Here is a 529,437-nt window from a genome sequence, read left to right on the forward strand (position 1 = left end):
ATAGAAAACAAACTTATGGTTATCAAGGAGTTTGGATAAATTAGGAATTTGGGATTAAAATATACACACTACTGTATATAAAATAGATAACCAACAAGGACCTACTGTATAACACAGGGAACTCTACTCAATGTCTTGTAATAACCTACAATGGAAAAGAATCTAAAAAAGATTCTATATATAACTGAATCACTTTGCTGTACACCTGAAACTAACAGAACATTGGAAATCAATTTTTCAAGAAAATTTTTTTAAAAATTAAAGAAAAGAGGGCTTCCCTGGTGGCGCAGTGGTTGGGGGTCCGCCTGCTGACGCAGGGGATGCAGGTTTGTGCCCCGGTCCGGGAGGATCCCACATGCCACAGAGCGGCTGGGTCCGTGAGCCATGGCCGCTGGGCCTGCGCGTCCGGAGCCTGTGCTCCGCAGCGGGAGAGGCCACAACAGTGAGAGGCCCACGTACCGCAAAAAAAAAAAAAAAAAAATTAAAGAAAAGAGAAAATTTCCAACATACACAACGTTAGAGTGACTGGATAAAGAACCCCATGTCCCCATCATCCAGTTTTACAATTATCAATGTTTTGCCAATTGTGTTTGATTTGTCATATCCCATGGAGTACTTTAAAGCAAATCCCAGACATCAAATCATTTCCCCTCTAAACATTTCAGGTGTGTATCTCTAACATACAGAGGCTTTCAAAAAACCATAATCACAATACATTATCACACTTAATTTCTTAAATGGTCTAATCATAAATCTGTGTTCACGTTTCTAAGATTTTCTCAAAAATGCCTTTATAAGTTGGTTAGTCTGAATTAAAGTCCAAAGTTCACACGTTGCATTTGGTTGATATGTCTCTTGAGTTTCTCTCTTCAACACACTTTGACTTGAAGATGAATTTTAAGTCTCTTTTAATCTATAACATTCCCTCTTCTCTTTGCTCTTCCCATGCTATTTATTTGCTGAAGAAACTGAGTCATTCTGGGTTTGACCGGCCGACACCTCAAGCTCATGCAGATGGTATTAACATGTTTCTTTGGAGCCACTGTATGTAAACTGGAAGACAGATCTAGAGGCTGGATTGCAGTCAGGGTCAATTTTCTTTTCTTTCTTTCTTTTTTTTTGGGGGGGGATGTTTACTTACTAGGTGGAACTGTGTACTTTCTATTGCCTCATATCAGGAGGTATGTAATGTCTGGTTCTCTTAAAGGAAATAATTTCTCTTTTTTAAATTTTTATTGGAGTACAGTTGATTTACAATGTTATGTTAGTTTCAGGTGTACAGCAAAGTGAATCAATTGTACATATACTAAAGGGAATAATTTCAATTCACCTCAATGAAAGATTTTGCTGTGGACTTTTTGGGTAGATAACATATTTCAGGTTTAAAAGTTCCCTTTTATTCCTAGTTGGAAAAGATTTCTTAAGAGTCATGAACGGATGCTTCATTTACTAAATGCTTTTTCTGCATCTGTTTATGTATTTTCTTTTCTGGTTTTGGTAACAAGATTTTCTATCACAGGATAAGTTGGGGAATGCTCCCTATTTTTTTCTGTTCTCTGGAAGAGTTTGTGTTGGATTAGCATTGCTGTTCTTTGAACGTTTTCGTAGAATTTGCCTTTAAGTCTTTCCGCATGGGCCTGGTGTTTTTCTTGTGGGGCTATTTTTAATCACTGATTTAATTTCTTTAATGGTTTCTAAATATTCAGGTTTTAGACTTCTTGAGTCAGTTTTGGTGAGCTGCACTTTCCTATGAATTTCTTTGTTTCATCTAAGTTTTCAAATTTATTGGCATCAAATGTTCATATTATTTCCTCTTAATGTCAACTCTTTCATTCCTAATGTTCTTTATTTATGCCTTCTTTCATTTCTTTTTTGATCAGTATTGCCTGAAGTTTATCAGTTTTATTAGGCTTTTAAAAGAACCAACTTCTGGCTTTTTTGATCCTCTCTATTCAAAACGTTCTTTTTCCCATTTCATTAATTTTTGCGCTTTATTATTTCCTTCTTCTATTTTCTTTATATGTGTTCCTCCTGTTCACTTCCTCAAACTTTTTAAGTTGGACACTTACCTCATGAATTTTAGCCTTTCTTTTTTTCTAATTAATATGAGTGTTTAAGGTTATTAATTTTCTCTCCAGGTATGCCTCAGCTACACTGCTCAACTTCTGAGACTTAGTCTTTTCATTATAAGATAATTTTTTTTTTTTTTTTTTTTTTTTTGCGGTACGCGGGCCTCTCACTGTTGCGGCCTCTCCCGTTGCGGAGCACAGGCTCCGGATGCGCAGGCTCAGCGGCCATGGCTCACGGGCCCAGCCGCTCCGCAGCATGTGGGATCTTCCCGGACCGGGGCACGAACCCACGTCCCCTGCATCGGCAGACGGACTCTCAACCACTGCACCACCAGGGAAGCCCCATTATAAGATAATTTAAAAATATTTTCTATATCTATTTCAGCCTAATTTTTATTATAATTTCTTTGTTGACTCACAAGTTTTGGGAAGTGAATTTCTACTTTATGATTTTTTAAAAATTGAGTGTTAGTTTATATTCAGTGAAACGCCCAGATCCTGTGTATAGTTTGAGTTTTACCAAATGCATAACTCTGTATAAATCACATCTATCAATATGTAGATAGTTGCATTATGCTCTTTCCATCAACCCCTACTCTTCTTCTGCGCAGTCTAAGGCAGCAACTATTCTGATCCTGAGATCAGATCCTGAGAGTAACTTTGCCTCTTCTAAAATTTACTATAAATGGAATCATACTGTATGTATTCGTTCGTGTCTAGCTTCTTTCTCCAGTATAGCGGTTTTCAGTGTTGTTGCGTGTATCTTTTGTTTTTCTCTTTCTTCCTCCTCTTCTTCATCCTCCTGCCACTCCTTCTCCCCCCTCCCTCTTTTGAGTAGTTCATATTCCATTGCACAAAAATACCGCAATTTATTCATCCAGTCCCCTGTTGATGGATAGCTGGACTGCCTCCAGTTTTCAGCGATTATGATGAAAGCGGCTGTGAATGTTTTTGTGTAAGTCTTTTTTTGTGGAATATGTTTTTATTTCTCTTGGGTAAATACCTAGGAGTGGAGGTGCTGAGTCACAGGGTGAGTGTTGTTTACCTTTACAAGAAACTGCCAGAGAGTTTCCCAAAGACGTTCTACCATGTTCACACACCAGGAACATCCTCACTAACACTGGACATTTTAAGTCTTGTTTTTTTTTTAAGTCTTTTTAATTTTAATTATTTTAGTGAGTAAGCTGTGGTATCCTAGTTCTTTTTTAAAAATCAATTTTACTGATGTATGATTTACATACAATAAAATGAACACATTTAAAATATATCATTTGGTGGGTTTTGACAAATGTCTACCACTGTGTCACCACCAATCCTAATCAAGATATAGAACATTTCCATCACCTTGCAAAATTCCCTCATGCTCCTTCACAGCAAATTACACCCTACTTCTGCCCCAGGTAACCATTAAACTTATTCTTACCACTTTTGATTTGTTTTGCCTGTTCTAGAATTTCATATAAATGGACTCATACATGAGATACTTTTTGTTTTTTTGGTATGGCTTCTTTCACTCAGCATAATTATTTTCTTTTTTATTGCTGAGTGGCATTCCATTGTATGGATGTGCCACAACTTGTTTATCCAGTCTCCTGAGGCGGGATATTTGATTTGTCTTTACTTTTTAGCTATTATGAATAAATCTTCTATGAATATTCTTATACAAATTTCTTTGAATATATGTTTTTATTTTTCTTGGATAAATTCCTAGGAGTGGAATGGCTGAACCATATGACAGGTGTATGCTTAAATTTTTAAGAAACTACCAACCTGTTTTCCAAAGAGGTTGTATCATTTTACATTTCCACCAGTGGTGTAATTGAGTTTCAATTGCTTCTCATCCTAACACTTGGCATGGTCTGTCTTTTTTTTTTAATAAATTTATTTATTTATTCTTGGCTGTGATGGGTCTTAGTTGCTGCATGCGGCCTTTCTCTAGTTGTGTTGAGCAGGGGCTACTCTTCGTTGTGGTGTGCAGACTTCTCATTGCAGTGGCTTCTCTTGTTGCAGAGCATGGGCTCTAGGTGCCCAGGCTTCAGTGGTTGTGGCACGCGGGCTCAGTAGTTGTGGCTCGCGGGCTCTAGAGCGCAGGCTCAGTAGTTGTGGTGTACGGGCTTAGTTGCTCAGCAGCATGTGGGATCTTCCCAGACCAGGGCTCGAACCCATGTTCCCTGCATTGGCAGGACGATTCTTAACCACTGTGCCACCAGGGAAGCCCTGGTCTGTTTTTTTAATTTTAGCTATTCTAACAGGTGTGTAGTGGTATCTCATGGTGGTTTTAATTTGTCTTTTCCTAATCACTAATGATGTTGATCATCTTTTCATGCGCTAGTATCTTTTGTGAAGTGTCTGTTCAAGCATTTCACCTATTTTTTGGGTTATTTATCTTCTTGTTACTGAGTTGCAAGAGATATTTATATATTCTATTTATAAATTATTTGTCAAATATTTTCTCCCAATGTGTGACATGCCTTATCATTTACTTAACTGGCTCTCTTAATGTGCAGATTTTAATTTTATGAAATCTACTTTATTATATTTTTCTTTTATGGTTAATGCTATTCTTATTTCAGCTGAGAAATCTTTGCCACTCCAGGATCATGAAGGTATTTTTCTGCATTTTATTCAGAAGCTCTATATTTTAATTTTTAAGTTTAGGTCTTGACCCATCTTTTTTTTTTTTTTTTTTTTTTGCGGTACGCGGGTCTCTCACTGCTGTGGCCTCTCCCGTCGCAGAGCACAGGCTCCGGACGCGCAGGCCCAGCGGCCATGGCTCACAGGCCCAGCCGCTCCGCGGCACGTGGGATCCTCCCAGACCGGGGCACGAACCCGTGTCCCCCGCATCGGCAGGCGGACTCTCAACCACTGCGCCACCAGGGAAGCCCTCTTGACCCATCTTGAATTGACTTTTGTGTATAGTATGAAGTAGGGGTCAAGATATATATTTTTTCCTGTTTAGATATTCAATTGTTCCAGTACCATTTTTAAAGAATCTTTCTTTTTCTCATTGATTTCTTTTGATGCCTTTGTGAAAAAAAAATCAGTTGACCATTTAGTATTGAACTTTTTTCTGACTCTGCTCTGTTCCATTTGTCTATCTTTGTGCCAATACCATACTGTGTTGATTACTATATCTTCATATTAACCACTGAAATCAGGCAATGTAAGTCCTCCAAATTCGTTCTTTTTTCCAGTAATTTTTTTCTTTTCTCTTTTGCTATTCTATGTCATTTATATTTCCATGTAGCTTTTAGCATCAGCTTCTCCATTTCTACAAAAAAACATGCAGGAACTTTGTTTGGGACTGCACTGACTATATATCAGTTTGGGGAGAATACATGATATTGAGTCTTCCAATCCATGAACATGTGTATCTCTCCATTATTCTGGTCTTTCAAAATGTCTCTGAGTAGCATTTTATAATTTTATATGTAGAGATTTTATACCAATTTTGTTAAATTTATTCCCAAGTATTTTATGTTCTTTGATTGAAAAAGCTTTCTTCTTTTTTAATATCGTCATTTAAAGCTCTATACTTCCTTCTAAGCACTGCTTTATCTGCATCCAACAAATGTTGGTATGTCGTGCTTACGATACCAGTTTAGAATGAATATTCAACCGTTGCTGGGTGCAGTGTTCTCACATCATTAGGTCAAATCGGTTGACAGTATTGTTCAAATTTCTATATCCTCATGGCTTTTCTGCTTACTTATTCTGTTTCAAATACTGAGAGAGGGGTGTTGTTTTTAGGTCTTGTTGCTGTTGGTCTAGAATTAGTTCAGAGTCAGCTCACAGGCCCGCACAGATTCTTGCCCTGTATATTTCAGCCAACCACTCAGGGGAGCTCTATGCAGATTTCTGGGGATCCGCCTCTGCACAGCTCCCTCCTGCCCAGTACCCTGTCCGGTGCCCAGTTCCAGCTGCCTTGGCAGCCCTAAACTCTGACCTCTATTCCTTCCAACCCGTGGGACCAATGATCTCTGAGTGAACAAACTCAGTGGGATGCCCACACTGCCTATTCAGTTTTTAAATGTTTCTATGTCCAGAAGAAGGTTGTTTTGTGAAGCTGAAGTAAGAACAATGATGGATGATGGGGAGCAAGCAAGTTCCAAATTATAAACTTGTGGGTCAGGCTTGTTGGAGGCATTTAGAGGTTTTGGGAGTTCAGAAGAAGAAGCAGCCATCAGGTTATAAATCTGGTTAAAATCATCAAGTGGAGATTCTTTCTTCCTTTCATATGGGGGAACTCTGCTTTATCACAAGGGACAATGTCAGAAGAAACAAAGTTGGCTTAGGGCAGTGGTGTTCAAATTTTTTGTTGTTGTTGTTTGGTTTTTTTGCAGTACGTGGGCCTCTCACTGTTGCGGCCTCTCCCGTTGCGGAGCACAGGCTCCGGACACGCAGGCTCAGCGGCCATGGCTCACGGGCCCAGCCGCTCCGCGGCGTGTGGGATCTTCCCGGACCGGGGCACGAACCCGTGTCCCCTGCATCGGCAGGCGGACTCTCAACCACTGCGCCACCAGGGAAGCCCTCAAATGTTTTGATCACAACCCCCATTCATAAAAAATAATTGGGGGATTATTTCTTTGATCTCCTAATATATGTAAATTTATTTATGAATTACTTTCTGTGTTTCTATTATTGGTTAATGTCTCAAAGCAAAATTGCACTTAGAATGATGTTGATCGTGAAGGATAATAAATATAAATCTATTTTCAAGTCATATTTTTGATCAGTCCACACTTTTTTGGCTGACTTCATGTCAGATCTGATTCTGTGAAAACAAAGTGTGACCTTGAGTGAATAAAACACAACAGGAAGATGTTTTAATATTTAGAAGTTTGTTCCTCCCTGCTGCACAGTTTGGCTGGGCACCCGTTTTGGAGACCTTGGGTCTGAGGAGAAGGACGTAGGGAGGTTAGCAGCCTGGCTAAAGGTCGGCGTCTGGCTTCCTTGTGGAAGCCTCCAACTTTCACAGCAGGAAGCGCACTCCTGTCTCCAAGTCCTGCACTGTTCTCACTAGTCCATCGTCATGTTTAGTGATGAGGCAGCCAGGATGGGGAAGTCTGGTAGCCCTGAGACTTGGGGTCTTGTCACAACTTTGTCCCTAGCTTGCTTTGGGACTTTGAACAAGTCTGTTTCTGTGTATCTCGGTTTTCTCAGGCCCCATTGAATTCCCAATCCCACCGTTCTGGAAGAAGTAGCTCTGAGACAGGCTGGGACCTGGGGCCCTTTGCTACAGTGCTTACACCTGGACAAACATCTCCTTGAGCAACAAAATACAAAGAAGCTATAAGGGACTAAAAATAACTGCATGCCTACGCAGTTGGGGCAAATTCTGGACAAAAAGGTACAAAAAGACCAAAAAAAACCCCAACTGCCACTTCTGAAGAGCAGGGAGCAAAAGCAGGGTACTGTGCATGCCACCTGCATCCAGCACCACCTAAGGGGTGGGCAAAACTCCTAAGCCAGCCCTCCGGCCTGACCCCCAGACACATCCCTACCTTCACCCCATATAAGGAAACAGCTCGTGCCCCTGCTTGGGGAGCAGGGGCCCCAATAAACCCTTGCCTGAATTTCTTGTCTGGCCTCTTATCAATTTCTATTGACTGGGGAAGGCCAAGAACCCTGGTCAGCATTAGCTCGGCATAGCTGGCTTCCATTAATCCTGGGTTCAAATCCACATAATATCTACGTGGCCTTGAGCAACTTACTGTTTTGAGCCTTGTTTTCTGACCTATAAAATGTAAATACGTTTAGTTCATGAGGATTAAATGAGATACTATACATAAATCAAAAAAAAATATTTTCCTTTCTCTGTCTCTTATGCCTGTGGTTCTCAAGTTTTACATGGGGCGTTGGAATTCCCTGGGGAATTCTCCCCCTCACTCCTCCTGTCCCACCCCATCTCTGTGGTCCTGAAGCAGTGGGTCTGTGGTGCAGGCCCGCAGTCTGAATTTTTGTGGGTTCCTGGGTGGTTGCCCTGCTGAGGGCACTGCACCAGCCTTTACACCTCTCCCATTACATCAGACACAGAGCCTTGCCCTTCGAAGCATTCAAAAGAAAACAAAAGGACTGGACAGGTGAAGGCAAGGAAAACAAATCCCCAGGGAGGTTGCTCAGTGCGCCGCCAGCCTACGTGTCCAGGCAGCTCCTTGTCAGCCCGGCCTGCCCTATTGGAAAGCACGGCGTGGTCAGAATGTATTTGTCAGTTCTTCGCTCTCCTCTCCTGTGGCTCTGTTTTGACAGGTGTGTCCAGGGCTGGCATGGCAGGCGTTGCCAGCTCAGCCCTGGCTGGGGAAAAGGAGCAGGAAGAAGGCGTGGAGGTTCTGCCCAGCTCACTGTCCTGCCCCAGCTGGCAGGGCACTGAGGCTGCTGGGGAGGAAGGGTGGGCAGGTCGGGGATCGTTAGAGGTGCTCAAGGACGTGCCCCAGGCCTGTGACCTCCAGGAAGCCCCTTGCTCTGCTTAGGAGAAGGCTCAGGAGCTCCTCAAGATTTTGCACATCTGGTGGAGATGAACACAACCCAACAGCGAAGGCCATGATCCTAAGCCACTGACTGCATCCCGCTGCTGTCACCTCTCAGTCTGGATTCAGACTTTCCTGCCTTGGCCCTGGCCGAGTCCAGGAAAGCCACCAAGCAGGACAGGAGGAAGAGCACTTGGTTAGAATTGTGGGACAGAGGGGTCGGGCACATCCGATGACTCCCACATGGAGTCGAGACCAGGCCACTCTCTTTGTTTCCTGATGAAGAAAGTGAAGGTTAGAGAGGGTGGTGCTGGGCTGACTTTGCCGCGATAAATGGAGGACCCAGCAGGGAGCAAGAACGACGCATCCCTATTCCATGTCCACCGAGGGTCTCTATCGTGAAGCCCACCCGATCTCCCCACTGGATGCGGGTTGGATCCATTTCCCAGTTTATGCACAGAACAAGATACTGATTCACAGAGTTTGCTGCAAACTTTACAATTCTGACTGCCGGCCCTGCTAACCCCTGTGGTCAGCTCTTAGGATTTTCGGCAATACCTACAATGGTCCAGATGCCCTGAAGGACCGTGTTAGTACCAGGAGTGTTTGATGACATGAGACAGAGAGAGGGATTGCAGGGGGAGTACTTTCTGGGGAACGTGCAGCGGTTGGTGCCCATTGGTCCTAACCAATAGCAAACTGAAATTACGGCAAAACCAGAGACATGAGAAATTGCTTTGCCCAGGAACCGAGACACCAGAGTTCTGGTCCCGGTTGGTCAACGAGCCCTTCAGCCCGTCTCAGCCTTTGGTTTCTTACCTGTAAAGAGGTTGAGCTGGGTGAGTCACAGCTTGTTCCAGGCTCTAACCGTGCAGGGAAAGTGGGTGGGAGTGTGCAGGACCTGGAGTTCTGGCCACTCATCTGCAGAGGAAAGTGGTGAGTAATGTTGCCATCCAGGAAGCTTGGGTCTATAGGATAAACACCACCATGATGATGCCTGATGTTTACGGGATGGTAACCCTTGCCGGGCACCAGACACTGAATTGTGTCCCTGGAAAATCCATATGTTGAGGCCCTAACCCTCAGTGTGACTGTATCTCAAGATAGGGTCTTACGAGGTAATGAAGGTTAAATGAGGTCATAAGGGTGGGGCCCCGATCTGATAGGACTGTGGCCTTCCAAGAAGAGGAAGAGAGCCTTCCCTCTGCCTCTCTCTCTCTGTCTCTCTCTCCGCTTCCCCCACACTTCCTCTCCCCCTACCATGTGAGGGCAGAGCCAGAAGGCAGCCATCTGTAAGCCAGGAAGAGCTGGTGCCTTGATCTTGGACTTCCAGCCTCCAGAACTCTGAGAAAATAAGTTTCTGTTGTCTGAGCCATCCAATCTGTGGTATTTTGTTATGGCAGCCTGGGCTGACTAAGACACTGGGAAACTGGCCAAGAGCATCATCTTACTTAATCCCCTCAGCAACCTCATTTGGTAGGTCCAGTTGTAATCCCTGTTTTACAGGGGAGGAAACAGAAGCACAGAGAAGTTAAATCACCCAAGACTGAGGTTCAATAGAGAAACGTCTAAAAACTCATTATCGGACTTCTCTGGCAGTCCAGCGGTTAAGATGCTGCGCTCCCAATACAGGAGGCCTGGGTTCAATCCCTGGTCGGGGAAGATCCAGCATGTTGCACGGCATGGCCCAAAAAAACAGAAAAAAGAAAAGTGGAATTGTATAAAAAAGTAAATAAATAAATAAATAAATAAAGTGTCCCAGATTTGACCAGTGGGAACCCCTTTAGGCTGGCTCCTGTGTCCTTTAAAAACAAACAAACAAAAAGACACAAAAACAACAACAACTCACTATCTATGTGACTTTGGGAAGTTAATCTCTTCAAGCCTTAGTTTCCCCATCTACCTACTGGGAATAATAATAATATATGTAGCTACAATACAGAGAGAGATTATAGATTTATAGACATTATAGCTGCATTACAAATTGTAGTGAGGATTAAATGAATAAATATATGAAAAGTGCTTAGAACGGTATTCTGTTGCATAGTAGCTCTCCCATGGGTGTTTACTATTGTCATTACTGTTGAGGTTATTCTCCTGTTCCTCTGTTGCCAAACACAGATTCTGTGGCCAGCTTTGCTCATGGTTGCTCTTGCTCTTGCGCCTCTAATTTTTTACCACGTGATCCCTCTCCCTCCGCCTCTTCCTCTGTGGTCACAGCCCACTGGATCAGGGTAGACCCCTGACCCACAGGGTGAGCGATCAGATTGCTCTCCTAGGGCTGGGAACTAGAGATTGTAGGACCGGGTCCTTTGGTGGTCAGCCATCGCCCTGTTATGCTGGGCCTCGTGCAAACAGAAGATGCTGGTCAACAGAAAGGGTACAAAGAGTAGCAGGAAGGGGAGGTCAGGGGCCCCTGAGAGAAGAGAGATAGGAGACTGGCTGGTGCTCTGGAGTGAAGATGGATGCTTGAGACGTTGGCAGCTTTCCACGTCTAGTCACCCTGAGATGGAGTTGTACTTCAAGTTTCCATAGCCCTGATTTTACCCGCTGCATCCTTGTCATGACTGCCCCCTCCTGATTTCCTTGCTGGAGCCTGAGAGGGCTTCTGTGACCAGGGAAACCAGAGGTGGTGGTGACTGCGTGGATGGACCCCAAGGGCCCGTCTCCACCCTGTGCCTGCAAATCAAGCTGATCCCCCAAAACCACACGGTCAGGGATGTGTTGGTGGCCATTGTCCAGGACCCATGAGTTTTTCTTATGTGTGTTTGCTTATGTTCTGAAATCAACTCAGTTTTCCATCCTTGCAGCCGTCTCTCACTCTGGCCCCCAACTCATCCCTTGGAATTCATCCCAGACCTAACTTTTCTGGATTTGGACTCTGGGACGTTGGCTTGCTCCGACGCCTGGGTTTTCCTGCTCTTGTTTCCCTGGCCCAGCTTTCTGGGTACCTGCGCCCATGCCGGCCCCTCCCACCCAGGGGTACCCCTGCCAGGCGTGTCATCCACCCCACCAGGGACAGTGAGTAGTGAGAGTTTCCTGGAGGGTTTCCTGGGGACCCAGACTGTGAAATGACACCACTGGATGGTCCTCACTGCCTCCCCCAAGGCCCATTACCTCTGTGCCACGACCCCTTCTTCTCCAGCCCCCAGCCTGTCCCGCACGAGGCGGAGACGTATCTTTCACTACTGCCCCCTCCTCTATGAGAGGCGAGCCCCCAGGCAAGGCGGCTTCAGCCCTGTAACCCCGCAGTACCTAACTCACTGCCCAGCACATTCTCAGTTGTTGATGGGGGCAGGTGGGGCAGGGACCCTGAGCCACCACGGGGAGTAAGGAAGTGGTGGGCGCCTCGTACCATGGTCCCTGGGGCCCCATCCCCATCCTTCCACCTCTCTGCTTGCTTCCTCTACCAAACACCCTATGAGGCTTAATTTCAAGCCTGACTTGACCAGGCCACGGGATACTCAGGTGTCGGATTAAACATTATTTCTAGGTGTATCGGTGAAAGGGTTTCCGGAAGAGATGAGCATTCAAATTAGGTGAGCATTTGAATGGGTGCACTGAGTAGAGAAGATGGCCCGTCACTAAAGCAGATGGGCAGCCTTTCAGCCTGTTGAGGGCCTGAATAGGACAAAAAGGTGGAGGAAGGGAGAATTCTCTCTGCCTGACTGTGTGAGCTGGGACATCTGTCTTCTGCCCTAGGGCTGGAACCATACCATTGACCCTCCTGGGCCTCCAGCTTGGGGATGGCAGATCATGACACTTCTCAGCCTTCCTTTCTCTGGAAAATTCTGACTAACGATCCCCACAACCCCTGCCCCCCCCAAAAAAAAAGTAAAAAAGCAAAACAAGGCACAGGGCTTTCACTAGGCCATGTTTTACTGACGAATGAGGTTAGTATGCTACCATAGTCTGGATGTTCATGTCCACCCCCCCAAATTTCTATGTTGAAATCTAACCCCCAGTGTGATGGGTTCAGGAAGGGGGGGCCTTTGGGAGGGGATTAGGTCACGAGGGTGGATGACCCTCATCATTTATGTTGTTTCTGCTGCTTACAAGTCACCCAGTCTGTGGTGTTCTGTTACAGCAGCCTGAACGGACTAAGACTTATGCCTTGAAAGCCAGCCGAGGGCACAGCCCCTTCACGCACCCCCGATTCCTGGAACAGGCCCAGCTGATTCCCAGAGGACCCAGCTGTCCTTTGTTTCCTGTGGACCCTGGAGGGCCAGGTCCTTTGGGGCAGGTCTGGTCTCCTCCCCCTTTTCTGTTTTATCTCCTTGTGTTGGGGACAAGACGGGGGAGCAGGGGGTATCACTCAGGTGTCCTGTCTTATTTTCCAATCTCATTCTAGCGCAAGAGCTCTAGGGCCCTGCTGCGAGATTAGTAGGCTCACCTTGCTTCCACTGGGTTCTTGCTCGCTTGTGGGTAATCCCTCAGCCACGCTTGGTCCCTGGCCCCTGCAGGACCACTGGGAACTCCCAGCAGAACTCAGTGTTTCCAGAGTGAAGGGCCAGGGGGTCCGACCTGGACTCCACAGTGGGAGTGAATATCTAAGGGACCCCTTGTGCACTGGTTCCCCTTCAAAGGCCAGGTGAGGTGGAGCCCTTGAAGACATCACGGTCCCGGTCAAGCAGAAAGGACCAGAAGACACCTCCCTCCTGGAAACAGCTCTTTACTGAGTCGGTGATACTACGTGGCATGATATCATATGTAGACAGGAGAACTACACGGCAGTGAGGGCAGCAGGAGTGCAAGCCAGTTGCACACCTGTTACAAGAAGGGGGAAGGCTTCTGGAATGGAGAGGGGCCGGTCTCTGGGTCGGGCTGGGGAGGGGACAGCTGTAAGCCCCCATCCCAGGGGTGGTCGTTATCTGTTAGAACACAAAGGAGGGGCAGCTTCACTGGGGATGTCCCAGTCCTCCTTGCTGCTGGCTGCACAGGAGGATGAAGGTGGGTGAGGGGTGACATCAAAGGGAGCTGGGGCCCCTCACCCTCATCTGGTCCAGCTGCCCCTGCAGAGAGGCCTGGGGCCATTCTGGGTCACGGTGGGGTGAGGTCAGGAGGAGGGCAGGCGCAGGGAAGGGAGAGCAGCCCGGCGGTCAGCCCTCCCCCAGTTGCCACAAAGCGGTCACCCCCCGGATCGGAACAGGGCCTTCTACTTTGGCAGAACGTTCCAGGGCCTGGAGAGTGTCCCGGTGCAGATGAAGCTCCTGCTTGCATTCCTTCTGAGATGCTCCTGAGAGGTGGACGCAAGGATGAAGCGAGGAATTTTCTGGAGATGTGGGAAAAAAATGCTGAACTCCTGGGGACACAGTGCTCAGGGCCCAGGTGTGTCCCGTGTGAGTTCCCAGGACGCTGCTCCCATGGTTACAGGGAAGGTCTTATGGTTGCCAAATCCACCTCGTCCCTCGAGTTTGAACCATAATCCCCTGCAAAGCTTTTCCTGGGTCTTTTCAACCCCTGGGAGCCTCAGGGAACTGCCAGCCAGCTAGGATGGGTGTGAAGATGCTAGAAAGACTAGCGCTGGTCACCAGCTCAGAGCCAGAGTTAAGACCGCTGCCCCGAGGTAGCCGCTTCCCCGGCAGGCTCAGCCACAGGCGAGGGGGCTTCTCCTGCCCTCTCCTCCCGCCTAGCCACGGAAACCCAGTCAGCCCCCCGGCCAGCAGGGAAATGTGCGTGTGCATGTGCGTGTGTGTATACGGGGCTGCCTTCTATGGTATAGTCACTACTGGGAAGCCCGGAGGTGCAGGGGCAGGCCTGGGAGCACGCTCTTCGGGACCGAAGGACCACAATGTCTGCAGGTGCGGCTTTTCAGGGGTCTCTCCTCACCCGAGCACCCTTCCCCACCTTCTGCGTGGCAGTGTCCGGGACCGGGCCGCTCCTCAATAGCGGCTCTGGCTCCCTGGTGGGCCTGGGGGCCCAGGGAGGCCAGGGGGACCCTGGATTCCTGGTTCGCCCTTTGGCCCCATGGGCCCCCGCTGGCCTGGTGACCCTATCTTCCCAGCGATCCCTGGTTTTCCCTGCGGCCCCTCTGGCCCTGGAGACCCTGGGGGCCCCTCTGGCCCTGGAGGCCCCACGTCCCCTTTGGGGCCTGGCTGTCCTCTTGGGCCTCCAGTTCCAAAGCTGCCCTTCAAGCCTTTGAGGCCTGGGAAACCTCGCAGGCCAACTGGCCCCCTTTCTCCTACAGGCCCGGTGTCCCCTGGCTGCCCTTGAGGACCCTGAGGTCCTGGGGGGCCCAAGCTGCCGAGGTCTCCTTTTGGTCCTCTGCTGCCAACAGGCCCTTTCACGCCCACATCTCCCTTGAGTCCTCTCGGTCCTGGAGGGCCTGGGGCACCTAGGGTCAAAGAGAAGAGGGGAGAGATCAGTCCAGGAGGGCAGGTGTCCCGAGGCTGTCCCGTGAAGTGGACGCCTGGCAGTGGGCACTGTGACACCCCAGGGTTCGAAGCCACAGAGCCCAGGTCTGCCGACTGACTTGACCCTCTAAATCGGCTTGGCCACCGGTGAAGTGGGGCTGCGAATCTCACCTGCAGGCTGTGAGCCCATCCCGAGCTGACATGCGTTGGCATTTGGCATGAGGCCTGCGCCTGGAGGGCACTCATTGTTTTGACTTCAGGGCTTGGCCGTAGTTCCACACGTGCACTCAGGTTGGGGGCTGAGAGAGCTGGACAGCTCTGGGCAAAGGCCACAACCATCCAGGATCATCTGTCCTACTCTGGAGAGCGGCCTGGATGCCTACACTCATTATGGACTTTGACTGCTGTCCTGACCTCCTGCCCCAACCCCATCCCAACCCCAGGATTTGCCCCTGACCTTTAGGCACCTGGGACCAGGAATGGAGTCAGGTGACAGGGAGGAGAAAGCCAAGAAAGTGAAGCCTGAGAAGTGGATCCCTCCCAGTGTGAGTGAGTGAGTGAGAACAGCTACAACCCAGAGAAAGGGCAGCTCCTCCAGGAAGTCCACCCTGACTACTCCAGCATCTTCTCTGAGCTCTTGGAGCTACTACTTTCTGAATCTTTTAGTTGATACATAGAGAGAGAAGTCACAATATAGTGAAAGCAAATCCTTGGTACCTCTCTGGTGGACTCCACTAGATTGTAGGGCCCCAGGAAGATGGGCGGGCCACGGCTCCCATCCCCTGCCCTGGGCTCGGAGCCTAGGCACACGGCAGGGAAAGCTCAGTATACACTTGAAGAGCGTGATTCACCAAACAGCTGTGGACCCCCCGCTTTTGCTCAGCTCTGGCCTAGGGCCTGGGAGAGACGCCAGGATGAAGACACTCTTCTCTTCCTTAAAGAGCCCAGTCTAGCGCTCAAGCCAGGGGTCAGATGACCTTAATGCCCTTCCTGCCTGCCATGTAGGTCAGAGTCACCACCTCTCAGAGCTGTACCAACCCTGAAGACACAGAGCAGAGTGTGGCCGTCACTCTGGCCAAGGCACGTCAGATGCCCCAGGGTCAGAAGAAAAGAACCCTCTGGCCTAATGAGAACAGGAATTGTGGAGAACAGCTTTAGCCCCCGCGGGGTCAAGGCACCGCAAAAGCCTGGCTTTCTTCGGTGATCTCGGCACCGGGTCACGGGCTGCCCCCCAGGCCTGGCCTGGGAGGTGAATTCTCACACCCATACTCGGTTCTCCCCCAGAACTCTGCTGTTACACCATCCCCTTTGTAACAGAATCCTGGAGTTTTTGAGCTCCGTGGGAGCTGGTCCAAATCCTCCAAGTCAGAGAGGTGACGTGATAGCCCCAGGGGGCCCTGAGCGGAAACCAGAAGCCGGGTGGGCCTCTCAGAGAGACGGGATCTGCTATGTGGGAGCCGGGAGCCCTCCCAGTGGCCGTGACCCAGTTCTGCGGCCTCGGGGCCCTGTCCCCGCTAATGCAGACACCACTGCTGTCCACCCTGGCCGGGGCTACCTGCTGCCTGCCCCCAGCCTCCCCCCACACTCCCACCCCCTCGGTGCCCCTCTCACCTCCCTCCCGGAGTGTTTCTAAGTGGAGCAGAGAGTCAGTGAACCCCATCCTCCGGTGATGATCTAAACTGGGGCCCAGACAGACTCAGCCCCACCAGGGCCAATAAAAACCTTCCAGCCGTTCCCTGCCACCTCCTGCCCATGACCGCCTCCCACACACAGCGGGGCTGTGGCCTGCGTGGGCTCGGCTCACGTGGCCTGCCGGCGGCACCGGCTGAGATGCCTGCCGTCATGGGCTGGCTGGGGTCTGGGAGCGGCTTGACCTGCCCTTGTGTCTGCAGCACAGCAGCCAGAACAACATGGCCCAACGAGGGCACAGGGCGACACCGGGCAGGGACCACCTGCCCCAGCCCGGCAGGCATGGCTGGGAACCGGCAAAGCCACTGTGCCTATCCTTACCCCAGCTCTGCCCTTGGCGCCTGGGCCAGCCGGGGCTGGAAAAGCAGAGCCACTTGGAGGTGGAGAGGCCCCCGTAAGCTGTGCAAGTGGAAGGGAATCAGAGGGCGTGGAGTGACGCTGCGCAAGTCGCTGCCCATCCGCGCTCAGACCATCTATAACATTGAGGTTGCACTTGACCGTCCCCCAGGGCCCTGTGGCTCCACAAGGACCCCTCCTCCTGCCTCTGTCCCTCCTGCTCTAAGAACGTGGCTCCCAGGGCTTGCCCCAGCTCCCTGGTTCTTCTTTCTCTATAACCACTGCTGTGGCTTCCACTCTTGTCCCCTGGATGGATGGTCCCCAGGCCCAGCCTGGACTCAGGAAAAGCCTGAGAAATCTCATCTGGACAAGGATGCCCACGGATCCAGTGGGAGCCCCTCCCTCCTTCCGTGGGACCCCCATCCTTCCTGAGCCACCATCTTCGTCGCTCGTCCTCTGCTCCCGGCTCCTAAGGGCACGGCGGCTGCAAGGATTTCTCACGGTGTCTACGCCAACAGCGGGGAGAAAAGGCAGAGAGTAAAGGCCTCTCTTTTGCTTCTCCCCTCCAGCCCCCTCGGGCTGCTCTTTCTGGGAAAGCTCTTGCGTACCTTTGCTGGCTGGGGAAGGCTGGGTGCCCACGGGCCCAGGGTGTCGGTTTGAGCAGAAGCCTGGGTCGCACCGTTCTCCTCACTCCCCCAGGAGCTGCAGCCCCTAGTGCAAGTGGAAGGAGGCCCGGCAGGAAAGGGGTCACCTCCCTCTCCACTGCCGCTGCTGACCCCGTCTCTGAGAGCCCACGCAGGTCTCCTGGTCAGTGGCCTGGAGGACATCCGGTGGGGTGGCTCCACGTGGGGCAGGACCTGTGTTGCAGGCATTGGCCTCTCTCACTGCCCTGGCTCGATGTCGGTGTGCCCACGATGGCCCCGGCTCACCCTAACTTCTCTGTGACCTGCCTTCTCTTGGGTCACGGCCACTGGGAGGGCTCCCGGCTCCCACATAGAAGATCCCGTCTCTCTGAGCAGTGAACGTTTGCCTGCCTAGTCTCTCGTACGTCCCCAGCACCGTACATTGAGATCATCGCCCCATTTTACAGATGAGAAGTCGCGGTGCAGAGAGTGGCGACTTGCCCACCATCACCAAGCAGGAAGGGTGGAGACAGGATGCAAACCCAGGCCTGAGAGGCTCCTGGTCTGGTCCCTAGACCCCCTCCCACTGCCAGGACCTCCTGCCCTTGTGCCACTCGGAGGAAGTGGAGGGTCCCCACAGAGCTGGGAAGGGGTCACCTGAAGGACTGTCTTCCTCTGGTGAGCCGAGCCTCTGCCTGTCCCTCCAGAGCCAGCCATGAGTCATGCAGTCAGAGAGGGGAGAGCTGGCAGGACCTGGGTCTGGCCCGGGAGGAAATCAACAAGCAAAGCTTAGCGGTTAGCATGGGGGGAAGGGATGCAGGCAGAGGCTGACCAGGGGCTCTCCACAACAGGAGGCCCTTCACCCAGCCTGTAACAAGATCTGGGTGTCGGAAGGGCTAAAGGGCAAAGTGGGGGGCAGGGAGTTAAATGCTTCTCTGAGCAGCGGGGGCACATTTGAGACAAAGGAGGAAACGTGATGGGGGAGAGGAACGGGGCACTGTGGAGTCCCAAGAAGGCCCGGAATTACTCAGGAAGCCCTGGGCTGTAATTAGGCCATCCCGGCCCATTAGCGCAGAGCCACAGCTGACTGCATGTCTGGGACAAGTAGGTGGTCTGCTCCCGGTCTGCACTGGGAGTGGGGAGAGGGCGGGGGGCTGAGCAGAAGCACCCATGGGTGAGGGAGTGCACGGGCAGGGAGGGGGTGGGTGCAGTCCATCTCATAATCTAAAGCAACGTGCCAGCCTACAAGGGGAGGGGGAGGCAGAAACAGAAGGGGAGGCTCTCGGGAGACTGGCCTAGTGCCGTGAAGGCACACTAGCCTGCACTTCAGAGGACCTGAGTTTGAGTCCCAGCTCCCCTAGTAACAAATCGGGTGGCTGGGTAAGTCATTTGGCCCTCTTTGGACTGCAGTCTCCTCCTTGTTCAGTGAGAATATCAGCCTAGGTCAGGGACTCTCAATCCTGGCTGTTGTTACCTGAGGAGCATTGAAAAAATGCCAGTGGATTTCCACGTCTGCCTATGATGGATTAATTTGTACAGACTCAACCTCCCGCTGAGAGCAACCAGAATCATTAGACAGAATGCCAAGACATCCTTCTGAAAGCTTTGGAGAGCGATCAAGGGCCAGACTCCCAGGGAGAAGGGAGACTCATTGGAGAAAGCCAGACCTTCTGGGCCTCTTTCTCCTCTCAAGGCATTTGTTGACTAGTAATTGGTTTGGGCAGAGACGCTGAGAAGCTGAGTAGGGTTTTCAGCAGCTTCACTGGGGCTGGGGCTCAGGGCTGCCAAGGTCCAGGGCTGAGATTCAGGAGAAAAGGAAGAAAGGAAACTGTGTGGGCATTTGCGGTAAGGACCAGGGGGTGGAGAAGCTGAGCAGAGAATTAGGCTTCATCCCTTCAGTCCTGTGGGGCTGGGGAAACAATAACCTGAGTTCAAGGCCAACAGGTAGTAGTGTCCTGTAAACACTCCTCAAGGACTGTGTCCTGGAAGTAAGAATGTATCAGAAATAGGCCAGGTGTCATGGTAAGCTCTGTCGCAGGCACCAACAGAAGCTGGTATAATTCTCCTTTTCATTAATCCCCCTTGCTTCTCAATAACAAGCAAACCTACTAATCCTCCAGGCAGGCATGTTCCTCCCTGCCTCCCCTCCAGGTAGCTCCTCCGCCCTAAACCACAGAATAATTCAAAGTTCTCTTTACAACATGTAAACTCCTGGACACTGTCTGTGGCAGGAGGAAGGAGGTTAGTGCTTAGGGAACGAATTGGTAGGTGTAATCCCTCGTCCTCAGCTTCTGCCCTGTGGTCATGCTTTCATTGATGCACTCAACGAGCAAATGTTTCCTGAGAACTTTCCAAAGGTCAGGCACTGTGCTGGGCACTGATGAACAAGACAAGGAGCCCACCATCAAGTGAATTAGATTCAGAATCATCCCTTCATTAGGACACCCTTTTATATTTTACCAAGAACTGTTCACACAGTTAACATTGTTACTCACAACTACCCATGAGAGATAGGCAGGGCAGATGTTATATTCCTACTTACAGATGAAGAAGCTGAATTGAAAGTAGCCAAGAGGGCTTCTCTGGTGGCGCAGTGGTTAAGAATCCACCTGCCAATGCAGGGGACACGGGTTTGAGCCCTGGTCCGGGAAGATCCCACGTGCCGTGGAGCAACTAAGCCTGTGTGCCACGACTACTGAGCCTGTGCTCTAGAGCCCGCGAGTCACAACTACTGAAGCCCACGCACTTAGAGCCCATGCTCCACAGCAAGAGAAGCCACCGCAATGAGAAGCCAGCACACCGCAATGAAGAGTAGCCCCTACTAGCCGCAACTAGAGAAAGCCCGCACGCAGCAACGAAGACCCAAAGCAGCCAAAAATAAATAAATAAAATAAATAAATTTATATATAAAAAAAGAAAGTAGCCAAGAGCCTTGTCCAAGGCCACTCAGCAAATAAGCAATGATGCTTTCTTGGCTCCAATTCCCAAGCGATAGTCTTAGGGTAGGCACTGTCTAGCATACACACAGAAATCCTCCTATAGAATAGGAAGAAACAGTCTATGAGAGGCACAAACACTATAGAAGTACCACTGGCTTTCCGTTTGGCAAATGGAGACTCAGAATTAATCACAGAGCTGGAAGAAGTCTCAGAGAACAGCTGGTCTTATCCATTGATTTACATATGAAACAAAACAAAATGAAACAAAAAACCCCCAAAAAACCAGAGGCCCTGAAAGATGAAGTGATTCTGCCTAAAGACCCACAGCAAATTAGAATCCAGGCTCCTTCCCCGGACGGTTTAAGAGCCCCGGAGCTTCAGTCAGCACTTGGCACCTTCCACACTGGCTGTGGCCATTGCTGTCCCTCTTCCTTTATTCTGGAGAGCAGCTCGGCTTCAGCCAGAGGGAGACGTTGCCAGCCCCAGCGTGAAAGCCGATCAGCACCTGTCTGTGAATGAATGAATGAATGAATGACATGTTCCTGTAGGAAGGGATGTTGGTTTTGTCCCTGAAATTTTCTTTCAGATGTGAGAGGCTTTATATGTGGTGATTTAACAACCAAGAGAAATGTTGCCCAAAGACACAATTTAAACAAATATGCTGAGAGTCAAATGTAGCTCAAAGCGATGTCCCACCTTGCTCTCCGGTTAGGATGAGGTTCTTTGATGAGAACTCTGCCCTCATTAGGACAGGAGCAAATATAAAGTCCCATGACTATTGTTGGGTTATACTTAGAGTGAGGTTCTCAAATTGTTCCCTTACTAACACTCTTGGGACCATTTCCTTCTTTTCCAGTCTGTCCCACACATGACACCTAATCAGGACCTGAAATGCCTTTTTGGTATCTGCTCTCAGTGTCTCCTCTTCTGGCTGGGCACTAGACGTGTGCGTCTCAGAGCCATGGCAAGGGGTCAGGATCTTAATCATAGTGTGACCTTGAGCTATCCCTTAACTTTTCCCAGTCTCAGGTCACCTTTCTGTAAAGGTGCACCTGCAACACGTCTTGTCCACAAAGGTTGTCAGGCTAGGGGAGGGACAGATTGGGAGTCTGGGACTGACATGTACACACTGCAATAATTAAAATAGATGACCAACAAGGACCTACTGTATAGTACAGGGAACTCTGCTCGTTATTCTATAATAACCTAAATGGGAAAAGAATTTGAAAAAGAATAGATACACGTATATGTATAACTGAATCACTTTGCTGTACACCTGAAACGTACATAACATTGTTAATCAACTATACTCTGATATAAAATAAAAATTAAAAAAAAATGTTGTGAGGCTAAAATGAAACAAAGTGCATGAATGGGCTTCATCATGATTGAACGCAACCTAAGAACAACAAGGTTACCAGAGGATGATCCACGAGAACTATCTGCTAATGCCTTCTCTGGAACACTGCATCCTAGAAGTCACACAGATACGTATTTTAGATGAAATACTGTGGGACTGTTTCAGTTACTAAGGAAATACTCAGTACCTGGCTTTGTTGCCAGAATATGACAACAGGCAAACAAGATCTTACCTCACCTCCATCCCCTGCAACACCACCAATCTAGAGTAAAGAAAATATTAGCAGAAATGCTCACTGATAGAAAATGACGGTAACACAGGTTTGAAACCAAATGGTTATAGAGAACAAGAGAATCAGAGAGGTTGGCTCCAAGTCTGAGCTCTGTGAAGAAAACAGCGCTGTGTGGGATCATGGGGCCCTCCCTCGTGTCTCCTGCAGCTCCCTGAATGATCAGGCCCAGGCTTCTGGCCCCCCCAAATGTGACTATACATTCTAGAGCCTCCAGATCTCAGTGGCTACTTATTCTATTCTCTAGTGCCTGGAATAGATCCTGCCCTTATCACCCTCAGAAGGAACCAACACTGCCAACACCTTGACTTTAAACTTCCAGCCTCCAGAGCTGTGAGATAAGAGATTTCAGTTCTAAGCATCCCCGGTCTGTGGTGTTTTGTTACAGCAGCCGGGGCGGACTAATACAGGGTTTACTTCAGAGTGAAGTACTCATAAGCAGAAGCCATAGAGCATTTCAAGTCAATTCAAAGAGTGGGCCAGGTAACCAACCTTTGATGTGGGATCTAAGGGGAAACTGAGGGCAGAGCTGTCCCAAGGGGAGAAGAGGTCAGTCCCTTTTGGGGAAATGGATGGACGGTAGACAGGAATAGAGCGCAGAAACTCCACCAGGAAGCCTGTGCTGTCAGCAGGGAGCATCTCTCGTTTGCTCAGGTGCTTTTAGGGGAATGCGGGTCTTAGGTGACCTCGGAGGAGAAGGCCACTCAAGGCAGCTCGCACAGCACTGGATCTGAACCACCTTGCATCTGAATCCCATTTCCCTTCCTTGCGAGCTGCGTGAGCTTGACTAGACCTCATCTGGCAGCCGGTTCTTCAGTTTCAGGGACCATGGGAATTCAAGGCGATAACGCATGTGCCCAGGGTCTTTGCATGTCTGCTTCTCCACCTGGAGCGCCTCTGCTCATCCTTGCCAACCCTGCTCTACCTGACTTTCTCCCCTGTTCTCAGGCCTCATTTCTGATGTCACCTCTGGTGGTTGATTTCATGTGTCAGTTGGGCCGGGGGAGCCCTGATATTTGCTGTGGACCTGCCGTATCAGTAAACAGAGGATGTTGTGGCCATCAAGCCATCAGTCACTTGCAGCCACCCTTGACAGTGCACTTTGAGAGGATTCAGGATGGAATAAAACAGGATACTGGCCCAAGATAGTGAAGGTGCCTATTAAAGGAATAATTTCATTAAGCCCAGACTCTTGCATCTTCCCATACATAGAAGAGTGCTAAATTCATTAATTGAGATGTCTGGTTTTCCTTTAATTAGGAATAATCTTCTGATGTTCAACTACCTGGATTTTTTGGCAAAAACTCCTATATATGCTGGCTCTTCCCTTAACTCTTCGGAACAGTCCCTTAGAGCTATCTGAGAGGCTGTCTCCTGGGCTTAAGTGCTCGGTATAGCCGCTGAGAAAAACATCATTCTCAACTTTAAGACTGTGCATTTTTTTCAGCCGACATTGGTGCAACAGCATTCTGGGTGTGTCTGTGAGGGTGTTTTGGACAAGATTAGCATTTGAGTTGGGGGACCAAGTAAAGCAAATTGCTTTCCCCAATGTGCATGGGCCTCATCCAATCAGTTGAAGGCCTGAATAGAACAAAAAGGCTGAGTAGGGCTTCCCTGGTGGCGCAGTGGTTGGGAGTCCGCCTGCCGATGCAGGGGACACGGGTTCGTGCCCCGGTCCGGGAAGATCCCACATGCCGCAGAGCAGCTGGGCCCGTGAGCCATGGCCGCTGAGCCTGCGCGTCTGGAGCCTGTGCTCCGCAACGGGAGAGGCCACAGCAGCGAGAGGCCTGCGTACCGCAAAAAAAAAAAAAAAAAAAAAAAAAAGGCTGGAATTAAAGCATCATCTCTCCTGGGTCTTCTGCTTGCTGACTCACCCTGCAGATCTTGGGACTTGCTGGCTTTTACACCTATGTGAGCCAATACCTTCAATTCTTTATAATACATCAATCTCTCTCTCCAGAGAGCCTACTGGACACAGCATAAATATACATCTTGCTGGTTGGTTCTGTTTCTCTGGAGAATGCTAATACAGATTTTGGTACCAAGAATGATTCCAGGTGAACAGAATTTTAAAGATGAGTTTTCTGATTTGGTCTGTGGTTTCTGGAACGGGCTCTCTAATATGATTAGATTTAAAGATGCTGAGGACTCTCTATCCAGTAGTAAAAGCAGCCTGAGAATCCCTGGCAAGAGAGATACCCAACATAATGGAGACGCATAAGCAAGGATCTAGGCAACCATGTATGTTATACCTTTGAACATTTTGCTCAAAATAACAAGTATGATGAGATTGGCTGGTCGTTTCTAATGTTACTGGACAAAGTGGGGAAAGAAAAGGATGAGCTCAGGGATTCGAATTCCTAGCTCAAGGGCCCTGTAAATGACCTGAAAGCTTCTATGTCTGCCCTGAAGGAGACCCTTACCCGCTGTAGCCACAGGGCTGAGAGGCTGAAAATCAGACCCGCAGTCTCCCCCTGTGACTGACTGAATTACGATGCGAGTTGAACTCCCAGCCTCCCAGGGTGTCTCCTGCTAAACCCAGGCCACGGACTGGGAAGGAATGGGATCCTGCAAGTTGGAATGGGGGTGTGTGGGAAGACCCTGATGGAGCTGGGGAACTTGAACCCTAAATTCTGATGTATCTCCTCTGCCAGCGGCAGCAGTCTCTCTGTCCCCAGGAGAAGCGGCCTCTCCACCCCCGCCCGTCCCAGGGTGTTAACCCTGCGTTACCTGCGGAAAGGGTAATGACCGCCCCTGAGGCAGCTGACAAGCAAGGCATTGCTGGTTCTCCCCAGTGTCGACCCCACCACCGCTCTTGGCGTCTAGACCTCTGAGCAGACTCAAGTCCCAGCAGCCCCTAAAGTGAGGTACAAAGCGTGACCCGTGAGGAGGTGCACTACCCTCTGTGTTTTCTAACTCCTGCAGATAGAAACCCGGGCCACACGTGTGGGGATGCGTATTAAGGCTGTGGGATAAATCGTGGAAGGAACGGAAAGTTGGATCGGGCGGCATTTATTGCCACGGGCTCACTAAGCAGGGATTCTGCATCTAACTTTGCATCTTGGGGAGGAAGGAAGGGCTCTAACAGTTTGCTTCGCTGCTTGGCTGAAATATGGCCAAAAGGAGACCCACAGTGAGTGAATTAGAATTGCCAGACCTGCTTTGGTTTAATGTAGAGAAAGGGATTCCATGACTTAGGGAGACGGGAATGTTCAAGTGAGTTTGTCATTTGAAACTCACCCACCCTGGGAAGGACCAGAAGACATGCCTTTCACCACAACTGTGAGAGATAAACTTGAGAGGGAAGCCCTGGCATCACTGGCTCTTCTCTGTGGGCCAGACTTCAGAGAGGGAACTGCAGTCACGGAATTGGGACACGTAACCACAATGAGAGTGATTGGACCCGTGGTGGCAGGGACCAGAGGTGGCACTCAAGCCCCGAAGGCAAGGAGGGAATGGTCCCTGGAACTGACAGCAGGGTCAGTGCTGCAATCAGAATGTCCTGACTCCTGCAGACCATGGCTGGCTAGCTCGTCATGGGGTTCCTAGAAGTGAAATAGACAGGAAGCCTACTAATTCTTACTTGTTCTGTGTAAGCAGAAAAGTTCTAGGTCAAGTGAACAAGAGTCTAACTTGAATCATAAGAACAGAGTGTCATAACCCCCAACCAGTTCTCAGACTTGAGCCATTTTACAGACTCAGAACCCCTTGAATGAAGAGGCCAGGTCCCCTCGAGGAAAGACCCTTGTACACTACCAAGAATATTTACTACTAATCATTTTTCCAGCCATCCCCAAAGGCCCCTATGGTCTTTTGCCAGGATAACTGTGCATTGGGCAAGAGGAAATAATCAGAACTTTCAGGCACCACTGGACACAAGCTCTGAACTGACACTGATTCCAGGAGACGCAACCATCACTGTGACGCACCAGTCCGAGTAGGGACTTATGGCGGTCAGGTGATCAATGGAGTTTTAGCTGAGGTCCATCTCATGGCGTCCTATGTGAATGCTCACCGAAGGTGATATCAGCAGAGGAGGATTTTAATAATCAAGTGAAGAGGAGGACTTGTTCTATGGATTCCAGTCAGGCTTCTTCTCCAGCCACCCCTGTCATCAACCAATGGGCTCATGAACAAAATGGCCATGGTAGCAAGGATGGAGCTTATGCATGGGTTCAGCAACACGGATGGACTTCCAGGCCCCAAGGCTGACCTGGCTACAGCCACTGCTGAGCACCCAATATGCCAACAGCAGGGACCAGCAATGAACCCCCAATATGGCATCATTCCCCAGGGTAATCAGACAGCTACCTGGTGGCAGGTTGATTACACTGGACCACTTCCATCATGCAGTGTTTTGTTCTTACTGGTTTAGACACTTATTCTGGATATAGAAGTGCCTTCCCCGCATGCAATGCTTCACCAAAAATACCAGCCATGTACTTGCAGAATGCATTATACATGGTATTCCACACAGCATTGCTTCTGATCAAGAAACTCATTTCACGGCAAATGAAGTGCAGCAGTGGGCCCATGATCATAAGATTCACTGGCGTTACCATGTCCCCCACCGTCTTGAAGCAGCTGGCTGAACAGAAGGGTGAAATGGCCTTTTGAAGACTCAGTTACAGTGCCAGTTCTGTGGTAATACCTTGCAGGGCTGTATATGCTCTGAATCAGCAACAAAAACATGGTGCTGTTTCTCTTACAGCCAGGACTCAGGTCCAAGGATCAAGAAGGGGAAATGGGAAGCCACAACTCACTATTAACCCTAGTGCCCCACTAGCAAATTTTTTGCTTCTTGTTCCCAGAAACTTATGCTCTGCTGGCTTAGTGATCTTAGTTCCAAAGGGGAATATTTCTGCCAGGAGATACGGTTCCATTGAATTGGAAGTTAAGACTGTTGCCTGCTCACTTTGGGCTCCTCATGCCTCTGAAATAACAGACAAAGAAGTTACTGTGCTGACTGGGATGATTGACCCTGACGGCCAAGGAGAAATCAGACTACTTCTCCACAATGGAGGTAAGAAAGAGCATGTCTGGAATCTAGGAGATCACTTAGGGCGTCTCTCAGTATTACCATGTCCTGGGATTAAGGTCAATGGAGAATTACAACAACCCAATCCAGGCAGGACTACTAATGGCCCTTCATGAATGAAGGTTTGGGTCACCCTACCAGGTAAAGAAGCACAACCAGCTGAGGTGCTTGCTGAAGGCAAAGGGAATACGGAATGGGTAGCGGAAGAAGGTAGTTATAAACACTAGCTGTGACTCTCTGACCAATTTCATGAGCGAGGACTGTAATTGTCAAGAGTATTTCCTCATTGTGTTATGATTAGATGTTGACATATATGTGTATATATCTTTGTTTTGTTCCCTCTCTTATCCCCTTACTATGTAACAAAAAATACAAAATGTATTGACTTTATATCACAGTATTTAAATATTGTTAACTTTATATCATAATATTTAAGTTATGGGATATTAAGAAGAGTAAACATCACTCAAGGACTCTACCTCCTCTTCTGGGGAAGGGGTTAGTGCATTTTGGGTTACTCTCAGGATTGTTATATCATGTATATTAGGCAGAATTCTGACCTTGTTACTTTCTTTATTTGGAGATTAAGTATGATTTAAGGAGATGTGCATGGGTGTCAGGTGGATGAGGGACGCACTTGTGACAGTTCATTTTTATGTGTCAACTTGACTGGGCCACGGGATACCCAGATATTTGGCCAAACATTATTCTGGGTGTGTCTCCATTGTGTTTATGGATGAAATCAACATTTAAATCAGTACTGAGTAGGAACTCTGCTCAACCTTATGTAACAACCTAAATGGGGAAAGAATTTGAAAAAGAATAGATACATGTATATGTATAACTGAATCACTTTGTTGTACACCTGAAGCTAACACAAAATTGTTAATCAACTCTACTCCAACATAAAATAAAAAGTTAAAAAAGGGCTTCCCTGGTGGCGCAGTGGTTGAGAGTCCGCCTGCTGATGCGGGGGACACGGGTTCGTGCCCCGGTCCGGGAGGATCCCACATGCCGCGGAGCGGCTGGGCCCGTGAGCCATGGCCACTGAGCCTGCGCATCCGGAGCCTGTGCTCCGCAACGGGAGAGGCCATGACAGTGAGAAGCCCGTGTACCGCAAAAAAAAAAAAAAAAAAAAAAGTTAAAAAAAAATCAGTACTGAGTAAAGCAGATTGCCCTCCTCAATGTGGGTGGGCCTCACTTAATCAGTTGAAGGCTGAATAGAACCAAAGGCTGACCCTCCCCTGAGTAACAGAGCATCCTCCAGCCTGACAGCCTTCAACTGGCACACTGCCTCTTCCTGGTTCTACAGCAGCTTCCAGCCTTTTGAGTTGAACTAGGACATCAGCTGTGTAGATTTTGGACTTGCCAGCCTCCAAAATCACATGAGCCAATTCCTTATAATCTCTCTCTCTCTCCTATATCTCTGAAGAACTCTGCCTAAGACAGGGGTGAGATGGGAGGAGAAGAGGGCATCAGAGTGACAGGCATCTGAACTGCAGATGGTTGAGAGCACCAGTAAGGGGGTGGGAAGGGAGAAAACAAAAGGAGACAGAGTTTCCGAAAGATGAGATCTACCTGTATCTCTCTGTGGGCCCAATTAAACAGATCCGCACATAAAAATCCAAATTTGTATGTCGGGCAAAGTGAGGAGCCATACACTTTTCCAAAAGAGGTTGGCAAGGACGTAAAAGCTGCCAGTCACCCCAGGAATTTGCTGCAGGATTGTATCAGCCCACTGAGATTTTTGCCCAAAACCAGGTCCTTCTGTGTTTCCCAAGGTCACCGAGGCCCTCCGGTAGCTCCCCGGCAGCCCGGCCCAGATCTGGCTCTCACCTCGTAGGATGGTGACGTTGCGCAGGATCTCCCCGTGCTGCGTGTCCACGGCCTTCATCTCCTCCATGACCATGGACAGGTTGCGCACGTTGAAGTCCAGGCGGGCGCTGAGCAGGCCAAAGCGCTCCCGGAGCAGGTCGGTGGTGGCCAGCATAAGGGAGACGGTCTTGTTCAGGTAGTAGAGCTCCTCGGCCTGGGTGTGAAAGCCCAGCGTGCAGGAGAGCCGCACGTCATCCAGGTACTTGAGCATGCTGTACACGTGGCTGTCGGTGGCGTTGATGTTGGTGAAGATAGTGCCGATCTCGATCTCATGGGAAGCCATGCGTCCTTCCAGCGTCTCGAACCTCTCCACCGTGCGGTTCTGGGCGTAGTGGGTGTGGTACTGCAGGTCGTGCATGTTCTCCTCATGGTCATCCAGGAAGGACGAGATGTTATCCAGCTGCAGCTGCAAGCCCATGACCTGCAGCACCAGGTCATGCATACTCTCAGAATTCTGGCTGATGCGCTGGGAGGAGGCCCCCAGGGTGGCCTGGAGGCTCTTGACCGCTTCTCCCGTCTTGGCCGAGGTGGCGCGCAGGCTGCTGAAGAGCCGCGTGTAGTTCTGCCAGTCGGCGATCATCTTCTGGAGGGTTAGGGTCTCCTCGTCTGTCTTCCGCCGGATCCCGTGGATCCACTCAGAAGTCTGCCCCACGGTGAAGTTGATCTGGTGCATCGCAGCCTTGACGTTGTAGCACTCCTGGGTGAGGTCCTTCAGAGAGAGGTCCAGGCCGGCTGTGGTGGCCTGCCAGCCTCTCACCTGGGCCAGGAAGAGCCCCAGAGACTGGTTGATCTGGTGGACGGAGAAGGAGCAATTGCCCATCTCCTGGGAGATCTGACCGCTGGTGGTGGAGAGCAGTTCGTGGGTCTGGGAGGTCTGGTCCAGCTGGACCTCCTGAGCCAGAAGCATCTTCTGAATTCCCTCCAGCTCCGCCTGCAGCTTTCTGATCTCTTGCCCCAGCTGCCCAGCCTCATGGCAGAAAGAGCAGTTGTTCGGGGCTTTCAGCTCTTCAGGAGAAAGGGACAACATTTTGAGTTGCTGAAGGATCACGGGACAAAGGTTGCTTCTTTAATATCTCAGAGCATAATGAATTGGCAAGTGGCTTTCCTATCCCTCTTCCTTTCCTAAGACCTGCTATGAAATCCTTTTTGGAAAAGTCTTGCCACCTCTATGCAACCTTATTTCTACCAAATGTCTTTACTCTGACCTGAAATGTAGGCTTTAGGATATTTCCTCCATCTCACCACCAAATTCTTGAGAGTACGTATCTTCATAACTTTTCTGAGGTTGCCAACAACCTCCCATTTACATTTTATTTTTACAATTTCTCCCCACATTTTAATATTTGTGCTTATCTGAGCCCGTCACAAGCTCGTGGAGAAAAGGGTACAGGGATAGTTTCCCCCGCGACTGATGAGAAATGAGGCTCAGAAAAGTGACTTGCCAAATGTCACTCAGCTAATTAGTGGCAGAATAGGACTTTCTCTTCCCACCAAGCAGACCCCCTCTAAACCCTTCTATTATGGCTCCTTCTGTCTCATTCTCAGAACAGGAACGTCCCTTGTGAAAGCAAGAGACGAAGAGACAGTAAATTGTGCAAACTTTAAGGCAGTGATGAGGAAAGGGCCGACTTGTCAAGAGCACAGGGAAGATCTTAAAAATAATTTCAGATACGTGAAGATATTTGGCGAGTGGACTTGCTTGTCTCTGGCTTGCTTCTCTACCTGGAGGCTCTGCTAGATCCGTGCCACTCACAGAACCCCGAGCCCCATTCCTGGGTGCACCCCAGGGTAGCAGCCCTCGTTGGCTGGATGTTCTCCAGCTGGACAGGGAGGCCGGGAGCCATGGCTGTCTTTCCCTCATGCCTTGAAGCTTGGTGAAGGCTGCCCTGCTCCAGGGCACCATGGCATGGGAGGAACCCTGTCTCCCCCGCCCCCCATCAAGTAATATCGGCCTTCTGTCACGGTCACTAGCACATCTGGACACTGGACACTCACCCAGCCCTTGGAGATTTTCCTGCATAGACACAAGCTTCTTGTCATAAAGGGCCTGGGCCAGGGAGATGTCTTCTGAGAGAGAGTCCACTTTCCTGAAAACTGCAGGGGAAACAGAGATGAGAAAAGGGTCTTAGCTCAGAGAAACAGCAGTCGTTTGTTAAGCAGACAAACCATTTATCAGCCCCTCTGCGGCCAAAACCGTTCACTCTTCTGTGGGGCTTCCCAATGGCCAGAGTCTGTCACACATCTCTTAAAAATATATATCTGTGTATCTATATATCTATAATCTTTTTATATATCTCCCTTAAGTGTATATATGTGTTTATACATATGTGGGTATATATGTGTATATTAGAATATGTAATAGTACATAAATTATACATATACATATCTAATTTCCACCCCCCTCAGATTTTAGACCTAGGAGCTGACCACAGGGTAGAATGGGGACAAATAAGAAAGGAATATAAAAATAAAAATTATTCTTAATCCTATCCATCTCCGTGCCTCACCTGAGTCCCAGCTTTGTCTTTAATATCTAGTACACTGGAGCAAACAAACCTACAGGCTTCCCTTAGTAAAAAAGCTTTTTTTAAAATCTGAAGCTAAGAATGGAATGAGATTGCGGTTAAGAAACTTTCAAATTTGTTTTCACTTTTTAAACATAAATGGTGTTAGTATCCAGAGGCAGAAGCTACCTGAAACTGGCAGCTCTCATCACCTGGGTCAGCCACCACAGTCATACAAACTGCTGAGTGTGTGAGAACCACCAAACTTCAGATCCCCGGGCCTCGCTGGCAGGACTCTGACTTAGTAGGTCTGAAGGAGACCCAGGAATTTGCATTTTAACAAATCCTGGGGGCAACCCTGACGCAGGTACACATCCAACCTCACTTTGAGAAACACAAAGGCCATGGCAAGGGCTTAGACATTGTCCGATCTGGTGATTTCAACCCTGGATGTACACCAGAAGCATCTGAAGAGCTTAACTACTGAATTAATTCCATTATCCGAGGTGGGGGGCAGGCATCCATATTTTTTTACAGCTCCCCGATGATTCTAACATGGGGCTGAAACTGAGAACTACTATCTAGTCCTAGCCTCTCATTTACCAGCAGGAAAACAGAGGTCCTGAGAGGGGAAGTGCCTTGTTCAAGGCCACACAGCTAATGATTGACCAGAAGTTACGAGCTAGTCTTTGCAGTTTGAATCAGGCACTAAGAGCCCCTAGTCAGGAAGATGCTGGCTCTGGTCCGTGAGCCACAGAGATGTGTGTTTGTCTTTGTAGGGGGTTTTGGCACTGAAAGGACCCCTGATGAGAAACTCCCCCCGCAGCCCGGGGTGGAGAGCCCTGGATGAGCGGGATGCTGCTGGCAGCCTGCACTCACCCAGAGAGGCCAGCACGGCCACAGACACAAGGAGGAAGGCCAGAAAGAGGTAAAGGATCCGCACCGACGTGTGCAAAGACAGGTTCTTCTGGCAGCGGCTGCAGCGGGGCCCCGGCCGGCCTGTGGAGAGGGGGGACAAAAAGAGGCCGGTGGCAGAGGCCGCGGCTGAAGGGTCAGTTCTCCTGCTCTGGCCTGTCTCATCCCATTTTGAACCAGCCTCAGAAAGGGAGCTGTCCTGGATCCTCGCCTCTACCCACTCCACTGCCTTTTCTGGAGGTCCTAGAGCTTTTACGAATAGGCAAGACCACAGTGAGGATCTTCAGAGTACGCGCCCGTCACACCATCATTCTGTCTCCATGGCTTCGTCATTCAGCCCATGGTGCAGGAAAACACCTCTTCCCGAAACATCAGCCCCCTCACAGGGCAGCCAGCCTTGTCTCACCATTGGGTGACCAACTCCTCCCGGTTTGCCTAGGACTTTCCTGGACTTTAGCACTGAGAGTCTTCTGTTCTGGGAACTCCTTGGTATTGGGCAAACCAGGATGGTTTGCCAAGACTGTCTCAGTTTTAAAGCTGTAAGTCACACATCTTGGGAAACCCCTCAGTCCCAGGCCAACCAGAAGGTTGGTCGCCAGTCCCCAAACTTTGCAGGTAACCAGAAGTTCTCCTGGAAGCCAAACGGATGATTCCAGTGTATCAGTTGGTCCTTGTTATAGAGGAAGGTTGGAAGAAGGTGTTCCTGGCGGCTCTGGGAGGTGGCCAATGGCCAGCAGGAAAGCTGTGATGCTCCCAGCTGTGAAATTTCTAAGATGGATTCAACTTCAGCTGCACATTATGAGTACCAGGAATGTTTAAATACCCTGATGCCCATCCAGGCTCCAGACCTAAAGAGATCAGAATTTCTCAGGGTCGGTCTCAGGCGTCCCTGGGTGGTTACAATGCACAGCCGAGATTGAGAACAGCTGCTCTAACCTCTACCGAAATCCACCAAGAAGCCCTACTGCAAATAACAGTTCAGAAGGCGTTGGTTTCTCATATCAGCCACATGCCAAGCTGGTCCTGTGGGCCTGAGAAGGACGGGCCACTTGATGGGCATGGGATACAATGAAGGGGACAGTTCTGGGCCAGCTGGAAGAGAGGCCCTGGGGGAGATGGTCCCGGGCAGGTCTGAGGAGGAGCCCTGGAGACAGAGGTCACGTGTGTCCAACTCGGACTTCATCTGTACCGCATAACCCAGGCCCATGCAATGCTTCCAGGGAGCAGCGGGGAAGGCACAGCCAGGGCTTTGAAGCCATGCGGACAGACAAGTCTGTCCCCAGCCTGGGGTCAGCCCGGAGCCCTTACCCTCCTGTGTGCACGGGAAGGACGGCATGTCCTCGTCGTCGTCGGCTGCCAGCTCCTCTTCTGTAACACACAGCGCATCTCCGTCGCCAGCGGCCGACCTCACTGTGATGGAGCCAGAGCTGTCAGACCCAGGCTGGGGAGCCACGCCCACCCCTCTCCAGCTGCCCCATTCTTTTACTGTCCCCACACCCTGCGCCCACCCCCGCCCCTGGGTCCAAGTCAGCCCACCTGAGTTCCAGGTGACCTGACAGCAAGCAGAGCAAAGAAGGATGGAGGTCAGAATCAAGTGGCTGAGGAACTGGGATGTCCCAACACCTCTGGGGGAGGAGAGTTCATGGTCTCTGGCAAACTGGTAAAGACACGCAGGCCAGCCCAGGTGCCTTCTCTATCTGTGCCTTGTTCAGACACCTGGGGTGGAGTAAGAAAAGGTTGCTTGTTCTGGCTCAGCACCCTTCCATTCCCTGACACGTTGTAACCAAAGCAGGATTCTGCTTCTGCAGGGACAAGGGCGAATCTGGCCTCAGCACAGTCCCCGCCAAGACTCTGCATCCAGCCCAGCTGGGGGGCTTCGGAGAGGAGGAGCTGGCAGTGTGAGGACACGGGATGGGCACAGCCTCTGCCTCACACATTGCCTTGTGCAGGACGTGCCAGGGGGTGGAAGGGACCACGGCTGGAACAGATCTCATGCCGGAAGGCTGATTCCATGCTCGTTCCCTGGGATCACGTGCTCTCTAAATAAGACCTAAGTGATGTATTCCCTCATTCAGAAGATTGCTCCCATTCCCCCAGACACTGCATAGCCCTTCCTCCTTACAAGATCTGCTCTTTTTATGAATGACCAGAAGAAAGATGTCCAGTATTGGCAGAATGAGCCGGACCTCCAAGTGGGTGTTTGAGAAATGAGGTGGTCTGCATCGAGCTGACCAGGGCTTCTGTGCGGGGAAGTCCGGGTGCAAGCTTACGATGACAACTAAATTGCCTGGCAGATAGCTGGCGGGGGGATTTTTTAAGCTATGCCTGGACATCCAGAGGCAATAAAAGAAAAGATCAATACATTTGACTACATGCTAGTAAAACAACACTTTTGCACGGCCATAAAAGCAAATGACAAGCAGGGAGAAAATATCCATAGCATACCTCACAGATGAAGAGCTAATATACCAAAGTTATAAAGAGCTTTTAAAAACTGAGGAAATAAAGGACCAAAAATCCTACAGAAAAATGAACAAAAGACCCAAACAGGCAATCACGAAAAGAGATACAAAAATGGCCCCTGAATAATTTAAAAGATGTTCAACTTTACTCATAAGACAAATGCAACTTAAAACTACACTGTGATAATATTTCTCACCCATCCCATTGACAAAGACGCAGAGGACAATACACGTTGTTGGCCTAGGTGGTGGGGGGAGTTGGGGTCTGAATGCAAAATGGCCCAAAGCTTGTGGAGCGGGGGTTTAGCAGATGCATTTACCCTTCAACACAGCAACCACACTTTTATGAATTTGTCCAGAATACAGACCTCCAACAATCTGAAAATATATGTGACAAGGTTATTCATTACAGGATTACTTGTAATTACAAAATTTGGGAACTATCTAAACGTAGAGCTATAGGAGATCGGTTAACACACGATGGCATGTATACACGCAATGGGGCTCAGTGCAACTCTACAAATGAATAAGGAAATCTCTATTAACCGATGTGGAGTCGTTTCCAGGAGATATTAAATGAAAACAGCAAAGCAGCACATATGGCATGTCACCTTTTTGTAAGAAAGAAGGGAAAATAAGAAAACACGCATATATCTACTTATCGTTAAAAGAAGATAAACAGGAAAAGTAAACTGAAAAACAATGAAGTTGTTTTCTACAATGGATGGGGTGGGGGAAAGGGATATACGAAGGAGTCACAGTTCTCTGAATATAATTTTTTTGTATAGTTTGACTTCTGAAAACATGTTAATATCTTACATATTCAAAAAATTCAATTTTATTAATAAAAAATACTTGGAACCAAATAAGCCTTGCTTGCTTGAATAAATACAATAAACATAGTACGTGGGGAAAAAAAAGGAAAGAGGAACTAATCTAAGTAAATTATGACACAGTTTGGACTCTGTAATCTCAGTCTAGGACGTGATAACGTAGGATTGGGGAAGAAGTGCAAACAAATCTTGAACTTTTAAAGCAATTTTATTTCTTGGTGTAGCATGGGTAAAGCAATTCCAAAGTTATTTTACATTAATTCAAGATTCAGCAAATAGAGTAAATGCCTTGATGTGGTTTGGACCCAGGGTTCTCACTGTGAAAAAAGGGATGCAGAAATATACAACGGGAGAGACAAATAAGAACCCCTTGGAGCTGGACTGAAATTTGAAGGTATCAGTGGGAATTAGTAATTTCTAAAATATGTTTATGTGTGTACATATTTGTTTATGTTCATATATAGGTATAGATGCATCTATATTTGTAGCTACGTGTATGCATATAACTTTGTTTGTTGAAAGGTCCAGGAAGCAAAGACACCAAAATAGCCCTGAACACCCCTAGCAATCCAGTTGGTCTCTAATACCATTTCCCACTAAAAGGAACCCAGGCTTCTTAAAGAAATGGCTGATTTTAGGGTTGGGGCAGAGGGTAGGTAGAAGATGAATCTAGAACATCTTCCTATTTCAGAAATTAAGGGAATGCTCAAAAAAAAATGATAGGGGCATATCAAAAAGAAATAGAAACCAGCCTGAAGATGCCCCCACTGGCCAAATCTGGAACAATTTGAGCACTAAAATAATTAAGTATAATAATGAAATTACAAGTCATTGAAGAAACAGGAATCCATACCAATGATAGACAGACAGACAGGTAGGGAGAAGGGAGGGCTCTTCTTACTGCTGGAGTTGGGACTGCAATCATCATGATTAAGACCAGATCATGTTAGAACCATGAGTGGACGCCACCTCTTGGGAAAATTTTGATGAAGAACAGTATATATGTATGCTTACGTATAAGCCTTTATCCATGGCCTTAAACTGTCTGCTTACAGACTACTTATTAGTTGCAAGGGAGGAAAAAACCCAGTAATTACATAGTGGGGAAATCAGGCAACGCTGACCAGCACACACCATCATTTACGTAAGTTGCTGGCCAAGGGTGCATAACCACAATCGAATCATGAAGAAACATGAGAAAAACACAATGTAAGCATTGTATTTTTAAAAGTTGGGGGGGGGCCTGTATTTTTCAAAAATATTAGAGTCAAAAAAGACAGTTGAAAGGTGAAGAGACATGACAACCAAATGCAATCCTTAATGTTAAGCTAGAGCCCGCTAGAGCCTGGAGGGAAAAGAAAACCCATCGAGGTTATTATCTGATCAACGAACATCGGAATACATATGGTACATTAGATAAAGAACTGAAGCGCATTCATGAAGTTCATAATTGTACCCTGATCATATTCCTGTTCTTAGGAAATCCACACTGAACTATTCAGAAGTAAAGAACCATGATGTATGTAACTTACCCTCAAGAGCTTCAGGAAAAATTTATGTGTCTGTGTGCATATGCAATAAGTGTGTGCATGGATAATACTGCAGTGAAAATCCTTATACGTAAAATGTTATGCACATATAGGACTTTATTTAGACAGTTTTCTAAAAGTGAATGGACTGGAGCAGATTGTAAGAACATTTTAATGTTCTAGAAACCAATGAACAAACTGACATCTAGAAAGGGCATACAAATGACACTTCCACCCACACAGCATATGAATATATACTGATATACTAGTCCTTCCCCAATGAGTCTTATAAAAAATAAATGTCTTTATGAGTTTAACTCAAAGAATCTCCGTATTTTATTTTGCACGTTTAAGAATTATTAGTGAAATGGAACATTTTCAAGTGCTTGCTAACCATGCCTTTCCACGAATTAACTATATGTAGCCTTTGCCCATTTTTCTGTTGCACTGTTGATTTTTCTTTTCACAGAAGGTTTTGATGAGAACATAACCTATCATCATGTGTCTTGCAGATGTTTCATTATATTTATTTCTGAAAATTGTTAAAGCTTGTGTGTGCATAGCTTTGGGGCCACCATAATGCACTCCAGGGGGACGGAGAGGGTGGGGAGGTGTGGAAGGGCATTCATATTGTAGCCCCTGATTAAACAGTGGATCCTGAGGGGTCTGTGTTCAAGACTCTTTCTTCCAGAGGGCATTTCCTAGACTTTTGCCAGGTGCCAGGGGGGCTACCGATCTGGGATCACTGTGGTTTGATTCCTTAGATTGGATCACCCAAGTGTGCACATAGAATATATACTAGATCCCCAGACCAGGTGAGGGCAAGCCTGTGTTAACCCAGCACCGCCCCCTTCCCCTCACCCGGAGTGTCTGGAGATATCCCATTTCCTTGTCAGCTCTCTAGCAGGTAGATTTCGCATCTAGCCTCTTTCCCTTCCCCTCCCCCCTTTTCAAGGAGCAGACTGGCTGGGGTGAGACTCAAAATCATTAACCACAGGTCTGGGCGCTGACCAAACAGTAGGAAGACCGTGGCCCATCAGAAAACAATGGGGCCAAAAAAAAAAAAAAATAACCCCAACCAGAATGGCTGTCCCAGGGTGACAGCACCTGGAAGCAGCGTCTTCTAGGGTTGGAGTTTTATGCTGGGAGGTCTTTGGTTCAGCAAAGGTCCACAAGTGCCCCTTGTGCCTCTCACAGCCTTGTCTTCTCCTGCACCCAAGACTAGAGATTCCTAACATCCAGCTCGTGCATTTGTGGACTCGTTTGGTTTCAGTCCCTAATTTTAAGGGGTGTTTTTGGCTTGTTCCCTAGGGATTTCCCCTGTTTTCTTTCAACTCTAGCTATGCATTTAGCAGTTTGCTTGTAGTTTATCAGGCACTTAAACTTTATAACCCAGGAATATTTTAAGTTGGTAATGCTAGAAGTAGAAGCTCCAATTTTTGTTTTTCTTTGTTCCCTTTTTTAAAGTGAGGAAGGGTTGGATCTTGCCTTGGGGCAATCTTCACAACGATGCTATAAACTTTAGAGTCGAAAGTACCACTTTCATAGGCAAAAAGACTGCGGTTCAGAGAAGTTCAGAGTGTTGCTTAACAGCACCCAGGATATGTGGTGAAGCTGAGATCTGAACTCAGAAGTCTTCTCTACCGCACCCACTCCCCACTCAGAGTAACGAGACAAGGTTCTACAAATGCTAAGAATCCTTGCTCCTGTGACTACAAGGTGAGCAGGTAGAAATGAAGGGGGCTGGGCCCAGGACTGGCCATGGTTCTCAGGTTCTCTGCCAATGACCCGGAAGCAGCCTCATTTCCCAAGTGCTGTGCTGTCGTGACCACTGTGACCTACCCGGGAGCCAAGAGGCAGAGTGGGCAAGGAATGCCCGATAAGTGAGGGCAGCCCTGAACGGGCTCAGTCGGGGAGGGACTGTGGGTAACCCCAAATGAAAGATGCCACCATCACTGCCATGAGTGCCCTCTGCTTGTCCTCCAGGTCACGACTTACATGTCACCCCCTAGCAGCCTTCCCTGAGCTCCCAGACTGGAGGAAGTCTCTTGCTCGTTACACATCCTTCCACGTGGTCTGTATTTTCCCTTTGTGGAATGCAGTATACCTGTTATTATTTATCGGACAGCTCTCTTCCTCAGTGTCTAAGATCTGAGGGTGGGGACTGTGTCTGTCTTTTCCTCTGCTTTACCCAAAGCCCCTAGCACAGGGATTGGCACAGACAAGTGCTCAACAAACACAATTTCGCATGGGACTATGAATGGTTTTGTGTTACCCTTCCTGGTAGGGGGTCTATGCCTGCATGTGTAATCATGGAGAAGCCCGGTGCAAAGACCCAGGTCAGCCCCCTACCCTCAGAGACTCTGAGTTAATGCGGGGGGAAGGCAGAGACCTGGGTTCATACCCTTTATCCCCACAGCTAGCCTGACAGAGAGACAGGGTGAGAAGTTATTCTCCCAGTTTTACAGATGGGGAAGCTGAGTTAGGGGGAGGAGGGTTAACTTTGAATGCCTGGCTAAAGCCACAGGGACAGCTAGTGATGAGACAGGCTGGGACCTGGGACCCTTTGCTGCAGTGCTTGCACCTGGACAGAAACGTCTCCTCCAGCAATAACATACAAAGAAACTATAAGGGGCTAAAAAGAACTGCGTGCATGCACAGTTGGGGCAAGTGATGGATATAAAGAGACCGAATACCAAAAAAAAAAACCCAACTGCCACTTCTGAAGAGCCGGAAGCAAAAACAGGGTGTTGGGAGCAAAAGCAGGGTACTGCACGTGCCCCCTGCATGCAACACCACCTAAGGGTGGGCAAAACTCCTAAGCCATCCCTCCGGCCTGCCCCATGGACACACCCCTACCCTCACCCCATATAAGAAACAAGCTCACACCCCACCCCCGTCGGGGAGCAAGCAAGGAAACCTGCTGTTTCAGGGGCCCCAGTAAAGCCTTGCCTGAATTTCTTGTCTGGCTTCTGATCAATTTCTATTGACTGGGGAAGGCCAAGACCCCTGATCTGTAAGAGTGGCAAAGCCTCCTGAACTTCATGCTTGAGTTTCCTCTCCACAGTAACAAAATGCAGGTAGCCTCTGTCTGATACAGTTAGTGTGTTCTCGTGTGTGCGTATATGTGTGTCTGTGTGTGTGTGTGTGCACGCTTTGGAGGAGGGTGGGTACAGTAGCAGAAGGAAGGCTGACATGACTGGTACCCTTTATACGTATCCTAAGAAATCAACCTCTTGAGCCACGCTTTGTGTCTTAAGGCTGTCACCCTATCATCAATCTGCCGACAGTTGAAGAGCATAACGTCGCCTGGAGTGTTATCAGGACTGCCGTCGCTTCCCCGTAAACGAGCGCCACAGGCGAGGCGGTGCCTTCTGCGCTGTGTCAGACCAAACCCTCACCCTAACTAGCGGCACCCTCTCACCCCCCAGATGATTTCAGCCAGAACCACGCTGTGGGCTGTTGGATTTACCGCAGCCCCGGGGGCCCCTCAGGGAGGTATTCCTTCCACTCCTTGGAGCAGAGACTCCTCCTAGGCCTGTGTTTCTCATCTCTCTCCACCCCTGGTGGTGCCTGCGTGCCCGCCCCTGTGATTAGGCCTCCTCCCTCTTCTGGCTCCAGGGTCAATTTCATCACTTCCCTGTTTATAGCCTTTGCAGGGAATCTGGGAAGACTTAAATCAAGCAAGATGGACACCAACCTTCAGCAAACACCCCCTCGGAAAAAACACAGCTCTGTCATAACTCTGCTCTCCCACCGAGAGCCCCTAGATTGGCAGTCATTAGCAAGTGAGAATTCACCGAGACCCGTCCGATACTTTGCGGAGCCGCCCGCGGGAAGGGGAATGATGGCCAGCGCGATCTCAGCTCTCTTTAGATGAGGGGCTTCGCAAATGTTTGGCCCTATTCCCTTTTTCCCTTTGCTGACGTCACAGCTCCATAACTCACAGCCCCACCTCTCCCCACCGTCCCCCCTCCCCGGGTTCCATCCCCAAAGAGCTCTTCTCTTTCTAATCCTTCCAACTTCCTGTTTACTAGCGCTGAGCCACGGACCCTGGGGACCCCTAATTTACCTATGGCTGGAACGCTATAGCAACTGTTCCACTTCAGCCTTGTTCATCTGAATGAGGACATAATCCAAAGCTTTGCGAGGCTCTTAGAAGCCAAACCCTGTGCAAGCACGCACTCATTATACTCGCATTACACCAAGACTGAGCCAGTCAGAGGAAGGATGAGGAAACAGACATAAAGAATTGAGAGGAGCTGGGCTTGAGGGACAGAGGCTATGACTGATGAGAGGATGATCGATGAGACAGGATCTGTACTCTCCCCTTGCACTGGACCAAGTGGGGTCAGCAGAGACAGGAAAAGAATTCTCCACCCCGCTCCGCATCTCCCATGCTGCCTGTTCCCATGCCTTCTGGGGCCATGTGACTGAGCGTTCCCATGCCTTCTGGGGCCATGTGACTGAGTGTTGGGTGCCCCAGCTTTCCAGAGCTTTCAGAGAGAGGGAGTGGGAAGGGAACTTACAAGTCACAGAGCCCACCTGTCATGTTACAAAGGCTGGCAGAGGTTAAGTCATCTGTCAGCTAGTTAGAGGCTCCGAAATGCCCAGGGATCTGAAGCAAGATGCAAATGCACATACAGAGCGCTTGCAGAGTTACACACACCCAGCGCAGACAGGCCACGGAGCTCGGAAAGGCCTCTTCCATCCAGGCTCAGCATCTGTTTACACGTCTGGCCTGCCAGTGGTTTGTCATCCCCATGAGGTCAGGAAATCTTCCCTCAGCCTCTTTCAGCACAGGGCTGACCTCATAGTGGGTGTTCAAAAAAGATGGGTTTACTGACCTTTTGAGAAGGCCTGCATCCTTAGTTAATTGTTAACTTCTGCCCTTTTAATTAAGAGCTCAGTTTTACTAAAAAAAAAAAAAAAAAAAAATTAATGATTTAAAATATGGTTTAAATATGGTTTATTCTTAGAGTTCTCCCTGGCTAGGGAGTGTTGGGGAGTTCTGATGCATTGAAGATGCAAAGGCTTAAAGCGGCAGAGACTTAAAATGAATATACAGGGAGGGGCCTAATGTCTGGATTGAAAAGGAATGAAAGGCTAGGTTGGGGGCGGTGCAGCAAAATTTAGCATCTTCTTCCCCTCCCTTTCTCAGAGCTGGAACAAGGGATATGATTTTCCTCTCCTAAAGCTAAAAGGCCTCCCTGTTTTGGGGGGGTGGGTGGTGGTTAATTTTTTCCATGTGTCCAGTTAATCACTTTAGAATACCACCAGCATGTTTACGGCCCTCTCAAATCAGGCTGTGGTTCCTTCCTGCATCATACGTAAACCATCCATGAAACTGAGCACTTCTTGACATGCTGAAAACTGGGAAGCACCTGCATGTCAGTGTGGGCTGCCAGGTGCCTGGAATGGTGGACGATGTCGCCACAGTTGTCTGAAAAGAGGCCACCTTTCCAGGAAGGCAGAAGTAGCCTCTGTTGCCTTCTCTCTGTCTCTCTTTGTGTACTCTTTTTTTTTTTTCATTTTGTTGATTCCAGGAGAAAGGCCACTGGGACAGGAGGGGGTGGGCTTGGGAAAGGGCACTGGCAAAGCTAGGGTAATGCCTGGAACCTTAAATATTCAGGAAAACCCCTCTCTTGAGACAAGCCTGGGACAGCCTGCTGCTCTGGGTAGCAAACATCGAAGACTCTGTGAGCCAGTTTCGGCCTCCCCTGTTCCAGAGGCCCCAAGGGACTGGAGCTGTCATGAGGGAGCATTCTCATCCCTGTCATGAAGAAGCCAGGCCCATGAATGACCTACTGGGGGCACCGCCGGGCCCCACTCTTCAGCTAGCGATCTCTACCCAAATTCCAGGCAGTGAATTAAAAAAAAAAAAAAAAAAAAATTAGCCTTCGAAGACAGCGCTGCAAGCCCAGACTCATAAAGTAGTGGCAACCACCGGAGACTTGAAAGAACCTCTGTTTCTCCCATACCTATGGTCACATTCTCCAACTCAAATATCAGAAAGGCCGCCACAAGGGAACTCCCTTGCTTTTTTCAAGCCTCAGCTCCCACAGAGCCACGTTGCAGAGAGTTTGATTTGAAGGTGCCAGAGTCGGCATATGGCTGGGCATGACTTCTGGCTCTGCTGGGGCTGAGCCGGGTTCACTTGTCCCTCTGGAGGTGGAAAATAGCCCCGACCTGTTCACCAACTGCTAACTCAACTGTGGTCGCAGAGTCCAGCTTTCGGTTGACTGAACATGCGGTGTTGATTCACTCTTTAGCCTTTCAGGGACTGCAGTCTTCCGTCAGAGTCAGCAAGGGGGGAGAGATTCGAGGAACTGAAGAAAAGGTCTTTCTCTGGGAACTTCAAGGAACATATTTTGATGATTATCTTCTACAGAGTTCACAGAGTGGGTTTTCAAAACAGCCAATTGGGTCAGTAAAAATAAAGTTTTCGGAGTCTTCTCAGGAGCCAATGCTGTATTTAAAGTTGCAGAATAATTGTAGTTTATGGTCGGAGAAGGCTATAATTAAGGTGGCAAAACTGTTTTCATTGGAACCCTTCTGCCATGACCCCCTCCCCACAGGCTTCCGCTGAGGGTACGTTTATATTCGGATGGGAATCAGTCTGTCCCTCTCTGCTCTGATGATCTGGTCCTTCCCTTTCAGATTCTCCTGCTCAGCAAGGTGTCGTGATTTGCTCCCTTGTGACTGTCGCCTCTTTTCTGCTCCTTCATTCCTAAAATCCACATTTGATGCTCTTGGGACAGGCATTTCCTCTCCTTGCTGCCACCTCTGCCTGTATCCTCAGGGCCAGCCCCCAGCCCCCAGCATCTGCTGTCTTCCACGGTTCCTATAACCACAGAGGTTGTGGGCGATCTCCCTCTTTATCCTAAATGACTTTCCTCCCTTTTCTTGCCCTCAGTATTCTAACTGGGGCACTCCTGGCATTTGAGTGGCACAGGTCTCCATTAGACAGGATTTACCCACGCCGAGCAGACATCTGGCGTTCTGACCCACTGAATGCCAGTAGCAATCCCTGGTTATCTGCGAAGACTCCAAATGCCAACCCGTACTCGTGGGTTCCACGTCTGCGGATTCAACCAACCGCGGTTAGAAAATATTTGGAAAAAATTTTCCAGAAAGTTCCAAAAAGCAAAACTTGAACTTGCTGAGTGACCAGCAACTATTTACATAGCAATTACAGTGTATTTACAACCATTTACATTTACACAGGCATTTACAGTGTATTAGGTGTAATAACTAATCTAGAGGTGATTTAAAGTATATGGGAAGATGTGTGTGGGTTATATGCAAATGCCATGCCATTTTATATAAGGGCCTTGAGTATCCTTGGATTTTGGTATCCATGGGGGACCCTGGAACCAATCCCCTGCAGATATAGAGGGATGACTGTACCCCTTCAAGGGGTTGTATAACCTCTATTTCAGAAGAGAACCCCAGCTATTCACTCAGTACCACAGACCTTAACCATCCCCCATCACATACACAATGGTCTCCTCTTGGAGACAGCAGCTCCTCCATCGATCCTGAACCCCACAAACCCAGTAGGGTGGGAGGGGTGGGAATCATGAGTTTCTTGATCTTGATTGTTACCTCTGGGCCTTCAAACCCCTCACTCTCTGCTTTTCACCACTTCCAGTCATGTATTCCCTCGCAGGGGATTCTCCTTCCCCTCTCTGGGCTCTGTGTGCAAAATAGTGAGAATACCATCTCCTGCACAGAGCTGCTGTGAAAATGAGACAACATACAAAAAGCACCTGGTACACAGTAAATACTTGATAAATGGTAGCAACAGCCATTTTTATTAGGATTGTTTTTCTATCCCACTTGAATTGCTGCTGTCATTTCTCTCTCTTTCCTAATGCCTGTCACTCTCAGGACCAATTTCCAACTTTCAAGAAGTTCAGTTTTCAAAAACACGTCCTACAGAGCACTAGTTCAAAATATTCTTTGTGAAAAGGGGTTCTTTGATCAAGTAAATCTGGAAAATGCTGCGTTTTCCATCACCCTCTCGAGACTCGCATTAACATAGTACAAATTTTGAAAAATTCTGCAAAAAAAGCCCATCTCTATCTGTGTTTAATTCTGTGTTTCTCAAACTTATTTCACCGTAGAATTTCTTGCCATTCTTGAAAACAATGATCTATTAAATCCAATGGAACTGGCAGTCAGAGGTGCACCCACATTGGGGAATACTGTTCTGGATAAGTGCCTCACCTGGATTCAATGATTTCTTCATCCTGTCTCCCGCCACCAGCTTTAATGGAGGGAACATGTTGAAAGCCCACTGGGTCTCTAGACCGCAGGCCTCCTTGACCTGGAATCTGTAGGTCTCATCTCCACGTTGGCCGCAGCTCAGCCTGCACATCCTCTGGGGTAAACCTAACTGCTGTTCTGTCTGCATGATCGCAAGCTCCCTTCTTGCATCCTCTCCCGCTGTTTTTCCTAATCCCCTGCACTAAGTCTTTATACTCCTGCTTCTCGCAGGCAGTCAGTCTGGACCCCAGGATCACCTTCGGCTCCCGGGAGCCTTTAGCTTTCTCTCCTGGCCCTTTTGCCTTTGACTCCCCAGGCCTTTCTCTCTGCACTGCACTGGGGACCCAGCCCCGTGGGGGCATGTCAGACACTGGTGTGGCTCTGTCGCCGGTCAGATCTTCCCATCTGCATCCTCACCCACTATTCCTCTTCTTCTCAGCCCACCTCATGCTCCAAAGATGAGCTCACTACCTCCCTTTCTGAAAAGATCAAACGCATTAGGTTTAAGCTCGTCATCTTGCCCTAACTTCCTCCAGGTGCCTACCCCTTAAACCCAGTGTAGATGAGGGTGTGTGGAGATGGGCCCTCGTGCCCTGGGAGCACAGTGTGGACTCTACTTCCAAACTTCATTTTTTTCCGACTGAAGTACAGTTGACGTACAATATTATATAAGTTACAGGTGTACAGCATAGTGACTCACAACCTTTAAAGATTGTATTCCATTTACAGTTACTATAAAACACCGACTATATTCCCTGTGCTGTACAATATATCTTTGTAGCTTGTTTTATACAAGTAGCTTGTACCTCTTCATCTCCTACTCCTGTCTTGCCCCTCCCCCCTTCCCTCTCCCCACTGGTAAGCACTAGCTTGTTCTCTATATCTGTGAGTCTGTTTTTTGTTATAGTCACTAGTTTGCTGTGTTTTTAGATTCCACATATAAGCGATGTCATTACAGTGTCTGTCTTTGTCTGACTTATTTCACTCAGCATAATGCCCTCCCAGTCCATCCATGTTGCAAATGGCAAAGTTTCATTCTTTTATATGGCTGAGTAATATTCCATTGTGTATATATGTGTGTGTGCATGTGTATATATATGTACCACATCTTCTTTATCCATTCATCTGTTGACAAGACACCTAGGTTGTTTCTTTATCTTGACTATTGTAAATAATGCTGTTACGAACTTTGGGGTGCATAGATCTTTTTGAATTAGTGGGGTTTTTTCAGATATATACCCAGGAGTGGAATTTCTGGATCATATGGTAGCTCTATTTTTAGTTTTTTGAGGAACGGCCATACTGTTTTCCATAGTGGCTGCACCAATTTACATTCCTGTCAGAAGTGCACAAGGGCTCCCTTTTCTCCATGTACTCACCAACATTTGTTATTTGTGTTCTTTTTGATGACAGCCAAACTTCAAAAGAGCATGCCTTTTCACTCAGCAACCCCCTTCTAGGAATTTTTTCTAAGGGAATATGTATACCACTTGGCAAAGATGGAGATGTAAAGATTATCACTGCGTGCTATGATAAACCTGAGGATAAATGTATATACCTTAAATGCCCATTGATAAGGGATTGGTTAAAGAAATTATTGTAAAGCCATACTATGGAATATTATGCAGCCAATAAAAAGAATGCAGATCTATACTTACTGCCTAGGGAAGATATCTAGGTTCTATTGCTGAATTTTATAAATACATACATAGAATAAGCCATGTTATTAGTAGTATAATCTTACTTATGTGAAAAAAATCCATGTGCAAATAGACACTGAAGGATATCTGGAAGAACTCTCTTCCAAATCTCGTCAGTTATCTCTGAGGGGTAGGAGTTCAGCTGAGTGCGATTTTTTTTTTTCCTTTTCTGAATTTTTCAAAATTTTTATAATGGGGATATATGGTAAAAAGATTAAATGCAACTAGGAATGCAAAGAGCCTATGTCTACATCCTTCCTGGGGCCCCCATAAAGACAGCTTTTCTTCTTTTTTAAAAAATATTTATTTATTTATTTAGGGTGCTCCGGGTCTTAGCTGCTGCATGTGGGATCTAGTTCCCTGACCAGGGATCGAACCCGGGCTCCCTGCATTGGGAGCGTGGAGTCTCACCCACTGGACCACCAGGGAAGTCCTAGCCTGTCTTCTTTCTACAGCAAAGCTCAGCCACTCCTATCTCCTTCATCCCTGGCCCCCATCTCCCCTTCTCTTCTCTCCCTCCACCTTCCAATGGGCAGGCCAGCACCACCTTGAAAAACCATTGACGCCTGGCCCCGCTTCTTACTTCAACTCCTTAGCTCCCTTTTCCTGAAACTTCTCTAACACAAGGTCTTCCTGTGCCTTTGCTTCAAACCCACCCACTCCCCTCTAGGTTTCTGCAGCCTACTTTTTTCAGAATCAAATAACCCTTAGCTAAGCCTGTCCATCAACAGTCACACTGTTGACCATTTTGTCCTTCTTGGAACTTTCTCCTCTTGGTTTCCATTACATTACATCCTCCTTCTCCCCCGGTGTCCCCAACCGCTCCTCTTGGCTCTGTTACAGGTTCATTTTCTTCTTCCCTCATTGCTTTCTCTGAAAGTAGAGATTTCCCAACATGGGGGAAGGGCATTAGAGAAGTAGCAACCAGGCCATCTCCTGACAAACCCTTCTAGGGCTTCTCCAAAGTCAACAGGAGTCAACAGGACACAGCTGGAGTCCTTGGCATGGCACTCACGGCCTCCCGGTCCTGTGGCTCCCTGCATTTCTCTGCCAACCCTCAGTCTCCAGGCAAATCTCTCTCCCATCACCGGTGAACACACCCAATGACAGTGCCCAGCTTTCACCAACATGCTTCCTGCTCCTGCTGTCTCTTGGATGACCCCATCCAAATCTTGTTCACCGTCTCCTCCTCCCTAAAGCCTTCCCGACCTGCCCCAACTTAAAAGGCTCTTTCTTTCTGGGGATTCCTATGCAATCTACTGTATATACCACTCCCTGGTTCCTCACATCATCCCCCTTGCTTACTTGGTTCTCTTTTTTTTTTTTTTTTTTTGCGGTACGCGGGCCTCTCACTGTTGTGGCCTCTCCCATTGCAGAGCACAGGCTTCGGATGCGCAGGCTCAGCGGCCATGGCTCACGGGCCCAGCCGCTCCCCTGCCTCGGCAGGCGGACTCTCAAATCACTGCGCCACCAGGGAAGCCCTGGTTCTCAAGTGTGTATGTTTTGTCTCCACCGGAGGGCATCCTTGCTCCCCTTTAGACTAGCCGCTTCCTCCCCCAAAGTAGGTATTGATACATGTTTGCTGACTGAAAGGTGTGAGGCAACATCCCAGAATAACCACTATTTAACCTGGGTTCGGTTGGATGTGAAGGCATCCCATCTGCACCTTAAAGGAGTGTCTGCAGGTCTCCAGCTAGACGTTTAGGACACTGTCGGGTAAGGGTCTGGGGCTCAGAGGATTAAATCCGGTATCACCAGCCTGTGCCGTGTATCACATCCTTGAGACTAGGTGGGACTGTTCAATGAATGGGAGTCCACGGCTGAGACCACAGACTCTTCCAGAGGTGGAGCAGCAAAGGAGGAGAGACGGGAAAAGGACCAATAACACCCAAACTCTCTCCTTGGGACCTCTCTCATGCACTTACCACTTTCAGACTTTTTTTGAATGATTTGGGCACAAGTCGTAAGTGTCCCAGGAAAGGGTGCGCTCCTGGAGAGAAAGAACAGTGTCCAAACTCTAAGCCCTTCTCTGCATCTTTTTTGGCCGTTAGACAGACATAGACACACAAGCCCGGGCACTTGGCAGTTGGTAAAAAAAAAAAAATGCTGGTTGAATAGAAGCACGAATCTTTACCAAATACCTGTGTTAGGTTCTGGGGACACCATGGGGTGTCCTTGCCTTTAAGAACTTCAGCCCAGTGGGGGACTCAGATGTAACCACTGAACAAATATAACGGACACCTCCTAAGTGCCAGGCCTTGTGCAAGAGTGAGACAAGAAAAAGGCAGCCAGGGTCCTCACACTCATGAAACTCACACTTGGATACTACCCTGTGGGCATTACAGTCTTAGTCTGGGGGAAAACTGTGGATAGATAGACAGATAGATAGAAATATACATACTGGGCTTCCCTGGTGGCGCAGTGGTTGAGAGTCCACCTGCCAATGCAGGGGACACGGGTTCGTGTCCCGGTCCGGGAAGATCCCACATGCCGCGGAGCGGCTAGGCCCGTGAGCCATGGCCACTGAGCCTGCACGTCTGGAGCCTGTGCTCCGCAACGGGAGAGGCCACAACAGTGAGAGGCCCACGTACCGCAAAAAAAAAAAAAAAAAAAAAGAAAGAAAGAAATATACATACCCTCACAAAAGGAAAAACATTAGAGGAGAATGTCAGAGCTGGAAAGAACTTCAAAGAACATACAGTCTACTTGCAGATGAGACTGAGGGCCGAGGAGCACCAATGACTTCATCATAGTTACAAAGTGACAAAGCTGGTGTGTGACAGGGCTAGGCTCAACCTTGGGCTCAGTGCTCACCACACACACACACACACACACTAAATTAAACATGATCAAAACACAGACAGTGAATATATGAGTGACACGGTCCATCATGCTGCTGTACTTGCCAACTCTGTACTTGTAACACCCAGCACAGCTGCCTGTCCTTCACGAAAACTGCCAAGCTGTCCACCAACATCTATTGAGAACTAGAATTCTTTGTCCTCACTCACAAATTAGTTTTGAGGTGGGAGTCTTCAGTTATTAAAATCACCCCAGCTGGACGGCAAGGTGACCAGCTTGTGTGTGTGCGTACGCGCGCACGCGTGTGTATGTGTGTCTGTCTGTCTGTTTGGAGCTGATCTCCAACATCTGAGCCCCAGGGCACCCCTCGTCCGCATCAGGCCACTTATTGGCTCTGTGCACCTTTGCTGTGTCGGCCCCTTCTAGTCGCAGGCCCCCTCCAGTGTCCCGAGGTCTGGGGATGGAGGTCAGGCTTCCAAAAGGGACGCAGTCTGCACATTCATGAGTGGATATATCCCCCCTGCCAAGTTGCAAGAGGTAGATTTTCCTAGGATCACACTGCTGTTTTCTGAGACCCCCTGCTCTCCTGCCCGCCCTTTGCCTGTGGGCTGTAGGCACTGCTCCCCGATTCCGTGGGGAGGGGTCATTTCCCCCAGGTTTGGGGAACAGCAGGGTGTGGCTCTGCCCGTCCATGGCAGCTGAGGCCAAGTCTCCCAGGGACATAGTGGCCCATGAGGTAGGCCCACTTCCAAGCATCTCTTTACCAAGTCACTTCTGCTCCCTACGTGGCTCTCAGGCCCGGAGCTCCCGGGCTGAGTCACAGTGCTTCAGAGCAAGATGGTTCTCAGGGACCACCCAGCAGGGGAACGAGGCCCAGAGAGGGAAACACTGACCAGAGCCTCACACGGGGCCAGGACTAGAGCCTCTGTCCTTGACTCTCAAATCAGTCATCTTCGCAGGGAACCAGGCCGCTTCTGGAGGGGTGACTCACATGTCTGGGAGGGGATCTCACAACAGGACCCTCTCGCTGGAGATGTGGGAACAATTCCACAGGTGGCTGTTAATGGCCCAGACAAGCCAGTGGGCAGCTCCAAGGTGGGCCCATCACCAGGGGCTGGTGGCAGCTGCGTGCCCCTCAGGTGTGAGAGGGGCTGGACCCGGAGCTGGGCCCTGCTTGCATCAAAAGATGCGGCTGCCTGGGAGGCCCGGCTGCCAGCCAGTGGGCAGGTGGGCAGGAGGCGCCTCAGGGTGGAAACAGCTTGGCTGGCAGAGCGGGCCCTGGCGCCTGGCCACTGGTGGCAGCGCGCCTTAGCAGACCTGTTTTCTTGTTTAAGTATCGTCCCCGCCAACCTCCACAAAACATAACATCACCGTGTTTTGCTTTGAACGGGGATAGTGAATCTTTGCCAGCAGATGTGCTTCTCAGATTGGTGCAGCCCTCAGAGGACAATCTGAGGCCAGCTTCCCCCGGCCATCCTGGAAGGGGCAGCCCACTCTTCTGGGCACTTTATTTTTTTCCACGTGGGTAAAAAAATCCTGATTCTTCACACTCCACAGATGCCCCCAAGGTCAAATACTGACTGCCTGCCCTGGCTTTTCCATCTCAGGTAGGGGGGGTGGCTCTTCCTGGCCCCCGGGGAGGATGAGGGGAGACCCTGCAGGGAGGTGGGCTGGGAATCAACCCCGCCTTCCCCGCAGCTCTGCGGCCCGGGCCCTGGGAGGTTATGGAAGATCCTAGAAGGTTTCCCAAAAGTGGAGGAAAAACACACAAGAGCTGCCCTGAAGGCGTCAGCGGACAGGAATTCGGCCCCAGGTGGCGGTGAGGCTGCCGTCTGAGGGAAAAGGAGTGAGAGGGGCAGGACTTGGGTTTCTTGCTCAGAGCCCATAGCCTCCCAGTCAGCAGGCCAGGAAGACGCTGGGACCCGACGACCTGCTTCAGCCGGTCCTCCTCACAGACCTCCTCTCAATACCTGTTCACACCAGCTCCTTCCTCCGCCGCTTAGAGGAGTCGCATTGCCTTGCTGAGTTTCAGAAAGGCGGGCCGTGTGTTCCTGACTCCCTTCCCAGGAGCTGGGTGTCTCCTCCATTTCAGGGGACTTCGGCCCCGCCTGGCTTTTCCCCGGTCTGTTTTCCCCCAAAGAGCTCTTCTGGAATGTTGGCGGAGCCAAACCACTCTGAGAATGTGCAGCCTCTTACCATCACCATCAAGGTCCAGAGCGGCGTGGGCCCCAAGCCTGTGGTGAGATGTGGCCTCAGACCTTTCCAGAGGCTTCTGGTAATGACCTGCCCCAGGACTGCTGCCTGGGCACAGGACACTGCACAGATGTGGTAGCTGAGAGCAGGAACCTGGTGAGTGAGGCTCCTCTCTGCTGCTAAGGGAACTCCCTGGGGCTGATGATAACTTGCTTGCCTCGTCCCAGATAGATCAAGACGTGGTGAGGCCACCGGGAAGCACAGACAGAGGGACCAGAGGCCGGAGGGAAGGAAGAGGGATGTATGCATCAGCAAGCACACTGGCCTGGAAGTCAGGAGCCCTGGGCCGGTCCCCCTGACAAGCTGTGAATCTCAAGCAAGTCCCTTCTCTCATCCACAGTCTCAGCAATGTAATTTGCGGGGCCCAGTGCAAAATAAAACTGCTGGGCTCCCTTGTTAAAAAATTATTAATAATTTCCAGACAGCGACAGCAGAGCACTGATCCTCATGTGGTGCCCTGGGCCCCTGGGGGACTGCACAGGTGACACACCCATGAGGCTGGTCCTACCTGCTTGGGCCTCAGTTTCCACAACTATACAACATGGAGGCTGTGATCCATCAGAGGTTTACCCGTGGAGCCTTTTCTTCACAGGAACCCTCAAACCCTTCTATGCAAATGAAGCGGCTTCGCCAACGCCAACGCCACCTGACGGCACAGCGGAAAGCCCTGCGGATGACCCCGGAAGTCCTTTACCGTTGCAACATTCAGTTAAGCTATCTGAAGGATTATCGTAAAGCAGGTGAGGGAGCATCAAAACCCCGAAGTTCTCTGCCCCACAGTATGACTCCAAAGCCTGTTTCTCCCTTAGCCTGAGAATGACCGTGAAGACCAGGGGTGCACTCTCCCGGGCCTCAAGTAAACCAGGCCCAGGGATGAGCATCAGGGACCAAGTTTGGTTCTTGTTTCCATCCCAAGAACTGGCTGCAAGGACCACTGTGGTGATGCCCACTGGCCTGGGGAGAGCTCAGGCCTGCACCACTGATCTCCCCCTACTGCTCTGCGCCCAGGAGGTCAGAGGACGGTCAGCCAGGGTTCAGAGGTCAGGAAGGGCTGGGCCTGGGCTGAGAAACCCAGACACCGCAGGTCTCTCCTGGGGAAAGGGTGGAAGTTCCCGGAGTAGAATCCTGGGCCTGGCGCTGGGCGAAAGGCTAGGTGAGGGCCGCAGCAGCCTCTGAGATGGGTCCTCCGGATGGGGTGATGCTGGTAGAAGGTTGGGCTGGTAACATCGTTCTGTGCTGACAGGTTAAAGGGATCAGATACTTCTCTGGATTTACAACGGCTTTTCGGGAAAGAGCAATGGACGGTGAGCACATTCTGCATCCTCCCTCTCCTCTCCCTTGCCTCTGGACTTCAGGGCTCCATCCTGTCTTCCCAATATCTTTCTCCGGAGGATACGAAAGAGAAGCCCACGCACTTCCTACCGGGTGAGTCCTCCGGTCCTCGCCCGCCCTCAGAGAGAGGTGCCCACCGCGCCCGGGCAGGGTGAGGGGTCCCGCAGGGGCTCGCCTCGGAACTCCCGCGCGCGGGCGGGCTTACCTTTCATGGTCCCCGCTCCGGGGCCTCGGGAGGGCCCCGCCGGAGGCGGCTCGGCGGCCGTGCGACCCGGGCTGAAGCCGACGGGTCCCGGGAGGGCACGTATCGATAGCCGCCCTACGCGCCGCCCGCGGGAGTGGGGCTCGGTGCCGGAGTCACGCCGGAGCCCCGGCTGCGGAGGCGGCGCGCCGAGAGGAGGGTCCGCGGGGTCGCAGGCTGGGGGCGCCGCGCCCCGCCGCCCATGCCGCCGCCGCGCTTCCCGTGGAGGCCGGCGAGGCGAGGGCTGCGGCCGCCCCCGGCCCCGCGCGCCCGCCCTCCCTCCCTCCTCGTCACTCCTTGGGCCCCGGCCCAGATCAACTTCCTCGCTCTTTTCAAAAGTGCCGCGGCCGGGCCTCTTTGTGCCGCCGCGGGCCCCCCCGCCCCGCACGGCCCCCCCGGAGTCCCCTCGCGCGGGGAAGGCCCCGAGCCCCGCCCACCGACCGCCTCCGGGAGCCGCTGCACTGGGGATTGGGGGAGCAAGGAAGGCTCTTCCAGAGCAATCGTTCGCGCGGTGGGGGCCGCCTGGTGGCTGGGGGCTCTCGATTTTCGCCCTGGACCTTTTCGTCACCCATCTGCGGGGTAGAGGGACTGTTAAAGTGAGGATCCCCGGGTTCCGGCCCCAGCCCCTCACGTCCTCCGGACTGCCTGGGACTGTCTCCGTTTTAGCACTGAAAGTCCCACATCCCTCGGTCCGGGGCGGACCCAGACGGTTGGTCAGGCCAGCTCTGCCACTCTGGGTGAGTGACTCTGGGCGGCCACTCCGTATCTCCAAGCCTCGGTTTTCTGCCGGAGAAAACTGGGCCCTGAGCGCTCCCAACTTCTGTGACTTTGTTCCTGGAGAGGCCTCTGGTATAAACAGTGACATCTGAGGGAAACGGGCCTCAGGCAAAGGAGTGGTGACTCTCTCGTCCGAGGCCCTCCTCCGGGAGCGGGAGTGTGGGGAACATTCCACACGGTCCCGGACTCCCTGAGGTTGCATCCTGTGAGGAAAGACAACAATTTAACAAGTAATGGTACTGAGGCGTGATGGCCATGGTGGCAGGATGGGGCAGGGGGGGACGGACCACACAGTGGGGACCACCTGGCCTGGCCTCTTTCCATTGCTACGTCAGCCCCTTTCCCACATCTCCACACCTCCATGCCCACCCCCATTTGGCCCTTGGAGTAAAGTAGGTGAGGTCAAAGGGGCAGAGAGACTTTCTCCTAAGCCTGGGAGCTGAGAAGGGGCCAAGGACAGCCCCCCCCCAGCCCCCCACCCCCGCCCCATTCACAAATCCCAGCCAGTCAGAGAGGGAGATGCTCAGCTCTCTCTAATCTCCTCCCCTTCCCAATGGCAAGTTTCAGTTCAAGGAGTGCATTCTTTCTGTGATCTCAGCAGAACCTCACCATGGCCTTGAGAGAGGGAGCCAGGAACCTACTGCCCATTTTACAGGTGAAGAGACTGAGGTTCAGAGAGGATTTTGCCTACCTGGTAGTAGTCACGAGGTACTCCTGGGGCTTTGAATCTGGATTCCAAGTCTGCCACATGAGCCTCAGTCTCCCAGACTGTGGCAGGGATCAGGAGGCTGCTTTGTAAACACCAGGGAGTTAGCCACCCGCAAAGCATCCTTTAGGCAGTTTACCTATATATTAATTAATTTAATTGTCTTAGCAGCCCTATGAGATAAGCACCATTATAGTCCTAATTTTTCAGAAGGTAGATATTGCGCTTAGTGTCACGTAGCTAGTAAGTGGAGATCTTGGGATTTGAACCCAGGGAGGCCGAATCCAGCGCCTTTGTCCTTAGCCACGGTGCACCACCCTGCCTCTCACAGAAGCTACTCAAATATTTGTCAAAGAGAGAACAGACAAATGACCCTTGGTTTTCTCCATGCTTTCTTTAGTTGACTACATCCAAGATGTCTGGTGAGAAAAAGGTCCTAACCTTGTATGTGGGAGGATCCTCTCCCACCACCTCGCCCCCTTGGGATTGGAGGATGTATGTATGTGTTGCTATGGTAATGCAGATGCATCAGTAGAGAAATGAAATATACTGGTGTCTGGCTGTAGATGGACCCTGGATGAGCAGAGCTGGACCCAGCCCTGAAGAGGTTCAGAGGATGAACTCCTGCTCCCAAAGGACTGTGGGATCAAGGTCAAGATCACAGATGAAGAAGGGAGGAGACCGGATTTCCTGGAAATTTCACCAGCCTTTGGGTGAGAGTTTTCAGCTGTAATTTCAGGCAATTTCTATGAACAGCCAGAGGGGTGAACCCAGGGTCAACTGGGATAACTCCCCCTGAGAGACCAGATTATGGAACTGTTAGGATGTGGCTCAGCTGGGATGTGAGTGCAGAGGCATAGACAGCACCAGACGGGGTAGGCAGGGTGGGATGGGCTACAGAAGGTTGCTTAATATTGTTTTTAACTTGAGTTTGGTTGGGGAAGGTGTGGGGACAGTTGATTGCAGCACATACGCTATACTTATGTTGAAAGTCAAAGGAAATCGGTAAAGAGCAGAGGTCATTTAGAGGAAAAAAAATGGAATCACTAGTGGTGGAAACTTCATGTATTAATGAAGGTACAAAGTCCCAACTCAGTCCTTTTTTTAAATTGAAGTATAGCTGATTTATAATATTGTGTTGGTTTCAGGTGTACAGCAAAGTGATTCAGTTATATATATATATATGTGTGTGTGTGTGTATTATATATATATATATATTTCAGATTATTTTCCATTATAGGTTATTACAAGATAGTGAATATAGTTCCCTGAGCTATACAGTAAATCCTTGTTGCTTACCTATTTTATGTAGAGTAGTGTGTATCTGTTAATCCTATATCCCTAATTTATCCCGCCCCCTTTCCCTTTTGGTAACCATAAGTTTGTTTTCTATGTCTGTGAGTCTGTTTCTGCTTTGTATATAGATTCATTTGTATTATTTTTTAGATTCCACATATAAGTGATATCATATAATATTTGTCTTGCTCTGTCTGATTTACTTCACTAAGCATAATATTCTCTAGGTTTATCCATGTTGCCGCACATGGCAGTACTTCATTCTTTTTTATGGCTGAGTAATATGACATATATATGCCATCTTCTTAAGCCAGTTGTCTGTTGATGGGCACTTGGGTTGTTCCACTTCAGTTCTTGAGCACTGTTGTGATTTACTCAGAACAAAGTCTCCTAGGGAGCTCCCCAGACTTTCCTTTCTATTTTCTACTTCAGGCAAAAGAACCCCCCAAAACTCTCTTTCTCCTAAAACTCAATTCCTCGACCAGTGCCCTTGATCCCTTCCCTCCCCCCCACCCAAGCTCCTCTCCAGCATTAGGGCATTGTTTCCACTTTTCCTTCTTAGAATGTGGCTTCAGCCCTCAATGCTCACTGAAATTGCTCCCTTCCTCCTAGTTGCCAAATATAATAGCCTTTTCAAAATCTGTACCCTCGTTAACCATTTTGTAGCTTTAACACTGTATTAGTCAGGGATCTCCAGAGAAATAGAACCAACAGCCAGCAGGCTGGAGACCCAGGAAAGAGTTAACGTAGCAGCTCAAGTCCAAAGGCAGTCTGCTGGCAGAATTCCCCCTTTCGTGGGAAAAGTCAGACTATTTCCCCTTGAGGTCTTCAACTGATTAGAGAAGGCCCACCACACAATGGAAGGTGTTCTGCTTGACTCAAGTCTACTAATTAAAATATCTCATCTAAAATACATTTTCACATCTAGAAGCATCTAGAATAATGACTGACCAAATATCTGGGTACCATAGCCTAGCCAAGTTGACACATAAAATTAACCATCACAAACCATTGGCAGCTCCTTCTTGAATCTCTCTTTTCCCCTAGTTTATCTTATCCTACTTACTTCCGGTTCTCCTGAATTTCTCTGACTTCTTTTTTTTTTACTAATGGCCTTTCCTGAATGTAGACATTCCTTACTCTTATATTAGTTAGTTGGTGTGAGTAAAATTCACTGCTGTGGCAACAACACACTATCTTAATAAGACAAAAGTTTATTTCTCACATGACAATCCAGTGTGGGTTGGACAGTTCTCTTCCAGATGGTGACTCAGGGACCCAGGGACCTTCCATCTTGTATTACCACTGTCTTCAACAAATGGCTTTAAGGTGGCTGCAAAACAAGAGAGAATGGAGGATCACGCATAGGAGAATTTTAAGGGCTGGGCTGGTATACAGCACTTCTACCCCTATTCCACTGGCCAGAGCCCCTCATAGCGAGAGGCCTTGAAAATAGACTTCGCTGTGCGCCCTGGATAGAGGGAGAAGCACAGATCAGGGAGCACGGGCATCCTCCGTTCAGGCCGCCTTCGTGGTCACCGAATACCTGTTTGCTCTTTTCTTTTTGCATATAAAACATGTTCATTCCTCCCCAGGAAGGCAACTCCAAGTATGCCCACCACTGAGCTCTAAGTTCAGGCTCTCCCTGTAAGTCCGTCTTTTCCTTCAGGTCTGGGAGTGGCTCCAGTCCAGATGGAGGAGCCTGGATCAGATCATCACAATAAAAACGCACATTCAGAAAAGGGAAGAATGAAAGACACACAGTAGCTACGGGTCTGTGGAAATTTCGCGATCCCACAGGTGCTCTAAAGGCCCCTAATCCTGGGGTGGGGGAAGTTCTTTGCTTAGGCCCTCATTCAACTCTGGAGGAAATCTCTTGTCCATTGTGTTCTGGGCTATGCCCTCTAGAAGGTTCTTCCTGCTTACCACCCTCCTGGGACACATCTGAAGTGGATGCTGCGGGTGGGAGGTGGTGAGCCTTCCCTGAGAGCTGCTTAATTCTCACAGTCCCTTACCTCCTGGAGCAAGGTTGTTTTTCATCTCCAACTGTCAAGATGACAGGTAAAGGTCTAGGCATGTGGGGTTTTGTTTGTTTCCCAAGAAAGTCCCTCAAAATTTTAGCAAAGTCTCATCTATTTGCTTCGAGTCAGTGTCGTGGGCCAGTGACCACACCCAGAGTTTTTTCCTAGAAATAGTTCTCCAACTGGCTTTATTTCTTTGTTTCCCCTCCCCTGTGCCTCTCTCTGTTTCTCAGAGGGCAGTTAACTACCTTGATGCTCCAAGACTTGACTGGGAAAGTCATCCTTAATCTGACCTTTTCACCAAGTCTAGGTCTTAATGGGTCTTTGCTGCTAGAAAGCTTTCCAATCTTATTTTCTACCATTTGGGATCTAGAAGCAGTCGATGTTTTCCTCTTACAGGCTCAAATTTTCTACTCTCCCCATTCCCTCTTATTTCTCTTTGCAAACCATCCACTTCTCCAGAGCTCATCTCTGCCTTGTATTGCTTTACCAAGTACAGCCAGGAGCAGAAATCACACACTATCACTTTCTTTCTTTTCTAACCAGTGCCCCCTGGACATGCCTACTTAGTAAGCATGGAGTCTGCTATCCCAGATAACATAGGCACAGTTTACCCAATGTTTTGCCACTGCATAATAAAGATTTTCATCTTTTCAGCTTCTGGTACCAGGCTCCTCACATCGGGCTACCCAATGCTAAGTTAATGCTACGTATTTATGTTTTTATTACAATGGCATCTCGTTTTAAGATAGCGATTTCCATAGCAGTGAAAGCAAGGAGCACAGGCTCTAAAAAGTAACTGCAAGGTTTTAATGACAGTATAGTAATGGTTTATTTCTCATTCGTATCACAATCCGTTGCAGGTCGGGTAGTTCTCTTACAAATGTTGACTTAGGGATGCAGGCTTCTTCCATCCTGTGATGCTGCCATCTTTCAGTAAGCGGCCTCCGAGGTTGCTGTAGAAGGGGAAGAGAGACTGGAGGGCTGTGGGTTGAGATGATCATGGGACAGGACTTGACGAGGCATACAGTCACTACGAGCCACATTCCATTGGCTAGAACTCAGTCACATGGCCCAACCAAAGGCAAGGGACTGCAAGGAAACGAGGAAACGTGGATACTGGTGAGTCCTACCATACGTTTACAATCCTCTCCCCAACCCAGACCTTTCAAAGTTTTTTGCCCTTTCTTCTTCAATAGCATGGATTCCAACTCCATGCAGTGTTACTGCCTTGTTAATGCGAGTGTTTCACCCAAATTATGACTCCTTTGGAAGCCAAAGAGTAAAATACTTTTTGGAAGGCTGCTATACTCACCACGATACCACCAATGCTGCACAGTACAGTATGTTTGAAAGGACGAGAGGGCCAGTCCAGGGTAATTCATAGCAGTACTCCAGCAACGTTGGTCATAAAGGAACATCTAAATCCCATTTTCCTATTGGCTTCAATTTAAAATAAGAAATAGAATTCCCTGGTGGGGGGGGATCTATCAACATTCTCAACTGAAGACTTATCCAGAGAAAAATTAAGTTGGCCTCTTTTTGCCCCATTCTCTGAACTATGTGATCCTTTCATGATTTTTAAGTTTCCTATATTTTATTGCTTCCTCCCAGAAATTTCCCTAAGATTCATTCTGTGTTTGGGATTCTTGCCTCACTTTACACTTACCAATTCTGGCATTTTTAAAAAATTATTTTTAAATTTTTTGGCTGCGTTGGTTGCTATGCATGGGCTTTCTCTAGCTGCGGCGAGCAGGGGCCACTCTTTGTTGCAGTGCGCAGGCTTCTCATTGCGGTGGCTTCTCTTGTTGCGGAGCACGGGCTGTAGGTGTGAAGGCTTCAGTACTTGCAGCATGCAGGCTCAGTAGTTGTGGCTCGTGGGCCCTAGAGCGCAGTCTCAGTAGTTGTGGTGCACGGGCTTTGTTGTTCTACAGCATGTGGGATCTTCCCGGACCAGGGCTCGAACCCGTGTCCCCCGCAAACTACTGAGCCTGCACTCTAGAGCCCGCGAGCCACAACTACTGAAGCCCGTATGCCTAGAGCCCGGGCTCCACAATAAGAGAAGCCACCACGATGAGAAGCCTGTGCACCACAACGAAGAGTAGCCCCTGCTCGCCACAACTAGAGAAAGCCCGCGCACAGCAACGAAGACCCAACGCAGCCAAAAATAAATAAAATTTAAAAAAATAATAAAATGACGTTTAAAAAAAGCAAAACTAGGGTGAGACTGCTAACAAAATAAATGGAATCTTAGATGGCACTAATTGAAAAATTAATTCAGGTAATTTAACAAGTATTTATTAAATACATACTGCATGCTGGGCTATGTCTTAGAGAATGGGAGCACAAAGCTGAATGAAAGAGGGGAAACGTTTGAACTATCATCTGATCAATTTCAGTACAATATACTTAGTCAGGGTTTTTCAAACTTTTCCACTGCCATAATGATAGAAGTAGCAAAAATATCTTTGAAATCTTTCCTTTTATTTAAAAAATGATATAAAAGTTGCATGCCATAGCATGATGAAATAATGTTTGTTTTAATATAAAAATAATGGTTTTCCTGGATTGGGAGTGGGTTGGTGGCAGGCTGGAGAAATGGTGAGGAACATGGCAGAGGACTCTGCATTAGTACTTTTGTACTATTTGATATTTTTTAATTATATGCATACAAGACTGATAAAAAATTCATTTAGAAATAAAAATAATAGTTTAAATGACTTCTAGAATATGTTATGCTTCTAAATAGGAAGAAAGAATATAAAAATGTGAATTCTTCCAAAACTATTATGTACTTTTAGTGAAATTATAATTACAATATCATTTTTTTTCAACTGGGTAGAATTAAATGAACATTTATAGAAAAGAATTAATGTCCAAGAACAACCAAGAAAATTTGTAAAGGAAGAGTGAGGGAGATTACCTTCTCAACATTAAATACTGTTTTAAAGTCATGTGATAAAAACAATATATTACACATGAACAAAGAAATCAGAGGAATAAACTAGAAAGTCATTAAAAAATCTGAATATAAAAATTAACACAGTAGAAAGCTAGAAGAAAATGAGAATAACTGTCTATATTTTATTTGCACCTTATTTCCTTTATGGTTCTTTTTCTCAGTGTTACCCAATAGCGCTCTCTTTTTACAGCCAGACGAAAGCTGACAGCCCCTGGGATCTTTTCCCAAATAAATACTGATTAGTTACTGGGCTATAAACTACAATTAATCTCACTTTTGTCCTGAGTGTGTTCATAACTTAATATTTCTTTGACAACCCAGGAGTTGTATTAGGAATTTGCAGGGCCTTACGCTTGCTCTCACGTCTGTCTTTTGTGGTGTATTAGAGGCACTTGTCTAGGTTAAAATTTTTAGGGACTTCCCTGGTGGCCCAGTGGTTAAGATTTCACCTTCCATTGCAGGAGGTGCAGGTTTGATCCTTGGTCAGGGAGCTAAAATCCCACATGCCTTGCAGTAAAAAAAGAAAACCCAAAACATAAAACAGAAGCAATATTGTAACAAATTCAATAAAGAGTTAAAAAATGCTCTACATCAAAAAAAATCTTAAAAAAATTTTTTAAAGTGTATTTTGAAAGAATGCTAATGAAAGCATCACTTCCTAATATTATTCTATAGCATTTAATATTTCCATTGCTGTTATATTTTTGCTTTTCTGAGGATAAGGCCCTATCTATCATCTATCTATCTATCTATTTCTGTTTATCATCTATCTATCATCTACTATTTATTCTATCATCTATTATATCTATCATCTATCTATACCTATTTATCTCTAACTCTATCATCTATCTATCTTCTGTTTATGTATCATCTATTCTATCTATCATCTCTATTATCTATCTCTAACTCTACATCTAACTATCTGTCTCTCTAGCTATGTGACATCTATCTATCTATATCTAACTATACCCAATCTACACTATGCAGTATTTGGGCATGTATTACATAATAGACATCTACCTAATAATTTTTTCATTTTAATTTTTTTGTATTGAAGTATAGTTGATTTACAATACCATATTAGCTTCAGGTGTATAGCATAGTGATACAGTATTTTTAATGGTCTATATTTTAGTGAGAGGAAGACATTCTTAAGCAAGATAGGAGACCTAGAAACTATAAAGGAAAAGATAAATTTCACTACTTAAAAAATTTTAAGAGCTTCCATAATCAAAGGTAAAAGACACACGACAGCTTTGGTAAAAACATTTGCAACACACATAGGATTACCTCATTTATTTAAAGAGCTCCTATACACTGGTAGAAAAAAAAGAATGCATTGTAGATCAACTATACTTGGATTTAAAAAAACGATGAATAACCCAATAGAATGAGCAAACAATATGAATAAGCAAGTCACAGAAACAGAAACTTTATTTTTAAATGAATAGCTGAAAACTATAAACAGGCAAAGAGATTAAGGGAGCAAAATGTCATTTTCTCCCACTGGAGTGGCAAAAATTCAAAAGGACAATATCCAGCCTTATGGTCACATAGGAAATGGGTTTTCTCAGAGACAGTGGGAGTAGCTGCTACTTTTTGGGGAAAAAAAAGCCAGTATGTAGTAACATTAAGACAAAACATTCTCTTTTACCCTACAGTCCCAATTTGAGAATCTCTTATACCAATAAAGGCACCAACATATTAGGATATATGCAGAAGTCCGTTTGTTGTGGCACAGCTTATAGTGACAGAAAAAGTTGGCATGGGAAAATGGCTGAATAAAATATGTACAGTAGTTACTGAAAAGATCTATCTAAGCATTGACTTGGAGGGCTAGCCATAATATTTTATGAAGTGGAAAAGAGCATGTTGCAAAGCAGCACATATAATCTGATTTTATATTTATTTTAAAGAGAAAAGAAAAAAGAAAAATCCCTTATACATTTATATATGTAGTATATATTATGCATATATATTATACATACACACACATTCTAAATACAAATGTAAATAGACATCCATTGCTTTAGAAGCACGAGATTTAGAGGGGAACTGAAAAAAGACAGGGAGAAAGAAAGAAAGAGAGAGAGAGAATGAAGACTGATTACTCACTAAATATTAACTTTTCTCTCTAAATCTTTGAGTAAAACTAGAGCCACTTGCTTCTGTGTCTTTGTGTACAGCCGGCATACCATAGCCTGCCCCGGGGGGCCAGTATAAACCCATTTGAGGATCACAGTTTGTTAAAACATAATGTAAAAGTAAGCAGAGGGGTTCCAGGAACTTCATATCAAATCACATGTAGTGATAGTCTTTGATCGCTGCCCCCTCAGCTGGCCAACCAAAGCTGGTGTCTTCCGTTTGTTCCTAAAGCCACGCTAGAGAGACGATGACAGGGTGGAACACCCTAGGGGCAGGGACAAGCAGAGTGAGGGTCTGGTGACTTCACTCTATGAAAAGGAAGTACATTTGAGATAGAATATTTGTTTTCAAATACTTAGAGGGCCGTCTCGCAGAGGACAGAGAAGAGATGCAAGGAAGCAGATTTCAACTCAGTGTAAAAACCTGCTAACTAAGATTCCTTTGACCTCCAGTTTTCTCTTCTATAAAGTGAGACTAATACCACACACTCTAGCAATGACATAGAGATGCAGTAGGGATCAGATGGGGCAAAGTGTAAGCTAGGAATTCATAAACTGGAAAGCAGTGGTCCTCAACGTTGGCTGTGCATTAAAATGACTTGGAGGGTTTAGGAAATCCTGATGCAATCTCCGGCTGCACCCAGATCACTTCAATCATGACTTCTGGAGGTGGGATTCAGGCATGGTTAATTGTTAAAGTTTCCAGGTAATTATATTGTACAGTTCCAATGAGAATCACTGATCTAAAATAATTATCCGTTGGATTCCAGGTGGTTGTGGAAAACGTAGATTTGACCTGAGGCAGATCTGGGGGCCAATTTTAAAAAACGCCCATTAGTCTAAGAATTGCAGCTAAAGGTTAGCGTTGACCAGCCCTGGAGTGAGATGCAGCTGGCCCTCTGTATCTGCAGATTCCAAATCTGTGAATTCAACCAACCACAGATTGAACATGTAAAAAAAAAAAAAATTCCAGAAAGTTTCAAAGAGCAAAGCTTGAATTTACTGAGATTCTGATAACAATTTACATAGCATTTACATTGTATTTACCAGTGTTTACATATCATTACAGTGTATTGTATATTATAAGCAGTCTAGAGATGATCGCTTATAATATGTATAAGCAAGAAGTATATGGGTGTGAGTAGATTATATGCAATCACTATACCATTTTTTTTTTTTTGGTACGTGGGCCTCTCACTGTTGTGGCCTCTCCCGTTGCGGAGCACAGGCTCCGGACGCGCAGGCTCAGCGGCCATGGCTCACGGGCCCAGCCGCTCCGTGGCACGTGGGATCTTCCCGGACTGGGGTACGAACCCATGTCCCCTGCATCGGCAGGCGGACTCTCAACCACTGCGCCACCAGGGAAGCCCCCACTATGCCATTTTTGTAAGAGACTTGAGCATCCTTGGATTTTGGTCAATAGCATGATGAACAGTGAAGATAGTTTAAGAAATACTTGTCTACTTATAGGTCCATGATAAGCAACTCAGGAGAGACTAGCCCCAGATTTTTCCCAAAGAGATCTTATTTGGGAAGATGAGGGAAACATATCGGATGGAGTGAATGTTTCTGGACTTTAGGTAGGCCCTGAAAAAGCAGTCAGGATGCCTCCGCATCAGCTGTGGGCTAATTTTATCTCATCTGATTTTATTATCCATGACTTTTTATCAGCCCATGATTGACTGAATACACCCGAATAATAATTAGAGCCTGGAGAGTGATTCTTTTTTTTTTTTTAAAAAAAGATTGTTTTATGCCACTAAATTTTGGGGTGGTTTGTTATATAACAATAAACAACTGTATTAGCTGCGCAAGCTTCAAACATGGGAGGCATAACAGGGTACTTACTGTTCTTGTCCATTTCCAACTTGTTCCACTTCTATCAGCAGTGGTTAAGCTGCCACCCTGTTGGTGGTGCAGAGCTGGACCGCGGTGGCAAAGGTGGGGTGCACAGCAAAGACATCGCATAGCAGGGGAGAGAGGGTGGGCAAAGCACTAAGAGATGAACAGATCAATGTAAAGCTCTTTACTTTCCCCCAGCCCCCTCTCCGATGGTCCCCGACTCCAAGAAAAACATCAAGCCCAAAACCCCAAACCCGACCGCCTAAGTCCATGATGGGAGAAAAATGATTAAACAGCAGCTTCTGCCAAAATGATGATGAATTCTATATGAATCGGCCAAGTGACTCAGCAGCTAAATAAAAGCTTATCTCGAGTGTCCAGGCAAGGGAGCAGGTGGTCCCACTCTGCTCTGTGGTCAGTCCTCACTGGTATTGGCAGGCCCAGGGTTCGAGAGAGGCAAGGTCCGGAAGGCCAAAGGGCTGGGGAAGAATCTTGCACTCAGTGACGACGCAGGCAGCGACAAGCCCGGGGCACCACTGGGAGGAGTGACTAGCTGCCTTCAAATATCTGAAGGGCCAGCAGCCAGGTGATGGATTGGGTTTTCTCTGTGTGGTTCCAGGGGACAGAGCTGGGTTTGGGGTTGTCCCTTGCAGGAGCCAGACTTTGACTCAACAAAGTCTACACACAGCTAACTCTGTAGACGGTTTTACTAGACAATTGCTCCCATGGAGGTAGTGAGCTCCCTGTTGCCAGGGGCATTCAAACAGAGGCAGGATGACCACCTGATGGGAATGTGGCAGCGGTGGCATCAAGTAGTTAAGAATGGGCAGTTAAGAATCAAGTAGTGGAATCTAAAAAAGGGTACAAATGAACTTATCTACAAAACAGAAATAGAGTTGCAGATGGACAAAACAAATTTATGGTTACTGGGGGGAAAGTGGGGAAGGGGTAAATTGGGAGATTGGGACTGACATATACAAACGACTATATATAAAATAGATAACTAATAAGGACCTACTGTAGAGCACAGGGAACCCTATTCAATACTCTGTAATGGCCTATATGGGAAAAGAATCTAAAAAAGAGTAGATATATGTATATGTATAACTAACTGGTTCACTTTGCTGTACACCTGAGACTAACACAACACTGTAAATCAACTATATGCCAAAACAAAAAAAACAAAAAACAGAATCAAGTATTGGGTGAGGGCTGTACCGACTGGCATCTGTGATCTACTTAGACTACTTAAAATCCAGTGATGCATTTATGGTGAACTGTTTTCCTGAAAGTTTAATCTTCTGAGCCTTGTGTGCTTAGCAGCGAGCTAGAGTCATCAAGTGATCTTTCCCAGAGGACCGCAGTCATGGCTGTGAATCATGTTATTTTCTCCCAAACCCTTCTTCCTCTCCTCCCTTCCCCTACTTCAGCTGACTAAGGCAGATCTCCTTGCCTTGTCCTCCAAAGTCCGATTTTTAAAAATATAATTGTTACAGATTTGTGCCTCCTGTGCCCGATGCTGGGGGAGCTGCAGAATAGAAAAGTTACAAGGAGCGTGCTCAGAGAGACTTCTGGCCTTGGGCACTGATAAGATGCTAAGGAAGAGGCAGTTGCCATAGAAAATGCAGCTGTTACTGATAATTCAACTTTTTTTTTTTTTTTTTTTTTGGCGGTACGCAGGCTTCCCACTGTTGTGGCCTCTCCCGTTGCGGAGCACAGGCTCCGGACGTGCAAGCTCAGTGGCCATGGCTCACGGGCCCGGCCGCTCCACGGCATGTGGGATCTTCCCGGACCGGGGCACGAACCCGTGTCCCCTGCATCGGCAGGCGGACCCTCAGCCACTGTGCCACCAGGGAAGCCTGATAATTCGACTTTTTAAGGAAGATAAAGTGAAGCCTCAGGGGAGAAATATTGTTCCCAATTGTCGATCGATTTTTTTTTCCTTCTGAGCTGATGATCTTCTCTCACTTGGCATTGCCTTGGGTTAGGGTGAAGGGGACCTCAGAGATGATACATTCCAGATTCCTCATTGTCCAAAAGGAATAAACTGAGAACCCAGGAGTGGGGGTTAAAGTCTTTGGTCCAACCAAGGTCACCCAGAGCCTCGGGACAGAGCTGAGACTGTGGTCAGAATTCCATGCGCCCAGCTCAGGTCCTCCCCCCATCCCCTTTTTTCTCACAGGCCTACAAGCTCCCTCTGTGCTCCTTCCTGAAAAGGGTGGGGTCCTAGTTGCCCCTGGACCTTGGGCGACCAGGGACTGGGCCTTAGGCTGTATCTCAAAAGTTGTGACCAGGACAACTCAGCCCCTGGCCATAGAGCTCTCCTCTGAGCCCTTCATCTTGCGGGGTTTCAGTCGGCCAGCAAACCAAGCTGCCTATACCTGCCCTGCCGACCCATCTCCCCCAGTCAGTATAAGAACCACCCTCCAGTCCCTGGACCTTTCTCCTGGGGCTCAAACATCCTAGGGTGAGAGTGCGTGGCTCTGTTTCTTCCCCAAGAAGTAGCTATGCCTGAGGGGCTTCTCAGTTAGTCCCCTCCCCGCCAGGGCGTGGTGTGACGCCTCCTATCCCTGTTCCACATCAAAGCCCCCTGCCAAAAAAGTCCTTTGGCAGGGCTTCCCTGGTGGCGCAGTGGTTGAGAGTCCGCCTGCCGATACAGGGGACACGGGTTCGTGCCCCGGTCCGGGAAGATCCCACATGCCGCGGAGCGTCTGGGCCCGTGAGCCATGGCCGCTGAGCCTGAGCGTCCGGAGCCTGTGCTCCGCAACAGGAGAGGCCACAACAGTGAGAGGCCCGCGTACCGCAAAAAAAAAAAAAAAAAGTCCTTTGGCAAGATTCCTCCTGAGCCAGCGGAAGAAACTTGGGGCTGGTGGAGATCAGTGACTCCCTTGTAAGCAGGGCCAGCAGCATAATTTGCGCGTCCCCGTGCACAATGACAACGCAGGGCCCCTTTTGTTCAAAAACTCTTAAGAATTTCAAGACTTGGGCAGTAGCTCCTCAAAGTGTAGGGCAGCAGGGTCCCGTGCTCATGAAGCCCGCCCTGCTTGGCTGGGTCCCAAGTGGATGGGGAAAATACTTGCTTAACGTCCAGGAGTCAAGGAGTCTGGGAGGCCTTCTAGTTCCCCATATGGATGCTGTGTTTATCCCTAAAAACACATTTCTGTTTCCTCCCGGCCAGCAGGTCTGCCAAAGGACCACCAGGTCAGGTGGTGGTTCGGGAAGCCGGCATTTTGTACTTCCTGTGTTTTAGCACGACATCCCTCTCCATCACACCCACGTTATTTCTGACGCTGTTCTACTTCAATGGAGCCAGAGGAGTGGCGCGTGTTGAATGCGAAAGATTAACGTTCAATTGGGCAGCGGAACACTGACGTTCTACTGGGGACGAGGCACCAGCCAGGGGCGCAGAGCATCCCTCCATCTCTGCGGAGCTGGGTGCCAGCTCTGCACGTTAATTCAGGCTCTGCCCTCCTGGGGGCGCAGTGCCCCAGCTCTGAGCCCCCGGGGACGGGGAGCCGGTAGCGGTGCGCGCCCGCACCCCAGGGTCTGTCTCCGCCGGAGCCTTTCTTGGTGCTGATACGCGCCCCCGCGCCCCCTGCCGGGTGCTGCACCGGACATCCACCCGCCCGCACCTCCGAACCCCCTCCCGCACCGGCTTCCAGAAAGCTCCCGGTGCTTTCTACCGCATTCTTTGGGCGTGAGTCATGCAGGTTTGCAGCCAGCCCCAAAGTGGGTGTATACGCAGCAGAGCGCTATAAATACGAGCGCCTCACCGTGCTGTGCACGCGGCGTCGCCAGGAGGAGCGCGCGGGCACCGCTGACCGGTGAGATGTCCCCACCTTTCCTGCCCCTGCGCAGAGCCTGGCCGGGACTGATGAGCGGGCGGGGGGCGGCACCCAGGCGAGGAGAGGACGGCTACTGGGAGTCACAGGGCTGTCAGAGGGGCGCTTTAGATGGAGTCGCGGATCCTGGGAAGGGAGGTGGTCGGAGCCCCATCACCAGACAGCGGAGCCGGGACCGAATTGCCGGCAGACAGGCAAGGGACTCAGGAAGCCCTTTGTTCATCAGCTCCAACCACAATTCTGTGGAGTAAACGGGATAGATGTAAGGATCCTCCTTTTGTAAAGATGTGGGAATTGACACTTGGAGGACTGACGCTGTTGCCCGAGGCCAGGCTAGTGAGTGGCAGAGCTGGCCTGCACTTGCAGCCTTTTCTGCAGCGTCTTCCTTGGAAAGGTACTGAGCTCCAGGGGTGGTTGTCAGCTTGCGCGCATGAGTCATCTTGTTTGCTCGCGAATTCTCTAGTTCTCTGGATTGTGTGTTTATAAGTAATGATGTTTTGATTTAAGTATATGTTGCAACCACTGAAATCCTACTCTTTCTGCTTCCTAATGCACCAGGGTACATCAGAGAAACATCACACAACCTCCATCAGACTTCAGACATCTGATTCAACTGTCTCATTTTACAGATGATAATCTGAAGCCTGGAGAGGTTTAGGACCATCTCCAAAGATAGACAGCAAATAGGGATCAGAATTGGGATTAGAACCCAAGCCTTGACCTTCCAGAATTTCTGGACCTAATGAAAAAAAGAAACTTCTTATTATTTTTTTTTAAGAGTGAAGTTTGGAATTTGAGCGTAAGTACAGATACTATAAAAGGATGCTCGCCAGAGTGTTCATGATAATAATAGTGGGAAATCACAGACAATTTAAATGCCTGGCCTCGTGGGATAGCAAAATAAAGTACATCAGAAAAAGGACTCCATTACACAGCCACAAAAGTGTGCTTTTAGAGAGTATTTGAAGATAGTGGGTGTAAAGGATCCCATTGTATGCAAATGCATAGAAAAGAGGAAATATACCACATAATGTTTGCCTCTCGATGGTGTGAATTACAGGTGAATTATTTTCTCATGTTTCTTTTTGTTTGAGTTTTCTGCATTTGGGGAGGCAGTAGGAGAGGAGCTTGGGCTTTGGGCTTTAAACCCTGCAGCTTACTAGCTGCGTGACCATGTCCTCCCCACGGCTTCCTCTGGGGAAAGGAGGGCCTTGGAGTGGCTTGTTCAATCAGAGCAGTTGGCAACCAGGCACCCTGGCCAGGAGATGGGTGGGGAGGTGAGTCAGTGCAAAGGGAGGGCAGTTTGGCTGCGCAGCCGCTGTTCTCCTACTGGCCTTGGACTAGTATCGATATCACCTGCAAGCTTATTAGAAAAGCAATCTCTGAATCAGAATCAGCATTATAACAAGACTCCCGGGTAATTCGTAGGAGCTGATCACATCACGGAGGCAAAGCCCACAGTCAGGGAGGGACCACAGGTGACCTTTGTGTACCTGCTTCAGTTCCTCTGTCCCTCTCCCAACACACCACCTCCTCCCACTTCCCCGATAGATACTGCCAATGCCCGTGATTGACCCTACGTCAATTTTGAAGGAGTCGGAATTTCCTATGATTACATAAGACGCTTGGGTTTACAGAACGCGTTCCCATCTCTAAGGTCTCTATTAGATCCCTTTTACAGGTGAGGAAACGGAGGTTCAGAGACTTAAGTGACTTGGTGTCAAGGAAACAACACTGGACTGGGGTTTGGGGGGGCTGAGTCCTCATCCTGGGGTTGTCACCAGCTTGCTGCAGGCCTTGGGGAGCCCCATCCTGTCTCTGGGTTCGGCCTCCCCTCTGAGGTGGACGGATTGGGCAGGAGACAGGTCTCTCTCCCAGCTCGGAACTCGATGGCTCCCACGGCCCCCTGGCTCTTGGTGGGAGATCCTGTACTGACCGCTGCGATTCCAGACTTCTCATCCAGAGCTCTTGCCTTTGGCTGCCCCGTCTCTCTTTTCCTCAGGACCCAATGCCCTGTCTTCTGGTCCCAACCTATTTCAGAGTCTCGTGTCTGGATTTCTCAGAAGTCTTTGCTATCGGGGGCCTCTTGCTGGAGGGGTGTTTCTCGCCAGCTCTCTCTCTGGCGTGCCAAAGGCTCTGTCCCTGTTTGAGGCGTTTCAGGCTTCAGTGAGCAGCTAGGACAGAGCCACGGAGACCTGAAATAGCACCCTGGCTCAGCTGCCCACTCACCATCTCTGGGGAAGGCGGTGACCCGCTCTCTTCTCCCACGCTGCTCGGGAACCACAGCCTGGCTGCCTTACTAATTATGTCTCAGGAGAGACTTGCCTTATTAATATTCTCCCAAGGGTCCAGATGGGCCTGCTGAGCAGACAGCAGCTTCTGGATGTGCATCATTTCAGGAAGGGGAGACCCCCTTCCCATTCTCTTAGGGGAAACGGGTGAGTTCAGATGAGCATTGGGGTGAAGGGCAGTGCAGGGGGAGGGGTTTCTGTTTTGCAACAACTTCAGCTTCTGGGAAAGGGTCCATTGTGTAAGACCAGCTGGTCCAGGGCTCAAGGCAGCTAGCCGAGTGGTGGTGGGAGGACCCTGGCACACACCCTGCTGTGGGCTTAGAGGGACTGGCTGCGTGAAAGGGACCTGGCAGAGCAGAGTGGCACGTCCTCCCACAGGGACTTTTCCTGGGGAGGTTCCTTGCCCTGTCCCCACTCCGCCGTTAATCCTTTGGCTTTGCCCCTCCCTCTCTATTCCCTGAAGACAACTGTCCTCCCCACCTTGTTTTACTCTCATCCACGCTAGGGGTGACAAATGGATTTATTTCCCTGAAGCAACCCAGAGGCTGTCACTGCCTCAGACCCTTGAAAACCAATTTCAGGAGGTGTCGAGCCTTGGTGGGGACAGTGCTGTGATTGATTGGTGATGCCTGCTGTGGGCAGGGTGGGTGATGCAGACAGCAGGGGGCTGTCTGTGCTGTGGGCTGCAGTCCTCACTTTAGGGGGACGGCAGAGGCCAGCTGAGTGACCCAAGAGAGGTGTTTTCAGGGTTTGTTTGATGTGAGCAGGTATCATCAGATAGATGCCCTTTCTGGATGCAGAAAGCACATGTGCCTTTTTTAGGCATAGTCAGCTATTATGGGGGACAAGGAGAAGGAGGAAGGAGGAGGGCGGCTCGGACCAGAGCCCAGTGGCTCTGACTCTGGAGTTCTCGTTTCTTCTATATCAGGCTGCTGTCCTGTGGTTCCTCCCCGTACCCACTTCCTCCACTTTCTTTTGAAGGGGCCCAGTGGCAAGTCTGATACTTTCTTGTCACTTCCCTGGGATAAAAAGTCGGTGATGCCAGCTGCGGGGAGAGTGGAGGGCAAGGCCTCAGCAGGGTTCCTGGGAAGCCGCACAGGCAGCAGGCTGGGCCCGTAACCAGCGGGCTGTCTAGCTGTTACCATGACAGTCCCCTGTTCTCTGCAAACAGAGGCGTGCTAGGATTCCAGAATTGGAGAAGGAGGCAAGATGAAGACTCTACTGCTGCTCGTGGGCCTGCTGCTGAGCTGGGAGAATGGCGGGGCAATCTCGGACAAAGAGCTCCAGGGTAAGTGACCAGGCGTGCTCTCCTGGCATGCTTCCCTGTGTCAGGGCCCCAAGGGTTAAGACCACCTTTGTCCTGTGCATCGGATCGGGTTTGCTCTGCCCGGGCCCCTCTCTGAGCCGTCTCTCGCCGGCCTAGGCTCTCTGTGGTCAGGTGGGCTTCCAGGCAGTTTCAGGTAGACCCCAAGCCCTTTCTGGCTGCTGCAGCTCGCTTGGCTATTCCCCTCCCCGTCTGCTCGGTCCGGCATCCACACCTCTTCCATGAAGCTCCATGAAGCCTGGACCATTGGAACCTCTGTGGGTTTCCCCTTGAGTTTCCATAGCACTTACTACCTGTATCCACCACCTTTCCACCTAGAAAACCAATGCTCCGGATTCAGGTAAGGCGGAATATCATTCACTACGAGGGCTTGTCATCCTTCAGAGCCCAGGTGGTGGTTCCCCTCTGCTGCCAGGCCTTTCCTGAAACCTGTCTTCCCTCTGCCCCACTCTTGTCCTATGAGCTGACTGACTCTCTGGGGGTAATAGTTAAAAACCGAAGCGTTGAGCTCAGAGCTGGGTGGAAATCTGGCTCCACCCTCCCCAGCTGTATAACCCTGGGTAAGTATCTTGATCTCACTGCGATTCTTTATCCTCGATTGTGCAAAGGGGTGAAGACAGTGTCAAGAGTATTAAATAAAATGCACGTGAAGTGTCCAGCTCAGCATTTGGCCCAGGATAAGAACCAGAGAAGCATTGGCTGTTACTTTCGGTACTTTGGTGACATTGTCTCATTACATTTGTCACACGGTGTGGTGTCTGATCACAGTCTCCTTGAAGGATGGTGCTATTAAGTCACCTCTGTGGCCCTGTCACCTGACACTGCATTGGAACAGCGAAGTTCAGATGTTTGCTTAAACTGCATTGCAGAAAGACTTGTATCCACAATAACACTATTTTATATTTTGATGCTTAAACAGTTACGCTGCCAGGATTTTTTTTTTTTCCCTTGAAAAATTTCTTCTGCAGCTGGGTAGGCTGCTTCTCCAGAGCTCCAGGGGCGGACTGGGTTGTCCCTCCTCTGGGGCGTGTCCGCTCCGATGGTTTGCATTTCTGAGCAGCTGGGTGTAATCGATTCTCTGGCCCTGGGTCTACAGTGAGCCCTGGGATGGAACCTGTGTCAGGGCAAAGCTGGGGCCGGAAGGCTGCCTGCCAGGAGGATCCCAGCCATGGCAGCCCCTGGGCCCACTGGCCTTTCTGACCATTCCAGCTGGTTCCAGGGTTATATCCCCAGCACCATCCCTTCCTCTGGCCTCATCTACCTCCCTGCTCTTTTCTTGCAGAAATGTCCACCGAGGGGAGTAAGTACATTAATAAAGAAATTAAAAATGCTCTCAAGGAGGTGAAACAGATAAAGACCCTAATAGAACAGACCAACGAAGAGCGCAAATCATTGCTTGGCTCCTTAGAGGAGGCCAAGAAGAAGAAAGAGGTAAGAAGAGCCCGGGTGACCCCCACCTTGATCCGCTGTGCTGGAGGGAGGGAGGGGCCGTTGCTCTTCCAAATGCCCTGCCAGGTTACTATGGTGACCCGCAGGCCTTCTCCGGTTGTGTCAGCTGATACTGGGGCTGTGGTTAACAGATAGGGAAGGTTTATTTGCTTTTCAAAGCTTCAAGCCGTGAGATCTTGGATCTGGTTTTGTTACAAGCCTGGCCCAGGGCCTGCCGCCCAGATTCACTTCAGTAGATTTTTCTAAACCCAGACTATGTGTAAGGTCCAAGGCAGGCTTTGGGTAGGGCCTGTCACTGTCACAGGTTAGGAGAGGGGTGGCACCCTACCTTCAGGAAGCTTATCTAGTAGGGGCGATACCTTCGGGGGTACGGCGGGTGCACGCCGTATTGCCCAAGGCTCTATAGAGTTCTGGACTACTTCGTAAAGAGACACCTAGGTCCAATGGTGAACATACAAAACGAAAACACTATAATTCAATAAGGAGCTTATTTAAAAAGTCAATAATGTCCTTCAGGGTCTCCTCAAAGCCTATTCCCATTGCCACCCTACCCGTAATGACAGAGATGCTGAGATGGGGCCCCCTGCCACCTTCATGATCCCTGATGCATGGAGTAAAAGCATTATAAAGACTCAGAAAAGTTGTGCGGTGAAGGAAGCACATGTAACTTCATTTAATCCAAGTGTTTTCCAAATCGAATTGACCATGGAATCCATTTATTTTTTCCTGATAGCTTGTAGCACAATTCCATGGAAACCACTTAAGGACATGTTGGCCTGGGTGCAGCTCTAACTTTCTTTGAAACTTAGTACCTTTCTTGGCATCAGTATTAGTTCTCATCACACTGTGAGAAACCTAGAGCCCTTGTAGAAGTGGCAGGCCCTGTTCATGAATTTTTGCGCTTCTCATTGGAGTTTGATATTTGACAATCCAGGTTCTATGATAAAGCATATCAAGTTTGGAAAAAGGCTCCATGACTTCTTAGTTGAGGAATATGCGAACCGGAAAGAAAGGAATTGGGCAGCAGAGTTGACGCCTGTGAGTTGGCCCAGTTGGAGGCGTGGTGGCCATCTCGGACGAGGGGGGCAGGGGACACAGAGCAAGAGAAGACCTCACATATTCAGATATTCATAGTGTAGCTTTGCTTTGGGGTATGGATGGTCTACTTAATTCTTTGAAGAGTAATACACTCATTTATCAAGATTTTAATATAGGAAAGCAGAAGTTTTTCCATAACCCTTTTACCTAAGGACAATTCACTTAACATTTGATCTATTTCTTACTACATTTTCTCCTCTATACTTTTTGGACAGTGACTATACTCAAACTCCTGAATTTTTAACATGAAAAATGCTTATTATAATACTTAAAACTTACGACAAACATCCCTTGTAATGCTGTCCTATCTACCTTTTGTAGGTACCACAGTTTCCTTCACTTGTCCCCTAGTTTTGAGCATTGGGGTTGATTCCAGCATTTTTGTTGCCACACATGAATATTGTAACAGATATCTTCAAGCATATGGATTTTTCCTTTATTGCAGGAATTCCTTGGGATAGATTCTTGTAGAATTACTGGATCAAATGTCATGGTCATCTTGGAGAGTTTCGGTAGTAGTGGTGACTTTAATTTCGGAAGCTTACCTATTCCTGTGGCATGCCAGGGACCATGGTTGCAATAGAGAAATAAGATTCAGGGAAGCTTTGAAAGATGACGTTTAAATTCCAGAAGTTGAGACTAGGAAGTGGGGTATTAGCGAGAGGGAAGTCCTGGGGTAGAGACTGTAAGTGCAGCGTCAGAGAAAGGAGCTGTCCAGATGAGCTCTAATGGATGGAAAGGACTAAGGAGCAGTTGGATCTTGAAGACGAGAGGATGTTTAGAGCCAGATGGGGAGGGAATTCCAGGTGGGCAGATGCGGGAACACGTGAGCCAGAGCAGGGATGGAAATAAGCACCCCATGTGGCCAGGTTGGGCCGGGGGGCCAGCACCACGGTGCCTGCTTGGGGAAGGGGAAGCCGTGGTTTCTGTTGCTAACCCAGCCTCGGTCCTCTTGTAGGATGCCCTGAATGACACCAAGGATTCTGAAACGAAGCTGAAGGCGTCCCAGGGGGTGTGCAATGAGACCATGACGGCCCTCTGGGAGGAGTGTAAGCCTTGCCTGAAACAGACCTGCATGAAGTTCTACGCGCGTGTCTGCAGAAGCGGCTCGGGACTGGTGGGCCAACAGGTGACAAGGGGCCCCGCTTCTTGAGCACAGCCTGGGCTCTGGTTGGGCAGTGAGGAGAACTGAATATGCTTCTTTGGTTCTGCACCCAATTCCAAGTGTGGGGATTTCCCCATCAAGAATTTCTCCCACACCGGCTGGGTGTCCTGCAGTTGAACTCCGCTCTGACCCCGTCTACCCAGAGACAGCGTCGGACCCCACGGGCTCAGGGCTCAGTCCCACAGGACGCCTCCCCATCCCCACTGCCAACTTCAGCCGCCGATCACAAGTCCAGGTGGTCACCTGTGTTTCTGCCGGACTGGCTGTAGATTAGAGTTTCCCATGACCGCCCCCTTGGGTTCAATTAATTTGCTAGATGAGCTCATAGAACTCGGAGAAACATTTTACATACTAGATTATTGGTGTGTTGTAAAAGGATATAACTCAGAAACAGCCAGATGGAAGAGATGCCCAGGGGGAGGGATGGGGAAAGGATGGGGAACTTCCATCACCTCTTCTAGTTCAACAGTCTCCTGCATCTCATTGGCACATGTGTTCATCAACCCAGAAGCTCCCCAAGCCCATCCTTTTGGGTTTAATGGAGGCATCATTACATAGGTACGATTGATTAAATCATTGACCATTGGTCATTGATTCAAGGTCCAGCCCCTCTCCCCTCCTTGGAAATCAGGTGGTGGGGCTGAAAGTTCCAACCCTCTAATCCTAGGGTTGGCTCCCCTGGCGACCAGCCCCCATCCCTAGGTGCTTTCCGAAAAGTCACCTCACTAACATAACAAAAGACACCGTTATTGCTCTTAGCACAGGAAATTCCAAGGGCTTTAGGACCTCTTTATCAAGGACCAGACCAAATATATATTTCTTATTATAAATCACAATATCACAGCTTCATTTCACATGCAGTTGATTAGTTCTGGCTGCATTGGGGCCCAGAGCGCTGTGATCAATTGGTAATGTCTGCTATGAGTGCAGTAATGTGGAGTCATGAAAAGCACCTGTGCCAGGTATTTGCCATCTTCCGAAGACTCTCATTCAGCAATTATTAGCTGCCTAACGTAACAAATGGCTCCACGGTATGGCAGAGCCCTGCATCCACTTAAACAGAAGGAATTAAGAATTTTTAGTACCCTATTACTGATCCTCCCTGTCCTCCGGGCCTTGCTCAGCTAGGGCTCATGAATTTCGCCCTTTCCAGGAGTCCCGTCAGTTGGCCCTTGGCTGAGCGGGCTTGGGGATCACCAGTGGCCAAAGAGGACAGCAGACTAGTCTCATGTGACGGGCCTTGTGACTCTCTCGGCCTCGCAGGTCTTCCTAAGCTCTTCCCCTCGGGGTCGGTAGAAAGGAAAGGCACTGACCTGGACAGTTCAGAGATGGGGAGCCAGTCCCAGCCTGGCCTTCTGCCGCCTGCTGTGATTCTGAGTTGCCCCGGGTGCAGGCAGGAGGGGCCGGGCCTGGCCCGTCTTGACAAGGGGGAAGCACCCCTGACTGTCCCCTGTCTCCTGTCGCAGCTCGAGGAGTTCCTGAACCAGAGCTCCCCCTTCTACTTATGGATCAACGGTGACCGCATCGACTCCCTGCTGGAGAACGACCGGCAGCAGGGCCACGTGATGGACGTCATGGAGGACAGCTTCACCCGCGCATCCAACATCATGGACGAGCTCTTCCAGGACCGGTTCTTTCCCCGGAAGTTCCAGGACACTCAGTATTACTCGCCCTTTGGCTCGTTCCCAAGGGGATCGCTCTTCTTCAATCCCAAGTCCCGCTTCGCCCGGAACGTCATGCCTTTCCCCTTGTTGGAACCCCTGAACTTCCATGACATGTTTCAGCCCTTCTTTGACATGATCCACCAGGCCCAGCAGGCCATGGATGACCACATGCATAGAACTCCCTACCACTTCCCGATGGCGGAATTCCCAGGAGGTTAGAAGGATGGGATGGGAAATCACAATTCATTGAGATGCTAACCCGTTAGATGCTCAGAACTGTGGCAGGGGCTTGGCATGTGTCATCTGAATTCCACCCCCAGAAACCTGGGGAGGGTGCTCTCATCCCGGTTTGATGGGGAGAAAACTATGACAGGATGGTGAAGGAGCATGTCCAAGGGTTCACAGCTGATAAAGTGGGAGCCAGTCAAATCTAGCCCTGCAGGATTCAGAATCTGTGTTCTTTCGAGTGTACCAAGCTCCTTCCAGCAACTGGAGGGCATGACATTGACTCTTTCATCTAGAGAACTAGACCCCTTTGTCTTGGGAACTCAGGTGGCTTTATGTGGACGCCATGCATATATTGGTGACAAATTATATAATCAGCTCATGGTACGGTTAAGAAAGCTGTTTGTGGCTGTAACCTTAGGGTCTGGCAGTGAATGGGCACACAATGAATATATTTTGAATGAAGGAACTCTAACATGGACACGAGAAGCCAAAACTTTTCAGAAGTGATTTCCTTCATTGAACCAATAGACACTCGTTGGCCAACCCCATCTCCTAAATGCTACAGTTTGACCAGCACTGGGCTGTGGCTTGAAACGGATTGGAAACACAGGAGGGTATTGAATTGAACGAGGAGTTTACTGCCTATCCATAATGGGGGGCTCCCTGTGTTACAAGGAGGTTCTAAGGTGGATCCTATTCCTGCCTTCAAGGTGCTTGCTGTCTGACCCGGGGAGAGAAATGAGCCAGACAGAATGCAGAGCAGAACGGGTTATGATGCCAGAGAGAAGTACGAGCAGGCAGGAGACGTGCCAGCAGGTGGGGATGGTGGGGGAGGGGGCCGAACCCAGCTCAGGGGGCCCTGGGGACCACCTGCTGGTCCCGCTGCAGGGAGCCCCGATCCGAGCCTGTGTCTGCAGGCAAACAACCAGAGTCCAACCTGCTCTGCCCGCAGAACCATGTCAAAGGGCCAGACAGTAGTGTGGAAGGGCTCTGGGAGATCGCGGTGGTCCATCTCTGTGTCGCTCTGTATGACTTTCCCTTGTGCGTCTCCAGAAAACAGCAGTGACCGCACCGTGTGCAAGGAAATCCGCCACAACTCCACGGGATGCCTGAAGATGAAGGACCAGTGTGAAAAGTGCCAGGAGATCTTGTCCATGGGTGAGTCGGGGGGCCCCGTGGTCTCCTGTGTCCTCGGGTCTCCAGCACCTCACTAGGGCCGCTTTTATGGGCTCAGACGGATGCGAGTTCAAGTGCCAGCTCTGTTGCCTCCCAGCTGTGACTCTGGGTGGGGGAGTCCTTTGCCCAGCTCTGCTTGGGTCCCCATCTGGGGTCGCGGGTTAAGATGAGGGGCTGTCCCTGAAGTCGGACAGAATACAAGGTGCTTACCACACGATCCAGCTCACGGTTAACAGGCTGACGGTGGCAGGAGCTGCCGTGCTTTTCTAAAGAGCTGTCATCCTTTGACTTCCCTCAGTTCGTCTGTTCCCAAGGGCCAAACATAGTAGACATCCTCATGTTTTGCTGCAGACAGTGAGAGTTTAGGCAGTGTGGATTCTGTTAAACAAACTCTTCCCATGTGTGTGTTACTAAACACTCTTGTAAACACTTTACAAACATTTACTCTTTTTCCTGGAACAACCGGGGTGGCTACAGTTATCATCCCTGTCTTACGGAGGAGGACACTCAGTCAGAGGTTTGGTGACCTGCCCAAGATTACATGACGCCCTGGGGGCGTTTGTGGTGTGTTCCCAATCAGTGCTGCTGTGTTCTCTACCCTGAACACGTGGGTCTCTCCTAGTGGTACCCTAGCTTCCGGGCAACTTTACCTTTGGTAGGTTGGTCCCTGAGGCAGAGGAAATACCTCCCTTCCGCTGTTTCCTTCGGTTTTATCAGGGGGACTAAATTCTTCTTACTTGGAAATAACACCTATGAAAGCGGCGAAATACTTCCTGGCCGACAACAGTCTATGCTTGGAAAAAGTTAATTGTTTCCCTTGTACCGAGCGGATCGATCTTACGGCTTTGCTCTTACTTAATACTTTTTGGGTTTGCCCGGGCAGGCCTTCAGAGTCTAGCTAAATATTCCTAGTCTCATTGCTGTGATTTTAGAAGCTACTGCAAAAGAAACACAAGTGCTGTAAGAGGCTGATCTATGAAGAAGTGAGAGGTGAGTACACAACCTCCTGGGTTTATCCCATAAAATACCACGATTAGAAGGGTGTCAATCACACCGTGAGAGAGTCACGTTAGGGCCAGAAGAAGAGACCTACAGATCCCCAGGCTCAGACTGGCGCCCCTGGCACTGATCTTAATGTTCACTGATCACAGCTTCCTGAAACAGCGGTTTTCTTTTCTACATTGAAGAAGACTTATGACCCTTTATCTAAGGTGCTTGCAGACATTTGAGCAGGTGCTGCCCGGGACCTCCAGACTGGAATTTCACAACTTCAGTACTACTGATATTTTGGACCAGGTCCTTCTTTGTGGTGGGCTGTCCTGTGCACCGTGAGATGTTTAGCAGCATCTCTGGCCTCTACCCACTGGAGGCCAGTAGCCTCCCACCCTCACCCCAGTTGTGACACCAACAAGGTTTTCAGACCTTGTCAAATCTCCCTGGGGACAGCACCGCCCCAGGTGAGAGCCACTGCTCTAGACTGCTACCCAGTTCTCAATGACAGTCCTTATTTTCAATGATTCCCTGGTAAGAAGAGTTAAGTTTCGTCATTATATACCTTTTTCAACCGAGTTTATTGTTAATAATCCTATGTCTTGCCCCACCTGACATTTTATTTTATTCTAGTAGAAATCATTACAGCCACCATGGTGAAGTGTGCAAAGAACTCCGCCTTTCCCCTGGCGTGCTTGGGTTTGATGTGCTCTTTTGGGGATAGTTTTCAAAAATCAAGGGAGAGAAAAACAGTAGTTTTGAGAGAGAGAGAGTGGGTAGTTCCCAGCCCTTATCCACCTGACAACCTGCAGTGGGCACTTGGTGACCAAAAGCAAGGAACTTCCCCGCTCTCTGGTGAGCTTGGCGACCAGCCATGGTGGGCAGGTGGGCAAAGCCCGGATGCCCAACCCCAGGCTACTGTGCTCTGTGGCCCGAGGGTCCTGACTGGCTCTTCTGCTACCCAGGCTCCTGGGGCCAGAATTTCCAACTCCATAGATATAGGCAAGCTTGGAGAATTTTCCAGAGCCACAGACTCAGAGTAGGAAGAGCCCAAGTTTAGGAGTTAAAGCCCGGGGTTCAACATCCTGCCCTCGCAAATCGTTCATCCTATGACTTTAGGCAAATGATGTACCGCTCTGGTCCTCAGTTTCATTCTTGATAATACTTCACGTCAGAATACATCTGACTATTAGAGATCACGGCTATCCAGTGCACTCGGTGGTGCCCGGTACATAGCAGGTACCATGGCAGCTACAAGTGACATCCACCGTTTCCTGCAATGACTAATGGAGGGAAGGAGGGCAGTGAGGTCTGAGCACATGGAGCCCTGAGGTCCATGCTTCTTGAGGTGTGGGCAGTGCCCCTCATTGCTGGTCCCCAAGGGGACAGGGTCGTGCACCCAAAGAGAAATCAGTGATGTCACTGAGACGGTTTAGTTCAGATGACATCGTCTCCCAGGGCAAGACTTTCTCAATGAAGGACGCGCACGCTGATTTACATGCGGGGCGAGCCTTCTGTTTTGTCTTGAGCTGCTAGCGAACGCTTGGTGGACTGGAGCTTGGAGTAGCTCTGCCTTAGCTCTGCCTTAGGTCCTGGCTGCGTGAACTGGTTGCCATTTGTTTTCATCCCTTTTTAGCTCTCCCTTCACGTTTCTGTCGTTTGTCTTTTTTTTTTTTTTTTTAAATCTCCGGGCAGACTGTTCAGCGAACGACTCCTCTCAGATGCAGCTGCGCCAGCAGCTGAACATGTCCCTGCAGATGGCGGAGAAGTTCAGCAAGCTGTACGACCAGCTGCTCCAGTCCTACCAGCAGAAGATGCTGAACACATCCTCCCTGCTGAAGCAGCTGAACGAGCAGTTCACCTGGGTGTCCCAGCTGGCCAACCTCACGCACAGCGACAGCCAGCACTATCTCCAGGTCTCCACGGTGAGTCTGTCCTGGCCACACACTGAAGCTGGGCTCAAGGTGTTGTCTGGAGCTCATGTGATCCTCCCCCAGGGCCGAAACGGGGTGAAGATGTTCAAGAGCGCATGTCTGCTTTTCACTGAGCATTTGTCGTATGGCAGGAAACAAAAACCTCAGGTCCAGTGGTGCATGGAAACCTCATCACTCAGTGACGTGGAATGTCATGAACCCATTTTACAGATGAGGAAACTGAGAGGTTCAACAGCTTACCCAGCATCTCCTATCTGCAGGGTGATCACCTGGGTGTTTGTTTGAACCTGTCTGCCCGGCTGCAGAGCTAGTGCCCTTTCCGGGGAGCTGCCTTGCTGCCCCGTCCTGCCTAGGATGGCTCATGAATTGTCCCATCGTTCTCCTCCAGTGATAAGAAGCTTCCCTCTAGTGCTGGGAACCTTTTCTTTTTCTTTCCCTGATTCCTCTTCTACCACCACGTGGCCAGTGGCTCCTCAAAGGAAACATGTTTCACTCGGTGGGGCTCCCCCAGGTTGGTCCTTCGTGAATGACATTTACACCCACAAACGAGGGTCTCTGAATTAGGGCATTTCTGTTCACCAAGTTGTATAGGTGTCGAGGTGAGTAAAAAGCAAAGAGGTCAACTGATCCGAATTAAGCCTGACTTCAGGTGCCAAATGAGTCCGTGTTGACCGTTGTTTCCGCCCTCTCGTGACTTTTCTCCTTTTAGGTGAATTCCCACAGTTCCGACCCCAGCGTTCCCTCTGGCCTCACTAAGGTGGTTGTGAAGCTCTTTGATTCCTACCCCTTCACTGTGACGGTCCCACAAGAAGTCTCCAATCCTAAGTTTATGGAGACCGTGGCAGAGAAAGCGCTACAACAATACCGCCAGAAGAGCCGGTGAGTGTGCGGGCCTCACCTGCGGTCCCTCTGGGCCCGTCAGGTCCCTGGGGACTGAGAAGAGGGCAGAGGACCTGCCCTGGGAATCGCTGCTCCTGTAGCCACAGCGCAGGCAGGGAGCCACGAAGTTACTGGGAATTTTCTCCTTCCTTTGGAGGATGTTTCTTCTGGGTTGATAAGAATTGGAGCGTTGGTTGCTGCCTCTCTGTGAATATCAGGCCTCACCTTCCCCTCCCCGCCTTCTTTTTCAGGGAGGAGTGAGACGTGAGCGTTGCTTTTCCAAGTATGGGGGTGTCTGCGTCCAGCTGCCCCCGCGATGAGCCACAGCCCCCTCTAGAGAGCTCTGCACGTCACCAGCTGACCAGGCCCTGGGCTCGAGGCCCTCCTGACCGCACCCAGCTTCTCCCTCTGGATTTGCACTGTAATGCCTGCATTTGCTGATCACGGGAAGAACTTCCCCGCATGCCACTAACTCAATAAACCGCCTTGTAATCTGAATGCTCTGCTGTGTCCTCTTTATGCTATTTTTGTTTTGTTTTGTTTTTTTTACATCTCCCACACACTTTCATTTGGGTGTGGAAGAAAAAAGGAGAAAAGAAAAAGCAGTGGCTAAGATGGTATGTTCTCATATAGTTGAGCATAAAAGGAGTGGGACAGTGAAGTTGACCCAGTTCAAAGATTTCTTGCTTTTAGGAAGAGAGATGTTCCCTATAGCCAGCTAAAAATACGTTTCTGAAAAATGAATCTTTTCCATTCCATTATACATCAGATACATATTCTGATGGGGGTGCAGGTGATACCCTGAAGGAATACATTGAAAATTAGGGTGCAGAAGGGGTAAAAATAAGGCATACCAGTTATCTCCATACATAATTGATATTTTCCTTATAGAAAAAGTAGTGCCCCCCCCAAACAAAACGAGGTAATTTTCTTTTAGCTGTAAGAGCCTAGAATCCCTGAGGCACCTTCTTGACTGTGGCATTGATTGGCCACTGTCTGTCTATACAAACTTTATATCTTTCCCTCAACCCCAGGAATTTCTCCTCTGCCTGGGTTTCTCGTGATGACTATTCACCCCTCACTCTGAAACATAGCTGGCCTGCAGGACCGTACGTTGCCAGCAGGTGGCAGTGACTAACCGCGGTACTTCACATTAAGAAGCGTCTCCGTTTATGAATCTTCTCTACAGAATTCTGTTCATCAAATACACTTCAAGGTTTGTAGCAAAGTCCACGTGTAAATTAAAAGCTTAAAATATTCTTAGTTTACCATTCCTTGTTTCTCCAAGTTATCAACAACCCTGCCACACAAGCAACAAACTCTATGGCTCAGTATATGTCCACAGAAGCTAGTACTTTAGTATTGCTATCAAGGAAGTTCAGAGTAAAGTTAGGGTGATTCATTTAAAGATATACCATAACCTTAATTAGGGTTATGGTTCAGAAGGCATTTGCTAAAATGACCATAATTGTAAATTATATATTACATCATTGTCACAGCTTATGTTTCAAAACTTATTTTCTGTTTTCCATTATGTTGCTGGATGCCGGCAGTCACGACACCAAGTTGTTGCTTCTTTTTACGCAACCTCCTTTAAACTCTCCTAGACCTGCCCCTTAAAATTCAGAGGCTAAAGCTGACTCAGTTTCACTGGGACCCCTTTTCCCCACCCTCTTCCTTCTTTGCACAGTGGCCTGGTTTGAGGGTCCGTGGACGTCCCTCCATCCCCAACAGAAGTTCCAGCCTGAGGCCCTAGAAGGTCCGAGGCAGGAAATGAGATGTTGGTTTCTGGCTTCCAGGATCCTTGCAGCAGAATGGGAGCAGGGCTTGATGTTCTGAGAAGAGAGGGCTTGTCCTCTGCCTGGCCAGGGGAGTGGCACAAATCCACTGTCAGCCTCTACGTTGACACTTGAAAGCCTTCTGCTAGAAAATTGTAATTAGATATCATCTCTGATGAGGTGCAACGACCCCAGAGTTGTGCCGTGTGTAGCTTGGGGCAACTGTAACTAGCAGCCCTGGGCCAACCACCGTGCTCTAACCCCTGGGCCAATTGCTTTGGGCAATCCCATTGGGTCCCTGCAGTTCCCCTCAGGGCAGGGGTTATTTCCCCCCTGCACAGCACAAAGGCTTCCAGGAGTAGCCTTCATTAGAGAAGTGCCCTGTGACAGGAAGGCCTAGAGGGGAGAAGACCAAACCCCAGTTCCTTGTGGTCCACAGAGACTATAGGCGGGGACCCCGGGTTGCAGCCCTGCACTTTGAAGGGGTGGGGAATAGGGGAGCCGTGGGAGCCCGGAAGCCCCGCCAGAGTGCGCCGAGCAGAGCTCGCCACCTAGTGGTGAGGGTTGGCTTGACAGGGGCCCCTTGGTTCGGGCTTCCCTTCCCCCAAAGGCCTCCAATTAGTCTCCTTTAGGCATCACCTCCCCTGGGGTTACAAGGTCACAGAGTCACAGTGACGGGATTGGAGGAAAATGCTCACCACGGAAGAGAAACTTTGTCCCACCCCAAGGGCGCTGGAGGCTTAGACTGCTGGCAGGGGCCTAAGGAGGACACACGCACCAAGTTCAAGGCTGGCCCAAGGACAGCGTCCACTTGTCTAGGAGGAGAGGAGACCCCTTGGTAGTAGCAGCCCGGGTCAACAGACCAAGCAAGACCCCACCTCACCTCAGAGGAGCTTGACCAGCAGGAGCGAGGAGGACGTCGGGGTCCAGCGTGGGAACACGCCCCGCCGCTGGTCTGCTCAGAAACGGACGAGGGCAGCCTGTGTGCCCCTCACCTCCTCCAGCCCTCCTCCTCTGATGCGGGAGGGGAAGAGTTTGCTTTGGATGCAAGGGTGACGTTCCATAGTAAACTTAGGATCGTTTTAGTAACTGTGACCTTTTCAGGAAGAAAAAACCCAATCTGCATGAGCTGTTAAGTGATGGGAACAGTGGTCAGAGTGAATCAAATTGTTTCATGTTTGTGCCTCCAAAGCAATCGAAACTCCACCATAAACAGATTCCCGGAGTCGCATCCACAGTTGAACATGAGGTGCAGACAGGAAGTGGCTCGGGGAGAGGTAATTGGGAGTGCGGTGTAGACATAATAAGGACCATTTATTTGCAGTCATACAGAATTGGGATCAAACCCAGGTCTGATTCTGGGGTCCATGGGGCCCTCGCTGGCCAGGCTCCCACCTTAGTATCCTCTCTAGACCCAGCATTTGCCCGGGGGTTTCTCGCTGTGACAGGATAGCTTGGCAAACCCAGGAAGTATGAAATGGATCTAAAGACAGCTCGAGAGGGACTCGGGTCTGCAGAATTTAATAGAACTGATGATTACCAAATCAGCCAATATGATAGCAAGTGAATGCCAGGCCAAGTGGAACAATTTACGAGGTTAATAATGAACTCTCTGTTTGCCTCTGGGATATCTCGACCCCTCGGTCAGAATCCTCCCGGAGGATGACACTGCGCAGGGTGGGGTGGGGTGACGGCCGTTGGTCCAGCGCCTCCTGCCCTGCGCCCACCACTCTGAGGCCTCAGTCAACAGTTGCCTCCAGCCAGGTCAAGTCCACTCCAAGGTTGGGGAAGGGGAGTCACTCAGGCTAGGAGAGGGAATGGAGACAGGTCAGCACTTTACTTGCCCTCATCTGTTTGTTGCCTCCAGCACCAAAGGAGTAAAGATAACGACGTTCAGCTGCGACCAGACGTTCTCCTACAACCTCCTCTTGATATCCAGACCCTTCGGTGCCCAATTCAATAAAAACGTGCACCTGACCCACGCTGACCGCCACACAGGTGTGGGTGATGGGTGGACCAATTACTCCAGCCTCACATCCATAAAGAGGCTTTTGCCTTCTTTGGGAAGGGCTTCGGCACAGGTATAAAATCACAGAGATGCACTGACAGCACCGAAGGAAGGTGTTCATTCCCCAGATTCAAGCCTGCGACCCCTCCCCAGTCCACCTGCCCAGAGTGCACAAGGTATCATTCTTTTTTTTTCTTTTTAATTAAAAAAAAATTCTTTTTTTGGCCGTGCCCCACGTCATGGGGGTATCTTAGTTCCCTGACCAGGGATGGAACCCGTGCCCCCTGCAGTGGCATCTCGGAGTCTTAACCCCTGGACCCACCCCCAGGGGAAGTCCCAAGGTATCTTTTTTTTTTTTTTTTTTTTTGCAGTACGCGGGCCTCTCACTGTTGTGGCCCCTCCCCTTGCGGAGCACAGGCTCTGGACGCGCAGGCTCAGCGGCCATGGCTCACGGGCCCAGCTGCTCCACGGCATGTGGGATCCTCCCGGACCAGGACACGAACCCGTGTCCCCTGCATCGGCAGGCGGACTCTCAACCACTGCGCCACCAGGGAAGCCCCCAAGGTATCATTTTTTAAAATAGCAATTATCTGGAGCCTACTGTAACATTCTCTCTGTGTGTGTAAAAACATCCATTTGTGGATGTCAAAACTTAAACCAAAATTTTGATAACTCTTTTTGGGAACTTTCTGGAAATGTCTGGGCCGCTCTTGATCCTGCCACATGGGGAAAGAAACTCAGGATGGAAACGAAGATAAGCCAGGCTTGGGTATTTAGTGCAGCTTCGCTCAGACACTGCCTTGTATTTTTTACCCCTTAGTTCACGGGTTCCTCACGGAACTATTTTTCGTAGTTATTTTTCGTAGCTATTTTTCCAGCTTCCACTGCCCCATCCTTGGAATAACTCCTGCTTTGGACTCATTTTAGTGATTGGAGACCTACAGGTAAGATCTTCCTAGTAGCGGACCCAGAGACACCCCTTCTAACTGTGAAACCTACCTTTGTGGAGAGATCTCTTCCCTCTCGGCACTGCCCCTCCTCCAGGGCGTCCCTCGGGGTTTGCTCCCTTCTCTGAGGCTTTCCTGGTCGCTTTAGGGTTTGGGACTAGCCAGCCTCTTGCCTGTAGGTCAGAGGGGGACGCTTTGCCCCGCCTGCGCCCGCACCTCGAAGGATCCCGACAGCTGCCACCAGGGGGCGGCATGAATCCCTGTTCCGGGGCTGACAGCGGACGCGGACCTTGAGAGAAGGACCAGAGTTGCGCTCCGGCTCCGCTGATGGCTGGGCTTCGCTGCCCTCTCTCCCTCCAGTCAGGTGACGCACCCACCTCCCCGTATCTTTCCTCTGGGCCCAGCCCCTGCAGGTGGCCAAGTTGACTCTGCAGATTTGGGGTTATCCCCATGCAGAGACACCTACAACTGAAGTGAGGGAGCATCTGGCTTGGCTTTTAAATGTTCCACATCTTTGCATTTGGGGAGGCTTTCTGAGCGGTGGTGCATCCTTCTGGGACCCTCAGAGCTCACCCGGAGCCCTCCCGTTCTCAGCTGTGAATTTGTGGGGTGCTGGGGCCAGGCGGCCGCCCTGAGGGGAGGAGGTGTCCAGAGTTCACTCAGTCGGCTTCATGAGATTTATACGGTTCCGTTTGGCCGGTGACCACTCACCGCAAATTCAACTTTGAGAGCCGCTCACGGCCCAACAGCTCTGATGCTGTACTATGATTTAGTTTCACACTGGCCCAGGGGGACCGCCTTCCTCATCCTGCCAGCCGATTCCTTAGCTGACGCCGGCAATCACTGTTCGCTGTTAGAAGTACAGGCTCTGAACCTCAGCACCCACGATTTTTCCGAGTCCCCTGAGTTGAGTTGAGTGTGTGCCAGCGGGGCTCATGCTACCTGAGGCTTGGACGTGAGGGCAGTGCTGGGAGAGGCGAGAAGCCAGTCAGTGGGAACCTGGACCAGCAGTGGCCAGGAGGAGACGAGGGAGGAGGGAAAAGTGGATCTGCATTGGCAATGCCTTCAGAAGCGCAATGTATGGCTTCAGTACACAGCTGGTACCAAAAGGACTCTGCAAGGAGAATTTGGGGGGGGGGGACCTTCAGGCACCAAAAGGTCTCAGATCAAAGGAAGAGTAAATTATATTCATCAAAAGCCTGATCCAGAAAGGGGACCTGGGTTCTCTGGTAATTAGAACGTCTATTTCCAGAACATTCTTTGGCCTCAGCATTCCAGGAATTGAAGTTTTACTGAACCTCAGGGTTTGGGGCTTAAGTCATTGCACTGTGTGTTCCTTAATGTCTGTACTTCTCCCCCTGGGGTAGATGTGAGGTGCGATAAAAGCACACAACAAACATGGCACTCCTGCATTGAGCGGAAATGTCATTTAAAGATTTGGAAAATAGCTCAAAAGTTTAAAACACAATTACATAATGAAATAGAATGCAAAATTCATAGATTTTATTTATTTATTTTTAAAATTAATTAATTAATTTATTTATGGCTGTGTTGGGTCTTCGTTTCTGTGTGTGGGCTTCCTCTAGATGCGGCGAGGCGGGACCACTCTTTATCGTGGTGCGCGGGCCTCTCACTGTCGCGGCCTCTCTTGTTGCGGAGCACAGGCTCCAGAGGTGCAGGCTCAGTAATTGTGGCTCACGGGCCCAGTTGCTCCGCGGCATGTGGGATCTTCCCAGACCAGGGCTCGAACCCGTGTCCCCTGCATTGGCAGGCAGATTCTCAACCACTGCGCGACCAGGGAAGCCCCAAAATTCATAGACTTTAAAAATTAAATTCCAGCTATTGAAAATACAGGGCCTCAGGATGTACTTTGGTTTACTGGCACTGCCTTTCCTAACGTGCTATGCGACATTGGCCAAGTATCCTGACCTCTCTGAGCCTCTGTTTCCTCATCTGTAGAACATGGGAGTGACTCGGACTCGGCCATTTCCCAAGCCTCAGGATTTAGCCTGCCATGCTTTTCTTTGTATTAACTTCACCAATCCATCTCTGTCCTTATGTATCAGTCAGGGTCCTCCAGAGAAATAGAACCAATGTATATGTTTACGTCAGACTGCTTTCAAGGAGTTGGCTCAAGCCTGAAATCTGTAGGGCAGCCCCACAGGCTGGAAACTCAGCCAGGAGCTCTTGAGACAGAACTTATTCTCCCAGAAACCTCAAGTGTTTGTTTTTAAGGCCTTTCAGTTGATTGCATGAGGCCCACGTACATTTTGGAGGGTAATTTCCTTTAGTTAAAGTCAACTCATGGTAGATGTTAAGTGTATCCACAAACTACCTCTTTCAGAACAACACCTAAGTCGGTGTTTGATGAAACAATTCAGACTGTAGCCCAGTAAGTTGACACATACCTACTGTCCACACCTGGTGGCGGTGAGTGGGGCTGGTTTCATGGGTGCTTGGCCTGTGCAGTGCTCAGAATGCCCCCATGCTTGTTTTAATGCTCTGCTGTCACCCTCTTGAAATTCTCTTTTTTTTCAGTTGAAGTATAGTTGCCCTCGTGAAATTCTTAATCGTTTTGTGCTGGGCCCTGTGAATTACACAGCTGGTCCTGCTGAAGGGGTAGCTCTTGCCCTCGAGGCCGTGGACTTAGGTCTTGAGCCAGCCTCTCTGGGGAAGTTGAGTCCAAGTGGACTGGCCAGGTCTCTGTGGCTGTACCATTTCCCTGACACGCCATTACACACTCCCTGGTATTGCTATTTAACGCCCTATGCACATTAGTCTTGTTTCCCTGAATTCGAATATACATTTCTTTACTTTTATTGGGGTAAAAATATATATAACATAAAACGTACCATTTTAAGCATTTTTCAGTGTACAGTTCAGTGGCATTAAGTACATTCACTTTATTGTGAAACCATCGGTACCATCCGTCCCCAGAATTTTTCATCCTCCCCAACTGAAACCCTGTACCAGTTCAACACTATCTCCTACTCTCCCTCCCCCCAGCCCCGGGCACCCACTGTTCTACCCTCTGTCTCTGCGAAGCTGACTACTGTAGCGCCTCATGTAATTGGAATTGTGCAGCATTTCTCTCTGTGTGGCTGCCTTATTTCACACAGCAGAATATTCTCAAGGCTCATTAACTGTAGCATGTATCAAAGTTTCCTTGCTCCTTAAGGCTGAGTGATAGTCCATTGTACGTATATTCCACAATTTATGCAGTCACCCATCAGTGCACAGTTGGGTTGCTTCTACATTTTGGCAACTGTGACTAATGCTGCTATGAACATGCGTGTGCAAATATCTCTTTTGAGTCCCTGCTTTCAGTTCTTTCGGGTATGTGCCCAGAAGTGGAATTGCTGGATCATGTGGTAATTCTATGTTTAGCTTTCTGAGGAACTTCCATACCATTTTCTACGGCAGCGGCACCATTTCATTACATTTCCACCAGCCATGCACGAGGATTCCAATTTCTCCAGGTCCTCGACAACACTTGTTATTTTCTGTTGTTATTATTGTTTCGATAATAGTGATCCTAATGGGTGTAAAGTGATATCTCATGGTGATTTCATTTTCATTTCCCTAGTGATTAGTAATGTGGGGCATCTTTTCATGTGCTTACTGATCATTTGTGTATCTTCTTTGGAGAAATGTGTATTCAAGTCCTTTGTCCATTTTTTTTTTAAAGGAATTTTGCCTTGTAAAAAAAAATTTTTATTTATTTATTTATTTATTTTTAGCTGTGTTGGGTCTTCGTTTCTGTGCGAGGGCTTTCTCTAGTTGCGGCGAGCGGGGGCCACGCTTCATCACGGTGTGCGGGCCTCTCACTGTCGCGGCCTCTCTTATTGCGGAGCACAGGCTCCAGAGGCGCAGGCTCAGTAGTTGTGGCTCACGGGGCCTTTGCTCCGCGGCATGTGGGATCTTCCCAGACCAAGGCTCGAACCCGTGTCCCCTGCATTGGCAGGTGGATTGTCAACCACTGCACCACCAGGGAGGCCCCTTTGTCCATTTTTTTTTTCTTTTTTTTGCGGTACGCGGGCCTCTCACCGCTGTGGCCTCTCCGGCCGCGGGGCAACAGGCTTCAGACGCGCAGGCCCAGCGGCCATGGCTCACGGGCCCACCCACTCCGCGGCATGTGGGATCCTCCCGGACCGGGGCACGAACCCGTGTCCCCTGCATCGGCAGGCAGACTCCCACCAGTGCCCTTTGTCCATTTTTGATCAGCTGTTTGTTTTTGTGTTGTTGAGGAGTTCCTGTATAGTCTGTGTGTTAACCTCTTATGAAACATATGATTAAAATATACATTTCTGGATGCCAGGAACCTGTCTTAAGGTTCTTTTTTTAAAAGAGTAAATTTAGTTATTTAATTTTTGGCTGCATTGGATCCTTGTTGCCACGCACGGGCTTTTAGTTGCAGTGAGCCGGGGCTACTCTTTGTTGTGGTGCGTGGGCTTCTCACTGCGGTGGCTTCTCTTGTGAGCATGGGCTCTAGGCGCGCGGGGTTCAGTAACTGTGGCACTTGGGCTCAGTACTTGTGGCTTATGGGCTCAGTTGCTCCGAGGCATGTGGGATCTTCCTGAACCAGGGCTCGAACCTGTGTCCCCTGCATTGGCAGGCAGATTCTTAACCACTGCGCCACCAGGGAAGCCCCTTAAGGTCCTTTTAATTCCCCCAAAGCACTTGGCACCTTGTAGATGTTCAACAAGAGCCTGGTGAAAGAATAGCCACAAAGTGTGGTAGGTCAGAGAGAGCTTGAAACTAAGTTTGCAGGAGGGATATGAAGAGCATTTTCCAGGCAAGTCCGAGATCTGTTACCTCTGGAAGGCAGTCGGGGAATCAGGGAGCCCCCTGCTCCCAAAGGATTACCTTGGAGATGAAGAGGAGGGAGCAGAGAGTGAATGAACTCTTGGCCTTTATTAAAAAGAAGGCAAGGAGAGTCCCACTCCCCAAACATCCCCTGGAATAGACACACTGTAGGTCGGGCTATGGGAGGTCAGATGAACAGGTGGACCCTCTGGACGAGGGCAGTCCCAGGGCAGGGGGCACGCACCTGAGCATCTGAAAGACCCTCGAGAGTGAAAGAAAGCAGAGCACAGAACACACGACCTCTGTGCCCAAACACATGCCAGGGGGACCCCTCCCTGCAAGGGTGGGCGAGGGATCCCTGGAGCTCCGGACACCCAACCAGCGGGTGGAACCTGTGAAAGGCTGAATCCCTACCTCCTAGACACACAACATTTGGGGGCTTCTCTGTCTTCTGGGAAACAGGATGTGGTGATTGCAGGCTTGGGCTGAAAGGATGCGGCTGAAGAGGTAAATGGGGATTTGGTGCTCTTCCTTACATGGGGTTCCTGTGAGGATGAGGGAAGTGGGAGCTGCCCGGATCCAGACTCCTTACTCTGGGTTAGAGCAGCTGTGGGCACCGTGGCAGAGCGCCTGGGGGAAGAGGTCTGTTCCCCATCAGGCCGGAGGGACGCTGAGCCTTCAACGTCATGGGAAGTGGGCCTGGGGAATGGGATGGGGTGGGCTCAACTTGTTTTCTGTTTGGGCTTCAGTAGAACACCTTCTCCAGATACGCATTCAGGAACATCCCCGAGGGGTCCAGCTTTTCTCGGATGGCACAGAACTTCGGAAAGGCAGGATACATTTTCTCGAAGTCCTTCCGGGTGCAGTTGTGGGCCTGAGGAAGCAACCAGATACAACAGGCCTCGTTCCCTGGAACCACCATTGCAGCGGGGCTGCAAACAGGCCCCCGCGTCTGGATGCCTGCATGTGTGACGCTGCTACCCCCAGGCACACACAAGCACATACATGCACGCATTCATTCACATGCACCTATAATGTAGAGACCCAAAGAGGAGGGAGGAAGTTCTTGGAAAGTAAAGAAGGAAGGTGTTAAAATGCAGCATTAAACTTCCCATTCCCTTTGCCACCTGGCAGTGTGTGAGTGGAGAGGGCTCTGGCCCCAATTCAACTGCTAATAAGTAAGTAAGTAAGTAAGTCCCGTCACCTCTGAGAGACCCCTAGTTTCCTGTCTGTTAAATAGACCCACCACCTTATCCTGCTCGTAGGGTTACTATGAGAATTAAATAAAATGAAAGGTGAGGAAGTTTTCTGAAAACTCAGAGAATTAGTCACTGGGCTGTTGGAACATGAATGCAGAGGGAAGATGGGTCTGGTTAGGGTCGTGGGGGCCCTCCTTCCTGTCACTTGCTCAGCCCAAGTTTCCCCACATCTAAGCCTTGGGCAGGCAGGGCAACTGAGAGGAGAGGCGCCCTCTGGTGGAAGCCTCAGCTCACAGCAGCTGCCCAGCTGACAACCCCCATGAAACATCCTACCTTGGCCCAGTGGGGCCTGCCCCCCACCTTCTTCATGATGGTCTCGTAGGCCAGCCAGTAGTCCAGCCGCGGCACGTCCTTGCCGTAGGGCCTGGGGAGGGGGCAGAAGGAGGTGAGGCCCTGTCTCTGCTTTGCACGGTCCCACCCACTGTTATCAGGCACCTTGCCTGTGCCCTCAGGACATGGACAGCAGTGACCCAGCACCTTGAGGGCTTCTGCTCAGAAGGATTTGGAAAAGGTTTACATCCTCTTGCATATTTTTTAACTGGCCACTGAAAGTTGTCATGAGTTTAAATAATTTTAAAGATTTGTGTGTGTGTATGTATATATATATATATATATATATACACACACACATATATATGTATGTATATTTATATATCATGTAGCTTGAAGATTTCAATTTTAAATCTAAATATTTTAAAATGTAAATTAAAAAAATTTAATGTAAAGATTACTTTAAGGAGATATATATATAGATATATATATATATACACACACACACACACAAACCTTAAAAATAAACATTTATATCAGAATCCCCTCATTGATGTATGGAAAGCATGGCCATATAACCTAGTTGGTCAGTCCTGCAAAGTCAGATTTACTGACAGAAAAAAGCGAAGTCAGAGCTTTAAAAAATTCAAATGTTACGATGCAGCCCCATGGCAACTTTCTCACTTCTGAATTTACATGCACAGGTAGGGATAAGATAGACAGACAGATGTGGATGAGGCCGGCTGCAAGTTTGTCCCTACATGAAATAAGCCGCCTCTCACTCAGTACGTGTTTCAGAAACTCTCTTCTGGCTTCGGGGACTCCCGCCAGGACAGCGCCTTCTTGAATTGGCCCTTGGGATCCCTTGAGTTTGGGGTTTTTTACATGCTGGAGAAATACAGCATAGTAAGATTCAGGCTGGGAGAGAGTATATTTGTCTTTTGCAAAGTCAGAGAAGGGCTATTATCAATGGGGGATGGGAAGGAAGGAAGACATGTCTTAGGCAGGAAGTTTTAGAAAAGAGGAGCTTCTTAAACCGTCCACGTCCATAAGCCTCATACAAGAGATTACTGTGCAACTAATCAGGAAAAAACACAGTCGTGAGCTTAAAGTATCGGCACAGGGCCTGGTGGAGCCGGTTAAGATGGGCAAATGCATACAGGCCTGATTCTCTTTTTGGCTGAACTGAAACCTGGCCTCAGAATCCTTCTCGACACCGTTCCAGACTCTCGGAATCACTGACTAGGGCAGGCACATGAGATAGCATAGACTTGTCATTCAGTAATATCAGCTTCACAAGTAGTAGCTACGCATATTAACATTAACATTAATATTACATATTCATTAATATTAATGACTGCATTAACATAACATAGGCTAGAAAGGGTGGTCGTAGGAACTCGAAGGAGAGAAAGACGATTTTCTGCGGCCAGGATCAGGGAAGTCTCCCGGGAGAGGGTGGCGTTTGAACTGGCCTTGAAAGCTGGGGAAGGAGAGGGGTCCCTTCGAAGCAGGGTGGCAGGGTGGGGGTAGGGAGCCCAGCCCCACCCTGCCCCCTCTGCGAGCTGCTCACCTGTACATGATAATGTTCATGTAGCAACTGTCGCGCTGGAAGCAGGGGCTCAGCAGGATGTCGTCCCCCCGGGTGAAGCGCACCTCCACGGGGTAGTGGGCCACCACCTTGGGGTGCGCCTCCAGCATGGCCTTCAGCTCCAGCAGGGCCTCCTTGGTCTTCTCTCTGCACTCGGCCCAGGGGGATGGGACCCAGACCTCAAGAAGGGGCCTCCTGAGCTCCCATGAGGCTCTGCACGGCTTCCCAGCCTTGGGGGCCTCGGGGATCCCGGTCCCCAGGAGGCCCCTTCCTCATGGCTGCTCTCAAAGTCCTCCTCACAGAAGAGGAGACCTACCAACTGCTCCCAGCTCAGATCCCAGGGCCCCCGCCCAATCGGGGGCTCCCCTTGGGTCTCTGACCACAGCTGTCCCATGCCCCGGCCTCCTCTTCTTCAGACAGAGTCAGGTCACTCTGATTCTAAGACTTCTACTTTTTCTAATAGTCCTACCCCAAGAGTGTGGTGGTTTCAGCCCCTGAACATGGTAACAGAGGCATCCCTTAAGCCCTGGGCACCAACCCCCCCCACCACCTTTTCTTGGAGAGGGACAAAGAGGGGGCAATTCAGAGAGAAAGCTGCAGTGATCTGGGCTACAGACCTAGCCTCAGTCCCGAGGGGGGTGTGTCCCTCGGGACTGAGATGCAGAGTACCGGCCCCCAGCCTGCTCCATGGACTCTGCCGACCGAGGGACCAGATGCTGGCCAGCCTGCTGTTACCCGGCCGCATGGCTGGAGAGGAGCTGATGGGGAAAGCGGAGGGGATCCCCTGGCTGTTCTCCCTGAGAGTCACAATGGTGCAAGGGCACCGGATGGGGATTCAGAGCCTCCAGTTTGCCCCCCACTAATAACAGGTAGAACGGGGAGCCTGGTTGGCAGTGTACGTGCTAGGGCAGATCCCAAGGGAATCTGTTTGTTGCCGACCCACCCGCAGGCTGGCCCACACAGCCCCTACCTGGGGATGGCCCAGTCCTGCACGTGTTGCTTGAAGCGGCACTCATAGGTGAAGATCTTGTGGCTGCGGTTGCAGTTTTCCTTCTTCCCATTGAACAGGAGCCAGAAGAAAAAGCGGTTGATCCAGCCCACGAGGCCTGGGAGGAAGGTGCTGGCGGGGCAGGGCAGAGGGGCGTGTGATCATCGTATTATCCAGCAGTGAGTGAGTGCCGGCTGTTTGCTGGGCGCCGGGCTAAGTCCTTTACAAACCAGGACTTCATTCTCCACATACTCTGCCACGTACGCTTACCTACAGCCTGGAAATCCCTCCAGGGAATGTGAATATCGCCCCTCCATCACTCTCTCCATGGCTGCCCCGTGATCCAGTTATGGATTTTATCTCACTTTTTATCCCTCTCTTCCCCTTTAATGACTAGGTTATTTTCAGGGTTTGGGTTTGGTGAAAAACCCAAACTGTGATTTAAAAAAAAAAAAAAACACGTAACATAAAATTTACCACCTTAACCATTGTTTAAGTGTACAGTTCAGTAGTGTTAAGTATATTCACATCGCTGTGTGGTGCATCTCCAGAATCTTGCAAAACTGAAGCTCTTCCCCACTAAACAACAGCTCCCCATTGCGCCCTCCCTCCAGCCCCTGGCAACCCCCATTCTACTTCCTGTCTCGATGAATTCGACTACTCTGGGTGCCTCATAAAAGTGGAATCACACAATATTTGTCCTTTTATGTGTCTGGCTTATTTCACTTAGCATAATGTTTTCATGATTTATCCACATTGTAGCATGTGTCAGGATTTCCTTCCTTTTTAAGGCTGGATCGTATTCCGGTGTATGGACATACCCCATCTTGTTTATCCAGTCATCCGTCGGATACCTGTGTTGCTTCCACCCTTTGGCTGTTGCAATCATGCTGCTGTGAGCACAAGTGTGCAAATATCGCTTTGAAATCGTGCTTTCAGTTCTTTCTGATATATCCTCAGAAGTGGAATTGCTGGGTCATATGGAAATTCTATTTTTAAGTTTTTGAGAAACCTCCATACTGTCTTCCCCAGCGGTTGCACCATTTTACATTCCCACCAACAGCGCAAAAGGGTCCAATTTCTCCACGTCCTCGCCCAAACCTGTCATTTTCGGTGTAGTACCACCACATGCCACACCATCACAAAGGTCTTTGTACTTATATCCTTACCAGATTGTTGGGGCAAAGGGCAGGCAGAGTTTTGATTTCAGCAGGTTGCTGCCAGTTTAATTTCCATAAGGGCTGTAGTAATTCACCCTCCTTCCACACCTGGCCATCCTGGGAGGACTTGATTGCGGTAAGCGGCCAGTGGGGGCCAGTGGCCTAGCATGGGGGCTGGGCTTATGGATTCTTGTGTTTGGAAATGAGCTGCCCAAGGAATTGCAAAGGGAAGGCTCTGCGCTTCTTGGGCCACGAAGGAGCTGTCACCTGGCTTTCTGCTCTGGGAAACTCATTCACCAAGTCACATTCTTCCAAATGTATACTTACACACACACACAGATTAAAGTTCATTTTTTTTGTCTTTATAAAAGAAATCCATTTTCACTGTAGATGTGTTGGGAAGCCAAGAAAGCAAAATCAGCCTTCTCCTTGCTTCTCCTTCTCCTGCAGGGGTTGGGAGGGTGAAGAGTACACGCTGCAGGGGTTGGAAGGGGAGGAGAATGCTGTCTCTCTCAAGGCAGATGCTCTCTAGCGTCCCAGGCCAGCATGCCCATGGGGCAGCTCCCACCGGCCCCAGGGCACCAGGCTGTTCTCAGCACAGGAGCTGAGCTTGGCCCTGGTCCTGGCTGACCCTCCAGGGATCTGTTCCCGAGAAAGCCTGTCTCTCTGTCCTGGTCAGCCAGGGCCAACACCATCACCCCTACAGTTCACCGCTACTGAACACCTCAAGGACAGAGACCAAGCTTTTCGTTAGCATTTCCTACACAAATACTATGAGCCTCCCCTAGGTGCCAGGCGTTCTTTGGGGCGCTGAGGATTGACAGTGACAGGACAGACAGCATCCCTGCCCTCATGGGGCTACAGTGAGTCTGATCGCAAAGCAGCCATTAAGTCACCAGGTACCCAATCCATTATGTTAGTTTTCATTCCCGCATCCTTGGGCACATAGTTCAGCGAGAGGCCCAGAGCTGCAGGGATGAGGCTGAGTGGATGCAGTTTCCAGAAGACATGAAAAGGGGGGCCACATGGGCTGTGCTCAGAGGTCACGGAGCTCCCTCAGAGCATCCGCCCTGGCTGGGATGTGCCAACTGTGATTTACAGCCCAATTTATTTAGATGCTCCCTGGGCCCGGACTCCACAGACACAAGCACATAAAGCTGCCAGGCTGCTGTGATGGAAGGGGAGAGAAGCTGGCTGGGCATTTTCCACTCTCACCCCCGATCCGTTATCTGATGGAGCGATGGCCTCTAGGTTGGACTCACCGTCTTTAAAAAGACACCAAAGTCCTCAAGATAAAAGACTAGATGGCTACATTTGGTAAAATTAAATACATCTACACATCATAAAACACCATGAGAGTGAAAGATAAGACACCAACAGGGAGAAGGTGACGCAACACACATAACCAGCAAAGGACTGGTGCTCAAAATACATGTAAATAAAACTGTACAAAACACTAAGAAAAAAACAAGCCAATTTTTTAAAAGAACAAAGTGCGTAAATGGGCACCTCACAGAAGAGAAATCTGAAAGATCGATAAACTGAAAAGCTGGGCAGCCTTATTAATAATCAGGGAAATAAGAATTAAAAACCATAATGAGGTACCATTTAACACATAGCACACAAAAATTTAAAAGCCTGACAGGTCCAATTTTGTCCAGCTTATGGAGGACAGAGAATCTTACAGGGCTTGGCAGTTAACTTGGTATTACTACTTAGGAGAACAACTTGATCTTATAAAACTAAAGATGCTTATACTTGGTGACCCAGGAATTCCACTCATGATTGTATACTCAAGACATCAGAAGCAAATTTCCAGAATGCTCACAGGAACGTTGTTTGTAATGGACAAAAAAATTCCTGGAGACAACCCAAATATCCATCAACAAGAGCATGGATACATACATTGTGGTAAATGCGTACGGTGAAAAGTGAATAATTACAGCTATTCATATCAACATGGAAAAATATCACTACCAAAGCTGAATTACCAATTTTTTCTTTCAGGATTCAGAAAACTACAGTATCAATAAAAGCAAGAGAATGATAAGCATAAAGTTTGGGGGGGGTGGTTTACCTTTTGGGGGAGATACTGTGATCTGGGAGTTCCACCAAGAGGACTCCAATTTTACTAGTGTTGTCTCACTTCTTAATACGGTAGCAACAACAAGATGTGGGTGCTTACTATATTAGTCTTTATATTTTAAATTTGTGTTGCCTATATTATTTACATATATGAAACATTTCAAAAATCTTTATCTGATGCCATTCCATGTCTTGGCTGGATACAGAGTCACCATTCAAGGCCCCATAAAACCTTCCCCATCACTCATAGTTACGTGTTTGTGGCAGACATGGGGCCTGAGCCTGAGCACAGACTTCAGGCTGGGAAGGAGGTAAGAAACAGGACAATACGAAACTTCACGACACCTGTGAGCCAGGGAGTGAGGCTTGGGCACTGGTATTTTTTAAAAAGCTCCCCAGGGTTGAAAACCCCTGCTCTGGACCCAGGAGACAGACCCAGTTTGCACAACTAGGTAGGATGTTGTTCTTCTGGTGGACCACATCTGCAACAGTACATGGCAGGTGCTGGGAAAAGAGACACTTGCATTCCTACCTGATCCAGAGCAGGAACTCCAGTAAATAGAATCCAACAGCATAGTCCCAAAACCAGTTGGCCGAAGAGGAGGGAGGCTGGGAAGCAGAATTTGTGGTCAGTTTGGGGCCAGAGCTGAGTGTCTCCTTAGAGGGAGATGTGTCCCAGGAGAGGCTGTGTGTGTGTCCTGGGGGAAGGGTGACCCACCTGCCAGGATGATTGAAAGCCTCACTTCCTACCGCTGATTCCCATGCCCTATCCCCTCGGTTTCATGCTTTTTTATATGTTCACGTATTTTGCACAAGACAAAACTGTGCATCTGTCCCTCCTCTTCAGAGCCCACGGGCCGGGTGTCCAGCAATCATCCTTTATGAACCCTACGCAGCCCCTTACACACAGTAGGTGTCCTGGCTTTTGCCTGACTTGTTCAATCAACATCATCCTAAGTGATGGTTTTGTTTTCTTCTGCTGAGAAGGTCACGGTGGGGAGACAAAACCAAGGGTTTCTTCACCTGTACGGTTGGGGGTGGGAAAGATGGGGGTGCTGGAGGGAAGGTGGGATGTATTAGCTGGCTTCTGAGGTCTAGCCCAGCTTCCTAGGACTCAGCCTATCCTGTCCTGCCCACACCTCTGTCCCCTGTTCCCCTGCCCCACATCTAGATTGTCTCTTGACCTCACCCCTACGCATCCCTCCCCGCGGACACATGGACCCTTACTGGGCCCACCTTCCTTCTTCCTTCCACCCTCTGGCCTTTTGTGCTTCTCTCCTCAGGCTCAGTGATGCTCACCCTTGCTTTTCCTCTCACCTCTCACGGCTCATCAGCACGATAACAGGCGTCAGGCGCCCTGGGAGCTGGCGGGGGTGGGGGGTGGGGACGTGTGGGAATGGCAGGGTGTGTGTGAGGAGGGGAAGATGCCCCGGCTACCTTGTTGGTGTGGTCCTGGTAGATGACGTTGACGTTCTCGCTGTGCGGGAACCAGAGGAAGCGGAAGTATTCGGATTTTTTCAGGTGGCTGTCCAGGTTGTCAAGAACCTGTCCGAGGCAGGAGGGAGGAGCAGAGATTATATTGGTCACAGGATGATGGTGGGGATGCTGGGAGCCAAAGCCTACCATCAAAAGAAAATACCTGAACTTGTCCTAACATTGCCAAATAGCACAGAATGTGTCTTATAAGATGCTGGACGTTAACAATATCCACTTACAGGTGGACTTCCTTTAGTAACTTAGAGGACACAAATGACCTCTCATTTGTTCTGGCTTGAATAATTACTACCTACGTAAGTTTGGGCAAGTGCCTCAGTTTCCTTATCTGTAAAGTGGGATTAATAACAGTACCTATGTCAGGATTGTTATGAAGATTTAAATGCATTCATGCTTAGAAAGTGCTTAAAACGGTGTCACAAGCTTGGTGAGCCCTGTACAGGTACAGGCTGCTGCTGCTACTGTGACATTGTCATTGTCATCATCGCTCATCCCCACAAGGCCTGACATGTCGAGGGCCCTCAATGAAATGGACGGGAGAGCCTTGCTCGAATACGGCTCATCATTTGCACACGTGGAAATAACATCGCAGAGCAAATCATGTCTCCTTGACATCCATCAAGCTGATACAGGACAAGTTCTGAGCCAAAGCAGAGACGGATTTGGGGTTTGACAGGCAGCCGGGAGGTAGGGGAGGAGCAGTGGTCTTGGACTAAGCTTTGGATTCAAGTCCTGGCTCCGCAGCTGCACGACCTTGCAGGAATCACATCCCCTGATCCTTGGTTTTCCCACCAATAACATGTGGGCACTTGTGCCGATGAAATGAAATAACCTATGCTGAAGCTTCCGAGTTGAGTGCCTGCCACGTGGCCTGTGCCCAGTGGAGAGTCTTGTTTCTGAATGTGAGCAATGCTGCCACACATTTAGGGCCCCGGCCCTATTCCCCACCCCCCGAGTTCTCAGCTGTGAGTCTCAGGAAGCCCTCTGAGGCCTCTGGGCAGCGTGTCTTCATCTGTAGAAACAAGACCTTAATAGTTTTCCTTCCTTCCTTCCTTCCTTCCTTCCTTCCTTCCTTCCTCCCTCCCTCCCTCCCTCCCTTCCTCCCTTCCTCCCTCCCTCCCTCCCTTCCTCCCTTCCTCCCTTCCTCCCTCCCTCCCTTCCTTCCTTGACTGTTGTGAGGACCAAGGGAGTTGATGGATGTGAAAGCAGTTTATAAGCCGTTAAACACAACTTGTGATTTCCACATCTGTGAAGCCAAGATGAAGCGCTGAGATGAGCCCACCTAAAACTTCAGTTTGGAGCATCTGGGAGCAGTGGGGGAACTTTAGAATTCTGGATCCTTGTCATCCCTTCAGGGAGGCCCCCTAACTTGTTAACCGATGCTTGATGGGGCCTGGGGGGTACAGGAATGGGTTGCCTTCCAGTGACCCGGCTGCCATGCTAAACCTCCCCTGGCCCATGCCAGGCCCAGGCTGCCGGTCACCCTATTGCATCTCCGCACGTGTCTCTCCAGTCTTCCCTATAATCCGCTCCTGCTGCCAAGGACGGTGGCTGACTTAGCTGCCTTCTTCGCTCTCACCGGCCCTCTCGCACTAGCCTCATAATTTGCTCCATTTTTCATCTCTCCAGACAATGTCACAGGGAAGCATCCCAAAACACAGCTCAAAAATCCCCAGCAGCGCTCCATTTCCTACGGAATCGAGCCCAAACAGTTCAGGACTAAGAAGCCTCCTTCTACAGACACTGTCCGGTACCTTCACCACTGGCCACGAGAGACGGTGGAGCACCTGCAAAGTGTGGGATCTGAACTGAGATGTATTGTAATTTTAAAGCTCCATGTAAATCCCCCCCCCCCGCCCCAAAGCTCTCTCCTTCCATTCTAAGCAGTTTCTATTTATATCACATCCATCCCAGAAGTATATTACAGGTATTGAAGCATACATCTGTCTCTGAAATTCATCAAGCGTCTGCTATAGGTCAGTGATGATTTCATTCATATTTAGTTTCTCCCCGAGGGCAGAGATCAGCAAATTTTCTTTCTGTAAAGGGCCAGATAGTAAATATTTTAGGCTTTATCGTCTCTGTTCCAGCTACACAACTCTACCATGGTAGCGTGAAAGCAGCCACAGAGGATACATTAACAAGGAGCGTGGCCGTGTGCCAATAAAACTTTATTTACAAAAGCAGGCAGTAAGCCAGCTCTTCTCTGCGGGCCGCAGTTTCCCAACCCCTTGCCCTAGAGCTGCTAGCTTAGCTCCTTGGACACAATAAATGCGGGAGGGCCCTATGATTCCTTATTTGAAGAGGAGGGCCTTTTCTGCTGGGCTATAGACCTGGGGAAAGTTCAGGAAGAAACTCCAGAACCCTGTTACTATCACTTCCCTCCTGACTGGGTGGTGGACCCCTGACCCATCACCTCTGGGCAGAGCTGATTTTCTCCTGGGAGAGCAGGGAACACAGTCTGGGGCTTGGATGGAGGATGGGGCTAGGACACGAGAGAGCAGAAAATCCCCCATTTCCTCGTGTACCAGCATCCAAGGCCACCCTATATTGCCCAGAATCTTAGCAGTAAATGTAATGGTGCCCCTTTCTCAGCTCTGGTGACTGAGAGATGCGTGCCCAGATTTCCACCCCGAATGGAGTGATGAGAGCCACTCTCACGTCACATTTTGTGCCTCTCTCCTGACCTCTGTCATTTCTTTTCCTCCCTGAATTAGAGGGACAAGGCATATCTTTTTCCCTGACACTAAACTCTCAGTTCCTGGAGGCATGCACCACGCACGCTCCAGCTCTGTACCCTCTGTGCTCCCTAACTTAGCATGGAGTGGTGGCTGAAGGCTGGAGCCCATCCAAGGCCCATCCCATTGTGAGCTTAACTCTCTCCCTTCAGGGCCTACAAACAATCCTATCTGGAGGAGGAGGGTCCCTAGGGTCATGGATTTCCTCGGTCTGACCTGTGGTTCCTGGGAGCACCACCAAAGGGGTTTGGGCCCCAGAGAAGTCTTCCTTGGCATGTTATTGGCATGAAGGGCTCTAGAGGATTCATTCCCCCCAAATTAGTGCCACTACTGAGTTGGTTCTTGGGACCTGGTTACCAGGCTCAAGAGCAGAAGCTGAGAGCTCCATGTCCCATGGCTGGGGGTTACCCAGTCATCAGTGGCAGGCATTGGGATGCTGCTGACAAGGCTGGTGTGTCCCTGGGACCAAACCTGCTTCCCAGAGCGTAGCGGGAGCGGGTGATGCAGGCAGCCAGCAGTACCCCTCACATCTCATTATGGTTTGCATGGCATAAAGGGCAAAAGGCTGACAGCTATTTCCAAAATCCTCATGTCTTCCCACGGGCTGTGATTTCATACCAATCAGACTGCAAAGAGTCAGAAATGCTGAGACTGTCATAAAAAGCCATGAAGGCTGCCCTCTTCTTGGCCTCACTGCCAAGAAGCACTGATTCCGAACTCCCCCTTCCCCTCATATGGCTTTGAGCAAACTTCAGAAACCGTGTTGGGATGTAGTTACGAACATCAGTCACAGGAAGCACGGAATTGCACCTGAGATGGACCACACACAGCATGGGTGGGAGGAGATGCGGAAAATCCCAGAAAGGGATGGATTTTCAATAAATTCTTGACCCACTGACCTTGAGTTACCTGGTATTGAGGTCTGTATTTTGTGGACCCTGGGGAGGTAAAAAGACCTCAGATAACATCCCTGCTCTCCAGAAACTGACCACCAAGCAGGAAGGAGGAGGGAAAACAAATGTTAACAGGCTCCTGAGCAAATCAGGGTAACCAGCATGTGTGGCCTGGAAAGTGCAGTGTTAGGTTCAGAGTCTAGAATCTACCCACAGAGCAGGGATCAGTAGGTAGTATTCTCTTCGAATAAAGCCAGAGAGAGGACGGACTGAGGGTCCCTCTCTCGGAGGCTATAAAGGGCAGTGGACTCAAGTGCTGTGTGTCCTTGAGTCCTGACAGCAACCCCGTGGGGACAGTGGTGCTCCTATCCCTACTGTATCGGTGAGGAATCCAAGCTGGGGCTGGGGGAGGGAGGAACTGTGCAAAGTCACGGCGGGTCAGTGGAGAGGGCGGTCTGACTCAGAGAGGTGTCACAGGCTCTACACTGCACCCTCGTGGTGGCTTTCCTGGGACTCTTCCAGAGCTCAGGCTGGAAGCCGCAGGATAGATACACGTGCGGGATGGGAGGAAGGAAATAGGAAAGGAAAGACACACAAGGGAAGGAAAAGTGGCCGAGAAGCTGAATCTTCAAACCCGCCTTTACATGCAGGAAGCCATCGTCACAGTCCTTTGTCCTGGCTTCCGGTCCTCTCCTCCAATGCCCTCCTGTGGCTCACGGCCAGCCCACCTGGAGTGCTTGGCCATCAGGGAGCCCATCCTCGTCTAGAGGGGACATGAGGCTGGGGGGCTGTGTGCATCTCGGAGCAGCTGCTACTTAGAGGCAAACGCTCAGGGCAGCATGGTCTGCAGCCCCAGGGGAGGTGGGACAGCTTCCTGAATGGCAAGAAACTGGGAGCCGATGTCAACGTATGAACCCAGGAAGGTTTACTGTCTTCCTATCGGTTCTCAGGAACCTGAGTGCTCCTGGAAGTGAGGCCCCATTATTTTTCCTTTTGGATTAGAAGGAAAACCTCCATGCAACTCAAGAGTGAGGAACAACTGGTCTAGTGCCGGTTCTGCGATCGGTCCTCCTTCCTTCCTCTATGGGCTGTTTCCTCCTATAGGGAAGCAGCCTGGGTCTTGGATCCCACCTCCATCTTACACTTCTTCCCAAGCATTCCCAGCCCCTTGAAGGGGCCCCTTAAAGGCTGCTCTGAGTGGAGAGAGGGCAAAAGTGAACTGAATGTGGGCCGATTGACTGTACATACTGCCAGCAGTAAATGCCAGGGCTGTAAATGCCACCCACCCTCTGTGCAGTCCTTATCTGTGGCCGGTGACTGGGGGCAGGGAAGGCTGTCCGTGGGCGTCCTGCATATGCTGATGCCGGGCCCGACAGAGACCTAAGCTGGGTGTAGGGCGCGGGGCGGCATAGCAGCAGGAGCCGCTAGTGGGTAGGGAGAGAATCCACGGGGGATCTGCTGACTCGTGGAAGAAGGGGAAGAGCAGGGTCTAGCCCCTGGAGGACTTGCAGGATGGGCTGGGGTCCCAGGGGAAGGACGGGGCCTTCCCACCAGGGTTCACGCCCCTCCTTGGGGATAAGGGCCGAGAACATCACCAGATGCCCCAGGGGAAAGAAAGAATAACGTAAGAGAGGACCCTCTGTCTCCAGGGCTGGGTGACGAGGTGCGGGCACAGTTTTCTATCGAAGTGTCGCACTGTTTACAGAACGTCCGCACTGAAAAGGACCTCGGGGTTCACCTAATCTGACCCCACTTTTAAAAGACAAAGAAACCGGGGCTCCAGAAGTTTGAAGGACTTGGTCAAGGTCACACAGAGTGAGCTGCACAGTCAGGCTTGGGGCCCTGCCTGCTTCCCCAGAGCCCTTACAATATACTCGTTGAGTGTTATTGTTGTGTAACTGTGTGTGTGTGTGTGTGTGTGTGTGTGTGTGTGTGCGCGTGCGCGCACGCGCGCCTGGGGGCCAGTCCTACTTGCAAAAAAGAAGCAATCTCTTTATCTCTGGGTCAAAGTATTCAGCTTCGAAATGAACAAGTTCTGACCTAAGTGAGAGGCAGGAGAATAGATTCAACAACTAAGCACGTTAGAGCCCCTTTCTGGTTGAAGGGGGTCTCTGCCCAGCTCCCTTCTTTGCCTGAGATGCCCACCCACGCTTTAACCTGTCCACTGCTCCACTGAGACCATTCTCACCAAGGTCAGCAACGCCTCCTGATGACCAGACCCTCGTGTTGATCCCTGATTCCCCACAGCGTTGGACTCCTGGCTGCTCTGTCCTGGACACTAAGTACTAAGGCTCCCTCCTCTCCTCCCCCAGACCCTCTCTCCGTGGGTGATCGCATCCACTGCCATGGTCAACCGGCCAGGGGGCTGTTGATCTCTGCTTTGGGCTGAAACGCATCCACCCCAAATTCATATATTGAAGCCCTCATCCTCAGAATGGGACTATATTTGAAGCTAGGGCCTGCTTGGAGTGAAAAAGAGGCCTAGATCTGCCCCTTAACGCTGGTCTGGGGAGGCAGACTGGAGGTGGCCCCCAAGAGCTCAGAGCCCGGGGTGGTTCCAGGCAGTCCCATGGACCAGCCCCACCCACATGGGGCTCCCTGGCTTAGCCATGCTTCGTCACTGCCAAGCAATTCCTTCTGGGGCCAAAGCATCAGGCAGCTCATTTGCCAATACTGGTCCACGCAGGCTCAGCATTGATATTCTAGGGATCAATGCTGCGTCCCCTACAGGCATCCCCAGAATCACTTTCTCAGCCACCAACTGGGATTAAAGTTTCTGGGCTTAAAGTTTCACCAAACACCATGCCTCTGAGTAAAGGGCCTTGTGGATCTAAATCCTTTGCCTTGAGGTTTAATGCATTAGAAATTCCAATGGTAAGGATTTTTAGACCAGATTCTAGGTAACAATATTTTCCATTTGTCACTGACTAGGTACCGTGGGGAACATGTTTTAATACTGAACTAGACACTTTGCAGGTGTTATCTGATTTAATCCACAGATTCAATACTTTAAGGCAGACATGATTTACTGTGCTTTTAGATGAGGAAACTGAGGCTCAGCAAGGTTCAGTGGCTGGCTCAGGGTCACAGCTTGGAAGTGGTACTGCCAGCATTCAAGGCCAGGCCAATGTGGTCCCCAATCCCACCATAACCATGTGGGGCCAGTAGTGCTTGCATCACTGCCGACTCCATCTGCACAGAGGGTCTACCTGTATTGAATGGTGAGGTGATTATGGAGGAACTCAAATGCCAAGGAACTTGGAACCATAGATTTGAGTCCTATAGCTTAGTGATCACCAGGGATAGGTCCATGCTTGCCAGGCATTTCAGGCCTACTCCATGCTACCCATCCATCCATCCAGTCATTCATCTCATTCATCCATCCATCCATCATCCATCCATCCATCCATAATCCATTCACCCATCCATTCATTCATGCATCCATCCATCCATCATCCATCCATGTATCCATTCATCCATCCATTCATTCATGCATCCATCCATCCATCATCCATCCATGTATCCATTCATCCATCCATTCATTCATGCATCCATCCATCCATCATCCATCCGTGTATCCATTCATCCATCCATTCATTCATGCATCCATCCATCCATCATCCATCCGTGTATCCATTCATCCATCCATTCATTCACGCATCCATCCATCCATCATCCATCCATGTATCCATTTATCCATCCAGCCAGCCAGCCAGCTAACCAACATGGGTTTTCATTCATTCAAAAAAACACTGCTATCAAACAGAAGCTATCCTTTCTGCCCCCCATCATCCAGTTCCTCTGAGCTCCCCTGACCTGCTCACAAAAGGATACTGCTACAGTAACCTAGGGCCAACGAAGGTCTGGTGAGGTCAGCCCACTGCCCCATGCAGGGGGCCTACAGAGCCGCGGGGGCTCTCAGTGGCACATAACTTACTAATGCCCTCCATTTATTTTCTGAGGCTGAGCGGTGATGAAGGAGAGACAGTACCTCTGTCAAGGTTGAGGGAAAGGAAGTCTCCTGCAAGTAGAACTGGGGCACGCACTGCAGGGTGATGGTGAGGACGACTCCAAGGCTGCCCAGGTGCACCCGTGCCGCCTGGAACACCTCTGCGTTGCTGGACTCAGAGCACAAGAGAATGGTCCCGTCGGCCGTCAGGAGGGTCAGCGCCACCACCTGGCAGTGGGAGAAGAGCCACATTTCAGAACCCCTAGACTTTGCGTGATGCCCTCACTTCTCCGTTTGTCCTTGGACGTGAGGCCAGGTGTCTCCTAGTCCCAGAAGCCCACCGTCATCTGGTCACAGGGAACTTTCCCAGCTGGGTCTCCAGTCACAGCCTGAGGGAGCCTCAGTCTTGGGGGAGGGAGGAAGGGGAAAAGGGGAGAAGGAGGCTGTGTCCGGGTGGCATCGGCCCTCAGCCGATGTGGTTCCGCGGGACCCCAGTGGCTTGTCCTCCCACCACTGCCTTGGTCATTCCGTGGACTTCACACTCGGGATGCAGCAGGCTTGTCCTCTGCCCGGAAGAAGTCTAAGATGACACAGGCTCCAAAGAGCCCTGAGGCCCTGGGTACAGGGGGCTTGTGAAGGCAAAGGGAGGATGTGTGTGCATCCGGGGGAGAGCCGGCCCTGCTGTCCCAACACGCAGCCCGGGGACCAGGGTCCCCTGCAGGCTCTGCTGCCCCCCTGGGCACCGACTCGAGTCCATCTTCTCTTTCGGGGACCTCTCACTTGCCTCAGGAACTAGATTCCCCTACTTGGCCCCACACAACTGGAAACCTCTGGTCTCTGCAGAGTGGGCTGCGCAGTTGAAGACAGGCGGTTATCGTATCCTTGCCCTTGGCCCCCATTTCCAGAGGAATCCTCTTGCATTGCCTGTGGAAGTGCTTTTCCACACTCTGCTACCTGCTCATTTGGATGCAAATTGCTTTTGACGTGTGCAGTTGGTGGCTGGGTGCTCAGGGTGAGAGAACAGATACAGCTGAACTAATTCTAATTAACGAAAGAGGAGACATTGGCAGAAATGGGGCACGGTGGCCCTCTGTGGGAGTGAGGGCGTCAGAATGATTTTTATAAAAATCAGACTTTGGGGCTTCCCTGGTGGCGCAGTGGTTGGGAGTCTGCCTGCCGATGCAGGGGACGCGGGCTCGTGCCCAGGTCCGGGAGGATCCCGCATGCCGCAGAGCGGCAGGGTCCGTGAGCCATGGCCACTGAGCCTGCGCGTCCGGAGCCTGTGCTCCGCAATGGGAGAGGCCACAGCAGTGAGAGGCCCGCGTACCACAAAAAAAAAAAAAAAAAATCAGACTTTGTCTGAGATCCAGGGCAGAGCATGAGAGCTGCCAGTGAAACACTGCAGCAGGGTCCAGTGACAATAAAGGTGGACAGTGGTTCACCAGCTGTGTGACCTTGGGCATGTGACTTAACCTCTCTGTTCCCTCATCTGTGAAATGAGGAGAATAACCAACTCAGAGACAGTATGTGACGCACCCAGCTAACTGCCTGGGATACAGTGGATATTAAATACACCAGTCCCCTCCCGTCTCCTGCGTGCAGGGGCCCATGCTGCTCAGCTGAGCCTCCTCAGGGAAGTGGCCAGTAAATCTCATGTGCATTTTGATTTCTGGCCACTCAGAATTCTTTTCCATACTCTGCTGATCATTTTGTAGAAACTGAGGCAACCAGCTTGACCTCAGCCCTGGAGAGCAGACTAGGACTGTGGCCAAATCTTGGGAGGGGTGGTTTATTATCCTTCAGCCCCAGTTACCACTGGGCTCTCCTGGACGGTGAACCCCGCTCTGAGGGGGTAACGACAAGTCTACGGAGGGCTCTGAGTGCCTGGGAATCAGGTGCCACAAAACCTACCTTGCTTTGCTTCGTGGTCGAATGCCCTGGGCCTTTCCCCTTCCCTGGCTCATGGCATCCCCTCAGGATGCCTCTCCCTTGCCTGGTGATTTTCTGAGGCTTTTGTGCTTGAAAGAGGGGGGAGGAAAAGGACAAGGGCCACCAGTGTGAGTGCATAAGGTTGATGAGAAAGCAAAGTGCGGATTTAAGGAACAGTAACTCTGAAGTGGCTCCCCCTCGTGGTGTGTGAGAAAACAAAGTGAATCCTTGGAAAGTGCTGTTGGCCATTTTCTTTCCACCCCATGCAGCTCTGGACTGGAGCACGTGGGACCAGCTCCCAGAAGCCACAGTCAGACAGCACCTGCCGGGGTGTCCGTCTTCCTTAGAACAGAGGAGCCGTGCTCCTGGCTGGTTGACTGGGGAACACGTGAGCCATCAGTGCGGTCAGTGCCGCCACAATGCTGAAATTTCTTTGACAGCGTAGTGTGGGCTCTGGAAAGGGCCTTGTCCTACATACAAACCCATCACAAACATGTATTGAGCACTAACTGTGTACACTCAGCTAAGCACCTGCACGCACTGCTGTTGCGATCATCCCCATTCTCCAGGGGAGCAAACTGAGGCAGCCAGAGGGGAAGAGACCTGTCCCCTCCCTGGTCACACAGACAGTAGTCAAAGAGCTGAGAGGCAAAAGCCAAACCCCAGCACTTAGCAGTGATGTTCCGATGGCCAGAGGCCACATGGCCCAGAGTGTAGGTGGACTTCGGCAGGGAGGCACGCGGTGAGTTACGGCTAGCATGAGGGTCTCTCTCTCTCCCCCGAGGGTGAGCGGCCAGCCTCCACGGGTACCCCCCAGCAGCCTGCTTCACGGACCCATAGCCTGGCCTGTTAGAAGCTCCTCCTAAAACTGAAAGTTAAAGGAGTTTGCCCCCCAAAGGGGTGGCTCCTGACACAGGCGTCGTGAACTGTCATCCAGCCCCCTGGCATTGACACATGCTGTCTCATTGAACACCCTCCCTGGGTTGAGGAGTATTCTCCCCAGGTGACAGCTGAAAACAGGAATGTCCAGAGGAGTTAAAAATCTGCCTACATGCCGCACACAGCACACATCAGGCTTAGGTCTGGGGCGCAGGTGTGAGCCCCAAACTTGTGCCCCAAACTGGGCTCTCGTGAAGTTTAAGAAATGCTTTTTGGTGAAGGTCAGGTGTGGATCCCAGGCCTGCCTGTGCTGGGCTCCTTCCTGGCTCCTCCCCGACTTGCTAATCTGGAAAGTCCCCTCGCTTTGCCTGGCTCCTGCCTAAGACCTTTCAATGGGGATGGAACCCTTTGCTCTGCTTGCCCTTTTCCCCAGGGTGGCCAGGAGGCTCCTGAGAGGCAGGGCTGCGTCAACATGCACGAGGGCGCCTTCGTCACTTATGTCTGCTGGGAACGGATGAGGGTTAGGGGAGACGATGTTTCTGAAGGACCCTTGCCGAGTCTCCGTCAGAGGTGAGACCGGGTGGGTTTGAGGCCCTCGTGGAGCTGTGCCGACACTGCCCTGGAGTACCTGCTTGTCCAGCAGCCACGGTGCAAAGGGTGAAAGGGGCTCCGTCCCAACCTCCCCTCTCCCTGGCAGTCAGTGGCGACGCAGATAGACTCACCTGGGTGGCCAGGATGCCGTGCTTGATCCCCGTGTTGTGTGTTCCGGAACCGATGACGCCAGCTGCAGTCACGTCTGACACGGCTCCCAGGCTGGAGGGAGGGGGAGGGACAAAGGGACCAGTTAGGCTTCCTGTGGCAATGCCCCCTAGGGTTTCGGTGTGAGGCCCCTCAGAGCAGAATAGTTGATTCATCTCCTGCCTGGGAATCTCGTCCCCAACTTACCACATCTTAGATCATCTGACTCAAGCCAGCCCTTGTCTGTGAGCCGCGTGGCCCGTCAGATGAGCTAGTGGGGATACGGCTCAGCTCTGAGGGGAGGCCTGCCTGCCTGCCTTGGGCTTTCTGCAGCCTAGAACATCCCTTTCCTCCGACCTCCATCTGCCAGCAATATCTTCTCCACCAACCACAGGCCAAACGCTCCTACTAAGACTTCTCCAGACCCAGCCTATTGAGGCCTGTAGAGTCCCCATGTCAGAACTGCACACACAGCCATCCCAGGATGGTAGGAGGATGCAGGAGAAGGAGACCATGTCACCCCCTGCTCAGAAACCTCCAGGGTCCCCCGGGGCCTCCAGGATGAAGCCTGCACCCCTCAGCCTGGTTATCCAGGCCCTGGAACAAATAATAAGAGGGTGCTGTGTGCACGAGGACCAGATTCCTAAAGGGGACTAAGACGCCTCCACCGGCGTGGGCTCTGAGGACAGGAATTAGCAAGATGTGCTCAGATCTCAGGGTCCAGGAAAGACAGTGGGTCAGGAGTTTTTCAGAAATCTTACTTCTCAGGAGCTTTCTCTGAGACATCCCAGCCCCGTCTGAAAGGAGAAAGGAACCAGTGTTTACAGAAGGCCCACTGGGAGCCAAGGAGATTGGAGCCTTGCACGCTGCACGACAGCTTCACGATAGCCCAGTTGCCTTGGTTCACACTTGAGAAATGGGCCCGGCCGGCAGGGCAGGGATCGGACCCAACCTGGCCCTCAGCGCAGACCCAGGGCCCCAGAGGCAGGAGGGCCCTGGCTTCCAAAGAGGCAGATTGACAAGGATGAGAAAATCTAGCCGTGTACCCTCCTGCAATGGGACCTGGGGCGGCCCTGGTGAAACAGGAAGAGGAGGAAAGGAACCGAAGCCTCTTCCTTCCTCTGCCCTCACCCTTGTGTCACTCTTACCTTTTTGTCCACATTAGTTGGGTGACTTGGTGATATCACCCCTTGTGAAAATACCAGAATGTTAAAAGAAGACCACAGAAATCCTGTCGCAGGGAATGCCCCAGCGTGTGGACAGGCAGATGCGCGAAGACGTTCATCACAGCGTCATGAACGATAGTGAAGAACTGAGGACGACCACGTGCCCATGACAGGGGAGGGGATGGTTCACCAACCTGCAGTAAGTCTACCCTTGTCCATGAAGCTCACAGAGACTAACGAGCAACACGGAAATGGGCTTGGGACCACGTTAAAAGAAAGAGCTGATCTAAGTGTCCATTGACAGATAAATGGATAAGGATGTGGTACGTATATACAATGGAATATTACTCAGCCATAAAAAAGAATGAAATAATGCTATTTGCAGCAACAGGGATGGACCTCAAGATTATCATACTAAGTGAAGTAAGTCAGATAGAGAAAGACTAATACCATATGCTATCACTTATATGTGGAATCTAAAATACAACACAAATGAACTTATTTACAGACCACAAGTGGACTCACAGACATAGAAAACAAACTTACGGTTACCAAAGGGGAAAGAGAGGGATAAATTAGGAGTTTGGGATTAACAGATACACACTACTATATATAATATAGATAACCAACAAGGACCTACTGTATAGCACAGGGAACTATATTCAATATCGTGGAATAACCTATAATGGAAAAGAATCTGAAAAAGAATACACGCACACACATATATGAAACTGAATCACTTTCCTGTATACCTGAAACTAACACATCACTGTAAATCAACTATGCGTCAATAAAAATAAATAAGTAAAAGAAATAAGCTGGACAAACGTGAGGCCCTCAGGGAGGAAGAACTAGGAAGGAAGGATTAGACTTTAGTCCTCCGAGGGGTGGAGAGAACAAGGGGAAAGGTCACTTCCAGAGTCTGTGGAGCGAGACAGAGCCAGGAAAATGAAGGGGGAACCGACACTTACTTAGTAATTACTATGCGGGGCACCTTTGACTCACGCAGGGCTCTGAGCGCCCCTATTTCACAGCCCCATTTTCTAGATGAGAACTCTGAGGCCCAGAAGGGTCAAGGAACTTGAGTGACAGCTGGTACGAGGTAGAAGCAGGATTGCACCCAGGCCTGCTTCTGGAGCCGGGGTCTTCACCAAGCTGCTGTCCTCCCCCTTAGGAATAGCGCCTGTGTCCTGCTCCCTCTGGCTCACCACACAGTGGAAGCTCCAGAGCTTTCCAGCTGCATGACTTTGAGAAGCACCTTTGCCTCAAGACCCTGCTTTCTGCATCCTTAAATGGGGCCTTCCTCCCAGGTGATGATATGATGAGAGAGGGCATCAAGCCACCGGCATGTGGCCTGACACAGCTCTGTGCTTCCCCCCAAGCCCCCAGCCACTCCTGAGGTCCCCACAGCATCCTTGGAGCTGCAGACCTAGGTGGCCCCTGGGATACACAGGACAGGACATCCAAACTCCCTTTGAGAGGCAGATGAGCCCTGTGCAGGCAGGTACTTGAGGAGGACTGGGTCCCCAGGGAGGACAGAGATATATCATGAACAGGGCACAGAGATGCTCCAGGGCCCAGAAGCTAAAGCCTGTGATTAACAGAACGTATCTCCTGCTGGTCCCGGAGATGTGTCCGCTAGCTGCGTACAGACCCCTGCCCACTCCCACACCTTCCCTCTCCTGGGCTTTCACTCACGCTGCTCTCTCTGCCTGAATCCCTTCTCTCCTCTCGTTTTTCTGGTTCACATCAGGTCATCCTTTAGGGCTCAACCAAAGGGCCCCTCCTGCAGGAAGCCTGCCCTGATTCCCATCCATTCACACATTCCCCTGCCTGCCAAGGCTGAACACGGGCCCCCAAGAACACCACGGTGCCCTGAACACTTCTCTGGCATTGAGCCTCTTGCTTTGTGTCACGCTTGTCACTTCGTGGGTTTGTCTCCCCCGCTTGCAGGGAGCTCCTTGTGAATGGGTCTGGGTTTTATTCATCCTGGCCTCTTCTGGGCCTGAACAAAGCCTGCACATGGTAGACACTCCATAAATGTTTGAGTTGCCATGACCCTTGGAGAGGCAGAAACAGAATGGTTTTCAGAGTGAAAAAGTATAGTGATGCCTCAGGGCCTGCAATGAGAAAGCTAGGTGAATGGACCACCCGCACTTGAAGACCAACCACAGGCTTCTATGGTGGCAATTTCCAGCTGTGAAGAGATTGCTACCCCAATATCCAAAATAATTCTGTCACTTGTTTCTAGTGGTTGAAGCCCCACAGTTAGACATTCACTCCTTTGGCTGCATTCAGCCAAATTCATTTCCTATTTCAGTGGAAACCTCCTGATATTAAACTTGAGCATTCACTGATACCATGTTTGGAAGGAAAAACAAGTGAAGCCACATATAGGTAAACCAGGAAGCCCTGTGTCTCAATCAGCATATGCTCTTCTGCTTCTCTGAGTGCTTACTTTGTATATCTTTCGGTTTGGGTTCATATAGTTTTATTTCAAGTTTTAAGAAAGGCTTAATGCATGGTTTTCCCATCCCTGTACTAGACTTTTTTAAATGCTAGCCTGTTTCTTTCTACTCTCACACAATAGCCCCTGAACACAGGGGATGGGGAGATGGGTACTCTGTGGGGGAGGAACAGGGGTCCAGAGAAACAGGTGCATCCTAAGAAGTGCTTCTCTCTGGCTCCTGACAGATGCTTGAGGGTCCAGCCAAGGCCAGGGCAGGGATCAGGGGCCATCACTGGCCCACCTGGGAATCAGGGAGGTGGCTCTTACTTGGACAAGGCCAGGCCGTGCTTGTCCAGCTGTGGGTGCAGGTCAGCCAGGAGGATGCCGGCCTCCACGGTCACCTGCTTCTTCTCCATGTCCACCTGCAAGAGACCAGCAGAGATTGGGATGAGCTAGGCCGTCGCTCAGTCCTTGTCCTGCAGTCCCGCAGGGCTGTGAGTACAAGCGTGTCTCCCGCTGCAGGCAGCCAAAGGGGTGCAGACAGAGCCCTAGAGTGCTGGGGCTTTGGGACTACTCTGCGTAACCCTTCTTTTCACAGGGGAAAGAAATAAGAAGCAGGGAAGAGAAGGGATTTGCCCAAGTCACTGCGGGACTGGGAGAACTGTGCTGTGTCCTGAGACCCACCGCCCCCAACCATGGCTGCCCCGGGGGCTGGGGGAGGAGAAGTCTCCCTCCATTTCACAGCGAGGAGACTCAAGTTCAGGGACTTGAAGTCACTTGCCCAAGGTCACACAAACATCGGTGGTGGAACGGAGATGAGAATCCCATCTGTGTGACTCCAAAACACACTTTCCATTGACCCCGAGCGCAGAGCCTGGCAAAATCAATTACTGGAGCGCAGTCCTCACTAATTAGCGATCAGAGTTAATTTCTGCCATGACTGATGTCTTGACTGGAACATTTTCTACGGGGTGGTGACCGTCAGCCTGAGCAAATCAGGAAATAAATAGTAGAGAGAAACCCAGAACCTCTGCTAGCACGGCTGGAGGGGAGGGTACCTGGCAAAAATTACAGCTCAGGGGAGCTGGCCCCGTCAGGTCAGGTGAGAACAGGAGCCCTCCTAACGGGCGGCACGCCTGCCAGTACTCTCACTCCCAGGCAGACACCTGAGGTGGTGGTGGTGGGGCCTGAATTCATGGCTGAATTGCATGGACAGTATCCCAGCACAGGGCTGATGTCAGACCCCTGAGTTTGCGGCCCGCTCAGCTGCTGATCGGCTGTGTGACCCTAGGCAAATCACTCTCCCTCTCTGATCTTCAGTCTCCCCATACGTAAAACAAGTTAAGTGCAAAGCCTTCTGGATTTGTCATTGTGAGTTCACCTCTGGGGGCCTGACTTGCCATTCTTGTTCTAGAGAAGTGGAGAGGAGGCTCTGGCCAGAGGGGAGGAAGGACATCCTCTCCGTGGCCACAAGGGGGCGCATAGACCAGACGAGAGGCCTGAGCAAGCCCAGGCAGGACCCCGGGGAGGGGCGATCACTGGGGACCAGGAATTGGGGGGTCACCTTGGGACTCAGAGGTGGGGAGGGGATAAGGCCCAAGGGAAAAGGCTAAGGAGTCTCCGCCTGGACTCTGAGACGGAGACCACGGCTGCCCGGCATGGGGCCCAGCAGAGGCGGGGAGCCCAGGGCTCCTGGTACCTTGAGGACGCGGTTCATCTTGCCCATGTGGATCATGAAGCCGTCGGTGCAGGCGATGTCGGAAGGTGAGTGGCCACCGCCCACCACCTTCACCCGCTTGTTCTGCTGCCTGGCCAGGGCCAGCACCTGCTGAGGCAATGCCTGCGTCAGCCCCGGCCCAGGCCTTTCCCTGTGAGGCCGCGGGGCCACCCAGGCTCTGGGCCCCCAGCCCCCCAAGGCCCTGCCTGGCTGGAGGCCGCTGTGCAGGCCACTCCGGGAAAGAGCCAGAGAGACGGGCCGGAGAGCGAGTGGGAGGGAGAACCAAGGAAGCACCCCAAAGTGGGGCTCCTGGGCGTGCTCCCCGAGGCAGCTGGCAAACCTGATCACATTCTTCTCCTGGGCAAAACCTTTCAAAGGCACCCGGCACCTTCAGAAGAAGGCCCGTCTCCTCGTGTTGGCCCACATGGGCCTCAGCTGCCTCCCAGGGTGGATGAAGGCTCCCGGGGGCAGGGGCGGTGGCTTAATTTGACACCGTAGCCCCCCATGTCTACCCTGGGCCTGACGGGAATAGGCCGTCTCTAGTGATCTTGAATGAATAAAGAAATGAATGCATGGTGTCACTCAAAGGAATCCATACTCTTTCACCCTTGTGTCTGGGCGTGGAACAGCAGTCTCAGGATTTATACCTCGAGGGGTTCCAGGGTCAAGGAAGATTGGGAAATGCCCCATAGCACTTGTCTTCCACGCCCACCCCCACGCGCGAAGCACGTTTAAGGCTGCAGGTTCTACTGAATGTCAATACAATGAAGACATCTGTTTAACACCATCTCCCTCGCACTCCCCTGACCACACAACTATTTTTATCCCCCCCCCCAACCCTAACAGCTCTCCAGGGAAACAGGCCTGCAGTAGCCTCCTCCTATTTGTAATTCACAGTCGTGCAGGCTAGCATGGCTAGAAACAGCCTTCACACGCAGGACATCAGCACCCCTCCACCCTCTCCTCTCAGCTCAGAATGAAGCATATTGCCTCGGCATTCAAGGTCCTCAGATCTGTTCAAAGCCACTTTGCCTCCCAGCCTTCCTCTTCTGCCCTCCCCTTCCCCCATGCACCCTCCGGCAGCCATGTCTGACGACTCTCCAGGTGTCCTCCTCACCTTCCTTCACCTCACACTGCCCTTGCCCAGCTCCCTGTGGAGCTCCTAGGCATCCTCCAGGGCCCGGCTCAGTGACCACCTTCCTTCATTCTCATGCATGAGAGGTTGGGGGTTTTGAATCCTGGTTTGGATCCTGGCTCTGACACTTACTAATATGGGAAAATTACAAAGCCTCTCTGAGCCTCAGTTTGCTCATCTGGAAAATGGGGGTAATAATCACTACCTCACAGGGGGTTGTGGGGATGGATGAGACCACAGATATGAAGCAGTGGTGCTGATCACTTAGTGGTGACAGTGCCGTTCCCACCACTCTCCTCCAAGTGCCCTCACACACACCTGTGCACAGACTCACACCCATGCACACACACACAGCATGAATTTCTCCCTTCTCTGTTCTCTGCTGGTGCTAGTGAAATGTCTGCATCCTCTGGGGTTAGTCACATGCAGCCTGTCTTAGAGGCAAGTCTTTTAAGAGCAGAAGTCGGGTCATGTCCATTCATTCATTCATTCATTCATTCACTCATTCAACACATATTCAGTAAGTGCTTCCTGTGTACAGGTCACAGGGCTGGGTGCTGAGGATAAAATGGAAAACAAGACAAGCATGGTCTTAAATCCTTATGAGGGAGAGAGACAAAAGCATGCAAATGTTCATGTCAATGAAATCACTGCAGGTTTTGAACATGCAATGAAAGAAATAAGCAAGGAGCTGAGATACAGAAGATGGGGAAATACTCAGATAAGATGGTCTGGGAAGCCTCTGAGGAGGTGATTTACTTTGAGACCTAAAGGATGAAAAGGAGTCAGTCTCATTAAAAGGGATGGGACGGGCATCCCAGGCAGTGGGAACAGCAAGTACTAAGGTACGGAGGTAGCGAGCCAGGGAGAGAGGGACCTTAGGGAGGCCGGAGAGACAGGCCCAGAGGATGCATGGCCTTGGGGTCAGGAGTTGGGGTTTTATTCCACAAACAATGAAAGCTTCTGAAGAGCAAGGAAGTAGTCCAATTCAACTTAGGTTTTAAGAAAATTACTTTTGCTGATTGTGGAAAGTGCATTTGAGGGAGGTAAGAACTGAAGCTGGGAGATCAGGGGTGAGGCCATCACAGGCCACGGCATGTGAGGAAGGGATGGTGGCCTGGGCTTAGTGACAACAGTGCCGGAGAGAGGGAGGTGGGTTCTAGAAACTTCTGAGGCAGGACTTGCTGAGGTCCGATAAGGGACAGTGACCTACTTCCTGGCTTCTAGTCTGAGCAATCCCGTGGTTGGTATAGAGTCAGGGAAGACTACACTAGGACAGGTTGAAAGCAAACATCAAAAACATCATTTGGGGCATGTAAGTTTGTGATGCCTTTGATGAAAGAAGTCAAAACGAATCTCAAGTTCAGAGAAGAGACCTGAGCCAGAAATAAAAATCTGGCAGTCATTGGCAGACAGCACAAGTGGTCACGCAGCAGCAGTGTTCAGCTGCAGCCGACCCCGTGGAGCTGTCACCCCACCGGCAGTTCTGGGTTGGGGATGAGGGTCTTAGCTGGGAAGCCCACCTCCTCTCTGGGGCTGGCCTGGTCCGCAGGGCCCAGATGGAGCTGGAGGTCCAGCGGCTGGACCACTGCGCCCTGTGCTGAGATGGACACTTACCTCTCTGATCTCCTCCACGGACGTGGGCTGGTAGTACATCTCCGGATAACAGCCATAGGTCCTCGCCCAGTTTTGGAATTTGACTCCTTTGTACCCATGGACCTGTGATAGGACAAAACCCGGGTCACCACCAGTAAGTGGTCTAGGGCTGACCTAGACCCTGACCCTGACCCCCATCCCCCTGTCCCAACATTGTAGAGATGGGAGGCTGGGGCCACAGCGCTGAGCCACTGGGAAGCTCAAACACACAGTGGAAGCTCTAAAGCCGTGCAGCCACGTGCGGGCTTCCTGCTACGATCTCCCTTGACCCCCATGGTCAGCGCAGCAGATCACGCAGAAAACTCGGCCCCTCCTTCGGAGAAGGGGGCTACGTGAGATCAGGGGTGCAGCCCTGGGAGACAGCACAGCGGCCTTTCCTGGCCTGGAGGCCACAGCAGAGAGCCTTGGGGAAAAGGCTCCCGTTTGTGGGATCCCCGCTGTGTGCTGGGCACTGTTCCGGGGTCCTCCACATGTCATATCTCTCCGCATGTCACACCTTATTTAGGCCTTACAATAAAGCCACGAAATAGGTAATATTACTCTCATTTTCAGGAGCAGAAACTGAGGCCCAGAGAGGTAGAGTAACCTCCCCGAGCTCACAGAGCAACCAAGGAAAGACACAGGAGTCCAACCCCGGCCTTCCTCTTCCATCCCTTCCCCAGCACCCCAGTGGCTCCCCAGAGCCGCGAGTCCATTCAAGAGCTTCCCCGTGGCCTCCCAGTAGCCCCACACCTGCCCTCATTTTGCCCTCCCAAGCCGGGTTCACAGGCCCAGCCTGGATGCGGACCAGCAGGGCTGAACGGCTGGCCACGTGGACCTACCATGGCTCCAGCGGTGGGTCAGTGGCCTTGGCGGACTCCGGCCTCCTCGTGGAGCAGAGCACAGGGCAGCGGGGTGCGGAGGCCAGGCGGAGCGGGGGGCTGGAACCAGCAGCGCGGTGACGGTGACCGCGGGAGCTCAGGGCCGACTCTGCAGCTGCAGCACACAGAGGGGCTTGGGGCCCCGGCAGAGGTGGATAAACAGTGTGACGACAGGCTCCACCCAGACAAACAGCAGTTTGGCCTGCCCCCTGCCCCGGGGCTCCTCTCAGGCCGCAGGGTGGGCAGGCAGCATTTACAAGGCGGCTGCTCTCTCCCCGAAAGCTGTTGAGCTCTGACACCAAGTACAGGCATTCTGGAGCCGGAGGACCCCCCGCCTCGAAACTGGGCCCTTAATGCCGCAGGTCAGGGGAGGCTGTGACATGGGGGCCCGCGTGTTAGTTCATTTGTCAGAGCTGGGGGAGGGATGCACCAGGCTGCCCATCGCTATAGGGAGACAGAACGGGATGCTGGTGGCTGTAGCACGGGGACGCGGGGGACGGGGTATGGGGGGGGCGGACGAGTGACACTCGGACCAGGCAGTCTTCTAGCTGAGGTCTTCCTTCCCCAGGCCTTAAGGCAGGCAGGCCTGGGTTCCTCTTCCATGCCTTGCGGGTTAACCTCTGTGAAGCTCGGTTTTCTCTCCAATAAAGTGGTGGCACTTTTGCCTAATCCTCTGGGTGGACATAAAGGTTAGAGCAGACGTCTGAGGAGCCCCGGGACACCATCAGCGCTGGAAAAGGTTTCAAGCTCTTGCATCTGCCCCCAGCGTTGAGCTTTCGGTGGCAGGCTCCTTGGGACGTCCCTGTCCACGTCACCACCCCTTGGCTCAGTGCCTGGCACCGCACCAGCCTCTGAGGCACGTTTGTGCAATGAACAGATTAATCAGTCACTGAGCATCTTGGCATTCGATCTCTCCAAGCCAAGAGCTGGGGTCTAGCGGGAAGCGTTTTGGAGGCGAGGCCGGGCTGGAGGATCGGAGCTTGGGGTCAGATATACACAGAAGAAGTTCTGGAATGGGGGTTGGGGGACACCTGTGTCCTCCAAACCAGGATCTTCTCCAGCTGCCAGGTGCATATGTGTGTGCGTGTGCGTGTGTGTGTGTGCGTGATCACACTCCCCAACTGCAAGGTTGTGTGCTGAGGGGGAGTGGTAGCCATGTGCTCCCCACAGGGAGAGCCCAACTAGTGGAGATGCCGTTGTTTATGATCGCTTAGCAGCAGCTCAACAGCAGAGAGGAAAGTCCCAGGTATGGGTGAGGAATCTGCAGAGCTCAGGGCCACAGAAAGGAGCCGATTTGGCACAAGAGCTGGGACCTGTGTTATGGGCTGAATCGTGTTCCCCCCACCAAGTTCCTAGGTTGAAGCCTTAACCCCCAGGACCTCAGAATGTGACTGTATTTGGAGATAGGATTTTTAGAGGTAAAGTTAAAATGAGGTCATTGGAATGGGCCCTGATCCAATATGACTGTGTCTAAATAAGAGGAGATTAGGACACAGACACAAACGGAAGGCCAAGTGAGGACGCAGGGAGAAGACGGCTGTCTACACGCCAAGGAGAGAGGCCTCAGGAGAAACCAACCCTGCCGACTGCTTGGCCTTACACTTCCAGCCTCCAGAGCTGTGAGACCACGAGTGTCCGTTGTTGAAGCCACTCAGTCTGTGGTTCTCTGCTGTGGCTGCCTGCAAGCCCCTGTGCTAGGGTCTCCACCAAGGACTTCATGCGGGAGAAGAACAAGCCCTCTCGCCTCTGCGCTGTTTCCCTCGGGCCGTCCCTGGTGGAAGTCAGGGCCAGGGTGCTCCAATCACCCGAGGGCACCTCCCCATAGGCTCCCTGCCTGGGAGAGGCAGGCCTTGGTAGGGGTGCAGCGGGGAGGCCCAAGGGCTGAGGGATGGAGAAAGCACCTACCAGGTTGGCTACTGTCCCTCCTCCGAGTTGGAAGGGGGTCCAGGGGCTGTGGCCACCAGATGGGGAGGGGTAAGCATCATGCCAGGAGGGCAAAGAGGCCCCTGGCAAGAAGGGGAGGGGACAGCCCGATGCCGCCCCAAATAAATAGCTTGCTTCCCGCTCACCCTCAAGCCCTGTCCCACAGCTTCAGGCAAAATGTACCCCGTGCCCACCCACAGATGTTCCTCTGCAACTACAGTGGAAGCCAGTTTTTCTCCTTTGGGTGAATGCATTCTGAGGCAGGACATTCCAGAAGCTGGATGCCATGGGTGTCGGTGGGCCTGGACTGTGCCCCCAGACTGCCTGCAGGCTCCCCTCCCTCCTCTGCTGAGATTTCCTGAAGGCTGGAGTCACCCACCAGGCTTGCTTTCTTCACCCTGTGCTACCGCCCTTGCATGGAACGCTTCTTCCCTCACCCCCAAGCCAGTCGCATCACTTTTATGAATCGCCTTTATGGAAAAAAAAAAATGACATGAAAAGAAATATAAAGATCAGCAAAAATGGTGTCTGTCAGTTAATTGCATCTGCCTCGCCACCACCTCGTCGTTGAGGTCGATGGTATATTGCTCATTTCTTCTTGTCTGAAGGACTCAGCTTGTTCTGTACTTGCTGAGTCTCAAATTTTTCAAACATTTGCTGGCAAGGGAAATTAATGTTACCATCTCGATGGCCGCTGAAGCTTTCTTTAAAAATCATTTCCCCTCCTGTGCTTATTAATCAGTGAAAACGAGTCCTTAATATACAATTTGTACATGGTAACTTAACACATTTCTTTGAAACGCTGTGAACATTTAGAAGAGTGTTTAATGATTTCTGATCGGTAGATATACTTCCTAGTCCCACTCAGCCAGCTCGTTCTCTTTAAAAAGGCTGATGGGGCTTCCCTGGTGGCGCAGTGGTTGAGAATCTGCCTGCCAATGCAGGGGACACGGGTTCGAGCCCTGGTCCGGGAAGATCCCACATGCCGCAGAGCAACTAGCCCCGTGAGCCACAATTACTGAGCCTGCGTGTCTGGAGCCTGTGTTCTGCAACGAGAGGCCGCGATAGTGAGAGGCCCGCGCACCGCGATGAAGAGTGGCCCCCGCTTGCCACAACTAGAGAAAGCCCTCGCACAGAAACGAAGACCCAACACAGCCATAAATAAATTAATTAAATTAATTAAATTAAAAAAAAAAGGCTGATGGACATATATACACTACCAAACTTAAGGTAGATAGCTAGTGGGAAGCAGCCACATAGCACAGGGAGATCAGCTTGGTGCTTTGTGACCACCTGGAGGGGTGGGATAGGGAGGGTGGGAGGGAGGGAGACTCAAGAGGGAAGAGATATGGGGACATATGTATATGTATAACTGATTCACTTTGTGATAAAGCAGAAACTAACACACCATTGTAAAGCAATTATACTCTAATAAAGATGTAAAAATAAATAAATAAAAAATAAATTAATTAAAATAAAAAGGCTGCTGTACCGAATGTAAAATAGCTGGCTGGTGGGAAGCAGCAGCACAGAACGGGGAGAGCTACTCGGTGCTTTGCTATGACCTGGGGGGGGGATGTGGGGGGAGGGAGGCTCAAGAGGGAGGGGATATGGGGACATGTGTATGCAGATGGCTGATTCACTCTGTCGGGCAACAGAAACTAACACAGTATTGTGAAGCAATTATACTCCAATAAAGATCTATTAAAAATAAATAAATAAAAAGGCTTCTGTAAGGCATAAAGTTCATTTGTTGTCATTCAACAAATGACAAAGCTGGATGGCAAGGTTTAAAGCATCCCCTGCTTCTTAGGGTTCCCTTCCATCTCAATCCAGGATAACTGATGGAAACACTGACCAAATAATACATCTCCTCAATCTATTCCAATGGCAACCAAGACCACTGTTTGGGGCTTTCTCTGGATTCTTCTTACCTTGATTTGCATAAACAAAGACTTGTTTTTGTCTTCCAAATTCTGATACAAGCCAAACAGTCACACAAGCTCCCCAGTGCTGAGGCGTTCTGCCCATCCATCTTGGCAGCAACTTTATGCAAAACAGTAAGGAACTACATACAAAACAGAGGTTAGGTCCTAACCCAGGTCCTTTTAAAACTGGAAGTAAATTTCTACTTGATTAAAAAGTGAGTTTATGACCTGCAGAATGGGAGAAAATATTTGCAAATCGTATAATGGATTAATATCCAGAGTATATAAAGAACTCCTACAACAACCAAAACCCAACCCTGATTTAAAAACGGGCAAAGAATGCCCATTTCTCCAAAGAAGATATACAAATGGTGACTAGCACATGAAAAGATGCTCGTCACTTAGTACTAGGGAAATGCAAATCCAAACCACAAAGAGATGCCCCTTCAAACCCATTAGGATGGCTATTACCCAAAACTCAGAAAACGACGAGTGACGATGATGATGCGGAGAAACTGAAACCCTCGGCATTGCTGATGGGAATGTAAAATGCTTCAGTCCGTGTGGAAAACACTACCATGGAGAGAATTCCCGTGCGATCCAGCAATCCCACCTCTGGGTACGTACACAGAAGACCTGAAAGCAGGGCCTGTAAGAGATACTTACTTGTACACCCAAGTCTCAACTGATGTATGACTGGATCAACAAAATGTGGAATATACATACAACGCAATATTATTCAGCCTTAAAAAGGAAGGAAATTCTGACACAGGCCACAACATGGACGAACCTTGAGGATTTCAGGGGCTCAGAACGAGCCTCCCCAGAGTGTGTTACTTTTGCACGAGGAGCTAAAGGCAATAGAGCTCCTGTGGGTTCAAGAGAAACTACTGCTCCTTCCTCAACTACCTACAAGAATTTAAATTGGGGATTTTTCCCAGAAAAGAGTTATTACCGGAGATAAATTCTGTCTGAGTGGCACCATGTATATGGCAGGGCAAATACCTAAGTACCCAGCATCTGCTCTTCCTTTTACCATCCTGTGAAGGGCCTCCTGTCCTTGGAAGCCCCAGGCTCCTATCCCATTCCTTAGCTCAGGGGGGCACATATACCTCATTTTACTTTTCTCTCTCTGACCCTCTCAAGTATGTAGGGTTCCCGTTATGTGCAAAATTAAATTTGATCTTTCCTGTTAATCTATCTCATGTCAATTTAATTCTTAGACCAGCCAGAAGAACATAGAAGGGTAGAGGAAAGTTTTCTTCCTCCCTGACAGGATCTTATACTAAGTGAAATAAAGCCAGTTACAAAAAGAACAAATACGGTATGAATCCACTTATATGAAGTAACTAGAGGAGCCAGATTTATAGAGACGGAAACTAGAATGGGGGTTTCCAGGAACTGGGGGATGGAGAAAAGAGAGTTAGTGTTTAATGGGGACAGGGTTGCTTGGGAAGATGAAAAGGTTGTGGAGATGGACGGTGGTGATGGCTACACAGCCATGTGAACGTCCTTAATGCCATTGAGCTGTGCACTGAAAAATGGTAAATTTTATGTTACGCAAGTCTGACCACAACTTTTAAAAAGTGAATTTACAGGAATAGGGGTATCACTGGTATTCTTTCTAAAGCAGGTACCAGCCTCAAAATCCAGGAAATATGTATGGAAATAAGACAAAATGTATTTAGGTAAACTGCCACAATGACTACCCATACCTTATCAATATGAAAGCTGTAAAAACCTACAGTATCTTTAAATGCTTCAACTGTGTTATTAGAATAATTATCGCATTTGTCTCATGAAGCAGAAGCGCAGTGACATACCCTCGTGGTTTATCCAACGGATCCCAGGGAAGATGTGGAGATGTCTAGCATCTGGATGTCTTCTCCTGAATTCAGTGCTATCGGCACACGTGCCAACAGTAAGAGATCTACCAAGGCTTGGGACGGTGAAAATACTCAGACAATTGGTCATCCATCTCATGAAGCAGGCCATCAAATACCAAGCATTTGAAACTAACTCATTTACCCATTCAAAACACCAGGCATGCGCTGGGCTAGGGTCAAGGATGAATCACCTAGACAGGCAGGCTCCAATCCCAAGAAGCTGACAGTCTGGCAGAAGAAACAATTAACAATTGGGTGCAGCGGCCAACACTGGGGAGAAACTTCCACAAGTGCCAAGAAAGTATTTTATGTGTGGCCAGATGGATTCCTTTGAACTGCGAGGCATGACATTTCCCACCCAATTCTTGTTACCAAAACCTTTGAGCTTCTGACCTACATATTTTAACCACTGTTTAGTTTTAATTTGTGCTCATGGTAATGTCAGTGTGAACAGTGGGCCTTAGAGTCACTTCCAGGCCTAAAACCGTGGGTTCGTTATACCCCAAGAGAGACAGGAATAGCCTTTTGTCGCATGTTCTAAATAGATGCATTTTTAGAAGATATTTCTCCTGGAAACCTTGGACCCTGCTAGTTGACAGCCACCGGGTGTGAGGACAGAACTGGGAGTGATCTCAGCTCCCTGGAGGGAGCTCTATGATCTCACTGATATGTGGGTGGGGTCTTCCATGCCTCTTTTAAAAAGCTATTTCCCTCTGCAGAGGTAAATACACTTGTTATTTATGCCCTTTGTAGTCTGAAACAAAAATAACATTTTAAAATCAAATCAATTTGAACATACTTCAAACAACTTGTAGTTAACAAGGCATCTGAAAAGCATTTTCGGGAATGACCTAAAGACCTTTTCCAATGCAGCGTTGTTTTTATGACCCTCAATCTTGTATGACTGGTGATATTTGTGTTGCAATGCTACGAACTAGATTCGTCCGGCCCTTATTTGCCGAAAGAGTAGAATTTCTGAACATTTTGAATGGTTTACAGAGATTACTGGGTAGAATACTGGAAATGGAGACAGGCCGAATAGGTTTGCCTACTTGTGCTTCTTCAGATGAGAGATGTTCTAAGATTCTTGTTTCCTCCAACCAATTCTGGACAAATAAGCCTGGACACACGCAGTTAGTGAAATAATGTTAGCCGGCTCCTGTAGTCATTCCCCCAGAGCACACAGTTGCTTTTTCAATGAGTCCTTTAATTCTCTGATCCAAAAGGGAGGAGGTGGTGCTGGGCTGGCTGGAAGTTTAAAGCCCTCAGAAGCCTCATCCTGGGATAAACCGGAAATTCTATGGCTAATACTTCAGTAGCACTGCGTCTGTGCCAGGCACCGTTCTAGGGCCCTGTACGTATTCACTCATTTAATACTCACGACCACCTACGAGTTTGGTGCTATTACTGTCCTTTTCTAATAGAGGAAACTGAAGCACAGTGACCTCTTTCTCGAGGTCACTCTGTGGTCAGTGGCCGAGCAGGGATTTGATCTGGGTAGTCTCACCCCAGATTCAGAAAAGAAAAGAGCTTTTGGTAGAAGGAGCTCAGCCTGCAGAACCAGACAGCATGCATCTGAATCTAGGCTCTGCCCCGCACTAGCCAAGTGACCTTGGGCAAATTATCTGAACCTCAGTCTTCCCATCTGTTAAACGGGAAGGATAAGCGTTGGTCAGTGTAGGGCCCCAGGCACACAGGGGTATTTAAGAATGGTCGCTGTTAACATTTCCAAGCTGCCCCTTACTTTCTGCACACACCTGGACATACATACCCTTTTCTGCCTGGTTAATCTACATTCATCCTAATTCAGAATTCAGCCTGGAGACACCACCTTGTCCACAAGCTTGCCCTGCAGAAAGAGCAGCGAGGGAGGTGAACATAGATTGGTGAGCACACCATGCCAACAGAGCAGGGAGACAGGGCACAGGGCTACGCGTGGCTGGTGGCCACTCTATCTGGTAGCACAGAACCGACCATTTCAATCGTGTCAGAAAGTTGCACGGGAATATAAATTGGTGCAGCCACTATGAAAACAGGATGGAGGTTCCCCAAAAAGCTAAAAATAGAGTTGCCATCTGAGCCTGTTATCCCACTTCTGGGCATATATCTGGAGAAAACTATAGTTTGAAAAGATACATGCACCCTATGTTTGTTCCGACACTATTTACAATAGCCAAGACATGGAAGCAACCTAAGTGTCCATCAACAGATGAATGGGGAACGAAGATGTGGAATATTAGCCATAAAAAAGAATGAAATACTGCCATTTGCAGCAACATGGATGGACCTAGAGGTTGTCATACTAAGTGAAGTAAGTCAGAGAAAGACAAAAACCATATGATATCACTTACATGTGGAATCTGAAATATGATAGAAATGAACTTATCTACAAAACAGAAACAGACTCGCAGACATAGAGAACAGGCTTGTGGTTGCCAAGGGGGAGGGGGGTGGGGGAGGGATGGATTAGTAGTTTGGGATTAGCAGATGCGAACTACTACATATAGAATGTATAAACAACAAAGTCTTACTGTATAGCACAGAGAACTATATTCAATATCCCGTGACAAACCATCACAGAAAAGAATATGAAAAAGAATGGATACACATATGTACCTGAATCACTTTGCTCTACAGCAGAAATTAACACATTGTAAATCAACTATACTTCAATAAAATAAATTAATAAAAAAAGAACGTTCTACCAGAGAGCACTGTTCCAGATCATGCAGACTCAGAGAGAGTCAGAGCAGAGGAAACAGTGTTCACCCAAACGCGATACTTTCTTAGAACAATCACTCTGCTTTTCTCCCAAGAACTCAAACAGCACTAAGCCAGTTGTCTTCATTTTATTGAATAAGGGAGTTCCCATCTCTGCTGAAAAGCTTCTAAATTGCTGATTTTGCATCATCAAAACGCTGACTTGATTATCAAAGAGAAATCACCCCCTGGCCATCCCGTTCTGTCCCCCACAGAACACTAACCATCCTTAGACATAAAGTGATACGTTTATACCCAGAGGATTAATCACACGTGATTTTTCCTATATCTAAAATTGTGTCAAATCTGACTCATTTCATTTAGAGAAAATCACTCTTTGCTGCAAACCCCTTGAGAACGACGCTGCTGGTTTTGAGAGATGCGGGTAAGGCCCCATCCGGGTACCAGAGAAGCGCCCCAGCAGATGGAGCGGTTGGACTGCCTGCTGGCGGCTGACACACGTCACACCCTAAAGCTTCGACACCTCCGGTGGGTCGCTGGCGTCAGTCTCCAGCCACTCAATGAGGATCTGATTCAACTCTGTGGGCCTGGAACGGGAACACAAGGCAATTCGCATCTGTCTGGACGCACTCCCTCACTCAGGCCAAGGCAGGGGTGGTAAAGCAAGCGGCTTATTGGAGGCGAACAGGGAGCCCTGACGTCCCCCACCCAGGGACCGCCATCTCCTTACTTCTCCATCTGTGTCCAGTGTCCACAGTCCTTAATGTGACCCCTTTTCAGGTGAGGGATCTGGAAGAAAACCCCACCCGGAAAAGTAAATGGCAGAAGGCAAGTTCTCTGCTCCCGGTGGGCCACCCCCCTGAAAACCCCGCGTGATTTAGGAAGGGAATGACCACTGATCAAGCTCCTACTAGGTGCTCCACATGCACTGCCTTATTTATCTTTTCATTATATACATTTATTTATTTCATTTATTTATTTTTGGCTGCATTTGGTCTTCGTTGCTGCGTGCGGGCTTTCTCTAGTTGTGGCGAGCAGGGACTACTCTTCGTTGTGGTGCGCGGGCTGCTCATTGCGGTGGCTTCTCTTGTTGCGGAGCACGGGTTCTAGGCACGTGGGCTTCAGTCGTTCTGGCACGCGGGCTCTAGAGCGCAGGCTCAGTAGTTGTGGCGCACGGGCTTAGTTGCTCTGCAGCATGTGGAGTCTTCCTGGACCAGGGCTCGAACCCATGTCCCCTGCACTGGCAGGCGGATTCTTAACCACTGCGCCACCAGGGAAGCCCCGCCTTATTTATCTTTGACCATGATCCTTTGGGTAATATGAAGGCTCAGAGAGGTTAGGTAACTGGCCCAAGGCCACACAGACAGTGGCTGAGCTAAGATTCAAATTCAGGCTGACCCATACTCATCACAACAGACTGTCTCCCTCCAGAACCATTAGGACTTGGCCCGTTCACTGCCTGGAAAATGGCGGGTCGAGCTTGGCTCTTGCCCTGTAGCCATGACTGCGTCCCCTTCCCATGTCGCCTCCCTCCTCCCTGGTGGTCTGCACGCAGGGCTGTTCAGTCTCCCTTTCGGCGCCTGAATCCCCAAAGTGGGTCACAGCCCTCCCCGGACTGGCTCCACCACCCACAAAGGGCGTCCTTGGCAACATGCCTTGAATCACGCTCTCTCCACCGCACTGGATGATGCTAACTAACAAAGACACTGCCAAGTGCAGGCAAACGCTCTCAGCATCCAGCCAGGATACACGAGCCGTCACGGGGACCCCACCTGCAGGCCTCCCAATCCCTACCAAGCCCTACGCTTTCAGCAGAGCGTGCTTCCAAAACACAGGCTTGATACCCATCTCTCCACCTCAACGGTCCCCTCACCCATAGGTCCACACAGCTCAGCCTGGCCCAGTGGGCTCAGGATAACCTCCCAGCCGCACCCTCTGACCTCTCTCATCCATCCTCACCTCTCAACACCCTGTCTCCTCTCCCGTTCTCTCTCTGCTGGGCAAGGCTTAGGAGTTCCTCAAGGCCAGAGGCAGTGGTCAGCACCTCTGTGAAGCCCTCGCTCCCAGATGGGCCCTTGTCCACACAAGCCTCCTGCATATGGGGTACACTGCTGGACATGACCTCCTGTGGGGTGGGGTCTGCACCTCATTCATCTTTACCGCCCTGGTATCTAGCACTGTCCCAACTCATATAAGTGCACAGGAAAAGCCCATGAAATGAAAGAATGAGTGAGTGATGAGAGATTGCATCAGTGAAGGGGAAAGGAAGCAGCAGTCTTTTTTCGTTTTCTTTTGGCCACACCGCGTGGCATGTGGGATCTTAGTTCCCTGAAGTGTGGAGTCTTAACCACTGGACCACCAGGGAAGTCCAGGAAGGAGTGGTCTTTTTTTTTTTTTTGCAGTACGCGGGCCTCTCACTGCTGTGGCCTCTCCCGTTGCAGAGCACAGGCTCCGGACGTGCAGGCTCAGTGGCCATGGCTCACGGGCCCAGCCGCTCCGCGGCATGTGGGATCTTCCCGGACCGGGGCACGAACCCACGTCCCCCGCATCAGCAGGTGGACTCTCAACCACTGCACCACCAGGGAAGCCCCCGAGGAACAGTCTTAATCGCTGCTCCCAAAAGGCGACAGTGATGCTGCTGAGGAAGCCCTCGTCAAGCGAGCGGTTCCCCCGAACATCCCACTCTTCATCCTCTGGGACGCCTGCGCCCTCCTCCAAGAAGCCCCGATGGCCCCGAGCAGGACCATCGCCTTACCCAGTCCTCCATATGCTTGGACATCTCAGGAACGAGCACGAAGTCCTTCTCCGCGGTGACCATCAGGGCCGGCACCAGGATCTGGGGAGGGATAACGGGAAGGAGAAGCAGCCTCCACGCTCAGGCCCTCCCTCACCCGGGCGAGGAGATGTTATTTTCACACCGCGGGGCCTCCTCCACTATCAACTCCCCCGCAGAAGACCCCTCAGCACCACTGTGGTCTGGCTTTGTTTCCGCCACGTGCTTTGCGTGAAGGAGGCACCAGTATTACTAAAGATCTGAAAGGATGGTGTGCGAGATTAGAAAATGTGTATCTTGCTCTCTGCCCCTGGTTCCCGGCACAGAGCCCCTGAAACCCTTGTAAATTCCTAAGTGATGAGAGCACTCCTGTTCCAATGAGGTGACTCTGGCTGGGCTCCTGGATGGGGGCTGGTCACCAGGAAGACAAAGCCATGATTAGACACTTGGGATTTTCAGCTCCCTCCTTCCCCCCACGTCTGGAAGGCGAAAGGGATGAAATGGAGTTAATAATGGATCGCGTCTACGTGAGGAAGTCTCCATAAACATCCACATAACCCCAGTAGCAAGGAGTTCGGAGAGCTTCTCGGTTGGTGAAATCCACACCAAAAGGATGACACACCTCAGCTCCACAGGGTCAGAGGCTCCTGGGCTTGGGACCCTCCCAGACCTCACCCTGTGGATTCCTTCGTCTGGCGGTTCATCTGTGTCCTTTACCAAATCCTTTAATAAACTAGTAAACGTGAGTAAGTGTTTCCCAGAGTTCTGTGAGCCACTCTAGAAAATTAATAGACCCAAGGAGGAGGTCCTGGGAGCCTCCAATTTACGGCCAATCAGTTGGAAGCACAGGTAACAACCTGGACTTGGGGCTGGCGTCTGCAGTGGGGAGCAGTCTTGTGGGACTGAGCCCTTATCCTGTGGGCTCTGACGCCGTCTCCAGGTAGCTGGTGCCAGAACTGAGTTAAATTGCAGGCCACCCAGCTGGTGTTGCAGAGAACTGCTTGGCGTGGGGAAAAACCTCCACACATTTGGTGATACGAAGGGTCAGAAAGAAAGCGATTTGTGTGAAAGTAAAGGAGACACACAGGAGGAAAAAAATGGGTTTTTCTCATACGGATGGATTCAGCCACGTATTGACCACACAGGTTGTGTGTGTGTGTGTGTGTGTGTGTATAAGTAAGAACACACGTGTGGTCCACTCTGTGTGACTGATATTCCTGACACCAAACAGATGGCACTGGGAAGGAGGAAAGATGCCCTTAGATGGAGATCAATATTCCTTTCCTATGAATTGACTAGAATATTCACACTCTGCCCTTCACCAGGGCAGCCAGTGTGATTGGGCCAGCGTGACATTACAGGCAGGAAAGGGACTTCACTTTTTGTCTTCTGATACATGGGGCACCGCAAGGTCAAGAGAACCTCCTTTTACTCTGTGTTCTCAAGCTACCATGACAATTTCCAAATGGTGTTCACTGTCCCTGGGTAAGGAATGCGCACCGTTTTTTACCTACAACACAGCACTGTGCGCTTCTCACTGCGCCCCGTTTACCAAGGGGTGAAGACCCAGTGGTGGTTTTGTGGCTGAAATGAATCCTGAGGCTGCTGTGGGGGTGGGATGGACACTCTAGAATGTTCCAGGTGAAAACGTAAAGCGGTGGCAGAGGCAATGGGAGGAGGTGGGAGAGGAGGAAGATCTGGAAGGAAACTGCAGAAGAGGGGGTCCCCAAACCTACTGCCATCGGGATTCACCTCCCCGAAGACCTCATCCTCGTCCCTCATGCTTTGAGAGAGTCTGCCAATCAAACTGCAGTTTTGTCATTTTTGTCCATCACAGATTAGAGTGATGATAGGCTAAAGAGCATTAATTAAACCATTACTACGTACTAGGCACTGTTCTAACTCAGCATCTGATGTGCGTCAACCCACTTTATCCTTACACAGCTCCTGCCTGAGGTAGGCACCATTCTTGTCACTTCCATATCAGCGGCCACAGAGAACAGAGTGGTTAAGTGCCTTGCCCAAGGTCACACAGGGCACAGGTCCCACATCCCAGGCCGACTCTCTGCCCAGCCTGCTCTGAACCACTGTTTTTATGCTCTACTGCCTCAAGACCTAACCCTGTGAGGTCAGGACCTCGCCTGTGTCATCTGCACCATTCCTGGCATATAGAGGGCCGATCATTTTTGACTGAATCAAGAAGATGGCCAGGGCTACCGAGTGAGCTGAGGAACGTGAAAATGCAATTTCCCTTAGGTTTTTAATGTTCTGAATGTAAATCAGGGACCCCATGACTCCCTTTGCAGACCCAGGGGTTGGAAACCTGTCTTCTGCTTGACAAACAAGGAAACTGAGACTCAGACTGACTCGGTCGAGGTGAAGGAGCCAGAGGTTACAGCCCCGTCTCTCTGAGAACACGTAATGTTCCTCTGTGAGCCAGGAGCTTCATCCTTGTTACCTCTGGGAGTTAACTGGACCACCTGCGCCCGGAGCCAGGGCACCGCCGGGAGACCTAGGCGGTCCAGACCGCTGCTGCAGTCACCTGGCAGACCCCTGTCCCCACCCTCTCCCCACCCTCTGCCGTTCCAGGAGAAGCAGCAGCAAAAGAGGTCCTAAGAGGAAACCCTGCAGCGCAGGCACCTCCAAAAGCAGCCGGCCGGTCTGTCCACCCCTGGCTCTGACCCAGCGGCCTATCCGTTGGGTCCATGGATGCCCGAAGGGTGACTCATTGGGGAGGAGAACAGCGCTGAACTCACCTTCCTTCCCAAGCCTTTGCAGCCCCACTGCCAGTTCCTTTCCATGTTTCGGTACCAGTTTAGAGGTCCCCTGGGAGGGGCGGACGAAGGAATAAAAAGAGGAAAGCTTTTAGTAGACGCTTGTGCTACAGACCCCACCAGCAACCCGCTCAGCATAGAGCCAGTCTTCCCAGGAAGAGCAAAGGCTCCTGCAGGGCGAAGAGAACAGAGCCCAGGATTCACACCCCGGTGCCCTGCGTGCCTGCCGGGCTTTATCGAGCACGGCCTGGTGCAGGCACAGCGCTGGGCTGAGGGCTGATGTTCTCTGAAGTGGGCATCCGGGGACACACAGAAATCGGCCCCACAGGACTCTCCATTTTCTCCCGGGACTGTCTCGGAAGACGGGGGTGGGGGAGCCTGGTTTAGTGCCCTCACCAACCAGGGCCACTCCCCTGTCCCAGGGAGCCCACAGAAAAGGGCCACCGGGAGGTGCTTCCTCCTAATGTGACATCGGGAAGTGATGCCGAGGTGTCTCCTCTGGACAGGTAGGGTGGCTCCAGGGCTGTACCTGGAGCACTGTCCCAATCCTCAGGTGTGGAATGGGTTGGTGCTGTCCGGCCCTTGAGGCTTCCGGTGAAAGGGAGGGCCCGGAGAGACCTTGGACACGTCACGTGCCCTTTGGGGACTTCTGATTTTCCCTCCTGTGCAAGAAGGGGTTGGATCGGATTGCCTATACGTTCCCTTCCAGAGAACCTCTGTCCCCCAGTCTAAGACTCTTAAATTGTCCCCCACTTCGGGTGGGGAGGGGGGAAGAAAGGAGATGCTTAGGGAAAGGTTGAAATTGTGATACTGGAGACACTGGGGTCTAAAGGCCACCACGGGTGTTCACGGCCAAGGTCGCCACACTGTGAACTTGTGGGCTGGGCTGACGAAGGCGGTCCTGCTGTTGGGCTCCTTCTGCGCCCCTGGGTCTGAGTGAGGGATGGGGGCGTGAGGAGAGAGGAGGAAGATGGAAACGCGGTGACCTGCAGCGCCCCTGAAGGACTCACGAGCTTCGAAGATTTGCAATACCCAAATAAGTGAAGGGACACGCAGAAAAGGGGCTGTTAAGAGGGACTCTCAGTGATCTCAGGGCAGGGCCCTGAACCGCAGCATAGAAACAGACCTGAGAAAAAGGAACGGAGTCTGACAGAGACTACAACATGGGCGGACCAGAGTGAAAGGAGCCACACACGAAGGACCACACAGCGTACGCCTCCGTGTGCATGAAACATCTGGAATAGGCAGCTCCAGGGGGACGGAGAGCAGATGGGTGAGTGATCAGACCTGGGGGCCCAGGGGAAGTGGGGGTGACCGCGAAAGGGAACAGAGCTGCTTTCTGGGAGATGAAAACACTTTAAAACGGATCGTGGCGATCCATAAAATGTGTCGTGACGGCGCAGCTCCATGAAATGACTAAAAACCATTGAACTGTACACTCTCAGAGGGTGAATTCTGTGGTATGTGAGTTAGAGCTCAGTAGAGCTGAGCCTATAACCACCGCCCCCCCACCGAATATGTATGCAGTTTTTGAGGTGACGTGGGGTTTTGTGTTTTTCTGAAGTAAGAACTCAGAGCTGTCATCTGATCCTCACAGAGGTCACCACTGAAAAAAAGTTGAAAACATCTGCTCTGAAGGGGCCCCTAAGCATAAGGGAGAACAAGCTGAACTCTCCAAACTAGAGCAGGCTGAGCATCGTCAGATAGTGAGCCTCCCGGCACTGGAGGCATTCAAGCAGAGGCTGGCCAGGCTTTCACTGGGACTGAGCTGGCACTGGGCCTCACCCTGCACTGCGAGAGCAGAAGAGCCCCTGTCTGCCCACCTTCTCTCTCCTGTGTTCTCCTGGGGTGCTGTTCTCTTTACCTGAAACCAGACTTCTTGAACTGCTGAACGTAGAACTGGATGTCCTCCTCGGTGACCATCTTGCTGAGGCTGGGCTCCCCTGGCGTACTCACAAAGAGTCCTCCTACAAAAAGCCACTTGTTTCCTCTCCCACCCCCTGGGTCAGGTGTCCAAGTTCCAATACCTGAGACCCTTCACCACCTCTGCTTCTTTTATTACTGCTCTCTGTCTCCCCAAGAGACTTGGGCTCCTGGAGGGCAATGACTCTGACTCGTGCTTGTGGATACCTGCCCCTGCCTCACACCAAGTGTGCGCTCAAAACTTTTGAGGAATGAAGGACTGAACGATTGACTACGGGAATAAGTAAAGAGGTGGAAGGAGGGAAGGGAGAGGTGTTCCTGACCAGTGAGAGGAGTGTGGTCTTTAGGCTTGGAGGAGTTTAACTCCAGCCTGGCCACTCTGGACAAATTCTGTAACTCTTCTGAGACCCATTTTCCTCATCTGTAGAATAGAGATAATAGTGAGAGTTCTTACGGATGTCACGAGAAATATAAACAATATTACTAAAGGGGGCTAACCCAGTGTCTGATGCACACAGTACGTGCTCAAACAAGTGATAGCAATCATCATTATTAATAAAAATACAAGGGAATGATGGCAAAGTCACAGGCTTGGGGTCAAGCAAGGTTCTGTGGGAACAGTGCCGGATCCAGGAGTCGAGGGGATGAGCGCCAGTCTGCTCCCGGCTCTGGCTCCTCACTTATATCCAAACTGGGAGGGAGAACAGGGGCTGTCTTCACGGGATGGAACTGAGCCTGAAGGAGGGGAGGCCAGGGCACTAAGACAGAGGAGACCTGGCTGGGGGTCTGGCCTGATTTCCACTCTGCCTGCACCAGGTGACCCTGCAGAGGTCAGTTCCTCTCCTGGGTCTCTGTCCTAATCAGTAGAGGGTGGATCTGCCCTGAAGAGCTCTGAGAGTCCTCCAGGCTCTGACTGTTTAAGATCTTGAATCCAAAACTTCACGGGGGAGAGGAAGCCAAGGCTGTGTGGTCAGCCCAGGGTTAGGGTGAGTGCGATTCACCAGCGGGAACTACGTTAAGCAAGTCAGGGCTTAACTAGTTCAGGGCGGGCAGGTGGCTGCTTCTGCCCACAGCTGGCAGATGGAGAAACACTCATTTAACGTTCGGCTGGTTCCCGTCATGGCCCTCCTGTCTCCATTCCCTCCTGAGAATGTCTCTTACCCATTTCACAGACTCTGTTCGTGGTGAGAAAAGTCTGGAGGGAGAAAAGTTAGAAGGGATGTCATGGGTCAAGCAAAGGAAACATGCAGGAACGGGACATCTAAAAACCCTACAAGTGCCAGCAGACTATACAAACATGCTAAATGCCCAAGAGAGCTAGGCGGGTCCTGAGCGGTCAGAGCAGAGGCAGCTCACAGCCAACCTCCAAGGCCAAGCCTGCTCCTGGGTGCTGGCGGGTCTTGGGAATGTAAGGACTTGGGTGTATCAACCAGTGGGAACAGGAGATGAGACCTCAGGTCAGATGCGAAGGTAAAAGTGAGATCCTCCCCACCCCTCCACGGTGAATCCGCTCAATCTGGGGTCCTCAGTTAAAGGGTGGACTAGAGAGAACCCACCCACCACGACAGAGGGATGTCAAAGGAGTTGGTCCATTCAGTTTGGTACTAAGAGGAAACCAAAACAAAGCTCCCCTGGGGATTCACAGCCACAAGCCTGCCTTCACACGTGTTTCTGTTTGAATCCACACTACGAGATCTGGAAACCCCCACTAAGTGAAGTAAACGACAACAGCAGAAGTGAGCTTGGGCTGGCAATGCCACCAGAAGGCCTGGCAGGAGAAGCAAAAGCTAACCCGCCCAGGAGGGCCATTTCCTCCATCTCAGCTGGAGCAGGTTGGAGCAGAGTAAGCGCTGCTAAAGAGGAGCTCACAAACCCAAATTACAGAGCTCGCTCCCTACCCTGCCCCACCCCCTGCACATATACACTAAAGCCCCATTGCAGGAGACAGCAAACACAGCAAACAGTAAAACGAGACTCTCCAGGAAGACCAAATAATAGAACTTGCACAGAGAGAGAATGAAAAATGAGGATGCTTCAAATGATTAAAGACCAAAGAAGGAACTGAACAACAAGAATAGAACAAGACTCTATTGAAAGAGATCAGAAGGCTTTGAAAAAGAACCAAATGCAACTTTCAAAATTAAAGATGGGCTGAACTGCAGATGAGACATGACTAAAAGACACATAATACACCAGAAGGTAGACCTGAGACCAATTTCTTACAAGCAATGACAGAAACTTCTAGAAGAAAATAATTGTCAACCTAAAATGCTATACTCAGATAAACTGTTCTTTGGGATTGAAAGCAAAATAAAGATATTTTCAGGCCAAAAAATTACGAGTTTACTGCTAACAGACTCTTACTGAGAAAACTATAAAAGAAGGTACTTCAGTAAGAAAGAAATTTGAACTTAGTATAAAAGAGTGAGGTGACAGAAGTGGTCAGCAAAGAAACTGGCAAAAATCAGGCCAGCTAAGTAGGCACTGACCAGATACAGCAACAGCAACAGTGACTCCTAACACGTAAGACAGGAGGGTGGGGTTACCGCGTTAAAGCATTCTAGGCTCCTGTGGTTGTTCAAGAAAAGGGTTAGAAGCATCAATTAATTCTGCACTTTGATAAGCAATTATCCATATGAAAATGGTAATAACAGCAGAATTTCTAAACTGTCACCATTATAATCCTTCTTTGATCTGGGTTTCATAGCCCTACTGGTGTGTGACAGAGAGGACAGGACCTTTCCTCATTAATGAAGGGACCAGTGGAGTGAGGACCCTAACTGCCCTAACTACAGAAGTCAAAGAAAAGAAGGCAAGTTGCTTATTCCCAGACCCTGACATCCCCTATCCCCCCATCCTCCCAGGGAAGCCATCTGGGGATCTGCACCCCTGCAGCTCCCCCTTCCTGCTTACCCCCTACCCTGCCTCCCACACCCCTCACCTCATCACTTGCTCTGAAGAAGCTTCTGAAAGTCCGATTCAGGTTCTGTTCCAGTTCAACCTCCGCCACTCCCTAGAACAACCAAGAAAGCAAAATGAAGGACTCAGCAGAGATCTTGGAAACTGATCTGACCCAAAGCCAGAAGCTCCCAACCTCTGTCCCATCCAGCCCAAGTTTCATTAGAAGTGCATGAATTTGAATTTTCATATTGAAACACGTTTGTTTTGTTTTTTTTAAAAGGTTTGAATAAAACATGAGATGCTCACAGTGGTCCCGTCCACCCCACCCCACACCGGGAGGTGGGTTTATGGTTGCTGCTTTCTTTTCTGTTTATCTAAATCCTTACAGTGGGAATGTATTACTTATAATAATCACTTTATTATTATAGGCTGGGGAGCCTATAATAGTAAGAGTATGGCAGTGTATGGTGGTCCATTCTGGCTGCTATAACACAATACCATAGATCGGGTGGTTTACAAACTCAGACATTTATCTCTCACAGTTCTGTAGGCTGGGCAGTCCAAGATCAAGGCATCAGCAGATTCAGTATCTAGCGACAGTTTGTTTCTTGGTTCATAGATGGTCATCTTCTCACTGTGTCCTCACATGGAGGAAAGCACAAGAGAGCTCTCTGGAGTTTACTCTAAAGGGCACTAATCCCATTCATGAGGGCTCCACCCTCAAGAACTAATCATCTCCTCGAGGGCCCACCTCCTAATACCATCACATCAGGGTTAGGATTTCAACACACGAATTTGGGGACTCACAAACACTCAATCTAGAGCACAGTGCTGGCCTACTTTCTTCTCCTTTCCAACTACTCACCTGAACCAGCTAAACTGAGTTGCAGGATGTTTTCTGAAGGGGCGCCCTACTTTCTCAGCTCTGTGGTTTAATGTATTGTAACTTCCACCAAGAGCACCTACTTCCCTCAGCTTGGCCTTCAAGAAGCCTTCAACACCTGTGCCAAATACTGTCTTCTCCATGAAGCCCTACCCTCCCCCATCACAGTAAAACAGCTCAGCTCTTCCTGGATCTCACAGAGCCTTTCATGTCCTCTCCATGGTCCACCCTGAGAGCAGGCAAGCTCCTACTCATCTTCTTCCCCAGGGCATCTGTGACTGGTCCTGGATGGAGCAGAGGCTGAATGTATGTTTGTTCCTTTCCTCCGAGGAATGTTCCCGCAGAGAAGGGTCCTGTAAGCCAGGTCAGCAAAGTGTTCTGGTGGCCAGCGGCCCTCAGACCCTGCACACTTTAAGAGGTCCTGCTACCCTGCACTCATTTGTTCTGCATATGGCACGTCATGAGAGCTCTGGATCTACGAGACAGCAGCACTGCAGGCAAGGAAACATTTATCATCAAGCAGTGCTGGATCTGCAGTTCGAGATTTTCTGAAGCAACCAATGCCGGCATGTGAATTACAATCCCCTCACATGTGTAAGATTCCATTATGACAGAGAATCAATCGTGGCCTTCAGTTACGTGATGAATGTCGAGGCGAGAAATAGCCATGGAAGGCAGTGCATTTTACGCGCTCGATAAACGCCCGGCACGTTGCCACGGGTCATCGTTCTTATTTATTGAGAGCAGTCCCTAGCTGCTGTTCATGAGCTTGTGATGTGTCTCAGTGTGTGGAGGAATCTCCACGAGTCCAGAGGTCTGGACTGGCTGCAGAGCTCAAACAGTACTTAAAAGAGCAAATGAGTGTCAAAAGGGTCAATAAAAAATCAAAGAGAGCCCAAAGGTAGGTAAGTCTCTCTCCCCACGTGAAAGCATGCCAGATCAACAGGGATGAAGAGGACAAAGGTGAGGGCCAGAAAGGGGAGAAGATAAGAGCATTTGTACTCTGGCTGTGTGCCCTGCCGATACCATCGGACGCTCTGTAATTCATAAAAGGTGATACCCTATTTTTAAGTCCCACAGACCAATGACAAGCCTCCCACCAGTCCAGCTGGATAGGGTTCCTCCCTTTGTGCTCCTGATCACAGGAATTAAAGGTTGAACTTTGGAATCCAACAAACAAGGCTCCAAGCCCCACCACTACTACTTATTAACTGGGCAACTTAATCTTCCAGAGCCTCAGTTTCCTCATCTATAAAATGGGAGTTTTGTAAGGATGATAGGAGATAATACCTGTTTCTGACCATGCCTGGTAGATACATAGGAGGGAGGCCAATAAATGGTGATTATTGTTATTATTATTATCTCCATCGTTAAAGTTATCTAGTTGCATGAGAACTGTCTATTTTTGGATCTGGTCCCCTCACGAGCCTGTGAATTTCTTAGGGACACACACTGTATCTTACTCATATTTTTATTCCCACTGTGATAGCACAGTAATAGCAGGTACCCAACACAGGCTAGAAGGTTGGGAAGAAGAGAGGGGAAAAAAGGAAAGAATGTGAGATAAAGACTTTGGTGGGGGTGACTTCTAAACGATCACGTGGATTGTGGCTTTTATTTTCTTGCCCTCCATTGCAAGCTCACGCTCATCAAAGAGGGTGTGAAATAAAATCCATATTTTGTGGCAGGACAAGAAAAATTTAAACATAAAAAAAATCTTCTCTGCCCTTTGGCCTCCTCTCTCCCCTCCACTGCGCACTGCGTACCTGCATTATGCATCGACCAAACCTCCCCCCATCAGCAGAAATACCTGCTCAACCATAAAGAGCAATATTCTCCCAGCATCAACAAGACAACTCCTTAAAAGATAACATTCCTTCCTGATGTCGTAAGGGGCCACGATGAGCCATGACCCACTACTTGCTAGATTGTGTAAACTGTCAATAATACATCATTTAATACACAGCCCTCTGTCTCAAAACATGTAACTGCGTTTTGACCTCGAACAGGCAGAACAGCTCTCAGAACCTTCTGAGAGGCTGTCCCCGGGTTATAGCCCTCAATTTGGCTTGAACAAAATTTTCCATTTCTGTCTTAGATCGATGGATTCAGTTTTTTGTCGCAAAGGTCATTCTCCTCCAGCTTGAGGTGGAGGGGAGCAGTAAGCCTCCAGAACTCTGCTCAATGTTATGTGGCAGCCTGGCTGGGAGGGGAGTCTGGGGGAGAAGAGATACACGTATATGTATGGCTGAGTAGCTTTGCTGTGCACCTGAAACTATCACAACATTGTTAATGGGCTACACGCCAATATAAAATAAAAAGTTAAAAAAAAAATGAATGAGTCTGCTCTACTGTTACCCCAAAGCTATCACCTGGGCAGGCAGCTCTAGGTTCTAAGGAAAAACTCCTAGAACAAAGCCTTTGGAATTCCATGAATCCTGGAGCTTTGTCTCAGAAGACTCTGGGGCTGTTTAAGGAGAAAGGCTTCCTAAGAGTCAACACAGAGCTCATGAAGGATTTGAAGTATAAGAAACCAACCTTGGAGCTTCCCTGGTGGTGCAGTGGTTGAGAGTACGCCTGCTGATGCAGGGGACGCGGGTTCGTGCCCCGGTCCGGGAAGATCCCACGTGAGCCATGGCCGCTGAGCCTGCGCGTCCGGAGCCTGTGCTCCGCAACAGGAGAGGCCACAACAGTGAGAGGCTCGCGTACGGCAAAAAAATGGAGCAGGTGGTGCTGAAATTATCCAGCTGATTCTATTTGTCTTTGCTGCCCAGAGCTGCCTCCTCTTCCCTTTCTTACTACACAAATGCAAAGGCCATGATCCCTTCTCTGAGAAGAAAAACACAGCTTTTGATCTGAGTTTCCACCAGACTCGGCAAATTCACAGGACAGGAGAGTAAACGTTGGCCAAGAGTTCAAAGAGCTCAAGGAGCTGGATCTTAACCTGCAGTTTGTCTAAGCCGCACCTTGAGGTGCTCAGCAAACTTGAGCAACAGGTGGAAGGGCTGGGGGCGGGGGTCTGGACCCCTGAGTGTTCCTGGACACGGCCTCCAGGCTGGAGAGCGGTGCGGAAGACGGGGTGGGGTGGGAGGAGGGACGGGAAGGAGGGGCTCCCAGGCCCCACCCCTGATCAAAGAGTTGCTCTGTTATGTTTTATTCATTGGCTTGAATTCAGCTAACGTTTAAAGCTATCATCCACGTGAAAACCATCCAACTAGACCATCCTTTTTCTGATGAGGAAACTGAGGGCCATAGATAGGAAGGGACTTGGCCAGTCCGTTTCCTCACCAAGAAGGAGCAGACAGGCTGGCGGGACGGGCCCCCCCCACCACCCATGGTTTCTCCTTAAGACCCAGCTTGATGCCCATCCGGCCCAGCCCCAGTTGCTGGATTCACCCAACCGCTTCCTGGGAGCCTTTTAGTGGCCAGATGACTAATTTGAATATCGAACATTTCCCTGCCAAGAGGCTTTGTTCTAAGAACAAAACCATCCTCCAACAGCTACCACAGACCAATAAAGGTACCAATTTTTCCACAAAGACTGTAACAACCTTTGAAATGAAAATCCTTGCTCTACTAGGACTGCAGTTAAGTAAGCATCTTTCCCCTGAGGTCCCTCCTTCCACCAAGACCTTGAGCTTATCCTGGTTTGCTCCTCCCCTCTCTGCTTCGATGCACAGAGCACACAAAGAAAGTCCAAACTCCCTACAAAGTGTGGCTTAAGAGGAGGTGTGTGGGCTTTGAAGTCAAACAAGGCGAGGTCAACATCCTGACCCAGTCACGTACCTGATCTCAGGCGAGTGAGGGAGGCTCCCAGAGCCTCGGCCCGCTCAGCTGAAAAGATGGGAAAGAACGCCACATACTGTTGCGAACAGAACCACCTGGCCCAACAGGCACTCAAAAGCAGCAGTTGCAACCCAAGTGTCCATCAAGGGGAGAATGGATGAACTAAAAACTCACACAATGGGATATTATTCAGCCTTAAAAAAAAAAAAAAAAAGGAAATTGATACACGCTCCAACATGGATGGATCTGAGGACGTCCTGCTGACTGAAATAAGCTAGACACAAAAGAAAAAAATACTATATGATTCCACTTATATGAGGTACCTGCAGTAGTCAGATTCACACAGACAGAAAGTAGGTGGGTGGGTGCCAGGGGCTGAGGGAGGGGAGGATGGGGCGTTAGTGTTTAATGAATAGAGTTTCAGCTCTGCAGGATGAAAAGAGTTCTAGAGATGGACGGGGTGATGGCTGTACAGCAGTGTGAATGTACTTAATGCCACTGAACTGTACACTTAAAACTGGTTAAGATGGTACGTTTTGTGTGATGTGTATTTTACCGTAACTTAAAAAATAATAAAGAAAAATAATTTTTAATGAGCTGAATTCTGTTGATACATACCCTAAATGTAGTTTGATCAAAGGTAATACATAGTGAAACCACTACTTCCCTTTTTCTATCTCCTATAACTAATACAGCCCAAAAGAAATAAAAAGCAGTAATTCTCGAAGTATGTAGTCTGTAGTCTGGAGACCTTTGGGGGGCCCTGAGGCCCTTTCAGGGAATCCATGACAAAAAACTTTTGTAACAATACTAACATGTTACATATCCTCTTTATTCTCATAAGCGTACAGTGGAGTTTTCCAGAGGCTCCAATAACATGTGACATCCCAACAGACTGAACGCAGAAGCAGGTAGGAGAATCCATCTGTCTCTATTAAACCAGACATAAAAGAGGTTCGAAAACTGTAAAACAATGCTATACTTCTCACCAAATTTTTAAGGAAAATAAAGATTAAAAAAAAAATAAAAAGATGTTATTTATATCAACATGGGCACATTATCCTTTTTTAACGAATCGACAGTTTTAAATTTCAATATCTCGTATGGTAAATACCAGTAGATATAACCCACATGAACTAAAGATCTTTGAGGTCCCTAATAATTTGTAAGAGTGCAGAGGGGGCCTGGGATTAGAAAATCGCAGAATCACTGTTAAAAGGGAACCTTAGCGAGATAGTCAATGCCCTGCGCGATCCCCTCCAGCCACTCTTGAGTGGAGCCAGCTGCCCAGAGGTCTCTAATTCACCGAGAAGGACGGCTGCCCGCCCATCACTACCTGGGAGGTGGCTGGATCACCCCCCTCCTCGGGGCTATGGTCGTTGTTCTCGAGGTGTGGCTCCAGGACCTCACCAAAGAAATGTGAATCCTTTGGCCCCATCAAAAACCTACTGAATCTGAACTCTGGAGGGGGCGTCCAGGGATCTATGTCATAATTAGCCTTCCAGGTGATTCTGAAGCACACTGACATTTGAGGTTCATCGGACTAGACGGTCACAGAAATTGACTGAGAATCACAGAAGACAGCTGTCAGAGCTGGGAGGTTATGCGCACGGGGGTCACCTGGGGGACCTGGTTAAAAACGCATATTCTCATTGGGCAGATCACAAAGGGGGCCGGTGAGTTCGCATTTCTAGCAAACTCCCAGGTGACACTGATGCTGCTGCCCGCCCCCTCCCCGACTCCGCACCTCACCTGAAAGCCCAGGGCCATCCAGTTCAGCAGCTCTTAGCCTTTACCGAACTGCTAAGTTCTGATGAAAGTTAGGGACTCTTCCTGGAAAACTGCGTGCGCCTATTAAACTCTGGGGGCAGTTTCCAGATGTTCCAGACCTTCTGAAGTTCACCTAAAGGATCACTGACTCTTTGGTTACCCTCTCTTTCTCATCTCATGACATTTATCCCTGAGTTAAGGGGTTTCATAAGCATCTTCAGTCACTCGTCCCCTCAGGCTGGCAGCCCCTTCTCTCTCAGATCCCCCCACCCAAATCCTACTCACCTCCCTGGGTCCAGTTCAAATGCTCCTTCCTTTGCTGAAAGTTAACTGTGTTTTCTTGTGGGCTCCCAGAGTAAGCTGGACCTCCATTACAGTCCTTTCTGCTGCCTTATTCCCTGGGTGTCTCTTACGTGCCTGTCTCCCCAAGAGTTGTTTAAGCCCTCAAAAGTTGTCACTCATCTCTAGATGTCCCCCGAAACTGGCACACAATAGATGGTGCAGAGCTACCTGCTGGATGAACCAGTTCTTTACAATTGACACTGGTCGAAATATTTCTGACATTTCAACAGATTTGTCAGGCTCCAGCCCTCCCCCCAATTGCGGGCCACCTGTGTTTTGCAGCAGTTAGGAGTCTTCTTACGAATGTCCAATTCAAAAAGATAAGAAAGAAAATGGAAAAAAGAGGTGGAAGAGAAAGAAACGGGCACACAATCCCACGCCCTCCCTCTCCCTCTGCTGCATGTGTGGTACCACAGCAGTGGGAGCCAGAGTGTCAAGGGCCCGTCATAACCTATCCACAGGGCCTGGGGGCTGGGCCAGGGGAGGAGGCAGACAGGTGAGAGCAACTCTGATGCATGGGGCCCTCGAGGTGATGGCACAGCTGGGCGGGGTCGCGTCCTCTGGGCACACAGAGGGCAGTGGGAGGGGGTTGGGTTTTGGGGGCTGGGGACCAAGCAGAGCCAGAGATTGAGAAAGGGTCAGCTAAGAGGTGACAGGGACCCAAACACCTGCTTCACAGTTTTATTTGGGGCTGTTTCCTTCCCAATCCCTAAAGGCTGAGGCAGCTGCCACTCAAGAAGCTAGAACCAGCACTTCATTTCTCTCCCACCACCAGACGCTTCTCACCAGTCTGAGATGCACCTGAGTGATTCAAACGCCTGGGAAAGGGTGACAGGCAGTGCATCGCACCTTGGTCTGGGATGCTAGCTTCTAGTCCAGCCGAAAGAATTAGATGGGGGCCCCCTACGATAAGCGTTAAACCTACAACAATTCTTTACTAATTCCGACATCGACTACAAACTTGGGGCTGCTTTCCGGGCCTTGCACAGGGACACGTCCTCCTTCCTGTCCCATGAGCCCGGGTCTCATTCCAAATAAGTCAGTTTCTCACAGTCCCCACCCTTCACCCTCATGGTCCCCACCTGTTCCAAGCTGAACTGTGTCTCCCCCAAATTCCTATGAAGTCCTAACTCCTAGTACCTCAGAACGTGACTGTATTTGGAGGTAAGGTCTTTAAAGAGGTAATTAAAGTAAAATGAGCTAATCAGGGTGGGCCTGATCCAATGTGACTGGTGTCCTGATAAGAAAAGGAAATCTGGACAGGGACACACACATACAGAGGAAATGCCATGGTGAAGACACAGCAAGAAGAGGGCCATGTACAAAGCAAGGAGAACCGCTTTAGAAGAAACCAACTGTGTAGACACCTCGATCTCGGATTTCTGGCCCCTAGAACAGTGAGATAATACATTTCCCTGTTTAAGCCCCCCAGGCTGTGGCACTGGGTTATGACAGCCCTAGCTGACTAATGTACCATCTAAATCATCTTTATCTCTCAAGATCAAGGTTACTTCAAACTAATTCAAGACACTGTGGTTCAATTCAAGCCAGGCTGTGGCAGTGGGGCTCTGGCCTCAGTGGAGGGTGTGATACCCAAGCATCTTGTCATGACGTTGCCGGAGGCGCCTGGTGTCTTACTGAATGAGTCAGATTATTGCTTGCATCAAGAAGTTCCTCTTCCAAGCCACCATCTTACTAATTAAAATCATTCTTGGAGAAGAGTTACTCGCCAAATCAAAACTGGGATGGCTGTGACCCTCGCTGGCAATGGTACCTCCTATGAGCAGCAGACGGGCTAGGGCTGGAGGAGGGATGTGATGAGATGCTCTCGTGCTCTTTGTCAATTAATCTGATCTATTCTTCTCTCTTTGGAGTGTTAGGAAACATCTTTTATCCTCTTTGGAATTACCCAGACATAGCTGGGCATCGGGGTCCAGGGCCCACGAACAGAGGAGCAGGTACCCTCCACAGATGAGGGCAGCTATGGGGGGTGCAGCCAGGCCAGATGCTGCTGCTTTCAGTGAATCCAGTGAAAGGAGGCAGCCACACCCATCACACATCATCCAAACCCCAGTGGGCATCTTTGAAAGGCATCTTGAGCTGTGGCACATGGGTGACACCTAGAAACCTTGCACACCTCTCAAAGGATGCTTGGGGCCTGATGCAGGGCTTTTAGGCTCTGTAATCACAGATGTCACTCCTCAGCAGAGGTATCAAATCCCTGGCAGGAGGCCAGGAGCTGTCACCACCAAGAGGTGGGTTCCACCAGCCTCTCAGCCAGAGAATTGAGAAGAAGCGGCTCCAAAATAGAGTTCAGCCCCCATTTCCCAATTTCAGAGAAGCAGGGGAGCCCCACGCGCCATCCCCACCCCTCAATCCCCTTATCACCCCAAATACACACACAGAGAAATGCACCGTCAGCCGGGAAGGACCAGCCCCGCTCTGGCGCCAGCTTCACCTGAACCCATCGGTGAACTCACTTCTCATTAAAGCCACAGAATATTCAAGGGGACAGAGATAAGTCCGATCAATGGGAAGAAGGAACGAGGAAGGCAAAAGAAGAACAAAAACCTTGCTGGGATCATTGCTCACAGGGCCCCAGACTTACTGGTTCCTGGAAGTAGAGCTGGTAATCAAAGGCAGGATTGGCTTTGATGCTCTCCATTGGGGACACTTTGGGATTTGCTGGTATGAAGGGAGTATTCAAGCTGGCCACTGCCCTGTGGAAAGAAGAGGTGTCAAGACACAGACCCCATAAGAAGACAGTCTGTAAGGACCAGAAGGGACCTCATGTGTCAAAACCCAAGCTCAGAGTGGGAGAGTGCTACACACAAGATCTCACACCAGCAGTGCAGGGAGAACGGGACCTGAAACCATACTTCTTGACTCTCCAGCCCAGTGTGTGTGTTTTGTTTTGTTTTTTTTTGCCACTAAACTGCAGTATTTCTCACCTACTTGCCTTCAACAAAGACACACGCACGTTACGTGCAGTATATCCACCTTGATTACAATACGTGAACAGTACAATCTTTCTCTGGTTTGTAAAAACACAGTCATTTCTTCCTTCCTTCACTCACTGTTTCCTCTGTGTTGAGTGTAATTCCACGCCACATACTAGGGGAGAGAAAATATAAAACCAATACTCCAAGAGCTTATAGTCTAATAAGGAAGGCTAGTCAAATACACCCATGACTATATTATGAGATAGACTGCAAAATAAGGCATAGGAGTTCCTACAAAATACCACAGGAATTCAAGGAGATAAAGGATTTCTAGGTTTGGGCATCATGGAAGACCTTATGGAAGAGACAGCATTTGAACTTGACTTTTACAGGTCGGGGAGAGGTGGGGAGGGGAACCAATACCTGCAAGGGAAACATCATGAGGTCGCCTGAGCCAGTTCTAGAATGAGGCAAAGCTTGGGGTTGAGTTTGGTGGAGCGAGGAGTCTACAGGGCCAGAAGCCAAGTGGTTAATGGGGCATCTTGGGAAAGGAAGCCAGAAAGGCTCGTGGGACCGGGAACATGAAGGGCCCTGAGTCTGGACTTGAAGCTGCAGAAAACCAACAAAGCCATGAAGGCTTCTGGGAAGAGGTGAGAGTGGATGGAAGCTGCAGTCAGGAAGTGATGTATCAAGCAGCGATCCATCACGTGGTTGCACAGAGGGGGAGAAGCCAGCAGACGACTGTATTAGTCATCCTGAGGGGAAGAGGATGGCAGCAAAAGGAATAGAAGAGAGGGTGAATTGGAGAGACCACACAAAGGCAGAATTGATAGAAGTTAGCCAGGACTACATTGAGCCTGGCCGGTCGGCAAAGAATTCCATATCCCACGCTTACCCTGTGGAAACTTGTTCCCAGAAAAGAAACAGATATATAAAATAGGAGCAATGGGATAATTAGGGCAAATAAAACAATCAATGGAAGGACTGGTGAGGCTTAACCAGCACCAACCAATAGAAATATAATGCAAAAAAAAAAAAAATATATATATATATATAATGCAAGCCATATATATAATTAAAATTTTTCCAGTAGCCAATTAAAACCAGTAAAAAGGAACATTTGAGATTAATTTTAAATATTATTTAATATTAATTAACTTAATTTTAAATTTAATGTTAATTTAATATTTAATCCAATATATCTAAAGTATTAATAATTTCAACATGTAATCAATATTAAGAATTCCTAATAAGATATTTTACATTCTTTCTTTCATACTAAGTCTTTGGAATCTGGAAGGTATTTTCTACTTACAGTAATCTCAATTCAAACTGGCCACATTTCAATAGCCACGATTAGACAGTGCAGGTTAGGGTATAAAATAAGTTATACTGATGTCTGTAAGTTCCTAATGCTACCACAGGGAACCTATTTTAAGCATTACTTAAATCACAAGTCAAGAAATTCTAGCTTTTACTAAATATTCTGAACAGAATGGGGTTTTCTTTTTAATCGCTTTGACATATCATTTATCCCATATATAAAAAAATCATCACTTAGCGAGATGATAATATATAAATGCTGCTGCCAACTGCATTAAGATGAAGAAAAAGCTGAACCACAGCCTCCTTCTGGCAGCAGCGTCTCCAGGTGATTGTTAAAGAAAGGATATAAAACAAACAAGTGAATAGACCCTGATTTTAAATAGGTTCCCAAAGCTTATTTCAGTAGAAAGGCTAAACCAAGGATTCAAAGAAATATTCCACATTAAATGTGGGCTTTTTTTTTCTTTCATTCATTGTCTGGCTAGAAAGGCAGAGATTTGTGCTGTTAGCAATATCCTTAAATAAAACATGCTCCCAGACCCAGAGATGCGGGGTCCCATCCTGGACAGCCCTGCGAGAGGGTCTCAGCTCCCTCCCGCCCTCCCAGAAAGGAGGTAACAGGGCTGCTTTGATGAGAGCAGACGTAGAATGAGCAACTACTCCAGAATCAACAGCAGGCAGGGTGGAAACAGCATAGGAGAAGAGGAACGGGAAACCAGAGCACGCCTGCATCTCGGATCTGATGTTACTCTGCACAAAACCTCACTTGGCTCACGTTAAATCTTTAAAAATTCTCACAGGAGAACTAGATTAAGTTTAATAAAACAAAAACAAGGTGGAGACCATATGTTGTTGCTCTATTTCTTTTTGTTCCCTTCAAGGAGCATCTAACACAGCCTGCAGGGTAATTTTTTGGTGAACTTGATTCTTAAGAGCTTTCTTATCTCACTTTTGAATGACAGAGAGGACAGAGAGAGAAGCTAAAGAGATCGAAACAGCGTGCAAAAACTTTAAAAATACTTTAGGAAATGTGTGATTCTTTCTGGTCTTTGAGATCATCCAACCATTTGAGCTGGGGTTGAGCTGAACAAAGTTTCTCCAGCGTTTCCATTCCTATAAACTCAGCCAAATAAAAAGTAACTGGATTAGTTAGGGAAACACAGATGGCTGCTAAGGATGTTGTTTTAATTAATTTGCTAAGATCTGAGGCTGAAATGGGAGGTCAGACAGGCTTTAACTGCAGTTACCAGCTCAAATGGGGTGTGGCCACAAAGACCACCTGATTCTCCAGGTTCAAAACCCATCACCTGAAAGCTCCCACTTGTGCCCTGAAATGTCATTCTGAGAATGATTATGAGTGATGTGATGGCGATCATGACATATCATTCCAACCTGACATCTGTTTTACTGTATTTTGCAGGTTGAAGAGTCGGGTAGGAGTGACCATTACCACTTTGTGGTTGAAGATACCAGGGCCTAACGGGTGAAGTGATTTGTCACGTAGCCAGTTCAGGGTAAAAGTGAAAGCCACATTTTCTGACTCTGACCAGGGCTAAAGTGTCTCCTGGCACTCAGTTCTATGACTCTGACATCCCCTGCTGCCTCACTTCCTCCCCTCAAAGCCCACCCTCATTCTCCTGCATTCCCACTGGCTACACAGGCCCTGAATTATTCGTTGCATTACTGGTGATTGGGACAGGCCTTGTGCCCAAGACGTTAGCTCATTAAACCCTCCCTACTTATATACCAATGAGCTAAGGAGCTACGGTGTCACCTTCCCAGGTAATAACCTATTGTTTTCAAGAAGTTTTCTGGAATTCAAGACCTGAGGAAGGAGTCTAGGGAATTCAAGTCCAGTCTGACCCAAATTCTTGATGCCTGAGGCCTAATTACCTCACTCTCTTGGGGTAGAAAATGGCCATATTCCACACCAGCATGCCACCCCAGTCGTGGCCAATGAACACAGCTTGAGCGATGCCCTAGAAGGACAAAGAAGAGGGCTGAGTGTGAGTAGCTTTCCGGGACAGGAGATGGGATGCTGAGAGCCGGAGGCCTGGGGCTCCCCTTAGGCCTAACCGCAGCAGCTACGCCCAACACCTGCCCTCTTGAAGCCTCTGGTCCCATGCACGGGCCCCGCCGACCCTGCACACAAATGGCTGGCCTCTTAAATCTTCTCAGAAGACTGAGGCCATTGGCCATGAATTCCCTCTCTACCTTCCCACAAATCAAACTTTGTTTCACCTCCTTTCCTCCCTTTTGTCTTCACGTTAGAATGACACCGCCCCTCCCCTCCGTGCTCATCTTTCACTGAGTGGTTATTATTCTGTTCCCCATTCTTTCGGATCTTTTCTACCAGCCTCAAAAGCAACCTTTACCTCCCAATTTCTCCCTGCGCCTTCCTCTCCTCTGCTGCTGTAACCACGAACGACCACAGCTCCCTTCAGGCAGGATCTTCTGTGTCACAGGCCCTTTATCCGGAATCCTCCCAGTAATCTTGGAACTCACATTTTACCAATGAAAAGATGGCTCACAGGGGTCCGGTGACTTGCCCAGGCTGCACGGATGGTAAATGGGGGAACCGCCATTCAGACCCAGGTCTCCTAACCTAAACTAGGGCTCCCTCCTCTATGCCACCCGCTGGGCGCTTTAGGGCCTCTGATCCGCCCCGGCCCCACCACCAGCTGGAAAGGAGCTGGAAAGGTGGTTCCTTGCCTCAGCTCTCTGCCACACTCCGTCTCCTGTGTTCTCCCGCTTTTCACAATGGTTTATATCAGGTGCCTCCCTAACGACCTTCCTAAGTCCCTCCAGTGGCTTCTTCCCTGCTACGCCCAAGTCCACTGAAACTTCTCTCTTTAAGGCTAATCACTAATAATTTTGTTCCCCTCTTGGTTCTCATTCTTCCGATTGTTCTGCAGTGTGAGTGAAAAAAATGCTGCCTGGCGTATCAGTAAACAAAGGATGTTGCAGCCACCAAGTCACTGCAGTCACCCCGCTGGTGAACCCTCAGGGAACTCAGGATGGAGACAAACAGGCTGCCCACTGCCAAGCCCTCAGTCACTGCAGCCACCCTCAATGGGGCACCCGGAGGGGATTCAGGATGGAGAAAAGCAGGATACCGGCCCCAGCTAGCAGAGGTGCATGTCGAAGGAATGATTTCTATGAGCCCAGACTCTTGCAACTTCCAATACAGAGAAAAATGCTAAATTCCTTAACTTGAGATACGTGGTTTTCTTTAATTAAGAGTAATCTTTTGATGTTCCGACTACCTAGACTTTGTTGCAGAAACTACTATATATCCTGCCTCCTCTCTTACCTCTCTGGAAGCAGTCTCAGAGCTATCTGAGATGCTGTATCGGGCTTACGTCCTCAGTTTGTCCACCAAATAAAACACAATTCTCAACCTTTAGGATGTGCTTTTTTTTTTCAGTCAACAGCAGCATGAGGCATTTCCTTTGAAACATTCTTCCCTGGGCTTCTGTGAAACTCTGCTTTCCAGACTCTTCTTACTTCCCTGAGTCTACGACTCCCTCTCTACCTCTCACTTGGGACTATTCCATGGCTCAGCCTTCAGGCCTGTCGTTGGGGAGCTCATCTCCTCCAAAGGCTTCAGGCACCACCTCCAGGTGGCAAATGACCACCTCATCTGGTCACCCAGGTCATCCAGGTTGGCCCAGTCTCCTTCCCACATATCCTAGTCATGACTGGGCCGGGGACGGACACCTGACCCAGCTGGCCAGCAACCACAGAGACTCCCTCTCAACCATCAGAATAAGAGACGTTCCCAGCCAGTTGGAAATCTTCTAGAAAAAGTCAGGAGTGGGGCGGCCACACTGGGCCTTAGCTATCCCCATCACACTCAAAAGTTCCAAAGCCAGTTCCACAGGACTGAGAATCTGCAGAGGATGGAACATGACATTGTTACCGCACGTCCTACACCAGGCCCTGCTGTAGATCTGGAACTCCTTCGTCATCTCAGCCCCCCTGTACTGTCACTGTCCTGGCTGGGCCCTCTGCCCCCTCAGCCATGCTGCGGTGTCTCCCTTCTGCCACGTGACCTGACTGAAGGTGGCAGAGGATGTACCTGAGTCTCAGAAGAGTGTGTGTGCTCTGCGGCAGTGTATTCTCAGATGCCCACTGTTGATCGTTTTCATTGAGTCTGACATTCCAAACCATGTTAAACGAAGACATTCGATTTTAAATATGTCAAAAGGGATGGAAGTTTTAAGAAGCTGGGAAGTATTAGCCTATCGGATGTTTCCCAACCTTCTTCAGCTGGCACTAAGGCTCTTCATCTGGCTTAAAGCCAACAGAGACATTCTATCCCCTGGAAGATGCTTCTCATGAAACAAGAACCAAACCAATCTCACCTCTATATTCTCCAAACCTGTCTTTATAATCCCTTCCGACCCACCACCCCACCTTCCCCCTCCCATACCACTCCCTTCAGGGCTCAAACAGCTGACACCTTCAAAGGTCACAGCTTTTCTTTAATTGCCCACTTCCAAACAGAATTCTCCAAAGAGATGAGTTCAAAATAATTACTTACCAACTTATCCAGGAAGGTGACCATGTCCTAAGAAAGAAAACACACACACAAAATCAGAACTGTATCCATCACCTCAGCGGCTTCGAGGTTAGAATGACTGTGTTTGCCTTGGTTACGGTCTGAATTGTGTCCCCCACCTTCCCCACCCCACCCCCCCGCGAAATTCATATGCTGAAGCCCAAACCCTAACCCCTGGTACTTCAGAATGTGACTCTATTTGGAGATAGGATCTTAAGTAAAGATGTGATTAAGTTAAATGGGGTCATTAGGGCGGGTCCTGATCCAATATAAGACAGAAGATTTGGACACAGACACATACAGAGGAAAGACAAGAACAACAAGAGAAGCCACCACAATGAGAAGCCTGTGCACCGCAACGAAGAGTAGCCCCTGCTCGCCACAACTAGAGGAAGCTGGCACGCAGCAACAAAGACCCAACTCAGCCAAAAATAAATAAATAAACTAATTAATTAATTTAAAAAAAAAGGCAACAACAGATATGTCCAGAGGGCCAGAATGCACGTCCCTCCTGGCAGCAGTGGCATGAGAGCAGAGTACGAACTGCAGTGACTGGAGTCATGGCAGGACAGGCATTTAGAAAGTTTCTTCCCTTCTTTGGCCAAGAATTAGTTGAAAGAAGTGCAGCCAAACCTGTATCCAAAGGAAGCATTATGCTTCCAGAAAATACTCAAGGAAAAGTATTGCAAGCAACAGCAGTTGCTGTTGGATTGGGCTCTAAAGGAAAAGTTGGAGAGATTCAACTAGTTAGCATGAAAGTTGGAGATGAAGTTCTTTTCCCAGAATATGGAGGCACCAAAGTAGTTCTAGATGACAAGGATTACTTCTTATTTAGAGATGGTGACATTCTTGGAAAATACATAGACTGAAATAAGTCACTATTGAAATGGCATCACTGAGGTTGCCCATTCCACTGAAGTTCTGAAATCTTTTCATCATGTAAATAATTTCCATGTTTCTCTTTTATAATAAACTAAGGGGAAAAAAAAAGCAAGCACAGATGACAGGTTCCATTGGTGAAATTACACACATATTTTTTTAGAAGGAGGCTCACAGTATTGGTATAATTCACTTCAATCATTTATTTTCATCTTCCCCCCAAAGAGAGGGGAACAATTATTGAATGGTATCAGGAGGTCTTTTGAACCCTCTGTTATATGGACTGAATGTCTGTGTCCCCTCAAAATTCCTATGTTGAAGCCCTAATTCCCAGTGTGACTGTATTTGAAGACAGGGTCTTTACAGAAGTAATTACAGTTAAATGAGGTCATGAGGCTGTGGCCCCGACCTGATAAGATTAGCGTTCTTATAAGAAGAGTCCCAGAGAGCCGGCTCTCTCTCCCTGCCATGTGAAGACAGTGAGAAGGTGGTCACCCGCAGGCCAGGAGAGGGTGCTCACCAGAACCTGACCCTGCTGGCACCCAGATCTCGGAACTGTGAGAAACACATTTCTGTTGTTTAAACCATCTGGTCTGTGGTGTCTTGTTATGTCAGCCCAAGCCGACTAATGTACACACTAATGGGGAATTTAGCTGAGGGTTTCCCAGAAATCCTGTAATGTGCAAAGTGAGGTTCCCGATGAGGAACCAACAGACTGTCTGATGTAAGAGGGTCTCTAAGGGATGAAGGGTGCAGAATTGTGGTCCAGCTACAGTGGTTGAGGTGAGCTGGGACCCCCATCAGTGAGAGAAGCGATTAAGGAGGAATGGGGGAAATTAAATAGGTGCAGGGACGTCTTTACCTTCTCCTTCTAGGACCCCCAGCTGATATTGTCCAAACCACTCCCTCAGCACTACAGTTTTATTCATAGCATCTCTCTGCTTTCTTCTTTCTTTATTATTCCTTTAATTTTGGGGTTCTCAGACTGGCTCCTCAGACTTGTCCGAGCACGGACAAGTCCCACGCTCCCCTTATGAGACATCAAGCCTGCATGTGGGGCCTGATGGGGTGCTCCAGGCAGAGATGTGACCCTCCTAGATGAAGGCTTTCTGTAATTTTAGCATAATCACTGGCATCACCAGTTTTCTGGCCAAGCGGGAGGCTGTTTCTTCCTCTTGGTCCCTCCAGCCTTTGCTTTTGCTCCAGGGCTGATGGAGGTTTGGGTGACAGTCTCTCCTCACCTCAGCCTTGGCCTTCCCCTGCAAGCTCTAAGATGAGGGTCCCTCTCCCCGATGGTGCGTATGCCTATCTTAGAACAGGAATGCCTCTGCAGTCCCCAGTCCACACACTAACTCCCTAGGTCTGGCCAACAATGTGTTTACCACAATAAAGTGATTTTTTTTAATTCTCAGAAGGGAAAGGTGATATGGTGGGGTAGCTAAGAGCAGGAGCATGGGAGCTACTACAGGGTTTAAACCTGGCTCTACAAGCTGTTGACCTCAGGCAATTACTTAACCTCCCCATGACTCAGTTTCCTCTTCCATCAAATACTTAGAAAAGCACTTGATATACAGTCAACGATGGCTATTATTTCAAAATACTTCGACTTTCAGAAAGAATTTGTACCCAAATGTTGTGAAATGCTGCTTTCCTAGGATTTAAATGAACACCCACACTTCTGTCTTATATCAATGAAAACACAAGGATGGAGAAGAAGTTACAGATGTTACCCAAAAATCCTTCTTACGTTGCATAACACTTCCATGGAATATTCTTCTATTTCTGCAATTAAAAATAAAAGAAATACACTTAATTTGCATGTTTAAAAATTACCAGAAAACTAAAAGAGCCCCTTTGGCAAAAAAAAAATATCTTATTAAATTCTTAGGTTGATATAGTCTGCTTGTTTATTTTTGTTGTTGTTGCCTATGCTTTTGGTGTCATATCCATGAAACCATTGCTAATACCAACATCATGAAGCTTTTCCACTATGTTTTCATTTAGGAATTTTAGTGTCAGGTCTTCAGTTTAAGCCTGTAATCCACTTTGAGTTGTTTTTTGTGGATGGTGTAAGATAAGGGTACAATTTCATTATTTTGCATATGGATATTCAGTTTTTACAACACTATTTGTTGAACAGACTGTCCTTTCCCCATTGAGTGGCCTTGGCACCCTTGTTGAAGGTTATCTGACCAGATACACAAGGGTTCATTTCTGGACTCTCTATTCCATTGGCGTGTATGTCTGTCTTTATACCAATACCATACTGTATTGATTACTGTAGCCTTGTAATGTATTTTGAAATCAAGAAGTATGAGTCCTCCAGCTTTGTTCTTTCTTAAGATTGATTTGACTATTTGTAGTCTTTTGTGGATCCATATGAATTGTAGAATTGTTTTTTCTATTTTTGTAAAAAATGTCATTGGGATTTTGATAGGGATTGCATGGACTCTGTAGATTGCTTTGGGCAGTATGGACATTTTACCAATAATAGCAATTCCAGAAAAGAAAAAGAAAGAAAAACAGAGAAAACAGGAGAAAAAAATTTTCAAAGAAATAATTCAAGAAAATTTCCAAGAACTGAAAGTTAAATGTACCCAGAAAAGTAGATGAAAAAAGACCCATATCATAGCACAATAACATTTTAGAACACAATAGATAAAGATCCTAAAAGTCTCAAGGGTAAGGAAAAAAGGTACCATGGCACTGGAATGCTATATAGCAACAAGGGAAGCTAGAAAATACTAGGACAAAGGCTTCATGATTTTAAGGGAAAATAATTTGTTACTTAAAATCTACTGCCAAATGATCTGAAATTTATATACAAATGATCTGAAATGTACATATATGCATTCCAAATCATTGCACTTGGCTTTAGAATTAATGTTATGTATAATCTTTGACAACAGTTAACATGTAAATTATGTTTTTATTTAAAAAAAAGAGTCATAATTAGGGTATGACCATAAGTCCCAGTTTGTCCAGGACAGTTTTAGTTTATGTGTTATTATTAATAGTTTCTCTTTTAATAGTGTTGTAGTTTGAATGATAAATTATATTACTAAGTAATGCCCAGGGGATTCAGGGAAGATTGCAGTATAGATAAATAAAAATAAACATTTAAATAATGAAATTAAAAAAAAAAACCTTAGCTGTCTTTCCTGAATATTTGGACTGAAGTCCTTCCTTTTGTCTAAAATGCTTCTGCATTGTTCAAGAGGCAGTAAGGAGCAGCTGAGTCGACACCATGACATTTAGGGAACAACCATGGAAGCACATCTCTGTCATGACAGGCTGAGTGGCCTGGTGGTGGCCTCCTGAGTGACTGAGAGCCCCAGCCCACGTCAGCGGGCTTCAAACTCAACACAACAGGCCTGACGTGCATGCAGCCGAAGCAGCTCAGAAAAGGGGTGGTGAGCTGCTGCTTGGCTTGCTAAGCTGCTAAGAGCATCACTGACCACGGAAGGACCAGCGACCCTGCTGCACACCTGGCTGCTTCCCATTCCTGCCTCCACCCAGGGTTCTTAAAGGTTTGGGGCTGAGGATCCCTCTGAAACTGATAAAAACAATGGACTCCCCCCTCCCCAAGGAAAATGCTCATAGACCCACACATGTTCTCAAGGGTTCACAGGTCCCTAACACCCATCCTTGGATAGACTCCCACTGGGATCCGCAGACGCTGGGTTAAGAATCTGGCCTATGAATTACCATATGATCTAGCAGTTCCACTTCTGGGTATATACCCCAAAGAACTGACAGGAGGGACTCAAAGAGATATTTGTACACCCATGTTCATAGCAGCAGTATTCACAGTAGCAACCCAAGTATCCATCGATGGATGAATGGATAAACAAACCGCGGTCTATACATACAACGGAATATGATTCATCCTTAAAAAGGAAGGAAATTGTGACATATGCTATAACATGGATGAACCTTGAAGACATTTTGCTAAGTGAAGTCAGTCAGTCACAAAAGGATAAATACTGTATGATCCACTTAGATGAGGTACCTAGACTAGTCAAATTTATAGAGTGAGAGAGCAGAAGAGTGCTTGCCGGGGGCTGAGGGGAGGGAGAATGGGGAGTTATTGTTTAATGGGTACAGAGTTTCAGTTCTCCAAGATGAAAATAGTTCTGGAGCAGGATGGTACCTCCTACATCCCGTATCCTCAATGACTAGCAGGAGACCCCCTTGGGACACAGGCCGTTGGGTTTCTTGAATTCATTCAGAGTATGAGGAGGAGAGACCTCTGGGGCCCAAAGTGCACAGACACAGACACTGCAGGAGCTGCGAAGGGAGGGGGAAGTCAGACCCCCTAAAAGGGCTGCCTGCTCTGACCTGGGACCAGGGGAAGACAGTGCAGTTGGAGAACTCAGACAGTCAGAAGGCATGACCAACACCGACAGCTGTAAAACAGCTAACCCACCAGAAGGAGCAGATGACTCTCCGTAGCCTTTCATGTCCACCGCTAGTACCCGGAAGCCCGCCTGGGCCAGAGCAGGGATCTGGAAAAGAAACAATTCAGACCCTCTCCAGTGTGGGCTCATCAGTGTTTTGCTGACGTCACCTCTTTGCTTCCTTCTATCTCCCTGTTATTGTAAATGGTTCAATTCAAAGTGCCACGTGGCACTACCTGGTGTCCTCACCATGGGGCTGGAATGAGCCCACCCGGCTGCCATGGATGGTCGTAGGGTTTGTGCCCTGCACCTAATGCCACACCTGACAGAGCACCTTTCCTAGCCAAGACCTTGCAGATTTCTATATTCATTACAGAGATGTCCCAGCAGGTGGCATAAAGCATCTTGAGGAAGTACGCTTTTTTTTAATCTGCAAAGGTGGCATATAGGCTAGCACAGATCTGAGCTCTGGAGCCATCTCTGGCCCCAACATTTCAGAGATATCGTGGTCATACTTGGGAGATGATGCTCCACAGTAAGGTGTCAGCTTCTTAATGATATTCCAGGCTGGCTCACACCATCTAGACACTTCTCTCCCCTCACTCTGACTGGGGCGTACTTCCCCCAGTTTCCCTTACCTGGTACCTCCAAGAGAACCAGCTCTCCGGAAATCCATGGCAGAGGCATACGGCAGGGCCAGAGCCCAGCTCCACAAAATGCAGACACATCCCAGGCTGTAGAAGAGAGAGGTGAGCGGGGAGTGACCTCAGCGCAGGCCGGGGGTAACCAGGCACCTCTTCCGCAGATCGCCCCGGGCCATTTCAATACGTTGCCAGATCGTGCCTGACCCAGCTTTCTCAGCTAAAACCCCACCAATGTTAGAAGAAAATGTCTGAGAAGAGACACGTGATCAAACTGTGCCATAAAAACAGGCAGTTTCACTGGAACAAGAGCCTGAAAAGAAGATCATAATGTTGGAAAACAAAACAACTTGGCCTTCCTCCCTAAGAGGCCCTCATCCTGTCAGAGTTTCTGCTGTCATTTGACATGTTTTCCACATTTTAAACTGGGGGCTGATTTTGTACAGGGCATGGTATTCACATGAAGGTGCAGAATACCATGATTATTTCATTAAAAGCTGTTTATCTCTTGAATATGAACAGTTTTTCCAGCTTTGCTATACTTCCGGTCCTTTGTGGGCTACATGGGTATGGCCAAGACTGCCAGGGCCCAATATCCACCTTCTTCTCTTCTCCTTGCCTCCTGCTGGCATTTTCCAGGCCTCCCCCAACCTTCCTGCAGTGGGTGTGGCCGCGTGACTGGCCAGTGGCATATGAGCAGAAGAAATGTGTGCCCCATCTGGGCTGTAAACCTCCCGCGCACCTGGTTCTCCCTCTCTTTTCCTATCCGCACCTGAATGGACTGGGCCTTGAGGAAGGAAGAACCTGCAGAAAGAAGGAGCCTGGGTGCTTGAATGACTGCGAGGAGAGAGCCTACTCCCAACCCACATGGGATTGTGCTGCAAGCCAGAAACAAACTTGGAGTCAAGCCACTGAAAGTATGGGGCTGTTTGTTACAGCACTGAGCCTACTCTGACTATTACAGGGGGGTCTAAGCAAAAGAACTAAAGCAATATATAGTCAAAGTACCCTATTTTTCCCCCAAAGTACTTTATCTCTAACCTTCTAGTGGAAACAAATGAGAAAAATAAGCTTCACTTTATAGAAATCCACTTGGAACAACTCTATTTCGCTGCATCTCACACTACTCCAAGCTGGCGTTCCAAACCGGAAGTTTCATTCACAATTCCCAACAAGCTATTTCGCTCAAGAAAACATCGGGCTGACATTTCACAAACCCTTTCTTGGACTACAGTCTTTTTTTTTAATCAGAATATGTTCTCTAGTCTTCCCTTTAGTACTTGGCAAAAGGAGGGACTTGAACTTTAAATTCTATGCTCCTTTATACTGAAAAATGTTATAGTTCTGATGTCCTAATCCGCCTCTGTCCTCAATGGATCTTAACTAGAAGGTTCTTTCTTGCTGCTAGATATTTGATTCAGCTGAGTAGCTCAGCAAATGCATGCACTTTCCCATCCTTTGAACAGTGTGCTCTAAAATTGCCGTTAAGCCAGAAAACTGAAAAGACCTATTATCGACACACTTTGAGTTGCATTAGCATCAAGGCAATAGCACTCCCAGAGCCTGGGCTCCCCAGAGGCCACTGCCCCAGCCCTTTAGTTTTGGGGTGAGGGCAGAGGAAGTGGTTAGGCAGCTCTGATCACACTCCTTCAAGGTCAAATGGGGAATCTACTGAAACTGGCTGGATACGCAAGCATCAGGATTATGAGAGTAACCCTGTCTGTAGGATTGGAGATGCAGGGTCACAGCCCAGACAGACCCCAGCCCCAGGCAAAGAGCCCCTTACTCGGCATCAACATTAGAGACGAGGTCTGAAGGGGGCTTATGAAACCTTATGAAACTGGTCCAGGAGCACCCGGGGTTCTAAGAGCAGCCACGTTGACCAGAAAAGTCCTTTCTCGCTATCCAAATCCCACTCATCCTCTGATGCTCACCTCACCACTGAATCTCATCCCCCGCAATTACAGTCGCTTTCTCCACCCCCTTCAGAGCCCATTCTGAGTGCTTGAGCCACTGCCGTTAGGGCCGCATCCTGTGATGTAACTGCAGGGAATGTTACCTTGGCAGAATGCAGGCCGTACAATCCTTGACGTCACAGAAGACCTCCATTCATCTAGGTATTTCTCTCTGTGCCTAGTAAGTAGCAGATGCTCACTGAACATCCATGGGGCTCTCCTCCGGGGCATCAGGTCCTCCCCAGGTCCCAGACCTGCACAGCTCAGGACACCAGCTCTCTTCTTTATGAAGCACGAGGTACTACCCCCCGTGATCAACACGGGGTATTTCAATTAATCCTTACAAGAACATTGAGGGGAGGTATTATCGCCATCTCATTATAAAGCTGTGTACACTGCGGTCCAGAATGATAACAATGTGCCCACATTTGCCAACTTAGTAAGTGCCAAAGCCAGGATTCAAACTGGTTCCAGCCGGCTCCAAAGCAACTGCTGAGTTTTGTTTTGCTTGTGAGCTAACCCGTAGCTTTAGGTCCTGTCTTAGTTAAATGGCCACAGTGACAAATGAAGAAAGATCCCAAAGTGAACCTGAGAAGATGTTTTAAAGCCCTGCTCTGTATCCCGGCTGGGTCAGGAGTCAGGGCCCCTTTGCACATGGCCTTGGTCTTGCTGCAGCCCTGACCCCTGGGCTAATGACTGGGCGTTTCCCTCTCTGTATCTGGTGCCTCCCTGCATCCCTATCTGGCCCGTGCCTGACACAAAGAAAGGGCCGATAACACCCGCTGGATGAAATAATGAAATAAAGTGCCAGACATGCAGGCTGTGGGGACAGAGCAAGGCCCCACGTGGCCTGTTGTTCCGTGGGAGTCTGACCACATTGGTCCGCGTCTGCTATTGATTTTTTTTTTTTTTAGCTTCTTAAATTTTTATTTATTTATTGTATTTTTAGCTGTGTTGGGTCTTCGTTTCTATGCGAGGGCTTTCTCTAGTTGTGGCGAGCGGGGGCCACGCTTCATCGCGGTGCGCGGGCCTCTCACTGTCGCAGCCTCTCTTGTTGCGGAGCACAAGCTCCGGACGCGCAGGCTCAGCGGCCATGGCTCACGGGCCCAGCCACTCCGCGGCATGTGGGATCTTCCCAGACCAGGGCCCGAACCCGTGTTTCCTGCATCGGCAGGCGGACTCTCAACTACTGCGCCACCAGGGAAGCCCTGCTATTGATTTTTGAGGAATCATACTTGTGGGAAATACCATTTCCATATACATGATGGATGTGTAGCTACCCTTGAGATTTCACAAACGTCTCACAAGTCGTTTTAGGGGGGCTGGTTAGAGAGACTCAGGTGCTGGTGAGAGAGCACTGACTCACCTTTATGGGCACGTACCCATGGCTCACGGTGCTTGGATCGCAGGGGATCGGTCGGGGGGCTGCAGTTTGGAGAAGCTGAAAGTAAGAGAGACACAGTGAGGCAGATGGCTCTGCTTCCTTCCACGAGAAGGCCTCAGAGTGAGTTCACAAAACTCCATAAGACAGCCCCTGGGTCACCTTTGCCACGGCTTCCTGAGTCCTATGGGTGACTGACCAACCCAGCCCCCTCTCCTCCAGGGTCAGTGGAGTCCGGTGACTGAGTTCTGGCCAACAGGATGCAGACAAAGAGCATGGCCTATGCCATTAGAGATGATCATACTAAGTGAAGTAAGTCAGAAAGGGAAAGACAAATACCATATGTGTGATATCACTTATATGCGGAATCTAACATATGGCACAAATGAACCTACCTACAAAACAGAAACACACTCACAGACATAGAGAACAACCTTGTGGTTGCCACGGGGGAGGCAGGGAGGGAGAGGAATGGATTGGGGATTTGGGGTTAGTGGATGCAAACTATTACATTTAGAATGGATAAACAACAAGGTCCTACTGTATATAGCACAGGGAATGATATTCAATATCCTGTGATAAACCATAATGGTAAAGAATATAAAAAATGCATTAAAATAAAATTTAAAGAAAGAAGAGCATGGCCTGACCAACAGAGTTGTGAAAATCCCTACATGATTCTCTATATTCTTTTCCCCCTTTTCATCTGGTGTTCAGCGTGACCTCGGAAACCACCAATAGAAGACGGGGGTTCTCCATCAACCTGGGTCCTAGAATGGCTGTGAGGCAAGCCCCTGGCCACCACCCACTGAATTTCACATCTGCGAGGAATAAACACCACTTGCTCCCAAACACTGAGATTTTGGACTTTAATGAATATAATTCTTCTCTAGGGCAGTTCCTCAAGTAGTCACCCAGGCTCATGCTGGACACAGCCAGGAATGCCAAGTTCACAGAGCAGTCATCCCATCATTACATGACTCTGTTGAAGGGTTTCTTCTTCAAGTCGGCCAAAATCGAACTCTCCGGGCCTTGTATGGGTCAGCTCGGGCGGCCACAACACTGTGCCGCAGACTGGGGTGCTTAAACAACAGACATTTGTTTTCTCACACTTCTGGAAGCTGGAAGTCCAAGAAGGTGCTGGCAGGGTTGGTTCTTCCTGAGGCCTCTCTCCTTGACTTGTAGACGGCCGTCTTCTCCCCGTATCCTCACATGGCCTTCCCTCTGTGTGTGTCTGTGTCTTAATCTCTTCTTATAGGGACACCAGTCTTAATGGATTAGGGCCCACCCTTATGACCTCATTTTACCTTAAATACCTCTTTAAAGATCCAATCTCCAAATACAGTCACATTGTGAGGTCCTGGGGCTTAGGGCTTCAGCATATGAATTTGGTGGGGGAGATGCAATTCAGCTGATGAAAGCCTTCTGCCTGCCGGCCCCAGTTCTGTCCTCTGGAGACCCAGGGGGGTCAGGTTACCCATCTTTGTCCATCTCGGTAAACAGGAAAATGCCTGAGCAAAGGATCCTTAAGAAGCTTCCGTAATGTATTGGTGTCGGTTTCCTTGAGACAGAAATGACAAAGGACAGGATGCTGAGCACATATAAGTGGGCCTTTTGTGAACAGCATCATGTTGGTGACTCCCACCGTTTGACTTCTCATCTTTAGTCCTAAAGGTGAGACCTAAGGAAGAAGCCGTTCTCTTCCGCTACCCAGTTTTCTGCCCTCTAAAATGTGGAGGAGTAGGCTATGGAATTCACCTACTTCGAAACACGGAAGAGTCTTCCTGGGCATCCTCAGAGGTTGAGATAGGTGGGCGCCCACCTCTGTGGCGTCTGGAGAGGACCCAGGGTGTGGCCCGTGGGGACGGGCAGCTGGGTGCCTCTGACGGTAGTGAAGGAGCCCAGACACCCACCAGGGCCAGCGTACCCTGGGGTCCTTTATCTGATGTGTCCCCGACTTCCTAGGTCACACACCAGGGGATGTCCCATTGGTTCCAGGGGTGGGGAGGGTGCAGGTTTCCTACTCTAATGATTCTGCCATGTGTTTGTCCAGTTTATAAAGCCCATTTATGACTGATTCCCACAGCCTTCCTGAGAGACAAGAGGCGCTTCTCCTCTGTTTAAAAAGAAATGATTATCATTTTTCCTTATACCTTCCCCATATCCCTGAGGAAAAGGTAGGTGGGACAATGGCTCACTTTCCCAATTTTACAGGACAGGTGTCTGTGGCTCAGAGGTAATGAGGGGAGGAACCTGGTAAGTGGAACCGGCAAAAGGATGCTCCGATTCCAAGTTTGGATGCTTTCTTCTCTGCTGCACAAGACCTCCAGGCTTGCAGAAGGACAAATCAAGCTTGGGTGAGATGCTCTAAGGTTGTAGAGTCATTAGATATACGTTTTAATTTATTTGTTAAAGACGAAAAGTCAGCTGTTCCTGTTATGGGGGCAAAACTGTGTGCCCTCCAAATGCGTCTGCTGAAGTCCTAACCCCCAGGACCTCAGAATGTGACTAATATTTGGAGATAAGGTCTTTAAAGAGGTGATGAACCTTAAATGATGCCCCTGTAGTGGACCTACTGGAGACAGAATCCAATCTGACTGGTGTGTTTACAAGAAGAGACACATACAGGGGAAGACCGTGTGAAGACACAGCGAGAAGCCTTCAGAAGAAACCAACCCTTAACAACTTGCTCTTAGACTTCTGGACTCCTAGAGAGATTGCTGTCTCAGCCACCAAGTCTGTGCTACTTTCTGGCAGCCGTAGGAAGCTAATATAGTTCCCTTTGGAAAAACAGTGTGACGCCTTTTACGTCAATCAAGTGTATGGGCTCCCGCACCTCCTTTCCCATCATACTGACACGAGCAAAGCATGGCCTACAAAAGCCTACGAAACTGTCACTCCCAGACTCAGTGGGATCAGTGATCTTAGGTAACATTACAAGAACAAGAGCTCTGGCACAGCAGGCTAATCCCATCAGCCCCCAGGGGCATCATTACGGGCAGCCCAGCCTCCCGGGCTCGGGACAGGTTTACTCAGGAGCCTTCCCTCTGACTGCCAAGAGGGTGTGACCCAGGTGGAGCTAAACCACTACATCTGAGTGCAAGCAGCATGACCAGGCAGAGCAGAGAAGCACTGGGGCCCCCCTCCACACCCCAGGGGCAAACCCAGCAGCTACATTCTCAGTATTTACTCTGAATGGGTGGCTTTGAAGGCCCCACTCTAGTCTTGGTCCTCTGAGTCTGACCAGTATAGATTCTTGCTCTCAGAGTGTCCTTTTCCTGTTCACTGACTGCAGAGAAGGAAACAGGAAGTTCTTCATGGACATCATGCTGATTGCACTAAGGGTAACGGTCTCCCACCGAGGAGCTCCCTACTGGGAACCACACCGGGAGCAGTGAACGCCCTCACTTGTTTTGTCGCTTGCGTACCTAAACACAGATGAGCGACAGGAAATCTGACTCAGAGCGGACAGAAAGTTACCTGCACCCCGGTTACTTTCTCCAGCTCCCTCAGGGCAGTGTCAGTGTCACGCACGAGGATGGTGACCATCCCCAGGTCACGGGCCGGCTTCAGATTAACTTCGAAGTCATCCAAGAAAACCACCTGAATGCAAAGAGCATGGATACTAGCATCACTTCTACCAAAGCAAAACTCATGTACAAGGGCCACTGGCCAGAAACACGTTAAAGTGAGAACAGCGGTTGAGATTAAGAATTAATAATCTCACAATAAGATTGATTGATTAGAGATTAAGAATTATTTTCTTCTCTCCATGTAACTCTTTACTCTTAAAATTAAAAACATTTAATTCCATAAACATAAACACACAGATGGATATACATGTTCACTGAATTCTGAAACTGTAAAAAGATTAAAGAAGAATATAAACTTATCAGGATGACATTAAAATTCATCTAGGAAAATGTATGAATAGACCCCCCAAAAAATGTCTGGAAAAGAACTATAATAAAGTCAGATAATAAAACAGAGAGTCGAGGAATAGACTCATATCCAAATTTTAGTTTCTAATAAAAGTGTCATGCCCAATTGGTGAGGAAAAAGATTATTTAAAAGATTATTAAATTATTTCAACAGTTTGGGGGAAAAAGTGGGTCCTTCCTTCACTTATTCCCCAAATAAATTCTGAATAGATCAAAGATTTAAATGTCAAAAGAAATGATCCTTAAAAAAAAAAAGAAAATCCTTAAAGTTGTAGAAGAAAGCATGGGGCAGTTATTTATAATCTTGGATTAGGGCAGGCCTGGTTGTCTAAGCAGCTCATCCAACCTAAAAGCCATCAATGAAAAGACATTTATTTATATGCATACTAAAATTCAGAGCACTGTTATAATGCTTAATCAGGGGTCTGAGAAGAGCAGAAGCAAAGTTTGAGAGGAGAAGGGAAGAGTTCTGGGATTGAACAGGTAAGGATTTCCCTCTGATCAGCTTGTGGGTGAAGCAGGGTTAACAAGAAAGGGTCAGAAATGCCAGAGCAAGGAATTTCATCTTGGTCCAAAGGCCTTTTTGGAGATTGGAGTAGGGAAACACAACAAAAACAACATTTTAGACTAGATAATCTAGAGACGGCATGAAGACAGAATTTAGGGGTGCAGGGATACCCCTACAAGGAGAGTTCTGCAGTATTGGAGCCCATTCCTGCCCAGCCTTTGGTGGGGTGACCCTGACCAGCCTGTGTCTTGGGAAAGTCTCCCAGGGTCTATGTTTCTTTTAGGTAAACTGAGGCAGCTGGTCTAGCAGCTTTTGACAATACCTGTTTTAACCAAGGTCCTGTAAGAGCCACGGAGAGGAGCCAGATGCCCACCTCCGGTAGAACTTTCTAGGTTGAAGTGGTGGGTAAAAGCCCTTCAGAAGTCCTGGCCTGGGAGAAGTGGCACCTGCCACTGGACATAGGACCACCCTGCCAGGTCCCAGGTGTCCCCCATCTCTTCACGCCTCCTCAATTTTTCTTGATTGCAATATCTCTAGAACATTCTTTTCGACTGAAAGGCAGTGTCTAGGTACCTCATTGGGGCTGGCCTTCAAGACGTCCAGCATGAACTTGTAGATCTGAGGGTCAGGCTTGGCCATTCCGATCCTGCATGACTCAATCAGGAAATCGAAGTGCGGCCTGAGCTCACACATCGTCTGGGCCAGGCTGCCTCTCTGGGTGCTGTCATCCAGCCAGATGTTGGTGAGGATGCAGGTTGTAAATCCTGAGTGAGAAGGTACCAGTGAATAGACCAGCTATAGAACTTTGCTCTGAGAAGCTCCGGGTATCCCACAGGGGGCCCCCAAGACGGGGCCAGGCGGGGTTCTGCTCACTTACATCAATCTCCTGATGTCTGGCTTCTAAACTGACAAGTTAGAAAAGCACCATCGTTACCCATAAGCCCCTCCCGGCGCAGACGCTAGAGCCTCTAACAGTGTGCACCAAGGGCTTTCAGATGGAAACACTACATCCCTTCATTTCTTGCAATCGTAGAGCAAGAAGTTGTGATATTCGTCAGCTCATTGGATCAGAGTTTTGACATTCATCAGCCCATTCGATCCTCACACCTTTGGGGCAGGCAGGGCAGATCTTACCACCCCACTTTTACCAACGGGAAAATGGAAGCTCAGACACATTTTAAGCTGCCCAGAGCCGCAGAGTGCAGGCAGAGCTGAGGCCGGCCCAGAATCCCACCTTTGGACTGCCACTCCAACCCTCCTCTCAGTCTACGTTACTGCAAACTCTGCTGGACCACGCTTCAAAACACCTGCCTTGGCAGAGACGGTGCTCCCACTTCAAAACCAGAGGAATGTAAACAGAGACAGCATTATCCCCTGCCTAACCACACAGGACAAGAACCGGGAGATGCTGGAAACAAGACAAGGATAAGTCAATGGACAGACCCTTTCCATGTAATATGAGTGGGAAATATGTCTCAGACACAACCAGGTAAGGCTACTGATACGTGGGGAGGATGACCTCAAACATGCCTGTGATGAAGAGCTGGGCTCTGCCACTAAATAAATGTCTATTCAAGGAAAATCAAGTGAAGGAATTACTAATACATATGAGTATAAATGTGCCTGTCATTGAATTCAATGCACATTTAGATGTATTTTGACCTGACCCTCCCAAGGGTTCTCGTGTGGTTGGGTCAGAGAATGGCCAGTCTCAGATCCTTACCCTTCTTTTTGAGAGTGAGAGCTGCCTTAAGCATGGGGTCGTTGACCTTTCTTGCTGCAAGCGCCTTGCCAAAGATCTGATTTATAGAGAAATTCTCAGGGAGGCAGATTCCAGAGTCCTCAGAACATTTCCTGCAGTTTTCTTCCATGAATGGCATCCACTGTGAAAGTGAATTGATGAGGGATTGTCAATTGGTGAAACCACTTGGAAAAGCTTTGGGCAGCATTTACTAAATCTGAACACATGCATTCCCTGTGATCCAGCAACTCCACTCCTGGACACATACCCAGTGGAAATGTCCACATATGTTCACCAAAAGACATGCACAAAAATGTTCATAGCAGTACTTTTCCTAAGAACTGCAAACTAGAAACTACTCAAATCCCCCTGTTAGGGCTGAACTGGGTCCCCTACAAATTCATGTTGAAGTCCTAACCCCCAGGACCTCAGAATGTGATTGTCCTTTGGAAAGAGGGTCTTTAAAGAGATCATTAAGGTAAAATTGTGGTTCTCCAAGGACAATGGTGCTTCAAGGACAAAGGACGACCCTGCCTGTAAAAGTTGCAGCGTTACACCCCCAACAGGACTCTTACTCGCTCCCCTTACCGTGTTGTGATGGTTACGAAATTCCTGAGCCCACCTGGGCAACGCCCACCTGGGCAACGGGACCTGGCCCAAATAAGGAAAGGCATCTTGCCTGTCCCACTCCACCCTATAGAAGGAAGGTATATGTGCCTCGACCAATCCGTAAATGAAATTTTCACCTCAGACCGTTCCTTTGTTTTCTGGCTATAAAAACTGATCAATAGCACATGTTTGGGCTCGACTCTCCCAGACTACTAGGAAGTCAGCCGGCCCACTGTTCAGGCAGCCACCCCTCCCTCTAATAAATTCTATAATCTTTACATTCTGCCTTTGTGTCTGGAAATTCTTTTCCAACCTGCATTGGGACCACGACAAAAATGACGTCGGGGGGCCCTAATCCAACCTGACTGGTGTCCTTATAAGAACAGGCGATTAGGACACAGACACACACAGAAGAAAGAATGTGAGGACACAGGGAGAAGTCGGCCACCTAGAAGCCAAGGAGAGAGGCCTCAGAAGAAACCAACCCTGCCAACACCTTGGTCTTGGGCTTCTAGCCTCCAGAGCTATGAGAAAACAAATTTTGTCGTTTAAGCCACCCAGTCTGTGGTATTTTGTTATGGTAGCCCTAGCAAACGAATACACCCATTAATAGCAGAATGGATGGTGGTATATTTATACACTATCATAGTAGCACTCTTGTCTCGTATATAATAGTCCCGAACTAAAAATTACCCAAATACCCATCAATAGCAGAATGATAGAGAGCCCAGAAAAAAACCCCACATGTCAATTAATTTATGACAAAGGAGCCAAGAGTACATGATGAGGAAAGAACAGTCTCTTCAATAAATGGTGTTGGGAAAACTGTAGAGTCACATGTAAATGAATGAAATTCATACCACTTCTCCCTTTCCTTACCTTCCAACAATATTACTGCAGCTTTTTTTTTATTGATTCACGCTTCAGTAATGTTTATCCCCAATGGTATCATTACAGTTTTCATTCACGAGTTGCCAAAATATGTGTGTGTGTGTGTGTGTGTGTGTGTGAAAGACAGAGAGTTTTAAAGTGACCCCAATTCACTACACTCCCCACGCTAAGACCACACTTGTCTTCACTGGAAAGGTGGGCTTTGCTTTCTATTATGATGGGCCCCAAGTTCTCTGTTAGACTGATAGGTGGCTGTAATTCATAAATTAAAAAAAAAAACCAGACTGCTTTATCTGTGTGCTCATAGAGTAGATTCTCAATAGCCTTTCTTCTCCGAGGCACTAATTGAGGATTCAAGTGGTTTTAGATCCTGATTACTTTATTTAAAGATAATCTCCAACTACACTTCAATTTTAAAAAATCGGGGTTGTAGTAACAACAATAACTACTCTCTATTGAGCACTGATTACGTGCCAGGCACTGTGCTAAGCACTTTTCAAGCTTCATAACAACCTAGGAGACGGAGCATCTTATCGATCTCATTTTACAGGTGGCAAAACTGAGACTCTGAGAGGTTCTGTGACTTGCTGTGCTCACACGTCTGTAAGTGGGAGCTATGCTCCAAATCCCGACATCAGATTCCAAAGTCCACCCATCTTACAGTTATAAATTAACAAAACTTCCCCTGACCCAGTGGCCCCTGTCTGAAAATAAGTACTCTAAGGATGACTACTATCAAGAAAACAGAAAATAACAGGTTGGCAAGGATGTGGAAACACTGGAAACCTTGTGCACTGTTGGGAGGAAAATGTAAAATGGTGCAGCCACTATGGAAAACACTATGGTGGTTCCTCAAAAAATTAAAAATGGAAAACTACCCTAAGATCCAGCAATCCCACTTCTGGATATATATCCAGAAAAACTGAAAGCAAGATTTCAAACTTATATTTGTACACCCATGTTCCTAGCAGCATTAGACATGGTGACCAAGAGGAGGAAGTAACCTAAATGTCCATTGATAGATGAATGGATAAACAGAACGTAGTCTATCCACACAATGGAATCTCATTCATCCTTAAGAAAGAAGGCAATTGTGACACATGCTACAATATGGATGAACCTTGAAGACATCATGCTAAGCAAAATAAGTCAGTCACTAGAGGACAAATATTGCATGATTCCAGTTATATAAGATATGTGTAGTAGCTAAATAGAGGCAGAAAGTTCAGTAGTGGTTGCCAGGGGTTGGGGAAAGGAGGAATGGGCAGCGTTGTTTAATGGGTATAGAGTTTCCGTTTTGCAAGATGAAAAGAGCTCTGGAGATGGACGGTGGTGTTGGTTACCCGGCGTGAATATACTTAACGCTACCGAATTGTATACTTAAAAATGATCAAGGTGGTAAATTTTATGTGATGTGTATTTAACCACAGCTTAAGGGGGAAAAAAAAAAAAAAGCTACTCTGGCTGCTGTAATTCCCTGGCATAGATCTTCAAGGGCTTGGAAATTTCCTAATCACTGGGGTGTGGCCCTCTGCTTGGATCAAAGAGACAATAAACAATCTGAAATGTCTCCAGCCCAGTCTTGTGAGTTAAGCGTTATAAGGGGTAAACGGGTGAGGCAGACATGGCCCTGCCCTCACAGAGCTTATGGTCAGCAGGGGAGATGGGTGTGTAGTTACAGAACACCTTCTCAAGGGGGTCTATGAGGGGTCGCCACACCTGGGAAAATGTGATCTCTCCCTTCATCATGCGGGCGCTGGAACCATCTGGGCCTCCTTTCACGAAAGCTCCATTCAGAAAGCCACTGCAAGACACAAAGAAGCATCAGGAACGTTCAGATGACTTCATCACAACGGCAGGTAGGGGACAGACACCTTGATTTTGGACTTCTAGCCTCCGGAACTGTTGTTGAAGCCACCCAGTCTGTGGTCGTTCGTTCTGGTAACCCTAGGTGATTAATACGCCTCAATTCATATCCATCTCTTATATGTGGTCCTGAGGAGTAGCAGACATAGAGAGAGCAGCTCATTGCCTTCTCGCTTCCCTACATTACAAAACATAAGGTCCCATTCCACTTTCTTGATCATTTCCCACACCCAGTGGTGGCTGAGCTACCCCAGCATGGCTGGCTGGGTGACACCAGCCATATAATGGATGGCACGTACCTGGCATGCACGCACAACTCTGAATCCCTGGCCGACTTTAATAACCCATCGCCACAGCCTATACCACTGCATCCAGACACTGATTTATGATCCTTCTTAGTCCAGTGTCCCAGGCAAATATTTACAATGGACTGGAATCGGCAACCCAGTTAAAAGTATTTACCATTCCCATGTTAAGAGAACAAATATCTGGGAGTTTCGTATCTGATAACAGTCAACAACCTTTTACCTGACTAACCCTCTTGCAGGTAACAATAATCAACTTTAGACAAAACATTAAAAAAATATATATCCCGGGCTTCCCTGGTGGCGCAGTGGTTGAGAGTCTGCCTGCCGATGCAGGGGACACGGGTTCCTGCCCCGGTCCGGGAAGATCCCACATGCCGCGAAGCGGCTGGGCCTGTGAGCCATGGCCGCTGAGCCTGCGCGTCCAGAGCCTGTGCTCCGCAACGGGAGAGGCCACAACAGTGAGAGGCCCGCGTACCGCAAAAAACAAAACAAAACAAAACAAAACAAAAAAATATATATATCCCTACTATCTGTACCCTTGCTCCATTTTCCAGCATCAGCAGTGGCTTTGGCACATCTTTGCCATCAGTTGTCTTTTTTAAAAAAAACAGCATTGTTAAATTATGCTTACATAACACCCAATTCACATGTTCTCAGTGTACGATTCAATGACTTGTAGTAATTTTATGGAGGTGTGCAAATATCACCACATTGCAGTTTTAGAGCATTTCCATCACCTCGAAAAGATCCCTCGTGCCCTTCCCCAGCTGCCGTCCAATTTCAAAGAGCAACATACAGTTCAACTCAACAATCTTGCACTGAGGACCGAAGGCATCAAGGCATTGTGCCAGATGCCGTGATATAAAAATGGAAAAATCTGGATCTATTCTTAGGGAACTCACAGGAGAACAAGGGAGGCAACATATAAACAAATAACTATTACACAGTGGGTGAGTGAGATGGAAAAGCAAAGGGAAAATTGTTTTTTCTGCCTGAAGATTAGGGGCTGATAAAAGAAGGGAAGTGAAGGAAGAATACAGCTCTAGAGGAAGGAGATGTCAATGACTCTATAGGACAAAAGCAGGCAGTATTTTTTTAAAAAGAAGCAATTTGAGATAAGTTGTTGGCATTGGAAAGCATGACTTTCAAATTTTAAGGTTAATAAAAGCAGTGAACAGTCAAATGGCTATTACAGAAAATGAAATTAGTGAATCAGAAGACCCACCAAATTTTCCAAGAACAAAGAGTAAAATGATGAAGCAATTAAAATTAATGTGGAAAAAGATAAGACCTACGGAGGCCAAATTCCTTCAATAAACAAGAAAAATCACAGAAGGAATGATCAGGGAAGCAACAGTCACAGGGATAACGGGAGAAGATGTCTCTGGGTTGAAGAAAACTCTGAGCTCTCAAATCAAAAGTGTTCGCCAAACACGAGGTTAAATTAATGAAAAAAGAACCACAGCAGGTATAGGGTAGGGAAATGTTTCAAATTCCTGGGATAAGAAAGTATAACAGACAACATTTTGTGTAGAAAAACAGATTATACGCAAAAGAAAAACAATTCAGACTGATAACAGCCTTCTATTCTGCAACTTTAAATGTAAGAAGATTGTGGAGTAATACTCAGGAGACACTGAGATAAAAAGATAACAAGAAACAATACCCCCCAAATCCATCCACAGACAAGTTACTTTATGTCCAGTGAGGTCCTTTGTTTTAGAGATCTTGGTTGATTTCAATAACTGACCAGTTGGGTCATTTGGTTTTTTCTCTTCCCATGCTTTAAACTCCTGCTCTGGTTTTAAATTCACCAATAAAGAGTGAGCCCACAAAACCACAGTGGCCCCTACCATGATCCCCAGTAGAAGCAGAATTCGGGCCCATGTGCTCGCTCTCTTTCTCCTCACGTCCTCACTGTGTGGCCCTAGGAGTGCTGTGTAATTTCCAGGTCTTGTAAGTAACAAACCTTTACTTTTTTCCCTGATGACTACTCCTGAAGGGCGTCTTGAACCACAAGGGCTGGTCCGACCACAACATTGATTATTCATAAGCTGAGAACCACACAAACCACTTTCAGACAGCTAAAACTAATACAATTGTTTGCTATCACGGCTTTCCTGGAAAAAAAATTCAAGAAAGACTTCTAGTCAACTTAAAGATAGATCAAAATAAAAATCTTGAGGACAGGAAAGAGATGGTTTAAAAGAAATGATAACAAACAATTGGAAATGAAATTTTTAAAAAATATCATTTACCTTAAAATTAAAAAAAAAAAAATCTAATGAAAGACGTTTAAGACCTCTACACTAAAAACTACAAAATTAAGAGAAATTAAAACCCTTGAAAGAGATTAGCGGGGGACCTTCAAGATGGTGGAGGAGTAAGATGCAGAGATCACCTTCCTCCCCACAAATACATCAGAAATACATCTACACGTGGAACAACTCCTACAGAACACCTACTGAATGCTGGCAGAAGACCTCAGACCTCCCAAAAGGCAAGAAACTCCCCACGTACCTGGGTAGGGAAAAGATAAAGAAAAAACAGAGACAAAACAATAGGGACGGGACCTGCACCAGTGGGAGGGAGCTGTGAAGGAGAAAAGGTTTCCACACACTAGGAAGCCCCTTCGCGGGCGGAGACTGCGGGTGGCGGAGTGGGGTAGCTTCAGAGCCACGGAGGAGAGGACAGCAACAGGCGTGCGGAGGGCAAAGCGGAGAGATTCCCGCCCAGAGGATCGGGGCCGACCGGCACTCACCAGCCCGAGAGGCTTGTCGGCTCACCCGCCGGGGCGGGCGGGGCTGGAAGCTGAGGCTTGGGCTTCGGTCAGAGCGCAGGGAGAGGACTGGGGTTGGCGGCGTGAACACAGCCTGCAGGGGGTTAGTGCGCCACGGCTGGCCGGGAGGGAGTCCGGGGAAAAGTCTGGACCTGCCGAAGGGGCAAGAGACCATTGTTTCGGGGTGTGTGAGGAGAGGGGATTCAGAGCACGGCCTAAAGGAGCTCCAGAGACGGGCGCGAGCAGCGGCTATCAGCATGGACCCCAGAGACGGGCATGAGACGCTAAGGCTGCTGCTGCCGCCACCAAGAAGCCTGTGTGCGAGCACAGGTCACTATCCACACCCCCCTTCCGGGGAGCCTGTGCAGCCCGCCACTGCCAGGGTCCCGGGATCCAGGGACAACTTCCCCGGGAGAACGCACGGCGCACCTCAGGCTGTGCAACGTCACGCCGGCCTCTGCCGCCGCAGGCTCGCCCCGCATCCGTGCCCCTCCCTCCCCCCGGCCTGAGTGAGCCAGAGCCCCCGAATCAGCTGCTCCTTTAACCCCGTCCTGTCTGGGTGCAGAACAGATGCCCTCCAGTGACGTACACGCAGAGGCGGGGCCAAATCCAAAGCTGAGCCCCGGGAGCTGTGAGAACAAAGAAGAGAAAGGGAAATCTCTCCCAGCAGCCTCAGAAACAGCGGATTAAAGCTCCACAATCAACTTGATGTACCCTGCATCTGTGGAATGCATGAATAGACAACGAATCATCCCAAATCGAGGAGGTGGACTTTGGGAGCAACTGTAGACTTGGGGTTTGCTTTCTGCATCTAATTTGTTTCTGGTTTTATGCTTATCTTAGTTTAGTATTTAGAGTTTACTATCATTGGTAGATTTGTTTACTGATTTGGTTGCTCTCTTCTTTTTTTAAAGTTTTATAAATATATATATTTTCTTCCTTTTTCTCTTTTTGTGAGTGTGTATGGGTACACTTCTTTGTGTGATTTTGTCTGTATAGCTTTGCTTTTTCCATTTGTCCTAGGGTTCTGTCTGTCCATTTTTTTTTTTTTTTTTGTATAGTTTTTAGCACTTGTTATCACTGGTGGATTTGTTTTTTTGGTTTGGTTGCTCTCTTGTTTCTATTTTTTTTAATATTTTTTCTTTTTAATACTTTTTTATTTTTTAATAACTTTATTTTATTTTTCTTTCTGTCTGTCTTTTTTTTTTTTTTTTTTTCTCCCTTTTCTTCTGAGCCGTGTGGCTGACAGGGTCTTGGTGCTCCGGCTGGGTGTCAGGCCTGAGCCTCTGAGGTTGGGAGAGCCGAGTTCAGGACATTGCTCCACCAGAGACCTCCCAGCTCCACATAATATCAAACAGTGAAAGCTCTCCCAGAGATCTCCATCTCAACGCTAAGACCCAGCTCCACTCAATGACCAGCAAGCTACAGTGCTGGACACCCTATGTCACACAACTAGCATGACAGGAACACAACCCCATCCATTAGCACATAGGCTGCCTAAAATCATAATAAGGTCACAGACACCCCAAAACACAACCCCAAAAAACACCTGGACATGGTCCTGCTCACCAGAAAGACAAGATCCAGCCTCATCCACCAGAACACAGGCACCAGGCCCCTCCACCAGGAAGTCTACACAGCCCACTGAACCAACCTTAGCCACTGGGGACAGACACCAAAAACAATGGGAACTATGAACCTGCAGCCTGTGAAAAGGAGACCCCAAACACAGTAAGTTAAGCAAAATTAGAAGACAGAGAAACACACACAGCAGATGAAAGAGCAAGGTGAAAACCCATCAAACCAAACAAAGGAAGAGGAAAGAGGCAGTCTACCTGAAAAAGAATTCAGAGTAATGATAGTAAAGATGATCCAACATCTTGGAAATAGAATGGAGAAAATACAAGAAACGTTTAACAAGGACCGAGAAGAACTAAAGAGCAAACAAACAATGATGAACAGCACAATAAATGAAATAAATATTCTCTAGAAGGAATCAATAGCAGAATAACTGAGGCAGAAGAACAGATAAGTGACCTGGAAGATAAAATAGTGGAAATAACTACTGCAATGCAGAAGTAAGAAAAAAGAATGAAAAGAATTGAGGACAGTCTCAGAGACCTCTGGGACAACATGAAACGCAACAACATTCAAATTATAGGGGTCTCAGAAGAAGAGGAGAAAAAAAAAGGGACTGAGAAAATATTTGAAGAGATTATAGTTGAAAACTTCCCTAATATGGGAAAGGAAATAGCCAAGTCCAGGAAGTGCAGAGGGTCCCATACAGGATCAATCCAAGGAGAAACACACCAAGACATATTAATCAAACTATCAAAAATTAAATACAAAGAAAAAGTATTAAAAGCAGCAAGGGAAAAGCAACAAATAACATACAAGGGAATCCCCATAAGGTTAACAGCTGATCTTTCAGCAGAAACTCTGCAAGCCAGAGGGAGTGGCAGGACATATTTAAAGTGATAAAAGGGAAAAGCCTACAACCAAGATTACTCTACCCAGCAAGGATCTCATTCAGATTCGACAGAGAAATTAAAAGCTTTACAGACAACCAAAAGCTAAGAGAATTCAGTACCACCAAACCAGCTTTACAACAAAGGCTAAAGGAACTTCTCTACGCAGGAAACACAAGAGAAGGAAAAGACCTACAATAACAAATCCAAAACAATTAAGAAAATGGTAATAGGAACGTACATGTTGATAACTACCTTAAATATAAATGGTTTAAATGTTCCAACCAAAAGACATAGACTGGCTGAATGGACACAAAATCAAGACCCATATATGTACTGTCTACAAGAGACCCACTTCAGACCTAGGGACACATACAGACCGAAAGTGAGGGGATGGAAAAAGATATTCTATGCAAATGGAAATCAAAAGAAAGCTGGAGTAGCTATTCTCATATCAGACAAAATAGACTTTAAAATAAAGACTATTACAAGAGACAAAGAAGGACACTACGTAATGATCAAGGGATCAATCCTAGAAGAAGATATAACAATTGCAAATATTTATGCACCCAACATAGGAGCACCTCAATACATAAGGCAAATGCTAACAGCCATAAAAGGGGAAATCAACAGTAACACATTCATAGTAGGGGACTTTAACACCCCACTTTCACCTATGGACAGATCAACCAAAATGAAAATAAAGAAGGAAACTCAAGCTTTAAATGATACATTAAACAATATGGACCTAAAACTGACCATTTTAACCATTTTTAAGTGTACAGATCAGTGCCATTAAGTACACTGTTGTGCAACCATCACCACTATCCATCTCCAGAACTTCTTCATCTTCCTATCTTTACAACCTAAAATTTTGTACCCATTAAACAATACTCCTCTTTCTCCCTCCCAGCCATCATTTTAAATCAGATTATATTGCGTACATTTTGTATCCTCCTCAATCATCCAGAAAACATTAGTTGTATATGAAATTTAATCTTACGCTGTTTACTATCATCGTTACTAGTGATTTTTGCACAACTGAACTCTTGAGACTCAACCATTATATCTAGAATTCAATCGTTGTTCCCCAAAGGGAATCTTCACCTACTGAATACATACATTCATAGCTAATAATGTACAGCTGACCCTTGAACAACACTGGGGTTTAGGGCACTGACCCTCTGCAAAAATCCCTGTATAACCCATAGCTGGCCCTCCAACTACGTGGTTCCTCAAAATCCTTGGATTTGACCAACCTCAGATAGTGTGGTACTGTAGTACTCACTACTGAAAACAAACAAAAAAACCAATGTACTAGTGGACCTGTGCAGTTCAAACTTGTGTTGTTCAAGGGTCAACTGTATTAGGCAAAGGAGCTGGAAGCAGCAGATTTGTCTCATGATAAAACTGGAAGCAAAGTAATCTACCTGCCTGGGGAAAGTTCTGGTGAGAGTGAGCACGAGAGGCTGGAAGGAAGGATGGTTAAGTAACCTGGCTGTGGCAGTGTGGGGCAGAATGTTATTATTGTTTCCACCCCAACTGGCCAATAGCAGATGGGTGTACTGCGATTCAATCCTGACACTACCTGTCCAGAGTTAGCACAGACCCCACAGGTTGAAGGCAAGTCTTCCACAGACCTGCCCTCACGTCAGACACCAGCTGCAGTCTCAGGGGTTCTCCAGGCCACCCATACTTCTGACCATCTGGCTACAAATTTGGGGGTTCCCACAACCCTCCAGTTCTGATAATTCACTAGAACAACTTACAGAACACTGAAAAGTGTTACTTACTTTTAAGTTTTACTATTAAGTTTTATTTTAAAGAATACACAGAAGGCAAGGTCTGCGAGGGCGCACAGGGCATCGGGGCCCTCTCGCCATGAAATCAGGGCACATCATCCTCCTGGCAAATTGATGTGGTCACCAACCAGGAAGCTCCACTGAGCCTCAGTGTACAGAGATTTTATTGGGCCTTCATTAGGCATGATTGATTAACTCATTGGCTACATGTCTGAACTAAATCCCCAGGGTTCTCCCCTCCCTAGAGCTCTGGCAGGTACAAAGTCTCAAACCTCTAATCACAGAGATCGGTCTTTCTGGTGACCAGCCCCCATTAGGAAGCTCTGCAGAACCTCCCACCAGGTGAGTAACCTCATTAGCACAACAAAGACACACTGATCACTCAGGAAATCCCAAGGGTTTTTAGAAGCTCTGTACTAGGAACCCAGGACAAACACCAGACAAATTCATCATTATATTGATAGGAAAAACACAGGTAGCAATGAACATGTCTGCTGACAGAAAAGATTATGTTAATAGTAGGAGTTACTATACATGCATATTAAAAAAACAAAAGTAATCTTAAGGAGAACAAGAAACAAAATGTATCAGTAAGAAGACTAGAGACAAGATGTTTCCCCAAGGGAAGCTGGAAGAAAAGAACTTGATCAATCCAACTAAAGATGGGAAAAAGAAGGGAGAAAAAAAGAAGTAGCAGAAGAGATGGTAAGTGGAAAACATAAAACGTCATGGTAGAAATCAAGAATTCCTAGAAATCAAGAAGAAAGTGACAATCCAGTACAAAAATGGGCAAACGGTATAAACAGGTAAACACCAAAGGAAAAAATACAAATGGCCAACAAAAATGAACAGTGGAGAGGAAAATGCAGACTGATACAAGGTAATGTTTTTCCTTCATCTGACTGGCCAAAGTTTAAAAGGGTTGGGACTTCCCTGGTGGTGCAGCGGTTAAGAATCCGCCTGCCAATGCAGGGGACATGGGTTTGAGCCCTGGTTCGGGAAGATCCTACATGCCGTGGTGCAACTAAGCTGGTGAGCCACAACTACTAAGCCTGCACTCCAGAGCCTGCAAGCCACAACTACTGAAACCCACATGCCACAACTGCAGCTAGAGCCCGTGCTCTGCAACAAGAGAAGCCACCGCAATGAGAACCCTCTGCACCGCAATGAAGAATAGCCCCCGCTCGCTGCAACTAGAGAAAGCCTGTGCGCAGCAATTAAGACCTAACACAGCCAAAAATAAATAAAGAAATAAATTTATTTTAAAAAAAAAAAGGTTTAAGAGAACCATCTCCTCTGCAGGGAGGATCTGGGCTGGCCTTCTCATGCAATGTCGGGACAGGTACAGCATTTTTTGAACAGCTTGGCAGGATCTGTCAATATTTTAAATGTAAATACATACACTTTTACTTGGCAACTCCACTTTTAGAAAACTACCCTACAGAAACATTAGTGACATTATTTGTAACAGTGACAACTAACAAATAAATAAATGTCCACCAACAGGGAAAAATGGTTAAATAAATTACGGCACTTCTGTATTGTGGAATGCTAAGGAGTGGTTAAAAAGAGCAAGGTAGATCTATGTAAATGGACACAAAAGATATCCAACTGTCGAATGAAAGCTAAAATTACGTAAAAAAATGAAAACCTAGAACAATATATGTTCTATGATTCTATTGTTTTTTTTTTAACCTACTTGTCTACCAATCTACCTACCTACCAATCTATGCGTAAATGTGTCTGTAAATTCATATAAATAAGTGACAGGCTGACGATCCCTTATTTGAAACCTCAGAACTACGTGAGTTTCAAAAGTCAGAATCTTTCCGATTGTTAAGGTAAAATGGGGGCTATACCACACATTAAGTAACCTCTCCAGGAGAGCCTGCAGCAGCCTTCATCATCAAACTCATTAATATGTTTACAGTGAGATGTGTCATTATTTACAGTAGTAGGATAGATAATGGTAAGCCTCATGCTTGTTCAGATCAGACTTGCTACCACATGAAGACAGGTCGGATTTTACTGCCCCAAAACTATGAAAACAAACAAACGAAACCCTTGGTTTTGGATAAATGAACTATGTGTCAACTAAGATGATATCTGGGATGGGGAAAGGAACAAGGAAAGGTGAAGAGGCACTGACATTTCCTGTTCTACATTATTCTGTTCATTTGAATATATTCATAATAAGAATGCATTTCTGTTATCAGTTGTCAAATTAAAACCCATATGTAAAATTAAAAATGAGGAAAGATGCTTCAGAGAGTACAGAGAAGCCCAGAGGTGCAAAGAGCAACCCCAAATCTGGGAACTGCCCCAGAAGCTCCTGGAAACATTCAATAAATATTTCCTGAAACAGCACACAGGATATGAGTAGGAAGTTCTGCTTCTCAAATACTCTTTCTGTATTGGCTGGTCACTTGTTTCTCGTGCTCAGAAAACGTTCACTGAGCGTTGCATATGGCAAGCACCTCAAGTTCTAGGGTAAACATTTTTGAAAGAAACTGACACTTTAATCATTCCAAGGGTTCAGTCAGTCCAGTGGTGCCAGGCAGACCTTCCACGAGGCTGGGTGAGAAGGTATTAAATGAAGCACACGATGACTGTCTACATGTCAGATCTGGATCTCAGGGAACCATCCTGGTTCCTCCAGATCACGTCAGCCTCCGTTGCCAAGGCACCACCATCTCCAGCAAGCACACCCTCCGCGGCCTCTGCTCTGGAGGACCACAGATGAGACTGGAGCTCCCTCTCCCTGCCTCCCCTGTATGATGCTGGAGGAATCTGCATCCCTCTGTTTCACCCCAGGTATTCAACAATCTCTCCACTGCTGGAGTTCAGCACAGCCACTGGCCCCTGCACCACCTTGTCCTCAGGCAGGTATTGACAGATGTCTGGGCCCTCACCCCCTAATCCACTCTCAGCTTCAACACCAGCCTCACAGGCTTCCTCTGTCCCCTGCAGCCTGGATTCTTCATCTTCATCTTCGTCTTCCATGCCAGTGACCCTGCAAACTCCTAGCTCAAGAAGGTCTCGTCTGCTTCCGTTCCAGTCTCCACCGGGCTTCACCATCTCTCCACACTGTTCCCCCCTCCAGCTGCCAAACTCTCAAATCTTAAACTGGGAGCGGTGACCTCTTTCCTCTTGCCAATGTCCTTGATCCATCACCGCAGCTGATTGTGAGCAACAATTATTTTACTGCATCTCCACCCCAGCTCAACTCAGAGTCAACTGCTATCAAATTAGGTACGTGCTCAGCCTGACCTTCTCGTGGTGCTACAACGCAGGCCCAGCCAACTTCCTCACTTCCCTCTCATGCCTTCCTTCCTGTCTGGCTAGGCTGGAATATTCAGTGTTTTGTGAACTCTCCTTGCTTTCCACCTCCCAGCCTTTGCTCACCTGGAAAGTCCTCCCTTCACATCTCTCCTCATCAGCATCCTATCAGTCTTCTCAGGGTCTGCCTCTGGTTCCTGATTCCCCCTGATCAGACCTAATCTCTCCCTCCTTTGAAGCAACTAAGAACTCTGTACCTCTCATGGCACTGCCTTCATTTTGAACTATGGCATCTGTGGATGTCTGAGTTTTTATACCAGATAGCAGGCAAGTTGGAAATGCCCGGTGCAAGGTAGGCCCTTGAGGCTCACTGTCTGAATTCACACCTTCATGGTTAGTTCACAGACTCCATAGGCTAATAAGGTCAAAGTCACAGACTCTGACCTCCTGGGGTCAGCTAGGTTTGCTATAACCTGTTTATGGCTTCTGGGAACAATCGTGACCGTGGTCACAGGGAGAATGTGTGAGTCAGTGTCACACTAGATGAACGAAACATGCCCCAAAATCACTCTGAATGTGCATGAGACTTTAATAAATAAAAATATGTATCAGGAACACAGTTACCCACCCACCTTGCACGTCATCTGATCTAACTAGCACAAAAATTTCTGGGGGAGGTGTTTTCTTATTTTAAGACTAACACTAAGGTCTCAGTTGAGTTGACTAAGTCAGGTTAAGCAAGGTCACCCAACGCTAAGTGTTAGAATTGAGATTTTAACCTGGGTCTGACTCAGAGACCAGTGCTCTTTGAAATTCCCCACATCTGTAAACTTGTACACTTGTGACCTGTGTACTCACAAATATACTCTCAAGTATATTCACTGGTATACTCACAAGTATACTTGTGACTTATATATTCACAAGTCATGTTCACTCCCACATTGATGAGGTCACAGGTACAAACATATCTCATATTGTAGCTTACTCTCTTTTTATGTCTTTTAAAAAAAATAAAATTTATGGGCCAAAAAAAAAATAAAGTGAAACAACACCGTGGTTAAAAGAGCTTCCAGGAAATGCAATCAAAACCATAGTGAGATTTCACTTCATATCTGTTAGAATGGCTATTATCAAAAAGACAAGCAATAATGTGTGTTGGCAAGGATGTGGAGAAAGGGAAACCTTTGTACAGCGTCGACTGCAATGTAAATTGGTGCAGCCAGAGGGATATTTTGGTATATTTCTTCCAGGCATTTTCAACATGTAGCTTTTTTCCATAGTTGAAAAATAGTTTTTCCATAGTTTCCATGTTGTATAAACAGTTGTACACTCTGGTGGGTTAGTTTTTTTGCACTTATTATAACAGATATTTTCTGATGTCACTGAAATCTCTTCCTGAACGTCACGTTTACTGGTGATGCTTCCTTGTCTACCATTTGCCAGTGCTTAGGCTTTGTGGCCGTTTCTGGTTTGCTGTTATAATGTGCAGGGCACAGGACTTTTTTCTCTAGAAACCTCAGCTTAGGTCTTTAAGATCCATTCCATTACAGAGAAGTAAGCGGGCAGCAGTCAGCTCGCGGAGCAATTTCTCTTACTTTAAGAAAAGCTTTCAGGGGCTTCCCTGGTGGCGCAGTGGTTGAAAGTCCGCCTGCCGATGCAGCGCACACGGGTTCGTGCCCCGGTCCGGGAAGATCCCACATGCCGCGGAGCGGCTGCGCCTGTGAGCCATGGCCGCCGAGCCTGCGCGTCGGGAGCCTGCGCGTCGGGAGCCTGCGCGTCCGGAGCCTGCGAGGTCGGGAGCCTGCGCGTCCGGAGCCTGTGCTCCGCAACGGGAGAGGCTACAACAGTGACAGGCCCACGTACCACACACAAAAAAAGAAAAGCTTTTAATATAAAGGTCAATTTTGGAGTCCTCAGAGAGATTTAAATAATCAGCATTCAGAAAGACAGTGGATCTAGTTACACACACTGGTACTTTAGGGTCGAGTAATTGTTTTAACCTTTCACCTAGCGCTCTCGCCCTACAGCAATCTGAAACCAGGGCTGGGAGTCCAGAAAGGCAACTTCTCCCAGGGGTCGCGCTCCTGCCGCCCGGACACACCCGCGCAGGCTTCTGAGTGCGGGCAGCGGCCCGGGTCCCCTTACCTGGGCAGCGCCAGCTCCTCCTCCGCACGGTCCCAGGAGCTGGCGAGCGAGGGCAGCGCCAGGACCCCGTCCAGGTCGAACACGGCAGCACGCAGCGCCATGACTGCCTGCACCTCAGCCTTCCACCCAGGTACAGGCCGCTGCGAGGAGATGGACGAAGGCCGGGGCGCGGGACCAGAGCGGCGAGCCGACGCGGCCTCCCAAGTCGAGTTCGGCCCCGCCCAAGCCCCCTGTCCTGGCCCCGGCTCCGCCCCTGCCTCGGCTTCCGCCCCGCCCTCTGTTCTGGCCCCGGCGCCCCCAACCCCCTTGCCCTGGCCTCCGTCTCGCCCCCTGTCCCGGACTTGACCACGCCCCACAGCCGCCCCAACCCCTTGTCCTGGTGCCGCCGGCGTTTCGTCCCACCGGGCTTCACTTGATGTACCCGCACCCACCGCGGCCCGGGCTCCATCTCCACCGCCTCCCGGCGCCTGGACCCTGGGGCTAGAATCTCACTTCGGCCCGGAGAGAAAGGGGGCCTGAGAAAGAGCCAGAGGCCACAGACCCTTGAGAGAGAGAGAGAGAGGCCAAAAGTTTCTTCATTAAATATTTGGATCCTCTATATTCGTTTTGGTTGTCATATCTAGTAAAGTAATAGCTTTGTTGCCCTTCTTTTCTAGATTCTGTACATATAGTTACAGGTCTGTCACTATCCTGACCATGAGCCTCTAGTCACACTCTTCTTTGTCAAAGCAAAATGTATTTCTAGAATAAAATATCATGCTCCAGGTATTGTATGCCGACCCAGAATACGTCCATCCCAGTCTCTTGTGAAATGAAGTTTAGAAGGAATAAATGTGAACTATGATTACCCCTTTGTACAGCCTTCTTGTACTAATGCTGCCTAAAAAGGTTTGAGCTTTGTTTTAAACCACACTCTTGGCTCATTTGTGTTTCTGGAAAACCTAAGCCTTAGGAGTGTCTGGGCTGTGCTTGCAAATGGGTTGTTGGACTCTTGGTGCCTTTGTAGTCAGCTCCATGAATTAAAACATACTCCTGGCCTGATGTTCCAACTTGCCATGAGCACAGCTCAGGACATAGGTGCCGAAGACCTCCCTCCCTCCTTCACAGTGTCATCTGTGAATTTACCCAAGATATTTTCCCCCTTTAGCTGGAAGAGATAGATACCTGCTGAAGTCAAGAAAGACTTGATCTACCAACCATCAATCTGATCGACAAGACAAATGAGTCTGCCTTGGGGTGTCTTGTTCTAGTGAACCAGGACCACACCTGCTTCTCTTGCTTTATAACCTCTTCTGGGATTGTGCCTGAGACAGTTAGTGTTTTCTGAGATCCGCTCCTGAGAAGCAGGAAATAATTAACCACCCCAAATGTTGTAGAAATAACTGAAAAAAAAATTCGATATTGCACCTGGGCGACGCTGGGTGACCTGTTTCAGAACACTTTCAGTGGAGTTTTTGGAGATAGACGCTAGATTACCCTAGATTTGAAGACTGAGCCAGAGTTAAAGTGAATACATACAGTAGTCACTCAAGAAATTGGTGATCTCTTACCTCCACACTTGCATATGCAATTTCTTATTCAGCACCTCCTCATGAATATCTCATAGGTTATCTCGAATTTCTCATGACTGAAACAGAACTCTGGCTGCATTCCCACCTCCCAAGCCTGCTCCTGGTCTTACTAAAGGGCCTTCCCTTCCAGTTGCTCAATTCAAAGAACTTGGACCCCTGGTTTCCAGCTAACCCCTGTGTCCTTGAACTCAGTCCCAGTGGTGGCCAGCTGATTGGGGCAGAGGTGACAGCTTCCACATCCGTGGTGGTGTTTTTCTGGGAGACTTTCTTAAAGGCCCAGTCTGAGGCTCACTACGCCATTCTTTTCAAAGATTTTGCAGGTTCCTAGTTTCCTGTATTCAATCTCTCCCTATTTAAATTAACTAGAGTGATTTCTGTTGCCTGACTGGTGCAGTACTGTTTAGGAATACATGTATGTGTTTGTAAAATGTAGCGAAGTGAAGAGAAAGGTCACACTGACCGAACTGGATTTTATAAATCCCCCTTAAAAAAAAAAAAGAAACTTAGAATATAAGACTCCACTTTAGATGGAAATCATCTTTGGTGAAGAGGAAATTATGGAGCTGTCTTATGGACCTTTGTTTATTCCTGGGCTGTAAACTATAGCACCTGGTGAGTTACGGAGCTTCCTGGATGAATTGCTGAGGCAAAGATTAGAGGTCTCCACTGCATTTTATTGTGCTCTGCTCTTTGTCATGGGTCATTGTCCCGCTGTGCTTTCTGCCACCCAAGGTACGGGAAGATGAGAGCTCACTCAGCTGGGCTATGGAAAAGGGATATCTTTTTGAAATGTACATCCTAACCCTTATGTTTGCTAATTTGAATATTTATAAAATTTGTTTTAGGTGATAGCACGGATTCATAAAACATGGCTAATGTAGTCGTGAAAATTCAGAAGTTACATCTGCTGTCAGTCACTAAATTTGTATTGAACTCATTACACTGAACTCATTAGGTTTCGTGTTGGATTTCCTGCCCCTGCTACCCCTTTCCCACCTCCTGCGAGGCCTTGGTTTTCCAACGCTACTTTAACACTCTGTTTAATTCCTAGGGGTTGAGAGAGAGGTTCACACTGCTGCTTCTCCTGCTGTAGGTGTTTGAATCAAGCTTAAAGTTGTCTCAAGCTGTTTTCTAAACCCACATTCCGCCTGAAGCTTCGTCCTTCTTTCGTGCAGCAAATGAATTTCTTTTATTCATTCAACAAATATGTATGGAGCACCTGCTGTGTGCCACGTGCTTTCTTGGCAATTGGGATTCACTGGTAAATAAAACAGACAAAAAATAGAGATGACCAAGAAGTTTCCATTTTAGTGGAATGATGAATTCAAGGAGTTGCCAGTTGTTTGTGGGACAATGAGAAAAATGAGACAGGGAATATTGATAGTGGCTACTCGTCGTGTTTCTTCTTTGTCATTGTTTTGGCTGCCAACACCTATAACCTCTTGCTACATTTGGAAAATTCTGCCCCGTAGTGGACATCTATCATTCAGAGATGCACAATGTCCTTCAAACATCGCTCTAACTTAATATCTCACATTTTGAGTTTTACCTTCTTAAGGTAGCCTCCGCAAACACCACGTTAGCTGGGCTCCCTTAACACTGATCACGTGACAGGGGCTCTGCCAGTCACGTGAGAGTTGGGTATGGGAATGAGCAAACTGAAGCAACAGCTGTGTGAGCTGGAACTTTCTTCCAGCCACAGCAGTAGCGGAAGCAACTAGTTTTGATCTCGGAGAGACAGCAGGGGCTAGAGGTCATAGGCAAAGTGGCCCTGACTCTTTTCCCCGTTTGAAAGCTAGAATGTTTCCAGGAGGCAAAAACTGTAAAAACAGGTACGAAGTTTATTATTAGAGACACGGCATAACCTGTGGGAGAGCCCACAGAGAAGCAGTTTGTTTATTTAAGACAGAAGCAAGGCAGAAATACACACCCAGAGAACAGTCCTGGAGTCCTGAATGAGGAGGCAGTAAGGAGGTGATTTAAATCACTTACGTAGGGCAGTCCTTCCAGGTCTTTGTTTACACTTGGCGAATTATCTTGTTTCTTTTTTCACACTTGACTGGTCCCAGGACACTCCCCAACATGCATGCGCAACTTTTTGTTAAGGTGGATCCCACTGCAGAGGCCTGTGGGTGCATGTCCACACTATTATGCAGTGGCATCCCCTCCCTTTCTGACCCACAAGGAGCCTTCCTGCGCATGTGCAGTCAGGGAAGTTTTCCTGACCTCAGGAGTGGCCGTCTTGTCTCTTTATTTCAGCGGAGCTCAGCTTCTGCCACTAGCTTTGTCCTTGGAGTGTCTGGGGGAGAACAAAGCTTCAATTTTACTGCCCTTGACAAACACCAGCTGTCCAGCCCAGGGGACCATCTATCTCCTCTCTCAGATTCTCTGGGGAGGCTGAGACAGAGCTTCTCCAGTCTAGCTCTGGCTGTGCATGGTGCCAATGGGGTGACACGGTGATGGCTTTGTTAAAATTGTACCTGGTGTGGTTTGCTGTCACTGCATTGTTCTTGGCTGTGTGGTTTCCACACCTGCTTCTCTTGTCCTCCCTGAGATGCTGTGAGATATCAGTATCCTCTAATGAGACCCTTTCTGCTTATAAGACTGAGAGAAATGTCTGTGGTTGCAAAGAAGAACCCTGTAAGACGTAGCCACCTTATGAATCTTAGAAGGAAGAGCCACTCTGACCATAGAATCCAAAAATGCTAAGGGCTCACGTTCTCAGGTGAAGGCCTGTGAGCTTAGCTCAGCAAATCAGACGTACCCAGTCCAGACTTTACAGCAGGAGCTGGTGAGGTGAGCAGGGCAAGACGAGAAACGTTTTGGTTGGCAGTTTCGGGGTGGCAGCAGCAGCCGGGGTCCCCAGCTGGCAGGAACGAAGCAGGCCCTGTGACCCTCTGCTTTCGGCGGCAATAGTTTGAGCGCTATAGTTGACACTCATAGCGCGAGCACTTCAGCAATAGGGTCCAACGCTAACTTTTACAATGACGAAGGCAGTGCCTGCCTTTTCTTCCTTACTTTGTTAATCTATTTTATTTTCTGCCCACTCCATTACTTTATATGCAGTATGCTTTTGATGGACTTTATGGTTTATTCCATAAGAAACAGAATTTCAAGATGACCTTGTGTCAGGATTAGAGCAAGAAAGTGCATTGACTAGAGAGGCAAGACTTGGAGCTGACTGGAGTAACTGACGAGATGTAAGACTTTGTCCCTTTGGGGTTACGATGAGCTCTTTTGTGTCTGTGAGGAATGGCTGTCTTGTGTTAGTGTTCTAACTATGTTCTCTTAGATTCACTATTGGTCCATTTGGTATGCATTACAAACAAGGCAACTAATGGCCAAAGTTGTCTACATCTTCCCAGTGATCCAGCCTTCAGGGGAGTACAGACATCATATTACAAACCCTCCAGCCAATCTCAAGTCCACACCCCCGGCCATCTCCTTTACCTCTCTCTCTTACACCGGGCCAATATTTCCCCTGCAGTGAATCACCCCAGGGCCAGGTACTGAACCACCGGAGACCACCCCTATACCCACAGCCCACAAAAATGATTCAAGCTATCCAGTCCTAGGCTGCTGACCCTGTCCTGCCTTACCTTCCCTACAGAAACTCCAATACATTCTCTGGGTCATGCTTTCTCCTTTGCCCTTCCTGCCCTCTGTCTGGCCCATGTGCTTCCCCGTGTGGCCCTATGTGACATGCCATGATTCCTGCCTCTGGGGATCTGTGAGTATAAACTTCTTCCTCTGTGACAATCATTCCCGTGTCTGCATGTCTTACCATACCTGATTGAAACAAATCCTGGGTACACATTTTAGAACGGAATGGGTAGGTGTGAGCATTTTTTTCAAAGTGTAATTATGGAAAGTTGGTTGTGCATTGGTGGGAGGAGCCAAAGAGCAAATTTGTGGGAGTTTCCCAGCATTTAAACTCCTTTCAAATATTCTGGGAAAGTTCCCAATGTGGCAGAAGCCACCTTTCACATAGAAGTTCCAAACACCAGATTCCTGCTTCCTCAGCCTTCCATGCATTTAGTTCACGAGCCCATGATTAATCAGATGCGTTTATCCTGACCTTTGTATTGGGAGCTAGTGACACAATGAAGTAGGAATAGAGGAGAATTAATTCTGACAGCAGCAGGAGTGGCTGGTTTCCAGGGACAGCAGTGACAGCAGTACCAGTGACAGATGGTGCAAGGTTTTGCATCCATTTCTGCAGCAGCAGGGCCCACTATGCTGGTAATAGCTTGTGATTTGGGCTTTAGTCTGGCTGGTGTTTCCCTCGCTCTCACCTGTGCTCCAGGGGGGGTTCTCCAGCTTTGTAAGTACACCTGTGAACTTCCCATTGCCCTTTAATAAAATCATTTTCTGCTTAAATTAATCAATAGATTTTTATTGCTCAAACCAAAGACCCTGGCTGATACAATCTATTATTTTCCCTTTTCCTTCCCTCTTTCCTTCCTTCCTTCCTTCCTTCCTGCTAGCTTTCTCTCTCTATGCATTTAATACTTGCATAACTTTATATACACACAGATATACATATATACCAATATGAAAGTACTTATGGTAAAATATTAACATTTGTTAATTCTGGATAGTAGGAATGTTGGTGGTTACTTTTATGTGTTCTAATATTCTCAAAAGATAATGCTAGCAATCATAGACACATGTGTAAATATATGCATGTATATATCATATTTGTATATATCACATATATATCGGGTTGGCCAAAAAGTGCGTTTGGGTTTTCTGAAGATCTTACAAAAACCCGGACGATCTTTTTGGCCAACCGATATTTACATACGTACACATATATATCATGTATTATTTCAGTTTTCTAAGCCCTTTATTTATACTAACTCATTTACTCCTCATTACAAGCTTATGAAGTGGAGCCAGTATTCATATACTCCTTTTACATATGAGGAGACTGAGGCACAGAAGGCTCTAGAGACCTGTCCCAAACCGCACAACTTTAAAGGAGCAGAGCCGGAAGTTAAACCCTGGCAGTCATGTCCTGCGTCCTTGGCTTTTAACAATACGTGGGAGATGAGATAGCAAGGTGCAGACCCCAGAGTGTTTTTAGGATGGAGAATGAGCTTCCTTATGGGATGAGTGGAAGGAACAAGCGAGAGGGAGAGGGAGATACGAGAGAGCCGGGCGACATTTGATAGATGGGGCCACCGTCAGGATCACAGGGCCACGCTTCGCCACACACAGCAGGAGGAAAAGGACTCCTGAGCTGATGCGGGGGAGAAGGAGGCAAAGGGTCAATTTATGGTTTGAAGGAAGGTGAACTTCCTTATCTGGGAAAGTGAAGGCAAGGTCACCAGCAAGGAGGCCGAGGAGGAAACAGGCAAGCTGCCCCCAAACCAGGTGGCAGCACGAGGGAGCCGGGGTCCTGCAGGGGAGAAGGGGAAGGAGAGAACCTCAGGCTGCTGACTGGCGGCTCTGTCCTTGGTCCTATTTTACTCAGAGCTGTACTGCTCTATTGACAGACAGACCCAGGAGATTCCCCATCTACGGGTGAGGTTGGGGGACCCCAGGAAGTGATCCTGGAGCGCAGGATCCTTCAGAGCAAAGAACGAAGCATCTTCGTAACCAGACAGCAAGTAATCTGCTGTTGGTCCCCACTGGACAAGGACTAGATAGTCACAGGCTCCTCCCCCTTCCCTCCAGAGAGGGTGTGTGTGTGTGTGTGTGTGTGTGTGTGTGTGAGAGAGAGAGAGAGAGAGAGAGGGAATGAGCATGCGTCTGTGTGCCTGCCAAGCTGGCGGTCCCTCCCGTGGACCCGCCTGGCTCTTACCTGCAGAAGCATCCGTGCCAGGCTCTCCGTGCTGTCCTCCTCAGCAGGACCTGCATGAGGCTTCTCTGGTCACCAGAGCTGGGAGCCTGGGCACAGCAGCCTGTCTTCAGAACTTGCTGTCTGAAGCCAGGAAGCCAATCTGACTCTCAGTGTCAGGTCTCCCTCATCCGCCAAGGCATGTCCTGTCCCAGCATCTTTTTGACAGGGAAATGAAGACACCCAGCTGTGCCCTGCACCTGCCTTTCCATTCTGGGGGGACTTTGGCCAGCTGACCAGGACCTCCAAGCCAGGCTGGTACTCTGTTCTTTGAATGGCTTGTCTTCTGTGGTCACAGGTAGGAAAGGTGCCCCCGAGCTTGTGTTGGGGACATTGTGAGGGCGGTTCAAAGTGATATGAGCAGATCAGCAGCTTCTGGGCACTTAGGAGGGAGGTATGTCAGAATGCTGGAAGTTGCCTGCTTCTAGAAAAATTTTAGTCTTTTGGTTGTCCCTGCTGGGGCTGTTCAGAGCCCAGTGACAGTCACCCCCTCCCACTGGTGAGGGTGGCTCCGTCTCAGGACTTATTGGCTTTACTTTGTTGAATCTGCTTCTATGTCTTTATTACCACTATTCCTCTTTGGTCATTTATTTACTCACTCAGTAAATACTCTATATGCTTTAACAAAGGCTAACAGACATCAGTGTTATTCACTGACTTGGAAGATAGCAAGTTCTTCGTTGCTGGGTTTTTTGCTGAGGCTGGAATTTGTGGAGGAAAATGATCAGCTGGTGTGGTAATCCAAATGACCTTTAAGATTCCACCCGACCTTGAGATGGCAAGCTTCTGCGATTAATTGATGTATTGAGCAGATCAAATATAAAAGCTAGAAATAGGCTCTCTCTTCCCTAAGCATCTCTGATGAAATGATTTGGAAGAAAAGACACTTTCATTTCCTCAATCAAGAGACTTTCCTTGGGGTGTTGACAGTTATGGGAGCGCAATGACTCCCATGCTTGGGATTGTGCCAGATGGCGGAGAAGTGTGGGGTGAAATCGAAGCAGGTTTTATGGAGAAGGTGGGACTTGTGAAAAGAATAGAGTGGGGGTGAGAAGTTGAAAACCAGCTGCAGTAGGAAGATGGACAAAGAAATCAGCCCACATCACCTTGACTTCAATGGAACCAGCATTCAGGATGTGGGCAAAAGAGGCTGACTTGAGTTGGGGTATGGGGCGCAGGATGGTCTAGACACACTGGTACATGGCAGCGATACAAGCACAGTGAGGATATTGGCGTCTGAGCCCTTTACATATGCAATATTTTTTGTACAGGTTTCCCTGGGAACTCCATTCACCCAGACCCACTTTACAAACAGGACATCAGCCCGCAGACACCCACCCCCACCCCCGAACCTGCCAATCTGGCCACTTAGAGGATCAAAGGATCCAGGACTCTTTCTCTTTCAATAGCCTTCTAACAAGAGGTGGAAGTTTAATCACTGTCAAATACCTGGAAGAATTTCTCCTTTGGTTTCCGGTGACAAATTAATGAAATTATCATAGTGGGCTAATTACAAGGGATTAGGCATCTTGCAGGAATTTGTCCGCTGGAGTCAATTCAGTCTCATTTGCACATTCTTCCAGAGGGTCCAGGATGTCTCTGGTTGGATCTTCATACGATGCAAGTTCAGCATGCCTGGACTGCTATTTCTTTTTCCCCTGTTCTCACTAATGGGGAAAAAAAAACATGCATTTATTTCGTGCGCTTGGTTGAAAGGTGAAACAGATTATAACCTTGGGATTTGTGCACGTGATATCAGCTGGAAGGAGAGATGAGCGGAGCTGCACACAGAGGAACCTCTTAGAACCTCGGATCCAGGTGAGCCTGGCCTTGGGGTAGGGCACCTGTACCTTGTCGCCACCTGTCTGCCACAGACCTCAGTCGTGAGTGTGGCTGAGCAATGACAATCATGGTGCTAAGATCTATAAAACACAGTCGAGTACTGGCTGAGTTGCCCATACAAAGTTATCCTTCTAGTTGGCACCACTGAGTAGCACTTGAACATGTTATAGTTTAGAAGCTGAAGATGTGAGCTTGAATCCCGACTTCATAGCTTTTTAACTATGTGTCTTGGGCCAATCAGTCAACTTTTGTGAACAGCAGCATTTTTTTAATTTAAATAAAAGAGATAATAATAACCCTTCCCCATACCTTCCTAGGGGTGATGGGAAGCGCAAATGAGGTCAAAGGTGTAAAGCACTTGTGTCAAAGATGCATCATCCTAAGAACCCTTTCCTGGGCTCACTCAGGCTTGGCAGTCAGAGGGAACCACGTGGAATCCCCAGGGAGCTCCGCAGTGCCAGCTCCCCAGGCCCTGCTGGGGAAGCGGCCCGAGGTTCAACCCACAGCCGAGGCCCGGCCTGCCCTCCTTCTGATGTCCAGCGGCAGCCGGACCCCTCCTCTGAAGCCATGGGCCCCTCCCGCTCTGCACTCCCGTCCACGACAAAGCTCGGGCTGTGGTGGCTTCTTCTGATCCCGGCAGGTGAGTGGGGATGGTCCCTAGGGCATCCTGTCACACCTGTGAGCTCCTACATGCCTCAGGGAGGAAACTCCTGCAAGTGGGCTGGTGGCAACCGCCAGAGCCGCAGGGGATGGAGCTGTTCCACCGCAGGAAGGTGGTGGGGGGGCGATCGCTGCGTCGCCTGAACCTCCCCGAGTCGCAGTGCTCCCCATCTGCAGAATGCCAACTGCACTGTGACCCTCCCAGGGCTATTGTGTGGTGACCTGGAATGAGAGGCTGTGACTAGCGCCGGGGATACCGCTGGCACACGGCAGCTGTTCTTACCGATGTTCTGAATTTTAGAGCAGTAGTTCTCGACCTGCTCAGGCAGGAGGACCCTGAAGAGGTGAAGCTGTTTGCAGAACACGGTGAAATCAGACACGGATAGACAACTGGGGACACTGCCCAGCTGATGAGAAGGAGCAAATGCCTGTGGTTTGAGGATAAACAGGCGACATGCTCCAGATGGAAGAGAATTTCATGGCTGGCATTAGTGGTTCATTACAAGAGGATGGGAGTGAGAGTTCCCGGGGCCAGGTTCACGATGACACGTGAAGCCCTTCCCCCTGCAGCTCACCCCACACAATCGGGCTTCTCCCCCACGTTGCTGTCCCTTGGGGCTCCCCAGTTCCGGGCTGGATCTCATCCCCTGTCTGACTTCTTCTCACTGCTCTGCACCTCTCTCAGCACTTGTTTTCACCCCTTATCCATCAGTCACAGAGTAACTGACATTGCTTGAGCACCAACCATGTGCTGGTTGCTTTGTAAGCTCTAACACACAGGATCATTTTTCCTCCTCGATAGTGTCTTGAAATAGGTTCTGGAATAGTGCGCCCATTTTGCAGATGAGGAAACTGAGGCTCAGTGAGGTTAAGTGGCTCTGATTGGACAGGAGAGGGAGCCAAGCGCCCAGCACCACGGACTCCCGGAGACTCCTCTCTCCCCTCCTGTCCCACAGCATCCGTGCAGCAGGCCCCCCCCACCCAAGCCGAGGACCGCCTCTTCCAACACCTCTTTAGGGGCTACAACCGCTGGGCAAGGCCGGTTCCCAACACCTCGGACGTGGTGATCGTGCACTTCGGGCTGTCCATCGCCCAGCTCATCGATGTGGTGCGTCTGTCCTACCATCCTTTGCCCCCTTGGGATCGGCCTCAGACATGGGCCCCTTTCTGGGGCTCCTCATCCCTCCCCAGCCCCAGCCCTCCAAGCCCACCTCAGTCAGAGCATCACCCCACGGAGCCTGGGGCTACTGCATCTCCCTCCCGCTCTCAGCCCTGAAACCCCTCGTGGGAGGGCGTTGACAGGCAGCGGTGGGTTTTCTAAATACCCTGCCCTGCTTGTTCCGCCCGACATAAGCCCAGAGGACCCCGTGGAGATAATCTGAGTGAGGGTGGTAGTGTCAGGAGGGGTGGTGGGTTGGCCGGGCTTGCGGTGTCACCTAACAGGTTCTCTGGTGAGTGGGGGCCCTGAATAAGCCCCTCCCACTCTACCTTGTTTTCTGGGGCTCATTCATCACTCTCATTGCTTTCTTTCCCGCTACTGGCCAGGATGAGAAGAACCAAATGATGACCACCAACGTCTGGCTAAAGCAGGTGAGGGCCCCTCCCCTGGGCAAGACAGGAGCGGGGTGGGAACCCACAGACCCCAGCGCCTCCCAGGACTCTTCCACTAGAAGCATGATTCTGAATTTACCTTTTGCCTGAGTTGCCACTCGGGATGTTCCCGAGGCCAGCTGACTGCAGACGGCTTCTCGTGAGGGGCTGTGCTCTTGTGTGGCCAGGCTCTGCCCAGCACCTGAGAATGTCACCTACAAGAGCCACGTGGTCCCCTTTCTGGGCATTGCCTACGTCCCCGCTACCGTTTGCAGATCAGCTCGCTGAGTCATCACCGAAAGCCATGCAAGGTTTAGTTCTGCCATTTTATAGCTGAGGAAAACAGAAGCAGAGGGCAGCTGGGCTAGACAAGGGCGGCCCAGGTGTGCCCCACTCAGAGCCCCAGGCTCCTTCTGCAGGAGAATGCTGAGTGCTCTGTGTCTACGCTTCCTAACAAGCTACCCCAAAACTCACTGGCTAAAACAACGGACAGTTTATTACATCTTTAGTTTTTATGGCTAAGAGTTTTAGTGGTTTTTTCCGCTTTGCACGGGGACTCCTGGGGTTACTGGGTGGCGTTTTGCTGGTGGCTGGTCTGCTCTGGAGGGTCCAAGATGCTTTCAGTCACAGGTTCATCCCTCAGCAGAGATGTCTGGAAGGCTCTGGAAGGTTCTGTAAGCCAGGCCCAGCTGGGCTCTTCTCCAGGCCCTTTCAGGGTCTCTCTGCCTGTTCTCTCCAGTAGGAGAGTTCGGACTCCTCACCTGATGGCCCAGGGACCCCAGAGCGAGGGTCCCAAGAGACAGGAAATGAAGTTGTTGTCTCTTAACCAGAAAATGCCTCAGCATCAACCCTGGCCAGTGGATGGGTAACCCTCTTTGATGTGCCATTCTTGGGGCAGAACTTGGGGACACAGGCTTTATAACAGCCTGAATATATTCTCTCCTCTTTACAGATGAGGTGCAGAGCCATGAAGGGACTTGGGAAGCCATAGCAGTGCAAGGGTCAGACCTAGAACCTGGGTGGCCATAATTGTCCCCATAGGCCAGTTACCTAGGCTTCAGGGACTGGAGTAGGGAGGAGAGGAAGGAGCCCTGGAGCAGGAGTCAGGCCAACCAGCACCGCCTCTGATTAGCCTGTGATACCATGCAAGTTAGTCTCAGAACCTCACTTTGCTCATCTGTAAAATGGGGCTAATATAATCTATTGCCGATTAATATAACACAACTTGGTGTAGATGCCCCCCAAATGTTGGTTGAACCTGAAAACTTAACAGACAATGGACTGGGGGGAGGGGGTACATTTATGAAGACCAATCCCTTTCAAAATTATTCCTCAATGTCCCGAGAAATCCTGACAATTTTAGCAACACTTTTATCTTTCCTACTTTGCAAGTCTGGACCCTCTCTCTGCCTAAGCCTTCCCCTACAGAAAAGCAATCAGCACCACTGCTGGGCCAGCATCTTCCCAGGTGTAGTTTCGGTACCAACGGCAGTTTTGTGAGATGATTTTAGTTGGCTCTCAAACCCTTTTTTTAAATAGTCATATATTTATATTTTAGTGGATGGTTTCAAGTGCTGTGGGTTTTCCAGTTATTTCAGTGATGTAAAATTCAAAAATTTATGTAGGTTTAAAAATAATGAACTAATTTAAAGGAAAATACTAAGTAAATGCTAATATAGGCAGTGCAAATATATTGGCCAAAATTATGAAGCTGGGACTTGAGTGCTTGAAGTTTGTGAACCATTGAGCTGGATCAGTGCTTTTCCTCTCATGCACCTGCTTCCTGCAGACACTCCTGTTTCCCTTACTTCTTCCTGGATCCCTAGCCAGTTGATGTGTTTGTGTAAATGTTACATGACTTTCCTTAGAGGGGAAAAGGCACCACGCATGGGAGACTTTTCAAGGGCACATCACTGCCCTATTTTAGTGCAAATGCACAAAAGCAAAATGGCCCCTAGAATTAGGGCAAGTTTGGAGACAGGGAAGGCTGGGTTCAAGCCCCAGTGCTGCCACTTATTGACAGCGTACCCTCTAAGCCTCAGTTGAGAAAACAGATTCGCTTGGACCAGCCGGTGGAAACAGGGCTCCTAGGGGACGCTCCAGCGCACAGTTGGAAATCCACTGGGTGACTCCCCTTTCTCAGCTGTGTAACTCTGATAAAGGCGTTGTTTTACCCCTCTTGTCCTCAGTTTCCTTATCTGTTAGATGGGGAAATACTTCCACCTGCTCTGCACTCTTTGCCCGGGTGTCCCACTAAGGGTCTTCCTAGACAGAGGGTGTGAAAAACCTTTGTAAACTGCGATGCACTAAAAAATGTTACTACGAATGAGTGAGGCTGCTTGCCGGGGTCGTCCAGCTAGGGAGTGGCAGAACAGAGGCGGGACTAGGGTGACCCGTCCTCCAGAAGTGCCCGGGACTTTGAGTACAAGAGTGGGGGCAAAGCGAGGGCTAGATTATTTTAGACTGGACTCCCCGTTCCCATCTCAGGGCCCTATCCTGGCACCGCGGCCCTTTCTATTCTGTGGGGCTAGGTGAGGAGCTCCGGGTGCTCCAGAATCCAGCTGCTGGGCGTCCCCAGACTGCCCTAGGTTTGCCCCGAGGCTCCCTCCCCCGGCAGGGCTGCTGACCTGACTCCCCTCCCCACGCACAGGAGTGGAACGACTACAAGCTGCGCTGGAACCCGGCCGATTTCGGCAACATCACATCCCTCCGGGTCCCTTCGGAAATGATCTGGATCCCCGACATCGTCCTCTACAACAAGTAGGAAACGGCTGGGGTTGTGGAGGCCCCTTGGGACCCCTGAGACAGGGGGTTCCCTGCGAAGGGCGGGTAACTTGAGGCTAGGCTGGGTTGGACTTGGGAAGTGCGCCCCCTTGTGTCCAAGCTGCGTGGCCTTCCTTTCAACTCCTGCTTTGCTCATCCTCGCCGCACCACCTTTTCTCTTGATTCCCTTCTTTCATCTTGTTCTCTCACTCATACACCCAAAATTTATTGAGCACCTACTGCATATCAGTGCCTGCGCTGTGCTACTGGGACACAGTTGTGCCAACACTGAGCATTATTTGAAAAATATGATTGGTGCAGGCTGTGAAAAAAGTGCCTAAGTGTTGGAGTTTTGCAGGATGGCATTATTGTTGGAACAGGTAAGCAGCATCCCAGGGTTACAACTTTGAAGGGATCAAGCATGGGTGTTTTAAAAAGTATTATTTATAGTTGCCCTGTATTCAAAACCAAAGAGGACCAATCTTTGAACATAATGACTAGAAGTTAGTAAAAGGCAGGGCAGGCTAAAGAGAGCCCCAGAGGACCAAGTCGGGTTGTTTTAATAGAAGATATAAAGAGCTATAATTTCATTCATGTTTGGCATCAGGTAATTCTTCATTTAGAAATGAAGAGCTTAAAAGATATTTGGCATGATGTTTGTCTAAAAATATTTTCTGAAGTGGGACTCCAGGGACCACTAGTTCCTGGGGATATGAATAGGTATGAAAAATAGTTCTGTGGTCAAATAATTTTAAATAACATTGTATGTCGTTAAAACCCTTTCTGCACCCCAGCCCCAGTCCTTTGGAAAATGTCATTTTAAATGTTGTTAGAACTTGTACAGACAAGAAACCCATTTAGCCCAGCATTTCCCAATTCATTTGACCCACATTTAGAAAAGCTATTTTTAAACAAGAATAAAGGGAAACAGATCCACTTCTGAAGTTAGGGTCTCTAGATAGGTCAGAGGGAGGTGACAGTGATCCCTTTACACTGCCCTGTCCTGGTCAGGCCCAAAGCCCTGTCATCTGAGCCATCTCTGTAAACACACATTCAGCATGAATTACCTGCAAGGTCTAACATTGCCACTGGACTCACGGACCCCTCACCCCGTATCTGCACCCAGGATCCCTCTAGTTTCTGCTTCCTGTGCACCTGGCAGAGAGCAGGAAAAAAGTCCTAGCATCAGATAGGACCCAGAGTTTTAGGATTGCCAATAAGGCTTTGTCCAGTGTTACTTGATTATAACACGAAATTCTTTTGATAGGACAAAAGTTCAAACCAAATTCTTGCAGACATTTAAAGAAGGGTATCTCCTCCACCCACTCCACTTCTGGTTAAGAAGACCCGGGGAATTGCTTCTCTCTTTCCTCAAAATGGGGGCACATGTTGCCATCTAGTGGTGCTTCTGTATGATGACAAAAATGCCTTAAAAACATTTTTTTAAACTTTTGCCTTGATCTGTTTGTAACTCCCTTTCAAAGTTCTGGTTTCCAACGTGCCTAACTCTCTATCCTGGAACTACTTTAAGGGAAAGAAGTCTCTCTTCCTGTGTATTCTTTTATTTTATTTTATTTTATTTTATTTATTTTTGGCTGCGTTGGATCTTCGTTGCTGCGCGCGGGCCTTCTCTAGATGCAGTGAGCGGGGACTTCTCATTGCGGTGGTTTCTCTTGTTGAGGAGCACGGGGTCCAGGCACGCAGGCTTCAGTAGTCGTGGCACGTGGGCTCAGTAGATGTGGCTCACAGGCTTAGTTGCTCCCTGGCATGTGGGATCTTCCCGGACCAGGGCTTGAACCTGTGTCCCTTGCATTGGCAGGTGGATTCTTAACCACTGCGCCACGAGGGAAGTCCCTCTTCCTGTGTATTCTTCTGGTTCCCCTGTCTTTAGGATTGATCGTGGGAACTGGATAGGGAGGGAAGGCGGGGGCTAAGAGCTCACTGCGCCACCTCGCAGGGGGAAATCGGACTCAGGCCCGAGTGGTCACCGCTGTTCCAGTGTCCCCTGTATCCTCATGGGCCCTTAGATGCCTTAAGGGCCCTCACGACGCCCATTCGGGCCCCGCCCTCACTCACGCCCCGCCCCCAGCTCGGCCCAGCAGCTCCTCCAGTCCAAACACACACTGTGAGTTTTATCCTTTCCCTCCCCTGTTCTTTGTTCTGCGGATGCTCTGCTGGTCCGCTCTCCACCCCCAGCTTTCTGCCAAATCCTACCCTCCATCAAGGCTTTGCTGAAGTGGCAGTGGGCATGGTGACCCTGCTCACCGGACGCGGGTTCCCCCCACTAGTTATAATGCTGTTGCCAAACCGCCTGCCTGGCGTTGTAGGTGTTCAGGCCTGCTTCTCAGTTCCTCGTGGTTCCCTAAGGGCAGGCATGAGTCTCCCCTCCACCAACAGCTCCTGCAGAGGCCCCAGTGGGTGCGGCTGGCTCAGAAATGCATGTTGGAGGAAGACGGATGGTGTCTTCCTTCACCAGCAAAGATGTCAGGTGTCTTCTGAGGAGGGAAGTAAAAACCTCAGGTGTAAATGACATGACCCCCAGCAGAGGGGCTTACTCACCATCTGCAGGGGTCGGGGGTGGAGGAGAGAAAAAATACTCATGTAAACAATCACTCTAAAATGTTAAATGAATACAAACAGGCCATCAAACTACAAATATACCACATGATCACAAAACCATAAAAATGCTGTATGTGTTATCTAGATGACAATCAGATACACATGAGATATAGATATATCTCGTATATGTATAGATATAGATCTATAACATCAAAGCGTTAATAGTGGTTATTTTTAAAATTCTTGGTACTTTCCTATACTCTTAAAAATTCCTACTTTTGTAATTAAAAAGATGGTGTCTGAAAGACAACTCAGGCAGCTCTAGATGTCTGTGTGCCGGGGAGTCTTACCTGCACAAATCCCCACAACTTGGCCCGGTCCGGCTGTGTTATTGGGGTCCCCCTGCTGAGTGTTATCTGGAGCAGTCTGGCTTGGGTGCCTGGGGTGCGCAGGGTGCCCCCCAACGCCTCTCCTCTCCGCAGTGCAGATGGGGAGTTCGTGGTGACCCACATGACCAAGGCCCACCTCTTCTCCTCGGGCACCGTGCACTGGGTACCGCCCGCCATCTACAAGAGCTCCTGCAGCATTGACGTCACCTTCTTCCCCTTCGACCAGCAGAACTGCAAGATGAAGTTCGGCTCCTGGTCGTACGACAAGGCCAAGATCGACCTGGTGCCGATGCAGCAGACGGTAGACCTCAAGGACTACTGGGAGAGCGGCGAGTGGGCCATCGTCAACGCCACGGGCACCTACAACACCAAGAAGTATGACTGCTGCGCCGAGATCTACCCCGACGTCACCTACTACTTCGTCATCCGGCGCCTGCCGCTCTTCTACACCATCAACCTCATCACCCCCTGCCTGCTCATCTCCTGCCTCACGGTGCTCGTCTTCCACCTGCCCTCCGAGTGCGGCGAGAAGATCACGCTCTGCATCTCCGTGCTGCTCTCGCTCACCGTCTTCATGCTGCTCATCACCGAGATCATCCCGTCCACCTCGCTGGTCATCCCGCTCATCAGCGAGTACCTGCTCTTCACCATGATCTTCGTCACCCTGTCCATCGTCATCACCGTCTTCGTCCTCAACGTGCACCACCGCTCCGCCAGCACCCACAACATGCCCCACTGGGTGCGGGTGGCCTTTCTGGGCTGCATGTCCCGGTGGCTTCTGATAAGCCGGCCCCTGCCACCCTTGGAGCTCCGCGACCCCCCAGATCTGAAGCTCTGCCCCTCCTACCGCTGGCTGGAGACCAACGTGGATGCGGAGGGGACGGACGAGGAGAAGGAAGGCAGATGGGCGCACGCGGGTCACTCGTCCCCCTTCACAGGCGTCCCTTACAGCCATGGGGGTCTGCGCCCAGGGGCCTCGGGTCCCAAGGCGGAGACCCAGTTGCCGGAGGGTGGGCCCCTGCTGTCACCTCGCATACAGAAAGCACTGGAGGGCGTGTGCTATATTGCTGACCACCTGCGGGCGGAGGATGCAGACTCCTCGGTGAGTGGGGGCTGGGGGAGGGGCCATCCCCTGGGTGACTCCACCGGCCTAGTAGGGAACACCCTCCAGGGTGTTAGCTTGGGTCAACCCAGGCTCCTCCATGAGGACCCATCTCCCTTAGTCATGGCCTTGGAGTCTGGAATGAATTGTGGTGGAGAACGTCTAGCTGGCAGCTCTGAAGACGTTTATTGGGTAGGAGGCAGAACAGCAGTAAGAATGTCCCCGCTCAGCCTAACTGGGAGACACAGGACAGAGCTGGAGGGGGTCTCCCCACGCCACCCTCACGCAGGCCATTTCCCACCATTGCCCGTAGGCGGGGTGGGGGGGAACTCATCGGGAGACCCCGAACAATCCAGCCTCCCCCTTTGTCCTGACGGGCCCCTCCTTCTTGTCCTGGGCTCTGGGCATTTTGTGAACTTCACTGTTCACTCAGGAACACTGAGGAAGCTTGGACGGGCCTGTGGGCTCCCCTCCCCCGCCCCCTGCTGTGTCCTGCCACTGCCCAGGGTCACAGAATCCTTCTTATCAACTCAGGGAAGGATGAAAGGCCAGGAGGTTATTACTGGGTGGCCTTGCTGAGTAGATAAGACAAATTAATTGTTATCTAATCCGGGAGCAGCTAGGACTCCAGATCCACTTGCCTGGGCTGTAAGCCCCAATTCCACAAAGCCCCTACCCCCCTGCAAACACCACCCAGCCCTTCCCTGGGCCACACCTACCCTCCCCTATCCCCCCAGCGGGTGGGTGAGTGGGTCGGGAGGCAACATGGGGGCACAAAGTCTTCACCATTTTGTAACTTCTGAGCGTTGCGTTTAAATCACTGCAGGCCCCCTGGGAGGGTCCATGCCCCTGGGTGACTCTAGAACCTTCTGTGTCCCTCCAGCCTCCCCTACCGGGAAGTTGAGAGCCTATGGAAAGGCTCTGGGCTATTATCACAGGGGTGGTATAGGACGGGAATCGCTAGGAGAGGGCTGTTTGAGTCTTGAGATATCCCTGTTTACCGGCCCCCCTCCCACCCCGCTCCTTAGCTCCCAAGGTCTCAGTGGCGTCACCGCTGTCCCCAGTGCCATTCTTACAGGGGCTGAGCATGGGCGGGACACCTCCCCTTTCCCAAGTCCTCGGTCACCGTGCACCCATCTCCCCTGCAGGTGAAGGAAGACTGGAGGTATGTGGCCATGGTCATCGATAGGATATTCCTCTGGTTGTTTATCCTTGTTTGCTTCCTGGGGACCGTCGGACTCTTTCTCCCTCCGTTCCTAGCTGGAATGATCTGATGCCACATCGCCTGCTTTGGCCCAGATGTGGCATAGCTGACCGTCTTTAACGGCTGCCGCCTCTGGAGTATGCCTTCGGAGTCAACGCCATCCAACTACAGGTGCCTTTCCATGGCGTCCGGACACGGAAGCCTTCTTGGGATGATTCACTTGACAGTATTGTACTTTGTGCTGAGAATCTGCTGGGCACGGAGCCCTGTTTGGATGCTGAAGAGCTGGGCCAAAAGGAACTTGCTCTGCAGAAGGTTACGACGTGGTGATGACAACGTGAAGACGTATAAGATGCTCCTGGGATGCAGACTCTGAGGGATGCGGGTGGGGGGAACCCAGGGGTTGGGGAAGGGCCATGAGAGGAGGCTCAGACCTCAAAGGAGGGGTGCGTAGGGAGAGAGCGCCTCGGGGGCATGGAAGGGCTATGAACAGCATTTGGGATTCAGGAACAGCCCGAAAAGGCAGGGGGGACAGCCAGGCTGAGGTGGGCTTGAGGATGGGGAACAGAGGGAGGAGGTTGGAAGGGGAAGAGAAGGAGGAGGGCCACAAGTGGGGCGGATGCAGGTAGCTGGGCCGTCCCACCCACCTGGAAGCTCTTGTGACAGCCCAGACTTCCCCCACCTTTAGCCCCGGCCTTGCTGGTGCAGACCCGCTTAGCACCAGCTGGCCCTCCGAGAGGTGTGGCCGCACTGAGAGTCCCCGTCTGCAGGGGCGCTATCTGTCCTTCAATGCGCATGGACAAACCAGAAGGACACCCCCAGCCATTCCTGACCCAACTCAGGCCCGCGGTGCGCTCCCTCCCCCCGCCCACAGGATGAGTGGTGGTCAAGCCCCAGGCATCCAGGACTTTTGCTCGGAGGAGCTGAGAGGAACGAGCTGGATGGCTTTGCACCCCGAGACGTTGCAGGACCCCTTCCCTTCCCAGCCTGCCCGCCCTTCTTACCCGAAGCCCCGCGATGTCTTCTGACCGGCTCTGTGCAGCCTGTCTTGCCCCCTGGAATCCCGCAGTCCCTCGCCCCAGCGCCGTCCAGCCCGAGGGCAGAACCTCGGCCCTAACAGATGCGGCACTGGGTCCTCGGGACAGGGTGGGGACTCTGGACGAGCAGCCAAGCGGGGCAAGCACCTAGTTCTCTTTGACCTTCTGAGTCCCCTCCTTCTAAGCTCCACTTGCTCTCCCTGACAGACCCCAGGGGACTCTGCCACAGCGGGCCCAGTCCTCCCGCCTCAGTTCTCTGCAAGACCCCCTACTCAGAGGCCATTCTGGTTCCTTCTGCTCTGCAGACGCAGCTGCAACCTCCTCCGTCCTCCCTGCTGGCTCTCCTGGAGCAGTGGTGCTCCCAGACTTGACCTCCTGGTGCAGCGATGTTCCCTCTTGTTATTCCGTTTCCCACCCAACTGGCAAGTGAGTCGAGATCAAATAAAGCTGAAGGCTGCTCAGTCAGCTGTGGGACCCCTCCCCAGCACCCCTGGGACCACCGCACCCCCTCAGAGCCCTGGCTATTTGATGGCTGCTGGGAGAGTGCCACTGGCATCCCTGTGTGGCCCTGGAGGGGCTGCCTGGGACCCCACTGCAAAGTCGCCCCTGGCTCAGGTGCGGGGGGGGGGGGGGGCGGGCAAAGGCCTGGGGCAAGCGCCTGACCCCTCCGCCCTGGGCCCTGGCATCACCGCAAGCCCCAGGGGCTTGAGCCCTGGCTTCAGCCTTTGATCTTCGCCCAAAGTAAGCACAATTGATTCCTTCCAGGGCCGAGGCCCGAGGTCATCGTTACCCGCCCCGAAGGTCAAACAAACAAAACAATCAAACCACAAAGCAAATGGTACAATTTTAATTCCTCCACAAGTCAAATAGAAAGAAGGTAAAAGAGTGTTCTGCACAAACACAAGAACGGGAGGGAGGGAGTGGTTGAGAAAGGGGGAGAGAAGACAAGTAAGAAAAGAGAAGGAAGGGGACAGGGAGGGAAGAACGGAAAGGGGGCGAGGAATGCGGGTCCAGTTTGGCCTCGTCTCTCCCCTTCTCCCCTCTTGGCGTGTGGACAACACAGCCTCCTGTGTCCCGACTCCCAGTAGCTTGTCCCTGGACTGTCCCAGGTCTCCCCTCAGGGGCACATACGGCTGTCAGTCCAGACCAAACTCACATTAAATAAATTCCACTATACACTGTACAAGAAAGCCAGGTCCATCCCTCTTGGCACCAGCCGCCCGCCTCCCCAGAGAGAGCCCCTCCCGGCCCCTCCCTCTGTGCACGGCGTGGGGCGGGGCTCCGTGGGCGGGGCTCCGTGGGCGGGGGAGGAAAGAGAAGAGCTTGGTTCCCCAGTCAGCCCGCCCTTCACGGGACGCGTAAAGCCATCGTGGCCGCAAGGGGCCCCAGCGTGGCCCCCTCAGGCCAGGCAGCGGTGGCTGGCGGACAGCAGCCACGCTCCCTCTGAGCCCTCTTTGTCACCCCCTGCCGTCTGCAGCCCTGAGTCACCTCTGTCCAGCTGCGGCCTGAGCAGCACAGTCTGGGGGCGGGGTGGGGAGAGGGGACGTGCAAAATGGCAGGGGAAGGAGGACTCTCCTCGCCTGCCCCCCCCCCCCGGGGGGACCCATAGGACCGAAGGTCAGGCAGGGGCCGGGGCAGGGAGGGACACGGCGGGCGGGGGCGGAGACGCAGGCGGGAGGCGTTGCCCTCTTCACTCTGCCAGCGGCTGGGCCAGGTTGGCCAGAACCTTGGCCTGGTCCACGGCGTCCAGCAGGTTCTTGGCATCCACAGCCAGCGTGTGGGAGGCGGTGAGCATCTGCCGTTTGCACTCCTCACTCAGGGAGGTCACGGCGTTTTGCTGCGCCAGTCGCATCTTATTGATGAGCTCCGCCAGGTCCTTGTTGAGCAGTTTCTGGGTCCCCTCGATCTGTAGGAAGAGCACACGGGAGGGGCTGGGACCCTGAGGGGCCGCGCCGTGCAGGCCGGGAGGATGGGGAAGCCACACGGGAGTCCACCTGGCGCTGGCCCAGGAAGTCGGACGTTCTCTGGGGGGTGGGTCTGACCCAGGCTTGGGCTGAATCCAAGGCCAGTGCGGGCTGGGGGCCAGGTCGGCAAGAACAGACACTGCAGGCACCCCAGGCCCCAGCCCGCCTACGCCAGCGCCCTCCGATCCAGCCCCAGAGACCCTCCCTTTGTGCCCTCATACCCTCGTGCTGGCCCGACGTGGGTGAATGGTCAGGGGTCAAGTGCATTCACTCATTGGTTAACTGTGTACCATCAAATCAAGAGATCAGCGACAGCGGTTTGGGCTGTAGGGTTTTATTTACTACCATATCCCCATGCCTAGTGCACTGCTGAACATATACTTGGCGCTCAAGAGATATTTACCAAGTGAAATGAATGACTGCCACTCTCAAGCCGGACGGGGGCTCCTCTGGGTTCTTGCTGCCACCCAGAGGGGGCGCGGGAAATGCCCAGACCCTCCTGCCCTATGCGTGGTCACAGTGGGGACAGTAGTGGGCTGCAGTGGTCGCCTGTGTCACATTGCTGACCACCGGGAGATGGTGGATCGAAAGCTACAGCCTGGCAGGGGGTGCGGTGTTCTGCTGGAGCCTGTGGCTGGTTTCCAGACAGAAAACCAACACACATTCAGAGGCACAGCCTCAGTCTCCAGTTCTGCGGTAACAAATTACCACAAACGCCGTGGCTTAAAACAACGCAGGTTTATTCTCTTACAGTTCTGGAGGTCAGAAGTCTGGAATGGGTCCCATGGGGCTAATGTCAAGGTGACGGCTGGGCTGCGTTCCTTCCGCAGGCTCAAGGGGAGAATCTGTTCCCTGCCTTTTGCCGCCTTGAAAGGCTGCTGCCTTCCTTGGCTTGCGGATCCTTCCAGCAGTGGCATCATTCCAACCTCTGCTTCTATCATCAATCTCCTTCTCTGACTCATAAGACCTCTGCTTCCACCTCCCTCTTACAAGGACCCTTGTGACTACATTGGACCCACACGGATAGTCTCAAGATCCTTCACTTAATCCCATCTGCAAAGTCTCTTTTGTCATGTAAGGTCACGTAGTCACAGGTTCTGCGGATGTAGACATCTTAGGGGGGCATCACTCTGCCTACCACTGGGACCATCTCAAGTTAGAGCACCAACACTCCCATTTTGGTTTTCAGTGATTGTTTCTCACTTAAATAGAGAAAATCGATTAAATGATCAATTGAAGAAACCTTAACGGCTATTTCTGTGACACACTCACCTTGACCTTAGTATGGAGGGTACTAGACAAAGAATCACAGGGGGCGGTAAAAAGAAGGGTGTGTCATCCTTTGCATGTCCTCACGCAATAAGAAGTCATCACAACCATCTGAGACCTAAACTAGGAAATTCACCCTAGGAAGCTGGCCGGGTCCCCGGGTGCCAACTCGGGCCCCTTGTGGTGCCTTCCCAGATATGCCGTGCAGAGCCATCCGCTGGCGGCTCCCAGCAGAGAGGAGGCTGCCCCAGGTGGCCCTTCTGAGTCTTCTGTGTGAAACACATCTGGGGCAGGTGAAGGGGGCATGTGACAGCTGATGTCACCGACTGGCACAAGGACACTCACCTCTGTCCGCGAAGACGACGGCAAGGACGGCAGGAGGTCGTCCACACTCGCGATGAGCTTCCGCAGCGTCAGGCCCACGTTCTGGGAGAGAAAGGGGCGGGGCGACCGTCAGCTTGGCTTCTTTTGAGAAAGCCACGTCTCCCTGGGGAAGAGCCCTCCTGGGATGGTGCCTGCCTGCCGAGGGTACCTGGGACTAGATTCCCTTTGACCACCTGGCTCTAATGGGGGTCTTCCTGGGAAAGGCACCTAGCCGGCAGCCTGGGATGGTCGGCCCCTCTCCCTTCCTTCCAGGGCTGAGCAGCCCGCCTCCCCAGGCCACGGCTCCGCCCTGCCTCTCACCTTCACCACCACCACGTAGCCCTCGGGGGGCAGCTGGCAGAGCTCATTCTTGAGGTCCAGCACAGCCCGCACCAGCTCCATGACGTTGAGGTACACCAGGTCGTGGGTCCGGTCCAGGTTGGCTGTGGGCTGGATGGACTGTGTGGGTCGGGGGAAGAGAAGCAGAGGGCCCAAGGGGAGGGCGGCGAGTCAGGGGCACACAAGCCATTCTTTCCTGGGCAGGCACTGCCCACTCAGGCGTCAGCCCAACTGCTGAAGCCTCTTCTCCGAAATAGTAGCGCCCTGTCCTGGGGGTGCCTCCCTCCCTTCTGCTTCCAGGGCAGTGGTTCTCACATTAGAGTCTGCCGGGGAGTCTTAAAAACATACTGCTGGCCGGCCTCACACCAGACCAACTGAACCATCCCCTGGGCCTGGGGGCCACGTGGTTTCAAAGCTTGTCAGAGGATTCTAACAGGTAACCAAGGATGAGAACCGCTGTTCCAGAGTGAAGCAACCAGCGTGGGCCCCACAGCCACGTGGGTGCTGGGAGCCCAAGCACGGCTGGAGAAAGGGAGGCGGGCCACACCCCCTGCTCCTCGGGCTGGACCAGTGAGCTTTCCTCCAGGTCAGGGAGGGGCCACGGGAGACAGGGCACTGGCCTTCCCTTTGCTTTTTTATGAATTAGCTGTGTGGCCTTAGACAAGGTCAGCTTCAGCAGAGCCAGCACCTACCTGCACGCCCAGCCTCGGTGGCTTCTCTGGGGGGCCCATGAACTCCGCTGCAAGGGGGGAGGGGGGACAATGAGCGCAGGGTGTTCTCAGCACCCCGACCCCTCCCTTCGTACCTGCTGCTAACCCAGCAAAGCCCCTCTCCACTACTACGAGGAGACCCGGGGAAATGAAACCTGAATCCCAGGACGATGGTGGGGAAAATAACCTCTGGCCTCCCTGGTCCTCTGTAGTCAGGGATTTCAAAGACAGAAAAAGCCAAAGTCACGCAGAGATGGAGTGATGGCAGGGGCTGTTCCAGCCTCGGGGCTGCTGCACCCTGGGCCCTGACACCCTGACCTTGACAGTCATGAGGGAGAAGCCCATTCTGCAGGCAGCAGGTGTCCGTGGAGCCCCGCCCAAGTGCAACAGCTGCTGTGCAGTAGATTTGCGAGGCTTTTCCCTCTTGTCTGCTTTGACCATTCGGGGTGGGTGGGGTCAAGGAAGTGAACTGGTAGAAGCAGCATGCTATTTCCTCCCCACTCTGATGAGCAAAGGCACACACAAGCCCTGTGTAGCTGCCTGAAGTAGACGTCAAAAGACCTGGGTCCACTCTCACCTCTGCCACCAGGGAGCTGGGTGACCTGGGGCAACTTACTGACAGTCCCAGGCCCTCAACTGTCTTCTGTCAAATGGGACGGTTCGCTCACAAGGGACCCTGCAGGAGCCAGACTACTGCCTGGGCTCAAATCTGAGCAGATCTGAGCTCTGCTAATCACTAATCTTTAGCTCTGCTAATCACTGTGGGTAAGTCACTTGACCTTCCTGTGCCTGTTTCATGTCCTTTGTAAAATGGGCATCGTAAGAAATTGTACCTGTCATATAGGAAGGACTGCTGTGGGATTAAACGAGTTGACATTTTTCAGCACCTTGGGCCAGTGCTTGTCACCATCATCACAGTCATCAGTCCCCCCACCCCATGGTGATGAAGAGCCTGGCTCACTGCCAGCTCCACCCGGCCAGCCTGCCTCAGAGGGCCTTTAGGCTCCAGGAAAGACCCTGCGGGCTCAGTGGGCCCCGCCCTCTTTCTCTCTCCTGTCCCTGGGGCCTGGGGAGGAGCAGTCACCTGGGAGAGACGGGTGTGGGTGGGAGATAGGATCACCAACTCCTCCAAATAAATGCAGCCACCCAGAGAGGTGGGAAGAGGCGGCAGACCGAGGGGGAGGGGTGGGGCGGAGGGTGGGAGGTGGTGGATATCAACTCCCAAACCTCGCTTCTCTGCACACTCTGAGCTCAGACAGGGCAGACGTTTCTTCCAATTGCAAACACACTCCCTTTGCCGCTCTCTGCCCTGGGCAGGGGTGGCGGCTGCTCACAAGATGTCAAGAGGAAACTCCCGCCAAGAGGAAGGGCGCTCACACTTACTGTAGCCGACCTCCTTCTCTGGGGTCTGGAAGGAAGGAAAGAGAACAGGTCACTGATGCGGCCCTGGGACCACCCACGTCCCTCCTTGGCTTGTTCCTCACCCCCAGGTGTCCATTTAGAGGTTTAGAGATCTTAGCTCTAGGAGGACCTGGGGACCTCCTGACCGGAAGTGACCTGGGGGCCCTGTGGCCAAGGAAGGCGGCGCTAAGGGTGCAGCTCAAGTGTGAGCTCAGGGAAGGAGCCTGTGGAGATCAGAGTGAAGGGGAAAGACGTGCTCCCGAGGTGAGAGGCAGAAAGGAAGAGATGGGCAGGCCTGGAGCCAGGGTCCCCCCGCTGACTGCCAGGCCCTCCCAGGCCTTCCCCCTAAGGCAGAGACCTCTCGCGGTGACTTACCAACGGGGACTTGTCATTCATGTAAACCATGGGGTCCTGCAGAGGAGGAAACCAAAGCAGAGGACTTAGGATTCTAGAACTAAAACCCCCAAGGATGCGTGGAGAGCGCTCACTCCAGCCAGCTGGGGAGGCGAAAGGGGACACAAAGTGACACGGCAGCCTGGACATCTCTCCCAGGGGAGCACGGTTATCAGACCGTGCCCAGCAGCACCGCAGGGAATGCGTCCCTTCCCGCCCCGGGGCTCAGCGGCCGCTCACCAGGGATCTCTCCTCCTGCCTCAGCCACTGGTAATCTTCCACCATCTGCTTCTGCTGCTTCTCCTGGAGCTGCCGCATCCTGACCCTCTCGGCCTCCCACAGCTGCTGGGCCTCCTCTCGGCTGCTGGGTCGGATGAAGTCCTCCTCCTGGGAGGACAGCAGGGAGACAGGAGAGGACACAGTAAGTCCAGTCCCCACACCCAGGAGGGACAACCCTCTGGAGAGCTTTGCGGGAGCCACACGCCTTGGCCTCACCGGCTGCTTTTTTCTTGTAAAGTTGTCCTTAAATCTGCAGCCATCTATGCAGACAGTTATTTGTGGGTCCGTCAGCCGCACATACACGCCTGTGTGTCAGTGAAATGCCGAACCCAAGCGCACATAGTTTAACAGGCATTGTTTTCAAACGATCACGTGATCTGTCACTACCATTTTATTTTCAAATAACTGTCCTAATAGTATTTTCTCAGTTGGCATTTGTCATGGCTACTGTCACTTAGTACAGTTGGAAATGCAAAGCCAGCCCTCTGGGAAGCCTTGGGACCTTATGGCCACCTAAGACCGCGATGGCGGGTCTGGAAGCTTCGAGGAGCAGTGGTGTGCTTTCCCCCAAAGCTGTCCACAGTGGGGTGGGACCCGAGAGGAGGAGCGACAGCAGGCACCCATCTGATCATGCCTCTTTACTACAACATACTCTTTATTAAGAAAGTAGCTTGGGTTATTTAACCAAAGGTTAAAACAAATGCATGAGCTAAGAGGTAAAGTGAAGAACACAATTTAAAGAAATAAGGATCTATAGATACGCAATAAATGCTTCCTCTCCCTAGCTTTATTTTTTATTTTATTTTTATTTATTTATTTTGCGGTACACGGGCCTCTCACTGCTGTGGCCTCTCCCGTTGCGGAGCACAGGCTCCGGACGCGCAGGCTCAGCGGCCATGGCTCACGGGCCCAGCCGCTCCGCGGCACGTGGGATCCCCCCGGACCGGGGCACGAACCCGCGTCCCCTGCATCGGCAGGCGGACTCTCAACCACTGCGCCACCAGGGAAGCCCTCTCCGTACCTTTATTAATCTAACCCTGTTTTAACTCATTTGTGGGGCTTTGGATCTATTCATAGTTCTACCTGCTATTTCTTAAACAGAAGGTGTTGCATGTTTTCCTATTAGTTCTCTTCCCTCAATCTTCCCCAGGGTTCATTTATATAAATATCTTCTCAGTCCCTTTAAACTGGCTTGCATTTTTTCTGCTGCACAACATTACTTGGGTCTCCTGGACATAGGAGTGTTATTGGCATTCTTTAGATTGCATATATCCTGGGGCGGCCTTTGCCAGGGGCATGTGACCTTTCCATGACATTCAGGTTGGCAAGCCACTCAGATCCTTTCCTTTGAACTGGCCAGTTTACACACAAGTCACTTACATAAAATGCTAAAAATTATTCTCACTCTACTTTAGCAAGGCACAGTCTCTGCCAAGCCTCTAGAAAAGATTATCCCACCAAAGTCTCTAAAACACACTTGAATATAACACACAGTTTGAAAATAGTTACACTGGTATGTTTCTCCTAGGCTTGTTCAGCTACAATTACTGCTCTCAGTTTCTAACAATACTTCTCATCATAAGTTTATTTCCTTGCTGAAATATTCTTTGTTACTCTATTCAGTAACTGTTTATTAAGCAGCTACTATATGGCAGGGATGGAGTTGGGTGCTGGGAGGGCCGTGATGGTTAAATATGCAGTGTCCCTGTTCTCATGGGTCCAAGTAACCAATAGTAGAACGGGGTTTCTCAACCTCAGCACAATTAACATTGGGGACAGATAATTCACTCTCAGGGGGAAGATTTCCTATACCCTGTAGGATGCTTACAGCAACTCCACCCACTAGACGCCTACAGCACCTCCCCAGTTGTTTAAGAAAAATGTCTCCAGATGTCACCAAATGTCCCCTTGGAGTTGAGAGCTACTGAGTTAGATCTTATTTTAGTAAAACAAATTTCAGAACATAAGAGTATTTCATAACCATAGAATTGATAAAAATAAATAAGATTTACTTCACAACAGTTGATGCCCCCAAATGAGGGGATTTTAAGGCTGTAAATATCCTCAGTTAAACGCCAACACCTGCAAACACAATGGCATGTCTACCGTAGGCTAGTGACAGATAGTGACAAATAGAAACTAAGTGTCCAACATTCTGAAGATAGAGTTAGGAATCTCCAGGTACAAGAAAAATGTACGGACTGAGGAAGACTAGAGTAAATACCAGTAGAAGGAGTTGCCAGACTCAGGAAAACACTATGTAGTTTTGTAATTGCCAGAAGAAGATTCCTACCGCTCAAATGTCTAGCATGCGCCAGGCCTGATCACCACCTTACCAAATATTTTAACATGCGTCGGTAGATGTGTTCCTATGTCTTCCAGTTGTCTCATAACACTCAAGGAGCAAATTATTATTATTATTTTAAATTGGACCTCTTCAGGGCTTACTGGTATACCTCAGGTGTTCTTATCAGGCAATGAATGCTTACATTGCTGGTCATTTTTAAGAGAAATCAGGTCCTTGTGGTGTTTTAAGATGACTCTGATAAGCTTTGACACCTTTTATAAATTGGCTACCCCCCATCCTGCCAGTCTTATTTCTACCTCCACACGCACCTGCCTTGTTCTAGAAAAACTGCTCCTGCACTCATCCTATGGTTTCCCATCACTCAATCTTGGCTCCAACCAATGCTCTGCCTCTGTCATCCCCTGCGTCCCAGTATTTTCCCCTCCGAATCTTCCCCATCCACTGAGGCCCAGCTGCAGAAAAGAAGCCGGAAAGAGTTGTTTTTCCCTCTGAGCTCCCACTGCACTTTCGCTGTACCTCTATGTGCCACTCACAGCTTTGTGGTTTGCATTTCAGGCAAGTATGCACCTGCCCCGTTCCTCTGGCTGATGGTAAGCTCACTGAAGGCAGTTCCCCCTTCAGAACCTAGGACAGAGCCCAGCAAAGTGTCCCTTTAAAAAGGTGCTGTTTATTGAATTCTATTATTATTTTCAACCTCAATTGTGAGGTCTTCAAGGGGGAGATTGCTGCCATCCTGACGCTGGTATGGAATCCCACAGATTCTCAGATGAGTCAGGCAATAGAGTTAGTCAGTAGAAAAATTGTTTCTGTGGGAACAGAAATCTCTGATTTTTGTTAAATGCTTTCAAATGCTTTGCAGGGAGCCTATTATACCTTTTCAGCATTCTGCCTGGAAGAGGCTTTCTCGATGTTTCTGATGTATACCATGAAATGGAGTTTATGTTTTTAACTTTTATTTTTTTTTTGCTTATTTTAAGAAATGCTCATTATGTTATTTTAGGCAGACTTTCCTTGTGGCAAGTACTTCTAAACCCCTGACAGAAAAGGTCTTTTTTTCCTGCCACACAGTCTGTCTTTACGGAACTGAACAAAGTCCTTACGGTGAGTCAGGGATTAGACAAACGCAGTGCCATCCCTCAAATGTACAAAATACCTTCTTACTGAAAGGATGCATTTTAAAGCCAATCTCACTAAAACACAATTAATTATGAATAAAGAGTCAAGGGCAGGAGAGTGGAGGAATTGAACACTGCCTAAATGATAGTGCATGCTTAAAAATGCAGTTTTATTATCGTTAAGTATATGCTAAGATATAGATTGGTTAAATTAATGTAAAAGAAAAATGAGCTAGGTCGGGGGATATTGATTCCACTAAGATCTCACTGCCTAGAATTCGAAGTTATCTTAATCATTTCAAAGTTTTACTAAATTAAGAATAACGGCATAGGATATCTCAACATACTTTCCCACATTTTGTAAATGTATTATAATAGAAATGTAGTTTCCCCTCAATTTTTAGAGTCTTATATGGTGAGCCTGAAATATCGTGCATGGCAATGGAGTTAGAGCTAAAATAATAAGGGTTTTAGTCTGTTATGTCACATATCAAGACTCCGTTTAGTAAAATATATCAAGTGTTCATGGCAACTGACCACGGGGACCATTTGTACTGAAGGAGAAGATGGGTGAGGACAAGTTACAAGTGGACAGGCAGAGGTGCTCTTTTTTGTTTGTTTGTTTTAACAAGACAATTAGAAGCTAGTCCATAAAATACTCAGGGTCTCATTGGCAGCTGAAAATAAAGAGGTGACTGGGGAGGGTGTGGCTTAGCCCCACACGAGCCCCCAAGCTCCTTCTCATACAGCAGCAACTTTTCCAAAGCAGCAGGAGTGGCAGCCACAAGGAAGCCTTTCCTCTGACTGAGGAGAGATTGAACAACCACAACAATCAGACAGGAAGGGCAGAGCAGGGCGGAACCTCCAGGATCTTTCACTTTTCTGGCACCATCAGGCTTGACCGCCCTCTTCCCATGAGCCTTCACACTATCGCCAGGGCGGAAGGAGGGGGGGCAGATTTTACATCCTTCGCCACAGTGCCAGAGTAGGGATGGGGCAGGTCTGGGTCCAGCTGGCGTCCTCAAGAGCAGCACCTGGCTTGGCCCCTTAACTCTGATGTGCTTGCAGAGGAGAGGGAGTCACAGAGCACCTCAGTGGCCTGACTGGTACATGGAGGGCACCTCCTGAGCCCCAGGATGTGCAGTTCCCGGTATCCCAGGTACCTCCCTCTAGCAGTCTCTTCGGTCCTGGCTGGGACCCAGCATGCAGAGCCCTCTTACCCGCATGCTGTGGCGCTTGAAGACATTGTGCCGGTGGAGAGGTGGGGTGTGCAGAGAGTTTACGGGAGATGGATACTCCATAGGGCTGGTGAGCGTGGGCGAGCTGGCACACAGACCCTCAGGGACCTATTCAGGAGAAGCAAAGAAGCACCAGGCACAGGGACAAGGCAGGAAGGTGGACAATTAGCTGCTACAAACACAAGCACAAAGAAACGATACAAGAGCTCCATGGGAGAAACAGGACTCGCTCTCCAGGAGCTAATAAAGAACAAGGTGTGGGCATTTCATTGGCCCCGTTTGGGAGACACGGCGGAGCGACATACACGGCTCTCGGCTAGAAGTCAGCACAGACACGGTGGTCTCTCTTCCATCCAACAGCCCTCCCTGTGACGTGGTGCATACCATGGGTCCATGTGTGTTACTGACCTACTGAGTACGTCTCCTCCTTCAGGACTCTTCAGAAAGGAGTTATATTCCATCATCATGTTACAAATTTGACAGATATGATTAACCCACAGGTATGTGTATATATAATACACACCTTAAAAAAAACCCCACTATTTTAAACATCGCAAAAGGGTATGTTTAAACATCGTAAAGGGTATGTTAATTCTTTTCTGGGTACCCGAGAAGAGCCAATGCAGGCCATCTCCATTGCCCGAACAGGTGACTACTGCTCCTCTAAGGCACGAGGATGGAGTTTCAGGAAGGACCGAGATGAGGAATGGCCCTGAACCGCCCCAGCCCTCTGGTTACATGTTTACCTGGAATTGCAGCTTGGGTGCTAGAAGGTTGGTTTGTGGAGGGGGTCTGTACTTGGGCCGGCTGGGCTGGAGAGAGAACACAGAAATGAGTCAGTCCCTGTCTCTCTCCTTGAGTGAGCACAGCTCACCAAGGGGAATATCAGGTAGGAAACAGGTCAGGCTCGTTCAGGATGAAGAAGATGAGGAACAAAGTTATCATTAAAATCATATGCGTCCACTAACTGCGCATCTGTTACTACTGAGTGATGGGAGGGTACAAAGAGGCCAGCCTCTCTGCCCTCCTGGGGGGGTTACTGATCTCTGTGTGTAGCCTCCGCGGAGGTGGGAGTGCCTGCCAAATGAGTACTCAAGAGCCACAGACACCCAGAGGGAGGTCATGGAAGGCTCCGGCACCCACAGCAGCTTCACGGAGGGGATGAAAACCGAGCTGGGCCTGACAGCAGGCAAGGGGGACAGTGAAAAAGGCCCTGCATCCATAGGGATTTGTTATGGACCGAGTGTCGCCCCTCCCCCCCCACTCATATGCTGAAGTCCTAACCCCCAGTGTGAAGGTATTTGGAGGTGGGGCCTTTGGGAGGTAATCAGGGTCAGATGATGTAACAAGGGTAGGGCCCCTATGCTGGGATTAGTGACCTAATAATAACAACAATAACGATAATAATAGACACCAGAGCTTGCTCTCCTCACTGTGTGAGGACCTGCGAGAAGGTGGCCATCTGCCAGGCAGGAAGAGAGCCCTCACCGGATGGGAATCCGCCAGCACCTTGGCCTTGGACTTCCCAGCCTCCGCGCTGTCTGTTTTCTAAGCCGCCCAGTCTGTGGTGCTTCGTATGGCACCCCGAGCTGACTACTACAGGCACGGTCCCTCGCAACCCACCCACCTAACAGCGGCGCAGCGGGGCACTGGCTCCTGTGCCCAGAGATGCCATGGACATGGGAGGCTGCACCTCAGGGGCCCAAGGCTGCTCCCCATCATGTACCCTCAGGGTAAAAACACGAAAAGGAAAAGTGCTCCAGTCTCTCAAGGGAAACATTTCCGGGGTGATCCCCTGCTGCAGCCGTCCCACAAGGTGCCTGCTCCCTTGCTGTCTCAGATTCCACCTGCCGATGTGCTGATGGATGGTTGGGTCGAAGGGCTGAGAGGACCATAGGGTGCGATCCTACCTACGCTGTGAGGGGAGTTACGCAGCGAGGCCTGGGAGGGGCCGCACAGGGGCCCAGCTCTGCTGTGATTCACAGGGTCAGTGAGGCCAGGGCTTGGCTCACCTTGGGTGGGGGTTCCTGGAAGGCCGTGGGCTCCAAGATTTTGGGAGGTCGGTAGCGAGCGTTGCTCTCCTGCTCTATGGCAACGTCCTTCTCCATCTGATAAATGTCACTGCCGGGGAGTCAGGTCAGATAAGGAGAGAGAAACAGGGTCAAAAATGCTACTGGGGGCTCCTCTCTGTGCTCCACCACAGTCTGGATCCCATTCCCATGTCCTCTGCAGAATGCACTGGGGAGACCCCTCAGAGACAGGCTGCAGTACGGATGCTGCAGCCCCCCTCACCGAGGCTGGGAAGATCACGGAATGGGTCCAGGGTGGGGAAAGGTCCTCGGAGAACGAGTCCTAGCCCAACCGGACAGTGCGAGTGTGTCTCCTGCCCATGTCCACATGCCTCTTGCCCTCCTGTCCCTCCTACTGGCACTGATCACCTGTATAGATTTCTGATGTCCCAGACAACCTCATGACAGAGGCCCGTGCTCTACGTCTCCTATTTTTCATTAAACCTCCCACCCATGCATTCCTGGTGTGTGCTAATGGGAAAGGGTGGTGGATTCCCTCCCAGATTAGCTAAGTGCATGCTTCTTGCCTTTTTAACCCAATCTGGTGGTTCCCAACCTGGGAATCACAGACCTCAGAGGACTCGAATAATTACAGGGGGTCCGTGAATCCACATGTTCACACGTGTACCAAGCACTGTCTGTAGACAAGTATTATGTGCTCTTGAAATAAATGTCTAAGCCCAGGATGGAGCCGCTACTGCCCAGGGGGTCACACCAGCAAGCCAAAATGCAGATAACTTTCATGTCCCTCTAAATGCTCTGCTTGACCAGAAACAAAGTACCACCCAGTTGGCCAACCCAAATGCCAAACCAGCTCTGGGCTTTATACGTACTTCCTGTTCTCTATTCATCCTCTATTTTTCTCTTCCTTGTTCCTTATTCTTTATCTTATAAAAGGGTCCTGACTTCCACCCCATTTTGCACTCTGGCCCTTGGGCACGGAGACTGCCACTTCATGGAGTGTTAAATAGTTTGTCTGTATCACTTAAATTGTCTTCTTTAATAATTTTTAACAGTACTACTAAATATGTAATATTTGGTATTGTGTTTTCAGATGTATATGCATTATATTGTGTGCAATAAAAAAATCATTATACGGCTTACTGCATTCTGTCAATCAGTGGATTCTAAAAGTGTATGTTACATGGAAGAGTTCTCAAAATTCAACATTAAGAGGGTTCTTCCTACCCCCAAAGATTGGAAGCCCTCATGAAATCCTTTCTTAGCTCCAGTGGAGGACCACCAGGCTGGGGCCTGAGGGAGGTGTCCTGGGGTCATCAGGGTCATCTGAGAGGCTCCCCATGTGTCTCAAGCCTCCAGAATGAATGAAGACCCCGTGACCCCAGAGCTTCTGACCCCCTCAAGTTACGTCTTTCAAACACTTTTCTCCCGGAACCCTTTGGCTTCTCAAATCTCCCTTATAAGGGACCAACAGATGAGTCTAGAATTAATCAGGAGCGTCAATGAAGAGAGAGTCAGGGACAGAGAGGCCTTCTAAGCTGGAGGTCTTGCAGACTGTGTTGGAGCCCTGCCTGCAAACAAATGCAGCATATCTCCCATTGCCTGGACCTGGGGTTCCCAGCCTCCCCCTGGGGCTCCTCCCCACAAGGCAGTTTCTGGGGGCTATTTTCTTTCTCCGAAAAAAATGCCCACATGTTGACAACAGTGTTTAAAGTTGCAGTATTTAACATTAATTAAACACTAGGTTCCCTAACGTAGGAGCCAGTAAACTAGGCCCACAAGGCCAAATACGGTCCCCTACCTATTTTTGTGTAGCTTTAAACTAAGTATGGTTTTCACATGTTTGAATGATTCAAAAAAGTTAAAAGAAAAATATTTTAGGACATGTCAAAATTACATGAACTTCCAATTTCAGTGTCCACAAGTAACGTGTCACTGAAACCCAGCTACACTCATCATCTTCGGTTGCTTCCAAGCTACGGCAGAGTTGAGTAGTTTCAACAGAGACCGTATAGCTTGCAAAACCACAAATATTTATTGTCTGACCTTTTGTAGAAAAAGTTTGCTGACCCTTGCCCTAAAGGATGACAAAAGAAGTCAGACCACCCAAGGGGGCACTGGTGGCAGGCGGGCCACCAAGGCAACAGGATTACCCTCTAAAAGGCTCTCCAACAGCAACCTTCACCAAGGACCTCCCAGCACCCGGGGGTAATGGCTCTTGGGCACCTGAGAAGGATCAGACCCTCAGGCCACCAGTGCTTCATTCAGAAGGGACAGGGGATGCCTGTCACTGTCTTCACAGCCAAAAATCACTCCTTTCCCTGCTGTCTGGGGGGAACAATCAGAGGCAGAGGAAAGGCACAGGGGTGCTGCCAGGGAAGCAGGTCCCGTGCCCAGGCTGGTTGCCTGTAAGATGCACCCCAAACCTCAGCAAAGAGCACAGGCACTGCAGTGAAAGTCTGATGCAGCCTTTGAATTCAAACCTAAAATATATCTTCTGGGCACATACTAGGAGCAACGCCCTGTGCTCGCGGTTAAGAGATGCAGAGATGGTGCGGCTGACCCCACTCTGCGTCTCTGAGTTCATATATCTGACAGTGAACTCGGCTTCAGCCTCCTGCCTTTGACACAGCACTGAGCCTCTGTAAGGCCTCCTCCACTGGGAGGATGGGCTAACTCCACTTGGACACATGGCGCTGTGCTGGCCAGGGGGTGGGATGAGGTGGGGGCGGTCCCAGGGCAAGTCCCAGCCCCACCTGCCATGCCTTGGGCACTGAGTCACCAGCTGAGCCTGAATTCCCTCCTCCCTCGGAGGGGACCAGGACGCCGGCTGCAACTTTTTTAAGGAAGGATGTTGTAAACCTGTAAGCGCTATTGAAGAGGAGACCTGCTCTTCAGGGGCCCTGGGCCTGTAGCCCCCTCCGGCCTCCTTGCTCACCTGAGGCTGCACACGAGCTCAGTGAAGCGGGGCCGCTCACTGGGGTCGTAGTCCCAGCAGCGGGTCATGAGGGTGTAGAGAACAGGTGGGCAGAGGTCAGGCTTGGGCAGCCGGTCCCCCTTCTCGAGCACCCCGATGACATCCTTGTTCTCCAGCCAGAAGAAGGGCTGCTTCCCAAAGCTCAGGATTTCCCACATGCATACGGCTGAGGGCGGGAGGAGACATCTCAGGGCCCCTGCTGAGGGGACTCTTGCCTAGAGAGGCAGCCCACCCTCCCCAGGAACAACCGGGCAGTCCGCACTCAGCGCCTGCCAGGGACCGCCCTGCCTTCCTTCGTTCCCCGTATAGCATCCCTGGAATCTTGATCACTATGGCAGTCCACCAAGGGACCAATCACCTGCATCCGTAAGCGAACTAATCCCCCCACCCCCCGGCCCCTTCCACACGGAGCTGTTAGGGTCTGTGGGATGTGGAGGGGACCATCAAAGGCACATCATTGGGACCACTGGTGCCTTCTCTTAGGAGTGGGTGGAACCTCCAACAGAAAGCTGGTATATATGTCAGTTGGGACGTATATACACTACTATGTATAAAATAGATGACTAATGAGAACATACTGTATAGCACAGGGAACGCTACTCAGGGCTCTGTGGTGACCTAAATGGGAAGGGAAACTAAAAAAGAGGGGATAGATGTAGATGTATAACTGATTCACTTTGCTGTACAGCAGAAACGGACACAACATTGTAAAGCAATTAGACTCCAGTAGAAATTAATTAAAAAAAAAAAAAGAAAGAAAGAAAGCTGGTGTTCAAAGCCTAGCACCAATGCATGCTGCCTATGTGACCACGGGCAAGCCCCTGACTCGCCTGAGCCTCAGTTTCCTCATCTGGAAAATGGGAAGAATAATAATGAGATTTTACTGGGCTGGCTCTGGGGACCTGAGAGGGAGAATCTACACAGTTGTGTGCTCTGTAAGCGGCTGTCCATCTGTCACCTGGTTTTGCTTTCACCTCACCCTGCACCTCCTTCTTGGAGAAAACCTCAGCTTTGCCTTTGAGGATCCCCTCCAGGGTGGCCCACCTTAGTCCCGGGGCTGGTTGGTGGAGCACATGCTCACCTCAAGAGCCTTTTCTGGGAAGATGAACCCAGGCTGGCCCTTAGCCCATGTCACCCCCGACCCACCACTGGCCTCCCCACTTCTGGGACTTCTCAGTGGCTGTAGCAAAACAGAACCTGGGGGTCCAGACCCCTGCTTCCTGTGCCCCCTCTTAACCTGGTCACAGAGGTGAGAATCGAACACTTTTCCACGCCCTCCAGGAGGTCCACTCACCAAACATCCAGACGTCACTGGCCGTCGTGAAGCGGCGGAAGTTAATGGACTCGGGGGACATCCATTTGATAGGGAGACGCGTCACAGAAGCTTTGGGTGGACAGAGGGTTTACAGTAGTTATTAGAGAAGGAGATCCAGATTTATGCAGAAATGCAGCCTAGTCTCCAGAGACTGTTGGCCTGGGCTTGCCTAACAGTCACCTTTTGAGGGGATTTTGGCTTCAGCAACCCCTCGAGGGGACAAAGCCGTAACACCACCTGCACCTCACCTTTGTAATACTCCTCATCCTCAATGTACCGGGAAAGGCCAAAGTCCCCCAGCTTCACACACTCAGGTGAGGCCACCAGGATGTTCCGGACAGCGATGTCCCTGGAGGGAAGAGGCAAAGACACAGGTGAGTCAGCTGAGAATGCTTCAGGGGGACAGACAGACAGATGGACAGAGAAGCAAAGGAGAAGAGAGCTTCAGGGCCCCGGCCTCCGGAGCAGAATCGGGCAGCTTCTGTCGGTCGGTCCTTCCTGGACCCACGAGCCATCTGGCTGGAGCCCAGCTCAGGCGGGAGCCTCGGCTGGCCCACTGTCCCTGCCACACACATGCCTGTCGTCTCCCTCCATCTCGTTGCTGAGTCCTGTTCCCATCACCCCTTCTCCCGCGTCTCCACCTCCAAGCCTGTCTCGGTTCCCCAGACTTGCTCCAGTCACCGCCCTGCAGCCTGTATTGTCCCCTCTGCCAGGGATGCCGTCACCCTGCTGACGCTTCAGGGAAGAAGCCCAACCGCTCTCCTGGTCACAATTAACAACCTCTTCTCGTTCTGTGATTCCAGCAGCTGCTCACATCTCACTTCCAGGGAGCCCTGGGCTAGCCAGGACCTTCCAAAGACTACACACACCCGAGCCATGACACAGAGACCCTCAGAACCCCGGTACAGAGGAGGAGACCGGGGCAGAGAGCTGGTGGAACGTGCCCAGCAGCTGGTTGGTTGGGAAAGGCATCAGCCCAGAGCTGAGGTCTCACCACCCCCAGGAGCCCTCGCTGACTCAGTTACCTCATGCTCCCAGCATCACTTCTAGCCCCAAACTGGCTTGTCTCTTGCTTCTCCCAGGCAGGCTCCACTCCCTACCATTTTTCTTTATTATTGAAAAGATGACTTCAAAGCACGACAACTTCACACAAAGCTGCAAATCTGGTATCTCACCACCTTTGCCCCATGACTATTCACCCTAGAAGATGCTAGAACGTGAGCTTCACAAGGAAAGGGATTCTTGTCTGTTTTGATTATTACTTCATCCCGGAGCCTAGGACAGTGGCTGGAGGCCCACGGGAGGAGTTTGATAATATTAGTTGCATGAGTGAGTGAATGAATGTTCATATCCCCCGACATAGCTTTGTGTAGTGTCATCCATACGGCCACATATCTGAGGTCGATGGGGTTGGATTGAAGAATTCACCCGCTCACCCCGGGGCTCTGAGAGCACCCCATCTGTCTCCTCCAGGGGATCATGTTCCCAATGGCGGGGACCTCCTTTCAGGGAATGGGGACAAAGCCGGGTGGAGAAGGGGCCAGCTCCACAGCCAGATGGAGGATTGGTCTTGGCAGCCTGGAGGTGCCGGGGACCAGGGCAGTGCCAGCCACTTGGGCTGGCAGGGCCCAGACCCCAAGATCATACCAGCGCTGCCAGGACCCAGTCTCTCCTGCCTGGCCAGGTGCCGCCAAATGGAACTGCTGGAGGACAGCAAGCGAGGAGCAAGCAGGGAAGTGACCTCCTGGACCCCCAGGGAGGCGGCCTACACAGCACTGAGTTACAGGCAGACACCTCGGACTTCAGAGCTCCTCTTAATGGCAATCCTGGGAGGAACATATTGCTGTTCTACTCTTCAGAGGGGAGATGGGCTCAGAGAAGGTGATCACATTGTCACACAGGCAGGACCAAAGCCAGGCCTTCACCCCTGTTCTGTGCGGCTACAAAGCCCTGCTTGACCCCAACCTCTCCAGGCTCCCCCACCCCCAGCCCCACCTGTGGACACAGTTGATGCTCTCCAGGTAGGCCATGGCCTTGCAGATCTGCAGCGAGTACAGGACAAGAGTGAGCACCTTCAGGCAGTTCTTGTTTCGCTCCAGGTAGTGGCCCAGCTGCAGGAAGGGGAAGATGCCCTGAGGACCCTGCCCGGCCAGGGCATGGAGCTGGGGGAGGGGGAGGGCACACCCAGGTGGCAGGACTGTCTGGCAACTTCCTCTGCAAACGGCCTCTGGGCTCCTTCAGCTGGGAGTTAAGGGCCCCCTGGCTCTGAGCGCATCCCCCGCCCCCACGGCAGCCCAGCTGTCATCGCAAGGGTCCTCCTCGGGCCCTCCAGCTCACCTCCCCGTAGGGGTACAGTTCCATGACGATCCAGGTGGGCTCCTCTTCAATTATGCCGATCAGCTTCACGATGTGCGGGTGATCCAGGTTCCTCATGATCACTGAAAGTGGCGGCGAGAGAGACGGGCCCGAGCCCTTCTAAGGTCCAAGGTGAGAATCGGGCTTGGCTGGTCCAACCTGGAGAGAGCGGCGCAACCCTCCTCCCCTGTGGGCGCCAGTGCCGTCCGTGGCCTCCCGGCCCTCGCTCCGGGCCCTCCCTGTCTCCGAGTCTGCATAGTCTCGGGGCCTTTTCCAGCTCCTGGTCTGGGGGCCTCCTCGGGGACGCCTACCTGCCTCACTCACGAACTTCTCCTTGCTGTCCAGAGTGCAGTCTTTCTTGCAGGTCTTCACAGCCACGTTGATTTTCTCCCCTTTCTGCAACGAGAGTGTGTCCAGGGCCCCTCAGTCCCGCCCAGCACTTCCCTCCCCGGCGTTCCCACAGTCTTCCCACAGGGAAACAGGTGATGTCTGGGCGTCTGGGTCTCCACGAAGCCTGCTCTTCCTCTGTCTCTTCCCCTCCTCCCCTCCCCACCCCCTTCTTCCTGATCAGGACTGGAAGAACTTTCGAGATCAGATCCCTCGAGCCCTGGGCTGTCCAGATGAAGACATGGAGCCTGAGGGGCCATGTGATCTGCCCAAAGTCAGCGGGCTTGTTTGGGGCACGTGCAAGGTCATTGTCAGACATGGCGTCCTGGTCTCTTTCTCTTTATCATTGGTTTTGACATTTTTGCTGCCCCTTTCCTCTGCTCTGGCTTTCCCCCCAGGCCTGGTAGAAGCACAACCACAAAGGCAAACCTTGTCCCGCCCCCTCGGCGGCCTCAGATCCCACCCTTCCTTTTCTCACAACCGCACTACATGGCGCCTCCCCGTCGAGCTCTCCCACTAAGAGTCAGTCACCCCCCGGCAGGTGCTGCCTCTCTTTGGACCCCTGCTATTGCTGCCTTTCTTGGAAATGGCTCTTGTTTTCATCACTCCCTGTGTATTTCATAAATACTGCAAAGACCAAGTTGGGGAAGAGCCACACACCACGGCAGCCACCTCCAACTCTAGAGTATTCGAGCTCCTTTTTCATTCTACAGAAAAGCAGAGGAGCAGTGTCAGGGAAGAGGCTGGAACTCACGTGACTCGTGTAGACACCTTCATAGACCTCCCCAAAAAAGCCTTCACCAAGAATACGATTCAGGACCACATCTTCCCGGGCAATGCCATACTGTGGGCCTGCACAGGTGGAGAAAGCAAGACAGTCCTGGGGTGCAGAAACCAGCTGGCACCCCTGGGAATCCGAGTGTCTGCATCCCCGGGAATCTGCACACCTGCATCCTTGGGCATCTGAGGATCTGCAGGCTCTAACACCAGGCTCCGCCCCCTCCTGCCCAGGCATTACCAGACCTGCCCCCCCCACCCCCACCCCGCCAACCCCTCAGCCAGGATGCAGGGGCTGGGCTGGGAAAGGGGATCTAGAAGGTTTCACTGTCTCAGACAGGGGAAGAGTTGTTCCCTCTGAAGGCTGGGTCCCATATCCACAGGCTTAGGTTCCTTCCGCCCCCCTCCCCAGGGCACACAAAAGTTCGATGGTGTGGGGATATAAACAATGATTTCCGCTTTCAAAATCAAAGATGCCTCACTCAGCTTTGTCCTTGTCTGAGGCATACGTGGGAGAGGACAAAGGAAGGAAAGAAAGTCCCCCTTTGGTGTCACATGTGTCCCCAAATGTCACTTCCCAGGGCCCTGGCTGTGGTTGACGTGCAGGGGTGGGGTGGGGCGGTCAGGGATCTACCTCCTGGTCTTCGCAGGGTCTCGTCGGGAATCTCTGCATAGATGTCTGATTCTGGAATGACAGAAGGAGGACACCCCATGGGCAAGATGCTTCAGGGGGCACCACCAGGAACCAGGTGTGGGGCTCCCCCGTGCAGGCCAGTGGAACCAAGCTGACATCACAGGGAGGGGTGTGGGGAGGAGCCAAACAAGAACTGGGCTGCTGTCCGGCATTTCAGAGTGGCCATAGGGCCCAGGGACCTCGGCCTGAGTCTTTGCTCGCTGCTGCTCACGGCTGTTATTTGGGGCAAGTTGGTTTGTCTCCTTTAATCTGTTTCCTTTTCTGTGAAATGAATGTTTCTGGGGAATGCAAAGATTAAATAAAATAATACCTATTATGTATTTAATGCTGTCATGAACTGAATGTTGTGTCCCCGCCTCCAAATGCTAATGTTGAAGCTCTGATCCCGTGTGATGGTATTTGGAGCTGGGGCCTTTGGGGGGTGATTAGGTTTAGATGAGGTCATGAGGGTGGAGACCCCATGATGGCATTAGTGTCCTTAGAAGAAGAGGAAGAGAGACCAGATCTCTCCATCTCTCCACCATGTGAGGACACACAGAAGGTGGCTGTCTGCAAGCCAGGAAGAGAGCCCTCACCAGGACCCAGCCATGCTGGCACCTTGACCTTAGACTTCCAGCCTGCAGAGCTGTGAGAAATCAGTATCTGTTGTTTAAGCCCCTGGGCCTGTGGTTTTTGTTGTGGAGACTGAGCTGACCAAGACAAACACGGTGCCCTATACTAGCTGCCCAACATAGGTTAACTGTTATGATTAATGACATTTTAAGCCGTCATTGAGCAGTCATGGGGGAAGTTCATTTTTCTGCAACTTTGAGGGAATACTTGATGATGTCACAAGAGCAGGCAGAAGAAAGGCTCTGGACGCAGGCAGAGGACAGCAGATGGGCAGGCTTACCTATGCTGCAGCTTTCGGAGAGGTGGGGTCGCCGAGTCTCCAGGTTTCTATAGGGGGAGATGGGAGGGCAGAAGCCAAGTGAGCTCAGAGCCTGGCAATGCTCCCCCAGGGCAGCCTCAGCCCCCTCTCTCCCACCCACCCTGCCTGGAGAAGCAGCCTGTCCTTATGGCAGTAACCTGGGAGCATGGCCCAGGCAGCCAGGGGGCAGGAGGGAGGGAACACCAACAATACCACCCCCTCCCCCCACTAAAGATGATGCCAGGTGGCATTAGGGCACAGGGATATCCCTGCATGAATTTTCTGGGAGAAATTTACTGGTGAAAAATCACCACTTGTGAAATGCTGGGATTCCAGCATTTTCTCCTGGGGTCCAGAAACCAGAAACCATGGGGGGGAGGCTCCCTGTTTGTTCTGCCTTTCCTGGGAAGACACAGGCTGAGTTTGGGGCCAGTTCCCCACCTTCCGGGTGTACTCACAGTGTGGGGATCTGGGGCAGGCTGTTCCGCTTCTCACCATCTGGGGAGAGGAGAGGAGAAGGGGGAGCTGGAGTCAGAGACACAGGGTCCTGGGTGCACTGCTCCTAGGGGCCAACACAAGGGACACCCCTCCCGCCTTTCTGTGGCCCCTGAAAGTCGGAGTGGAAGCTGGGTAGGCGTCTGGCCTGAATTGGAATCGTTTTAGTAGACGAAACTCTCAGGCTTCCTCTGCCACTGTCAAGTGTTCCAGCCTGACCTCTGCTTTCTGACTCCATCCCCAAAGAGGAGGGACCAGCCATGTTCCGGCGATAGGTTTGATTTTCCCAGGGCTACAAATCCTCTCCTCTAGAAGCCAGCCCCCATGCCGCCCTTGGCCAGCGGGGCCAAGGCTGTAGCCAAGGACCCAGGATGGGACCACGGGGCGCAACCAACAGGGCTGGGTGAGCCCCAACCCCACACCTCCAAAGCCTCTTCATTCACATATCAGTCAATGGTTTAGCTTCTCCCGCCCTGCCTCTGGGGGGGCTTGGCTCAGCTGTGCCGCCATCTGCCCGTTGGTCCAATTTACCTTCAAGTGGAAACACACCTTTCTTGGGTCGAATGATGAGAGAGCCTTTGTGCTCCCCCTGCAGCCGGCAGTAACCATCTACGAGGTCAGCCATGTTCTCGGCCTCTGCCAGAGAGGAGGTTTTGATGGACAAGGACTGCAGGGAAGAGACCAGCCAAGGATGAGACCCCAGAGCCTTGGCTAGAGTCTACCCCAAGGGACTGGAGAAGAAACTGCAGGACTCTGTTGCCCACCCCCGGCCTGGACGCCATCAGCCCCTCTCCTGGGGCTCAACTTGCATTTCCCACCGCCACCAGAGGGCGCTCTCATCACCTCTCCCAACTGACCACCCTACACTCTAGGAAGGCAGCTCCAGGTTGGCTTATTCTGGTCCTTCAGGGCATAGCACATGCCTTGTACCTAGGAGGTGCTCAGTATGCAAGAGCAGAAACTGAGAGAAGGGAAGAGGGAGGGAGTGGGGCAGGGGACAGACGGATGAAAGGAGAGATAGACAAACTGTTCACAGCCTGAGGTCTCTCTGATTCTCCCACCCACAAAAAGCGCTGGGGCCCCAAGGTCTTGATTCTGAGTCATTGTCACTTGTTAAAAGTTAGACCTCTGACCCATACCTTGATTTCTGATCACTTTACCCCCGCTCCCCGCCCCCCCCCAATCTCCTACAGCTTCTTTCTTGACATTTTTAACAATAACGTTGCTTCCTGAGATAGTTTCTTTAATTTATCATCATCCTGCTACCTTGTCTAAGAACCAGGTGCCATTTTCTTAACAAGATCTCAGGCCCGGCTGGCCTGAGCAGGAGCTCCCAGCCTGCAGCCGTTCCCAATGTCTCCAAGCTTCCGGGTGCCCAGGGATGCTCACCTGAGGGGCGCCTTCAATGCCTATCTGCAGTACCGCCTGGCCCTCCTCCAGCGGGAGGCACCTGATGGACTTGATGTGCTTGAACTGGGCCAGGCAGGTGGGCTGTGGGAAAGGAGGGGGTCCTTCAGACCATCCCATTCCTGGGATCAGGCCATGCAGATGGGTCAGTATGGTGTGGGGATGGGGCCTAAGAAAGAACTGAGAACCGGAGTCTCTCACGGGGATGAAGAGGGAATCAACGATGATTAAGGAGGATCATCTAGCCCAAGCCCCTTGCAGAAGAAAACAATTAGCCTGGAGAGAGCCAGGGCTTGCCCAAGGTCGTACGCCAGGGTGGTGGTGGAGCCAGGGCTGGACCCAGGCCTTCTGACTCCCCGGGGCATGATTACCCCATTTTGCCATTGAAAGAGCAACTCTTTCATCTGAGCCAGAAGAACGACAGTAGTGTCCTTCCCTCTTCCCCTCCCCCCCTAAACCACCCCGACCCCCTCCTCTGTGCAGGGGACAGTCACAGGGATGTAAAGAACCATCTGCCCCATGCTGTTATCCCAAACACCGTCTCCACAGCTACTGATAACCAAGGGCCTCTCTGCTCTCAGCAGTGGGGGAGGAAGAACCGATGGGGCCGGCCAGGGTACAAGGCAGCAGAAAGGGGAAGACGGCTCTGCCTGGGGCTGGGTGGGGCCTGCCCCCCACCTGTCTCTACCTTTGCATCTTGACTTGTCAGCTGGCGGATGCCTTTAGGGCCGATGACCAGGTCCACAGTAATGTTCCATCCTTGCTGGAATCAAAGGAGAGATGGGCTGTTGCCCCAGTTCTGCCCGCCCATATTTCAGAAATCTGAAAACAGCTCACTAAGCTGGACACGAGCCATTGTCTCCCGGGCCCTCCAGCTCCTTCCATCCTAACCGCACCCCGCCATACAGATTACCCCCCTCCCAGCACCCTGCCAGCACTGCCCACCTCCCAGAGTTGGAGCCGAGATTTCAGTTCCCTTCGTCAGGCAAGTGGCTTAGCGTTAGCTGCATTTTCGGATACATTAGGGAGGCCCTGATGCCACAGAACTTACAAGCAAGCAAAGCCTCTTCTCGGCACCCCCCTCCCCCCACCGAGTTGCCTTCATGGCCCCCTTGCCTGAGAGGCCTGGAATTCAGGTCAGGGAGAGAATAAAGAGAGCGTGGCATTACAATGAGTTCACAGCGAAAGGTCTCCTGGTCGATGTTGGCAAAGCCCGCGAGGGTGTTGAAGAACTTCATGACACACTCCTCCTCCCGGAGCGAGGCATACTGCTGGAACGTCTGCTGGATCATCTTTCGGAATTGCTTGGGCTGGGGGAGAGGGGCAGGGGTGAGCGGGGCCTGATTCCTTCCCTTACGATCTCACCGCAAGCCTGCCTGCTGCTGTAGGATAGTCCCCAGGCCTCTGCCAAGAGGGCAGTGGTGATGTCTTACCCGAAGTGCACATCTGTTGTCTCAAGGGAGCTCACCATGGCCCTGGGAGGGAGGCAGGGGAGATGGCATCCCCGGTGCTTAGGCCACGAAGCTAATTGGCCTCTGATGTGGAACTAGAGCCATGTTTCCTGATTCCCAGCCACAGAAAGGGCCCGCTGGATGGAGTGGTCCTGTGTCCAGATGGCCCAAGGCAGTGCAGACCCCTGGCTTCCCTGACTACCCCCAGCCCCATCCCTTTAGCTCTGTTCCTAGGGGGGGCACAAAGGAGACACGCAGGGAGTCTTTCTGAGCTCCTCACCCACTGGTTTCCTCACCTTTAAGTTCTCCTGCATCTGCTTTGGGAAAAACAGGTCCAGCCCCACTTCTTTCCTGAAAGAAGGGGGAGAAAAGCAGCATTTGACTCCCCTTCATCCCCAACCCAGGACTTCTGGCCAATCAGGGAAAGGCAGGAGGACCAGGGAGACAGGTCCTTCCTGGCTGTGGTCTGGGGATGAGGGGGTGTATGGGGTGGCAGGAAGAGCTGGGCAGCAGGAAAGGAAGGGAGGAGAGGCTGGGCCGGTCCCAGGACTTACTCCAGGAGCTCGAAGTTGGACTTTTTGTCCAGTGCGTTGTGGGGCATGTCCTTGAAGAACCGCCTGGAGAGAGAGAAGCCATGGAGAGGCTGATGGCTGGGGAATGGGGCCATCGGAGCCGGGTCACCCAATGCCCACACGTTGGCCTGGAAGCCCCCTCCCCTGTTCCGTTGGGAACCACTGGGAGGGAAAAGTTAGGAGAGTCGAAAAATTCGATATTTAGAAAACCATGAAGAAAAGGAAAACCCACAAATTTCCTTCCTAGAAAAGACTCCAGCTGTGCTCTGGGGGGCCCAGCTCTGGGACAACACAGTTGTTGGGCAGAGGAGGAAGAGGGTGCTTCTACCAGTGGCCTCTAAAAATAAATGACCCAAGGCTGCCAACACTTGACTTATCAGCTAAGGAACACCTACCTCCACCTTTAGGCTTTGGGTTCCCTTTGTGATTTCCTTTTCCCTCATTTGCTATCTCTGTATATGTGTGTATGTAAATAATTGTTAAATGTATTAATAGTACACAGGAAAACTTTAGAACTTATGGAACAGAATATGAAAATAAAAATAATCCATAATCCTACCACCAGGGGTGACATCTATTAATTTGTTTTACATATTCTTTAAGTCCCATTTTCTCTTAAAATGTATGTCTTGATGAAGATTTTGTTATGTATTATGTATTTATAACAATTAAGTGGAGATCAAATAGCCAATGTCCCCATTTGTGTTATCCTCCCTTCCCTGCTTGGATCGCTGTGTCTAGTAATTTCTTCAACTGTTGCAGACATTGTCCCACTCTTGATTGTACATTAGAGTAGCTCAGTGTTACTTTAACCCGGGTATCCTTGTGCACATCTGGGAATAGTTTTAAGCTACAGATACCATAAGCAGAGAGGGGCAAGCAACTTATGATTCAAAAGCAATAAATTTACATAATTCACAGTGTTTAGAAAAGAGTAAGGTTAGATCCTCACCTCGTACTTTATTCTAAACGGATTAAAGGGGAAAATGTTAATAATGAAACTATTTTAAAACTAGAAGAAAAGCTAGGGAAATATTCCCAAATCATGAGATTGAGAAGAATATCTAAAGCGTGAAATCATAGAAGAGATCTCCAATAAAAACTTAAAACATGTAGTGCTATGTCCTTAACAATTTTTAATAAATGGTATTTTTGAATATATTGTCAATCAAGATAAGTAGTTATCTTTTAATAATTATGGTCTCAATTTTAGAGAAAAAAATGCATTGGAAAAAACCAGACTGGATCTACCCTGTTAATGGAGGTTATCTCTGGTTAATGAAATTTCAAATGATTTTAGTCATTTTTCCCCCTTTCTACATGTCCCAAATACTCCACACTGAACAGGTATTACCCTTTTTACCTGAAAAAAAATTTAAGGCAGTGAGATTAGTCAAACCATCGTAACAGTTTTCTGGGTTCACTCCCTGCTGAGATGGCCTCCTCCATGGCTACACGTTTCCCCTATGTAGTAAGTTCTTCATTCGTTTCCCGTCCTCTCATTAGGCCCCTGGAGCTACGGAGACTAACTTTAATCCTTTCCTAGATGCCATATACTTGAAGGCAATTCTTTTATCATCACTTCTCTCTTCATTATGGTCCGTTCTCTTCTTATAGTCCCCAACACACACACACACACACGCGCACACACACACACACACATGGACACACGTGGGTGCACGCACACACACACACACACATACACACACCAGGGCATTGTCCTCAATTACTTCAACTGCTTCACTCAGATGACAAAAAGTGATGCAAAGTAAGAATGAGGAAGAAAAACTGGCTCTGTGGTGAGAGGGGCACAGGAAGACAAGTGGTTCTTTCCAGCTGGGGCAGGCCCAGTTATTTCAAATGCCAGCAGTTGGAATGGAGGGAAAGCAAAAGATAAAAAGTTTCCTGTAAAATTTCTCTTACAGAATCAAAGACAAGTACATTAAAATGAGTTTCAGGGAGTAATAATATTTAATGACAGCTCAGTAAATATTGTTGAATTATATTTCACAATATTGAAATGTATTTCTAGTCTATCTCCTTCTAAGAAAAGATGCAAGGATAGTTTTTTTTTTTCATTTTTTGTTGCTGTTGTTCTTTTTGGGTTTCTTTTGGCTGCACTGTGTGGCATGCAGCATCTCAGTTCCCCGACCAGGGATGGAACCTGTGCTCCCTTCATTGGGAGCCCAGAGTCCTAACCACTGGACCACCAGGGAAGTCCCTAAGATACAGTTTTGAAACATATTTAAACAAAATAGAGTTAGAAAGAAACCAGGCAATGAGGTAAATGAGATTAAAAAATGTGCCAATCTGTGGCTTGGGCTGGTTGTCCTGGCAGCCAGGGTAGTGGACAGAATACCTCACCCAGTGCTTAGCTCATCAGGAGATAATAGTAACCATAAAACAAGGACTGCATTTCTTAAATTAAAAAGTGTGAAAAGCCACTGATCGAAAGACAACTAATAGTCGTAACACTCATTCTACCAAAAAAATGTGAAGCCAATTTCATGGTTTTTTTCCTCCTGCTGCAATTTTGGTAAATACCAATCGTATAACATTAGAGCACAATTCAGTAAATGTGAGAGTAGGAGGGCCTGACTAAATGTGGTCTGAGTGTATGACCTTCCAATGGTCTAATTCAGTGGTTTTCAACCAGAGGCAATTTTGCACCCTCTCCCCAGCCTGGAAACATTTGTCAATGTCTGGAGATCTTTTTTTAGTCACAGCTCGTTGGGATGAGGGGTGGTCCTACCAGCATCTAATGTGTAAAAGCCGGGAATGCAGCTAAATATACTACAATGCATAGGATGGTCCCCACAACAAGGAACTATCCAGCCCCAAATGTCCCTCTTGCTGAGGCTGGGAACCCCTGGGAACCTGATCCAAGGGGAGAACTTGGGAAACTAGAAAGAGTGGCTCTTCCCTAACCCCACTTCTTGCTACCGGGTGCCTGACAGAGCGGGACTGCAGATGCTGGAGGAGTGTTCTAGCTGAGTAAGGGCAGATCTGCACTCTGGAAATCAGACAACAGGTGAGCAGGGGTGACATTCAGTTATAGGGCATGAGGAACTCATCCAGGGCTCTTCCCTGGATGGAAGATCGTTTTCCTCTTGCTTCCACCCGAAGGCACTTGCAGTTAAGATCCAAAATTTCCAGTCAATCATGGCAGCTTTAGAAAGTCTTCTGAGCCAGTGTTCCCTGCGGCTCTCCGCATTCATAGGAGACCTCAGAGCACGCCTGTGCAGCTTCCACAGCAGGCAGCACGGCCACCCGCATTTCCTCCTGGGTTGAGTGAGCTGCAAAATGTACTCCCAGGTAACTGAACGAATTGGCTTGCTGCACGCAGTTATGGGATTCTAACAGAATAAATGTTAGCACGTGTCCACCAGAGAAGAGGAATTGAGATCTTTCAGGGTTATCCCTTCATTCAAATACATACTGTGCTCTCATCGTGTGCCAGGTGAAGGCGGCACCAACCCTGAGTTCCAAGGTCTGATAGATTTCAGACTAGTGGATGTGAACAACTGGGCGCCTGCCGCGTAAGTACGGCAGATCCCTGCAGGGTAGGACGGGCGGGGTGGGCACAGGGAAGGGGAAGGTTTCGAGGTGGAGAGACCCTTGAGGCTGCTCAGCAGGAAGAGCCCAGGGCCACCCTGCTTATTGCCAACATTTCACAGGTGTCCTCTGAGGTTTTCTATGAATGTAGAGGGCAAGCAGGCAACCCTGGCTCAGTGCATTTTCTAAAGCTGTCAGAACAAAGAAGAGTTTATCAGGCTGAAAAGGGGTACTAGGCGAGTATTCCACACAGAGGGGATGCACCACCCACTGAGGAAGTGACATCTGCTTCCCAGTCCCAGGTGACAGCGGTCTGTTAATGTCACTCCTGGTTTACAATAACGAATGAATGAATGAATGAGTTTTGAGACTAGGGATGGATGAAAGAATTCTGAGGACTGGGGTATTTAAATAAGCCTTAGTAAAAAAAAAAAAAAAAATGGGGGTTGGCTAAATGGAAAGGTGAACAGATTTGGAAATGAACACTGAGGAATTAAAAAGCATGAAAAATAACAGCAGTTTTAGAATGATTAAGGAGGTGGTGAGTGGAAAAGTTTTTTATTAGGAAAAAGGAAGATAACACATCTACACCATCCCAACCTCTAGAAATCCAGCTTACTGCCTATATCACTGATGGCCCTTCTCTCATGCACTAAAGATCATGTATTGTGTAACGCGGGCTTCTCACTGTTGTGGCCTCTCCCATTGCGGAGCACAGGCTCCGGACGCGCAGGCTCAGCGGCCATGGCTCACGGGCCCAGCCGCTCCGCGGCACGTGGGATCCTCCCGGACCGGGGCACGAACCCGCGTCCCCTGCATCGGCAGGCGGACTCTCAACCACTGCGCCACCAGGGAAGCCCTGTGTAACTTTTGACAAAGCTGCCCAGTCACTCGAGTGTGCTGTGATCTGTGTGCCTAATGTTTGGAGTGGTTGAACATCACTGAGATGTCCGGGAGAAGCAGTCACCGCCCCTCATCAGATGGACCCTCTCGCCTGAGACTCATCTTCCCAATCTTCTGTGCTGAGCCCCGTCTCAGCTGCTGTCAGTGATCCCCAACCTGCCCCGGCTGCCATCCTTGAATGAGGCTGCACCTGCTCCGAGTACCCTCTAAGTGCCTGGCTGGTTCTCCGCAGCCTGGTCCACCCCTGTGCCTGGCAAACTCCAGGTGGACAGCAGGGCCTCTGGGCAGGCACAGGCCCCTGACTGATACTCAGGTAAGGACAGCAGAAAGGAAAGAAAAGCAATACAAGTATTAACTTATCACGAACATTTATACATCAACTATGAGATAAAATGCCTTTTGAAACAAGCCGAGTGTTCTTTCTCTAATCTTTTCTTATTATCCGTTACTCGCTAACTGCTGTTGGGTTACACATTCGCTCTGAGTTTTTAGGTCAGAGTGTTCTGGAGCTCTGCTGGGAGTGGACAATAGTCCTGGATGCCTCTGGTGAGGGGGAGGCTATTTGGTTCCTCAGACTGCGAGGGAACTCCAGCACGTGGGCCATGAATTTCACACTTTAATTCATAGGGGGATATTTAGAGAAAATATTTGGCATTTATAAAGCACTTCCAGTAAGGGGGCTTCCCTGGTGGCGCAGTGGTTGAGAGTCCGCCTGCCGATGCAGGGAACACGGGTTCATGCCCCGGTCCGGGAAGATCCCACATGCCGCGGAGCGGCTGGGCCCGTGAGCCATGGCCGTTGAGCCTGCGCGTCCGGAGCCTGTGCCCCGCAACGGGAGAGGCCACAACAGTGAGAGGCCCGCGTACCGCAAAAAATAAAAAATAAAGCACTTCCAGTAAATCAACAAAAAAAATTAATTATTATTCCAACTATATGACATCCTGGAAAAGGCCAAATATGACGACAGTAAAAGATGAGTGGTTTTCAGGGGTTGGGAGGGGAGGGAGGGAGGAATAGGTGGAGCACAGGGGAGCTTTAGGGCAGTGAAACTGTTCTTTAAGATACCGTAATGGTAGATACATTGTCATTGTACACTTGTCAAAACCCATAGAATGTACAATACCAAGAGTGAACCCTAGGGTAAACCCTAGGGTAAACTAAACCCTAGGTAAACCCTAGGCTTCGAGTAATCACTATGTGTAAATGTAGGTTCATCAATTGTAATGAACGAACCATGCGGGTGGCGGATGTTGATGGGGACGGGGGCTTATGGGAAATCTCTGTACCCTCCACTCAATTTTGCTGTGAACCTAAAACTGTTCTAAAAAATAAAGTCAACTAAAGTAAATAAACAACAACATAAAGGTAAAGAGAAAAAATTAATTGGTACAAATGATGAATAACTAGTGAATACTTCCGTCTCTATCACTGTTCTAACTACTTTAAATATGTTAACTCATTTATTCCTCATAACAAGCCTGTAGGGTTGCTACCATTATCATCCTTCCCATTTTACAGATGAAGGAACTGAGACACAGAGAGATGAAGTAACTTGCCCAGTAAGTGGAAGACCCAGGATGCAAATTCAGGCAGCCCAGCTTCAGACCCTTTGCTCTTCATCATTATGCCCAATGGCTCCTCGCTATGAATTGAGTCCATTGAGGTTTCATCTTGGCAATCTCATATCTTGTGCATATACCATACTTCTTTCTTAAGCTAGGAAAGAATACATTTTCTTTTTTCTGGTGACACCATATTATCGGTAGGCAAGTGACACAACAATGTTAACAGGACTTTTCCCCATAATCTGTAGATAGACTGCACTCTGGAATCTTTTCAGGAAAAAAGTCACAGCCTTGGAAAATTCTGCATTACGGCCTGATTTTCAGAAATGTATCTGTCTCTCTTGGTTAGAAATAGTCATAACTTGACTTTAAAATAGTCCATGATAATGGATAGCTTTGTATTCAACTTTAAAAATTATAGGCTTGGAAATCTATGAAGTTTACAAAATAGGTGTTTTCCATATCCTTTCCCGAATATATATCTTTGTATCTCAAAGGTCAGCCCGTAAGAATAGGAACATTCATCTGACTCTGCTCATCAGGCTAGGGGAGAAGTGAAATAATACATCCCTGTCGTAAAACAAGCATGGGTTTTGGAATAATCCTGAGTTGATAAGACAGCCAACACCAAGAGACCATCCACTCCTTATAAGACCATAAATGGAGCCAGGTCAGTTGGCGCACTTTGTCCTCCAGTGTATTATTACAACCAATGATAGTTTGGGAGTGATTCGAGGAAAGTAGAACATGAACTAGGATGCTCATGGGTCTTCTCTATGTTGCTATTTTACTACTAAGTGATGGTATTTTGATAGTGACTTCAGTGATCAGAGTCTCAAAGTGACAATGGAGTTCTGGGTATGAGATCCACAAACAAAAAGGTAAAGGTGGGCTCTTTTGAGTTGTCTAATTTCAGAGGAGAAGATAGGCGTGTGTAAGTTGCAATGCTGTGATGGTCTTGGAAGGCATAAATGGCACATGTGATAAGGTAAACTTCGCGGAGAGCCCCCGAACCAGCAGCACGCAACTCCCAGGACCACTGCCAACTGCGGCGAGGTGGTCTGTCTTCCAACTGGCATCAGGGGTGCAGACTTCCTCTGTGCAGGGGACCCTTGTGTCCCCTGGCTTGTTGAGACAGCCACCAAGTAGGAAAGCAAGGAGGAGCCCTCCGAGGCTGTCCTTGACCTATTCTGTCACAGATGCCAGCAGTTTCAGAAGCCCCCCCCTTCCCATCCCACGGCTCTCCCTGGGGGACCCCCAGCACTCTCTCTGAGATCGAGGATGGGAGCCAGAATTCCTCAATGCCCCCCAACTTAGTAGAAGCAGCAGCAGAGTCCTATTCTCTATACCTTTAAGGTCACAGATAGGGCAAGACTCACCCTGGAACCATCACCTCATACAAGGCTAACTGTCTCTAAATCATCTGGAAGACTTGTCAAAAATGCATGTCCTGGGACTTCCCTGGTGGCGCAGTGGTTAAGAATCCGCCTGCCAATGCAGGGGACACAGGTTCGAGCCCTGCTCCTGGAAGACCCCACATGCCACGGAGCAACTAAGCCCGTGCGCCACAACTACTGAGTCTGTACTCTAGAGCCTGCTAGCCACAACTACTGAGCCCGCGAGCCACAACTACTGAAGCCCATGTGCCTAGAGCCCGTGTTCCTCAACAAGAGGAGCCACCGCAATGAAAAGCCCGCGCACAGCAACGAAGACCCAACACAGCCAAATAAATGAATGAATGAATGAATGAATAAATAAATAAATAAATAAAATAAATAAATTTTTGAAAAAAAGCATGTCCCAAAGTCCCATCCACATCTACTAAACCAGAGTTTCCAAGGGTGGGGTTAGGGAATCTCTAATTTAATGAGCTCCCAGGTGATTATGATTTGCAACCAGATTTCAGAACCACTGTTCTAGGACAGACAAGGGGTACAGAAAAGGTGATGAGAGGGCAGAATGGGTCATGGATCCTGGTGGATGGTGAAAGTGAATGGTGCTGCTTTGGCTGAGAAAGTGCTAGAGCATGGCCTTAACATCCTCCTCCTCTGTCCACAGTGCTCCCAACGGCCAAGAATAAGGTTTATTTCTTAGACTGTCATTCAAAGTCTTCCACCATCGACCCCAACTCACCTCCCTAAGCTCATCTCCCACGGTCCTCCAGTCTGCTCTTTTCCTTCCACTGGTCCCCGAGCCCAGGATGCACCCTCCCCCACCTCCCAGTTCCCCCCAGTATCTATCGATGGAAATCGTTCTCTTGCTTCCTGGACCAGTTCACATTCCCTCTTCCTGATGTCCTCGGGCGGGATTAGTGGCTCCTCTATGTATGTCTATGTGGTGCTTATTTCACTCTGCTGCATTATGATCAATTGTAGACACACTTGTCACCTCCCAAACACTGTGAGTTTATGGGCCTCCCCGGATGATTTACTAACTTTGTCCATATCTATTAGCACCTACTGGAGCTGGGGGTGCAGCAGTGAACAATACAGTTGGAATCCCAGCGTTCGAATATCTCCCAGAAACTTGCCTAGTGCTCAGAGAAACATTTACTGGATCACTTGGATGGCAGCCAGAGGAAGATAGGGGGCACCAACCAGAGAGGGAGCTGGCATTTCTCTCCCGAGGACCAGATGCTGAGCACCTCGGGGGCTTACCCTCTGTCGGCCACAGCGCGTCCCTTTCCAGCTCTCACATACCCACTCTTGCTTCCCACGCTGGAGGAAAGTCCAAGCTGGCCAAGTGCCCAGTACAGGAGGGGAGGTGCAGGCACCCACTCTGGAGAGGCCTTGAGGCCACATACCTGAGCTCCAGACAGCCCAGCTGCAGGGCCATGCCCTCGCTGACCTTGCTGGCATAGCGTTGCATGTAGTCATTGCGGAGCTGGCAGGGAGAAAGGCCGAAGTTCAGATTCCCGCCCCCGTTCCCTGTTTCCCTGAGATGAGCAGGGCCCCAGGAGACGGTGGGTGCTTTGATCACCATCCTGCCACCCTGAGCTATCTCTCACCCCCTCCCGCAGCTATGCACAAATGCGTAGCAGGAGATGAAGGGCAGGAGGGGAGGCTCAGGAAGAGCCCTGGGCAGTGGTGATCCCGTTCAGACTGAGGCCCTCGAGTTTCTGAAGCACTTTAACGGCACATTCTTTCATGGATCCACGAGGCAGGAAGTTCAGGCTCCCCTCCCCCACTCCTCATTTTGGAGATAAGGATGCTGGGAATTTGGGGAGGACTCAGTAATTTATCCAAAGCCTTGTTGGTAAGTGGTGACAGATGTCATCCACTGTAGAAGAAAAGTCTGGCTTGGTCTCTAGTGAACCAGGAGGGAGGTGTAGGAGGGGGTTAAGGCCAGGCAGGAAACAACGATGGCAACTCCCTGTACCCGGCACTCACTCCCTGCCGGGTTCCGTTCTGGGCACGTGCATTATAGCCAGGGGTGTGGTGAGCAGCTCTAATCAGCTCATGGAAGCTAGTTATTTAAGTTTTCCAAAATTTCGCAAGCTGGTTGAAATATTGGTACTTTGAAATAGACCACGATGGGAGTATTTACACCATGGAAATTGGCAAGTGCTACAAATCAGAGAGCTGGTTTACCAGCACCAGCTAATGCTATCATTAGGTCTTCACATGAACCCTGTAAAGTAGGTATTCTTACTATCATCCCAATTTCACATAAGAAGAAACAGCCTCGTGCAGGTAAACTAAGTCCCGAGGGATAGCAGGTTAGGAAGCGGTAGAGCTGGGTAGATAACAGGTGTGTCAGACGGCTGAGCCTGCCTGCTAAGACCATTGCCTCCTCTTTGGACCTGCTCTGCCCACTTCCCCAGCCAGGTCTCCTGGGCACTAGTCCAAAGCCACTAGGAAAGTCCAAAGTCCTAGTCCAAAGCCACTAGGAAAGTCCATGTGTCCATGGGGTGGGGTTAGCCAACCCTTAGCTGTGAGGGAAGCAGGGTTGGACAGCTGACCAGGGACCAAGGAATGTTCCCGAGAGAAGTTTCCTGGAATGGGACCTCCAAAATCTAAGCTTTGTCTTTCCATCTCCCCAGCAGAGGATGGTCATATGACCATGGGGACCACAAGATAAAATGCTTTTACCTGTTGGTAAAAATAAAGCAGTGTGGTCCTGTCTTCTTTCAGGCTCTCCATGAAGTCCTCTGGCAGGTAGCGGATTTGAAGGTCATACCTGGGACAGGAAATTCAGACTCTGTGGTTGACCCAGGGAAGCTGGTCATGCCAGGAGCTGCCCGTGGAGCTCCTGGCCTCCCGCTGGGGACTTGTTCCTCTTTCCTTCCTCTGTGGTTGGCTGGAGGACCATGAAGGACAGAGGGGTGGCTGACCAGCACACGGTGGTCAGTGCTAGTTCTGACTCTCCATCTTCTCCCTCTGATTATAGCTGTTTACCTTCGGTTCACAGACCAGCCCTTGGCCTGGCTCTCCCTCTTCCCCGCACTTCTGTTCTTCCTTCTCCATAGTGCCAACGGCATCCTGTTTAGGGCTGTGCCTAGATATCCATCTTGGGATGGGGATGTGCTGTGAGCCCATATTAGCTCTTAGCAAACAGATGCATTGGACGCTGCAGACGGACCAACCTAAAATGCCACTGTGACGTTCTAGAATATTCTCAGAGGTTGGGAAAGGGCTCCAAGAAAGGACCTTCCAGGGTCTCCTCTCACTCTGCACTTACCGCCCCGCCCCACCCCCCCATTTGAGCGCACAGGGCTCCTCTCCTACCTCCACTCAGCTTCCATGTGTAGACACTCGTACTTGTCCTGCACCTCGCCCACCGTCATCTGCGGGTGCAGCCAGTGGATCTCATCCGACTTCATGTGCTTCAGCCTCAGCCCGTAGCAGTCCGCCAGCTGGATGTTGGGCCCGATCCGCCCGCTCAGCAGGATGGAGGTGATGACCTCCTACAGAGGAGAAGAGAGGGGGCATGACCCAGGGGTGCGCCTGCTGGGCCCCCACAGTCCTCATGCAGGCCCTGGAGGTGTGATTCTCTAGGCTGGGATTCTGACTTAACGTTGTATTCATCACTGATTCGCTAGCACTTAGTGCAAGGCGTGGTACACAGTAGGCTCTACGTGATGAATGGACAAGTTGGCAAAATGACACAGAGATGGAGGAACTGAGAGGAGACAGGAGAAGCCAAGGGGAAAACGCAGTGAGGCAAAGAACATGGATTCTGTGCTTCTGTATTTCATTCCAACCAATCAAACCCAGCATCCTCTGTGTAAGGAGGACCATCTGAATGGTTCCCAATTCAGCCAGCATTACTGAACGTCTGCAGTAGGCACTTCTGGGCACCGTGCATACATTGTTTCATTGAATCTGTGCAACACAGGGGAGCAGGTGTCATATCCCCATTTGGCAGATGAGGAAACTGAGGGAGGTCACACAGCTCATGGAATTAAGCTGGGAGTTTGAACCCTGAGCCACTGGACTCTGAGGACTTGTAGTAGACCAAGCTTCTTAATGGGGAGGTGGGCTGGGCAAGATAGAAGGACAGGACTTGCATTAAGGATTAAATGGCACAATTCCCACACAAGAAGCATGGCCACTGGAAATAGAGTGTTGACAAGAAATTAGGTGCTCTCCTTATTCCTGCTTTCTTGACCAGAAGCCAACCTGCCCCACAACCTGATGCCATAGCTTCCTGGCCTAGCGCCAGAGCTGGATTAAGAGGGGGTCCATTGGCAGCTGCCTGGAAACCCATCATCTATAAGGTCCTGTCTAGTTCTGAAATCACATTGGTTTCACTTTAACTCAGGTTTCTCATGTGGTTCCATGCGTAACTGGTGAATCAAGCCCACTCCTGATGGAGCAAAAAGTACCCTCAAAGGCAAATTAAAAAACTCACAAGCACTGTCTAATCTCTATTGAGTAGCTTTGCAACACATGCCACCTAGCCTATATACAACCAGCCCGAAGGCAGAACAATGCAGGGTGGGTTGCTGTCTGATCAGGAAGAACAGTGACCCCGGATTACTTAAATTTTATGTTTTTGTTACATCTCCCAAGAAGTTGTCTAATGTAGTAAATCAAATGTAATCAATTCCTTAATTGGAACAAAAAGAAAGGTATACCATTTTTCTTAGAAGAAAATCAGTTTCTTCTTATTTTCACTAATAAAATGTCCAACTAATATTTAGAACACCAAATTCTTCTTCAGCCTGTGCACTCACATGTCTTAGTCCAGTTCTGCCTCCTGTCAGCCCTCTTTAACTCTATGGAGTTGTGAAGCTAAAAGACTCTAAGCTTGAAAAATCCCTTCCCCATTGGGAAAGCCAGTGCCCATCAGAGAAGTCAAGTATTGCTCTGAGATGGAAAGTGAGGCACAAAATGCAGATGTTAACTGCGGTAACAAATCAGCACAGGGATCAGAACTTCGGTCCTGGAATGAGGAAGAAGGCTGTGATCAATGGTACCTACAGTGAGAGGGACACAGACAATAGGAAGAGTTCAAGACTGGGAAGTTGACCATTTTGTCATTATTTCCACCCATGTCTCTTGCCACTCACCCTCTGTACTTCTCTGTCCACTTGGCCATCCAGAGCCCCCATGTCAGTTCCATATAGACTCCCAAACTGGAGTCCCAGGCTCTGGTGTTTTTAAACGTAGAGACTTCCCTACCCAAGTTGAAACTTATATAACTGAAGTCTAATTTCCCCAGAACTGGGACCCCTGTGATTATTGAAAGTTTCAAATATATATGAAGAAAACAGAAGTCAGTAGAATAGTATAATAACCCCCCATGTACACATCGCCCAGCTTCAACAATTACTAACATTCTGCCATTCTTGCTTCTTCTACAACACCATCTACTCCCTAACCATCACTCAACTATCATCAATTTTTACAGTTCTTCTTTTACAGTGAAATTTATATTAATTTAAACGTGCAAATTTTAGCTATACAATTTGACACATGAATACACCTGTGCAACCCACATACCAATTAAGAGATTTCCAGATCCCCAGAAAGTTTCCTCATATCCCTTTTCAGTCAAACTTCATGCACATTCCCACCTCCAATTCTAGGCAACGATTTTTTCCTCCCACTTTTACTTAGTTTCGCCTGTTGTAGAACTTCCTATAAATGGAATCATTTAGTATATATTATTCATTCCCCTGTTGCTAAATACCTGGGCTATCTCTCATTTTTGGCTATTGTAAATAAAATTACTATGAACATTAATGTACAAGTCTTTTTGTGTATGTATGTTGTCATTTCCTTTGGACAAATACCTAGGAGAGGAATGACTAGGTCAAAGGTAGATAAGTGTTTAACTTTATAAGAAATTGCCAAGATTATTCTATTTTATATTTCCACTGTGATAGATGAGATTTCCATTACACCACCTCCTCACCAACATTTGGTGTTATACAAGTCTTTCTAATATTAGTCATTTTAGTGGGTATGCATAGAATCTCACTGAGCTTTTAATTTGCATCTTCCTGGTACCTAACAACATTGAGCACTTTTTCATCTGCTTATTGACCATCAATATGTCTTCCTTTGTGAAGTACTTGTTTAACTTCTTTGCCCACTTTGTGTTTGGGTGTGAGTGTGTGTGTGTGTGTGTGTGTTTATTGAAGTAGGAGATCCTCATACATTCTAGCTAAAAGTACTTTGTATATGTTTTACGAATATCTTCTCTAGGTCTGTACTGTGCCTGTTATTTATTTCCTTAACTGCATCTTTTGATAAAGTCTCATTTATCAAAATGTTCTTTTATGGTTAGTGCTTTTTGCATCCTGTCTAAGAAATCTTTGCCTGCCTCCAAATCATGAAGATATTCTCTTTTCTTTTTTTTTTTTTTTTCTCTTTTCTTTTATAAGCTTCATAGTTTTAACTTTCACCTTTAGCTCTGAGATTGATCTTGAATTAACTTTTGTGTATGGTGTGAGGTAGGGGTCAAGATACATTTTTTTTCTCATAAAGATCTATGGTTATTCAACATTGGTTGTTGACCTTCATTTCCCAATTGAATTATTTTGTTGTCTTTGTCAAAATCAATTGGCCATATAAGTTTAGCTCTATTTCTGGACTCTCAGTTCTGTTCTATTGATCTGTGTCTGCACTATGCCAGCACCACGCTGTCTGCATTACTGTAGCTTTCGAGGAGATCTTGAAGTCAAACAGCGTAAGCCTTCCACCGTTTCCTCCCCAAGATTATTGTGCTATTCTGGGTCTCTGCATTTCCATATACATTTTTGAATCAGTTTGTCACTTTCTATTTAAAATGTTTGCTGAATTATGATTGAGACTGTGTTACATCTATAGCTTAGCGAGGGAGAATTGGCATCTTAACAGCACTGAGTCTTCCAATCCTCACACATGGTATATCTTTCCACTTATTTGGCTCGTCTTTAATGTTTGTCAGCAATGATTTGTAGTTTCTAGTGTATATGTTGTACAGGTCTTTTGTTAAATTTATTCCTAATTTATTCTTTTGTTAAATTTATTTGATACTTCTGTAAATTAAAATTAAATTAAATTTTCTATTTTGGTATTCACCCTCTCTGTGGCTCCCTGTTTTCCAAGACTTTCCTCAATCTTCTGGCTACTCTGCCAGCCCCAAGTTCTATCCTCTTACACCTCAAACCTGTAAGGCTGCTGCTTTCTGCCCCTCTAGCCCCTCCCAGATTGGAAAGTGCCATCAGGCAAAAGCCACAAATTTGCAGATATCGTTCTTTTCAGTTCAGCTCTCAAGAGCAGATTTTCCTTCTGCTTTGCTGTGGTCTCTCTCCAGGATCTGCAAGAGAATTTGAGTTTTTATTTTGTCCAGATTTTATCATTATTCTCTGTGGGAAGATTAGTCCAGCCAAGCTACACCAGTTTTGAAATCTATGTCGTATGTTAATGAACAAATCTGTCTTCTCCGCAGATGGGAGAGGGTTGGGGAGCAGAGAGCTCCCTTCAAGTCACAGGCAGCCATCGTGCAACACAGCAATAGCCAGAAGTACAAGCCCTGGTGTCAAACTTCTACAAGTGCTCCATCCACCCACCACCACGTAGCTAGTTTTCCTTGGACAACATATTTAAGCTCTCTGCATTCAGTTTTCTCATCTGTGACATGGAGGAAATAGCAGTATCTATTTTGAATGGTCTTACGAGGATTAAATTAGATAAAACCCCTTAAGACAGAACTTGGCACAAGGTAAATACTCAAAAAACCTTAGCATTATTTTAACACAGCAATCTCTTATAGATTCTGGTGCTTTCGTAAAAACAAAGAAAGAGTGGAAATACAAAACAAAACTCTGCTTTCCTCTTCTGCTACCTTTTTATCTCCTTTTCTTTTTTCCTTCCCTTGGAGGTGGTGGTTTGCCCAGGGGTCAAATTAGTGAGGCTGAGGGTTGGGCAGTGGCTGCAGAGCCAGGAGCGGATCAAAGGAGGAGGTGGGGCCAGGGGTGGAGAGGTCTGGAGTGGTTAGGAAATTGGTTACATACAGGTGGATTGAGCAAAGGAGTCAATATATTGAGGATAATGGGAAATAGGTTTCTTACTGTTGGAGAAAGTATTTGAAATATAGAGAAAGGAAGAATAGAGAGGAACCTTAGGTGAGGAACTGGAATTAAAAGCATTGGTGAGGGCTCCTGGTGAGAGAGAGAGGGAGAGAGAGAGAGAGAGAGAGAGAGAGAGAGGTTTGTTTACTGAGAAAGCCTGGGACCAATGACACCCTGATAGTCAAATGCATACCAAGCACCCAGTCTTACTTTCCAAATACCCTTCTCCACTAAACGGATCTAGGGTTCCTTGGAGAAATGGCCGATTCCAGGGCTGGGGCAAAGAAGGTACAAGATGAGTCTGGAATATCTTTTTGTGCTAGAAAAAAGGAAGTGTTTAGAGAATGTAGGAGACATATAACAAGGAAGCAGTATCAGCTTACAGGGGCTGGCACGGGCCAAGTCTGGGAGAACCTAAGCATTGAAGTCTATAATGGTAGGAATGGATTGCATCCACTGAATAAAACAGCATCTAGGATAGATAGATAAATAAATGGGGGAGAAGAGGATGCTCTTCTTTCCAGGAGATTGCTAACTAGTAAATGTAGAAGAAAGGATGGAAATAGAAAACCACCATTTGGCAACAAACTCAGTGTCGGTTGGTTAATCAATGGATGATAAAACTGGAGGGTGGAGGTCTGATGATGAATAGGACATTGACATGGTCTTAGTGTATCTCCTTTCAGACACTAATCAAATACAAAGGAAAACCTGGCAGACACAAATGACCAGGTCATCAAAGTTAACATCACCAGCGTTAGAACAAGGTAAACAGGACATGCCTCCCACCTTGATACACTGAGAAGGGTATAGCATCATTTCTGAGATATCCCTGCTAAGAGTTCATGATGAGTCTAGTCATGAGACCTGGGTGAGGGGTCTCCTCAGGGATTGATAGAATAAAAGGCCTGTACTCTTTCAGACTGAGAAACTCTTCCAGATTGGAGGAGACCAAAGAGATATGACAATGCAATGCAATGTGTGTTCCTGGACCAGACAGGAAAAAGAGACATTGTAGGTACAGTTAGTAAAATCTGAATGGGCTCTGTGTTTTGGATGGTAGAGCTGTTTGTAGCAATGGTGATTTCCTGATTTAGATGGTCACAGTATAGCTCTGTAGAAGAGTGTCCTTGTGTGGGGAAATAAACACTGGAGTCTTTTCAGTGATGGAGCAGTATTGCTGCCACTTGCTTTCAAATAATTCAGAAAGAGAATAGTGATAGTGGGCATACTGTATGTGTGTTTATCAAGGGATAGAGCTACTACATACGGCAAATGATACATTTGAACAATTGGGGAATCTGGGTGAAGGTGATATGGGAGTTCTTTGGACTGTTTTTTCAACTTTTTTTTATAAGTTTGAAATAATTTCAAAATGAAGAGAGATTCTGATGAGGGAAACTCCCAGCCATATGAGAAGTAATTTTTGCCAGGCTAGATGGGGCTTTTCAGCTTCTCTTCCACTCAGAGCCTCTGAGAGGGGCCTGACTGAATCCAGCTCTTTGCTCTGTGGTTTGTGAAACTCCAGGGCATAATTTATGCAAAATTTTTTCTAGGTTTCCTGCAAAAAAGCAACCAATTTCTGTTGTAGGGATGTTGGGATAAGGTTAACTCTAGATCCTTGGGGTGGAAATGCATTAAGAGACTCTTCATCCAACAGATTTTCAAAGGAAGATTGATTTCAGTTTCAGGTAAGGAAGAAGCTGGGGATTTTCTAAACATGAACTGCATTCTTGGGAGGCTGCCTGGTACTGAACGGACTTTTTATTGGGTTGCAGGGGAGCTTCCTCCTGGAGGAGCAAACCTGAAGTTCCTGGGGAGTTGGAGCTTTACCAAATGGCTACTCCACCCACCATCGCCATCACCCTGCTGGTTACTGATGACAGGATGTTGCATAGGAAAGAACTTGGCTGGTCTTGTCCTTGCTTCTGGGAAGGGAGCCTCCGAATGCTTGGAATTTCCTAAGCGATAAGAGTGCCTTTATTGTTCCTGATGGGCACCTTGGACCAAACCTCACCACTGAGGTTTATGGTGATGAGGTAACTCATGGTGGGCCCTTAGGTAGTCTCAGGATGGGGGCTGGCCTTGTTGGAAAGATCAACCATGTGGTTAGAGGTTTGGAGCTTTGAGTCACATGATATCAGCCTGGCCTCCAGGGAGACAAGGAGGGCTGGAGATTGAGTCAAATTACATGGCCGATGACCCAATCAATCAACAATCAATCAATCAATCAATTATGTCTACATCATTAAACCCCAATAAAAACTCTAGACACTGAAGCTGGGGGGAGCTACCTGGTTGGTAATGCTAGCTGGAGGGTGACATGTCCTAAGAACACAGAAACTTCATGTTTGGGACCCTCCTAGAACTCACCCTATGTGTCTCTTCATTTGGCTGGTTCCTATTTGTATCCTTTATAATACAATTTTAATTGTCCTGAGTTTTGTAAGTCATTCTAGCAAATTATTGAAACTGAGGTAGCGGGAACCCCTAAATTTGTAGCCAGTTGGTCAGAAGTGTGGGTGGCCTGGGAACTCTGAGGAAGGGTGTCTTGTGGAGGACTGTGCCCTCAACCTGTGAAGTCTGTGCTAGCTCCCCAACTGCACTGGGTCAGAACTGCACTGTAAAGTGTGTCCATCCTCCAGGCACACCTGGGGAGAGACAAAGTTGACAACCACGGGTGACATACAAAGAGCACTAACTTTGGGGTCACCCAAGCCCAGGCTGTGAACCCCATTCTGACATGTACTTCTAGTAGGATGACAAGCTCCCCGAGCCGCAGCCTCCTTCCTGCTGTTCCCTGCCCTTGTCCTACGAAGCTGCAGACAGTTCCCTCATTCCAACCATCAGCAACTATCTATGACGTATGCATTCCGCAAAGTGTAGCAGGAGCCCCAGAGCTCACACATAGCCCCCGCCTCAAGAAGCTTCGATTCAGGGGGTGAGAGGAGGAAAGCAGCTTAAGTGGTGGGGGCCCCAGAGTGGGCTGGGAAATCAGTTTAAAAGAAAAAACTTTGACACGATCTCCCCGTGGAGCCTTCTGCATGAGCCCTGGCTTTCCCTCACCCTTCATTGCCTCTTCTCTCATATTCACACAGCGTCTCACGCAAATGGTGGGAGCAGCAAAACCAGCCCTCCGCCCACGGCTCACAATTTGTCATTAATGAGTTCCATATTTCTTTCTCTATGAATAAATCACTTTTAAAAACAACAGTATAAGATATTTACCTACTCACAAAATTGCCATATGTAACATGACAGAAAAGAAAAGAAAAAGCTGTCTTCATTTTATCAATTGTTATTTAGCTAAGCCCAGGATTCTATTTTGCTACAGGAAAAACCTTTCCTTCCACCCACGTTGAGGGCTACTGAAAAGCAGGCCCCGGACAGCCCGTGGCTCACAGCTTCTGAGACTTTCTTGCACACAGTGGGGTTTCTATGGCTTTTCTTCCTGCTTGGCTGACGTTGATTTATTGGCTTTATCGAATAGCGTGAAGACCCCAAACTGCCTTCACCTCTCTCCCTATTCTCTGGTATTTCCTCTTGCAGGCCAGAAACAAAGAAGGAACAGGACTAGATGCTTGTCCCCAAGCCCAGAACAATTTATTTCCAAAGAGAAAAAGGTCACCCAAGCAATTAATTACTCAATCCACTTTCTCACTCTTTTGTTGGAGCAGAGCCACATTTTTTTTTTTTTTTTGCGGTACGCGGGCCTCTCACTGTTGTGGTCTCTCCCGTTGCGGAGCACAGGCTCCGGACGCGCAGGCTCAGCGGCCATGGCTCACGGGCCCAGCCGCTCCGCAGCATGTGGGATCTTCCCGGACCGGGGCACGAACCCGTGTCCCCTGCATCGGCAGGCGGACTCTCAACCACTGCGCCACCAGGGAAGCCCCTGAGTCACATTTTTTAAATCTGAAATTGATTTTTGTATATAGCGTGAGGTATGGCTGAAAATGAGTTTGATTTCAGCAGGATATCTAACATTCAGGGCCTATATGTGTGGGACTGTTTCTTGCCTCTTTCTCTGTTGCTTTGATCTAATAGTCCTTGTACCTCGGTCACATTTTATAACTTCTGTAGTAATCTCTGTATTCTCGTGATTTTCTCAGGTTCACCTAATTTTTCTTTTTATAAAATACCTAAGCTTTTTGGTTGTTCTCGCTTGAGCTTATGAAACATACTTCATGTTAGTGGCTGGGTTTTTAGGAGCAGCCTGACAGCTGTATCCCCCACTCCCTCCCCCAGAAGTGCCTGCACCTTGCCTGAGGTCACACCCCTTACTGGGGTCAGCCTGCATCCACTGACTGGTTACACTGGGGGTTTAAAGGCACTGTCCTTTCATCCTAATTTGGAACAGCTCTGCTGGGCCATCCCAGCTCCCGTGCTCCCTGTGATGCGGCCGCGTCACAGCCCAACTTTTCTCTCTGCCCATTCCTGCCCTGTCATTCCCTGCAGGTGAGGTTCACGGGGGCTTACTGATGCTTCCTGCCTGCAGAGGGCATCTCGGGGTCTGCTTCGCGGGAGCCCATCTGAGGATCTGGCCTTCATTTGTTTTCCAGGCTTGATTTGACTCACCCTCTTTACTCTTTGGTTTATGAAGGCAAAATGCTCCTCTTTTTAAAAATGATGGAACTTAAAATTTTAATAACTTGAAGCCTTAGTTTTATAAAGTCCTGCTTAAATTCTCTTTAAAAAGATATCCCTTTGAGATGGAAGGCAACTTTAAACAGGTGACTTTTGTCACTGGGTCCTCATTTCTATGTGATAAGATCCAGACTCTTTAGCGTGAGGCATCAAAGGCCCTATGGAATTTTCCTCTGTATGTTTTTTCCAGCCTCGTCTCCCACGCTCACCCATGATGCACTCTAAGTGCCTGCCTCCCAGGACTACTCTCTTTCTTCTCCAAGCCCAGCATGTCCCACCTGGAGGACACCTGGTCCCCTCCCCTCCTGTCCTCCCCCTCGCTGAGCTGCAAGTTATCCTTTTTAAGGCCCATTAGCACTGTGAGGTCCCCTGGGAAGCCCTCCCTGACTTGCCTAGACAGGGTTTGTTTCCGCCCCTGGGTTCCCAAAGAAGTCTGCACACACATCTTACAAGATGCTGTTATGGGTTGAATTTTGTCTCCCCCAAAAGGTAGGTTGAAATCCTAACCACCAGTACCTTAGAATGTGACCTTATTTGGAAACAGGGTCTTTACAGACTAATCAAGTTAAAATGAGGTAGTTAAGGTGGGCCCTAATCCAATATGACTGACGTCTTTATAAAAAAGGGAAATTCGGACACAGAGGGAGACATGTACACAGGGAGAATGCCATGTAAAGATGGGGGATTTGAGTTATACCTCTATGAGCCCAGGAGCACTAATGATTGCCAGCAACCCACCGGAGGCTAGGAAGACGCAAGGAAAGATTGTTCTCCTACAGGTTTCAGAGGGACCATGGCCCTGCCGACACCTTGATCTTGGACTTCTAGCCTCCAGGTCTGTGATACAATGAATTTTTGTTGTTCTGAGTCACCCCATTTGTGATACTTTGTTACAGCAGCCCTAAGAAATGAATACAGACATGTACCAATTAGAACTAAGACAATTACTGATGCTTGCCTTTTTAACCTCTCAAATGCAAGGTCAAAAGCCAAACCTTAGATACAATATTATCCTCTACAAGCCCAGTCCTTGGCCCAAAGTAGATGCTCAAATACCTGAGGAATGAATGAATGATTAAATGAATAGGAGCCAGCTCTCTGGATAACAGGTTGGGGTTAATGAGGGACAGTGACCCACATTCAAAAATGTTCAAGAGATCAGGAGTGTGGTGATTAGTGACATCACCAAGGCTTTGGCGTCTACTGGATCTGGCCAAGACTGTGTGGTCGTGGCCGTGTCACTTAATCTCCATTTCCTCACCTGTAAAATGGGGAGCATATCTCTTCCATCGTGAGATTTTTGGGTGGGATTGGATAAGATAACATGTGATGTAAATAAAAGGAGCAGATATAAAATTATTAACATGTGACACTGCCCCCCTCCATTATCTAAGGAGGTTTCCACGCACCACGCAACTCTTGAACTTCCGTCGTGTGAACTTGGTAATGGGGGAGCGTGAAGCAGAGAGGTTCCAATCCAGCTGAACTTGACTTACACACTGGAAGAAGCAAAAAGTGACTGAGGGAAAAAAAAAAGAATGGATTTTGCCATGAGCAATAGAGGGGAGAAAGATAACAGCCTTCGTGGACTAGATTTCAGGAATTTTTAAAAATGCAAGTAAAGATATTTTTGGATGGGAGCCAACCCTATTGGATATTAAGAAATGGTGATAAAAATTTTAAGAAATTTTTCTGTTTATCTTGAAAGTGATCCCTCAATGATATTTTTCCCCAAAGAGATTTCAGTAAAGATTTAAATTGATTTCCAATTAGTTTTACATGACAGACTAATAGTTTTTTGGAAATGTGATACCACTGAGACTGGCTTCAAGGGAAAAGCAAGCTGGCCAGGTTTATGTGGGTTCCAGACACGTAAAGAGCTTAGCCTAATGGTAGCACACAGTAAGTGCTAAATAAATGCTGGCCATGGTCATGATGGGTGGACAAAGAAGAAAGGATAAGCATGGCTCAAGCCATCCTGGGGAGTAATGAACTCAAGAAGTCTATAACTGAGACATATATTTGAGAGCCTGAAATGGAGTCTAAGGGTCCCTGGGCAGAGAGGCTCCTTAGACTCTCCCAGCCTGAGTGGGAGCTGGTGCCCTGGGACCGGGATCCACTCCCACGGAGTAACTGGCTGAGCAGTGGTCAAGGAGGGAGCCATGGTTGCTGGTAACTTCCAACAGCCCTTCAGATCTACAGAAGAGGTGCAGGTGGCTGAGTAAAGCCATCTCTGGAAAAGGGATCTGAGACCATTTCCAAGCTTAAGCTGGTACTGGTAGCAGCAGGAGGCTGACGCGTGATGAATGAACCTTGGAGGATGTCAGGTCGTGGCCATGGAGAAGAAAAAATGCAGAGAAAAATGACTTCCTTCTGCTTGGAGCAAGAAAGCCACGAAGGGCTTTATGTTCCTAGAGCGAAAGCTCACGATAGCTGGCTCCTTCCTTTCCCCTTCTGCTACACGTGCAGACAGGAAGTGAGGGTCTGAGAAAGTGCAAAAACAGGTGGAAAAGGCAACAAGAGGCCTTCTTTTTAAATGACTTGAACCGAACATAAGAGGCATCTCTGAAAAATATTCTGTTAAAAATAACACTATTATGTCAAATGTTTGGATTTACTAATAACCTACAAGGAAAGGCTCTGGATGCCAAGCTGAGATTTAGAAGGGATGAAGAATGTGATAGGTCCACTAGGACAGAACCAGGAGGACTTCAGGAACTTCTTTGAAAAAGTCTTCCTACCAAAATATCTCTTAAAGTAATGACCGATTTGTTTGTGTGGCGTGTAGTGTCTGCCTCAGAGCGAGTCACTTCAGCGTGACTAGTGAGGTTTTATTCTCACACAGGGCAATGGGTTTGGGGTGTTCATTTCACTATAATGCTCCGTAACTCACATCAGTGAGTCCCAACGGGCGCCGTTGGCATGTGGGGCCCAATGATTCTTTGTTGTGTGGTGCAGTCAGCACCCATGGCTGCGGCCCACTGAATGTCTTGCCCCTGGCCCTGGTCATCCTGACAGTGATGACAATGTGACAAGCAAAGTAAAGTAGGCCCGTACACGTTTCCAAACACCACTTTCCAGGAGATGTGGAACAGCCCCCAGGGAGAACTGCCGACTCGTCTATTTGGTACCTATTTTCTTCTGCATATACCAAGAATTACACAAGAAAACCTCTCAATGATTCTTACCTACGCATTCAACAATTACATACTGGGCACATTCCCCGTATCAGGCCCCCTTCTAGGTGCTATGGATATAGCAGAGAATGAGACAAAGTCCCGGCCCCGGAGAGCTCCCATCCTGCTGCAAGGACAGATACCAAAGGAGTATATGTTTTGTATCAAGAACCTGAAATGTGTTTACATCTTGGCCTTAGTTCTATGCCTGGAAGCATGCTGTGGACTGAATGTTGGTGTCACCCCCAAATTCATATGCTGAAGACCTAATACTCAATGTGATGGTATCTAGAAGTGAAGCCTTTGAGAGGTGATTACGTCATGAGAGTGGAGCCCTCATGAATAAGATTAGTGCCCTTATAAGAAGAGACACAAGAGTGACGAGCTCTCTCTCTCTGCCATGTGAGGACAGCAAGAAAAAGCCATCTGCAAGCCAGGAAGAGGGCTCTCACCAGAACCCAGCCATCCTGGCACCCTGATCTTGGACTTCCAGCCTCCAGAACTGGGAGAAATAAATTTCTCTTGTTTAAGCCCCCAGGCCCATGACATTTTGTTATGGTAGGCAAAGCATAAATTGAAGAAACGATTTTTACAGAAATACTCTGTATACAAAGAAACTCACTGTAGCAATTTTAAAAACAGCAAAAGCCCCACAATAGACAACCAATCCAAATAGTTTGAAAAGGACCATGAAAATGATGGGAGGACCACACAGGGTTTATGTGCTAGTTTGTAAAATTGTATAAAGAGCTTGTTAACTCCCTGTTACAATTAGTGGGAGTTGTAGTATATAAGATCATATACAAAGCATGATAGGGATAGAAGTAGAAATAAACAAGTCCAGAATGAAAATATCACAATGTTAACAGTGTTGTCTTGCAGGGGTGCAATTATACACATATGTGTTTTTATTCTGGGTTTCCTGTGTTTGAACTTCTGTATATATTGTAGTGGTTCAGAGAATGGCCTCAAGAGTCAGAGTCTCTGATTTGCTTCGTGACTTTGGGCAAATTAACTTCTCTGCTTTGGTTTCCTCATTTGTAAAATGTAAAAATTTTCCTGTTTCATAGGGTTCTTGTGAGGATTTAATGAAATGATACAAGTAAAGAGGTCAGCAAAATGCCTTGCCCATAATAGTGCTAAATAAAATGCTATTATTATTATTATTGTTATTGAGTGAACATGTATTCATTCTACATATCGTTGGATTCAATTTTCTAATATTTTGTTGAGGATTTTTGCATATACATTCATGAGAGATAATGATTTATAGTTTTCCTCTCATGTTTGTCTCTCATGTATTTATTTTATTCTTGTAAAAAAATCTCTTCAAAAATAAATGTCTAAGTTTAGCTATTGTATTGGGCTTGGTTTAACAGATTAGGCATAACAAATCCACAGTTAAATGACAGGAGAAGACATAAGCTTCCAACTTGAGACAAATGCCATAGCTTATGCCCACGAGCTTGGCTCACGTGCTACCCGGTGGAGACCTCCTCCCCTGCTTATAGGCTCAGCTTTTAAGAGATGAATAAACTCCTTGTAAAATATAAAACTCTAGAATTAAAATGCTGGGAATTCCCTGGCGGTCCCATGGTTAGGACACCGCCCTTCCACTGCAGGGGGCAAGGGTTCGATCCCTCGTCGGGGAACTAAGATCCCGAGTGCTGCATGGTGCGGCCAATAAATAAATAAAATAAAAATGCTGACTAGACAGTAAATGTCACAGGGCTAGAGAGAAAAAGAATGGCCCGAATTCACTCAGGTCTTGATGGAAGTTAAGCTGAATGGCTGTTTTGCCTTCTAGATCCTAGAAGCTCATATGTGAGAGCAAACCTCACTGATGCAGCCGTAAGAATAAAATCTACAACTCCACAGATAGTCAACTATTCAGACTTTAATAAGCTCATAAAACTTAGACCAGAATTTTAGAGGCTTACGTAAATTTAGAGATCTCTTAATTTGATTCTGATTTTAAATGAAGATACGGAGACCCAAGGAGGTCAAGTGACTTGCCCAGGAGTATACAGGAAATTCTATTTGAAACCAGCTGAAATTCTATTAACCCTCCTACACTTTATCATTTATGAAGGCTGAACTTCCTTCCAGCCAACTTCCTATTTGGTCTTTATATCAAGTGATGTAGGAGATTCCTAGTCTCATTTGTGCTCTGTAGGCTCAGCTCATCCACTTGTTCATTCATTCATTATACAGACATCTACTGAGCGCCTACTTTGTGTTAGGCTGTAAGTAGGCACTGGGGAGATAATGGTGAGCAATATATAATCCCTGCTTTCCAGGAGGCCACCTCCGTTTAGAGACTGACAAGAGGCAATTACGATACAACCTGTCAAGTACTTGAATGAGGGAAACGGGAGCACAATGTACCACCTCCAAGCCCCTGATGCCCACCTACACTCCTCGTCTTCAATTCCGCCCCATCAAGCCTGCTCCTGTCATCCTTTCACAGACCCTCCAAGACTCTGAGTATCTATCTTGTGAGTTCTCAGATCCTCTACCATGACTTCTTACCCTGGGGCTCCGCCCCACCTGGGGGATGGTTGAGAATCCTTCCCGGGGGCATGTGAGCCAGGTAGGCATCCTGCAGGCAGAAGTGGGTACTTAGGGCAGCGGCCAGTCCCAGCACCCCTGAGCTTCTGATTCAGTGAATCTGGATGCGACTTAGACAACTGATACATTTCAACCCCCCTGGTGACTTCAGATTGCTTGCCTCATCTGGGAAGACTGTAGCAGCGGTTATATGAACCGCTCTGCCCACACCCCATTCACAGCATCTCTTGACATTTAATGCCACTGACCCCAGACACCACCCCCCGTACACACCAGGTCAGCCTGAAGCTCCCTCTCCCTTACTGGAATCTGGAGTTGAGACGTGGAATTCTAACCAGTCTCTGTGGGCTTCATAACTGGAATCCATCCATCCATCCATCCATCCATCCATCCATCATTAAATAACTACTCATTAATTAATTCAGCAAACTGGGGAAACAAAACGTCCCTCTCTCATGGAGCTTATTTTCTCTTGGGGGTTAACAATAAACAAATAAGCATAATAATATCTCAGGTTCTGATAAGTGCCAGGAAGACAAACAAAACAGGTAAGGGCACAAGAATGATGCCGGGGGAGGGGTCGGGTGGGGTTGCTGTTTTACATGGAGTGGCCAGCAAAGTCCTCTCTGATATGGCGGCATTTGAATGGATCCCTGAAGGAAGTCAGGGAGAGAGGGGTGGCCTCGTGGGGGAAGACCCTTCCAGGCAAAGGGACCAGATTGCACAGAGACCCCGAGGTGGGCATCTAGTAGGCCCTGTGTGCTTGGCACATCTGGGTGACTGTGAAGAGGCCAGTGGGGCTGAGGTGGGGAGGGAACGGAGGAAAGTGATGGGGGAAAAGGTCAGAAGGGCCAGGCCAGGGCTCGGCAAACTTTTTCTATAAACGGTCAGGTAGTAAATATTTTAGGCTTTGTGGGCCAGATGGTCTCTGTTGCAACTACTCAACTCTGCCCTTGTGCTCAAAAGCACCATAAACAATAGTAAACAACTGAGTGGGGTTTTGTCCCAATAAAGCTTTATTTACAAAAATGGGTGGTGGGCCGTATTTGGCCTGCAGGCCTTGCTTGCTGACCCCTGTTGCAGGCCAGGGTAAGGACTCTGGACCTTATTTTGGGTGAGGAAGGTAGTCATCAGAGAGTTTAAAGTAGAGCAGTGATATGCTCGAAGCTATACCTTAAATATATCCCTCCAACTGACCTGTGTTTTAAAAATTCACCATGGCCGCTACCTGTGGAATGGATCACAGGGGCATAAGGGCAGAGGCAGTTCGGAGGTGAATGCGTCATTCCAGGTAAGAGATGCTGACAGCCTGGACCAGGGAAGAGGCAACGGAAGTGGCGAGAAGGAAATGGTCAGAATCCGGATATGTTTTGCTGGTAGAGCAGACAGGATTTCCTGATGGATGAAGTACAGAGTGTGAGAGGAAGAAAGAATTCAAGGAAGACTCCTAGGTCGAAAGCCTGAGACACAATAACTGAAAGAACAGAGCTGCAGTTAGTGGAGCCGGACAGACTGGAGGAGAAGCAGAGTTTCAGGCGAGCATTCTGAGCTGATTCTTCGCACGGAGGCTGGGCGGCCAGCAGAGATGGCAGGCAGGCAGGTGGACACGTGGCCGGGAGTTATGGGAGGAGGCTGGAGCCAGCGTTTCAGATTTGGGCACCACTGGGTAAAATGAGAATTTCAAGCTATGTGACTGGATGAGATCGCCTGAGGAGTGACAAGGGACCAGCCTGTGGCGACATACAGCCTGTCAGTGTCACGGGAATCAGGCCAGGGAGGGGACAACCCACAGCCGGCCGGCAACTGAGAATCCCAGGAAAGGGCAAGGAAAAGTGATAAGCTTTCATCAGCCTGCGGTCGCTTTCCGACACTCAGCCTTGCATCACTGTGGGTGTGCATACGTGTGCAAAATGCTCATACACCCCTGTGTGCTGTGTACGTGTGTCTGTGTGCCCCTGAATGGGGGTGGCAGCAACTGCCAGAGTGATCCCAACTGGTGGCTGTCGTGGCTTGAATGGTGGCCCCCAGAAGATGAGTCCAAGGCCTGGAACCTGTGAATGTGAACTCATTTGGAAAAAGAGTCTTTGCAGATGTCATTAAGTTCAGGACCTCAAGATGAGATCATTCTGGACTATCTGAGGGGCTCTTAAATCCAATGACAAGCGTCCTTATAAAAGACACACAGAGGAGAGACGCACAGAAGGAAGAGAAAGGAAGAGAAAGGAATACGAAGATGAGGCTGAGATTGGAGTGATGCAGCCAGAAGCCAAGGAAGCCTGGAGCCACCAGAAGCTGAAGGAAGCAAGGAAGGATTCCACCCGAGAGCCTTGGAGGGAGCCCAGCCCTGCGACCCCTTGATACAGTCTGGCCTTTGGCACTGCGAGAGAACACACTTCTGTTGTTTTAGGCCATGAGGATCGTGGTAATTTGTTACAGCAGCCCTAGGAAACAAATAACAACAGCAATACGAATTCTGAGTTCTTCATACACCTAAGGGATAATTTTAAAAAAATTATATATACACTAATATGTACAAAATGGGTAACGAATAAGAGCCTGCTGTATAAAAAAATAAATAAAACAGAATTCAAAAAAAAATGATTGAAGAGCAAAATAATAAAAGTTAACATAACTTACTGTGAAAGCTTTCATTTGGATGTGCTAAAAGAGCCTGTACCTAACAAGGACATTCAGCAATGCTACTGCTGTTTAAAAATAGAAACGTAAGCACAGGCACCTGGCTGCTAATTTGTGGACGGAATGAATCTGGGCGCACAGTGAATAAAGGGGCCCAGGATGCTGCACGTCTGCCTCGAGCTTGCCTCTGCAGGTGTCAGGGCTGGGTGGGCGGGCCTGCCGCGCACATACAGGAAATGGGGACGGGGTACAGAAAGGAGGGGGTCCTTGTGAATGTGCCTCTTTTTATAGCACTGTGAGTGTCTCTGTGGTGTCGGTCCGTGGTTTCCTGGATGAAAAGAGCCTCAGGTTTCCCAGGGCTGTTCTCATGTGTGGGGGGCTGGCCTTGTGTGGCTTCGTTATTCGCTTTAGGGTAATCTTTCTTTTAGCGACAGCAGCTTTCTGGGACGAGGAGTCACGAATTCCCTTCCTCGTGCACCTCAACCTCATGGTCTTGCCCACAGAGACATGCGAAGAGGGCAGCGGGGATTGCTCTGGAAACAGAGGACGTGGGCCCACGAACTGTGGCCTGGAGACTCTCCTCTGACCACAAGCAGCTGCTGCCCCTGTGTCTGCTTGGGCTGCTACAACAGGTGACCACAGACTGGGTGGCTTACATGACAACATTTATTCCTCAGTGTTCTAGAGGCTGAGAAGTCCAAGATCAAGGGGCCAGGAGACTGGGTTCTTGGTGGGCACTCTCTTCCTGGTTTGCAGACAGCCGCCCTCTGGCTGTGCCCTCACATGGCAGGGGAGAGAGCTCTCGTCTCTTCACCTTCTTCTCAGGACTAAGCCATCGTGGGAGCCCAACTGTCATGACCTCAAGCCAACCTCCTAATATCATTGCATTGGGGGTTAGGGCTTCAACATACGGACTTGGGGCGGGGGATCGGGGGGGAACACACATTCAATCCATAACACCCTGTGTCTGGTTAAGTGATAGGTTTAAACTTGAAAGTAACTGGGATGAATGTCTGATGAGTCTAGTGCAGGGACAGTGGGTCGCAGTATCTGAAATCTCCTTCTCTGGGAATATTCTGGAATGTATTGTATGACCTCTGAATCTACAGGGAGGGCAGTTAGTCCAGGCATGTGTAGAGCAGGCTGCCTTTGGGACTGGACTGTGCTCTCCTCACACACCAGGTGAGCGGCACCTGCTGGCCATCCCGCAGCCTGGAATCCCTGCTGTAGAGGGGAGGGGACACCACTGGACCAGTGGGAAGGGCACAGGATGGCTCCGTCTCTAACCCTCCCAGGGATGTAAATGTGGATGCTAAGTGGGGTGATGCTTCGGGACAAAACAAGGGTGGGTCTTGATCGTGGCTTTTCAGCACGATAGAGGCTGGCTGAGGGAGAGGGTTTTTGAACGTGGGCGCTCTGCTGGCATCCTTGGAAGCACACCATATCACACACAACTGCCTCATTTTCTGCTTAAGGCCCTCCTGTATGAGACACAGATGGTCCACTGATGGATACAGATGGGCCCATGCAGGGAGTGGGTCAGCTGGGGTCAGCAGGGGAGGGAAAAACACCACGAGCCAGCAAGTCAGTGTGCCAGGCAGAGAGGAGTGAGAACGGCAATTAGCAGTAGGTGACCATTTATCCTCCGAATCATGATGCTCTTGAGATTGGCAGGGGCACTGTTCATAGTCATCCCTGGACAGTGTGTGTAAACTAGGACTGTCTGATACAACCGGGACATATGGTCAACCTACCCCGAAGAGAGTAAGAGTGGAGATGGGAAAAGGAGCAGGGAGAGGGAGAGAGAGAGAGAGAAATGAAGGAGAGGCTGTAAGAGTCAAAGAGAGACGTCCTGTGTGGGCACGTCTGCGTGGCACTCTGCTGGTTGTTTACAAAGTGTTATCTTAACCCCTTTCCCAGACAAGCAAATTAGCATGTTAGAAAAATACATAATGATAGAAGACTCCACTTGCTCCAGAGCTCCAGAGCTCCCAAACAAACACAATTTCCTATGAATATCAAACAAAGGGGAAATGGAAAATCAAGAAGAACAAAATCCATTTCTCATTCGGCACGTTGCTCCCTTCCCTCCAACACCTGTCTAATTTCTGTTGGGTCCTAAGCATAAGGGCCAGAGCTTACTTACATAGCTTTTAACAACCCAGAGAAAGCATCTGAGGAGATTACATTTGTATAGAAAGAAGCTGAGAATAAAAAGGAAAACATGAAATCAGCAAGGATGCATGGAGTAACCATGTTTTGGAAATGTTTTACCACATGGACTGTGCCAGGGCGATTCTCCATTGCTTCCATTTGATCAGACACAGCTGTACAGAGGTGTCAGAATTTTAGGTGTTCTTATGGAAGGACAAGTGCTTGGCCAGCTTGAAAGGGGTGGCAGTACTTTGACACAGAGAAGATGGTGAAAGGAGATAGAGAGCTGGAAGTAGAAAAATCCATTAGAGGATGCAGCCCAGCTAGGCAAGGAGACCGCAAGAAATGCTCTGTGGAAGCAGCGGGTGGGACGGGCCGGTCCAGGAGATTCTCAGGCAGGGAAGCTGGTCTAGACCTACACGACCGGACACAGCGTCTACAAACAGGCCCGGAATAGCAAAGCAGTTCCTTGATGTCTGGACCAAGCTCTTTTGTCTTCTATGCTCTCACAGAATCTCTGTCTTCTTGTCAGAGCTCTTGCCTCCATTTGTAAAGGTTTATTCATTAGTGGGGGTCAATGTCATTCATTAGTGTGAGCCCTTGAACTCAAAACCCATTGAAAGCAGGGAGTGCCTCTGGGTTTTGGGATTTGATGATACTTCCAGGTCATAAGCAGCCTGGTGTCAGGTACTTTTCCCCATGGTATACATGTAACTCCAAGATCCACATCCCAGAATTGTTTGTATTCTGTTTTTACAGCTTTGTTTAAAGCCCAAGCTATCTTAATGACCTTGGACTCAATTTTATATGACACAGAACTAAGTTTCTGAAGAGCCTGAAATGCATCTTGTCAATGAACCATGCATACATAAGCACAGCTTCTGGGAGGAATCATATTAATGGATTCAATCTGTCCAAACTCTTCAAACAGGTTGGGTAAATCTTGCTGCATTGCCGTCTTGTCTACCCACAGAGTAGTACTACATACACTTAATGTTTTAGATCTAATTGGAGGCAATCCCTTCTTCTGTCGTTCTCTCTCCCTTTCTCTAGCTCTTCTCTCACTTGAGTATGAGCGTGATGATTTCCTTTTTCTTTCTCCAGAGCGTTCTTTCTCCCTTTCAACATACTTGTGAAATGGATGGTGAAATTATTCAGGATTCCTTCATTAATGAACTTACCCATAGCTATGGCTCTAACCACCACCCAGAGGCTGAGAAGGTTCAGATGTCTCTCTCCAGCCCAGTTCTTTCCTCCAGAATGATATATCAAAAAGCCTACTCAACATTTTCACATATTTAATGTAACGTGAAAATGTTAGAGCATCCCAACTGCACTTGACAGGTCTGAAACTGAACCTGTGAGTTCCCCACTCCCCAACCAGTTTCTCCTAAGTGTTCTTTGTCTTGGGGAGTGGGACTTTCTCCACCTGAACTAGGGCTGCTGTTCTTTCTTCCTTTTTTTTTTTTTTTTTTTTTGGCCATGCCGTGTGGCTTGAAGTATCTTAGTTGCCCGACCATGGATCAAACCTGGGCCCTCGGCAGTGAAAGCGTGCAGTCCTAACGACTGGACTTCCAGGGAATTCCTAGGGCTGTTGTTCTTGACACCTCCCTCTTCTTTATTCCTGCATCTCTGGTCCATCAGCAAAACCTTTCATTTTCCTCTCTTAAATTTTCTAGATTACAATCACTTCTCTCCATAGACCATGGTGGTTAAGAATGCAGGCTCTGGAGGTGGATTGCCTGGGTCTGAAAACAGTCTCCACCACTTACTAGCAATTTGCTTCACTCTTCTGAACCTTGTTTCCTTATATATAAAATGGAGATAATAATAGTATGTGCTTCATAGGGTTCTTCTGAGAAGTCGAGGAGATAATGCATATGATGTGGTTTCAAAATGGTAGCTGCTATTATCACCACCACCACCACCATAAGCAGCACCACCATCATCATCGTCACTACCACCATCATCATCACCATCTCCACCATCATCATCATTGCTACCATCACCATCACCACCACCACCAACACTATCAACATTATCATCATCATCATCAATCCTTACCATCACCAATACCATCATCATCACCATCACCATAACTATCACCATCATCATCACTACCATCACTATAAACACCATACCACCACCGCCACCATCACCACCATCAACAGCATCAACATTATCATCACCATCATCATCATCACCATAAACGTCATCATTATCATCATCACCACCATCACTATAACACCATCACCATCACCACTACCACCACCACCATCATCATCATCATCACCACCACCATCAACACCATCAACATTATCATCACCATCATCATCATCATCATCATCTCCGTGGCTACAACCCTAATCTAAGCTATCATCGTCTCTTATATGGATCACGCCAATAGCCACCTAACATCTCCTCACATCCATTCTTGCCTTCTCCAGTCTATTTTCCACTATGTAACCCAAGTGACCTTTTAAAAATGCAATCTCATATCACTCGCATGTTTAAACTATATCAGTGGCTTCCCACGGAAGATGGGGTAAAATCCAAAATCAATGGCATGGTCTAACTAGTCAACTTTGTACATCCTTTAGCCTCAAACCTGACATGTGTGTTGGTCACTTCAGGATCTTAGCACATGCTATTTCCTCTGCCTGTAACACTGCTCCTCTTGCCTTTTCCTCCTTCCTTCCCTTCATGAGCAAAACCTCTCTGAAATGGTAACATTCACTGTCTCCACTCTCCAACTGACTGCACGATGGCTTCTGCCCCCATCTCTTCACTGAAACTGCCCAGTAAAAGATCATCATAGCACCTGTTGCTGAAGTCAATGAACCTATTTTTAGCCTTATCTGATTTGACCTTTCTGAGTGTCTGACTGCTAACCACTCTTTCCTCAAAGTTTCCTCTGCTTCTGTCACCTTCCTGTTCTCTTGGTTCTTTTCACCTTTCTCTGGATGATTCTTCTTTTTCCCTTCATTTGCCCCTCTTTACCAGCCACTTCGAGGTTGGTTTCCCAAGGTTTCCTAACTGGAACTCCTTCTCTTGCTCTGCTCATTCTCCGTGGGTGATCCTACCTATTCATATGGTATCCATTGCAGAATGACTCCCAAATCCTCACCTCTAGGTCCTTTCTCCCTCCTCAGCTCCAGGCCCACATTCCTCTATGAGTGTGTTTCATAAACACTTCAAACACAACACATGTAAAGCTGAAATCTCAGAACACCTTTCCTTTCTCTGTTGGTATCTTAATGAATGGCATCAACACCCATTCAGCTGCCCACGCAAAAGCTTGAGTCGTCCTTGTCTCCCTCCTTTCTCTTCCTCCCTACGTCTAGTTAATCATCAAGTTCTGTTGACTCTGCCTATTTCGATGCACTCAGATCTGCTGACCTGTCTTTTTTCCCAATGCCACTTCCCTAGTTCATCATTTCCCGCCCACACTACGGCCACAGCTTCCTAATCCATCTCCCTTTCACCAGCTTTTCCTCTCTCCTACCCTTTTTGTACTTTGGTCAGAGTTTAGGAAAAACGGATCCCTAAATGATTTCCTAGAGAACTGGTTGTCCAACTTTTAAGAGAAGGGTTTCTTAGGCAAATAAGGAATGGCTGACTTAAGAAAACATCACCTCTATGGCTCTTTCTTGGTGACCCACCATGCATGACAGCATGTTTAAGATTCTGAGAAGTCCTGTCACAAAGGAATTGGTTCAGGATTGTTTAACAAAGCATTTCCCAAACTTCTTTGACCATAAAAACCCTTCTCCAGCATGCACGTCTTAACATCTTGCAGGACACTACATACTGTTTCAAAATACAAATCTGATCATCTTACTTTATTTGAAAATATGACAGATAAGTGGATAAACACTAAAAGAAGATGATTTGAACTTTATTCTATGGGTGATTAGAAACCCTTGGAGATTCTTGAGCAGGGTAATGACCCACACAGTCAATAGCTTCCAATGATTGAGCTCCTGCCATATGCTGGACGCTTCCCATCTATCACCTCTGATCCTTACAACAAGGTTACAGGTGGGCATAATCCCCAAGTGAAGGGACTGAGCCAGGTTAGTTGTGTTGGGTCTAAGGCCATAAAACCAGTAAGGGTGGAGCAGTATCGGGCTCAAAGTCTAGGTGATTTGAAAGCCATGGCTGTTTGCAATAAGCAGGTGATACGTTGCCTATAGGACAGATTGGAAACAGGCAAAATCACAAGGCTGGGACATAAACACCTAGAAGGCTATCGCTTCTTTCTTTGTTCCACCTCTGTTCTCACACCCCTCCAGGTAATGTCTCAAGAGCTAGCCATTCTTCTTAAGCTTGGGTCTCACTGCCCGTTCTGTAGGCTATTGTATTTTTTCCCCTTAGACACCTAGCAAGACATCAGACAGCTCCAGGAAAGCTTCTCCCCTGCTTAAAAGCTGTGTGTTTCTAATACCTGTCCAAGTACAAATTCCTTAGCTTGATATTCTAGGCCCTCCCTTATTGGCCATCAAATTTCCTTTCTGATCTTGACTTTAGATACTTTTCTAAATATAACCCATGCTCCAGCCTCCCTGGAGGCTCCCATGAGCAGCCTCCCTGCCTTTGTTCTTGCTGTCCCTTCCTCTTGGAAAGCCCCCTGCTCTCCTCAGCACTGCCTCTTCCAATCTACCAATCCTTTAGGGTCCCTTTGCACCATAATGCCACAGAACACGCTCTAATCTGGTCTAACCAGATGCTCTTTGGGTTTCAGCACAAAAAAGCAGGAGGTGCTCCGAACATGGGAATCGGGTTGCCTTCTGAAAATTAAACTCGAAAACCCCACGGTAGATGGCATCAGCTATCTGCAAAGATGATACACCCAAAGGAAGACTCAAGAAGTAGATAGTTAAGGAGACATGAAAACATCCTCCTGGAGGAAGGTGCCCAGGGCTTGCTCTCAGGACACAACTGTACCTACAGATCTGGAACCATAAGATGCAAACAAGGCCCTAATCAAATCAGTTATAGGAAACAGAGGGAAGAACCAAACCATCATCAGTTGTGACAACTGGCTAAGACAGTGACCTAATCAATTACATCCTGCTCGGGTGTACTGAAGTACAGCGTGTGCTGTTACAGACAGAAGGCAGCCAAAGGGACAGACGTGGAGAGGCTGCTGCCAGCACCGGGCAGAAAAGACGCTGACTGAGTTTGGGGGATGCTGACTTCCAGGACAGGGAATGATTAGTGATGAGAGGATTGGAGATGGTTCATCCAGCTTTCTCAGACCTGCGCAGTTTTCCCAAGGTTCTCCTGCTTCCTTTGTTCAAATTACAAACCCGCTAAGCAAACTCTGGAGAATCGATTTGGCTTTCTTTTGCATCATCAGAAAGGAATATTCTGAGAGTGGAAAGGGATATCCTCATTGTATCTACCTCATGGCGCTGTGGGGAGGATTCAGTGAGAAAATGTAAAGGGATTGAGTCAGGCATGTACGTAGTAATTATTCAATAAACGTAGGCATTTAAAATCAATCAGTGTATTGTGACTCTGCTTCTGATGACAAGTTCTTACACGTTTGGCTAAAGAGAACTGGCTTCCTGGTGTCTAGGTGCCCTGATGACTGTGGGTACCTGGATTTGCAAAACAGATTCCGAGGCCCTGGGTGAAAGTGAGCCAGCTGAAGTACTGCCTCAGAAAGGGCCTGGCAACCATGCCCCTGGTCGAGGGCATCTCTAGTTCATTAGCATCCTCGAAACGCCTCACGGCTCCCTTCTGTAAGCACGCAGCGCATGTCCTAAACCACTTTTGTTCTATTTTCAATGCAATCACTTGTGTATTCCAATTCCATGAGAGTGTAAACCCTCTGAGGGTGGGGGGAGCTTACATCCCTTGCAGAGCCTCAAATGTCATAAATAATGAATGAGTTGAAATGAGATAGATCAAAGCTTGAGCAAACGATCTGGGGTTCAAACAAAGGCTGTGCCTCAGGCTGCAGAGCCCTGGAGAGGAGGCCTGGAGCCACAGGCTGAGAACATCCCTCCAGGGCCCCCAGCCCAGGTGGTGGATACAGGAGAGCCTGCTAGGCTGAAGGAGGGATGCTCAGCTGCCCAGGAAGATGAGGGAGAGACAGACAAACGGACGGAGCAGGCAGCGCCCACCACACTCACCCGGATCTCGGTCTGCACAGTGCATTTAACTAGTTTGAAGTTCTTCCCAGGGTTGAAGCTGTTGCTATAGAAGCAGACCTTGAGGATCCGCACGTCTTCCTTTTCCACGTCTACTGGCACTGCCACCATGGGCTCTGGGGGGCCTTCAGGCCGACGTAACGTGCCCACCTTCACTCGGCTCAGGGTCTCAGAAACCCCGGACATCCTCTCAGACGGCAGCTAGGACCGGCACATCGCAGTCCTGTGGAGATAGCAGAGGGACAGCCCTGAAATGAGTGGTGTGGGCCCACACGCCTCATCCCCCTGGGACAGCACCCAACAAGCTCTGAGACCTGTGCAAAGCACACATCCACCCACTCCCGAAAACTCCCCTTAAAGGCATCCGGCTTCATGGATGGGGAAGCGGAAACACAAATAAAGGAGCAGTTTGCCTAAACGTCCAGGTATCGACCTGGACCCAGAGCTCGCAGGCTGTGAGCTCTCTGCTAGAAGCCCCCTCTCGCCATCACTTTTCTCCTCCCACACTGGCTCCCAGGCAAGGGGCCCACACGTTGCAAACACAGCTCTTAGAGGAGGCGGCCCCAGCCTGGTTCCAAGGCACAGCTGAGCAGAAAAAGCGAAGAGCGAGACAGTAGAAAATAGCAGGAGAGAAACAGGGACAAGGGGAGAGAAGCCGGGAAGGAATCGAAGTGAAGAATGGGTGGCCTGGAGGGCACTGGAATGGGAAAGACAGGCAAGGGCCCAGATTGGGGGGCCAGCCTAGTAGCTGAGGGCTCCGCCCACCCGCACCTGCAGCCGCCACCCTGGGCTTTCAGGGCTCGAAGCCTCAGTCCCACAGGAAGTCATCTCCCAGAGCATCACGCACCGCATACAGAGGGACAGCACCCCGACAGCCCAATCTGCGAGGTCTTTCTGCTGCGGGGCGAAGAGGTGGGGCTGGGCCTCCAGACCCAGCCCAGTTCTGATGACAGTTTGGTTGACATCTATATAGACTGTAAGAATCCTAGGAGTCTTTAGATCACCCCAAATCTCAGCCAGATTGGTCCTGGCCTCTGGATCCCACCACAAACAGCTCTGTAGGGTTTATTCCCACTGGTCTAAAGCAGAAATACCCAAAGGAAGCAATGGAAGTTCTAGCTCCAGACTGGAGGTGTCGATCTTGGCTCCACATTAGGAGCCCCTGGGGAGCTGTCAAGAAAGTCTAAATGCAGACCCTGTGCCCAGAGATTGCCACTGAGGTTGTCCGTGGGAGGCCTGGCATTGGTATTTTTAAGTTTCTAAGGATGTTTCTAACATCCAGGCTGGGTTGAGAACCTCTTCCAGACTAAGCTTAGCTCTCATATGGAACCCGCTCTTCCAGAAGAATCTCTCCCTTCTAACAGGAGACTGTGATTTTAGGCGGACATTCCTCAGACTGGGAGTTGCGGGCTGAAGGACGGAGCTGGCAAAGTTAAAACACAAATGGGACAAATGAACTTATTTACAAAACAGAAATAGAGTCACAGATGTAGAAAACAAACTTATGGTCACCAAGAGGGAATGGGGGGGAGGGATAAACTGGGAGATTGGGATTAACATATACACACAACTACATATAAAACAGGTAACTATTAAGGACCTACCATATAGCACAGGGAACTCTACTCAATACTCTGTAATGACCTATATGGGAAAAGAATCTAAAAAAGACTGGACATATGTATATGTATAACTGATTCATTTTGCTGTACAGCAGAAACTAACACAACATTGTAAATCAACTAGACTCCAATAAAAATTAATTAAAAAATACAAATGTGGAGTCAAATATTTTAGATGTGGCAGCAAAGTCTATGTTCATTCAATCACACTGCTGGGCACTAGAAGGGAAACAGACAGTCACTAGCTGCAAGGAGTCATTCCTTTAAAAAGCCAGTGTGTATTATGAAGACATGAAAGAGATGCTATGAGGACAAGGAAAGAAGCAGGATGTGTCCCTTCCATCAGGGCAGGCAGACAAGGAGCAAAGCGCCAGCCTGAGTCCACCTGGGCAGGCAGAATTTGGGACAAGACAGATGGAGAAAAGACTACCCAGTCTGCTTTATTTTAGAGACTAGTATGTGTATTCTAGAAGCATCCATGCCTTTTTTCAATGTCTACTGGACCTGTCCCATGTGCGAATCCTCTGCTATGTACTGGGTGTGTGTCTCGGTTTCCCCAGACCTTCAATAAGGAAACCAGGGAAATAGCTTGAGAGGCAACCCCAGGAAACCTACCAGGGAGTGGGACGTGTGGGACAGGGAAAGGAAGGCAGCCTCTTATCAATGGAGCGATCGCTTGGACAACTGCAGAGGAACCCTGCTGGGAGCCCCGGGAGCGAGGACAGAACACACGCTGTAGAGCCACTCCAGCCAGTGAGCGACAGAGCCACACCACTTCTTAACAGCCATCGTCCCAGCATTTCCAGCCAGTTCTGCACAAGGGCAGAGTGGACTCAGAGCCAGAGGAAGTCCCCAGGCCAAAAGATGCAGATGTTGGCAGGTAAAAGTAAGCAGAATACTGAAATGGCAAGGCCCAAGGGGACATCAGAAGGGACCATGACAAATCTGCTATAGGATGTGAAACAGAGGGAAGGATGTCTTGCCCCTAAAGAGCGTACACTCTAGTCATACAGACAAACCGTATATATATATATATATATATATATATAAAACCATCAATAACACACACACATCTGGTCCTAGGTTCAGGATCTCCTGTGTCTACTGAGCCAGGGGCCCCATGACCCCTGGGCATCTGTTTGTATAAACTAATTTCCAGGCAGGGGTCTCATGACACAGTTTTGTGAAACAGGCATCTGGGTAGGAAGGAAATGGAGTAGCATATGGTGTCTGTCCCCAGGGACTAGATCATGCCAATGGAAGCCAAAGGGCCTACACCCCAAAGACCATTTGGAAAATAGGGGTGCAAGCAGTGTCATCAGGTTGGCCAGTGGGAACGTGGACTCAGAGCTGGAAGGAGGCCGTTATACCCACAGCTGCAGGTCACGCCATGTGGCTTCTGGACACCCACAGTGAAGGGGACGGGGTGCCATTCAGAAGATACCCCCCAGCCCAGGCAGCATTCCCACCCAAAGGGTACTGGTGCTGGTGAGCACACAGAGACACCCTGGGGACTCCCTGAAATACTAGGGGAGGGTTTGAAAGAGAACAGTTAAGTAGGAATAATATGTCAGTAAAATACAAGAGATCTGGCTGTTACGATCTTGGAAGCTCCACTTTCATATGTGATGTGTGTCATTGGCTGAAGAGAAGAGTGAAGGAGAGAAGCCCTCTCTGAAAGGCAGAGCCCAGTATCAGAGGCAGAGCAAGTCAGAAAGCTTCGCCAGGACAGAGGTCAGGGCAGAGTCTGCAGGGGGAGGGGGTTAGGCCCCCACGGTGCTTTTAACTTTGCGGTTACAGCCAGTGGTGCAATGAGATGCGGTACTTTTAAACTAGAGGGGCCAAGAGGATGTAAACATGTAACGAGGATGTGGGGCAACAGGAATGCTCATTTATCGCTGGCGCAAACTTTGGAAGACAGTTGTATGGTTTCTTACAAAACTAAACAGACTCTTACATGATTTATCAGTCATGCTCCTTGGTATTTACCCAAAGGGGCTGAAAACTTATGTCCACACGAAAACCTGCACATGGATGTTTATAGCAACTTTATTCATAATTACCGAAACTTAGAAGCAATCAAGATGTCCTTCAGTAGGCGAACAGATAAATAAGCTGTGGTACATCCAGACAGTGGAATACTTTTTCGTTTGTTTAATAAACTTTTTATTTTAAACGAGTTTTAGATTTACAGAAAAGTTGCAAAGATAATACAGAGAGTTCTCATATACCCCTCACTCAGTTTCCCCTATTCTTAACATCTTACCTTACTATGGGTACACCCAGACGACGGAATATGATTCGATGCCCAAAAGATATGCTCTAGCAAGCCATGAAAAGGCATGGAGGAACCTTAAATGCATATGACTAAGTGAAAGGAGCCAATCTGAAAAGGCTACAAACTGTATGGTTTCAACTATATGACATTCTGGAAAAGGCAAAACTATGGAGACAGTAAAAAGATCAGTGGTTGCCAGGGTTTGGGGGAAAGGAGAGATGAATCGGAGGAGCATGGAGGATTTTGAGGGCAGTGAAAATACTCTCCGTGATATTATAGGGATGGATACACGTCATCATACACTTGTCGGAACTCATGGAATGCACAACACCGACCCTGAACCCTGATGTAAACTACGGACTTTGGGTGATAGTAATGCGTCACTGTAGGTTCAAAAATGTGATGATGAGAAACCACAGCCTGATCGTTGACTCCCCTTTCCCAGCCTAACTGGGCAGTGCCTGGCCCACGCAGGAGCCAGCCCCCACCAGACCCTGATCAAAGAGCAGTATTCATATTCTACATCCAACCTAGACTGATATGTTGGCCATCATCAACACACTCGGATGACACTGGTTTCTTATCGTCATCAGTTTTTTCCTGGCCTTTGGTTCAGGAGCCATCACTCATAGTAGTCAACGTGGATCCCATTGAAATATCTTAGCAAAATCATTTCAGTCACCCAGGATCTACCTTTGCCTTCAGACCAATGCTAGTCCCTCAGGTCTGCCCTTAGTCCTTTGTAGTGGTAACCTTGGGCTATCTATTCCAAAAACAATTACAATTAAAAAACTTTAAAAGAAACATATGTGTTTTGCACAACAATCCTGGGAGATGTGCAGAGATGATTATTACCATTTTACAAAGGAGAAAACATACTCAAGAAATTTTAAGCCATCTGGTCAAGGGATCATGCTTGTTGAGTAGCAAACTTGGATCCCAAAGCAGATTTGAATCCAAGTTCAAAGTTTTTCCCACCTTGCCATCTGCCTTTGAAGAAAGTAGTATCTCTTGATACCACAGACGTGGGCACAAACTCCATGCAAGAAGAAATGTGTCAACCCAGCATGGAACACCCCAGTCTGTGAAGAATCCAGAGTCCTCCTGGCTTAGAGAGCATCACCCCTCCCCAAGCTAGGACTTGGTCATGAGAGGTCTTGGAGGTGTCTGGCCGAAAGACCTCAGCCCAGAAAGGTGGTGCCCACGTCTCTGCTGACATGTGACAACTCCCTCAAGGGCATCCAAAACTCCCAACTGTCAGTACAGATCTGCAGTGAACTGCCAAGGGGTCCCCCAAAACTCTCTGAAGAAGAGTAACTGAAAGGTGTTATATAAGGAAAGCCTCAGTCACCTGCCTTGGGGGTCTTGGAGAACACAGCCCTCAACGTCACGCATAGTCTTCTCTCCAGGCCCACCACGGCTGATTTCAAGCTACCAACATATGGTGCTGGGTGCAGTTAGGAAGACATGAGAACGACCTGCTGACTCTAGCTCCTGTTTCTGGACAACAGAACTTGCCTGTTCCTCCAGACTTTGCCTGATTACTTGAATTTCTCATCAGTAGCTTGTCTCTGGATTTTGTTGATCACAAAATCCTCTGACTCTAAGTGTGTGAGCCAAAACCCCTGCTCCTTCCTGTAGTCCAGACCTGGACCCCAGCCTGGCAATCCTTCCTCCCTGCATCCTGGCCTGCCCTAGACCCTATGGGCACTGTCAGAGGAGAGACCGTCCCACGGCACTGGAGAAAACCCTGGCTCAGAGCCACTGTGGGCTCCGGCTGTCTCCCAACCCCCAGATCTGCCCAAGGCAAAGCCAAAGAATAACAAACACAAGGAAATGGGCTCAAATTAAAACAGGAAAAGTTTTGATTGGCTATAAGAACGTCTTGGCCAAGACCTGCCAAGGGCACTAAGGGAAGCGGTACAATCTCTGAGTCCCTGAAGTCTTCAGGAAGAAAATAAATGACACTCTTCCTGAACGGCAAGACATTCACCTGCCTGAAGGGGGAGGGGAGACTGAAGCAGGATTGAAGTCCCTTCAGATCCTCTGGGTTGTCACTGTCCCCAGGGCTGTGCTCCCGGTGTGGGGAAGATGTCAGGGTTATAGGGGTCAACATCACAGAAAAATACACTCTTGATCTTGAAGACACTGCAAGGTAATGTTACGTCTTATTGAGCACATACTGTGTGCCAGGGAGTTCATGTAAGTAACCTCTAATTCTCTAGGAGGATTCTGCAGGATCGGTAATGTGAGAGAAGTCTAGCGAGGTGACTGTCCAGAGCATACAACTGGTAAGCGGCAGAGAATTAAGGCCACCATGTTGCCAATGGCGAGAGGGCTGCTGGTGTCACGTCCTGCCACCATGCTTAGGGCTTAGTGTCCGGCTCTGCCACCAACTGGCTCTGATGCCTTGAGACGTCAAGCTGGGATGGGACAGAGTTCCCAAACAGCAGTTGGCAGGTGGATGATGGCCTTTGGTGATGTTTCGCCGTGTCCATGGCAAAATGAGAAAAATAAGAACACTGTAAAGAATCCATCATAAAGCTGAATGTATTCCATTTGAGAGGCAGTCTTTTATTTTAACTTTGTTTTCCACCTTTTTTTTTTTTGGTTTTTCAGTGTTAATTCATTTATGAAACGACAACGATAGCCTTTACCAATTGGCCTGGAAGCTTGGCCTCTTCGGGAACCAGACTTGAGAGTGACGCTGGGAGTTCCAAGGGTAAAAGGCAAAGTCTTGAGGACTGAAAGTTCTGCCCATGACTTCAGGGAGCACAGAAAGGGCACCGTTCGTCAGGAAGGTGGCACGATGTCAGGGAGAAGGCACACACATCTGACTCATTCGAACCTGGGTTTAAAACTCATGTCCTTGGGGCTGCCATGCTGCAGAAGTCTAGGCCGTTACTCACGAAGGATTTCAGAGCTAGGCAATGTGGTGGCCTTAAGTGTCTGCCACTTACCAGTTGTGTCACCTCTCTAGACCTCAGTTTCCTCTCTTGGGATAGGAGGCTAACATTACCTATCCTGCAGAACTTTCTAGAAAATCAGAGATTACCTATGTAAACTCCCTGGCACATGTACTTTTAAAACGCCTGTGACTTGGCAGAAGAAAGAACCAAAAACCCAATACCAGCGCCCACTTAAAAAAATTAAACTGGCCCAGTAAGTCGAGGCTCAGGGGGTGGTGGCAGCCCCTCCTGTCTCCAGGGCTCTGAGGCTGCCTTTCCTCCAACACCCACCTTCTCCACCTGCCTGGGCACCTGAAAAGAACACCTCTACCTCCTACTCTCTGCTCACATGGAGGGCCGTCGTCTGTCCTGCGAACCCACAGAATACAGTCAAAACGCCAGCCCTTTGGATCTAGCAGAAGCCAGAATGTCATGAGACACACATTTTATTTCCACTCTGTCTCTGAGTCACTTCCTCTTGCCGTTTCCCCATCAACAAAATGGGGAACACATGCCTTTCCTCTGCAAAGGCCTGCTGAGAGCAGCCACTTAACGAATTGGCAATGACCTTGCCGTCTTGGGGAGCCAGGCCTGCCGTGTCTGGGAAGCTGGGCCCTACTGTCTCCACACAGCGTTCCCTCCCCAGCCCTGGGCCCTTTCAAACCCCAGTTCCCATGAGGGCCGGCATTCTGCCCGCTCCAGGGCCACCCAATCCATCACTTGGTTAATCCCTTCCCCTCCTCTCCGAGCGTCCCTCCCCATTACCTTGCAAAGGAAGGAGCCAGGAAGGTTGTGATTAGCACCAGCTATAATTCAATGTAATTCAAAAAACCTTTATTGAGAGTCTCCCACATTTTCAGCTCGTCACCCCCGCACACACGACCCACTCCAGATCATTCTGTTGCCAGCACTTTGCGACCCAGAGGTCACCTGACTCGTAGCTGGCTCTCAGGGCGCTGGGAGGGGGGCAACAGAGACGCATTACCTGTCCTTCCTTGTTAACAGAACCTCTGTTCTCCCACTGGTTCAAGGACTTTGATCCCTGCAGCTGGGCAGAGTTTTCTTACCTCCTGTGTGACTTCTGAGCGCCGCTAGCTCCCCAGCCCTTCAAGAAATCCCACTCCCCTTGGTCCTAGTCGGCCAGCTCATGAGTGATTCGGACTGGCCCGTTTTTCTCCCCCCATCGCCGCCTTTCTTCTTTTTCCTCTTCTCCCCTTTCCCTCTTCCCCCAGCCCTCCACTTCTCTCTCTCTCTCTCCCTCTCTCTCTCTCTCTCTCTCTGCCTTGCTATGTTTCAGGAGACACACCAGACTCCGGAGGTATGAAGATAAGCAAAAGTGGGAAGAGGGTCCCCGTCCAGCAGAGACTCACAATACCGTAAAAAGGAAAAGGATTCGAGCAAAGCAGCCACCATATGGTATGGGATCTAATAGGGGTCTCTGCTGGGTATTAGTTGATCACAGGAGAGGACTTGCCTCTGGGGCGCCTGGATCTCAGGAAAAGGTGACACAGCAAGCTCGGGAAATCACGTGCTATGATATAGGGCTGGTCAGGAGGGTGCTGAAGGGCTGCCGGGAAATAAGAGGAGATGGTGACAATATAAGACCCCATGGAGAAGCAGATTTTCACTTAAAAAATATAATTTTGGCCATAGGATGAAGCCAGGCATGAGCTAGGAGGCAGAAGAGTGGCTCACATAAGGCCTTGGCATGAGTTTCACCAGTAATCCAGGGCAAAGATGGCCTGGTCTGCAGCATTTGCCGACTTCTCTTGTGTCAATACTTTCGTCATCGCTGATTTCAAGCTACCAACATGATCTCACTGACGGCAGACTTGGGGAGAAATGCATGTTGTGAGAGCTGATTCCAGCACCGCACGGCCTGAACAGTGAGTGACCCGGGAGTAGGATGGGGGCAGATTCTATAGTCACTTGCTTCAAGCCTGCCTCTGACCCTTGATGTTGTCTGGTCCCGGCAGTGGTATCACCACCCAGCACTTCAAGATAGCAATCTACAAGGTGCACAGGCAGCACAGAATTTTAAGATGCGCTCCTTCCTCCGAGGAGCTCCTGTGACTTTCCAATTTCCTAAAAAGTTGTAATTTTCAAAGCCACATTCTGTCCTCGTTAAGCTCAAACTAAATTCTCCTCTGCTTCGAGTCCCAATGTCAGCCTCTTCCTTCTCTCCCAGCCTGCAGCTCCAGCAAATCCCATTTGCCTCTCTGCATGTGATACAGAATTGGTTGTTGGGCTGGGAAATTCGGTACCACAATGAATCAACGCTACAGTTGAGTATTTTGAATTCTTCCCCATTTTCTTGACAGGAAGATGAGGAGGCCAAGTGACAAGGAGGTGAACTCATAACTGGCCAAATGGTTTTTCCCAACAACTGCTGATCAAGTGTCTGTATTAACCTGAGGACCGATGGCTTTTTGAATGGGTCCTTGTTCACGCCTCTTTATTTGGCATTTAGGAGTTTGTGGTTATTAGACAAAAAGCACCATGTTGAGCACAGGATTAGGGGGAGATTGTGACTCTGGTTGAAGACCACAGAGGGCCCCTGACATCTGCACAGGCAGGCAAAACACGCCAAGGGGAACAGAATGCAGCCAGTGAAATGGGATAAATGTGAAGTTCTTTACGTAGACTTAAAAAAAAAAAATCTTCCCCAGTCTGGGATGAGGAAGATGTGGTTTAGCAACAGCATGGATTTAAACAATGGGGTTTAAGCTGTGAAGTCACTGTTAGTCACTATGAAAGAGCTGCCGAAAACTTTAACGTGGTTTTGGGGTCACTAGAAAATCCCTAAAATAAGGACAGTGATTCCCCCCGGGGCATGGAGACAACTTCATCTACAGAACTGGTGGCCCACAGCCCCGAGGTTTGAGAGACTGTGTTCTATGGTGAACATCCCAGGACTTTCAGAGCGTGGGGAGCCTGGGAGGCAGACCCTTAGGCTAAAGGGGGATGGGAGTCCTGGGAAATGAGGACGGGACTGTTGGTTTCAAATGGCTGCAGGGCTGCCATGCAAGAGATGGACCCCACTCCTTCATCCAAGTCAAGGTTTTTAAAAAAGTGCAACAGACTTTTTTACAAAACTACAATAAGATATCACCTCACACCAGTCAAAATGGCTATCATTGAAAAATCCGCAAACAATAAATGCTGGAGAGGGTGTGGAGAGAAGGGCACCCTCCTACACTGTTGGTGGGAATGTAAACTGGTACAACTACTATGGAGAACAGTATGGAAGTTCCTTTAAAAACTAAAAATAGAGCTGCTATATGACCCTGCCATCCCACTCCTGGGCATATATCCAGAGAAAGCTATGGTTCAAAAGGATACGTGCACGCTAATGTTCACTGCAGCACTGTTTACAACAGCCAAGACATGGAAGCAACCTAAATGTCCATGGACAGAGGAATGGATAAAGAAGATGTGGTACATATACACAATGGAATATTACTCAGACATTAAAAAGAATGAAATAATGCCAGTTGCAGCAACATGGATGGACCTAGAGATTGTCATACTGAGTGAAGTAAGTCAGACAGAGAAAGAGAAATATCATATGATATCCCTTATTTGTGGAATCTAAAAAGAAATGATACACATCAAGTTATTTACAAAACAGAAACAGACTCACAGACTTAGAGAACGAACTTATGGTTACCAGGGGGAAGGGTGGAAGGAAGGGATGGTCAAGGAGTTTGGGATCGACATGTACACACTGCTATATTTAAAACGGATAACTAGGAGCTTCCCTGGTGGCGCAGTGGTTAAGAATCTGCCTGCCAATGCAGGGGACATGGGTTCGAGCCCTTGTCCAGGAAGATCCCACATGTCACGGAGCAACTAAGCCCATGCGCCACAACTACTGGGCCTGCACTCTAGAGCCTGCGAGCCACAACTACTGAGCCCATGTGCCACAACTACTGAAGTCCGTGCGCCTAGAGCCCGTGCTCCACAACAAGAGAAGCCACCACAATGAGAAGCCCGTGCACCACAACAAAGAGTAGCCTCCGCTCGCTGCAACTAGAGAAAGCCCACGTGCAGCAACGAAGACCCAATGCAGCCAATAAATAAAATTTTAAAAATAAATAAATAAATAAAATGGATAACCAATAAGGACCTACTGTATAGCACGGGGAACTCTGCTCAATGTTATACGGCAGCCTGGATGGGAGGGGAGTCTGGGAGAATGAATACATGTATATGTATGACTGAGCCGCTTTGCTGTGCACCTGAAACTATCACAACATTGTTAATTGGCTATGCGCCAATATAAAATAAAAAGTTTAAAAAAACGATATAAAAAAAGAGCAGTGGTCTTTACATGCTCAGAACACCCACCGTGCACCCCTTTCTAGAGTGTTTGAACACTCGCTATCTTGCTACTATCTCCCAAGGCAGACGCCACTCCCATTTGGAGGATGAGGAAAAGTGACAAAGCACTTTGCCTGGGGTCACTTTTCTTAAGTGGCAGAGGCAGGACCAGCACTCAGATTTCCCATTTTAGCCCAACAAACACAGCTCACAGCCCAAGTCCCACCACTAGGGGCTTTGTCTCTGCACAGCAAGGTGGTTCCAGATGAACACTGCTTTTCTGATATGGGCCCAGAATTCTGCTCACACAAAAACTTACACATAAACATCAGTTTCCAGCCCTGCAGCGCTAAAAGGAATACTGGCCTTTTATATATTAATATGTGTAATAATCATGACGATGTAGAATTTTGTTATCTTTGATGATACATTTAATAAACAGAAAAAAAATTGACAATGAAATGAAAACTCAAGTACTTTTTTTTTTCAACCAGAAAGTACAAAGCCAGGTCTGACAGTAGAGGTATAGTCCCCTCATCCAGTACCACCTTAAAAACAACGAAAACATCCTCCTGAACAAGCTTCTCCACCTACCAACCCCCAATCTGCTACTCTTTGCAACTCCAGCAGACACTACAAATTTGCTTTCTGTAAACAGATACTCAAACCATTAAGTATGACGGTGTCCCCAATCTGTACACTGCAGTGATCAGCTTTCACTTTAGTGCAAATTTAGATGCTCCGTCCAGCAAACAGGATGCCACCTGTGTGTGAAAAGACTTGGGAACATTAAAAATAGATGGGAAAATCCTCAGCAGTTAAAAATGCTAATAAAAACCACTTTGAGGTATCACTACAAACCTTTTAAACAGCCAAGACACCTGGAGAAAAATAATAAAATCTTATGTTTATGGGCTTGAAATGAAACTGGTACAATTGCCTGTTGATTCAGAACCGGCTTCCTGAAGAGCAAGCTAGTTGAATAGAAAATGACTCACGTGGGGCAGAAGACCTAGATAGACATTCCTCCAAAGAAGACACACGGATGGCCAACAGGCACATGAAAAGGTGCTCAGCATCACTAATAGAGAAATGCAAATCAAAACTACAATGAGGTATCGCCTCACACCGGTCAGGATGGCCATCATCAAAAAATCTACAAACAATAATTGCTGGAGAGGGTGTGGAGAAAAGGGAACGCTCCTACACTGTTGGTGGGAATGTAAATTGATACAGCCACTATGGAGAACAGTAAGGAGGTTCCTTAAAAAACTAAAAATAGAGTTACCATATGATCCAGCAATCCCACTCCCTGGCATATATCCAGAAAAGACAAAAACTGTAATTCGAAAAGACACATGCACCCCGATGTTCATAGCAACACTATTTACAATAGCCAAGACGTGGAAACAACCTAAGTGTCCATTGACAGATAAATGGATAAAGATGTGGTACATATATATACAATGGAATACTACTCAGCCATAAAAAATAATGAAATAATGCCATCTGCAACAACATGCATGGACCTAGAGATTATCGTACTAAGTGAAGTAAGTCAGACAGAGAAAGGCAAATATCATATGATATCACTTATATGTGCCATCTAAAAAACAGTGCAAATGAATTTATCTACAAAACAGAAACAGACTCACAGACATAGAAAACAAACTTATGGGTACCAAAGGGGAAAGGGGGGAGGGAGGGATAAATTAGGAGTTTGGGATTAAGAGATACACGCTACTATATATAAAATAGATAAACAACAAGGATTTACTGTATAGCACAGGGAACTATATTCAATATCCTGTAATAACTTATAATGGAAAAGAATCTGAAAACAAAATTCACACACACACACATATGTGTATAACTGAATTACTTTGCTGTACACCAGAAACAAATACAACATTGTAAATCCACTACACTTCAATAAAAAACAAATAACTCACATGTATTGACTTGGCCACCCAACTGTGGGAAATGCACACCCCACATAAGTAAAGAGGAAGCAAGGATCACATGCACAAAGATGTTCATAGCTGTACTATTTATAATAGAGAGAAAGTGAAATCAGAACAAAATGCTCAGGGAAATGCTGAGGGGGGGAATTCTAAGCAATATCATTAACGATATACGCCATTTAAAAACATGAACAGTGGTGATTCATGAAAATATTTATATTAAAAATGTTAAGTGACAGGGAATGAAGTTCACATACTGATTATAACTATAACTATGTAAAAATGCATGTACGTTTAGAATTACATACAGTTAATAGGCCTTAAGTTTTGCTGTTATGTTGGTTAAATATATGTAAACATTAAGTGGCTTCCACGAGGCCAGATGCTGGCCCTCTTTCTCCTTTCAACCTCTAGCTCCTCCTCTGACAGCCTGACTTTCTTACTTTCTGCACGCTCCACGTAGCCCACAGTGGCCAATCCTCTCACCCCAGAGTTAGGCTAGAGAGCAAATAGGCCCCAAATCTAGATGTCAGGACTTCCCTGGCAGTCCAGTGGTTAAGATTCCACGCTTCCGCTGCAGGGGTCATGGGTTCGATCCCTGGTCAGGGAACTAAGATCCCGCAGGCCACCTGGCCAAACAGGAAGAAAAAAATAAAAAATAAAAATAGGAATTGGGGTGAATAAGGCAGAGAGAAAGCTCAATAAAATCTGTCAAGAGAACCTGGGACTACAGGAAGTTATCCTTAACCCTAGACAGTCCTCCAAGAGACCAGAGCACCTGCCAAGGCCTGGGGGGTCTTTGCCACACTGTGACCTTGATTCCGTCTCCAGCCCTGAGCCCCTGAGCCCGTGTCCCCTTCCTTTCTCCTCCCCTGCACGCCTGCAGCAGGCTCACTTCTGAGAACTGACAGTGGTTAACCTAGAGCCCGTTTAATCCTAAGAAGAAATTGAAATGGTAGGTACTGTTAATCACCCATCTCCAGGATGGGGCAGCTGAGGCTGAGCAAAATGACTTCCTGAAGATCACAGGGCAGGGATTCCCATGTTGTCCTGAGGGCTCCGGGTGTGGGCTCTTTACTGCCACACCCTGCAGTAATGGGTCCGGGACTGCTGGAGAAGAAGGAGAAGAAGGCCTCCGCCCACAGACAACCCCAGGGCTCTGGATTCTAACGGTGAGAACAGTGGACTATTTGACCTGATACATCACCCCTAACAGCACTTGGACCCGGCCTTCCTCACCTGGCTGTGGGTACACGTGTTAATACACATATAGACAAAGATTCTCTCCATGACCAAACTTCAGTCAGGCTCCTCTGAGCCCTCTGCTCTACTAGGCCTGGACGTCGGCTTCCATCTCTGTCTTTGTAGAGTCCCAGCTTTAGCAAGAATCCCACTAAGTGGGTTTAGCCAGAATTCCCCACCTTCTATTGCTGCCCATCCCCACCCCCCACGTAACATCTGGTCACTGTAGCCTGTCTTCAGCAAGAATCCTGCTAGGTGAACTTAGAAAAGGAAAACCCTGCCCTCTCACCCTGTCCATCCACTGGCCACCCCACCAGCACCACCACCCTGGTCCTTGGCAATCGTTTCCACTTTTCCTTGTTTTATTTCAATTTCTTTCCCCTACTGCAAAACTCCACTATAGTAGTTTCCCTGAATAAAGCCTGCCTTACCATTCTTTAGCAAGTATCTGAATAATTTTGCTTTAACAATATATACGTATGTATACGTATATATATCCCAATCCTTAGCCCTGTCTTCGTCTCCATGAATGGAGGCCTCTGGGCTGAGGCCCAGTCATCTGTATTTTTTAATCACATCCCAGGTGATTCTGATACATACCAGTGAGGGTGCAGAACAGCTGGTTTGGCCCTTGTCTTGCTGGTGAGCACTGAGTTTCAGAGAGACTAAAACGCAAGGACTCTCGGCTGGAACCCAGGTCTCCCCATTCCCAGGCTGCAGGCTCCCACTGGCAGGGTGGAGTCTGACAAACACTTGGTGCAGTGACAGACCTCGGTGAGTTACGATTCTTAAGTGTGGGACATTCCTGGCTGTCTCTGAGACTGAGTCCAGAGCACAGTGGTGCTTTCTGTTTTAGTTTCTTACTGTTACCCAAGCCTATTATTGAGAAATGGACAGAAAGAGCAGAAATAGGTGGCTTTAATTATTCAGAGCTCAGAAAAATCAAAAAATTGGGGGGAACTCTGGCCTTTTAAAACTCTAGCCGCAGTAGTTCCAAGGGAGGGAAAACCTGAGTATGGTGGCAAGAAATCCCCCAGCTTGTAGCTCTTCTCTCACAATGTTCTCAAGCACTTCTCAAAGTGTGGTAGGAATTTTTTCTCCCCTGGTTAGAAAAACAAAATAAAATACAAAGGGAAATCCCAAGCCAAAATTTTCTGAGCCCGAACGGTAGCAAAATTGCTGTTATCCTTTTACAAGAGCTATGGAAGAAAAAGATCTCACGGACCCAAAGGCAGGCATACAAACTTGGGGCCAGGTGGCTAGGCTAGGCTGGGGAAGAAATGACCCTTAGGGACCCGTCTGTGGGTAACAATTTGAGTAGGAGGCCCTGAGAATGGGGGTTTATGGGCAGGTAGCTCACAATGTGCTATCAGAAAAAAAGAAAAAGAGAAGGAAGGAAAGAAGGGAGGGAGGAAGAAAGAGAGCGAGCCTGGCATTTCCCCATAGTTCTGTCTTTCTCACCCAGGTACACAGCTTCACTCATAAATTAATTCCTGTCGTGTTCTAAAAGGTTAGGGTTAGGGTTAGGAGACTACTTAGGCATACACAATTAAAGTAAAATAAAAAACTCCAGAGATTCTATGCGTATTTGCTACACAAATATGTGCCCATGGTTATAGCTAGGTGTATGCAGAAAAGGAGACAGAGAAATGAAAACAGTTGTGGTAGAGAGGTAATTAAGCATTCCATTTTAATGGGTCTGGTTTCAGTGATAAATGCTTCTCAAGAATCACTGAGGCTACCTCCCAAGGTACAGTTGATCCAAACCTGAAAATATCCAGGACCCCCCTACCTACTTCCAGCCCCAGGTAGGAAATGGCAGGGGGCAGTCAGAATCCTGGGCTCTCGTTCCATAGCCATCATGAACCTAGCTCCCCCCCAGGTCAGATGTAAGTCTATGTTTGGCATAACGGTCCTCAGCCCTTTCTTCCTTTAGCTGTTCTTTCTTTGAGGTTTCCGAAGCACACAGGAAGTCAGAAAAAACAACAGCCAACCCACTTCTCCACAGCTTCACCACAGACCTGGAGGGACAGGGCACAGCAGAACCCAGAAAGGGCCCTGCGTCAGAGGAGGGGCGGGGGGGGTGGCAAGAGCCATCGGTGGGCCCTCCTCACACCACAGGGCAGGGGTGGGAGCCGGCAGAAATGGGAGGGAGGGCGGTGAGGGTCATGTTCACAGCCGGGCCTTCCAGAGTCCCCAGAGGAACCCAGTTCTAGTATTTCTCTCCTTCTGTTGACTGAGAATTTTCTCTTTTTTAAATTAATTTTTTATTGGAGTATAGTTGCTTCACAATGTTGTGTGAGCTTCTGCTGTGTAGCAAAGTGAATCAGCCATACGTATTCATATACCCCCTCTTTTTTGGATTTCCTTCCCCATTTAGGTCACCACAGAGCATTGAATAGAGTGCCCTGTGCTGTACAGGATGTTCTCATTAGTTTTCTGTTTTATACATAGTAGTGTGTATATGTCAATCCCAACCTCCTAATTCATCCCACACACCCCCCTTGCCACCTTGACATCCATACGTTTGCTCTCTACGCAGAAATAGAGACACAGACGCTGAGAATTTTCCGGTTACCTCACGTACACCCACAAAAGCTACAGCATTTAAAATCTTTTGAATGACATCTAACCTAAATGCCAGAAAGATACTTAGATAACTCAGTCAAGTCACCTCGCCTCCTGGGACCTCAATTTTCTCATCTAAAAAGTGAGGGGATTGAGTGAGAGGAATGTTTTTTCCAACAAACTCTTGAGCACAAATGTTTCAAACTCTACAAGTGGTTCCTGCGGTGGCTTAATTCACTGTTTGGCTGACATGCCTCCATGTTTATAAACCCCCCAAAACACCTTTCAGTGGCCCTGAATTCCAGGCTAAACCTGCTGGACCAGATTAGATGCTTCCCAAAATGCCCTCTTGGATATAAAAGTCTTGGAGCTAAGACCATTAGCCCCAAGGAGAGACCCTGGGTCACTGAAACAGGAGCAGGGAGGGGTAAGTCATTAGGACAAAAAGAAAAGGAACAATCTGGGATATTGATGAGGGAGAAAACATAACAACTCCAATTATAAATTCATTGGTGGTGAGAACCAGAGCTGAAGGGACTCATAAATGATGTATTTTTACCTCCTTTGCCTTATAGGTGAGGAAACTGAGGTCAGAGATGTCAAGTCACTTTCCCAAAGACACAGAGCTGAAATCTTGATGCGGGGAGCAGAGCAGGGACCCTTTGATGCATCAACCACAGGACTGGAGGACCTGAGTTTTTGTCAGGAGGTCCACCTCACCCAAACGAAATCCCCTGTGGGTGCTGGAGTCCTGGTGACCCCATATGGACTGACTACTCAGGTGATGCCAGTCGGGCACAGAGTTAAACAGAGGAGACTTCTGCCTTCTAGAACTTTCTGCATCTGCATCCAACACTTCGGAGGTCTTTACCTCACCCTGCCCATGGTGGACTGCCCTCTTGCGAGAGGTTTCTTCCTGCCCAGAAAGGGAGTCTACATTTTAATGGCGGCCTAAGGTAGAAGTCCTCTCCCCTCACACGTGTAGTAGCAAGCGACAGTCCACAGACCACCTGTCCTTCTCCTTCCTCCTCTCTCTGGAGGTGGTACGGGCCCCTTTACAAGGGAGGGGAGACTGGCTCAGAAAGGGTAAGGCCCACGCTCAGCAGGAGGCAGAAGAGGGGCCAGAACTGAGGCCTCCCAACCAGCAGCCAAAGGAGGCTTTCCGGGAGAGGGAAGTTTCACATCATACTGGGCACGGAAGAAGCATGTATTTGGAGGTCTGTCCCCGCCCAGGCAATTCAGCTGAGACAAATCCTATCACCTCCCTGAAGCTCACTGTTCTCACCCACAGGAGTTGGGTATGTTAATACTATCTTCCCTGAACTGTTGTGAAGATGAATGAAAACAATGAATATAAAAACACTTGGTAAACTCCAAATCCTCAACATCAAGCATCAGTCATAATCACACCTCATCCGTGATCCTCTGGTTCCTTCAAGTGTTTACGCAAACATTTCCATGACAGGCACTCATTCCTGTCAAAGAAACTCATTTGTCCCATTTGGGGGCCATTTTCAGTACTGGAGGGGTCTTTCCTATGCTGTGCTAAAGGAGTTTTTCTGCAGCTTCGACCAGTAGGTGCTAGGTCTGCCTCAGGAGCTGCCAGGCATAATCCCTGCCCCCTCACCCCTGCTTTGCACAGCCAGTCCTGGTCTAAACACAAGGCTGCAGAGAAACATGCGGGTTTGGGGGACTCACAGATCATTCTACACCAGGACCACCCGTTGCGCGTACACACTTTAATGCCAACCTCGAGAAGCCCGTAGAAATCGTTTGGATGAGCTATGCCAACACCAGTGATGGTAACCGGCTGCTTGCTGAGGTCACTCAACCTCCAGCAGTCAAGGCCCCCAGCGCCTGCCCAGACGTGCGTGGCTTGAGCCTGCCCCAGCTCCCAGCTCTCTGGGTCTAGACTTAGGTTCTTAGGATTTTAGAGCTGCATATGGGCTTTGAAGACCATACACGCCCGGACCTTCTCCCACGGCCTTGCAGTCACCGATGGGGCTCCTGGGAACACTCAGTCCACTGTGAACACTGGTCCCTGCTCATCCTCGAGCTGAGGTGACAACCACACCCTCCTTCGTCCCCACAGCACTGGCTGAGCAAACAACCTCCCACTCGCGGGTTCTATTCTCGGCTGTCAACATCGCCATCACCATCGCCATCGTCTGTCAAGTGTCTAATTGCACGTGGCTGTGTGCCAGGTGAGGGGAATAAAGGACCCAGAGCATGGGCTGCCCTGCATGCTGCTGCAGCCCACGGCCCTTCTGAGAGCGAACAGGTCGTAAGGGCAGAAGCTGCAGCAGACGTGGATGGACACGGTGCACATGTTATATACTCTGGGCTCACCAAAAGTGGGGAGCAGGGCTAAGTGCATAACTGGGGGTGGGGCGGGGGTGGGGAGAGGCTCACTATGGGTGAGACATGTGGGGCAGAGGAAAGAACTCAGCCCCAGGAGGCAGGGCCATGCGCTTCCTATGCTGAAAGCTTAGCTGACACCCAGGACCTCAGAATGTGACTGCATTTGGACTTAGGGCCTTTAAAGAAGAAATTAAGGTAAAATGAAGCCATTATGGTGGGCCCTAATCCAATCTGATTGGTATCCTTATAAAAAGAAGAAATTTGGGCATACAAAGAGATACAGCTGCACGCAGAGAAACAAGCCTACGAGAGAAGGCAGCCGTCTCTAAGCCAAAAAAGAGGCCTCAGAAGAAACCAGCACTGCTGATACCTTGATCTTGGACTTCCAGCCTCCAGAGCTCTGAGGAATAAAGGTAAGCCCCCCCAGTCTGTGGTGTCTATTTCTGGCGGCTCGAGCAGACTAACACAGGCAGGAAATGTGGGTTCTGGTTCCCACCCCTCCCCTCCCCACATGGACCAGCCTGGACAGACCAGAACACTGTGGAATTTAGCATCAGAGACGCTCTCTAAGATTCCCCAGTCCGGATGCTCCTCAGGCAGAGACTGTTACACATACAGTTGGCTCACTCTAGATCTATCGGGTAGAATGAGCGGGTGGGGCAAAGGAAGAGGAACCTTTGTTTTAACAGGAAGGATGACATACAGCAGGTTGGGAATGACTGGATCACAGTTGATAAGCCTGATACCAGGGAGGGAGAAAAGCTGCCCAAGTCAGACACTCAGAGCAGGGCCAACAAAGCTGGGACCTGCGTAGGGGCTCCCCGTCCCAGGCTGCATCTGCTCTGAGATCCCGGTCCTAGGTCTTCCTCGTGCATCCAGGGCAGAGGAGGGGGAGTCAGGATGTTTGCTGTGCTGGCAGGAACTGCACTTCTGACCTGCCCTGGGGACCCCAGGTGCTGCAGGCTGGAGGCGTTTCCAGGTCCGTGTTCTCCTGTCGTGGACTCTCATGGATGAGGACTCTGTGCCCGCTCCCTCCAGCCCCTTCCAACCTCAGAGAGTGGCCCAAAGAGCACTGGGTTCCGGGCCCTGCTCTGCAATGAACCTGAGACTTTGACCAAGTCCATTCACCTCTTTGGGTCCAGGGTCCCCTCTGAACAAAGAGACTAAGGCTGGACTCTTGGGTCACTTCTTGGCACGGAGGTGCTATCTGATAGCCAGCACCTCTGGGCTGGAAGGAACAGGCAGCACCTCGCCTGGCACTCCCCTCCTGGTGCACCTGGAGAAACCCGTCTCCTCAGCCCTCGGGCACACGCGCAGAGCCTTGTTAATAACTGCGCTTCCAGGTTTCTGTATTTGGTGCTCTGAGCCCTGGGGCCTTGCTGACCCTGGAGGGACTGCTCCTCCCTCTGTTAGCAAATTCTTGAGAAGGTGCCTTTCCCGTACAAACCAACCAATCCAGAGCCCCTAATCACCCCGTAATCACCTCATTTACTGGGCTCTCATGATCTGGTCACTACCCCCCTGCCCTAATCACCCCAGAGCCAGGTACCAGACAACCAGGGACACTCCCCATGTCCCAGGGCCTGCTGAAATTATTCAAAATAGCTAATCCTAAACTTGCTTACCCGGTTTTACTTGTTCCTTTCCAGGGAAATCACATGGAAGGATTTGTTTAAGATTTTTTTTTTTTTTGATGTGGACCATTTTTAAAGTCTTTATTGAATTTGTTACAATATTGCTTCTGTTTTATGTTTTGGTACTTTGGCTGTGAGGCACGTGAAATCTTAGCTCCCTGACCAGGGATCGAACCTGCACCCCCTGCATTGGAAAGCAAAGTCTTAACCACTGGACCAGCAGGGAAGTCCGTAAGATGGAAGGCTTTTGCCCACGTTTTTCCCTCACTCCCTCTGCCTCCTGACGCTCCCTGGTGCTTCCCCATGTGAACCCCCCACATGGCATTCTCTGCCTCTTATTTTAGGGACCCGTGAGTGTCAACTTCTTCCTGCAGGACAGTCACCTCCGTGTCTGCATGTCTTTCCAGACCTGCCTAAAATTAATCCCTGGTCTCCTCAAAACTGCCATGGCCTGGAACTCTAGGCCTGTATGCAACCCCTTTTGGGGTTAAAATCCCCACTAGTTAACCTCCCACGTGTCACACAAATCTTTTCACTGTCTACATGTACCACCCACGAAGAAGGTTTGGGACCACTGATCCAGCCAACCTCCAGTCTAACCATCAAATCCCCTCTGTAGCCTCCACTGCCCCCTCAGCCATGGGGCCTTACTGCCTTATGCACTAGGCCTTTCTACTTCTAAGGAGCCCTCCTTGCTAGAAAAGTCTGTATTATGCTCGCCATAAACCTGCCTTCTCATGGCTGTTGGCCCCTGGTTGGATTTCTGCCCTCTGGGGATGTAGAGAGTTGGTGCCATCTGCTTCCGTATAACACCCCTTCAGCTTCTTAAAAGCAGCTCCCGGTTCCCCTAGAGGCATTTCTTCTTGCAGCTAAACACCCCCGATTCCTTCCTTGTGCCTCATTAGTGGAAAGTCATGTTTTTCATGATTCTGTGACTCTAGAAGATTCCATCCTAGGGCCCATCTCTGAGCATCAAGCTTGAAGGAGAAGAAAAGATACCCTGACCTTAAAGATGCCCGACCTCCCTGTGACCACTTCTTCTAGTTTTTCACAAGATTTTGAATGTGAAGTCTAATTTTTAAATGTTGATACAAACTTATAAAACATGGCAGCAGCGTGGAGCTGCTGGTCCTCTCCCAGACACTCGCTCAAGGCCAATTCCCTCTGGATGGCTTGGCTACTCCCTGGTTGAAGGGGATCTTGAGTTTTCCCACTGCCACCTAAGGCCCCTCCCAGTCAAACAGCTATGGAAGGTCTGTGGTCACAGGGACACTTTGGAGAGAAGCTTGTGAGGGAACAGAGCAAGATCTCGGGCATGTGCTTTGCCTCCCCCTCTGCTCTCACAAGGAGATGACATAGCATGCTGTCGGCACGGGCTCTCTGCTGGGGGCAGCGGGGGAGCCCTGATGTTCAGGTCAGGTGTCTTTTCTCCTACAGCAGGAGTGGTAGTAACAGATAATGAGTGCAGTGGGTCAGATACGGGTGGTGGAGGCTAAGCCAGCAGGCTGGGGGGCAGCCCTGGCTCAGTTGCCTAACCTATACGTGACCACTTCTATTTTTTCATGAGAAGCTAGAAATTCAGACTTTTAATGTGAACTCTTTAAAATATTGGCAAAAACTTACAAAACACAGTGTAAACTATCAACAACACATCTTCACAAAGCCCCAGGAAAACTAGTTTGCATCCTGTCCTGATCTCAGCCAGGGTTACCCTCCCCTTCAGGACTGGGTGGTTGCTCAGTAATTCCCCAAGGGCTTTCTCAGCTACAACATCCTCCAGCCATGGGTCCCTTTGCTGGCTGATTTTATGTGCCAATTTGAATGGGCCACAGGGTGCCTAGATATTTCGTCAAAGATAATTCTGGGTATTTCTGTAAGGGTGTTTTAGATTGAGGTTAATTTGAATTGGTAAACTGAGTAAAGCAGATTGCCCTCCTTAATGTGGGTGGGCCTCATCCAATCAGGTGAAGTCCTACTGTTTAAAAAAAAAAAGGCTGAATTTCCCCTGAATAAGAGAGAATTCGTCCTGCCTGATGGCCTTTGAAGTAGGACATTGGATTTTTCCTGTCTTTTGAACTTGAACTGAAACACTGGCTCTTCCTGAGTCTTGAGGCTGCCGGCTCCAACTACACCATTGTCTCTCCTGGGTTTCCAGGCTGCCTACTGCAGATCTTGGGACTTGTCAACCTCCATAATCACATAAGCCAATTCCTTACAAAAAAGCTCTTTATACATTTACATATACATATATACACACACACACACACATATATATGCATCATATGTATGAGATATATATATATATCCATCTCCTATTGGTTCTGTTTCTCTGGGAAACTCTGACTAATACACTCTCTCCTTAACCAAAGAGATCTATAAATCTGAAAAAGCTAAACATTTTATGGAATGAAAACACCCTTTCTGGGTCTCTGCCTGACCACTTTTACCATATTTTTAGTGTTAAGTATAATAACAGTGGGACTTCCCTGGTGGCGCAGTGGTTAAGAATCTGCCTGACAATGCAGGGGACACGGGTTGGAGCCCTGGTCCTTGAAGATCCCACATGCCGCGGAGCAACTAAGCCCGTGTGCCACAACTACTGAGCCTGTGCTCTAGAACCCACGGGCCACAACTACTGAGCCCACGTGCCACAACTACTGAAGCCCGCGCACCTAAAGCCCGTGCTCTGCAACAAAGAGAAGCCACCGCAGTGAGAAGCCCGCGCACCGCAACAAAGAGTAGCCCCCACTCGCTGCAACTGGAGAAAGACCGTGCTCAGCAATGAAGACCGAATGCAGCCAAAAATAAATTAATTTAAAATATATATATATATATATATAAAATAACGGTAACAACCATCACTTATCAAGCACTTCTTGTGCATCAGGCATGGTGTTAGGTAACATACACACACATATATATGCATACGTACATATACATATACCTTATTATTTAATCTGAACACCACCTGTTCCCCTTATCAGAACACATGAGTATCATGAGGACAGGAGCCATATCAGTCCTTCCCACCACTGATGCTCACGCCCGGCAAGCACTTGGCAAGGAGGAGGTGCTCAATAAATTATGCATTGATTTAAATGTTTTTTAAAATAGATACGATTAATATCCCCATATTACAGATGAGGAAATGGCATCTCAGAGACACTAAATAACTGAGGTCACAAGACTAAGGAATGGTGGAGCTGAGACACAACCCCGAGTTCACTTGAGTTAGGATCCCACATTCCTGACCCTCTGCCCCCTCCCGGTGCACATGGAAGAGTCAGGCCCCTCTCCAGTGCCAGACCTTGACATTCACGCCTACAACCCTCCCAGCCAACGGGGATGCCCAGAGTGAGCTCCTTCACAGCTCAGCACCCCTCACCCACCCCCAAATAGATAGCTCTGTTACCAAGCCATCCACTGAGGTTTCTAAAGACTAATTTGAGAGTCTAACCACAGTTTCATCTTTAAAAATAAGACAAAAGCAAGAGAGAAAACTTGCCACAGAGGTCTTGGGTGAGAAAAGGGCTCACCCTCTTTTCTCAGAGCTGCCTCAGGGAACAGAGGAGACGGAGCAGGCAGACGCCCAGGCTGACAGGCCAGACCATAGGGCGACTGAGGAGAGGCTGGCCACTCTTGGCCCTGGGTAGGAAGAAGGTTTTGAGGAAATTGTGCACAATTTCTAGAAACTACCACCTCCTTACTTTCTGCCTCTGACCCCATGTGGGTCAAGCCACACAGCTGGCCAGCAGATAAAGAGTGGATGATGAGTGGAGTTAGGTAAAGCTCATGAAAGGGGAAACACAGCAAGCACGGGAAAGAGGCAGGAGAGGGAAATGAAGGAGGGGCTCCAGGTGGACCACAGGGAGGTGGAAAGTCTGCACCATCATGGGTGCGCTGTCGGACCCACTTGGAGAAGAAGGTTAAAAGGGTGGTTAATAACTTGATCTCAAATGTGGCCACATACATAGGTCTCTTCATCTGCTCCTTAATGACCAGCCCCTCCCACCCCCTTGTATCTGGAAAGCCTTGATCCCTCAGGAAAGCCATTTCAGTCCACAAATACACTGGGTACCCCACATCTGTTTTGTCTAGAACAAACAACGGTCTGATTTCTCTTTTTGTCCCCGGAAGCATCATGTTCCATTTCAATGATTTCAGTACAGCACGGCCATTCTGGTAACGACACAGGAAGGTCTGAGGACAATTGCAGGTCAGGGCGTTACAGCTCCTACCTTAACTCCCGGGAGCACTGAGGCCCTGCGCATAGCACATCCCCAGCAGGACCTTGGTTGCTTCATCTAAGCAGGAGAGGCTGGGCCGCCTCTAACATTCTTTGGCTTCAGTCCTTATTATATGAACTCTTGTGTCACTTGACTGAGTTCCTTGCAGGCCCTGGAGCCTCCAAGCCTAGCACAGGCTGGCTATACAGCAGGGGGCCATACGTGTCTGGGAGGGGATTCTGTGATTATCAGATGGTTGAAGGAGAGCTACAGGGCAGGGAGGGAGGTGGAAGGGGTTTAGGGGAAAGCCTTTCAAAAGAGGACAGTGGAGTTTGGAAAACATTGGGAGGAGGGAGGGCATAAAGAGGAGATGATATTCCTTTCTTCTTTTATCCCAATATCACAGCTCTATTCATTCTAAGAAGCGACCAGCTGCAGCTCCAAAATAGATATGCCGAGAAACGCCTCTACTGACAGAGTGCTTCTGAGGGAAGCAAGGTTAGAACAGCTCTTTTCAAGCGGGAGAGCCTAGAAGGAGACACTCCTGGGTGCCCTGACGGCTCCCTCCTCCCCCCTCTGGTCCAAGGCAGTAGTGGTTCTTTCCAGAGTCTCCAGGGCATGGAGCTGAGATGGCCCTGCCTCTGCTTGCAGGCCCTGGTGACAGTGATCAACTCTTTCCTGATAGGGGTCCCATGGCCAGGTGTGACAGATGGCTTTCCTCTCCCCAGACCTGAATATCCTTTCCCAGCAGCTTTTCGGAGCTCAAGACAGATAATGAGACAACGCAACAGAACCAGAGAGTTTGTTCAGAGCTTGTGTGGATACACATACAGGCACAGAGGAAAACTGCACCAGAGGGAGTTCAACAGGCAAGGAGGACTGTATTCGAGATCACTGCAACAGGGGAGAGAGACTGAGCTCATCTCCAGATACAACAGGGGCAGCTGGGGGTTTACAGCAAACAGGCAGTCGAGGGAATCAGAGGATGGAAAAGTACTAGGAGGAACTTGGTTAGGTATCAAGGGTGGCGGTATTCCTGCTGAACTGAGCTTGTCAGGCCCCGGATGGGGCCTAGTTGAGAAGAGCGCTCCTGACTAAAGTGTGGTCAAGAAGAGGGTCCTTGCCAGCAGAAGGGAAGCAGAGAGATGAGCAGTTTGAGGAGAGACCCATTGCCTCCCCTCGTGGAAGGCAATGGCTTCCTCAGAAACAACCCAATATGAACATCAGCTCTGATAAGGGCCACCAGACGGTCACCCACTCACCCCATGGCAGAGTGAAAGGATGGCCCTCGGCTACCTGGAACTGCTCACACAGGCGGTGTGGGTTTGGACCCACAGAAGGACCATCCTCCCTGAAAGAGCAGGCCCAGTCTAGGCCTGAGCCCACCACGTTCTGATCCATGGAGCTCTCCTTGTCCCCCGGCTCTGGATGAGGCGTCAAAGCGGCCTGACCGGAGTTTCCCATTGACGCCTACTACCCTCGCAGAGCACGGATATGACGCGGAGAGGAGAATTTCTTGGTTCCTCCCCCCCCAGCAGCCCATGGTCTGCTTCCCTGCCTAGCTGGACACTTGGCTGAGAATGGACAGGTCCAGACACTCACATGCCTGGCGTGTTCAGCCCCTCACCACCTCCAGCAGGACCAAGTGCAACCAGGTCTCTTCCGGGACACACGTTCTGGACTTTTTATTTAACTGCCCAGAATGCCAAGGCCTCCATCTTCCTCCCGAAGCCCCCAAGAGGGTCTCTCAGGAAGGGCTGGGCTGCCCCAAAGCCTAAGAGGGCTGCTGGCTCAGGCTCACAGGACATTATTGCTCAGTGAGTCCCTCCGTAAAGTCACCATGTATCTGTGTGTGTGTGTGTGTGTGTGTGTGTGTGTGTGTGTGTGTGTGTGTGTGTGTGTTTAAAACTACTGGTTGGTGAAAGTAAACATTTAAAATACATCGTGATATTTGTTGTCCTCTTTTGATATTTCTTCTTCTTTTTTAATACAGAGAGTTTCCAAAAATGGAAGAGGTTCAGATCTCTCTAGAACCTGAGAGACCCCAATTTCAGAGAACTTCTACTTCTTCAAATCGAAGATTCAAATACCAGCTAAGCCAGAGTACAGCCTCCCGCTCCCTCCCTCCCCCTCCTCACCCCTCCTCACCCCCCCACCCAGTGCTGTTTCCTAGGCTGCTGCTCCCCACTCCCCTCTGCCCAGCGCCCACCCCACCCCCGCCCCGCAGCACCCTCCCCTCGCCCCACACACAGACCCACAATCACAAACACCCCTGACAAACGTGAGCTGGAGCCCCTGAGCTGTCCTCTCCCAGCTTCTGCTCTACAGGCTCAGAAGTTTCTAACGGGGCTTCCTGCCCCTCTCGGGGCTCCTTCACAAGCAATTGGTATATTGTGCAGTCCGACCAACACAGGAGCCCTGCTCAGGGCACTGCCTCCCGCCCGAGAGGCGGAGGTTAGGAAGCAAGGGGGACAAGAAGGAGGCCGGAGGTCTCTGCCATCCCCAGATGGCACTCTGATCTTGGCCTGGGATAGTCTCTGCAGGATTTTGGGCAGATGATGATCGGGCAGCTGAAAGACCTCCTGAACTGAGCGAGGCGAAGGCTGCCCACCTCCACGAGACCCTGGGCACCCTCAACTAGAAGCTGGTTTTGCTTGGACAGACTGTGCCGTTTACATAGGAAACAAACTGGGTTATTGGAAAACCTATGGCGTGGGAAAGGGGGAGGGGACTAACTTCGGAGTTAGTCCAAAGCCCCGAAATAAGTCCACAGCCTCCTGGGTCGGGGGAGGGTGACTGTGTACTAGCAGAACCCCTGAGATGCTATCTTTGCCTATTAGGGCTGCTATCACAGGACACCAGAGGCTGGGTGACTTATACATGACAGACATTTATTTCTCACAGTTCTGGAGGCTGGGAGTCTGAGATCAGGGTGCCACTGTCCTCTTCCGGTTGGGGTGACAGATTTCTCATTGTGCCCGCATATGGTGGAAGAAGCTAGGGAACTCTGAGGCGTCTCATTTATAAGGGCACTAATCCCATTCATGAGGGCTCCACCCTCAAGACCTAATCACCTCCCAAAGGCCCCACCTCCTGATACCATCACCTGGGGTGGGGGTAGATTTCAACACATGAATTTGTGTGGGTGGTGGGGGGGGGGTGGGGGTGGTGGGGGGAGGGACACACCTTCAGATCCCAGCAGATGGAGAGATTGAGGAGGTGGGAGTGCTCAGGGGGCACCTGTCCTCAGGGACATTGAATTGATTCTGGGGTTGGGGATAGGATAGCACCCCCTGAGATTTTCTAGAAAGTGCTTGGTCACCCTAAGACTTAAGTTCCTAACCATGATTGGCCTGTTTGGGTTTCAGATTTCCTGTTGAGCACAGGAAGTGGAATATTAGGTAGGCTATTGTCCTATTTGAAAAAGAAGCTGAGCAAAGAAGAGATGATAGGGTGTTGCCAGAGCTGACAGCCAGAGGTCTCTTATTTCTGAGGTAGCGTCAACGGGGAACACTGTGAAAATGTAAGGTCTGAGTGGAGTTGTTCAGAATCCTTCTCTCAGGACTGCTCAGTCTGCAGTCCCTCATCACTTCATTGCACGTCTGAACCCTCCGAGGGTCTGTTTTGTGGCCTTGGACAGGAAGGTACATTTCAAAGAACTACCCTCAACAGTCCTCATCACTTGGGGCCCCTCACAGCTCCCTAGTTTTCAGATGTGCTCGTCTTGCCTGCTAGGAGGAGGCCAGGTTATTAGCAACATATTATTATTATATGATTTTGGTTATAATAGAACTATGATTATAAAGTTAGTATAATAACCTTAAAATAATGATGTATATTGGGTATTTTTAACGTATATTTTGCCAGTTACTAATATTAACTTAATTCTCAAAAACAAAGCAAAGAGGTTGGTACTGTTATTCTCCTGCCATGTTACACGTGAGGTATAGAGAGGTTAAATGAACTTTCCCAGGGTCACGGAGCTTGGAAATGGCAGATCAGGCTCCTATTTCCTTCACCAGTACATCACACGTCTCTTAGGGAAACATTTAGGACTTTGTCACATTGTGGAGGAAAACAACCAGGGCTTTGGCAGGTACCTGTTCTTGCTAAATTGTTTCTTTTTCCATAGAAAGCCTGCGTTGCGCTGGGTCAAGGTTAAGTCCTGCGCGCAGCCTATTTCCCAGGGTCTCCGTCTGCGCCCCCTCAGCCTGGGGCCGGACCGCAGGCGCTGTGATTACAATCAACTCCATAAACATCACTGAGCAGCCACCCAGAGGGCAGGACAGGACAGGGACGACAAAGGCCAGCAAAGCGTAATGTGTGAACGTACAGCCAAGTTGGGCAGACAGATGTGTCCACAAATTAACTTCCCGTGGCAAAGTGTGGAATGTGCTACCAGAGAGGCATAAATCAAATCATACCCGGGAGCAAGGAGAGAGAAGGAGTTAACTTCACCTGATGGGGCATGGCAGCATGTGGGGCGCGGGCGGAGGGGGTTGGTGAGAGGGGACTTCAAGGATGGACAGGTTTGTAAACAAAGGAGGTGGGTGGGGAAGGCCGTCAGCAAAGGTTAGAACGAATGTGGGCGAGACGGCAGGAAAGGGAAGGGCTTGCTGAGGATTCGGTCCAAGTGCCAAGGTTTATAAAGGTGACTCTACCCACAGCTATGCATAAGGAAGACCCTGGGGGCAGCAACTTGGTGCTGATGCATTGATTTAGGCAAGAAGCATGAGAGTCTTACCCAGGATGGGAGGTAGCAGTAAGCGGTAGATAGAGGGAGATGGCCATGGTAGAAGCCACAGGAATTAGGAGCGGATCGGAGGAGGAGGTGATGTCGCCCACAAGCTTCTCCAGTTGCTGGGAGCCTGGTGAGGCCCTTCATCAAGTCAGAGGACGAGAAGCTTGGGTTGGACAGTTCTCTTGGGGGCTGGGGCCACCCACGGGTGGGTAGAGAAACTGGGAGGGTCAGTTACGCTTGCCTGACAACTGCTCGAGACTTCATGGGCACGATTCCGTTACCTGAGGCTCCTGTCCGCGAAGGCCATTTCAAGCTCCATCTCTGTTATGAAGCTTTCCCTCCTGTCCTTCAATAAGTTGACCTCTTGTGCCTGATGAGGGACACCTGTGAACACGCTATGTTCACTCTTTGGGACCACAGGTTTCTCATAAGTTGGGAATAGGACCTTGTGCACTTTCCCCCCATTGTATTTAGCAGAGGATATGGAGTAGGTCATATCCCCCAGGAGTATGGAATTGAACGGCTCTGGCCCAATCCCCTGGGGTACATGCAGGCAGCTGCACGGAGCTCCCTCCTGCACGTCCACGGGATGCCCCTCACAGCTCCTGGTGGAGGTGCCAGTAGCACAGCTCTGTCCCTTACTAGTTGTGTCACAGACACAGTCCCAACTATTCTGAGCCTTGCTTTCCTCCTCTGTACAATGGGATGATAACGCAGCTGTTCCAGAGTTGCCTTAAGGATTTAACTCGAGGCTGTGTGTAGGATGTACGTAGAGCACACAGCCACTCCCCGAACGGCATCAGAAACAGCAGGGCAGGCTCTGGGCCTAATCTTAGCCCTGCAGTGGCCTGGGTATTTCCTTACTTCGTCATCTGCCTCCCGAGGGAGAGTAATCTTGACCCACAGGACTGGGGGTGGGTAAGATGAGCAGTAAGAATTCACAGAAACGCGTCACAGAAACGCTCGGTGACTGGACCAGCTCAGCACATGGCAGACTTTTCTGGGGCCTAGGCCGAGAGCCATCACACGGCCCACCCCAGGCCCGGGCACAGGCCAGCCCGAGCTTCAGCCCTGTGCAGAAGTTCCATCTTGGCCAGCTTCTGCTGGAATTCTTGTAGTGATAAGAAACTCACTATCTCAAAATGTTAGCGGCCTGTTCCATTGTTCAGAGCTCTTATTAGAGGCAAGCCGTCGTTTCTATTCAGCCTGGACATGCTTTTCTGTAACCTTCAGAGTCTGTGTCCTGGACATGCACGTAGCAAAGCACATCTCACTTTCACCAAACAGCCTTTCAACAGCAGAAAACAGCTCATCTGCTCCTCCAGGCTGTCTGCGGCCCTTCAAATAGTTCTCACGAGATAAGACCTTCCGATCCTTCGTCTCCCTAGATCCTTCCAGCAAGCTCTTTACCGCTAGTTCAAGATGGGGCCCTCCGAACTGGGTCCAAGACCACAGAAGTACCATGGCCTTCTAGACTGAGCTGGCCCTATCCTGGTCCCTCCCCCAACAGGGAGACTTTCCCGGGGTCAGGGGGAAGCATGCGCTTTTCCCCGCTTCCCACCCTGAGCAACACGCTGGATGCTCTCCTTGGAAGACCTGACTCGGGAACCCATATCACAAGAATTCCCAGCTGACTCGAGCTGTGTGGGGATCACGGCTGTCCCTTGTCACAGAGCAGTGGGACAGTGCCTACAGAGCAGCTACACGCCCGCATTCCTGAACCTCATTTCCAGCTAGCGGTTCTAGGCTTCACACGGGAATGGCTCTCTGCCTGGGGGCTGGTCTCTCCCTGGTCTGATAGAGGAGCACTAACTGGGGACGGCCGGGGATGGACTTGTGAGGCTGGGCCCCTCCTTCCCAATCACCCCATTGGCCTCCCCAGGGAGCAGCAGGCTGCTGCACAGGGGGTTGCGCGCAAGCCCAAAGGACGCATTGCTGGGGGGAAGGTGAGGTGAAAGCACCAGTTCTGGGGCCTGGGTGGGGATGGAGGGGCGGCTGGCAGAGAACAGGATGAAGCTGACTGTCCCAGGCCCCTGCGTCTCCCAAACACCTCCCAGTGAGAAACACAGACAGCCTCCCACAGGTGATAGATAAATTCACTGCAATGATCAATCCCTACCAGGATGCTGCCCTGGGCTTGAGGGTCCAACCCTTTCAGCCCTATTCAATCAGATTAGAGGAGACAGGGGGGCAGGGAAGGGGGGGACACACTCATAGCCTGGGTCTCACCAGCGTAAGGAAATGATACGTAGCTGCCATGCTGAGAGGGAGTCACTGGGTGAATCACGCCCAGGATGTGGAACGGGGAGAAAACATTGGCCCAGAGGAGCGCAGGGTGGGGGAAAGGGGAGGGGAATGAGGCCCTGGGAAGCTCGGGCTCCTGCCCTGCCTCAGGCTCTAACTTTTCAACTCGGCCCTGCCTTCAGGTTATAAACTGGGTCAGCAACAGATTAGCACAGGCCTGCGAGGGACTGGTCAGCAATCTGTGTCCATAAAAGGAAGCTTCCGCAGGGAGACCCGGCTCTCGCTTCCCACCACCTGACCCAGGCAGGTTAATAAACACAGAGGAGACGCACACTCACACTCATGCGGCAGAGATTGCATTTCCATGGCACAACGGGACTTCGCTGGCTGCCAAGATGGGTTTGAGGAGGAGAAAAATTCCTGAGGGAGGGTGCTGGATCACGGGGCTATGAGTGATGGAAGTGGGGGGCCCGTGGAGGTGAGCAGGGAGGCTGCTCCACAGCCCCGTGGGTATGGGTACAGAGGCCCCAGGGACCACAGCTCACTGGGGACCGTGGGGGTGCGGGGCAGCTGGGCCTCACCAGCACTTCCCCTGGGGAGGCATCTTGAATAGCAGAGGCAGAAGGGTCCTTCCAGCCCCAGGGCAGCCTCCTCACCTTACAGGGAAGGGGCCTGGCTCCAGGCGCCCCTGACCGGCGGTCCCACCAGGAAATCAGGGAGAGCTGGGCCGTGGTTCTCCCAGGGCCCTTCCTTTAAAAAGCCAGATCCTCCCCGTATCCTTCCTTCATCACCCCACGGGCTACTTGGATGACCAGAAAGTTTTACTTAGAGGATAATCAAGGACCCTTTTATTTCTGGTCATCTTCTGGAAGGAGAAGAGATCCCCAACTCTAGACCCAGAGGACAAAAGAAATACAGTTCTGGCTTTTTTTTTCTCCATGCTGCTAGTCAAAATATACCAGGTGCAATGTTCCAGACAGGTCTTTCACATCCCTTTTCTGTCTCGTTCACAGCAGGTATGGCCTCATACTTGGGGGTATCGCGCAGCACTGTAGGGCATCGTGCCAGGGGAAATCCTGCCCCTGCCACCCACCCTCACATCTGTAGGGTTTCAACACCCAGGGAGCCTGCTACCTGGTGGGGAGAAAGTTAGCTCCCAGGTCAGCCGAGCTCACACAGTGAAGGGGGAGGGCGGGCATGAGGGAGGGCCCTGGGGACGACTCCGACGCCTTAGGCTGTCCTCTGGCCTTTGTGACATCTGGGCTGCTTCTTTCCTGACCGCTGGCTGAGTCAGGCCACACTTGGAACAACCACGGCCTCCGAATAATGTGCCTTTCCTTAGCTAGGGCTGCAAGTTTACATGTATTCCTCAGGCTACCTGACTCAAGGCTGTCTCCCTCTTTGGGTGTCACCTTCTGGGAGGGCAGGGCAGGGCAGGCAGAGTCTCTTCATTCCACACTGTAGCCCTCGGATCTAGTTGACTCAGTTATGTTTGCTCACTGAAAAAAATGAAAGTGAGCTTCTGCCAATGTAAGAACATGAAGTCGGATGATTTACAATCATCCTGAGAGGCTGACCTAGTGTAGAAGAGGCCCGCCCCCTTCAAATATGTAGAAATGCTGGACAAAACATAACAACAGAAAAATCTTATCACAGCCAAGCTGGAAAGAGAAAATTCTCAGGTATCAGAAACAAAGGGACTCACAGCCAGAGCAGTGAGTGGGGGCTGACGCTGTGGAGACCCCAGGGGCTGGGGGTTAATGTTCATGCAGCAGGGTATCATCCGGGTTCAGATCCTTGTGAGGCAGGGATGGAGCACAGAGCACTGTTCACCAGCCCACGGAGGTGAGGAAGCTTGACCTCTGCCTAGGGGAAAGAAAGAAAGAAAGAAAGAGAGAGAGAGAGAGAGAGAGAAAGGAAGGAAGGAAGGAAGGAAGGAAGGAAGGAAGAATTTAGAAACCAAAGCCTGTGCAATTCTACATATGTGCACCTGAATCCTAATCCAAGTAATTAAAACAAAAACAAATCCAGGGATTTCCCTGGCAGTCCAGTGGTTAGGACTCCGAGCTTTCACTGCAGGGGGGTGGGTTCGATCCCTGGTCAGGGGAATTAAGATCTCACATGCCACTGTGGCATGGCAATCAATCAATCAATCAATCAATCAATCAATATCCAGAAATGGTGACAACTGATTCAGGCAGAGGAAAAAGCAAAACTCGGGGGGCCAGTTCCACAATCGCAAATGAACCGGGAATCCCCACCCCTCACATACACAAACACACCATTCAAAATTACAAACCATGCAGACTAACAACCCACCGTGAAGAAGGCTCAGCAGACAAAAATCATCGATTAGAAAATCAAGGCCTGGAGTTAATAGAAGAAGTCCAGGACCATAAAGAGTCTTTTGAAATATTTAAATGGAGGGGGAAAGAAAGGCATGAGAAATCCAAGATGATAATCCTGATGGCTAAATTTGGGAGGGAGAATTTTAAAAACAAGGTAACATTAAAATACTTGTCTGTACTAGCTTGGAAGTTGGGAGTCCAAAGACTGGAGCTGAAGTGCTGTATCCTTCCACTTTGGGGAGGAGGATGATGATATTGGCTAATGTTAGACTTCCAAGTCAAGTAACGTGTTAAAGATGAGCAAAGCCATTAAAATATGAGAATTGTAATATATAACTTCTAACCCAGGAGGGTGAAAAAGGAAGGAATTAAAGAAACATAATCCAATGAAAGGCAATAAGCAGGAGAAAGGCAAAGGGAAAGCTGCACTTGCAAGTATAAAATAATATATTGACAGTAGAAACGTATTGAATATGTTAGAAAGCTTAATAATTTTTTTAAATAGCTTAATTCCCTGTTAAAAGACAAAGACCTTTAGATTCAATCTTTTAAAAATCCAGCTGTATGCAGTTTACAAGAAAGAAACCTAAAACGTTAAGACATTAGAAAAGTTCAAAATAAGGGGAAAACTATAAATCAGACCATTACTTAATGAACGAAAGTTGATACAGATATATAAAAATAAACTAGCTCGATTTGAAGAAAAAATTAAAAATGTGATTATGAGGAAGAGTGATTTTGGAAAGAAAAAAATCACCAAGAAGATACAATAATGAACACATCCAAACACAAAGAAGTAAAAATATAAAGCAAAAAATAACAGAAATACATAAAGAAATTTCTCCTTCTGCACTTCATTTGGCCTGAGCTCTACAGAACTGTGCAGATGCCCTGCATCCTATCCAGGAGAACCTCCAATACTGAGCTCTGTCTACAGCCCTGGGCTCCCCCGATGGAACTCAGATGATTATCAGCAATCTCTACAGAAGGGGAGCCAAGAGAAAGGACAGTGAGAACTAATGGGAAAAAGTGGAACCCCTACTACATTTACGGGATTGTGCTAAGCACTTACATACCATCTGATGCAACCTCATGGAAATCTAATGAGGTTGGATTAGTAACCTCAATTTACAGTGGAGAACTGAAATTCAAGGATATTAAGTAACTTTCCAGAAGTCACAAGACTGGTGAGCAATACAGCTTGAGTTCAGACTATTCAATATAAGCTCTATGAGGCCAGGGACTGTTTTTACCCTGTATCCCCAGTGCAGAAAACTATGCCTAACACAGATTAGGCACTTGATAAATACATGTTGCTCTAGACTAAATGTCTGTATGCCCCCCAAATGCATATGTTAAATCCTAACTCCCAAGGTGATGCTATTAGAAGCTGAGTCCTCTGGGAGGTGATTAGGTCATGAAGATGGAGCCCCCAGTAATGGGATTAGTGACCTTATAAAAGAGACCTTCGAGGAATTCCTTGCTCCTTCACCATGTGCCGACACAGCGAGAAGACAGCTGTGAACCACGTAGCAGGCTCTAACCAGACACCGAATCTGCCAGCGCCTTGATCTCAGACTTCCCAACCTCCACAGCTGTGAGAAATAAATGTTTGATGTTTAAGCCACCCAGTGTATGGTACTTTTGTTACAGCAGCTTGAACAGACAAGGATGCCTGCTGAATAAATGAATGAATTCAGATAATACTCCAAACCCGTGCTTTTTCTATTAAGCCAGAGCACCTATTGTATCTCTTTTAATCTTAGTTTTCTGTCTCTTCACTTCACCCCAAATCTCCCCCGCAACAAAGGCTTCTCCTCTCTCCAGTCTGTTTACTGGCCATTTCCCCTCCCTCATCCAGACTTGGCAAAGGAAAGAGAAGAAAGCCAGGCTCTCATATGTCCAGGGTGTCTCACAAACACAGCCAGTCTCCTTACAGGCTGGTGGCTGGGAAATGATGCTCCTGATGGCTGTTGAGAGACAGGGCAGGCACAGGGTGGTCCAGTGCACTGGAAGTTTGGGAGGAAGTGAGTTTTCCATTCTCCTCTGCTGTCAGTTGCTAACATCATCTCCCCACCCTATTTGGCCCTGAGCGGACGTCTAGAAGTGATGCGGGAAACATGAGGTGTTTAAACACCAATTGAAATGGATCTGGAACTATTTCAGTGGTGAGAAAGTTCTTGGGGACAGAAGAAATATTATCAGCAGACAGATGAATTTTAGTCTGTAGCTTTTAAAAATCGTTTTATTTTGAAATAATTATAGACTCATAGGAAGTTGCAAAAGTAGTACAGAGTTCCGTGTACCCTTGATCCATCTTCCCCTAATGCTGACATCTTGTAGTATAATATCAAAACCAAAAATCTGTCATTTGTATACTACTATGATGAGACAACAGACCTAATTCCATTTTCACTTTTTTCCACGTGGATTTTTTTTTTCTTTTGCGGTACGCGGGTCTCTCACTGTTGTGGCCTCTCCCGTTGTGGAGCACAGGCTCCGGACGCGCAGGCTCAGCGGCCATGGCTCACAGGCCCAGCCGCTCCACAGCACGTGGGATCCTCCCGGACCGGGGCACGAACCCGTGTCCCCTGCATCGGCAGGCGGACTCTCAACCACTGCGCCACCAGGGAAGCTCTTTCCACGTGGATTTGTGCGTGTAGTTCTATGCACTCTCATCCTATGTGTATGATTGTGTAACTATCTCCTCAATCAAGATACAGAATTGTTCCACCATCAAGAAAGAACTTCCTTGTGTTACCCTCCAACTCTTCAACTATTACTTTGTTCTCCAGCTCTATAGTTTTGTTTTTTTAAGAATGTTACCTATTGGGATCATACATGAAAGCTTTTGGCACTGACTCTTTTTTTTCACTGTGTATAATGCCCTTGAGATCCATCCAGGTTGTTGTGTGTATCAACAGTCCATTCCTTTTTATTGCTGAGTAGTATTTTATTGTGTGGATATACCAGTCACCCACGGAAGGACATCTGGGTCATGTCCAGTTTGGGGCTATTGATTGCCTCTCTTTGACTGAAGGGTGGCTAGTCCTGCCTCAGGCTGCAGAGCCACCAGATTTCCTGATGAGCAGCCAGGACCTCTCTCCACTCTCCGTTACTATGCACCCACAGAGTGGGGAAAGCATTGCCTGCCATGAATTGGCTCTTCAGCTGAGGCTCACTCCTAGTGATCCCTCAGGTTTTAAGTGGCACATCACCTTTTCTGAGAAGTCTTTGTGTTAATGACCATCTCCCTGGCCGGGCTCCTGTAGCTCCCCAGAATCTACGTGTCCTCTGCCTCTGTACCCCTGGCTCTGGCGCAGGACCCCACATGCTCAAAGAGCATTTGTTGAATCACAAGACTGACAGCAATGCTACCACAAGGCCATTCCCACCCGTGATCACGACACGTTCTTGAAGCAACATGATAGAGAAGGATGGCCATCACCCCATGGGTCATGTTTCCTTACTTGTCAAATTGTAACTGTAATAAAGAAAACCAGCAGGGCCCTCAGAAGGTTTTGCTATTATAGATAATACCTTAATGAACATCTTAGTATATAAGAAGTACATTTCTGCATATCTGACTGTTTCATTAGGAGAGAGTCCTAGAGGTAGAATGACTGAGTGAGAAGGCCTACACTCTTTTGCATCTCTTAGAACTTGTTGCCAAGTTGCTTTCCAGAAAGGTAGTTGTATTCGTTTTCTACTGTAACAAATCACCACACACTTTGTGGCTTAAAGCAACACAAATTTATCATATGGTTCAGGAAGTCAGAAGTCCTAAAATTAAGGTGCCAGCAGGGCTGCATTCTTTCTGGAAGCTCTAGGGAGAAGTCCTTTCCTTATCTTTTCCAGCTTCTAGAAACTGTGTGCATTTGCTGGCTCACTGGTCCCTTCCTTCATCTACAAAGCCCGCAGAACAGCGTCTTCAACTCTCTCTCCCTGTGACCTGTGCTTCTGTTGTTCTGTTGTCACATTTCTTTCTGTCGTCACATCACCTTCTCTGACTCGGATCCTCCTATCCCCCTCTTAAAAGGCCCCTTGTGGTGTGCACCCAGGTAACCCAGGATAATGCCCCCATCACAAGGTCCTTAACCTAATCACATCTGCGGTGTCTCCTTTGCTGTGTACATTAACTTATTCACAGGTTTTCAGATTAGGACCTGGCCATCTTTGGGAGGTCCTGATTCTACCTCAGCTACAGAATATTAAAACATTAAGACTCCTTTTGAACAAGAGTGAAGTATAATCTGGAGACGGAAGAGGCAGAATCAAAAATAGTCATTAACTCTAAGAATGCCTTTCACTTGAGACTGGAAGGCACACTGGTTTTTCAATTTCAGTCACAGGCAGTACAATAAAAATATCATTCTTGAAAATCAGGGATGATTCTGTTGGAGGACCGTCACTAATAGTGACATCACGTTCAAGCCCAGGAAAGAAAGACCAACCAGTGAGCACGTGACTTGGTCTGTTAAGTCCTACAAGCAGGGCGACATGACCAGGAAGTCAAACACAGTTATCTCTTTCATATAACAACCGTTGTCAAACAGTTCAGCAGTATGTACATGATTGATTGACGTATAATTTATGAACTTGCCGTCCATCCTTTCTGCAAAGTTGTATTTAGTTCTTAGCTATAACATAATTCTACATTGCCAATTCCCAAGCACTTTCAATGTCACCATTTCCTTCCATTTCTCAAGTTGAATGGTCCTCCCAACAGACATACCTGCCAGCAGATGTGAATTTCCTACAGGACCAAAGCTTGCAAATTTACTGCAGGGGACCTTGATCTTGTCTGCCTGCCACGCCTCCTTCCCCTTCTTCAGAGAATTTCTCCCACTTTCTTTGTGGGGAGCTAGTCCTCCTTCCGTGGCAACCAGGTAGTTCTAGTGGAGGCCTCCTGTCATGGGAGACCATCTCTTCTATCTCCTCCCCCGGTCTGGACCACAGGATGGGATGCATTACCCAAGCTGGGGCAAACGTGGCACCCACCTTCCGGACCAGGGGATCTGGTCCAGAAATGGACACATGATCTTAAGCAAACCAGAGTTCTTCTTTGGCATTTTTCAAACTTTGGCTTAGGGAAAGAGGTTTTCCGCTGTGGGTGAGAAGGCTGTAGACGAGAGCATGGACCCAATTAGCAATGATGCCCCCTGCCTTTTGCAGAAATTGTTCTGAAAGAATGAAGCCAACATGCAATGAGAGCCAGAGAGGCAGAAGGGCAGACCCCGGGGCCCCTGGCTGTGTCTAAGCTCCTGGTTCCAGTCATCCCCAAGTTCAGCTGCTTCCCGAATCTTCTCTTAGTTTGGGTATGCAGCGAATCCCGTCTTTGGGGTTTGTGTCATCTGCATCTACAAGGCTATTGACTGTGACGATGGCAGGTGTGTGACCCTTTTCTTGCTTTATCCTCAATAGTAGGTTCTTTTCTGTGGATGCTTTTATTTTTCCTACTCTTGGGAAACGTATTCCAAAGCCACCCTTGGTGAGGTCTAAGTGACGGATAAGGTTTAATGAGTTGGCACTCCCAGACTATTCATCCTCAAGCAGATGAACAGTGGGAGATCACATCCCCAAAGCAGCATTGCCTTAGAATAATCCTATCGCCAAAGTGCCTCATTTATTTAAGCATTGGTCTTGGGTCTGCGCTGCCATTACAGGGAACATATGGGGATTGTGTTGTAGAAACCAAAGCATGACTGTGTGTGTGTGTGTGTGTGTGTGTGTCTGTGAGTGTGTGTGTCTGTGTCTGTGTGTGTATGTGTGTGAGAGAGAGAGAGAGAGAGAGAGTGTGTATGTGTGTGTGTGTGTGTGTGTTAATGTGTGAATGAATGCATTAGGGACTTTACTTACTCATACTCATAGGTCAACCTGTACAAGTAGGCCAGGCTGGGCCCTTCCTATCCCGTGAGAAGAGAGAATAAAGAGGTAGAAAATCTCAACAGCGGATTAGCAAGTAACGGGCACTGCCGCGGAGTTGTCCGGGCAAACAACAGCACTTTCTTGGACAGGCAGGCCATCCCCCAGACTAAGGGTGACCCACTGGCTCGGCCTGGTGGCTCTCTACCTACCCCACTGCCTTTATCTTGAGCATCTGATAGAACAAGCCTCAACATTACCAGCTCCATCCATGTGTAGCTCACTGCAAATCTGTGCTCTAAACTTTCTGGGCCTCTTTTGGAGTGGGTGCTAACTCAATATGTTTGGAATGAATCCCCTTCAATACTGAGACTAGACAGGCAGTCCCATGAGCATGTAGTTCTCTGCCTCTCTGTATCCTTGAGGGGGCTGTGGCCTCAGCTGGCTTAGGGGAAGGAGACATGCTTCTCATCCCATGCTTTTTGCTGTTCTTGGGATAGAAAATGCTGGGACACGGTACCATCCCCTTGGGTTCAAAATCATGGTGCCTCCCAATTAATTAAAGTTCCTCTTTTGACTCATGTAGCCAAAACAAGTTCACAAGTGTGGGCTGGCCCAGATGACACGTCCCCTCTACACAGTGAGGATAGAATGTTCCTTTGCTCTAACAAGCGTTTACAAGAGGTGAGCTGGTAAGGAGGCTTTTCCTGTCTTTTGTTTTCATTGTTCACAGGAACGCATTTTGACCTTTACTTGGCCTTGTGGGTATCATGCATATGCTGGAGACAACAAATTCTGTGGATGAGTAGGTGGGTGAGAAAAAGCACCTTGGCAGTTTGTCAAGGTACGTGCACAGCGCATTCTTTTTTTTTTAAATGGGGTGGTGGGGCGACCCCATTTGTATTAATTGGTGAGCGTTTTGGAAGCTGGGGAGGGTGGGGATCTCAGTGCTCAGAAGAGCAGAAGGGAGCTTGGTCAGCAGGGGTGAGGGGAGGCCAGGGCCGGGGGTGGGAGGGAGCGTGCCCCCTGAGTTACGCACGACGGGCCCAGCACAGCACGCGCTGCACTCAGCTCCCTGCCCAGGGGAAGTGGGGCCCGAACAGCAGACTGAGTCATACTTATTGAAGAGACCATGGGAACAAAAGCTGTAGTCAGGAGCCTGTGCGGGGGCCAGCATTCACACTGCTTTTACCACCCATTCGCAGCGGTTCTCTTTCCTCAAGTGCATGGGCGACGTGGGATGTGGGTTAAGAACATCAAACACAGGTTCCATTTTGCACATCATCCTTCAGCGGGCAGGTTTAACCCTGTAGAACCAGGTGTGTTTGTGAAGTAAGTCAGAAAGAGAAAAGCAAATATCGTATATTAACGCGTGTATGTGGAATCTAGAAAGACGGTACAGGTGATCCTATATCCGGGGCAGGAATAGAAACTCAGACCTAGAGAACAAACATATGGACACGAAGGGGGAAAGAGGGGGGAGGGTGGGAGGATTTGGGAGATTGGGACTGACATATACACACTATTGATACTATGTATAAAATAGATAACTAGTGAGAACCTACTGTATAGCACAGGGAACTCTACTCAGTGCTCTGTGGTGACCTAGATGGGAAGGAAATCCAAAAAAGAAGGGATATATGTATACATATAGCTGACTCACTTTGCTGTACAGCAGAAATGGACACAACATTGTAAAGCAACTATACTCTAATAAAAAAAAACAAAAAAAACCCCCAAAAAAACCAGGTGTGTTTCGAGAGATTTGCTTAAAACTGACATGTTACTTTTAACATTCCCCCTACAGTAAGGCCCCGCTGTATTCAAAAGAAAATGTTTATGAGATTCACCTAGAAATTGGAAAATGCTGGTAATTTAAAGTTTTAAACTGTGAAGACTCATTGGCGGCATGATTCCACTCTTATCATAAAAGATCTTTTTGCAAACCCAAGTCTAGACCCAGATGGAATCCCCCAGGGACAAGCAAAGGAACAAAGTCAACAGATCTGGGGGCTCGGCAGCTTAGGTCCCTACACTGCTACGGGGCCTTAGGCAAGTCACTTTCCTGTTTTCTCATTTTAATATTTTTATTTGAAGAGTAAAAAACTAGAAAATGGCAGTCACCCCCATTTCCACATTTCCAAGTTAAGCACTGTTTACACGTTGGAGACTCGTCTCATTTACTAACAAAAGGGTTGCACTGGGTGATGGCCAAGGTGCCTTCCAGATTAACATTCTCTGATTCTATGACTAATTATTCCATGCGTCCAGTCATAACAAAGATTAAGTGTCCCCCTGAAACTCCCCCACCAAATACCTATGTTTTTGAAAAGTTAGTGGTAATGTGATTAACCATTGACACTTGTGCTGTATCCAACCCCTTGCAACTTTATTACGAAGCAGGAGTTCCCAACTTTTTAATGTATTTATTCATCTCTCCCCTGAAGCCATGGGATTGGAGGATGGGTAGCAGTAAAGGCCCTGAGTGAAGGGCTTGGAAATAGATCTTCCAAGCAAAGCCAGAGCTTTGAGAGCTGCCCACAGTGTCCATATTTCCTGTTGGGATCCTCCTTATATGGAGTCACTGTACCTGCCTGGGGGGAAGTCTCAAGGAAGAGAATACAAATGCTCTGGAATGTTCGTTCATCCTAGGCCAGACTCCCAAGCTTCAAGATTTCAATAACATCCAAATTCTATTGGTTGGTCACACTTTTATTTATTTAACTTACTGTAAACTACTGATATTAGACTACTCTAGTATCTCTGGCTTCAGGTATACTCCATTTGCAAATTCCACTTTTTCAGTCCACTATTCAACCCAGAACCACCACAGAAGTCTCCATGACATCCATCCAAACACCTCCACCAGTGATCACTTCCCCAATGATCAGGCACGTTCTGCCTCATTTGTTTTCCTTATTGAAAGGACAGAGCGCTATACACTTCCAAACCAGAACTAGAAAAAGCCTCTGGTACTAGACAATAACCAGCCATCTTGGTCATGGGGCCCAGGGATGAGGGAGTGGAATCTATTCTTCGGGCCACCAGACAAATACAGTCTCTGAAGAAGGATTCGGTGCTCTCCACAGAGGCCTTTGGAGGGCAAGTGACTGTCATCTCTCAGTTTGCTACAATTTTCGCACTTCAGGGGGGCTTTAGACATTTTTGAATCTAACTCTTTCATTCTACAGGGAGGGAAATGGGACCAAGGTTGTCCAAGATAATTCTTATCTCTAAAATTTGTAAAAGACTTTGAAATGTGTGGAGGCTAATGACACATATGATTTCCTTGAGCTTAACAGCAGCTCTGTGCGTTCGACAACACAAGTGTTCTCAGCTCCATTTTGCAAGTGAACAGAAGGAACCTCAGGGCTGTCTAGTGCAAGACCCACGATCAGAGGAACTGCCTGGGAGCCCTGGAGTTGGTCCTTTCCCTCCCAGTCCCGTGTCCTTGTCATTGCATAGCACCACCTCTTGAGAACCCAACCAGAAAACCGGTTTTCACTTGAGGAAGAGCAGCTTCCAAAAGATGAATAAACAGGTAGAGATGGAAGGAGAGGAAGGAAGTAGTCAGAGTTCTCCAGCTGTATGTGATGTATCTTGCTGCGCTCTTCCTATGTTACTTCATAGGATTGGCATCATAGCCCAGTGAGGCAAAGATTCCAATCCCCTTAGAAAACAAAAGCTTAGAGTGGCTAAAGAAACTTGACCTAAATCATAGCATCAAGGGGGAAAAAAGGAATCGGGCATTGGAATATACGTCTTCAGACTCCAGACTCTCTTGCCTTCTCTACTCTTTCATGCTACACGACACCTGGGAATTCCAAGTCACAACGATCTGGTTTCTGATCGGGACACCAATAGAGGGCAGGAGGTGGACCTCAGTCCACTGTGTGGTGTCTGGCCCAGTGGCCTGAGGCTGGGATGTAAAGAACATCAGGAAGGGGAGGGGCATGGCTGACCTGAGGACCTGGGGGCTGTCCAGTCACAAGGAGGAACATCTGAGAGGCAGAGGGACCAGGGACTAGAAGAATAAGAGGGCTGCAAGGGGGCGGGGTGGGGACAGGGCAGTGCCAGAACATTAAAGAACAACCTCCAAAAGGAAGAGAGTGAGGGGAACGCAGAGGCTGGGGGCGGGAGGACGCAGGCTTGGTGCAGGGCAGGGTTGCGTGGGAACAGAGAGGATTCTGCAAGCTGCCCTAACTGCATCACAGGCATCCTGAGAACAAGTGCAAGCAGAGAGATCCGGCCCTTCAAGAACCACCTACCCAGCCGCCCCCACAGAGACATTACCCAATGCCAAGTAAGAGCGAAGTAGCAACCAATTTGGGCCCCCGGGGGATGAGCCAATATCTCTGGAGCATGATGCTGGCCACCCCTGACAGTTACCTTCCTCTAGTTGCAGAGAGAAACCAGGGAACTGTTTGTATTGTCTGCAGTGCTCCGTGGACAGTGCTGGGAGGTGTGATCACACTTCCCCTACTGGTTGCTAAGCAACAGCATTAAGACGATGTGCAAGGCTGAAGCTCTAGGAGGTGTGTGTTGGAGGGTGTACATGCTGGGGAAGAGCTGCGGAGTGGAGTGGAAAGAGGAGCAGGCTCTGCGGATTTTGCTTTGACTGAGGCATCTTGGCAGGTGAAGTTTGGGAGAGCCCTGTCTTGCAGAGGGAACATGGGAGAGGCTGCAAGATTCTGAATTATGGGAAACTAATTAAGAGACTTGAGTACTCACCACATAGGAAGAGGACCGAATTCTGTTTAAGTCTTACCTCAAGGACAGTATCTCAGAGTAGACAGCTCTTAGGCATCTAGTCTCAATAGTTTCCAACTCCTGGAATATTTCAGACTTTTTCCCCATATGCTACTCAGTTGGAGAACATTTTTTCTGAATTGGAAGGAAAAGCACCTTCCATTTGTGAAGCTTGAGGCCTTTCTAGGTCCATGTTGCTAGTGTGGAAAGCTGCTGAAACGAGCAGAATGAGCTGGCTCAGGGGAGGAAGGGAATTCTCCATCTCTGGGGGTGTCTACACAGACTGAACAACCACTTGGCGTGAGAGCTTCTTGGAAAAGTGGCCTTGAAAGAGAAGCAGGGGAGGCAGGGCAAGAGGCAGTAGGAACAAAGGCAGGAGAGATGAAAATAAAGGATGTGTTCTGAGAAGACTGGGTCAAACCAGCTTAACTAGAAGACAGTAAGATGGAATGTTATGGGTTGAATTGTGTCCCCCCCCAAATTCACATGGTACTGTCCTAACCCCTAGTACTTCAGAATGTGACTGTATTTGGAGCGAGGACCTTTAAAGAGGTAATTAAGGTAAAGTGAGGTCATCGGGGTGGGCCCTCATCAATATGACTGGTGTCCCTTATAAGAAGAGAAAATTAGGACAAGGACATGAACAGAGGGAGGACCATGTGAGGATACAGGAGAAGGTGGTCATCTATAAGTCAAGGAGGGAGGCCTCAGAAGAAACCAATCTCGCCAACACTTGATCTTAGACTTTCAGCCTCCAGAACTGTGAGAGAGTACCCAGTCAGTGGTGTTTGTTACAGCAGTTGAGCTGACTAATATAAGGATGATGAGAAGCAAGGCTGTGAGAGTGGACCAGAGGCAAACTGACAGGAGTTCTGGGAAAGCCAGGCTGAGAAATTCAAACTTAATGGGATTGTAGATAGGTTTTACTTAATAACTTTAATTAGGATATTTCAAAACAGAAGGCCCACTTGGAGAGGGGAAGGACAGCAGCCCACAGTGATGAAGAGGCTGGAATCAGCTGAAAGGTCTTGTTTCTTGTGGAGTGTTAGCGTCTACTGCTGGCCTCGACGTTTCAAGATGGCAACAAAATCATTTATGCAGAAGTGGACAGCCAGAAAGGCAGGGCACGAGATGAAGAGGGGAAACAGTTCTTTATGTGAAGCCTAGATCAGAGAATCATGGGATGGGTGGCCCCTATCTTTCAAGGCTGTCATATGGAAAAACAGTCATTATTTGCGGCTGTTGCAGAGAGCAGTTCGAGCACTGGTGGGGGTGAGTTTCAGAGAGTTCAGCTCAATGAAAGGAAGACCCTTCTAGCAATAAGAGTTTTCCAACAATGATGAGTTCTCTGGGTGAGGCATTTCCCACAGGTGCTCAAGGAAAGAAGAGCTTTCTCCACGAGTTTCGCTGACAAGACTTCAGCACTCTACCCGCTCCTTCCCGAAATAATGCTCTGTTCAGTGGGGCCATCTCTGGTCTTCAGGATGCTCCACTTTTCTGCCACTTTCCCCATTACTCATAGCAGCATGGTGATTGCAAAGCAAGCAGTGCTATAAGAGTAGAGTAAAAATAACGATCCACAGAATCTCCTTCTTGAGCTCTTTCTTCCCCATCCATGAATGGGAAATGGAAACTCCAAGAGGGCAAACTACCTGTGATACAAACCATGGTCTTGAGTGACCAGACTTGCAGCTGGAGCAGGTCCTCCTGAATTTCAGAATCGCACTGAATGGATTTCTAAAAGATATGTGGAGAACTTACTGTGTTCCAGACACTTGAAGCCACTAGACAGGGCAGAGAGTGGATTTGAAAACAGGTGAGACTGTTTTACAGGGTTCGCTGAGAGTCGGAAGGAAGGGGTTGACCATTGTCACCCAAGGCCATGAGCTGGGAGGCCAGCAAGAACAGGGCTGCTCACTCTGACTACAGGCAAGAGGAAATCAGGAAGGCCTCTCGGGGTTGGTGGTGTAGAAAGCTGAGGAGGATTTTAAAGGGCAAATAAGAAGAGTGATGAGGTGGGACTTCCCTGGTGGTCCAGTGGTAAAGAATCTGCCTTGCAATGCAGGGAACACGGGTTCGATCCCTGGTCAGGGAACTAAGATCCACATGCCGCAGGGCAACTGAGCCCGCGGGAGCCTCAACTAGAGAGCCCGCATGCTGCAAACTACAGAGCCCACGTGCCCTGGAGCCCACATGCCACAACTAGAGAGAAGCCCAAGCGCCACGACGAAGAGCCCGTGCCACAACAAAAAGATCCCGGGTGCTGCAACTAAGACACAACGCAGCCAATAAAATAAATAAGTTAAATAAATAAATACTTTTTTAAAACCTGAAAAATAAATAAATAAAATAAATATGCCATTAAAAAAGAAGAAGAAGAAGAAGGGTGATGAGGTAAGAGAGGGTGAGGGGCTTCTGGGTAGATGAAACAGTGCTTCTGGCAAAGGTGTGAGAAGCGAATAGCACTTTGGGGGAATAGGAGTTTGGACCCACCCTGGCAGGGTGAGGGGGACAGGCTCAGACCCTCGGGAGCCAGTGGTCTGAGCTTCTTCTGCTTCTCAAACTTCCACACCACACAGCCCAGAACACTCGCTGAGGTCTCCAGGGTCATGAGCTCCTGGACCCTCCATGATAGCTGTTTGTACACTTTCATTTGACTCACCTACCCATGGATGCATCAACCCTGTCTTAGGTTTTGGTTTTCTTTCATGTCTGACTCAACCATATATAATAGAGTTTATCTCTCGACAACTTGTTTGATCAGGAAGTCACTGTAGTGGTTAACAAGTCCCATCACCAGAACGTCGGGTCTGCAGTCTGAGGAAAGCAGCTGCTTCCATTCACGAGTAGTAAAAACCCCAACCTGGCTCAGTTTGCCTTCACAGGGGCAAACTGTTCCCACAACCTCTGTTCTCCAGCTGCTTTGCTCCCAGTTGTGGGCAGCTGCCCCACCTTGGCCTTGTTCACCATTCAGGCTCCCCAGATGCTAACTTGGGCGGTTCTGCCCCCAGGATGTAGCAGCATCTTTGTTTAAACACGTGTAAAGAATGATGAGATCTCCACTCCCTTAGGAGAGGGTAACAGAATTCCTCCATGAATAAAACTGTAGTTATTTAGAAAGATGCCTGCTATGGTCTGAATGTTTGTGTCCTCCCAAATTCATATGTTGAAATCCTAACACCCAAGATGATGGTATTAGGAGGAGGTGGGAGGTGATTAGCTTATGAAGGTGGGGCCTTCATGAATGGGGTTAGTGCCCTCATTAAAAAAAACCCAGAGAGATCCCTTGCCCCTTCCACCATGTGAGGACACAGTGAGAAGTTTGTTTATGAACCAGAAAGCAGGTCCTCACGAGACACAGAATCTGCTGGTGCATTGACCTTGGAGTTCCAGCCAACAGAACTGTGAGAAATAAATTTCTGCTGTTGATAAGCCATTCAATCTACGGTATTTTGTTATAGCGGCCCAAATGGACGAACATAACACTCCACTAAATCAAAGCAGCTAGGAGATGAGGCTCAAGGAAATTGGGCAGGTACAATTTGTTCATTGCCCTGGGAAAGGAGGGAGAAAAGGAAAGCAAGGGGTGGGGGTGGGGGTAGACCAGAGAATGAACAGAATGCTGTAGGATCTGTGTGTAGGGAACTGGGGAAGAGGCTGAGTTCTGTGCCTTGGGGTGATGTGACAGAACGAGATCTGACAGCACAGATGTGACCAGAAGCACAAGGAAGTGAGTCTAGAACTGGCAGAGATCACAGGGCAGAGCATGCAGCTGCCATAAGCCACGGAGCTGGGATTTCTGCCAAGCGTGACCACACAGATGAGGGGCAGGGGCCCCGGGCGACACTTCAGTTACACATACTTCTGTCTTCTAATAATAGATGCCATTGATAAGAGTAACTGCTGAATGAATCGAGTACTTATTTTGTGCACTGCACCCATGTTAAATGCTTTACATACAGAGACATGTTATCTCTCTTTAGTCTCTGCAGTATCTCTTTAAGGAAAGCACTACCATTATCACTGTTTGGCTGGTAGGAAAGCTGAGGATTACTGGATTGAGAAAGTGCTTGAGGTCACGTGGCTGGGGAATAAGGAGCCACAGCTTGGGCGCAGGATCCTAAGCACTGCTTCTCCCCGCTGACCTTGCTGCCGGCTGATGGACTGTCATTGTTTGTGTGCGAGCTGGCTGTACTGCTGCCTCCTCCAGGAGACTCGATTGCTCCATATTTAAGAAGCAATAATGTCAGGCCCAAGCTTGTACCGGGGAGGGGAGGATGTGGAAGCGGGGGGCGGGGGGCGGGATGGCACACAAACAAGGCAGCTGATGCGCTTGCCATCTTCCTGAGAAGGGAAAGACTGGGTCGAGAACAGAGTCCAGGAGCCCATTCTCCAACCTTAGGACATTTTCCCTTAGTCACGGCACTCAGAGGCCTCTCGGGGTTGGTGGTGTAGAAAGCTGAGGAGGATTTTAAAGGGCAAATAAGAAGAGTGATGAGGTGGGACTTCCCTGGTGGTCCAGTGGTAAAGAATCTGCCTTGCAATGCAGATTGCAAGGCACTCAGAGGAACAAAAAAAAAAAAAAAAAAAAGAGGAGAGGAGGCCAGAAGGCAGGGGACGAGGTTGATGAAAACTGAGCTTGGGAAGCGGTTACCGAGAGCGCGTCCTGCAGACTGCGGTCTCCTCCTGCTCGCCTTGTCATCAGACAATTGTAAATAAACAGCGAAGGGCAGTGGTCATCAGAGATGTATCTGGGTCACCTGGGGCTTCTGATTCTCGTGGGGTCCTCAGGTCAGGGAGACCATCGGCCTGGGGAACCTCAGTGGCCTCATTTGAGAGGAATGAGTTCTCTTAGCAAGAACTGCAAGACAGTGTTGGGGGAAAGCAATTATGTTTGCAAGTTTTCTGAGTGTTGAGAGGACAGAGTGAGGGTTGGCTATATTTCAAGTGAGAGATCTAGAGGAAGTATAGGAAAGAGCCGGAAAAAAAAAAAGAGAGAGAGAGAGAGAGAGAGAAGGATCAATCATAAAATGAAATTCCTGAGGCTGACTTGGATGCCAAAGACGGCACATTTTTTTGCCCGAGGAAAACATTCTTAATACAGCTCTGGGGATGGTAGTTCCCTGAGTGATACAGATTAGTAATCAAATTATTTTTGAGGCTGATAAGCCCATCAACAATGCTGGCACTCGGCCCCATCATCTCACGGACGGGGTTCGGCAAACGCCTTCTCTTCTCCATCGCCTCAGCCTTTGTGGATACATTTCAAGAACCGGGGGCCAGCGAGGGCCAAAGTAAACAGGTCTTGGTTTGTTTTGGTTTCTTTCAGACACTCATTGTGATTCAGCAGACATGGACTGAACTGGTCCTCCACAGACCCATTGAAGGGGACACGGGCACCATGCCTGTGACCTGCAAGGTTTATAGTCTAATTGGGAAAGATGATGTTATGGTCTCAATGTTTTTGTGCCTCCCCCATCCATATGTGGAAGCCCTAATCACTAACGGGACTATATGTGGAAATAAGGCTTTTAAGGAAGTAATTAAGGTTAAATGAGGTCATAAGTGTGGGCCCTGATTGGATAGAGTTAATGTCCTTATAAGAAGAGGAAGAGAAACCAGAGCGTGCTCCCTCTCTCCCTCTCCCCACCCCCCCCTTTTCCCTCTCTCTCTCTCTCTCTCTCTCTCTCTCTCTCTCTCTCTCTCTCTCTCCCCCTCTCTCCCCACCCACCAAAGAAAAGGCGTGAGAGGACATGGCAAGAAGGTGACCGTCTCCAAGCCAGGAAGAGAGCCCTCACCAGAAACTGACCGTGCTGGCAGCCTGACTTCAGATTCCCAGCCTCCAGACGTGTGAGAAAATAAATGACTGCTGTTTAAGCCACCCAGTCAACTTTGTTATGGCAGCCTGTGCTGACTCAGAGGGCACACACATAATAAATGACAAAATAAGGCAGGAGGAAAGTGCTATCAGGGTCAGGAAGACAGCTTTGGGGACAGAGAGGATGGTGAGATGAAGCCAGCCTGAGGGTGCGGAGGGGAAGGGCTCCATGTCAAAGTCCATGGAGACACGGCGGGTATTTCAACCAGGGTGGGCATCAGAACTGTTCTGGGAGCGTTAAGGACAAAACAGAGCAAAGGCAGAAAAGGAAGAGATGCCTGCCTGGGTCTGACTGCAGACAGACACAGGAGCTCCTAGGGTCTCTAATACACACCCCAAGTAATGGAATCGGTGCTACACAAAGTGTGGTCCTTGGACCGCCTGCATTGCCATCACCTGTAAACCTGTCAGAAATGCAAAGGAAGTTGGAGTCCAGTAATCTGTGCTTTCGAAAGCTGTCCAACTGATTCTGATGGCACTGACAGTGGAGAAGCACCACTGTCAGCTATGCTGGAGGATCTAGATTGCTTCTGCCCTGAAAGTTCTCCAAAGTGCATGCGTCCTGGGGTCAGGAAGTCCTCTGCCCACTCGTCTCTTTCAGCAGCTGATGAGATTTTTATATCTTGTTTTATTTGAATACTTCCGGTGCCCCTCATTTTCACAGGCATTGGAGACCATCTCTAAATTTGCACTTTTTCCTCAGCTCTTTTCCCCAAAACCTCCTCCATCCGAACAAATGTCTACTGAGCACAAGTTTCATATCCTGACATTTGCTGGAATAGGATCGGGAGACATAGGTGCATGAGACAAGGTCCCCGCCTCACCCCAGTCCATTGAGCAAGGCATGTACTTGTGAAAAATAAATTTATCTCACGATAACATGTGCTTGGCATAAGTGGATGGTACAGCCAAGAGCTCTGGGAGGAGGGGGGCTTGGGGAAGGCGGTGTGTGAGCTTCTGTCCTGTACCAAGTCCCTTTCCCTCCACCAGAGTCTTCTGGTCCTGAATGTCTTATACACCCCGTAATACCTGTGGGATACCCTATTCCAACTGGTGGGGCAAAAAAGGATGCCTGGCTGGCCCCCTGCTTTGCAGCAGGCGTCCTCTCCCTAGATTCCCCGTTCCTGTAGCTTGAATGCTGTCTCCCCCACCGTACTTCCCCACTGAAGGCAGGCCAGTTCTCGTTGCTGGCCAAGCCCCTCTCTGTCCTCTCTGCCCCCTCCTCACTGCACGTGGATGTCCAGAGGAAGGAAACAGGAAGTAGGCTGTTCCTCGGGGCCAGCCCTTGCCACACCCCTCTCTGGCCAGCCAGCAGTGTGGGTAGCTGCGACACCCAAGCTGACTACAGAAACTCCGGGCCTTTGGCATGACAATGCTGGCAGCCCTTGGCCACACCCCAGAAACACCTGTCTACGGGGTCTCCAAGCCAAACCCCTCTCTGTGCTTGGCACAAAAGCTGCTCTGACCCGGGGCCAGAGTTCTCTTTTCCAAAACAAAAATCTGACTCGCTTCCCTGCTTAAATACTCCTATAGCTACACATCCTATAGATATGCTCTCTTATCTATCCTGTCATCACTTCCCATTGGTAGAGAACAAAGTCCAGTGCCAAGCGACCATGATGAAGGGCCTCTCTGCATCCTTCCAGCTTTATTCCCACAACCGTGCGGCCAGATCCAGCCTCCCTGAGCTGTTCACAACTTCCCAAACAGGCCACACTCTTTGATGCCTCATCTTTAAATATGCTGTGCTCTGTGCCTGGCAGGGCACCTCCCTGCCCTTTCTCTGCATAACACACTCCTACCCATTCTTCAAAACCCTTCCCGGCATCAGCTTGTCAGTAAAGCCTTGCCAGCCTCCCCCGGTAACGTTGGTAGCTCTGGGCTTTGTGCCTGTACGGTGTTTGGCCATCCTCTCGCAGCCCATCTGGTTTTACTGCGGCTCTTTCATCTTGAGGATGGTCTCTTGTTCACTTTAGTATCCCCAGCACCTCGCCCAGCACCTGGCCCAAGGGAGGTGCTAAATGATGCGAAGCTGGACTTCAGATTCACACGTCACAGCCCCTGCTCCGACATCCTTAAAGAAGGAAACAACACTTCAAAGAGGAAGAATACAGACTCTTCTTCCCTGAAGAGGTTTAATACCAAGAGAAACATTCGCATGAGTGGTGGTGGGGACAGCTTAGACTCAGTGCCGTCATGGCACAGGAGGAAGGACTAGCTGTTACTGTCACTGGAGAACGCCGGGACCCCGCCTAGGAACGCACTCGAGTGGTAGGAAGGGACTCAGACTTTGCCTGATATACCAGACGTGCCCCCCTACTTCCCTTACGGACCACCACCCATGAAGGAAGGGGTCCGGTCCCCACCAAGGCTTCCCTTCACCGTCCCTCGCTCCCCGACCCCCAACTCCAAACATACACGCTCCAGCGGAACCGGGATGATCGTGCTGGGTCCAGCCTCCCTGAGCTGTTCACAGCTTCCCAAACAGGCCACAGTGTGGCTCCCCCCTCTGTGACTGCGGTGAAGGTCTTTCTGAAGAGCAGTCTCACCCGTCACTTATGCCCCCTCCAGGGTCTGGGCCTCGAAAAGCCACCTCTCGAGCTTTTGTCCATGCCTGTCACTTCTTCACACGTCTGGCCACAGCTTCCACTCTGGTCCTCTTGCCCGCCAATCTTCATCTTTCCTTTCCTCACTCTTACCCCAAACTCAGGGGTAAGAGTTCTCCAGCTCACATGTGTCTTCTTAAGAGAAGACTGGAGGGGAAGTATGGACAGGGCAGTCCCTCTCGGAGGAATCTGCTGGTGAATCCCTAGGGAGTGTGATTTCTGAGGTGGTCAGACTGTCCCACTCCCGAGAAGGGAGGGGGAAAGGCCTCCAGCGCCGGATACCCCGAGTCCTCACGCTAGTGGGAAGGGCAGCAGTGGACTCGAGGCCTGAATGGGGCAAACCCAAGAAAAGCCTTGTACCACATCATATCCCTAAAGGTCCTGCTCCAGCAATTTGTAACCCTCAACCACTCAGTCACGTTATGTGGTCTTTGCGTTTCTCAACCACTTCCAGAAACTGGGCAGACTCTGGTTCTCCCATTTTAGAGAAGACTAATAAAGAGTCTTTATTAGTCTTTATTAGCTGGTTTTCTCCATGGGAATAAAGACAAAATAAAAAGGGACAGATTGGTGTGGTTGCTTGATTGACTGTCTCACCAGCTTGCACTCCTTCCTTTGTTCATGCATTCATTCATTTATTCCTAAAGTTATTCGTCCATCCATCTATTTTCAATATCATGTATGCTCTTCCCCTCCCCAAATTATCTGTCACAAAAACAGGAAGTTTATATGCTAGCCCTTTTAGAATCTTTCATTTTATGGGCTGCTCTCATGATTACCCTATTTTGAACAAAAATATACGGCCTGGGAAAAAATATTAGCCCGACGTCATTATAATAAATGCTAGTTTGGGCTGCTTACAAACGTCACCTGATAGAATTGTTTTTTTAAGAAAGGAAGCACGGTACTATAATATAGATTCAGTAACTTTGCTTGGGGGTATGGCCTCACAATTATAAGTGCTGAATTTTGTAAAAGATCATTTTTCAAAAAGCAATGCATTAAGTAGTTATACTGTAGACATCAAAAGGAAATACCTTCTAAAGGATTTGATTAAACATTTTTCCAAAGTGACATATGAATGGCCAATAAGTACATGAAAAGATGCTCAATATCATCAGTCATTAGGGAAATACAAGTGAAAACCAAGACAAGGTACCACTTCATGGCCACTAGGATGGCTAAACTCAAAATTACAGACAATAACAAGTGTTAACGAGAATGGGAACAATCACACATTGCTGACGGGAGTGTAAAGTGGTGCAGCTGCTATGGAAAGGAGTTTGGCCATTACTCAAAATGGTAAACATAGTTATCACATGAGCCAGCAATTCTACTGCTAGGTATGTAACTAAGAGAAATGAAAACATATGCCTGTGCAAAAACTTGTACGTGAATATTCCTAGCAGCATTACTCATAATGGTCAAAAAGTAGAAACAACTCAAGTGTTCGTCAACTAATGAATGGTTAAACAAAATGTGGAATATACATACAATGGAATATTAATTGGCAATATAAAGGAATGAAGGACCAGTACATGCTACGACATGGGTAAACTTTAACAACATTGCATTAAAAAGCCAGTCACAAAAAGACCCACAATGTTGCGTGATTCCATTTATATGAAATGTCTAGAATAAACAAATCCAAAAAACAGAAAGTAGATTAGTGGTTGCCAGGGACTGGGGGGAGGGGAGAATGAGGAGTGACGGCTGATGCGCCGAGGTTTCTTACGGAGTGATTTAAAAAAAAATCCTGCAATTAGATAGTGGTGATGGTTGCACAACTCTGTGAAGATACCAAAATTCACAGGACCGTACAATTTTAAAGGATGAATTTTATGGTATGTGAATTCTATCTCCAAAAAGCTGTTATTAAAAAATATAAATAAACACTTGCTGGGTTAATAAGAAATAGCAAACTCTTTTTAGACTGTAGGGACAATGATATAAGCCAGAACACAGATGATTCAAAAAGGGGTTCTAGCGATGAGAAGGGCACTGATGTCAAGATGTGAGTCAGGCGCTGGCTGTTTCATAAACAGGGAGAGTTGGGGAAAAGCCATATTTTAAATGTAATGTATTATTTTATATAGTATGTGATTTAAAACATGCGTCGCTAAAATCATATTAAATATTTTGAAATGTTTACAGATTTACATTAGCTGTTTTTTACACAATCCTCCTTATCAGGAGGCACACGTGTATATATCAGATGTCAACTGTCAGGCACCATCTGTCCCTCTGACTCTAAGTACAGACACGGTTCTGACCTCAACAGAGCTTACAGCCTAGTTCAACCGAGTTAAAACGGAACTTAAGTTTGAGGTCATTTCTATGAAAGGTTTGTAAAATTGATTACGAAACCTGTGGGTCGTTCTTAATATTTGGTGGGGCCATAAGTTCCTTGGAGCTCAGATGAAAGCTTTGGACTTTCTTCCCGTAAACATGTGCATTTGCTCAGAGGTGAAAATTATGCATCTTCTCCCAGGGCACTCATGTATGCAATCCCCCCTCACCCCTGGCACATACACACGCCATGCCCCAGGTTGTATTCCTTATTTTGATATCATTCTTTACTGAATCCACTTGCATCTAGACCCATTCTCCAGTGTATGTGTGTTTAGACTCATAAACAATGAGGGCTTCAAGAATTGGAGGCCTGGAGAGGATCCCAGATGATCTGGTCCCCCCGCGAGGCAGGAGGGTCCAGGGGTCACTGTGGAAAGGACAGAGGGCCTGGCAGGCACCTGCCCTCCCCGCTTCAACCCTGGCAAGATCTACTTTAACCTGGTTTACACACTGGGCTTTAACCTAAGATCCATGTCGAAGAAAGTTCTCCTCTAGTTAAGAAGTCCCAAACCCCGTTATGCTAAGTACAAATGAAAACCCTGAGGCTTGAACTGGCCCACCCAGGTGACTCACCCAAGGTTACATGGCAGGAAGGTGACAGAGCAGTGACTTCCTGGGTCTGCTCCCTGGGTAGCGCTCTCTCTGTCGCCACACCTCTCCCTGGGAGTGAACACAGGTTGGCAGCTAAGCATTTAGCAAACAGGTACAGGAAGGGTTTTACTAGACAGAGAATCAGGTAAAGAAAGAGGGAGAAGGTTCAGAGGCCACTCTGGGGACAACGGAGGGCCACCCTCTGGACAGCTCAGAGTGCAGCCACCACGGCAAGCCCCAGGCCTGTGCACAGGTGGGTGGAAGTCCAGTTCACTAAAAACTGCCAACCTCTGCCTTGCAAATCTCTCTCCTGTATCCCAAAAGCGACTTCACCCTCTACCAAGGCTCCCTGCCTTTTTTCCTACTCCCTGTTTTTCTCCTGTCATTCAGCCTGGCCAGAAGGGGCTCCAGAAGCAGGAGGATGAGGGGGGAGAAGAAGGCAAGGATCCAATGGGTTAGACACAGGAGTAGCTCAGCAAAGGGAGTATCAAGCTCCCGCTCTAAATCGCCCACTCCCTCTCTCTGGGCTCTAGGAAACCTCCACACGCCCCAAGAGGCCAGGATAGCATCCCGAACCTGGGGGAGAATGCGGTCCTGCTCTGTTGCAACTGGCTGTTGTGAAGCCCGGCACAGGGAATGAGGAAGATCACATCTGGCCCTGGGGAGCCAGGCAGGAGCATGTAAAGAAGGAGGCACAAGGAATCCCCAATCCTTGGAATCTGAGGGAGTTTGGAAGAAGAACAAAAGAGTGGGAGGGGCTTGATCTGAGCCTGGGGGAGGAGTCTGATTGAAGAAGGTAGAAGGGGCTAGGTGGTCCAGGCAGGACAGAGGACTTGGGCAGAGGTTTGATGAAGACCAGTGGGCAGACCAGGCTAGCTGGGGTGAAGGGCTTAGTTTGGAAAGTATGGGGAAGTAAGAAGAGAAGGTAAATGAAGGTCAGATTACAGAGGGCGTTAAACAGTAAATGCAAGGGATCTGGATTTGCCTAGAGGCACAGGAGCTTCTGAGGGAACTAGAAATAAGGAGAGGCTCTTAGGTAACATCAGGTGATATTGGGTAATATGGGTCAGACTAGGGTAGGGGCATGGAAAAGGGAGGGAAGGAATGAGAGGCATGAAGAAAGAATTTGCAGGATTAGTGATGGGTAAGATAAAAGCAGAGGAGAAAGGGAAGATAATTCCAAGGTTTTTGACCTGAGCGTCTGGGAGAACTACAACTTCGTGAACAGGAGGGATGCCAGAAGGAGACAGTTTGGTGTAAGAAAACGATGAGTTTAGTTTTCAACTTGTAACATTGAAGATGAGTTACTCAAGTGGAAACTCTTAGAGTTACTCTTACAGATTCTTGGAAGTGGAGAGCTGAAGCAAGGGAGGAGGGTCAGACAGGAGGGGGAGACCAGGAGTTGTCTGAACTGACGACGGTGGATAAGGGGGCGGCAGACTGAAGTGCATGACTCTCCAGGAGGCTGCTATACAGAGGCTGCCATGAGACCTCTAGACAGGCTGACACTTAGTGCATTGCTACCAAAGATGAGGTCCATGGGAAAGGGCTTACCTATGAACTGAGAACACAGAGGAAGGAGAAGATTAAGGGGAATGACAAATTACTTACATAACCTAAACAATTTGATGCTCCCATAAACCCTACATCTTTTAAATCCATGTAAGGACCAATTTCAACTCAGAGAACATAGAAGCCTCTGATTGACCAGCAGATATTCTCCAGGACCCACAAATCATCCCAGATTACAGAATTTATCCAGACTCTCGAGACTCCCACATGCCCCTCCTTTGAGGTCAAGCTCTTTACTCTCTGATCCACTTTATACACTGCTGCCCAAATCTGATCATGCCCCCTTCACCCAAGTTCATATCTCAAGAGCTCTCTGCAGCCTTTAGAGTAAAGTCCAGTGGCTCCCTACAGCCTTCAGAATGATGTCCAATCCCTTCAGCCACCATGTTTGAGCCTTATGTAAGTTTCCACCCTTAACTTAATCGCCCTTTGGTACTCTTGGCTCCAGCCAAAATGAGTCATTCAAATCATGCCTCGCCACCTCCCTTCTATTTACACTCTTTGACCACAACCACTGTTCCAAGTTTCCGTGGCCATACGCTAGATATCCTTTGGGAGCTTTTCCAAATGCCCCTTCCTCCAAGAAGCATTCCAAGACAACCCAGAAAGAAGAACTCTCTCTGTTCTCTGACCTCATATAGCACTTTATTGGTGCCTCTTTTATGGCACCAAAAGCCCCCATCTTGGCTTACCGTTATTTATCTTTATGTATTACATCCCCAAGCAGACTGTAAACTCGTTGAGGACAGATACAGTCCCTCAAACGCGGGGAAAGATTATATACTCTGAGTGACGAGGGGGCTGAAGGAGGGGAGAAATATTGAACAAATGCCAAGAATGAGTCACAGGTGAGAAAACTCAGGCTCCGAGGGGTTACATAACTAGGCAATGTCAACCAAGGAGAAAGTGACAGATCAAGACTCAACCCACGTCATTCTGACCCAAACTCTTCATCCTTCCAGGGATCCTGCCCAGCAGTGCTTTATGAGGCATTTTCACATAAGCCAAGTGTTTCGCTCAACGACCCTATCAGGGATGCGGTACTATTTCTTCATTTTCAAATGAGAAAAGTGAAGCGACTTACCCAAAGTCACACAGTTAGCAACTGGAAGAATCTAGACCAAAGCCGTGTCTCCTGACCCCTGACCGTCTGTCCACTCACCCAGCCTGCCAATCTGCCAGCACTGAGCTGGGGGCTTGAGAACTTCAGCTCGGGACAGCCACTCACAGCTGCCTAAATGGACATGGCCATGTTTCCGTGCCCAGCATCCGTGTATATAGCAGACCAAAGGTAAACCGATGCCGGTAAGAGCATCTTCGAAGGTGCTGGAGTATCAGATCTCTGGTAACCTGCCTGGAGCTGGAACTGGGGGTGGGGAGAGCGTACACCTGAGCCAGGGAGAGGAGCTGGGTTCTCACCCCCAAAGCTCCGGAAGAACAAAGAGAGTGCTCGAGGCTAGGTGCGGGGGAGGATGAGACAGTTGACACTTATTTAGAAACCAGGAAAACACGTGATGCTCCCAGTGGCAGGGACCAGAGGAAGGACGGTTCCCTCACAGGTGGGAAGTGGTACCCCTCCCCCAGAAGGGACCAGAGGAAGGACAGTTCCCTCACCAGTGGGAAATGGTACCCCTCCCCCAGAAGAGCAAAATCCGAACTCAGGGCAGAATTCCCAATGGGCCCACATGTGTCCCAGTGGGACTGCAACAACTGGGGAGTCTGAGAGGCAGCTGGAAGACCCTTAGAGAAGGAAAGGGCATGAAACAGGGGGACTGCGGTCCTGGGGCCCTCAAAGTTGTTGGGACAATTGGCCTATTGAAGGGGACACTAGTCCACGAGTCAAGAACTAAACCAAGCAGCAAGCACTAAACTCCAGGCGAGAACATTCCTTTGAGCTCCTGTCCAGTGAGCGATGGTGCCAGGTTCTGCGTGGGTGGATTTCAGGACGTAAAAAGGGAAGAAGGTGACGGGAGAGGAGGAAAATGTTAGTGAACTGTCACCAGGATAGAAAAGGGGAAGGCTCCCCTTCCATGGCCTTGGTGGTGGTTGCTTAGCTCTAATCACGTTGACCACTGCCTTTAGTGCTGGGCAAGGTAAGAGCTGGGTGGGGTCTGCGGCCCATCCGCAGCCCACCTAGAGGGTCACCTGGAGACAGAATCCTGCACTCCTATCAACCCACGCCTCGTGTCTAGGTAAAAAGTGCATCGGAATACGCAGTCTCCAGCCTGCTCTCTTAATCAAACCGTCATCGTGAGTAATAATTATACCTTGGGAAATGGCAGAGTGACTCAAAAGAGCTGCGCCCTGCCCCACTGCCGCCCCCTCGCATGGCTCAGAGCTTCGTGCTGGGTGCCTAGAACCCCGGAAGCCGAAGCCACCATTTCCCCTGCCTGTCAGCCCTCCGAGCGCCTTCGGTGGCCATGCGGACTCCAGTGTCTGGTGGGCAGCAGTAGAAAGGCTCTTTGCTGGCTACAGAGCTCATCAGGCCCGGCTGTCACAGACACAGTGCGCTGCGGCTGGGGTGTGGGGAGGCAGGCTGGGGGCAAGAAGCAAATTCTGTCTTGTACGTGATGCACAGGAGAAGCCCACTTCTGCCCCTCAAAACACGGCCTTTTTCCCCAGGGGGGGGGAAATGGCCCTTCCCCACCAGCTCAGATCAACTCAAAGTATGAAATAGAATGACAAGGAGAGCTACATTCATTGCGTGCCTACTGTGTGCCTGAAAAAGGACTGGATGTGTTATGCACAGCCAAGGTTATTAAGCGGTGCATAGGGCCATCTGGGACATTAAAATACTGGACTAGTCCATCCAAGCTTGTAAATGTCGCCCCCCCACCCCCGCCGCCAGGGCCCTGACTGCCTGCCTGCCTCGTCCACCTCCTAGGTTCCCTGTGACCACTGGCACAGCAGGCTCAGTTCTGTCAGATCCCTGCCCACGCCTTAGTGGCTGTTGATATTTGGAATATTACTCCTGGTATACCTTCACAAAAAGCCCTGTCATCATCTCAGAGACGAGGAAGAGAGGGCTACACGACTTAGCCAAGGTCATACAATGAGACCCAGAGCCAGAGCTGGAACCCAGGCTGACTGACCGAGTCCGGGCGCTGGACCACTGGACCACCAACCACGCTAATGTTTTGGAGACTCTCACCACTCTCCCTGCTCCTCCCCCTTTACCCTAGAACTGGCCCAGAGTCTAAGAGAAATTCTTGATCGGGGAGCCAGCAAGAACTTCTGTTAATTACCACCCTTTCTGCCCAAGGACCTCAGCAATTGTCCATCTTTATTCCGGCCACCTCAGAGATCCATTCATCTGGGAGGCCAGGGCCACAGAGTCCCGAGCCTATGAGCCTTCTGGGCAGGGAGAAAAGTAGGAATAGGACACCTACCACTCGGGGTTCACCCAAGGGACGCTTCCTCCCCTCGCCTGCCTCAATTGTACTTTCCTTAACAATATTAAGAACACATGGAATGACTGCCATACCCTGGAGGGCTCCATGCTGAGGGACATACTCTTCCAGGGTCCTCCGAACAATGGGAAATGGGTGTGAACTGTGGTAGGAAGATTTAGGCTGACACAAGTGGGGGTTTGTGTCTGTGAGGGATGAGCGATGCTGGGACAGGGGCTTCGGTCCCTGAAGATCTTCTGTAAATTGGACACTACTAAGTCCAGGCTAGAGTTATGGGATGAGTAATGTCCGCAGAAAGATCTTTTTGGTTCCAGAACTGCACCTACATCAACAGTCAGTAGGAGTGGAGTGCCATTTCCATTGAGATGGTAGTAGGTGTCCCCCAAACCCACTAAAAGGGGTCTACAGTCAAATTTAGGGGATGCTAGTAAGTCCAGCGATACAGGTGTCTTTTCTGAGGAACTGACCATAGCCTTGATCATACAAATACGCAGGACGAATCTCCGAGAGTGGGCTCATTGGAGCGTTTCACCAGTGCAACACCTGTAACTATCTCATGGCAGAGAGTTTCTCCGAACACTGTGTGGCAAATGCTGCTCTAAAGAACTGGGGACAAAATGCTTACCACTGGGCAGGGGGGTGGGGAGATTTAGCCACTGGAAAGAGGGACCATTTGTAACCCAGTGGTTTCCACAAGGGAAACACACTTTCCATTTCCTCTTTCTCTTAACAAATTCTTAACTCCCTCCAGGTTCCCTTCTAGGAGGCCCCCTAATTCGCTCTTATAAATGCCCCCCATTAAAGTGAAAACAAGGCATCCTTACTTCTTCTACCCCTGAGCTCTATTTTTCTAATAAGGTACTCCTTATAAAAATGGGAATATTGACAGCTAAATTTTATGGTGCATTTGTCTGTGTCCGTTGTGCTTAGTGTGTTACCTGGATTCTCCCTTCTAATTCATTCACATTTCCTTTCAGTTAATTCAACTTTGAGTTATGGCCACCCCTTCCCCAGGGTCTTCCAGGGCATCTGGGAAGGAAGTCATTGACAAAGCTGAAAAACTGCCCCAAGCTCTCCCTTTCTGCTCAGGAGCCAACCCACTGTCTCACTAGGAGAAGGACCTCCACCACGTACTTCCCCTGCAACCTCTGAGTGCTCAATAAATATAAACAAATAAACGAGCCCCAAGCACTTCAGGGATGCTACTTTGGTTACCCCTGTGAAAGCGCTAGGAAGATTAACATCTACCACTTTTTCTTCAGCACTCCCTGGGCAATTTACATACGTTACCACGGATCCACCCCACAACCTGAACGAACAGATACTCTTATCCTCATTTCTGAAAAGAGATTCTGGGGTTCCAAGGAGTGAAGTGGTTTACGTAAGGTCTCACAGCAGGCAAGTGGCAAAGCTGGCATTTGAATCCAGGTTCACGGGGCTCCAAAGACAAGGAACTGTCTTTCTTTTGATTTTAAGAAATAACATGCTCAATCAGTGAAGGAGCCCCAAAGTGGAATCTAGGAGGATTGGTTACAAGATAATATGTCCTGGGCGGCGGGCGTGGGATGAAGTGGGAGATTGGGATTCGCATATATACACTATTGATACTATGCATAAAATGGATAACTAATGAGAACCTACTGTATAGCCCAGGGAACTCTACTCAGTGCTCTGTGGTGACCTAAGTGGGAAGGAAATCCAAAAAAGAGGGGATATAAGTATATGTATAGCTGATTCACTTTGCTGTACAGCAGAAACTAACACAACATTGTAAAGCAACTATACTCCAATAAAAATTAATTAAAAATTAATAAATTTTTAAAAATAATAAAAAAAGAAAAAAAAAGATAATATGTCCTGAGACTGTTCCCTTGGTGCCTGGGTACTACCTACCCTTCACTTCCCAGTAGCATCCTCAGCTTCCCCCTAGAGGACAGGTGCCAGATAAAATACCAGATGTCCAGCTGAATTTGAATTTCAGATAAACAGTGAATAATGTCTTGGTATAAGTATGCCCCAAAGATTGCACGGGACATAGTTATACTTGACAAATATTCATTGCTTATCTGAAATTCAAATCTGAGTGTCCTGTATTTTCTTTTTTTTTTTTACATCTTTATTGGAGTATAATTGCTTTACAATGGTGTGTTAGTTTCTGCTTTATAACAAAGTGAATCAGTTATACATATACATATGTTCCTATATCTCTTCCCTCTTGCATCTCCCTCCCTCCCACCCTCCTATCCCACCCCTCTAGGTGGTCACAAAGCACCGAGCTGATCTCCCTGAGCTATGCCGCTGCTTCCCACTAGCTATCTATTTTACGTTTGGTAGTGTATACTTGTCCATGCCACTCTCTCACTTTGTCATTTGCTAAATCTGGCGGCCCTGCACCCTTGAGTCAAGTCGGAGGCTGCTGGCTCTAGGGCCCAAGTGACAGGAGTTGCCATGGCAGCCAGAGCAGGCCCTTCTGGAGCTGTCTCTCCCACCTCTCCAGCTTCAACTCACCCCTGCACTCTCCACGTGCTGAACACCCCAAGCTACTTTCAGTTTCCTGGGTTCATCCTGCTGCTTCTGGCCTCAGGTCTCAGTACTTGCTGTGCCCTATGCCGTTTATGCCCCTCTTTCCCTCCCAGGCTAATTCTACCAATCCTTCAGGTCTCCACTTAGAGTCACTTCTGCCAGGAAGCCTTCCTGGACACACTGACCGGCTCCACCCACAGCCCCCAGCACTGGGCTGGTCAGCACCTGTTCCCTCCCTCCCCACGGCACTGCTCGGGGCGCAGGGCTGGGTCCCACGCACCCTGGTCTCCCATGCCCAGCGCCAGCACCTGGCCTCAGGTAGGTAGTCAGCCAATGCTTATTGAAGGAAGGAATGAGAGCAGAGTGTCATGCCAGAGCTGCTCTCTCCATGTGACTACTTCCCTCCCTCCTTCCATTTTCACACACTTTTTTGTCTCTGCTTCCTCTTCGCCCTCCCCCAGAGGAGTTGTGAAAGGCTGGGGTTAGGTCCACACCTGCATTCCTTGCCCTCAAGGGAGGAGCCTCCTTGTGTCCCTTCCCTGATCTTTTCGAACCAACTGCCCCGAGGGCTCACGTCCAGCTGTGGGTCGGGGGAAAGCTCTTCCTCTTCTGGTTTCTGAGCGCCCCTGGCGAATGCCCCCTGTGTGTCCAAAATTCGGCTCTCCTTCTCCCCACCCTGACCCCTTGGAGAAGCCTAATTGGATTGAGCTCCAAGCTTGGCGTGTGGGGAGACGCAAGTGTCAGATGGCTGACGTTTAGGGCAGGTGGTGGGGCTCGGTGGGCTCAGAACAGCACCCATATGTTGCCTGTTCACCCACCCAAGGCTTTGCCCACGCACAGCCTGACAGGAGAAGGCGGCACAGAACTTAACCCTTTAGGGGCATTCCAAAGTAATGTCACAAAGACCCGGGGTGGCAGCGAGCGTTAACTTTAGTCCCCACAACACACAGGCACTCACACACACACACACACACACACACACGCACGCACGCGCACACACGCACGCACAGAGTTCTGCTTCTACCCCCCTGCAGAGCCCTGCTTGCTTCCAGTCGGCGCTTGATTCAGAAGATGCCCTCTGGGGGGCGGGGAGCGCAGTGGGGTGTGCGTGGGAATGTGAGCAGGGTGGGCGAGCTGAAGGGCACGGCAGGGGGCAAAGGAGGAAGCGGCAGAGGCTCTAAGGCAGGAGTTGAAGAGTTGGATTCTGAAAGCTCTCTGGCCCGACCTTTAGAGGCAGGCGGCCTTTCTGTGCCCTCCCATCACCCCCCCACACACACCCATCCTCCCCTGTCTGATAAGAGAACTAAGAGGGAAAAACACCCTTTCGTCTCAAATTAACTCCAAAAATGGAATCCCTCTCCCTTCGCGGAGGGCTCGCCGGCCCCGGGAGCGCCCCACGCCGCAGCGCCCACTTCTGGGTCCGCGGCTCCCGGTCCCGTCCGGGTCCCTGCAATCCCGGAGTCACCCCGACCCTCCCGCCTCGTCCAGCCTCCACCTTCTGGCTGGGCGCTCAGCCCCGATTGCGATCGCAGGAGGGGACTCACACGGAGCGAAGCGCCGACCCCGGCGGCGGCTCCTCGGCTCGGCCAGGTGCGGCGGGGCGGCGGCAGGTGAGGGGCTCTTCTTAAGGGGTGCGCGGCGGCTCCGCAGGCCTCCGCTGAGAAACAGCGCTGACAGGTTTGTGTTTTCCCCTCTCCTTCTCCGACTTAACCACACCCCTGCTGCTCTCCTCCCCACTTCCTTAAGGGGTGGGGTGTGTTGTCTGCGGTGCCGAGCGTGTGCCGCTCCAGCCTCTTACCATAAACTCTGAAATAGACGCCGCCGCCAGTTTCCGGAGCTGCACGTGCCCAGAGATGGGGGGCCATCTCTGCCACGCCCCGACCCTAGGTGGGGTCTTCTGCTGTTCTGTGCCCGCCCCTGCCCCCCGTGAGCAGTTGAGCCCCCATTCCTACCACCCCTCCCTCTTTCTTCCTGTCCACTTGGAAACTTTGGGAGGCCACACTTAGAGGCTGGCGTTTCCTCTTAGCCCCCAGGTATGTTTCAGAGCTGGAGACTCACCTGCCTGTCGCGCTCTCAGCATCAGTGTCCCTCCCGGTCTCTTCAAGCCCTAAAGTGCCCAGGCCCTTTTGGGGGCGCCAGAAATCAGGTGAATATCACCAGGAGCTTTAGCAGAACTGGTCGAGGGGCCTGAACTTATCACGGACCAGGTCCCTGTGCTGTACCAGCCAGGACAAGAGGCACAAGAATAGGCATAGAAACTGGGCAGCCTTTCTCACCCCATCTCTACATCAGGCCACTTGGTTTGTTGCCTAAATCAAGAGGCTGGTTTACCTCTTCACTCAGGCCAGCAGGGCAGTGAGAGTCAAGGCACTTAGCAACCCCTTTCCCTATCACTAGAAAGATTCCAGACTTTCTCCTGAGTAGGAGGAGGTGAACCGGGCTTAGCATAAGGTCAAAAAGCTGGTGTGTCACAGTGTTGCCCCACACCCTCCGGGCTCCTCTCCAGAGCCCTCACCCCAAACTTCTTCATTCTGTATCCTGTGAAGGGTTGGGATCTCCCACAGTTCTAGAGGATGCTATTCACAAAGACGTCTCTGAGGGTGGTGCCCCCTGGCGTTGTGCAGCCACATGTGACAGCCCTGCATACACTATACTCACCCCCAGACTCTCTCACCCCCCACCCCAAACTCAGCAGACGGGTCACCCCAGGAGAAAAGCCAGCATTTGGTGAGCATGTCTAAACGCCAACCACTGCGCTAAGGAAGCACTCAGTTTACATTTCATCTATGTTTACGTTTCCTTTAATTCTTCCCATTTTCTGAAAAGAAAACCGAGATTAAAAGATTAACATGTCCAAGGTCACAAAATCAGAAAATCAGTGTTCATCCAAGTATGATCAGTGGACTACCTGTAGCTTTTAAAATGCAGACGCCTGGGACTTCCCTGGCAGTCCAGTGGTAAAATCCCACATGCAACGCGGCCAAAAAAAAAAGCAGATACCTGGATGCCACTCCAGGTCTACTGAAAATCAGAATCTCTGTGCCTGGGGCCCACTCACTCCACTCACTCAGGGTAACTTACAACCCACCTGACGGAGCTCACGGACTGCTGGAGCTCTGACTTGTTCATCCCGTCCACCGATCAGCCGTGTTCTTAGCACCAGGTAATGCCAGGGTCTGCAAAGCAGTGAGAAGACATACAAGTAGGTATCGAGGGAGACCCTGGCTAGGGCTTGGGCGACAAGGCAAGTCAGATGGGGTGAACTGGAGTTAGCAGGGGACATATGGGGGAAGATGAGGCACCAACCACTCTGTGAGGAAGATTGTCAGAGGGTGTCAGCAAGCAGGTGGCCCATCCGTCTTCCCGTGCATGGGAATGAGGTGATGAAGGTCCAGCAGTGTGAAGGTTGGGGACCTGCGTGAATTGTGGAGAGTCTGGTGCCCCGTGATGACAGTGGGAACTCAAGAGCAAGGCGACTCCAGACTGGTTTAAGGAAAGGTGAGTTTGTGTATGCTGCCTTCATGTGGCCAAATCCATGAACTACACTCTCACTGGGTCCTAATTCAGGGAAAGAAAAGTTTTCAGATATTCAAAATTTTGAGGTTGTTGAAGTCTTCAGCAATCTTTTTGAAGCTCCAAATATCTAGCTCCTAGAATCGTAGCATCATAGGTTTTATTTATGAAAGAAGCTTGAGAAACTCCCTGCAGTGGATGACTCCGTCTTCAGGTCTTCTTATGCTCTGTCCAGTGGTGCGCGTGAAAGGCTAAGGTGACAGGGTCAAACTTACTTGCCTCTAAGGAAAACCTATCAGATACACTTTCAGGAGCCTAGAACTCTATATAAAGGCTCTTAAAAATTCTACCCATGGCTCTTTGTGGGTTGGGATAGTGACCTATGCCAGTGAAGAAGAAAAAATTTCCCTTCTATCTACTTCTGTCTGTCTCAAGCCGAGACAGTGCAATTGTGGGAAGCCCTGGTTGGAGGTGGGGGGAAAAATGTGGGGCTGGTTCAGCAGGAGAAGGAAACTATAAGAAAAAAACACTTTGAATTTTCCATTTAAATGTTCCACCCTCACCCCAGGTTCAAGTCTTCAACCCTGCATCGCATGGCTCCCCCAACACAGTCCTTTCCAGTTTTCCCCATGAGTGTCAGTAACATTATCCCAGGAACCAAGTGTTAAATCCCGAATCACCTTTGACTCTCCTTTATTACCCCACAGCCATTCTATCTCTAGGTTCTGGGAATTCTTCCAATCATTTTTCCTATTCATCATTTTCTTTCAAGTCCTATTGCCCCTACCATGGTTCATGGTCTGTTTGTCTTATGCCCAGACTTGTGAAAAGGGTTCTCCTAACCTGACCCCCACTCCCATCCCAAAAGGAGCTGGGACTGGAGCTCGGTAAAGTGGTCTGAGCTGGTGATGAGCTTCTGGTTGGCATCTGAAACCACAGGAATGGATGAGATGGTCTGGGGTGGAGTAAGAGGGAGCAGAGATCTTAAGGTCAGGCTCTTGCCAGGAGCAAACTTAATGAAGAGGCAAAAGTTGGATGGGGCGGGCTGATAAGTGAATTGGAAGTGAAATCACAGAGGCAGCATGTCTTGGCTGAAGGAGGACTTGAGAGATGCGGGTGATTGAGGGGGCTGTGGGTTGAAAGAGGGCTGTTTAATCATTTGTTTTAGATGCAGGTTTAAATGCACATGGGAAGGATCCAGTCTAGAGGGAATACGTGACCTTGGGCAGGTGAATCCCTCTCTCTGAGCTCATATCTCCTAATCTAGAATAGAAGACTAAGGACTACCCGCTCTGCCTATTTCACAAGGTTTTGTGATGCCCAAATTAATAAGTATGAAGATGCTATAAAATGCTATAGTTATTATTTTTAGAAGTGATAGGAATTAAATAGGATAGGATTAGTGGGGAGATAGTACATATGTATCTGTTATATAGGTAGTTTGTCAAGTGTTCACTGTGACCAGAACTTTCATCCATCATCTAATCTTCACAACAGTTGAGGTTGATAATAATATTCCTATTTTATAGAAAGGAAAAGGAGGCTTGGAGAAGGTAAACAAAAAATTTGTCCACCACCCAGGTGGTAAAGAGAGAAGCTGAATCCAAACTCATTAATAGCAGGGCCGTGATGGTATGTAATTAGAGTCTCTCCATTATGGACAATGGAATTAAATCACATAATGTAAATTTACTATTTCAATAAATTTCATTTTAAAAGGACAGTATGGTTATAAGTGTTCAGAACAAAAAAAAATTAACAAAGAAAAAACTTATGGGCACAAGGACTAAATAATTGAAGTTGCTCACGACCAAAGGACATCTATCTCTAATTTAACCAGGCACCACTAGGCATACTAAATGGACCACAGTTGAGGCCAAAATGGAGGACTCAAAGCCACACCCTTGACTTCTAAAGAACCCTTTATTCTATCCATGAAAGCATTACTGGTTGTCCCCCTTTCTTCACTTATAGAGAATCCCTGAATTTTAGTTGGCCAGAGGCTGCCCAAAATAAAGACTACCCTTCCCAGTCTCCCTTGCAGGTGTGACTGTGTGATTAAATTCTGGGCAGTGGCTGGCGAGTAGACGTTATGTGTGCAGCTTCAGGACCAAGTTCTTCAAGGGAATGGGTATGCCCTCTGCTAGTCCCTTTTCCACTACCACCTGATGATGGGACCTGGAACAGTCATCTTGGTCTGTGGCGTTGAGAATAGCAGAGCAACATTGAAGAGCAGAGCAGAGATGAAGCCTGGGTCCCTAACGAGCACCATCAAGCCACCATGCTAGCCCCAGACATGGTCTGGACCTGGGAGAACTTTTATACAAGAGAGAAAGAAACACTTCAATTGTTCACGTTACTGAACTTGAGGCTTTTCTGTTGAAAACCAAAGCCTAAACTGAGTTCTAACTAATATACCATCATTTAGCCCATTTTCTTTTATATACAGATTAAGGCAGAACCTCAACATCCCCATCTATAAAAATGGGAATAATTGACAGGGTTTTGGGAAGACTAGAGATAATTACATGTAAGTTTTCTTGCTAGTGCTGTGGTTCACAGTGGACAATAATATAATACAACAATATTATAACCTGTTGTAACTTTAAAAGATGCATTCCTGAAATAAAAGTCATGGTTGCTTTAAAATATTCCACACACGCCACCCCCCCAATAGTGTAGGGGAGAGGAGGAACAAAAACAACAAAATTGAGAACTGATGTAAGATGAAAGATGGGTATGTGGGGGTTAATTACACTGTTCTCTCTAATACTGTGTTTGAAAATATTCATAGTGAAAAGGTTAAAATAAATAAAATCATTCTACAGAGAAAAGAAAAGGAATTCCTGGACATAATCCAAAGTGTCTCCTTGGGAAAAATGAAACCATATTAAATGTAGTGAGAAATTAATTTGGGTACCCAAGAGGGAGGGCGGATGGATCAGGCCGAAGAGTGTTTTCATTTTCAGCAGTTTCCACAGCCCAGGGCACTGCTGCCAGCCCTTCTGTAGCTCCCCAAAGTGGCCGCAGGACAGTGGGCTGTGGGACGTTCTTGGAAAGTGACTGCATGGAAGCGGATGGAGCCCAGCCCGCCCTGCTCACTCTGGGTCAGCTCCATGACTCCTGTGACTTTGACCTTCTTGGTTCTCAGTCCTTTACCCCCACCTGTGAGTGAGCTCACCAGGTCCCCCACTGCCTATGGAAAACCTCTGAAGCAACAGAGTGACTGCATGACTCTTGCCATTGTTGATGCCAGCGATTCTAACACACGTGGCTATCAGGTCCCAGCCCACACTATGCTAGAAGCATCAACTAGGAAGGGAGAGCAGGTTGCTGCAGGCAGATTCATTGTTAGTAGCAAGAAGAACCTCTAAGCAAGAAAGAACAAATGCCTAGCCAATGCAAGAACCCACAGATCACAGGCATCTGTGGCCATTTAAGGGACAGAGACAAAGAACCCCACACACTTCATTAACTCCTGAGGGCACCCCGTTATTACCCAGCCCAGCCCAGTAATTATTGTCTATTTTGGTAAGTCGTGAAGAAAAGCTTAAATTCTGTTCTGCATCCTCTATTTTAGAGAGAAAAAAGCACACGATGTATTTCAGAAATTTTTCTGTTAAAAATGTTTGCCATCAAATAATTGGGGGCTTAAATTTCAGGAACAGCAGTTAGATTTCATTTTGTCAAGTGGTCAAGCTGCCAGTCTGTACCAGAGTACTTTACCACCCTCGATCCTTCACAGTGAGTAGCAGCAGTGTGTAGGCTTCACTGGGGACCTCCAAACAAGGGGTCAAAACCCCAAATGCTGACAGAGACAGGGTAGAGAGTGTGAGGGAAGCTGGCTGAATAGGGACTGTGGCAAACAGGAACAAATGTCCCTCCTACAGGGAGCAGCTGCTATTCAGCTCAAGTCTCTTGCCACGCAGGAGAGGGAGCTTAATGTAGCAATGTAGGCAGATCTTTCTTTCTTTAAAAGCAAAGGCAGGGCTTCCCTGGTGGCGCAGTGGTTGAGAGCCCGCCTGCCAATGCAGGGGACGTGGGTTCGTGCCCCGGTCCAGGAGGATCCCACATGCCCCGGAGCGGCTGGGCCCGTGAGCCATGGCCGCTGAGCCTGCACGACCGGAGCCTGTGCTCCGCAACGGGAGAGGCCACAACAGTGAGAGGCCCACGTACCGCGCAAAAAAAAAAAAAAAAAAAAGCAAAGGCAGACAGCAACTTCCATGGCGGTCCAGTGGTTTGGACTTTGCCTTCCAATGCAGAGGGTGAGGGTTTGATCCCTGGTCAAGGAGCTAAGATCCCACATGCCTCAGGGCCAAAAAACCAAAACATAAAAGAGAAGCAATGTTGTAACAATTTCAATAAAGACTTTAAAAATTGTCCACATCAAAAAAAAAAATCTTAAAAAAAAAGCAAAGGCAGACAATGACTATCTGAAAAGGAAATTAAGAAAATATTTCCATTTACAATAGTATCAAAAAGAATAAAATGGAGGTGAAAGACTTGTACACCGAAAACTGTAAAACATTGCTGAAAGAGATAATAGGACACAAATAAATGGAAAGCTATCCTGCATTCATGGATTGGAAGACAGTATTGTTAAGACGGCAGTACTACCCCATTAAATCTACAGATTTAATGCAATCCCTATGAAAATCTGAGCGATCTACAGATTTAATGCAATCCCTATGAAAATCCGAACACCATTTAATGCAGAAATAGAAAAAAAACCCATCCTAAAATTCATATGGAATCTCAACAAATCCCAACGGTCAAAATAATCTTTAAAAAGAAAAACAGAGTTGAAGGTCTCACACTTCCAGATTTCAAAACTTATTACAAAGCTGCAGTAATCAAAACAGTGTGGTACTGGCATAAAGACAGACATATAGAGCAATGCAATAGAGCATCCAGAAATGAACTCTTGTCATTTGATCTTCAACAAGGGTGCTGAGACCACTCAATGGGGAAAGAACAGTTTCTTCAACAAATGGTGGTGGGAAAACTGGATATCCACATGCAAAGGATGAAGTTGGATCCTTCCATTGCACCATATATAAAAATTAATTCAAAATAGACTGAAGACCTACACATATGACCTAAAACCATGACACTGGCAATAATTTCTTGGATATGACATCAAAACACAGGCAACAAAAGTAAAAAGAGAGAAGGACTACATTAAAATAAAAAAAATTTTGTGCAGCAAAATGAAAATGAATGGCAACAAAATGAAAATGCAACCTACAGAGTGGGAGAAAATATTTGCAAATTATATATCTGGTAAGGGGCTAATATATAAATATATAAAGAGCTCGTACAACTCAACAACAACAAAAAATAACCCGATTAAAAACGGGGCAAAGGACTCAAATAGACATTTCTCTAAAGATGATATCCAGATGGCCAAAAAGCATGAGACGATATTCAACATCACTAATCATTAGGGAAATGCAGATCAAAACCACATGGAGATATCACCTCATATCCATTAGGATAGGATGCCTATCCTATCCTAGGATAGGATTAGGATACCTACTATTAAAGAAAAGAAAGAAAATAATGAATGTTGGTCAGGATGTGAAGAAATTGGAATCCTTGTGCACTGTTGGTGGGAATGTAAGATGGTGAATCTGTTGTAGAAAACAGTATGCCAGTTCCTCAAAAAAGTAAAAATAAATCCAGAGATTCCACTTCTGGGCATATATTCAATACTCGAAAGAATTGAAAGCAGGGTCCCGAAGAGATATTTGTACACTCATGTTCACAGCAGCATCATTCACGATAGCCATGGGGTGGGAGCAATCCAAATGTCCATCAATGGATGAATGGGTAAACAAAAATGTGGTATACACATACAACGGAATATTACTCAGCTTTAAAAAAAAGGAAGGAAACTCTAAAATATGCTACAACATGGATGAACTTTGAGGACATTATGCTTAGTGAAATAAGACGGTCACAAACAAGTGATTCCACTTATTTGTGGTACCTAGCATAGTCAAATTCTTAGAGACATAAAGTAGACGGGTGGTTGCTAGGGCCTGGGGAAAGGAGGAAAAGGGCATTTGTTTAAAGGGTTCAGAGTGTCAGTTCTACAAGATGAAAAGTTCTGCATATTTGTTGCACAATAATGGGAATATGCTCAATACTACTGAACTGTACACTTAAAATCGCCTAGGATGGTCAGTTTTATGCTCATTTTAGCACAATTAATTTTTTTTAAACAACAAAAAAGCAGAGGGAAAAAAAATTTTTTTAATGGTAAATCTCCCAATTTACATATGTTGGCAACTGTTTTGATCCTGTAGCTGCCTATCTTATGGCGATTTCCCCATCTTTCTAACAAATAGCTGAGCCCCAAAGGTATCTCAGTGACCAGCCCTCCAGCACCTGACTCAGGTAAAGCCTAATTGGTTTAAGTCAGTCATGGCAGTGTCATCCTCCTTGCTGGTGATGGATTTAGAGGTGGGCACGTGACCCAGTTCTGACTGATAAGGTGTGAGGGGAAATCTTCTGGAGGTTTGTAGGAAAGGTTTCGTGGCTCTGAAAATGAAGCATACTAGGGAGAAATGGTCCTATTCCATTTCTGGACATTGATTTCCATCAGCATAAGGTATCTGGAGCAGCTGCGGTAATTTTCTAACCCAAAGGCAGCCATAGGCAGACCAGAAAGATGGAAAGAATCTGGGGTCTCAGTGTCACAGGGCTGGACACAGCCTTCTTGCCTCCGGACTTTCTGTTATGTGAGATCTTCCATGCCCTTATTGTTTAATCATTGTGAGTTGCAATTTACAAGTTGCAGCTTAGAAGATCATAAGTGATACAGAGGAAAAAAAGCATATGGATCAAATAAAAGAAGTCTGAGACTGAATCTGATCCAGAGGCAGGCGATTTACTACCCCAGGTGTTTCCCTAGTCACTTGCATTAAGCACTAATTCTTATGGGAGTTCCCCCTGCAAGTCAAACTCAGAGCCCCTACCCTCCTTTCTCCATGGCAGAGGCCTCAGAGAAGTCCTAAGCCATCACTGTGTCCAACATCAAGCATCAGACTACAGTGATTTCCTCTAAGATGTCCTTGGTAACGTTGCTGAACAAGTTCAAGTACGCCTGCATCTCTGGTTGCCCGTTTCTGAAAATGGTTCTTGCTACTGCCAGCCCTGTGACTGTCAAATACAGCAGTCATCCTCCTTATCCCTATAATATTCTTTGATATTAAATCTGCTTTTTCTGATATGAATAGGGCCACACCAACTTTCTTTGAGTCGTGTTAGCATGGCATATCTTTTTCCATCCTTTTACTTTTAACTTACTTGTAGGCTTATATTTAAGTGGGTTCCTTTTAGGTAGCATATAGTTGGGTCTTGCTTTTTTATCTAATCTAACAATCTCTGCTTTTTATTTGCAGTAGTCACTTTCTAGTTATCTGCTTTAAAAAGGAAAAAAAAAAGCTGTTCTTCTTTCTGCACCTAGGAATAGTTTTTTTCCTAACACGACATTTAATAAAGAGTTGTCATTCCTTACATAAATGTACATGGTGATAGCAGGGGGGTTGGAAATGTGGCAGTGCCTGGCAAAGATGCCTGGGGATGGGATGGGATGGGGCAAGTTATAGTAGTGAGAACTGCCAGTTGAGTTTTGTAATAGTTTAGCTGGTATGCAGAGGACCTGAACTTCAGGGCCTCTGAAGAAGGTCCTTTCTACTGGAAGAAGAAACAGGAGCTGGTGACACATTAGTTACAATCACCAAGACTTCTCTTTCCTGGTCTCTGTATCTTAATCACCCTCTTTCCTGAAATTATGCAAAGAATAAAAAAAGTTCGGAGTGTCTGAACTGGTAAGAATTTGCAACAATTAGTCCAATCTTTCCTTTTACAGTTGAGAAAAAGGAAGTAAGGAAAGTGAAATATTATGCCCCAGGTCTTGCCCCTGGCTAATGGTGGTGCTTGGAATAGGACCAAGTCCTCTCCAGATTTCCAGAAAGACTGGAGGACCTTACTGGTTTAATGTTAACCTTTGTATTCTCCTTAAAGGAAAAAAAAGATCCATCTGTTAATTTCTACTCTTTACCCTTGTTTTGATTTGCGGCCCTACTCAGAGAGTTGAGAAAAGAACCAACAACAAAACAAACACGGGACATCATAAGAACAGAATGAAACACCCATACAGCAAAACAGATTCGCAGGGCAACTGGGACACATAGATAAAACAGTGAAAGAAAGTGAGACTAGAAGAGACAAGATTTTCCAGGGACATGCCTGGCATGTGGGGTTATTAGCCCCATCTTGTGGCCTTTTCAGATATTGTCTCGAAGGTTAATTTTTGAACCAGTAAGCCTAACTGGAGACCTACTTGCTGGGTGAGTAGACCTAGCACAATTGGCCTCAAACTTTACTGTACCTGAGAATCACCTGGAGAGCGTGTGAAAAACGCAGATTCCTGGGCCTTTCCTCCCAAAGAGGCAAGTAGATCAAAGAATCTGGACTCAAGAATCTGTGCTTTTATTTAGAAAGCTCCCCCGGTAACTGCAGGAGGACCACTGATCATGTATAAGAAACACTCCAGAAAGCAATAACACTTTAGTGGCATCCATCGGCTTGGCATTGTGGGGAAAGGCCTATTCTGAGTAAAAGTTTGGAAGGAAATTGTCTAGATTTTAGCCTACTTGCAAGCTAACAAGTATCAATGGAAAAAATGCTGCCTGCCGTATCGGTAAACAAAGGATGTTGCGGCCATCAAGCCATCACATTAACGCTACCCCGACCTAGCAGTCAACTGCTGCAGCCACTGCCCCCTTCCCCCCAGTGATGCACCCCGAAGAGACTCAGGATGAGAAAGCACAGGATACTGACCTCAGATAGCCGAGGTGCACATCAATTAGTGAGCCCAGACTCTTGCATCTTCCCATACATAGAAAAGTGCTAAATTCCCTAACTTGAGATATCTGGTTTTCTTTAATTAACAGTAATCTTTTCAAGTTCCGACTACCTGGTCTTTGTTGCAAAAACTATGTATCCTGGATCCTCTCCTACCTCTTTGGAGCAAGCAGTCCCTCAGGGCTTAAGTCCTCTGTTTTGTCCGCCAAGTAAGATGTAATTCTCAACTTTTAAGTTGTGCTTTTTTTTTTTTTTCTAGTCAACACATGTTAGCATGCCACAGTTTCAGGAATGCTGGTAGATGAAACTCTTGACTCAACGGACAGTTTATTACTAACAGCAATGGCAATAGTCAGATTATAGTCATTTGGGCCAGTTTCCTGAGCCTTAATTCCCAAAAGCCTACATGATGTGGGCCACAGGAGGAAGCTTAGGGAACCCAAATCTTTTATAATGAAGAGTAAGATTGCCAGATCTTTGCCTGGAGGGAGACATTATCTCTGCCTTCTGAGGCTGTTCATCGTAGAAACGTCCTTGAAAAGACAGTACAAAAAAGGCAGTGTCTCTGGGTGGCATACAGAAACATGAGACCTGTGGAGACTTGTCTTCCAACGGAAGCCGGAAATGAAAGTGTTCCAGGGGAAAGGAATCCCACATCTGAACGTTGTAAAGTGATCAACGTGACACAGGTTGGAGAGACTCAGGCCTGCTGTACCTGGCAGGAATTTAGCCTGGATTTCAGTTCCCACAGCTAACTTTGCAGACGTCCTTGATCTCTGTTTCACTCACGAGGAAATAGATTCTGGAAAGATGGTGACTTGCCCGCCTATTCAACCACGGGACAAGAATCGGATCTTCTCAGAGGTCTTCCACTGCCCCTTTCTCTCATTTGTTCCCGCCTTACCCCAGGGGGCAGGCACAAGACTGCCCAAAATAAGTAAGCAACTAATGCAAGAGCGGGCACAGATCTTTGAAAGGGCACTGCAAACTCTTAAGCGGTGAAAAAGCTAACGACGCCGTTAAGATCAGACTTCACTTCGGAACCACGAAGTAAGGAGCTCTGGCTCCTCCCACCTCACGGGCCTGAGATTTCCGGGGACCACTTAAGGAAGAGGCTCCTAGACTTCATTTCCCATTTGAAATCGGAAGTAGGTTGCAGTGACACGGAAGCCCTAGAACACTGCTGGGGTGTTTTTTCCCGGCTAAACTTGCTCGCCTAGGACTGACCGGGATTGCGGAGCACACAGGGCCCACCTCGCTCTTCCGGGGTTTCCCGAGCCGACCGGAACTGGGGCGGAGCCTCCCGAGCGCGCCCAGCGCGATTGGCCGGCACCGCTGTCGCTCAGTGCTCCGAGTGGAAGGGGCTGACCGCCGGCCTCCGCAGGGTCGCGGGAGCCGCGCGGCGGATGGGAGGGGCTGGAGCGAAAGTTGCGGGCGCGGGATCCGGTATCCGGGGCAATGGAAGCGGGGCCCGCCTTGTCCCCCGGGCCTTCCCGCTCCTTCAAGGAGGAGCTGCTCTGCGCCGTCTGCTACGACCCCTTCCGTGACGCCGTGACTCTGCGCTGCGGCCACAACTTCTGCCGCGGGTGCGTGACCCGCTGCTGGGAGGTGCAGGTGGCACCCACCTGCCCGGTGTGCAAGGACCGCGCGGCCCCCGCCGACCTGCGCACCAACCACACCCTCAATAACCTCGTGGAGAAGCTGCTGCGCGAGGAGGCCGAGGGCGCGCGCTGGACCGGCCACCGCTCTCCGCGCCTCTGCCGCCTTCACCGCGGCCAGTTCAACCTCTTCTGTCTTGACGACAAGGAGCTGCTGTGCTGCTCGTGCCAGACCGACCCCCGGCACCAGGGGCACCGCGTGCAGCCGGTGAAGGACACTGCCCACGACTTTCGGGTAAGCGCGGACGCGTGCTGGAGGTGGCCGAGCGCGCACGTGGACTGGAACCCAGCACCCTGACCCCGCTGCTCCTGCACTCCAGCCTGCCAGAGCTGGTGTGCCCGGTCCCGCCCCTCTTCCCCCTGCCGGCTTGCTGGTGCCTCCTCGGGACCCCCACTCCCTGCCGCTGGTAACATACAGAGGCTGCCTTCTTCATCAAGGCCGGCCCAGGGGCCTGAGATGGAAGGAGAGAGAATGTCAACAGGAAGTGTGAGAACTGGGGTTACAGGATGTTCTCAAGACAGCTCCCCTGCCCCACCACCTCTGAAGGGCTGAGGCCGTGCACCCTTTCTACCACAGGTGTGTGGCCCATGCCACTTTTAGAAGCACAGGTGTGGGTAAGCCCGCAACCCTGGAACTTGGCACACTCAGGGTGGAGGTGCAGGACCCCAAGACCTGGCCAAAGATGTGGAGCCTTTTAGATCTCCCCACATCTTTTCCCTCCTTCCCGGGCTGGATCCCTGTATTGTGTAGCTGTGGGGAGGCCTCTGGCCCTGGCCCTGGCCACCTGGTCCCTTCTGGATCACTCTCTCAGCATCCCCCTAGAGTTCCAGTGGCTATAAATAAGGTAAGGAACAACTTTAGGGCAAACTAACATGGAGAAGTTTTTGGCAGAGGAAGGAAGAATGATCAGGAAATAAGGATTAGCCATCTCAGGGGTTTTCAGATTTTTTGACCTCAGCTAGCACATGGTAAGACATGTTTTTTCCATTGAGACCCAGAACTGCCACATGCATGTATGGTGTCTGTATCAGCTGAAACAAAAGTTCTGTGAAAATGTCTATTGTACTCAGGTATTTTCTGTCGTTTTATTTTAAAAACTGCACAGGGTGTAAAATATTAATTTATTTCATCACCAACTAAAACCTACTAATACATAGGTCAGACCCACAGTTTGGAGAACCCAGCTCTGCTAGTCTGAAGCTGAGTGTATTGAAAAGGAGGCACTATAAGAATGCCTGTCTCCAGACACTGTTTTAGTTTGTTTGCTTTAATTCCTTTCTTAAGAAATATCAAAAGTTGACAGTTCCATACACATTTTGACAAAGTTCAAGTGAAGGGGAATGTCATCAATATGCTTGTTTGAACCCTACACTAGCTCGGCAATGGGATAAGCCTGTAACTGCTGTCACAGTGGTCCACAGCAGTGCTTTTTCTCCTTCATTTCCCTTGGTAGAAGTGCCAGGTCCTGATTTGGGATAGCTGAAGTAAGTGCTGGGCATTCTGGGGGCTGGGGTTGAGGTAGGGGGCCACCAGGGATCGAGTCATGACGAATCACCATGGGACCGCCAGAAGTATAGATCAGGAAGATGGGCAGGGGTCAAGGCCAAGAGCACTAAGGCAGAACCCAGGGCTGAGCTAAGCCAGGATTCAAGATCAGTGAGCCAGGTGCCCCAAAGTGCATATGGTCTAATGACATCTTTCTGTTTATTCAGCAGATGCCTCGTACTGCTAGGCCCTGGGGATACTGCAGGACACGAGCTAAACAGTAATTCATACCTTCAAGGAGCTTCAAGCAGAGACTGAGGGGTTAGGAAGTGTTAGCCAGGTGAAGGGGGGTCAGGGAGGGTATTTCAGGCAGAGGCAGCAGCATGTGTAAGGGTCCAGAAGCAGTGACTTTCCAGACACTGAGAGAATGAGGATGGGGTTGCAGAAGGAGCCAGGAGGCCCCAGTCTTGGCCTTTGTTCTAAAGGCTGTAGGGAGCAGTTGGAGGGTTTTAAACAGAGGAATGATGCTGACAGACCAGTGGGCACTCAGGGCTATGTCTGAAGGGGTGAGGAGTCCAGTCCGGAAAGATCTGAGGAGTGTGCTCAGCCTGGTGCTGGGTGGCATCACTCATGCGTTAGACAGCTGTGCGCCAGGACCTATGCTGGGTGCTGAGGCTGCAGAAGTCAGTAAGCCAGAGCCCCTGCCCCATGGAGCTCGCACTGTAGTGTGGGGACGTCAGCCAGCAAATAGACAAGTTGTCGTTCTGCATGGGTGGATAGGCGGTGGTGGTGGGGACAGTGTGGGAAGGCTGGACAGGTGAGAAGGGGCTGATGGGGAGCCCTGAAAGCTGTCCCACAGAGGCTTTGCGATGAGATGTGCACATTCGAAAGATTACTTTGGCAACCGTATGAGGGACTCCAGCAAAAATAATCATACCAGCCAACACTTTTTGACCACTAAACTAGGTACCATGTGCTCTTAAGTGTTTACTTGTCAACACACTTAATCCTCACAAAAACCCCATGAGGTTGTGTATTAGTTTCCTCTCGCTGTTGTAATAAATTGTCTCATACTTTGTGGTTTAACACAGCACAGATTTATTAGCTTACGGCTCTGGAGGTCAGAAGTCCCGACGTCAAGGTGTTGGCTCCATGCCTTTTGGAGGCTAGGAGAGGATTTATTTCATTACCTTGTCCAGCTTTTGGAGGCCCCTTCCTTCATCTCTGAAGTGCATCATTCCAACTTCTGCTTCTGTTGTCCCGTTGTCTTCTCTAACCCCCCTGCCACCCTATCGTAAGGACCCTTGTGATTACAGGGGGCCCCCGCAGACAATCCAGGATAATCTCCCCATCTTAAAATCCATATTTTAATCACATTTACGGAATCCCTTTTGCCATGTAAGGTAACACATTGCCAGGTTCTGGGGATTAGGATGTGGACATCTTTGGAGGGGCTGCTATTCAGCTTGCTACAAGTGGGTACTGTTCTCCCCATTTTACAGGCAATGACACTGAGTCTCACAGAGGTTAAGCAGCTTGTCCAGAGTTAGAGCATTTACTGTACAGTTCACCTGGGGCCTTGCTCTGCTCTTACTCTGGTCATGGACTTTTTTTTTTTTTTTTTTTTTTTGCGGTACACGGGCCTCTCACTGTTGTGGCCTCTCCCGTTGCGGAGCACAGGCTCCGGACGCCCAGGCACAGCGGCCACAGCTCACGGGCGCAGCCGCTCCGTGGCATGTGGGATCCTCCCAGACCGGGGCACGAACCCACGTCCCCTGCATCGGCAGGCGGACTCTCAACCACTGCGCCACCAGGGAAGCCCTGGTCATGGACTTAGATAGAAGCTTCTCTGGTCCCTGCTGGCCCTCTGTTCCGGAGCCGTGAGGGCAGCTGCCTCTGTGTTGTGGGTCCTTAGAGGCTTGTGTGGATGAGAACCATCGTCAGTGGGCTGACAGGTGTGGGCTGAGTGCCTGCTCTGTGCCAGGCACAGTGTGTGCAGGAAAGGACAGGGTGGTTCAAGCCCCTGCCTTCTTGGAGTCAGGTGGGCATGATCGAATACTAATCACACCAATGGTCAGTCACGGGCAGTGAAAGCGGTACCTCTAGCATTAGGACGCAGGTCTCCTGACTCCCAGTCTGACGTTTGGCCCGGCTTGCATCTTCAGAGCAAACCAGCCCTGAACCTCCACCAGGTCCCAGGCCTCAGAACTTCCTTGTCTAGACCCCTTTCTTCTCCATCTCACCGGACTGATATGACGGCCATTCTCTGCCCTCCAGCTTCTTCCTGCCCCAGACCCAGCCTCTTCCCCTTCTGGGGTTACCGTCTTAGAATCAGTCTAGCCAAGCCTAATCGGGGTTTATTCCAGGCACCTCTTAAGTCTTCCCCCTTCCAATCCTTTCCCCTTTTCCCAACTGCTCAGCCTCATCCTGGATCTCTCCTTATGGGCCAGGCCTTCCCAGATCCAGGTTGTACTGGAAGATGTTTAATTGCCTCCTGGCAAGGCCTGTGACCAGGGGCAGGATGGGGTCTTACTGAGCACCGCCCATTGAGGCTCCTGAGTTAGGGGGCCTAGCTCTAGTTGCCATGGTAGACACCTGCTTCTTAAGGAGGACTGACCACCAAGGGGAAAGGAAGAATGGGAGCCTGGATTGGAGTTGGAGAAGAAGGGCATCTGAATGAGATCAAGTTGTCCCAGTTGCATCTCTGCAGTCCATTTAAGAAACCTGGAAAATAAACCAGGAGGAGAGTTAAGTTACCTGGGACCACGTGACACTCAGTAGTAACGAGCTAACACATGCCTGGTGCACTCTTATAAGTACTGAACGTGGATCCTCACAGCCATCCTCTGAGCTAGGTAGTGTTCTCATCCCTCCTATCCCGATGAGGAAACTGAGGTGCCGAGAAGTTAAGGAACGTGCTGAAGATCACCCGCTACTAAGTGGAGGAGCTGGGATTTGAACCTGGGTGGCCAAGTGCCAGAGCTCTTAGCTGCTATTTCAATCTGCCTGAAAAACAAATGTTTGAAATACATAGGAAAAATGACACTACCTGGAGACAGATGCCAGAAAATCCTGGTGATGGGCTAGGTGAGCATGCACAGAGAAAACTGCATTCTTCATTTTTATGGTGGCATTTGAGAGACCATGGGCACTTTCTTGCCTTTATCTTTCAGGGTTGGAGCCTGACTGCCCGAGAAAGAGCTTTTGCCAAAGTTCTCACCAGTGGTGAGTGAAAAGGACAAGGTACAGATCAGGCCTCCGAGCTCTCGATCCAGGAGGCCATGGGGTGTAGTGGAGAGAACGTCAACGCCGAGTGTATTTGTCAACTGGGCAAGTGGTTAGTTGAGCATCTAGTTTGTGCTGAGACCTGGAGATGTGCAGTGGTTGAAACAGTCTCTACCTTTTCAGAGCAAGCCTTCATTCCGTCTGCAGTTTATGGAGCGCTACTGTGCTCGGTGAGAGGACCAGAGGAGAGAGGTCCTCTGTGAGAGGCGAGAGGACCTGCCCCCAGGAAGCCTGCAGCCTTTACAGGAAAGTGAAGTGGTGATGCTGAATAGGAAGTTCAGTGGCAGAGGTGTCCACAGAGAGGCAACTGAACTCTACTGGGGAGGCCAAGGTGGCTTTCTGGAGGAAATGAAGAGGGCCTGAGCTTAGTTTTCAAGGCCACGTTGGGATAGTTGGGTGAAGCAGGTGGGAATCGGTCAGAAGCAGCAGTATATGTAGGGCCTCAGAGGACAGAGAACCTGGCTTGTGCTGGACAACGCTGGCTGCACACATAGCTCTAGCACTTTGATAAGTACTTGAAAGGGTGCTGTGACAGGAAATAATATTCTCTTACTGGCACCCTTCCCCTTTTCTCTTATATCACACAGCACCTGTGTTAATGGATATTTTGGGTAAAACAATATTGTAAAATCCTTAGGATATTAAATATGCAGTTGAAATTTGCTGCTTAAGGTATCAAATTGTAATTTTTAAAGACACCTGGTAGACTATATAATCACATTCTGAATCCTTTAGTGTAAATAAAACCTTCCTATTTTGTGTGTATTTATAATTTAAGTCATCTTGAATGTTATAATTGAAGCCAAAATCAGAGCTTTTGCTGGGCTTGGGCCCTGGGTGATGTTCCAGATGTGTCATGGGCCACTTAGCTCCACGCAGGGCAGTGATGACCCTTATTGGTCCTGACCAGCCTTTGCACCAGAGCCCCCACTAGTCTCTGTCATTTCAGGCACTCCTTGGACTACATGCGGGTCCCTGAATGGTGGGTCCAATTGTGATCCAAGTGTGTTTAGTGTTAAAATCAGAATATCAGAAGCAAACATGAAAAGTGTATTGTTTAGATTCATTTGAAATCGCACTTTCTCCCTGTAGTATTTTGTAGGTTAACCACTAAACGTATATAGGGGAAAAAAGTGGAATAAAAAATCTACAGTCTAAAAAAAGACAAGGAAGAGAAGAAAAAGACGTATCGAGTAAGCAGGACAGATAGCACAGAACGAGAAGGTGGACTTAAATGCAATTATATTGGTAATTATGTTAAGTACTCCAGTTAAATGACAAAAGCTGTCTGACTGGATAAGAAAACAAAATCCAACTCTGGGCCACTTAAATATGATGAAGTCATTAAATGAAAAATTACATTTGCTTAAATTCAGTATCCTTTTGTGATTGAAAAAAAATTAGCAAACTAGGAATAGAAGGAACTTTATTAAACTGCTTAAGAATACCAAAAAACTTGTAGCAAATATCATATTTAATGGTGAAACACTTAGAGTTTTCTTACTGAGAACAAGAAGAAGGCAGGAATGCCTATTATGACCACTTTTATCCAAGTTTGTATTGGAGAGCCTAGCAAATAAAGTCAGGAATAAAGGCATAAGGTTTGGAAAGAGGGAAACAACACTGGCATTATATGCAGATAATATGATTGAATCTGCATAGAAATTTCTGTTGCATAGAAAATAAAAAGGTGCTATAGATAAATTATAAATATGTAAATGAGTTTAGACAGAACGCTGGTTTGTAAAATAAAGATTAACAGTTGTGTTTATATCAGTAGCAAATAGAAAATTTTAAAAACCATTTACAATAGTATTTAAAAAAAATCAGATATCTGGGAATAAATGTAACGAGAAGTGTGCAGAACTCTGGCAGGGAAAAATAGAAAACTTTGTTGAGGGACATCAAAGGAGACTAAGTGGGAAGATATACCATATTCATAGATTAGAAGACAGTATTTAAAGATGTCAGTTATTCTCAAACTGATCTGTAGAGTCAATTCTATCCCAATCAAAATCCCAACATGATTATTTTGTGGATTTTGACAAGCTGATTTTAAAATTCACATGCAAGCTCAAAGGGCCAAGAATTGCCAAAGCATTCTTAGGAAATATTTATTAGATGTCAGTTTATATTGTAGCTGTAGAAGTTAAGATTGTGATACTGGCGCAAGGATAAACAGATGGCCAGGGAAACAGACTGGGGAACCTAGAAACAGATCTGTGTGTGGTGTATGACAGAGGTGGCCTTCAGACCAGTAGGGGAATGGTAGTATTCTTTTATAAATTAAAAAAAAAATTTATTGAAATATAGTTGATTTACAATGTTGTATTAGTTTCCAGTTTATTCTTAAATAATGCTTTTGGAGCAAACAAGCTACTGGGTCACACCATTCACAAAATAAACTTCAGATATCCACATTAGACCCAAATGTGAAAGGAAAGCTATAACTTTAAATAATATAGGAGAATATCTTTATGACCTCAGAGTAGGGAGGTATTTCTTAAAACCAACGAGCACTAATTCCAGAGGAAAACACTGATACATTGGATCACGCTGAAATTAAGAAACAGAAGTGGTACAATAGGAGATACTAGTTATGCATTTAACCCATAAAAGACATACACTGTGTATTTATAATAAATTCTTACATGCCAGTAGGAAAATGGCAGGCAACTCAATAGAAAAAGGGTCAAAGATTTTAATAACAGTTATTTAAAAATAAAGATCCAAATGGTTAATAAACGTTTTTCATTCACATTACTCATGTGGTATAAATTGGTACACCTGCTTTGGAAAAACGTTTAGCATTTATCTACGAAAGTTGAAGATACACGTACCAGTGGCCCAGCAATTCTACCCCCAGGAAATATTCTGTAGAAGAACCAGTGTACCTGTGTCCTAGGAGACCTATACAAGAATGTTCATCCTATTTGTATGACTCGAAGTTGTAAATGACCCAGCTATCCATTGACAACAGAATGGATACCTGATTGTGGTTGTATTCATAAAATAAATTACAATGCAACGATGAACGGGTAAACTTACATACAATTATGTATTTGAATCCTACAAACTTTATGTTACGTAGAGGAAGCAAGACACAAAAGAATATATGTAGTTTTATTCTATTAATATAAAGCTCAAAACCAGGCAAAACTAAAGTGTATTATTTAGGTTAGGGATCATACATAGCGGCTATAACTCTAAAGAAAAGCAAGGAAGTACCATAGAAATTAGGAGTTTCCTCTGACAGAAAAAAGGGATTAAGGTTCAGAAGGGACATGTCCTGGGTGGTGGTTACAGGGGTGTTCAGTTTATAATTACTTAAGAGATAGCACGTTTATGTCTTATGCAAAGAAAATAAATTGGTGACAACAACAAAGGAGATTGAAAGGTACAAAGTAACTCATTAAATTGGAGAGAAAAGAGAATTCCCTGGCAGTCCAGGGGTTAGGACTCGGCGCTTTCACTTTCACTGCTGTGGGTCAGGGTTCCATCCCTGGTAGGGGAACTAAGATCCCGCAAGCTACACAGCAGGGCCAAAAAAAAAAAAAAATTGGAGTGAAAAGGAAGGAATTTCCTCTCATTAAGCTCTTGGTAATTTATAAGAAAAAGTTAAAACTTCTAAAGTTTTCATTTTATAGGCTTTTAAAAATTTGAGGTATAACTTATATACAGTTAGATGCACAGATCTTAAATGTTCAGTTGGATGAGTTCTATTACACACACCCTATACCTGCCACTGCAAACGAAGTAGAGAACATCTCCATCACCCTGGAGGGGTCCCTCCTTCCCAGTCAGTCTTGCACCAAGAGGCAACCACTTTCTGATTTATCACCTTGGATTAGTGTTGCCTGACCTTCAACTGCACATAAATGGACTGATACTGTGTACTCTCCTCCAGCGTAGTATATACATATACCTTTTGGTTCACCTATGTTATGTGTATCAGTAGTTTGCTCCTTTTTTTACTGCTAAGTAGCTTTCCATTGTATGAATATACCATAATTTACTCACCCATCTCTTGCTGATGGACATTTGGGTCATTTCCAGTTTTTGATTTTCCGTAAGTTTTAAAGATGCGTTGTTTAATTTGACATTTATGGGAGGAAAATTTCATTCACATGCTAGGTTGTTTAAGGAATTGGGCAAAGTATGGCCAGGACTATAAGCTTTTATTCTCCAGAACTAAAGAAATTGACATGTTTGATGTCAACAGATTTGGAAATAAGATGACACATTTGGAAACACAAAAGACAACTAGACAACATAGTAGTAGCTCCCTGAATGAAATAGGGTGGGTAGTCTTGTGGTTAAGACTGTGGCCTTTATTCTTGGTCAGTTCTGCAGACAGATCGTGGTTCTGCTGCTAACTAAAATTTTGGCAATGTACTTAACTTTCCTGGGCCTTCTTTTCTCTTCTATATATTAGCAATATAGCGCGTACCTTGCAGAAATGTAAGAATTCAATAGAATGATGTTTGTAAAGTACCTAATTTAGTGCCTCGTGCATAGTACATGCTCAGTAATAACTGCTTGCTGGTGGTAATATAATCATTGGTGGGTCTCACCAGCTAGCATCTCAGAGAAGGGCACATTTTATTTAGGGTTGGGATTTGCTGAATTAAAGCAAAACTCTCCAAGTGATTGAAAAGTTTGGGAAGGACAAGGGACTGTCACCCCCCTCTCATCTTCATTACCCCATAAATCCCGGACTGAAGGTTGAAGGGCAGAAGGTTGGGCCGTGTTGTTTGGGGCCAGCATGCCCCTGGGTAATGTGACTTGCTTCACTCCTGTCATTCACACTTCTTTGGCAAATCGTGGAATTGTCTTTGGGGACCCTATTACATAACTTTGCAACAATACATCTCGTCCCACAAAATAACACATTGGGATGATATTTCAGTGGTTTTGTGGGACGCTCATGCTAATGTTATTTTGCTGTTGACGAGACACACCTTAGAGGTGATATACTACGGAAAACAGTATTTTTTTAAAATCTGTTAAATATTGTCAAGAAGAACATAAACATGACTAGAATGAATAGAAAACAAAAGCTGCAGAAAAAGAAATCATTGTTTATTTTCTGTAGAAGAGTGGTTAAAAGAATGGACTGTGGAGCAGGACAGATGGGCTAGTTATCTAGTGCTGTGTAACAAATTATCCCAATCATAGTGGCTTAAAACAAAAATGTCTATTATGTCATGGTTTCTGTAGGTCAGGAATCTGGCATGACCTGACTGGTTGTTTCTGCCTCAGGGTCTCATGATGCTGCAGTGTTGGTCGGGGCTACAATCTCATCTGAAGGCCCAAGAAAGCCAGGATCCCCACTCAGGCTCACTTGTGTGGTTGGTGGCAGGATTCGGGTCCTTGCGGCTGTTGGTTGGATACCCTCAGTTCCTAGCCCCATGGGCTGCTCCAGAGGGTGGATCACTTCCATGCAAGGGAGCAAGCACGGGAGGGCAAGAAAGGGGTGTGTGCAGACTTTTTGTCACCTCAGTTCATGTCCCATCACCTTTGCCATATTCTGTTGGTTAGAAGCAAGTCACTAGATCCAGCCCACAGGGAGGGGATTCCACCAGGGCATGAGTACAGGGAGGTGGGATCATTGGGGCCATTTTAGAGGCTGTCTCCTTCAATCTGTGCTCTGGCTCCAATGATGGATGTCCCTCCCACATGCAGAGTATGTTCACCCCCTCCCAAGATTCCCAAGCATCTTGTCCCATTACAGCATCAGCTTGAAGTCCAGAATCTCGCCATCTACATCAGGCCCAGGTGGGGATGAGGCTTTCGAGGACAAATCTGTATTTATCACTCATAACAAATTAGCCTCAAATTTGGCATCTTAAAACAACAAACTTTCTTATCTCACAGGAGGGATCACTGGGAACGATCTTAGAGGCTGCCTGTCACCACTGTTTAGGTTCTCATCCTTGCTCTGCCATGAACTAGCCGTGTGCCCTTGGGCTAGTCACTTCCCCTTTCTGTGCTTCAGTTTTTTCATCGGTAAAAGCGGGCTGATAAAATTACTAATAGGAATAATGTGATGATTAAGTGACGTAATGTGTAAAGTAATTAGCAAAGTCCCTGGCACATAGTAAATGCTCAATAAATGGTAGTCATTTATAATTAATGTTGTTAGAATTGTCATTTTTCCAAAGAGAAAACTTGTGAGGCTTTTTCAGAATGTAGAGGGAAAAGGATAAAGATGGAGAGAAAATGCTAGGCCTGGGATACAAAAGGTCAGAATCCAACCTAAAACCAGCAGTGGTTCCTCTAGGAGCCCAGGGAGATCAGAGCAGAGGTTAAATTTATAAAACAAAAACTAAGCAAGAAGTATTTGAATCTGCTGATTAAAGTCTTTCACACGATCCAAGCACTACTAGAATATCAGGATAAGGCAGGGATGCGGGGAGACGTGTACAGTAGCCCCTCTGTAGTTACAGGTTCCACACCTGTGGATTCAACCAATGGGAGATCAAAGATATTCGGGGGGGAAAATCCAGAAAGTTCCAAAAAACAACTTGAATTTGCCACTCTGGCAACTATTTACATAGCATTTACATTGTACTTACAACTACTTACGTAGCATTTTATACAAATACGACACCATTTTTATATAAGGGACTTGAACATCCTTGGATTTCAGTATCCGTGGGGATCCTGGAACCAATCCCCTATGGATACCAAGGGAAGACTGCAGTTTAGATAAGGCCCTGTGGGAAGAACTGGGTCATCCCCACTATCAGGCCTATTCTTTCGTGACTGCAGACCAGTCCAGTTCAGAAAGTCACCAAGGGAGCCTGTGAGTACATTGTCTTTACCGTCGGGCCCACAGCTCGGGTTCATGGCCCAGCCTTCACCAGCTTTAGGCCAAGCAGGATGCCTTCTGTGCTGTCCCGTGACCAGTGTGGGAGGGAACAGGTCCCTTTACCTCCTCACCCTGTCTCTCCATCTGTATCAGGTATAAACGAAGGGGCTGGGTTAGAGGCTATCTGAGGCCCTTTATGCTGTACCCCATCCAGTTCAAGGTCAGGGCTGTGCTTTTCCAGCTGTGTCCCACAGCACGTGGCCGGACCGGGTTCAGTAAATGTGGTCGAGTGGTACCCACGGTGATGTGCAACTCCCACTGTGGTGTGGCGTGCTGCATCCCTGCCCAGCCTCCACCCTAACCTGCCTCCTTGCCTCCTTCTCGCCCCTCACGGCAGGCCAAGTGCAGGAACATGGAACACGCGCTGCGGGAGAAAGCCAAGGCCTTCTGGGCCATGCGGCGCTCCTACGAGGCCATCGCCAAGCACAATCAGGTGAGCGACGCTGGGGCTGAACGGGGCGACGGGGACACCCGGGGTTGCTGCGGGGAGAGGTGCAGGTGGGCCGGCCCTGGCCATGCTGCTGCCCACAGGGTCGGCCTTTGCCAGCCCTGATGGCCTCGCACAGCCTTGCCCTCGGATGCCGGTTGTGGCTGCGTGGCCTCTTTAGACACCATGCCAGCAGCCATGGAGCAGCTTCAACAGCCCCCTGCACCACCTGCCCTGTGGTTTCAGGCTGACAGCACGTGCCACGCTGCACCACTTGCCCGGCCGCTCAAGCCAGCGGCACCCTCATTCTCACTCCCCATGTCCATGGTCTCCAGAATGCATCCGTCCGTTGACAGTCGCGGTGCACTGCCACCATCCTGGTCCAGGTCCCCATTGTTTTTTCCCTGGCCTCCTACCCGGGCCCCGTACTTCCACTCTTGTCCTGCAGTCCACACTCCCTGGAGTGGACTGATCTTTTCTAAAAATAGATCGATTGTGTCACTCCTCTGCTTAAAACTGTCCAGTGGTTTCCATGGCACCCGTGGCACAGTCCAGACTCCTCACCATCCAAGGGCCTCATCCAACCTCCGTCGGCCCCTCAGCTTCATCTCCTCCCAAGCTCGGCCTGTGCCGTGTGCCTGGCTGGCCTGGTGCAGGATGCGGTGGGGACACCTAGGGAGTGTCCATGTGTCCAAGTGACAGCTGCTGTCTGTCCATCCCAGGCACTGTGGAATTCTCAGGAGGTCAGGTGTGAAAAGTCCAGGATTCCAGCTTCATTAATGCTTTTCCTCTAAAGCCAGTCAGTCCAGGTGGATGAAAAATGAAAGTTTTGTGTTTACCTCTTTATTGAGGGGCTGCCACTGCCAGCATGGGAGTGGCTGGAGCTGAATTTACACTGGCTGGTTTTTCCTGTCTACTCTGTTTTTTACCTTCTGGTGTGATAAGAATCATTCCGGATTTCACTCTCTCCCTCTATAAGTTATCAGTCTTTTTACCTGATATTTCAACAGCGCCATCTCTCCTCATATGCATTTCTTTGTTTATTAATAAGTGTGTACATCCTTTCACAAGTATAACAGCCATTTGCATTTCTTCTGTGAAGTTCACATTCTTTTCTCCTTGCGCGTTCATAAGAACACTATTATGAAGAAGAAGAATAATCTACCATATAGGTTGGAAGTATTTTTCCTAGTTCGTCCTTTTTCAAAAAATCATTTCCCCCCTTTTTTTGGTCATTTTCCCTTTTTCAGTGAATCATTTTGTCGTCGTATTATCAGAGCCATAAACATATATTGAATTTTCAGTTCAAAGATGTGGGTTACTAACCTGCCATTGCTAGAGCACACAATTCGAGTTGTTTTTCCAAAATTTGTCATGGAATTGTACTTATGTATTCAGTCTCTTGCCATGTAAAACTTCTTATTTTTATATGTATCCAATTATCTCATTCTTTCTTTCAGGCTTCTCAATTTCATATCATGATAAGAAAGGTCTTTCTCATTCCAAGATGAGAAATAGGTCTCTGCTTTTTCTTTGAGTATGTTTATGGTTTTGTTTTAACTTATTTTAAATGCTTTTCATAGTTATGATTAGGAGTGTGCATATTATTAATGATTCAGTTTTAAAATAAAAACTTCCTACTATTTTTTTGGTAAGCCTCTCTATCAAATTTGAGGTCCTAATATTGGAAGGCAAATAATTTGTTTTAAACGATTAGACATTGGATTTTATTTTATTTATTTACTTATTTTGGCCATGCAGTGCTGCATGCAGGATCTTAGTTCCCTGACCAGGGATTGAACCCCTGCCCTCTGCAGTGGAAGTGCGGAGTCTTAACCACTGGACATCCAGGGAACTCCCTGGAAGGCAAATAATTTTTTAAAATCTTTGCTGTTTGCAACAGTTCACGTCTGTGATTCAGGGCTTCCCTCACTATTGCACAACCTATACAGGTACAGAGTATTGCTGAGGAATTTATAGGACTACAGTTGTCATCTATAAGCAGTGATTTGATTTTATTTTTCATGTATCAAAACAACCTCATTAGGCTGTTTGACTTATTTTAAACTTATAAATTCGTGCTAAGAAAGCTGCATGTATATTTTGTCTTTCGAGGTTTTGCATGTGATTTCTCCTGAAAAATGGAGTTCCTTTGCTAAACATCTGGGAGCCAGATGTGGTGGCTGAGGCCCCCTCCCGCCCTCTGCTGCAGGTGGAGGCTTCCTGGCTGGAAGGGCGAATCCGGCAGGAGTTTGACAAGCTTCGAGAGTTCTTGAGAGTGGAGGAGCAGGCCATCCTGGATGCCATGGCCGAGGAGGCCAGGCAGAAGCAGCTTCTGGCCGAGGAGAAGATGAAGCGGCTGGCGGAAGACACGGAGGCCCTGGCCCATGAGATTGAGCGGCTGCAGATGGAGATGAAGGAGGATGACGTTTCCTTTCTCATGGTGAGGAGCTCAACGTCCAGAGTCAGTGACAGGGACCAGACGTTCAGGGGCCAGCGGGAGCCTGAGGCCAGCGGCCCTGGCCGACCCAGCCTTCCCGTAGCTTCCGGACCCCAGGTTGGAGGAGCTTCCAGATGAGGTGCTTGGCTTGTGTCAGGAGGCGTAGGAGCTTTCTTTTTTTCGTAGGAGCTTTTAATCAAGACCTTGAGGGCCTCTCCACTCCTCTCTGCCTCTCTCCTTCCCTCCTCCTCCCTCTCCCTTCCTCTCTTGCACTTATTCTTCCTCTCTCATTTTTTGTTTCTTCTCTCTTGACTCCTTCTTGATACAGTAGAGTACTTTTTAAATAATTTTTTATGCGCCACTTCTCTAGATTTATGGAAAGTTGCCATTCTGTAGGTTATCTTTTCACTTTCTTGATGACATCCTTTGAAGCACAAAAGTTTTCCATTTTGCTGAAGTCCTATTTATCTGTTTTCTTTTGCTGTTTGCGCTTTTGGTGTCATATCTAAGGAACCATAGCCTGATCCAAGGTCATGAGTTTTATAGTCTTGTCTCTACATTTAAGTCTGATCCATTTGGAGTTAATTTTTTATATGGTACAAGGTGGGAATCCAGCCTTTTGCATGTGGATACGCAATTGTCCCAGCACCATTTGTTAAAGACCTTTCTTTTCTCATTGAATGGTCTTGGCACCCTTGTTGATAACCAGCTGACAGTAAATACGAGAGTTTATTTCTAGACTTTCAGTGTCCATTGGTCTATATGTCCTTATGTTAGTACCACACCATCTTGTTTAGTGTTGCTTCTAATGAGGTTTCTTTTTTAATTGAGGTATAGTTGATTTACAATATTATATTAGTTTCAAGTGTTCAGCATAGTGATTCAAAATTTTTATAGATTTATATTCCATTTAAAGTTATTATAAAATATCGGCTATATTCCCTGTGCTGTAAATATATCCTTGTAGCCTATTTATTTGGTACATAGGAGTTTGTGTCTCTTCATCCCCTCTCCTTATCTTGCCCCTCCCCTCTCCCCCCTCCCTACTGGTAACCACTAGCTTGTTCTCTGTATCTGTGAGTCTGTTTCTGTTTTATTATATTCATTTGTTTATTTTTTAGAGTCCGCATGTAAGTGGTAACATACAGTATTTGTCTTTCCCTGACTTATTTCACTTAGCATAATATTGTTGTTGCAAATGCCAAAGTTTTATTCTTTTTTTATGGCCGAGTAGTAACTTTTAATAAGTTTTGAAACCAGAAAGTGTGAGCCATCAACTTTGTCCTTCTTTTCCAAGATTGTTTTGGCTCTTCTGAGTCCCTTGAATTTCATATCAATTTTAGTATCAGCTTATCAGTTTCTGCAAAGAAGCCAGCTGTTATTTTGCTAGGAATTGCATTGAATCTGTAGATCAGTTTGGGGGGGGGTATTGCCATCTTAACAATATTAAGTCTTCTGATCCATGAACATGAGATGTGTGGCTCCTTCTGAGGTCAGAAACTCATGTTTTCTCTGTGTTTCTGTTTGTGTCTCTGTTTTTTTCTTTTTCAGAAACACAAGAGCCGAAAACGCCGGTAAGTTGACAAGGCTGGTAGAGGGGAGGGGAGGAGTCAGCAGAAATACCAGGGGTGCAAACTCCCATGGCTCCAGGGCCAGGCATGTAATGAGGCTGGCTGGGTGCAATACAGAGGGAGCAGGGGGACTGACCAGGTGGAGAGCCCTCTTTCAAGGCACCCACTTCTGATTTGCACTGGTGCAGTGTTGTTTTCCTGAGTGTGGAACGTGAGCATTCCCTGTGTGGGGAGAGAGTGCCGTCGTGCGCGGGGACTGTAGTTCTCTGGGGGCCGGCCCCCTGCCTCTGAGAGCCTCAGGACATGCTGGTTTGTGTTGATGGTTGTAGAGTTCACAGGGATGAATATGGAAGAACTGTGTCCCTGTCAGAGCTATACAAAGATGGAAGAAAGTGCTTTGGGCAGTAGTGAGTTCCCTGTCACTGGAGATGTTGAAGCAAAGGCCAGTGACACTTTCAAAATGTGGGACTAGAGGGCCCTTAAGCTGCCTTCCAATTCATGTACCCTGTGAGCTGATGTGTTCGTGTGATTTCTGCCCACATGCATGTCTGAGAACCTCCTATTTATATTTATCCCAGTGGGGGCAGGATGGGCTCAAGTACTGAGTCCTGAAGGGGTGTGAGCTGCCCAGTTGGCTCCTCTTGTATTGAGTAAGATGGCCAGGGAGTCTAGGCCTGAGGCAAGGGATCCTATTTCCAGCTGACCCAGTTAGGTCCCAGGATGCATGGCCCTGGCCCAGCACACCAGGCCCAATTTTCCTTTCCCAGCCTCTTCTGCACGATGGAGCCAGAGCCTGTCCAGCCTGGTATGCTCATCGACGTTTGCAAGTACCTGGACTCCCTGCAGTACCGAGTCTGGAGGAAGATGCTCGTGTGTGTCGAATCTGGTGAGAGGGGCCCAGGCGGGTGTAAGAGCAGGGAGGTCATGCAAGGCAGAGAGCCAGCTGAACTCACTCCTTCCAGCTTCCCACCCCTCTTCCTCCTCCCCTAACTGGTCCCTTCTCTAGCCTCTTTCATTCAAGCCCCTGTGCCCTACTCCCCTTCTTGCCCCACTGCTCAAACCCCTCCTGGCTGAACCCTTCCTTTTTGGGTCCTGACTCTTGGCCACCTCTTCAGAAAGAGCAACTGACTTCCCTTTCTATTCCGAAACGTATTGTATATATAATATAATGAAAGAGTTCCTCAGTTCAGGGGTGCCTTTCCAAGGTGATTCCAGCCCACATGAGTCACTATATCATGTGCTGTGGACTGAATGTTTATATGTCCCCCCGCCCTCCAAATTCATATGTTGAAGCCCTAACCTCCATGTGATGGAATTTGCAAACAGGGCCTTTGGGAGGTGATTAGGGTTAGAAGAGGTCATGAGGGTAGGGCCCTGTGATGGGGTTAGTGCCCTTTTAAGAAGAGACACAAGAGAGTTGGCTTCCTCTCTCTCTCTCCCTCCCCTGTGTAAGGACACAGCAAGGAGATAGCCATCTATAAACCAAAGAGGGCCCTCACCAGCAACTGAGCATGCTGGTACCCTGGTCTCTGAATTCCAGCCTCCAGAACTGTGAGAAATATAGTTCTGTTGTTTAAGCCACCCAGTCTCTTGATACTTTTGGAGGAGCAGTCTGAACATGATTTTACAGGGAGAAATGTCAGTAACCCAGGGGCATGTTACGTGCTTTTGTTAGATGTCACAGGCATTGTGTCAGGGTCAGGATCCCTGCCTTCATTGGCTTCCTGTGGCTGTCCGAACAAGGGACAAAGACTAGACGCTTTAAAATGGCAGAAATTTATTCTTCTGGAGGCTTGAAGTCCAAAGCCAAGGTGTCAGCAGGGCCGTGCTCCCTCTGAAATCTGTAGGGGAGGATCCTTCTCTGCCCCTTCCTACCTTTTGGTATTTGCTGTCAGACCTTGGCTGGTGGCTGCAGCACTTTGACCTGTGCCCAATATCACAGGGCTTTTCCCCATTATGTGTCTATGTCTCTTCTCTTTTATAAGGACAACATTCATATTGGATTAAAGGCCCCCTCCACTCCAGTCTGAGCTCATCTTAAATACTTACATCTGCAACAACCCCATTCTCAAATAAGGTCACCTCCTGAGATACTGGGGGTTAAGACTTGAACATAGCTTTTTTGCAGGGCACATTTCAACCCATAACACCACCCCTCAGCCCAGGGCAGCCGCCTCCATGCACTGGGCCCCGTGGGACACAGTCTGTCAGTTTAGGGGGACCGGAGGCATCAGGCTGGCCTGACAGCAGGGCGGGCTGTCAGGTTTGCTGATTTCACCCACTCTCTTCCCACGGCCCACCCAGTGCCTTTCAGCTTTGATCCCAACACTGCGGCTGGCTGGCTGTCCGTGTCAGACGACCTCACCAGTGTCACCAACCACGGCTACCGGGTCCAGGTCGAGAATCCGGAGCGCTTCTCATCAGCACCCTGCCTGCTGGGCTCCTGCGTCTTGTCGCAGGGCTCGCATGCCTGGGAGGTGGACCTGGGGGCACTGCCGAGCTGGCGCGTGGGCGTGGTGCGGATGCGCCAGGACGCGGGCGCCGAGGGCCACTCGCACAGCTGCTACCACGACACGCGCTCGGGCTTCTGGTACGTGTGCCGCACACAGGGCGTGGACGGCGACCACTGCGTGACCTCGGACCCCGCCACATCGCCCCTGGTCCCCGCCATCCCGCGCCGCCTGCGCGTGGAGTTGGAGTGCGAGGAGGGTGAGCTGTCCTTCTACGACGCGGAGCGCCACTGCCACCTGTACACCTTCCACGCCCGCTTCGGGGAGGTACGGCCCTACTTCTACCTGGGCGGCTCGCGGGGGGACGGGCCCCCCGAGCCGCTGCGCATCTGCCCCCTGCGCATCACCGTCAAGGAGGAGCTGGATGGCTGAAGCCTGCCCTGCCTGATATCGCCGGGTCTCGCGCCCCGGTCCCGTTTTCTTTCTGTCTCTTCCCAAAGGCACACTTGCCTTGGTACCTCTCTGCCTCCCGCCTTCTTGCCAGGATCTTCCTACTGGCCATCCTGTCCTTTTCTGTGTCTCCAGGCCATGTACCTCCTCCCTCATTTTTGGTCCCTTCTCTACCCACCTTTGAAAGTTATCCAGGAGACACCTCCCTGATTAGGCTTTTTCCAAAGTTGTGGCATCCTCTGGATGTGAATTTTCTGATTCACATTCTAAGATTGCTGGGCATAATGTTTGCTTCTAAGAATGGGTCTGTTTAAAAATGTAAGTTTCATCATTTTCCAAGAGTGGTGAGGCCAGCAGACTGGAAGAGGACTGCTGTTGAGAAGAGTTTGTTACTCACAGTCTCCAGGAGGAGGACCCTGCCATGGTGGGGGTGGGGTGGGGTTTGGGAAGCACCAGGGTCCTTAGGAGGCAAGGGGCGTGAGGGGAAAGCTTGGGTGGGAGACTTATTGTGCTTTTCAAGGGAAGGAACAGGCCAGGCAGGGTAAGTGGGTTTATGATTGGCAAGTTGGAATACTTTTGACCAGCGCTAGGGCGCAGGGGCTGCCCCTAGGGATGATTAGGACAGGGGGATATTGGCCTGGAGTGGAGGAGCCCTGTGAGAGCCTGATACAGGAGGTGGTTGGGGGGTATAGCTCTGCGTGTAGAAGGTTGGCTGCATTTGAAAGGCGTGCTCATAGGGGAGTTGTTTGCTGTATCTAGGAATTTGCTAGCCGGAGAAGCCCCAGATGCCAAAGTGTCAAGATTACAGAAAAGAAGAAAATACAGTTAATACAGGACCATTGCCATGGCTTTGGGGAGGACCCATGGCTAGGCTTGTCTGTCACTTTATACCAGTATTTAAAACTGCTCCAGGGGCCTCCCTGGGGCCCTTCAGGGTGGGGTTGCGGTCAAGGCTGCCCATCAGCTCGGCTCTGATTTATTGATTTACACTTCTTGGATGATTTCCTGTGAACAGAGTTTCCAGAGCACTTAAAAACACACAATTTAAAAACCATGGTTTAGACTCGTTCCCTCTTTGGGCCTCACTTTCCTCATCTGCAATGAGATTGTAGGCCTGGAAGGTGGTGCCCTTCTGTAATTGTGTGCAGCATCTTCCTCTGATTCTTCTCACAAAGGTACAGAAGGGAGGGAAAGAGGGGCCCTTTCAGTTAGGAAGGAAGGAAGGGGACGCGGTCCAGGGGAAGTACAAGGAGGGAGGGAGCTCCAGGGCTCTTGTCTTTGCTGACCTCAGCCTGCTCGTTCTTGTTCTCCTGGCTTTTGTGTTCTCATCCTGATTTCTTCTCCCTCTGCCATGCCTACAGACTCCTACCTCCACCTTTTCTTCCTCATACCTGCCTGCAGAGAGTTTTTAATTGTCAACTCACTGTGTCCTGGGACAGTACTGTAAAAGGAAATGTTTTCCCACTGGAGCAGTGTTCTAATGGGGCGCTTTCCTGACCAAGGGCTCACAAACTTTCTCCTGCTTGTGTCCCCTGGTTCACAGAAATGGACATTTTAAGCAGAAATGATGACTCAAAACTAAATATTGGTTATAAATGGGATGTGTACATCATTGGCAGCCATGGGGAGGGACGTGGTAGGATATGCCACTGAGTGAAGGAAGAGCAGGCGTGGGCGAGGGGGTGAGGATGTTGGCAAACAGGTATGAGCTGAGCAGGGCCCTGCTAAAGGCTCTCAGACTCAGCAAAGCTCAAGGCACTTTGCAGCCAACACATCTGAGTCCTGTGTGCACTTTCTACCATAAAGTATTTATCTAGCCCATCAAATATAATTTCTACATAATAATCTTGACCTGAAATTATTTTGTTAGTTGTAATAAACTTATAAAAAATGTTTTTCCTTTCCACCTTAGGTGTTGGAAGAGGTTTTCTTAGAGGATAATTTGCATAGCCTAGGGCCCTTTTTACCAAAATGAAAAATGATATTTGAGCTAAAGCCCACTTTGTCTTTTGACATTTTCCTTTCAGTGTCATTGTAAACAAAAGTTCATTCACCTTGTATTCCACCTTTTTTGTTTTTATTATTGGATAATCTATTGTATGGATATTCTACATTTTATTTATTCTTCAGTTGGTGGAAACATTTCGATTGTTTCCACTTTTTGCCGTTATGAATAACGCTACTGTGAACACTTGAGTACAAGATTTTGTGTGGACATAGGTTTTTCGTTCTCTTGGGTATGTATCTAGGTGTAGACTTGCTGGATCATGTGGTAACTCTGTTTAACCTTCTGAGGGACTGCCAGGGACTTCCCAGTGTGGCTGCACTATTTTATAGTCTTACCAGCAGGGTATGGGGGTTCCAATTGCTCTGTATTCTCATCAACACTTGTTATTGTCTGTATTTTAACTTAGCCATCCTAGGGGTGTGAAGTGGTATCTCATTGTAGTTTTGACTTGGATTTCCCTGATGCTTAATGGTATCAAGCCTCTTTTCATGTGCTTATTCTCCATTTGTTTATCTTCTTAGGAGAACTGACTTCAGATCCTTTGCCCATTTTTAACTGAGCTTTTTGTCTTTTTACTGTTGAGTTGCAAGACTTCTTTATATACTTTCTAGATACAAGTCCCTTATCACATACATGATTTGCAAAAATTTTCTGCCACTCTGTGGGCTGTCTTTTCACTTGCTGGAAGATGTCCTTTGAAACACAAAAGTTTTAATTTTGATGATGTCCAGTTTATTTTTCCTTTCGTTGCTTGTGTATCCTAGATCTCTTACCTTTGACACTGCCCTTAAGCTCAGAGACTCCAGATTCTGGATTTTGGCTCCGGCTTGGGCATTTGTCCTGCTGACAAGGAGCCCTAGTCCAAGAGCCCGTTCCTTCTTCCCTTGAGCCCTCCTACTGCCGCCTCCCTCTCTCACTAGCCCCCATTTCACTCTCCTGCTCAATGTGACATCCAGGCTGGAGGTTGACTTAATGATTCATGAGCTACCTGAGCCTTTTGAGCCTCTGCTCCCTCATCTAAATGAGGATTAGGATACCTACCTCAGGCTGTTGTGGGGATTTTGGTGTATAAATGCCATGTGGTATATCCTAAACATAGTATAGATGTAATACCTGTTGGCTAATTCTTCAGAAAATGGGAGGTTTTGAATGTTGACCTTACGAATCATGTTAATGAAAAATCCCAAAGGAACCTGAGAAATGTAAGTTATCCAATATTGGGAGCGCTCAGATTCCTTGAGACTTTTAACAAGATTGTATACACAAAACTTACGTTTATGACAAATTTCAGTAACATGGGAAAATGGTTATGTTGTGATGACCGAGAAGACTAGGATTTATATGTATAGACATGCAACACACACAGAAAGACCATTTGTCTCTAATTTGTGTGTGTTGTTTGATTAGATCATCCATTTATGTGGCTGTAAAATCCAAAGGTACAAAAGGTTCTAGAACAGTCTCCCACTTCTGCCCAAACACTCAGCTCCCTTCCTTGTGGGCAGTCATTACCATTAAAAAATCCTTCCAGAGAGATTTTATGTACAGCAATACCCTTGTTTTATGAGTATATTCTGGTTTCCCCAATACACTGTAATTTAAAAGCAGATACTCTAGATCTGTATCTCTAAGCAACCCAACAAGAGGAGAACACTCAAAATAAAGGATGTTATTCAAATAATTTCCTCCCCTCCAGGGGGAGGTTTGTTATGGATGTTTTCATGCAGTCAGTTCACTGGTGGATTCAGCTTTTCATTGTTTACTTCACCCTAGGGTTTTAAAACAGGGAAAAACAAAGTGGAATTTAGTTGCTCCTGACATTGGAAGACAAAACTTACACTTGAGACCTCAACATATGTTTTTAAAATCTCAATCCTCACCAAGGTGTCCAGTGACCTACATAGCTAGTGGTTAAGAGGCTGGGCTATGGGATGGGCAGCCTGGATTCAAACTCTGCCTCAGCCACTGTGTCACCTTGGGAGAGTTATTTAACTTCTCAGTGCCTTAGTTTCATCATGTGAAAGGATGAAGATAATATCTTAAGATTAATGGAGATAATAACCTACTTCATAAGGTGGTTATGAGATTAAGTGAGCAAATGTGTAAAGCACTTAGGATAGGGTCTGGCATATACTTTGCTGTTGATAGTTTACCGTTGTTTCCCCTGGCTCTGCTACTCCATAGCTCTGTGGCTTCAGATAAAGCCATTCGACTTCTCTTCTGTAAACGGGGAAACGAAGACACGGGCATGATTTTTTCAAGGTCTTTTCCAGTTCTAATGTCCTGTGATTCATAATTTGTGTCCCTAGCAAAGGCTGGGATCCTGCACGCAGTAGGGGCTGCTGATTTAGGGTGCTGCTGTCGACCAGTATCCAAGACCCTGCAAGTGGTACCAGAAGGCTTGCCTCATGTTTGAGTCTGGAGAAAAAGAAAACGAATGAGTCGTAATGTGTGAAGGATAGAAAAGTTATTCCGGAGAGCAGCAGGTCTTGAAACTTTGTTCCTAAGATTAGTAATCAATCATGCACAATAAAATTGTACTGTCATGTTCCACAGATGGCTCATGTGCTTGTTTGTGGGAGGTTAAAGATGATGTCAGTGGACTTCCCTGGCAGTCCAGTGGTTAAGACTCCACGCTTCCAATGCAGGGGGCACAGGTTGGATCCCTGGTTGGGGAACTAAGATCCCACATGCTGTGCAGCCAAAAATAATAAAATAAAATGATATCAAATATTGACTCGCATGCACTGTGAATATGATCTCTGTGGCGGCAGAGCTGTTGGATTGGGCAGAAGATGACTGTTGATTGTTCGTGGTGGGGACTGAAGCAGGTCACTTCAGTTTTCAAAAAGAAACTGCATCTTCTCACATGCGCCTGTGTCACCCATTCCTTCCCCAGCCACGACTGGTGGACTGAGCAAGATGGATCACTGGCTGTGAAAGCCTGATTCCTCAGCACAGGGCAAGTGCTCCTATGGGCGCTGTCAGTCCTCTTTTGTGGGTGTCTCTTGGGGTGGGTTTCTTTCGCTGGGGAACAGGCCGAGGAAGATGGGAGGTTTTGGTTTCTATGGATACTGGGCTAGCTGGGATTTGCATAATGTATTTCAGAGACAGACAGTCTGGGGACACTGGGCCCAGGAGGAATGTAGAGGCACATGGAAACAGGTTGGAGGGTCTGGGTAGTCAGGCTCCATTTCAGGTAGGATCCTCCCCTACCTTCTGGAAAGCTGGCAACTTGGAGCCCCAAGGATCCAAGGGTGTGGTGCGTGAATGGCGCCCCCTACAGGGCATGGCATGTACTGGGGGGCTCAACAAATATTCCCACTCTTTTGCTTCCCCTTTTATCTCAGCAATGGACTAAGAGGATCCATCAATAAATAGGTTTAGCGTGTGAATCCTCCCTTGTTTATTTACAAAGCATTCCACCATGCCCCTCGTTTTTCCCTTCTCCGTTAATAGTATTTTTTATTTTTATTGTGGTAAAAATACACATAACATAAAAATTACAATCGCCTGGGACAACATTAAATGCACCAACATTCGAATTATAGGGGTCCCAGAAGAAGAAGAGAAAAAGAAAGGGACTAGGAAATATTTGAAGAGATTATAGTTGAAAACTTCCCTAATATGGGAAAGGAAATAATCAAGTCCAGGAGGCACAGAGAGTCCCACACAGGATAAATCCATGGAAAAAAACGCCAAGACACATATTAATCAAACTATCAAAAATTAAATACAAACAAAAAATATTAAAAGCAGCAAAGGAAAAACAACAAATAACATACAAAGGAATCCCCGTAAGCTTAACAGCTGATCTTTCAGAGAAACTCTGCAAGTGAGAAGAGAGTGGCAGGACATATTTAAAGTGATGAAAGAGACAAACCTACAACAAAGATTACTCTACCCAGCAGGGATCTCATTCAGATTCGAAGGAGAAATTAAAACCTTTACAGACAAGCAAAAGTTAAAGACTTCAGCACCACCAAACCAGCTTTACAACAAATGCTAAAGGAACTCCACTAGGTAGGAAACACAAGAGAAGGAAAAGACCTACAATAACAAACCCAAAACAATTAAGAAAATTGTAATCGGAACATACATATCGATAACTACCTTAGATGTAAATGGATTAAATGCTCAAACCAAAAGACACAGACTGGTTGAATGGATACAAAAACAAGGCCCGTATATATGCTGTCTACAAGAGACCCACTTCACACCTAGGGACACACACAGACTGAAAGTGAGCAGATGGAAAAAGATATTCCATGCAAATGGAAATCAAAGGAAAGCTGGAGTAGCAATTCTCATATCAGACAAAGTAGACTTTAAAATAAAGACTATTACAAGAGACAAAGAAGGACACTACATAATGATCAAGGGATCAATCCAAGAAGATTGATATTTATGCACCCAACATAGGAGCACTTCAATATATAAGGCAAATGCTAACAGCCATAAAAGGGGAATGGACAGTAACACAATCATAGTAGGGGACTCTAACACCCCACTTTCACCAATGGACAGATCATCCAAAATGAAAATAAATGAGGAAACACAAGCTTTAAATGGTACATTAAACAAGATGGACTTAATTGATATTTATAGGACATTCCATCCAAAAACAACAGAATACACTTTCTTCTCAAGTGCTCATGGAATATTCTCCAGGATAGATCACATCTTGGGTCACAAATTAAGCCTTGGTAAATTTAAGAAAATTGAAATCGTATCAAGTATCGTTTCCAACCACAATGCTATGAGACTAGATATGAATTACAGGAAAAAATGTGTAAAAAATACAAACACATGGAGGCTAAATAATACACTACTAAATAACGAAGAGATCACTGAAGAAATAAAAAATACCTAGAAACAAATGACAATGAAAACATGACGACCCAAAACCTATGGGATGCAGCAAAGCAGTTCTAAGAGGGAAGTTTATAGCAATACAATCCTACCTCAAGAAACAAGAAACATCTCAAATAAACAACCTAACCTTACACCTAAAGCAATTAGAGAAAGAAGAACAAAAAAACCCCAAAGTTAGCAGAAGAAAAGAAATCATAAAGATCCGATCAGAAATAAATGAAAAAGAAATGAAGGAAACGATAGCAAAGATCAATAAAACTAAAAGCTGGTTCTCTGAAAAGGTAAACAAAATTGATAAACCATTAGCCAGACTCATCAAGAAAAAAGGGAGAAGACTCAAATCCACAGAATTAGAAATGAAAAAGAAGTAACAAGTGACATTGCAGAAATACAAAGGATCATGAGAGACTAGTACAAGCAACTATATGCCAATAAAATGGACAACCTGGAAGAAATGGACAAATTCTTAGAAAAGCACAGCCTTCCGAGACTGAACGTGGAAGAAATAGAAAATATAAACAGATCAATCACAAGCACTGAAATTGAAACTGTGATTTAAAATCTTCCAACATACAAAAGCCCAGGACCAGATGGCTTCACAGGTGAATTCTATCAAACATTTAGAGAAGAGCTAACACCTATCCTTCTCAAACTCTTCCAAAATATAACAGAGGGAGGAACACTCCCAAACTCATTCTATGAGGCCACCATCATCCTGATACCAAAACCAGACAAGAATGTAAGAAAGAAAGAAAACTACAGGCCAATATCACTGATAAACATAGATGCAAAAATCCTCAACAACTAGCAAACAGAATCTTACAGCACGTTAGAAGGATCATACACCATGATCAAGTGGGGTTTATCCCAGGAATGCAAGCATTCTTAAATATATGCAAATCAATCAATGTGATAAACCATATTAACAAATTGAAGAATAAAAACCATATGATCATCTCAGTAGATGCAGAAAAACCTTTTGAGAAAATTCAACACTGATTTTTATGATAAAAACCCTCCAGAAAGTAGGCATAGAGGGAACTTACCTCAACATAATAAAGGCCATATATGACAAACTCACAGCCAACATTGTTCTCAATGGTGAAAAACTGAAAGCATTTCCTCTAAGATCAGGAACAAGACAAGGTTGTCCACTCTCACCACTATTATTCAACATAGTTTTGGAAGTTTTAGCCACAGCAATCAGAGAAGAAAAAGAAATAAAAGGAATCCAAATCAGAAAAGAAGAAGTAAAGCTGTCACTGTTTGCAGATGACATGATGATACTACACATAGAGAATCCTAAAGATGCTACCAGAAAACTACTAGAGCTAATCAATGAATTTGGTAAAGTAGCAGGATACAAAATTAATGAACAGAAATCTCTTACATTCCTATACACTAATGATGAAAAATCTGAAAAAGAAATTAAGGAAACACTCCCATTTACCACTGCAACAAAAACAATAAAATATCTAGGAATAAACCTACCTAAGGAGACAAAAGACCTGTATGCAGAAAACTATAAGACACTGATGAAAGAAATTAAAGATGATACAAACAGATGGAGAGATATACCATGTTCTTGGATTGGAAGAATCAATATTGTGAAAATGCATATACTACCCAAAGCAATCTACAGATCGAATGCAATCCCTGTCAAACTACCAATGGCATTTTCCACAGAACTAGAACAAAAAATTTCACAATTTGTATGGAAACACAAAATACCCCCAATAGCCAAAGCAATCTTGAGAAAGAAAAACGGAGCTGGAGGAATCAGGCTTCTAGACTTCAGACTATACTAAAAGCTACAGTAATCAAGACAGTATGGTACTGGCACAAAAACAGAAATATAGATCAATGGACCAAGATAGAAAGCCCAGAGATAAACCCATGCACATATGGTCACCTTATTGTTGATAAAGGAGGCAAGAATATACAATGGAGAAAAGACAGCCTCTTCAATAAGTGGTGCTGGGAAAACTGGAGAGCTACATATAAAAGAATGAACTTAGAACACTCCCTAAAACCATACACAAAAATAAACTCAAAATGGATTAAAGACCTAAATGTAAGATCAGACACTTTAAAACTCTTAGAGGAAAACATAGGCAGAACACTGTGACATAAATTACAGCAAGATCCTTTTTGACCCACCTCCTAGGGAAATGGAAATAAAAACAAAAAGAAACAAATGGGACCTAATGAAACCTAAAAGCTTTTGCACAGCAAAGGAAACCATAAACAAGACGAAAAGACAACCCTCAGAATGGGAGAAAATATTTGCAAATGAAGCAACTGACAAAGGATTAATCTCCAAAATTTATAAGCAGCTCATGCAGCTCAATATCAAAAAAACAAACAACCCAATCCAAAAATGGGCAGAAAACTTAATAGACTTTTCTCCAAAGAAGATATACAGATGGCCAACAAACACATGAAAGGATGCTCATCATCACTAATCATTAGAGAAATGCAAATCAAAACTACAATGAGGTATCACCTCACACCAGTCTGAATGGCCATCATTAAAAAATCTACAAATAACAAATGCTGGAGAGGGTGTGGAGAAAAGGGAACCCTCTTGCACTGTTGGTGGTAATGTAAATTGATACAGCCACTATGGAGAACAGTATGGAGGTTCCTTAAAAAACTAAAAATAGAACTACCATACGACCCAGCAATCCCACTACTGGGCATATACCATGAGAAAAACATAATTCAAAAAGAGTCACGTACCACAATGTTCATTGCAGCTCTATTTACAATAGCCAGGACACAGAAGCAACCTAAGCGTCCATCGACAGATGAATGGATAAAGAAGATGTGGCACATATATACAATGGAATACTACTCAGCCGTAAAAAGAAACGAAATTGAGTTATTTGTAGTGAGGTGGATGGACCTAGAATCTGTCATACAGAGTGAAGTAAGTCAGAAAGAAAAACAAATACTGTATGCTAGCACATATATATGGCATCTAAAAAAAAAAAAAAAGGATTCCGAAGGAACTAGGGGCAGGACAGGAATAAAGACGCAGACGTAGAGAATGGACTTGAGGACACGGGGAGTGGGAAGGGTAAGCTGGGACGAAGTGAGAGAGTAGCATTGACATACATACACTACCAAATGTAAACTAGATAGCTCGTGGGAAGCAACCACATAGCAAAGGGAGATCAGCTCGGTGCTTTGTGACCACCTAGAGGGGTGGGATAGAGAGGGTGGGAGGGAGACGCAAGAGGGAGGAGATATGGGGATATATGTATATGTATAGCTGATTCACTTTGTTATAAAGCAGAAACTAACACACCATTGTAAAGCAATTATACTCCAATAAAGATGTTAAAAAAATTACCATCTCACTTATTTTTAAGTGTACGGTTCGATAGTGTTAAGTGTATTCACATTGTTGTGTTTTCTTCCTTATCTTAACCTCAGTGTTAATTGCAGTTATATTCTTCTATGTCCTTTCAGAAAATTATATTGTGCCCTGTCATTTTAATCCCCACTCTCATTTGTCCAACCTATGAGACAGATTCACCATGTCAGGAGACTTGTCCAATGGTCATGTGACTAATCTGTAGCAGAGCCAGACCTCAATCCCAGGTCCCCTGGAGTTACCATCCCCAAATCCCAAAACATCTCCTGGGGTTCCCAGCATCAAATGTGGCATAACTGAGGCAGTTCAGTTTGTGAGGCCTGAACTAAGGGATGGGGAGTGAGGATAAAGAGAAATGGGCATTAGATAACACCGAAGGAGGTAAGATGGTCAGGAAGTGTCCTGGAGGAATATCCCAGGTGAGGAAAATCAGGAGTCTTATGGCTGCCAAGTTCCTGGCTCAAGTGATCTGCTGGTCACTGAGCTGTGAACCATAGGAGAGCAGGTGGCTTCAGTATTGTGTGTGGGGCACTGGGTGGAAGTATAGAGAAGGCTGCTGATACAGTTCTGTAGCCCAGGATCTGGATGGGATGGGAAATACAGAGTGAGGAGTCGTCGGCAGAGTTGTCTCATTGGAGCTATTGGAGTCTGAGCTCTCGCGTGGAGAGTGTCTGGAATAGAAGGAGGCAGGGACAGAATCCTGGGGGCACTGACACACGTTAGAGGTGGGCCTAGGATTCCAGGTTCGAGACACGAGGGAATAGAGAAGCAGAAGCAGAACCAGGGCAAGGTAGTGTGGCAGAAGCAAACACAACATGTTAAAGGTAGAAGGGAGGGAGCAACAGCATCAAAAGGCCCAGAAAGTCAGGTAAAATGAAGATGGAAAATAATTCACCGACTCTAGTTTACTCCTGGGCCCTGGCACAGCTTCTCCCAATATTAGTGAAGACAAAAGAAAAGATGAAAACGCACGTCATCCACAAGAAGTGATGGGTGACCAACCTGTTGGCAGACATTAGGAGGAACGCCCCCCAGGGGAGCTGCAGTTTTAGCACCCACTCAGACTTTGCCTCTTGAAATGCCCACCCAGGAGACATCAGAAGCTACTTTGTCTTCCCCCATCTCTCTTCTATCTGTATTGTGTGGACAAGATGCTACAGAGGTTCTGCTGTTGGTCCTTTGGGCTCTAATGAGGTAGAAAGCACAAAGTGGAATTTAAAGGGATATATCATACTGAGAAAAGCATCAAAAAATATAAGGCAAGTTGTTGGACATACACTGCAATGTGGCTGTTGTAGTATTTGCCTACAAACCCAAGAAAATCAACTGAAAACAGAACTAATAAGAGATTTGGTAAAGTGAATCCAAATGACATGAGTTTATAAAAATCAACATTTTTATGTCAGCAATATCCAGCTAGAAAATATGATAGAAATAAGATTCCATTCACAAAATAAACTAAAATATAAAACTACCTTGAATTAAATTCTAAAACTGAACTAGAAAACTTCACCGAAATAAAAAAAAAAAAATTCACTAGACTAAGCAACCATAGATCAAAATAACTAAGGTTTGATTTTGAAATTAGACAAAGTGATTTAAATTTAATTTGGGATAACAAGAAAGGAAGATTAATCAAAATATTTGGGGGTAAAAAGTCTTTAAGATAATCCTATCACTAAGATTGCATCTGAAATCTTGGGACTAGAAATTATGTACAAAGGCTCCTGTTCATCACAGATTTAAAATAGGGAATAGTTGGAAATCATCTAAATATATAAGAATAGGGGTATAGTTACATTATTCCGTATGCTGCAAAACTATGAAGCCACTAAAAAACCAAAACAAAACCACTAAGAATATTTAAGGACATGAGGAAATGCTCACATGAGAAAAGCCAAAGGGGAGGAGGGCATGAACAAACTATAATCAGTGCATTTCCAAATTGGCAAATGTATCATGTTTTTGACGTGAACATCTGATATTGTCAACCATGGCTATCTTTGGACGACGCTTTTACACAGGACTTGTTTTCTTCCTCCTCCACCTCCCTCATTCCTCTTCCTCCTTTGTTTTCTAAAAAGAGAAAGCATTACACTGAAAAATCAGAAAAAAGTAACTTTAAGAAAATGAGAGTCTGTTAGATGCAGCTATTAGGTGGTTACTGGTGCCAGTGACGCCGGGTTTTATTTCCAGAACTATGAGTCTAGGAGGGGGACGCCTGAACAGACAAGGGAGAGGGGGCATCAACGCTGAACTGGGTCCTCACAGAGAAGATGAATGACAATATGCGATCAAACTGAAGCAGTCGCATTGACTCGTGAATCTTCTATTGTTTTCAGCCGTCTGCTAAAAAAGCAAGCAGCTGAGGTGTCCGGAAAAAAAGTAGTGAAGCTCTGGACAGAGGGGCTGGGAGAGGAAGCCAGAGCCCTTCAAAGAGCTGCCGTGCAAGGGCCAGCACCACGGACTCATAGGAGACCCTAGGCTGGCGTGTGCCTGCAGAACAAGCCCCGTCAGGGCACTAGGTGGCGGGGGACGGGGGGGCCTAGATCCGCAGGTCGGGTCCACAGTGCTCAGCGGGCCACGTCTAGGGTGGAAACGGCCAGCCACCAAGTGGGTCCAGAAGCCTCTTTAAAGCATCCGGGTCTTAAGGACGCTTCCTAAGCGGGGACGCTGCTGTTGGTTCCTGCTCCTGGCATGATGTCACCATCAGCCAATCTGAAGTCAGCAGTTCCTCCCAGGAGAAGGAGTTAATTAGGAATTAATTAACTCTTCCTAAACCATAGGGGCAGGCAAAAACAGTGCACGTCATCTTTTTTGGCTTCTCTTTGCCAGGAGAGTGAGCAGGTGGGGTTGGAAATAAACGGAAGACCAGATAGTGCCAGGTTTTGTAGATATAGGTATAGCTATGATTTTTTAACGTATAAAAGTAATGTATGTTCGTTCAGAAAACTGTAAAAAGAATCACTCGTATTCCACCACCTAGAGTTAATAATATTAAACATTTCAATGCAGTTTCTTCCTACATTTTTAAACTCACAAGGGAGAGATTTTTACTGAAATTAACTCACACTATAATTTTTGTAGCATTTTTTATCCATTTACTGTGGATAATTAATAGTCTTCAAATGCGGTAGTACTTAATGGCTGCAAAACTTTTCAACTAAATGGGCATTCCGTAAGTGCCCCATTTTGCAGTATATAAATCAATGCTATCATTTTTACTGGCTGCAAGGAATTGTATTGTATGGATATATCACAATTTATTTTTAAAGTGCCCTGATCACGATTGAAAATAATACTGCAACGAACACCGTTATATATACATTGTATATTTTGATATATACATTGTCCAATTAATTCCTTAGGATAAATTCCTGGAAGTGAAATTCCTGTGTCAAAGATTAAAATACATGTTCCCAAACTGCTTTACAGACAAGGTGCCAACAGTCCATGAGAGTGTTCAATTCTCAACATCCTAAACAAACATGGGTGTTTTCAATCTTTTACATCACTGATAATCTAGTACAGAATGATAGGTAGCTCATGAATCTTTTTCAAAATTCATTTTCTCATTACTAGTGATGTTGACCATGTTTCCATGTATTCAATGGCCTCGTATTTCTTTTCTGAGTTCTGTGTCTTCTTTGCCCATTTTTATATCAGGATGTTTGTTTTTTTCTAATCTATTTGCAAGACCTTTAATCCAACTTGACACTGTTTTCTTGACTCCTATTTATTTATTTACTTATTGGCTGAGCCACATGGCATGCGGGATCTTAGTTACTTGACCAGGGATTAAACCTGCATCCTCTGCTGTGGAAGTACGGAATTTTAACCCCTGGACTGCCAGGGAAGCCCCTTGACTCTTTTTTTAATAGATACATAAGTGGGTGTATGGTTTTCTTTTTTTTTTTTTTTTATGAAAGAAAAAGAATATTCATTTATTTTTAATGACTTATTAGAACAAATACCTATAGATATCATTATATATATGATATATAAATTAATTATACAATATATCATGTATTAATTATTAAAACATACTCTGGTAAATATTATATATTCAATATGAAACAGGAGGAAAGGGGGCAGGGCACAACCTTTAAAAGAATTACATAGCCCGAGGACACAACATAAACTGATTAGAACAAAATAGGTCCAAGATGGCGGACGAGTCTACTTCCACTAGACCTTGAGCCTCAGTATACACTCATTGTAACACATCAGCAAGCTAAGCGACACACCCACAGGTGCCACGACAGTTCCAAGGATGACCATAAAGGTCAAAAAGTGGGCGGTGGCTCAATTCCTAGAAATCCCCACCCCTTCCCCAAAATAGCTGGAATACTCCTCCCACTCATCAGCGTATGAAATTACTCACCCCTATAAAACTAACAACCCCATACCCTGGTGCTGCCCTCGCCTTCTTTTTTTTTTTATTTTTTTTTATTTTTTTTTATAGGTATACCTGGATTTAATTCTCACTTCTACCGCTTGGTAGCTGGATAGCCTTAGGCAAGTTTCATACCTCCCTGAAATTCACTTAATTCAGTCTGTAAAATGGCATAATAACTTATTATAGCATCCTTTTAGGAATTTTAAATCAGTTCTTGAAATAAAAGTACACAATATATAGACAAGTATGGATTCCTCAATAGATGTTTGACCTTTCATTTCTCCAGTATCCCACCCGCATCAAATAAAGAAAAATACTTTTTAAAATTTACGAATATTTCATTGTTGTAAAGTTAAAGCCATAAAAATAATCAAATGGCCTACTATCATACCGTTAGAAGAAAAAAAAAAAAGGTGTTCATGAGAGTTCCATATTAGAATACAAGTTTTCCTTAGGCACCTGTTTATGTATGCTATTCTGCTCTTTACAATAAATAATTAAATTTAAAAGACTTAATTCCTCACTTTTAAGACCTTATTAGTTTACAAATTACATATTGACCTATGCTAAATTTTATACCGACCGATGCTAATGAATTCAGTACAGAAAACAAAAAACACTGCACTCAAGCAAACTACATATATATATATACATAACTTATATGAGAATTGCTACTCCAGCTTTCTTTTGGTTTCCATTTGCATGAAATACCTTTTTCCATCCCCTTACTTTCAGTCTGTATGTGTCTCTAGGTCTGAAGTGGGTCTCTTGTAGACAGCAAATATATGGGTCTTGTTTTTGTATCCATTCAGCCAATCTGTGTCTTTTGGTGGGAGCATTTATTCCATTTACATTTAAGGTAATTATCGATATGTGTGTTCCCATTCCCATTTTCTTAATTGTTTGGGGTTTGTTATTGTAGGTCTTTTCCTTCTTTTGTGTTTCTTGCCTAGAGAAGTTCCTTTAGCAGTTGTTGTAGAGCTGGTTTGGTGGTGCTGAACTCTCTCAGCTTTTGCTTGTCTGTAAAGGTTTTAATTTCTCCATCAAATCTGAATGAGATCCTTGCTGGGTAGAGTAATCTTGGTTGCAGGTTTTTCTCCTTCAACACTTTCAATATGTCCTGCCACTCCCTTCTGGCTTGCAGAGTTTCTGCTGAAAGATCAGCTGTTAACCTTATGGGGATTCCCTTGTGTGTTATTTGTTGTTTTTCCCTTGCTGCTTTTAATATGTTGTCTTTGTATTTAATTTTTGACAGTTTGATTAATATGTGTCTTGGCGTATTTCTCCTTGGATTTATCCTGTATGGGACTCTCTGTGCTTCCTGGACTTGATTAACTATTTCCTTTCCCATATTAGGGAAGTTTTCAACTATAATCTCTTCAAATATTTTCTCAGTCCCTTTCTTTTTCTCTTCTTCTTCTGGAACCCCTATAATTCGAATGTTGGTGCGTTTAATGTTGTCCCAGAGGTCTCTGAGACTGTCCTCAGTTCTTTTCATTCTTTTTTCTTTATTCTGCTCTGCAGTAGTTATTTCCACTATTTTATCTTCCAGGTCACTTATCCGTTCTTCTGCCTCAGTTATTCTGCTATTGATCCCATCTAGAGTACTTTTAATTTCATTTATTGTGTTGTTCATCGTTGCCTGTTTCATCTTTAGTTCTTCTAGGTCCTTGTTAACTGATTCTTGCATTTTGTCCATTCTATTGTCCATTCTATCTCCAAGATTTCGGATCAACCTTACTATCATTATTCTGAATTCTTTTTCAGGTAGACTGCCTATTTCCTCTTCATTTGTTAGGTCTGGTGGGTTTTTATCTTGCTCCTTCATCTGCTGTGTGTTTTTCTGTCTTTTCATTTTGCTTATCTTACTGTGTTTGTGGTCTCCTTTTTTGCAGGCTGAAGGTTCGTAGTTCCTGTTGTTTTTTGTGTCTGTCCCCAGTGGCTAAGGTTGGTTCAGTGGGTTGTGTCGGCTTCCTGGTGGAGGGTACTAGTGCCTGTGTTCTGGTGGATGAGGCTGGATCTTGTCTTTCTGGTGGGCAGGTCCACGTCTGGTGGTGTGTTTTGGGGTGTCTGTAGACTTATTATGATTTTGGGCAGCCTCTCTGCTAATGGGTGGGGTTGTGTTCCTGTCTTGCTAGTTGTTTGGCATAGGATGTCCAGCACTGTAGCTTGCTGGTCGTTGAGTGAAGCTGGGTGCTGGCGTTGAGATGGAGATCTCTCGGAGATTTTTGCTGTTTGATATTATGTGCAGCTGGGAGGCCTCTTGTGGACCAGTGTCCTGAAGTTGGCTCTCCCACCTCAGAGGCACAGCACTGACTCCTGGCTGCAGCACCAAGAGCCTTTCATCCACAGGGCTCCTTAATTTGGGATGATTCGTTGACTATTCAGGTATTCCACAGATGCAGGGTATATCAAGTTGATTGTGGAGCTTTAATCCGCTGCTTCTGAGGCTGCTGGGAGAGATTGGTTTTCTTTTAATATGCTATTTTTTGTTAAGCTTTTGTTTCAGTGTTCAGTTACTTTTGTAGTATAATTGGACAGCTTTTCTATTTTTTTTCTGTGCCATGGAATAGTTTATGTGGTATGTTCCTGGAAAGTTTAAAGAACCAGAGTCATTATTGGAGGTAATTCTTTGACTACTTTTAAAATATTTTACATAATTATTAGTCAATTCAATTCAATTAATCTATGCTTTACTATTAAAATTTTTAATTATTTTTAGTTCAAAAAGTTAAAGCTACAATTAAAACTTTATTACAATATCTTTATTAATTTTAAAATTATGCTGTATCAAAATTAAATTAAGTTAAATTAAAAATTAAAAGAAATATTTTTAATTAATAATATTCACTTGGGAACAAATGCAACTTCAAAAGGAAGACATTACAAGTTAAATTTCTCTCTCTTCTCTGCCCCCAACCATCTACTTCCTATTTCCATAAAAAACCATTATTACTGGTTTATTATGGATCTTTCCATAGATATACTAAAAACAGGCACATTGCTTTACTTTTTTTAACCACAGAATAGTCACAGACTGTAAGTATCTTTACCTTGCTTTTTAAAAACATAATATACTTTGAAGATTATATCTTATATATACACATAGAGGTGCTCCATTCTTTTTTTTTTTTTTTTTTTTTTCGGTACACGGGCCTCTCACTGTTGTGGCCTCTCCCGTTGCGGAGCACAGGCTCCGGACGCGCAGGCTCAGCGGCCATGGCTCACGGGCCCAGCTGCTCCGCAGCATGTGGGATCTTTCCGGACCGGGGCACGAACCCGTGTTCCCTGCATCGGTAGGCGGACTCTCAACCATTGCGCCACCAGGGAAGCCCACTCCATTCTTTTTAAAAGCTGTGTGGTCTCATTGTATGAAACTTATAATTTACTTAGCCACCTCAATTTTGAGAGAAATTAAGGTTATCGCTAATATTTGATATTACAAATTATGCTACAATAACTACCCTTACACATAACTGTCAAATCTGTGAGCTTTTTCCTTTTATTAAGCAAGGTTAGCTCATTTGTAATAATTAGTGTGACAGATAAGCTTAACTTAATCCTGTCATCAAATTAATATTATGAATTCTGTTTTTACATTCTGAATTTTTTTTATACAGCAGGTTCTTACTAGTCATCAATTTTATACACATCAGTGTATACATGTCAAGCCCAATCGCCCAATTCAGCACACCACCATCCCCACACCCCCGTGGTTTTCCCCACTTGGTGTCCATACGTTTGTTCTCTACATCTGTGTCTCAACTTCTGCCCTGCAAACCGGTTCATCTGTACCATTTTTCTAGGTTCCACATACATGTGTTAATATACGATATTTGTTTTTCTCTTTCTGACTTACTTCACTCTGTATGACAGTCTGTAGATCCATCCACGTCTCAACAAATTACTCAACTTCATTCTTTTTTATGGCTGAATAATATTCCATTGTATATATGCACCACAACTTCTTTATCCATTCGTCTGTCGATGGGCATTTAGGTTGCTTCCATGACCTGGCTATTGTAAATAGTGCTGCAATGAACATTGGGTGCATGTCTTTTTGAATTCTGGTTTTCTCTGGGTATATGCCCAGTAGTGGGATTGCTAGATCATATGGTAATTCTATTTTTAGTTTTTTAAGGAACCTCCATACTGTTCTCCATAGTGGCTGTATCAATTTACATTCCCACCAACAGTGCAAGAGGGTTCCCTTTTCTCCACACCCTCTCCAGCATTTGTTGTTTGTAGATTTTCTGATGATGCCCATTCTAACTGGTGTGAGGTGATACCTCATTGTAGTTTTGATTTGCATTTCTCTAATAATTAGTGATGTTGAGCAGCTTTTCATGTGCTTCTTCGCCATCTGTATGTCTTCTTTGGAGAAATGTCTATTTAGGTCTTCTGCCCATTTTTGGATTGGGTTGTTTGTTTTTTTAATATTGAGCTGCATGAGCTGTTTATATATTTTGGAGATTAATCCTTTGTCCGTTGATTCGTTTGCAAATATTTTCTCCCATTCTGAGGGTTGTCTTTTCATCTTGTTTGTGGTTTCCTTTGCTGTGCAAAAGCTTTGAAGTTTCATTAGGTCCCATTTGTTTATTTTTGTTTTTATTTCCGTTACTCTAGGAGGTGAATCAAAAAAGATCTTGCTGTGGTCTATGTAAAAGAGTGTTCTTCCTATGTTTTCCTCTAAGAGTTTTATAGTGTCCGGTCTTACATTTAGGTCTCAAATCCATTTTGAGTTTATTTTTGTGTATGGTGTTAGGGAGTGTTCTAATTTCATTCTTTTACATGTAGCTCTCCAGTTTTCCCAGCACCACTTATTGAAGAGACTGTCTTTTCTCCATTGTATATCTTTGCCTCCTTTGTCATAGATTAGTTGACCATAGGTGTGTGGGTTTATCGCTGGGCTTTCTATCTTGTTTCATTGATCTATATTTCTCTTTTTGTGCCAGTACCATATTGTCTTGATTACTAGGAGTCTGATTCCTCCAGCTCCGTTTTTTTCCCTCAAGACTGCTTTGGCTATTCGGGGTCTTTTGTGTCTACATACAAATTTTAAGATTATTTGTTCTAGTTCTGTGGAAAATGCCATTGGTAATTTGGTAGGGATTGCATTGAATCTGTAGATTGCTTTGGGTAGTAGAGTCATTTTCACAATATTGATTCTTCCAATCCAAGAACATGGTATATCTCTCCATCTGTTGGTATCATCTTTAATTTCTTTCATCAGTGTCTTATAGTTTTCTGCATACAGGTCTTTTGTCTCCTTAGATAGGTTTATTCCTAGGTATTTTATTCTTTTTGTTGCAGTGGTAAATGGGAGTGTTTCCTTAATTTCTCTTTCAGATTTTTCATCATTAGTGTATAGGAATGCAAGAGATTTCTGTGCATTAATTTTGTATCCTGCAACATTACCAAATTCATTGATTAGCTCTAGTAGTTTTCCGGTGGCATTTTTAGGATACTCTATGTATAGTATCATGCCATCTGCAAACAGTGACAGTTTTACTTCTTCTTTTCCAGTTTGTATTCCTTTTATTTCTTTTTCTTCTCTGATTGCCGTGGCTAGGACTTCCAAAGCTATGTTGAATAATAGTGGTGAGAGTGGGCAACCTTGTCTTGTTCCTGATCTTAGAGGAAATGCTTTCCGTTTTTCACCTTTGAGAATGATGTTCACTGTGGGTTTGTCATATATGGCCTTTATTATGTTGAGGTAGGTTCCCTCTATGCCCACTTTCTGGAGAGTTTTTACCATAAATGGGTGTTGAATTTTGTCACAAGGTTTTCCTGCATCTATTGAGATGATCATTTAGTTTTTATTCTTCAGTTTGTTACTATGGTGTATCACATTGATTGATTTGCATATATTGAAGAATCCTTGCAACTCTGGGATAAATCCCACTTGATCATTGTGTATGATCCTTTTAATGTGTTGTTGGATTCTGTTTGCTAGTATTTTGTTGAGGATTTTTGCATCTATATTCATCAGTGATATTGGTCTGTAATTTTCTTTTTTTGTAGTATCATTGTCTGGTTTTGGTATCAGGGTGATGGTGGCCTCAGAATGAGTTTGGGAGTGTTCCTTCTTCTGCAATTTTCTGGAAGAGTTTGGGAAGGATGGGTGTTAGCTCTTCTCTAAATATTTGATAGAATTCACCTGTGAAGCCATCTGGTCCTGGGCTTTTGTTTGTTGGAAGATTTTTTTCTTTTTCTTTCCTTTGCGGTACGCGGGCCTGACACCCTGTATTCAAAGCATCACTTCTTAGCTCCGAGCTCTGATACCAGCCAGAGGAGGTATCTTTCTGGGGGGTCCAGCCCCCTTCTCCCTGGAATTCTGCCCTGGGGAAGGAGATAGCTCTAGTGCTAGAGGCCAAGATATGCAGAAGGCACATATTCTTCTCATTCCCAGCATTTCTCTTTTTTTACCTATCCTGATTCAAGCGTTTTGCCATTGGCAGTTACCTATTTTTCAAAGACATTTTTGCAGTGAGCACAATATTGCTGCTTTACTGTGAGTCACTAACCCTGGTGGGGTACCCATGTGGGATGTCTGCTCCAGTCTCCATGATGTCCCACTCTGAGAACAGAACCCTTACTTCCTGCAGATTCACACTATGCAGCCCAGCCCCTGGCCCAGTTCTTGACATCAGACACGCACACCTTAGTGAAATTGGGCCAGATGGATTCTCTTGCCTGGACATTTGAAATTAGGATTGAAAGAGGGCTAGTCTGTTTCTCTGTCACCACAAGAAACATGGGATGGCCAGTGCTCATAAAGCAGAGAGAGTTTCTCATGGAGATGGAAGGAAATCGCCTTTAGATGGTGCAGATGTGGACATGAGTGACCACGTGATGATGTGGGAGGGAAGCACATCCACGTCCAGAAAGAAGGAGAGAGGCTGGGAGAGAGGGAAAGAGGGGGAGAGGGAGAGAGAAATCCACTGCTCAGATTCTGTTGGTTTCCTAGTTCCAGCCCAGCTGTCCTTTTGTGTTAGCTTCTATACGATAGCCCGGTAAACTTGAATGAACTTCCTGTTTTTGCCTACGGTAATTTGGAGTAGTTTCCTGTTAATTTGAAGCCAAAAGACTCTGAATAAAATGCAACCTGGTATCAGGAAATGAAGTTGCACATAACCACAGAACTGGCCCATTTCAGGGCTTGGGAACGGTAAGGATTCCTCCATCCCGGGACACGGAGGAATGTTAGTGGAACAGAGACTAAAGCAGCCAGTGAAATTAGTGTCAGTTGTTTCAGGGACTTCAATAATTTTCCTTTTGAGGCTGACACTTTAGGAGGCCACCTTGAAGGATGTCTGACCGTGCTGGCGACTCCTTGGGACTTCAGTATGGTGCACGGGAGACATGCACCAGTCTGAGGCTGCCTGGCTTAAAATGGATGGGGGGAAACAGGTCAGTTATGCAACTCTGCTCCTGGAAGTCCTTTCTGCTTATAGTATAGGAGCTGAGACCACTTTTGGTCCGTTTTCAAAATTCATCGTAGGACTTACTGAGCTGCAGCACTTCCACTCTGTGGGGCAACCTACATTGAGAGCTAAACGTGGTGAATCAGTTACGAAACTGTGATGTCCTAGCGCTTGGAAAGAGGACATCTGGGATGTGCCAGGGGTGTTGGGGACTCCTAATCTTTCAACGCTTCTTCCAAGTCTGTCTGCTGCACCCTCTTGCAGGACAGAGGTGCTGACACCTGCCAACGTGAAGCACTCCTTAGGACAGGTTTTGGATGCTCTATTGAGCTAAAGAGGTGAAACAGGTTCTCTGCTGCCCTCTTGCACCCTAAGGTGAAACCCATTAAGCAGAGAACTGGGCACAGCCCTTCTAAGAAACTGAAGCCCACCATGCATAGCCCACCTCTGACTGCCCAGCTGAACAAGATGTCTAGAAAAGGCATCCTACAAGTTGAATCTCTCTAACTTAACGGGCTGCCAGCTAAGGTCTTACAGGCATTACACTACCAGGAAACCTCAAGCCTGGAGAACAGGGTCTTTGGAGGGACACAAATCCACGCCACAGGGCTTTTTGATCCCTCAGGCAAACCCAGGCTCAAGCTCAGAGGCTGCTGGCTCCATTCAGAAGGTGTCACATGCCCCACAGCTAACTCCTTCCCAGTCTCCTTCCAGGGGTGGCCCTGGAGGACCCAGGACAAGGACCAGGTCCTCGGGGGAGGAACCTGGAGTGGCTCTACTGGAGAACCAAGGAGCTCATCCTGCAGGATTCAACAGGCGATGGCCACGCACTTCATCAGATAACCAGTGACCGACTTGGGGCTGCTGTCTTGGAGGCCCCCTCCGTCTTCATTTTTAAGTGGAGGCTTTGTGGTTATTGTCTGGTCTCTCTTCCTGCATTCTGTATCAGATGGGATATAGATGGCAGGTTTTTGTCATGTCCTCTACAGACTGAACAGGCTTGGGACTGACTTGCAGAAGGAGGCGTTGTCTGGGAATAGGGCCTCAGTGGGAGAGGTGAAGGTGTTGACATTGGCAGGCACATCAGTGCTCTGTGACCCCCTGCCATGGGATGAGGCAGGACTCCAGGCCCAGACAGGCCTGGTTCATTTTGTTTTCCTGGAAATTTTGAATTGCATCAAAGACAGCTAATGGATTTCTCTGTGTGGCCCAACTACAAAGTATACCAGCAAGGCCAGAAGGCAACGGGGTCCCTCATGGCCGTGAAGCAGCCACACGCACAGAGCAGCAGAGACAGTAGTCTACAAAGAGAGAAGGAAGCACCTCTGCAAAGAGGAGAGAGAGACAGAGACAGAGATAAAGATAGAGAGATACAGAAAGAGAGAGACAGGGAGACAGACTGATTCATGATTGCTTTTCGGCTGTTCGTTTCCTGGGGGGAGGTGTTGCACCCTGCTATGGACTCCATCCCTGATACTCCCTCCGCCTTAAAAACAAACTTTTAGGGCTTCCCTGGTGGCGCAGTGGTTGAGAGTCCGCCTGCCGACCCAGGGGACGCGGGTTCGTGCCCCGGTCCGGGAAGATCCCACATGCCGCGGAGCGGCTGGGCCCGTGAGCCATGGCCGCTGAGCCTGCGCGTCCGGAGCCTGTGCTCCGCAACGGGAGAGGCCACAACAGTGAGAGGCCCGTGTACCGCAAAAAAAAAAAAAACCAAACTTAGTTGTGAAATAACTATAGATCCAGAGGAAGTTGCAAGACAGGACAGGGAGGTCCCATGTGTCCATCAGTGTTCCGCCCACGGTTACAATTTACATAACTGTAATATAATATCAAAGCAGGAAGTTGACATCAGTATAATGTGTGCTATTTTATCATGTGTGGATTTGTGTAACCACCACTGCAGTCAAGATACAGAACTATGCATCCCATAAAGATCTTACTGCTACCTCGATATAGTCACCCCTCCTCCCACCATTCCTAATCCCCAGCAACTACCGATCTGTTTTTCATCTCTATAATTTCATTATTTTGAGAATATTCTATGAGTGGAATCACAGTCTGTGACTTTCTGAGACTGGCTTCTTTTCCTCAGCATAAATCCCTTGAGATCCATCCAGGTTAGGGTGTGTATCTCTAGTCCACTCACGTTATTGATGACTAGTAGCCCATGGCACGGATGGACCAGGGTTTTTTGAACCATTCACCCAGGGAGGGACATTTTGGTTTTATCCAGTTTGGGGCTATTATAAATAAAGCTGCTGTGAGCATTTGTGTACAGGTTTTCGTGTGAACTTGTATTCATTTCTCTGGGAATAATGCCAGGAGTGCAATTATGGTGAGCGTACGTTTTGTTTTTTTTAAGAAACTGACTACTTTCTGGAGTGACTTACCATTTTATGTTCACAGCAGCTCTGCACGAGAGTTCCAGTTTCTCTGCATCCTTGCCAGCACTTGGTATTGTCATTTTTTATTTTACCTGCTCTAATAGGTGTAGAGTGATATCTCCTGGTGGTCTTAAATTTTATTTCCTTTATTGCTAGTAATGTTGAACATTTTTTCACAGGTATGTTTGTCGTCTGCATGCCCTAATTGATGAAATGTCTCTTCATATCTTTTGCCCATTTTCTTTTTTTTTTTAATTTATTTATTTTATTTATTTATTTTTGGCTGCATTGGGTCTTCATTGCTGTGCGCGGGCTTTCTCTAGTTGTGGTGAGCGGGGGCTTCTCTTGTTGCGGAGCATGGGCTCTAGGTGCGTGGGCTTCAGTAGATGTGGCACATGGGCTCAGTAGTTGTGGCTCACGGGCTCTAGAGCGCAGGCTCAGTAGGTGTGGCGCACAGGGTTAGTTGCTCCACTGCTTGTGGGATCTTCCCGGACCAGGGATTGAACCCGTGACCCCCACATTGGCAGGCGGATTCTTAACCACTGTGCCACCAGGGAAGCCCTGCCCGTTTCTAACTGATGTGTGTGTGTGTTTACTATCAAGTTTGTTTGTTTGTTTGTTTTGGATGAGGGTGCATCTCCTCCAACATCTTTTTATTTTTAGTATTTTATAATTGAATTTATTTATTTGTTTATTTTATTATTGGGGTATAGTTGTTTTACAATGTTGTGTTAGTTTCTACTGTACAGTGAAGTGGAGTTCCCTGTGCTATATAGCAGGTTCTTACTAGTTATCTATTTTACACATATTAGTGTATATATGTCAATCCCAGTACTATCAAGTTTTGATATAAATTACCTTGTTTTGTTAACAAGTTTGAAATGGGCTGTTGTTACTTGCAAACTTATAGGTAGTCTACTTTGTATTTAGTGACAATCATAATAACATCTAATGTTTACTGAACACTGTGTCAGGCATTGTCTCAGTGACTCCCAGGTTTTAGCTCACTGGATATTCATTGTTTACAAACATCATATACTGTTGTTCTAAACATTACCCGCTGTTACAATTTAGTTTACAAATAACTGTCAGCATAAACAAACAGCTCTGGCATTGCCTAAATTCAAATTGGCTGCATTTGTGTTCCAGTTGATTGAAACAATTCTAAGCCACTGATGCACAAGTCAGGATAGCCGCTCTTCAAGTGAAATAACAGTGCTCACAGTTAAAACATATCACATAGTACACACCTTTGTATTTGTTTTAAGTAAATATCTGACCATGTTCAGTTCAACTCATTCTACAAAAAAAAAATCCCCCAAACTTTAGTTTCCTCCTAAAACAAGGGCAGAAAATAAATGCCCATTTACATTACATAGTTTCTCTTTTTATGTTTTATTTTTTAATGTCTTTATTGGATTATAATTGTTTTACAATGTTGTGTTAGTTTCTACTGTACAACAAAGTGAATCAGCTATATGTATACATGTATCCCCTCCCTCTTGAGCCTCCCTCCTACCCTCCCCCATTACATAGTTTTTAAAAACCCGCATTGGTGTGAGTGAAGCAGATACACAAGCAGTGATCAGATATTCTGAGTTCCTGGATGAGGTTGGGACCGTATTTCCTGAGGTTTGGAAAGAGATGGGAAGTTTGTTCAGGGTCCCCAAGGCGACTGCACAGTTGGCCGAACAGGGCCCCTTTGGGGACTGGGCACGCTCCTCTGTGACCCGGGGCTGTCAGTGTGAGTTACTGGTGAGTCATTGAGCAGGATTGCCCTTGGGCACCTGGCTTCTGGGTGATCCATCATCTGTGCTGCTGCTTCTTTCCACACTTCCAATCAACAGGAGGACGCAGAGCCCATTCCCACATGTTAGACAGTCACGTTTCACCCTTGGAAGAGGCAAATGAATGGGGTCCCCATGGCGCAGCCGGGCAGCACATGGGATTCAGGGAGTGGCCACACATGCCGTTGCCACAGTGGAGGGTGGTGTCAGCAGAGTGAAGCTGCAGATCTGCACATCGTGGACCCAAGTCACTTTGTCCAATATCCAGCCGCTGTGTTTCGATGGATTGATCACAATCAGCTGTCCCAACCCCCAGCAGACCCAGCAGGTCCAGGAACATCCTCTGCCCTGCGAAGTTCACAGCAGCTTTGGACACTGAGGTGTGAGGTGCACGCAGCCCACCCTCCCTCCCCTCCATCTGTTCCCTGGGCACCCCCCCCACCAGCCCTCTGAGCCTCCCAGCTTTGACCTTGCTCTTTTCTCTCCTCACCCTTTGTCCTTTGGACTTGATGCTTGGTCCATTTTCTTACAGACCATGTTTCTTTCTTTGTTCCGTCACCATGTTGCCTTATGCCACGTCAGGGGAGCAGCCCTGGGACTCTCCCTTCCAGTAAGGTTCCAGGGGTGGTTCTACCCACTCTCCCTCTTCCCAATATTCTTTTCTCTCCTCCTCCCCCCAGTTCAACTCCAGGCCTCACCACTTACCAGCTAGGCTGTTTGCAAGTTACCTCTCCCATCTGACTCTGTTTCTTTTATTTTTCTTTCTTTCTTTTTTTTTTTTTTGCGGTACGCGGTACTCTCACCGTTGTGGCCTCTCCCGTTGCGGAGCACAGGCTCCGGACGCGCAGGCTCAGCGGCCATGGCTCACGGGCCCAGCCGCTCCGCGGCACGTGGGATCTTCCCGGACCGGGGCACGAACCCGTGTCCCCTGCATCGGCAGGCGGACTCTCAACCACTGCACCACCAGAGAAGCCCCTGACTCTGTTTCTTTTATAAATGGGGTCCTTTTTTGTGAGTCCCTTTCTCACAAGGCTGTTGTGAGATTCATGGATTATGTTACACCAGGGGTTGTGAGGAGAGGGAAAGGGGAATTCTTGTTTAATGGGCACAAATTTTCAGTTTGGGAAGATGAAACATTCTGGAGATGGATGGCAGCACATCATTGTAAATATATTTATATATCCCATCACATCTTAGTACTCAGATCGTAACTAGCTAATTCTAGAAATGGGCAGCCCTCCCCCTTTCTGTCCCCCATCTTGGTCTCTGCTCGCAGGTCGTGAGGACCTGTCCCCCACCCCCTTGTCCCAGCCCCACCCTCTTATCAGTCAGTCAGGGGGACTCACAGAGCACTCCGCTTCCCCAGCAGCGGAGGACCGCTCACTGGCTGCCATCACCATGGCAACTCACTGCCTCCTCCCCCCTCCCCTCACTTTCCAGAGCCAACAGATTTGTGGAGTTTCAGACTTCTCAGGGCTGGGAGGGAAGAAGAAAGAGACTGGGGGAGGGGAGAGAAGCTCCCTTGACTGCAGAGGCAACCACAGGGTTCAGGTTGGCTTGGAAACCCGATCCCATCCAGGTATGCAATGTGGCCTCTGTTGTCCCTGCCTGTTGAGGAAACCTTTTAGGTATCCCTAGGCACTCCTGATTCCCTCTGAGATGGGCCAGTGTGGGGCCCGAGGGTGATGGGCTAGTGGCGTGTGGCATGCACGGTAGGTAAGCGTGATGTTCAAACAGAAGATGGGTCTCTTCTGCTGCTCTTGCAGCACTGCTGGTTCTATCTATGATTACAAGATAGAACCAGTGGCGATGAGCTTTGCAAATGCCAAAGACTGTCGGGGGGCATTCGTTATTCTGGCCACTCCCAGTGTGGTTGGCCAGAGCGGAGCAGCCTAATGAAAGGTCTCCCCTCCTGAAGTGAAGTGGGGGGCTTGGTGATACATGTCCACATGGGACCTCCTGGAGGACAACACAGGGGCAGTGGGCACAAGATGCCAACCAGTGAGTCCCAGCTGTGGGGTACAGCCCGGGGGTCAGCGCCAGATCTCGAGAACCTACCTTTTCCCCAGCTCACCTGCAGAATCAACACATCCATGTCTTATACATGTAGGACCTGCGACGTGTAGATAAATGCTCATTGGTGCTCTTATAGTTAGAAAAAATAATTTCAAAGCATGGGCTGAATTCGAGGTAACTTTTTGTCATGATGTGCGTCCTCAGTCAGGAGGGCTGTGGTGGTAGAAGGTGAGGGTTGGTGAAATTGATGGTGGTTGAACAAACCCTCCTTTAAAAGGGTGAGGGCATGGAATTTGGACCCAGGCTACAAGGTGGATGGACCTTGAGGACATTCTGCTGAGTGAAGCAAGCCAGACACAAAAGGACAAATACCGTATGAGTCCACCTACATGAGGTAATACATGAGGTAATGAGTTTGCTGGAATAGGCAGATTCACTGAGACAAAAAATAGATTAGAGCTTACTGGAGGTTGTGAGGAGAGGGAAAGGGGAGTTAGTGTTTAATGGAGACAGAGTTTCAGTTCGGGAAGATGAAAAAATTCCTAAGATGGGGGGCAGGGTGATGGTAGCACAACATTGTGAATGTACTTAATGCCACTGAACGGCACACTTAAAAATGTGAAATGGGATTTCCCTGGTGGCGCAGCGGTTGAGAGTCCGCCTGCCAATGTAGGGGACACAGGTTCGAGCCCTGGTCCAGGAAGATCCCACATGCCGTGGAGCAACTAAGCCCGTGCGCCACAACTACTGAGCCTGCGCTCTAGAGCCCGCGAGCCACAACTACAGAGCCCGCATGCCACAACTACTGAAACCCCCGTGCCTAGAGCCCGTGCTCCACAACAAGAGAAGTCACCACGAGAGGCCCGCGCACTGCAACGAAGAGTAGCCCTTGCTCGCCGCAACTAGAGAAAGCCCGCACGCAGCAATGAAGACCCAACACAGCCATAAATAAATTTATTTTTAAAAATGGTCGAAATGGTAAATTTTACGTTATGTGTATTTTACCACAATAACAAAAATCACCCCCCGCAAAAAAGGGGGGAGGCGAGGCTGGTTGGTGGCCAGGTGGCTGGCTGTTCCTGCCGTGGAGGTGGGGGGACGCAGGGCTTCCTTAAGAAGGCTTTGATGGGGAGCAGTGTTCTGCAGCGCTCCATAGACCTCTGCGCCCCTAACTGCCTCACTCTGCCACCTCCGGCCAACTGGCTGAGGGTGGGCAGGCTGAGAGGTTTGTGTCCTGGGCTCCCTGCCCCCGTTTGCTGAAGCCACCACGGATGACCTGTCACCTCCCTGTAGGGTTCCATCTCATTTAGGAATCACCAGGGTGGTGATGACTTTGAGCTTTAGTCATGGTCTCCCTTCCTCTGGAAGGTGCAGGTGGGCGAAGTGGGCTGTGAGGACCCACCAGTGCTGGCCAAGTGGCCACAGCAAATGTGTGGGCCATGTGCCAGCCAGGTGACGAGAAGGAAGCATTGTTCTCCTGGGACCCCCGTGCCATGCCCACACCAGCTCCAGGGCCCGGGGTACCTGCAGCCCCTCCTTCCCTTCTGATTCACTGTTCAAACCCACCAGCCCTTCTGACAGAGCTAGAAGCAGACACCAAGCCCTTCAGGGAGCTATATTTAGGGTTCATCTGTTCTTTCTGATTTCTCCTCTAGATTCCATATTCTCCCACCCCCAGATCCGAAAAAGCTAAAGAATCTGGAAATCTTTCATCATTCCCTCTGTCTAGGTGCTCCTTCTTCACTGGGCAGCTCGGTTTGCAAGCTGGGCTCTCACCCTCACCTTCCCGTACCACTCCCTCTTTCTTTCTTCATCCCCACCCTCACCCTCTGGTTCACCAGCTCCAGAGGCAGCACAGAAAGCAAGCTATTTGTCTGACATCATCTTCTACTCCCCGGCCTGCTAAGAGTTACTCACTCAGGCAATCCCTGCTCCGCCAGAGGAGACTGTCCAATTGCCAAGCAACCCACTGTTGGCCAATCACGGAGCTTGGAGGTGATGTCATGGCAAGAGCTGAGCAGTGGTGCTGATGTGGAGAGAAGCCCAGGGTACCACTAATTGAGGGAGTGAAGAAGGGAGCAGCTCACTTCTAACTGGACTGCAGGTAAGTAGAAATAGAATGCAAATTATTTGAGGCTTTTCAGACAAAAGAAAACAAAAACAAAAACAACCCAGCAGCTGCCGAGAGGAGAAGCAAGGAGTCTGGCATCTATTGTGTTGCCTTTCGGTTTCACTCAATTAAACTTTGTCAAAGCCTGGTGGAAACGGGGCGAGGTGAAAAGGATGGTGCCTGGCAGAGGGGCGAGGGTGGGCTCCAGGTGTTTCTTCTATTCTGGAGCTCAGGGGACAGAGGATGGGTGGGAATCGCCAGCATTTCTTTCAGATCGGGTGTCCACTGTGAGTTCTTTCTGCATAAAAACGTTTTGTTGCTGAGGCAGAAAGGTTTTGTTCAGAGTCTGGCTTTCCCCGGAGCGGCTCAGGCCCACCAGAGCGCTTTCAAGCTGGAAGCTGCCCTGTGGTTTACGTTGCCTTTCTCAGCCACAGCTGTTCTGTCTCCTTTTCCCATTTGCATCATCCTTTGCTTTCTCCTCTGTCTGCACTGGGTTACTTTTTTCTCTTGGTTCTAAGGGTACAATGAGATCACCATCTCTTCTCGCTCCGCCCCACCCTGAGGTCAACCTGGTCCTACCTGGGCAGGGATGGCTGGCTGTAATGCTGCGAACTGCTGGAACCCACACCTACCACACCCTGGTCCCTGCCTGTGACCCAGCCGCCCACCCCTTGGCGCTCAGCCCGCCGCCCTGGCCGGGAGTTTAGGCATCGTCCCCACCTCATCCCCAGGAACCAGGGGTTTGACAGCCAGTGGCCAGCTCTGTCCCCACGTGGTGGTGCTGCCTTTGTTTTATTCCTCTTGGAAGGCACGGTCAGGTGTGAAGGAGTCTCATTGTCCTGAAAAGGGCAGGTCTCCAGGACCCTCTTGGGTGGCTCAGAAATATCCAGGCAGCATGTGTCGAAATACCTTGTGCAGGGACCCCCGTGTCTCAAGACCAAGAGAATAGTGGGGGGGGAGGGGGGGAGGGACAGCCAGCAGGGTGGCCTGCAGGAGTCCTGCGGGGTGGGTGGGAGGTTGAGAGGGGATGCGGGGGGAATCTGTCTCCACTGAGGCTGAGGCTCCCTCTAGGGGGAGGAAGCCTCTCCCACAGGCAGGGAGTCAGGGTGCCGGGGTGGGGGGGGGGCGGGGGGGATGAGATCATCTTTCAGATAAGGAGATAATCTTAGCGCTAGAGCCAGCCGTGAGGGGGCAGAGGGGAAAGGTCTGATCCTCAGCTCCACAGAACAGAGCTGGAGTTGCCCGGAGACCCTGCCCCACCCTCTAGGGTCAGCCAGACCCCCTCTCCTCAGCTGGCATCACACCCTCACCTTGCCACTGGGAACGATTCTTCCATCCCTCCTTGAAGCCCACTTATCGCTGCCAGAGCCAGAGCACCTGTCGGCAGGTGCCGGCCCTTCTGGGATCCCCAGCTTCACCTAGGCTGCTTGGGGAACAGGTTTGAAGTGGGCAAGGATCCTCAACTGCTGGATGGATCTGCCACAGAGCACTGTAGGGAGTGAGCTCCCCATCACTGAAGGCGTCCAAGCAGAAGTTGGATGACCACCCAGCAGGGTAGCTGTAGAGGAGATTTCTGTGTTGTGTTGGAGACTGGACTGGATTAGTGTTTTTCAAACTGCAGGTTGAGACCTGTTAGTGGATTGTGAAATCAATTTTGTGGGTTGTGACTGGTATTTTTTTTAGATAAAATGGGATAAAGTAGAGAAGAAAAAAGTCAAAATGCATCTCATATAGTAATGTTTCCTATACCATTTTTAGTTATATATTCTCAGTTATGTTAAATATATATTATTATGTTTATAAATATATTTAATAAGTGTTATATTTAGAAATAAATATGAATATATTTATGTTTATATTTCAGCTATATATAGGTGTATGTATATATATGTATGTACATATATATACACATATACATATATATGTCAGTATCATGACATATACCTATTGGATCATGATATAAAATGTAGGTCTTTATTGCGGATTTCAGTAAGAAAAAGGATTGAGAGACATTGGGCTAAGTAACCTCTAATTTTCCTAACTATAAGACTGTAAGCCTATGGATAACTCTTATTAGACTGTGAAGTTCATTTAAAATTTAAAAAGATTTTTGACTGTGGTAAAATACACATAATGTGAAATTCACCAGTTTAGCCATTTTTAAGTGTATCGTTCAGTGATATTAAGTGCTTCACATTGTTGTGCAACCGTCACCACCATTCATCTCCAGAACTTTTTCACTTTCCCAAACTGAAACTCTGCCCCCACTAAACAATAACTCACCATTCTACTCACCCCCGCAGTCCCTGGCTACCCCCATTCTACTTTCTGTCTATGAATCTGACTACTCTAGGTCCCTCATATAAGTGGAATCATAGTGTTTGTCTTTTTGTGACTGGCTCATTTCACTTAGCTGAATGTCCTCAAGGTTCATCCATGTCATAGACTGTGAACTTCTTACAAGGAGAACTGTTTTGTTCACAAGTGTCCCATGTACAAAATAAGTGCCCAGAGTCCAAGTGTTGTTTTAAATGGAAAACTGTGTCTCTTTAAGGAGAGACTTTGTTCTAAAGGACCCATCAAAGTCAGAGAAGCCTGGTCTAATATCGTCCCTCTTGAGCAGATTGTTGGACAGACATGTTATGGCTGGTGCGGTAGCGGGAGTGTCTTTGCATTTCTTGCTTCCTTATGTATATCTCATTGTGGCTCAATCATAGAAATCCTAGGGCGAAGGGAGATTAGCTGCCTTCTCTCATACAATGAGGCCGCTTTAACCACATTTTCCCTGTGGGACGGAAGCAGGCTGACTGACAAGATTTAAAATAGAGCAATCAAGCCATAAACTGAGATGCAGAGAGCGAGGTCGTGGAACAGGAAACAAGGACATGGCAAAGAAGGAGGGTGAGAGAGAGCTAAAGCGAGACTGTCTACATGAAACCAACCATGTCGAATGGGAAAATTCAGATCTTTTGTGTTCTTGATTTTAAACAATTGGATATCTAAAAAATCTAGAGCATAACCAAAGAAAGGCTTCATTTTTCCTGAACCCCTAAGATCCTCTCTCCAGACCCCCTTGATATCTCCGTATTATTTCCTACTTACCTGGAGAGTATCATTTGGAGATCCAGAATTCCCAGAGATTTTGAAATCATGAGTAGGTAGACAGTTTGGGGGGTGGGGTGGGAAGGAGGATAGAAATTTGGAGGAAAATTCTAAAACATGCAATATGTAATTTTTATAATGCCGTGTAGGGAACCAAACTCTCTCCTTCCCCATCCTACCCCCCTCCCCTCTTATTTTGGCTTGAGAAATAAACATACATCATGTATAATCTAATTTGCTTATTAAATTAGAACTTGCTATATTTAGAGATGTGATAGTCTTGGAAAAGTTTACTTTTTCTGCTTTTCTTTGGGGAAGTGTAAGGACCAAAGAAAAAAAAATCTCCCCTGACATTTTAAAAAGCATTTTTCAGCGTTTTACATTTCTGGTCCCACGAGGAAGACAGCGAGACACACAGATAAAGGTACACCACCCCTGCCTTCTCACACACACCTATCTTGTTTCCTCAGCAAAGCTCGCTGGCCTTTTCCATCAATCCAGACTGATCATTGTGTGTCTACTCTCTCAGGGTCCTGCTGTCCACGGTGGGTGGTGAGAGGCAAGAGGACAGAACAGAAGGGGCAGGCATCTGGCGGGGTGGCCTAATTTATGACAGGGCACAGGCAACCTGAGAGTTCACAGAACAAACCAGTGAATGTGAGTACAGAGAAAAGAGCTGAGCGCAGACTCGGGGGTAAAAGACCTGGCGGGGAGGGGGATGGGCAGAGTGCAGAGTTAACAGTGGATCATTTGGGTGTCAGCGCCCAGAAATCCAGACCAGGTAGGGAGCAAGGTTCAGACTGAGTATGTGGAAACAGGTGGATAGACTCGGTCTGCTGATGGCCCAAACACAGCTGGGCTATAGATCCCAGGACAGGTCTGTCTGTTTCCTAAACCTGCCACGAAACCAGGTATGTATGGACTCAACAAAGATTCCATGAGTCCCTCCTGGAAAAAAAACTACTTCAGAAGTAGTCTAGCTAATCAAAAAGTTTTATCAAATTAAAGAACTCAAGTACAAAAAAGACAGGCTATTGATAATGATCACCAAGAAAGAAAACACTAGAATTTAGTCATTGTCTCATTATAATCCACACGTTCATAAAGCTGAATGCAAATGTCAAATATCTTGAGGCTGGGGAATAGATCTATTAAATTCATCATTGTATTTCTCCTTAGTACCTCGCCTAGTGCATATAGTAGGTTCTTCACAAATATTTGTTGAATGAATAATGCAAGAAAGAAATCAATAATGATACTCCAGAACTGAAAATCCAAGTCATTGTGACAAAATCATGTTTGTAGGGAAAGGAAGCAGAAGCATGCTAAAACTCTTATCTCATAAAGAAAATTATTAGATACTGTTTTATTCTTCATGTAATGAAATTTACATGCATACCTCACTTTATTGTGCTTCAGAGATATTGCTTTTTTTTTTTACACACTGAAGGTTTGTGGCAACCCTGTGTTGTCAGATGATGGATAATTATTATTTAACAATAAGTATTTTTTAGACATAATGCTATTGCACATTTAATAGACTACAGGATAGTGTAAACATAACTTTTATATGCACCGGGAAGCCAAAAAATTCATGTGACTTGTTTTATTGCGGCATTCGCTTTGCTGTGGTGGTCTGGAACTGAACTCGCTATGTCTCCAAGGTCTGCCTGTAGACATAAATGATTTTAACTTAAAGATAAAAGCAAGATGTAAAACTTACAAAGCACTGGAGAAGAATGAAAGAACAAAGAAATAAGAGTAATATTGCAAAAGAGAAGGGTCTTGCATTAAGGTAGCTAAATGTTGGGCCAGAAACAAGGCTTTGCTCCTTCTACTTAATCTTGGGAATGACACTGGACCTCTTGGGCCCTCTGAAAAAGGGTGTGAACCGGAAACGCCAAAGATCTCCATGGCTCCTCCCACTTATGGGCAGAGAGCTTGACCCCTGGAAATGTTCACAAATCTATTGCTTGTTCTCTGCTGATGTGAAAATGATTTAATTTACTACACTTGGTGGGTCATGTGTGTGCATTTTAACAGGGACTTTCTGAGGCAATGCCTGACACAAAAGAGAGCTTAATGGTGAGACTGGGCCACCCATGGTTGGGAGGCCCATCTGGCACAGGAAAGCCTTCGTGTGTCCTTCAGCCACATGCCCCAGGCAATCATTCATCTTGCTTACATTTACACTTGGCCTTGTGTCTGAAGAAGTACCATGGAACTTTGATATAAGAAGACTCTGGTTGAAATCCCATCTTTATCATTTTCTACTTATACAACTTTAAGCAAATCAAGTCACCTACCTGAATTGATCATCTGTAAAATGGGTATATTAGTATCTGTTTGATAGGATTTGGAGAGAATGAAATGATAAAATATATATGCCCAGATTACAACTATGTAAAAATAATAGACATAAAAAGAAAACTAGAAGGAAATGCCAATACCAAAAAGCAGTAAGATGACAGGGATTTGTTTCCTTTTCTCTGTCACATAGATGTTCTGAAATATGATATTAATATATTTGTAATTAAAACATTATAGATAAAAGGAATAGATGCATATATATATGCACTTGAAAGTGCCTAGTAAACTGTAAAGCACTACAAAATATTCCTGTCGTGACTAGGAGTTAGATTACAGGGACGTGTTCTATATGTTGATGCTTCCAAGTGCTTTGACCCCAGGACCTCACACAGAGCTGGGTTCCAGTCCCTCGCACTCCATCCAGCAACCCTGCACAGAAGCCCGTGCCCCTGACTTTTACTTCTACTATATTGACTCTTCTGCATCTATTGAATGGAAAATAAAATTAGCCCAGAAAGTGCCATCACTGTGGATTATTTGGGGTTGTCCATTTTGCAGACTTAATTTCCTTCCTCTGGCTTGCCTACAATTAGGAGGGGCTCCTCAGACTTAGGCCACCAGAGCTCTGCACTTGCCAACAGGTGACACCTCCTTATTTCCTGGAAACACCACTTCTAGGAGACGAAGCTGCATTTCTCAGCGTGTTAGGGACTGTCTGGGGCTCCCACCATTTCTTCCCTTTGAAGCCTCGGAAGCAAACCTAATGGTGGGGGGAGCGGGGCGGTGATCAGACAAGCACCAGTTTCCCAAGGTCAGTTAATGCCAAATGACGGTCAACCCTCCGTATCTGAAGGTTCCACCTCCACGGACATGGAGGGCCGACTGTACCACGCCTGGGACTTGAGCATCTGTGGATTCTGGTATCCGTGGGGGTCCTGGAACGGATCCCCCGTGGATCCGGAGGGATGACTATATTCTGCTTTGCCCAGTGTCCGTCTGTGAATCTCAATAGTCCCTTCTTGGCCTGTGCTCTAAAATCTACTCTTTCTCCCCGTAGAACATGGTCCTTGTTACTGCCAGAGAATTGCCAAAGGCTAGCAGAAACTTCCAGAGGCTCCAAATTCCCACCCAGGGGACCCATGTCATTCTTTCATTATTGAAAACCCCTGTGGTTATTTTAGGAACTAGCGGAGGGCTTGGCACAGAATTAAATATTCAATAAATATTGTGGAAGGGATGAAAACCACAATCATGAAAAAATAATTTATCTCCTTTTCTTTTTAAAAACCCAAAGAAGACATAAGGCTGCCAATCAGGGCGAAATAACCAGGTTACTGTATGGACACGATATGTATGGATAGGATTCTATGACATTTAAGTAGCTCGTGCAGCTTACTTCCGGTGAATATTATAATTTCAACAGGACTTTTAAAAAGACTGATAATTGGCATGAACCTAAAGAGCCAGCTTCCTGTCCTGCTTGGGGCTAAAGCACGTGGGTCAGAACTCAGCGCTTCCACAGCCTGACTCTGTACCAGAGTTCTTTTACTGTCTCTGAACACTCTTGCCAAGGTCCACTCCATTCAAACCATTTAGATGTGCATTAGCTTATTTTCTCTCAAAAACAGTCCACATGAGATGTGACACATCCTGATGGCATTATCTGGGCAGTGTTGGCAGTGACAAATAAAATGCTTGCTCACTTGGGTCGTGTGGGCGGTCAGAGATGCCTCCGGCCAGGCGTGCACACGGTAAAAGGCCACGTGGCATCTGAGAGCTGGATGCTCTTCTCTGTCAGCCACTGGCCACAAGCAGTGATAGCTATTATTGTTGAGATGATCCTCGGCATCACCATTTCCTCTCTTCCTTTTTTTTTTTTTTTTTGCGGTACACGGGCCTCTCACTGTTGCGGTGAGCACTGGGAGCTGAGATGCAGTGAACGAATCATGGATTTGAACCCTGGCTCTGTCACTTATTGAGTGTATTAGTTTCCTGCGGCCGCTGTAACAAATTATCACAAACTTAAAGGCTTCAATCAACAACAAATCCTTCTCCCGAAGTTCTGGTGCCCAGAAGTCCAAAAATGAAGGTGTCAGCAGGGCCTCATTCCCCCAAAAGCTCTAGGGGAGGGTCCTTCCTGCTTCTGCCAGCTTCCAGTGTTCCAGGCATTCCTTGGCTTGTGGCTGCTTCACTCCAACCTCTGTCTCCATCTTTACATGGTCTTCTTCTCTCTGTGTATCTCTCCCCTGCATGTTTCTTTCTTTCTTTTCTTTTTTTTTTTTTTTTTGCGGTACACGGGCCTCTCACTGTTATGGTCTCTCCCGTTGCGGAGCACAGGCTCTGGACGCGCAGGCTCAGCGGCCACGGCTCACGGGCCCAGCCGCTCCGCGGCATGTGGGATCTCCCCGGACCCGGGCACGAACCCGGGCCCCTGCATAGGCAGGCGGACTCTCAACCACTGCGCCACCAGGGAAGCCCCTCCCCTGCATGTTTCTTAGAAGGACACTTGTCATTGGATTGAGGTGCCACCCAGATAATACAGAATGATCTCATCTTGAGATCCTTAACTGACTTAAATCTGCAAAGACCCTTTCCAAATAAAGTCACATTCCCAAATTGCAGGGATTAGGATGTGGACATACCTTGCTGGGGGACACCATTCAACCCATTACACTGAGTGACCCTAGAAATGCCACTTAGCCTCTCTGAGCCACAATTCGCACCTGTATAAAACAGGGATAGTAATTCCTACATCACAAGGTCATGATGAAAAAGTGAAATCATTTGTCACATATAGATGCTCTGTAAATACACATGCTTAATGACGCAGATTCCAGCCCTGTGAAGCTGAGAGATCTCAGTTGCAAATCCCTTGGACACGCATACCTCTGCTCATCTTTTTTTTTTTTTTTAATCTTCTTTTTTTTTTTTTAAATTTATTTAACCTTATTTTTTGGTCACACTGCACGGCCTGTGAGATCTTAGTTCGCCAACCAGGGATCAAATCAATGCCCCCTGCATTGGAAGCGTGGAGTCTTAACCACTGGGCCGCCAGGGAAGTCCCCTCTGCCCATCTTTAGGATGTCTCCTCTTCCCAGCCCCATCTTCTTTCTCTGTCTCTCTGACCTGTGCTCTCTACTTGATTCCTCCTACACCTAAAACTCCTAGCATAACATCTTCCATTGACGTGTAGAGAGCACTTAATACATATTTTTCATTCAATCATATCCTGAGGCTAGACTGTTTTTCCCCGAGTCCCCAGGACCACGGAGGAGACAGCAGTTAGCATTCAGTCCTTCCACTGGCCACAAGAGAAGAGCTTATAAGTCAGAAGACCTGGATCCTACAGCCAGCTCTACACCAGCTAGCTGTGTGACCTTAGCTAAGAGTCTTAACATCTCTGAGCCCCAGGTTCTTTATGAAAAGCAAAGCTGATGATGCCTGTCTTAACAGCCCAGACCAGCCTCCTGCAAAGATCAACTGGGATAATGTAGGCGACCAGAACTGTAATCAGTAAAGTGCTCCATGAGTGTAGGGTCTTAATTATCATTTCCAGCTCAAGCCAAAGGGTGAGGTCCCTGACTCCAGATACCCACGCCTACAGAAAAAGCCCAGCTCAGTCCCCCTTCTTTCTCAGGGTGCCTTCTCTGCCTCCTCTTTCCTATTTGGACCCCCACTTCTGATTCATTACCCAGGTTAAGGTCCAAGGCCATGCCTTCTCCTGGCAACGGCTCACTCCCTCTGCCAGTCACCCCATCAATCAGCCTGGACATGAATGGGAGATGGTGTGGAACAGAGCTCATGACCAGGACTGTCGTATCCAGGCACTTAGCCCGCATCCCTGTTTGGGGACTCGCTGGTACTGCCAGGATCAACTTGACTCCGAGGAGAGAGGGCCCATTGTGCTGCATCGGGAGGGGCACGACAGGGGCCTCTGGCTCCAAAGCACAAGGAGAAGAACACAGAGATGCTGCAGGGAACAGAGCCCTTCAAGGTCAGCTGACCTGGTTTCGAATCTCTGCACTTGCACTTTTTAGCTGCGTGACCCTGAGCAAGCCACACAAACCCTCTGAGCCTCCGTTTCCTCACCTGCAAATGGGGACCACAGTCCTTACCTGCAGGTCTGGTGAGGCCTCGGAAGCAGGTGTGTGGTACCCGGTAGCGTCCTTGTTGTAAAAAGCAGGGGAAAAGGAACTAATATTTATGAAATGTTCCCTTTTGCTGGACGCTTTTCTCATTTAATTTGTACAACTCTGTGCAGAATTAAGATGGGGCGAGCAAGGCTAGACATGTGAAGTAACCAGTAACATCTACGAGAGAGATGAAGTCTGTCTGACTCCACACTGGCCCAGCCCCACAGCCAGAGCTGAGCCTGCTGCCCCCATCCGCTCCCCTGCCCATCCCCAGCCAGGACAGACCCTGGTCCCCAGAGGGAAAACACCTCAGTAAGCAGGGAAAGGGCTTCTCAGTTGGTCTCAGGGTCCCTCTGGCTCATGGCGCGGCAGGCAGGGAAACTGTGGGCTCATGCCACCCTCTGCCGGCACAGCGACCACTGAGAGTGGCTGTGTTTGTCAGGGTTCTCCAGAGAGATGGACCAATAGGATACACATAGAAAGAGATTTATTATGAAGGATTGGCTCATGCAATTACGGAGGCTGAGAAGTCTCACCATCAGAGCTGGCTGCAAGCTGGAGGCCCAGGAAGGCCCGTGGTGTAAATCTAGTCCAAGTCTGAAGGCCACAGGGCCAGGAGCTCCCGTGCCTGAGGTCAGGAGAAGACAGACGTCCCAGCTCAAGCAGACAGGGAAAATTCTCCCTTTCTCTGCCTTTTTGTTCTACTCCCTCAATGGATTGGGTGATGCCCACCCACATTGGGGAGGGTCACCTTCTTTACTCAGTCTGTCACGCAAACGTTCATCTCTTCCAGAGACAACCTCACAGACACACCCAAGGATGATGCTGACCAGCTATCTGGGCATCTCTCAGCCCAGTCGAGTTGACACAAAAATTAACCATCGCGGCGGCCAAGGATCAAGTGGTCCCTATGATGGCCACTCACTGCTGGCTATTCCTCACTCCATCAGATAGTAGCTTTCAGGAGATTCCTGTCACCTCCTGTCCCCCCAGACACTCCCCAATCTGCTCCCTCCCTGCCTCTCCTGTTTCGCCTCCTTCACGCTTTCTGGTCCGGCATCAACCAGCTTGAGACCCCATAGACGCCGGGCTTTCTCAGCCTGACTTGCACGTGCTGTTCCCCAGCAGAACGCCCTCCCTGCCGTCTCCTGCTTCATTTCGACTCATCATTCAGCAGTTCCAGGGCTGGTAACATCAGGGGGCCCTTCCTAGCTCCCCAGGCCTTGTGCTGAGTCTGGAGCCCTGTCTCTGAGCTCCCACAGTAATCCCGAATGCGGATTTCCATCTCGGCACGAATCCCATAATGATTACATTATTCCTTAGTATTTGTTTATTCTCATACTCCACGGTTGTCTTAAAGGGGGTCAAGCAGTGCTTAGAACACTGGTTCGGAGCAGGCAGGGGGCAAGAGAGCGAGGGGGAACTGAAGAGGTATCTTGACATCCTCTGTCCAATGTCAGAATGCTCTGGGCAGGAAGGTCCGGGCTGGGTGTAGGGAGGAATTCAGGACACAGAGTTATTTTGCAAATACCTCCCAGGCGATTCTGACTTAGGGTTTGTTTCTCACCTTAACCTTTCCTTCGGACCAGACCACTGAGCTGCACGGGGAGACAGATCAACATGCATTGATACGTTCAGTTTGGGGAAACCCATGTTTGAGTCTCAGGGGGTCTTGCGATTGGGAAACCAATTATGAAATGATAAACTTCTCAATTATGAAATTTTCCAAGTTCAGTGCTTGGAAACTGAACTTGACTGAGTGACGTGGAAGAGGGGGGTCGGTGTTTGGGGAAGGGAGAGTCAGCCTGGAGGTGGGGGCGGATGACGTACCTCCTGGGATTTCCTCCCCAGTTGTGTAAAGACCTTCCTTATGCGAATAACCTGTCAGCTAAAACGATCTGCTTTTCGGATTTGTGACAGTGTCCTGAGCTGGTGGCAGACCTACCCTGACTTTCACTAGGACTCACCTCTCACATTCCAGAAAACATGACCCTCGCGGGTAGGTACAAAAACCGTTTACGTAATGGGGCACTACAGCATAGGGTATTTCTGTACACGCATAGATGTACTTATATGTGCATAGAAGAGATAAAAGGCTGACAGGAAATACACCTAAGGGTTAAAAGAGGTTATCTCTGGATGAGGGGGGGGATCACAGCTGAGCTCTTCTTCCTTTTACTCATCTGCACTTGTTTTTAAAAAAGTCTTTACAATGCCCATGTATTATTTTTGCAGTTAATCCTGTTTTTAATTTGTAAAAGGAAATCAGGGGAGAGTTCAGGGCAGTAGGGATGGGGGAGGGGCCCAGAGGAGGTGGGTTGGACTGGACCCAACAAATCAACTCTAGAGAATTCCCTGGTGGTCCGGTGGCTAAGACTCGGCGCTTGCACTGCTGAGGGCCTGGGTTCGATCCCTAGCCAGGAAACTAAGACCCCACAAGCTGTGCGACGTGGCAAAAAAAAAAAACCCAACAGTTATCAGCTCTAACTCATGACCTCGCAGTTTCCAAATCCTCCCCAAACACTGGGAGACCCCTCCAGCCCTCATGGACACCAACCTCACTGGCTTTGACCACTGCACTGGGACGGTCAGGGAAAGCTCACAGCCTGACCTTGTCACCCAGGGAGAGGCAGGACCACAGGGATGGCAGTGGCCTTCTTTACCTTCAGGGAAGCACTGTCAAGTACTCTGAGAATGGAGTGTGGGTTTCCTCCATCCTGGAGCAAAAGGCACAGAATATCCTGGGCACGTATGGGGACGTAGAAATTGAGGTCCAGGGTGCCGGCGGAGCGAGGGCACTGGTGCTTGGGGTCCATACCTGCAGGCATTTTGCGTTCAGTACCACAAAGCGAGATGATGTGCTGGAGAGAAGATGGGGGTCTCTGGGTGCCCTGGAAGGCGCAGGTGGACGGAAGTGGGTCCGAATCACACACAGGGATCCTGAACAGAGCTGCTCAGGGCAACATGGGCTGGGTCTCCAACCAAGGGGTGGATTTGGGGGGTTTGGGTGGAGCTCGGTGACCCCCCTGCTGCTCAGGCACCCTCACTTGCACGGGTGCTGGCTTCTGAGTCTAGGAAGGGGGTCGCCCTCTTCACCTGTCGGGTGTTTCCACAGCCTACAAAGAGAAGATGAAGGAACTCCCGCTGGTGTCCTTGTTCTGCTCCTGTTTCCTGGCAGACCCCCTGAATAATTCATCCTATAAATATGAAGGTACGTGAGGGTCACAGTCGGAAGAGTAAAGACGGAAGCTTCCTGTAGCTTGCATCCAGGAGGCCAGCACCTCCACCGCAGTTTCCTGAAAATCTCCCCCCCTACATCGCATTCTCTTTCCCAGAGCCAGTAAACGCCACAGCTGATTCTGAGGGTCTAAGTCCCACGCGAAGGTGGGCGTGGGGCTGCGGCCTGGGGGACCAGACAGCAGCTGGGGGTCTGAGTCAGACCCTCTGCAGAATGCCCTCGATGTCAGCTTTTGTTCATGTGCTGTGGAGGACGCAGAGGCCGAGTAGACAGGGGGTCTGCCCTAGGGGACACCTAGCCTAGAAGGGGGACAGTCATGGTGTGAATGAGCCGCCCACAGGTCTCCTCAGTGAAGGGTCGAGAATGCTCTGAGCAGGTCCAGATGTGGCAAGGGACTTCCGCTCTTCAGCCGCCCAAGGAGGCTCTGGGATCGCTATGCCACCTGAGCCCTGTGACAGGTCCCAGGACACTGGCAGGGAGCACTGAATGGCCACGTCCTGATTGGAGGTGGTGGTCAGGGCAGAGGTCACCTCTAGCTTCCTGGGGCTTCAAAGGAAAGGATGGGTTTGGTCTGGAAATGACAGGTGGGAGTGCTTGGGTCACCTGAGATTGTTTTTTCTGTTTAGGCTGGTGTGGGAGAGAGTGTAGGAGAAAAGATGAAAGCCAGCGGAGAGACAGTACTGACTGGAGAGAAAGAAGAGAGCAGGGTAGGACGGGGCAAGGGGAGAGGTGTCCGAAGGCTGAGCCATCGGATCGGTAGCGGGGCGAGGAGTGGATGGGAGGTGGGTGGTAAGTAAACGCCTCAGCGTGTGCCAATATAAGCCAGAGCTCAGCCACCGGAGGAACCTTGTCAGAAGCAGAAGCAAAGCCAGTTGCTACAGCCATTACTAGAAATCCCTTATCCTGGGGCCCCTGCTCGCAGAGTCTGAGAGCTTCCTGTGGCCACCAACTCCTTCAGCCCCATCAGGGCCCAGCGACGTTCGGTGCCACGTGTAGGACAGACCCAGAACCCTGGTCATTGGTCTGCCTTGGGGACCTCAGACCTCCCATGTATGTGTGCATGTGTGCATGCTTTAGGGGGGGCCCCATATGGTCTTCAGGGGGTGAGCAGCCCCTTTTCTGCTCTCTGTAGCAGACACGGTGGACCTGAACTGGTGTGTAATTTCCGACATGGAAGTCATCGAGCTGAACAAATGCACCTCTGGCCAGTCCTTTGAAGTCATCCTGAAGCCACCCTCCTTTGATGGGGTGCCCGAGTTCAATGCCTCCCTCCCCCGGAGGCGAGACCCATCGCTGGAAGAAATCCAGAAGAAACTGGAAGCGGCTGAGGAGCGAAGGAAGGTCGGTGCTGTCCCTTTTTCCCCTCTGTCTGAGCATGAGGGGGGAAGATGCTGAGGAAGACAGGTGGTGGCTCTGAGCTTGGGGTCAGGTCACCACCAACCTATAGGTATTTAGGCAGCTCTTCCAGGTACCGTGCAGAGAATGAGACACCACTGAGGGAAACAAAGAAGGAAAAGCCCCAGGTCTCTAGGAGTTTGGTTAAGGGGATAAGTCACTGAATTACATAACTCCCAGAGGTGACCTTATCGTGACAAGGTAAGACATTGACCAACACTAAGGATTTAGGGAAAGGCTAGACAATTAAGGAAAGGGGTCCTTAATTGGGGGAGGGGGAAGAAGGTCATGGCATGGTATACCTTCACCCCTTGGCGTGCCTCCCTCGCTTTCTACGGATTCTTATGGCCCAACTCTTATGCCATTTCTGCGTAAGCTTTCCTTCATATTTGAAGCTGAAAATTATCACCCTTGAATTCCCATAGCACTTCTTTTCTATCTCTCAAGGCATATGTCGCATGCTAGCCTGGGTTAGAGTTATTTATACATTCTTGTCTCTACTAGACTTTTTTCTTTCCCAAGTTGCTGGAATAGTGCCTGCTACTTAGTATCTGGTCACTCCATATTTGTGAATGAATGAAAAAGAGGACCGAGGGTCCAGTGGGAGAATCCAGGAAGTGTCCTCGCTTCCTGCCAATGGGCCAGGCAACCAGGCTCAGGGAGGCGTGTGTTCTGAGCGTGGAGCTCTTAAGTCATGATGCTAAAAACACACCCTGGCATGCTCACCTTCAAGGGCCTCTCTCTCCCTCCATGCTCCACTAGTACCAGGAAGCTGAGCTTCTGAAGCACCTGGCAGAGAAGCGAGAACATGAGCGGGAGGTGATCCAAAAAGCCATTGAGGAAAACAACAACTTCATCAAGATGGCAAAGGAAAAACTGGCTCAGAAGATGGAGTCCAACAAGGAGAACCGGGAGGCCCACCTTGCCGCCATGTTGGAACGGCTGCAAGAGAAGGTAAGTGGTCTTGGATCAGAGAGGAGACTCTTGGGACCTGTTCCTCCTTCCACGGCAAGTATAATGGACACGCAGACCATTTCAGGGAGCAGGCAGCCTCAGGCGAGAATTCTGTTAGGCTGGATCCTTAGAGAGTTCCAAGGGATGACTGGGGAAGTCATAGGCAAGAGAAATGAACCGAGCTTTGGAGTTCCTTGGGTGACATGCTGCCCAGCTACACAATTGAAATTTCTTATTGTCTGAGGGAGATCAGACCTCTTGTCTTCTAGAGAAAGCCTGCCTAACGCAGGGGAGTAGGGATGAACGAGCAGTTATACATTCCTGGCTTCATCCTTGAATGGACCAATTTGACTTAATGAAAGATGCTGACTTGAGCTCTTGGCTCTAAGCCAAGGGCATGATGAGCTGAGTTGCCCACTGCGCAGGAAACACAATCCTCTCCAAATCTCTTGATATGGACTGAGTGAGTCACTGGTCTTTCCAATATTCTGCCTCTTGTCAATAAACCAAATGGTGTCGCCTGAAGATGAGAAACGTGAGAGACTGGGGTTGGTCCCACGTGTCAGTGGAATAACAGCCCGTTCTGCTGAGAACATGCTGGCCTCGTTTCCTGAGTCCCAAGGCTGCCCCAGTTTCTCCTGCGGCTCCTGGGAGAGCTCCAGCTCTGTGTTTTATTTCCAGGCGCCGCCTGCTGCGCGGTGACTCCCGGGACCCGATCGGTGGCCTCGTCCCATGGTGAGCTGCGTGGTCCCCGCTCCTTTCTGCCCAACCACCTAGAGTCTCAGGCCCTTGGCAAAGCTACTAGAAAGACCTGGTTTCTTCACAGGGGATTTGGATGTTGTGTAGGCCCTGCAGCTGGCCAGCATGTGGCAGGTCCTCCGCTCTCTTTCTCCATCCTTCTATGGGCAGCAAGGCCTCCATCAAGTATCACATGGGAGGGAAGTGTTCCGGGTCTGATTTCAGGCTTCCCCAGTTACTGAGGGATGGGTAGGAGCAAACTCTTGCAGGAAAAAAAAAAAACTTAGGGATTGGGATAGGATGGGGCATGGGTTCTTAGGCTAAACCCAAGGGAAATATTGAGGCTAGAGCCATGATATGGCATTTGAAAAACTGCAAAACACTTTTATTTCATCATACCCCTATCCTCACAATGAGGTAAGCAGGATGGGTGTTATCCTTATTTTACTGATGAGGAAACCATGTTAGAGAAGGTCGAATGACTTGTCCAGGGTCACACAGCCACTAAGCAGTGGAGCTGGGACTACAGCCCAGTTCTTTGGATATGAGGCCAGGTGGCTCTTTCTTTCTTTCCTTCTTTCTTTTTTTTTAAATTTGGCCATGCCATGTGGCATGTGGGATCTTAGTTCCCCGGCCAGGTATCAAAGCCGCAGTCCCTGCATTGGAAGCACGGAATCTTAACCACTCGACCACCAGGGAAGTCCCAGGTGGCTCTTTCAATGCTTGTTTCAGGGAGACCAGCCCACAATCATCCTGCCGGCCTTTTGGCAGACAGGGAGCCACTGGAGGCCAAGGAAAGGGAGTCCAGAAACCTAGGGTTCTGTTCAGTGAGCTCACTTGGGAATAGATGTAGATTCTGAGCTGGAGAGATGGGGAAGGTCCACAGTCTGGAGGAAGCGCTTTGGAAGTGAGATAAGCCTTAAAGAAGCAAGATGTCAGAGCAGACATCTGCGTGAGCATCACTCCTCTGGAATCTTGACCACTCTTCACCTTTGCCCAACGATGAAGACAGGAGGTGGGATGAGAGACAGGTGTGTGCTCTGCCCCAGGCCAGGGACACCTATAACGATGTCTCTTTGTCAGTACTTGTGTGAATCACTGGCCATCCGCACCAGACTCACTTGGTGTAAAGTTTAAAACTACAGATACCTGGACCCTACTCCAGACCTACCAATCCCGGCTCTCTAGGGATGGTGTCTGAGGACCTCAGTTTAACAAGCTTCTCAGGTCATGCTGACGAACAGCAAGGTTGAGAACCACTGCTAGACGTACCACTCCCCACATTTTCCCCAGGGATGTGGAAAGTTCTAGGGCCTCTCCAGGGACAGATCTGTAGTTTAAGGTACATCCTGGGACCCTGGGCTGCCTCAGTGGGTCTCCCCCAGGCGGATCCATACCTGGATGTGATGATATCTGGGTGGATGCCGTGTTCTGGCAGAGAGAGGATTTACTGAGCACCTACTGTGCACAAGGTACCATATGAGGAACTGAGAGATACAAAGAGGAAAAGGCGTGCTCCCTGCCCACAAGGAGGACCCAGACGTCTTCACCATGAGCTGTAAGGGATGTAAGGTAGACCGAGATAAGCCCTAGAAGTGAACACTAAAATCACAGAATTCTAGAGGTAAAAGAGCTTCCCATCCATGCCCCTCCCTTATAATACCAGAGAACTGAGCCTGACGGGTGAAGTGAGCTGGTCAAAGACACACGGCTGATGGGCGTTTGAAGTCAGATCCTATCATTTGGTTTGATGATGCTGGCGCACAAAAGAGGATTCTTTTACCACACTTACAAAAAAAGCCACTTTGTGGGGCTGGACATTTCCAGAAGTTCTTTAGTCGATTTATACTTTACACGCCCTCACCTTTCGTCAGGGGGCTTAAGACAACCCTCACTAAGGAGATGGACGGGAAACACAGGGCAGTCCTGCCTGTGTGCAGGGGCCGCCTGCAGTGAGCTCCACCTGCTCTTCTGGCACAAGCTACACGGAGCTACTCCCTCCATTAAGTCAAGCAGTGTAATCAGTGCAGCCCCCAGACGGCCAGGTAAGGGCGGTGGAGACTGGTGGTCCCTGCCAGGTGGGTTCCCCCAGGGAGGCTGTGTCTAGTCAACGAGCATCCAGGGGCCCCACCAGCAGGCTCGTTCACCTGCGACCTTCTGCCCCTTCTCAGGACGCCTTTGCAGACCCTGCTCGTCACTTCCTGTGGTGGCCAGTGGTGGCCACACTCTTTGCTTTGGCTCTCCTGCCCCTCGGCCTCCCTTTATCCTGGGGAAGCCCGTGTGACCTGTCCTTTTCCCTCCCTTCCTTCCCAGGACAAGCACGCGGAGGAGGTGCGGAAAAACAAGGAGCTGAAGGAGGAGGCCTCCCGGTAAAGCCCAGAGGCAAAGAAGTTTCCAGAACGGCCGGACAGCTCCAGCGGCTCCGCAGTTCCCGAGGCAGCCTCGCCCGCCGCTGGCTGCTCTCCCAGCACTGGGGTTTGGGGGGAGGGGGGTGGCCAGGGGCGTTTCCTCTGCTTTTGGTGTTTGTACGTGTTAAGAATTGACCTGTGAAGCCATCCTATTTGTTTCAGGGGAACAATGATGGGGTGGGAGAGGGGAGAAAAGGAGCGAGGTTTGGAAAGGGAGATAGAGGAGGACTCGTGGGCATTTGCTACCCAGCCCAGGGCAAGTCCTCAGCTTTTCCTCACAGTGAGCATCCGGGCACCGCCTTGAGGGAAGTTAAAATCAGGCGGTAGAATTCCGACTGAAGGGCGGAGTCCTGGGTGGAGCGAGGGCTGCAGGGCGTGGCCAGAGACGCCAGCAGGGGGTGGGGGTGGGGTCCTGCGGCTGGGGGGATGTCTGAGAATGTGTGTGTGTGTGTGTGTGTGTGTGTGTGCGTGTGTGCGTGTGTGTGTGTGTGTGTGTGTGTGTGTTTTAACCATCATCTTTTGATCATCATGACCAATAATGAAACATTTACTCCAAGTCTCCGGTTTTTTATTTCTTGAATTTGTCCTTTGTGTAATTGATAGAATGTTCTTGAATTTGGTTTCTGCCCATCAGGTGCCAGATGCCCCTTTTATTCCTTAGTTGGACCATCAGAGTATCTGAGGTGCTGGGTGAGGAGGGTTGAAACACGCCAGCCTTCCTTTTACCACCCTGCCCCACGCCCCCCATCCCCCGCTTGTGGGCTGCCCCGTGTTGGACTGAGTGCACTGAATTGGTAAGAAAACAAATCCAATTTCCCTTTGCATGGACTGACATTCTAATGTGGTCCCCAAGATGCAGAGTAAGAAGGAAGTCCTCACTTTAGGGGTGTGGGATGCTAGGTGGTCACAAACAGCGAGCTAGTGAGGAAATAAAACGTTTGTTAGGGGAAAGCAGAGGGGATCATTTCAGATCCAGCAGTCATCCCTTTATCCAGAACGCCAAACCACGGCTGGGAAAGGAGTCTCCCTCCTCCTACCCCTGCAAACAGGAGTGGGGTGGGGGCAGCCTGTGTGAACAGGATCCCAGGGCACCTCCCCACCCTGCCCCTCACACTGTAGTTTTGTACAGCTTTGTAAATAAATCGTTTGGTATTGCTATCCCCTCTGCCCCCACTAGTGGTACTGCAATTTAGCTTCATTTTAGAATAGGATAACAGGAGGGATCAGAGATGATGATGATGATGATGATGATGATGATGGTGGTGGCAGCTAACACATAGGCAACATTTACTAGATGGCTGACAATTTTCTGAGTCAGTATATATATATATATATATATACTCAATCCTCACAACAACTCTATTATCCCATTTTGCAGACAAGGCAACTGAGGCTTAGAAAGGTTAAGTAACTTGCCCAAGGCCACACAGGTTGTAAGTGAGAGAACAAAGATGTCAATTCTGGTGTTTTGCTTCCAGAGTCCAAGTTCTTAGCTCCTGCACTGTGCTGCTTCTCAACACTCTCGAACTAGGATATGTCTTAGGACAGTGTTCCTCAGACTGCGAGTTGTAACTCATTGGATTGTGAAATCAAGTTAGTGTGTGCCATCCAAATTTAAGTTTTTAAAAATAGGAACAGAAGAGAATTTAAATGGAAACGGAAATAGAAAATAACATATCAAAGTGATTCCAGGCAGTAATGGAGATATTGTTTTATGGAAATTGTATTTCAATTTTATATTTGTATGTAAGTTCCAGGTCATAGCATAAGATGTATTTTTTTTAACTTTTTATTTTATATTGGAGTACAGTTGATTAACAATGTCATGTTAGTTTCAGGTGTACAGCAAAGTGATTCAGTTATACATATACATGTTATCTATTCTTTTTCAAATTCTTTGCTCAATATTATATAACAACCTAAGTGGGAAAAGAAGATGTATTTATTACTAGAAGTTGCAGTCAAACCTTTGGAAAGTCACTGCCCTAGAATGAATAAGGAGCCCAAAGCTGTAACCCCAGGGGCTTCGGAAACCTGCTGTGCTTGAGAAAGTGAGAGGCTGTGACCATACCATCAGGAACTGTCTGCTTCTGGGGACTTCCGTGGTGGCGCAGTGGTTAAGAATCCGCCCGCCAATGCAGGGGACACAGGTTCGAGCCCTGCTGAGGGAAGATCCCACATGCCGCAGAGCAACTAAGCCCGTGCGCCACAACTACAGAGCCTGCGCTCTAGAGCTGCGAGCCACAACTACTGGGCCCATGTGCCACAACTACTGAAGCCGTGTGCTTAGAGCCCATGCTCTGCAACAAGAGAAGCCACCGCAATGAGAAACCTGCACACCGTAACAAAGAGTAGCCCCTGCTCACCGCAACTAGAGAAAGCCCACGTGCAGCAACGAAGACCCAATGCAGCCAAAAATAAATAAACTAATTAATAAAAAGAAATTTTAAAAAAAGAACTGTCTGCTTCTGAGTAAAAGGAGACAAGAGTGACCTCAAGGGTCTAGTCCCACAAATGTATCCCACCAGCTTCTTCATCTTTTCATTGGAATACCCAAGGTCAAGAGGAAGGTCCATTCCCACCACCCTCTTTCACCAAACTGCTGCACTTCCCATTCATTCCCTGATAAACCCTGTTGATCCACACCTCCATTGTTTGCACATTTAGGTTCCCTTGCTTAAGTTGCTCTTCCCTGCCTGGTTGAATTAATTCCTATGCATCCTTTTAAACTCAGTTTAGATATTAAGTTCCCTGACTCTGCCAATACTTCTGTACCTCTTAGATGTTTTGATTACTGTATGATTATATTTACCTATCTTTCTCAGATGTTAGACTTGAAATTCCTTGAAAACAGAAACTAGTTTTATTAATCTTTGGGTCCCAGGCAATGGTTGCTCCAGCATGTCTGTAGAGGATGGGATTAGAGGCAGTAATCTGGTTGAAAGAAAGGCCAGGGTACTTGTCTTGAAGCTTCCTTTGTATTGAATTTTACTGAAGCACTGTATATAGGACTCAGAAAACACTATCAATTGCACACATCAAGGAATAAAGGTGGTTGATCCAGATTATGCAGGAGAATACAACCCATCACCAAGACCCCCCTGGGTCCCATTAATCTCCAATTCCTGATGCTGAAAACTAAAAATTCCAATTATATGTCCAGCATGGAGCTCACTTCCAAGCATTAAAAAACAATTCTCACATTGAAAAGGTTTACAAAACCTTTCAATGGGGACAACCATGTGAGACATACATGAAACGCCCAAGGTAATTTTTCTTCCAATTTCAATTTGTATCAAAATCCCTGAGAGTTTGTTGAGATATACATTTCTTTGATGTGGGTGTTTGTAAATGAAAATAATTGACCAGGCTTATTGAAATTATTATCTTTTGAGGATGTTGCCTTGGCACTTCCATTTTAACAAGCCATTCTCCAGGTTTTTAGGGAGAGAATCAGGACTACAGCTTGAGGAGTTCTGCACAATTAAGAACTAAACCATTGGCAGCATCTCTGAGGGCAAGAGGAGGGACGGGTTACTGACAACTGGAGGCATTGGAGAAGACTTCATGGCATAGGTGGCACTTAAGCTGAGGTTTAATGAGTGAGCTGACTTTTAGCAGACAGGAAGAGGCAGGCACAGGAGGACGAGGCTTGGGATATAGGTGTGGGAGCCATGAACCTTGGGCAATAGCTGCAGCCACAGAAGTAAATGAATTCCTCATCCAGGAAGAGTATCTGAAGGAAAGGGCTTTTGGGAGGCCTCTCATGATATGGCAAGCTGAGAAACTGGTGCCAATAAAGGGCAGAGTAAGGGCATATTTTAAATCCTGAGATCCCAAACCAGTGGTTTTCAACGGGGTCTGCAATGCCCCCTAGAGGTCATTTTGTAATTGTGTGGCAAGAATTTTGGTTAATACGTGGAGCCGGCTCAGCTCTTCCTTTGAGTGGGTGGAGACAAAAGTATGCTAGATGTTCACCAAGAGAATGTCCACATCACACTCAGCCTCTGAATGTAAGTGAGAAACTTGCTTATGATGATCCAAGCCCAGAACCTAACTCAGTGTTATATATGAACACAAACTCCCTCCCACTCCACCCCAGTGACTTTTGCAGGAATGTGACTCCTCTGCTGTGCAGTCTCAGCTCCTTGATCTATCCACTCCTCTGTGCTCTGTCCTTGGCTCCTGAGTCCTATTCCTCTCCATTCACTTTGTCCTTGGACTTGATTCTTTTCTCCTGATCGGCACCTTCTCACAGACAAAAGGCTAATTTGGACCCACTCTGACAAAACTTAAAAGCAAGCCTTGAAAGAATCATACTGCTTTCAAGTAAATTATAGGCATGCCAGAACAAAGTCCAAACCGGGTCCAATGATGTAAAATTAAAAATATCTGGCGTCTAATAAAAATCTACATACAGGCATACAAAGAAGCATGATAATATTGCATATAATCAGGAGAAAAATCTATGGAAGCAAATATAGAAATGACAGCTATGATGGAATTAATAGACAAAGATTTAAAAACAGCCACTAGAAAAGGGACCCTCTGGCACCGTTGGTGGGAATGTAAATCGATACAGTCACTATGGAGAACAGTATGGAGGTCCCTTAAAAAACTAAAAACAGGATTATTATATGACCCAGCAATCCCACTGCTGGGCACATATCCAGAGAAAACCATAATGCAAAAAGACACATGCATCCCAAAGTTCATTGCAGCACTATTTACAATAGCCAGGTCATGGAAGCAACCTAAATATCCATCAACAGACAAATGGATAAAGAAGATGTGGTACACATATACAATGGAATATTACTCAGCCATAAAAAGGAATGAAATTGGGTCATTTGTAGAGACGTGGATGGACCTAGAGACTGTCATACAGAGTGAAGTAAGTCAGAAAGAGAAAAACAAATATTATATATTAACACATATATGTGGAATCTAGAAAAATGGTACAGATGAACCAGTTTGCAAGGCAGAAATAGAGACGCAGATGTAGAGAACAAACATATGGACACCAAGGGGGGAAAGAGGGGGTGGGATGAATTGGGAGATTGGGATTGACATATATACACTAATATGACTAATATGTATAAAATAGATAACTAATGAGAACTTGCTGTATAGCACAGGGAACGCTACTTCACTTCGCTGTACAGTAGAAACTAGCCCGAGGGCTACAACTAAAACAGTGATGATGACAGCAAAGAAGATGACAACCACAAAAACAAAGAGATGAAGCTAACGAGGCAAGACTGGAGATAAGGTGTAATATTAAAAAGTCCAATCCAATCCAAAACAAGATGGGAAGAAAGGAACAAAACTCTGGGACAATTGTTAAGCAAATAGCAAATGGTATATTTATATCTAACCATATAGATATTTTTCTTTACTTTTTCTTTTACAGTTTTATTGAGATATAATCAACCTATAGCACTGTATAAGTTTAAGGTGTACAGTCTAATGATTTTGACTTACATATATTGTGAAATGATCACCATGATAAATTTAGTTAACATTTATCATCTTGTATAGAAACACACACAAAATTGTTTTTTTTCCCCTAGTGCTGAGAACTCATAAGATTTGCTCTCTTAACAACTTTCAAATATACCATGTTGATAATTACATTAAACTTAAATGGTCTAAACACTCCAATTACAAAGCATAGAGGGCTAGACACAAGTAACCCAGTTACAATATAAATACAAAGATAGGTTACAAGTAAAAGGATAAAGATATATCATGTAAGCACTAATCAAAAGAAAGCTGGAGTGACCGTATTCTTATCAGACTAAGTAAGATTTCAGAATTACTACCAGGCATAAAAAGGGACAATATATAATGATAAAGGAGGCAATTTATCAAGAGAAAACAATTCTAAATATATGTGCCTCTAATAACAGAGTTTCAGAATACATGGGGCAAAACTTAAAACTGAAAGGAGAAATAGTTGACCAACTAGAACACTATATCCAACAACAGCAGAGTATATATCCTTTTTTAAGTGCACATGGAATTCATCAAGATGGACTAAATTCTGGGCCATAAAACAAGTTTCAAAAAGTTCAATAGGTCTTCCCTGGTGGCGCAGTGGTTGGGGGTCTGCCTGACGATGCAGGGGACGCGGGTTCGTGCCCCGGTCCGGGAGGATCCCACATGCCGCGGAGCGGCTGGGCCTGTGAGCCGTGGCCACTGGGCCTGCGCGTCTGGAGCCTGTGCTCCGCGGCGGGAGAGGCCGCAGCAGTGGGAGGCCCACATACCGCCAAAAAAAAGTTCAAGAGGATGGAAATCATACAAAATAAAATTTCTGACTCTAGGGAATTAAAGCAGAAAATGAGTAACAGAAAGATCTTTGGAAAACTCTAAAATATTTGGGAATTAAACTACACACGCTAAATAACCCATGAGGGAAAGCATAAATCACAAGGAAAATTAGAAATACTTTGAACTAAATGAAAAAAGCACAATATATCATAAATTATGAGATGCAGCTAAAGAAATGCTTAAAGAGCAATTTATAACTTTAAATGCTTATATTAGAAAAGAGGGAAGATCTCAAATCAATTATCTAAGTTTTCACCTTAAGGATTTAGAAAAGCAAGAACAAAATAAACCCAAAGTAGCCAGAAGGAAAGCAAAAAGATAAGAGCAGAAATCAATAAAATTAGAAACAGAAAGACACAGATGGCCAACAGGCACATGAGAAATGCTCGATATTGCTAATTATTAGAGAAATGCAAATGAAAACTACAATGAGGTATCACCTCATTCCTCACACCAGTCAGGATGGCCATCATTAAAAAGTCTACAAACAATAAATGCTGGAGAGGGTATCGAGAAAAGGGAACCCTCTTACACTGTTGGTGGGAATGTAAATTGGTGCAGCCACTATGGAGAACAGTACGGAGATTCCTTAAAAAGCTAAAAATGGAGTTATCATATGATCCTGCAATCCCACTCCTGGGCATATATCTGGACAAAACTGTAATTCAAAAGGATACATGCACCCCAATATCATAGCAGTGCTATTTGCAATAGCCAAGACATGGAAGCAACCTAAATGTCCATCGACAGAGGAATGGACAAAGAAGATGTGGTATATATACACAATGGAATATTACTCAGCCAAAGAAAAGAACGTAATAATGCCATTTGCAGCAATGTGAATGGACCTGGAGATTATCATATTAAGTGAAGTTAGTCACACAGAGAAGGACAAACTTCATATGACATCACTTGTATGTGGAATCTAAAAACATGAAAAAATTAACTGATTTACAAAACAGAAATAGACTCACAGACATAGAAAACAAACTTATGGTTACCAGAGGAGAGAGCATGGGGTGCAGGAAGATAAATTAGAAGTTTGGGATGGACATATACACACTACTATACATAAAATATGTAAACAAGGACCTACTGCATAGCACAGGGGACTATACTCAGTGTCTTGTAATAACCTATAATGGAAAAGAATCTGAAAAAGAATATATGTATATATATGTATAACTGAATCACTTTGCTGTATATTTGAAAGTAACACAACACTGTAAATTAACTATACTTCAGTACAAAATACTATCATATACAATATTCTCTTCCCTCTTAACACTCCAAAAACAAACAACCAACCCTCACCCCCGCAAAAAAAAAACCCAAAACAAAACAGAAAGACAATAGCTACTTGTTTCTCTGGGTGAAAATATGAAAACTACAATACCTCATGGATAATGTTGAGTTTGGATTCCTTGGAAGTGTGATGCAGAATAATGCTTCTCAAACTGGCACACGATATTCAGGGATATACAAAGCTACAAGACAAAAATTGTACATCTTCCTAGAAGACTGTTTTTATTGGAAAGTTGGGGGAAAATATTATTATGATAAAATATAAAAATCAAATACCAAACAAAAATGCACCTAGATATTTTTATTGTATTAAAAACACATAATGTAAAATTTACCATCCTAACCATTTTTAAGTGTACAGTTCAGTAATATTCATTATATTCACATTGTTGTGAAACAGATTTCCAGAACGTTTTAATCTCGCAAGGCTGAAGCTCTGCACCCATTAAACAACAACTTCCCTTTCCCCCCACCCTCCAGCCCCTGGTAACCACATTCCACTTTCTATTTCTACACGTTTGACTGCATTAGATACCCTCACATAAGTGGAATCAGACAGTATTTGTCTTTTTGTGACTGGCTTATTTCACTTAGCATGATGTCCTTAAGCTTCATCCATGTTGTAGCATGTAACAGGATTTCCTTCCTTTTTAAAGCTGAATAATATTCCATTGTACATATTTTGTTTATCCATTCATCCATTGATGTATACTTGGGTCACTTCCACTACTTGGCTAATTGGAATAATGCTGATATGAATATGGGTGTACAGATGTCTCTTCAAGACACTTCCTTCAATTCTTTTGGCTATACATCCAGAAATGGCATTGCTGGATCACATGGTAATTCTGTTTTTAATTTCTGGAGGAACTATCACACTGTTTTCCATAGCAGTTGCAAAAGTGTGAGGAAAAAACAAAGGATTCTAGAGATTCACTATACTCCACATACCCCAAGGTTTGGCTTGCTCTCTTCTCTACCATTAGGGTCATTGTGGTGGAAAAGTTTGGGAAGTCTTGGTGTAGTGGTTGAAAATGACCATTAGAATCATTTCAACCTGAGTTTATGAATACTGGATCTGCTGTTAATTAGCTCTGTGACTCTTGGTAAGTGACTAAACCTTTTGGAGTTTTAGTTATCTATCTCTAAAATAGAGATTCAATAACTACTATAGCTAAAATGCTTAGCACAGCGCCTGGCACACAGCTAATGTTCAGTGAATAGTAGCTAGTGATATTCCATCATTGTTCTCTGAAATGACACCAAGTTTACTTCCTCTTCCTCATGATATTGTTATCATAATATCTTCCTCATGATAGATATTTTAAAATATCTAACATGTCCACCCTTCTCAGGTAAACTTTCCATGTATCTCCAATGATTACTTGCATATAATGTTTATTTTCTCTAGAGGCTTTCTAGATAGCCTATATCTCTCTTAAAGTGTGATGCTCCCTGTCATGTACTACTTTTGTGAATCCAAATGGGTTTGGCCATTTTAGCAAACCATTTGGTGATATATAACATGACCCTTAAAAAATGTCCATAACCATTGATTTACTTTTTTTCTAGGAAACTATTCTAAAGAAATATTCTGAAATACAAAGTTTATGGACAATAATGCTCATCAGGGTATTAAATATAATATTAAAATGCAACTAATGTTACTGTCTGTCAATAGGGAAATAATTTAAAAAGTATGGGACAGTTATACAATGAATGTTTGGAAAAATTTCAAATGTTATAGGGAGCTTGATTCAGCAGACCATGTGAAAAAAAATTATATAACTTTAAGTGGAAAAAGCATGACATCAAATTATATATAATTTAGTAATTCTTAACCATATAAAATTATACATGCATAAACACACAGAACGCTAATTTATGTGTATAGCTTTTCGTTCTGCTGAAATCCTATTATGATTTAGTTATTGTGCAAGTTTCTGAGGATATAAATAGAGACAATAAAAATTCTTTTTCTGTAGAGACTTTCAAGATGGCGGAAGAGTAAGACGCGGAGATCACCTTCCTCCCCACAAATACATCAGAAATACATCTACACGTGGAACAACTCCTACAGAACACCTACTGAACGCTGGCAGAAGACCTCAGACCTCCCAAAAGGCAAGTAACTCCCCACGTACCTGGGTAGGGCAAAAGAAAAAAGAAAAAACAGACAAAAGAACAGGGACGGGGCCTGCACCAGTGGGAGGGAGCTGTGAAGGAGGAAAGGTTTCTACACACTAGAAGCCCCTTCGCGGGCGGAGACTGCGGGTGGCGGAGGGGGAAAGCTTCGGAGCCGCGGAGGAGAGCACAGCAACAGGGGTGCGGGGGGCAAAGCGGGGAGATTTCCACACAGAGGATTAGGGCCGACCGGCACTCACCAGTCCGGGAGGCTTGTCTGCTCACCGGCCGGGGCGGGCGGGGCTGGGAGCTGAGGCTCGGGCTTCGGTCGGAGCGCAGGGAGAGAACTGGGGTTGGCGGCGTGAACACAGCCTGCACGGGGTTAGTGCGCCGCGGCTAGCCGGGAGGGAGTCCGGGGAAAAGTCTGGAGCTGCTGAAGAGGCAAGAGACTTTTTCTTGCCTCTTTGTTTCCTGGTGCGCGAGGAGAGGGGATTAAGAGCGCCGCTTAAAGGAGCTCCAGACGGCGGCTATCAGCGCCGACCCCAGAGACAGGCATGGGATGCTAAGGCCGCTGCTGCAGCCACCAAGAAGCCTGTGTGCGAGCACAGGTCACTATCCACAACCCCCTTCCGGGGAGCCTGTGCAGCCCGCCACTGCCAGGGTCCCGGGATCCAGGGACAACTTCCCCAGGAGAACGCGCGGTGCGCCTCAGGCTGGTGCAACGTCACGCCTGCCTCTGCCGCCGCAGGCTCGCCCCGCCCTCCGTGCCCCTCCCTCCCCACCGGCCTGAGTGAGCCAGAGCCCCCGAATCAACGGCTCCTTTAACCCCGTCCTGTCTGAGCGAAGAACAGACGCCCTCCGGTGACCTACACGCAGAGGCGGGGCCAAAATCCAAAGCTGAGCCCCAGGAGCTGTGAGAACAAAGAAGAGAAAGGGAAATCTCTCCATGCAGCCTCAGGAAAAGCGGATTAAATCCCCACAATCAACTTTGATGCACCCTGCATTTGTGGAATACCTGATTGGACAAACGAATCATCCCAAAATTGAGGTGGTGGACTTTGGGAGCAATGATATATATATATTTTTCCTTTTTCTCTTTTTGTGAGTGTGTATGTGTACGCTTCTTTGTGTGATTTTGTCTATAGCTTTTCTTTTACCATTTGTCCTAGGGTTCTGTCCATTTTTTTTTAATATAGTTTTTAGCACTGTTATCTTTGGTGGATTTGTTTTTTCGTTTGGTTGCTCTCTTCTTTCTGTTTTTTAAATTACTTTTTAATTTTTTTATGTTTAATAATTTTTTATTTTAATAACTTTCTCTTTCTTTCTTTTTTTCTCACTTTTCTTCTGAGCTATGTGGCTGACAGGGTCTTGGTGCTCCAGCTGGGTGTCAGGCCAGGGCCTCTGAGGTGGGAGAGCCGAGTTCAGGACATTTCTCCACCAGAGACCTCCCGGCTCGATGTAATATCAAATGGCAAAAGCTCTCCCAGAGATCTCCACCTCAATGCTAAGACCCAGCTCCACTCAATGACCAGCAAGCTACAGTGCTGGACACCCTATGCCAAACAACTAGCAAGACAGGAACACAACCCCACGCATTAGCACATAGGCTGCCTAAAATCATAATAAGGTCACAGACACCCCAAAACACACCCCCAAATAACACCTGGACATGGTCCTGCTCACCAGAAAGACAAGATCCAGCCTCATCCACCAGAACACAGGCACCAGGCCCCTCCACCAGGAAGCCTACACAACCGACTGAACCAACCATAGCCACTGGGGGCAGACACCAAAAACAACGGGAACTACGAACCTGCAGCCTGCAAAAAGGAGACCCCAAACACAGTAAGTTAAGCAAAATGAGAAGACAGAGAAACACACAGCAGATGAAGGAGCAAGGTGAAAACCCATCAGACCAAACAAAGGAAGAGGAAATAGGCAGTCTACCTGAAAAAGAATTCAGAGTAATGATAGTAAAGATGATCCAACATCTTGGAAATAGAATGGAGAAAATACAAGAAACGTTTAACAAGGACCTAGAAGAACTAAATAGCAAACAACAACGATGACCAACACAATAAATGAAATAAAAAATTCTCTAGGAGGAATCAATAACAGAATAACTGAGGCAGAAGAACGGATAAGTGACATGGAAGATAAAATAGTGGAAATGACTACTGCAGAGCAGAATAAAGAAAAAAGAATGAAAAGAATTGAGGACAGTCTCAGAGACCTCTGGGACAACATTAAACGCACCAACATTCGAATTATAGGGGTCCCAGAAGAAGAAGAGAAAAAGAAAGGGACTGAGAAAATATTTGAAGAGATTATAGTTGAAAACTTCCCTAATATGGGAAAGGAAATAGCCAAGTCCAGGAAGTGCAGAGAGTCCCATACAGGATAAATCCAAGGAGAAACATGCCAGGACACATATTAATGAAACTATCAAAAATTAAATACAAAGAACAAATATTAAAAGCAGCAAGGGAAAAACAACAAATAACATACAAGGGAATCCCCATAAGCTTAACAGCTGATCTTTCAGCAGAAACTCTGCAGGCCAGAAGAGACTGGCAGGACATATTTAAAGTGATAAAAGGGAAAAACCTACAACCAAGATTACTCTACCCAGAAAGGATCTCATTCAGATTCGACGGAGAAATTAAAACCTTTACAGACAAGCAAAAGCTAAGAGAAATCAGCACCACCAAACCAGCTTTACAACAAATGCTAAAGGAACTTCTCTAGGCAGGAAACAAGAGAAGGAAAAGACCTACAATAACAAACGCAAAACAATTAAGAAACTGGTAATAGGAACATACATGTCGATAACTGCCTTAAATATAAATGGATTAAATGCTCCAAACAAAGACATATATTGACTGAATGGATACAAAAACAAGTCTTTAAAATAAAGACTATTACAAGAGACAAAGAAGGACACTACATAATGATCAAGGGATCAATCCAAGAAGAAGATATAACAATTGTAAATATTTATGCACGCAACATAGGAGCACCTCAATACATAAGGCAAATGCTAACAGCCATAAAAGGGGAAATTGACAGTAACACAATCACAGTAGGGGACTTTAACACCCCACTTTCACCAATGGACAGATCATCCAAAATGAAAATAAATAAGGAAACACATTTAAATGATACATTAAACAAGATGGACGTAATTGATATGAGACTAGATATCAATTACAGGAAAAAATCTGTAAAAAATACAAACACATGGAGGCTAAACAATACACTACTTAATAACCAAGAGATCGCTGAAGAAATCAAAAAGGAAATCAAAAAATACCTAGAAACAACTGACAATGAAAACACGACAACTCCAAACCTATGGGATGCAGCAAAAGCAGTTCTAAGGGGAAGTTTATAGCAATACAATCCTACCTCAAGAAACAAGAAACATCTCAAATAAACAACCTAACCTTACACCTAAAGCAATTAGAGAAAGAAGAACAAAAAGACCCCCAAAGTTAGCAGAAGAAAAGAAATCATAAAGATCAGATCAGAAATAAATGAAAAAGAAATGACGGAAACGATAGCAAAGATCAATAACACTAAAAGCTGGTTCTTTGAGAAGATAAACAAAATTGATAAACCATTAGCCAGACTCATCAAGAAAAAAAGGGAGAAGACTCAATAGAATTAGAAATGAAAAAGAAGTAACAACTGACATTGCAGAAATACAAAGGATCATGGGAGATTACTACAAGCAACTGTATGCCAATAAAATGGACAACCTGGAAGAAATGGACAAATTCTTTGAAAAGAACAACCTTCCAAGACTGAACCAGGAAGAAACAGAAAATATAAACAGACCAATCACAAGCACTGAGATTGAAACTGTGATTAAAAACTTCCAACAAACAAAAGCCTAGGACCAGATGGCTTCACAGGCGAATTCTATCAAACATTTAGAGAAGAGCTAACACCTATCCTTCTCAAACTCTTCTAGTATATAGCAGAGGGAGGAACACTCCCAAACTCATTCTGTGAGGTCACCATCACCCTGATACCAAAAGCAGACAAAGATGTCACAAAGAAAGAAAACTACAGGGCAATATCACTGATGAACATAGATGCAAAAATCCTCAATGAAATACTAGCAAACAGAATCCAGAAGCACACCAAAAGGATCATACACCATGATCAAGTGGGGTTTATCCCAGAGTTGCAAGGGTTCTTCAGTATATGCAAATCAATCTATGTGATAAACCATATTAACAAATTGAAGGATAAAAACCATATGATCATCTCAATAGATGCAGAAGAAGCTTTCAACAAAATTAAACACCATTTATGATAAAAACTCTCCAGAAAGTAGACATAGAGGGAACTTACCTCAACATAATTAAGGCCATATATGACAAACACACAGCCAACATTGTTCTCAATCGTGAAAAACCGAAACCATTTCCTCTAAGATCAGGAACAAGACAAGGTTGCCCACTCTCACCACTATTATTCAACATAGTTTGGGAAGTTTTAGCCACAGCAATCAGAGAATAAAAAGAAATAAAAGGAATCCAAATCGGAAAAGAAGAAGTAAAGCTGTCACTGTTTGCAAATGACATGATACTATACATAGAGAATCTCAAGATGTTACCAGAAAACTACTAGAGCTAATCAATGAATTTGGTAGAGTAGCAAGATACAAAATTAATGCACAGAAATCTCTTGCATTCCTATACACTAATGATGAAAAATCTAAAAGAGAAATTAAGGAAACACTCCCATTTACCATTGCAACAAAAAGAATAAAATACCTAGGAATAAACCTACCTAAGGAGACAAAAGACCTGTATGCAGAAAACTATAAGACACTGATGAAAGAAATTAAAGATGATACCAACAGATGGAGAGATATACCATGTTCTTGGATTGGAAGAATCAACATTGTGAAAATGACTCTACTACCCAAAGCAATCTACAGATTCAATGCAATCCCTGTCATACTACCAATGGCATTTTTCACAGAACTAGAACAAAAAATTTCACAATTTTTATGGAAACACAAAAGACCCCAAATAGCCAAAGCAATCTTGTGAAAGAAAAACAGAGCTCTAGGAATCAAGCTACTACAAAGCTATAGTAATCAAGACAATATGGTTCTGGCACAAAAACAGAAATATAGATCAATGGAACAGGATAGAAAGGGATAAACCCATGCACATATTGTCACCTTATTTTTGATAAAGGAGGCAAGAATATACAATGGAGAAAAGGCAGCCTCTTCAATAAGTGGTGCTGGGAAAACTGGAGAGCTACATGTAAAAGAATGAACTTAGAACACTCCCTAAAACCATACACAAAAATAAACTCAAAATGGATTAAAGACCTAAATGTAAGGGCAGACACTATAACACTCTTAGAGGAAAACATAGGCAGAACACTCTGACAAAAATCACAGCAAGATCCTTTGTGACCCACCTCCTAGAGAAATGGAAATAAAAACAAAAAGAAACAAATGGGACCTAATGAAACTTAAAAGCTGTTGCACAGCAAGGGAAACCATAAACAAGATGAAAACACAACCCTCAGAATGCGAGAAAATGTTTTCAAAATAAGCAACTGACAAAGGACTAATCTCCAAAATATACAAGCAGCTCATGCAGCTCAATATGAAAAAAGCAAACAACCCAATCCAAAAATGGGCAGAAAACTTAATAGACTTTTCCAAAGAAGATATACAGATTGCCAACAAACACATGAAAGAATGCTCAACACCACTAATCATTAGAGAAATGCAACTCAAAACTACAATGAGGTATCACTTCACACTGGTCAGAATGGCCATCATCAAAAACTGTACAAACAATAAATGCTGGAGAGGGTGTGGAGAAAAGGGAACCCTCTTGCACTGTTGGTAGGAATGTAAATTGATACAGCGACAATGGAGAACAGTATGGAGGTTCCTTAAAAAATTAAAAATAGAACTAACATACAACCCAGCAATCCCACTACTGGGCATATACCCTGAGAAAACCATAATTCAAAAAGAATCATGTATCACAATGTTCATTGCAGCTCTATTTACAATAGCCAGGACATGGAAGCAACCTAAGTGTCCATCGACAGATGAATGGATAAAGAAGATGTGGCACATATATACAATGGAATATTACTCAGCCATATGAAGAAAAGAAATTGAGTTATTTGTAGTGAGGTGGAAGGACCTAGAGACTGTCATACAGAGTGAAAGAGTCAGAAAGAGAAAAACGAATACTGTATGCTAATGCATATATATGGAATCTAAGAAAAATATAAAGAAAAGGTTATGAAGAACCTACGGGCAGGACAGGAATAAAGACGCAGACGTAGAGAATGGACTTGAGGACACTGGCAGAGGGAAGGGTAAGCTGGGACGGAGTGAGAGAGTAGCATGGATATATATACACTACCAAATGTAAAATAGATAGCTCGTGGGAAGCAGCCGCATAGCAAAGGGAGATCAGCTCGGTGCTTTGTGACCACCTAGAGGGGTGGGATAGGGAGAGCATGAGGGAGACGCAAGAGGGAAGAGATATGGGGATATATGTATATGTGTAACTGATTCACTCTGTTATAAAGCAGAAACTAACACACCATTTTAAAGCAATTATACTCCAATAAAGATTTTTTTTTTAAATTCTTTCTCTGAAATGTCCTGTCATCTAGATGAGATAAAGTTTCAAAGTATTGAGAAAAGTCATATAATAAAAGTATGTTTTATAGGAAAGCCTCCCTCTTCAGTGGACTGGGAGGAGGGTGAGAGGATAGAGAAGTTTACACAGAGGAGAGATATCTGAGCTGATTTTTGGAGGAAAACCAGGAGAAGGTCAGGCAGGCAGAGGATGGGAAGCAGAGGGTAGGGGGAAGAGAACAGAGGGCCTTCCAGACTGAGAGAACAGCCCCTGCAAAGGTAGGAATGCTACATGGCATTCTGGAAGTGAAAAGTATTTCCCTAAAGCAAGGATTGATAATAATAAGGGAAGTGCTGGGAGCGAGAGCTACAAGGATTGGCAGGATCCAGATTCTTCATGTAGCTGGAAGAGGTAGGAGTTTGAGTGTGGACTCTCTCCTGTTGAGTGTTCCAGAGGATTTAAAGTAGGAGAGCAATGCACTTGTAATTAGGAAAGTCATTCTGACAGCAGAAAGGAAGGGGCTCTGACCCGAAGCACCTCTGGAGTCTGGCGGGGAAAGTTTAGGAGGAGGAGGTCAGGGAGGGTGAGAGCCTGAATGAAGAGTGTCATGGGGAGGTGCTGGAGGGAAGGATTGAAACAGGAAGAATCAATGGAATTTTGTGACTTAGTAGATTTCCAGGTTTCCGGCTTGAGCAGGTGGGCAGATTGTGGTGCTACCATTAAGATGAAAATATGAATATCTGAGGATGGGGAAGTTTCCATAGGGAAGGATTCAGTTTGGGGGACGGTGAATTCAAGATGTGATTTCTTTTTTTAGACATTTATTTTATTTTTGGCTGCGTTGGGTCTTCGTTGCTGCACACGGGCTTTTCCCTGGTTACGGCGAACGGGGGCTACTCTTCGTTGCGGTGCACAGGCTTCTCATTGTGGTGACTTCTCTTGTTGAGAGCACAGGCTCTAGGCGCGCAGGCTTAGTAGTTGTGGCTCACGGGCTCGTTAGTTGGGGCACACGGGCTTAGTTGTTCCGCAGTATGTGGGATCTTCCCGGACCAGGGCTCGAACCTGTGTCTCCTGTATTGGCAGGCAGATTCTTAACCACCGCACCACCAGGGAAGCCCCGTGATTTCTTTAAATAATATAACTAAGCTGATTTCTTGATTACAATTAAGTTATATAACTTGCTTATGAGCTGTTTTTCATTAACACCATTAGGGAGTAATGAGTCTCTGTGTTTAATGACCAAAGCTGGGGAGAGTAATCTTGCTAAGCGTTGACCCAGGCAATTTCAGAAGCAGTGACTGCAATAATATCCTAACACATGATTGAGATAAAGTTAAGCTAGAGCTATAAATACATATGAAAATGTACACTTGAATATAGAGTAACTAATTAATGCTAAATATATTGCACATGAACTTTTCTTGAGCATAACTTCATATTATCATAAGTCATTGCAGTTGCGGGGAATCTGTTTCATGAGTACGTGTTTAATTTGCATAGTAAAACTTTAAAGACTTTACACTTCCCAACCTCCCCTATTCTAGGTGTTGTTGGTTTATTAATTTCTTTTTTTTTTTAATAAATTTATTTATTTTTGGCTGCGTTGGGTCTTCGTTGCTGCGCGCAGGCTTTCTCTAGTTGGAGCAAGCGGGGGCTAGTCTTTGTTGCGGTGCGTGGTCTTCTCATTGCGGCGGCTTCTCTTGTTGTGGAGCACGGGCTTGGTTGCTCCACGGCATGTGGGATCGTCCCGGCCCAGGGCCCGAACCCTTGTCCCCTGCATCGGCAGGCGGATTCTTAACCACTGCGCCACCAGGGAAGCCCCCGGTTTATTAATTTCTGACAAGGAAGTGAAAATAGTACATACAATTTCCAGGAAGTGTTTTTATTTTTTTATTTTATTAAAAAATTTTTTTATTGACATAGAGTTGATTTACAATATTGTGTTAGTTTCAGGTGTACAGTAAAGTGATTGTTATACATATATATAAATACATATATTTTTTTACATTCTCTTCCATTATAGGTTATTACAAGTTACTGAGTATAGTTCCCTGTGCTATACAGTAGTTCCTTGTTGGTTATCTATTTTATATATATTAGTGTGTATATTTTAACCCCAAACTCCTAATTTAGCCCTCTCCTCCCTCCCCTTTGGTAACTGTAAGTTTGCTTTCAATGTCTGTGAGTCTATTTCTGTCTTGTAAATAAGTTCATTTGTACAGGAAGTGTTTTTAATTGGAGGAGTATGTCCTTTTTCTTCCCTTTCCTCTCCCCTGCTGGATTGAATGTGAGTGTGATAACTGGAACAGGAGCAACCACTTTGGATCCTGAGGTATGCATGGGTGTATAACAGGGTCACAGAAGCCTGGATCCCTAACACCACGGGCACCAAACTCCCTTCAGATGTATAAAAGAGAACTAAACCCTTTTTTGGAATTTTTTTTTCTGTCAGTCATAATTGGATCTAATCATATTGGATTTATTTTCTGGTTTCATTAGTAAAATTTATATAAAATTTTTGTCCTAGCCACATCCTGGTATTGTACTAATGTACTGAAAGCACTGGAATGATAGATAGGAATAAAAGGAGCCCAAAGCTTGTAGTATTCTATTGGGGAAGAATCATACACCACCAGTAGGTGATAGCTTCCATTGTTGTTTGCTGGGGACACAGAAGAGGGACTCCTTAGCCCAAGCCAAGTAAGAGCGACTTTGAGCTGAATCCTTAGTGTAAGGAGGCCATCGCCAGGTATCGCCAGGTAGTGTAAGGAGGCTATCACCAGGTATGGAAGGTGTGCAGAAAGGGCATTTTAGGAATCATACAGCATGAGTAAAGGCAATGGGCATGTACAACTTATAGGCAGTGTTCTCTGGAAGGCTGGTGTGTTTAAGGAACAGTAAGTTATCCAGAGTGATCAGAACCCCATATGCAATGGGGTTGGCAGAAGATAAACCTGGCATGATTGGGTCACTGGGAAGGGCCCTGAATGTCAAGTGAAGGAATTTGAACTTAATCTACAGGTAATTAAGAGTCATCAAATCATCTGCAAAGAAAAGAAGTCTATCTACAGCCTTCCATGACAATAATCGCACGGTTCTATATTCAGAACATCAGCCTGTTGCCAACCAAACAGTGAAGGAACTCCCTGTGGAAATACAATATAATTACAATTTTCTTCCAAGGGATTGAAATAACTTTTTGGGCAGGAGGTGGGAGTTGGAGGAAGGAAAGGAGGAAGTGAGGGAGAGACACACATACACACAAACACAGACAGTGAGAGACGGAGACAGAGAGAAAGACAGTTCGAGTGAGAGAGTGTGTGCATGTATATGGGTGCATGTTTAATAGAGATGTGTGTGTGTCCATGTTTAATAGAGGCTCCAGATAGGGGAGATAGGGGAGAGAAGAAAGCCTGAAGACTTGTATCAGAAAAGATTTCAAAGGAGCGGAAGGAAGGATTGAGATGAATTTTGAAAAGTTTAATTAAAACCATGGAACATATCTGCCTTAGGGAAGGAGAAAACTGTCTCTAAATTTATTTGTCATGAGATCTTCACACTTTCTTCCCTGGTCTATTTTTGTGGCTTCTCTGCAGGCTAATGGTAATAGATGCTAAATGTCTTTTTTGATGGAGTTTCTAGAAGTACTATATGTGGTATTTGTTTAATTTCAGATTTATTCTTTATAAGTACCAAAGGGAAATGTTAAACCCTTAAAACTATATTTCGTACTGGGGACAGGAGAAGAAAACAGACGTGTAGCCCCTACAATGTGCCTTTTATCTCATGGGCGCTTTGCCTGCATTACCTCGTTTACTTTCATCATCACTATAACCCTACCAGATAGGCATTATTACATCTATTTTCCAGAAGGAGCTGAGCATCTCGGAGATTGAGGCTACTGTCCAGATTGTTTCTAAATGGCAGAACCAGGATTTAAATTCTACTCAGCTTGACAACAGAACCCATGTTCTTTCTAAAACACTGAGAATATTCTGGCTCTCTTTCCTAGGCTAAGAGAACCTGGGCAAGTTGTATGGTCTTAATGAGATAAACTAAATGATGGTTTGAATTCCCAAAGGAGATGCTTCTGGGAACCTTGAAACGAGGCACACACGTTACTCTGGTCTAAATTTCTCATGGGAAGCAAATATAGCCCTCATACATTTTTTTCTTGTTAGCAATTTTATTTGGAGCCCTTACATCTATGCAGAAAAGACTCTTCTGGAGCCGCTTGAAATGCTCTGACCTCAGTGAGGCAAGAGGAATAACTGAGAAATTCTGAGACACTTTAGGTCACTGCATCTCTTTATATATAAACCATATGATTCCATGAAAGGTCAGGAGTCTCCATATGGGAAGCTTTAAGGACATGGGAATATCTTATTACTGGGCTGTTTCAGGCATTTTGTTTCAGAAGTCTTGAATATCTCAAACAGGATATCGCAGTCATGGTAATGTGCGTTTAGTTTTCTTACTTCTTTCTCTCCATTGTTATTTCATGCGACTGTTATTCACTTAGAAGTAGAAATAGAGTATTATGAGTATGAAGCTCTGTTGTCAGATGATGGGACCCTGAAGCAGAGAGAGGAAATAGTTGGAAAATGGGGTATCTGGGACTTCCCTGGCGGTCCAGTGGTTAAGACTCTGACCTTCCAGTGCAGGGAGCACAGGTTCCATCCCTGGTCGGGAAGATCCCGCATGCGTGTGGTACAGCCAAAAAAAACAAAAGAAAACAAAAAAAACACAAAGGGTTATCGGGCTTCCCTGGTGGCGCAGTGGTTGAGAGTCCGCCTGCCGACGCAGGGGACGCGGGTTCGTGCCCCGGTCCGGGAAGATCCCACATGCCGCGGAGCGGCTGGGCCCGTGAGCCATGGCCGCTGAGCCTGCGCATCCAGAGCCTGTGCTCCGTGACGGGAGAGGCCACAACAGTGAGAGGCCCACGTACCGCAAAAAAAAAAAAAAAGATCTTTGGACTTGCTTTCAAATCTTAGCTCTATAATGAATAACTGTATAATATCGTGCAAATTAATATTTCTGAGCTTTACTTATACGTAAAGTAGAAACATTATCTCAAGGAATTCTTGATACATCTAGGGCTACATCCAGTTTGAAGGTAGATGCTGAGGGCTGACCTGAAGCTCTTTCCCCAGGAAAGTGGCAGCATCTCAGGAAGAGAGCAGAGGAAATTCTAGAAGAAACTCACTAATATACCCTGTGTTCGTTTTCTATTGCTGTTGGGTTTAGCAGCTTCAAACAGTGCCCACTTACTAGTTCATAGTTCTGTGTGTCAGAAGTACAGCCTGGGCTCTGCTGGGTTCTCCGTTCAGGGTCTCACAGTACTGAAATCAAGGTGTTGGCTAGGCTGGACTCCGATCTGGAGGTTATGGGGAAAAATCCACTTCTAAGCTTATTCAGGTTGTCAAAATCCAGTTGCTCCTTGTTGGATATCTGAGGTCCCCACTTCCTTGCTGGCTGCATCTGGGGTCTGCTCTCTGCTCCTAGAGGCTACCCACATTCCTGCTCACATGACCCCTCTATCTTCACGCCGATAAGAACACAGCAAATCCTTCTTATGCTTCAAGTCCCTCTGACTTCTTTTTTTTTTTTTTTTCCTTTAAAAGGCTCAGATCATTAGGTCAGACCTAGCTGGATCATCTCCATATCTTTTTTTTTTTTTAACATCTTTATTGGGGTATAATTGCTTTACAATGGTGTATTAGTTTCTGCTTTATAACAAAGTGAATCAGTTATACATATGCATATGTTCCCATATCTCTTCCCTCTTATGTCTCCCTCCCTCCCACCCTCCCTATCCCACCCCTCCAGGTGGTCACAAAGCACCGAGCTGATATCCCTGTGCTATGCGGCTGCTTCCCACTAACTATCTACCTTACGTTTGGTAGTGTATATATGTCCATGCCTCTCTCTCGCTTTGTCACAGCTCACCCTTCCCCCTCCCCATATCCTCAAGTCCATTCTCCAGTAGGTCTGTGTCTTTATTCCTGTCTTACCCCTAGGTTCTTCATGACATTTTTTTTTCTTAAATTCCATATGTATGTGTTAGCATACGGTATTTGTCTTTCTCTTTCTGACTTACTTCACTCTGTATGACCGACTCTGGGTCTATCCACCTCATCACAAATAGCTCAATTTTGTTTCTTTTTATGGCTGAGTAATATTCCATTGTGTATATGTGCCACATCTTCTTTATGCATTCATCCGATGATGGGCACTTAGGTTGTTTCCATCTCTGGGCTATTGTAAATAGAGCTGCAATGAACATTTTGGTACATGACTCTTTTTGAATTATGGTTTTCTCAGGGTATATGCCCAGTAGTGGGATTGCTGGGTCATATGGTAGTTCTATTTGTAGTTTTTTAAGGAACCTCCATACTGTTCTCCATAGTGGCTGTATCAGTTTACATTCCCACCAGCAGTGCAAGAGGGTTCCTTTTTCTCCACACCCCCTCCAGCATTTATTGTTTCTAGATTTTTTGATGATGGCCATTCTGACTGGTGTGAGATGATATCTCATTGTAGTTTTGATTTGCATTTCTCTAATGATTAATGATGTTGAGCATTCTTTCATGTGTTTGTTGGCAGTCTGTATATCTTCTTTGGAGAAATGTCTATTTAGGTCTTCTGCCCATTTTTGGATTGGGTTGTCTGTTTTTTTGTTATTGAGCTGCATGAGCTGCTTGTAAATTTTGGACATCTCCATATCTTAAGGTCAGTGGATCTGAGACTTTAAAAATATCTGCAAAATTCCTTTGTAGCAGCACCTACACAGTCTTTGAAGAACCCCATTCCCAGGGCATGGGAATATCAGGGTCCATCTTTAGAATTCTGCCTACCACCCACACTAATTTAAAGGGTCAAGGGATAGATGAATCTTGGGATTCCTGTTGCTATGAAAAAACAATAGAGAACAGTGGGAGGAACTGGGAGGCCAGTGTCCCTGCACTGTTCTACTAGGCAGAAAGCCAGAGGGGCCCTAGGGGTCCCTGACCCAGGGGACAAGTGCTCCAGGAAAAAAGCCAGGAGCAGCCAACTGGGAACCTTGGGGTGCTGTCAGACCAAAGATAAAATTCCCTGGAGAAAGCTGCTTCTTAATGCTGCAGCTTCACCATAGCAAGCAGAAGAACCTGCACAGAGATAATTTTGCCTCCTGGGGTCCCCTATGGATTTTTCTCTTCTGTCATCGTAAACTACTATATCCCTGAGTGGTAATGTAGATTATTGTCAACCTGTCTTTTAGTTTATGGTCTGTGATAAGGACTCTACATAAATTAGAGGGACATGGAAGGGGCACAAATAGAATCTACTGATTCGGCCAGTTAGAATTGCCCTTGCTCAAGGATGTGTAAACAGGGAAAAACCAATCTGAGACTGTGAAAAGAGATGAAAGTGCAAAATAAGGCTTTCATAGCACTCAAGTTGTATAGGAATACTTGGTATTGTTTTGAGAAATATTTACCATCACGGAACAGAGAAAGAAATTTTAAATAGCACCTGCTTTGTCTTTCAATAAACTTCAAGAAGCTACAGGTCAAATCAAAGCTAAAAGATGATAAGGAAACACATTAATATGAAATGGACTGAGAAGAAAGAGAAAGAAATATGCGGATGCATCCAATATTGAGAGATATTGAAGGAAAAGAAAGATGCGTGCCAGAATTAAGACATGTATTAGAATAGGAAAATAAATAAATAAATCACTCATCACAAACAGACTATTTAAGCCAAGTGTAATACAAGCTTAAAGATTTCTCCCAGAATACAGAGGGAGAAAGAGAAATAAAAAATTTAAAGTGAACAACAAATGAATAGAAGGTACACTGTATTAGTATGCATTCTTCTGGTACAGATAATAGAAATTCATCTCAAACAAATTTTGGCATCAAAGGGAATTTGCGGGCTCACATAACCAGGAGGTCTCAGAGGGTTTTTGGCTTCAAGAGTGTCTCTAGGCTACTGTTCCATAACTGTCTATCCTAAAATGTTCTAGAGTCACTTTCACCCTTTTTTTCTTTTTTCCTTTATGACATTGGGCTAACCATTCATTTAAAAGGGAATATTTATTTACTTATTTATGCATTATTTACTGACAATAGTGAATGCTGTTACAGTAGATCTCAGAAAAGAGTCTATGAGGAGGCTTATTTTCTATAAATTAACTTAAAGACCAAACGTGATTCTATTTCCACATTCTAGTTCCTACTTTCCTATTACATTTTGAGAGTTTGCCCCTGGGTTTGGGACTTCTTTCTTCATTGACATAAGGATGGAAGTTTTTTGGTTTTTTAAATAAATTTATTTATTTATTTATTGATGGCTGCATTGGGTCTTCATTGCTTCGCACAGCCTTTCTCTAGTTGCGGCGAGCGGGGGCTACTCTTCGTTGCGGTGCGCAGGTTTCTCATTGCAGTGGCTTCTCTTGTGAAGCTGGGGCTCTAGGCGCGCCGGCTTCAGTAATTGTGGCACATGGGCACAGTAGTTGTGGCTCGCGGGCAATATAGCGCAGGCTCAGTAGTTGTGGCGCACGGGCTTAGTTGTTCCGTGGCATGTGGGACCTTCCCGGAGCAGGGCTCGAACCTATGTCCCCTGCAATGGCAGGCAGATACTTAACCACTGCGCCACCAGGGAGGTCCCAAGAGTGGAAGTTTATTACTGTGCAAATTCTATGTGATCATGATGCATTTCTTTCTGGAAATCAGGAGAATTCATGCAGTTGAGCAGACTTTGTCGTTCTGATTCGCTGGCATTGCACCTCAAAACCGGCTGGAGCGTGCAGGAGAGAGTGGTAGCCACCAGGTGGTGCTCTTGGGTCTCACTGCTTTCATTCTGGGAGCTTGAGCAGTAGTTCTGCAAAAACATAGACTTGAACAAAAGAGGTTGCTACACCAGAGCTGGCACAATTGGTAATTAGGGATACGGTTGCTATGGTGATGGTGGGGGGCATCTTGGGATGTTTATGGCTTTGTATGAACCAATGCCTATAAGCAATCAGTTTGCTTCCTTTGATGATAATGGCTGTCATAGCAAGGTCATGAAAATCCTTTAAGATTGTGCACATGGCAATAGTCGCTATTCTTTCTATGTTCTGTGATTTGTGGGCTATAACTGGGGTGTCAAGAGTGACAGAATGTACTTGTTTTAACATGTTTATCTTATTCCACTTTGGATTTTTGACGTTTTCCGTATTTGTTTTTTCCCCATCACTAGCATTTCTCAATTTTTTTTTTTTCATAAAAACACTCCATGAAGGAACAGGTTCTGGAAAGACAGTACGTTAATTGCCCTTGGAGATCACAATACCTACCAGCATATTAAAATCAATGTGAAGTCCTGTTGCATTTCCAAAAGGTCACATGACAATTGAACCCATCTTAGTGGAATATTCATGAACACTTAGGGATTCTTCCCTCATTTTGTCCCTAAGATGTTAATAAATATTCCGTTAAAAATGGGTTCGATTGTAGTAATTTATTATGTTTATATGGGTCTCCCCAGGTTTAGTGTCTAGTGGATGCTCAATAAATGTACATTGGTGTTTACAGGCTCCTAAAAAATCTTTTTGAATTGAATTATCTATCCATGGATACTATTGGTTGCAATTAGTCTTTATAAACTATCTTTTTTTAATTTTTAAATAAATAAATTTATTTATTTATTTTTGGCTGTATTGGGTCTTCATTGCACGGGCTTTCTCTCTTTCTCTCGTTGCGGCGAGCGGGGGCTACTTTTCATTGCAGTTCGCACGCTTCTCATTGCGGTGGCTTCTCTTGTTGCAGAGCATAGGCTCTAGGCACGTGGGCTTCAGTAGTTGTGGCTCGTGGGCTCTAGAGCATAGGCTCAGTAGTTGTGGCAGACGGGCTTAGTTGCTTTGCGGCATGTGGGATCTTCCTGGAGCAGGGCTCGAACCCGTGTCCCCTGCATTGGCAGGTGGATTTTTAACCACTGTGCCACCAGGGAAGTCCCTTAATTTTTTTTTTTTTTTTGCGGTACGCGGACCTCTTACTGTTGTGGCCTCTCCCGTTGCGGAGCACAGACTCCAGACGCGCAGGCTCAGTGGCCATGACTCACGGGCCCAGCCACTCCGCGGCATGTGGGATCTTCCCGGACCGGGGCACGAACCCGTGTCCCATGCATCGGCAGGCGGACTCTCAACCACTGCGCCACCAGGGAAGCCCCCTTAATTTTTAATTTAATTTTTATTTTATATTGGAGTATAGTTGACTTACAATGGTGTATTAGTTTCAGGTGTACGGCAAAGTGATTCAGTTATACATATACATATATCCATTCTTTTTCAGATTCTTTTCCCATCTAGGTTATTATGGAATATGAGTAGAGTTCCCTGTGCTACACAGTAGGTCCTTGTTATTATCTATTTTATAATAGTAGTGTGTATATGTTAATCCCAAACTCCTAATTTATCCCTACCCCCCTTCCCTTTGGTAACCATAAATTTGTTTTTGAAGTCTTTGAGTCGGTGTCTGTTTTGTAAATAAATTTATTTGTATCAATTTTTTTAGATTTATCCATAAGTTTCAGTGGGATTCCAACATCAAGACATAGCCAACACCATTAGCGATAAGTCATTTGTAACTTAGTACCGAATCATTACCATGTCCTTGTGAAAGGACAAAGGATTGAAGCGCTTTTGCCTCTACTCACCATTTGTTTTTCATCTTATTGAATTTTTCTCATCGTTTTAAGATCAGTATGTTTCTAGCAGTTTTTCAGAGAGACACCATTTCCCCTGTGAATAATCATTTGTGATTGATCATAAAACATAACCCATAAAAAAACCCACAAAAATGCAAAAACACTGAACATTTCCTCATACGTCCTTTGTCTCCCCAAGGAGCCATCCTCACTAACATTTTATTGTGTGCATGTCCCTGTGTCTCTTGCCTTTTTTGGAAGTGTTGTGCATGTCTAAACTCCCACTAGCATAAAAAGGGTAATAGCCCTGGGCACACAAGGGGGGATGCGCTTTGTTGAAACCTGTATCAGGACTCCAAACAGAAGGTTCCCTGACTCCTTTCCTTTGAGTAACTCTATGCTGCATCCATTGAAATGGGTTCATTTGCAAATAGTGTAGCCTCTTCTTGACTCTGGATTTAAATATATCCAGGCTTAATAAACGTTTTCTATTCTTACAAGTTGTGCCAGACTGGGGAGACGGGTACCTTGGAGGCTTCGTTTTCTTATCTCTGAAATGTGGGTAACAAACCCCACCAAATGGGTTACTTTGAGAATCCAATGTGATAATGTATGTAATGAAGCAGCCAAGTGTCTCATATAGGCAGGCACTCAGTAAATGTCACTTCTCCCATTGCCTACTTACTTTTTCCATTTCTTAGCACTGGCAATAAAAAATGATGGAATCTGAGGATACGGGGTGGGGATAGAGTAATGGCAGAAGATACAACAATGCTCTGAATGTTTGTGTACCCCCCCCCAAATTTGTATGTTGAAAATCTAATGCCAAGGTGACAGTATTAGGGGGTTAGATCTTCCCAGGTGATTAGGACATGGGGGCAGACATCTCATAAATGGGATTAGTACTCTTATAAATGAGGCCTCAGAGAGCTAGCTCACCCCTTCCTCCTTGCTGAGGACACAGCAAGAAGTCTAGTCAGCAGTCTGCAGCCCGGAAGTGGACTCTCACCAGAATCTGACCATGCTGGCTGGCACCCTGGTCGTGGACTTCCAGCCTCCAGAACTGTGAGAAATACATTTCTGTTTTTGATAAGGCACTCAGCCTGTGGTATTTTATTAGAGCAAGTCTGAAATGAAGATGGAGGAAGCAGTGGGAAAAGTTGAAGAACTCATTGAGTCTGAAGTCCCACCAAAAACATCTGAACAAGAGTCAGCTAAGGAGGAAGATGGATCTGTGGAACTGGAATCTCAGTTTCTGAAAGATGGTGTGGTGGATTCTACAGTTCTTTCTTCAATGCCCTGCTTGTTGATGGAACTGAGAAGGGACTCTTTGGAGTCTCAGTTAGCATCCATGGAGGGTGACAAACCGACAACTGGCCGAGTTTATGAGAGAGACTCCTCTAACCACTGCATGCTTTCCACTTCCTCTACTGGTCACCTGGCCGATTCAGATACACTGTCTTCTGCAGAGGAGAATGAACCCTCCCAGCCAGAGACAGCGGCAGAAGGAGATCCTTCCGGAGTGTCTGGTGCCACAGTTGGGCGCAAGTCTCACCGGTCCTGATCTGAAAGTGAAACATCCACCACGGCTGCCAAGAAAACCCGGCAATCCAGTGATAAACAGAATGGCCCAGTTGCCAAGGTTAAAGGTCATCGGACCCAAAAGCACAAGGAGAGAATCAGGCTACTGAGGCAGAAACGGGAGGCTGCTGCACGAAAGAAATATAACCTGTTGCAAGACAGTAGTACCAGTGATGGTGACCTGACTTGTGACTCAAGCACAGGCTCATCAGACGATGCTGCAGAGGTTTCAGGGATCACTGCAGAGATACCAGGTCATTTGGATCCAAGATTCCTAGCAAGTGACAGAACATCTGCTGGCAATGTACCACTCAATGAAGAAATTAATATTGCCTCTTCACATAGTGAAGTGGAGATGGTGAGAGTTCAGCAACATACAAGGTGGGTTCATCCTCAAGGAGGTGTGCCTCAGAGTGTCTCTTCATGGAAGCATGGCTCTGGCATGCAGTATGTTAGCACCCGGCAAACACAGTCATGGACTGCTGTGACTCCCCAACAGACTTGGGCGTCACCTGCAGAAGTTGTTGACCTTACATTGGATGAGGATAGCAGACGTAAATACCTACTGTAATGCAGTGTCACTGTGTCCTCTGCACTGTTCTCTTCCACTTACTTCTCTTCCTCTTTGTGACATGGAAGCTCATTGTCATAGCTTCAACCTCAGAAGCTGTTTGTGGCATTTGTATAATCAAAACTCATGGAAAATTGCCCCCTTCCCCCCCTTTTTTTTTAAATTAAAAGAAGTCCCTTAGGAAAGTAACATCACAGAGAAAAGAATTTCTTCTTTCCCTCAGTAGGAATCTGAGAATGATGAATTTTATTAGACGACTTCATTTTACTTAGTGACTTTCAATCTTAGGAAACTGCCTTCCTTTTAGAATGATATTTTAATTACCAGGTGAAATGGATTTCAGTTTTTGAATCTTGTATTTATTTTTCTGTGTAATAAAATTAATACGTAGACTTGAAAAAAAAAGCCAATATTTGATTACCTACTATTACACTACCAGGCAGCGTTCTAAGCATTTACAGGTATTAGCACATTAAATCCTTTCAACCACACAGGTACTATTACTCCATTTTACAGATGAAGCACCTGAGGCCCCAAGATTTAATAACTTGCCTAAAGTCACACAGCTAGTAAGTAGGGAGCCCAAATCCCACCTCAGCCTGCCTGGCTCCAGAGCCTGTGCTCTTCTCCATTCTGCCATGCTTCCCCCAAAGGAGGGGAGAGGTGTCCGGGCAGGCAAATTGAATAGATCCTATAGGAAAGCTCTTCCCTGTCTGGGACTTGTCCTCTTCCCTCAGGGTCAGCTATTTCCACTCTTCCTTCCAATCATTTCTCCTACCTCCGCCCCCCAAGATTTCACAGAATCTCCCTCTGTGATTCTAGGAACACTGGTGTCCTCACACTCCTCTTACTAGCTCACTGTTAGAGATTAAAAGAAGAAAATCAGCAACAACAATGCCAACAAAAACACAAACAACCCAAGCAGAAGGCCAGCTCTCCAGTGTCTCTGGATTAATGCAGCTTCTCAGGTTTCAACGGGGACAAATATCTGATGGGCAAGCACCTGTCTGGCAGGTGACGACATCTCTCTCCCAGGGTGTGCTGGCTCAGGCTGGGATGGAATGCTGCTGTTTTCTTCTTGACCTTGAGGTAACCCATGCAAAGCACAGTCAGCACCTCATGAAAGGGTGGTGAAATCTCTCTTGTGTCTCCCCACTGACTTTGCTTAGCTTGGGTGCCAGCACAGTGCAGTTTCAAAATCAGCATTGAGCATTTGCCAAGCATTGCCTGGGGTCAACTATTCGTTGAAAGCAATGAAGGTATTCACCTTCACGTAAGAGTCACAAAATTTTCTTCCAGGAGCTCTATAGGTAGAGGAAGGAGGGAGAAGGAAGGAGTCCAGAATGACCTTTAGCGTTCTCAGAGCTCCCTTGCCGGAGGATTGGAGCTGGGAGGAGGCTGTAAGAGGGGGAAGAGGATGGACAGCCAAGGAGGAAGGAAAGAACGGTATAGGGGAGCATTCAGTCAGGGCAGGACTGGCTGAAGATACCATCAAAGCCCTACTAATTCTGATTTTTCTATTCTCCCCTTTCTCTGCCATAGGCTCTTCATTGCCATGTTTTCTCAGCTGACGATTTGGCCACAAAGTCAAATCCATAGTCTGACAGTGGAAGAGGATACTTTTGTTTGGGCATCTTTTGGAAATAGGGGGTATATTCTTGCCATGCTTCTGACTCTCCTGTTCATGCTTCTTCTACTCTCTTCACACGTGGGATGAGGTGTGTGTAGATTATTTATGGTTTTCACTATAGATGTGGATTTGGCATCAGCTAAAATGTGCCCACTGAAGAGGTCATTATAGAAAGAGGTTTTTCACACCTCAAAATATAGGCTGAAATAAGCATCACATTGTTGCATCACAGACCCATCTAGTTGCTCTATATTATAACTGAAGCATTATTTCCCTGACGAGAATGCATGCTGTTAGATTCTAAATCCCATCTTAAATGATTTTAGCCAACATTTAGCCAATAATCCCTTTTTATTATATTGGCAGTATTTTCTTTTTAAGGAAAGAATGAAAAGTCCTCAAGAATCATTTGACTATGCGAAAGGCAATGTGAGGGCACATTGATTTTTATTCCCTGCCATCAAGGTAAATTTATCTCTGTCCTGATTATAAGCCATTTAAAAAGTGTGGTACAGCCAGGCTGAAGGTTAGAAATGCCTGATGTAAGCAGATTTTTAAAAATATATATATTCATGTTTATCAAAGTGATATATGTACATACTTTCAGTCAAATGTGGTATAATATTTATAATGACAAATAGCTACCCTTTTCCATCCCAGATTTTTACTTCCTAGAGGTAACCACTGTACATTCTTTTCTCTTGCTATTTACTTTGATTATTCTACATAGATACTTAAATTACTGTTTCTTGACTTTTTGGTTTTGTATCTTATCAGTATTACCTGGTGGCTTCTCACTATGGAAGCCAAGAATTTAGCATTCTTACTTTGTTTCACATACGTATCATCACAGAATTCTCTTTTCTTGGTTATACTCCTACCAAGTGCGTGCAGTATTGGCTGTATGCAAATAAATATTGTTCCCTGATGAGCCAAGTAGTTTATTATGTTTGCATTTCTGTGTCAACCTCTAATTTCCCAAAGTACATTTCCTCAGATGTTACTTTTCTGGGGCTTCCTTAGAATTTCTTGTTGTTTGCACATCAGAATACCCACCAATCAATTTTCCACATAATCAAACTAATCCCCCACCGTCCCTCCTGGATCCCTCTGTGCCTGTTTCTAATCTCGACCAGGCTTGCACTCTCAGCCACTGCCCAGCTGTAATTCTGGGAACACTCTTTGCAGTTCTGCTGGACATTCCCATTGCTCCATCCCCTGCATTGGATCCCTTACTGTCTCTGTTCCTTGTTTTATCATTTAAGATGATGCTTGCTGCTATAACAAACATACCTCAAAAGTTGTTGGCTTAAAGTAATAGAAGTTTATTTTGAGGACTTCCCTGGTGGTCCAGTGGTTAAGACTCTGTGCTTCCAATGCGGGGGGCATGGGTTTGATTCCTGGTTGGGGAACTAAGATCCCACATGCTGTGTGGTGTGGCCAGAATAAATAAATGAAGTCTTTCATGTAAAATAATAATTAAAAAAAGATGGTAAATTAAAAAAAAAAAAGAGTACACAGACTCTCTTTGTCTTGTGATTTTGCTGTCCTTTAGGGTCTTTACGTATTTCGCTTCCAGCCTGTAGGCAGAGGAGAGAGGATTGCCTGTAGGAGATTTTGTTCCTTTGGCCAGAGCCCAGTCATATACCAGCACCTAATGGCAAGCGAGGCTGAGAGATGTAGTCTGTGTGTCCAGGAGAAAGAAGTGGTGGTGAAGAAGCGATACTTGAAGAGATACTAGCTGAGAATTTTCCAGAATTAATGAAAGACGTGAATCTTCATTGAAAATGTTTGGAATTCTGAATCCTACACAAAACAAATAAAAATAAATCCACACTTAGACTCATTATAGTGAAAATGAAGGTCGTTTTTATTAGTTTTATGACTCACAGCCTCCCTTTTCTTTTTTCTAAGCTTGATATTCAATTTTGGTTCATGACTCAGTTGCCTGTAACATATCCTTAAGTCGTTTTCTTTTTCTTTCAAGAGTGGTATCCTTTATATGACTCGGAGTCTGAAACTGGCAGTTGCCTTCACATATAAGTGGCAACTTGGTTGATGGTATCATTTTTGTTCTCAAATATATAGACCAGTGGTTCCCTACAGGGAATGAGTACGCTTCCCCTACCCCTGGGGACACTTGACAATGTTTGGAGACAGTTTTGGTTGTTATAATTGGGGGGCAATGTTCCTGACATCTAGAGGGTAGAGGCCAGGTGCGCTGCTAAACATCCCAGGATGTACAGGACACCCCTCCCCATTGGCCCCAAATGCCCATAGTGCTGAAGTCGAGAAACACTGCTCTAGACATTGCCTCATTGCTGTCACTGTCTTAATGACAATTAACAATGTGGAGATGTCTGAGGTCAATCTGGCTTTTAAAAACAATTATAGAGGTGTTGATAGAATTTGTGAGATTTTAGAAAGCTTATACTTGAAATGTAACAGAATTTCATAAGGCTACGTCTAAATGTAGTTTTTTAACCTGGCAGATTCAAGGTTTTCCTTGGCACAGGAGAGATTCAGTGGTTGGTTCCCACCACTGATGAAGAAGATCCCTGATGAAAACCTGCAAATTGGTCTGACGCCTAATCATTGGCCTACAGCACTCTTTCATCAGGGTTGTTCTCACACATCTCATTGGACACCCCAGTCTTGTTTGCTTCCAGAATTAGAACTTTAATTCATGTAACAAACATTAACAAATGACTACTGTGTGTCAGGAACAGTTCTAGACTTTGAGGATGCAGCAGTGAAGGAAAGAGGAGAAAAAAAGCCCTGCTATCACGGCGTTTATATCCTTTGGTTTTGGGAAAATGTGCCTGGACCAAGTGACTTTTCCGAGCCAACCTCGAAGCTAGACCATTTTCCACCACTATTGCTCCATTTGGTTCAGATTTTTTCATCTCTCTGTTAGTCCAGAGTTGCTGAGATCCCAGCCTGCCTTGCCAAAGTAAATAAGTAAAACGCAACACACATAGAAAGAGAGGCATTGTTGGAAATTATTTGTCTAAAGCTGGGCTGGGGCTGCGTGGATTAGGACCGCGGTTAGAACTCTAGTGCAGACAAGTCTACCTCGTGTCCTCAAATAGGGATGTCGGGGTCTTGATCAATGGGTTGCAAGATGATGATAAGCCCCCAGGAGGGTTGCAGTTTCACAGTTTAGGACACAGTTCGTGGTTTCTGGTTTTAGTCTACTTAGTTCAGAAAACATAGTGAGGCAGCACGGAGGTTTTAGCCAAGTTCTTCATTCTCTCTTGGTTCTTCAGGGCCAGAAACTCCTCCTCCAGGTACTCTGTCCTCTTATTTCCAGGTATCCTTAGCCACCCAAAAATTCAACCTTCTAGGCAACAGCAGTGCTAATAAGCCTAAAAGGACATAGGTAAACACGTTTATCAGACTAGAATACATATATAGCATATTCAACCAATTTATATTCGGGTGACTGACTTTCAGAGTCGCAAGCTGTGAGCTTATCTTCTAGGTGAGTTTCTGCACATACACAAACTTTATAAAGTTACCGGTGAATACGCCACCCAGCTCAGCCGGGTTTCCCTTCCCTACACTTCTCAGCTGCCCTTCTATGGGAGGGAATTATCTTCGTAAAATAAATACTATCTCTCGAGGACACATGGCAAAGCAATACATTTTAAATGGTGCTTGACCAAGTCCCTAAAACCTACCTTTATAGGTTTATAGACCACATACCGTCTCTTTATGAAGTACAAGGCCAATACTTTGAATTCGGCATGATGAACTGAAATCCCCTGCTTTCAGAGGAAAAATTCATAGAGAAAGCAAAAGTACACACTGGTGATGTCATCTGTCTGTATGGCTCAGAAAGGTTCATTTAATGTTAATACGGGGGTCTCTTGCTATAAGAACAGGTCCAGGAAGAAGGTGAATGAGTTATTAGCACAACAAGGAAATTTAGGAACAAACTAAAGATCAAAGATCTTCTCGTGCTTTTCTTATTCCCAGCACCCGACCTTGGGACCAGATGTTACCGATCCCGCCACCCAGCTAGTAGGAGCCTTTCTAGGGAAGACTCTTGGGGTAATAAGGTAAGGTACAGGAAGGGATAAAAAGGTAAATATCTTATTTAAGATTTTGCATCTATGAATATAACTGAGATTTCTGTAAAATTTACTTTTCTATAATCATGCAGTTTGGGCAGAGAACTACCTCATCAATTAGCGCTTAAAATTAGTTGGGTAGATGTTTATCTTTTTCTTGTGTCTGAAGCAGTTTAATAAGAGATGGATTATTTATCTGTTCCTTGAAGGGTTTGGATAAAATAATTTATAAGCCCATCTGGGCCTGATGTCTGGTGGGTGGATGAGTGTGGGGCAGACTTGAGCAATGATTGAATTTTTTAAAAGGTTGTTGATTTACTCATGTTTCCTATCCATCACTGAGTCAATTTAAAATTTTTTATATTTCAGAAAAAATCCATTCCATCTAACTTTAAAATTTCGTGGTATAAATTTATTGTTAATATCTCTAACTATGATCTCATTTTCATTCTTGATATATTTTTGTGTCTTTTCTCTGTTTTTCTTGACTAGTCTTATCAACTTTATTAGTTTGTTCTCTAAGTACTGACTTTTGGTTTTGGTGAATGTCCTACAAGGTGAATCCCCTGTAGATTCCATACTGTCAGACCAGGTGGGTCCCTATCTGGGTTCAGGCCATGAGAAAGCCATTAATTCCCAAGGAAATTGAGTTCAGGTGCAGACCCCATCTGGCTTCAGCTAGCTCATTTCCAGAGAGTTCAGCACGAGCATTCAGGTCACTCCATCTGCCCACTCTCTCTGTTTCTGCTTGAGATGCACTGTAATCACCCACTTGGATTTGGAGCATGTCAATACTTCCTTGCAACTGGGTGGGATTTTGCTATGTGTGTTTCAGAGTTATGTACATGATCACAAAACTTTATGATTATCTTTTTGACGGCGTGTTCTCTTATTATTATGTAGTGTCCCTCTTATCACTTTTAATATTTTTCTGGGAAATTTTTAAAAATAAACGTTTTGTTTTTCAACAGTTTCAGATTTATGAAAAAATGGGGAAGATAGTACAGAATTCTCATACATATCCCCTACACCTAGTAGATAGTACAGAATTCTCATACATATCCCCTATACCTAGTAGATGTCTCTACTAATAACATCTTACATTTTTATGGTACATTTGTTATGACTAATGAACTGATATTAATAAATTACTTTTAACTAAAGTTCCGTACTTAATTCAGACTTCCCTAATTTTTACTTAATGTCCTTTTTCTGGTCCAGGATCCCCTTCAGGACACCACATCCCATTTAGTCACCATATCTCCCGAGGCTCCTCTTGGCTGTAGCAGTTTCTCAGATGTTCCTTGTTTTGATGACCTTGACAATGTTTTTAAAAAATTTATTTATTTGGCTGCATCGGGTCTTAGTTGCAGCACGTGGGATTTTTCATTGTGGCACGCGGGCTCTTCCTTGCGGTGCACGGGCTTCTCTCTAGTTGTGGCACACGGGCTCCAGAGCGTGCGGCCTTAGTTGCCCTATGGCATGTGGGATGTTAGTTCCCAGACCAGGGATTGAACCCATGTCCCCTGCATTGGAAGGCGGATTCTTAACTACTGGACCACCAGGGAAGTCCCAATGACCTTGACAATTTTGAGGAGCATTGGTCAGGTGTTTTATAGAAGATCCCTCAACTGGAACTTGTCTGATGTTTTTCTCATGATTAGACTGGGGCTGTGGGTTTTGGGGAGGAAAATCACAGAGGTAAAACGCCATTCTCATCATATCACGGCTTCATACTATGAGTGTGACTTAACCACATTGATGTTAAGTTTGATCACCTGGCTGAGGTAGTGTTGTCAGTTTTCTTTTTAAAGTTACTCTTTCTTTTTAAAGTTACTCTTTTTCTCCTCTTTTGATACTGGACTCTCTGAGAGGAAGTCACTATGTGCAGCCCACACTTAAGGAGAGTTATGCTGCATCCCCTTGAGGGCAAAGTATCTAATAAATTATTTGAAATTCTTCTGCACGGGAAGTTTGTCTATTCATCCCCATTTATTTATTTATTCAATTATTTGTATTTATATCCGTATGGACTCATTATTTTATACATTGGATTAAAGTGTAACTCTAGGGACTTCCCTGCCTGTCTAGTGGTTAAGACTCTGCGCTTCCAATGCAGGGGGTGTGGGTTTGATCCCTGGTCAGGGAACTAAGAACCCACGTGCCAGGTGATGTGGCCAAAAGAAAAAAGAAGTAACTCTATGTTGCCCAAAATGTTCCACCTTTGGTGCTTGGGAGCCCTTTCAGTTGGCTCTTGTGTCCCTTTGACGTACCCCCTTCAATGTAGGCTTTTGTTTGTTTGTTTGTTTTAGCACTTCCTCACTTTCTGCCATTACAAGGCTTATCATGGGTATCTTCTGCTACAGCCATAGGATTAGTCATTTCAAAGAATCCTGGTTCCTTTTATTGGAGGATATTAGAAACCAAAATCTGGACACTATACCGAGCATCATTCCTTCTAGTTCCTCTCAGCTGATAGAGCAAGAAAATATATGTGTGTACGCTAGCCATATACATGCACATATCTATATTTCTATGTGTAACCATCTGTAATTACGTTAAGCTAAACATGAATTCCTACTGATGTCACCAACTGTAATCCATTATCATGTAGATCATTCTAGCCTTTTATCCTAGCTTACCTGTAACCTTCCATTCCAACAGTGAGAAAGCCAGCTCCAACCAACTGTCATTCATTTATTTAATTGTTCAATTCTGGTATACATGTATAGCAGTAGTAGAAATATTAACCCATACCCTTGTGAGAAATAACTTTACCAACAAGACTGCAGTGCTTATGTGCAGTTTCTTTTACCTTTAGTCTTATGAAGTACACGCATTTTCAAAGTTACTTAAATCAGCACTTTTCCCCCCATCCCTTTCAGTGAGGTTGTTTCATACATTTGTAATGTAGTTAGATCGTTTTGTCACATTCTGCATTCCTTCCTTCCTACGAATATTTCAAAAATCAACTTTATTGAGCTATGATTTATGTACAATAAACTTTATCAATTTAAAATGTAATTCAGTGAGCTCTGACAGATGCACACACTCGGAAAACCACTGCCACGATCGAGACAGAATATACCTGTTACCCTCAAAAGCCCCCCCTAGGTCCCTCTGCCATATATTCTTTCTCCACACCTGGCCCCAGGCATCTACTAATATGCTTTTTGATCACTATATGTCAGATTACGTTTTTAAAAAATGATTTTGAGATTCATTCATGGTTTTGTGTATATCCATAGTTATTTATCCTTTTGCCTATTGAGGAATGTTTGGTTAGATTCAAGTTTTTAGCTATTGTGAATGAATCCATCTGCTATGAACATTTTTAAATAAACATTTTTATGAAAATAATAGTTATTTTCTCTTGGGTGAGTAACATGAAGTGGAATGTCTGGGTCATGTGGTAGGTGAGGATTTAACTTTAAGAAAGGTCCAAACACTTTTCCAAATTGGCTGGACCATTTTCATTCCCACTGGAGGTGTACGAGGGTTGTCACATTTCCTTCTCTCACTCTGACTTGCATCCCTCTTATAAGGACCCCTGTGATTACATTGGACCCACTGGGATAATCCTGAATATTCTCTCCATCTCAAGATCGTAATTACGTCTGAAAAATCCCTTTTGCCGTGGAGGATAATATTCATTCGTAGACTAGGATGTGGAAATCTTTCAGGGGCCATTTCAGAAGAGTCTCAAAGAATTTGTGGCCATATTTTATCACCCACATCAGCATTTCTAAGAGCAATTTCTAAGTGCACGGGGACTGGTACTGCTGGAGCCCAGCGTGCATGTGTGAAGCATAGTCGGAGATGAGATCTGGAAGGTTGATTGGGTGACTCAATCATGTAGAGAATTTGCTGCCAAGGTGACACCCTAGGCTTTTACTTAATGTAAGACAGGAAGAAATTGGAGCATTTTTGAGCAGGCTAAAAAAGGTCTCACAGAGTTTAACGAACTCACTCTGGCTATTGTGTCAAGAGCAGACTATAGGAGGACAAGGTTGGACATGGGAAATGAGTTAGGAAGTTTTTACAACAATCCAGACAAGGACGAAGGTGGCTTAGATCAAGGTGGAAGCTGTGGTGGTGATAAGAGGAGGCCAGCTTTTGCATATAATTTGAAGGTAAGCCCAAAGATTTGCTGGAGGGCTGAATGTGGGATGTGAGCAAAAGAGAGGAAGGAAGTTATATGTATATAACTGAATCGCTTTGCTGTACAGCTGAAACTAACACAACATTGTAAATCAACCATACTTCAATAAAAACAACTAAATAAATAAAAAAAAAAAAAAAAAAAAGAGAGGAAGGAAGGATAACTCCAAGTTCTTTTTGGCCAGAGCCATTAGAAGGATGCAGTTATAATTTATGAGATGGGGAAAGCTGCTGGTAGTTTAGAGAAGAAAGATCAGACTTCAGTTTTGTATGTGTTGAGATGCCTATTCGATAATTTTATAGTAAGTTTGAGGAAGCAGTGGGATATACAAAAGAGTTTTGGGAAGAGGTCTAAGCTGAGGATACAAATTTTGGAGCTGTCAGCATATAGGTCATGAGAGTAGATGCAAACATCAAAATAGGGAGTATACAGAGATGATGACATTCTAGGCAGAATGTTCCTAGAATTCTCCAACATTGAAAGGTCAGGGAGATGAAAAGGGACCAAAAAAAAAAAAAAGAAAATGCTAAGTATTCATGACTATTGAAGTAGAAGGAAACCAGAAGTGTGTATTGTCTTGGAAGTGAAGAAAGTGTTTCAAAGGGTTGGAAGTGATGAATTCTGTCAAATAATGTGCAGATTGAGAATTGATTACTGAATGTAGCAGCATGAAGGTCATCCATGAACTTGATAACAGCAATTTTGATAGAGTTGAGTGGAGTGCAAAAATCTGATGAGAATAGTTTCAAGAGAGAATGGAAGGAGAAAAATTGGAGATGGCAGTCACTTTCAAGGTGTTAAGTGCTAAGAGAAGGTGATAAATAGAGTGGTACCCAAAGGGTGAAGGGAAAAGTTAGGGTGGTTTTTAAGATAGAACAAATAGAAGTTTAGAGTAGATTCAGAGGATTCCACATAGAGGGGAATATGATGGCAAAGAAAGAAGGAATAACTGCTGGAAAGATCCTTGAGAAGCCCAAAGTGATGGTCCTAGATTGGTCTTAGCTAGGAGCGAGGTCCTAATTCCACAGGGTTGGTTCCAGCGAGGAGCAGGTAGAACATCCACATTTTGATCCCGTCTGCCCAGAAAAGCCAGTTATAGATTAAGAAAAGCCATAACATTTAGGCAGCAATCCTTTGCTCATAGGAAATCCAGCCCCTTATTTTAGAAAACTAGAGCAGTCTCTCTAGAACCTAAAGAAATAAAGGGACTTGCTTATATTTAACCCATGATTTTTATGGCTTCATCTTTTCCATTCTATCTTTTAATTTTTAAATGACTTCTATAAAACAGTTTATAGAAGAACTGATTTGAGAAACAATAATTAAGCATAATTCGAAGACAAGTTTCTTAAGTAAGAACTTTATAGGGAAATAAAGAAACCTCCATTTTGTCCACAATCTGTCACTGAGAGAATGAAATTTCCCCCCCGAACCTGTGAACAGCATTTCACAGAGAACATTCAAAAAAGCTCGTTTTAGTAATGCTCTCTAAAAAAATATCAAATAAATACTAGAAAGCTATGAAGCTGGTTTTGCTATAAAAGCCCAAGTACTTCCAAATTTCCATAAATAACTAAACATTCTCAGAGGCTGCTTGGGTTCAACTAGGAACAACATACAGTTTCATCACTTTTTATCCCCTGTGAGATAATCTCTTATTGGAATTAAACACAGTGGCAGGCCAGACATTTCCTGGAGTTAGTTAAGCAGGAACTTTGAGGGATGGCTGTTCCCTACATAGACATGAGGGTTCATAGCAGCGCTATGCACAATAACCAGTAGGTGGAAACAACCCAAATGTCATCAATGGATGAATGGATAAACCAAATACATTATGTCCACACAATGGAATATTATTCAGCCTTAAAAAGGAATAAAGTACTGATACGGACTATAACCTCGATGAACTTTGAAAGATTTATGCTATGTAAAAGAAGCCAGACACAGAGGGCTTGTATTGGATGATTCCATTTTTATGAAATATCCAGACTAGGCAAATCCGTAGAGACGGGAAGCAAACTGGTGGTTGCCAGGGGCTGGGGATAGGAGAGGATTTGGACTGACTGCTTAATGGGTACAGAGTTTTCTTTTGGGGTTATAAAAATGTTTTGAAACTAGCAAGAGGTGGTGGTTGCATTGTGAATGTATTAAATGTTACTGAATTGTGGACTTTAAAATGATGAATTTTGTTGTGCGAATTTCACCCCAATTGAAAAACTTAATTTGGGAAAAAAAGCTTCAATGGCTCCTCATTACATTCAGAATAAAAAACAAATTCTTCGGAATCCATAGCGGGGCTCCTGCCTATTCTCCAAGCTCACCTTGTACATCTCCGTTGCTCACATGTTCCAGGCACTCCAGACACCTTGCTGTCCCTATGTTTTTGTCTTAGGGCTTTTCCCCTTGCTCACATCTTACTGGGCATCTCTCCTTTAAGCTTCAGTCTACATGGGACCCCCAAAAAGACACCTTCCGCTAAAACTGAATCACTTTCTGTACACCTGAAACATTTTAAATCAACTATACTTCAACAAAAATTTTTTTAATTAAAAAAAAGAAGAAGAAAAAATAAGAGAGACACCTTCCCTGACCTAGCTGTAATAGGCACCGTTTCACTCAGTTTCTCTCTGTCATCTGATTCTACTTATTTCTTTCATGACAATTACCACACCCTATAGTTATCTGTTTTCTTATTCAAAATTTGTTTCCTCTTCTAGGGTGTATGATTTTTTTCCTCTTTAACAATTATTTTTTAATTGAAGCATAGTTGATTTAAAATGTGTTAATATCTGCTGTACAGCAAAGTGACTCTGGTATATCTATTTAAATATTCTTTTCCATTAAGGTTTATCATAGGATACTGAATATAGTTCTTTGTGCTATACAGGAGGACCTTGTTGTTTATCCATTCTATATATAATAGCTTACATCTGCTCACCCCAACATCTCACTCCATCCCTCCCCCAAGCCCCTCCCCCTTGGCAACTGCCAGTCTGTTCTCTATGTCCGTGAGTTTGTTCCTATTTTGTAGATAGGTTCATTCGTGTCATCTTTCAGATTCCACATATAAGTGATATCATATGATATTTGTCTTTCTCTTTCTGACTTACTTCATTTAGTATGATAATCTCTAGCTGCATCCATGCTACTGCAAGTGGCATTGTTTCTTTTTTTTATATAGCTGAGTAATATTCCATTGTATATAGGTACTACATCTTCTTTATCCATTCATCTGTCGATGGACATTTAGGTTGTTTCCATGCTTGGCTATTGTGAATAGTACTGCTAGGAACATAGGGGTGCATGTATCTTTTTGGATTAGAGTTATGTCTGGATATATGCCCAGGAGTGAGATTGCTGAATCATATAGTAATTCTTTTTTTGTTGTTATCATTGGTTTATGTAATATTTATTTTTTTTTAATTTTTATTGGAGTATAGTTGCTTTACAATGTTGTGTTAGTTTCTACTGTACATCAAAGTGAATCAGCTATACATGTACATATATCCCCTCTTTTTTGGATTTCCTTCCCATTTAGGTCACCACAGAGCACTGAGTAGAGTTCCCTGTGCTATACAGTAGGTTCTCATTAGTTACCTATTTTATACATAGTATCAATAGGGTATATATGTCAATCCCAATCTCCCAATTCATCCCACCCCCTCTTTCCCCCTTGGTATCCATACGTTTGTTCCCTGCATTTGTGTCTCTATTTCTGCTTTGTGAATAGTGGTGGGAATATAACTGTTTACTATGGAAAACAGTATGGAGGTTCCTCATACAGTAATTCTATTTTTAGTTTTCTGAGGAACCTCCATACTGTTTTCCATAGTAGCTGCACCAACTTATATTCCCACCAATGGTGTATGAGGGTTGAGGGTGTATGATCTTGAAGGCAGATCCTTTTCTATCTTTTTCAGTGAATCTTCTATTCCTGACGCATAGTGCTTGACAAAATAGGTTTTCAGCGTGGTCTGCTAAATAAATGAAGGACAGTGGTACCGTGGCACTGTGAGCTGTGAAAAAGTGTTGAAACCCCGTGCTGGACAAAGCAGAGACAAGAGGCAGAATGTGAGGACTCCAGTTCCCACTGAAGATGAGGTCTTGCACCCTCATCCTTCCTGGGGTAGGGCTAGTAGCACCCTCTTTGGATTCTGTGATCCAATGTGCTCCCATTTTGCACAAGCCGCTGTCAAAGATGAATAAAACTAGATGTTAGAGAGGCGATCAAAAATGATTTCATTCTGTAACTGCTGCAGTAGGGGAAGAGCTGAGCTCCACCCTGATTTGCAGGAGGTGACTGGGCATTTTAAAGGGAGAATGAGGGAGACGGGAGGAGAAGTGATAGGGGGAGGAGGCTTGAGCAGTCCAGAAAGTGAAAAGTGGGCTTCCCTGGTGGCACAGTGGTTGAGAGTCCGCCTGCCGATGCAGGGGACGCGGGTTCGTGCCCCGGTCCGGGAAGATCCCACATGCCGCGGAGCGGCTGGGCCCGTGAGCCATGGCCGCTGAGCCTGCGCGTCCGGAGCCTGTGCTCCACAACAGGAGGGGCCGCAACAGTGAGAGGCCCGCGTACCGCAAAAAAAAAAAAAGAAAAAAAAAAGTTACAAAAAATGAGTAAGAGGGCTGGCCACCGTGGATGTGAGTAGGTAGTGTGTGTGTCTGCTGACTGACATTTATGGAAGTTAGGCTTCTACCTTCCCATAGAGACTAGAGGCAGAGACCCCTTCCTTTCTAAAGACTGCATTTCAAAGGAATGGCTTTCAGGTCCTTGAGGCAGACTTTCCTGTGTCATAGGAGATGCCTACACATCTCGAAGGGACGGTGGAAGGGTTTACACCTTGAGCTTTTCCTGACCTGGCTCAAGGGGGAGGAGGCTAGGTCATCCCAGGGACATGGTCCTAGGCTACTGAAAGCCGTGGGAAGTTTGGTCAAGTCTTTCAGTGCAAGGATTTGAAAGAAGTCACTCATGAGGAACTTTTGCAGTTCTCACTACTATAACTAATCTCACGTCACTTGAAACCTAGAGTTCTGATTTATAAGAGGTAACATTACTAAAGGACACTACATCGTATGCACTTGACAGGTAGGTCATCTGTCTATTTGTCATTCAGCAGGATGCTAAGGGTGATGATGACCCTTGTGGGTGATGGGTTGATGAACTGGAGCAGATCACCAATTAATCTGCTTCTTGTCTCGGCCAAAAAGGTCAGTGAAAAGGAAAGTCTGTGGCTCAGCTGTGTTCACAGGGGTGGGAGGTTTATACTCGTCAGGCCCGTACTTTATCCCTATGCTGTTCGTTTGTTGCTCAGTGTGCCTTCTTGGTGGGGAACAAGCCATCTCTTTCTATAATATAACATGATTCATAGTCTCTCTTCCTTGCTATGCCCCTGATGTCTCTTGTAACATTTAATGATCAAAAGGCTTTCCCCCTGGGGGCTCGGCAGCAGGACATACAGTAAAACTGGGTACAATCATAAATCCTAATTTTTTGCCTGTAAGTGAATCTAGAATGGGATTATCTCTTAAATAAAATATTTATGGTGGTTCTTTTTTTAATTTCATAGAGCCTGCGTGAGGTGGAAATAAAGACATCCCCACACACTAAAACAGAGCATCCCTCTGACATAAGAGCAATCATGGCTATTCTGCAGAGGCATCTTGAAGGCTCACACGCCATGCATTGCACTGAGAATTTTCCCAGTTTGTTAAGTAAATACTCAACTATCTAAGACTACAATCCTTAACATTTTTAGAGATGGGCTGTTTTGGAAATTTGATGAAAGCTATGGCCCTCCTTTATAGCTTACACTCATAGACACAAACTTTTTATTATTTTAGCCTTTACAAATGAGGAAACTGTGGCACAAATAATTACATAATTTGTTAAAGTCACATGGGCTTAGGACCAGGGCTTAGAATAAGGATTGTCTGACTCTGAAGTTCATGTTCTTTCCAGTAAGTGATGAGTAAATAATTATACTATTTGGAGACTAAAGAAACTGGGAAACAGAGACTTTAGCAGTTTGGTTAACATTTCCCATTTCTATGAATTGTTGCCCAATTTTTCTAAGGCAGAATAAATTGTTTTCCTTCACATGGTTCCTCCTTCTTGCATATACCTCCCTTTGTATGTGTGCAAGAGTGTCTCAGTATTTACCTAGGGATGGAATTTTGGGTAAAATGTTATGCAAATTCAACTTTACAAGATGATGCCCAATTTTTCTACAAACTGATGGTACCTACTTATAGCCTCACATGAGAACATAAGTAACTGTTGCTCAGTGATACGTGATATTGTCAGACTTAAAGTTTTCATGTATTTACTATTTGTGTTTCCTGTTCTATGAATTACCTGTTCATCTCTTTTATCGATTGTCCACATTTGGGATTGTTTGCCTTTTTTTTTTGCCTGACGTAAAGAAGTTCCTAGTTGATTCTGGATATAAATACTTTGCTATGTTTGTGACATTTGTCTTTTTTTAGTGTGAGACTTATCTGTGGATCTTTAATAAGAGTAAGGAAGCTTTTGTCCCAGAAGCTACCAGGATACCTCTTCTCAACTCTCATGAGCCTCCAATGGCTTAGGACTTCTTGTCCCTAAACCAGTCACTGGCAAGAGGAATGATGGGGTTATCACTACTGAGTCAGCTTAATGAGGGCCATCTTTGGAGATGGGCAAGAGTATAGTCCTCAGCAAAACCAGAATTGTGTTAGAAAGGAGGAAAGAGATGAAGGCGAATACTGTGTATTTTCTTCTCCCCACATACCTTTACAGCTACCATACATTTTCTAGACTCTCCTTCCAGCAAACTCTAAAAAAGAGTTGCCCATAATCACAGCTACAATTCCTCAATAAGGCTGCCTCCATTTGAGGTTTCCCCCTGCTATCCCACCAACAATGTTCTTGTCACTGTCACCACTGACCTCACTTTGCTAAGTCCAATATGAAATGTTTAACATTCAGATGGCCTGGCAAGATTAACAGCTCTACACAGAATTCCATGTCAATATTGCCAATATCAGCACTTATTTTGCTTCTAAAATTTTTTGTTTCTTGGAACGCCACTAATAGGATTTGTAAAGTATTCTATGAATGTACATTTACTTACGTTTATTTAATTTACAAAGATGCAGACAGGGTCACAAACACACACTTTAACATGGCAATAACTACAAGCCTGACAGATTGATTAAATTATGACAGATTTCCTGCTACATACTACTGTAGTAGTTCCAGGAAATGATGCCCTTAACTTCTGACTCCTGTTCTTACCCGTTTCTGTTCTTGTTGTAGACCTGATTCAGTGAATCCCTTTCAATCAGCAATGTGTTTATGTTTATGGTGAAGCTTTAATTTTTGCAGGAGAATTATAATATATTGCCCTATTTTTCTTGACTAATTTTTTTCAAGCTTTATTATGATATGATTAACATATAATATTGTGAAATTTGTGGGGGGGACCTATGAGCTTCATGAACTTGAATAGCGAAATCTCTCCCCTGCTTTGTGAAGTTCTTATTCATTATTTCTTTAAATAAGCTTTCTATCCTTTTCTCCCTCTCTTCCCCTTCTGGTTCTCCAGTAATTCTGTAGATTGTTTCTCTAATGGTGTCCTGTAATTCACATAGACTTACTTCACTCGTTTTTATTGACTTTTCCTTTGTTCTCCTCTAACTGGGTAATTTCAAATGATCTGTCTTCAGCTTCACATATTTTTTTTTCTGCTTGATTCAGTCTGTTGTTGATGTTCCTGTATTACATGTTTTTTAATTAATTTATTTATTTTATTTTTGGCTGCGTTGGGTCTTCATTGTCGAGGTGAGCAGGGGCTACTCTTCATTGTGGTGCATGGGCTTCTCACTGCGGTGACTTCTCTTGGTGCAGAGCACAGGCTCTAGGAGCACGGGCTTCAGTAGTTTTGTGGCTCACGGGCTTTGTTGCTCTGCAGCATGTGGGATCTTCCCGGACCAGGGCTCGAACCCTTGTCCCCTGCCTTGGCAGGCAGATTCTAAACCACTGCGCCACCAGGGAAGTCCTGTATTACATTTTTGTATCCATTCAGCCAGTCTATGTTTTTTGGTTGGAGCATTTAATCCATTTACATTTAAGGTAGTTATCAATATGTATATTCCTATTACCATTTTCTTAACTGTTTTGGGTTTGTTATTGTAGGTCTTTTCCTTCTCTTGTGTTTCCTGCCTAGAGAAGTTCCTTTAAGCATTTGTTGTAAAGCTGGTTTGGTAGTGCTGAATTCTCTTAGCTTTTCCTTGCCTGTAAAGGTTATGATTTCTCCATCGTATCTGAATGAGATCCTTTTTGATAGTTTGATTAATATGTGTCTTGGCGTGTTTCTCCTTGGATTGATCCTGTATGGGACTCTCTGCACTTCCTGGACTTGGCTATTTCCTTTCCCATATTAGGGAAGTTTTCAACTATAATCTCTTCAAATATTTTCTCAGTCCCTTTCTTTTTCTCTTCTTCTTCCGGGACCCCTATAATTTGAATGTTGGTGCGTTTAATGTTACATTTTTCATTTCAGTTATTGTATTCTTCAGCTCTAGAATTTCTGTTTGGTTCCTTTTAATGATTTTTATCTCTCTGTTAAACTCATTTTATTTGAGTGTAGTTTTCCTGATTTCTTTGAATTATCTTTCTGTGTTTTCTTCTAGCTCACAGCTTCCTTCAAACAACTATTTTGAATTCCTTATCAGGTCGATTCCAGATCTCCATTTCTTTGGGGTCAGTTATTGAAAAATTATTATGTTGCTTTGTTGGTGTCATGTTTCTTTGATTTTTCATGTTCCTTAGCAGTCTCACATTGCTGTCTTTGCATTTGAAGAAACACTCGCCTCCTCCAGTCTTCATTGATTTGCTTCAGGAGAGAAATACTTTCTGTTATCCCTGTTAGGGATTCAGATACCTTCTCAGAACTTTTCCATGGATACACCTGTCCCACATTTCTTGTTCCCTCTTGAGGGGGAATTCTTTTTTTTTTTTTTTTGCGGTACGCGGGCCTCTCACTGTTGTGGCCTCTCCCGTTGTGGAGCACAGGCTCCGGACGCGCAGGCTCAGCGGCCATGGCTCACGGGCCCAGCCGCTCCACGGCATGTGGGATCCTCCCGGACTGGGGCACGAACCCGTGTCCCCTGCATCGGCAGGCGGACTCTCAACCACTGCGCCACCAGGGAAGCCCCGTTGAGGGGGAATTCTTAATGTTGTATGCATGCAAAGCCAGGCTGAGTGCTGACAGCCTTATGTTTATTTTCAGTAGTGAAGTTTTGAGTTCTCAGGTTTGTGTCCTTCCTCCCAGTCTTGCAGAGTCAGGCTGGCTTTCTGCTGTGCTCAGTAGCTCTCTACAGAGGTTTACACTCTCACCACTGTGGAGGAGCACACAGGGAACTGACCACGGCAATGTATGTGTGTGTGTGATAGATACGTGGAGCATTGGGGGTGCCTGTGGGCCAGGTGGGAGGATCTGCAAGTGAAGTTCCCCCACAATTCATGGAAGGGCTTCCTGGTAGAATCTGCATCCCCTTGATACATTCTGTTCCAAGCCCTGCTCCGTTTCTAGCCACAGACCACCCCTCAGTTGAGCAGTTCATGACTCCGTATTCTGAATAGGATGATAAAGAGGTGGGCTTCCTTGGAAGCATGCTGCACAGCTGGGGAACCTGGGTGTTCATTCGCACACTCTCATTTTCCCCTGTGGAAATAATCGCTGGCCAATAAATCTCTCTAGGACTGAAGTGTGCCACTTTGTGGAAGGGGTTATGTAGGTAACATAAAACTGTTCCTCTTACTGTCTTCAGTGCGTCCGGTCTTGGATTCTTTTGTCCTCTCTGACAGTGTGCTGGCACTTCTCTGTTGGGCTCTTGGATTTCCACAAAGACTCACTCATCTGTGGGTAATTGTCAAAGTAGGTGTTCTTTGGCTGGAAGATGAGAGAAAACTCTGATATTGCCATTTTGATGATGTCACTCCTCTCAACTGATTTTCTTGGAATTGGAAAAGCCATTTCCCAAGAAATACTGGGAAGAAATTCCTGTATAGATGTGCTAGTCTTTTAATGTTTAAATGTACTATTTTTTCTTGGGTATGTACTCAGAAGTGGAACGGCTGTTACAGGGGAAGATTTAGAATCACAATTTTCAAAGTGTTTGCATTATTTTAGATTCCCATTATCATGGGAATTTACCCATTGCCAATTCCCTTATTGGGAATTCCATTTTTCTACAGCCTCAAAAAGTACTCAGTATTGTTCATCTATTTCATTTTATCCATTCTGGTAAGTGTGTTGTGATATCTCACTGTAGTGTTGTTTTTTTTTTTTCCTTGCGGTACACGGGCCTCTCACTGCTGTGGCCTCTCCCGTTGCGGAGCACAGGCTCCGGACGCACAGGCTCAGCAGCCATGGCTCACGGGCCCAGCCGCTCCGCGGCATGTAGGATCTTCCCGGACCGGGGCACGAACCTGCGTCCCCTGCATCGGCAGGCGGACTCTCAACCACTGCGCCACCAGGGAAGCCCTCTCTTCCTTTTAATTTCTGCTCACATTTGTTTCTTTCTTTCTTTTCCTTGACTTTTTTCTTTCATACAGCAAGAATTGTTTTACTATGGAACTCAGTTATGAGTATTCAGTTATTGAGAAAGCAAGCTAATTTGCTGTAAAAAAAAATATTAAAGAAAACCCACAACGCTTTTTTTCTGCAGAAGGAAATAAAGGATGGGAAAGGAGATAGTCTTATAGGAACTCCCTGCAGGAGTTCTGAAGCAGGCTACCATTATAGAAAAATACAGTTTTTGGTGGATCTGACAAGTGATTACTAATTGATGTGATAGGCATTTAATTTTGGTTGCTGTTCGTGGGAAAGCTTGCGAAAACTAAAGTAGTGCACATTAAGTACTGCACATCTCATGCTTTTATAGCAAATATAATTAAATATGTTAAGATAGCTATTGTCTATTAGCAGAAACTTATTAGAATAGTTCCGAAGCCTCTAGCAAATGTGCATCCTGTGTTCTCAGCAGGGAACAGAACAATCTTCACATTAATTACTAATCAGATATGGAGACAAGGAATTGATGAGCAACAGGAAGTTATCAGCATCTTATGTTATTGGCAGAGGATTCCACTGCATAAGTCATCGGATTTTCATCAAGGCTCATTTGAACTGGGTGCCATTGGTGTCATGTTTGCCATGGATGAATCAAATTATATATATGCATAGTGGAACAGTAAAATGATGTTTCTCTCATGGAGATAATGTCCTCATGGCATTTTTTAGTCCATTGATCCTCAGCATGGCAGATACTGATGGCTGATAGCCAGGGTACGAAGGCCAAGTGACAAGCATAAGAAGAATAACTCTTTTTGGTCCTGCTTATTAGCCAACTGGTATAGACTTTATGTTCCCCCGCAATTCATATATTGAAATCTCATCCTCAGTGTGATAGTATTTGGAAGAGGGGTCTTTGGGAGGTGATTACACCATGAAGGTGGAGCCCTGATGGATGGGAGTAGTGCTCTTATAAAAGAGACTCCAGGGCTCCCCTGGTGGCGCAGTGGTTGAGAATCCGCCTGCCGATGCAGGAAAGGGTTCGAGCCCCGGTCTGGGAAGATCCCACATGCCGCGGAGCGGCTAGGCCCGTGAGCCATGGCCGCTGAGCCTGCGTGTCCGGAGCCTGTGCTCCGCAACGGGAGAGGCCACAACAGTGAGAGGCCCACGTACCGCAAAAAAAAAAAAAAAAAAAAAAAAAAGAAAGAAAGAAAAAGAAGAGAGGTTTGCATTATGAAGAATTTTAATTGGAGTTGGAGGCAAAAGCTAGTCTGGACCAAATATGATCGATTGCTGAAGCTACCACTAGAGGGAGGTAAAAAAAAAGTCTGTTGCTGTGACAAGTCGCAGGTGTTCTTGCAGAGTCCTTGGAATATTTGTGGTTTGGTCCAGTTCAAAGGACGTGTGTAAGATCCACCCTTTGATATCCTCCCAGGTCCACTTTAAAACCACTCGACATAAGTGACTTCATTTTATTTCACATTTCACAAGGCCCTTCAGATACGGTCTCAACCTATGTTTTTAGTCTTACAATTCTACAATATGATCCCACCCTCCAGAGGTACAGTTGTATGAAGGGCTTAAGCTCCAGAACTGAATTGTTCCTTCATCACTTACTGATGTAATCTTGGATATATAATCTTGAGCAAGTTTCTAAGTTTGTTTTCTCATCTCTAAAATAAGTATAGGGCTTCCCTGGTGGCTCAGTGGTTAAGAATCCGCCTGCCAATGCAGGGTACATGGGTTCGAGCCCTGGTCCAGGAAGATCCCACATGCCACGGAGCAGCTAAGCCTGTGCACCACAACTACTGAGCCCGCGTGCCTAGAGTCCATGCTCTGCAACAAGAGAAGCCACCGCAATGAAAAGCCCCGCTCACCACAACTAGGTAAAGCCCGTATGCAGCAAGGAAGACGCAACGCAGCCAAAAATAAGTAAAATAAAATAAATAAATAAATAAAATAAGTATAATAATAGCTAAATTTCCCCTGTACTTTTTCTTCTATTATCCTTCCTTGCCATGAACTCACCATACTGGGATTTCCGCCTCTGATATTATAATATATTAAGAAATATATATTTAGCCTTCCTCCCTTTGCTTCTGGAACACAGCTCTTAGAATGCTTTTAATTTCTTAAGTGATGAGATTGAGTAGCAAAGTCTAAAAGACCATCTTCTGTTATTCGCAGCAAGCCCCTTTCAACCACACCAGAGTTTGTTTATGAGATGATTTTTGGAAAGGCCCCAGATAACCACCCAGGTAGGAGGGGAAGCTGGTTGCCAGAGGGGAACCAAACGTGATTAGAGAGTTGGAACTTTTAGCCTCTGGGGAGGGGAAAGAGGCAGTAGATTGAGTTTAATCAATGATGTCCAATGATTCAATCAATCACTCCTATGTAACGAAGCCTCCATAAAAAATTCCTGAAGCAGGAGGTTCAGAGACCTTCCAGGTTGGTGAACATGGGGAGGTGCTGGGAGGGTGATACACTTGAAGAAGTCATGGAAGCTCTGCCCCCCCATTTCTTGTATCTCTTCCATCTGGCTGTTCCTGAGATATATCCTTTTATAATAAACAAGGGATGTCATAAGCAAACTGTTTTCCTGAGTACTATAAGTCATTCTAGCAAATGATTGAACCTGAGGAGAGGGTTGTGGGAACCTTCGATTTATAGCTGGTTGACCAGAAGTACAGGCGACAACCTGGACTCATGATTGGCATTTGAAGGGGGGGTGGGGCAGTCTTGTGGGACTAAGCCCTTAACCTGTGGAATCTGATGTATATAGTGTCAGAATTGAGTTGAATTGTAGCACACCCAGCTGGTGTCACTGAATTGCTTGGTGTAGAAAACCCACACCTTTGGTGTCAGAATATTGTGAGTGTGGTAGTGTAGTAGAGTACAGAAGAGAAGTAGTTTTTCCTTTAAAAGCCAGGGACAACCAAATCTCCCTGAGAATGACTTATGTGTTTGTCATGGCGGTCTTGGCCATCCAGTGACCATGGAGCCCTGATATTTGGAGAGAGAGGGGCCCATGGAAAATTTTCTTGGGTGGGATTGACTTCTACTTATTATGGGAAGTTGTCAGCTGCTTGCCAGCTAAGAATTGGATTATTTGGAATGAAGAGAAATCATCTCAGTCTTGAATAAAATGAAAACAAAGTGGGGGTCATAGGAGGTAGGAGTTGGTTTTGACATTGGAAGGACTGACAGACTGAATATAAGAAAAGTGAACAGAATCATTTTAGTGCAAGAGCTGAAATGGGAACAACCATAGCCACACACCAAAGGGGATTTGCTTGGGTTGGGGTTTTCCAATGTGTGTTTTTTCCCACACCACCAAGCAATTCACTCAGTTCTGCATGGACCTTTGTAAGGTGTCCCACAGATTTAACTCAATTCTGCCGCTAATCTGGAGTTAGCATTAGATCCCACAGGTTAAGGGCTCAATCCCACAAGCCTGCCCCACTTCAGACAACAATCATAAGTCCAGGTTGTTACCTTGTTTCTGACCCAACAGCTATAAATGAGAGGCTCCCAAGACCCCATCTTGGGTTTGATTAACTTGCTAGAGAGGCTCACCGGACTCAGGGAACCAGTTTACTCACTAGGTTACTGGTTTATTACAAAGAATATTAAAGGATACGAATGAACAGCCAAATGAATAGATACCCGGGGTGAGACTCTGAATGCAGGAGCTTCTGTCTCCATGGAGTTTGGGGTCTGACATGCGAATGCATTCTAGTTCACCAACCTGAAAACTCTCTGAACCCTGTCTTTTGGAATTTTTATGGAAGCTCCATTATGTAGGCACAATTGATTAAATCATTGACCACTGGTGATTGACTCACCCTCCAGTGGAAGTTAGGGGTGGAACTGAAAGTTCCAGTCCTCTAACCACATGGTTGATTCCCCTGGCAACCATCCCTCCAACTTGAGGGGATTTCCAAAACCCATCTCATTAACATAAACTCAGCTGTGATCGAAAGGGACTTGAATAATAAGACATCCATTTCATCTTTGAGTCCCTGAAGCGATTTTAGGGCAAAAAATACATATATATATATATAGTAACAAAAGATGCTCCCATTGCTCTTACTGCCTAGGCAATTCCAAGGGTTTTGGGAGCTGTGAGTCAGGAACCATGGCTGAAGACCAAAATATATATATTTATTATAAATCACTATATCACAGGTTACTGTGCAACTATTATCATTTTCTTTGTGTTCTATGACCTAAAAAAATTGGCAAGCATTTATTTAAATATCACGTGTAAATCTAGCAAGTTCAATTTATGAGAACCCTTAATTCCTCTTAAGTATTCCAATGCTGTTTATAGGCTTAATAAACTACTCGCCGTACGCCGGCCTCTCACTGTTGTGGCCTCTCCCGTTGCGGAACACAGGCTCCGGATGTGTAGGCTCAGCGGCCATGGCTCACGGGCCCAGCCGCTCCGTGGCATCTGGGATCTTCCCGGACCGGGGCACGAACACGTGTCCTCTGCATTAGCAGGCGGACTCTCAACCACAGCGCCACCAGGGAAGCCCATAAATTACTCTTATACCTTCCAGTTAAACTAACTATTCAGTGTGGTAGGCTGAGTAATGGCCTCCCAAAGAGGCACCACATCCTAACCCCTGGAACCTGTGAACATGGCAAAGAGGCTTTGCAGATGTCATTAAGGTTATAGGCCTTAAAATGGGAACGTTATCTTGGATTATCTGGGTGGACCCAATCTAATCACTGGAACCCTTGAAGATAGAGAAATCTCCAGCTGGAATTGGAGCAATGCAGCAGAGGTGTTATGTAGTGGTTTGATATGATTTCAAACCCACTTGTTTACAAAGAAAACAAAGTCACTTTGTTAAGAATGAAGAATGTTTTCAAGAATGGAGTTATTTTTTGATATAAAAGTGAAATTGGGGCTTCCCTGGTGGTGCAGTGGTTGGGGGTCTGCCTGCCGGTGTGGGGGGCGCGGGTTCGGGCCCTGGTCTGGGAGAGTCCCACATGCCTCGGAGCGGCTGGGCCCGTGGGCCGCGGCTGCTGAGCCTGCGCGTCTGGAGCCTGTGCTCTGCAATGGGAGAGGCCCGTGCACCGCGATGAAGAGTGGCCCCCGCTTGCCGCAACTGGAGAGGGCCCTCGCGCAGGGGCGAAGACCCAACGCAGCCAAAAATAAATAAATAAATTTATAAAAAAAAAAAAAAAAAGTGAAATTGGGTGTCAGTATGTCAGCATCCACATATGTGGTTGTCGATACACACTCAGTAGGCCAGCTGCTGAGGGTCCCCACTGGGAGCTTATCAATAAGATCATGTGAAGAAGCAACTATGGTGAGGGGATGCTTAAGACTATAAACACCCGAAGTTTGTGAGGACTGTCCGACAGCGTTGCATCTAGGCAAGGCTGCCCTTTGCTGATCTAAATAGCTCTCCAGAGACCTTGGGCATTAGCTCCTGCCATGGCAGTGGTGAAAACCGTGAGGTGGCTGGAGAGCAGGAAAATCTTGCCTGTCAACAGAGCACTGTCGTTTCTTAGCAACATGCCCTAGCAACAAGGGAATTTTACTTTTGTACTGGCAGCTGGACTGTCAGGCGGCTAAGCCATCTCTCCTGAGTACCAGTTTGCACTAGAATACACCTCAACAAAATGTGGACTTTTTCCCTTTCATCTCCCCTTGCCTGGAAGAACAGTAAGCCCCTAAATTTATTGTAATTTGTTGAGACAGCAGTAGAAAGCTTACACACTCCAAATATTTTAAAAATTAAATCCAAAGATTAAAATTATGCCAAATTTCATATCTATACTATATTGTAAGTTACTTTAGGACTTTCCTGGTGGTGCCGTGGTTAAGAATCTGCCTGCCAATGCAGGGGACACGGGTTCGAGCTCTGGTCCGGGAAGATCCCACATGCTGGGAAGATCCCACAAGCCCACGTGAGCCACAACTACTGAGCCCGTGTGCCACAACTACTGGAGCCCGTTCTCCACAACAAGAGAAGCCACCACAATGAGAAGCCTGCGCACCGCAATGAAGAGTAGCCCCGACTCACCACAACTAGGGAAAGCCCGCACGCAGCAACGAAGACCCAGCTCAGCCAAAAATAAATAAATAAAATTTTTTAATGTTACTTTAAAATCAAACATATGAACTTTACTTATTTCATTATCTCAGTGGTTAATTCTAAATCTTCCTAGATGCTTGTGTACTCAGCAGTAACGGTCTTTGCCATTCAGACCTACTCTAGACCATCTTCCCAAGTAAACTTGGAGTAACCTTCTCAGCTGGATGAGGTGGTAGGGACCAGAGATTTTGATCCATTCATGAGATATGAAGTTATAAACCCTGAGAACATTTTCCCCACAGCCCAGGTGTCTAGTCTGAACTCCTTTCATTAGTGTTGGGGCATTTGGGGATGCCAAGTCCATGCCCTGTAAATGGGGTTGATTTCACAACTGGTGTCCTCAAAATTCAAGGTAAGCTCTCGCCTAACTAACCTTTGTCTCTAGATCAGAGCTGGTGAAATTCTGAACTGTCGGCCCAACTACTTCACCACTAGATTTCATTCAACCAATCTATGTACTGCTCCATTCTGAGTTATTTCCCGATTCTCCCTCTCTTGCAGGACCATAGCACTTGTATTTAAATGACATCTAATTAGATTTGGGGTGTCTGTCAAGGCTGTGGCATTGTGCGGTTACAGGACTAAAGTCGTACTGGTGACAGAAATCAGCACATTTATACATTGGCACTGCTTTCCAACCTTCAACAATTGTTCTGGTTTGTGACTTCTAAAAATAATCACCTGACACTGATGTGCAGAAGAAAATTTGACATTTCACAAGAAAATTTAGATAGCAAAAGAATATACCTGTCTTATTTTCTTAATATAAGAAGCATTTTATGTTTTGAAAAATAAAATACACTATAAATTCATCTGGAACATTCAAGTTTTCATTTTAAAAGGAAGTAAACTTGGGAATCTTTCTTGAAGAAAAACACTTGCACTCAACAAGAATTAACCAGGCCCTGGTTGAAATAGTACTGCTCAGTGCTGTAACAAACACAATAGAATTTTAAGAAAAGGTCACAGCACACAAATAGTTTAAGACCTAGAAAAATATATAAGGAAAACATGCACAAAACAACCAGAGCATATGTGGAAAATTTTAGAAACTATATCTAGATGTCAAAGGAAGGCCAAAGAAGTGAGAATCTGTGCCCAAGATGATTAGTTAAGGGAAAGTGGGACATCTTGGAGATTTATAAAGGATTTAATGCATATAAAATGACATAGGAAAAGAGGAAGGACATTCTAGATTTTTCTGGAAATACGTGCATTTATTAATGACATTTTGTATTTCAGAATCTACTATTATTTTTATCAACCATAGGTCTTGAAAAATGAATAATGCTGTTCAGAACAGTTATGATTCATCCAGCTCTCACATCTTCAATCTTCTCGTCAAAATGTCAGTATTCATAAATAAAATAAATTATGAGTATATGCTAATGTGGTTAATAAATACATGAATACACAGGTGCACACAGTGGAAACAAAAATAGGTCTGCAAGAATAAGGCAAGAGGAATAAAAAGGATTAATTTGATAAATAGTGTGTGAAATTCCTCAGTTTTGCTAGGAATTTATTGCCAGGAACCTAACATTTGGGAGAAAGAGCCTTTAGAGAGGCAAAAAAGTCCATAAAAACCACATGATAGAGAAAGGGATACCCCAAAGCACAATAGCAATCCCATCTTTCAAGAAATTAGATAACAGTTCTTAGAACTGCCAAATAAGTCTAGATGTGCTTTAAAAAATGGCTTAAAATTACTAAATTTGAATACAAAATTTTAGGCAAAGTGGCCATTAGTCAATTTGATTAGACATTCTATGTTTAATGGATGTGTTACCACTCCAGACAGGCAGATGAGAGTAAGTGAGCCTCAGGAGAGGGTCAATGCTCTCAGGACCCTTGCTATACACTAAGATATTTGACTATGGGATTTTGAGAAGGGAGAGGGAAATATGCACGTGTGTGTTTATCAACTGATAAACGACTTGTCCAAAAGGATGACGATGGCAACAGAGTTGGCTTGATCTTTCTCCATTCAAAGTCACAAATAAACCATAAAGGAAAAGAATATAAAAAAGAATGTATACATGTGTATAACTGAGTTACTTTGCTGTACAGCAGAAATTAACATTGTAAATCAACTATACTTCAATAAAAAAATTTAAAAATTTAAAAAAATAAATAAATTCACAATAGTGCTTGTGAGAAGTGTCCTGGAGGACTTCAAGGGCATAATTTGGAATATACTGTTTGGAGGATGTTTAAACTACTCTCACCTGGAGAAGCATCTGCCGTGTTGGAGACTGCAGCTCTGTACTGTATGCATCGATACAGGCTCATCCGTTTCAGAATGAGCCTGGTGGCTTTCATCTTTTTCACCACCCAGGCTCTGAGGATTTAGATCTATCATCAATGAGTCCCTGTCTTTCTTGACACTTAAAATCGATTTTTAAAAAATGTGCAAGTAATACATGTTAAGTAATGAAAAATTTAAAAATTGGAGGGTCTTGAAAAACAGACTAAAAATCATGTTATTGCACCTCCAGAGGTGACTGTTATAGTTTTCATCCTTCCACCTTTCCTCTCTGTATATATTTAACCAGTGTGTAGAGGGAGACATCTCATCTCAGTGGCTGAATAAACAGGAAGCAGTTCAGTAGTTCTGTCTAAACTCTTTTTTGTCCCTTACCACCATCTTTGGCAGATTCCATCTTTCTTGTGAAAACTGACTATTCAAAGTCCTGTCTGGGATGAGATGTTAACTTCAAATTTAATTGAGGACACTTCCTGTCTCTCACTACAGGGCAGACTCATGTCTCTGGAGGGACATGATACCCTTTCCCCTTCCAGGCCTCCCCTTCGTAGCTGATCCTAGTTGATCCTAGTTGAATCTAGACTGATCCTGCCTACCTGGGGCAAGCACTGTAGAATGTGTCTGGCTCCACTTGCAGGGGCTCTTTCTAAAATACTGGGGACTGAGCATCCCTTTGTCTTTAGCATTGCCCTCAGCACTAATTCTGGGCAACAAGAGTCTCACTCTGTGTTCCATTACATGTATAGATTTATTTTTCTTACAAAATGCAAACACGTGTACATATTAATTTATTATATGCTGTTGTTTTAATTAAAAGAATATTATGTGACCAAGATGAAGCAGCCACACTTCTCTCTATGCTTCCTGCTAAGTACAGCTGAAAACTCTGCACACTGTGTATAAAACAGAGTCTTTATTGGACTCTGAAAGACAGAGAGAAGGCAGACTGGCCAGGGACCTGGAGACCTAAAGATCAATGTGACAGTGAGTTTGCTGGGTTTTCTTTTTAATCTCATATATTCCAGACTAAAGCAGGCAACCTGGAAACTCCAATGGACACAACAACAAAAAAAGACCCCAAGAAGAGTCTGCTCTTGTGAGGGAAAAACCAGTAAAGGAGCAGCAGGTTGGAAACGTTTTAGACAATAACTAGGAGAACTACCATATGACCCAGCAATCCCACTCCTGGGCATACACCCAGAGAAAACCATAATTCAAAAAGATACATGCACCCCAATGTTCATTGCAGCACTATTTACAATAGCCAGGACATGGAAGCAACCTAAATGTCCATCAACAGAGGAGTGAATAAAGAAGATGTGGTACATGTATACAATGGAATATTACTCAGCCATAAAAAAGAACAAAATAATGCCATTTGCAGCAACATGGATGGACCTAGAGATTGTCATACTGAGTGAAGTAAGTCAGACACAGGAAGACAAATATCATATGATTTCACTTATATGTGGAATCTTAAAAAAAAGGGTACAAATGAACTTATTTACAAAACAGAAGTAGAGTCACAGATGTAGAAAACAAACTTATGGTTACCAGGGGATAAGGGCTGGAGGGATAAATTGGGAGATCGGGACTGACATATACACACTACTATATATACAATAGATAACTAATAAGGACCTGCTATATAGCACAGGGAACTCTACTCAATACTCTGTCATGGCCTGTATGGGAAAAGAATCTTAATAAAAAAAAGAGTGGATATATATATAATGTGTAACTGATTCACTTTGCTTGCTGTACACCTGAAACTAATATAACATTGTAAATCAACTATACTCCAATAAAAATTAAAAAAAAAAAAAAAAACTAGCCCACCCAAGTCAAACACAGTGGGAAAAACTGCGCTCCCTACTCCACTCCCCAGCCTGTCAGCAAAGGCCAGGTGCAGAGAACAGACTTTCACCCTTTGCTTGGCTGTAATGAAGCTCCCTCTCCCCACGTCCCCTCCCCTCCCATTGGGGTGGTACCAGTGGAGGCCTAGTGGTGGAGGCCTAGTGGGTAGTAGAAAATCTCACCTCTGCTCAGCAACAGCAAGGCACTTCCGCTCCCTGGGGCATCAAAGGAGGCTAACTGGGCTTTTACCCCCATGTGGTAGTAATGAAGTGTTTCTCCCCTTTCCTTATCAGCTTGATGTCAGAGAAGACACTCCAAAAGAGATTATCTAAATAAAATCCAGAACCTCATGATTTAGTACCCCAAATGCCCAGGATACAGTTGAAAATCACTCATCATATAAAGAACCAGGGAAATCTCAAATTGTGTGAGAAAAGAATCAACAGATATCAACAATGAGATCACACAGATGTTGGAATGATCTGACAAGGATTCTAAAACAGTCATCATAAAAACGCTTGCACAACCAATTATAAACATACCTGAAACAAATAGAAAACAGAAAGGCTCAGCAAATAAATAGAAGATATGAAGATGTCCCAAATGAAAATCTTATAACTGAAAAATACAGTAACTGAAAAAAAAAATTCAGTGGGTGGGCTAAATAGCAAAGTGGCACAATGGAATGACAGAGGAAAGAAATAGTGAACAAAGATGGAACAATAAAAATTAAACAACGTGAACACCAGAGAGAAAAAGAGAACTAAAAAAATTTTTATAATTCTTCCTTTGCCTCAATATTTTTATTGAACTTTTGCTAAAGTGAAGTTTTAAATTCTTTGATATTTTTCTTTACAATTTTTGCCTTTGATTGGCTTTCTCAGCTCAAGATTCTGAAACTATTCACCAAAATGTTTTAAATACTTCATTTTTGTTTATTTAATTTTTCATAATTGACTCTTCTTTGGGGTCCATTTATTAACCAAAGACCTGTACATGAAATATTCATAACTGCCTTATTTGTAATAGCCTAAGCCTGGAAATAACCAATTCTCCATCCACAGATGTGTGTTGTATCCATACAGTGGAATACTTACTCAAGTAATCAAGAGAAATAAATATTAATACACACAACATTATAAATCTCACAATAATTATACTGAATGAAAGAAGCCAGACAAAAGAAGAGTGCATGGGGTGTGATCCCATACACATAAAATTCTACGGTGATTCTATCGCTAGTGATAGAAAGCACACCAGTCGTTGCTGGGAGATGGGGAAGACTGGGTGGGAGGAGCAAAAGGTAACTTTTAGGGATGATTGATGCATTCGTTAATTTGATTATGGTGGTGGTTTCACAAGTATACACATATGTTAGTACTTAATCAGACTTTATACTTCAAATATGTACAGTTCATTGTATGTCCATTATACCTCCATAAAAGTCTTAGAAAAGAATATGATCACCTTTACATGTCACTAGATATCCTTCTATAACAGTTTCAAATAACTATTTGATACTCATTAGATGGATACACCATAATTTATCTAATGACTTATCCATAATTGGACTTTTAACTTGTTACTAATTTTCAGCTGTAATAAACAATGCTGCAATTAAAACCTATATACATACATGTGGAGTGGATATGAAATACACTCTAAAGTCTACGGTTTGAAAGTACTTATTTTTTCATGACAAATTAAATCTAATTGTAATTCCCCATTGAGCCTAGTAATAAAGTTAGGTTTTTTTCATATTAGATTATCCCAGGGTCACTACTTCGTGCCTAGAAAATGGGGGGAAGCCTACTGATTTGATTAGTTTCCACTAATGCTTCTATGCCACGCATGGCCACTTGACCATTCCCAACTTCACCAAGTGTTGTCACAGGGTCAGGCATGGATCCTTGCTGCCAGCAACATTCACAGACACTTAACCCCTTCTCAGCTCAGATGAATCTCTCCATTCTCTCTCCTTGCCCTAAATCAGCACTGTCCAACAGAAAATAAAGTGAGCCATCAGTGTAACCAAAACTTTTCTGGTAGCATATTTAAAAAAAGGAAAAATAAACACGTAAAATTATTTTATTTAACCTAATATATCCAAAATATTATCTTACAACGTGTAGCCATGAACTATATTAAATGGGGAATTTTATATTCTTTTCTTTTTTTTTTTTTTTTAGTAAGTCTTGAAAATCTCGAGTGTATTCTATTTTACTTACAATTTGAACTAGTCACATTCCAAGATTTCAATAGCTACACGGGGCCAATGACTTCCAAAAAGGACTGAACAGCCCTAACTGGTACCATTTTCAGACTTTCTTCTCTTAGATCACAGCAAAACCTTTTATGAAAATTAGGAAGAGCAGTGCCTACTTACAGTTTCTACTTTCCAAACCTGACAAAGGAAAACAGTATCTCGTCACTGTTTTAGTTTCTATTTCTTTGGTTACAAGTGAAAGTGAACATTTTCTTATCCTTTTTGATCAAAAGATTGTATCCAATCTATTTGAAATGCTAGTTTATGTCATTTGCTTGTTTTTCTCCTGTGGCATGCATCTTTTCCTTTTGGATTTGTAAGAGCTCTTTACATATTACATCTCTTTTGCCTACAAAATATGAATGTTTTCCAATTCTTCCTTTGCCTCAATTTTTTTACTGAACTTTTGCTCAAGTGAAGTTTTCAACTTTGTGCATTTAAATCTCTTGATTTATTTTTCTTTACAATTTTTGCCTTTGATTGGCTTTCTCACCTCAGGATTCTGAAAATATTCATCTAAGTGTTTTAAATAGTTCTTTTATGCTTATTTAATTTTTCATAGTTGACTCTTCAGTTCCTTGGAATTCATTGTGGTGAGTTGTTGTAAAATAAAGACCCATATTTTAAAAAGAGGTAACTAATAATAAAGGTCTGTTAATTTAGCAGTTCATCCTTATGCTACTGATCTGAAGTCCATCTTTATCATGCACTAAATTCTTCTACATGTTTAGATCTGTTTCCAGGTTTTCTTTTCTGTTCCTTTGATTTGTCTATTTTGATGCCAGAAACCCATTGTTTTAATTATCATTGATTTAAAATATGTTTACACATCTCCTAGTGCAAGTTTTCTTTCATTATTCTTTTTTCTCCCTGATGTTTTCTAGGCTATTCTTACTCATTTCTATTTCTAAATTAACTTTAAAATTCCTTTGAGAACTTAATTAGGATTGCATTAACTTTATGAACTAATTTAGAAAGAATTCTTATATTTTAAATGCTGAATCCTCCAGTGCAGGGGGATGATCCGTCTCTCTTTCTGCCCCTCTCTCTCATTTTCTTCATACTGATGCAGCATATTCCTTGTTCAATTTACTCTTGGTTACTTCGTACTTGTTATTGCCATTGTGAATGACTTCTTTGTATTTTCCAACAGGTAAGTATTATACTGGAAAACTTTTTTGTGAGTGTATTTTGTAATTGCAAACTATTCAGATTTCATTTTCTTTTTACAGCTTTCCAGTAGATTTTTTTGGAAGTTCTGGGATTTAACAGTATTGTCATTTACAGCTAACGATAGTTGTCTTCTATCGAAGAGCTTTTCCTCTTATATATTCATCTCTTCACTGTAAAGTATAGAATTTCCAGAGCAATGGTAAGTAATGGAGGCTATAATGCTCTTGTTGCTTAATGTTTTTTTTTAATAAGAAATTTATTTATTTATGGCTGCATTGGATCTTCATTGCTGAGTGTGGGCTTTCTCTAGTTGTGGCGAGCAGGGGCTACTCTTCATTGCGGTGTGTGGGCTTCTCATTGCGGTGGCTTCTCTTGTTGCTGAGCACGGACTCTAGGCGTGTGGGCTTCAGTAGTTGTGGTGCACGGGCTTAGTTGCTCCACCACCTGTGGGATCTTCCTGGACCAGGGCTCGAACGCGTGTCCCCTGCATTGACAGGTGGATTCTTAACCACTGCACCACAAGGGAAGCCCTGCTTAATGGTTTTAATGGTTTGATTTACTTTCACTCTTTCACTCTTCTTTGCGGCATGCTGGCTTCTCTCTAGTTGTGGCATGTGGGTTTTTCTCTTCTCCAGTTGTGGTGCATGGGCTCCAGGGCTCATGGGCTCTGTAGTTTGTGGCACTCAGGCTCTCTAGTTGAGGCACGCGAGCTCAGTAGTTGTGGCTCGCGGCCTTAGTTGCCCTGTGGCATGTGGGATCTTCTTTCCCTGACCAGGGATCGAACCCACATCCCCTGCATTGTAAGGCAGATTCTCTACCACTGGACCACCAGGGAAGTCCCCGTAAGTTTGTTTACTATGTCTTTGAGTCTGTTCCTCTTTTGTAAATAAGTTCATTTGTATCATATTTTAGATTCCAAATATAAGCAATATCATGTTATTTGTCTTTCTCTGACCACTTCAGACAGTTCTATGATGAATCAACAAGTGAACCTATTATCAGTTGAGAACACATCAGTAGCTGCACTTGTGCAAAAGCCATCTATGTCTGATACACCCGGAAAAGCAAACAGGGTAATTCTCCCCCCATCCCAGACTCTGGAAGAGCGATGGTTAGCAGCATGAGCAAGTGGTACAGTATTGGGAAAATTGCTTAACCTCTCTTTTACTTCAAGTTTTCACATCTGTAATATGCAATGATATAAATAGTACCTACATCATAGACTTGTTGAATGGAGTAAAGAGATCATATGTGAGAAAGTGAAAAATGGTGCTGGCAGCTGGCGGCCAGGCTGTGATGTTCCCAACGGAACATAAACTTGCTCACAGAAGATAAGCAATGCTCGGACAAAGCCACCTGAAGACCATGGTTGAAACAAGCTGAGACGAGGTCATTCTGCAACCACAAAATGACTGAACATCCCCCTCTTCAAACTTGTGCAGTGACTACTGCTTCTCTGTTTGTTTCTTAAAGTAAAAATCTTCCTTGCTGTCTGAGCTGAAAATGTGCTCAAAAATACTTATTCTTGCCTTGACTCAGGGCTTCCTAAAGCACCATGGAATGTGTGTTCCTACTACTGTGTCAGTGACAACTGGTTCTAATCCACCTGCCTCCAAGATAACAACTATTAAGACATCCGCACTTGTAGATAAAATCCATTTCTGAACTGACCCCTCACTACCATCAACCCTCTTGAAGATCACCCAGAGTAGACCCAAATCTACCAGAAGCTCCCACTCGCTCCCTTTTACTGAGATGTCCTACAGTCCCTCTGCGGTCTATTTTCTCTTGCTGCAACAAGCCGAACAAAGGTAACTTTCTCCCAATGGGTAACGTGTACATGTTGTGCAGTGCCCTTTTGTCTACTAAGAGTCTGCTTCGTTTCTTATAACACATTTAATTTGGCAGACTCCTATTGTCAGCCACCCAGACCCTCTATCTCATTAGGCTTTCACAATCTCCAATAAAGTTATTTGGAGAATTTCCATAGTAAGCCAAAGAGACCTCTGGTTCTAAACAGTACCTGGCTAACAGCCTCCATGCAGCCTTTTCCAGCTCCTCATTGACAGCCCACAAAGTCATAGAAGAGCCAGCTACAAACTGAGAGTGGCAACTCAATTCCAGAATCTTGGAACAAGTGACACTAATTATAAAGCATATGGAGCAGGGCTGAATAACCCACCATGCTTTAACTCATGGCACACCCTGGATTGGCTCACAAATTAGACAACATCTGATACACAGAGATGAAGATGGTCTGTAACCCTGGCTCACAGACCCAGGCTCAGGTCAACCAAAAAACAGAGGAAGTGTTCGTTATTCCATGTGTGCTTTTCAGGGAGTTTTGTTTCTCATCTCCACCTGTCCCCAACCCACCATCTTTCTACATTCAGGCAAAGATGGAAAATCCCAGAAACCATTGGAGATGAATGGGAGAGAATATGAGGAAAGACTAAGGGAGGCAAGAGAGACTGGGGATGATGCGCCAACCACAAGTCAGGAAGGAGAGGGGGCTTAGTAGCAGTGAATTCTGGGAGTTGTAGTTTCTGTGTATTACATCAGCAGTAAGCAAGAAAATCCTTTGGGACACAGGCAGAAAATGTTGAAAATTTATTTCTATTTCTTTTGTTTAAAAATTTAAAAAGAAATTAAGCTAGTCAATAATAATATTAATATTAGGCCATTAATTGTAACAAAGGTACCATGCTAATATACAATGTTAATAACAGAGGAAACCAGGTGTGGAGTATATAGGAATTCTGTTTTATCTTAATTTTTCTCTGAATCCAAAGCTGTCATAAAGATAAAATCTATTAAAATACTTGAAAATAAAGAAATGAAGATTTATTAATATTTAATGTACAATAAGACTTGTGCCCTAATTTGTTCTATATGTTAGATGGTCCTTGTCACCTCCTATAAATAAGGGAAAAGTGGGAGTTCTATAGCATGGAGGGCTGACAGAGGTACTTTCACTAGGTCATTCATTTCTAGCATTTGACAACATATTGTGGTTTATACATGCTTAATTAAGTGGATATGTGGATTACGACATTAGGTTTTATGAAAGCCAATCTTCCCAAGATGATAAATGGGTTTGAAATATTCCCACAAAGAAAATGTGTATTATATATAATAGTAGTAATGTTTGCACAAGTGAATAACAAAATGGCGGAACTGACTCTGGTCTTATTCCTGGTTGGGCTCTTTTTTTGGTCACATTACTAAAAACAGTGACTCTCTTGGGGCTTCCCTGGTGGCGCAGTGGTTGAGAGTCCACCCGCCGATGCAGGGGACGCGGGTTCGTGCCCCGGTCCGGGAAGATCCCACATGCCGTGGAGCAACTAAGCCTGTGCGCCACAACTACTGAGCCTGCGCCCTAGAACCCGCGAGCCACAACTACTGAGTCCACATGCCACAACTACTGAAGCCCGCATGCCTAGAGCCTGTGCTCCACAACAAGAGAGGCCACTGCAATGAGAAGCCCACGCACTGCAACGAAAAGTAGCCCCCGCTCACCGCAACTAGAGAAAGCCCAGCAACAAAGATCCAACACAGCCAAAAATAAATTTAAAAAATAAAAGTAGGGCTTCCCTGGTGGCGCAGTGGTTGAGAGTCCGCTTGCCGATGCAGGGGACACGGGTTCGTGCCCCGGTCCGGGAAGATCCCACATGCCGCGGAGCGGCTGGGCCCGTGAGCCATGGCCGCTGAGCCTGCGCATCCGGAGCCTGTGCTCCGCAACGGGAGACGCCACAACAGTGAGAGGCCCGCGTATCGCAAAAAAAAAAAAGAATAGTACCCCCAAATAAGGGCAATAACCACTCCACCAGTTGTAGTGAGAATTAAATGACATCACGGAGATGGAGTGTTTCCGCTTTGAAATTGTTAGTCATTTGGAGGGAAAGCTTGTGCTCTGCACTTGGGTCATTTTCTGAAGCAATTTTCTGTCTCCCCAACACTACCCCAAAGGAGAAAGGGGCCCTGAGAGGACAAGAGGTGGCAGAGAAATACCTGTGGCCCGAGCTTGCTGGTTGCAGGCTCTCGGCCTGGAGGATGATGACACAGCTTGTCGTGTCTGTGGAAAGAGGAGCAAGGTCCATGTGAGCTCCAGTGAAGACAGCCACAGCCTCCTTCCCAGAGCCCAGGTGATGGGCACAGCAAGAGGGGGGTCCTGGCTGCCCGCACCCTCCACTCCACGTGGGGCCACTTCCTTCACCCGCAAGCTCCAGCTCTCATTCCCAAGCTTATGCCTTACTCTGCTGTCTGTGTCCAATCAGGAATGACCTTTTGGGGGATAAATTATTTTGCGTTCTCTTAGTTTAGCTCGTGAAAATATTTCAGCTAACATAGCATTCTCCAAAGCATTATTCTTTTAAAGGTGTCAGAAGGAGTTTTTAAAGTTAATGGATTTTTTAGTACAAAATGCATGTGCATTGTAGAATAATTTGGACAACGGAAATAGTTAAAGGAGAAAACTAAAACCACCCATAGCTCCAGGATCCAGAGAAAAGCCTGGCTTTTTCTGCTGTCACTGCACACTTCAAAAGGCCATTTCAGCATGCAAAAGCGTGACGGTTTCCTTACAGTATCTTTCCCTCATTCAGCACCATCCTCCTCTCCAATCTGCTTTCCCCAACTTTATCCTGATGGGGCTTTTAGATATGCCCCCTTTTATCCTCCTGTCTGTCTCACATCATCACCGTCGGTTGTTGGCTTTTATGTTTTTTTGTTTAAAGTATGGAGGTTTATATTATAACGTAAAGGTTCAAGGTACAGGGTTGAAGTCGGGGTTTAAGGATTTGAAAGTAAATAAAAATGTTCAGTTGCAAAGAACAGAAACCCATTCCTAGAAGCCCAGGTGAAACAAGACCCTCTTACAGGTCAGCTTCCAGAACTCAGCTGATGGAAGGACAGAGGGCTCTGGTGAGGGATTCTTCTCCCAGCTCTCATTCGGGCACCTCCTGGTTTTGTATGTCTGCTCCTGTCTGTGCACCGATGCATTCTATCCACTTAGAGATTTAGTTGTTATCTTCTTTTCAAGGCTGTTCCCACCCAGGAGAAGGACCCTCCACCTAGATCCCTCCACCTCTCGGTCTCGTTGTCTCCTGCCTATTTGGCCCAGTGGCTCAGGCACCTATAACTGGAATGGGGATGGGGTCTGCTGTACTCCAGGAACATGGATGAGGTGAGTTCTCTAAGATGCAAACCAGAGCTGGAGCACACCCTAAACGGTATCCACTATGAATGTGAGAGAGAGACAAGAGGGAGCAGATAAAATCAGCATTTCCAAGAGAACCGCTTCCCTCCAGACATCACCAGTTTGTTGCAGTGTCTGACTCCCTCAGGGCAGCTAATACCTGTTCCCACCTTGAACTTTATTGCCCCAGCATTTATCACGTTGTATTTTAATTTTCTACTTGCATTCCATACTTTCCGTTATTGATGATGAACTCCCACAAGGCAGAAAATATTCGATTTGTCTTTGCACTGCCACTCATATTCCAGGATCGAGCACATGATGGGTTCAGAATAAATGTTTGTGGGATTAATGCTGAAAGAGTAGGAAATGAGGAAGGAAATAAGAGGAATACAAGCCGTAAGGGATTTCTAGCTAGATGGCGTATTTTCTCAAATAAATAGGAACTCTCCTCATCAAATGAATAGTGGTTAGTGTGGTTCGAAGCAATAAATGATTTCTCTCTGATTAAAAGGAAAAACAGTTCTTTTGTTGCCTGGCTTTGCTGTGATCCTTTCTGAAGGCTTTGAGCGTGATGTACACTGAGAGAATGTGAGGGTTTTGAGTCCTACATGCTGTTTTCCAAAAGGCATGACCCTGAACTTGAAGGGCTTTGTGATGGTTCCAAGGCTGCCTGGGAAAATTGGTTGGGTTGAGGATCTGATTAGAGTGGACTGTCTTTTTTCATTTGTGGTTAGGTGCCGTGGATACTTGGCAAGCTGTAGAGCAAAGAAAACTAAAAATGTCCCCAGTCAGTGAGCGGGAAAGCTTGAGAACTTAGCGGAATTTTCATCCCTGCAGGTTCTATAGATACAGGCTTTAAAATTTTAATGTTATTTTCCCAAATGACCACAGCGGTTTGGCAAAGAGTCATGCCTCCAAGAATGATCATTAGAGAATTGGGTCATGTAAAATGCTAGAGAGGGTTAGAGGAGGGACCTTATTCACTTTTATGGACTGTGTAGTGTTAAGGAGAGAGCCTCAGAACTCAAGATACCTGCACCCCATTTCAACTCTATTAGTCATTAATCATGGCATTTCATGTCAGACACCTAAGTAAACAACACTATGTTGTAATATTAAGGTTAAAACTAGGGGAAGAAATTGCCTAAGAGATTTGTACCATCCTTTGCTGCCTGGTTCCCTAGATGTACTAACACTTTTCTCCAACAATGCTCTCATGGTCTGTACTTTAAATAAGACTAAACCTGCCAAACAGCAATTTCCTTGCTAATTAGCAAATTCATTTTCAGTTTAAAGATACTGTTTATGTATAGCTCTGTCCTAGCCCCGCTACGTCCTATTAGTTTATTGTTTTTGACTCGATTCTACCCTTTCAACATTTCGAATATCAACACAACTCTCAATAAGCTTCTCAAAATTCACAGATGCATTTTTTTTTCTGTGTGAAGAGATAATTGCCTTTCAACCATCTAGATGTGTTCTTTCTATTTCTTCACATACAGTTTAAGTAACAAAGCTCTCCGAGAAAGGATCAAGTTGGCCACCAAAGAGTCAGAAAGAGCTTTTTAATACTTAAAACTTGCTAGACCTCTGTAATAGGTTACTGAAGTCCCAGAGGCCAGTTTTATTCACTAGCTCTTCAGAATCCTGAAGCCCCAGAGAGTTGTTTTGATAACCGTATCCAACAAATTAGACAATTATTATTCAGTTCTGCATTTCCTGTCAAGGTGCCTAGCAAATGTTTTACAGCTGATGTTTCAATTGGGTTGATCCGCAGTCTGGAAGTGGCGTGCCATTCACAGACATTTTTTAGCTACTTATTTGCTAGAGCTGTCATTAAATGCTCTCACTCAGACATATTTTGAGGAGACATTTCAGCTGCAAAAATTGGAGGTTGCTGCTCTCCTTGAAGCTGGTGCTATCAGAGCTCCAAGGGGAGCTGTCGATGGGCCTAAATGACATTTTCTCATTATTGATTTGATGTGAACACCTGGCCCATGTCTACAAGATGTAGAAATAGGTCATAATTGGTTTCCGAAGTACCATATAAGTCTGGCAACTTGTTGCATGTGTTTAGGTTCATTAACTCTTTCCTTCTCAGTGAATTAATTTTTATTATTAGCATTGCCCAGACATGGAATTTTTATCTGAACTCACATAGACTTTAACACTTTGAATAACAAAGCAGGTTCTTGGTTCTGTTCTCTATTATTGCAGTGTTGCTAGGTGACAATACATGTTTTCGTAAATTCTCTGTTTATATGGAGTAACATGGCAGACACGTGAAACAACTTCCAGAAATCTTAGAAGAGCATACTTCTCAAGTCACATCATTTGGGATTCAGAAGAAAATCAATCAAACAATTTTTGGCTTCCTAAAAACAGGCCATCAGGGATACATCTGACATGTGTCATGCTAAGCACTTTACATGTAGCAGTCCATTTAATTCCTCCATCCTTATGAGGAAAGTGATAATGCTATTGTCCGCTTTAGAGATTGGGGTATTAAAGCACAGAGACGTTAAATGGCTCGCCAAAGAAACCGACAGAGGAGCCCAGATCTGAGCAGAGAGTTCAGATTGACAACCTGGGCTCCTAATCATTACACGACCTGGTCCATGTACAAGGTGCAGGGGTAGAGTCATAGGAAAAGACACCAGCTGCAATGAAAAGATATAGGATGTCTTTATAAAGGCAACAGGGGAATGAAACTGTGGTACGTCCAGACAATGGAAGATTATTCAGAGATAAAAAAAAAATGGTCCGTGAAAAGATGTGGAAGAACATTAAATGCATATAACTAAGTGAAAGAAGCCAGTCTGAAAAGATTATACACTGTATGATCCCAACTGTGTGACACTCTGGAAAAGGCAAAGCTATTGGAGACAGGAAAAAGACCAGTGGTTGCCAGGGGCTGGGGGGAGGGATGAATCACTGCAGCACAGAGGATATTTAAGGCAGTGAAACTACTTTGGATGAAACAATAACGGTAGATACACATCATTAGATATTTGTCAAAATGCGTAGAATGTGCCTCAAGAATGAAGCCTAAAATGTAAGCTATAAATCCTGTGTGATAAAGACGTGCCACTGTAGGTTCCTCGACTTTAACAAATGTACCATTTGGTGTGAATGTTGATAGTTAAGGAGGCTGTGCAGGTGTGGGGTAGGGGGATATACGGGAACTCTGTACTTTCTGATTAATTTTGCTGTGAACTTAACAGTGCTGTAAAAATGAAGGGAGTTCAGTACAATGCCTGGTACTTAGCAAGGATTCTATAAAAGTTTGTTAAATAAAATAAATTTCTATATGTAACAGCAAAAAAAGGCAGTGGGATGAGGCAAAAAAATGCAAGGATGAGATGAACAAGAAGAGGTATAATCTGAGGATGTATGTATAGCATAGGGAATATATATAGTCAATAATATTATAATAACTTTGTGTGGTGACCAACGGTAAGTAGACTCATTGTGGAGATTATTTTATAACGTATAAAAGTATTGAATCACTATGTTGTACACCTGAAACTAGTCCAATATCGTAAGTCAGTTATACACCAGTTTAAAAAAAAAAAAAAAAAAGGAGGGCCGGGGGTATAATCTGGAAGAGCAGGGGAATTAATTCCCTGTATTACTTTCCTAGGGCTGCCACAACAAAGTACCAAATTGGGTGACTTAAAACAACAGAAATCTATTCTCTCACAGTTCTGGAGGCTGGAAGTCCAAAAATGGTATCAGTAGGGCTATGCTCCCTCTGAAGGTTTTAGGAAAGAATCCTTTCTCGCCTCTTCCTGAGTTCTCATGGTTGCCAACAATCCTTCGTGTTCCTTGGTTTGTAGATGCATGACCCCAAATCTCTGTGCTACAGTGTTGGGTTCAGTAGGTTTATATTTCATTTAGAGTTATTGTTTAGTCTTAGTTTTATTTTATGAATTATTCTTGTTGGGGTTTAAAATCAATGGTAAGCTGAATTCTTAAAAGAAGAGGACAGTCTTTTCTTTTATGTTTGGGAACAATTTAATTGTATTCAATTGTTCTTTAAATGTTTGAAAGAAGTTCTTTGAAAAATTGCTTAGAACTAGTGCTCTTCTGGGCAGTAGCTTTTTAAAACCTCTTTCTAGGGCTTCCCTGGTGGCGCAGTGGTTAAGAATCCGCCTGCTGAGGCAGGGGACACGAGTTCGAGCCCTGGTCCGGGAAGATCCCACTTGCTGCGGAGCAACTAAGCCCGCGTGCCAGAGTAACCCCCGCTCACCACAACTAGAGAAAGCCCGCGCGCAGCAACGAAGACCCAACGCAGCCAAAAATAAATACATAAAAAAAATTAAAATTAAAAAAAAAACCTCTTTCTATTTTTCTCTTTAATTGGTATGCTTGGATATATAGTTTCATTAATTTACATTACTTCCCCCAAAAGTCATCAGTTTTTTTCCATTTCTCAAATGTATTTGCCTAGAGGTGACAGAAGTTGTCTGATGATTTTCTAAAATTTCTCCAATCCAATCTTTATGGTTGCCACTTTATGGTTGCTCTCTTATTTTGTGTATTTGGAGGTTTTTTTTCACATTGTTTCTTTATTAGGTGTGCTAATGATTTATATTTTGTTCTTCTTTATTTCCTAGATAACCAGATCTTGGATTTATTTGTTGAATTTTAGAATTTTTCCATTTTTAAATGTGCATTAATTTCTACTTAAAATTTTTTCTTCATTATGTTTCCTTAGGTTTATCTTATTATTCTTTTTAGAACCCTTAAGTTAGATGACTAATTTGTTTTTAGTCATTCTAATTTTCATCCAGTTGGTTGGGTGTCTGAGACTGAAATATTTCCATTGATCAAAGTGTAGTGCTCTCTCCACCATGAAAAAAAGAAGGTATCAAATTATGGTAGTCCAACAATCAGTGGTATCCTACCATCAAGAAAACCTAATAATTAACCAATAAGATAAAAATGATGCAAGCAGTAGCCATTACAAGATCTTCTGTTTTACAAGGGGCCAACCTGCCCTTGAAAAGAATAAAGGGTATAATGAGTGTTTGGTCTCAATTAAGGGTATTGTGTAGGGAACTGAGCAGCTGGAAGAAAGCAGACTTCCTCAGGAAGAACCAACAACAATCTTCTTGTTGAAGTTAAAAAAGTATGTTTAGCGTAACATGAGGGAGAGCAAAAGAAGATGTAGGAGAGTGAGGAGAAGTACCAAGTTCAGTGGCATCAAAGGTAAGGATTAAGATTAGAGTCATAGAGTCAAGAATTCAGAAACTGAGATATAATACCAAGCAAAGGAACACAAGAGATGTAGAGAGTGGAGGGTCTCGGGCAATTTTCTCAAATGCCAGTTAGCACTTGACACTGCATTCCATGGATGTCCTTAGCAATGAGAAAGGGCTGCCCCAGTCCTAAGTGGCTTACCTGTGTTAGGGAGTAGCCATGAAGGGCTGACCCTCTGTCCCATCCTTCTTAGCCTTTTCTGGTCCCCATAAAATATTTCTGAAGAATACCCTCTGTTCTGTATAGGAATTATTCCAGACCTGTTTCCTGACCTGCATTCTGAACTTTCTCTCTCTGGTTGGTAGCCAGTTTTACAATCTTTATTCTTTCTCTTGGATAGAGACTAGCCCTACAAATTGACCACGTAGGTCACACTGCCTTCCCCCCCAACCCCAAGGGTCTGCATGTGCAGTGAGTCTAGTATTTTTTAAACCAAGAGTTATTTAGTTAAACATATTAATCTTATACACAGTGTAAATTCAACCCTTGGTATACAGAAATAAATATTGTGTTCCAAGAATCTCCAGTGGTGAAACTTAGGTAAAACTCTTTATTCAAGTTCATGCTATGGCTGTTTGTAATGGCAACAAGTGAAATACTAGCCTTATACTATCTAGAAATTGAAGAAAAGGAAACAACTTACTTATGAAATTTCCTATAAAATAAACTATAAATACTATCCTAAGACTTATAATTCTATCTAATTTCCATCAGAACAATTATACGATCACTTAACCATAGTAGTGAAACTAAATGAAAGAAGATTCAGGAATGCAGAACAAAGAAATGGTAAACCTATGAGTAAATTGAAAAAAGCATAGACTCTAGGACAGTAATAGTGCTAATTAGCATAGCGATGACAGTGAATAATGTGGAGCTATAAAACCATATTAATAAAATATTTCACAGTACTGTGTAGAATGATGGGATGGGGTGGGGTGGAGAATTGAAACTAAAGTATTCTAAAATCCTCATGCTCTTCAGAAAGGTAAAGATATTGATTAAAATGAGGTAGAAAGGGAAAAAATTAAATAACCAGTAAAAGAACAGAAATAGAATGTCTAACTTCCAAACCTGGTGGGGGGAAACAGTGGATTAATCAACTAGAAAGAAGAAAATGAGAAAAGATACAGCTTACAAAAATAACGGTTAATAGAAAGCCAAAATAAGATGATAGAAATAAATCTAAATATAGAGGAAGTAACACTATGCGTATCCTCTTAGAGAAATATTGCTTTCGATAATACTTTAGTGCTTAGCTTTCATCTGCATTGTTGGACCACTGCATGATCATGAAATCATTGATGTCTAATAATTCCATCTCAGATAACACACACAGTACCACAAGTTAGCAAGTTAACCATGGACCAAGTACATCTTTAAGAATCTTCCCAATCCTTTATTTTCTTTGTTTCTTACAGTTCCCCACAAAACAGGGTATTAGATTAGAGTGCTGTGTCTTAGACAGTTTGGGTTATGTGATTTAAGTCAAGATTGGTTGACTCAGCGCTCTCTCTAGTATCCACAGCTGCAGTTCTTTGATTCTCCTATTCATCATATTTTCTATTCTTGTCATCATTAATGTGGGACGATTTTATTCTGGCTTAGGTTTTTAAAAGAAAAAAGCATAGAGAAATTAGGAGGCTAGGGAGAATGGTAATACTGAGAAGCTTTTTTAAAAAGGAGTATCACAAATACGGAATAAAAATTGAAGCTAGAGTGACCTCAAGGCACTCTACCCTTCCTCACTCTTTGCCTTTGATACCAGGTGTTTGGGTAGCCACTTCTTTGGAGAGACAAAGAAAATATACAAGTATATTACTCCAGTATCTGGGTAATAAGTTTTCAAAATAGCTGTTAGTTTTCTACTAATTTCCAAACTCCCATCTCTGTTCTTTCAAAACTACTGGGACAGGAAATTTATTTGGTATAGAACTTCCAAGAACTCTTGCAGGGAGCTTAGAATTGTTCATTGGCTCTGTATCATCAGAGATAGGCAACAACTAATTGTCCTTGGTTTATTCTTGATCATATCCATTTGAAGGCTGAACCTCAAATATGGCTCATGGCTAGGGTAAGTATATGTCCTGCTTTGTTCGGGAGAACCCTAGTTAATATGATATTTTAGCGTCATCCTATTGATAGCATGTTGGTGGAGAGTTCCCTTAAAGGACTCAAATTGTTTTAAAATACAACTTCTCTTCTCCATTTTTAAAGGCAAAGAGCTCTCAATTCCAACTCTGAATTGCGAGAGATTCTGTTTTGATTGGGCTGGGGTCATAATTTTAAAAACATTCCTAGTGACTCTAATGAGTAGCCATAATTGCGAATGATCGTCCCAAGAAGTCCAGTGGCAAGCAACACTTAACATCAAGAAGCTCTTCCAGCGCACACGTGCACAAATATAGGTGGAATTCTTTCAATTTAGGACAAAGATGCCTTGCAAATGAGCATATTGTTTTGATAGATCATGGTTTTTAGTTGCTACTATCTTGCTTTTTAATTTAGAAATTACTGTCAGGTTATCCCCAATATTACTAATTGAGTTTGTTTGTCTCTACTTTGGTTAACCCTACAAAGCCCATTGATGATTATAATTTTGGCCTAAAATTGCCCAATAACTAGACATTATGATGGGCAGGCATTGAAACCAATTACCCTAAAGAAGATATGAAAAAAGATTCAGATGAAGCGATTAATTTACTTAATCAACATTTATTGAGCACATATTATGTGCCAGTCACTTTGCTAGGTATTAAGATAAAGAGGTGCATGAGGGGAAGGTGGTGTGTGAATAAATCAGTGCAGTCAAGTGCTGTAGCTTTTCCCACAGACTAATCTACATGATCCTGAGGGAATGGGCAGAGGTCTGCCAGGAAATGCATGGAAAGGCTTCGCAGATGAGGAAAAATTAGATTGAATCCTGGATAATAGTAGATGCTCTCCTGCTTGACATGTGATAAGAGAGGGTCAGGGCAGAAGGCAGAGGAGAAAGAATTCTGGGCAGAAGGAGCAGCGTAAGCAAAGGCACTGAGGCAGGACACAAGGTGGTTTAGGGACATTACAGGATACTGAATATGCTATTTATTCAACATCGTTGCTACAGGTCTGGTGACCCCTATATCTATTTACATTAACATTTTATTTTTTAATTTTATTTATTTATTTTTTTGGCCGCACCCCACCACGTATGGGATCTCAGTTCCCTGACCAGGAATCGAACCTGTGCCCCCTGCATTGGGAGCACGGAGCCTTAACCACAGGACCACCAGGGAAGTCCATTAACATTTTATTTACGTGCATAATGTTTGTTTCCTATCAGCAATGTCTGTTCACCTTTTGCATGCTTTTAAAATAATTTACCTGTATTTTTTCCCTTTTCAGGACTTGTAGAACTAATATAAAAATGAGGGAAATGTGACATCAAAAAGAAGAAAATTAAAACCACCTATAATTTCTCCACAGAGACGACCACTGTAAGGGTTTTATCCTACCTCTTCCCTGTAGCTTCTCTGTGTTATCTACACATACTATAGTGTGGTGTTTTATATATCCAAGCCTTTGTTCACAACAATATATTTTGAACATTTTCTAGACTATTAATATTCTTCTACAGCCTCAGTTCTCTTTACTTTCTTATTATATTTGCAATACATGTTCATCATTGAAAAATGAGAGAATATAGGTAACTATAAATGAAGCAATAAAAATCGCCTTTAAACTTTATGAACCAGAAGTAATCGACATCTTGGGGTTCATCCTTCAATATATTTTAAATGCACATTTTCCAGGAAGCTATTGTTTAATATCATCTTTCCCGTTAATGAAAAGAGTAACCCGTTGAGCACATTTTATGTTTTATTAACTCTATGAGGTTTTCACATCCATTATCATACTTTCTTCCCACAAAATCATGGGCTCTGTTTCACAGACGAGGAAACTGAAGCCCGGCAAAGGTCAGTGGCTTCTCCAGGGTAACAAGGCAGAATTCAAACCCATGTCTCCTTGTGCTGTGCTCTTTTTCAAAAGGCAAAGGTGAAGGCAGAGGAGTTAGGGACACACAGAGGGTGCCAACGCCCTGAGGGCTTGCCCATCCCTCCCTACAAGATCGCAGAGCAAATTGAGTCCTTGTTCTCCCTCCCTGGGTGGCTTCCCAGGAGTCTGGTGTTTTCTTCTAGTTCTTTTGCAGCTTTGCCTCTATGTGCTTTTGGCACCAGCATTCGGTTGGCATCTGCTTTGGAACAGTTCCTGCAACTGAAGGCAGAAGAGACATCTGTTGTGAAAGGTAAGCCACTGGTAGAGTTTTGCTGCAGCAGTCAACAAAATAAATACAAACAGAGAAGAGTGGGCTTGTCATTTGTGTTCGGCCTTTTCCTGCCTTTCCTGCATGGGGGAGTGCAAGGAAACACCCTCAAGTATGGCTGCACCCAGAAGAGAGTGGCTCACTCACAGGGGGAAAGAGAAGAACAGGTGGCAGCCAGCCCAGAATGCCCTAGGCAGGGGCCCTTGATGAAGAGCACACCATAAACACTTCCCTTCACATTTGGGGTCATCTCTCTCTCTGAAAGAGCCCAGAACCTAACCCACTCTCACAGATTTCTTTACCTGTTTTTGGTTTTCCTGGGGAGGTACTGTTCCCTTAGGCTTGGGGAGTGCTTGGAAATGAAGCAACATTATTTTGATCTGAGAGTGTTTAATGAAATAATTCTGTGTTTAGAGCAAAGGAGGGGAGAAGGAAAAGAGCTAAAACTTATTACTCACTGCGGTGAGCTGGCTGCCTTCACATGTATCGTCCATCTAACCTCCAGAGCATCTCAGGCAGTAGGGACCATTGGTCCCAGTTACAGATGAAGAAACTGAGATGCAGACAGATTAACTCATCCAAGAGCAGCCGAGTGGCAGAGTGAATTGTACTTTCATTCTGACCCCTCTGATGCCAGTCTCTCACCGTGTGTTTCTGTTAGAAGCACTCAGAGGTCACTAATATTTAAGAAGCACATTTCCCTTATCCATTTACATTCTTAACATGACAGGAAGCAGAAAAGACAGACAAGAAGGAAACCAAGAGTTGACCACTCTTTTAGAGCAGCTCAACAACGTGTTTTAATGCATTTTAATGGTCCTTGGAATGCTTTAGTTGGTGGCCACAGAGAGGTGCCCGAGAGCCCCAAGCCTGCTTTCCCAGAAAGTTCTAATCTCTGACATTCAAAAAAAAAAAAACCATTGAGTGTGTAAATGAACCATGTTGCCTGCCAGCTCAGTAAACAAAGGGTGTTGCGGCCATCAAGCCATCACATTACAGCCACCCCATGACAGTGAGCCCTGAGGGAACTCAGGATAAAAACAGGATGCCCATCAAGCCATCAGCCAGTGCAGCCACCCTCAATGGTGCACCCTGAGGAGACTCAGGGATGAGAAAACACTGGATACTGGCCCCAGATAGCTGAGCTATATACCAAAGGGATTTCAATGAGCCCAGACTTTTGCATCTTCCCATACATAGAAAAGCACTAAATTCATTAACTTGAGAGGTCTGTTTTCCTTCAATTAACAGTAATCTTTTGATGTTCCACTGATCTAGTTTTTGTTACAAAACTCCTATATATCCTGGCTCCTCCCTTATCTCTTTGGGGCAGTCCCTGAGAGGCTGTGTCCCAGCCTTGAGATCCTCAGAAAGTCCACTGGATAAAACATAACCCTCGACTTTTAAGTTGTGCATTTGTTTTCAGTCGACAAGTGGCTGTTCAAGTTAGTATCCGAGACCTTCCATGGACCAGTAGGCCTTAGATGGCTGGGTAATCAGTGTGACACCGGAGGTTAAAGCTCAGGGGTGGAGGATTTAATGGAGAGTCCGTCGTGTAAAGATCCTGGCACCGTATCCAGGATGTAGAATGAGCTCCATAAATGTGAGCTCTCCTTTTCTTCTTCCTTCCCCTTCCTTGTCCCTCCCCACCTCCACCCCCACTATCTCTCACTCTCTCCCCACCTATCTGTGTTTTCAAAGAGTCAAGGGAGTTCTTAGGCATCAAATTACAGGAATGTCAAGCAAAATTCCACCAACAAAAGCAAGAATCCAGCTGTGCTGAGCCTTTGTGGGAAGGGAAGCCGAGCACACTCGTGAGCCCAGACAAGGCCCTCAAGAAGGTTGTGCAGGGTGCTGAAGCAAAAAGAAGTGGATGTGAGTGTGAGATCTCAAGTCAGCTCCCAGCTCAAACAGGAAGTAATCAGCTGTGTGACCAGAGGTGTTTTGCAGACCTTCCCTGGGATTCAATTTCCTCTTCTATAAGGACAATACCTACCTCACAGGATTGCTGCAAGGATTAAGTGAGAGTCGATTCCATAAGGGTTACTGTCTCAGTCTGTTTGGGCTGCTATAACGAAGTATCCTGGGCTGGGTGGCTTATAAGCAAGAGATATTTCTTTCTTATAGTTCTGTAGGTTGGGAAGTCCAAGATCAAGGTGCCAGCAGATTCAGTGTCTGGTGAGAGCCTGCTTCCTTGTTCATAGATGCTGTCATCTTGCTGTGTCCTCACATGATGGAAGGGGCAAGGAAGCTCTTTGGGGTCTCTTTTATAAAGGCACTAATCTCATTCAAGAGGGCACCACCCTCATGACCTAATCACCTACCAAAGGACTCACCTCCTAATACCATCACATTGGGGATTAGGATGTCAACGTACAAATTTTGGGAGGACACATTCAGTCTATGGCAGTTACCTAGTGGGAGCCTGCAGGCCAACAGACTCCCTGTAGAGGAAGAAGATGGTCTTCTGTTCCATGGACAAGCCACGTTTTTTACCACCTTGGGCTCTCCTTCCATCCTCTCTGCCTGGACGGCTGTTTCCCTGAGTCCAGAGGTTGACTCCTGTGGCTCATTCAGATTTCAGATTAAATGTCACCTCCTTAGTCTGCCCTTCCCTGACAGCCCATTCTAGAGAAGCTCAATACACCCTGTCTATCACTCCTTTATCTTGAGAACATTGACCATGTCGTGACATTTTATTGTTTTTCTTATTGCTTGTTTCCCCTTCACTAGAATTTAAGCTCAATGAGAGCTACAATTTTGTCCATCTTTCCATCTCTCTTATTACCTCCAGAAGTGTCTTGTAATAATAGGAACTCAACAAATATTTGCAAAATGTTGAAGTAAATATGTGTTCTTGTACCATAAGTCCAAAGCACTCTAGACTTAACTTTTAAAGAGGAAATGGAAGCCATTCCAAAAAAAAAAAAAAGAGGGGGGAGGAGGAATAAAAAGAAAAAAAAAACTGCTAAAGAAAAGAATATGCTTAAAAATTCTGGTTTGTGTTTTAAATTTTTTTGCAAAGGAGACATAAAGTGTTTCACTCTCCTCCTGGACCTCTGACAGCAAAATTAGCATGAAGGAAAACAGTGCATAATAGAAAGTAAAGGTAGGCATTAAAATGTTGTTCATCTCATGCAAATTGCACAATTCAGTTCTGATTCATGATGAAAAAAACCTTTTTTCAGGAGTCTTAGAATTGATAGATGTCAGTTTGAATACTTCAGAAACACAAAGCCTTCACATTGAGTGCAGAGCTTTGTGTAGTATGTATTTATTGAATGCTTCTGAAATGCTGTCTACCATGCTAGGCACTGGGGTGACAAGGATAAACAAGAATTAGTCCTCTCCCCTATCTAAGGGTAGTAGAGATAAGCAACGGGTTAACACAGATAGTGTAATAAATGGTATAACTACGACTGCTATAAAAGCACAGGGGGTGGTACCTGCGGGTTCATGAAAAATTTGGCTATGAAATAATGAAGTGGAGGAACATTTAATGGTCTTCAAATATATGCCTGAAGTAATGAAGGCTTCTTATGGATACATAAGAAGCACGCAGAAATCAAATGTAACAACAGCAGATGTGACACATTTGTCAATCACGAAGTGTTTACTGAGGATCTCCTTGGTTTCTGGAACTTTTCTAGGTGCTGTGACCCAAGAAGCTCTCAGCTGACCATCATGCTAGGTCTGTGAAGCCACCCCAAAGAAAAGTCAAGTCTTGCTTTCTGCTTTCAGAAAGCATTGGGTTTAAACCTCAATAACCCACAAGAAGGTCTTTGGCGCTTATGGAAACAATCGGATTGCTCTACTTTACCCCGTTAGCATGCCAACATTCTGACCAAACCCGAAAAGGATGTTGGCATGGGAAGAGAGAGTCTGTCGGATAACTCAAAGGCCATCCCTAGCCTCTGGGGACTTATGCCAAATCCCTTGGGAAAATCTGTGCCCTCGTTGGTTCCTGTTACACAGAATCTTCCCTTTTCAAAAGCTATTCAATGCTCTCAGTTTTGCATGCAACACTTGAATAGGATCCAAGTTTTACTGAGATTGGTGGGATGATTCGATTTATCACAGCAGAGAAATAGGCTTTCAGCGAGTTTTTGAGTCAGAAACATTAACTCCCAAATAAATTGTGACAGGAAGTGCAGTCCCTGTCAAACGCCCTGCATCGTGTTGAGTTTAGGCGTCAAATTTAAAGAGAATGTTAATAGCCTTTGCTCGCTCAGAAATCTGCAGCTTCCTTGTGCAGGAAGCCATGATATTGAATTCCCCAAAACGCCGATCCTCTTCCCCTTTCTGGTTTCTTGCTCAAATCTGGTTTTTCCTGGATTTCTCCTTTCTGTTCATATGGGTTTTGGGTCAAGTGATTTCTGGGAGATTGACACAGTCAGAATTAGGTGCTGCAGTTGCCAAGCTGGTACAGCCTTTCTGACTGGTATTTGAGACCACGAGGGGGTGACTGCGGCAACCCTTTCTAGCAGTGCCTTGTAGTGGGGAGAGGGGGGTGAGAGCAAGGCCACCAGTGACCCTGGTAGGTATGAGGAAACTCAACTGCTGCTTGGTAGACCCCATGTGGCACAAGTCCTCGCACAAGCACCCAGCAGTAAGGATGCTCCCTCTCTGCCTTGGCATTCCTTGAGAGACTTTTGATTGTAGCTCATCCAGTCACCAAGAGAGAGAGCTTCAAGTTCATAGTCCCAGAGCTGAAAACCAATGTCTCATATATGCTTCCAGGCAGAAAACATTAAGAACGCCTTACCCTGACAAGCAGAAAATATCAATGGATTCAGAGAAGGTTTAAATATAGTGCCTAACCTTATAAAGAAGAGATTGGAGATATTTGGACCATATCTCCAAAGCCTTTAAATCAACATTATGGGAAGCAACTCCCACAAGTCTTGCCAAAGACAGATATATGGGTTGGCATTTTGACATACAGGGGCATTTGAGAATGCACTTATGTCTAAGGGTTCCCAGATTATTAATTACTTTTTTAGTTAGAGTGAATTATTATACTTATTTAAATAGAGAGATGAAGACAACTGCAGCAGAAATAAATAGTAAAGAAACACCCCCTCCTTCCATGTACGTCCCACCTTCCCCACCACCATAGCCACCACGAGCGGGGCTAGCTGGCGTTATCATGAATCCAGCACTGGGAAGTCTATTCACAGGCAAGATCTCATTTCATATTATAGAAAAACCTACGAAGGAGATGCTGTTATCACTTCCATTTTACAGATGAAAAAAATTTAAGATTTCAAAGGTTAAATAACTGACCCAAGATTACACAGCTAGTAAATCATAGAGGCAGCCCTAACAGCCTTTGTGATTTCAAAGACCTTGCTTCATGACACTGTACTGCCTCTCCTTAATGAAAAGTAGCTCTAAAAAGTGGAGCCTTCCACTTTCCCTCCAACTGGTGTTTCCCAGGCTGGGTTTGACCTCCGGCTGCGCTAGTGTATTTCCAGCTTTCTCCATTCCACTCATGGACTCATGTGGATTGTACGGTCTCATATGGGTTGCGTTTGCATTGCATAAACCATGCACAAAACAAATGCCACTAAAGAAGTACCAGACCAAGATAGAACCTTTAATTTTGCCCTTAAAAAATTTCTCTAGAAGAACGATAAATTACACTACTTAGTGTAATGCTAAATGTTCTCTGCTTTATTTACTTGCTTATGTGGTCCATTCTTCTCTATTCTGGTCCTCTCTGTAGAGCCTAATGAATTTACTTGAAACCTAGCAATTTTGTGGCCTTCATTTTATTCATCCCTTAGGAACATCTGGCAGCTAATTATTCCCTAGCTGTGAGCCGCTTTTAGACCACACTTTTCTGTGGTAGCCTCAGGAGTCAGGAGTCAGTCTTGACTTAGGCTCAGACATATCTTTTTCTAATTTGTTCGTGAACTCAGTTCGTTTCCTGCCGGCCTCTTACTTTTTCCTTCCAGCATTATCTGCATTGAGGTTTACCAGATGCTTCTATTTAGTCTTGTTTATTTAGGTTCAATTGTTAATGCTGTTGGTCCCTCTGCTCTTCCCACTAGACTGTGATCCTGTGGAGGGTCCTGGTTTTTAGTCCGCTTTGTGGTTCTGGTATGGGCCTGACATGGTGTGAGCTGTTGCTACGTAAAACTTGGAAGGCAGGCAGGCAGGCAGGAAGGAAGGAAGGAAAGAGGGAAGATAGAGAGTCCTTCCCCTCCTCTCCTTCTTCCCCTTCTCGTTCCTCTCCTTCTCCTCCTCCTTATTCTTGTTATTATTATTATTTGGGTTTGTTTTCATATGGTATGGTTTCTGGTGAAGATACTTGAAGTAGAGAGAGGATAGAGAAGAGGGGGTTGGACTCCTCCACCTGACCTCTTGGACTCTTTTGAAAGAAGTAATTCAACGGGAAGTTAAGAACTCTGACTCTGAAAGCATACTGTTGATGTTCAGAATCCCAGTTCTGCTGTCCCAGGCTCAGAGCCAAAGTCGTTTGATGTTCACGCTACCATGTCCTCACTTGTACTCAAAGACTGGTGATGTCCAGGGCATTTGGGTCACTCGCCAAAAATGAGAGTTCTGCAATTTTTTCTACTGACTGTGGCCGTTTTTAGAAGAACTGCAATTCCTTCCCTATAGGTCTAAGAACTACAGAGAGTTAAGCTATAAACTGGTCTCCTGTACTCTTCATTTTTTTAAAATTTGGAGTGTGTATATCTGACAATTATTTTTTTCCTCTTAGGATATTATTAAAAATTGATTTGTGTGCTCCTTCCTTTTTAGCACGTGTTTTCTGTTTCTGACCTAAAATTACTATGTTATTGTATATTTCTTGAGTAGGATTCATTTTTTTATCTTTTTAACTTCTGGCAATAGTGAGACTCCTTTGGTATTTCTGAATTTTTACAAGAACAAGATGTCAAATTCCTGATTCCATTAAATCATTTAAGGATTGGGAATGACTGCCTTTGTGAGTAATAATAAAGATCTGGTCTTCTTTAAAAAAATAAAAAAGAGCAAAAAGAAACAGAAACTATTCATCTACACTTTTACGTGAGACTTCTGTTTTATTCTATATTTGAAATTTATCAATACAGTATTCTTGTAAAGAACAAGCTCTATTTAAGACAACTGGGGGGAATTCCCTGGTGGTGCTGTGGTTAGGACTCGGCACTTTCCCTGCCGTGGGCCCAGGTTCCATCCCTGGTGGGGGAACTAAGATCACGAAAGCCTCGAGGCATGGCCAAAAAGAAAACAAAAATGGGCTGATGAACTTGGAAAATAATGCTACATTACTTATAGAAGTTAGCACTGTTTGCATCAGTTTTACTGACAAGTATATATATATATATATATATATATATATGTGTGTGTATATATATATATACACATATATACACTTATATAATATGTGCATATTATATATTATTTCAGGAAGGAAACCCTCCATTTCATTCAATATACATATTATGATATATGAAATATAATTTATTATGTTATTTTTATAATATTTTATATTATTTACTATATATAGAATAAATGTAAGTTATGTACTGTATAATATATATAATATTTTATATATATATATATGTATATATATATATGAGGTTTCCTTCCTATAAACCATTAGCTGGATACTCTGAATTAGTGAGTTCCCATTTGCTTCTCAATTCCTGGACAGTTGATATGAGTACCCACATGAAAGTGACTGAGTGATGGACTAAATCTAAGCAAACAATATGATTTGTGGAAGAGATGCATTGTAGAAATAGTGTTTCCAGAACCAAACAAATGGATACAAGCATAGCCAACGTTCAGCATCCTCCCCAAATTCCACTTTATTGCCAACTGACAGCTCTCTCTCTCCTCTTCTTCCCCCCACCTGCCACCATCTTATAACTTGCTCTCCTGGAAACTGCTTCTGCCTCTGGAAAGCTGCTCCTACCCTTTGTCACCTGCTACTGATGGCATGAACCCTGCTCCAAAGCAGACCCTCTATGAAGCCAACTTTTAAGAACAATCAGAAATGACCTTGCGGGACAATGGCTCAGACGCAGATCATTCTTTCAAGGTAGATTTCCAGTGTGTCCTCTTCTGTGTAAACATTCTTCTTCGCTACAGCTAGAAATGAGAGACTTCTCTTCCACAGCCCTGTGGCAAGTCGCTTTTATTTTTCCTATGGTATTTAGGATTGGTGAGGTCTTGAAGACCAGAGAGTAATCGTCTCTGACTACCACTTCCTGTGCCTCCCCCCCCATCCCAGCAAATAAAAAAATGGTTTTGAATGAATTAATGAATCAGAATGAAACAAAGTATCAAGTATGATCAGTTTAATTTATCATGGGCTACCTGAGTACCACTTTGGTAAAAAAAAGAATTTCTCTTCTGGGTCTCCTTGTCAGTGGACAAGTCACAGTGCAAGGAACTGGCCTTGCAATCCGATACTGTTTTTTTCTCTCCGGAGAATACATTACAATCACTGAACTTTGCTCTCCCCGCTCATCCGCCTTCTCCTCGCCTCCCCCTTTCCCCTTCTCCGTAGAAATGCCAGAAAAAACACAGGTCAGTCAATTACATTTTAATGTCAGACGACAAATTTTTGGTATAAGCCAAATATTGCATGAGATATACTAAAAATTATTTATCATTTACCTGAAATTCAATTTAACTAGGCATCCTTTGTTTTTATTTGCTAAATCTGGCAAATCTACCTCTTTTGATTTTTCTCAGTACCCTTAAGAATAGGAAAAAGTGAAATTCTAGGGAAACCCTCCAGCCTTTGGCCCTATTATCAAAGTTCCAAACCTATCATATTCTAAAAGTTTCTGAAAAAAGAAAGCACACATTTTAAATAAAATTGGGCAATAGAAACAGAGGTCATCTTTTCCTAATATTGGGACCATAGTGCATTTGCTGATCATACATCCGTATTTTAAAAGGAGGAAATGTACAGGTGGAGGAGAAGCAAGAGCACATTATCCGTTCTAAGGAGAGCTAGGTAGCACTCCGTTTAGAGAAATGGTCAGTAAGAGAAATTCAATAGGGGCACATTTTCCTCACAGTTAGTTTTCTCCCAGGCTCACTGTGAGTCAGCATCCTTGATAACTAGGAGGAAAGATTTTGAGTTACGGTACAAGGGCCACCTTGGGGACGGTATTGAATTTTTTCTTTTTTCTTTCCCATTGCAATAACAGCCTCATTTTTTTTTTTTAACTTTTTATTTTGTGTTGGAGCAAAGTTGATTAACAATGTTGTGTTATTTTCAGGTGTATAACAGAGTAATTCAGTTATACGTATACATGTATCTATTCTTTTTCAAATTCTTTTCCCAGTTAGCTTGTTATAAAATATAGAGCAGAGCTCCCTGTGCTATACAGTAGGTCCTTGTGGGTTATCCATTTTAAATGTAGCAGTGGGTACATGTCAATCCCAAACTCCCTAACTATTCCACCTTCCCGTCCTTCCCTCCTGGTAGTCATAAGTTCGTTCTCTAAATCTGTGAGTCCGTCTCAATAGCAGCCTCGTCTTAACAGGAGGAAAAGTGAAACTATCAACAGCACCAGGTTCTCATATTTGTCATTTAGATTTTTAAAAGATGTGCATTTCTAGAATGCTGTCTAACTTTGATCAGATGGAGAGCTGCATTTTAGCTTTTTATGGAGCAGAGAGAGCAAAAAGGAGCCAGGAGTCCAAAACCCCCCGCTCGTCACTGCTGCTAACTGGTTGTGTGATCCAGAACAGACCGGTCAGCATCTCTGATCCCTAAAATCTAGTGGGCATGAAATGTCTAAGGTCCTTTCCTGGTTGCAGTCCTATGAGTCCATAATGATCCAAAAACATTAGCAGTAGGTCTTTGTGAAATTCTCCCTTCCAAAATGCTAGACTTACGGTTTGTCCTATCTCATTCTGCGTCTCTCCCCTTTGCTCTGTTTAGTCAACAGTAGGGCAAAGGTCTGTGGAAAGCCCTAAAATAGCAACAGCCAAAAAGCCGACACGGAGTCCACTTGTCTCCACTGTGCCCAGATCCTGCCAAATACTTGTCATCAAGTCACCAGCAGGACATGGGAAGGAACCAATGCTCGGGCGGCAGTGGCTCAGATTTGTGACTTGTGTCATTAACCTCCCCAGAGAACCTGAGCCAATGAGGAGTTGCTCAAAGAGCCCCTAGAAAGCCAAAATCCCTGCTAGAGCAAAAATGCCCGCAGGGACAGCAGCCAATTAACTGCCTGGGTCCTGGCTGGGCTGAGAGCTGAATCAGTGCCTGGCCATGGACTCTCCAACCTGCCCCCAGAAACCCTTAGTTCCTACGGTAACCCGGAGGGTTCTTTGAAAGAACTCTGAGACTGGGCAGTTTTATCAATTGTGTGCCGGGGACTCAGTCCCGGGCGCCACCCGAAATCTACAGGGAAGAGGGCTTCTGGTGCCCACAAGGCTCCAAACTTTCGAAAACCACTGTAATATGTTCCACATTTTGGCCCTTGACATCATTTACTAAACATGGAATGAACTGAATGCTTACTAGAGAACTAGCTCAAGATGAAAGTGGTTTCTGGTTATTGGTACCTAGCAACTGGATTTCTATAGTAATCATTCCCAGCTTTATCAATAGTTAGACTTAATCCCCTGGAAATAAAGGCGGCTTTAGCACTATGGGATGGTGGTTTGTACCTTCTTCTGAATTCAGTTTGATCAAAGTTGTCATGGAATAGTTATCCTTTGAAATGCTGATTTATATATTACCCTAAATTCATTTTATTGTATATCTTTAAACTGATCTTACACATACAGATCTCTCCCGGGACTGAAAAGCAGAATGTGAAATGCTCTGAAGTGTGGGTTGTAATTTCCATTAAAAGATTTAAAAAAATTCAAGTCCTGGAAGATAAGCCATCTGCAATGTAAATTGCAAGGTTGCTACATTTGGAATGCAACACTGTGTAATTTCAGGGAAAGGAGGAAAATAATGCAGTTCTTTTTTTCATGAAACTTGCAGTTAACAGTGGATTTTCACTTACCAGTTCAAGTCTCCTAACATATACTAAGTACCTATGATCTGCTAAACTTCACACCAGGCGTTGGAGGTATACACATAAACAGATCATTAAAATGCAGTGCTGGGCGGGTGGTGGTGGTGTGATGAATTGGGAGATTGGGACTGACATATATACACTAATATGTATAAAATAGATAACTAATACGAACCATCTGTATAAAAATAAAATAAAATAAAATAAAATGCAGTGCATTAAATAAAGAAATCCATGCTGTACTGTAAGAACAGTAGCAGTACTTAATCCAGGAGGTGATTCTATTGAGAACTTAATCCTTTGAGGAAATGTTAAAAGTTCTGTTTAAAAGAGAAGACTAAAGCTGTGAAAATGCACATGGAGGCCAAGTCCATGCTCTTGGCAACGTCTCAGTACCAGACATTTTTCACTTTCCCTTTTCACCAAAAAAATGCTAATCATTTATGCAATCATTTATGCAAAATGCTAATCATTTATGCAAAAAAAGCAATCATTTTTTAACAGATCTCCTATGATCTATTTTTATATCTCTTTACTCTTTCTATATGTTATCGTTCTCTTTTCTTGATTAGGTTTCTCAAGAACCAGGTTTTGAACTTGTTTTATTTGAAATCAATTTTATCTTTTCCTTTTATATTCATTATCATGAGTCTTTCTTCCTGCTTAACTAGGTCCTTGTTTCATTTACTTTGATATCTTAACAGTGAAGATAAATTTCTTTTCTCCTAAGCTTCTCTTCCACAAGTTTTCTCATCTTGACAGGATACTCCAGAATGAAAAATCTCGCTCATCAAGAAAATGTGGTCTGAATATCTAACAACGTTAGTTTTCTCTATAGTCCATCAGCATATGAAATCCTCTAATATTTTTTTTCCCTTTGGAAATAGCAGGCTTGGATCTGAACACAAGAAAGGACTTAATGTTAAATTCTGATCTGTGAGAAAGCAGACCACTAATGCAATGTAAGAAACAAGGTGTCACATTGAAGTCATACATTGTGTCAGATATTAGACTCTTGGAAAAAGATCCTTCACAGTGGAAAACAAGCTGAATAAGAAGATTTTAGCGAGTTGGCATAATCTAAATTTTTGTGGCCAAGAATATGAGTGTGATAGGTGGGGGAAAAGTGGAGACGTTCCTCCCGTATATTGGTGAACTGGGAGATTAATGAGAAGGATTGCAAACAAAAGCCCAGAAAGGGATGAGTGCCTTGGAGCAACAATGTATCTTGGTCTATAGTACTGAGCAAAGAATAAGGCTTGTGAGGATCAGAAACCTGTGCTACATGCAGGCTAGTGGTTTATACACATAGCTGCTCTGAGATTCACTAGGGAAATAGCACATAAATTACAAACAGTAGACTGAATTTATGTGTGAATGGTGATTTAAGTACTAGTGTTGGAAACACACCACATTTTGGGGGTGGGGTGGATTTCTAATTGCATGTAGAACAACTGTGTCTAAACTAAGAAAAACACTCTCAGTAACTCTGCCAGCTATCAGATGTTTCAAATTTTGCTAGTGTTGAAGGGAGACTTGGTGTCTAGTAGTTTTAACCGGCAAACCCTTGGATTGCAAATGAGGTTATTAACTTCGGGCAATCACTGATCTTTTTACTATAGTTTTGGTTTTCTAGAATTTCATATAGTTGGAATCATACAGTACGTAGCCCTTTCACACTGGCTTCTTTCACTAAGAAATATACATCTGAGGATCCTCCAGGTCTTCTGCTGGCTTTATAGCTTATTTCTTTCCTAGCACTGAATAACATTCCGTTGCCTGGATGGACCACAGTTTGTTTATCCATTCACCTATTGAAGGACATCTTGGTTGCCTCCAAGTTTTGGCAATTATGAATAAAGCTGCTCTAAACATTTGTGCACAGGTTTTTGTGGGGACATAAGTTTTCAACTCATTTGAGTACATACGAAGGAGTGCAATTGCTGGATTGTGTGGTAGGAGTATGTTTAGTTTCGTAAGAAACTGTCAAGCTGTCTTCCCAAGGGACTGTACCATTTTTCATCCCTACTACCAACAAATGAGAGTTCCTGCGTTTTCATATTCACTGCAGCATTTAGTGTTGTCAGTGTTTTGAATCTCAGCCATTCTAATATGTGTGCAGTGGTATCTTATTAGTGTTTGAATTTGCAATTCCCTAATGACATATGACGTTGAGCATCTTTTCAAATGCTTATTTGCCATCTATATATATTCTTTGGTGATGTGTCTCTTCAGATTTTTTAGGCATTTTTAACTGGTTGTTTGTTTTCTTATTTTGAGTTTTAAGAGTTTTTAATATATTTTGGATACAAACCTTTTATCAGATAAATGTTTTGCAAATATTTTCTCCAGTCTGTGGCTTGTCTTTTCATTCTCTTAAACGTGTCCTCTGCAGAGCAGGAGTTTTTAATTTTAATGAAGTTCATATTAATCAATTTTTTCTTTCATAGATTGTCCTGATGGTGTTATATAAAAGGGTCAAAGATAGCTCTTGCTTTTGGCATAAAATAGCCCATGTTGTTACTTTTTCACATCAGGTTAGGACCATTAGCCCAAAGCCCACTGATACCAAATTCAGATTCTTGCAAGTCCAATTGCTTTACCTATGATGCAAATAAACATTCTTAGCCATTTAGAACTTACCCACTTTGCATACCCTGTGAAACTGCATTTAACATCTGCTAACCATAAATAAGACAAACCCTGTAGCCATAAAAGACCAGACACTGCTGCTACCCTTCAGAGCTCTCTGACTCAAAGACTCTTCACCTTGCTGCTGACCAACGTCACCCAGACTCGCAGCCCCCTTCTCGGATATCCCCCTCTTCCCCAAGAGATCCCCTGCCCTACTCCCTTTCTGGGTGATGGGCTTGTTCCAATGTCTCTGGAAAGTCCCTTCTTGGGAAAGACTTCCCCTTTCCTGCAACCCTGTTCAATAAGTTTGTTGTGTGTTACTGCATCTCATGTCCATGTCTCTTCCTTAATCAACCCCAAATCTTGAAATTTACCACAGTGTTTAGACCAAAACTCATTGCTAAAGCCAAAGTCACCTAGATTGTCTGCTACATTATCTTCTAGAAGTTTGTAAGTTTGTATTGTACAAAATTTAGGTGCATGATCTATTTTGAGTTAACTTTTGTAAAAGTTGTAAGTAGGCTCTGTGTGTAGACTAATTTTTTTGTATGTAGGTGTCCAGTCGCTCCAGCACTATTTGTTGAAAAGACTACCCTTTCTCCATTGAATTCTGTTCATGTCTTTGTCAAAGATCAGTTGACTATGATTGCGTGGGGTTTTTTTCTGGGCTGTCTCTTCTGTTCCATTGATCCATTTGTCTGTTCTTTCACCAATACCACACTGCCTTGTTTATTGTAGCTTTATTGTAAGTCTTGAAGTCCAGTAGTGTCAGTGCTGTGACTTTGTTCTTTAGTATTTTGTTGGTTCTTCTGGGTCTCTTGTCTCTCCATATAAACTTTACAATCCGTTTGTCAGCATCCACAAAATAAATTGTTGGGATTGAAGTACACTTTTATCAACACATCTCTCATTACATTCTTAACCAACCAATCTAGTTAGATCTAATAGTTTTCCAGTTAATTCTCTTAGGTCTTCCTCTTTCCTTTCTACAGCTCTTTTTTTTTTTTCAGTTTCTTTGTATTGGCTAGTTCTACCAAAACAATATTAAATACAAATTGCATTTGTAGGTATCTCTACCTTGTTCCTCTATTTGATAATAATGTATTTATTATTTTACCTGTGAGTTTGACATTGCTTTTAGTTTTAGACAGACTTTTGTTCTATTTTGTCAGTAAGACTTTGCTTGTTTTTTCTTGATCTCATCTAATTGATGTTTCCTTTTATGGAGTGTTTTTGTATACTTCGAAATGACTATTTGATTTATTTATGTTGTCATGTTAATATAATCATATGTATCAACTTATTTCTCAATCTCAAATTCCCCTTGAATTCTTAGTTTAAGCCTTTCTTGAATTTATCTGGGGAATTCTTTATTTTATTATACCCAGATTTAACTTGTTAATGTTTTAGTTAATATTTTTGCACTTATAGTCATAAGTGAAATTGATATAATTTTATTTTTTTAAATAACCTTTGCTCTTCTCTATACTCTCCAGCAGTTTAAATAGAATATGAATTATCTGTTTTTTGATGGTTTGAAAAACGTTGTCTATAAAACTGTCTGGGCTTGATGCTTTTGTAGGGAGCCATTCTTTGATAAAACTCTTCCAATTTATTCTCTGATGAATGTCTATTCAGGATTTTAAAACATGGGTTGGTATTCAACTTTGGGCATTTGTATTTTCTGAGAAGATTACCCATTTCAATGTTATTTTCAAATATTTGAATATGGAGTTGTATATAGATTATGTCACAGCTTAGAAAATCTCCTATGATCTATTTTTATATCTCTTTACTCTTTCTATATGTTATCGTTTTCTTTTCTTGATTAGGTTTCTCAAGAACCAGGTTTTGAACTTGTTTTATTTGAAATCAATTTTATCTTTTCCTTTTATATGCATTATCATGAGTCTTTCTTCCTGCTTAACTAGGTCCTTGTTTCATTTATTTTGATATCTTAAGTTAAATGCCTAGTTTACTGACATTCATTAATGTTCAATAAGAAAAGTACCAAAATCTATTAAGTTTCTTCTAATACAACTCATTCCTTGCACTTAATTTTTCACATATAGTATTCTCATTGGTATCAATTTCTTTTTCAAAGCACACGGAGGAAGTGTATTCTTTGCAGAAAAATGAGAAAAGTAAAAAATCACTCGTAGTTCCACCCGATCTAACATCTGTTATTTAGTTTTGACAACAAAATTTGTTTAATTGCCTAAATGTCAAAACCCATAATGAACAAGGTTAAGAGGGCCAACCGGGAGAAAATGTCTGCAAGGAAGTTTAATATTCTTAGTATAAAATCAGCTTCTGTAAAGTTTTACGAAACGTGAGAGGATAGGCATAGTGTCTGATCAGGCACCTCAAAAAGGAAAAGGTGGGGCTTCCCTGGTGGCGCAGTGGTTGAGAGTCCGCCTGCTGATGCAGGGGAAACGGATTCGTGCCCCGGTCCGGGAGGATCCCACCACATGCCGCGGAGCGGCTAGGCCCGTGAGCCATGGCCGCTGAGCCTGCGCGTCCGGAGCCTGTGCTCCGCAGCGGGAGAGGCCACAACAGTGAGAGGCCCGCGTACAGCAAAAAAAAAAAAAAAAAAAAAAAGGAAAATGTGTGTTGGCCTGAAACGCATTTTAAAAAATCAATTTCATCTATTAAACAAAGAAGTGCAAGTTAAAGCCACAGTAAAAAAAAACCTTTTCTGCTTATAAATTAACATTTTTTTCCTTTAGTTATAATCTTCAAATTTGACAGAGTGGTGGGGAAGTTGGCTCTCTCATCATCTTTTGGCAAAAGCTGAAATAAGTGTAAACAGCCTTCAAAATGGATATATCCTAAAAAACATAACTACCAGTGTGCCAAAGATTTAGCTACAAAGATGCTTAGTGCACCTGAAAATCATAGACAACCTGAATGCTAAACAAATGGGGACTGGCTGAATTAACTATGGTAAAGTAAATTATCTAATTAGATAGCTATTACAAATGACATTACAGACAATATTTATGGAAAGAAAGGATTGTCATAATATACTGATATATAAAAAGGCAGGTTAGAGTTGTATCTATTGCATGATCTCATTTTGGAAATATAAAGGTAGGTGACTTGTACAATTTTATCATATATTTAGGTTTGTATATCCACAACCACAGTCAAAATACTGAAACTTCACCATGAAGATCCCTCATGTGACTCTTTTATGACAAGACCTCCCTCCCTCCTGCCACCCTTCAGATGCCCCCTGAGAACCACTACTCTGTTTTACATTTCAAAAACGTTATCTAAATGGAATCATACAGTATGTAACCTTTTTGGACCGATTTTTTTTCCCCTCAGCATAATTCCCTGGAGATTTTCTCAGATGCTGTGTATATCCACAGTTCATTCTTTCTATTGCTCGGTAGTATTTCATGTTATTGGTGTACCATGGTTTGTTTAAAAATTTACCTGTGGAAGGACATCTGGGCTGATTCCAGTTTGGCACCATTATGAATAAGCTGCTATACATATTTGTGTATGGAATATTTGGGTGAACATAATTTTTCATTTCTCTGAGATAAATGCCCAAGACTGCCATTGCTGGGTCATACGTTAATTGCATTGTTAGTCTTGTAAGAAACTGCTGAACTGTTTTTCAGATAGGCTGTACCATTGTACATTCCCACCAGCGATCTATGAGTGATCCGGCTTCTCTATATCCTCAGAAGCATTTGGTGTTGTCGCTATTTTTTATTGTTGCCATTCTGATATTTATATAATGATAGCTCATTGTAGTCTTTTTTTCTTTCAGTTTTATTGAGATATAATTGACATACAGCACTAATAAGGTGTACAGCATAATGATTTGACTTACATACATCATGCAGTGATTACCCTAATAATTTTTTTTAATTTTATTTTTTTAACATCTGTATTGGAGTATAATTGCTTTACAATGGTGTGTTAGTTTCTGTTTTATAACAAAGTGAATCAGTTATACATATATCCCCATATCCCCTCCCTCTTGCGTCTCCCTCCCACCCTCCCTATCCCACCCGTCTAGGTGGTCACAAAGCACCGAGCTGATCTCCCTGTGCTATGCAGCTGCTTCCCACTAGCTATCTATTTTACGTTTGGTAGTGTATATATGTCTATGCCACTCTCTCACTTCGTCCCAGCTTACCCTTACCCCTCCCCGTACCCTCAAGCCCATTCTCTAGTAGGTCTGCGTCTTTATTCCCGTCTTGCCCCTAGGTTCTTCATGACCATTTTTTGTTTTTGTTTTTTAGGTTCCATATATATGTGTTAGCATATGGTATTTGTTTTTCTCTTTCTGGCTTACTTCACTCTGTATGACAGACTCTAGGTCCATCCACCTCACTGCAAATAACTCAATTTCGTTTCTTTTTATGGCTGAGTAATATTCCATTGTATATATGTGCCACATCTTCTTTATCCATTCATCTGTCGATGGACACTTAGGTTGCTTCCATGTCCTGGCTATTGTAAATAGAGCTTCAATGAACATTGTGCGACATGTACCCTAATAATTTTAATACACATTCGTCATGTCATATAGATATAAAATTAAAGAAATAGAAAATTTTTTCCTTGTGATGAGAGCTCATAATTTACTCTGTTAACTAGTTTCATATACATCCTACAGCAGTGTTAGTTATATTTATCATGTTGTATGTTACATCCCTGTACTTATTATCTTTTAAGCTGTGCTTGACAGGAGGAGCAGGGAAAGACAGGTGGCATCTTGTCAGGACTGGAAGTCCTGTTTTGCTAAAAACTTAGAAGTTGATTTCTGAAGAGATTTCACAAATGCAATGAGTCCGTTTCTGTGCATTGCCATGCCACATAACCCCTAAATAATCTGAGAAATGAATATAGTGTAGAGATATGTATCAATTTAATGTGATTAATTCTCCATAGGTTTAGGTGTACCTATGACTAGTACTGGTTTGAGAAGCAAACCTGAGAATTAGATAGAAGAAAAGCATTTTGCTCTATAGCTATGGCATATGAGGTTTCCCTCCTGATGAACACGAGAAAAATTATGCTAAATAATAATATAAGCATATGTCTGTCCTCTAAAAGCAATATGTTTAAAAGAAGTTGCATAATTACTATAAGGTTTTAGACTAAAGAATTTCATTGTTAAAATGACATCCACTTACTAAAAATACACAAACCAATGATGTGATGCTGTATCAGGCTCTTCTGATCCCTTTCAACTGAAGTTTACAACTGGAATTAATTGCAGGTGACTTCAACTCATGACTGTGTAATTTATTCCAGGCTAGAGGTTTCAGAAACAAAGCATCTCCTTCTGTCTCTGTCTTCAGCTCACATGAGGACCCCATTTATCAGCCTTCTTTATTAACTTTTTATTTGTAGAAGTGATGCAATATGTACTAGACATTCAAATAGATTGCTGACCATCCTTCTTTGCATGGTTCTGAATCTCAAAAAAATGTGTGCATATATGGCCTGTATCATTCTGTTATATATGAATAATTGATGATACTAGCAAGTGCTCACCCTTTAATTCATACATGCACAAATATGCATGTACAACCTACCTGGCTTTTTGTTTTGTTTTGTTTAGAAATGAGAATTCTATCGACAGGCTATTTTTGATATCTCTAAAGGGATCGTTTCGTTTACATTAGCTATTATTACGATCTACAATTGTATTTATGCGTAGACTGTTTAGGTATCTTATATTTGTGTCTATTACAATTTTTTCAGCACTTTTACATTCCTGGTCTTTAAAAAGACACTGCTTTATAAAGTGTCTTCATTTTGCAGATGTGCAACTTGAAGAGAGGCGTTGAACTTATTTTTTTGTCAAGTCAAGTCGTTATCTTCTAGCAGCCCTGAGACCAGAATACAGATCTTCTGACTCCAAGCTCTTTGCAGTAAACATCAATCCCTCTGTGACTAAAGTCTAAACACAGAATGAAAGAAAACACGGAGCAGAATACAAAAGGAGTTATTTTGAGCTGCATCTAGGGGTGTCATCCATAACCAGGGAACATTGCTAATTACCAACCCGGTGTTAATTTACTGATCTGTGTCTTGTCTATGACTAAACATTACTCCGCCTATGTTGATTAATTCTGATATAAATCAGATAATTTCATCAGTGGGTAAAATTCATTCTTTAGCTGTACCTCTGTGAGCAGTCTCTTACCCCATATAGCCATATACAGAGACTATTTGAAGTTATTTTAAAAATGTGATTCATAGAATTTAAATGTATAAATTTCCAAAAATGCATAGAATATCATTATATTGAAAATGATGTTAGACTCATTAGATGCCAGTTAATCTAAGTTGCATTCAGGATTCTGTGTAGAACAGGAAACTAAATTTAGGACTCAGTTCTTTGTATGCTCATGGATTTAACCAGAGAATGCATCTCTACCTTACACGAACAATATAATTTTCTTTGTTTATTCAGTACATTGCATTCTTCTTTTTATCATAAAAATTGCCTGCTCACAAGGTTTTAAAGTAATTAAGTCCATTTGTTTCATTTCCCCTGATGTATTAATATTTTCTTTGCATGGTGCTTTAGAAAATATATGACCTAGAAAGCAGCCTAATTCTTGTCACAGCTGCAACCTTACTGAGGCAGAAAATTTGGCATTTATATAAAATGAAACCGTCTCTAATGCTTTGTTTGCCCTTCCAGAATCCCCTTTGTTTAATCACCATGTTTGGAGTCTCTAAAAAGGAACTGCTTTCAGGAATAAGTGGATAGGAATGACAGGATGCTGATGTGTGAATAAAATCATGATATAAAAGAAAATGGATTTCCCCCCTTCCAGGTGAAGTCTGTGGAGGTTGCCCTGATGGTCACTGAGAGCTGTATAAGTCAGTCTCTAATTCGTGAATTTCAGTCCTTACCCCGTCCCAGACCGGGATTGCCCTGCTACACGTTTCCATGGTGCCGACTTCCCCATCATAGCACATTATTGTTGTCGCTTATTGTGTCTTCTGTATTCTCTGATAGATGTATGGGTCAGGGAGAGGGTCTGCCTTGCTTTCATTGTCGCACCAGCATCCAACACAATGCTGGCACGGGGAGCCCTTAATAAATGTTTGTTCAATAAAAGAATAAAAACAGTTTCAAATCTGAGCTCAGTTCCAACTCCTATAATTCTTAAAAATTTTTTTAATTGAAATATAGTTGATTTACAATATCGTGTAATTTTCAGCGGTACAGCACAGCAATTCAGTTATATAATTCTTTTTAAAAAACAGCTTTATCGAGGTATAACTGATATACTAAAAACTGCACATATTTAATGTACAATATGATGAGTTTGGACGTATGCAGACACCTATGAAACCATTACCGAAATCAACTAATAAACATAGTCATCACTCTAAATGTTTCCTTCTGCCCTGGCTTTTTTTTTTTTTTTTTTTTTTTGTGGCAAGTATACCATAGACAATTCAAAGCCAAACTTTACTACATTACCCTTTGTTGTTACGTTTCTAAGCTGCTTGTTACTGTCTCTTTCTGCCCACCTTCCGACCCTCTTACAAACGTTGTACAAAGTAAACCATACTTGAAACAAATAAAATGAGTATGGGGACTTTCCTGGTGGTCCAGTGGCTAAGACTCCCTGCTCCCAATTCAGGGGACCCGGGTTTGATCTCTGGTCAGGGAACTAGATCCTGCATGCCGCAACTAAGGTTCGCATGCCACAACTAAGCGTTTGAATGCCAAAACTAAAAGATCCCACGTGCTGCAACAAAGACCTGGCACAACCAAATAAATAAATAAATACTTTTTTTTAAAGAGAGTCATTTAAAATTTTTTTAATTAAAAAAATAAAAATGAATGTGGAAAAATAAAAATAATAACATTGAATAAATACAGGGAAAACACTGACTGGAGCAGCCTTCCCTCATTCTCCAAAAATAACGGGCATGAGCTCTGATATTCGTATTTTCATCATTTACCTGCCTCCTCTTTATCCTGAGTGACAGTTTTGGAGCAACGAGTTGGAAATTGAGTATTCATGGCAGCATCATAATGCTTGTTTGATTAGCTTAAAAATAATTCTGACCATCTATAGAAACTGTGCCCTAAACTAACTACCTCTTTAGTCTTAATCTTCTAAACATAACAACAGGTACTCTACGTTATGGCAAGGGGTTCTTTATCTCATGGGAGCGGGTGGAGGAGAAGGGGAGGCATGAATTCTGCAGAGTCTGGGTCTCCCTTTGACAATGCTGGTGGGAGAGGAAAGGACTAATCAGAGGAGAGAGCAGATGCTGAAACTGAAGGAATAAGTTTAATATTTAATATAATAATAATATCAGCCCCATGAGGTCAGAGAGTTGTTTTTCACTGTAGTGCTGAAGACTAGAAGAATTGTTAGCCTGCTCTAGAGGTTCAAATGTCTTGGAATGGACTATTTCTTTCCCTCCATGGCCTAACAGAATCGGCCTTTGAGAGCCTCTCAAATGGGAAGCTCTTCTTGTTCACAAGAGGTGATCCTCAGACCACCAGTACCAGAACCACCTGGAGTGGTGTGAACATGGAGACCTCAGAGCTGAGACGTGGAATCAGCATCCTCCTTCTTCCCAGTATCTCTTCTGAACTCCTGATCCTTTGAACGCCATGCCATTTCTCTCCACCCACCCAGACCACTCTACTTACTATTTCTATGAACCTCCTGGTCACTCTCCCTCATACATTGAAGACTTTGCCTCAATATCCAGTGGGTATCGCCCTTCAGAAACAACATCCTTGGGCTTCCCTGGTGGCGCAGTGGTTGAGAGTCCGCCTGCCGATGCAGGGGACACGGGTTCGTGCCCCGGTCTGGGAAGATCCCTCATGCCGCGGAGCAGCTGGGTCCGTAAGCCATGGCCGCTTATGTTCCCTTTGGTAGTATCAACATCTAAGTCAATGTCTGGCCCATATTAAGTGCTTGATAAATGTTCCTTAAGTAGTTGAATTAATGAGTCATACAATGAATTGCTAAAAAAAAAAAAGAAGTAATGGACTGGCTTTCTGGTTGGATTTTGGGTAAAATGTGCTTAAGGTCAGAGCTCTTCCATGTAGTTCATTTTTTTCAACTTAAAAAAAAAATACAGATAGGTGTTACATTTATATCTGCCTGTTTAAATTCTGTCATACTTCACTTCTAGCCTTCTCGTGTGGCAAATCATGTTTTACTTTCAATTAAGCATTGGTAATGGAGTATCTGGTAATACTAGGAAATAATTCTGCAATTGAGTTTTGTACTCACCGTATATGGATCATTCCTCATCTGTAATGTGCCCCAAATGCAGCTTCATTTTCCAGATACCTTGATGCAGAATAAAGTATTTCATTATTAGGTGCAAAAAGAACAACTGTTCTCACCTTGGCAGGGGGCCAGTTTATCTGTGGCTCAGGTCTTGCTACCCGCCGGTGATTGCATCAGCTAAGTGTTGTCTTCTGGACTGTGTGAGCGTAGGGAACAGGCACATTTACCTGTCAGTGGCATTTCCCTGACGCACAAGTTAAACAAAGTTTGTATCCCAATTTCAAACCTACTATAAGCTAGACACCCAAATAAATTCAACAGTTCAATTCTGATTTTTCTGGCACTCTGACTTTGCATTTTGATAGGACCAATGAAGAATGCAGTCCCAAGTCAATTTCCGACCATTCTTCATTTTGATTCTGAAAACTGTCACACAGTGATGAGCAGCAGCCCTTCGGGTGTGCTGGGTTTCATGCCTCTGACCTGGCATTTTTTCTGGGTCTTTTTCCCCCCTAAATTCAAATACTCTCACGTGGCATTTGGAAGACTGACAACATTTTCAGCATCCCTGAATCAATAAAGATTTAAGTTAATTTTAAAAAGCCAAACAGATCTGGTCCCTGTAAAATAGAGCACCTAAGAATGCCAATAAACAGAAGTTTATGTTTCTATTACTACAGAGCTTTGCAAGCTATGCAATAGTCTTGTGTGTTGGGTTAGCCAGCTTATCACAGAAAGGACCTAGGATGCAGTAATTTTTTGTTGAGCTGGTGAACACAGGTTTATAAAACATTCTACTCAATGGGAAAAATTTGGAGACATAGAAAATGTGGTATAGTCTCTCTAGCTATTGCAAAATGAAAATGGGGAACAGAAAATACAAAAATGAAAAAAAGGATAGGAGGGATCTCGGTGGAATATTGACATTCTCAGTGAGGAGTAGGGAAAATTAATTTGCATAGCTGGTGAGGGAAATCTGGATGGGGTAAAAGAGATCTTTCCCAGAGAGAAAAGGGAAAGAAAGGCAGAGGGGTCTCATCCTCTGCCTGGTAAAAGGAGGAACGCATTCCTTCTCAGACCAGGGGTTAACACTGGCCTCCTACAGGTACCTTCTGGCGCCAGATCAGCACAGAGGAGAGCCGATGAGCCGCAGGGCAGGTCGGTCTGCCAGGCATCATCTGTGCAACCGTCCACAGCTTGAGGCTGAGCCAATCCGCTGGCCTGAATCAGTCTGGGATGGTGGTGCTGGCCAGGCAGCATGAACAGGTGAACAAACAGCCTAGAGTGAGGGAGAAGTGACCCAACCTCAAGGCCAGAGGAGACTCGACTCAGGTGCAGCCTCAAAGAAGAGAGTGATGGGCCACCAGGGAATGAGTTGTATTAACGGGGAGGGAGCCACCAAGAAGATACTAGCCGGATGCCTGGGTGAGTGGTGTGTTTAGCAGTTGGTAGCGGGAAGGAGGTTTCCTGAGTCTCCCCAGGCGCTTCACACGAGGTGGAGTGATCTGGGGATTTTCTTGGTCAGTCTGTGTGGCAGCAACAAAATACCATGGACTGGGTGGCTTATCATAAACATTTATTTCTCACAGTTCTGGAAGCTGGGAAGTCCAAGATCAGGGTGCTGGGGAGGACCCTCTTCCTGGTTTGGGATGGCTACCTTCTTGCTGTGTCCTCACCTGGCAGGGAAAGAGCAGTCTCTTCTCTCTTCCTCTTCATATAAGATCACTAATCCCATTATGAGGGCTCCGCCCTCATGACCTCATGGAAATCTAATTGTAATACTTTCCAAGGTCCCACCTCCAAATATTATCATACTGGGGATTAAGGTTTCAACATAAGAATTTGGTGGGGGTGGGGGGTGGGGGAAGTGCAGAAACATTTAGTCCACGGCAGTGATTAAATGAATTAATATACCCCCAGTGTTCAGAGAAAGAGGTATTTTTATTTCCCGTTACATGATCTACAGCCCCTCTTGATATTTCCTGTGGAGACTTTCAGGTGTCAGTACCATATATCAGATGACATGTGATGTGGTGACTCTGAAGGTGCTGTTCTGACCCTCATGTCCCCTTCAGGGAAAGCACTGCATCCATCAGCAGAGCCTGATGCTGAAGAGGGGAGACCTTGGGATATAGGTCCACTCACACAGCATCCATTAATTATGTGGAAGTCACTCTTCAAGGTTACAGAGATACAGATGCAAAGAAGAGAGATCTACTTCCTTCTCTCAGGAAGCTTACACTCTAGAGAGGAGGCAGAGATCATGCAGGTCAATTAACACATTAACAAGATAATGTTGAAAAGTGACACATGCCATGAGAAAAATAAAATAGGAGAAACTGACAGAGCGACTGGGAGGGGTGGAGGGATGTACTTCAGATTTAGAAGTAAAGAACGGATTTGGAGGGAAGAAGTGACATTGGAACTGGATCCAACATAAGGATTCAGGCATCCATCTCTTTTCAGGAAGTCTCACTCTCAGATTTGTCATTGCACCTTGTGTTCCCTCGAATCACGTGTTGAAACCTAATCCTCAATGTGATGGTTTTAGGAGGTGGGGCCTTTAGGAGATGATTAGGTCATGAGGGTGAAGTCCTCGTGGATGGAATTAGTGCCCTTATGAAAGAGACCCCAGAGAGCTCCCTCACCCCTTCCACCATGTGAGGAAACAACGAGAAATTGGCCGTCTATGAACCAAGAAGCTGGTCCTCACCAGACACCAAATATTCTGGTGCCTTAATCTCAGACTTCCCAGCCTCCAGAACTGTCAGAAATAAATTTCTGTTGCTTTTAAACCACTCAGTCTATGGTAATTTGTTATAGCAACCCCAATGGACTGAGACACACTTTGTTTTTCAAATGTGTTTCTTTTCACTAGACATTTGCAACTGGAATGCCCTTTACCTACCTTCCTGGCCCTCTTAGAAACTTTATCTTGTTAATATATTTACACATATACTTTTGCATAAGCTCATTAATATGATTATATCAAATAAGGTTTTTAGTGCATTTTAATAACAAATTTAATTTCTTCCATAGTTTTTTTCATGCATACATACATATATAGTGTCACATACACACATAAATATATGTGTAGGATCTTTGTCAGCACTTTTTTTACCAAAAAAATGTGATCATATCATACACACTTTACTGAATATGCATTTCTTTCTCATCAATAACTGGAAATATCTCCAAATTAAATTAGTATAATTCTAACTCATTTTTTTTTCAAAATTGCACAGCAATCCCACTACTGGGCCTAGAGCCTGAGAAAACCATAATTCAAAAAGAATCATGTATCACAATGTTCATTGCAGCTCTATTTACAATAGCCAGGACTTGGAAGCAACCTAAGTGTCCATCAACAGATGAATGGATAAAGAAGATGTGGTACATATATACAATGGAATATTACTCAGCCATAAAAAGAAACGAAATTGTGTTATTTGCAGTGAGGTGGATGGACCTAGAGTCTGTCATACAGAGTAAAGTAAGTCAGAAAGAGAAAAACAAATACCGTATGCTAACACATATATACGAAATCTAAAAAAAAAAAAAAGGTTGTGAAGAACCTAGGGGCAGGACAGAAATAAAGATGCAGATGTAGAAAATGGACTTGAGGACATGGGGAGGGGGAAGGGTAAACTGAGATGAAGTGAGAGACATTGACATTGACATATATACACTACGAAACGTAAAATAGCTAGCGGGAAGCAACCGCATGGCGCAGGGAGATCAGCTCAGTGCTTTGTGACCACCTAGAGGGGTGGGATAGAGAGGGTGGGAGGGAGGGAGAAGCAAGAGCAAGGGTATATGGGGATATATGTATAACTGATTCACTTTGTTATAAAAACAGAAACTAACACACCATTGTAAAGCAATTATACTCCAATAAAGATGTTAAAAAAAAAAGTCGATACAGTTTATATGTTTTTTGAGACAGAGGGCTGTACATTAAATGACATAATATTGACAGCTTATACGGTGGATCATGTGACCCTTAAAGGATCAAGAAGGAATGTTATCTTTTAAGGAGTTGTCTTTTGATGCTAGGAGAACGTTGCTTTTTATGGTTGAGCAGGTGGTCCTGCCAATGGGAGAGGTTTGGTCCAGCACAATGTGGATACACAAGGCACAGCGCGGGGAGAAAGGAGGCCAAAGGGCAGAGAAGAATTTTTATGTTTAAATTTTTCTTGTCTTGCCATAAAATATGAATTTTATTTTACAATATGAAGTAAAGGTATACACATGAGAATGACACAGCAACTTTAAGATAGCAGAAACCTCCTGGAAAAGAAGGAAAGAAGGGAATGAGCTGGTAGTTTTGATTTCACTTTAAAATTTGTACCATTCTAATGCTGTACAAAAAGTGAGGTTTGCTGGATTGCAAGGCAATTCATTAGTTAGTGGCTCATTCCCAGAGCACAATCTGGAAATGCTCCAGGGTGAAAGTGAAATTGATGGACCTGACTAATTAACTTAAACGCTGTCAGAAACCTCTGGCAACATCCGAAGTGGGTGAGTTGTGAAGAATCACAGGCCAGAATGTAGGAGGACGGTGAGCCGTAGCAAGGGAGAAGCAGAGAGACAGCTGGAGGAAGAAAATCTGAATTACAGTCTAGTACTGGAGCCAGAGCCTAGCAGGTATGAGAGACAAGATTGCAATAGGTCCTGGTTACCACCTGAGGGAGGTGATAGCCCTCCGTTAACATGAGCTCATAGAGAAATATAATGACTGTCCAAAATTTAGCTGGAGACCCAACACAAGGCAAAGCACAATCAGTCAATTTAACGTAAACAAAAGAACGATTTTTCAGGAGGGTATTGGTAATTTGAAGTAGGAACAAACGGTTATAAGAAAGAGGCAATTGCAAGTTAGCATTACAATAAGAAACTGTAGATGGATTGAATATTAGAATGGATATAACGAAAGGATGAGCTAGTAAACTAAAAAAATGTAAAGGAATCCTCCTAAAAGACATCAAGTATGTACAAAAAGAGCAAAATATAAAAGAAATGTGGGGACTTCCCTGGCAGTCCAGTGGTTAAGACTCCGTGCTTCCACTGCAGCGGGCATGGGTTTGATCCCTAGTCGGGGAACTAAGATCCCGCATGCTGCAGGACTAAAAGAAAAAAAAAAAAGTTAAGAGAAAGAGGATAGAATGAACTTCAGAAGACGAGAATACAGTAAATGAAGAGGAGAAAATATTTGAAGAACTAATGATTGAGAATTTCCTGTAATTAAAGAAAGAAGGAAGACCACAGATTGAAAGAGTTTAGAAAACATCAAGAGAATAGATAAGAAAACCCCACTCTTGGTTATACTATAGTAAAATGTAAGACCATCAGAGTGGAAAAAACATTCTTGAGACAAAGAAGCAAAAACCAAATTGATATTAGACGTTTTAGCAATGGTATTAGATGAGACGAGGCTAATATTTTCAACGTGTTGAAGGAAAAAGTAATTTGAACCCAGAATGTTTTCATCCAGCTGTTTTTGTTTAAGTGCAACGAAGATATTCTCAAGCATACAATTGTCTCAGAAAGATTAGCACAAAGACTCTTTGGTATCACTCTTAGAGGAAGTATTCCAGCAAAAGAGATCACATTCAGAAGGTGCAAAGAGATCTATTCAGGAAGTAAAGATGAGTAAACCTGAACTTGGATTTCATACCCAGGATTCATACTGTATGTACTTTTTTTTTTTTTTTTCTTCGGTACGTGGGCCTCTCACTGCTGTGGCCTCTCTCGCCGCGGAGCACAGGCTCCGGACGCACAGGCTCAGCGGCCATGGCTCACGGGCCCAGCCGCTCCGCGCCATGTGGGATCTTCCCGGACCGGGGCACGAACCCGTGTCCCCTGCATCAGCAGGTGGACTCTCAACCACTGCGCCACCAGGGAAGCCCTGTATGTACTTTTTGTTTCTGGATTATTTTGCTTAGTATTGTGTCTTTGAGATCCATCCACATTATTACACATGTCCTCTGTGATAGTTTCAATTATTCACAATTTTAGGAATCAGAGGGAAGAGAGTCAAAAGGGCAAACATCATACATTTGAAAGACCTGAGTTGAAATCCTGACTCTTTTTAATTGTGTGACTTTGCACAAATGACTAACCTCAGTGCTGGCTGTTTGGACAAATCTCTCTAAACTTCAACTTCCTGCATTTAAAACGATAGTGAAAATACTCCGCTCATAACGTGATTGTCAAGATTGAGATAAAATAATTGAGAATGTGGTGCTAGACACATAATAGCTGTTCCAAAAAAAATGTTTTATTCAATCTGAATATAGCAGGCCAGTCACAGATATTGACTAATTACACTCTTTAATGACCAACCGCTGAGATGAAAGTGAGCAGAAACTGTTCTTTTTCCATCAAACATGACAATATAAACTTTATTCATCCCCTGGAATATGATTTCAAGGTTTAAAAGGTATCTACATAAGAATATATAATCTCAGATTTAAAACAAATGAGCAAGCAATTAAACCTACAAAGCTAGCAACGAGGCTTCAGACTGGGAATGCTTTTGTCAGTCTTTTCTGTGTACTTCAGAGTGTGGAACCTGGCCATTCCATTTGTCTTTCCTCAGGGAGGATGGAATTAATTTTAGAGATTTAAAAGTAGACATTCTTGCTATGTTAAAATATCATGATGTTCTTCAGCAAATTTGCTATGACTCAAGCAAAAATCTTTTTCATGAGAATAAAGCAGAGCCAATATACCTGGTGGCAGTAAAATGAAATGATTGATTAAAAAAAAAAACATTTTTCTGCCTACGTTTCAATCAGCTTAGAGAAATTCTTCACATGCACATTAATTATTCCAAGATGTGAGAAACTTAAAATGTAACGATCATTTTCAACTATTTGTTCTGTTCTTTAAGAACTACGGGGCCATGGACTTTACTGTAAAGAGCTATATTGTGAATGAAGGCAGTCTTTTAACACATTGAACATTTAGACAACCTGGAGTTACACTGACACTTTGTTATTATCTGGTTTGATGCGACAGTTGACATTACCATTCAACTGAGACTTTTCTCCATTAATACTTCTTGGACTGGGCAGCTGGTGGTGAAAAAAAAATACTGAAGCAATTGTTTTTCTTCTTGTGATTTTTACATGTATAGAAAGACATAATACAAGTTGGTTCCTTTCCTAATATTTATGAATAGGGTTATCCTTGTAGAAATCTAATTATAAAATACATTTTTGAACCATAATGAACCTATTAGGTGGCTGTAGCATAGATAGAGACATGAAAGTAATTTCTCTCAAATAAGACCTACAAAGTTAAGAAAAATAAATATGCCATTGATTAAAAGAATACATCTTATAGTGTTTTTAGGTTTCATATATATTTATTCACTTATCTATAAATACTCTTCGTATAAAATAGGTAAGGTGAGAGAGGATGCATTTTCTCAGATGTTACCACTGCCTTAAATTTTTATAGCCCCCGTATCATGTATGAAACACTTAGACAGACATGACTTGCTAAAGCAGAAACTCAAACCAGTTTAATCCAGAAAGAAGGGAATTCATGGATTTCCATGACTAGGAACCCAGCATGACTGAATGCGGATAGGCTTCTTACTTCTTCCCTTGCCTCAGCCTTCCTCTGCGTGCTGTCCTCCTGCCTTCCCTCGGCAGATGGGCTGCCTCCATGAGACTGGGAAGGTAAGTGCCAAAAGCCCTCATACGGGCTGTAGCCCAGCAACCAGATTACAAATGCCAGGGGCACTCTTCTTCATTTCCTCCAGTTGAAAACCCCACAGCCCAGCTTGAGTCACATGCCAGCTTTTGAAGCCCAGAGACTAACTTCTAAGACCAGATGTGTAGGGAGTTCTGATTGGCCCATGCAGGACTCCTGTCCCTCTTGTGTCAGGTGAGGACAGAGGACAAGATTGACCACATGTGGTGGGAGGGGTGATGCCCCAATGAAAGTGATGTTGGCAAATAACAAGTGTCTCCTATATACTGGCATAGAAATAAACAGGTAGGCAGCTGCATGGGCCAATTAGAATATCTAGAAACAGATACATGTGCATATAAGGATTTATTACAGAGTTTTTCTGGAAATGCAGATAGGTGGGGAAAGGGTGAACTATTTAATAGTAAATGATATGAAAACTGAGTTGATGATCTGAAAGCATCGACTTAATATTTGTTGAATACAATGAAATGAATAAATAAAATGAAGAATGAGTGAATGAAGAGGTCTGCATTAGAGTCTCAGTTCTGCTATTTATAGCTCTGGGATCATGGGACAGTTACTTAATAACTTCCACCTTCATTCCACTTCTTCATTGTTGGAGGATTAAATGAGCTCTTAAAACCACAGAAGCTCCAGTGGAAGTATTGGCAGAGGACAAGAATACATAATAAAAATTTACAACCCTATACGAATAAATGCAAAAAGTACATTGGGAAACATTAACACTAATGCTCCACTTTGGTGGAGAGGCAGGCATACTCACACATCACCGATTCAGGTTTAAATTGGTGCAATCTCTTTGGAAAGTGATTTGGCGACACTTTGTCAAAATTCTACAAACTTTGTTATGTCCTTTCATGCTGGCATATCACATCTATGAATTATAACTCTATAAGTTATAGATGTGAAATTATCATTTTTGAATTACAGATTCCTTTCTAACATCGTTTGTTAGCGCGATTAGAACTGACCAAAATATCTAACGATATGGAATCACTAAATAAATTATGGTAGTACTTCAATAAACGGAAACACTATAGTCATTGAAAGTGAATCTGTAAAAGAATATTTAATGGATTTTTAAATTAAGACAGAGAATTTACAAATAGTAATGGAAATAATAACATTTCAATAAATAACATGTATTTAGGTGATTAAAAACAGGAGTTGAAAGCTGCTCCAGTGTAGCATGGACTGTCAGATAAGAACAAAGGCTTTTCAGCCTCACTGACCTTGCTCATTCCTGAGCCTGATATTTTCAAACTTCAGAAATAACCATACATACCTTACTGCAAAACTGTACACTTTAAATGTGTTAGTGCATGACCAGCACTTAGAAGACTGGCCTGAAGCACATAAGTACTCAATATATAGTATGGAAAAATTGATATACCCTCAAATGTTAACTGCTGGACAATGGTTTATTTCCATTCTGTTTCTTTGTTTTCTATAAATTCTTTATGATTCACATGTTAGTTTTGAAACAAACACAAAGATAAAAGTGATTTTATAAAATCTATCAAAAATGTGAAGAACATTGTAAAATGACTGGTAGGAAAGAACTAACGTGAAAATCGCAGTTATCTTTGGAAGGTGAATTTTTGGCAATGTTTTTCTTTGTATTTTTCTCCATTTTCAAAACTTTTCATAATGAGCATATATTTCTTTAAGTGCTGGTTTTCTATTCTAGACTCCTTGCTGTTTCATCCTCAGCATCCTTTCCTCTTACAAGGGAAAGGTGGAGAATGCAAGTATGAAGTAATGGAAACGGCTTTCTTTGCCAGCAAGGAGATTCTGTTCCACTTTCTACACATGCTTCAAGCACAGCAAAGTCAGTGATAACTGTGGACTTTTTTTTTAATCCAAAAATTGGTCATGCCAATTTTTATGTCATCTGAAATAGTATTGCTATGGAACTCAATATCCGAATTTAAGACTTTCCAGAAAATCAGAAAGGAAATCTCTCAGAAGTCAAGCTCCCTCTTCTTTCTTCGTGGCACACGCATGTACAATGTTCAGGAACAAAGCATGTTACTGTGTCCTAACAGAAGAATGATTATTCTTTTACCTGTTTTCCCACTACTCCTATCATGTAAGAAGGATCCAGATACTTTTTGCACACCATTGTTTCCATACTTAAGGAGGAGAAGAGTTTGCCATTACAGTCATCGTTACATTAAAGTGTATGTGTCAATTCACTGTTATTTCATTGGATAGATTTTCTTCTGTAAGGTGATCTTTCACTTATCTACAAAGGCTTAATTTTTAATTTAACATTCTTAGAGGGAATCATAAAAGTTACCTCAAAATACAAAGAAATATCTATATGTATATAGTACTAAGATGGCAACCTAAGAACAATGGAAGAATGTATCGTACCCCAAGTCTCTCAATTTTCTTGCTGCTAAAGAAAGTGAGTGGGCTTGAGCCCAATGTAAGCTCAATCTTTTTCGTTTAAAAATGTATTTTTGGTCTTATTAACTTAAGAGTCACAAGTTTTCACCCATTTTTAATTTTATGTTGAATTTCTCTGCTCTTTTTTGGCTTCCTAAAGCAGGAAGACAGCCTAGAGA

General features: G+C 46.7%; 10 protein-coding genes and 1 long non-coding RNA gene across 34 annotated transcripts; 7 read left to right on the forward strand and 4 right to left on the reverse strand.

Moving 5' to 3' along the window:
• Nucleotides 1–13,192: 13,192 nt before the first annotated feature.
• Nucleotides 13,193–54,712, reverse strand: SCARA3 (scavenger receptor class A member 3). 6 transcript variants are annotated; one of them, XM_049711739.1, is made up of 9 exons: nucleotides 53,845–54,197; nucleotides 49,654–49,801; nucleotides 42,129–42,196; nucleotides 33,766–33,867; nucleotides 32,422–32,541; nucleotides 31,034–31,132; nucleotides 29,000–30,043; nucleotides 18,195–18,296; nucleotides 13,193–14,870 (listed from the first exon to the last, which is right to left on the reverse strand). In XM_049711739.1, exons 3-9 carry the CDS (start codon nucleotides 42,145–42,147, stop codon nucleotides 14,419–14,421), a joined length of 1,938 nt encoding a protein of 645 aa, XP_049567696.1. In that variant the 5' UTR covers nucleotides 42,148–42,196; nucleotides 49,654–49,801; nucleotides 53,845–54,197; the 3' UTR covers nucleotides 13,193–14,418. The 6 variants fall into 6 exon arrangements, with proteins under 6 accessions (XP_049567696.1, XP_049567697.1, XP_033285704.1 ...); XM_049711740.1 differs by lacking the exons at nucleotides 42,129–42,196; nucleotides 49,654–49,801 and adding an exon at nucleotides 33,994–34,173; XM_033429813.2 differs by lacking the exon at nucleotides 49,654–49,801.
• LOC125964889 (uncharacterized) lies at nucleotides 49,823–55,923 on the forward strand. The gene is made up of 3 exons (XR_007478219.1): nucleotides 49,823–53,047; nucleotides 53,551–53,732; nucleotides 55,764–55,923. It is a non-coding gene; the product is annotated as an uncharacterized LOC125964889 (long non-coding RNA).
• A 13,224-nt stretch (nucleotides 55,924–69,147) lies between these two features.
• On the forward strand, nucleotides 69,148–84,166 carry CLU (clusterin). Of its 3 annotated transcripts, none has more exons than XM_004270697.4 (9): nucleotides 69,148–69,452; nucleotides 72,933–73,049; nucleotides 74,368–74,516; nucleotides 76,591–76,761; nucleotides 78,264–78,675; nucleotides 79,743–79,847; nucleotides 82,551–82,780; nucleotides 83,499–83,668; nucleotides 83,920–84,166. In XM_004270697.4, the coding sequence occupies exons 2-9, from the start codon at nucleotides 72,971–72,973 to the stop codon at nucleotides 83,927–83,929; spliced, it is 1,326 nt and encodes a 441-aa protein (XP_004270745.1). In that variant the 5' UTR covers nucleotides 69,148–69,452; nucleotides 72,933–72,970; the 3' UTR covers nucleotides 83,930–84,166. The 3 variants fall into 3 exon arrangements, with proteins under 3 accessions (XP_004270745.1, XP_049567700.1, XP_049567699.1); XM_049711743.1 differs by lacking the exon at nucleotides 69,148–69,452 and adding an exon at nucleotides 71,885–71,908; XM_049711742.1 differs by lacking the exon at nucleotides 69,148–69,452 and adding an exon at nucleotides 72,281–72,404.
• Nucleotides 84,167–93,296: 9,130 nt separating this feature from the next.
• Nucleotides 93,297–122,263, reverse strand: LOC101282721 (L-gulonolactone oxidase). Of its 2 annotated transcripts, none has more exons than XM_004270696.3 (12): nucleotides 122,125–122,263; nucleotides 121,265–121,366; nucleotides 118,495–118,620; nucleotides 117,123–117,217; nucleotides 113,165–113,255; nucleotides 109,677–109,862; nucleotides 101,998–102,105; nucleotides 101,093–101,169; nucleotides 97,298–97,447; nucleotides 96,310–96,474; nucleotides 94,740–94,830; nucleotides 93,297–94,081 (listed from the first exon to the last, which is right to left on the reverse strand). In XM_004270696.3, exons 1-12 carry the CDS (start codon nucleotides 122,125–122,127, stop codon nucleotides 93,953–93,955), a joined length of 1,323 nt encoding a protein of 440 aa, XP_004270744.1. In that variant the 5' UTR covers nucleotides 122,128–122,263; the 3' UTR covers nucleotides 93,297–93,952. The 2 variants fall into 2 exon arrangements, with proteins under 2 accessions (XP_004270744.1, XP_033285702.1); XM_033429811.2 differs by having other exon boundaries at nucleotides 118,495–118,623.
• EPHX2 (epoxide hydrolase 2) lies at nucleotides 122,158–188,447 on the reverse strand. 3 transcript variants are annotated; one of them, XM_004270694.3, is made up of 19 exons: nucleotides 188,199–188,445; nucleotides 175,271–175,355; nucleotides 172,034–172,193; nucleotides 170,884–171,074; nucleotides 169,342–169,464; nucleotides 165,847–165,921; nucleotides 162,523–162,618; nucleotides 161,914–161,992; nucleotides 159,232–159,266; nucleotides 156,588–156,614; nucleotides 153,935–154,020; nucleotides 150,382–150,493; nucleotides 141,033–141,104; nucleotides 139,253–139,286; nucleotides 138,033–138,135; nucleotides 136,151–136,220; nucleotides 133,377–133,457; nucleotides 131,352–131,410; nucleotides 130,736–131,208 (listed from the first exon to the last, which is right to left on the reverse strand). In XM_004270694.3, the coding sequence occupies exons 1-19, from the start codon at nucleotides 188,297–188,299 to the stop codon at nucleotides 131,130–131,132; spliced, it is 1,668 nt and encodes a 555-aa protein (XP_004270742.1). In that variant the 5' UTR covers nucleotides 188,300–188,445; the 3' UTR covers nucleotides 130,736–131,129. The 3 variants fall into 3 exon arrangements, with proteins under 3 accessions (XP_033285698.1, XP_049567698.1, XP_004270742.1); XM_033429807.2 differs by lacking the exons at nucleotides 130,736–131,208; nucleotides 131,352–131,410 and adding an exon at nucleotides 122,158–122,296 and having other exon boundaries at nucleotides 188,199–188,447; XM_049711741.1 differs by lacking the exons at nucleotides 130,736–131,208; nucleotides 131,352–131,410 and adding an exon at nucleotides 122,161–122,278 and having other exon boundaries at nucleotides 188,199–188,447.
• Nucleotides 156,765–158,038, forward strand: LOC101282470 (10 kDa heat shock protein, mitochondrial-like). Its single transcript, XM_049711751.1, has one exon. The coding sequence runs from the start codon at nucleotides 157,166–157,168 to the stop codon at nucleotides 157,472–157,474; it is 309 nt and encodes a 102-aa protein (XP_049567708.1). The 5' UTR covers nucleotides 156,765–157,165; the 3' UTR covers nucleotides 157,475–158,038.
• A 1,557-nt stretch (nucleotides 188,448–190,004) lies between the features above and the next one.
• CHRNA2 (cholinergic receptor nicotinic alpha 2 subunit) lies at nucleotides 190,005–209,467 on the forward strand. 2 transcript variants are annotated; one of them, XM_049711754.1, is made up of 8 exons: nucleotides 190,005–190,381; nucleotides 195,784–195,912; nucleotides 197,774–198,096; nucleotides 199,073–199,224; nucleotides 199,662–199,706; nucleotides 202,357–202,466; nucleotides 205,511–206,519; nucleotides 207,668–209,467. In XM_049711754.1, exons 3-8 carry the CDS (start codon nucleotides 197,826–197,828, stop codon nucleotides 207,791–207,793), a joined length of 1,713 nt encoding a protein of 570 aa, XP_049567711.1. In that variant the 5' UTR covers nucleotides 190,005–190,381; nucleotides 195,784–195,912; nucleotides 197,774–197,825; the 3' UTR covers nucleotides 207,794–209,467. The 2 variants fall into 2 exon arrangements, with proteins under 2 accessions (XP_049567711.1, XP_033285697.2); XM_033429806.2 differs by lacking the exons at nucleotides 190,005–190,381; nucleotides 195,784–195,912; nucleotides 197,774–198,096; nucleotides 199,073–199,224; nucleotides 199,662–199,706 and having other exon boundaries at nucleotides 202,360–202,466; nucleotides 205,647–206,519.
• A 124-nt stretch (nucleotides 209,468–209,591) lies between these two features.
• Nucleotides 209,592–349,565, reverse strand: PTK2B (protein tyrosine kinase 2 beta). Of its 8 annotated transcripts, none has more exons than XM_033429800.2 (32): nucleotides 348,972–349,565; nucleotides 339,514–339,601; nucleotides 272,363–272,603; nucleotides 246,260–246,438; nucleotides 245,624–245,711; nucleotides 244,336–244,415; nucleotides 235,492–235,554; nucleotides 235,234–235,288; nucleotides 234,656–234,796; nucleotides 234,175–234,249; nucleotides 233,469–233,570; nucleotides 232,611–232,746; nucleotides 232,043–232,082; nucleotides 231,567–231,613; nucleotides 230,615–230,665; nucleotides 229,958–230,055; nucleotides 229,128–229,212; nucleotides 228,799–228,899; nucleotides 228,457–228,572; nucleotides 226,710–226,810; nucleotides 226,441–226,530; nucleotides 225,108–225,312; nucleotides 222,152–222,260; nucleotides 220,886–220,951; nucleotides 220,122–220,247; nucleotides 215,440–215,586; nucleotides 215,182–215,217; nucleotides 214,789–214,813; nucleotides 213,388–213,434; nucleotides 212,678–212,815; nucleotides 212,339–212,419; nucleotides 209,592–210,666 (listed from the first exon to the last, which is right to left on the reverse strand). In XM_033429800.2, exons 3-32 carry the CDS (start codon nucleotides 272,564–272,566, stop codon nucleotides 210,451–210,453), a joined length of 3,048 nt encoding a protein of 1,015 aa, XP_033285691.1. In that variant the 5' UTR covers nucleotides 272,567–272,603; nucleotides 339,514–339,601; nucleotides 348,972–349,565; the 3' UTR covers nucleotides 209,592–210,450. The 8 variants fall into 8 exon arrangements, with proteins under 8 accessions (XP_033285691.1, XP_049567709.1, XP_033285690.1 ...); XM_049711752.1 differs by having other exon boundaries at nucleotides 339,507–339,601; XM_033429799.2 differs by lacking the exons at nucleotides 339,514–339,601; nucleotides 348,972–349,565 and adding an exon at nucleotides 337,970–338,156.
• Nucleotides 349,566–350,131: 566 nt separating this feature from the next.
• TRIM35 (tripartite motif containing 35) lies at nucleotides 350,132–374,017 on the forward strand. The gene is made up of 6 exons (XM_004270689.4): nucleotides 350,132–350,708; nucleotides 362,456–362,551; nucleotides 364,758–364,988; nucleotides 366,537–366,559; nucleotides 367,324–367,442; nucleotides 368,861–374,017. The coding sequence occupies exons 1-6, from the start codon at nucleotides 350,274–350,276 to the stop codon at nucleotides 369,436–369,438; spliced, it is 1,482 nt and encodes a 493-aa protein (XP_004270737.1). The 5' UTR covers nucleotides 350,132–350,273; the 3' UTR covers nucleotides 369,439–374,017.
• Nucleotides 374,018–399,682: 25,665 nt separating this feature from the next.
• On the forward strand, nucleotides 399,683–419,466 carry STMN4 (stathmin 4). Of its 6 annotated transcripts, none has more exons than XM_033429797.2 (8): nucleotides 399,683–399,838; nucleotides 411,310–411,388; nucleotides 412,505–412,600; nucleotides 413,254–413,334; nucleotides 413,760–413,968; nucleotides 414,785–414,976; nucleotides 415,658–415,711; nucleotides 418,028–419,466. In XM_033429797.2, exons 2-7 carry the CDS (start codon nucleotides 411,376–411,378, stop codon nucleotides 415,676–415,678), a joined length of 612 nt encoding a protein of 203 aa, XP_033285688.1. In that variant the 5' UTR covers nucleotides 399,683–399,838; nucleotides 411,310–411,375; the 3' UTR covers nucleotides 415,679–415,711; nucleotides 418,028–419,466. The 6 variants fall into 6 exon arrangements, with proteins under 6 accessions (XP_033285688.1, XP_012388799.1, XP_004270735.1 ...); XM_033429795.2 differs by lacking the exon at nucleotides 415,658–415,711 and adding an exon at nucleotides 403,476–403,603 and having other exon boundaries at nucleotides 399,715–399,838; XM_012533345.3 differs by lacking the exon at nucleotides 415,658–415,711 and having other exon boundaries at nucleotides 399,685–399,838.
• A 26,868-nt stretch (nucleotides 419,467–446,334) lies between these two features.
• LOC101280481 (uncharacterized protein C18orf25 homolog) lies at nucleotides 446,335–447,354 on the forward strand. The gene is given in 1 exon segment (XM_012533352.3): nucleotides 446,335–447,354. A coding segment is annotated over 1 exon segment (1,020 nt).
• Nucleotides 447,355–529,437: the final 82,083 nt, after the last annotated feature.

Source organism: Orcinus orca, chromosome 6 (assembly GCF_937001465.1).
Source record: "Orcinus orca chromosome 6, mOrcOrc1.1, whole genome shotgun sequence".
NCBI lineage: Eukaryota > Metazoa > Chordata > Mammalia > Artiodactyla > Delphinidae > Orcinus > Orcinus orca.

Coding starts and splice junctions, on each gene's coding strand:
- SCARA3 (XM_033429813.2), bottom strand. Junction 32,542..33,765: donor CTTCCCGTGCACACAGGAGG/GTAAGGGCTCCG, acceptor CCCTCTCCACAG/GCCGGCCGGGGCCCCGCTGC. Junction 30,044..31,033: donor GGAAAATCTCCAAGGGCTGG/GTGAGTGTCCAG, acceptor TTTCTCCTGAAG/AGCTGAAAGCCCCGAACAAC.
- CLU (XM_004270697.4), top strand. CDS start 72,971: ATGAAGACTCTACTGCTGCTCGTGGGCCTGCTGCTGAGCTGGGAGAAT. Junction 76,762..78,263: donor CGGGACTGGTGGGCCAACAG/GTGACAAGGGGC, acceptor CTCCTGTCGCAG/CTCGAGGAGTTCCTGAACCA. Junction 79,848..82,550: donor CCAGGAGATCTTGTCCATGG/GTGAGTCGGGGG, acceptor ATCTCCGGGCAG/ACTGTTCAGCGAACGACTCC.
- LOC101282721 (XM_033429811.2), bottom strand. Junction 117,218..118,494: donor AGATGAACCGCGTCCTCAAG/GTACCAGGAGCC, acceptor GGTCTCTTGCAG/GTGGACATGGAGAAGAAGCA. Junction 102,106..109,676: donor TTCCCTCAACCTTGACAGAG/GTACTGTCTCTC, acceptor TGCCTCGGACAG/GTTCTTGACAACCTGGACAG.
- LOC101282470 (XM_049711751.1), top strand. CDS start 157,166: ATGGCAGGACAGGCATTTAGAAAGTTTCTTCCCTTCTTTGGCCAAGAA.
- EPHX2 (XM_004270694.3), bottom strand. CDS start 188,299: ATGGCGCTGCGTGCTGCCGTGTTCGACCTGGACGGGGTCCTGGCGCTG. Junction 171,075..172,033: donor TCTCACTCTCAAAAAGAAGG/GTAAGGATCTGA, acceptor CTTCTCACTCAG/GATTTACAACCTGCATCCTC. Junction 131,411..133,376: donor CCAAGCATATGGAGGACTGG/GTAAGGCGATGG, acceptor GTTTTCTTCCAG/ATCCCTCACCTGAAAAGGGG.
- CHRNA2 (XM_049711754.1), top strand. CDS start 197,826: ATGCATCATCCTAAGAACCCTTTCCTGGGCTCACTCAGGCTTGGCAGT. Junction 199,225..199,661: donor TCGCCCAGCTCATCGATGTG/GTGCGTCTGTCC, acceptor GCTACTGGCCAG/GATGAGAAGAACCAAATGAT. Junction 202,467..205,510: donor GACATCGTCCTCTACAACAA/GTAGGAAACGGC, acceptor TCCTCTCCGCAG/TGCAGATGGGGAGTTCGTGG.
- PTK2B (XM_033429800.2), bottom strand. CDS start 272,566: ATGTCCGGGGTTTCTGAGACCCTGAGCCGAGTGAAGGTGGGCACGTTA. Junction 222,261..225,107: donor GAGCTCGTGTGCAGCCTCAG/GTGAGCAAGGAG, acceptor ACTCCCCGGCAG/TGACATTTATCAGATGGAGA. Junction 212,816..213,387: donor CACCGAGGCTGGGCGTGCAG/GTAGGTGCTGGC, acceptor CGACCCACACAG/TCCATCCAGCCCACAGCCAA.
- TRIM35 (XM_004270689.4), top strand. CDS start 350,274: ATGGAAGCGGGGCCCGCCTTGTCCCCCGGGCCTTCCCGCTCCTTCAAG. Junction 350,709..362,455: donor ACACTGCCCACGACTTTCGG/GTAAGCGCGGAC, acceptor CCCTCACGGCAG/GCCAAGTGCAGGAACATGGA. Junction 364,989..366,536: donor ATGACGTTTCCTTTCTCATG/GTGAGGAGCTCA, acceptor TTTCTTTTTCAG/AAACACAAGAGCCGAAAACG.
- STMN4 (XM_012533345.3), top strand. Junction 412,601..413,253: donor TTCATCCTATAAATATGAAG/GTACGTGAGGGT, acceptor TTTTCTGTTTAG/GCTGGTGTGGGAGAGAGTGT. Junction 413,969..414,784: donor CGGCTGAGGAGCGAAGGAAG/GTCGGTGCTGTC, acceptor ATGCTCCACTAG/TACCAGGAAGCTGAGCTTCT.